The 576716-nt window shown below is 35.9% G+C and overlaps 1 protein-coding gene and 1 non-coding gene across 2 annotated transcripts; both read right to left on the reverse strand.

Annotated features, from left to right (window-relative positions):
• Positions 1–22239: 22239 nt before the first annotated feature.
• HCN1 (hyperpolarization activated cyclic nucleotide gated potassium channel 1) lies at positions 22240–407177 on the reverse strand. The gene is made up of 8 exons (XM_004422795.3): positions 406670–407177; positions 359055–359478; positions 200503–200664; positions 141775–141993; positions 103745–103891; positions 82111–82351; positions 26574–26738; positions 22240–23391 (listed from the first exon to the last, which is right to left on the reverse strand). Exons 1-8 carry the CDS (start codon positions 407074–407076, stop codon positions 22508–22510), a joined length of 2649 nt encoding a protein of 882 aa, XP_004422852.1. The 5' UTR covers positions 407077–407177; the 3' UTR covers positions 22240–22507.
• Positions 160443–160549, reverse strand: LOC147914621 (U6 spliceosomal RNA). The gene has a single exon (XR_015555167.1). It is a non-coding gene; the product is annotated as a U6 spliceosomal RNA (small nuclear RNA).
• Positions 407178–576716: the final 169539 nt, after the last annotated feature.

Raw genomic sequence — 576716 nt, forward strand, 5'->3', positions numbered from 1 at the left:
TTACCAACAACATAGTGATGGTGCTCAGGGCAAGCTGCCCCAGGAAGCACCACTCTGGTATGCGGATTATTTGGAGCTGAAGACAGTAAGGACATTTGACCTCCCCCACTAACTGCCTAAAGAATCTGGCATGGTGTCTCATTCTTGGAACAGATCTTCTATCATGATGGCTTTAAAAATAATCTAAAATAGTTGTTGCAATGGGAGGGGCACCAAGCCCCTTTTATCAAAAAACTCTATCTCTCCCTGACCAAATTATCAATAGATGACCCTGAAAAGAATTGTCCTTCTGCCCTCTGAAGTCCCAGGCCACTACCCACCCCCAACACATTCCTTCGCCTTTAGCTGCAATACTTAAGCAAGCAGCTTAGACAGAGGGACGAGTTGCTCATTTCTGAGCTTCTCCCATGTATACATGTTATTAAACTTGGTATTATTTTCTCCTGCTAACCTGTCTTGTTGATTGTTTGGCTAGCCAGAAGAACCTTAAGGGAAAGGGCAGAGGGAGATTCTCCCTCTTCCCCCTACAGTTTTGGCGTAGTCGCCAGGAGCCACACTGGCTGGCAAGTTGCCTTCTCTGGCTTGAAGACCTGCCTTCTCCCTGGACTACTGCATATGATGAGATACGGGAACGCCTGACGAAAGCCGGCAAAAGGTAAGACTTCTTACCACGTCAGCCTCCCGGAATCTCTATCTGCGGAGTCCGGCAGAAGGAAGTGGTGAGAATTTTCTCTCTTTCTAAATTTAGATTGGCAGGAGAAAATATTGGGGAAACTAGTTTCTTGGGCTTTTAGTGACTCTTGGTTTAAATTTGGTAGCGTATTCTTGGTTTTGATCTTGATCCCTTTTCCTCCCAGAGTAGTCTCTGTCTTGTTCTGTGTCCTGAGAAAACTTGGCTTTGTGACCAGTGAGAATCTTCTCCTTGGTCTCCACCATACGGAAGGTGCATTTACCGGGGTGCACCTTGGTGGCCAGTCGAGTAGACTGGGGTTCCAAACCGTCTCTTTGTCCGGCTGTGCCAAGCTCTCAGGGGAGTTTGTCATAAAGGGCCCAGTCCATAAGGGCTTTTGTCGTCTTTACCTTCGTTGCTTGTTAGTGCTGGAAAAATCCCATTCCAGTATCGCCCGCCTGGTGTCACAGATTAGCGGGCCTGTGACTGGAGGCGTCCCACACTATTGTGGGAGACCGGAGACACCATCCTTACCGCTTGTGCAACAAAGGTCTTTACTTTCTCTGAATATCTTTGGGAGTGAATTCTGTGGATCATAGGGGCTACATCATCTGCGCCCTCACCAGGGACGCCTCTTGCGTCCATGGTAGATTTATTCTAAGCGTGGAAAGTTACCTCCGGGTCTTTCCTTAAAAAGGCTTATTGGATTGAGTCACTATTGGAATAAATATACAAATGAAGATCCTACTCGTCAATGGCCAGACTACGGATCCTTTGAATTGGAAAAACTTCTAAATTGGGCAATAAAAAAAATGTTTTGAGAGCTCTCACATAATTGTTTAATGGGTACCTAAGAAAAAAGGCCAAAACAAAGGAAGGGAAAAATTTGACTAGCCTCAAGACCTTGACTCAGGTTACAATTGAATTGAGAACATGTAAAAGTGTAAGTGTTGATAAGATTATAAAGGTTGGAATGTTTGAGCTAATTTTATATAAAGAAGTTACATCAACTTTGCCTGAGTATGTTTTAAAATGTCTGACTGGGAATGCTTCTCTTGTCCAAAATTAGAAGACCAAGACCTATTGATAAAAATCTTAATGATAATTATGTTTAAAGGTATAAGAGGTGATGAAAATTGCATGAAATTTTGTAGGAAAAAACTGATGTTATTTCTATTACAGAACTGGTTAAGAAAAATAGTAATTTAAATGATGGCTAATTTTATCTAATGTCTTATGAAGTGTTGTAGGCAATCTAAATAATTATTGGGAATAAATAACTAAATAGTTGTGAAAAAGATAAATGTTGGATGAACTTTAAACAATAATTATGTGTTATTGTGGTTACAGCTTCCAAACTCTTTTTGGTGACTTAAAACTTGAGAGTTTTGCTAAGTTTTATGATAAAAAATTCTCTGAGTATCATCATTTCCAAATAAGATAAGATATTAGACATTGATTGCTAAATGTACGTTTGTCTACTTTTGGCTTTTCATTACAGGAAAACTAAAAGATATTTTGGGTCTACTGGTAAACATGTGTTTTATTAAAAGATTGTACTATAAAGTAATGTGTTTCTAGAAGTTATGAAGTGTTTATAAATTTTCCAAGCCACAAGATACTAATGTAAAAGAAAGTTTACAATTGTTTACTTAGTTTTTACTTACAAATTAAGGTTTCTAAGGGTTAAAATTTATAATTAGTATATGTGATTGAAAATTAAGAAAAATATGTCTGTGTACAAGGAAAGTAAGATGTATAAAGGTACAAAGAATGGAAATTATTTTGTTTGGTTAAGAAAGATAAATTTGTCCTCAAGTACTAGGAGGGAAAAGAAAGACATGGGACAAATTCTGAATGTAAAAAGAAAGTTATAGTTTTGTGAAAGAGGAATTCTGGAAGAAGAGTTTTATGCATAGTCAAGTTGGCTAAGATTGAAATGAATTTAATTAAGTAAACGAGTTTTAATAGCGGAAATAAGCTGGTGCAAAATTAAAATTTGGTCTTCTGTCTCTTAAAAGGATAATTTGCTTAAACTTGATAAAGAGGTTACAAAAGATTTTTCTTTACCTTTGAGTAAGTCTACCTAAAAGACAGAAAAAAAAAAAAACTGTTAAAATAATTTCCTACGTTCAAAAGACTGAGGTCTCTGTATTAAGGCTTTTAGACTGTTAATTCTCTGTTTGCTTTGATTGTTTATATTTTTGACAAGCTCCCCCAAAATTCATAATTAAAGTCTTTTTTTTAACTTTTATTTCTTTGAGAATTTTCAAAGGGCCCTGGAACTTCTCAAAGAAATTTGCTCTCTTCCTATAAGGGGAAAGATACTAAACTTATTAGGCTTATTCAATATGTTCAATTACATGGAAAACATTGTCAGAACAGTGATGATAAGCCTGCTTAGGTGCTATTATGTGGGCAAATGTTATTGACATAGGTGTTTTAAAATTGTATAACATTACTGAAATTCTGATCTGTCCTGGTTATCAGTCATAATTCTGGTTATTATTATTTTAAAGTGTTGTATGTCACAAAATTAACCAAATTTCCTTGTCAATTGCCATTTTGAGGTCTTGTTGTTTACAGATTTATTTCTTTGCTCTAATGCTTTTGCAAAATATGTTTCAACTTCAGAAAAATTCATAGAAAGGACTCTGATATTTACACTGGAGTACAGGTTTCTGACAAACTTTCTGATCATAAAACTGAACTGGGTAAAAAATTATAGAAATCTGATAGAGAGACTGATAACTTCATGAAGCTGCTAACAAAAAGACTGGGATCAAGAATGGATTACACAGGACTGAACCAACTGATAAAGATGATTATAATTTTTATGATTTTTCGTTTGAAGTATTGCTGAATTTTTAATGTTTTGTTTTTTCAGATTTAAGGAAAACTTTTTCTCTTTTCCCCTGAGCTAGCTATGACTTATAGCAATTTGGTAAATGATACTTTTGTAAGTAAAATTGAAATATTTATCTTTTTCTATCTGATCCCTCGAATTTAGAAACTCTTAGTAAGTGATTATTGTTGTTTTCATGGCAATATAGTTATTTGCATAAGTTCAATAAGAATCTGTTCTCCTTATAACAGGACACAATTGGAAACACTGGTTATATTACCAAGGTTGTGACTGGAACATCATATTTGCGATATAACCATACAGCTTTTGAGGAATGAAGATTGGACTTTATGGAATAAAGCCACGTGGAAATATTGGCCTGGTACCTTATGTTCCAAGCAGCACTTACCAGGATAAGTAAAGAATGTCACTTATCTGGCAGGTACAAGGAACCTTGAAATATTTTGGGGAAACCTTGGAATAGAGGAATTCACCCAAATTTATAGGTATTGCAGGCAAAGTCTGATGACAAAATCCTTGGCTTGGCTTTCCTGGCCTCGAGAGACCTTTAAAGTTCAATGTGAGATTCCTTATAAAAAGTTCCAACAAAGCAGATTTAAAAGAGCCTATGTGATCAACTGCTATTCTTGCTGTACTTATGTAAATAATTGAGCCAACTCTATAGGAACTAGACTTATTTTGCAAACTAGTTTTAATTTTGCTATCTTAATAAAAATGAGGGTGATTTTAGAGAGAAAAATTATATTTCAGTAAAAACTATTTCAGTATAAATTTGCGGATATTAGATCCTAGTTTTGTTGTCTTTTGAGGTTTTTGTTTTATATCTGTTGACTGGACTGGATCCTGATTTCTTCTAGTCTCCTGAAATATCTGGCTACAGATCTCCAAACTAACGTTTTTGATTTTTTCCATCATTTTCATTTGAAATCACTGAGAACTGAACCTGCCCTTTTTCCTGAAGCCTTACAAACTGAAGCTGATGAACTTGATATAAACTTAAGAGATGACCTGACGACACCATCAGAGACATTTTAAACTGCAAAAGATACTTTGACGCTGACATCTAAAATTCTTCTTCACTGGCTGTCCTCTGAACTCAAAAACTGGTTTACAATTTGCTCTAACCATTAACCTTGTTTTTCTTTCGTTTACACAAATATGCTTTTGGAGTCTGCCATGCTGTTGGCACAATTTGGAAATCCCGTGGATTCTTAACTTCTGCAGGAACTCCTATTGCTAATGGACACTTAATTGCAGCCTTATTACAAGCTATTCACCTTCCTTCAAAAATTGCCATTGTTCATTGTTCAGCCCATACTAAGGAGACTGATGTCATATCTTTAGGGAATGACAGGGCTGACAGAGCTGCTAAACATGCAGCTCACTATGGACCCCCTTATCCATTTTCCACCCAATTCTTAAACCTGCCTTTATCCCTGACTGATGTTATTAACTATCAGGCAAATGCCCCACAATCTGAAAAAGACAACTGGATACAAAAGGGGGCCAAACAATTATCAGATGGATTATACATTGGACCAAATGGACTTCCAGTAGCTCCTTTTCTTTTGACTTTTTGGCTTGCACTTATCTCCCACCAAATGGGACATATGAGCAAAAGGGGGATAGTTAAGGAACTAAAAGACAATTGGTTTTGCCCTGGCATCCATAAAATTTCTGACCAAATCACCTCCGAGTGCACAACTTGCAAATCTTACCAAGTCTCTGGGAGAAATCAGTGTGATCCAGGAAGTCCTCCCAGGCCCACGCTGCCTTTTGCGGCACTCCAAATGGATTTTATAGACTTGCCTTCAGCTTTAGGTTACTCTCACTGTTTGGTTATTGTCTGCATGTTTAGTGGATGGACTGAATGCTATCCGACCAGACATGCAGATGCCACAACAGTGGTAAAGAAATTAATAACTGAAGTTATTCCTCGCTTTGGCATTCCTTTATGGATTGAATCAGACCAAGGAACTCATTTTACAGCAGAGATAAACCACTTGCTTGCAAAAACTCTGGGGTATTCATTAAAATTTCAAACCCCATATCACCCTCAGTCATCAGGGCAAGTGGAACGTAAAAATCTAGATATAAAAAGAACTCTAGGAAAAGTCTGTCAAGAAACTGGACTTAAATGGCCAGAGGCTCTGCCCTTGGCCCTTATGAAGATTCAAAATACTCCAAATAGAAGGTATGGACTGACTCCTTTTGAAATAGTTTTTGGACGTCCGATGCCTACTGGCGTCTCTAAACCTTCAATTCCTGGATTAAATGAATATTATGGGAACTTAAGTGAACAATTTGATGCTATGACTTGTTATATACAAAAATTAACTAGTATACTTGAAGCATATCATCAACAGGTAAAAGAGGCATGGCCACCACCTTCTGACAAGCCTTGCCATCCCTTTCGACCAGGAGACCGGGTGTACATCAAGGTCTTTAGAAGAAAACACGCACTGTCACCTCGCTGGGAAGGACCTTATGAAGTCTTACTGACGACCTGCACTGCCATCAAAATAAAGGAAAAATCTTCCTGGATCCATGCGAGCCACGCCAAAATAGACCCAGAACATCGCTCTCAAGACAAATGGGAAATAATCCCCACAGGTGACCTTAAACTAAGGATTTCGAGGGCCAAAACCCAGGCCCCAGAAGCAGCCGACATCACGAAGTAGACAGCTTTTCCCAAGATCACGGATCGAGAAAACCTACTTTGACCCATTTCCTCCCCCTTGCTTCAAAACTCCCTATATATATACACACTCACACACACAAACTATTAGTGGATATATATATATATATATATATTTTTTTTTAATCATTTATTAGAAAGCTGACTGGAGAGTGCTGGTCTCTATCTGTCCCTCTTCCCTCTCTAAGTCTCCGCTATGGGCTCTTTTCCGATCTGTGTCTTGCTTTTACTAACCCTCTCCTTTTCAACAGGTCGGGCACAGACCAAACACCCCCTTATGCCAGTTTACCAAGCCCTAGCCACGCTAACTAATCAATCTGACTGTTGGTTATGTCAACAGCTAGATAGTGCAAAAGAACCTGAACTAGTCTTTGTTCCTGCTGATATGAACACCTGGTAGACTAAGTACGGAAAATGGATGAATAACAGAGTATGGTATCCGCAACAAGGGAAACTTCACTCTGCTTCTTGTCCTGGTGAGTCACTTGGGCCCCAGAAAGACTACTTAGAAGGTCAAGGACTGTCCCGTGCCCAAGTACAAGCAATAGGTGAAAGTTTTTCCCTCTGCATTGAAAGTAAACATGGCGCTGGACCTTTCCTGGGTGACATACTGAGACAATATTGCAGTCCAACTCTGTTGTTTGATTCCGCAGGTGGCATCTTCAGAACTCTCAAGGGAATTGTAAGTGACTCTATCACTACTCCCTCTGGCACAAACATTTGCCAAATCACCAAGTGCTCTGGATGGCCTACGAGCCACCCGTGTGCAACTTGGGGTATCGCAGCTATCCGCATGGTTAGGCTGCCCAATGCCACAGACTATATATGGGTGGATCAAAAATCTGGACTCACCTGGTCAGGTGACAAGACCAGGCTTTATAGCTGCCAAAATCAGACTACAGGCCTCCTGTACCAGCTATTCCGCAATCTATTCTGTTCTCGCAGACTGACAGGAGCTCATGGGAAATGGAGATGTTTAGGTAGTAACAGTGCAAGTGGCACAGATCATGAAATAGTCCAGATCCTGGGAACTACAGACTCAATTCTAACCTTGTCTTTAAACTACACTGGTCTTTTCATTTTATGCGGCAACAAAGTGTATAAAGGATTCCCACCTAATTGGTCAGGACGATGCGGACTTGGATACCTGGCTCCTTCTGTCACCAAACACTCCACCTTAAATGCTAGCCAAATTACAAACTTGGGTTCGTTTGTTCATAAGATTGTGCCACATAAACGTGCCAGTCGAGAAATCGTGGAAAATCCATTTGTGTATCACAACTCCAAGTTCTTTTCAGCCTTGAGAGTGCTATTCCCCAGCTTTGGAGATTATGATTTGGAAAAGGCAATATTAAATCTCTCTATGGTAATGGAACAAGAGTTCAACACCACCATGCAAACCTTGAACATACTCCAGTCAGAGATTAACAGCCTAGCATCTGTGGTGCTCCAAAATCGACGTGCTCTGGATGTGCTCACTGCCCAGCAAGGAGGAGCATGTGCAATCATTGGAGAAAAATGTTGCTTTTATGTGAATCAAACAGGTCAAGTAATATCTAACTTAAATCTATTAAAAGAGAAGATTGACATTTTTCATCAGATAAACGAAGCTAACACATTTTATTGGACTGACTTATTTCCAGGATTGGGGGACTGGTTTAATGGAGTGTGGGGAAATGTGCTCCGATTTGTTCTTTTCTGCCTGTTCATCCTCATTCTAATCTACTTTCTTTTCTGTCTTTGCAGACTTCTTATCACTCGGATACTAACACAATTTCTCTCTCCACAGTCACCAGCTCAGCTTTTAATATGTGAAACTTCTAGGGAAGTTTCAGAGGAGGGAACTGATGGTGCTCAGGGCAAGCTGCCCCAGGAAGCACCACTCTGGTATGCGGATTATTTCGAGCTGAAGACAATAAGGATATTTGACCTCCCCCACTAACTGCCTAGAGAATCTGGCATGATGGCTCATTCCTGGAACAGATCTTCTATCATAATGGCTATAAAGATAATGTAAAATAGATGTTCCAATGGGAGGGGCACCAAGCCCCTTTTATCAAAAAACTCTATCTCTCCCTGACCAAATTATCAATAGATGACCCTGAAAAGAATTGTCCTTCTGCCCTCTGAAGTCCCAGGCCACTACCCACCCCCAACATGTTCCTTCGCCTTTAGCTACAATACTTAAGCAAGCAGCTTAGACAGAGGGACGAGTTGCTCATTTCTGAGTTTCTCCCGTGTATACATGTTATTAAACTTGGTATTATTTTCTCCTGCTAACCTGTCTTGTTGATTATTTGGCCAGCCAGAAGAACCTTAAGGGAAAGGGCAGAGGGAGATTCTCCCTCTTCCCCCGACAATAGTGACAACTCCACTCTATTGCAGATTCTTATTTTAAGAGGCATGATTATAAAAATGTTCATCATCAAGTGTGTCATACATGGTATTCTATGTGAAGCTTGACTTCTCATGCAACAGGCTTCAGGATAAACTCTACTGTCACAAGGTATATGTTAAGAGCAGGTTCATACTTCCATCTCTGTATCATATCTCATGGATAATCTTGCTAGGGCCAGGGTGCCAGTGGAGGGACATTGCCTTCCTCCTATTTTACCTTTTACAGAACAGGCATGAGAAAGCAGCCTCATCAGTAATCAGATTGACTGACATCAAGAAGACCGGATACGTGGTTGTCAGCTGTCCACAGAAGTCATCTGGAAATATCTGCTGCCAAACACCTGGACGTCTTGGGCCCTGAGGAATGTTGTAGTGGATAGAAGCCTGAATTCCCTTGAAAAATCAAGATTGCTTACAAACCTCCTTCCACTGGGAAAACTGGGAGTGAGGTGTCACCTAGTTCATATTCCAGGTAGCCCAGCATGACTTAGAAAATGCTACTCATTGTACCTAGAATGTTTGATGTGAGCCAAGAATTGGGAGAAACTTTTTGCAAAGTTTCTCATTTAATCCTCATAACTGATACCGGCTCAAGACAAGGTTGACGTAAGGGAAACCACATTGTAGAAAAGAAAAACTCTCTTGTAACTTTGAATGACCTCTGACAAACTAACCCAGCTGGATATGCACTCTCCAGGAGATCTAACTGCTCTGTAGATTTTATGACCCCTGCTTGTGCACATACCTCCCAGCTGCGATAAGATGATCACTTTGCCTTTTTGAGTTCCTTAGGAATATGATGACCCCCGAACAGAGAATCTATGGTGATAGCCATCATCAATGAAAACTGAAAGATCTGGTGTGGCACTCCCAGTCTGTAACACCAGAAGGTCAACATTCCTAACCCCCTCCCCTATAACCCAATGGTCTATATAACTGCTGTAAGATGTCGTGCCCCCCTTAAGATGGTTCCTTTGGACATGAGTCAGCCATCTTCCCTCTTGCCAGCAAGCTGTAATGAAAAAGTCCTTTTTCTCCTAGCACCTTGCCTCTTGAGTGTTGGCATGTCTTGCGGCGAGCAGAAGACCCCACCTTGGATGGTAACACAACCACCTTATGAAGTAGAAACTATTTCAATTCTCCATCTTCTAATTATGGAAACTGAAATATAACAAGATTATATAACTCTACCATGGCTACATGGTAAGTGGTAGAGCCAGTTTTTGAAGACAAGTTTTCTAACCACTGCAGATATATAGATATGGCAGATGAATAGAAACTCATTTATAAACATTGACCAAATTTACTTATTTTTACAATGTTAATGTATTATTGCTAGCATTAAAAAAAGTGTTACAAAAAGCAATAGATACATTGGATTGATGTGAGATTAAGAATTGCTGGCGATGGCACCAAAATTCATCCCAAATGAGGAACTAATAACACCTAACATGTTAATTTCTTTCTCCCTATTCCTGTTTAAGAAGTGCCAGAAGGCAGGCTAGGAAAGGTAGTGTGACCAAGAGTAAGTCTAGGGAAAGTCCAGGGTAAAATTATTAAGTAGGTGGTTTGTCATCAGTTTCAGTGTCTGCATAAGAACTTCAAAATTCTCGGCATGAATGATTCTGTCCAATAACGTCGACAATAAGAGAATTGACCAAACTCTAGCATGGCTTCTATTGGCCTAAGACCATCTCCCTAGAGTGAACTCAGCCATCCTCAAAATACTTGCTTGAGAAAAGTCAACATTGCTAATAGAATTTACTGTTTGTTGCAGCCAAAATGAAACTACAGGTTCCTGACCTCCCTTTTCTTAGAGTAGCTACTTAAAAAAACTTGCAATTATAAATTCTTTCTTTCCCCTTGGAGATGCAAATAGCCTACCATCCAGAAATATCTCCTCAAGAATCTGGGAGCCTTCTCTTTGAAATGCAAACATCCAGAGACCAAGTTCTCCTGTCTCCCAGTTGCTGCAGGAGGGTAAGAGCCTAACTATGGTGGGCACCTTTCTCCAATTTGCAAAACTACCTCCTCTCCTAAAGATATAAAAAGTTTGTTTCTCCATCAGATAAGTGCCAATCAACCAACTCAGATGACCTGATCACATGGACCAAACCCCCTTAACATCCTTGGTACTTTTTCTTTAGCATATCCCAGCATTTAAAAAGCCTCCCACTATTTTTTTCAAGGGAATTGAGCTCAGTGTACATGGAGTCTCTCTCCCCTACTGGACTAGTCTGAATAAAATCTGTCTTACCAGCTTTCACAAGTGTCCAGCTTTGATTCTCTTTGACATTCATGCTTTTATAATGACTTCCCACTCTTCCTATCTAGCCAAGATCCCTGCTATGATGTCCAAAGTTGACTTGGCATCCCTAGAAATGTCCTTACATCTGGAAGTTCCCTAAAATGCCCTTCAAATTTATTTACCTCTCCTAGAACTTTACTAGCCCTGTACTTCTCAAATTAATTTACATATGAATCACCTAAGGATCCTGTTCAAATGCAGACTCCTGCCAGTAGGTGTAGGGTAGGGCTCAGGATTCTGCACTTCATCCAAACTCCCATGTGATACATATGCTGCAGGTCCATGAACCCACTTTTAGTAGCAGGGCAGAAGACACCTACTTATACTGATTGATAGACTCTTTCTGGTCATTGTTTAATGATCACTTCAGTGAAGCCCTCCCTGATCATGCTGCTTAAAACAGCAAATGTTCTCCAACCCCTATTCTTGACACTCCCTTCTCTCTTCTCTGCATTATTTTCCTCCAAAGCTCTTTTCACTGTCTGAATTATTTTATTTATTTATCTATTTTTTATTTATTATATATTTCTTCCTAGAATAATATAAGCTTCATGAGGACGTAGATATGTATCCTTCTTGTTCACAGCCACATCCACATTGTCTAGAACATTTCTTGCCACAGCATAGGTACTCAAGGAATACATTTAATGAATTAAGGATCATCTAAATTATATGTAGTACTAATGGCTTAGTTTGATTGAACGTCTAAGGTAACATGTATATTAAGAAAATGGATGGGGCCGGCCCAGTGGCATAGCGGTTAAGTGCGCGCACTCTGCTGCAGCGGCCCGGGGTTTGCAGGTTCGGATCTTGGGCGTGCACTGACGCACCGCTTGTCAAGCCGTGCTGTGGCGACGTCCCATATAAAGTAGAGGAAGATGGGCATGGATGTTAGCCCAGGGCCCAACTTCCTCAGCAAAACGAGGAGGATTGGCATCAGATATTAGCTCAGGGCTAATCTCCCTCACCAAAAAGAAAAGAAAAGAAAAGAAAATGGATACAAAGGAAATGAAATGCAGTGATCAAATAGCAGGAAGTCCAAGCAATGTGGGAGAAACATTATGGATAAAAAGACCAATAGATATTCTTCAGATGTGACCATCCACGTGACTCCTCTGGCTGCTCAAAGAATCAACTACTACTGGGCAGTCTGCAAGATTACTTAATTACTTAATTATTGCAAAATAAAGCCCATATTCCTTCTACTTTTAGGTCATTTTTTAATAACTATATTCTGCCTTTCAAATTTTATAAAGCTGATGATAAGAAATCTGTAGGAAATAGAGTCCAATTTACTATTTTCAAATTAATTTGATAATTTTTTTCTTACTACTGCCTCTTCTTACTCACTTTTATTCTTCCTAACTCCAAATACTTCTTTTCTATTATAAAATGTACTATCATATAAAAATTAGCATATCTGTTCAGCAGTAAGGCCATTGTGGTGAGTGCAGCATAAATCCCTGTACACATCAGCATTTAGGATAATGGCCCTTAACCCTATCGATGCCCTGTTTTTATAACTAATATTTTATAATAGCCTCATTACTCTCCTGAAATGATAGTCATTGATAGAATAAAATTTTTTTAAATGAATACATATAATGTCTTACATGTAATATGAATGGGACCTAACAAAAAGTTATTTATATTAAAATAATTTAAAAATTAATGTATAAATACTTGTACACAGCTATATCAGAAATTCTCATTTTTCCCATACAAACCCACATTCTCTAGGGATTGGTACCCACTGGATTGGAAGGCTTTACATAAAGAATTCTGCTACTCTAAGTACATGAGAAGATATATATCTTTGACAGTATGGAGTTTTGTGTGAGTGTACATAGTATTTGTTGATTTCTTATGTTTAAGTTCTGGAAAACCTTGATAATTTTTCACTCTAAACCAGTAGCAGAAACCCTCCATGAGTCCTGCCCTGTGCTCCTAGAGATTTCCCCAACCACTGCGCCATTCTTTGTCCACTAGTAGGTTTGCTTCTCTCTAGGTTGAAAAGCTGCCTTTTGGTTGTTTCTTATTTCTGAATAGGCCATATTTTCAGGCTTTTTCGCATTCTTAGTTTAATCCACACTCTCCGCTCTCCAAAATAGTCACATTCTTCTTAAAGTGAAGTGCCCAGGATTTATATTGATGCTATTGTTAATATCTCATAGATAAGAAGTAAGATTAGTTCTAAAAACATATAGGCATAAAAATGTCTCTTGATGTTTTCCAAAAATTTTCCTCCTTCCCAATGTATCCTGTATTTCTTTTTTTGTGTGTGTGTGTGAGGAAGATCAGCCCTGAGCTAACATCCATGCTAATCCTCCTCTTTTTTTGCTGAGGAAGACTGGCTCTGAGCTAACATCTATTGCCAATCCTCCTCCTTTTTTTTTTTTCCCCAAAGCCCCACTAGATAGTTGTATGTCAGATTTGCACATCCTTCCAGTTGCTGTATGTGGGACGCGGCCTCAGCACGGCCGGGGGAGCGGTGGGTCGGTGCGCACCCGGGATCCGAACCCCGGCCGCCAGTAGCGGAGCGTGCGCACTTAACCGCTAAGCCACGGGGCCGGCCCTAGACAGGATTTCTAATATGTTGAAAATGAGTTCCTATAACCTACAGCTTCTCCTTTCACTGTTACATTTCCATTGCCATTATAAACTAACTAGTTCTGCCTCATTTTTTAATTTATTTATGAAGATTTTATGATTTCCTTTGGAATGCATATCTTTGCTTAATGCATACATTTTTAGCTCCATTTTAAACAAAAAAAAAAATCCTTTGAGAGGATTTGTCATAGAAAATTGAGATTATTAAATACATTGTTAACAAAGGCCTATAAAGTACCTTTTTAAAGAGATTGAGCAATCTTTGAAAATACACCAGAAGGAAAGTAAGAAGAGAGAATGTGGTACTGTGATGACAAAAATCAGCCCTTCCATAATAAACCAAATTCTCTGTCACATATTCTACAAGTAAATCTTCATAACCACTTCTGTGTCATATTCCTTTTTGTTCTTTAGAACTAATACTGTGACATTCCTTGCTATCAAAATGAATATTTAAAGCTCTTTTCAGATTTATGTTTGATCTCCTTCAGTGTCATTTTTCCTCTTTTCATGCACTGTACTTGAATTGCTTTTCCAGTGTATATGGTAGGCAAAGTTTGTTTCCTAGTAAATCCAAGGGCCTGGAGCCCCTGTGGATCCTAAAGCAATTCCTAGTGAGATGGGGAAGTCTTGGGTGTTTATGTATAAAAGATTAGGTTAGGATAGTTTAAGAAACGAGATGTGATGTGTCTTTCTTTGGGCTTGGGGTCAATCCCCTAATGTTTCTCGCCCTCAGATTTAAAATAAATGAATAAAGCCACTTTGCAAAATTTCCAAAGCCATGGTCTCCTTATATAACATAAGACTTCGAGTCTGTCAAATACCTCATAATTTTGGAGGATACAGCACCTTTAGAAATGTCACAACTTTCCTTGCAAGAAACTTTGTTGTTTTTTGCCATCAAAGAAATATGTGTTTCAAGCAATATGGTGTGCTGAGACAATAGGCAGGAATTACTTTAGATGGGCTATGATAGACACTTAACATTTTGCAGATATAAACTAATTCCTTAGGTAGATATAACAATTGAAGTCACTTAAAAATGTGTGCAGGAAGTTTACCACACGATGTGTGTTACGACTTAAAAGGAAAAGGTATTTCCCAAACCTACTTAGGGCCAGAGCATTTTCTGGGATGCATAGTACTGTCCTTTTGGGAAGTAGTTAAGATTCATGATAAAATGCTTGAGCAATTTTCTGACAGACCTTCAAGAAATTAAGATCTCTGCTGGGAATATTTCCTCACTCAACTAACACTCTGATTTATAAAGAGGTTAATAATCTTTAAACCAGTCATTTTTTTCTACAAAATGATTGTCAAACCAATTTTTTTTTTCTTACAAAATAGGTCTACCTAGAAGGAATCTTTATATTGGGTTATTTACTCAGAACTCCCTTGTCAAGTTTGAATTAAAACATTGACATATGTGTGAGAGATCAAAATTGGCCACCCCAAAATATGTCTCTTTACCTTGATTATTTTCTATGATGTACATTTGACCTCCCCCATTAACTGCCTAAAGGAATTTAACTCTGGGTATGGATAATTTACATTTGTAAGGGAAATCTCCATTTGTAAAGGTATCTCCCTTTCTGTACTGGGAACAGGGGGGATTACCTTATCTCTAGAAACTCTTATCAGTGAGGAAGAAGAGGATTTAAATCTACATACTCTTGATCACTGTGATTTCTGTCTCTTCGCCCACCCCCAACATCCTCCTTTGTCTTTATCTAAATCTATTTAAGGTGCAAACCTCCACCATTTGTTGAGAAACTCAGTTTCCCTGGTTTCTCCCATGTATACGTGTTATTAAACTTTGTTTGGTTTTCTCCTATTTGGTCACATGTCAATTTAATTTGTAGCCCAGCCAGGAGACACCCAGAGTGGATGGATTTGATCATTGTTCTTCTATAAGAGTAAACTTAACTTAGGTTAGATACAAAGCTATAAATTATTAGACCTTTACAAGTAACTATCACAGATCTATAGATTCTTGTGAGTTTGAACTTGGGAAGCTATACATATCTAAAGGCTTTTGAAACATGTCTAGAAGGACTTCAGAGGTAATTAATTTATGAGCCACTCAAAAAAAATCACATTTTGTTTTTGATCACAGTGATGCTAAACTAGATCATTTACTGTGTTAAGAAAATAGGGCTTCAAATAAGTTTTGGCTGACTCTCAAAATGGGATTTACTATTACCAAGTAGAGATAAACGACTATTGAGGATACTCATATCAACTTGCTACTGGTCCTGAAGGCTGTTCTGCATTGGGAGGTCAAACATATTTTGATTCATGCTAGTATTTTGGGATATGTGTTTAGCATTTTAAGATAATTACTGTGAGGAGGACAATAATCACTGGGATCTTTCCATATGTTTGTTTACAAGCCAATATAGTTAATATATTTTGATCCTTGCTATGGAGATATATGGAGAATGCATGCTATATAATGTATGCAAGTCTTTATCTATTAAATACTATTTAATATTTCTCAAATGAAATACTTCATTATGTTAGATATCAGAATATATCATACTTTGAGCAATTTAGAACGGCACATTTTCCATAGAATTGTAGCATTTTAAGTTGGTAACAGATCTTAGAAAAGAGTTAAGCAAATAACTTTTATTTTTAAATGTTGGAAACTAAGGCCTTGGACAAATATATTATATGCAACAAATGAGAATACTTTTGGCAAACTCTCTTTTAATTTTTCAAACTTCTTTGAGTTATGTTCTTTCTTCTTTCAAAAATAAATCTCTCATTTCTGAGGACTTTCCCTCACAAATTTAAGAGAAACTAAAAATCTTTCAAGAAAATCTCTTGCCTTTACAAATCTGAATTTTCTCCACAGAAAATTATTGTCAGTCTGGTAAAACAACAATCTTTCTTTTTCTGTAAAATTTCTTCATTGTTAAAAAAAAAAGTCTGAATAACTTTGAATTACTTGTATTCAATTATATAAATCTAATGAAACATAAAATAGTCCTTACCTTTTTAACAATTATTATATTTACTGATTTACTTAGATGCATTCAATTGAATAAATAAATACTTTCCTCTGTACCAATGTTATTATTTAAGTAATTACAATTAAAAAAATAAAGAGATGTTTCCCTTTGGGAGTAAATGGCCATTGATTCTGCATTAGAAATGACATAGCTCCTGCATTAGAAATGACATAGCTCCAAAGAATATTCATCTTTGTCAATCTTTGGAGGCTAATATCTCCAGTATGATTTGGAGAACTTAGTTTGTTTTAGCCAAAACTATTTCATCACTCCTTTTGCTTCATACAGCCTCTAAGTCTTATCTTCTCAAATCCTCCCCCAGGCCTTATATTCTTTGCCTTATGCAAGTAATTTCAACTTAAATTTCTCATTCCCATTATCCTGTTCAGCAAACCTAGGACTTTCTTTAGGATCCAGCATCTCCACAAGGCTGTGTGGGATTGTAAACAGCCCCTGATTTTGCTGTCTCACAAATTATTTTTCCTGTCACATTAGCAAAACACACATTTCGACATATATCCTCCCAATTGATAATCTTGGTTCCATAAAATTAAGATAAAGTATAAAACTATAAAACCATTGGCCTGATAATAAAAGCTCTTTAGAAGGCTTAAAATCCATATTTCCCATTCCATTTCTGCTCTTCTTCAGCCTATGATGTTGGCTGGAGGCACTAAACTGTCGCTGTACCCCCACAGAATCAGCTGTGTTCTGTAGAAAGTCCATATTTTAAGAGCGTGTTTCCATTGTCAGTAAAGGTTAATTCTTTCTCCAGCATTTAATACGTTACTCTTTCTCTCTACATCAGGGACCTTGAAAACAAATCCGGAACCTTATGTGTAGGTCCTTTTAACATTGCCTTTAAATAATTCTCAAAGTGTGACAGGGCAATTCAGGCAAGGCTTCTATCACAGAAACCCTTCAAATCCCCTTTTGTCCAATCAAAGTTTTAATAGGAAGCAGGGCCCGGATCACAGCGAGGCAACAGAGGCAGGGTCATGCCAGTGCAAGGTCGGATCTTGTTGTCATTTATAATTGAGACAATTGGTTCGTCATCGATTATTACCTTAATTTTGATTTTTTAATTACTGCATTAAAATGTTATTTGTCTTGATTATTGAGGTTTTTGGCACTTCAAATTTTGTGCATGAGACAGATGCCTCACTCATGTTACCCTTGTCCTGGACTTGCTCAGGGAGACAGTCTCCCTTTCTGCTTGTTCAGCGGCAGAGAGAGAACATGTGTGAATTGGGGAAAAGGAAGCAATGATTTTATTGAGAGAGCAGCCAAAACTGAAAAGCAATCCAGTACTATAAAATCACTAATATTTTCTTCTAAACAGTGATAATAAAATTATTTTTGTCTGGCAACAGATTTGTGACTATGCCATGAAATTTTTCCTATATAGAGAAGCAGATGCTTTTTATACTCTAACACTGTGAAGGAAATGATGAAGAACAAAATGACAAATATTAATGGAAATGTCAATTGCTCCCGGAGAAGGAAAGAATGTGGCCTTTCGTCAAAAACTCCAAAATAGGAGGAGGAGGAATATGGGTCCTCCTACATACTTGATGAATTTAGGCAAGGTAATTTATATCTTCTTCGCTCCCTTATAAAAGCAGGGGTTCTCTTCATGATTGCTTCACTGTTGGCCAGTTTATGAAATATAGATGCCATTTTTCAAAAAGGAAAGAATCAAAATTGCTTAAGAAAGTCAGGGCTTTTGAGTGCCAGTAGCAGGAATACTTAACCCTGAATACAAGAGCAAATCTTCGTTCCATGCTATTTTCCTGGGAAAAGGAAATGTTGAATAAAGTTATAGAACTGAGCTCACAATTCAGTGCATGCAGCCAGTCACTCTTGCTTAAATTTTTGACCATTATTTCAGACCTCAAAATAGCTATTGATGCTCAGCGTCCAATTATCCTATAAGGACTGCATTTCTTTCATATTATACAGTATAAGTAATTTTTCGAATAGGCAGAACGTGTAATAAAACTTTGCTAGGTGTTCATACGCATAGTGCATATGAAAGAAATAACCACACCTGGGTTTTGTGGCACGTATTCGGGAAGAATAGAGGTATAAGGGAGAGAAATAACAGCTTAATGTTATAAATGATGAAAGTGGGGTCTACAGAGGCAAAGTACTTAGTAAAATTAACAAATATAAACACTTAAGTAAAAAAGGAAGGCACGGAGACCTTAAAAATAAGCCTGAAAGATAACAGAGATCATTTGTACTTTGAAGTGTAAATAATTCAGGATTTGAAAGAATACATTTAAACTTCAAAGCACATAATATCGTTTAAATCACCCAAGTCCTTTAGGAATTATTCTAATAACCTAACTGTGTACTTTGTAGTGTCCTGCAGATGTTATGTTCATCCAAGTTTGTAAATGGCAAAATAACCACCTTCTTAAAGTGCAGCAGCATCCATCAGGGATTCATTGACTTGCGGAGTGGTCACTGAGACCTGGAGACAGGTTATTTATTTGATGAATAGAATCTACTGCCACTCCTGCCATTTATCCTTACAGTTTTCAAGAATCCTTCACTCACTGTAATAAACTCGATCTTAGGCTTTCAGGTCTGATTCAAAATCCACTTGTATAGGAAGGTTCTATCACCATCCAAAGCCTTTGCAAGGCTCAAGGCTATCATAAAATAGGATTGTATACGTAAATTATAGGGCAATTATTTCTCATCCCCATATCTAATAATAGCGCAGAAATTTCTGTGTTTTGAAATTGGACAACAACCATATGCTAAGGAAGTACAGAGCAAAGAATTAAAAAGACTCAATGTGTACTATATAAAAGAGATAAAACACAGGAATAGCTGGAAAATCCACGTTCTATTTAAATTCCTTTCTTTCTACAGTTATACAATATCTATAATTAATTTTATAATGATTAGCAAGTATAAGCTCTCTTGGAAATCTTGTGATGGAAAGATAGAAGCAAATCCGTACTTGTTTATGAAACAAAATGTTTGATTAGAGCATATTGATAAAATAAAATATTCATGATTTTAGTTTATTTTTTGTTGAATTTATTAATAATCTTTATATATATTTATATATGTATGGCTTTGAGCAAAGACAAAAGAAATACTCTAACTCATCCCTGATCATACAGTTGTTGTAAGAATCAGCTATTCTACTATTTTCCCAGCAGCAAAAAGACCAATCTTTTCAATAATACATTTCTTTCTGTACAGATTAAAACTCCATACTTATGGACTTAACTATTGTACAAAGAAAAGAGGTCACTTTCAACTAGCGATGGACTTTTATATTACAGGAATGTGAGTCAATTTTTTTCTTAATCTAAGTATATATATTCACACATATATGTATATAATTTACCCTGTACCACTTTATTAGTTTAACATATAAACCTTAGATTTTTTTGTCCATTCTATTACAAAGTGAATAAAAATTTTATGGTTGCACTGAAAGACCATGCGATTCAATTTTGCTTATGTTTCCCAATAGTGCTCAAAATAAAAAACCAAAAATTTATATATATAAAAATATTTCACTACCAAACCCATTAGTCCTATCAAATGTAAACCTTTAATAATTTAAAGGACCGATAACAGGATCTTAATAAATTGAAGTTAATTCTCAATATTTTAATAAAATAAAGGAGTTTTGTACTGATATGTAAATGGTCTTGCAGCTTTCCCATAGGTCTAAGTAGACTGAACAATCTCTTTCTTACACCATTCCTGACATGCCATCATATGTCACCAGCATGTTAATGATAACATTACACTGACTAGCATTGTTGATTACTTCCACACAAGCTGGGATCTGTTAGAAATTAAGCATAGCAACTCATTTTGGTATAATAGGTATTATATCCATAAAAGGCATAACAGGCAGCATGGATCCATTTTAGAGTTTTTGCTTTTCTTTTTGTTTTCTGTTCTCAAGTCTATCTGGAGGCCCTGCCCCATTTAATGTGTGATCTTTGTTAAGTTCTTCTTAAATGTATCTCAAGTGTCAAAGATACTGAAGACCTCCACTTTGGGTCATTCTCTTAACTTGGGTTATTTACAGAAGTCGGTTATTAGGAATCTTCCAATTGTGTTCCAGTCATCCACCACCTTCGTTGGATATATTAGGCACAAATGATTACTAAGGGACTTCTTTGAGAAGAAGCAGATGCTCACAGATCATGGAAACAGTTAAGGAAACAGACAAACAACAATGCTCACAGATATTCGGTTTGACCCCTGCTTTCTATCACCATGTCTATACTTTTCTCAGAACATTTAACAAACCTCCTATCTAAGGGCTATGTTAGTCACCACATGCCTTAAGATTTACTAGCCATTAGTTACAATATGCATAGAACAAAGTGTGTGTTTCCAAACAGACATGATGCTATAGTGTATTTATTTCTTTAAATTAACACCACAGTAAACTACCAGCTACAGTGAAGACACAGAACACACTGGGAACTCCAGATTAAGCTGTGGTTTACAAATCACTATTTAAATAATAATAATAATAATAGTAATAATATTAAATGAAAGTGAAAACCTCACTTCTAGACTTAAGTCAGAGATCCAAGTCAGCCTTATAGGAATTTTAAGATAGACAATCAATGAATGGTTAGACTTTTCTAGAAAAGAGAAATACTGTAAGCCTTTCCCTACAATGACTGCTTTGAACCTATTTTTTTTTCCAAAAAGCATGCAGGGACTATTTTCAGATGCTTGATTATGGAAGAAGGAAGAAAAGTAATGATTTTTGGTGTAATACAAGCAATTTGTAGAATCGAGCATACAATTTTGCATAAAACATTGCGGGTTAAAATAATATCATAGGTTTCAAGCCATTGCATTACAGTTGAATAACTGTCACAATTAGGTTTTGTAAAATTTAAAACTCTAAGTTTTTTTTTTTTTTTTAAAGATTTTATTTATTTATTTTTTCCCCCCAAAGCCCCAGTAGATAGTTGTGTGTCACAGCTGCACATCCTTCTAGTTGCTGTATGTGGGACGCGGCCTCAGCATGGCCGGAGAAGCAGCGCGCCGGTGGGAGCCCGGGATCCGAACTCGGGTCGCCAGCAGTGGAGCGCGCTCACTTAACCACCAAGCCACGGGGCCGGCCCTAAAACTCTAAGTTTTGAAGTGAAGCAATGAAACTAAATTCTTAAACGACGACTTGTACCTTCATACAGCACAGAATAGCTATTTTTATTTGGGTTGAAAAGTTATTTACAACTGACATTGATTGAGTCTTGGTAAAAGTCCGAGAACACACGAAAAGAAATATCCCCTCAGGTTTCTGGAAGATCAATGCACATGTCTGAGGTTAGAGATACTCATAACAGTGGCGATGCTAGTCTCCTACCATGGCCAAGCAGAGAGTGTGTTCTTTTACCTAATTCAAAATTGAAAGCACCAAAATACAATTTAAATCTATAAAATGGGATTTGCTATTTAATCCTCCATAATCAATAATTAAGAATTTAGATGCAGAGACACAGCTAATGAAAGAAGCTTTGATTGGTGCTGTTCAGTAGCTCACTTGAGTTGCCTTTTTAAAATCAGTTTTGTTTCCATTGAATCCAAGAACTCCTCATAAAATAGAGAAATACATATATCAAAGGAACTAAGTAAAAGTAGGTTAAAAATAAATAATCTTACAACAACATTTTAAATCCTTTAATGATTTAAAGAAAGGAAAACATATAACACTGAATGCTAAACAAGTCTTTTGAACTTCTCTTGGGACTTTAGATATATATTTCATAGTATATGTATATATATATTTTACATTTTGCATGTAGGCCAGAGCTGTCTAAAATATCTCTTCATAGTAGGCTATAGGGATCTATCAGGAGATAGAATAAAATAAGATCTGAGAATACTCTCAGTTTATTAGAGTATTTCTTTCTGCTTTGACAATCAGCAGGCATCATAAATTTGAAGCAAATCGTGGCTTTTCTGCATCTGGGTCTGTACTTAAGACTGAGGAAGACTCTCTCGGAAGAGCAGCTGCTGGTGGAGGGGGTGCTGGAGGGACTCCTCGGTTGGGGGGAATGGCTCCTGACGACATCTGTCGGAACAGGGTGACTCGCGGGGGGACAGAGCCCCTGCCCCCGGCCTGAAGGCCCGTGCCGTGGACAGCTGTCACGGGTTGAGGGATGGAGGCCAGGGACTCACCCACAGTGGGATGAGGTCTGGAAATCAGGGTGGAAACCTCATGGGGCAGCGAGGGCTGCGAGGCCGAGAGGGGCCTGACCTCTCGGGTCAGGCTGGTGTTGTGAAGCGCCTGAGTGCTCTTGTGCACGTCGTTTTTCGGCGTGGAGCTGCCAGGGGTCTGTGGCTGTTGGGGCTGCTGCTGGGTCTGTGGTGGCTGGGACGGCTGTAACTGCTGCTGCTGCTGTTGCTGCATGAGTGACAACTGGGAAGCAGTGGGGGAGGCATAGTGGAAAGTTCGAGTGGCCAGTGGGCTCTGTACAGGAGGGCTGCAGACCACAGTGGTGTAGGAGCAGGGTGAGAGGATGGCGGATGACTGGGGGGTCTGTGTGCTGGGACTGGGGGAATGCAGGTTGCTATGAGACAGACTGGTCGCTGTGTATACCGGCGGAGATTGTGTCCTCATGCGAGAGGTCGGGGTAGTAGTTGAAGATGTGGAATTCAGGGCTGTCATTTGAGGATAATTGATGGGACCGATCGCCTGCACCATCTCCCTGTCGTGTTTCACAATCTGCTTCAGGATCTCGTTCTCCTGATTGTTGAAGACACCAGTGTTCAGATCCTTCTGGAACTTTTGCAGAAGAATTGAATTTTTCTTTCCTGTCATTGAAAGAAAGATAGGCACTTAGAAAGCCGACAAATGACTGATGACAACTCCAAGTGAGAGCAGCTCCTGAAAACAGAAGCATGTCAGTGTTCTGTAGAAGAGGCTTATAAGCCAAGTCCAGTACTTGCCTTTAGCCACCAAACAGAAACGTGGCTCCTGCCCTTCACGCTCCTGTGTCTTTCTGGTAAATCTTACCTTCTACACAAGCCAAGTGGAAAAGCCATCTTACAGACGAAATGGAGATATTTGACATGAGGGCTACCTTGAAGAGTGGGAAAAGAAAGAGCATTGGGATCTGGATGGGCCTGGAACCAAGATTTAAGTTTAAAGCTTCTTTTTCAAGAAAAAACAATGGAAACTTACTATGTGACAGGCACTTTACAAAAGGCTTTAGGAGATTTATTTTATTTAATTCTCAACTTTTTGAGATAGATGTGTTCATAATTCTCTTTCACCCAAAAGGAGACTGGGACATAGGAATGTTAAGAACAATGCCCAAGAAAAGATGGTTAATAAGTAACATGGCTGAGCGGGGAAAAAGGTAAATCTGACCAGGAGATTTACTAGTAACGGACAAGGAGACAGCCACGTCTGTATCATGTAACTACTTGCTAGAAATGCAGTCTCCTGGGCCTTCCCCACTTGCTGAACCAGATGCTGCATCATCTTACTAAGATCCCAGGTGGTTCTCACCTGCAAGTTTGAGACCAGTGCCCTTCACCAGTGATTCTCTACCCTATCTGCATATTTTTCTCATCCCTGGAGCTTTAAAAACTACTGACTTCTATATGTACCCTATCAATTAAATCAGAATAATCAGACATGGCTTCCAGACTTCAGTACTTTAAAAGCAAATTTTCCCAGGGGGTTCTTATGTGCAGCTAGATTGAGAACCAGTTCATAATCTTTCCTCTTCCAAAATGTTGTTTTGAGGATCACGGGGCATAGTGTATGGCAGGCTCTCAGCTCACTCCAGAATGTCAATAAGCATTATTCTCCTTCCTGCCATTATCTTTGGAGTGGTTTGCATTAAGTAGACATTCTCTGGCAGAGAAACAATTATAATCGATAGTAGACTGATGAAAGAGGGGAAAATCAGTGACTTTTTATGACATCATTGATAAAATAATATCCAGGTGCATATGGTAACTGAAAAGTGAATCAATTTGCCATATGGCTAAATAAAGTATCACATCTAAAGTAACAAAGAATATTTTTGAATGGAAATATATGTTATAATTTATTTGACTGCTGGAAAAAGCAATCATTTTAAATGACTGCCAAAATAGTTGCTTGTCTCTCCTTACAGAATTGTCCTAGTTTCCCAAAGAACAAAAATTTCTACAGTAGTAATAAATATAAATGCTTATGTAGCCTATTCCCTTAACTAACTGTAGTACACATTTATAAGCAATGGGCACAAAACTGAGAAGGATGATATTTTTTTGTGATTATGTGAATAGTCAACATTTCATAATCTAAGTATCCGCGACCTTGTGGAAAATTACTGTAACTTTTAATGCTCTGTTAGAATTTTATAAGGATTAAGCATGCAAATGCTTGGTGCTTACTAGCAATTTTATTGCCTGTATTACCGACTGAAAACCATTTTATGCAAACTTTCTTTTAAAAAAGTTAACTGCAATAAGTTAGATGAGAGTGACGCTATATCAGATTAACAGAAATTCTCTATTGAAATATCCTGATTTTAATGCTTTCTCTAAAGATGTCCAGCTGGCTTAGGAAAAAATTCAAATGCTCAGATATTAGTCCCCAGATCTACCATGATCTACCACTCATAACACCACAAAGAGGGGAGTGATTTTCAAATTAAGTAAGGATGCTTTCAGGAGTACTCACTTTATTATGGGCACTGTCTCCCAGGACACTATGTCCTGTTATATCTCTAAGCTGTCAACATGAATTTCTAATATGTGTCTAATGGTAATGTCCAAATACTACCTTTACTTCTCCTAACCTAATTTCAGATCCTTGTGTAGTCTGTTATCCTATGAATATAGTGGGAAAGAAAGATGTGAAGCGCAGAAGAAAAGCTGAAAGAGCACTAAGAATGAAGCAGATGAAGTACTTCTTTGTTTACTTTCAAGTGATCCCAACCCCACCTCTTTTGAGTTCATTGATTCCTTCATCCCTCCCTACCTCTCTTCAACAATGTTCTTTGTGTACTGGTACTGTGAATGTCATAGTGAGTTAGACACGATCTCTCCATTCACAAAGCTTAGCATCTCTGGAGCAATTGCAATAATGAAAGCAGTGCTGTGATGGAGGAACTTCCCAGGGGTATGGTAGAACACATCCAGGTACTCAGCCTATTAAGGGGGTGAGAAGTCATAGAAGATTTCTACAGGGAAGTGACCTCTAAACTGAGATCTGAAGGTTAGTAGAGTTAAGCAGGGAAAGGGGCAGAGAAGAGTAGGGTGGAGGAGGAGGATCTGGGTGTGGAAAATGAATGCAGATCACCTTCTGACATCAGAATGTTCCAGCATATCTTGGGAAGTTAACAGCAAGCCAATCTGATCTAACTTTACTATGGCAATTATTCAAATCTTTAAACTAGTGTAACTAAGGTCTAATTGATATATTTTTGAGAGGAGAGTAGACTTTAAAATGAGTTGATGTTTGCAAAGTAAAGCATCTATGTAGTGCACTTCTATCAAGGCTTTTTCTTCTTGAGTCTGTATTACAAACATTTCAAGAAGTTTCTATTGAGACCATTAAAATGCACAAGTTGTCAATTTTTAATATAAGAATAAAATGTAAAGTTGATACTTAAAAGTTTTTTTAAATCCTTGTGATAAAATTTGGTTTGTAATGGAGACATACCATTGTATGTTTAGTTCTATTTTAATGCTATCTAGAATTTTTATCATGTTTTTTACCTGAAGATTCAAATTGTTTTGGCATCACTGGGGAAATCAGATTGCGAGGCTAGTAAAAATAGAGAGGAATAAATAAACCTGGAATACTTAGAAGAGAAAGCTAGAGCAGAGCCTCAGACCTTTCTAGAAATATGGCTAGAGCTAATTGCTATTTCTATGCTAATTAAAAAGCAATTCATGAACTAAGATTTGGGACTTATGATTGCAAACATATATCAGTCCACTAGATTAAAACTAAATTGTGCATGAAGAAGATAGAACATTGAAGAGAGTACCTATCCGATCTAGTCGGTCAATGGCCACCGTCTCAAAGGCTCTTCTCATCATTGGATATTCCTCCAAGACCTCATTGAAATTGTCCACAGAAAGTGAATAAAGACGACAATATGTATCAGCTCGAACACTGGCAGTGCGACGTCCCTTGGTCAGTAGGCAAATCTCTATAAACACAAGAAGAAAGATTTGTTGGATAATTTTCTTGTAAAGGCCATTAATGCCTCCCACAATTGAAATAAAAAGTGTCATGGTGTGAGAAACCAATGATTAGCAGCATTTTCTGTTTTATCAGGAAATTCCTTCTGCCAATTAAAAGTTTCCATTGTCAATACTCAAACTTAAAATATTCTTTTTTGGGGGGCCAGCCTGGTGGTGTAGTGGTTAAGTTCACACGCTCTGCTTCGGCGGCCCAGGGTCTGCTGGTTCAGATCCTGGGTGCGGACCTATGCACCACTCATCAAGCCATGCTGATGTAACGTCCCACATAGAAGAACTAGAAGGACCTACAACTAGGATATACAACTATGTACTGGGGCTTTGGGGAGAAAAAAAGGAAAAAAAAAAGACGAAGATGGGCAACAGATGTTAGCTCAGGGCCAATCTTCCTTAAAAAGAAAAAATATTCTTTTTTTTTTTTTTTTAAACAGTTGAGGCTTTTGGTTCAAAGAAAAGGCTGAAACAGATTTATCTCTCCTCTGGCCCCCACTCCAAGCCCCCTGAAATAACAAAAAAGATGTAGAAAAGGGAATAATAAATCCACAGTGGAGTTGAAAACAGGAAGGAGCTATGCTCAGACAGAAGTTCTTATGAATTCTGGAAGGCAGAAAGCAGATGGTATAGAGATAGAAACCAAAATGAGCCCAAACATTGGCTTAGAAAGTTCTACAATCAAGCAAAACTGGATCGGAGGTTCAAATGAATGCATGGCTTATATAGTTCTTATATTCCCAAAAAGATGAGTAAAAAAAATTATATTCCAAATGCACAGAGGGACTTTCTATTTAAATAACTTCTAAGGAGAATCCTTTGTTGAAATTTAGATTCCTAATATATGGTAAGCAAACATTTGCAAATTTGGATTTCCTTATTTGCTAGCTAAATAAATAATAAAAGCAATAATTTTCCATTTCATTTTCCAAAATGTATTAAATTCATGTATACTTTTATTTTTTTTAAAAAATTAGAAATAATTTAAACATTTAGCTTCAAAATAGTCAATTTGAAAAAAAGAATGGCAGAAGTATTTCTGAAACACAGTCTCTTAACAGAAGGAAATATAAAAACATTATTATTGAAAGGGGTGTAAATTCACACTCCTCTGGCCTTATTTAAAGAAGTTCAGTTCATGTTGATAAACATTGTGAGTAAGTTATGTGGTAGGCACTGCATACGTGCTGTTAGGGCTGGAAATACAAATCACACATAATATCTAATTTTGTATAACTTATAAGCTGGTGGTAAACAGAAAAATTTCATTTTAATTAAGAATTCATTGAAGTACAATCTGGTAAGAACAATAATGCAGAAGGCAGGCACTCTGGGAGTACTAAAGAAGCGCATCTGAACCAAGCAGGGAAGATAGAGAGGATTTTAGGGAATGCCACCTAAGTTGCCAATTATGGATGTTCTTCATGTTGATAAACATGTTGCAAATAAATAATATTTTGGAGTGTTCACATTTGTGTGCATGTTCATGTCTACGTTTGTGTGTCTGCATTTGGTGTGTGTAGGAAGATGAATTTATATTCATCAATATTTAAGCATAAAGCATATTATCATACCATGGAATTTGCTGGCTACTCTAATCTAAATAATGTAATAAAAGAAAGTATTTTCAACACTACCCCAAAATTAAATTCCTGTCACTAAGTACTAATGCCATATGATAGAATTTACGATTGCCAAATTATGACAAACAAGCTAATGAGAAATGTTGCTAATGAGAAAAGCTACATGTTGCTTTCAATTCTGTACATTACAAGTTATCGTAGAATGGTTATAAACCTCATGGATAATAACCCAATAATATATAACAAAGGTTTTATTTTTTATTTATTTATTTTTTAAATTTTATTTATTTGTTTTTTCCCCCAAAGCCCCAGTAGATAGTTGTATGTCCAAGCTGCACATCCTTCTAGTTGCTGTATGTGGGACGCGGCCTCAGCATGGCCAGAGAAGCGGTGCGTCAGTGCGCGCCCGGGATCCGAACCCGGGCCGCCAGCAGCGGAGCACGCGCACCTAACCGCTAAGCCACGGGGCCGGCCCTATAACAAAGGTTTTAAAAAGTATCCATATCTTCAACCCAGGAATTTCACTTGATAATCTAACCTAAGGAAATAGTCTGTGATTAGGACAATGGTGTTTACACAGTAATATACATTATGCATTTATTTACACAAGGAAAAATATGGGAATGCCTTAAATGTTTAATAAGTCAAGATTCATAATCAATTATGTGGCAGTTATTAAAAATGAAGCTTTTAAAGTCTATGTGATAACAGTAAAACAGTCACAAAAGTTTAAGCGAGAAAAGCAGGGTAAAAGATTGTGATTATAGTATGACAAAAAGGAGTGATGTCAGCTTTATGTCAGACTGAGTTGTTCCCTTTGTCTCTCTCATCTAAGTCACAACCAATCAGACATCCATTGACCAACAGAGGATTCCCTACAGAGCACAACAGGATGCCTGACAGATCCACGCAGCTAGTACGATAAAAATGAGCACATGTAACATAACTAAGATGACAATAAAATCTACTAATATGCCCTGCTCTGGATGGAAAATATTCCTTTATGTAGGTGTACTGGGTACATTTTTTTGTTTTTTCAACTTTCCTTTATATAAATCATTTTTATTTGTGGATGTATAAAAACGTTATTTAAAAATTATATCTAAGTGCACAGAATAGAAAAAAAAACAAAGTATGAAGGAATAAAAACAAACCTATTGATAGTGATTACTATTGTAGGAGATTTCCTCAACCTTACCTTCTACTCTTTTTAATATATTTTTATTTTGGCACTTATATTTTTAATTTTCAAATGCTTTCCATTTTCCTATGTTTGTTGGTTTCTCATTATATTCTTCTGCTTTGTTGTGGATGTAATATCCTCTTTCTCCCCGTAGGTGTTAAGAGTTCCAGTACTGAATGATGAATATATGCTACAACATAGACGAACCTCAGCATGTTTCACAAACATGAGTGAAAGAAGCAAGACAGGAGAATCCACAGATTACATAACTCCATTTATATGAAATATCCAGAAAGGGCAAATCTACGGAGACAGATAACAGATTAGCGGTTGCTTGGGGCCGTGAGTGGGAAAGGAGATTAACAATAATTGGGCACAAGGAAACTTACTGGGCTGAAGAAAATGTTCTAAACCTGATTTATAGTAATGGCTTCATAATTGGTAAATTTACTAAAAAAAAATGAATTGAATACTTTAAATGGGTGAATTATATATGTAAAATATATTGCAATAAAACTGTAAAAGTGAAAACAAAAAAGGGTTTTGTTTTTATATATTTTATCTTTATTATATTTTATATTTTAATTTCTCTTCTATTTTCTGAATTCTTTCTCTTTACTCTGGAATCATTGTTTCTGTCTCTATCTAGATCTTTCCCTTGTATGTTGCACACTTTCTTCAGATAATCCATTGATGTCCATTCACATTTAGAGATGAAAACTCCAGTGATATAGCAGAATTTGTTGATTTGGAGTATCAATTTAGGGTGAATAGGCGGGAATAGTTTGTCCTCATATTTCCCTAAATGCCGGAATGAGGAGGGCCTTACTCCAGGGTTACTAACATCTCTTTTAATTGTTCTAGTTCTCTGCCTTGTTCAATTGCTTTAAGGAAGAACCACTGGCTTTTCCCCCCTCCTCAGGAGAATGAATGTCTGGCTACAGGCTGTTCTGCAATGTTGAGGGAGGGACAGAGTCCATTGTACCATATACAGATTTTCAGTAAAACACTCTTTCCCCTCACTTTTCATTTGGTCTCTGTAGTCACACTGTCTCTTAGCTAGCAGCTTCTCTAGGTTTCTGCCAGGAGATCTGCTCTCTCCTCTGTATATATATTCCAAGTTTCCTCTACTTTCCCTTCAAGTTTCATCAGTCACCACCAGCATAAATTAAAAAAATTTTTGGTTTTAACAACAGAAATTTATTTTCTCACGGTTCTCAAGGCTGGAGGTCCAAAATCAGGGTGAGTATGGCTGGGTGAGAGCTGCGAGAGCTCTCCTCCTGGCCTGCAGATGGCCGCCTTCTCACTGCATCCTCACATGGCAAAGAGGGACAGAGAGAGCTCCCATCTCTTCCTTTTCTTATTTGTTTACTAATCCCATCATGACGGCCCCACTCTCCTGACCTCATCTAACTCTAATTACCAAAGGCTCCCATTTCCAAATACCATCACATTGGGCATTAGGGATTCAGCCTATTGAATTGGGGGGGACACAAACATTCAGTTCATAATATTATTCCTCTTGTCCTTGATGAGCCCTGAAATATAATTTATGCCCTCCAGCTCTTTTCTAAAAAAAAAAAAAAACAGCTTTATTGAGGTATAATTGATATACAAAAAAACTGCACACATTTAGTGTATACGATTTAATGATTTTGGACACATACATGCACCTGTGAAACCATCACCACATCCTTCGCTTCCAAAAGTTTTCTTTTCTTTTTTTTGTGAGGAAGATCAGCCCTGTGCTAACATCTGCCAATCCTCCTTTTTTTTGCGGAGGAAGACTGGCCCTGGGCTCACATCGTGCCCATCTTCCTCCACTTTATATGGGATGCTGCCACAGCATGGCTTGCCAAGCAGTGCGTCGGTGAGCACCTGGGATCTGCACCGGGGAACCCCGGGCAGCCGCAGCAGAACACGTGCTCTTAACCATTTGTGCCACCAGGCCGGCCTCCCAAAAGTTTTCTTAACCACATGTTACCTGAATAACATTGGCTTATCCAATACAATAATGTAATCATATTACAAAGCAAAAATCTGGGGGTTGGCAGGGTCAATGTTGGTTTAGCAATGATGCCAAGACACTGTGCTAGCATGACTTTGTTCTTCTCAGCCTCCCTCTCATAATCACGAGTTGATAGCAACAACCACAAGCATTTATATCCTCACACAACAGCATCCAAAGAGAGGGAAAGACTTCCCACATTTCTTTCTTATTATGAACGCAAAACTCACAATACAGGTCTCTTACTTTAACATCTTATTGATAAGAACTGTGTCACAGGCCATGGTTAGCTACAAGGGAGGATTTAAAATGAAATATTTGGTAAACTGGGGTAAGTTAACCACTATTAGCGATTGACTTGGGTAAATAATAGTTTAGTCTCTGGAATTGTGTATGTTGCTGGCCACATAAGATCCGAATTCTATTAATAAGGAAGAAAGGGCAGTGGTTGCTGGCTAGGGAGCCAATATTATCTGACAGTCCACTTTTATATCTACTTTCTGTCTTCCAGAAATGTGTTGCAATCTCTCATCTCCTGATCATTCTCAAATACACACTCATGCATCAGATCTCTGTGGTTTGGGTTTATATTTTATTCCTTTACTACTTCTGATTTTGTCTCTGAAAAGGGAGAAGATAGACAGGTGTTGAGGATCATCTTAAATAAGAAATGGACTTTTATTTACTTTTCTATATGCTTAAAAATTATTTGGACACCTTTTACAATGAGCATGTAATTATATATTACTTTTGTATTTTAAAATATAAATTTAAAAATTATAAAAATATAGCTATTCTCAATACTTATAGTCATTTTAGAAATATGGTAAAAATAGATTTATTTCAGCATAGATGTAAGTTTATTCTTATTTTCTCTACATCATTCTCTGCAAATGGTTTTCTGTCCTCTATTATCTGGTGTCCTCATATAATGGATATACAACATACGTAGCTAAATGGAGGAGATGTGCATATGTTATAGGATATAGGTCTCCATTACTAACTGATGAATCAATTAAATATTGCCATTGGTAAGAAAAGAAATCTTTCTAGAGGATGCTTTTAAAATATTTCGGGCCTAACATATTGTCTGATTCCATTCAGATGAAATTTCCAGAGTAGACAAATCCATAGAGACACAGAATAGATTAGTGGTTTCCAACGGCTGGGGAAGCAGAGGGTGGAGGTTACTGCTAGTGGGTACACGGTTTATTTCTGGGCTGTAGCAAATGTTCTGACATTAGATAGTGGTAATTAAACAACTTTGTGAATACACTAAAAAAAAATAATAATAAAATATTTCAGGCCTATATAAAAAAATGAGGACATGTGTTATGAGATCTTACCCCCAAATTTTCTTATATTGCCATCTCAGTAAAACTTCAGAGATGTTATTGTCAAACAAATCTTACTCCTTCAGTAAATCTTATTTAAAAATATGATGTAGTTATGTAATTATTTACCTTTTGTGATTTTTTTGGAATCAAAACTGATATTTCAATTTGGTCAGTTTCTTGCCAACTAATGAAGTAGCATGCTACCTTGGTGATTTTCTGCAGCAGCGATGGTTACCTGCTGATTCGGCTCTATACATCCAATTTCGTGGGTTATTTTAGAGATTCTTTTTGGTGTAGTATAAAGAGTATTGGCCTGGGAGTCTTGTGTTATAGTTTCAGACTCACTTCTCTTGGCTGTGAGGATTTGGACAAATACGTATATTCTCTGGATCTTCATTTATTCATCTGTAAAATTGAGTTACATCTCTAGAGCTTTACTCACATTTAATCCATAACTTCAGACTTCATTCATTTTTTATATCTAAAGTCTCCTTGATCTTTCTATCTCCAGTGACTCCATGGCATCTAGTAGGTGATTAATGTTTGCTGAATTGAATCGTCAAACCAAATAGCAACATGTTCTACAAAATGAGTTTCAATCACCTATTGAAAAACTAAGGACTAAATATAGACTTACACTAACAAAGTCCTTTCAGAAGTTATATAAAGGGCTGTGTTCATTATCAGCACAAAACTCTTCAGCCATCATCTGTCGGCATCGCCTCAATAATTTCTTAGTGAGAAACAGAACAAATGAAGGTATATTTATGAGAGTAGAAATAGTCACTGGTCAGTGTGAAAAACACTTTAAATAATCCCTTCTTTTAAAGCCTCCACACTCTTTGTTCCCACTATGAATAACAGAATTAAGACATGCCACACACTTAGCAATTAAAAAAAGTAAAGAGTCTTAGATTCCATGAATTGAATTTCCAGATTCAATACGAATGGAGCAGGTGCTTCTCCGTGAATTAATTTTCTCTTGATATTAAGCTATTTTGGAGATCCACTTACTGAGTGAAGAGACTCCTGTATTAGGTGTTGCAGAGTGAGTTTTTGTGTGTTTATTCTGTGTGTGTGTGTGTGTGTGTGTGTGTGTGTGTGTGTGTTTGGGTACAGGACAGAGAGAGAAAAACCAGTTTAGCCATCTGGATCTCATACTATCCTTTAGCTTCCTTAGAAATCACGTATATATTTTGTTGTTAGTGCCATTCAGTCGATTCCAACTCCCAGCGACCCTGTGTACAACAGAGCAGAGCCCTGTCCAGTCTTTTTGCACCATCCTCTCACCTTCCGGTGCTTTATCAGACAATGCTCCGTTGCTACTCGTAGGATTTTCATGGACAATTTTTTTTGGAAGTGGGTGGTCCTTATTCCCAGTCTGTGTAGTCTGGAAGCTCCGCTGAAACCTGTCCACCATGGGTGACCCTGCTGGTATTTGAAATACCGGTAGCATAGCTTTCAGCATCACAGCAACATGCAGCCACCACAGTAGGACAATTGAAAGATGGATGGTGTGGTTCCCTCACTGGGAAATGAACCCAGGCAGAGGCAGTGAGAGCGGCGAATCTTAACCATTAGACCACCAGTGGTGGCTATGTATATTTTGTTTACCACTATTTTTATTCTCTTGTACTGGATTTCTAATTGTTTCCTAAATATTGACCTTATCTCCCTAGCTGGTTTAAGACATTTTAAGACAGCAACCATAGGGTAACATTATGGCATCCCTCACACTGCCTGCTACCTTGAGTTTTGAGCCCAGAGAAAATAATTTTAAAATGCTTATGAATACATCAATTATAGTGGACAAACCCAAGGCCCACACTAAGTTCTATTCTTAAGTTTTAGATGATATAATATTGGTTCCCCTGCTGAGTATCTCCTCTTTGTAACAGAACTTGCCAAATGCTTTATGTACCTTCTTTATGCAACACAACATATCTTTGAGGTTTTTGTCAATGTCTATAATGAAGAAAGTATTTAGAAGGTTTGGTAATGTTTTTTTCAATGTAGATATATTCTTACTCACCAGGTAAAAAATTAATTTGTTTCTGGTTGTGCAGATTGACTCCACAAGGAAAATAAAATAGAATACAAAATGAAAAAAATCGAACTCCTAAAGAACAAGCTGAGTGCAGCTTACAGATATAAACCTTTTAAAGAGTCTTCTGGTGTATTTTCTAGATCCTGTTGGTTGTTTCAACCTTTCTGCTTTTTTTCTTGTTTGTTTACTCTCTGAGAACTCAACTAGGAATTTCCTAGTGGTGCAATCCTTGCTTTAAGAAACTTAGTGCAAATTTACTTGGAAATGGGTCCCTTCATCTGGATACAAATTTCTAAATTATAATCATAAGTGCATAAGTAATGAGGACTTGGCATATTAATTTTAATTTTGTATGATTCTCCTGCTTTTCTTTACAAGATAAGTTATTTTCTTTACAGGGTAAGTTATTTCATTTACCCGAGAGGGAAACTGACAGTAATACACCCATGACAGGGGCACAGTAGAAATCTGTTTCCAATTTCGACATCATAAGAAATATGTCCTAGGAGATAAAATTTGGCCTACCACACACTATATATATATATATATATATATATATATATATATAAAAAATATATATTTTCAATAATCCTTAGGGTATGAGATAGATCAACTCTCCAATGCTATTTTTGCTGACATTAGTTAACCTTGATTGTAAACATTTCTATTCACCTGACATTACTGTCACTTATATAAACAGTCATTTTCTAAGGTAGAGCAAATGGCCTCAAGAATTTTGCAACTCAGGGAGAGGGAGTCAAGATGGCGGCGTAGGCAGACTCTGAACTCACCTCCTTCCGTGGACACAGCCAATTTACAACTACTCGTGGAAAAATTACCCCTGAGACAGAGCTGAAAACTGGATAAGAGGAACTCCTGCAACAACGGACAATCCTGACTGGGGTGGAAGAGGCAGAGACTCCCTTCCGGAGAGGAAAAACGCCGCCTTCACAAGCCGCCAGCTTCACGGCCGCCGGGAGCAGCTCACAGGTACGCAGCCTCCCTGGAGGCGCGGGGCCCTGAGCCGGGGAGCGCCCCCGCTGTGGGCATTTTGTGGACCCAGCACAATCGAGACCAGCGGCATAATATCTGACTTTGCTGCTACTAAAGCATTGGGTAGCATCCCCAGAAAACCCGGCTCACAAAGAAACTAAAACTGGCTCTTAAAGGGCCCGCGCACAAACTCACCCGTTCCAGAAAGCATCCTAAAATCACCAGAAAGAAAGGTGCACACTGCTTTGGTGACAAGAGACTCACCTAATAGGCCCTGAGTGCATCTCGGTGAGGGGTGAGACCTCTCCAGGGACTGGGACATTGGCGGCGGCCATTGTTGTGGCCTGGTGTGAGCGTGCTGACACAGACGCCATTGGAGTTTTCCCTGAGACCTGCTAGCCCAGGGTCTGCTCCACCCGCTAGAGCACCGATTTAATCCAGCTCAGCCAGGGCAGGCAGCCCACCCTAGAGACTGGCCCCACCTAACAACAAACCCTCAGGCAACGTGTGGGCCTGCATAGATTGGTGACTGGATTTTCTGCAGCCTGGCAACTGAGCTGACTTGAGCGGGGCAGGGTGTGCACAAGGAGCGGGTGGAGAGTGTGGGGTGGTGGCGGAGTGTGGGGCTCCCGCCGTGGAGAGACTGGGTCCGCTTGGGGAGGTCGGGGCACTCACACGGGGCAGGACTGTGTTGACTGTGTGTGTGGACCTGTGGGCGGCAGGGTTTGTCAGCTGCAGAAGACTTGTGCTTCTCAAAGACCCACATAGGAGGTTTGCCCCACCTTCCAAAGCCTGAAACAATTGGGTGCTCCTGTGCCTGAGGCCAGCCCCACCCAGCTGCAATCCTCAGAGAGCTGACAAGAGACCTAATAGGCTAGAGGTTTACAGCAATTCTAAGGCCCTGAGCCTAACAACCTGCCACGCTGGGGGCCTACTCACTTAAAAGAAATACTGCAACACAGATGTGGTATTAGAACTTGCAGCCAACTGTGCTGGGGCTCCTCACACCTGATAAAGAGACTGAAGGGCCCACAACAACTACAAGCAGCTGAGCATTACAACAGCTGGCCAGGAGCATAACTCAGCCTCCCTGGGCGCCTATAGGGAGAGCTAACAGGCCACAATAGAAGGACACACGTAGCCCACATAGGGGCCACCCTGGAACATTGAGAACTGAGGGAAGCACACTGGAAGCCTCCTAAGCCATCACTTACATAAGGTCACCTATCCAAGAGCAGGAGACGAGCTGCACTACCTAATACATAGACACAAGCACAGGGAAAGAGGCAAAATGAGGAGGCAAAAGAATACATTCCAAGTAAGGGAACAGGACAAAACCCCAGAAAAGGAACTAAGTGAAACAGAAATGAGCAACCTACCCGACAGAGAGTTCAAACTAAGAGTGTTAAGGATGCTAACTGATCTGGGGAGAAGAATAGATGAACTCAGTGAGAATGTCAACAAAGAAATGGAAGATATAAAAAAGAACCAATCAGAAATGAAGAATACAATACTGGAAATGAAAAATTCATTAGAGGGACTCAAAAGCAGAGTAGAGGATACAGAAGAACGGATCTGTGAGCTGGAAGAAAGACTAGAAGAAATTACCCAAGGTGAACAGGTAAAAGAGAAAAGAATTAAAAAGAGTGAGGACAGTCTAAGGGACCTCTGGGACAACATCAAGCACACTAACATCTGTGTTATAGGTGTCCCGGAAGGAGAAGAGCGAGACAAGGGGGCAGAGAATCTATTTCAAGAAATAATAGATGAAAACTTCCCTAACCTAAGGAAGGAAACAGACATCCAGGTACAGGAGGCACAGAGAGCCCCAAACAAGATAAACCCAAAGAGGCCCACACCAAGACACATCATAATCAAAATGTCCAGAATTAAAGATAAAGAGAGAATCCTAAAAGCCGCAAGAGAATGTCAAGTTACATACAAAGGAAACCCCATAAGGCTATCAGCTGACTTCTCAGCAGAAACCTTACAGGCTAGAAGAGAATGGCATGATATATTTAAAGTGCTAAAAGCAAAAACTTACAGCCAAGAATACTCTACCCAGCAAGGTTATCGTTCAAAATGGAAGGAGAGATCAAAAATTTCCCAGACAAGCAAAAATTAAAGGAGTTTGTCACCAAGAAACCAGTGTTACAAGAAATGTTAAAGGGACTGATTTAAGGGGAAAAGAGAAGACCACAAATAGGAAAAATTATCTATTTCATGATTAGAACGTAATGGATACAAATGCACAAAAAGAAGTTGGATATGATATCAAAAACATAAAAGGAGGGAGGAGGGTAGTTAAAGAGTACAGCTTTCAGACAGAGGTCAAACTAAAGTGACCATCAATTCTGTATAGAAGAAGTAAGGAACAGAGAAGGACTACTAAAACACTGAGGGAAAAAAAAAAAGTTAAAAATGGCAGTAAGTACATACTTATCAATAGCTACTTTAAACGTCAATGGACTAAATGCTCCAATTAAAAGGCATAGGGTGGCTGACTGGATAAAAACAAGACCCATATATATGCTGCATACAAGAGACACACTTCAGACCTAAAGACACTCACAAACTGAAAGTGAAGGGATGGAAAAAGATACTCCACGCAAATGGCAATGAAAAGAAAGCAGGGGGTAGCAGTACTCATATCAGACAAAATAGACTTTAAAACAAAAACTGTAAAACGAGACAAAGAAGGGCATTACATAATGATCAAGGGAACAATCCAACAAGAGGATATAACACTTGTAAATATCTACGCACCCAATGTAGGTGCACCTAAATATATAAAGCAATTATTAACAGACATAAAAACAGAAATAGACAGTAACACAATAATAGTAGGGGACTTTAACACTCCACTTACACCAACGGATAGATCATCCAAACAGAAGATCAATAAGGAAACATTGGCCTTAAACGAAACACTAGAACAGATGGACCTAGTAGATATATACAGAGCATTCCATCCAAAAACCGAAGAATACACGTTCTTTTCAAATGCACATGGAACATTCTCCAGGATTGATCACATATTAGGCCACAAAACAAGTCTCCATAAATTTAAGAAGATTGAAATAATACCAACCATCTTTTCTGACCACAACGGTATGAAACTAGAAATCAACTATAGGAAGAAAATCAGAAAAGCCACAAATACATGGAGATTAAACAAAATGCTACTGAACAACGATTGGGTTAACGAAGAAATCAAAGAAGAAATCAAAAATACCTGGAGACAAATGAAAATGAAAATACGACATGCCAGAATTTATGGGATACAGCAAAAGCGGTTCTAAGAGGGAAGTTTATAGCAATACAGGCCTATCTCAACAAACAAGAAAAATCTCAAATAAACAATCTAACAATGCACCTAAAGGAACTGGAAAAAGAAGAACAAACAAAGCCCAAAATCAGTAGAAGAAGGGAAATCATAAAAATCAGAGCAGAAATAAATGAAATAGAGACCAAAAACAATAGAAAAAATTAATAAAACCAAGAGCTGGTTCTTTGAAAAGATCAACAAAATTGACAAACCTTTAGCTAGACTCACCAAGAAAAAAAGAGAGAAGGCACAAATAAGTAAAATCAGAAATGAAAGAGGAGAGGTTACAACAGACACCTCAGAAATACAAAAGATTATAAGAGAATACTATGAAAAACTATATGCCAACCAATTCGACAATCTGGAAGAAATGGATAAATTCTTAGAATCATACAACCTTCCAAAACTGGATCAAGAAGAAGTAGAGAATTTGAATAGACCAATCACCAGTAAGGAGATCGAAACAGTAATCAAAAACCTCCCCAAAAATAAAAGTCCAGGACCAGATGGCTTCCCTGGTGAATTCTACCAAACATTCAAAGAAGAGTTAATACCTATCCTTCTCAAACTCTTCCAAACAATTGAGGAGGGGGAAGCTCCTAACTCGTTCTACGAAGCTGACATTACCCTGATACCAAAACCAGACAAGGACAACACAAAAAAGAAAATTACAGGCCAATATCACTGATGAACATCGATGCGAAAAATCCTCAACAAAATACTAGCAAATCGCATACAACAATATGTTAAAAAGATTATACACCATGATCAAGTGGGATTTATTCCAGGTATGCAGGGATGGTTTAACATTCGCAAATCAATCAACGTAATACACCACATTAATAAAATGAAGAATAAAAATCACATGATCATCTCAATAGATGCAGAGAAAGCATTTGACAAGATACAGCATCCATTTATGATAAAAACTCTGAATAAAATGGGTATAGAAGGAAAGTACCTCAACATAATAAAGACCATATATGACAAACCCACAGCTAATATCATCCTCAATGGTGAAAAACTGAAAGCTATCCCTCTAAGAACAGGAACCAGACAAGGATGCCCACTGTCACCACTCCTATTTAACATAGTATTGGAAGTCCTAGCCAGAGCAATCAGGCAAGAGAAAGAAATAAAAGGGATCCAAATTGGAAAGGAAGAAGTGAAACTGTCACTATTTGCAGATGACATGATTTTATATATAGAAAACCCTAAAGAATCCACCAGAAAACTTTTAGAAGTAATAAACGACTATGGTAAAGTTGCAGGATACAAAATCAACATACAAAAATCAGTTGCATTTCTGTACACTAACAACGAAGTAGCAGAAAGAGAAATTAAGAATACCATCCCATTTACAATTGCAACAAAAAGAATAAAATACCTAGGAATAAACTTAACCAAAGAGGTGAAAGATCTGTACACCTAAAACTATAAAACATTGCTGAAAGAAATTGAAGAGGACACAAAGAAATGGAAAGATATTCCGTGCTCTTGGATTGGAAGAATTAACATAGTTAAGATGTCCATACTTCCTAAAGCCATCTATAGATTCAATGCAATCCCTATCAAAGTTCCAACAACATTTTTCACAGAAATAGAACAAAGAATCCTAAAATTTATATGGAACAACAAAAGACCCCGAATAGCTAAAGGAATCCTGAGAAAAAAGAACAAAGCTGGAGGTATCACACTCCCTGATTTCAAAATATACTACAAAGCTATAGTAACCAAAACAGCATGGTACTGGCACAAAAACAGACACACAGATCAATGGAATAGAATCGAAAGCCCAGAAATAAACCCACACATCTATGGACAGCTAATCTTCGACAAAGGAGCCAAGAACATACAATGGGGAAAAGAAAGTCTCTTCAACAAATGGTGTTGGGAAAACTGGATAGCCACATGCAAAAAAATGAAAGTAGACCCTTACCTTACACCATACACAAAAATTAACTCCAAATGGATTAAAGACTTGAATGTAAGACCTGAAACTATGAAACTTCTAGAAGAAAACATAGGCAGTACGCTCTTCCACATCAGTCTTAGCAACATCTTTTCAAACACCACATCTGACCGGGCAAGAGAAACAATAGAAAAAATAAACAAATGGGACTACATCAAACTAAAAGCTTCTGCACAGCAAAGGAAACCATCAACAAAACGAAAAGACAACCTAACAATTGGGAGAAGATATTTGCAAACCATACATCTGATAAGGGCTTAATCTCCAAAATATATAAAGAACTCATGCATCTCAACAACAAAAACTACCAACCCAATTAAAAATGGGCAAAAGACCTGAACAGACATTTCTCCAAAGAAGATATACAGATGGCCAACAGACACATGAAAAGATGTTCAAAATCACTAACTATCAGGGAAATGCAAATCAAAACTACAATGAGATATCACCTCACGCCTGTCAGAATGGCTATAATTAACAAGACAGGAAACAACATGTGTTGGAGAGGTTGTGGAGAGAAGGGAACTCTCATACACTGCTGGTGGGAGTGCAAACTGGTGCAGCCACTATGGAAAACAGTATGGAGATTCCTCAAAAATCAACGATAGAACTACCATATGATCCAGCTATTCCACTGTTGGGTATTTATCCAAAGAACTTGAAAACACCAATTTGCAAAGGTACATGCACCCCTGTGTTCATTGCAGCCTTATTCACGATAGCCAAGACTTGGAAGCAACCTAAGTGCCCATCAAGGGACGAATGGATAAAGAAGCTGTGGTATATATACACAATGGAATACCACTCAGCCATAAGAAACGACGAAATCCAGCCATTTGTGACAACATGGATGGACATTGAGGGTATAATGCAAAGTGAAATAAGTCAGAGGGAGAAGGTCAAATACCGTATGATTTCCTTCATTAAGTAGTAGATAATAACAACAATAAACAAACACATAGGGACAGAGATTGGATTGGTGGTTACCAGAGGGGAAGGGGGGAGGGAGGAGGGTGAAAGGGATAATTCGGTACATGTGTGTGGTGATGGGTTGTAATTAGTATTTTGGTGGTGAACATGATGTAGTCCATGCAGAAATAGAAGTACAATGATGTACACCTGAAATTTTTACAATGTTATAAACCAATGTTACTGCAATAAACAAAAAATTAAAAAAAAAAAAAAAAAAAGAATTTTGCAACTCAGAAATATTTCTCTGACCTCTAAAAGAGCTTGACATTGCAATAACACAGAGCTAATCAGGAATTTATGACAGGAATTTGTTAGGTAATGAGTTTAGCCTTAGTTTCTAGAACTTACGGGAAAATTTGTACTTGGCTGCTCATAGTAACCTAAGTAAGAGCTGCTTCCCTTTTTTGCACCCAATATCATGAAATAAAAGTAATTTTATTTTGTGCAGCAAAATACTAATTTCTAGAAATTACTTAGGTTTCTAATCCATTGTCTCATAATGTGCAAGAGGAAATATCACTTTTTGGTTTTCTTTTTATATTTGTCTTTGTAATCTTTCTATATCTATACTAGTGAACTAGTAAAACATCATCACTTATGGCATAGGAGATGGTAACATCTGGCTTAAATCAATTTGCATATCAAGCTTGGCTGGTAGAAGCACATTAGGTGTCAAATGAATTCAAATAAGGATCTAAAGACATTTAGAGTAGGATAAAACATTAAATAGATGTAAATTTTGTAATATTGGATGTATTTTGAAATATTTCACATTTTTTATAATTTTCTGAGTTATTGGATATATTTCCAAATAAAGATATTATAAAAGAATAATTATGCATATTGAGATAGATTATATATCATGATAAATATTCTAATAAACAGAATACCCAGTTTTGCTTTTTTTCTAAAAACACAACTGATCGTTTCAATTCCCATAGGCATAGTCATACTTGCACGATTATTAGTGTCCTCTATAACTGCTCATGCTGTTATTTATGATTATTTAGATCATCTAAAGTTATTGCCTTGTCAAACAAATCTTAGCTGTCCCCATATGTTTGGTCAATTCAACTCTCTCTTAAAACATAGGATTAGGGTGATCACTTGGGGCCCTGATTATTGACCTAGTAGGGGCATCTCAGACAAGTTATGCATTGGCAGAGATGTTATGAGGATTAACTAAAATAGTGCCTCTAAAGTGCCCGGTACAAGCCTAGCACAGTATGGGCACTCTTAAAACATGAGTTCCCTTCCTTTTTCTCGTATGTTCCTTCTCTTCTCTCTATATATTTTCTTTGTGATTTTGACTCTACCTGCTAGAATCAAGGAAAAAGTAATGCCTCATGTATCAAGTAACTCTCCAAATTTGTGAAATATAACTACCATCCCCCAACCCTCTACCCTCTCGAAAACAATTTGTTCATAAATTAACCATTCCAATTCCTTAGACTTGTCTCAAGTAAGATCGTTTCACACCCATGGATATACTTTCTTAATTACTCTAGAGAGAATTTATCTTTGTGCCTTCACTCTACCTTGATCATCTCGCACCTTAGATCCTACGACACATTATTGGACTTACTTGTTTACATTGTATTTCTCTATACTAAACTATGAGGTCTTTAATGAAAAATACAACAATCACATTTACTATGTCTAGCACTTACCATAGATTTAGTCACATAATATCACTTGGTTCAAGAAATAAGGAATTAATGAATCAATCAATAAATGAAAAGCAGAATGACTTACACCAAATTGGAAATATTCTTCATAAAACGAGACACTTGCATTTGAACACAACATTCCAAATAGCCCTAATTTTTGAGGAGATTTCGCCCTATCCACTGGAAGTTACATTTCTCTTATCTTTTATCTGGTTCCTATTCATTATAAACGCATTCATGAGATGACTGTTTTGTTGTGTTGACTATGTAGATATTTCCATTAAGGTTTATACTTTCCACTTCTTAACCTCTCACCCTTTCCCCTTCCTTAGGATGTCTGTGTCTTTAAAATCCATTGTGACTCCTTCCACTGCCTAATGTCTGCAAAAATCAGCTTTATACAATACTATTTATAAACTGATATCTACGATATATTTATACTACTTATCTTTGGCAAGTTAAAATACTTGATAGACTATCTTAGTAATTCTCAGAATATCTATTGCTTGATAGGAAAGAATCACTGCTAGCCCCATGGTAGCCCATGTGATAAACAGAAGATTAAAGGGGATCTGTTATGTGATTGGAACAAAAATCACATAAAAATATCAAAGCTAAGAAGAGTAAAACCACAATTTTCCATTCATCTTTAAAAATCCGCCAGACCACTCCAAATCTTTCCTTTTGATTTTAAATCTACGAACACTCAACTCTTTAAAAGTTAATCAAACACCCTGAATTATAAATGCCTTTAAAAAGCAGCCAGCCTTTTAGAAATTCATCAAATGAATTCGGCTCTTAGATACCTCAAGTATGTTTTTTGAGGTGATATCTTGACAGCTCTGTTTTCCTATGTGGTTTAATATGCTTACACAAAATTTTTTTAAAAGTACGGCAGAAATAACAGTCTAAACAGAAAATACGTTCACTGGATATTTATGGCGAGTCTACTACAGCAAAAAGAGTTATTTGTCTCCAAAGTTTTCTCCTGGTTTTCTCTCTCTCTTAGACACATACACATATACACATGCAAATGATAAAATAGAGGTTTAAATACACATTTTCTTGGTTAATTTAATGTAAAAATTAATGGTCAGCTGATTCAGACTGTATTCTTTGCTGCAGTGTTTCCCACACTTTAATATGCATAAGAATCACCTGGGTGCTTTGCTAAAAAGCAGATTAGGATTTAGCAAATCTGGAGTGGGGCCTGACACTGCATTTTTAGCAATTTCTTAGGTGATGCCAATGATGGGCTTTTTTTGGAAATGAATTTTTGTAGCTGTCAGATTTACATCTAAAATAGTTGCTTAAGAGACATTGGAAAAAGGTGGCAAAAAAGGAATGGAAATTAAGAGACAGCATGAATTTAAGTCAACAAATGATTTCTCTGTACCCAGCACCTTGGAGGAAAATATGGGGAAAACAAAATAAAGATACTGATCCTGCCTCAAAGAGTTTATAATTATTTAGAAATTCAAGCAAAGGGCTGGCCCAGTGGCGTAGCCGTTAAGCTCACGCGCTCCATTTCAGCCGCCCGGGGTTTGCCAGTTTGGATCCTGGGTGCGGACCTATGTACCACTCATCAAGCCACGCTGAGGCGGCATCCCACCTAGAGCAACTAGAAGGATGTACAACTATGACATACAACTGTCTACTGGGGCTTTGGGGAGAAAAAAGAAAAACAGGAGGAAGATTGGCAATAGATGTTAGCTCAGGGCCTATCTTCCTCAAAAAAAAAAATAGTTCTGGATACAGAATAAACTTTCTAATTAAAAAAAAAAAAGAAATTCAAGCATATATATTAAAAAACAGCTTGAGAATAATTCCAAAGCTAAATTGTCTGCCAGTGATTTTAATGTTTGTAAAAATCTAAAAATCTGGATAACACATCATTCTCTATACTACAGTTCTGTACACCTTTGATGACATGACGGGCCTTAGTTAAGCTCTAAAAGAAATGTAGGAATTGCATTGCTTAAGCCAGGAGGATGGAGAGGACAGGTGAAAAGGAAAGAGAGGGAAAGGAGGACATTAGAGTGAATTATATCAAGAGCACAGGTTCAGAGAAGAGTTTGGGAAGGGAGTTTTCATGGAATTATAAGAACAGCAGTCTCACAGGATCATAGGAGTTTGATTAGGCATAGAGAATATTCCTCCATGGATAAGAAGTTTGGTCTTGATCTACAACGTTATTGCAAGGCTCTCAAGGAAGGAATTTGTGTGTAAAGTATTGTCTTAAGCAAGGAGATTATATGGAATAGAGTAGGGAGTTCTAGCTCTCCAGACATCTTGCCATGTATGGGAAAGATACTCAACCTCTCTGTCTCTAAAGGGTAAATTTGTTCTCTTTCCAATCTTTTGTTTTATGACACAAGAATATTAATCTACAGTTGGCTTGTAAAACGAACTGGGGGGGTGTGGTTCTTAGCAGTTAAAATAAAGATTTGTAAAGAAGTTTTTATAATTTTGGGTATGAGGTGATGGGGATTTGCCTAAAACGAAGCTGTAGCACCCAGAACAGAAGTGATCTCTTCCAAGAATCACTGTAAAATGAAGCTTCAAAAGAACTTGAAAGGTGATGAGATATCTATGATTTTGAACCTAGAAGTAAGAGAAAATCTCTAGAAGGTGTCTGTCCTGTGAGTGAAGATAAGATAAAATGTTGTTTCAGAAAAAAATCAAGCAAAACTTTGTCATTCAGAGAAAATCTCATTTCATGAAACTCTTCCTGACATTAGCCAGTAGCTCCTTTCTAAAAAACTGGTTAGAAGCAGCATATTTTTTGTGTGCACAAGTTGGCAAGCTTTTCATGTGATTCTGAATACCCGTAATAACTAGTTCAACCCTGATTGATGCCTATCTCAAAGATGGTCATCTATAACCTGGCCAGCAGCCCATACAATGGGGTTGCTTTATATTGGATTGTGACTAATAGGCCTAACTATACCTTCTCATGGGGAGACTGAAAGTAAGGAATGAACAGCTAGAAAAGTCAGAGTGACTGGAATGGTGTCTCCCTAAAGTGGCTCTTGGGCCAGTGGAATCTCTGTGGTTTCCAGAGGGGCATTCTCGCTTGCCACAAAGTCAGCCTCTGACTCCCCTGAGGTGGCTTGCTGTGCTTCCTTCCTTTCTGCGCTCTCTTATAATAGACTCTGTCCCCCAGTTAACCTGAGCTTGACTCTGTGCCTTTCAGCCCGAAAGTGCCTCTTACACATCTCCATTTGTGACCTCTTTCTAGATGTTCATACCAGTCCATTTTGTTAAAAGCCTCTACTGTTTCTTTTCTTTTCTTTCTCTGTCTTGAGAGATTACACTGAGTTCTTCAAGTCCAGTACATGAGTAGCCACAGAGAGGCCTTGAAGTGAGTAGAAAACTAATATCCTTCCTATAGAGTTTCCTTTTTCCGCTTCTGAGCAAGCCAAGATGTCAGTAGAGAGGTCAGCTGGAAATCTCTCTTTGGACAAGATAACAGCAAAAATTCATTAGGCAAATAAAGCAATCCTACTACCATCCTCTCATCAAGAAAACACACACATTCACAAATTAATCCTAACAAAGCTAAATATCTGTTGATCTTTTCTCATTCCAGGAAACATTACTCTACATGACAACCCATGAGCAAATTCAAGGTAATAATTACAATCACAACCATGACACTGAAGCTCTGAATTAAAGTTTGTGTATAGGCTCAAGTACGTATTAATAAAAAATAATCCACATCAGTAATTAGTTCAGTTAGTAGCATGTATTAGTTGATAGAGGTAAAATGCATATGCATTAAAGGAATAAAAATGATAACTAAAATTTTTTTACAGAATGCTTTTGCTCATATTATCTTAACCAGAATGGGTTAAATTTGGAGAAAAGTCTAGTTTTGAAATGAGAGGTTATATCAAGAGTCCTATAGCTAAATCCAACCATCATATTATTTACTGGTTTTTGTACTGAGTTAAGAATGGTTTTCACATTTTTAAAGGTTTGTGAAAAAAATAAAAATACGTGTCAGAAACCATATGTGGTCCACAAAGCCTAAAATATTTACTATCTGGCCCTTTCCAGAAAAAGTTTGCCAATTCTTGGGTTAAATAGATTTTTTTTCCTTCCAAATAGATGTCCTTTATTGTATCTTAACTTAGCCAAATCACAAAATCTGGAGAGAATAGAAATCAGTACACTAAAGATGCATAAACTATGTTTTAGCTTGCGATTTTGATTTTAAGCAAAGTGAACTGAAGAATTGGGTCAAACACACCAACAGTTTATCCAAACTATCTATTTTTTTAATTCCTCCCTGACCCACTTGGTCAGTATGATAAATGGGCACTAGGAAACTCTCCCACCAGAGATGGTCTGGCTCTCATCCTGGAGAAAAGATAACTTCTCATTCTTTATAAGCATAACTGAGATGTGATTTTATCCTTCAAACCACATCCAACAGAAGTGTCACTTAACCAGATACTCAGTCAACCAGTATGTTCTCCTTAGGTTTGTGGAGAAGGTGGGGTGGGGAGTGGCACATCTAAAAAAGTTAAAAGTTACAAATGGCTCATCTTTTTTCTATTTTTTCGATACTGTTCTTATTATGGAATATTTCAAATATATTTTAAAAAGTAGAATAGTATAATAGTATATTCTTTGAATACTAGTAGGATAGTATAATATCACAGTCTAATAAACTGTAGAATACTGTAATATAATAGTAAAATAAACCCATATATGTTCATTGCTCAGCTTAAACAATTATCAACTCATAGCCAAATTTGTTTCACTGAGACCTCACATATTTCCCCTCTCCTTTATTATTCTGAAGCGAATTGTAGATATATTCATCAACTATAGACTTTCTGTATTCATCACCAAAAGAAAAATAATCCTAAAATAAAAATCACCATGATATCATTATCACTCCTAAAAAATCAACAATAATTTCTTAGTATTATCAAACGTCCAGTGTTCAAATTTCTAAAAAGGAACAAATTTTTGTAAAGAGGCAATTTCTAGGTCATGGCCTGACTGTCTCCCCTTCTGAGAGGATCCTAAACAGAAACGTCCCTTAGGAACTATAATATTTAAAATAATTATAAGTTTTGAAAGATGAAAGATATGTAATCTATTATAATACTGTACCAGGACAAGAAAAGTATACTCACGTTTTTCAAAAAAGAATATTAACCTATTTTAAAAGAATATCAATTGAAAGCAAGAAAGGATTGTGGTGTTGTTGAATACTAGTAAAATATAACTAAAATACCTTAGTCCTAGAATATTGATTCATCAAGGTATATCTTTCTTTACTATTTTTGCATCATCATTATCATCATGAGCAGAAATTCCTAAACAGAAAGAGGGATGACAGTTGAAACTTCAGAATTCAGCTGAGAAGGAAGGAAGAGTTGAAGGGATCTCAGGAGAAAAACAAAACAAATGCAAGGAAGATAATTTTAAATGTTATCTGATTTGTATTAGTTACCGGACTTGTGGTCCAATATATAAAATTGAATGAGACTCTCTAGACCAAGGTTTCTCAGCCTCAGCCCTATTGACACTTCGGGCTGGATAATTCTTTGGTGTCGGGAGCTGTCCTGTGCACTGTTTCGCCACATCTCTGGTCTCTACTAGATCCCAGCAGCAAACTCCTCGCGCTAGAAGCTCCATACTGATGGACTGACAGTGGTGCCGATGAAGGCACATTTTTAGTTTCATATCTCCATAAACCCAGCTCTAAAAATACAAGGTGAGGGGCTGGCCTGGCGGCATGGTGGTTAAGTTCACAGGCTTTGATTTAGTGGCCCAGGGTTCACGGGTTTGGATCCTGGGCGTGGACCTAAACACCGCTTATGAAGCCATGCTGTGGCAGGTGTCCCACATATAAAGTAGAGGAGGATGGGCATGGATGTTAGCCCAGGGCCAATCTTCCTTAGCACAAAGAGGAGGATTGACAACAGATGTTAGCTCAGGGCTAATCTTCCTTACCAAAAAAAAAAAAAAAAAAATCTAAGGTGGTAAACACACTATTGCATTGTGTCTTGGTACAACTTTTGCATCATCTTTACAGCAGAAGCTTAAAATTATGTTTTAGATATCAAAGCATCTGCAATTAAATTCTTTGGGACATTTGTTTTAATTATGCAATCTTTTTTGGATAATCTTGGAACACTATAAAATGAATGCTAATTACTTTGTTAATGAGAGAAATCTATTTAAACACATTAGAAATGCTTTTTGAAAGCTCCATCTATTTTTCTTTCCCATTCAAGTGCCAGGTAACTCTAGCTGGTTTACTAGTTTAATTAAACAAGGTAAAAAAGATCTGCTAAAGAGTCCATGGCATTTAGATACAGAAAAAAAAAAAGGATATAGAATATAAAATCTATATTAGTGTTAATATATAGCAACCAATGTGCAAATTGTTTATGACAGATAAAGTTTAAGTTGGTGTTTTTTGATAGCGTGTACAGACAAAAAGCATTTGAGGGTATGCAAGCAAAGAATGTACAGAAGCTCTTCTCTTGTTTAGGGGAAGTTAAAAGAGCCACAGGTGTTTCTTTAGTGTTGTGACGTGTGGTTAAATTTCACAGCATTTTCATTGATCCAAAAGCAGAATGATTTTTATTTTGGTAGAGAAAAATGAATGAAATATGTCCAACATGTGTCACATAGCACTATCATATGGAAAAAAATCTGTAATATATTTTTCCACTAGAGAATGATATGTATATAAATTTAGTGTATTAGATAGGTATATAATAAATTATATACATAATATGTATATATGTATATATATGTATATAAATTTAGATCTTTAATTAAAGATCTTTTCAAGAACATGTAGTAAACATTTAAAGCCATTATATAGTGCACTGACACTATCGTTTTATTTGCACTTCACTTGTAAATTAAACGGACTTTAAAATTTACCTTCCAATATTGATGTAAAAGAAAACACGTTGTTGTTATTGGTTGTCTTATAAGCTATCTTGAGTAGAACAATGCTATAAAATACTTTGAAAAATATTAATCCAAATTAGGTTTAGTAAGTGAATTTAGCAGGAAAAAAGGTTGAGCTGCACAAATAATCCTTCTTTAGTTCGTCCATAGCTACATAGAGTGGGCAAGCTTTCATAGCCAGAGTAAAGACAATTCTTCCCAAAACTTGAATTAATATCTCACATTTGGATGCTATGGTCTCTGGAATAAATCACAAATTCCTTAATGTGGCTTTCAGAACCTTCCATAATCTGGTCCCATTTCATGTTTCCAACTAGTACTCCCTTTAAGCCTAATGTCAAATGCTCCACTTCAGTTGAGCAAACATTTACTCAGCTCCAACTATGAGCTTCATGCTATGTCGACTACAGGGAACATGGAGGTAGATTAGACATGGCAACTGCTCTCATAGATCTTAACAGTCATTCTTTCAGTCAGCACCAACACAGCTCTTTGTCATTCCTCTCTTTTAAGTGGGTTCTTTTATTACTCATTCCTCCTGAAACCCCATTCCTAAGGTCCTCTACATATCCAAATACCACCTTCCACTCAAGATACAGATTAAGTGAACCCATCTCCTTTATGAAGCCTTCTCCAAATGCTGCAGGACATATTCATGGCGCCTCTCCACTCACACATATACTTATTATGAAGGTACAGGCCATGTTTTACGTTTGTTAATGTATCGTTTTCAGCACCTACTTCAAACTTAAGCATTTAGATGAAGGGATCAGCAAAAGTTTAAACCAGATCATAATGAATATGTGAGTTAAGAACTAACCAATTAATATTCCACTCTAAGATTTTGGAGTCCAACTTCAGCAACAAAATTTTTCAAAGATATCTAGTTCCCTGAAGAGTAATTTAATAAAGACTTGGAAAGTGTGTTCTGAATTTAGTTCCATAAATAATATGTATTTACTAATTTAAACAGTAAAGTTGACACATATGTCTCCTTTTTCTATCATCCCACTTAACCTATAATCTTTTAAACTCTCAGTAATAAAGATAAACGTAAGCTATGTAAAGATAAGCCTAAAGTTGTACTGGACCCTCAATATCTGAACTGGATCTAGGAAAGGCCCCGCATTCCCTAAGCAGATGTGACTCTACGATGAACATTGCCACCGAATGAGGTTGGAAATATACTTCGAAAGCAAATGCAGGAATGATTAAAGACAATAGTATAAAATACACAATTCTTGGCACATAGTATGAGTTCAACTTATATTTCCCAAATCAAATTTCATTTATTTCAATCAGGTTTTAAACACAGTCCATTTAGAAAAATAATGTTCAGATTACATAGAATATTCCTTTTCCCTCTTGATGACCCTGAATTTTTGTTAAAATTACCTATAACAGTAACTGACACTTTGCATTTGTTCAGTACATATTTGTTGAAGAAAGAATGAATAAATAAATAAATTAATTAAGTGGTTAGATTTAGATATTACGGACCAGGAACATATTAAAAAATTTATTTAATTAGGACCAAGAAATGGTCGGCACATTTTTTTCCAGGGGTGGACATAAAGTGAAAAAAATAAGAAATATCAAACAATCACCCACCATCACTATCAGTGCATAAAAGAAAAAATATTTAAATATATAAATAGCAAGAGTAATTTTAAAATAAAAAACAAACAGAATAAAGGACAGGACAGTTAAATAAACTCAACTTTAAGGATAACTCACTCCATTGTTCTTGTATTACTTATTTCATCATGGGCCAGTGAAAAATTCAACACAGACCTGCACCAGATTGCCTAGTGGGTTTTAGGGAGGCAGCTACCAAAAGCGGCTTTCCATAATGATACGTAGAGATGGCACGAAGAACTATTAATAATTGTTATTTTTATCGTGAGCTCATATGCTTCTCTTGAGCCTCAGACTACAGAGTTAGTCTAACGTTAAAGTGTCAAAATATACATGTGGTAAACAGTGCTGGGTAATCAGTTTTAGGGTCAGAGGTTTGTCTTTATTTTCCTTGTTCTCATTGCGGAAGTCTTTCTTGCTGAATAACTTTCTCTAAGGTGTAGCACATCGTCTCAGCTCCCTTTGCGCTCCTACATAAAGGTTTAATGATGGAGTGTTATCTTTCCACCCTCTGGGAGGACTTGTCTTACCTCAGCAGAGACAGCTGGAGGCATTCTATCAAGAGTGTTTGTTTTTATAGCCTAATTGACAATTAGGGTATTAGAAAGCAGAAGGGGATGGGGACCTCTCTTCCCTCTCTCCTTTGTAAGATTCACGCAACTTCCGAGTTTTACATGAGAATACTGATGTTGTAAAGTTCAGGTATAGACTTGGCCTTTTTGAGAACAGAAATATCTAGTATTATATAGAATGGTTATAGGCAAAATGGTAGTGTTGTAAACGTGAAAATGCCAGAAACTTGTGAGAAGTAGATAAGGAAATTGAATAGGACCCCTAATGAGAGAAGCATCGAAAGTTTCTTTGCTTCCCCTGTTAATAGTTCAGAATACTGTTTATGGGAAGTAGGTTGTTCTAATATTAGAGAGAGGAGAGGGGACTTTCTCAGCCAGGGTTCCTCCTCTGAACCATAGAACAGAAAGTCATTTCAGTGATTATTTTCTGAATTCTCACAAGGATGGTACATAAGTTGTACCATTCTAGATGCATAGGTGCTAAGTCATTTCATTACTTATAATATATGCTTTAAGACGATAGAGCTTAATTCTCTCTAGGATCTGGTTCAGAAGGGCTGGGGAGTAGGAGACTAAATTGGGAGAGAATTAAGTTATAATAGGTTATAATAGGAACAGAGATGCACTCTTACCATTTTGTGAGAATTCCTGTTTATGAGGCTACTGTATCATCTTTTTTGCTCTCATGTTACATGGCAGCTTTCAGAAGGGAAATTAATTTTCCTAATTTATTGTGAACCAGAGCCATCTTAATCTTCATTACGTGATTGCAGGTCCTTGGTATTGCAAACAGACTCTTGATCCTCCTGGACATTTACAAGCTGCCTGTTCCACAGGCACTCATTCATCAACTCAACAAATAGATATTGGACAAACAAATGTATTAAATAACCGCGACTGGCAGATGTTGGTGATATAGTTGCAAATATAATGCATATAGTCCTTGCATTCTTAGAATATGTAGTCTAGCGAGCCCAAAACCCAAGTGACCTCTTATTTCCTCTCACCTCTACTCTTGCAAACTTGCTTTATCTACATTCACTATCATGTTAAATGGCATCACATTTACTCAGTTATCCAAACCAAAAACATGGCGTCATTTGTGAATCTTCCCTTTCTCTTACGCTCCATAAACAGCTGGACTGTAAGTTCCATTGATTCTTTTCCTTTAGTATCTTTTCTAATCCTTTGCTGAGAATTAGTTTAAATCCTCATAACTTATTCTCTGGGTTATTTTAAGACCCTCTTAATTGTCTTTTTGCTTTCACAGGTGCCTCCCTCTATGAGAATCCTTATTCCTGAATGCAAATTTGGTCATCCCATTCCTCATTTTAAATGCTTTCAGTTCTTTCCCATTTCCTATAGGATGAAATCTTAATTTCTTACAAAGACATAGATCTGGATTCACTCATCTCCTGCTGCTGCCTCCCGCCCACTGTATATTCCAAACATTCTGAATACCGTATGTGCATTTTCTCAAACCGCCATGCTTTCTCCATCCTCTGCTTTTACACTTGCTGCTCCTTCCATCTGGAATGCTCATTCCAACATCACCTTAATCTGCTACCTCCTACTCAGCCTGTAGGCCTCAAATTAGGTGTCACCTCCTTCAGAGAGGACTTTTTTTGACAGACTCCTCCATCTTAAGTTGTAATTTCTTCTTATGCTCTTAATGCATTGAATCGTGCTGATCTGTGTATCTGACTTCCTACTTTCTTGAAGACTTCAACTTTCTTGAAGACATACTGATTACAGGACCTAGTGACTGGCATATAAAGGAGGGTCTCAAGAAAGCTTGTTGAATAAATGCACTTAGTCAAAGCATAAACTATTAATATTTAGTTGATAACCATATTAGTTATAACCTAATTAATATTTAATTTTAATGACTAGTATGATAGGTTGAAAATGATTTTATGTCAGTAGATCAATTAGAAAGATATTTATATGGACTAGGGAAGCAAATGATGAACTATAAACAAAATATGTTTGTGCATATGCATGTATGTGTCTGTGTAGGGGGGTAGGCTATTTTGACACATATTATGGAAGACCTACAAAACTGGGCTAGGGGCTAGAGTTACAAAGTTCAAAAAGATTTAGTTCAGGAGGCAAGCACAGACAATTAAATTGTAATATATTCAATAAAAAGATAGAACTAAGCTGAGAATACTATAAGAGAGAGGAGGGATACATGGACCAGCCTGGAGGTTCAGAGCAGGCTTGCTGGAGTAGTAAATTTGAAGAATAAGTTCAAAGTAGACAAGTGAAAGAGAGGGGTAAAAAGTTTTTGCCATGTGTGAAAATGCTACTAGCTATCACCTTTGACCATGAAATCTATCTAAAGAATTTCACTGGAAACTGATATTTTTTGGAGTTGTCCCAGACCTTGGGAGAATGGAAAGACATTGAAAGATAAGATTAATCACTACAAGCACAACACCCTATGGCAAATATTTACTAAATAGACATGTAGATACTCGTGAATATGGTGACAGAGACATGGACTATTATAACAGAGGAATGTTTGATTTTGTGTCTGCATCCACTTTACCAGACTACGTCTGGTATTTTTACACACACACGCACACACACGCATATATACATATATAATCATTTATTCCTTGCAACTGCCCTAAAAAGTATTATCCTTATTTTACAGACCACTGCGCTCAGCTAAAAGAATTCGATTAACCTACTTAAAGCTAAATAACTAGTTGGTAATAGGGCCAGCATTTGATTCTCAGTCAGTATGAGGTCATCATTGTTCCACCATGCCACCTTGACAGATACTGTACTGGGCTGACCAAAATGGCACTCATGAAGAAAAGAGAATATTCTAATACACTGTAAACCCTTTCTTTCCCAACAAACATTTTTGAAATATATTAGAGGTAGGAAATTGCATTAATATAAATTGCTGCAAAGATGAAAATTAAAAGAGAATGAAACAAAAATATATTTAGTTGATAGCTAAGTAAGAGCGAAGTGATCCAAAGCATGGCTCCAAAGAGACTTAGCATCTGTGCACTGAAACGCTTGTTTTAACAAGTCCAACTGTGTTTCCTAACTATGCCAATCCTTTCCCTTGGCTAATGCAGAATCCAGTTTATAGAATATATCAAACTGCAGCCTTCTTGCTGAGAGGAGCTGAACGCTGCTTTAATTTCCCAGCCGGGAGCTGGTATTTCATCATGAACCAGGCATATTAAATTGTTGTGTAAATGGAAAGACCACAATGTAGGCCATATGGCAGTTTCTCTTTGCAGAAGAGGAGAGACCTTCAAATCAAACTGTTAAGTCTGCAAACCATTTGATGTCACAGTCATTAGTTTGGAGATATGGACAAGAGATTTCTTTATCTCTTCTGAGTGTTCTTCCCTCTTTCCTATGCCCCATAAGAGCAATGGGTCCATTTAAAGTTGAAAAAATAACCAACCTTAAATCTATTACACTCTGAGTGGGACTTCCAGAAGTTTCTATTTCATAACAGAGGGGAAAATGCTACTTCAAAATCAATTTTCCAAGTCCACATTTAGGGTCAGGCTTCATTTTGGAATGAGCTGGATAAATTTCAGAACATCAGAAATTTGGGTTTCCTGAGGTGAAGGAGCAGAAGTGGTTCCATATAATTTCTTGCTCTAATACAGGCCACCCTTTCCTTCAATTTGCATCTCCATCCCAATTTTTACTTGGCACACTACTGTTCAGTTTTCATAACTCAGCTCATAAATTACTTCATTCATCCAAGAAATTTATATTGTGGTCTAATGTGTGTCAGGTATCATTCTACGTGTTGCAGCTGTAAGACAAGTTCCTTACTCTCATAGAACTCATATTCTAGAGAAGGATCTAGAAAACTTTAAATCAGTAAGATGACTGGGAATAATGAAAACTGCTACAGAAAAATAAAACGGCATAATGTGATAGAATGATAGTGCATGTCTAGAACATGTAATCATAGAATTGCTGATGTTTCAGGACTTTTGATATCTATTTCAATCATTTTTATTTATTTATTTATTTTTTGGTGAGGAAGACTAGCCCTGAGCTAACATCCACGCTAATCCTCCTCTTTTTGCTGAGGAAGACCGGCTCTGAGCTAACAACCATTGCCAATCCTCCTCCTTTTTTTCCCCCAAAGCCCCAGTAGATAGTTCTATGTCATAGTTGCACATCCTTCTAGTTGCTGTATGTGGGATGTGGCTTCAGCATGGCTGGAGAAGCGGTGCGTTGGTGCGCGCCCGGGATCTGAGCCGGGGCCACCAGTAGCAGAGCGCGTGCACTTAACTGCTAAGCCACGGGGCCGGCCCCTTTATTTGTTTTAATGATTAGATTTTTCTTCAAAGAATTTCTTCTCCTCAGTTCAAAACATGTAGAAGTATCTGAGGCTCTGACCTTGATTGCAAGTTCCTCACTGACATGTCCACAACCTCATCTTCTCTCCCCACTGCTGTTGCAGCAAATTCTAGTCCAATTCCCTGCAATTATGGCAACACCATTTAGAGTTAGTGATGAGGATCTTTCCTGAGAAGACATAGCCACTCCTTCAGAGCCACTGGCAGAGTTGAGCCCCTGAGGGTCATCATCTCTTTCACAGAATCATCACTTCTCTCTTTTCTGTGGAGTCCACCTTTCCCCTCTCCCTGGGTACTCTCAGGACCTTGGGCATTTGATCCAGGCACAAGTGAGCCAATGAACACAGCAAATGCAAAGAACTGAACATAAAATCCAAAAAATCTTTCTAAAATGTTATCCTCTGGGTTAGAAATGAAATTTCACATTCCCTGGTGCCATTTGTTTTTCTCATTTTCACTCTTCTTATATCATTATAGACTTCCTGCTCAGAAGCCGGTGGGAATTAGTTTTATTCTTAGGTACTACCGAAGTCCTACAGACTTAGATACTTTAAAAACAATAAATTTCATTTGGAAGAGTATTCCACTTAGATATTTTCCTGACTATTTTCAGCTTTCCGTTGTTAAAGGTATCTATATTTTGGCTTCTTATTTGTTTCCGTGGTTCCTGAGAAAAATCTCAAGATCGTTATCTGAAAATGGAGCCAAGACCAATTATCACCAGTTTCTTTCTCTTCACAGTTTTGGTGACAAAGGGCTTGGCTCAAAGATGTTCCGACTAATGATGGCAGGGATGTTGATTTTTGTTTTTCTAAAATAATACTTACCCTCCAGCAAAATTGCAAGGTATAAGTCTACTTCCACACAAAAACATGGTAATTATGACAAATGAGTGATTCAGAGCAGCTGCATAAGCCAGAAATGATCTAGGGTTTGTTCAGTAGCATTCTATGATTCTCTTATAATGAGGCATCAAACACCATCAGTTCTCAATCTTCTATGACAAACTCTCTTTATTGCTTTGTGGAGGCATACAAAATGCAAATTTAAGTTTTTAAACAACTATATAGTTAAGGAACTTTATAACAACTAAGGTTTTGTACAACTGCAAACTTTTACTAAATTAAATGAAGTTCAGATTTGGGGGGGAGAGGTTATGATTAAGTTTTTAAACTTCCTTTTTTGATCTCTCAAACAAGAATATATTCTGCAATAAAAGCCCAAGATGCAAAGTGACACTTTCAGAATGTATTTGCTCAAGTATAGTCATTTTCCCTAATTTACCTTGCCTGAAATTTTCCAAGTCAGATTCTCTGTCTGGAGCACAAGTATTTTGAAATTCTATGATATATATATTATTCCTCACTGTGACACTCTCTTGTCCTTCCCTACGTGATCGTATCGCAGCTCTAGGAAATCAAGTCTAATCTCCATCTATAACACGATATTTTGGTAAGGCTGTGTCCATACAGTGCAAGGAAATGATCAGGCACCTGTGTGTTTAATTTAACCCAAGAAGAAGTCAAGACTTCAGAAAATTTAGACTTCAGAATGATCAAGTGGCTTTGTTCAGATCCATTCTTTACTTTGAAATATGCAGTTATAACAAGAATGCTCTGATAACTAAAGGCACTGAAGCCAAAAACAAGCTACACTAGGTCCAAGATTCTCATAAACTAGGAATCAACTTTTCTCTAGATCACTTCCTTTCTAATTAGAGAAGAAAAAGGGAAGATATATAGAAGACAAGATAGGAAAGTATTATTTTGGTTCCTGTCTCATTGGCAAATTTATAATGATAATAATAATGATACTTTTACCTACTTATATTGTTTTTTAAAGAAGATAACCTATTAGAAATTATGAGTCCAAACATTTATATTGTATCCTCTCTCTCCTCCAATTTATAACGATACCTGCACAAGCATGCATATTATGCATATAAAAATGATTTCAGTATTTAATAAGTATTGTACCAATATTTCCGGTCTCTTGTCAAGAGAGGAAGCATTTGTGATTGTTCTATAGTTACAAGTATCTTATAAATGCCAAGAAAACAGGAACTTTTAACATGTTCATTTTAAGTCCTTATGATAAGAGGATAAATAAACATGTACTGAATTAATAAGTGAACAATTGCATTGTGCAATGAATTCAATTAAGATTTTAAATGCTATTTCTTTAAAGAGTCAGATCTGTGTTAGAAATTTAATTAATGTTCTCATTCATGTCCAGTATCACTGTATAAGTTTGAGTGGCTGTTAATTGACTTGCTAACATCAAGAATATTTAGACACATCTTTGGAGCCTTCTATTCCTTTCTTTGGGGCACACACACATATCCCAGCAAAGAGAAACAAACACTCACTGCATGCCATTAAAACATTAATGTGTTGTTGATGTGCTTCTCTTGTGACATATGGTATGAGGTACAAAGAAACTTTGTAAATACTTTCGGCATTTTACATTTGCTAAAGATATACAAACGATTCAATAAATTTATAACCTGCAAAATAGGTGATGAAATGCAATTTAAAGTGACTAAACTTTTTCCACTTCATTATCTTTTTGCTGAACTATTCTGACCGGTAATTTCACTCTTCCCTTTGAAGTAAATTCAGCCATGGAGAAGCGTCTCCATGGATAACAGATAGGTCAAAACAGTCACACTTACTTGGGGAATGTTTAGAATTAGTAAATTCAGATTATTGAGCAATGGGCTAGAAGGAGTGTGTGTGTGTGTGTATGTGTGTGCGTGTACGTGTGTAATGTGTTTCATAATTCAATCTAATAGGAAGAATCCTTGCTTTCTGAAATGCTATAAAGTAACATCATTGGTAACAACTTGCAGAAAATGCACCTGTAGGGGGGCCGCAAGGGAAAAAAAGAGAAAATGCACTATTACTGTATGAAGAACAGTGGCCTAAAGTGGTAGTCCATCTCTGTCACCGCTGGTCTCTGTAGCCCCTCTGTCTCTCAGGCTCCTCATTTGTACAATGGGATGAGATAATGGATTGGATCCCTCCTAATTCTAAATATTACAAAAATGTTTCTGAATAATTGAGTTTCTGAAAAATATATGTCTGTTCTTCCATTTCCCTTCTAATGCATTTGGGAAATTGATATGGAAAATGGTAAACATTACATATTTTTGTAGGTAATTTAATAATATGGAGTTATAAGACATATGAAATTACTTAATACAATGCCTGGCATATTAAGCCCTAGTTGTTTGGAGAATTTGGATTTTATGCAAACATACAATACCATTTCTTGAGTGTGTGTGCATGGGCACACACACACGTTACATATTGAAAAAATGAGAATTTTCAGAGTTGGTTATCTTTCATTTGAAAAAGCTTTTAAGATTATCTATTCCACTCCCACCCCCCCACCCCCCACCATTCACATACATTGATTTAAAGTGAATTTCATTGCTATTGGATTAAGACTAACACTGACTCAGGAGAATATACAAATTGACAATTAGATTCACCAGGCACAAGCACTGAATCAACAATACCCCATTAACGTCTTATGCATGTATCTGCCGCTCTATACTATACCAGCCTTGCTGCTTCTCTTACTAGCTAGCATCATAGCACAGACTATGTTCCAGGTGCTGTTCTAAGCATTTTATATGTTAGGTCATTTAGTCCTTTAAACAAGTCTAATGAGGTAGAAATTATTATTATCCTGATTTTACAAATTTGGAAACAGGGGCTTGAAGAATATCAGTGACTTTCTCAAGGCCCAATAGCATCTCAAGATTCAACTCTAACACCTACAACCTTAAACAGTATCCTCCTGTCACATTTCAGAGAGCTTCACAACCAGTCCCTGACACTTTCTATTTATTTCACTACACGAAAAAGAGGTGTAGTTAATTTTTATCTACTAGAACATGAATCATTACAAATATCATCTGCCTCCATTCCTTTTTAAAATGCTAGGGTCTTGTCCTAGAAAACATCCTCAATGATAATACTATAATTGAAATATACAGCCTTCCTTCAAATATACTGTGGACTCTAGAATAGGCAAGAAGACATTTTAGATGCTCAGAAAGCTATTAAAATAAGCAAGCTGGCAAAAAGGATATGCCCACAAGAGGCCCATTGCAACAGAATCATAGAGCTGGAAGGCTGTAGTGTGTCTTATCATAATAATCTCATTTTACAGATGATGCTCCCAAGACCTTAGATGTTAAACAATTGCCTGGGGACACGCAGTTGGGTCCTATTGACAGGGATGGAACTAGAAAGTCACCATGTGACTTTAGAAAGCATCTGTGGATGCTGAGTACTCTGCCACATCATGCTGCTTCCTAATATTTTTATAGTTTTGTTCCTAAAGATAGAATTTGATAATTTAATCTACAATATTATAAGAGGGGAACAATCAAGCAATAAAATATGCCTAGGTTCCCCAGACATAATCTTTTAAATTGCACGTGGTGCATAGTTCAATTGGAGAGATCACTGGTACAGTTGTATAGTTTTAGCAATGTGGACCTTCAGACTTGAAGGGAGGGTCTAAATTTAAGAGTAAGTAAAACCAGGGCACAGAATAAAAAGCCTCTGGTATTAGCACAAGGGGAAGGCCACATGGAAAAGGAGCAAGCTAGAGATAGAGTTGAAACGAGGACACAGTGAGGAGCCAGCCATCTGTCCACCGGCAATGATGCGCATAAAGTAACCACATGGCACCATTGCCTTCCAAATGAACCTGTTCCAAGAGTGGATTCCTAAGATCATAAATAGCATGTGTTGGGGCATTTATCAAATAAAACCTTAACAATCTTTTAAACTCAAATACTACACTATGAAGCCTGGCGTGTTTCATATGCATATCTGTTAACTTTCATAAAATGAAAATGCGACTTTGAGAATATCAAAAAAATTTTAGTTGCTTCCAAATGTATACTTAATGCCTCAAAAGATAACAGTTATTATTCCCACAGAAAGATGCTCTTACTTCACCTCACCTCATTCTGGGCTGATAGTATAGAATAGAAAAGGTGAGAGGAGAATGATATAATATTAAAAATAAAAATTTGAATCCCAGCTCTTTCCATGTGGTTGCTGTATTCGCACACTTTGTGGAAGTGTGCCTGCCCGGAGACACACTTCTCCCTCATTTTCTCTCCAAGATTCCACAAATACAATGAAGTATGATAACGATCCTTAAAGAAAATGTCACAACAGAAATAGTTTGCACAACTTTTTATCCAAAGAACTCAAAGTACTTTGCTAATGTTAGCTCATTCATCACCCCCGGCTGTGACGGAGGATGAACAGATCTGCTGAAGTAGGGCAAAAAGATCTTAGTCAGCAATGCTGTACTGAGGCTCTGAAAGCCAAATGTGAGGCTGGAGAGCAAAAACACAGAAGCAGCAAAAAAAGTAACCAAAAAGGAATCATGCTACCCTATTCAGCACTAAGAAAGGTATTACCAAAATACTAAGTCTAACGATTTGGTTCACATTATGACTTCTGGTAAGAACTTGTAGGAGAAACAAAGAAGAGTAGGCACTATAATTTTATGCTGGAAAAATTGAAAAGAAATATAAATAGAGATCATTTATTAGAAGTTTGATAATTGACTTAATAATTTGAAATATTATTCAATTAAAGATGACTTCAAAATTAGATTCAATGCCACAAATATTTATTTAATAAAAATGATGTATCGGGGAATATGTTAGGGGTGAGGATACAAATAAAAACATAAAATGATCTTCTATAAGTTTTCGGTATAATAGAAATCTTTTGGTCCCCTCTGTGCATCAATAAATGTTGCAAATAAATCACAAAGAAAAATTAGAGATGGAGAGAAAATAAAGAGAAGAGTGTAAATGATATAGAAAAAAAAAAAGAGTCTTAAAAGTATAGCCTTAATTTAGTTTAAGTAGGCCTTTATTGAAATATAGACCATTCTTGTCATAACGTTTAAGGCATATTATCACTGTGCCCATCAGAATGCTTGGAGATGCTTCAGCCAACACATTGGGCTCAGTATTTTTTGATTAGCTCACTATTAACAGTCTTTTTGCCAGCCCTGGTGGCCTAGTGATTAAGATTTGGTGCTCTCATTGCCAGGGCCCAGGTTTGTTTCCGGGCAGGGAACCACACCACCCATCTGTCAGTTGTCATACTGGTGTGGCTAAGTATTGGTGTGATGCTGAAAGCTATGCCACCGGTATTTCCAACACCAGCAGGGTCACCCATGTTAGACAGGTTTCAGGAGAGCTTCCAGAAGACAGACTAGGAAGAAGGACTTGGCCACTTTCTTGTGAAAAAATTGGCCATGAAAACCCTACGAATAGCAGCAGAGCATTGTCTGATATAGCGCCAGAAGGTGAGAGGATGGCGTGCAGGCAGGGTTCCACTCTGCTGTACACAGGGTCACTAGGAGTCAAAATTGATGTGACGGCACTAACAACAACAATCTTTGTGTTTACATTCCTATTTAGCCATTATCTCAGTGTTCATATCCTAGACTTCTTTATTACCAATAGCTTAACCAATTCCAAAACCTCCATTCAGATCACCATTTCTTGTATTTCTAGTTCAATTTATTCTACTGCTCTAACTCCAACAATTTTTTTTTTTATCCCATAAGGACATCCAGTTCATTAACTCCACTTCTTTTTCACTGTTCACCACCTTCCCACATGAACTAAGTTGGAGTTCTTGGTCTATCACTAAGTTGACTTAAAAACACATCATGATTTGCATATGTCTACCAGTTCTTTTTCTGGATAACATTTTGAGCTCAATTCCTATATGTCTCTTACCCTCTCTCTCTGCACTAACAATACCGGCATTCTATTGTTCCTGGAACCCACCACCTCTGTTCCGACTTCAGGAACTTTGCTCTTGCTATTCTCCATGCCTTCCCTCAGATATTTATTTGGCTAGCTCTCTCTTTCTATTAAGGTCTCTACCCAACTGTTCTTTCATTACTCTGCTTTATTATTTTATTCATGGCATCTACTACTACCTGAAATTATTTCATGCATGCATTCATTTTTTGCTTATTGGATGTCTCCCCAATAGCATATGATGTCCATGAATGCTAGGGTTTTATCTTATTTGCTACTGTATGACAAATACTTAGAATTCTGCCTGGAACATTGAAGATTTTCAATATCTATTTGTTGAAGAGAAAAAGGACGGAAAGAAAGGAAGAAAAGCAGTATCATTTGCTTCATTTATGAGGTAACCTAACTCTTAGGGTTATCTGGGGCTTAGCATGATATGAAGATTTTTTCAAAGATTGGAAAATCTCCAAGAAGATAAGAATCGAGGAGAGATAACACCCCATTATACCATTCTGGAACTATATTATCTAATCCCAAAGATAGAGAAAGTAATTTAAAATTACATAGAAAATAATTTAAATATTAACACTGAATTTCTCAGAAATAGGTAATTCTTTGTTCATTTAGTTTAGTTTGTAATCTATCATTATTATTTGCATTGCTTTCCTATCTTGAGATAAAAACAATGAGTTTAACATAGTATAATACCAAAGTGAATGGGATGCTTGACTGCTTTTCTTATTTTAGGCCTGGAGAGAAAACAGGAGAAAGGACAGAGAGAAGGGGTAGAGATAAGAAAAAATATATTCATCCATCCATCGATTCATCCATCATCCATTCATTCATCCATGCATCCATCCATCCATCCATCCATCTATCTATTCATTTGCTCCTTGTACAATTTCTTATTGAGTGTCTATGCTAGTTCAAGCACTGTCCTTTGGTGCTGCAGGTTTAAACTGGAAGAAATAAATCACAGCATCTAAGCTCAGAAAATTCATAATCTAATATGGAAGACTGACATATGAAATAGCAATGAAAACATTTCAGTAATAGGTTAAGGTCAAAGTGCTATGAAAGCAGAAAGAGAAAATCATTTGCCTGAGGGAGATTAAAAAAATAACATTTGAGTGATGTCTTAAAAAATATGAGAAGCAAAGTGTCTGCCTGAAGAGTGGAGAGGGATGTTTTTTAACCAAAGAGATCAGTCTTTGCAAAGGCAACCTTTGCTTGCTTAAGTAAGAACGAGTAGTCTTGGGGGGTTGGTTTAAGAGCGTCTGGAGGGAAAGATATGAACTGAGATTAGGAAAACAGGTTGGGCCAGATTGTACTGGGTTTTGGAGATTTTGTTAAAGGATTTGGATATTATTCTCCATGTAAAGGGCAAGGGACACAATTCAGATGAAACGTCTTGAAAGAGGACTGGCTGCAGCATGGATGAAACACAGCAAGCATAGTCCGGGAGCCTCCTCTGCTGGGAATCCTGGGATACAGGCAGGAAAGGGAAATCTGGGGCTTCAAAATAAGAGGCCCATTGGCTACTCTCAAATCACTAACGCAGATTTCCTTTCAGGAATGTGGGGGAGAGTTTTCTCTGAGACTATCCTTACTGGTGATGTACATTCTGCTTAAAAAGTTTTTCCTCCAGTTATGCTTGATAGAATGCCCTGCTTCGTTCCATCTCCTGAGCTATGCATACAAAATGAAAAAAAAAAATCCTCCATCTGTTCTTTATTACCAGAAATTCCTTTAATAGCATATACAAAGTTTATCATTACAAAAGTCAGCATTTGAATAGAACAAGTAAAATGTGAATACCAAAGAGTATTGGTAATCCAAATTTAGCAATCATTTTCAAAAGAAGGAGAAAGAACATTTAAAAAATATTCAAAACAATTTTATATTCTAAAGTGAATCATAACCTGCTAGATTTGTTTCAGCTTGCAATAGAACCCCATACTTTCCATGAAAATCATTTTTCCCAGTTTTTGATGGATATTGAAATTTAGGAACTAGGGAGAGGCACATTTTTTAAATTCAGTGCAAGAGTTAGAATTACACTTGAAGATTAGAAAGTACACTTGCCTCCAGATTTTATTTTAGCAGGTTCAAGACGCAGCCTGGCCTCTCTAATTATGAAAAGCTTCAACGGTGGTCCCTTGAGAACAACCACAAGAATACAGGAGAGCTCAAAATTGTAACAAGACTTTTGTTTTCTCTTTCTCCTTTTCTTTTGTCTCTTCCTCCTTTTCTATTTTATTAAAGAGAGAAAGATATTATGACTTCAAAAGCAAATATCTTCTTAATGCTCACCCTGATTTTCATAAGTGTCTCAGACATTTGGATTTAATCCTTTATTATGCATTGATGCATTTATACATGACTTTATAGAATCACAGAACTGTAAGGTGAGGATATAGATGGGGATTTACATTTCTCTGACCCAATAACTTAGCAAAGCTTCACTCTGTGGTTGTACATTATCTGCTATTTATAGGTGGGCTAAGACCTGCAAAAAGATCTGATAGAGCTGTCTTATCAGTATTGAAACAATCATTTCATTAGCCTGGTCTAAGGAGAGAACAAAGGAGGAAGCAAAAGAAAACAAACAAAAAAAATCTATAAAAAGATTGATTGTTTTTCTCTGTTGCTGCCTCCTCTTCCTCCTAAATATAATGGGAGAATTTAACTAATCAAGTTATGAATTTACCATCAATAGATTCCTCACACCTTCTAGAAAATCAGTATCAGCTGGTAGAAATGTACAATGTACATCGAGGTGAAGTAAACCGTAAACTACAGATTGGCAGAGGTTTCCGTCCTCTTACAAATAATGAATAGTCACCATGATAGGGATTGCCTATGATTTTTCAAATCTGCGGCTCTAAATTTAAAAATGTCAGATGACCGTTATCTGGCCAAATGCATTTTGGACAAAAAAATCTTAAATATGCACATTAGCTATATAAAGTACCTGGCAGTCTCCTCAAGGCTTCCAAATGTTAGACATGATTAAGCAGCATTTAATACGAAATGATTTATAAAGGCAACAATCATGAGAAATATTTTCCTTCTGGTAGGCTTATTTCACATCACTCTATCGTAAGAAGAACTTATGGGACAGATGTTCTGAAAGGAAAGTTAAGAGACTGAATCAATTAGGACACTTTGGTGTGGAAAGACAAATGACAAAAATAAAACACATTATATCAGAAAAACAGAAGCTTTTCTTTAAAATGGTGAACTTCTAAATACAAAGATGCATTATTTGAAATTTTAATGGGGCATATTAACGGCATTTTATCTTAGTGGATAATATATTAATAATACAATTACCTTAATAGGAGGGTCAGGTAGAACACATGAATAGATTACAAAACAGTTTAATAAATGCATGTCTAAAAGGGCCATGGATGGCTCTGAAGAGAAGCTAAGGCTTAGTTAATGTTTAAAGTTTGCAGCCTGGAGGATATTCATGCCCTCCCTTAGGAAGGAGTGAGGTACAGGGGACAAAACACAGGTGTTGGGTTCAGATTCATAGCTGGGTTCGAAACCTGGCTTTGTTCCTCTTCAGGTACACGGCCTTGGCCAAGTTGTTTATCTTCTCTAAGGCTTATTTTTCTCATATGTAAAAGGAGAATTACAAAATTTTCCTCATAGGAGGAGTCAAGAAGAGTCTAAAAACTCCTTTTCCTACAAGCAAGACCCTCACTCCTTTAGCACCCAAAACTCACTGCCTCACCATCCACTTGGCCTGAACCATAAGGACCAATCTCATTAGGTGCTTTATCCCCACTCACCATCACTCTCAGCAGGAAGCCTGGGACTCCTAGGTAGCCCCACAAGCCTGAACTCTAATCCCATATGGCTATATGGGCAAGGAGGCGTTCCTTATCTTTCTTCCCTGCTTTAATATTCCCCGAAGCATTTCTCACCATCTGACGTGATTTAATATCTCAGTAATTTCCAAGTTTCTTTATTAAATTCTTTCTAAAATATAAGTACCCATGAAAATATAAGCTCCAGGACTGAGCGGAATTGTGTCTGTTTTGCTCAGTGCTGTATCCCCAGGGCCCATGAATGTGCCTAATACACAGTAGGCACTTACTCTATGTTCATTTTCTCACACTCTCTCTCCTAGAACATTACTTGGGGCCTCTGTTGGTGAGAATGCTGAATGTGTTGGTGCATGAGCTGATCTAACGGTCTCTCCCCTACCTCCACACACACACACACACACACAAACAACAAACAAACAAACAAAAATCCTCTCTGGGTTAAAAAAAAAAGCTATATGGATCTAGAAACATAGTCTGGTATTATTGTAGAAGTAAATCAAATTAGGTACAGAATACAAAATTCTGAGTTTGATCTTTCTTTGAGTAAGTCTCCTTATCTCACTATTTTGCTCACCATTAACTTGGAGTCTGTTCTGTGCACTGATTATGTTTATTCAATTCGGACAGTTTAGAAGAGTGGAGTGAACATTCCTCAGTTGATCCCTGGCTCTTCTTAATAATACTATGAACTTGCCACACTCAGCTTACCCAAATATAAAATTAGTATAATACAAAAGTCTACTCTATTCATTTCAAAATTTCATATAAATACTTAAAGAGGTATGAATTATAAACCCTAATATGATAAAAAAAGTACCATTTATTATTGTTAGATTCTAACTGCCTTTCATTATCTTCTTTGGTATTTAAGTTGAACAAATATCAATTGTATGTATAAGAGAAATGAAAGAAATGCAGACTATTTTTTCCCATAAACTGTCCATTAAAGGCTTGTGTTTTTAGTACCCTGAGGTCCACTAATAGCCACTTCAGGTCGCCAAAGTGAAAATACAAATAAGACTAAAGCATTGAAACCAAACAAAATATTATGTGACGGAATTCCTTATTGAAGTGAGTGAGTTGGGTTGAATAAGTAGATATTTGACTCATATGAATAAACTATAGGGGAAATATTGGTTAAATTGTTGAAATGTGGGATGTCTTCATTGGTAATTTTATAAAACTAAATTTAGAATTGATGATTTATGTCTTAAGAAATTTAGAAGGAGAATGGAGAAAAATATATATTCTATACAGAATTATATGTGCAATCTATTTAGAAATATGCAACAATAAATCACTATACTAAAAAAATGCAATGGAATTTGACCAAAGCAGTATAGCCAGATTTATGTGCACTCAAATTGCAGTCATCAAATGAAAAATGGCTAAAAATAAATACACTATTTTTTTAATTCAAGAAGCTAAAAGAAAAAGCAAAAAAAAAAAACTTAAAGAAAACATTTCATAAAGAAAAAAAAAACAGAAATTAGTGAAATAAAAAAGAAATAAAAATAAAAAATTTTTCTTAGAAAAGACCACAAAAATAACAAACTTTTAATGTAAATGATTCAGGAAAAAAGTGAGAAAACAAAAAAAAAGCAGTATTAGGAAAAATAAAGGACATATAGATTTACAGGAGATTAAACAAATACAAGGGGACTCTGGTTTTAGTTCTGACATGCTTGGAGGGTTTTGCTCCCTCTGAATGAAATCAAAGAACAAAATAAATGGAGAGGTATTCTGTGTACATAGATAGGAAGATATACACTCAATAATGTCAAGATGTTAGTTCTTCCCAAATTGATCTATAGATTCAATTCGATCTCAATTAAAATCCAAGCAAGTTATTTTAGGGATATTGACAAACCAATTCTAAAGTTTATATGGAGAGTCAAAAGACCCAGAATAGCCAACGCAATATTAAAGAAGGGAGAACTGAGGGTACCCAACTTTAATACTTACTATAAAGCTACAGTAATCAAGAGAGTGTAGTATTGATGAAAGAATACAATGAAAAAGAATAGACAGCCCAGAGATAGACCTCCATAAATACAGTCAAATGATCTTTGAAAAAGGAGCAAAGCCAATACAATGAAGCAAAGATAGTCTCTTCAATAAACTGTGCTGGAACAACTGGACATCCATATGCAAAAAAATTATTCTAGACACAGCTCTTACACCCTTCACAAAAATTAACTCAAAATGGATCATAGACCTAAATGTAAAACACAAAACTATACAATTCCTAGAAGATAACATACGAGAAAATCCAGATGACCTTGGGTATGCTGATGCCTTTTTAGATACAACACCAAAGACACAATCCAGGAAAAAATTAATCGATAAGCTACACTTCATTAAAATTAAAAACTTCTGTTCTGGAAAAGATAATGTCAAAAGAATGAGAAGAAATACCACAGACTGGGAGAAAATATTTGCAAAAGACACATTTGATAAAGGACTGTTATCCAAAACATACAAAGAACTCTTAATACTCAACAAAAAGAAAATAAATAACTCAATTAAAAAATGGGCAAAGACCTTAACAGACACTTTAACAAAGAAGATATACATATGGTGAATAAGCATATGAAAAGATGCTCCATAACATATGTCATGAGAGAAATGCAAATTAAAACAACAATGAGAAATCATTATTAGAATGGCCAAAATCCTAAATGCTGACAACACCAAATAAATGTTGGCGAGCATTTGGAGCAACAGGAACTCTCATTCATTGCTGGTGGGAATGCAAAATAATACAGCCACTTTGGAAGACAGTTTGGCGGATTCTCACAAAACTAAACTCTCACCAAAAAATCCAGCAATCATACTCCTTGGTATTTACCCACAGGAGTTGAAAAGTGATGTCCACCCCAAAACTTGCACATGGATGTTTATAGCAGCTTTATTTAAAATTGCCCAAAGTTGGAAGAAACTAAGATGTCTTTCAGTTGGTGAATGGATAAATAAACTGTGGTACATCCAGACAATGGAATATTATTCAGCGCTAAAAAGATGTCAAGTCATGAAAAGACATGGAGGAAACCTAAATGCATATTACCAAGGGAACAAAGCCAATCCAAAAAGGCTATATACTATATGATTAAAACACAATTCCTGAAAAGGCAAAACTTTGGAGGCAATAAAAAGATCAATAGATGCAGGGCGAGGGAGAAGAAGAGATGAATAGGGAAAGCACAGAGGATTTTTAGGGCAGTGAAAATATTCTGTATGATATTATAATGATGGATACATGTCTTTATACTTGTCCAAATCCATCGAATGTATAATACCAAGAATGAATGCTAAGGTAAACTATGGACTTGAGGTGATTATGGTGTGTCAAGGTAGGTTCATCCTTGATAAAGAATGTGCCATTCTGGTGAGTGATGTTGGTAATGGGGGAGGCTATGCATTTGTAGGAGTAGGGAGTATTTGAGAAATCTCTGTCTTGCTCTCAATTTTGTTGTAAACCTAAAACTGCTCTAAAAAATAAAGGCTTAAAAAAATTAAAGGGCTGTACAGAAATAAAGCCTCACTCATCATATATCTGATAAGAGATTAATATCCAAAATATATAGAGAACTCCTAAAAATTAGCAACAAACAACCTGATTCAAAAATGGGCAAAGGACTTGGATAAACATTTCTTCAAAGAAGATACACTAATGGCCAATAAACACATGAAAAAAGTTCAATGTCAGGGGGCCGGCCCGGTAGTGTGGTGGTTAGGTTCACACGCTCTGCTTCAGCAGCCTGGGGTTCGCAGGTTCAGATCCTGGGCACCGACCTACACACCACTCATCAAGCCATGCTGTGGTGGCATCCCATATACAAATAGAGGAAGATAGGCATAGATGTTAGCTCAGGGCCAATCTTCCTCAGTAAGGAAAAAAAAAAAGGTGAACGTCACTAATCATTAGGGAAATTCAAGTCAAAATTACAGTAAGATACCACCTCATACCTATTAGAAAGGTTACTATCAAAAAACAAAAAAATAAGTGTTGATGAAGATGTGGAGAAATTGGAACACTTGTGCACTGTCCATGAGAAGGTAAAATGGTACAGCCATTATGAAAAAGATTATGAGGGTTCTTCAAAAAATTAAAAATAGAATTACCAGACGATCCAGTAATTCCACTTCTGGGTATATACTTAAAAGAATTGAAAACAGGGTCTCAAAGAGATATTTATACATCTATGCTCACAGCAGGATTATCACAATAGCTAAAATGTGGAAGCAACCCAGTTGTCTATCAATGAATGAATGAATAAGTAAAATGTGGTATATACGTACAATGGAATATTATTCAGCCTTAAACAGGAAGGAAATTCTGACATATGCTATAACATGGACGACCCTGGAAGACATTATGCTAAGTGAAATAAGTCAGTCACAAAAAGATAAATGCAACACAATTCCACTTATGTGAGGTACTTAGAGTAGTAAAAAATCATAGAGACAGAAAATAGAATGGTGGCTGCCAAGGGCTGGGAGGAAGAGGGGAATGAGGATTTATTTTTTATTGGGTATAGAGTTGCAGTTTTACAACATGAAAAGTGTTCTGGAGATGGATGGTGGTAATGGTATTACATTATGAACGTATTTAATACCACTGAACCATACACTTAAAAATGGTTAAGATGACAAATTTTATGGTTGTGTATTTTACCACAATAAAAAAATGGGTAAAAAAGTAAAGGGCTACAGAAAGATCATGTTAATACCACTCAAAAGAAAGCTAGAGTAGCTGTATTAGTTTCAGACAAAGCAGATTTCAGGACAAGAAAATTTACCAGAGATAAAGCAGGGCATTATATAATGATAAAAGGGTCAATTCTTCAAGAAGATATAATAATCCTAAATATATATGCACTCAACAATAGGATGTCAAAATACATGAGGAAAAAACTAACAGAGCTGCAAAGAGAAATAGACAAATTCACTATTATAATTGGAGACTTCAACATCCCTCTTTCAGTAATTGATAGATCAAGCAGGTCAAATATCAGCAAGGATATAGTTGGCCTGAACAGCATCATCAATCAACTTGATTTAATTGACATTTATAGAATGCTCCATCCAATAATAGCAGAATACATATTCTCCTCAAGTTCATATGGAACATTCATCAAGATTCAGAGCCATAAAATACAACTTAGCAGATACAAAATAATGGAAATCATACAAAGTAAACCCCACGCCACAGTGGAATTTAAACTAGAAATTGATAACAGAAAGATAGCTGGAAAATCCCCAAATATTTAAAACACTTTAAATGGCATGTAGGTTAAAGGAGAAGTCTCAATAGAATTAAACAAATATTTTGAACTAAAAAAAATTAAAATATGACATCAAATTTGTGGGAGGCAGGAAAAGCAATGCTTAGAGATTTACGGCATATAGCATTAATTACATATATTAGAAAGACATAAAATCAATAATCTAAGCTTCATCTTAGAAAACTAGGAAAAGGAGAAATTTAAGCTTAAAGCAATAAGAATCAGGAAATAATAAAAATCAGAGGAGAAATCAATAAAATTGAATACAGAAAACAATGGAGAAAATCAAGGAAAGCAAAATCTAGTTCTTTAAAAAGATTTTAAAAATTTTTTCTAGGAGAGCTAACCAAGAAACAAAATGTGAGAACACTCAAATTATCAACATCAAAAATGAAAGAGTGATCATCATTACTGATCCTGGGAACATTAAAAAGGATAATGAACAAATACTATAAACAACTCTATGCCCATAAATTTAATAATTTAGATGAAATGGAGCCATTCCTGGAAAGTACAAACTAATGAAATTCACACAATGAGAAACAGATAACCTGAATATCCTTATATCTATTAAAGAAATTGAATCAATATTTAATAACCTTGCAAAATATGAATCACCAGATGTTCTCACTAGTGAATTCTACCCAATATTTTAAGAAGCAATGATACAAATTCTCCATAATCTTTTCCAGAAAATAAAAGCAGAGAGAACACTTCCTATTCCATTCTCTGAAGTGAGAATTATCTGAATATAAAAACCAGAAAAACATGTTACAGGAAAGAAAAAGTACAGAGCTATATCTCTCATGAACATAGACACAAAAATTGTGATCAAAATATTAGAAAATTGAATCCAACAATTTTCACACATTTTAATACACTTTTTATACAATAAAAATTTATTTTAGGCATGCAAGGCTGGTTTAACATTGAAAATCAAGGTCAATCAATGTAACCTACCACATCAACAGGTTAAAGAAGAAAAACCATATATGGTCACAAAATTGGCATAGGAAAAAAAAACCCCACAATATACAACATCCATTCATGATTAAAAAAAAAAAAAACACAACAATTCTCAGAAAAGTAATAGGGGTGAACTTCCACAATTTTATAAGGAATATCTATGTAAAAAACTTTCAAATATCATCATACTTAACAGTGAGAAAGTTGATGCTTACTCCAAAATCAAGGGGAAAAAATTCTGTACGAAGACTAACTAAAGATCAGGGCAAGGATATTCTCTCTCACCATTCCAATTCAACATAGTTCTGGAAGTCCTTGCCAGTGAAATAAGAAAAGAAAAGATAATAAAATGTATATAGATTGGAAATGAAGAAATAACACAGGCTCTGTTTGTAGATGACAAGATTGTCTATGAAGAAAATCCCAAAGAATTGACCAAAATCCTATAACTAATAAGTGAGAACAGCAAGGTCACTGGATAAAAGATTAATACACAAAACTCAATTTCCTATAGTACAGAAATTAACAATTAGAGTTTGATATTTAAAAAAAAAACAATACTATATACCATATGACTCTAATTATATGACATTTTAGACAAAGAAAAACAATTGAGATAGTAAACAGATCAGTGGTTGCCATGGGTTTGGGAGCAAGGAAAGGTTGAACAGTTGATGCACAAGGGATTTTCCGAGGTGGTGAAACTGTATGATATCATAATGGTGAATACAAGAGAGTAAGCATTTGTCAAAACCTATAAAACTTTACAGCACAAAAAGTAAATCTTATGGTATCCAAACTAAAAAAATAACTTAGGAAGTCAGGCATTCTCAGAATGGAATGCAGAATGTAACAAAAGAATATAAATGTATTATAAATGTGTAAAACAAACTCACTGAAAGGAATAAGATGCTGACCTAAGTATCTTTGCAAATGAGTGGAGAGTCAAAAGGAACTGTACATAAGACTTGTACTCTAGTTGATAAAGCTATTTCCCATGGATGTACAGATTAACAATTCTAAAATCACTATACGTGTATACTAGAATTGAACAATTAACTAGTTGGATGGTGGATTGTGGGAACCAGATTTCATCCTGTTGAGTGGAGTGTTACGGATAAGCAAGAGATGGAGTCAGAATAATCCACGTGGTAACGAATTAGAGTTGGAAATACCAGTATGGACTCATATTTAGCTTAATATACATACAGATGGCTACACATAGAAATATTTATAGATACGTGTATATATATAGGTTAGTATATACATATATATCTCTTTGCCTTGTCAGCTGAGAGAGCCTAGAAGTATTGATAGCCCAGTAGTAATGAGCACACCTAGTGTCCAGATCTTAGTTTCTAAAACCACTCTCCAATGAAAGGAACCAGGGATCTTTGGAGAAATGGCTGATTCCAAGACTGGGTAGTAAATATACAAGATGAGCCTGGAACATCTTGTCGTGCTAGAAAATAGGAAAAATCTGAAAAAAAAAAAAAAAAAAAAGCTCCAACCCACAATAATGGAGATATTTCAAAGGTACACAGGGGCCAATTGAAAGAGGTTCCAGGGGCTGGTCCGGTGGCACAAGCAGTTTAGTGGGCGCACTCTGCTGCGGCGGCCCGGGGTTCTCCGGTTCAGATCCCAGGCGCGCACCGACGCACTGCTTGGCAAGCCATGCTGTGGTGGCATCCCATGTAAAGTGGAGGAAGATGGGCACGGATGTTAGCCCAGGGCCAGTCGTCCTCAGCAAAAAGAAAAAAAGAGAAGGACTGGCAGTTGTTAGCACAGGGCTGATCTCCTCACAAAAAAAAAAAAAATAAAAGAGGTTCCAATGGCCAATGCTGGAACAATTTGAGCAGCATAATTAATAAAGTAGTATTGGATTATGACCCAAATTATAAAATAAATATCCATGAGTCCATATTGATATTAAAAAAGGATTTAATAAATAACGTGACAGTAAATAAATTTTCTGTTCAAAAAAAATTTCAAATAATTTATGTACATATTCTGCCCTTAAGGAGATGGAGCATTACTCCCCAGTCCTGTCATGTGCTGTGCATAGCGACTAGCTTCCAAATAGTAGAGTATGGAATGGGAGGGGAAACGAGTAACTTTGCAGTGGAGAAGCCTGACAAACACTACTTCAATCCAGGCGATGAAGGTTAACATCAACAGTGGTATGACATATTGATAGCATATACTTCAGATGTGATGTGAAGCGAATGGCACATTATGTCTGAGATCATCCTCCCCCAAAATCCTACCCCAATATAATCACGAGAAAATCATCAGGCAAATCCAAATTGAGGGACATTCTATAAGACACCTTACCGGTGCTCCTCAAAACTATCAAGTTCATCAAAAACAAGGAAAGTCTAAGAAACTTGAAAAACCAAGAGCTGACTAGAGGACATTACTACTAAATGTAACGTGGTATTATGGACAGGATCCTGAACAGAAAAGGACTTTGGGTAGAAACTGGGAAAATCTGAATGAAGCTTTATTTAGTACTTATTAATAATAATGTACCAATATTGGTTCATTAATGGTGACAAATGTATCATAGTAATAGAAGACAATAATAATAGGGAAACTGGGTGTGGGATACATGGGAATTCTCTGTATAATCTTTGCAATAATTTTGTAAATCTAAAATTGTTTTAAAATTAGAAGTTTATTGAAAATAAAAAGTAAATATATATGTAAAGATATATATAATTTGAAAATTATTTGGAATCTTCTGGGGATTTTTTTTTTTACATGCTGATGTTTGGATCTCAACTCCACTCAATTCCATCAGAAACTTTAGGGTACAATTTTGGCTTAGGTATCAGATTTTTTTTTAAGCTTTTCAGTGTTATGTACATTGAATTAGATGAACTGAATGATTACTTATAAAGAAGTAGAAAGCCTGCTTATTTTAATAACCATAGAAGATAGAGAATCAGACACAAGTGGCTTTACTTGTGAAACCTAGCAAACCTTCAAGTAACAGGTAATGCCTAGATTGTTCAAACTTCCTTAAAATAGAGAATACATTTTTTGAAAAGTTTTCTTACTCTCCCTAGGAAGTGAGCAAAACCTGATATCCAAAGTCATCTAGGGGATCACAAAAATAACCACCCTAACAACAAAATTACAGGCCAATCTCACTTGTAGACAGAGATGCTACAATGTGTTAAAGAAATAATACATCAGGACAAAGTAATTTTTAACCTAGAAATGATCTTGTGGTTCAACACAAGGTCATTCACTAATGTAATTAACTTTATTAATAGTTGAACCACATAAATCCAGGGAGGCAAATGTTCCGGTCTTTGAATAATACTTTAGTCATATTAACAAATTTAACTGTATAGTGATTAAAAGCTCCTTTGAATTCACAAAATGTATGTCAAATGTAGAAATACATTCTTAATGTGTAATAACACTTTCAGAAACTCCTTTCTAAACTTTCCTTCTATTTATCACACTTCCATTAATTACCTCAAAAACATTTCCACCGAAACCACCTTTCCCCAAACCTGGCCTATACCTGTATACTTTTATTTCTTATCCCATCAGCTTTCAATTACTCTCTTTTTTCTTCATTCAAACATTAATTCTCTGTGATTTCTAAAGTAGACCCTTTTAGATTCTTAGCTTTTCCAAATCTTCTCCTTCTTCCTTAGCATAATCTGCACAAGAGGCTGAGGGTGCAGAATCTTGACAAAGAAGGAGAGTGGGAAGAAGGGGAGAGCTGGAAACTCCCAAATTGTCCTTCACTGGTGAGGGGAAAGTCAAAGGAGCTAATTATTTTGAGTTGATATGTTTTACTCAGCCTCATCAGATTAATGGATAAGAAACTTATTGTTATTTTGATAGATTCCAAAGAAGCATTTAATAAAATTCAAAACCTTTCTTAATAAATATTTCTTAGCTGTTATTGAAAAAAATTTCTTAAACTCAGTATATATATGTTTTATATCACAAAACGGGATTCATTGCCTCTTTCTCAACTCGTACTGATTTGATTTGAATACTTTCTTTTTCTCATTACTGATTTTTAGGGGATCAGATATACTGGTTGATTACTGTCTAATGAACAAATAAAAATCTGCCTCCAGTCTGAACTTACTGAATCAGAGTATCTGATGGGTGGGGCCTGAGCATCTTTGACTTTAAACAGCTGCTCTGGTGATTGTGAAGCATAAGCTACTTGCCATTAATATCAGAAGGAAGACAGGTAACTACACTATTAATTTCAATATGAGGTAGACTGAGACCAGGATACTGGAAAGCTATGAGAAGTACTGTGGAAACACAAAGGTGGGAGACACTTGATTCTGAGCGAGAAGCCTTCTAAAGAGACGGCATATCATAAAGTCTGTGAAGGATGAATACAAAGTAATAAGGACCATTTATTAAATACCTCGCTTACAAGCAGGGAAAGAGTTTCACTTGAATTCCTTCTTACAGAATAAATCTGTAGATGTTTGAAGACAGACTTCTTGCTTTTTTCTAAGGAAAGCGTTTCAGTTTCCTGGTGTTGAGGAATATTTAGACATGAAGCTTGCCAAGGCCTGAGACTGTAGTAGCAAAGGCCTAATATTAATCATTACGGTTCTAATGTTACAACAGAATTGGCAGGAACTAAGAAAAGGGAATAGTTGTTCCCCTTCTGCTTGTTCTAACATTATCTCCTCTATGCAAAAGAGCATCAAATGGCCAGACATTAGTGTAATGGCTCCTCTATTGTTGCTTTATTTCCCTGTCTTTTCTCAACTCTATCTGGAAGCATCTTTTTTTTTTTTTCAGTCTTTTATTTTATTTTTTTTGTGAGGAAGATCAGCCCTGAGCTAACATTCATGCTAATCCTCCTCTTTTTGCTGTGGAAGACCGGCTCTGAGCTAACATCTATTGCCAATCCTCCTCCTCTTTTTCCCCAAAGCCCCAGTAGATAGTTGCATGTCACAGTTGCACATCCTTCTAGTTGCTGTATGTGGGACGCAGCCTCAGCATGGCCAGAGAAGCGGTGCATCGGGGCATGCCTGGGATCCAAACCCGCCACCAGTAGTGGAGCGCGCGCACCCAACCGCTAAGCCACAGCGCTGGCCCCTGGAAGCATCTTTGATTGGGGTGATTAAAGCCCCTCTATGAATTAGCATGGATATTAGAAAAGGTACAGAATGTATGGTTCTTTTCTCATATACAAAATCTAGTGAATTTAATATATACTTTTTCCTGAGGATTCTTTTTTTTTATTGAGATACAATTGACATATAACATTATATTAGTTTCAGGTGTACAACATAATGATTCAGTATTTGTATATATTGGGAAATGATCACCATAACAAGGCTAGTTAACATCTGTCACCATACACAGTTACAAATTCTTTTTTCTTTTGATGAGAACTTTTAAGATCTACCCTCTCAGCAACCTTCAAATATACAATACAGTATTATTAACTATAGTCACCATTGGGGCTCAGGCACTTTGGCATATTGATTATTTTGAATTAAAGTTATCTAAGAAACAGCTGGTGAAAAAGAACACTGACCTTCCTTGGTCTCCCTGAAAGCAGGAAATAAATCTCCCATGTGAAAGGTACCCTCCCTGTCCCAGAAGGTAGAGAGACATCCTAATCATTAGGGATAGGGAATTTAGGGCCAAGGAGGCTATGGAAACAAATTACGCTTAGTTTCTTCACTAATTAATTACCCAAGCCTAAGTTCCTTTGTCTTGTCAATTTCTCACAAATTTATTGTTTCTTTGTTTAAACGGTATAAAAGCTGCCAGCTTTGGTAACTCTTTTGATCCTCTCTTGTTTATGTGAGGCTCCTGTCCATATGAAATTAAATTTGATTTTCCCCTATTACTCTGTCTTATGTCAATTTAATTATTAGACCAGCCAGAAGAACCCAGAGAAGTAGAGGAAAATTTTCCTCCCAGACATCAACATGCTGTGGAAAATTGATCTCTTTTTGGGAAAAATATAAAATCTTACCTCACGTTACACTTAACAAATATATTTTGGATGAATTAATACTAAAATAAAATGTAACTGAATTATGTATAATAATAAATATAGTAAATTTTAATAATAAAATGTAGTGAAACTAAATAAAATAGAAGTAAATATGAAAAATATTTTCATAATTTTGCCGAGTACAAAACCCACTTAAGGAACTCAAAATCTCTAATGCCTTAGGAAAGGAAAGAGATTCAAATCAATCAACAACAATGAAGACCAGGATGATGAAAGAAAAGTTAAAAAAAGGTAACAATCTGGAGAAAATGTTTACAGCATATCAAAAATACATTAGGAATGTTTCTATAAATTGGCTTTAAAAAGACAAAAACACATTAGAAAATACGCAAAGAACAGAAACAGAAAAATAAAATACAAATGCTCAATAAATCTAGGAAGAAGTACCTCAACCTCACTCTTAATAATGGAAATGCAAACTAAACAATTAGTGGATGCCATTTTTACTTATTAAGAGGAAAACAGTAAAAATGAATTATCAAAGCAATGTAGAAACAGGCAGTCTCACCAAAGAAACAATTTGGTGTTTATCTCATTTTAAAAATATGTGGTCTTTGATGCAGTAATTTAACTCCTAGGCAAGTTTTGTACATGTGCACAAATATAAATATATATCTTATTATAGTAAAAAGTTGGAAACAATTCTAATTATCAGAATTTTTGACAAGGCAAATTGTCACTTGTGATGGTTAATTTTATGTGTCAATTTGACTGGCCACAGGGTGCCCAATTTAAACAATTTTCAGGTGTGTCCTTGAGGGTGTTTCCAGGTGAGATTAACACTTGGATCCGTGGACTCGGTAAAGTCAAGTGTCCTCCTCAATGTGGGTGGGCATCAACCAATCCACTGGGGGCCTGAATAGAAGACAAGCAGGAGGAAGGAGGAATTCACCCCTTTTTTCCTGTCTCACTGCTTAAACTAACATTTCATCTCATCTTCTTCTGCTCTTAGACTGGGATTTACACCATCAGCTCCCCTGGTTCTCAGCCTTTGAAATCAGACTGTATTATACCACCAGCTTTCCTGAGTCTCCAGCTTGCAGAGGGCAGATCTGGATCTTGTCAGTCTCCATATTTGCATAAGCAATTCCTCATAATAAATCTCCTTTTGTGTATATATATCCTGTTGATTCTGTTTCTCCGGAGAACGCTGACTAATACACCATTCAACTAGAGGGTACATTTCCCAGCCTCCCTTACATCTAGAGGTATCCTTGTAACTAAATTTCGGCCTATCAGATATGAATAGCAGTGATGCTGGCAATTCTGGGCACACATCTAAAGGGAAGCTGCTCACTCTTCACTTCCTCTGTCCCCTCCTCCCCCTTCTGTGGGACATACTAAAACATGATGGAGAGAAACCAGTTCCTCTTGTATAAATGAGAAAAACACTCTGGAAGATGGTAGACGAACAAAATGAAATCCGGGTCTCTGAAAACTGTCTTTGGGAGAACCATCTGACCCTCCTGGGACTTCCGCATGAGAGAAAAATACACTTTCCATCTGGTTTAGGCCACTGTTATTTGGTTCCTGTTTAAAAGGATGAAATGATACTCTAACCAATACAGTAGTAAATGCACATGCGCTGAACATGTGACATGGAAATGCGAAAACATATCATTATAGACACTTTTATCAGAATTTAAATACAGGTCTATGTTCTAAACCAACAAATCAACACTCTGACATCTCCAAAATTCTGATAAAGATACATATCACAAGCAATTTAGATTTCATCTCAGTTGCATTTTCCTTTTTACTAACCTCCAAAGTAAGAGCCATCTGTCAGCTTCATTTCTTTACTGGATTTTGTGATGACACCAGCAACACCATGTTGAATGAAATACATTTTTTTCCCCACAGCTCCTTCTCGTATGATATAATCTCCAGGTTGAAACACCTCAAATCTCAACTTGCTCAGCATGGCAGTCACAAAATTAGGATCCGCGTTAGCAAAAAGAGGCATTGTAGCCACTAGTTTCCGACAGTTGAAGTTGACTATCTCCTAAAGATGGCAAGAGTAAACAAACATTAAGAGAGATATTAATCATATCAGGGAGAAAAACACACGCTGAAATTAAAATCTATGTATATCAAAACATTGCAATTTAAATTCAGAACCCAAAATACATAAATTCTAATAATCTATATATCTCTTCAAAGCCAGGAATTATGTTTTATTTTTGTGTTGAAATTTTTTATTCCCAGCATCTAGTGTAGTATAGGCATATAATGAACATTCAATAAATGTGAATTAAATATACGCAAGTCTTAGCTTTTATAGTTTTCCACTCCTTTATTATCCTTTGTATTAAATTAGAACTAAAATGTGGAAGAGTTTTAGTCTCCCTTTTATCTTCTTTTGTGAAGAAAGGAAGCCACATCACCTCCTATTAGCGATGACATTACTGCTTCTGTGCTCCATTGTGTTGAACAATCTAACTTGCACCTACTGACAGGAGTTTTGAAACAAGGGCCCAGCTGCCAGACAACAGCATTTTGATGTTTTTTCTTAATGTCATTCACACTAAAGCAAGGAAAATGGACAGTGCAGAGAAAGGTTACACAAGGAAGACTCTAACTATAATCTATAAGTATAAATTCAATCTATTTCTGGGCTAGATCAGAAAATCACTCTTTCCAAAGCCTCCTGGAAGTCCATTGGACTTTCCATTGGAAGTCTTGGGCTGGAGAGAGGCCATACTTTCCTTTTCTTGAACTGTTTGTTTGTTTGTTTTATTTCTGGGATCAGGCCAATTCTAAAGTAGAAGATCTGCATGTTCGACTTTATTCTGTGGATTCTGGTCCAGATTAGACACAGTGCTATTTCTCCAGACCAAAATACGAATATGGAACCAACCATTTTTAATCTTGTAAGTTAGATATGTAACAGAATAAACAATGGGAATCTAAATTTTACCACAACGCCATTTCTCAGAAACTTCTTCTCTAATGGGCCCCAAAAGAAAAGGGTTGAACCTTGATTTGTGATCTTGCCTAAGAGATATAAAAACTGAAGTAACAACTGCTAAGAGGTAGAACAAGCACAAAAAGATTTGGAGGCATTAACAGAGTCTGAGATCTGAATTCCTGCTCTGGGAAAATATGTTACACAAACTTCTAGATTCCAAGACTGGGAAAGAAAATTTCCCCAATCTTGCTTCATAAAATGACTTGATATTATCTCAGGATAGGTAAAAAATTCCAGCTGATACAGAGGGCACAAAATTTGGGGTCCACCATGGAAAAGAAGGTGTTTTGCCCTCAACAATATCTTGTAAGTGCAGCAGAGCAGAGAAGTGTCTCTAATAGTGGGCCTTCATGGAGGATGGTAACAATATTTAAAAATCAGCAGCAATAACCAGAAAGTGAACATAGCAACAAAAACAAGAGAAAGATATTACATGTGGTACTTGGTGCAGTATCATCCAAGCCCAAATAACGCACAGTTGACTCGATGGGAGGCTGTATCTAGGGCAATTTGTGGTCAATTTTAACTGGTGCTGAAGACCTATGGTGGGATTGGGGGACTACAACAAGGTTCAGCATGTAGTAAGTGCTCAATAAATATGCATACATGGATGGATGGATGGAAGGAAGGAGGAAAGGAAAGGGAAAGAAAGGAAGGGGAAAGAAAGGAAAGAGACATGGAGTTTCAGCAGTGGAAAAAAAGTGCTAACAAAGCCTAATTTTATTCCTGTTGGGAGATGGTTACTTAAAACTCTTAGAACACTTTCTCAAGCAAATAGCTTGATAAACAAGACTTATGCATATAAAAATGTGATTTTTACTATTCAAAATAATTCTATACAAAAATTACATGAAGATAGGTAAACTACTCAAGGTACTCAAGGCAGCCACATGAGGTAGAAAACAGATATGTCATTAAAATGACTGGATTGGTTCTTGAGAGTTAAAGATTTCACATGGAAAATGACACAGAAGAATGCTGTGTAAGAAACTAGAAATAAATCAGATTGCAGAGAAAATAAGAGTTTTCATACAGAAATAATAAATTAAAGAGAGAATCCTTCCATCTATGTCCTTTGATTTGAACTATACAAATTTTTCTCTTCACTTTTCTCTCTTTTATTTTAGAAAATAATTAGAAGTATACTTTATCAACAATTAAACTGGTCTTTATTTATATGAATACCTCTTTTTCTATGATGCATTGCATATTCAGGTATACCCCTTAGAACTGCCTTGATTATAACACTGCAGAGATAATTTCATATTATTGTTATCGCTTGAAGAAATCCATTCATTTTCTTTCTTTCTGTGGAACTTTTACCTCCACATGAATATTATTTGATGAAACTGTAAATTCTAACAAATATTTGATAGGAAAAGAGGTAATGAGACAGAAACTTATTTGCATTTAAAAGTCCTCCCTCCTCCCAAGAAATTTGCCTGCTTTGAGGGTGTATAGTTTAACAGAAACCATTATGTGAGTCTAGAAGTGAAGAAAAACTTTTAAAAGCTCTTTTCCATCAATCACTTTTCTTTATAGCACATTTTCTTAGAAAGAACATATTTAATTAAGTTATTAATATCTCTGCATAAGTAAAACAAGATTTTTAAAGCTCCTCCTCCATCAATCACAGTTCCTCATAGCACATTGACTTAAATAAAACACACAGTTATTAATATCTTTAAACTCTGTCCTGATTCTTTATGGCAGTTGTTATAATGAGCTTTTTTAGCAATATGTCTGGCCGGAGTTAGGAGTATTGTCTAGACACATTAAACCGAGGAATGCTTACTTTCTAAGGGAGTCAGACACATGGTCCTGATCTTAATAATAAGGTACTCCAATTACCAAGCTTACTCTCAGCACTTAAAAAAAATGTAATTACTTTTTTCCTAGAGCATCTGGTAGTACCAGAAGGTATGGAAGTGCTAAAAACCAAACAAACAAAGACATAAAAACATCAACCAAAAAACCCCCACAATGCTGAGGGTATTCGAAAGGGACCAACTGAAAAAAATCTACCAACAGCTAAATCTGTAATAATATGAGTAACACAATAAATAATGTAGTAGTAGATTTACCCCAAAGTTTACATTGAAAACCATGAGTTCATACTTATATAAATTAATAATCGAGTAAATTAAAAAGTAGGAGAATATAGACAAATCTCCTGTTCAAATTCCAAATATATCAACTTTTATCTATTAAAAGAACAGCATAATACAACAATCAAACAACAACAATGAAGAACCCTTCATTAGATCTTTTGACATAATGTTGGTTTATTTCACATACGAAAGTCTTTTCTTTCAGTAGTCCTTCTCATTATTTTGCTCAAGTATGACAGGATTATTCATGTTCATTGCCTGGTCACAGTGTAGACAGTATTTTTTAAATATAATATAGATAGAGTAAAGTGCACAAATCTTAAGTGAGTTTTTCAAATATGGGCACCTGTATAATCACCTGGATCCACATATAGTACATTTCTCAGAAAGCTTCTTTTTTTTCCCTTTTCAGTCAACCCCCGAGTTTCTAGCTATTCTGACTTCCATCACTATAAACAGTTTTACTTGTTCTGGAAATTCATGTCAATGGCATCATGCAGTGTGTAGTCTTTTGTGTCTTGCTCGTTTTGCTCAGCATTATGTCAGTATGATTCATCCATGTTGTTGTACGGTGGCAGTTCATTCTTTCCATATTTCAGGCTGTATTTCATTCTATGACTATGCCATAATTTATTTATCCATTCTACTCTTCATGATATATGGGTTGTTTCCAGTTTTAGGCTATTAAGACAAACCTGTTGTGAACATTCTTGAAGTGCCTTATGCACTGATTTCTCTTGAATATTTGCTTTATGTTGGAATTGTTGGGTAATAGAGTAAGTATATATTTAACTTTAGTAGACATTACCAAAAGTTTTCTAAAATGATTGTATTATTTTTCTCACATATCTGCAATATATATAAGTTCCAGTTGTCCTGCATTCTTGGCAAAATTTGATGTTATCACTCTTTTTAATTTTAGCCATTAGTAGGTATGTAGAGCTATCTTATTGTTTTTAAAAAAATTTTTCTCACTGTGGTTTTATTTTACATTTTCCCAATGATTAATGTGCACATTTTCGTAGGCTTATTGGTCAGCTGAATATCTTGTTTGGTGAAGTGCCCAGTTAAGAGTTTTCCACGTTCCTTTTCTATTGTAGGAGTTCTTTTTATCGTCTTGAGATGAGTTCTTTGTTGGGATATGCATTGCAAATATCTCCTCCGCATCTACGGCTTGCGTTTTCACTCTAAATGATATCTTTTACTGTTATTGTTTTGTTGGTAATTTGATTCCTAGTTTGTTTAACCTTATGACAATCAGGAAAAATGGTATTTGATACATTTAGATCTCTTCAAGAGGCATTTATTTTAATCATAAATCTGTGCTTTGGAATCATGCATACTCTGAGACCCTGGGAAAGTTTAAGCAATACTTTGTTTGGCTGTTATTAAAAAGAATAGCAATATTTTAAGGTTCCTTCTAGCACTACAATTCTTTATTGATAACTTAAGGATCATTGTGGAAAGTTCCATTTTGTGAAACATTAATTCTTCTCCATCTTACATTATTTTATTCTATACAGTATAGTTCTAAAAAGTTTTAAGCATGGTAGCTATAAATATAATTACCATCATTACAATAATGAATCATAGAGTAATCTTAACAAAACAGAGCTGCTGTTAACATTGCTAAATTCCCACACCCAACACTCTCTGTATTTTTAGACTATGCAGAGCACACAAGAGCTTCCTTCTAAGAACTTATATCAGACAGACATTCAAATGGCATCCAGATGTGCAGACTTCTATACCAACCTTAGAAACAAGTAAATGCATACAGTCAAGTCTATATCAAATGACATTTTGTCATCTGGAACATCCTATAAGAGTGCTCCTGATGTTGCCCTATTTTTTTTTTTTTTTTCCCAATTCAGTAGCCTGGACTAGTTAGAATCAAAACAGAGTAATTGGATGTATGAGGGGTTTCTTTAAGGCAGGGATAATTTCAATAACAAACATAATAAAAATGAGACAATATTTATTGAGTTCTTGCTGGGCTCCTGGTATGGCTTTAAATGTTTTACAGGTATTAATTTATTTTATCCTCACAAAAACCCCATGCCTTAGGTATATTATTACTACTCCATTTTATAGAAGCTATTGAGTAATTTGCCAAAGACCACACACTTGCAAAGGGAAGAGCTATGGTTTGTTGGGCAGCCCGGTTCCTTAACTTAGGGTTTTGAGGGATTCTAAGAGGTCATCCTACCTTTCTACATATCTAGACTCACCACACACCCAGAAGATATCAATGTCAACCATAAATTTGTTCTTTTGAACTTTACACATTTTAAGAGCCTGACATGGACATTTGTTGATTGTGACGTGGCAAAATGATGGCTACATACTTGGCTGTTTTTACTTCACCCACAGCAATTATTTTTAAAAATCTGAATCTGAATGCCTTTATATGTGGCATGCATGCTCCGGTCTGCCACAGTTTTTAAAACACTGTCTGTATTTAATATCTTCCTACTTCATACAATTAGGCTATCTGACTGGCTTCTTAAATCAATAGAATTTGACATAGTTGAACTGCAAAGCAAGGGAGTGCAAGAAAAGACAGACAGACTAGTATCTGTTGTTGTTGTTTGTGGGAGGTATGTCTTGAGTCACAGGGGACAGTGTCAATGTGTGCCCTTTACTTCTCTTTTTAAGAAATGTTTCTGGCCATTTGTTTCTGCAATGATATCTCTGGTTGTCCCTGAACTGTCCCCAAAGGAATGTTGTAGTTTATTTTGACAATAAGTTAAGGATGGGATGTGGAAGGAAAGAGAAAGGGAACAAGATTTATTCAGCACCCATTTTAAGCAGATACTTCACATATTATATCTCATTTATTTTGGGGGGAAAACAACCAAAGGATAAACTTGAATTTGGTTTTATTTCCCCAGATATACAAAAGAAAAAAGATAGCGGAACTTAGAGAGAGGACATACATTGCCCAGTCCATAGAGCTAGAATATGTCTACAGAAACTAACCATTATATTTGACTTCCAAATCATTATGCATTCATCCCTACCATTGGGACTCCTTATTATCTGGATCAAAGTCATAAAAGCTTAGCACCTAGAATTAACCTACATCTTTATATTTTGCAGTTGTCTCTGCTTTAGAATAAAGACAGTCACTTTTAGTATTTTATAATGTTTTAAATCTAAAATTTTATTCATTTTAGACTAATATTTATTGCTTTTTTTGCTTAAATGTATTTCCGAAATTACTTACATTTCTAACCAATTTGAATGCTACATTTTACGCATATACATATTTTCAGGGCAGATTATTAAATATCAATGTATTTACTATTGGGAAATTCTTCAAAAATACATGATTCTAGTTAAAAAATATAAGCAAAAAGGATCTTGTTTGTGTTTATTATATATGATTCAATTGCTATGGAACTATAGCTGCTTTAACAATAACTAGTCAAAAATTTTTTGAAAACTAAGAAAAATAATATTACTTTTATATACAAGACTAATTTAATTTCATCTTCAATTATCAACATTCACTTATGTTTCAAGTAAATAAGAAGCATTTCCTCTGCACCAGAAATTAGTGTAAAAGGTAAATATAGAAGAAAACAATTGAGATCTTGAAGCATAACTAAATGATTTAGAGTGATATTGATAAATAAGCCTCCAGGTCAACATGAACTCATTTCCTCTAATAACTCCATGACATAGTCACAAATGATGAAGGGGAATAATGAGGTATTGGTGGCTGAATCTATATAACAATTAATAAAAAATAAGCATTATAAAACTGGTACCTAAAGATACTTAACAAGTGTGTTAATGGGTTTCAGGTGGCAGCCCTGAACCTGTTGAAGTTATATGCAAATACACGTTATGCTGCATATGTGTCTTCTGAGACAGATGGCAACTTACACTCGATTTTCAAAGGAGCCATTATTAGCAAAAGGGTAAGTACCACTGGTCTAAATGTAGCATAATGACCATGATGATTTATTTAATGCTTTGTGTTTTCTCATTTAAATATAGCAACAACCCAATTGAATAGTTACATTATTAACCTAGTAGTATAGATGAGCCAAACGAATCTCAAAGAGGTTATCATTTCACAAAAATCACATAGCATGTAGGAAGTCAGCCCAATGTTTAAAAGCATACAGTCTATTCCTAGAGCTACATTGTCTAACATGGTAGCCACTAGCCACATGGAGTCATGGACCACTAGAAATGTGGCTAGTGTGACTGAATTTTTAATTTATTTAATTTTAACCATTTAAGTTTAAAGCTAAAAGCTGACAGTTCAGTTATTAGAAAAGGTTATGTTTGAAAAAACTTGGATAGTGGATATACCTTTTCAGCTGCAAATTTTATGAATCTATATACAGATTAAGCATGTCTGAGGAAAATTTAGCATCCAAATCAAGATGTGCTGTAACTACAAAAAAATACACCAGATTCTGAAGACAATACAAAAAAAAGAATGTAAACTATCTTATTAATGATGTTTTCATATTGATTATATGTTGAAATTATAATATGTTGGATATATTTAGTTAAAATTGATTATACTTAATTTCACGTTTCTTATTTTTTAATGTAACTACTGGAAAATTTAAAATTTCATATGTGATTTGCATTACATTTCTACTCGACAGAAAGTTCTTCTGCAGAGCAAGCATGGTGTCATATGTAAGGGGATCTGGAATATAGAATGCAGCTCTAGATTTTTTTAAGCCTTTATGTTAAATATGTTATTTAATGAAGAATCCAGCAAGATAAAGTACAATTTTTCGATATTTATTTATACCTTGAAGAGAGAAGTGAAACAGAATGTGAAACTTCCATAGACAAGTAAAATTTGGTTTAATTTGACTCTTGGAAAGATCAGAGATTAGATTCTAAGACTTCTAAGAAGAATAAATCAATATCTGGAATTGGCTAACCAAAGTTGATTTGAAGAGACCTCACTGAAAAGCTCTAAGGAAGTCATCGGCAATCATTACCCCTAAGACCACTAGGTGATGTTTGTGAGGCAATAAACAAATAAAATAAAAACATCCATATCAGCTGCTGAGCAGTCCTTAGTGTCCTAGGAGAGGGCACCTCTGAAATGACAGCTGAAGTGTCTAACACAGAGCAAGGTGCATAAAGGTGCCCAGAGTGGGGTGAAGTTAAGTTTGTGGGTATGACATAGGACCATTCTTGGGAAATAACATATTCAGGATTACTCTGTGGCACCTTGCCCTCATCATGGGTCTCATGTAGACAGCATCAATAAAGGAAAAAAATGGCTTTAATGAGCTGCCAAAGATGACATTTTCCTCCTTGTTATTCTTTGGAGGAAGATGGTAACCCTGTGGATATATTTGTGGTATTTTTCTAAAATACAGTTTACTGGGCTCCAATCCAGATTCAGAGCATCTGAATCTAAATCTTCAGGGGATGTAACTCATTTTACTAACACACTCCAAGTTATAAGCAGTCAGATGTGGAAACCATGGTTCCTAAAATAAAGAAGTATCTGAAAATTGACACCTAGTTGAGGGAGGAAGATATATATGTATATATTCAGTATAAGATATTTGTAAAGAATAAAATAAACATGAGTTAGACACTCTGTGTGTGTGTGTGTGTGTGTATGTGTGTGTCTGAGTTCAATCCCTGATTCCAAAACTAACTGGCTCTGTGCCCACAGAAAGTGCCTCAGACTCTTTAGATCTTAATCTTCTCACCTATAAAATGGAGATAACGCTAGCAACTCTATCAGAGATTACTGCAATGATTAAATTAAATGACACAAGCAAAGAATTTAACAAAGTTCACTCAATGTTATCTATTATTAACCATTATAACTAATAGCTATATTATAAAACAATATCTGTTAAGATCTAATGAATGGTAGAGACCATATATTTGATAAAATTTCAAAAAAAAAAGATTTCAAGGTAATTTGGTAAGAGGATATTGGGTCAGATTAAAATTAAAAAAACAGTTGAGTTGGGGACTGTTATTAAAGACCAAAGTCAAGGTGGCTATAGAGGTTCAGAAGAAAAGTGACAAGATATTCTTAGGACATAGTCAATAAAATTCTCTTTTTGGCCAAAGTCAAGAAATAAAATATAGGATTCTTATAATAAGCTGCTCTATTGACATAATAAATTTGGAAAGCAAATTATAAAGTACATACACATTGCATTTTTTTAAAAAAGGAAACACATGGGGGCAATTTTTAAAAAAACTCCCTCAGCATTCCCAATTGGCTTATATTGATCTGGTGGTTTGTATTCTAAATTGCAAGATGGTTGACTGCACGTATAAGAAAATCAACCCATACAAGCAGATCTTAATGCTTAAAAATATTTCAAACATTGAGTTAACATTGACTAACAAGTTAGGTAACAGTTCAATTTCTTAAATTCAAAGCATTTCCTTTGATTTCTATGTCCTATTAGGGAGGATTTACAATAAGCTATTTCTCTAGTTGGGATAATCTGCCTTACTTTTTTAAGAGAGTTTTTACCAGAATTCCTAAATAATTTAAATATCAGTTACAAAGGTAAGAAATACATATACTATTTATTTTGGGGAAGATAAAGGAGTTAGAAATAGAAAAGGGAGGATTGATGAATTAATATAGGGTGCCTCAATTTTAGTTTACTGTAGTTTTATATCTCATTAAAGAAGAAAGAGTAATCAAGTACTCTTGTATTAGCAAACAAATTGTATTTTTTAAAATCTTTGAAAACAAGATGAACATACACATATCCCTTAAAATATATAAAAGAAAAAAACTGTATTCTCATCACCATAATGAAAATAATTTAATATGTTTATGTATTCCCTTAAAATTGTTTATTATTCACCTTAATATAGTGGTAATCATAATATACAGTCAGTATTTATTTCTTTATTTCCTCATTTTTATAACATAAAATATGTCCCATTTTGAGACATGGTCCTTGTTGCCATTCTTTTTAACGGCCACACAATATTCCATCTTGTATTAATCACAGTTATATTAAGAAAAATCCAATAGAGATGAAGAGAAATAGTCTGCAGAGCCCTCTTAAATATTGGCAGACTTTACCATTTTTCACGATTACTTGTTTTGAAACCCAGCTATATCATTAATTGCTAGGTTAACAGTCTCTTCAAATTATGAATTAAAAGGTAATTAGCCTAAAATCTCTGCATATACAAATAGCCAATTACGATTAAGTGGCTTAAATAAAATCTCCGTGCTTGTAAAGAATAGATCAGAACAAGATGAATTTTGAGATGTACAGATTCAAAAATTTTAATGTTTTCTGTAGTTACAGTTCTCATATGCATCTAATTTGGTTTGAGGTATTAAATCACATTTAAATCTTACAATATGAATGCAAATGAAGTTTGAAATTAATTTAGTCTTAGCATAGTCCCACTGGTTTGCCTTCCTAGAACATAGGAACATATTGCTCCATTAGGTACCATACAGGATAAAAGCAGATGACAAAATTTCTTAGCATTCACTTAAATTTGATTATAAAGGAAAGAAAAAGAAGTAGAAAGAGACCAAAAAAAACATAAATCAAAGAATTGTATAACAACTGAGAGTGTTCATTAGAGACTTCGTGTCTCAGCCCCACTCTGTGGTGTCCCAGACTGAAGCTCAGCAAGGATTTGTGCAAGCTCCAGCAGAATGCAGCTCCAGAGGCCTGCAAGCTATGAGCAAAGTGATGGAGTGGTTTGCAAAATAGGAGTTAAGTCTAATTGTCAGGGTAAAAACAGAGTGATGTGAACCGGCAAATACAGCAGACAGATGTCCAGAAGTATGCTGAACTAGAAAATATTATTAAAACAGCATCAGCAGATAGTAGAGTAAATTAGAAGACCTAATTCTGAGAGAAAGTGATTTCAAGAATTTGACAAAAACTATATTTGAAATTTTATGGTATAATCCACATAAATTCATTTTCATCATTAACACAACACATCAGCAATAGAAATAATCCGTGCATAACAGTGTAAGTACATGTGCAAAGGACACGAGAAATCAGGCCAGGCCCTAAAACCAGGCAGGCATCCTAAGATGCATTAAATATTCATTCATCTGTCACTTTAGTTAGATTTGTACAGAGCACTGCGTGGGCTGGCAAGTGTTGTGGGCTGAATTGTGGCCCCCCCAAATTCATATGTTGAAGCCTTTTCTCCCAGTACCTCAGAATGTGACTGTATTTAAAGATAAGGCATTTAAAGAAGTAATTAAGTTAAAATGAAGTGGTTAGGGTGGGCTCTAATTCAATCTGACTGGTGTTCTTATAAGAAGAGGAAATTTGGACACCCCAAGAGACACCGGGGACGTGTGGGCACAGAGAAAAGACCACGTGAGGAAAGAGGGAGCAAACCAAGGAAAGAGGCTTCAGAAGAATCCCAATCTGCTGACACCTTGTTCTTGGACTTCCACCTCCAGAACCATGAGAAAATAAATTTCTGCTGTTTAAGCCACCCAGGCTGTGATATTTTGTTATGGTAGCTCTAGCAAAGAAATAGAGCAATTAGGCTGGTAAAAATGTGGCAGGAAGGATGAAGCTGCCTCCTTCTGAGTATCTGCCAAGACATAGCAGCACATCAGCTCTGAAAGTGAGGCAGTGGCAGGGGCAATATACATGATCCAGTTAGGGTCACTCTGAGGAGATACAGAACACAACCCACACACTTCAACAACTTCTGAGCTATGCAGGCTGGAGAGAAGTAAATTCAAAAAGATATTTATTTACATGAAGAAAGGCTTTTGCTGTATTTATTTATTTATTTATTTATTTATTTTTTAGGTGAGGAGGATTAGCCCTGAGCTAACATCTGTTGCCAATCTTCTTCTTTTTGCTGGGGAAGATTGGCCCTGGGCTAACATCCATGCCCATCTTCCTCTACTTTATATGTGGGACGCCTGCCATAGATGGCTTGATGAGCAGTGCACAGCTCTGTGCCCGGGATCCGAACCCGCAAACCCTGGGCCGCAGAAGCGGAGTGCACGAACTTAACCACTATGCCACCAGGCCAGCCCTGGATTTTGCTTTATTTTTGTATTGAGTCTGAAACATCTTGGGCATTCAGGTGACAAGAGCCGATGGAAATGGCTCTGGAGATCAGGACCAGAGATATAGGGTTGGGTGCTATTTTATAAGACTAATTTTTAAAATTTTCATAAATATATATAAAAATATTTACTGTTTTAATAATTCCTAAGTGTTCAATTCACAAGTATATTCACAATGTTGTGTAGCCATCACCACTATCTGTATCTAAAACTTTTTCATAATCCTCAACAAAAACTCTGTAACCATTAAACAATAATACCCCCTTCTCCCTCCCCTTAATCCCTGGTAACTTCTATTCTACTTTCTGTTGCTATGAATCTGCCTATTCTAGGGATCTCATAAGTGGAATTATGCAATGTTAGCATAGGATTGATTTTTGAAGTCCTAGAAATAAACAATGCCACTCAGAGAAATATTGAGGGAGGAACGAAGCAATTAGGAAAAATCTAGGAGAAGGCCCAGTAGTCTGGCTCTCCCTCACTACAATAATACAAATTATCTTCTCCACTCCCCTTCCAATTTCTCTGATTCTCCTTTCTCCACATTCTCACCAACACTTATCTTTTTGATAACAACCATTCTAACAGGTGTGAGGTGATATCTCATTGTGGCTTTGATTTGTATTTCCCTAACGATTAGTGAAGTTGAGTACCTTTCCATGTACCTGCTGGCCATTTGAACATCTTCTTTGGAAAAAATGTCTATTCAGGTCCTTTGCCCATTTTTTAATTGGACTACAGTCATGTGTCACATAACAATGTTTCGGTCAACAATGGATCATATATATGATGGTGGTCCTATAAGATTAGCACCATACAGTCTAGGTGTGTAATAGGCTATACCATCTGGGTTTGTATAAGTACATCTATGATATTCACACAAGGAAGAAATCAACTAAATGAAGTATTTCTCAGAACATATCCCTGTCATTAAGCATCGCATGACTATATTTGTTTTCATGCTATTGAGTTGTGTGAGTTCTTTATATATTATGGATATTAACCTCTCATCAGATGTGTGGTTTGCAAATATTTTCTCCCACTCCATAGGTTATCTTTTCATTTTGTTTCTTTTGCCGTGCACAAGGTTTTTAGTTTGATGTGTTCCCAGTAATTTATTTTGGATTTTGTTGCTTGTGCTTTAGGTGTCATATCCAAAAATTCATTGCCAAGACCCACGTCAAGGTTTTTCCTTATGTTTAAGGCCTTAATCCATTTTGAATTTTAGTTTGCAGTGTCTGATTTTCTCTGGCAATTAACCATATGTGACTTCCTACATTTCGTGTATTTTTATTAATGTATTCCAACTTTTTCTTCATAGTTTTTTTTTTGTGTGTACTTATACCTTGTCTCTACAAGCATATAGTACGAACTTTGAGACTGGAAACCACATTTCACAATTTACCTTCCCATCACGCCTAGATCAATGTCTTGCACACATTAAGAAATCAATAACTGTTTTTTGCTTGTTTGTTTTCTAGAAACTAGGGATACAGGAGAAAAGTTTTAGGCCAAAAGAGAGAAGAAGAAGACCCAATTTCTTTGCTTGGTAATGTGACCATGACCAGGCCACTTACATAATGTTTCTAGCCTTTTGTTACTTTGCCTGTTACATGATGATCTGATAATTTATAAGATCCCTGTACAGCTTTACAATATCATGATTCTAGCCTGTTTTAGTTAATCTTAACTAAAGTCATTTTTAGACGACATTTTAAAAAATCAATAAGTATGTACTTTTAAAAAAATTATTCAGGGCCGGCCCTGTGGCTTAGCGGTTAAGTGCGCGTGCTCCGCTGCTGGCGGCCCCGGTTCAATCCCGGGCGCGCACCGACGCACCGCTTCTCCGGCCATGCTGAGGCCGCATCCCATCTAGGCCGCAGCAACTAGAAGGATGTGCAGCTATGACACACAACTATCTGCTGGGGCTTTGGGGAAAAAAATAAACAAATAAAATAAAAAAAAAAAATGACTTTCAAATAGGGCTTCTATACTCAACTATCATTCAAGAGTAAGGAGGGAAAAAGATATTAAAAAAAAAAAAATTATTCAGATTTGCACTAAATAAATATGCATGCAAATTATGCTTTCTTCCCTGACAGTCTATTCGACAAATTAAAGGTCAGAAGGACAGTATTATGCTCTCAGTCCGATTCATGTTCTGTGAAAATGAAATATACTGACGTCCTATATTCTACTGGGACACATGATCTGTACCTATTTTCAGCTCACAGCTCTTCACACTCCATTGTTTAAAAATAGATCAGTTCTGAACTTTGGAGACAGGCTGAGAAGGGCATTAACTTCTTTCTCGACTGTTAAGTTTGCTATTTTGCTCTAATCGAATCAGTATAAATCTGATCATGTTAAAAATAGACCTTCTTACTTTGTACACATTCTAACAGGCTCTCATAAGCAGAGGGGCACAGTTCGCTGAATTTTTCTAATTAGTTTTTAGTTTTAAATATACTGCCTGCTCTTATGAAAGCATTCATCAGTCTCATGATCCTAACATTTCAATGCCAAGTTTTGATGTTAAGACATTGTCTCCAGAAAGCTGGCTGTTAAAATGAAGGAAGAGCTTATTAGCAGATTGTTTGAATATTTTCCAAAAGAAATGAGACATATGATAATGCTGGACTTGGGATCTCTACTGTGTATGGCCCAACACCCTCTGAATGACCCTCTGATGACACTTACGCACAGTCAAAATTGCTTATTTAAATTTCTGTCTCTCTTAAGCTAAAAGAGCCTTGAGGGCTGAGACTGTATCCTATTCTCTATTGAATCATAGTAAAACCAAGAATTAAATTTTACTGTGTATTTACTATTTCTAATTTTTTATATTTTTTCTCATTTAATCTCTACAATAACTCTATGAGGTAGTTATCATCATCATTCACATTTAAAGATGAGGAAGGTGAAATACATACAACTTATGAAATAGCCCAAAGTCGTACTATAGTAAGTCATGGAATTGGATTTAAACAAGGCTGGTGGAACCAGGGCCACGCTCTGAACCGTGATGTTACATAGCCCCTTTGTAGTAGGTTCTCATTCATTATTTATTATATAACTGAAAGCATTCGTATAATTATTAACGCACTGAGGATATCATGAAAGAGATTTAAACTATTCAAAATAAGGAAACTTTGAATACTTCTGAGCAGCCAGGGGAAAATAGGAGCATAATTTAAGTGGATGGAAGGAGGAGAAAGGGGTGGGCTCTCCAGGGAGAGCCAGGTCAGGTAATAGCTGAGGTCCCAATCTACTACCAACCCCAAGTGTCTAGAGAGCACTGAAGTCCAGCTTTGCAGACTCAGAGTTTTGACTAGGCACAGCCACAGAGCAACCAGAGAGTGAAGATTACAGATCTTAGATAATAAATACCTCACAAAATAATAGCTATAATTTAAAATGCCAAGTTTCTGGGTACCATCTTAAGGATTTTTCTCAGAAAATTGTAGTTGTTGTCTTACTTTCTGGCCCATGTATTTTAGTTCACAGTGAAATGAAGATAACTTTTTAAGAAGACTTTACAATCACCTCCCAGAATGCTGACAATTCCAGTGGAGCTGGTGCACAGGTCATATGGCCTAGCCCAGGGATGAAGAACACACAACTTTCTCCGCCACCCTGAATCTTCTACACCCTGAGGTGGCTCACCACTTAGGTTTGGAAGGGAAAGCAGCAACATTTGTTTTATGAGCCACTGACAATATCGTAGTCAGACTCGGCATAGCAATATAAAAAAACAGTATTTTCTATCTGTTCCGTGGAGTTTATTGAATTATAAAGATTGGACATAAAATTTATAAACTGTTAATAATGGTACTCTATTGAACTCCATCCCCCAAGCTGACTCTGCAATAAATTTCTAATGCATAAAACTGGAGAAAGTTAAAAAGAAAATAAAAACAACCACATGCAAAATAGGACCTTCTGGCTTATAGTGCATACACCAAAACAAAATCACAGAGGAATCTAAAGATGCCAGCATCTTTTTGTTATATATGAGAAACAATATTGTCCAGCGTATAATCTAAAGTGATACTCTGAAAGTTTTGTGGCCACAGTACTTCATGGTTCCAGGCATAACTTTTCTTTTCCATACAAGCAACATTGTTCTGTCAACAAAATGCTGTCTCCAAGCTCTAACAATCAAAGATTCTTTGAGATGATCTGCCAAGTGTGAGATCCTTACTCAATTTTTCTTTGTTTATTTATCCAAGTAATTATTAAATATATACTATCTAGGGGCTGGAGTTATGGTGGACATCAAGAAAGACAAAGTCCTTGCCTTCTTGGATCCTGAGTTCATATAGCAAAGTGAACAATTAAAGGAATATAAAGGGACAAGACGACAGAGTGATGTGTACACAACAAGGGGCAGATATGATGGAGAATGACTATGAGGGAATTAACTTAGAAGAACTTCTCAGGGAAGGCATCTTTGAGGAGGTAACATTTGTGTTGTGACTTGAACAATAAGAATGAGCCACGTATTTGTTAAAGGCACTTCAGCAATTTGTCTCCGACATCCGAGAAAGATAAATCACCTAATTTCTGCCATAGAAATGGAAATAGGAGAATGCTTTCAATAAAGTAGTGCTTTTGCAATATCTATTAAGTGAATTAATTTGCATATGCATCATATGAGATTTTTGTAAGAGCTCTCAAAGGTCACATAAATGAAATGCTTTCTGCCATTTTACATCTTAAAGATTCTTTATATTTGAAAGTATTCAAACACATTGAAAAGAACATCTGGGGAATAAAACATAATATGGACTTAATGAATATAGAATAATTTTTACATTCCTAAACATTGCATTTTACTTTCTTTCTCTATTTTTAAGCAATAAGGTTTTTTGTATAAGTTTTTGAGATTCTGAAAGTTTGACCTATCCTTTACTTTTATACATTCCTGAGTACCAGACTTGTGTTAGCAGAAATCACTGCCTTTAAATATACATTAGAATCTCAAATTATGCAAAATACTTTCATAAAAATAAGCCTTCTGGACAATATGGCATTTTAAGTTGAAAGTCTTGTTACAATATAAGATGGCTGTTGACCCGAAATTGAACATACGATTAGCAATTGTATGTGGTGTATGTGTATACAATGCACATCTTCTATTGTTACCTTTAGTCACAAAATACACATGAAATAATTCAGCTTTCCCCTTCTGAATGGAAATCAGTGAATCCTAGTTTCACTCATTTGACATTTATTGTATCAATCATTCAATGTCTTCTCTATGCCAGGCACTTTCTAGACACTAGAGGCACAACAGTGACCAAAGGACACCTTTCATAAGTTTATGCCTCATCTTCTAAGTGGAATCCAGCCTTTGAAAAATGGAATGATATATTTTACTACTTCTAAAATATTTCTTGTGGGCCGGCTCCGTGGCTTAGCGGTTAAGTGCGCGCGCTCTGATGCTGGCGGCCCGGGTTCGGATCCCGGGAGCGCCCTGAGGCACCACTTCTCCGTCCAACGCGAGGCCGAGTCCCATGTACAGCAACTAGAAGGATGTGAACCTATGACATACAACTATCTACTGGGGCTTTGGGGGGAAAAAACTGAATAAATAAAATCTTTAAAATATTTCTTGTGATCTACCACTATGACTTGAATATAGCAGGTACATAATACTCCATTTAATAGGAAGCAAAATATATTTCTCATCGAACTTTCAGAAACATGTCTGGCATTTACAGATTCAAGTTTTATTTGAACTATGACTATTGTTATCTCTCTGCCAATGTCTTTCCTTACTGTCCTATTCTTCTCATTCTTCTTCCCTTCTAGTAAAGTATTAACTCAGTATAACATTAAATATAGGCTTGTGTGTGATTTTGTTGCCGGAAGAGCAAAAACTGAAGAGCAGATAAACAAATGGAGAACATTGTTTTCACCTTTTTAAGATGTTAAGTGTTTGAGCATCTCATGCTTCCATTTCTAGAATTTCTAATTTTATTAAAAGCCATGATTCTTACCCTTTTTTTCATTCATAATTCTGTTAAAAGCATACACACAGTAAATATTTAATGAGTTCCTACTATATACTGGTCACTAGAGATATAAAGATATTAAGACACAGCTCTATCCTCAAGAAGCTTATAGTCTTGAAAGAGACAAACAATGAACTGACAAATGATACATACAGTGACAGAGACAGAATGGTCAGGGAAAATTTATGAAGAAGGTCATGCCTGGTAAGAGTGTTTAATGGAAACTAGAAGGTAAGCTGAGTAGAAAGAATTGAAGATAGAGAGGGTGGCATGAAGAAAGGCAAAGGGGCAATCAACAGCATTTCTTCCCCCAGGAAATTATCAACAATTCCCTGTTGATGAAGCATGAATGCAAAGACATGAAAATGGAGGCAGGCCATGGAGCATCTCATGTGTTACGCCAAGGAGTTTGGACTTTTTTCTTGCAGGGGGTAGGAGGTCATGATCAGGTTCTAAGAAGAGAGTAATAGCATCAAACTTGTGTTTTATGTCGACAATATGGTAGCCTTGTGATGGGATGCTTTTGAGCTAGTTAAGATCAAAGGCAGGGAGAAAAGTTGTGAGTGCATTCCAGAAGTTGAGGTAACACATGCTGAGACCCTGAACTATAGCATTTGAAAACATAAAGGAAATAATTGGTAACTTAATGATAGAATAGTTGTAGGAATAGAAGAAATTGGAGGTATGTCTGTGGATGGCTTTAAGGGGGTAAAAATGAAAAGTGGAATTTTTCCACTAAAGATCAGAGTAAATTAAAGTGTGGCAAGAGAAGGTAGTTAATAAAACACACATGATTAAGAAAATTTTCCTGTTATCCTGGTTTTCCGTTACACTGAGAATTTTCAGCACAGAGGAATGCTTCCCACTTAAGCATGCAACTTCTTAGGGTTAATTTTTTTGCTTACTTTTTCTGTCAGCTTTTTGTATTCCCTCAATGATGTTTTATGCTGGAATCCTTACTTTTCCCTGCTTCTTTAAAATAAATGCTTAGTTTTATTGCATCCTCCTGTCGTTTGATTTTATCTTAATCCCTGATACTGTCTCTTGGATTACTTTGTCTCCATGCTATGGCCCTTCCCACCCTACCTTTGAATCCCTCCATGCCCTTGAGAACCTAACTTGGTTCCAGTGTCCTGAGCTTCTGCCTCTTAGTGAAGGGGATTTGGATTTAAAACAAATTCTGTAATCCAACAAAGAGATAAAGCAAAGCATATTGATAGATTAAAAAAAAAATGATATATTACTTTAAAAAAATACACAAAAAAATGTTTGAATTATGTCTCCCAAAGCAAAAAGATTTATACATTCTTACCTGATCGAGGACTTTGTAGGGAAAATAAGCTAATCAATAGCAGATATTTAGCTCTTTTTATTGTCAAAACTCTTAACTGATATCTTAGGGGTTTTCACAAGAAAAATATGTAAATAGCTTTTAGTGGATGCAGAAACTTAGGAATGGTTATAAATGGCAAAGACATTAGTTGGAACAAAAATATTTATTGAGTATTTAATATATGCTATATGTACTAGGAATTTCAACAAAATTTTAAAATACAGACTAAATGGCCTTTGCTATTAAAGGGATTTTAAGACAAAAGTGGAAAAAACAAATGTAAAAAAATAGTGATAACATAGACAGAATAAATAAAGAGCACACAAAAGTTATGGACTCAGTGCACTGGGGGTTAAGGAAAAAAGTGATCAGATTTAGTCTGGAAAACCAAAGAAGTTATAAATAAAGAAGTATTATTTGAACCAGATTTTGCTTGTAGAAGGCATTTATTTAGATGAGAGACATTTCTGGAAAACATATGATGCAAGGGTTGGAAATTATAATTGATTTTTGCAAAACAGCAAGTTGCACAGTTGGGCGGTAGGCCACTTTGGAACATGCAGGGCAGCAGGGAGAAGGAAAGCTGGGAATGTAACCACAGTCAGAGCATAGAAGGGCTGGCATCTGAGCCTAAGGTAGCTTTATTTGATTTAATTTGTAGCACAAAGACTGAAAGTTGCAGAGCAGAGAAATGGCCAGCTTGTGTATAAAGATCAATCTGGCTTCGATGTTTTAAATGATAGTCAGGGAAAACAGACCAAAGGCTGGGAGGCAAACTGAGGGTGCAGTGCAGACAGCCCCTGAGAGAGGAATAAGGTTAGGGTGATGGCACTGGGGAAGGAAACAAGGGCAAGGGCACGGCATGTATTGTCACAGTGAATTGATCACATTCGGTGATTGATTGGATGTGCAGAGAAGAGAAAGAGTCAAAAAAGGACCAAAGTTCTATATTCCTTTCTTTTAAAGAAACAATTTTGGGGACTGGCCTGGTGGCATAGCGGCTAAGTACATGTGCTCTGCTGCGGTGGCCCAGGGTTCAGATCCCGGGCAGGCACTGATGCACTGCTTGTCAAGGAATGTTGTGGCTGTGCCCCATATAAAGTGGAGGAAGATGGGCACGGATGTTAGCCCAGGGCCAATTTTCCTCAGCAAAAAGAGGAAGATGGGCGACAGATGTTAGCTCAGAGTTAATCTTCCTCACAAAAAAAAAAAAAAGAAACAATTTTGGTAAAGAAGTGGAGATCAAACCACAATGCAATGATTATATAGTAATCTTTTGAGAAAGTTAGTAGTAAAAGAAAGAAGAAAGAGCAAAGCAGTGTAAGAAATACAGATCAAGAGAATGTTCTTTTGGTCTAGGGGTGACCTGAACAATCTAGCGGGCAGAGGGAAGACTTCTAGGGAGGGATGGAAAGAAGATGCAACGCAAAGAGGTGGTTACTGATGTTGCAAAGTGTTTCAATGAAGTAACAGGAAATGAATTTACTTGTGACAGGTCAGCTCAGTCTTTGATCAGGGTCCACAGGATGAACAGGGAAAACGCATACGAGAGGAGAATAAAAATCAAAAAGGAGAAAAAGAAACAGCTCAACAGCATGGGATGATAGAATGGAAGATTGGGAAGATATGGACAATGAGGATAGAAGAAAAAATTTTGATAGCTAGGATATACAGAAAATAAAACACTTCTGAGAATCATAATTAGAAGAACAATTTTCCAGTACTTTTTTTTTTAACAATTAAAAACCTGTATATGGGAGAACATAAGGTCAAAAAAAGATGTCCTAACATTTAGCTCTGATTTTTCTTTTGAGTAGTGTCATAACATAGACTTGAGGATTTCCCATGAAAAGAGAAAATACATAATGATCATATACCATGGAGACTGAGGACTATAAATCTTACCTCTCTCAGAGGATCATTGAGTTCATTAAGAATATTTTCCTCATCAAAGATTTTGCCTTGGTATCGGTGTTCATAGTAATCATGTATCTTCTGACGCATGTCAGCTGGTAACTTATGGAATGACATGTATTGTTCCACTTGCTTATACTGTAAGGAAAGGAGAAACGGAAATTAGAAAACATTGTTAGGCTGTATGAGAAATCATCATGTTACTTTGTTGTGCTATAGTCAATAACATTTGATTAACAGTAACAAAAAGAAGGAATCTTTTAAGGGGAAGGAACTGATGTACTAGGTTGTAATGTACCTACACTGTGTCACATACTGTAGAAGGCATTTATTTAGGTAGACGTTTCCTGTAAAAAACTCAGATGTTATGGAGAGGAGGCATGGAAGGAGTTCAGAGAGAATTTAAGGGTGTAGCCCCAGAAAAACCAGTGATGAAGTGATGCTATTTTTTTGGATTTTTTTATTTTTAGCTGAGTTCTAAATGAAGTATGAAATTTCTGTTTGGATCTTCATTTGGAGAAAGAGTCTTGCAACTTTGAATAGTATAGAAGGTTTTACCTTAGACCTTATAGCAAAAGATCAGACCTAATTAAATTTTGAATCTAGAGTCAGAGAGCCTGGCAGCTGTTTGAAAGTCATAGATAGTTAAGCAACACAGACGCCCTATAAAGTAAGAGAATATGTCAGGATTCCAATTTAGGACACAGAAGAACTTTAGGGTGAGACTAGATCCACATAATTTTATAGCTGAAAATTAACTTAGACATTTATGTTCATTTAACCAAGTAGTTCTTAAACTTGATTGCTTATAAATCTTGGGGTGAGTTTGCCTTTTGGGAACACAGATTTTCAGGCTTAACTCCACAGATTGATTCTGTTGATGTATTTGCCTTTGTAAATTTACACACACACTCATATACACACTTTAAAAAAAAATAACATCCCTGCTAATCAAACAGGAACACAGGAGCATGTATATTATCTGGGAACTCACTAGAAGAGAATTTCAAGCTTCATCCTAGACCTATGAAATCAGAATCTGCATCTTAAAAAGATCCTCAGATGACTCATACACATTTAAGTTTGAGAAATATTCCCTCAATGTTTCAAACGCAGGTGGTCACGAGACCACACTTTTAAAAAATTAGTTACAGCCCCCAAAATTAGTTTCATTGTACAGATAATAAAATTGAGTACAAATAAAAAAGTAGGTAATAAAACTGGATAAAAATACTGGAATAAGACTCTTCCCTTAAACAAAACACATTTGATATATTATCTATGGAAAAATTTTTGACTCAAATCTTTTCCTGATAACACAGCTCTGACTAGAAGATCTAGGTCTCCTGATTCCTTGTCCATAATTATTGTAATTGTAATTGGTAATTGATAACATACATCTAATGAGAAACAGCAACCCATTATATTGTATTTCTTCAACTTTTCCTACATACTTTCCTTACATATAACATTCACATTGCTTGATGTTCTCTTTTAGAGATTAGTATCCTCAAAGTAATACAACTTTGTCATGAGATTTCCTTTTTTTGGTCACCAAACTAGCCCCTAAAGTGTTTAAAGCCTGCGGGTCTATATCTATATCTATCTTTCTCTCTCTCCCTATCTCTCTCTCTCTCTCTCTATCATGTATCTATCTATATCTGAAGCAACTGGATTATGATTTAGGCATTTTGAATTTAGGCACCAATGTTGTTAATGTCATCGTGTATCAGTAGCTTCTACTACATATGTACTTGAGAAGTATTAGGTTAATTTTTTCTGAAGAGCTCAGAATCTGTATGCCTACTTAACCTCAATATGCTTGGTAGCCCCTTTCTAGAGATCTGGGATTTGGTATGCTTGGCTCCTCATGCAGCTGGTCCATAGGAAAGAACTTTCAGTGCCCTTCTCTACAAAAATGCTGTGTAGGATAAAGTTGATTTGCAGCTGGACTAGAAAAGCTCTATCTTTATCTCTAGAGACATTTGTGTGCCTGATTTTTACTCTTTGCGAAAAAGAAGGCAGTGGGGTATTTGACATACTTTTTAGGGTCTAAACCTCCACTGGAGACCCCCAAGGTTAACTTCTGCACTAATGATTTGCAATTAGCCTACCTGGTTTGATTACTCGGGCTTGACTATATAAAGAGCTACAGAGAGCTTTGTTGGTGAGCTCTCCCCAAACCAAGACTCCTTGCACAGATCTTGATGGATCAAGCCAGAGGCAAAGCATGCTCCAGGTGCCCAAAGATTGAGCCCACAGGGTGCTCGTGCTGGAGAAAGGCCCTCAGGCCTCTGATCGTTGTTTGCATTCTCTCTCCCTGCCGCACTGTGTCCTTTGCCATTAAACAAAAGCCTCATATGAGTGTAGTCTGTGAAGTCTGGTGGGTCTTGTCAAATATCAGACCTTGGGAAAACAATAGGACAGTTCAGACAACAGGACTGCCACAGTTTGGACTTGCTGCATTGACAGAAGTCCTTTATGGCCAAATAAAGGATTCAACTTTCCTCAGGACCAGTAGGTGTCAGGTAATTTCCGCTTACTTTTCTGAACAGACTCATTGCCCAGACACTGCTTGGAGAGATGAGAATCTTTAACCTTGTCTGCTTTCTTTGCATGCATCTCAAGGGTGTGGGAGGCTGCATTAAAACTTAGTAGTATTTTATTCATTTGGAGAAAATCTGTGCCTGTGTGCAAAGACCTACTCATCTAGAGAAAAAAATAATTTGCTCTGTGTCTACCTCGGGAATTGGAAAACGAATCCTTCATTAGCTAAATACAAATGTTACATATAAAGTTATTTTATTTTTATGGAAAGTCAGGGTTGGTTGAATCTGGTTATTTTTCCTCACAAAAATCACTTAATCCCTTTAGACTTCAGTTTACTAATCTACAGTAAGAGGGTGTTAAACCAAATGATCCTCCTTGTTCTTTTAGACTAAAGTTCTATGAATAATTCTTGTTTAATCATACTGAGTGAAGTTTGATTTTTGAGCCTATATTACGTACTTGAACTATTCACTGACTCATAGTAATTATTGATCTAACAAATATTAATTGATTGCTGGGTGCCAGTGGTTCTCAAGTTGTGGTAGCTAAACTACCAGTATTACCTGGGGACTTGTTAGAAATGCACATTTGTAGTCTCCACCCTAGGCCTTCTGAATTAGAAACTCTAGCAGTCTGTGTTTGAATAGGCCCTCCATATGCTAAAATATCAAAACCGTTTCGATATGCCAAGCACTGTGTTATCTTCGGACATAAGGAACACATTTGAGTGAGAGTAGGGGAAAGCAAAGAAATTCAGTTTTGACAAGTTAAGTTTAAGATGCCCATGGCACATCCTAAGGCTTATATGTAGGTCAGGCACTCAGAAGAGAAAATATACACATAGTCAATAACTAAGGGATCACTAAGGGAGGATGTGTCAAAGAAGAAGAAAAAAAAGACAAAAAGTGGAACTTATATTTTAAACGCAGCTGGGTCATGGAGGTAGATCAAGTTAAGGGAACTGATGTTAGCCAGCAAGATGTGAGAGCAGAACCATAAAAATTTGATTAGCAGAATCCAAAGAAGGATAAAGTTTCAAGGAGGAAGTGCTCAAAAGGAGTATATTCTAAGAAAAGATGTATTGGACTGTGGCCATTGAATTTGGAAATTAAGTAATAATCTTTGTTAGAACACAACACTTATTGAAAATAGGAGCTAATTCTTTTTGTCTATGTTTCCCTCACGCTTAATAAGACTTGGCAAGAATGAATGAAAATATCACCTCCATGTGATGTGAAGAAATAAAAATAACTACTATTTGAAGAAGACACCTAGTGGAAGGTGGACAATGAAATAAACTAGATGTTAGAAGTTATCCATACGCTGGCAAAGTCAACAAATGATAAAATGGCAAAGTTTCTGATAATTGTAGTAATGCACCATATGCAAAAGATGACTTGATACATTTAATAGTCACTGATGGATAGATTTTTGAAAAGTAAAGATGCAAATACAATTCCTCCTTGAATACATAAAATCAAAAGTTCATCCCATCGGATCTAAAGAGACTATAAAACAATTACTATTTAAAATTCTAATGTACTTTTATTTTTAAAATGTTCTGAGAAATTAAAATAATATATACAAATAATACATGTATATGATATTAAAAATGAGATCTAATAGCGTGTTTATAATGAATGGCAACATTGCATTCTGAAATCCACCAGTCTCACTCCTCCCATGTCATCACTTTTAAAAGGTGTTTTGTCTGTATCACTAAGCAATGTGCTTCTTTCTATTTCTTAAACGGATTAATTATAGGCATCATTTATGGAATTTTTGCAATAAAAATGTGGTTTAGCCACTTACAGTCCCCCATATCTTCTCACCTCATTTCTCATGCTGTAACTGTGTCACTAGTGTTAATTCTTCCCTTAGTCTTCTTTGTAACTTTACATAATATATTTATACCTTTGTTTCTTGTTTAGAGAACTCTGGATAAGTTTACTAGATAAAAGTAACAAACTCCCTCTTTCACTTCTGCTTTCTAACTTCTGTCATCTCCACTTTTACAATGTAAAGATGGATTATAATTTTGTACCTGTAAATGAACCTACTACACCCATAAAGTGTTTACATTACTCTGAGCATGTCCCACAATACAAAGCAGAGCATTTGATGACATTTCCTTTTGTTTCCTGGAGTGGTCAATGACTTTTATTTCTTGCACAATTAGCTCTTATTTTAGTCTCACTGTTTTCCAGCATCCCTATCCAACTAGCTATTTATTGAGTTTTCTTCAAAGATTTTCCTGTAGGATTTCCCTTTATAACATTCCTGGTTGGGTTCACTATTCCTACATCCCATGTTTCTCTTTTGGTTTATTTATTTCTGTTGCTGGAACAAACTCCTAAGCAAACAGCTAAGAAACATTGAGTGGCAGATAGGGCTTTTTAAATCTTTCCACATTTGAAAATGTCTCTACTAAACTCAAAGTTGATTGATAACCTAATTACATATGGAATTCTAGGTTGAACTCCTCTTGTTGAATGCTGAGCCTTTGGATTTGATCTTCTATGCTGAGTATGGTCCATGTTTCTTATCATTTATTTCATATATCCTTTCTCTGCATTTTCTCCTACCTTTATCTACATTTCCTGTACATTCTTGAATACTTCCTGAAAATCTTAAAAATCATTTTAATTCGAAATATCTTCTCCTTTTCTTTGATCCTTTATTTCCATAATTTTATTGTGTTCCATTTAGAAATATACTAACATAAGAAATTTTTTAAAAAATGATTTTAAGGCATGCTTTTATTTCTGAAATATCTGGCATATCTTAATAGAAGTGAACTCAAAAGTATCCATGGTATTTAGCTTCAGTACAGTCTTGGGTGACTTTGCTCCAAGTGGTTTCATTGGACTGTGTGTAAATGTCAGGAGTAGGGGTGACTCAAAACAGGTTTCAATGATTTGAGAGTGAATGGAAATGGAAATAACAAGTGTAACCATCTCTCTGATATGGTCCGGTTACAAGAGGAGAACTAGAATGATAGCATGGTAAACATAAGCAATTCCAAAAATCTCAAAATTTTAATCACATTTATATTTTTTTTATATCCATGAAATGATACCCTTATCAGAAAACTGAATCACCCTACTTTATATCCCCTACTCCTTTGTTTCAGTCTTCAAGACATCACCAAATCATGTAAGTTCAACTTGCTGCAAGTTTCAATAATTTTCTATTCCCCCGCATCACCATTATTATCATTCTAGTCAAAGTTACTTTATCTCTCCCCTAAACTCATTCCCACGTTTCTAATTATATTCTCCACATCTCTTTGTACATGCCTCCTTGCAACTCTAATTAATTTTTCATAATCCAGACAGAGAAATCTTCTAAAAATGCTAACCTTATTGTCTCTTCTTTCCTTAAAGCCTCTTTTTTTTTTTTTTTTTGCTGAGCAAGATTCACCTTGAGCTAACATCCGTGCCAATCTTCCTCTATTTTTTAGTATTTGGGCCACCAGCACAGCACGGCTGCTAACAGAGTGGTGTAGGTCCACGCCTGGGAACCTAACCCAGGCTGCCAAAGTGGAGCACACTGAACTTAACCACTAGGCCACTGGGGCTGGCCCCCTTGAATGGCTTCTCATTCCCTTCAGGATAAAGTCCAAGCTCCTCGGACTACACGGTCCTCTCCTACTCCACTACGTACATTGTCTCTTTGTTCACTGGTATATTACATTTCTTTCATATTCGTAAACTTATCCTGGTCTCTGAATGCTCACGCTGTTTCCTCTATTCAAATACTCCTCCACCACATAATTTCCTGGCTAATGCACACTTTAACTCTCCCCTCAAATGTCACTGCATCAAGTAAGTGTGCTCTGACTCTAGTCACCTAAAGCCCTCTTGGTATATGTATATAAAGAATGCTGAGTTTACCCCTCAGTCATGCTAAGAGCACCTGTAATTGCTTGTAAAGTGTCTGCCCTTGTCTGTCTTGTTCACCACTGAACCTGCACATAAGCTCTCAAGTATTCACTGATTGAAAACCTGTTTGTTATACACTTTCTGAAAATTCTTTGCATAAAGGAGACGTAGAATGTGATCTTTGCCTCCCTCGAGTTGTAATCAATGGAGGATGCTAGATAGGGAGAGACTTCCGCATGGCTTGAACTTTTGGATTAGTAATTATTATTGGTTACTATCGCCTATCATTCAGAGAACATTTATTAAATATGAGGTTGTGAACTCTTTAATCTATTGCAATTAACCTGGATTAATCTGTTCTTTAAAGAATTTGCAGTTTCTTTCTGAATCTGTGTATCAGTCTTTACATTAAATGCAGCTGTAAGTAGGAGGAAATCACAGATTGGAAAACTGCCTTCTTATAATTCCAGAAATGTTTACAACAATTAGGAAACAGCAGAAGTTAATAAAAACATGCATAAAGTACATGTATTTTGATATTAAGTAATGAAATATTTGGTTGATTGACAGCACCTCCCATGCCTTCTTATTTCAACTATTTCTCTCTACCAAGATTTTGAAATTATGACAATTTAAGTTTGACTTTATTCAATAAGCTAGGATTTTTGTTGTTGTTGTTGCTGTGGAGAGTATATAAGAAGTGTAGGCTAGAGTCATTGTCGTAAGAAGCTTAATGGCTAATAAATTGATTAGAATGTAAGTGGTTATTTAGGAAAGGGAATGACTTGTTAAGACGCTGTCTCTATTAAGTATGTATTCTATTCTATTTGAAAATAAAAGGCGTTTTCTTCATCATCAAGACCGCCGTGTGTAGCACTAAAAGAACAGATAGACTTCAGGTCTCCAGGCATGATTTTATACACTGAATGTTTCTGGAAGATAGGAATCAGAGAAACTATTCTTTTCATTTTATTACAAGAGCAAATTACAAAACAATTAAAATTAGTGAGGTATTCATAATTACTCATTAAATCAAAAGTATCTCTCAGTTTATGATTTTAATTTCAGTCTTAAAATCTATAAAACATTGCATATAAGTAGGTAACTTTTTACTGATGTCTGTCTCAGGAAGCATTGAATTACTGTACAATAATGTGTCTTATGATATCTCAGGACATTTTTTACAACGTAGCCATGGCCACAGCTGACTCTTAACCTGTGGGATGTCTATGTGTAACTTAAGACGGTAACGGTAATGGTGATTTCATCACTTTTCAAAGTTTTTATGTAGGGAAACTTCAATGATTCCAGAAAAAATTATTAATGGTCAAAACATTGCCACCAAAACTCAGCCTCCTGGCTGAAGTGCAGCACAGTCTTTGGAGACCATAGTAAATGCTCCCAGGTAACCTAAGACAGAAACCTGAATTCCTACATTTTATTTCTAAGATCAATTTGTTTATGCATTAATTTAAAAAATTAATACAATACATCATAATACCCTGTTTAGCCAAAACTCTACCACTTTTATGACAGATGGCTAAGAATATACTTTTCTTAATTAATATTAGCATATACAAACATTGAATTCTTCAAGGTATTTACATGGAATCTCATTAGATAATAAATTTAGCTTTACTTTAATAAATACTGAGCAAATAGCAGTACTTCAAATAAAGAATTTATTATGAGTAATTATCAATATATATCTGTGTGTGTATATATATAAATATACACAAACATAGGTACATGTGTGTGTGATGAGTTTCAAAAACACAGGACATCCAAAATCAGTTACTCTCTCTTCTTTATAATATATTTGATAGTAACTATTTTTCTAATACATTGCCAGAATATTCTATTTTAGTCACATGATTGATATTGTTCATTTAATTTTTTTTATAAATAGGGAAAAAAGAAGAAAATTATACGTAGACTGTTATTCTAAACATAGGCAACATTAGATATTTAAAATTTTTACTGAATATTACATACAGCTTGTATTATGCATTGCAGCATACATCAAAAATAATTTTTTAAATTGAAAAACAAAAAGAGAAAAAGAAAAATGTGCTAACTAAACACCTTTTACGTTGCTTCCTAGAGTTTATTAATACACGAGGGCTTTTTAATACCCCTCATTTCCTGACATTAGTACAAGTTTGCTACAAAGGTAAATATCATTATTAAGAGACCCTCTTTAAAAACTATACATTTATTGTGACTTTAAAGATACATGGCTCTAATTCTTTTATCTATAAACATATTTTCATTGTATTTATTTTTGGAATAGTTTTATTTTTAAAAAATATAAGAATAAAACATCTTTGTAAATGGCATTCAATAAGTAGAGGACAATGAACAAGAAAAATTGAATTATACTTTTAGTGTAAAACCATTGCATAATTTAGTCATGTATTAAAGCATTATTATACTTATAAGTAATTATCGGAAAAATCATTATATAGTAAATAGTTTAAAAATCCAGATCTAGTTAAATTAAAATACGTCTCATGCTCAATATAAATATAGCGTTGTAAAAATGGTGTCTGAAATGACATTTTTCTTACAGAATGATAAATTGATGTAAATTTTATATTCAAATGATTACATGTAGATTTTAAACATAATTAGAAAAATAATGATGACTAATAAAAATAAAATATTTAAAATTGCCCTTCAAAGACCAATAAACACTCATCAATTACCTTTTTGTTTTTTTTATGTTTAAGCCAATCATCATTGGAGTTATGACTAAGCTGTCTTATTTTTTACAAAAGTATTTTTAGTATTGCCGTTTATTTACATGGTAACTGAAGCCATGGTTTCTATTTTGAACCTGCATTTAAAAATAATCAATCCCTTTATATAGATACACACACACACACACACACACACATATATATAAAACCTAGCTTTCATAGATATGATTTCATACATATCTATGACAGCTAGGTTATATGCAAATGAGTTTACCAAGCATTATTTCTAAAATATTTATAGTAGGATTGAATCATTTTCAAGAATTAGGCTATAAACATAGCAAAATCTTCAATTCATACTTACCGAGAAAAAGGTTTTCTTTTAGCAAAAATAGATTCCTGGTTATTTTGTGAAATTCTTTTAAGCAGCATAGTCAGATCAGAGTAATAATATAATAATAAAGGTATCTGAATATACCTAAATTTGACTTCCAATAAATTAAATGGAAAAAAATTAAAGGCAAGTCACACATGAAGAAAAGCAGATCGTTGTAAAGTTATTTTTTTCTGCAGAAGTTAAATGAGTTATTTCCATCTTATCTTCATTCTTCTTTATCTTTTTTGGAAAGCTGAATGAAACATGGGTTTCGCTGTAAGAGAATGAATTCTTCAGCTCTTAAGATATGGGGAAAGCTTTTTGTGATAGTGAGTAAGTGGCCTGGAAAACTCTCAAAATTACAACCTGACAGATGATCTTAAAATCCTTACAGAAAATATTATCAGGTAAAAATTATTCTTCTTCCATCTAGAATGATCTCTTCCAACATAAACAGACACTTACCCTCTTGTTTATGGAACTTAGCACTATCCATTCAGATATTTCACAATGAATTATACTTTCATATATTTAAAAATAAAATCTAAATTTAAAAAAATCCTTGGAAATTGTTTACGCTACATCGTTATTTCTTTCTTATTATTATTATACTTTGGTTTGAAAATGGCCAGATTTCAAAAACCTTTCAAAAAGTCAGTGTAACACTCATAAGACTTAACAAGTAATTGAAATAATAATAATAATCAGTCAGTATATTTAGAAATTAGAATAAAATGCTTAAAGTAAATTGTTTATATAAAACATTCTTAGAAAGTTAATTTTTTACTAATTATAGAATAAAAGTCAAGGGGATAGATAAATACTAGAAATTGAAGCAATCTTTATTATCACTATAATAGAGTTAAATGTGTGCTTGGACATTTTGAAAATCCGTTAGAGTGTTTTCCTGCTCTGAGTGGCTTTGATCTTTATTACTGCAGTTTCTCTTGGTGCGTGTAGGTGTAGGAAAATGATTTTAATCCTTAATTTAACAAGAGTACAGATTGATATACCATGGGAATCTAATCACACTTTCATTTTTCTGTAGGACCATTTAAAATATTCTATGCTGTCATAACACCCTTATTTACCTCCTCCAACAATTTCTTTCATTACAGATGATGACCTTACCAAAAATTTCAAAAAGAAATAGAAGGTTTCACACCAGAACATCTATTAACTCATTTAGAAAGATATCAATTTTTTCTCCTTTTCTCCTTCTTGGTCTTGTAACAATGGAAGAAGTGTCTCTTCTCCCATTTGAAGCTAACCTTTCAACTGTGTTTGACTCTCCTGTCCCCATCCCTCCTCAGAAACATTACCCTATTTGTTATAGTTTTTATCTTATATCTTCAACTTTCTCTCTATATATTTACTCTAACCAAACAGCATTTAAATATACCCACCTCTCCAATTAAAATAATAATAATAATAAAATATTAATAATAAAAATAATAGTATCTAACCCTTGGATATTACATATTATTTTCTAGATACTCAACTAAGCACTTTACTCATGTTTACTCATTTAATCCTGACACTGCTACCATCATCTTCACTTTACAGATGATGAAATTGAGGCACAGAGAATTTAAATAACTTGTGTAAAGTCACACAGCTAATTAGTGCTGAAGCCGGGACTGGAACCTAGGCAATCTGAATCCATAGTCTATGCTCTTATTCACTGTACTATATTCCTGTCTTCAAAAAACGACTCTCAACTGAGCACAAGTAGCCCTCCATCTAACACCCTATTTTCTCTTTCCCTTTCTCAACCAATTTCTTGAAAGAGTCGTCTACACCATTACCTCACTGTCTATCTCTCGTTAAAACTTTAAACATTTAATTATGGCTTCCATTCCTTCTATTCTACTAGTAATACTCTTACATTTCCATGATTCCCCAATGATTACCATGATAATTAGATACCTGGCAAAATTTTTTTATTTGGTATCCCAACAGCATTGAAGACCAGTATCAGACACTATCAATGCCCCATGCAATTCCTCTAACCTTGCAAGATGGCCCACCTCTGATCTCAACTGTACTTATGGTGGACAGTCCATCTCAGGGTTTCTGTCTCAGGGCTTTCTGAGAAGTTTAGAAATCTTCTCAGCTCAAGATAGAATTGCATGGAAATGTGGGCATGGGGAGAGGTGTAGGTAACACTTCCCAGGGCAACATTCAACCCGTGAAGGACTTGAGTCTACAGATTAATTAATGCCATAGCCTCCCACTCTTCAGAGAGACAATTCTCAGGTGCACTCTGCATGGTTCTTCAGAGGGTCTGAATAGGACTAAGTCCCACTTGCCCACCTTGGAAAACAAATCAATAAAATACTCTTGATTGGCTTTCCTTTTTCCCTAGTCTTATTCTTCCTGCTCCCCCATTCTGCTTCGTGGAATACCTCCCCAATAAACTACCTACACCCAAATCTTTTTCTTAAGCTCTTATAGGAGAATTCAAACTAAGACAACATTATTGTTGACCCTTTCCTCCTGGAAATGTCTTATTCCTTGGCTTTTCCATCTGTATTCTCTTCTGGCTTTCCTCTTTCCTCTCTGGCTGCTCTTTACAGTCTTATTTTTTGACATGTCTTTACATGTTGGTGTTTCCAAGGACTATGCCTTGGCCTTTTTTTTCTTTTCACTTGACATATTTTCCCTGAGCAATCCTTTTCACTCGTATGACTTCAGTTAGTATCAACATACCACCAATTTCCACGTTAACGGCTCCAGCCAAGAATTAACCCCTGACCTCCAGGCTCATATGTCCATCTTCCCCTTAAACTTCTACCCTTAAAACATATCTCAAAAGTACATAAATACAATATGCCTTAAACTGAAATCACCTCCTCCCCACCGCCACTCCACCCCATACCTTCTCTATCCAACCAGCACCCTAAGCTATAGATCTGGTGTAGAGGACAATCATCTTACTGTTTCCAACACATTTTAACTTTATCCCCCACGAACTAACCATATGCCACTTGGGAGTTAATTTTTAATGTCATTTTCTCTGAGTATTTTTCCTTGATTCCTAGTTCAAACTTTAATGTACATTCATATAACATGGGGATCTTGTCAACATGAAGATTCACATTCAGTATGTATGGGGTTGGAGCTAAGATTTGGAATTTCCAACAATGTCCTAGACGATACTTATGCTGGTTATTAGAAAATCACAGCAGTAAGGATCTAGATTAGATTAGATGGGCTACTTATGCTCCCATAACATCAAGCCCATTCCTCAGCTCTTTTCCCACCATCATAACTACTTATTAATTTGTATTCTCTGTTAGGCCATAAGCAACTTGAGGTGTCTTCTCACCTTGTATCTCTATTCTCTAGTACAGTGATTCATGTGTAGTGGGTGCTCAATATCTGTTGAATCCATTAGTTACATATATTCTAAAATATTCTTTTTTGTAAACTATGTTGTTTAATCTTGACTGGGAACCAGATTTGAAGTACTTTTTTGAAGTAATAGCAAAAATGTCATTTTTCTGTGATAAAGCTAAATATGTGTAAAACATACCATTTAAGTTTTTTTAGTTTTTTTATTTGTTTAATTCTTTCAATACACTGGAGAGAAAAATCAAATACCTACTCATAGTCACAAAATGCCTAGTCTTTTGTTTTTTTTCCAAGGAGGATAATATGCCTCATTTGAAGTAGTTGAAGGATCCATAACTTACTTTATTAACTTTTAACTTAAATAATTTGACATTTAATTTTTAAAAATTAGACAGTGAAGGACAAAGCATTTTCTAAACTATGAAGCCAATTAGTCATAAATCAAGAGGTGATATTTTACACCAAGTTTAAATCTTATAGGCTACCCATGATTGCAGCTTTTAGACTAATAATTTGGATTAGTGTAGAGTGATTAAAATAGTATAAACTAAAAAACAGGTGCATTGATTGTTGCTACATTATATCCTGTGTGTGTGTGCTATGTTGTGTATATGTGTGTGCTGTGTTGTGTGTATATATATAATTCTTCAATGAAAACATTCAAGTTTTGTTATGTTGGGCCTCCAGTGGAAGATATATTCACTCAGCAATGAAGGTTGAATATTTCTTTTAATAGTTTATTGCCAATATCTGCTTTCCACCACCTGCAACCAATTTTTTAAGCTTTTAATGATGGATGATAAATTATTTACATAAGCCCTATATAAGTACCTTAAAAAGATTAATAGTTTGAAAGTAAGGACGTCATTTAAACATCACTGATATTCTCCTTCATTATTTCTGGTCAAAAGATTTCTGAGCATTAGCAATAGCTTGATTTACTTTTGAAAGTCTCTCTAGTGTGTTTTTAGTACAACAGTTTTTATTTAACTGTCTATGGCTTTCCAAATTTAAAGCAACTAAATATCTGAGGATACACAACAATTACTGAGTAAATATCATCTGGAGAATAATTAAAAGAAGACAATGAATTAACGACTCGCCAGCAAATTACCATGGAGAAGCAACACATCTGATAGAGCAAGGAGATTTTACAATGCTTAAAATCTACACTCCTTTGGATTATTTTGTTTTTCAAAAGTGAACAATTCTAACAGAGATATCATGCATTCTGTACAAATTAAAAGCATAATTTTCTCTAAGTGCATAACATAAAACAAGATTAAAATGGATGTCATTACAGGACTTCTCGAGTCCGACGTGATGGGGTATTAAGAAGCAATGAAGCAGCACACGTATATTAAACACTACCAGTCAAAATCCATGTTTCAGACCCGAATATCAATTGGTTGTCAGTCTTACCATGGAACAATTTAAATATCCGTGTTAATCCAATGAGAAAGTTACTTTATATAGTTACTATAATAACTTTTGGTAAATACTTACCAGAGAGTAAGGAGATGATATCAGAAGAAAGTGCTAAGTATAGCACTTCTGAATGAGAAAAAGCGTAGGGGTCTTGTTTCAGCAAGGCCCAGCCTTTAACAAAAGGTGAGTACTGGTGATTGATTTCAAAAGAAAACACATACACACACTCCTCCAAACATACACATGTAAAAAAGCTGATCTGTTTTCTGTTACTTGTTTTACCTTTTCTAGAATTTTACCTAAATGGAACAATACAATATGTAGTCTTTTGCATCTGGCATTTTTTCACTTTGCATAATGTTTCTGAGATACATCCATGTTGTTCCATAGATCAGCAGATATTTTTTACTTTTTATTTCTGAGTAACACTCCTGGACCTGCTTTTACAATGTATTCATCTGTTCATCTCTATTCCTACAAACTTATCCAAGTCATCATCAACTCTTATGTGGACAACTTCCATAGCCTTCTAACTATTCTCTCTGCTTCATCTTTTGACTGCTCATAATTTATTCTGAACCCAGTAACCAGTATTATCATTCTAAAATGTTGTCTGACCATGTCGTGCCTTTGTTTAAAACCTTCCAAGTATTCCATTTGTAGAGTGAAAGCTGAAATCTTTCAATGACCTACAAGGCCATACGTGACCTACCCTCCTGCTGCCTCTTCCATTACTACCCTCCTGCTCACTGAGCTCAACCTGATTAGTACTCCTCAGCCTGGAAATACAGGAGAGAGCACAAGAGCATCAAAGAAGACAATAAATATATCATATCTTCCTGTATCATCAATTTTTCTCACTGGTAAGCAATATAAAGCCTTGTAATACTAAAATAAGACAAACTGTAGAACATACTGTAAAATTTGAACTTTGAAATAAATTTGCAGATTGAGACAAGTGGCTACTATCTATACCCCAAAACATTCCAGTGTATCTGTTTAAATGTCTCTGCATTTTAGTTGTAGTTGGTAAAGAAGTGTGAAAATCATTGACTTAATTGATCGTTCTGGATCATAAGTGTAACGAAATTTAATCACAGCTCAAGCTGAGCTAAAAGTGCTGTGAGAGAACCTCTGCAACGGACAGTTTTAGCTCTGCATTTTGTTACATTCAGTTTTCTAGTTTATAACAACAGCAACAAAATATACTGTGCTAGAGGACTCAATGTCTGACTAGAATTTTACTTCCATTGGGTGGAATTCAAACACACTCACAGCCAATTTTGACTTGGGAAAAATGGAAATGGTATGAGATTCATTTTTCCTTTAAAAATATAACACTGTGGCTCTATTTCACTGCTAAGGGAGCATATTAAAATATTACAGTGTGAGAAAAACTGTTTTTATTCCTCAAATAGATGTAACTTCATATGAAACAACCAACTATTCACACATTTTGTTAATAACAAATATATTTCTCTAATATTATCAAATAAAAAAACCCAGATAGGAATAAAACTCCTAAAAATAAAAATAAGCTAGAATCAGCAAACTACCATAAAATAAACGTGTTAACTGAAACACTTGACTCATTTGGACTACCAATTTTCCTGCCCTAAAAATAATATCTCAGCACTTTAATTTCTTTTACCCTAAAGCAGATATTTTAGTGCTTCAGAATACACTGAGCCCACCTCAAACATAATATTATAGCTCAGATGAGAAAAATGGTTGATGTATAAATTGTTTCATATCTCTTCTGCACTTTAGCATCAAGTTTTGAAGAAGAAAGAAATAACTAGGAGGTTATAAATAAATGAAAATATAAATGTTACATGTTTAAATAGTGGAACCCATATAGGTTTTTCTTGATATTTGAAGATTTTTATAATTATACATCATTTTTTCCTAAAGCAGACTGATATTTACCATTCATTACTTTCATATTTCTCTTTATTATTTTCCAAGTACTTTCTCTACAACTCTGTTTAGGCCACAGAGATTGTTAGTGACAGAGCAAAGACTGGCAAAATTTTCTCTTGATTGCAGAATGGTGGTCTTAGCTAAACACAAAGCACATAAAAATGCTGAAGATAAATACTGTTTCATGTACATACAGTATAAAAAAAATAAAGGGCAGTAGAGTGACGACTGAGCCAAAAGGGACATTTGATAACTTAGATTCTCCTTTTTATTCTTTTTATTGACAATCCACCAATGTGTACATTTGTTGAGGAGTTCTGTGATTGCCTTATACTCACTTAGGTAAATAATTGAGGAGAAGAATATCTCGAGGCTAAAAAAATAAGAAAAGGCTACAGAAGTTAGGGAATACATTGAGTAAACAGACAGTAGAATATGTAATTCTTACTCTATAAGAAGAATTACTAGAAAGCAATCTACTTTTTTTTTCATTTAATGGTGAAGATAATAGTAATGATAACATTACGATGATGATTTACAGTTTACAAAGAACATTTGTAACTACCAACTACCCCATGAGGTGGTCAGGACAGACATAATTATGTTTACATCTTCATGAAGATAAGGAGATCCACAGGAGGGAAATAACATGCCTAGGACTGTACAGTAATTTCACTGTGGAGCTGGGACTCTGAACTATGTTCTTCACACACATAATATATTCCCAGATTTTCTGTGGATTATATGTTGCATATTGTTAAGGAGCCAGTGAAAATATGTTGCGACTTCCTGACGCTATTATTTTTTAAAGTCTTCCAGGTGATTCCAATGCTCTCCCTAGGTTGAGAACCACCAGTCTAGAATAAGAAGAAAGCCACCAGGAGTTTGTAATATGAGGAAAATATAGCATATGAGGGCTTGTTGAGAAAACTAGGAACACTATCCTGGACAAGAAAATAATTAAAGAGAAGATTTGACTTATGGTGCTCTGCTGAGCCAGGCAGAACGAGGGACAGTGGCTAGGAGCTATGAAGAGACAGATGCCTCATAAAATTTTATGAAGTGTTCATAAAATTAAAACACTTCCAAATAAATGTTTGCCTTGTGAAGTTGTAACCTCCCTGTTAAAGAAAGGGCTCAAGCAAAAATGGACAACTGTAGATCAAGGAAAATGGTGGAAGCCAGTAATGAACAAATTGAGAGACGTTAGAGATCACTCCAAGACTCTAAGATTCCAAGATAGTTACACACTTTCCCATTTGTCTGGAACCTAATTTCCATTCTTCAGTTCATGATTAGTTGAAATGTTGTGCATTTATTATTAATAAAAAATACAAATGTGTTCATTTTAAAAATGACTTCTGAACTTGTAAAATTAAAGGAAGAAATGTGTTTCAGTGGACCGAAGATAATGCCAATATTCACGGCCTCTTTTAAGATTTCTTAGGAGGGGAGGCAGCATATGTTGGAAAGAACTTTCCCTCTGAAGACTGATGTGAATTCAAATTTCAGCTCTGTTCCTTTTGAGCTACATGGACTTCAACTAGTAACTTGACTCCCTTCATCTTCTATTTATTCCTCTAATAAAATAGTATAACAGAAATTAGAGAAATTAAGTTTAAGGATTAAATGTAATATGGCATAGAGTGGTGCGAAATAAATATTAGTTTCCTAAATTATAACCAACCTAATTAATAACAATTTCCTGCGATAGCACAAACAAGGACACTTGTGAAATTGGCCAAGGAAGCTGAAATATGAAACAGAATTAAAGTATTTATATAAACATATTAAAATTAAAAAAAAAAAAGGAACATGAAGATGTTTCTTTGTCTCCCTAGAGATCTCAAAGTTGGAGATCTCTGCATTGCATAACTCAATCTTATTTCTTTCAGCTTTAGAACTCTGTGAATCTAAATCACTGAAATCCTTTACTTCATGGCTAGAGTAAATAGAGCATACTGAATATAATTTAAGTTGTTCTTGATGATTCATGGTAATCATTACAAATAACACTTCCTATACTATACATAGTGCAGTAGTTACCACTGGATTTTTCCATATTTTTGGATCGCTTTTTCCTAGGGCTTCCTCTTAACTTCACTTCTCGTCTGAGACACTCCTAAGTTGTGTGGGGCTGTTGGTTTTCCACTAAATTGTCTTTGCCTATTGCCGCTGGTGTTTCTCTAGCTCCTTGCTTTGTGATCTGATCAATTTTTACCATAACTTTCCAAACAGTTGTGGATCTGTTTTGCACATAATCACCTGCAATCTAATCTTTATAGCCTTAGTTTTCAGATTGCCTGCTCAAACTAAGCTAGAACAAAATTAATGGCTTTTGGTAAAACCAGGTAAAGAGATGTTAAGTATTTGAGGAGGCAAGAAATGCAAACATTCCCTATACTTACGTGTTGACACCTATTTCCCTAAGAATCAGCGGTGTTTTAGCTAAATTACTTCTGGCTTTGTGACTGACCTACTTCAGAGATTCTTGGAAGTCAGGTAGCTGTGTGATTGGGTGTTACTATAAATGTGTAATGCCACAGCAAACTAGATTGTAACTATAAACCCAAAGCTAGCGGAAGAAAATCCCCCAAGAGGGTTATATAGAAAGATAGTACTTAATATTAAAAACAATTGCTAGCACAAAAAAAAGTCATTTATATATAATGAAAGGACTCAGATAATTTTAAGACAGGGAATTTCCTTACCCCATATCCCCAACCAGTACTCTCCACTAATGAATTTTTATAAGGATTTTTTTTATAATGATAATTTTTATAATGAATGTGTATAATGATGACCCAAAAGACATTTAAAATGTCTTTTGAATAGTCCAAGGGAGATTAACATATATTTAGTATAGGAGACATTCAGAGCTGGAGGGCACCATGGAGAGAATTGTTTCCATTCCTCTCATTTCACTAATGAGGTTTTAAAAAAGGCCCAGAATGGGAGATTCATTTACGTAAGTTTCACATCTAGTTAGTAAATGTCAGAAATAAAACCAAGTCTCTGAATTCTCAACATGGTATCTTTTCATTATCCCCACGCCCATCATACCACTCATCATGTTTTATTATTCTTTGGTACTTTGAAAAAGATTAATTCTTGGGTCAAGTTTTTATATTTCTTGCTATGGCTTGAATATTTATGTCCCCCCAAAATTCATATCTGAAACCTACCCCTCAAGGTGATGTTATTAGGAGGTGGGGCCTTTGGGAAGTGATTAGGTCATGAGGGCAGAGCTCTCATTAATGAATGGAATTAATGCCCTTATAAAGGGGGCCCAAGAAAGCTCCCTTGCCCCTTTGACCACGTGAGTTTACAGCTAAGAAGTCATCATCTATGAACCAGAATGCAGACCCTAACAAGACACCCAACCTGCCTGTCCCTTGATCTTGGACTTCTCAGTCCAGAACTGTGAGAAATAAATTTCTGTGTTTATAAGCCACATGGTATGGTATTTTGGTATTATGGTATTTTCTAAGATAACCCTGTTAACTATAATAACTAATAATAATTAATAAGCAAGAACAGCAATTTCCTTAACAACAACGGATAAAGAGACATTTAGAAAATGTTCCTAGAAATGAAGAATTGTTCCCTTTTGGAGCAACTGCATATATTTCCTCCTGAGCTTGAAGACGAGGCTAGAGCCAGGCAACATTAGAATACGTTCTTCAGCCCTCACTGGGAGCTTAAGTACCACCTCTCATTGGTAGCTCTATAAATAATAGATGTCCATCCAGCTATCCATCTATCCATCCATCCATCCGTCCATTGATTGGTTTTACAATGTTAGGTCACTGGCATTTGTTTTTTCTTCCTGTGCACTTCTCTATGATACAGTCCTCTTAATCTGCAACATTACTTAGGGAAAGGTTCACTTAACATGGTCTCTGAACTGTCTATCAGAGAAGTATACTTCTTTCTGAAATTGAAATGTTCTAGTGATTTTAGATTTTTTATATGTTTGAAACCACATAAAAGAAATATTTATATTTTATTATTTAAATTTTTCCAAATATAAGCTAAATTTATCAAACCAATTTAGAAGTTACTAGCTAATAGATTCTATAAAGTTCTTTTTTCAAGAGTAAAATCTTCATTATAACAGTAAAGTATATATCTCTTTCCTCCGTATTATTTTTGTTAAAATGTAAGTAAATAATAATAATTTATACATACAAAATAAGAAGAAAGTGATTTCAACAATAATAATAGGCAATAATTGGTTTCAGTTTTTAAGAAGATCTCATTTGAAAAGGCATAAACCAATCTTGACTAAAGCTAAGATGGAAAAGGGACTCTAAATTCATAATCTCAGGGGCCAAAGGAAAATTATGTAGATACCTGTTTAACTTTTATTCATTTCATTTAAGAAATATGCTAAGTATGAACTATGCACCAATGCTATATTTATTTGGTGCTCTAGGGATTAAACAGAACATAAAATTACCCTTTTTGGCCTCAAGGGAACTTTTAGTATAGTCAAAAATATTGTGAAGGCATGAAATGGCTAAGAGAAATGAAGGGGGCTAACTCTAGTTGTTTCAAACAAATATTTTACGTATAATTTTGATTAACTATTTGAAATCAAGTTAAATTTAGAGATGTTTCTAGAGATGGCCCCCATATCTCAAGTGAACTCATTTTTTAACATATGACGTGATAACAAGTTGCCAAAAAATAATTGTCAAAAATAGATAAAAATAAGATTTTGTTTCATACTTATAGTTAATTTCAAACAACCTACGAGACAATAGTCAAAGATGGATTAATCAAAATAACCTTACATTTTGGTTTGGAAATTAAAGAGAATGGCCTAGATAAAGTTTGAAATGATATTATAACAAAAATAAAGTTTTATCTTTATAATTAATCCAAAGCAACAAGGTATTTCTTGATTGTCAAGAATGTCTTATGAAAGTTCCTGTATTTTTACTTGCCTTCTCAAGGAAAGAATATAAATAACAAATCATGACTACCATAAATCTATATAAGATCTATGAAGAAAGCTTAGACTACAAATATTTCCATAAAAAACATAAAAAGGGGCTTGGGTAGCACCTGGAGGCATATAGAACACAATCTTAGGTTCCATTTTTTTAGTGACATATCTGCTAACTTATTCAACTACTACTTGATAGCAGAAGCATAACTGCATCTAAAAATTAATAGTAAAAACAAATAGGAAGGATGGGATTTATTGTTTAATGGGTACAGAGATTTTTTGGGGGATGATGAAAAAGCTCTGGAAATGGATAACGGTGATGGTTGCATACCCCAATAAAAAGAAAAAAAAAAACAGAGCGAAGTCAATTTACAAGGAACTCCTACAACTTAACTGTAAGAAAAACTAATAACCCAATTACAAAAAGGGGCTAAAGACTTGAATAGACGTTTCTCCAAAGACATTCAAATGGCCAACAGGAATATGAGAAAATGCTCAATGTCATCAATCACTGGGGAAATGCAAATCAAAACCCTAATGAGATATCATCTCATACCTATCAGGATGGCTATCATCAAAGAAACAAAAGACAACAAACGTTGATGAGGATCTGGATAAATTGGAACCCTTGTGCCCTTAGTGGAAATGCAAAATGGTGTAATCACCATGGAAAACAATATGGAAGTTCCTCAAAAAATTAAAAATAGAACCACCATGATTCAGCAATCCCACTTCTGGGTGTTTATCCAAAAAAAATTGAAATCAGAAGCTCAAAAAGATTTTAGCACTCCTAGGTTCACTGCAGCATTATTCACAATAGCCAAGATATGGAAACAACCTGAAGGTCCATCAACAGATGACTGGAGAAAGAAAATGTGGTATATACATACAATGGGATACTCTTCAGCCTTAAAAAAACACACAAGGAAATTTTGCAATATGAAAGAACATGGATGAACCTTTAGGACACTATGCTAAGTTAAATAAGGCAGTCACTGGAAGGCAAATACTGCGTGATTCCAGTTATATGAGATATCTACAATAGTCAAATTTATAGAATCAAAGAAGAGAATAGTGGTTGCCAGGGGCTGGAGGGAGGAGGAAATAAGGAGTTACTAATCAACAGGCATAAAGTTTCAGTTAAGCCAATAATATATTGTATGCTTAAAAAAATTTTAAGAGGATAGATCTCATGTTAAACATTATGTCAATAAAATTAAATTTTTAAAGAAGGACAAATATGGAAATACGTTAAAGATATATATTAAGTGAAAAAGCAAGAACCTGAAGAACACCTTTGAAGTGGATGAATCCATTATTTTACGTGTATATTGTGGATATCTAGTGCATTCTGAGAAGACATTTGGAAGAACTTAAGTTATATTAGGGGTAAGGTTATGAGGACATTAATATTCTAAATTGCTGAGTTCTGGGTTATTAAATATGTTTATAACACATGTACAGGAAAAAATGGTTAAAATGGTAAATTTTATGTCATGCATATTTTACCAAAAAAAAAATAGGAAAAATTTAAAGAGCATAAAATTTCATGGCCTTGACACCTGGTAAGACACCAATGAATTCTTTGCACATTGTGTGCCCTCGTTAGACTTGTACCTCCTTTTACATACTATAGATACAGCAACATTATATTTTGGTGTCAGAGGATAGTAAGGAAATCTTTTTGTTACTTACAACACAGGAAACTTCCTGAGACTAAGAGATTAAGACATTCTGTTTCTTGTTCAAAGTGAGGTTAATTTTCTCATTTTTTGTAAAACTAGAAAATATTAAATGTTATTTCCTTTTCCAGAAAAAATGGCACAGTCAAGATAAGCGCTGTGAGCACAGTAATTATTAACAGCTATCTTCAGCTACACTGAATCATACAGTGTTTCCATTAGAAGAGAGGTGTTATGATATTGCAAAGCTCCCTTTCAAGGGAACAAAGCTAGATTTCTTATAAATTTCTTAAAATTAATTTACAAAAGAATGTCAATAATAAGTATAGAATTAGCAGGTACAGAAATAAAGAACATAGCCTGTTAATAAGGTATATTAATAAGGTACATTCTCCATAAAACCTAATACCTTTGAAGATAATTTAATATTCTGAAAAATCTCAGAGACATGCTCAGAAGTAGCAGAAATTTAATCTACAATATAAGAATTTCCAACAAGTTTCTACACAAAACAATAGCTCCTAGGGTGTCCCTCCTATCATTATGGAAACATCAGGGCCAATATTATCACTCAGATAATCTGATAATTTGTTACAGATTACTATGACATGATATCTTTTGTATGTTTAATGCCACCACCTCTTGTTTTTAATTAACATAATTTTTGTACTAATTTTCCTGAAAAAATAATTATAATTTTAAAACACGAGTACATAATTTCAAAATCTACAAGTAGGTTTAAATTCCATGAGGAGCTAAGAAAACTATTAACTTTCATTCATTTAAAATAATGCGTTAATTCCAGATAATGTCAAAAATATTCAATATTTTTCAGCAAGATTTTAATACTAAAATATAAAAGAATGAAATACTAACCAAAGTAGTATTTTCATATACTTCTATTCCAGGAAAAAAAACAGAATTGACACAAAATCTGAGAAACATGTACAAAGTTGCTAACAAAACCCATGTAATTGACTTATTTATTCACATTCTAAAACAGTGAACTGCTCTGTGTCCTGAGATAAGTTTATATCTTATCTATTTATACCACAGTTTCTCCAACTATTAAATAAGAAAAATAACTCCTCTAAGAGTTTGTTGGGAGGTTCTAATGATAAATGCTATCAGCCACATTGTGTACTCATGTCTCCCTTTAGATCTCTATGCAGTCCTAGGGGGTTTGTAAGGCTGCTTGCAGTGCCGAGTAAATTTCTTTCAGATAAATGCAAGGGTTGTGTATTAATTTGATTGATGAACGTAATAAGATATTAACAGCCCTCATAGACGTCTGAATGATGTCTACATTATATCCAATATAGCCAAAGAAAAACTTTGGAACAATATGACATCCGTGGGGTGGGATACTATTTTATTAAGTCAATAAAAATCGTGAAAATTGATTTTCTGAAGTGCAAATTTACTGTTTTTAAAGCTGAAAGCACCTAAACTGCACTGGCAAAATAATTTTTTAAGTGAAAAGTTATTTATATTTGGATACAATGCCCACTTACAGTGTGTAACTGAACACAAAGGCTCAACAAATGAAGAATGTAATTAACCTGCTCATCAGATGTTTGACCTGAGCATAATGCCATTTTCAAAAAAATTGTCTATACAAATGCTACAATCTTAGAATAATCATTTTAGCTCACAATGGGGTCTTCTTTGAATATTGTGGTCTGTTTTTGGAGGTTGGAAGAAAAATCCAAGGGCTGACCTGCAAAGTACTTCTGAAATTTTATCGTCTCTGATTACCTATGCATCTCACCAAAGCACACTGGGTTGGAAAATAAGAATCCTGTTTTGTTTCTTTGCCACTCTGCTAGTTAGATGTGTGAATGTGTAGCATAATTTAATCTCTCTGGATCTCAAGCTTCCTATTTCTAAAATATGAATTAATTTAGAGTAAAATCATAATAAGGATACCTAAATAGAAAAATTTTCTTTCTTTCCAGTCCTGAAAACATCAAAAAAATTTAACCTTACGGTCTTTAAGAAAATACTTATGCTTATGTTGTCTATATAGCATTAATTATCTGGATTATAATTTACCCAATTAAAAATGCAGATATATTCTTATAAATATGCTCTAATACTGGTGAGCCCCATGCACACTCATTCTCAGGATACTATTTTCTTTGTTATGATTCTTTAGAATTGTGTAGATTCAGCTTCCAGTTATTAATATCTAAAACTGAGATGAGGGGCAGGCCCCATGGCCTAGTGGTTAAGCTGGGAGCGCTCCGCTTCAGTGGCCAGGGTTTGGTTCCTGGGTGCGGACATACACCACTCGTTGGCGGCCATGTTGTGGTGGCAACCCATATGCAAAATAGAGGAAGATTGGCACAGGTGTCAGCTCAGGGCGAAACTTCCTCAACAAACAAACAAACAAATAAATAAATAAATAAAATTGAGATAAAGATGGGATGTTATTTTATATTTTTATAAATACAGTCTATAGCATTCTTTATGCTAGATTTTTCAGATTGCTAATAGAAGGGATTACACTGTGATTGCATAAAGAATATTTTATTAATTTTTTGAAGTTTAGAATTTAGTCATCTGAGTCATTTATAAAAAGAAGAGAGAACTGACTTGTAAATTTAGTTTTTTAAATTTTGTGGTTTCTCCAACATACAACTTCCTGGAGCTTGCATGACTAGCAGGCTATAATATTACTGCCAAGAAGCTGGGAAGAATGAGTCATCCAATCAGAGAACAGTGTTCCAATAAAGAAAACTTCCAGACAATTAAGGCTTCTACCATTTCACCCTTTAAAACATTTAAATATATTTCTGAATAATCATTCCTCAAACCAATTGTAAATTTTCCTGATATTTTAAGTAATGTTTACCACCTTTTTAAAGGTGTCTTTCAGTGTTTTTTAGAATTTCTGTGTTTTTATAAGTACTAAAAATTTTGCATGAAAAATCTGGAGGAATGAAATGGTGAATGCAATTAAAAAATAAAAAGTTTGGGCAAACTGGAAAACAAAATTCCACATTTATCATCTTCTACATGAGCCCCACGTGGCCGTTTGAGAATGTTCACGGCTATTGCAGGAAGCGTGACCTGTGCATTCTTTTCTGGGCATAGCCATTGTGTGATTCGGAGCCTCCTCACCTCTTATAGCACACGTGACCCCAAATTCTCATGTCTGTAGGACCAGCTCAGCTTTACAATCTGCCTGCTAGATGCCACCAAAACAAAAGGAACTCTTGTTGTAGCAAAAATATATTTTATAAATTGATCACAGTTTGGTGGAGTCCAGATGTGGGATGAGAGTCCTCCAACCAGAGCCTGATCTAAACCCGTTGAAAGCTACCCCTGCACATGAGGTGTGTCGTACACTGCATTGTGCCACGGGGCTGGCTTTTTAGTGGCTGAATGTGGTTTTTCTCATTTTCCTGTTCCTGCTCTTGCTTGCAGTTTCTGTTTTCTCGTTCCTCTCCATGCACTTACCTTTAGCAGCTCTGCATCTGCTTCTAAGGTGTTGCTTTTCCACTAAATTCAGGGGTGGAGCTTAATTCAGGGAGTCATTATTACTAGCAATCTGAGCTCCAAGTAAGGGAGATATTTCTGTTAATAACTAAAAAAATAATTCAGTGCCCTCAAGATCAGCCCACCACTGGGAAATGAAAGGAGAAATCATAACATTAAAATAAAAGTCAGTATTTTATGTTCTTATTGGGGAAGAAGTTGAAATAGTGTATTTCTATCATTTAATAGACATTTTGGATGCTCTCTAAATACCACTTAATAAAACTGTAATACTGAAGTTGAAGATTATTTTTCATTAAATATGCTAATGCTAAGTATTTTAACAGTGATTTTTCCCCAATTGCTTAAATAACTTTCAAATTTTTAATTCGTTAATTTTAATAATAAATTGGTGAAGTAGGAGGACAGCAAGAAATCTAAAATGAATATACTATTCTAAGAAAATTTCACTTAGCAAAGCTTAAGCAGTGAATGTAGAATATAATCATCTATCTTACATTATCAACTGAATATATGTTTGTACTCTTTAAGTAAAATATTGGTATAGTCAGAAAAAAAGTTGAAAATATTTTGTATCAAAGTGGTTTATACTTGCTTCATTTGTATAACAAAAGTTCTTCATTTGTATTTCAAGTTCACCCAATCAATATATTCAGTTCAAAATTTCTGAGTCTAATCTCATTTCATACATTCTTCAGAGAGGAAAAAATTCCTACTTCAGAGAGTCAATTATAAAACTATTTATGATACATCTAGTCTAATTTTTTTTTATACAAATTGTTTTTCATTGAAAATGACAGAGAAAATCCATGTTACTGATTCAGAATGAATGATCAAATCATAATTGAAAAGGCAGGGTAAATAAAATTATTGGTTCATAAGTTTTTTATATAATGGATTTTCTTTTACAACAGTGATATCTTTGTTAATAAAGGGTATACATTCTACTAATGTTTTATTTAAAGACGCTTCATTACCCTGGTAGATAAGACACAGTGCATAAGAGGCAATGTGCATAATGCATTCCAGTTTACTAACATGGCTTAATGGAAGACGTACATTCTTCCCTCCATTTTATCTTCCATGACCTCTTGTTCTGTATATCTCCACATTCTCTATCATCTATCTTCTTATAGAGTCAGGCCATATAATTCAAAGTCTCAATGGCTCTCCATTGTTTACCAAACCAAATACAAATGGCTTTAGGTCTTATATATACTACTGTTTTTCAATTACTCCATGACCAACCAAAGTGTATCAGTTTCCTAGAAAATTCCAAGCATTTTCCTGCCTCCTCATTTTTGTTCTAGTATCTATGGCAGAGGCCACTAGTTTCCCACCTAAATCTGTTCTCTGCCTCTTCCAAATGTATAGAGTTGTTAGCTGGTCATAGAGCTGCCTAGCTAGACTAAATTTCTCAGCTTTGAGTAGCAACATGACTAATTTATCATCAATGGAATGTGAGTAGAAGTGGTGTGTGTGTTTCTCTGTGTTCCCTTCCTCTTCTCATGAGGAAGAAGACAGACATGTCCATTGCAGAGCTTCAAACACGCAAACAAGAACAATATTCTAGGGCAGTGGTTCTCAAAGGGTGGTCTCTGGACCAGCAGCAAGAGCAGCAGCAGCACCTGAAATCTTGTTGAAAATGAAAATTCTCATGCCCCACTCTTGGCCTAACAAATCAGAAATTCTGGGAGACGGCCCCAGGAATCTGTTTTAACAAGGTTTCCAGGTGATTATGATGCATATTAAAAATTGGGAAGCACTGCCCTAGAGGATAGTGGAAGAACAACTTAGAAGAATCTTTCTGAAATAACCATCAGTGCCACACTCCTGACCTAGCCTCTCATCTCACGATGTTTATTAGTAAAATCCTATAGTCCTTTAGGTCACTGAATTGGTGGATCTCCTTCTTACAGCAGCTCAGTATCTGCCCTAAGTAGTACTTATTCAATCTAGAATGGCCTGTTTAATATTTCCACCTGCTAACATTGAAATCCTACCTTGGTCTTTGCAAATTAGCACTAGCCCATTTGACTAATGCCAAAGAAAACTAGGCCATTTTTGCTTTCCTTTAATGTATTATACACATTGTTGACTGAACACTCTTTAAAAAATTGCAACTCTAATCACACTGCTCTTCTTCTTGAAATTCTTACTAGACTCTCATAGCATTTAGGCTAAAATACAACATGACTAACTAGGTCTATGAGGTCCAACCTAACCTGAACCTTGTCAATCTTTCCAGCTTCACCTGGAGTCATTTCACTTGCTCTCTGCTCTAGTCACACTTTCTTTCTGTCTGTTCTTGAATCATGGCAAGCTTTTTCACACTCAATGCTTTTTCTCATGCTGTTTACTTCACTATCTTTTCATTCTTCCGGTCTCTTCTTACATACCACTTTTTCTTCTTTCCCCAACACCTGCCATATCCCATATGAATCAATTCAAAGTCTCAAAATCTCTTATTATGCCTTTATATTTCCCTTCAAAGTACTTTAAAATTTTTACAATTTATTGCTTTCTATGAATCTTATTACCAAGTGTCATGCCCCCTCTCCCTGCCCCCACCCATTGTACAACAAGAAGCTTGATGAGGGAAAGTAGCACGTCGATTTGCTCACACTAGCGCCAGGCCTGACATATCGTTAGCATTCAATAAACATGCTTTGACAAAATGGATTATTTTGAGATTCAACTCACATGACATCTTATCTCTGAAGATTATTTGGATCCTACTTCCTTATAAAAGAATGTGATTTCCAGTAGTTTTATTTAACCAGAGTGTCCCCATCTACTTAAAAAGCTGACGTTCCTATTCCTGTTCAATACGTTTGTGTTAATGATTCTATCAGTAAGCATTTATGAAGAGATCTATTTGATCTTGGAACCTTACAATCTAGGCTAGGAGTACACCATATCTCATGAACTACTGTGATTTATTTTCCTAAAAGACAGCTCCAATTACTACATCCCAATGCTAAAATTTTGCAAAGGATGTCCTTTTCCTAATGTGTGATCTCATCATTCCAGCATTCAAAACTATTCTTAGGTGGACCATAACCCAATCTGATTTCACACTTTCCCCAGCAGGGTAGTTTTCGCTTCATTCAAACCAGACAATTCAATATTCCCCACATATATCCACCTCTGGGCCTTTGCACATTTTGTTCCTGTCTGCCAGGAGTCATCTCAAAATTAGGGCTCTTTTCTGGGACATTTCTCCCATGGCGACAATCTCTGCCTGCTGACTTCCTTTGCATTCTTCAAGGCCCATTTCAAATGGATCCCATTGATCTGACTAGCAATTGCAAGTTGCATGCAGTGATTCTTGTTCATTGTGGGTTCTTGTCAGATTAGTGGGTCCCTGGTGACCAGCTTCTGCTCTGTGAAAATGCTTGAGAGTGTATTTATGTCTTATGACATATCAGGGACACAAATATAATACAGCAAAACACTTCAGATAGAACTTCAGAGAATACATTCAAATGAAAATTCAAACACCTCTAAAAAATTAAATCTGTAGATCCATCAATAAAAGAAAATAGTAGAAAATGCAACTCTACTTTAGAACCATTACAAGAAGCTGTCAGATGTGCTGTAAATTATAAATGTAAACTGCAAAGAACTAAAGGAAGGATTGTTGAGGACAAATCCTTAGCATTCTGCACAGTCCTGAAACCACGAATACCTACAACGAAAGACGAGGGGAATTTCAGCATATAACATCGAGTATTGGTACAGAAAGTATCACTCAGTGAAAGGGGATACCATATCTCCCAGTGGGATATGTTAAAATATAAAGGTAGAAAGTCAGTAGTAGAAAAGATTGACAATTGGCAAAATTCTATTTTTCTCCTTAGTTAAATTAATAGCCTCAAACTCCTTCCTTTTACTTGTACCTATCTTTATAATAGTACTTAGTTAATGTAAAATATATTCTTCCCAGCTGAGAATGAAAAGTATTATCCTTCTGCCAGGAGTCTGATTTGTCAGCAGTTTAAGTGGCCACATGAAGCTAACCCAGGGGTTATGGCACTGCTCTTGTCCTGTGAGAAAATCTGATAGATATTTCCAGTCCTAGGACCTCCCTGGCCTGAGAACATGTGGCAGTACCACCACTTTAACATACCAGAGTACGTTCAATTCAGCTCCTGGGAAGCAAAAGTATATAGAATAGTCGAATTGGAAATCTTTCCTACTAATTAAGGAACATGTGGGAGTTGTGCTCCTGGCATTCTCATTTTTAAAGGAAGGAAGAAAGCCTTTATGAATAATGAAGAAAAGCAAGTGAAACATTTTGCTGAATGCACATGGATTTTAGAGCAGCACCTCCCCCTGCATCTTACCCTAATGAAAATGAGGGTATCGAGCCATTTTTCATTTAAGCCCTATGTCGATATGATTATCTAAGGTCAAGATAATTGTAACTTCAAAGCCCCTTTGCTCTTCTGAAGACAAATACTATCACAGCCTAGAAAATCAGTAAACCAAATTAGCAGCTCAACTGAATAAACTTCTTGATATAATGAATATAGGTTGCAGAGCAGGATGTAGCTGTTTTTTTACTTTTTAACCAAATAATAGTATTATTTATAAACCATCATAGCCATTACTCCAAATTTTTCCTCTTTGTTCTTCTATTACTCTGGTCATAGAGTTGTTTTTTTTTTTTTTTTTTTTTTTTTTTTAATTGAAGACTCAGAATTACATGACGGCAGCAACAAACTCTCCCATCTATCTTTATGAGACAATGAGTTCCATCATATCCCAAAGCAGAGCACACTCCTGACAACCTAGCAACTAAGAGATTGCTTCAACCCTGATGAAAGACACTTTGATAATACACCTTTTACTTACAGGGAAATCAATCTTAGAATTCCAGAGGGGAAAGCATATTGAAAATTTAGTTTCTAAAAAGTGATTTGTGTTTAAGCTAAATTCATACATAAGCAAGCACTTGCTGTAACACCTGAGGCAATGTGTTTACATACAAATAAACAACACAATAAATATTTTTTAAAAGATGCTTTCATGTATACTCAAATGACAGCATTCAGAAAAGTTTAAATTATGGACTATTATTCCTTTTTACGTTAGAATAAAGGCTGGGCAGCTGTAAACATTCTTAATCATCACTGTCTCATCTGAGTACTGTTGCATCATCATCTCAATACTGAAGTTTCTATGTATGGGGCTGAAATACACAACAGCAGAGACAGGTCTTCCCATCATGGTGCTTCCACTCCCCCTGGACAGACAGAATATACGTAATAAACAGATCTCTATAGGTTGGGATGATCAGGGAAGATGTCATGGCCTTCCAAAGGGAAGGGCAGAACCTACGTCAAGAGTGAAAGTAAAAGTTTGCAAAGGGGCAGGATGAAGGGTGTGGCAGGTCAGAATCATTTGGTTTGCTGAGAGAACAGTAATTACCTGGCTGGAAAAGAGATTTGGTTGAGAGATCCATGGGACTTTAAAAGTTGATTTAGCACCACTTCTCCTCCACCCAATTATTCTTGAAGGGCATATTACCATGAAAATATATATATTAACCATAATTGTTGTATTCTAAATGACCTGAAATGTGCTTTATTGCAAATGGGATTTGAGTAGCTTGAAAATGAGAGCAGGTCTTGGCGTCTAGCCTTTTGTCTCTGGTCATACTATTAGCATATACAGTCATGTGTCACTTAATGACAGGAATACATTCTGAGAAATGCATCATTAGGTGATTTTGTCATTGTGTAAACATCATAGAGTGTACTCACACAAACCTAGATGGTACAGGTGACTACACACCTAGGCTATATGGTACTCATGTTATGGGACCACCATCTTAATGCGGTCCGTCGTTGACCAAAAGGTCATTATGCAGCGCATGACTGTACAAATTCAGAAGATTAGATTGATTAAAAAAGAAAAATGACTTCTAGGGAATAAGAAACGTATGTGTTAGTCCTGATTACAGTCCTTCATTTACAAGGAAAGAATAAGGATTTATGGACTATTAATTAAACCAAGAAAAACCATTTGCCTGAACAAATGAGGTCAGGATGTTATATTTTTGGTATGATTACACAAAATTGTATAATTCAATACAGTTTCATATAAGATTACAAATAACTCACTTGTATGGTTGAGAGACTACTTACATTAAACTGTACCTTCTTATTCCAAAGGGCCTTTAATGAACCTCATGTCAACTCTTGCAGGGATGGGCAAAATTTTACCATTTTTTCCTTTTGAATAAATTTAGCATTTGGTTTCTTACTATAATTAAACCGAGAATCAGTAATTTTTAAAATTTTATACAATATAATCAATATTTGAAGCCTGGAGTAGCATTGGCTCACTGTCTTGTATTCCACCATTAGAAAGCACAGTCTCTCTAAAAACTCATTCCTGCACCTGCCGTGGATTTATACACTCTGCTTCCTGGATTCAGGAAGGTATTCAGTGTATAAAGGCATTTCAATTCGATAATTTCCTCATATAATTAAAGTGATTCTTTGGTCATATTCAAATTTCACATTAAAGATCTTTCATATACATCAAGTATACCAAGGTGAGTTGAAAATCTTACTCTAAATTCATAATGTGTATTGTGTTAAAATTCTTATTACAGAGGGAAAATTGCACACATAAAAGCTGCTATTACTATAATTATTCGAAAGTTAAGAGAGTGACAAGTCTAGAAATAATAGTGGGCTTCCCAGGGGTGCCCAAATGTAAGAACTAAGATGCAATAGTATAAAGACATAAGATGATCAAAAGCAGTTTCATTTCATGAAGGCTAGATGAACTGCAGATATATCTAGAAAAGAGAGAAACTACCCAAGGTCGGTTAAAAAAGAAAGGAATGGTCACTGTGGGAAGTTTGTCTAGACAGTTATTTCCCAAAGTGAACATTAGTCACTTAAAATACATGGGGGCTTGGCACAGAGGGCAGAGACAACATGCTAAATGTTCAGGGCACACACATTTATACCAAAAAACAAAACCAGAAAACTTCAATACATTGTTTCAATCAACATTTTCAAACTTATTTCACCCAGGAACAATTATATATATATATAAATCTGTGGAAGAGGGTTTGAGAAGAGCTGAGATAAAGAAAGGTCTAAAAGGCTGCTAGATTGGGATTTACTCTTTTATCCTCAAGTTCACTGAGCTGCTAATCTGAGAGACATCAGAATCCTGGTTGTGTAAGAGACTCTCTCACACACAGGTTTACAATTATAAAGGCTGATCCAAGGCTCAAGACTCCCAGAGGTCTCAATATCATCAAGGCTCCACAGAGGTGAGGGTAGAGTGAGAATTTTCCTGGTGGGATTAATGAGCAGATTTCTTTGGAGAGAGTGATTGCTCTGCTGTGAGTCCCTTTCCCAACCCCCTTTGGGATTACGGGTGTAGGAGGGCTACCTTCTAACACTGACCTGTAGGGAGAGGTTCAAGAAAACCACTTGGTGATCTTTGAAATAAGTTCACATAGCTGGGAGACGTGGGTCTGGGGTCTGAATCACATCTGAGAATATATAAATAGTCTGTGGCCACTGGGGTCTGAATCCCGCCAAGGAATCAGAGAAGACTAGAGAAAGGCTCCTCATTGCTTTGGTGGAGAAGGCAGGGGAGCGCTGAGAAATAGGCTAAGAGAGGGATGCAGGAGTGCTTCTCTGTGGACCAGATCTGGGCCACACAGGGGGCCAGCATTACATCTTCAGTCCTGTCCAAGAATGCCAGCTGGCAGAGCAAGGAGCACTCAGCAGAAAGAGACTCAGGGCCTCATCTAGGGAAGTGCAGGGGAGGGACTCAGAGGGGCGCATGGAGAGATCCCAAAGGATCTTACATGTAGCAGGCACATTCAACTACCTCTTCCCTTCCCTTTCCTCCCTCCTCTGTCTTCTACCTTGAGGACAAACAGCAGCTCCTAGGTGGCTTATCACAGGAGAGAGAAAAGAACCCGTGGAGTAAGCCTATCTTTCTCACTCCAGGCTTCCAGCTCCGAAGAGCCCTGGGTGGGGGTGGGGAAAGATTTAATTTGCTCAGAAAAGATGACCCTTGCTAAATAAAGTTAAAGTAGCAACTGGAGACAAAAAAATACAATTGTCTTTGCTTATTTCTGAAGTTGAGCTTGCTCAATATACCAGTTACAGAAATTATGCAGCTTGCTGGTAATCCAGAGCAGAGCATCGGAGGAGGCACATTTTAAATACCACCTGTCTCACACCATAAAGTCTCTATATCTAAGAGAAGGGGAAAATGTAGCTATCTGAAATGTAATAGAATACAAAACATGACAGCCCATGAAATCAGCAGCATACATTTTGATTCAAGTGAAATTGTAATCTGCAATGATACAGGATAAAGATCATCACACATTTTTTAGTCAAACGAGAAAATAGTAATAACGACAATGATGATGACGACAATATAGCCCCATCAGATCATTAGCATTGGTATATTTTGTAGATAAGGATTTCATAATCAGAGAACTTTATGCTACTGCTTGGGGTGATAGAACTGCTTAAGGTTGGAAGATCCAGATTGAACAGATGTTCCCTAGGAAGGAAGAATTAAATGACTCTGAGATGCCACACTAGAACAGTGGGCTGGAGGATGACTTGTGGCAGACTAGATTTAATCAATATGTTCATTTGAGCCTAACAGTATGATGAGTGATGAAGAGATAGTAGAGTGTTACACTAGGAGTGAATTCTGGAGCCAGATTAGGTGGGTTGAATACCAGTGCATTCTGAATGGCTACTATAAAAGCTATTAGTTAGACCCTGCTCTTCTACACCAAAAATATGTTATTACTGAGTACGTGGCAGTGAAAATAATATCAATATTAATTTTGTAGCCATCTGTGGCAGATGGTTCCAATACACCTAAAGACAAGTATTAACTACAAAAATAATTAAGCAGCTCCTCAAAAAGTTAAACATAGAATTATTATAGGAATCAGCAATTCCACTCCTAGGTATGTGTTTAAAAGAAATGAAAATATGTACATGATAAAGTACTTGTACACAAATCTTAATAGCAGCACTGTTCACAATAGCCAAATGGGGAAACAACCCAAAGTCCATCAACTCATGAATGAATAAACAAAATGTGTTATATCCATGCAATGGATTATTAATTAGCCATAAAAAGGAATGAAACTGATATATGATACAACTTGGATAAGCCTCGAGAACGTTAAAAAAGTCACACGTTGCATGATTGAATTTATATGAAACATCTAGAATAGGGAAATCATTGACAGAAAGCAGACTAGTAGTTGCCTTGGGGCTGGGCAGAAGGGGAAATGGGGAGTGACTGCTTAATGGGTAAAGGGTTTAATTTGGGGGTGATGAAAACGCATTGGAACTAGATAGAGGTGCTGATTGCACATTGTGAATGAACTAAATGTCACTGAATTGTACACTTTAAAACAGTTAATGGTGGATTTTATATTACGAGAATTTTACCTAAATAAAAAAATAATAATCAAAACAACCCAAAGTGGCCAAATCACAACAGAAGCTGCAAATCAATCATACACGACGCAGATACACTATCCATCCTATAAGACTGAATTGAAAATCAGACATATATTGTTCATAAAAGTAAACTTTTTAGAAAATACCATAGTATCCTTAAGACTTGTTCTGAATTATACACACTAGAAAATGAGTACAATATTCTAGAACCCAACTTCTTGACAGATCTTGGTTTGGAGACAAAAAATAAATTATATTTTTTAATCAGCTGTTTCTCATTAAATTGTTCCAAATGTCAGAAAGTAACACAGGGTTACCCCAGTATCCTTACCCTCTATTAAGCAGTTGTAAGAGCAAGAACTTGGTGATTTGAATTATGGCAAACATCAGAATATCTTTGTATATAAATGTCTATGATTACATAGTTAAATAAATTGGTTTACCAAGTTAAATTTGGCTTATATAGCAGGTCTAAAAACATACAAATGATGAATTCACTTAACAAGCACTACAATGCTAATTAAAGCAATCCTGGAAATTGAAGATCTGTTTGTTTGTTTTTAAGAAAATATGTAGCAATGAGGCAGACAAAACAGAAAAGAGTATTTTTATTAAAGATGTTATCAACTGGAAGTGAAAAAGAAACAGTGTAATAGAAACATATACCATGTTGTAGTCTTCTCTTAAATCCCCAAAAGTTTAGCCAAATTTCTTTGAATATATAATTTTCAGTCCAAGTATCAAGTCTGTATATACCATTGTATAAAGTCTCTTCTTCCTTACTATGCTTTGTTTTTTCCAATTTAATTGAAGATTTATTTTAAAACGAATCTTGAAGCAACTTTGGTAGTTCATCTTTTCGTTACTTTGGTAATAAAATACCAACTTGTTCACTGTGATTTGGTGGCAGCATAAGTACATTCAAAGGAAATAAAGTATCTAAGTTCCCTTTCTCTTATTGTGTGATTATAGCGTTGAAAACTTCTGTAAATAAAGCAGCAACTGAAAGGATCTTTGGCTGTTTTGTAAATAATTATGAGTTTAAGTTGTTACCACTTACCAGAAGTATTCTAGAACCATTTTAACCATTGTTTTCAGAAACACTCTTTGGCAAGGTGCATGCTGTATACTCTGTCATGTTCAACAGAGCTCCCACATTATAAACATTTCCTTCAGTTATGAAATAGTCTTATCTGTCAGAAAGTTACTGATGTTTGGTCACGAACATAAGTATTGTCCGATTATCCAAGATCTAGCCCCAGCCCAAAGTAATTCAACAGATGAAAAAAGAAAAATCCACTGAATAAATCATGATATATATTTACTTTTTCTCTTTCTTTTGAGAAAAGTTTAGAGCAGCAATCATTTTAATTAACACATTGTGCATAAGAATGCATGATAGAAGCTGTTAACAAGCATTTTTATAAGACTGGAGGGAGTGGTGACTTATCTAGATATAAGGGCAACATATGTTCAGCTAAGCATATGGACTGCAATATAAATTAAGATTATAACATAAGGAGAGGCACAGAGGGACATGTACAATGGCTGTCTGTGCCCATTTAATCAGCTAATATATTTTTCTAACATATACTAGAAAAGAGTATATATTAATTGTTGAAATATGATAGAACATTAACTATGATAATACCTTGTCAGCTTCATACATTTTGAAACACGTAATTATTTTTTCTGTGACTGCAAATTTAGACTTTTAAAAAATTTGTATATATATATATATTTTTTTTTTAATAATTTTTTATTTTATTTATTTTTCCCCCAAAGCCCCAGTAGATAGTTGTATGTCATAGCTGCACATCCTTCTAGTTGCTGTATGTGGGACGGGGCCTCAGCATGGCCGGAGAAGTGGTGCGTCAGTGCGCACCCGGGATCCGAACCCAGGCCGCCAGCAGCGGAGCGCGCGCACTTAACCGCTATGCCACGGGGCTGGCCCTAAAAAATTTATATTTCAAGAGAGATACTGGAAACAAATAAAAGCTATGAGGATCATCCTGAAGAAACCTCAAAATATCAAAACAGATTGTATTTTCCCACTTTAAACATTTTATCTCATTATATTTTTGATAGAAGGGATAGTTTATTAACTTGAACACTATTAATTCAATTTACAAACTAGGTGGTTGAAGACATTAGAGATAAAACAAATTACCTTTTCTTGATATTGCCGCCTTGAGGAATCCAAAGACTGGATTAGAGCCGTGGCATGGCCCACAAACATGGCGTAGCAGGTGGCCCCAACGATCATGCTCAGCATGGTGATCCAGAGGTCAGACATGCTGACTGGGGCCTGGGCTCCATACCCAATGCACAGCATGTGACTCATGGCTTTGAAGAGTGCGTATGAATACTGCTTTCCCCAAGAATCGTTCTGGAACAGAAGAGGAAAAAAAACAGGCTGAGCCATTAGGATAGCAGATTAAAAAGTGAGTATGACCTGTACACAGAAGCATTATAGAACAGTGAGTATGGAGAAACATCCTTGTAATGGAGCATTTACACAGGTACTTCTCCCTAATTACTAACAGAGCGACCTGATGTTGTTCAATGCTTGCCTAGCACGATGAAATCTAAACAGTCTATTGTTAATGTATGCATTCCTAATCGCTTTTAGGTTTGTTGTTTTCAAAACCAAAATTCCTTTTGTGACAATGGTGTGAGTGTCACATAAAAATGCCAAGAATAAATATTGATGGGCTCATTTTAAAGTTTCCAGGAAATCTGGTCATTCTCTATTAGTTTATCTGCAAACTGAGAAATGCTGCAGATGGGTGTGAAGCAGATGGGCTTAAGCATAGGAATTTTTATCAAAACTATGTATGATGTTTAGATTTTTTAAAGTCAAAATTGATGTATTTGCGCAGTCCTAAATCCTATATTTCTTTAATGAAAAATAAACATATTTTGGAAATATAGGCCTGATAAGTGGAAAGACTTCCCTGAAGTCCTCACTCAGAGCACTGTATATTGGAATTCAAATGTCAGACTTGATGATGGATGAATCTTCTTGTTTTTTTAATAAAATAATAAAATAAAATAAGCCAAATAATATTTTGGCAAACACTCTAAAAAAGAAGCTGACTTCTGAGATTAGTTATTTGATGCAATTTCTGATGTCATTTCAAAATGTATTCCAAGCTCAATTCTGAAAAATAAGCTGTTCAATGTATCTTATTTATGGGCCGGCCCCGTGGCTTAGAGGTTAAGTGTGCACGCTCTGCTACTGGCGGCCCGGGTTCAGATCCCGGGCGCGCACCGAGGCACCGCTTCTCCGGCCATGCTGAGGCTGTGTCCCACATACAGCAATGGGAAGGATGTGCAACTATGACATACAACTATCTACTGGGGCTCTGGGGAAAAAAAAGGAGGCGGATTGGCAATAGATGTTAGCTCACAGCTGGTCTTCCTCAGCAAAAAGAGGAGGATTAGTATGGGAGTTAGCTCAGGGCTGATCTTCCTCTCACACACACACACACACACACACACACACACACACAAAATATATATATATATATATCTTATTTAAAGGGTTTTTCCGATCAATTTGTGTCAAATTCCCTAGCCCACGACTTACATAATTTATGAGGCCCAGTGCAAAAATGAAAATTTGGGGCCCTTGAGTTCAAAAGGTAGGGGAAAAAAGTGCTGTGAAAGATAATAATATATAAATATTTTCCCTTAAAAATATTTTATTACTTATAAAATTTAATGGGATAATAGTGATGGACGAGTAACAACACAAATTAACAAATTTCAAAAAATAATATTTTGGTGTCATAATTGTATATGCATATCATAAATAATAAATCTGTATTATTGTGATATCTTGATTGATCGTACAATTTTTATGGCTTAATTTTCTGCAAATTCACTTCTTAGGTCATCAAAATTTATACAATTAGCAATTTCATTTTCAATGATAAAATTGAAAGTGACATCAGTTGCTTTTGGCTAATGCAAGATCACAAATAATTTCTGATACTTTTTTTTTGTGTGTGTGAGGAAGATCAGCCCTGAGCTAACACCCATGCCAATCCTCCTCCTTTTGCTGAGGAAGACCGGCCCAGAACTAACATCTATTGCCAATCTTCCTCCTCCTTTTTTTAATTTTTTTCCCTCTTTTTCTCCCTAAAGCCCCAGTAGACAGCTGTATGTCATAGTTGCACATCCTTCTAGTTGCTGTATATGGGACGTTGCCTCAGCATGGCCGGCCAAGCGGTCAGCTTGAACCCCGGCGGCCAGTAGCGGAGCGTGCGCACTTAACCGCTAAGCCACGGGGCTGGCACCTCTGATAATTTTTAATTTTGAGAAAGATCTTTCTATTGATGTAACTGTTACTGGAGCTACTAAGAGTATTTTATAGGCTGTGACAAATAGGATAAATTTCTGATAAATTATTTTAATGTATAAATTTTAGTACATCTGGAGCTGAGTTCTCAAAGAACAATTATTCTATAAAGATTTAACCCTTCATACAAATCAGTTTGGTGCACACCTGAATGTGAATTTTTTAATTAAACTTTTTATTTTAAGAGAATCATAGATTAACATGCAAATTGTAAGAAATAATAGAGAGAGATCCCACATACCCTTCACCCAGTTTCCCCCAATAGTAACATCTTGCAAACTATAGTACAATGTCACAACCAGGAAATTGACATGGATACAATCCACTGATCTCATTCATATTTCACTAATTTACGTGTACTCATTTGTGTCTTGAGTTTTATGCAATTTTATCACATGTATAGTTTCGTGTATTCATCACCACAGTCAAGATACAGAACAATTCCATCATAACAAAGATCCCTTATACTGCCTTAAAATTGATTTTAATATTAAATGTAAATGTATGCAATGGTATTTTAATATTTCCTCTGACATTTCCTGTAACTTGCTGAGGTCGTGCAAGAAACCAAAAGTAGTTTCATAATTTGTATATAATCCAAAATGCCTGTTTATGTATTCTATTCCTGTATTTTCAGTTACAAAGAGAATTTAATTTAAAAACTGTCTTCCTTGTCAATAATTGGCTTATTTAAAGCTTCATATGAAAATAGTGTTACTTTTCATCAAATGTGATGATCTTTAAATTTAATCCGTATCTCTAGGCTGGGGGATATTTGCTTTGCAACGTTGCAGCAGTTTTTAAAACTGGACATTGTAAACTAGGAAGAATTCTAGTAACCCCCTGATATGCTTTATTGCAATGTCCATGTGTACTCCCTTTTTTGTAATAATTTATTGACAAAGTTTACTGCCTGAGCTCCACAGGCACTGACTTTGAACCTAGGCAGGAGATTTAATATTTGTGTAGATACTGTGGGGATGCGCTCCTGGGACTGAGAGGCAGCTGGCCCCTCACTATGGGTCCTATCCCTACCGGCATGGGGGAGCCACTCCCATCTCCTGTGGTTGCCGCTGCTGCTGCTGTTGTTGCTGCTTCTGCAGCTGCTGTTGCCACTGCTAATCTGGCTCAGTTCCGGCTTGGCTATGTTGGCGACACATAGCATCACAGACTGCTGAGGCACACGTACGTGCACTTTGATACCAGGCCAATTGCTTGGCTTCTGTGCTGCCTACTGTGCCTGCAGGCCTGAACCTGTGTACCCACAGCTGCCACCCCGCAGCTCTGAGGCTCACATTCAGGCTCCATTGTCCCAGGGGACTTCACTTACAAAACATAAATGCAAAGATAAATTATTAAGAATTTCAAGATAGCAGCAGCAGAGCATTAAACTAAGCACAGGGTCTTTCTGAAAGTGGGTCCCTGTGCAACAGCAAGGTCACACACCACACACCATGAAGCCGTACCTGCCTTTGTCCAATTAACTCTTAAATGATCAGAAATGTTTTATCTTTAAAATATGTTGAACCTGTGTGGATATTTTGTTCATGTTTTAGTGGAGTTTTCCAAAATGAAATTAATAGATTTTAAAAAAAAGAACATAATAAAGTTTAAAAGCCCAACCTCATAAACTTTGCAACTGCGTGCAGCTGCTGACAAAAACTAAGTAGCTCTTTTTGGTTGAAAGAATTAAGGTTCTTAACATGATATTCATTGCTATTGACTGATAAAATGAGGTCATGCTGCCACATTAATCTGTTTATCCATCTATCTATACATACAGACATAAATACATGTACATGTATATGTGTGTGTATATATATATATGTATATTTTTACACGCAAGTGTAAAAATGAAATTAAATTTTAAGGAAAGAAAACCATTTGTATATTGTATTATACTATGCAGATAGTATAATGAACCCACGCACAAGTTTTCATTTTGGGGAATGAACAAAGTTTATTTCTTACATTTTTTTCATACATGAAAATATATAATTACTCTTGGGAACAAACCTAAGGTTCCAGATGTTCCATTAACAAGAAATGAACAAAGCAATGTGTTCTATAAAAATCTTGAATATATATGTTATTTAAAATGACACAATTAAATTCCTAAATTTAACTCAGTAATATACTGATATACTAAATATAATTTCATTACAAACCATAGTAAAAAATAAACAAAGGCTTTAATCCGTATGATCCATTCAAAGAATGGGCAGAGAGAAAATAAGCTGGATTCGTTTCTGACTGGCTTTGAATCTCTTCGGGCTCCTTCAGAACTCCAGGTATTCACCTGTCATGGCGACTTCCATCCAGTATACGACAATCTTCTCATGTGCCTGCATTGCCTCATAGATTAGGGCTGGGGCCATGTCTCACTGATCATGTTCTCAAGACTAAACCACATGATTCAGTGGAGACACTCAACATTTTTATTGTTGTTAAAAGAAAGGGTCAGTAAATAAATTTTGACTATCATGTTAAATCTAAAGTAAGACTTCCTTCCTTACACAGGGGCATAGAGAAAGCATGTTGTTTAGGCATCTTGATGTACTTAGATATAATGGGAATAATTCAAAGTCCAATAGGGTGTCCAGTGCAGACTTCACTTTAATTCTGTTCCAATTGTTTATTTCTTTGTTTTTGAGGAGAAGCAGGATGTGGAGCTGGAGAAGAGAGTTTCAATTTCTCAAAGTACATAATGCAGTTAGATAATAGCCCAAATATTTTGTACAAGAATGTGTGCTTACGTTCATCTTTATTCATCTCCTTAGGCGCGCGCACACACACACACACTCTCTCTTAAAGGAATCGAAATAAATGTATATCATACACACTTTAAGATTCTTTAAAATCATGGACAACTTTTCTATTCTTTTTTTCCTCCATATCTCCTTTCTTTCCTCTCCACCTACACTTCCAAAAAACCAGGTATGGATTTCTCTGTACCTTTCTCCATGCTGATATAAGTACACACACACACACACACACACACACACACACACACACACAGATTCTGGCTTTTTTCTACAAAAATGAATCATATCATACATACTTCTCTGCATATTGCTTTTCTCACAGAAAAATTCCTCCAAATAATCTGATGTTCATTTAACTGTGTAATAACTATGGGTTAATTCACTCATTTTTCTATGTTTTCCAGTTTTTGCCACTACAAACCATTCTGTAATGAACAACTTTGTAACATATAACCTTTATTTCTATCAAATCGATTTCCAGAAATGTGTTTTGTAAAGTTTTCGATTTGATTTTAAAACATAGTGCCAGGCTATTTCAAAAGGCTGTAACTTTTCAAAAACAAGTAAAAATACACTGCATCACCTTCCATAGGAAAAAATAGTAACCCATTGTTGCCTTTATTTGCATTTCCTTGACTAGGTAATTTGAGAAGGTGTTCATATACTTATTAACCAACTGGACTTTCTCACTTCTGATGAAATTCTTATTTTTTCCTTATTAATTTGTAATACTTATTTGAAGACTGGAAATCAATTCTTTAACTATGTGATTTAAGTATTTATTGCTAATTTATTTTTTGCCTATTGGTCATTTTCTTTAAAATTTTTTTTTCTTGTGTTGAGAATTTCTTTCTTTTTCTTTTTTTTTCTTTAGGAAGATTGGCCCTGCACTAACATCTGTTGCCAATCTTCCTCTTTTTTCTTTTTTCTCCCCAAAGCCCCAATACATAGTTGTGTATCATAGTTGCAGAGTTGTAGCTCTTCTATGTGGGATGCCGTCTCAGCACAGCTTGATGAGTGGTGAGTAGGTCGGCGCCCAGAACCCAAACCAGCGAACCCCGGGCAGCCAAAGTGGAATGCGTGAACTTAACCGCTACACCACCGGGCCGGCCCCAGACTATGGGCCTTTCAATGATATAATTTGCCTTACAAACATTTTGATTACTTTATGTAAAAAAATAAATCTGTAATTTCCTTGAGAGCTGCTGGATTTCCTATATTGGTTAAAAAGATCTCCCTAAATCTGAGATTATGCCTATGTCCTAAATGTTTTCTTGAGATTATGTTATTTTTATATTTACTTACATCTATATCTCTACCTAAGTGATTTTTTTTTTTTTTTTTTTTTGGTAAATGCAAGAAAATTAAAATTTTCTTTTATTCTAAAAGGATTTGTCTCTTGAGCCAGCATACAACTTCTACTGAACTGTCTGGTCCCCACTGATATAAAAATATCTCCTTTGTTATACATTGTCCCTGTTGACATTGGTGTTTGGTTGTGGGCTCAATATTTTGCTCCACTGATCTGACTATTTCTATGCTGATACCATATGGTCTTAAATTACAGTAATTTTATAATCTATTTTAATATATACATAAAGCACAGACTTCTCTCAATTCCAACAAGGGTTTAAACTGAGTTACCGTGTGAAGAAGCTGAGGCAAACCATGTTTGAAGCAGGTTAAAAATCTGGATATATGATGCTAGATGTGGAATAGGCAGGGTATTTGGGAGGAAACTACGGTTTAGAACAATCACTACATCCAGAAAATTCCTGTCTGTCCTTCTGTCTATCTATCTATCAATCTGAACAGTTTCTCATAGATTAGCCAGTCCAAATTATAGAGAAGATATGTAAGAGATTAAGGAGTATAATAGGGAACATAGAGATGGCCAGAGTCAGAGGAGTCAGAACATTTTTCAGTATAATATGGGAAGCCACTGAAATTTTTTCAGCAGGGAATGATATAATCTGAACTATACTTTAGGAAGATTAATAAGAGAGAATTGTTGAGCAGTGGCTCTCAATTAAGGATGACTTTTGCCACCCAGGGGCCATGTGGCAACATTTGGAGAACTTTTTGTTTTTATAACCAAGGGAGGTGCTATTAACATCTAATGGGTAGAGGCTAGTGAAGCTGCTAAATGCCCTACAATTCAAAAGAAAGCTCCCCTACAGCAACCAATTATTTGGCCCAAATTGCCAATAGCAGTGAGATTGAGAAATCCTGGTGTGGAGAATGGATTTAACAACAACTAGATAAAGAAGTCATTTGAAAAGCTATTACAAGTTTAAGAGAGGTGAAATGAGAACTGAAATAATATAAAGGTATAAAGTATAAAACAACAACAATAGATAATTTTGAGGAGATAAGATCTATAGAATTTAGCACACTAGGTTTTTATGGAATAGTAAAAGAAAAAGGAAAGTAGAATACCTCAGGGGGTTATGGAAAATTTAGAAAGATTCATGCAATATGCTTGAAAAAAGCAATAGGCTTTTCTTTACAGAGAAGAGTGATTAGGTGTAGGGATCTTTTCTGTTATTCTACAAGACCAGCATCATTTTTCAGACACTGAATTTCGTCTACACACATTATGTGTACAAGGGTCAACCCAGCCCTTAGAGTGGAATGTGAGTATTTAGGTGGCAGCCACGTGATTCTGAGGCTACTGCTGAAAGAATCTCAAGTAGAGGAATGATATTTTATGCCATTATCTCCATTCTCTTTTATCCTCTCCTACCCTCCCCACTGTACCCACCCACCATTACAATCCCAGCAACAAAAGGCTCAAGCAGGAAAATTGGATTGACTGTGATAAAACACAAACATGGGGTTATTCTTGAAAAACAAGCATGCATGGCAAACAAGCAAAAAAACATGCATGGCTCTAAACTGTTCAAAGCACTAATCATTATATTCAACTACTTTAGTCTCATCTTCGTACTATTCTTATCACTTGATAAATGATGACACTGAGGCAGAAACATAGTGACTTGCCCAAGGTTATAAGTTTATAAGTGGAAGAGTCAGTGTTTTGAACCCAGACAGTCTGGCTCTAGAGACCACACCACTAACCACTACGTGATACTGCTCTTGACTTCATAAACCTACTATAATTTCAGGCAAAATATTAAGGCTGAAAGACCAACTGATCAGCCTAAATCTCATATTTAAGCCCTTAGTTAATGTAGCAAATTTTAAAATAAGGCCAAGAGGAGATCTAAAGAAAGAAAAGCTAGGATCTGAGAGGGTTTTGTGAAAATCCGGGAATGTTTCTATTCCCAATACATCATATTTTATTACACAGCTGTTCTCTTTTAAAAATGACTCTGTTATATTTTAGTCTACATCAATAACAACAACATGAATGGGAAACTGTATACTCAAAGTGCTTTACCATATGATCCAAATATTACCAATTTACATATAATTTCAATCCTATTGAAAGTAAACAAGTTACCTGTGAATTCTGATTTAATTAGGTTTTATCTTGTTTTCATTTTGGGTAATGATTTATCAACATATTGCTCCTTATAGATTAATTTTTTTATTATTTAATGTGTTCACTAATTTAATTCATCGCTTCACTGAAGCATCACTGAAATTAATTGTTTTTTTTAGGAAAACATATGGAGTCAAATTAACAGGGACATATGTAAGTAAATTTGATTATTCCATCTGGGAACTTTCATATAGAAAATATACATTTTGAGTTTTCTCCAGGCTTAACTTAAAATGCTTTCTAAGCATTTGTTTTAATATCCTGTTTATACTGTTACTGAATTTGGGTCAAGGTGAAGGACTATGGCAAAAAAAAAAAAAAAATGTTTATTCTAGAGTGTCCTAGACCTCGTGACACAGGACACTGAAACTCAAACTAAGCCACTTGGTAACCTACCATAGGAGCAAAAGTTCTCCAGTCCATCTTCTTTCATATGAACTGAAATTTTAATTTAGGAGGCCCAAATATCCCATTATTGAATACCTGAATTAATTTTTCTTTATCACTTGAAAGCAAATATCAGTATGAATATGTTAAGTAAGTAAAATCTTAGCAAAATCTGAAACATAGAACTTAGAGACTCAGCAATTCACACATCAGCTACTAAAATATTAAAGAATCAAAGAAATAATGAAGCAGTGGAACTGGAAAGCCAGGTAGAGAATCAGCTCTGCAGAGCTAGGTTACCAAATTTTGACGAGTGTGTTCAATTTACTTCTTCAGTCATCGAGTAAACTTATCACTTATATCGATTACAGCAATGCCAATCAGATAAAAAGTTGTATTAACGAGTTCTCAAGACAAGGAATATAGCAGAGCACAATCTGCCTGAAGTCACAAGAAGTGTAGCATAACAGGTTACCAATTCCAAAGAGAGTGTATTCACTTGAATAGGTCATGATTTTTCTTTATCAGTATATGAGAGAACAGAGACAGTGTAGTAAACAGGTGTCCTCCATCAATTTCACAGTACTGAACTATGACAACCATGAACAGACTTTGGGAGTGAGCTTTATACTGACTACTGACTGAAAGAGAATTATCACTGTTTTTTAAGTATTAATTTGAGTTTTTCTGTTCTTTGAAGTATGTCCCCTAGAATAATTGGATTCATATATTTATTACAAACAGAAACTTTTGAGAAACATTCTTAAAGAGGTCTCTTCTTAGTTGAATGAAACATTATTTGTCACTTTTTGTTACAGATCATATTAAGTGATAATGTCAGTAGGCAGACAAGCGGAGATCAAGGCCATCCTAAACTGAACTATTCAGTTGGAATACTGAGTATGCCATTCCTAAGGAGACTTGGGAAAAGACTGCCAGCCATGTTGAGTGTAAGGTCAAAATAGAGATAGCCAAAAGGAAGAATATTTCTTTAAAAAATATATATGTTGCAGCATTTTCCCCATAGTATAATTATGTGCAAAGCAAACATTAACTCCAAAGTATGCAGGAAGAAAGACAGTCTACCAACACTGTACTTGGATTGATTTCATGACTTGTTAACATTGTTACATAACATTAGCACTATATTTTTAAATGTATTAGGAAGTAGTGAATTATTTCCCTTCAATTCACATGATAGAAGCGCTTGGATTCTTGGAATATATTTTTGTATTCTTTATAGCAGAATTTCCAAATAATTTAAATGCGATGATTTCTAGCAATGATACTTTTTAAAAACTCAGATATTCAATTACACGTATTTTTTCAGCTGAAGAAATTTATTTTTCTGTTTGTAGTGTTATGATCTGCTTACAAATATTTGTACCTCTAACCTCTAGGAGAGTTTCAAATAGTTTTTAGCAGTAAAATATAAAGTGACTGCATAACTAAATTGTTGTTGCCATAAAAAGAATGATGTCTGGTCATTTTAACAGCTTGTTGTAGGCTTGTTCCCTGGTCAATTAATCCCTCGAGTTCTACGTGTACATTTTCCTGCTTCCATAAGGATGATAAAATACAAAATTTGGATTAAGTAGATTTATAAATTAAAATTTAATGATGCTTGAGACCATGGATATTTGTTCTCATATTTCTTTTAATGTTGGTGAATTATTTTAAAATAAAAATTAAATTAATAAATAATTTTTTAATTTGGTGTGTCTATTAATCCAATTTTTTATATGAGTTCATTAATACTTCTCATAGGCCCCAAATCAGACATTTATTTCAAGATTTTAAGTGTGATTTTTAAATTACAATTAGCATTTCAAGTAGAATATTTTCATGAGGTCCTCTTTGCTTGTTTGTACAAATAAATATAAGCAAGTATATTTTACATATTTTTGCAAATATAAATATTAGTAATTATATTTTTTATATATGCATAAATATAAAGGAACAAGGGAAGAGATTAGCATACTTTGAGCACTTAACTCCTTGCAAGGTACTATTACATCATCTCATTGCTCCTCATATCTTTCTTGAAACTTGATATTGTTATTACAGGTAGGGAATGGAAAGTTTAAAAAAATTAAGAAACTTGCTCAAAGTCACACATCTGTTGGTGCCAAAGCTGGAATGCAATCACAGGTTTGTCTGAACCACAGTTTTAACCTTCTCCATTCCAAAGATCATAGCCATATATTTCATAACCATTTATATGACTAAAATTCATGATAATTATAATGCAGGATTTTCAAGCATTTTAAGAACATAACCATGGTACAGAAATTCTTTCAAGTATATGCATTCATTTCAACCAGCACAAGGGAACCTCTACTACACCTTAAGGGAATTTAGAGGAAAAATTATCTCAGGTTTTCATCAGAGAAAACCTCTGAGGGAAAATTCCCTGGAGAGTTTGAGGTCAATAAAGATGGTTTGATCATACAGTCAGATTTCACTTTTATATTTTCCTATTGGCCAAGAACTCTCTGAGGGCTCTCCCCCTTTCCTCCTGTCCCCAAAGCCCAGGATGAAGTCCACTGCCCTGGTATCTAATAGGAAGAATCTTCTGGAAGGAAATCCTTGCCTGAGGGTTAATACTCCAGAGGGTATGGAAGGTGAACGTGACACAGGGAGGCAGATTCAATCTAAAACACTGATGCTGTGTGCTTTCACTCAACACCTGGCCAAAGTAAAATAAGCCGTGATGTCATATTTCCTAAGTGGTATTATTTAATGTGCACTTTTAAATTAATTTTATGGGTTTAAGCAAAGCAGCTCTGTACCGATGATCTTCATATTAGTAGATCATCTCATTTGATGGCATTCTCAAGTTGTTTAATTCTGCTTATTAGAGGTTTTAGCATATTGGTAGTGTTAAAAACTACTAAAATTAAAGATAAATTAAAGTGAAACAAAAAAACGTAATCCTTTTTGCTCAGCTCAAACTTCTGCTCTTAATAAGGAAAGTAGCCTCCTGAGACATAGAAGAAGCAGAAGAGTTAAGAACGTCTTTTCAGCCGGAGTGAAGCCCTTGGGTGGTTATTGTTAATGATTAGATCATAAAATGTATTAAATATGCAATTTTTGTTTATGCAAATGTTTCTATTACCACCTAAAAATAAGGTATTAGAGTTTCTTCCTAGATAATTTGCATATATGTCAATTTGTATGACAGATGGTGTAATTTAAAAAGAATTTGTACTTTTTATAAGGATTACATGGGAAGCTTTATATAAAAGGCCGACGCATAAAGCGGCTGTATATGAAAGGGCTGATACATGATAAAGTGTTTAGATGTTTCCTACCTAAAATACTTCTATAAATGAGGGTCTGAATTTATTAATAGTGTGTGTGTTTTGATTTAACAAACATGTTTATAGAACTCTCTGCTGCTCTGTGCAATTCTAACCTCTTTACAAACATATAAATCATGAAGAATTTTCTTATTATCTAATGTTCAGAGATAAGCATAAACTAAAATACAGAAAATTTTCAGCCATAGAGAAAAAAAAATGTGTAAGCTGACAAGAAGCTTACTTAGTAATTGGTTATTTATATTGAGATTAAAAAGAGCTTTTTCAGGGCCGGCCCCGTGGTTTAGTGGTTAAGTGCGTGCGCTCCGCTACTGGCGGCCCGGGTTCGGATCCCCGGTGCGCACCGACGCACTGCTTCTCCGGCCATGCTGAGGCGGCGTCCCACATACAGCAACTAGAAGGATGTGCAGCTATGACATACAACTATCTACTGGGGCTTTGGGGAAAAAAAGGAGGAGGATTGGCAGTGGATGTTAGCTCAGAGCCAGTCTTCCTCAGCAAAAAGAGGAGGATTAGCATGGATGTTAGCTCAGGGCTGATCTCCCTCAATAAAAAAAAAAAAAAAAAAGAAAGAGCTTTTTCATTATCTCAAAAGCCAGGCTCTCACCTATTACAGATTCTTAAATCCCACCTTAGTAATAGTAGAATTTGCCCTCAACATTTAGCATCTCCATGTAATTTTGATGGTATGGTAAACAAATTCCTCTCCTTTTTCTTTTTCCATCTGGATTTACTACTGGGCTAGGGCTCCCACTACCAGAGGTAAGAAGGGATAGTGAAATGAAATAAAATAATTGACCCATTAAACATTTTTTTTCCTATGCTAGACTGCCTTTTGTCTATAGATTCATGGGAAGTTGGAATTGTATGAGATCTGGAAAAAAAATTAGTCTATCCTTTTTATAAGCAAACTGAGTTTCAGAATCTCCATGATTATAAGATGAAAATACATAAGTAAATAAACAAATACATATATAAATAAATATATTCAGACTACCCAACTTTATTTTAATCTTATATGCAAGGAACAATATATCTAAGGTATCATCTGGTTTGTCTAAGAATTGAAACACAATAAGAAACTCTCATATCTCTACGTGCTTGAAAGTATCACTTCCACTATATTTGCATAATCACAATAATAACCATAACAACCACCACCACCAAAAACACTGAGTTCAGTCTATATATATAGATCTCTTACAATAAGAATCTAATTCGACTTGGTGATTATGACAACGACGTTATGGTAGCTAGAACAGCCTTCATTATCTTCATTTTACTGATGAGGATGCAGTTCAGAGTTTCATTAACTTGCCAAGGGTCCCATGGTAAGAAGCAGTATCTCATGATTGGCTCATTGCAGATACAGGGCATTTTAAGCTGTACCTTAATAATTGCTATCCTGTACTCTGCTCTCATATGAGTATGTAAGAGGAAAAAAAAAAATCAACCATGAACTAGTCAAACCATCTCCATTTTGAAAGTGATAGTTCAAGTCAAATTATTATTACAATATATCTGGGTAAAGTGATGAGGATATCCACTATAATCTGTATTGCCCAACATTGCCATTGAGATAGCTATTTTAGGCAAATATACTCTTATTAGATCAGTGGCTAATTAAATTATATAGAAAACCATTCTTCTATGTTAAAGGATTTCAATTACAAATTTAAAAGATAAATGACACCAGTTAAAATTATTGTGTTACTTTAGAAAAATACTTTTAAAACTTTTCTTATTTACAGTGAAGTAATAACTACACAAATCAGCAATAGTACATGTTATTTAATTCTAAAGGCATGACTTCAAATTACAGACAAACAAAATAAAGCCTTCAATTACAAGTATGCTAGAACTTGGTGTATTGATTATGCAATCTAACAAGATAAGCCTAGGAAATCCTCTGCTGTGTAAGGCTGTGTAAAAAGCAGAAAGTATTGAGCACTTACAGTTATTTTTAGAAGCTTAACTCCCAACTTAAAGCTCTTATCCTATGATGTGTATTCAGTGTATTCTTAGCGTGTAAGGCTTCTGTGTCAGAGTTACTGCTCTGAGAGAATATTTCTGCTTTGACTTCTAAATCCACATAAGCCTTATACAAAGGTAAGTTTTATAACATGTGGACTTGCTGATCTCACGTACAATTTCACAGAAAATTCAAATACAAAATAATACTTAAGAGAGGCAAAACACAACTTCTTGATCAATAGAATCAAATCAAATACACTTTTTACTTACTAGTACTTAGAAAGGTTAAATCCCTATAGTCTCAGTTGTCTCTGATAAATCAATTCTCCACTCACATTACATTTGAGTGTGCAAGTGTGTTTGTGTGTGTGTGTGTCTATGTATACAAGAAAGAGGGAAAGATTTCTTTTCAAGGCTCAGACTATCTTCTTTTACTCACATCCTTGAATTCAGATATAGACTGACTTGAAAATTTATAAGCAAACTATAAAACAGAAGGAAAAGAATTTGAAACAATCTGTTTTATTTTCTCTCTTTTTTTCTTTTCTTCTAGCTTTTGAGTCTACCAGCTTACAAGAAGACTAGAAAAATGATAATTCAGATATAATTCCCATTTCTGATAAGCTCTTTTCAATTCTCTAAAATCAGAAAAAAAAATACATGGACAATTGTCCCATATTCAACCATGGCATTATTATCCAAAGAAAAAATTAATGTGAAGCTGGTTCCCATTGAACTTCAGTAGATTTCATTTGAAATCATGCTAATGAGCATATTCTAGCTATTTTCTTATGGCATGGAGAAGAAAACTAAGGTTATTTTACTTTTAGGAAAGAAGCTATTTCTGCGTGATAAAAAATATCATAATAAAAGAGGCAAATGCTACCAGAAATGGAGTGTTCCCAAATCCTTTGGTAGAATTCTTATTTGTTTCCAATGCTGATATTACCTAATGCCAACACTTCCTACAATTCTGACCACTTTAAGTGTGAGGCAAGATAATCAGTATTTCCTGAGAGGAGCACACTGCTTAGTGCAATTCCTGTAGAAGACTGATCTATTACATCTTAATCAGGCAAAATGTGAAATTTGCCACAAACCGGCAGACTGACTTTAAGGAACACATCCAGACAGCTCATATATATGTCTCCTTAAATTCCTCTGACGTAGAAGGAAACAACACTATGGCTTACCGGCAAAGCTAGAGAATGCCTTAACAATTAACAGCATGCATGTCTCAGTCAACAGGGACTATTCAGAAAAAAGAAGTAAACAGTTAAAGCTTAATGATTTCTCTTGCGCATAGCTTCCATGACTCATGCCAGATTTTCCCAAGCTAGTTCCAAAATGATTGATCTGCTCCAATGAGTCAATAGTCTTTCATCTTCACTTCATTTCTTTAGGCACAAGTGACAAAGGTTAACAAAATCATCTGTGTGTATTCGAGCATGGGTGTATGTGTATGTCCTCACCAGGCTTGCCTAGAAAAGGTGTAGCATAGTGGCATCCCTTATGTTTCACCCTTGTACTGTCCCTGGTAGCACTGTGACACCCGGTTCTCTGGACAGTGGAGACTGAATAGGTAGTAATCCTCAGTGAGGCGACTTCGATCACATTGCAGATGAGGTTTGGGAGGAGAGTACCCAATTCTCCAATCAGAGAATTGAGACAAAGAATGGCCTACTCAAAAATCTCTCCCATATCATCTTGTAAGAGGCTAGAAATTACCTTGAGTTTCTCTGTTTTAGGTAAGAAAGTAAAGTCAATGATATTGTCTCTGGAATGTCGTGAGTTAAAAGCTTATACATTACCTATAAGTCAGTATCCAAATGTCCTCCCTCCATGGCCTGCAAGTCCCTTGGCTGGCCCCAAAAGGATTCAGGGTTTACTCCCAAGGCTCTGGAACTGGATAGGCATAGGCTACCACAGGGTGGAGACAGCATGAGGAGCACACCAAGACAAATTCTTTAGGGAAAGACAAGTCATGAATGCCATAAAATGGAAAGCAAATGTCAGAGGTAGGACCTTCCAACTGAAAGGAGACAGGATTGGAGTCAATGTGTATCAGGTATATAGGATGGCGTTGGCAGATTGCAGCTGGCAGATTGCTATTGCTTTGGTATGTCCATTGCTTGCCTTTGGTTATCACTGGAAATATTATGTGGTTAAAATGGAATGGTTCGAAGGATTCTTTTTATCTTCTATTCTATTATCGTGAGGTGGTGTGCTGGGTTAGTGGGGAGTCACCCTAGAAGGTTGGCAAAGGATGAAAAATCAGATAGATATGTTTCCATCTGAGGAATACAAGGAATTAGAAACTCTAGAAACTCTAGAAACTTAGAGTAGAAAATGAATAGCACACAAGAGAGTAAACTCCAGCACATTGATTATTTATGATAAAGGGGCAATCGAGCAAGGGAGTAGGAAGAGTACCAAAGAAGTCAGGAAGAAAAAATTAAAGTCTTTTAATTTTAGTTATTTCTATAAGTTTACCTGACATCAACAATGTTGAGATATAGGGCAGCTTACCAGAAGAGGTAAAATGTATTGACATTCTTTGTAAACCAGTAGATGCCACAAAAGTATAAATGATAGTATTACTGTTATTATCAGTAGTAGTCAGCACCACACATTGACAATGACATGGTTGCCTGAGGATCCCAAGCATACATGCCAATTTGAAGATATTCATATTTGATTCTGGTTATGTATTTTCTCCATAGTTTGTTAGCTACACCATGCAAGAGCAAACTACATATGTAAAATGGGTGGATATTTCAATAAAGTTTAGATAGAGAACTTTCAGAGGTAGCCAAAAAAGAATATTTAGTAATTAGAATGGTAATATAATTACAGGAATAAGAAGGGGCATGAAAATTGGTTTAAAGTAGTGATCTTGATGACATTAGCCATATGGAAAAAAAATTTTATTTCAGAATGCACTAAGACATTTCTAAAGACAAATTTGATGGTGAACGAAGGCATTTTCAAAGGCAATAATCTACCCCTTGGATTAAATTTTCGTAAAATAGATTCATGGTAAATCATCTCTTTCAGGAAGCTAAATGATCAAAAATGTCCCTATGAACATAGAATACAAGGGATTAAAGCTAAACTTGTAGCAGAATTCACATGTCTTAAAGCCCAACAAGTTGTCCCCAAAGTTTAAGAAAAACAACTGAGCCTCTTAGTGTACTCTGGATGTTAATAAAGTAGACCATTTGAAAGGGAAAGAAGTTCCAGAAAACAAACCTCAATGACTAATTGGGCACTACTATCCTATCAAAACACAAATCTAACGGCATCACAGGGGCTCTGATGTCATTCACCAGACTAAGCAGGAGATGTTCTTTATGTATTCTTATTCACTACTGTGTGAACTATGAGGGGTCTCATTCTAATCAAGAATTTAGTTATTTGTTTATCTTGTCTCCCTTCTCCGTGATGCCCCTTCCCACAAAAAAACCAACAAACCCAAAACAAATCTAGTTTACTCTCAATTACTTAGGTGAACATGATTCATCAAAATAAGACAGATCACTCTTTTGATCTCTAGTCCTAACTATTTATCTGGATGTCCTCTACTTGGCTTTAAACAAACTTCCCAAAACTCCATGTGTCCAAACAGAACTCATGTAAACTGAACCTACCACCAATGAAACCTATTGTCCCTGAATCCACCATCTCAGTTTAACATCACTCCATTGACCCCATCTTGTACTACCCTTCTCTCCATTGGGTGGACCCAAAGCACCCCTTCAGCAGGGGAGTTAGGCAGTATCTGTTACCACTCAACCACCCAAATAGTTCTCAGGCTAGCAGGCTTGAAAGTACATATTTATCATAAAACTACCAACCAAACACACATAAACAACAATTTAAAGTAATTCTTCTTTTGTCCCCCTCTTTATTGCATCCAGACTCCCATTCCCTGCTTGGTACTTTCTCCAGCATGTCTTACAGTGTCACTTTGTTTGAGGACATATTAGACCCTTCTTTTGGATGCTTCATTTATCACGTATTTGTAATATGGAAAATGACTTGGCAACCTTAATAACCATGCTTGTCTTCTTGTCCACTTCTTCCTTGATTGTGACCCTTAATAACTCTTAGGCCAGTTGTTTCCCTTCCGAGGTTTTTTAAAACCAAATTACACTTCTGTGATCAACACTATATCATAACTAGATACTATCATCTTGTAAGATATTAGATACTATCATTTTGTAAGCAGTGGTTGATATTACACTGACCCTTCTGTTCTTTCACCAGTCTTGGGACTTTGATTCTGCTCTTTTATTTCTAAAGCTGCATAAGGTCTCTTTTTTTTGTTTATTTCGCTTCTCTCTCTAACAGAAAAATAGAGCTCCTTTTCTTTTTTTTCTCAGTTTTATTGAGATATAACTGACATTTAACATGTATTAGTTTAAGGTGTACAACATGATTTGCTATATGTATATATTGCAAAATGATTATCACAATAAGTTTAGTTAACATCCATCACCTCACATAGTTACAGAAAACACTGAGCACTTCACGAATTTGCATGTCATCCTTGTGCAGGGGTCATGCTAATATTCTCTGTATGGTTCCAATTTTAGCATATGTGCTGCTGAAGCGAGCACTAGAGTTCATTTTCTTCATCCCAAGGAAAAATGCTTTACTTTTCTCGCAATTTTCTTGTCTGGATTACTACAAATTATAACACAATTACAATTTACTACCTCTACTTTAACTCCCTTCCAGTTCATTCTTTGGAGCAGCCAACAACAAGTCCAATCTAGCCACCCCCATGCTTAAAGTTTCCTCACAGCCTCAAGAGTAATTCAAACCTACCAAGGGAGTCACGACAAGCTGGTCATGCTGTAGCCTCTGCCTTTCTCCTCAGCAACACCTCTTAACTTTCCCTACCCCTATACCAAAACCAGGCTGTGCTCTTGCCGCCTTCTTCTACTTGCAGTTTCCCAATACGCCAGTTCCAAGCCTTTACACAGGCAGTTTTCTCTGACTCAATATGCATTCTGGCCTCCTTCCTCTTTGCCTGGCCACTTCCGCTAGTCTTTCAAACTGCAGATCCTTTTGTAACATTCTCAAAGATCTACCTTCATCCCTCCAAATCAGCCCTCTCAGCCTGGTCCAGCTTCTGATCTCTACAGCCCCGGCACCTGTGCTTCCATCTATCATGTGATTGCATTGTACCATCTGTTCATTTGTTTGCCTTCACCAGCATAACCAAGGGTCCCTACGAGCAGGGACCATATCCTAACCATCTTTGTGTCACAAACATCCAGCAGCGATTAATATTAACAGAATCTAGGAAAAATATTTAACTGACAATAACAGTACTCGAGTATTACTTTATTCTATAATGTTACCATAGCTATCTTGAATTGTGTTGGAAGTTGAAAAGCCAGATACCTTCACCTGAACCACAAAGGAAAGCAGGATCTCTCATCAAGATTCAGGATATTTCCACTGTGATTGAAATGTGAACTTTAAATTTAATGAAATCAAACAGATGCCCTTAGCAGTTTGATCCACTATTCCCCCCAATTGATATCTGTATAGCAGATGGCAGCACACACTTAAATACTGATATAAAAATTAAAAAAATACTGATATAAAATAATACAAAGTATTTCAAATGCATTAGGTATTCATTCTTTCATGAGTGCCTTATCAGGCGATTGGCAGCCCTGCCTAATTTTCAGACATACTTCCATATATTTCTCTCCTCGCTTGTATTCCCCCAGGAGGAAGGAAAATGTCCTTTCACAATGATATATTTATGCTTTTCTTGACTCAAAGTGCCGAGAGTTAAATTTGAAACACAACTTTAATAATGCAAATTTCATCCTTTACATATATTCTTCAGGAAACAAAGATGGAACACATACCTAATATACATTAACTGACAAACAACCTAACAGAAGTTGCTTTTGGTTCTCTTGGATGAGGAAGACAAATCTAACATTGACATTGGAGGTAAAAAGTGTGGTCCATTATTCAAATGTGGAAATGTGACTAGCCCAGTGAAATCAGTTCTTATAGATCTCATGAGACATATATAAATGTCATGCACATATATAAATATGCAGTATTATTTGTATGGTATTGTTACTTAGCTTCCAATGATTCTTGTACATATTAAAAATAAAACACAAACAACACCATTTTTGCTTTCCAAAACATAATTAATTAGATACGATTGTTCTCAATATGCTCTGATTTTCTCTTTAGGGTAGAGAATAAAAGTGGCAGAAGTTTCTCCATATAAGAATAAGCCATGAATCTTTGGTGAATAGGGGACATTGAATTTTATCCTTTCCCTTACTATTCCCCACTACCTCCAACAAATTAAAAAAACGTAAAAGCAATGCAAACATTCTGTGTTGCCTAATCTTAGAATTTCCTGGACTTCCCAGAATCATTTCCCATGTATGGACCAAATAACAGAGAACACATTTAAATACACTCAAGTTTGAATGTGCTTTGCCAACAACCTTGAACTAGTTTGACATTGTGTACAATTCAAAAGGCAGTAGGTAATGAGAATATTCAGATGTGGTTTTCTCTCAGTGCGGTGTCAGGACATAGTGTGTAGCCATTAAATATTAGTGGATTGACTATTTTTGATGGATGGCCTGACATATTAAGTGGCTTTAATAATTTAGTATTAAACAAATTGCCACTAATAATTTACTTTTATGCCTAGTATGTTAATGTAATGTTTCTGTAACATATTATTATCTGGAAAAAAACACAGCAATTATCAGGGAAGCCATTTTTTATCAGTATTTGGTACTAAGTTAGGTCCAGGTCAGAATTAGGGGCAGGATCTATAGTTTGTGTGTACTAGGTCCCGAAGAATTTGACTTTTAAACTGCCGTTTTTTCGTGCCATAGCTATTGCAGAGAAAGTGATCGTGTTATATCCAGTTTCAATGCCATAATAAAGACAAGGTCATTGTCTCTAGCAAGTGACTGAAAGGAATACAGTGTAAGCCTAATCGTGACACCCAAAACAAAACTAAGGATTTTTCTCAAGGCATTTTGAATGTATTCAAAAATATAAATAAATAAAACCATAGGTTACCCATAGTCAGCTATGATCAATTTAATTTGGCCAAGCAGACAAAAGCAGTTTCCTTAAATAAGAGCTACCCAGGGTCTCATTAGTGCAGAGGAAAAAAAAAATCAAGGTCGTGCTAAAGATGTACGACTTCATGGTGGAAATTTTCAATCCTCCAAACACCTCCCAGAAAAGAAACCAAAAGCAAGAGGAACAACAAGTGTCAGGCAGATTTCAAAATCTAGTTTAGACCATTGGACAAATACTAAGATAGAAAAAAGCAGAAATTCTAAATATACTGAGGTATATAATTTTACAAAATAAAGTTGACAAGGTTGGAGGCAGGCATGGAGGGTCTATTACTAGAATGGCGTATAGAACTATCACCACACAAGGGTGAATACGGAAAATAAGACACATCAAAATTCTAAAGTGGCAGTTTCATGTGAATTTTCTTAGTGAAAAAAAAGCCAACAAAGGTCAGTGAACTGATTTTACAAATAGATAAAAATTCATTTTTCTATTTATCTTTTAACCCCGTCCTTCCATATTTAGAATGATAGAACAAAAAGTGTTTATAATGTACTCTGTTGAAATGTAAGCAAAGAAAGGTGAAAAAACATATTCATTAAACTATATTTATTGAATAATATATGCAAAGATTAAATGTTTGCCCCATTATACATACTTCTGTCTAATATATAATTAAATGTATATTATCTATATTATCTGTGTATGTATAAAATAAGGGCAATCACCTACCACAGAGCTCATCTGAGCTAAAAAATAATGTTGATAGCATTAATGGAATTCTAATCTATTTAATATTGTTTTACATGCTGCTTTTAAACCCAAGCAATCTGATCTTGTCTAAATGACATTATAGTAGGAAAAAGGTCATGCATTTAGGCTGGCAAGCCCACGAGGAAAATAATAGTAAGTTTCCAGTTAGACTCTGATGCTGATAAGTCAATATAACTGTCAACAGCTGAATCCTAAGATTAACACAGATGTGGGAAGAGAAAGCAAACACAGTTGTGGAAATGGAAGCAAACACTGCGCTTAAGGACATCAGCCAGATGGGAATTGCTTCTTTGAGCAGAAGGTGCAAATCAAGCCAGTTTGCCTGTAGAAAGTTGTAATACTTCTCTGTAAAAGTACTTTATTTTAATTTGGAGATTTATATCTAATTCCACGTACCATCGGCATAACCCAACCCAGAAGTATTAGCAGAGCATAACTGCACATTTACATTGGAGTGACTTGTCTTTGTCCCAGAATACCAGGAAATATATAGTGCTGTCTTTGGGCTCCTTTTGCATATGTGTTCCTTCGTGTCAGGAAGCACCAGTGATGAAGGTATCTTCTTGGACACTTTCAGGAACTTAGGATGAACATCACATTGCAGCAGTCAGGCTTGCTTAAGAGTATCGAATGTCTTCTGCCCTGTTTGGAGGAACTCAGAGTGTGGTACACTATGACACTACACAAGTTTCCTTTGTTAAACAAACCTAGAGGACTGTGAGCTATTATTTTATATCCTGAAAGAACTACGCATAGCTACTAGGATGGGACATTCTCATGGAAACACTGGAATGGTTTACCAAGTGGTTGTCTACCCAATACTTGCAAGTAGCTAATGGGAGGCACTTCAGATACAAGAAACCAGTATCCTATGAGAGAGGCAGATACCCTGGAAGCATGGGCAAGAAGAGAGGAAGAAGCAAACAGTAGCATGCTAACCAGAAGCCCAAAGGAGTGCTGATCACCAGGATGCCAGAGCAAGCCAGAGCCAGAAGTCCCCTAAGATATTTGAGTAAGTAGGCAAGTATTTCTGTTGGAGACCTCAGAACAAGCCTTCGTGCTAGAAATCTGTTTGCCCCTCCATGTTTATCCCTCATCCCTGTCTACCCTGCTCTTTGCCCAGGGAACTGACCCATATGGATTACAGCTACAGGCTCCCTTCCCTCTGACTTTCAGTTGGATTCAGCCAATGGGGAACCCTGACAGATGATCAGAGGGAAGGAGAATGCAGTCAGTGTTTTGAGCTTCCACTTTTAAGAGAGTGAGCTGGCTGTGTTTTCTGTTAAAGGTAACTACTCCTGTTGATGCAGCCCCATCTAAAAGACTCCTTTTTGGGGGTTTTAGTGTTGGTTACAGTTCTGTGGTTACTATCCCTGGGCACCCTGTTATCCCTGGTGGTCCCCAACAACCCATTCACAACTTGGTAAATAGCCCCCTTTTTAAACCTTCCTTCAACTTTGTAACTTGAGAATGCCATCTGTTCTTTGTGGGAAACCTGCCTGTGCAGTGCTTCTAGAAAAGGGAGAATCCACATGGGGAAACAGAAATAAACTTGCCTAAGAGTCAAGAAATGTTAGCTCAAGAGATCAGTCACTAACAATTCTATGAACTTAGTCATTTACCTTCTCCAGGCATCTTTTCAGTATTAAAAAGCAAATCTGAAATCTAAGGTTTATTTTTGCCTCTTAAATTTTATATTTCTATTATTCTAAATATAAAAACAATTTGATGATAAGAGAACAGATGTCTGTTTTTTACATCCTTCTTGCATCTTGTGGCACGCTGTTGATTGCTTTATCAAAATCCATCCTCTTTTCCCTACAGAACCCCAAAAGTTTTGGGGTGGCAATAGGCCCAGCTTAATAAAAGACATTATTTATACTCTTTGGAAGAATGGAGCAGCCAAGTGATTTACTACTGGCCAGTGAGGTGAAAGTCAAAATTACTGGGCGGAGTTTCTGGAAACATAAGAGGCTGTCTCAATTGGAGTTGCCTTTTTTTGCCCTTTGCCCTTCTTCTTCTTCTCTTTTGAAACATGGACTCGATGGCTGGAGTAGAGAAGACTTCCCAAGAGTGTGACAGCAGCAGCAACATCCTACGGCAGATGGAGGCTGGACACTGATAACATCAGGGAGGTGGCACCTCAGCCTTGGATGGCCTACCTTTCAACAGTGGCTCTAGCTGGTAAAGCTTACTTAATACAGTCCTTTATGTTTCTCTGACATAAAGTCTTTTACGTCTCTCTAACTCATACCAGAACATAATCATTAAGTCACACACACACACACACACAGTGTACTCCTTGAAACATACTCGGGTCAGGACTCTATTCAGATGGCCCAGTAAGCCTTGCTTTCCCTTTCCTTATCTTGTATTCAACTTATTCCCTCAAAATTTACCAGGACTGTGCTAAAACCACACAGGGTTCTAATTTCTAATTCCAAAAGTGACAGCTAACTTGTTTCATCTATGTGATTTACTAATCCTACAGCTTGTCAATTCCACTTACAGTTAGATATCCAAGAGAAACTCCTGCACAGGTATGTGTGTAAAAAAGAATGTCCACAGCAGCATGTCTTTTAATAGTAAAAAACTAGAAACAGTATATGCACACTATAGAATATTATACTGTATTGAAAATGAGTGAATTACAGCAACATGCAATGACATGGATGAATATATCAGCCAAATAATGAGTGAAAGAAGCACATCCTACAAGATAAATATATAGTTTATTAATTTTTCCATAAATTTAAAAACAAAATTAAAACCAAACTATATTTTGAAAAATATACCGTTTAGATACGCACGTATGTTTTTACAACTGTTTTTTAAAGGTAGGGAACTGAATAATACAAAATTCAATGTTGAATGCCAACTTTCTAATTTACAATTAAAACAATTATTACCACATATATATATATATGTGTAGACAGACAGTCTCCATTTGAGACACCTATGTATGCAGTACAAGTTACACATGCTGAAAGTCTAATATCTTTCTCATAAATATTTTTAGGCTCGTTTTTTTAAACCAATGAAATCTTTCCAGAAAACCTTCCAAAGTGAGCAAATTTTCCTTTCTTTCATCATAATTTATCAGCTTAGAAAAAATATATATCAATCAACTATCCTACGCCTTTTACAACTCTGCCACTCACAAACTCCTTTAGTTAGCTTCCAGCCTCTTTCCCGTTGCTGAGATGTTAATTGAAGAAACATTAAGCACAAAGAGGGGACCAGGCATTGATTACTGCATGCGGTTTAAGAGTGAGAGGCACAAAATCCTTCAGTGACTATTTCCTAAATTCAACTATTTTCAGCCCAGCATTCAAGGCCCCCCACAAGTAGGCTCCAGCCTACCTTTCTAACTTCCTAACTTTCTCTACTTCATCTTTCTCCACAAACTCTCCACTGCAGCCAAACTCCTCCTTACTCCCAAATAACCCTTAGACTTCCCTGCATCAGAGTTCCTCCCAAGGAATATTTTTGTTCACTAAATTCTTTGTGTCTAGGAGGCTCTTCTTTCCACAGATTTAAATTTCGTCCATCCTTCAAAATTCAGCTCAATTTTTATCTCTTCCTTGACAAATATTTCCTTAGAACTGCTATGACAATTTTTATTTGTAAAAAATTCACTTTTAGGCCAGCCCGGGTGGCCTAGTGGTTAAGTTTAGCATGCTTCACTTCAGCGGCCTGGGTTCAGTTCCCAGGCACAGACCTACACCACTCATCTTTCAGTGGCCATGCTGTGGTGGCGGCTCACATACAAAAAGAGGAAGATGGGCAGCAGATGTTAGCTTAGGGCGAATCTCCCTCAGCAAAAAAAAAAAAAAAAAAAAAAAATTCACTTGCTAGCATATCCACCCTATATCTTCTGCTTCCAACTCCCTTGTTCACCTCCGTATGCCAGGACTTATCCCAGGGTCTGGCATGTGATAGAGGTTCAGTAAAGAGTTTCTGAATGCCTGAACTCCAAAATTTCTTCAACTGCTCTCTTGGGATTTTCTTTAAATTGTGTATTTTTATTTTTCTCTTGTCTTCTCAGCTAAACTTTTTAACAGAAAGAACTATGTCTGTCACATCCTTACTTTCCCTGATCTTGTCAAGTTCATTGCTTATAAAAAGTGCTCCATAAAAATTGCTGATTTACTTTGAAGGAATGAAAACATTAAAGTTATGATTAAGAATTAACTCAACATATTAATTGTTTCACTTTTAAAAATAAGCCAAGAAACCAAGTATTAATAACTACTACAGAAATTAGGAAATTGATATTTATCTTATGAGTAAGGTTATCTAAGGTTCAGAATCAAAAGTTAAGGGGAAAAAAACTCTTCATAAATAAATTTGCCAAAATGTTGCAAGTTTGGGGAAAAGTAGTACTTTCACTAGTAAGATGGCAATGGAATGCCTCTATTAAATTACAAAGATTGTTAAATTATTTTCCAAACTGCTTTTGGGGTTTCGTTTTCTTTAATAAATCTTAACATATTCCCACTGCACATATTTTCACTTTGTTTACTGCTGACAATGTTGAAAATTTATCTAAAATACAGAAGAGCAGTTTCAGCATTTTAGGTCTTCATTAATAAACATATTTACTTAGGTTAAATAGATAACCCTTAGAAGAATAGAGGAATTTCTATTACTATTGTCTATTCTGGAAAACATTCATTTTTTTCATACAGTGCTTATATCTATATATATAATATATATGACATGTATACATACACACATACACATATGCGGCTTATTTGTTACTCACAGGAAATTATCTGTATCATAACCAATGATAAAAGATGTTTTTAATCAAGGAGTCATTTCTTATAATTTTTATTAACAGTCCATAATGTGTGTTTAGTATGTGAATGTAATGAAATCAAGGAAGATGGCGTTGATGTTTTATTACAATTACCTAGCATATAATGCCTAGCACACAGTGAGTAATTAACAATGGATGCATGATAGTTTGTGATTTTCTTGCCAAACCTTTAAATTCGCCCCTGTTGCAGGGGATATTATGAAATTATTATCATAAATTCAATTGTAGTGGTGTATGTTCACAATTAACAGCTTGTACTTTCTTAACTTGTGCATCACACCATAAATTGTTTATATAATTTATATGCATATAATACTAATTAACTCCATCTTTGTGGCATTTCATCTAATACTAAGAAATCCAATTATTGGATCATTTGATAACCTCAAAAATCATGCATTAAACTCTTGGAGATAAATGACACACATGCATGAAATAACTATAGGTTAATTTCTGGCAACATACTAGTAATCACATCAAAATGTCAAATAATACTTTCAGTTACTACGGAGTGATTTAGTAATTTTAGCTGAGAAGATGACAGAGGATATTCTATATGAAGATGGTAGTGATAGAAAGGGAAGCAAGGAGAATGAAGATTTAGAGGAGAGAATAATCTAATTCCATGTAAGTGAGAGCAAAGAAACAAACACATAAAAGTCTATCTAATGCAGCAGTGACAGATGACATGTTGGAGCCATTTGGGGAAGAGCTTTGAATTAATCGCTTCTGGTAGAGTTTGAAAAGAGTTAGAATCACTGTGATTCTGGACTAGAAAAGTAATGTGATTGGTTTTTATTGATTGAGTCACTGATTGATTAAGAGATTCTATTGACAGGAGGGTGTGATATGGAATCTTGTCAGGAGAGGAGGGAGACTAGCAGATTAACTAGGAGATTTTATCTATAATTTAAATATGAAATAATGATGACTTGAAACAGACAGATGCTCGGGAATGGCAGAAGAAGACACACAAAGCATACGACAAACTAAGATTTAGAACTTGATGATGTGGAAGCAAAAATGAGTGATGAATATTGTTACTGTAATTCTGTGGGAATGAGGAAACAGATACTACGTATTTACTTTCTTGAGCCTGGACAAGCAAAATCCTTTCATTCCTTCTTCTCGTCTGAAGGTCTAAAGATTGGCTTCATCTCTCCCTGCAGTTAATTCTATTTAACTGTCTGAATAGGCAGAACTTGTTAAGGTAAAGTGTGCTAGATCAAATAGATGTGACTCTTACATTGCAATACTTATATGTATCCTGAATGCTTTTTGCTCTATCTCCTTTAAGGATCATTTATTTGGAACACTACAAACAAAACGGATTACGGAGTTAATGTGAATGATCAGTCATAGAAAGCTCTCCCTTCTCTTCATGGGAATAAGAATTTTAACAGAATCTGATACCTGAGGAGAGTTCAGAAGCACTTATATCTGCTCACAATATGAACTCAGGGAAAGTTTCATGTGTCTAACTATAGGGAAAAAAATCCTTATATTTCTTCTCCAATCACCTGATAAGCTAAAGGAAAAGGAAAATTTTAAACTGCAGTGCAGATAAAGGAAAGAGTAATCTGAATTCACAAAACAACGAAAAACTTAGCAGTTTATGTGCCTATTATATGAAGGGCATATTCAGGAAGTCTCGTGCTTCATATTATATGCCTACAATTATTATTATTTCCATTGTATTATTATTCATATTATAGTATAATTCATATTATATGCCTATAACATGAGAGTCAACTCCTACATAACCAGCTGACACTGGTCATCTCTATTTTCTTAAAATGTTTTCTGCCTAAGGTGTTTTTTATAGCCACATTTTTCCAAGATACCAAGAGCTAAATACATTGCAAAAAAAAAAAAAGGAAAAAAAGTCAAAAAAAAGGAAAACCTAAAACACCTAGTGGCTGTCCCCAGAATATAGTTCACTTGCTTATCTCTTTTTATTTTTTTGGGACTAGTCATCTCAAACCTAGCTTTTAGTTTGTTGAAAACATTAAAAAAAAACTTCAAATTTCTCTGTTTAGGGTTAATATTTAAGCCTTATAACTGCTCTGCTGAGAGAAATCTTTTGCCTCTTCCTAAAATATCTGAACATTTACGTGTTCTTCAAAATCTCTTCAGCCTTTCCTTTTAGATGGTCCTAGTTTCTCCTGCAAATTGGCTTATAGACAGCCAGGTATTTTATTAGATTTGACAAAATTTTAGATTTTAATGACACCATTTGTGAAGAAAATTTATCGTCTTATCATTGCATTGATTCAATCATTAGTGTTAGAAAAGTGTGATATTTCTAAGACAGATCTGTATATCAAATGCATGGTTCCATCAAACTGCTTTTATTTTTACTTGTGCTTATTGACTACAAGTTATTAAAAAATCTTTACAATTCAAACAAACTGTAAATGCTTCTAAAGAATATAGGCCATCCTGAAGTTTGATATATAAACTAAGAAAACACTTTCAATGTAAGTACTAATCCATTTAAATTTTGATTAGGTAACATCAATGAAACTACTTGATTGAAATTATAGTACAACATGCAATGACATTGTTTCTAAGTCATTTAAAATACAACAGAGTATTTCATATCCTTGTTCAACTAATCTTTGGCTCTGGGAACAAATTCTACTTTGCTAAGATTATATGGAGGTAGTTCTTGATTACTTTCCATTTGCAAAATTTCAGGGCATTATCTAAAGGAGAACATTATGTCTTTGCCCTGTAAAATCTGTAGCATGGTGGAAATAGGGCACACTTTGGAGTGAGCTGGTTCTTAAGTAAAATTCTTGCTTGGCTTCTCACCAGCTGTTTTATATTGGGGAGGCCGTTTAATCTCTCTGAGCCTGTACTGTCCTTTATAAAAATTTAGATAAAACTTGAAGAATCACTGCAAGAATTAAGTGAGATAATGAATGCAAAGCCCCTGGCACATAGTAGAAACATAACTGGTAGATACTTTAAAAAAACTATTCTACATATTCTCACTATGTATAAATTAAGTAACATTGCATAATTTGATTTTAGATGTGATTTTAGTTTCAAATTTTCTGCTATGGGTTCATTTCTGCTGTTAGTGCTAATGAGTTTTGGATTTCCTCTTATTAAAATTTTTGATTATCCATGTCAAGAGTCATTTAGGTCTTTGTTTTTCCTTCCTCTTTATCAGGATGTCTGTTTTTTGATCATTTTAGTGCTAACTTGAAACAAAGCAGAAGCATTCATTTTTTGTAAATATTCAAGCCACTCAAATTTAGCATGTACTATTTAAGAATTTGTAAAAACGAATTATATTTGTAAACTTTGTATTTAAGTGGTTAACAGCTAATTTGTATACAAATTTAATTATTAATTTTGATTTACTAGCAATAAAGGCAATTGCACATTTTTATATTAAACATTTTGTATGATACATAGTGATTTAATATATTTCACCTATTATCAAATTCATGCATTATTATCACTCTTCAGCTTTTCAAAGTCAAATTTAGCCTGGAGATGACATAGGAGAAAAATAGAAAGGCAGGAATGAGTAAAATTGTCCATTAAAATGAGAGAGAAAAGGCTGAATTAGAAACAAAAGGATAGGACAGACCAAAAAAAAGCTTAAAAAATATTAATGCAATATATACAATATAATATTATATTTTATATATAATCTGAAAAGAGAAGAGAGAAAGGAATAGAGGATTGAGAGAAAAAAAAAATGGAAAGAGAAGATTTTATTCCCAGGGGAAAAATACTTATTATATAAAACAATAATAATAGCCAGACACTAATGAGAAATTATTATGAGTTAAGTAACTATTCTAAGAGCTTTAAATGCTTTATCTCATTTAACTCTGAAAATAACCTTAAGAGGTAGGGATTATAATTATCTTTTTTTCATAGATGATGAACGGATGCTTGAAGAGGTTGCTAGCACCCCAAGGATCACAGAGTTGATAAGAAATGACTGAAATTACAATAACAAGATTTTGTTCCTAGAGCCACCTGTTATAGTTATGCATTATTACATAACAAGTCATTCTAAAACTTACTGGCTTAATATACAACAATCATTTACTTTGTTCAGGAATCTGAAATTTGGGCTGAGATCAGCAAGAATGGCTCATTTCTGATCTGTGCAGCTTTAGATGGGATTTTTCAAACAGGACTAGATAATCCACTTCCAACATGTCTCACTCACATAGCTGCCAAGTTGGTGCTAGTATCTACTGAAACGTCAGCTGGTGCTGATGGCTGGGGAGGGAGAGCTCTTATCTTATCTGGAGGGAGTGTGAGGATATGAGTTGCACGAAAGATAAGGAAAAGAAAGTATAATCAATTAATTGATTGAAGGTCCCAGTGGACTGTAAAAATTGTTGGAATTTTTGGAACTGAGGAAATGGAGTGAGCCGGAAAGCTATGAGGTGGTGGTGAGAGAGCAGGGTGTTTGAAGGTGAGATTCTGGAGGGGATGTAGAACTGGTAATGAAAACATCTGCATGAAGACCAGTGAGTGGCTGTGGTAGAGTGGATGACATGGTGGCTGGAGGAGATGAGTTTGAGGTGATGGAAGAGTCATCCATTTGGATATTAAAATCCACAAGAAAAAAAAATAGGAGTAGTGGTGGATACAGTGACAATGAGCAGGAAGCTGACATTCAAGGAACACAGTGAAGTAATTTGCGTGGGTAGGAGAGGCAGTGGGGTCTGCTGCAATGAGTGGGCGTTAACGGCGTGGTTATGACATCAAAGCTGGATGTTTTAGGGAGAACGGCAAGAGAATGCAGTGTAAGCAGGGATATAAACAAGATCGAGCCAACTATAAGTCCAAAGTAAATATTTTTTTACCCCTAGCCATAAACATAAACAAACACACACAAAAATCTCCCAAAATAGTTTCTTTTAAATCCCTGGATAATTATATAAGTATAGAACACAACTCCAATATTTATCAAATTCTGTTTTATAGTTAGGGAAATTTTAATTACAAAAAGCACAGAAACAGTGATATCCTCAATGACATCACTTATCCATAACAATTTGCTGATTTGTTCTCCAGTGATAAGACTAGGTTTTAGCAAATGTTTTGTTTCCAGGCACTGAGGCATAACTGCTTATGCTTCTTTCTCTTCTTTTCTCCTCTTTTTTTGGTTAGCCTGGTAAAATGTGCAATTTTTATGTGCTTCGCTGAAGGTTAAAATGCCCAGGAACATGTTTTTCAAACTAGTTGGTTTCCTTTCTTGAAGTAAAGCTAAGTTGGAAAACATGTCTTTCCCTTCTTCATTGTGTCTGCAAGACAGACTTAGCACATGCCCGACATATAGAAGGTACTCATTTAATGTTTGTTGAATGACTGAATTCAAATTGATAAAATATCACACAGGGGGAAGTTGCAAAAACTGTTAATTTACCCTCAAACCTAACCGATATGATCTGAGGCGGAGGGTTAATTCATGCATGGTTCAATAGTTAATCAAATTGGAGTGGTCCTAGTGTCAGAGAAACATGAAGGTGAATTCCTCAGAGGTGATTTAATAGCTGGCATCAGGTTATATCTCAGAGAGTACTTTTCACTTTTCTGGAGAGAATAAGAAGAAATGAATTTTAAGTTGCTCCTGAGGGTTTTATAGACTATTTGAGCTTTGTGACACAGGTAATCATGTATGGAGAAAGTGGTAAATTCTTCATTTTTATGAAGGTATACAAGATTATGAGTTCCTAACTATTATGAGACACTTGGGGCCTGCCCCCTGAGACATCTGCCCCAGCACTATTTCAATCCAAAGGGTTTACACGGTACTGGAATGAACATCCCCAGATAGCCTTTTGAAGCTAAACGAAGACCTTACTACTATTCTTTGCACCTTGGACAAAGGTTAGTCAGAAGGAATCCACAGGGAAAGTGGAACTGAAGAATTCCAAAAAATAGAAAACAGGAATTAAAGTAGATAGAAGCAGGAGTGAGAGGGTTGACATTTCCCTAAGAATAAATTAAATGAGAGAATCATCAGTATCCAGGGTTGTAAGCTGAGAACATGTTTGGCCAAAGTCTGAACAATGATGAAGACTATGCATGAATTTAAAATAGCCAGTTTTGTCAAATTTTGGCACTGGAGGATTATACTGCTAATGGCTAATATTTTTAAGTGCTTACTATAAGTTGGATGTGCTAAGCATTTTATAGACAGTGTTTATAAATCTACAACAACCCAATGAAGTGGGCATCATTGGGTCTTTTGAAACTTTGAAAAATAAAATACAGAATAATCAAAATGAAGTTCTATTTTCCTAATATATCTTATCTATGTTATAAAAGAAATTACAAGTCCTTACCATCAAAAAGAGCCAACAGATCATTAAAAAATACTGTAATCATAGATTATCATTATTTCTTTTAAAATAGCACTTGCTACATTATCTTTATGTTAAGACTAATTCAAGAGGGTCCAAAGTTAAGGCTAACTAAAAATATCAAATATATTAGAGCAAGAATAACATTAATTCTATTTTTGGCAAGAAGTAAGAAAATATTTAGCTAATTTGAGATATAATTTATATGACAAATTTATAAAGTATATAATAAAATCACTAATTTATATATTAAAAAGGAAGATTTATTAGTGCAGAAAAATCAAACAAGACATGAAGTTGATGACTGAAGCCTAAATATTATCCAGGCATTTTACTCTCCTGATAGATCTCTTGCCAAACAGAATTAGTCAATAAAATATATATTTCACTTTTAAAAATTTATAAAAGTTAATTCTTTTTTCTTTCTAATACCTTCTGAAAAGTTAGTTATCCCAAAATATAATAATTTTTTTGAGTGAAATGATATATAAAAAAAGAAGATGAGATAGCTTTTGCTTTTTGGTAAATAGGTTCTATCAAAACAACTAGAAAAATCTATCAATAAGATAATATCATACTTCATATTCTAAAAAAGTCTCAGGCAACTAGATCTTATTAGTGACAAGGACTAGATTTTAAAAAACCATAAGGATTTTTTAGACATAAAAGAATAAACTAGCCGTTCATAACACTTTTGGAGATGGGGCATGCACTTAAAATTCATGAAAAGAATAAAAGGTGTTACGTGAGACTTTGATAACCTGGAATCTACTAAACAAAATTCTCAATGACACTTTCTTCTAATGTCTTTTAAAGAAGAGTCAATTCACACAAATATATCAAAAAAAAAAAAACATATTAGAGTTAAACTCACCCAGACATGACAAAATTAATAATTATGACAGAGCTATTGTTTTCTTTTATAATACACTTAAGGAAAAACAATCTGTAACAAATGAACTATTGAAATGTTTTCAAAAGCGTGTGCATATCAGATTTGAGGTCCACTCTACAGACAACCCCCCATCGCAAAAACAAAATGGAGTTCTTTCTCACTAGGAAATTCAAATATACTGAAGACTCATTCATTTGAGATTTTATCTGGACTTTCTGAATTATTCCACACATGCTAGCAAAAAAGACTTTAAGCTTCAGTTTTCTCTATATTTACAACTATTTAACACACATATATATAAACACACAACTATAAGGATGTATAGACAGCTCTTGTGTGCAATATGCTGTATGGCTTCTGTGAATGTCAGTGGAGAAGGCTCCTTATGGCACAGATCTGCTCTTTCCCACAGTTTTTACTTCATGTTGGCAGTAGATTACTCAGTTTCAGGGTTTGTCCAATCAGCTTTAACTAAGCCCAGCACACATAACCAATAATGAATTCATTACCTAAACCCATCAGACCATATGAGATGCTCCAGATGTTCTTCTTAGTTCAACATCTGTTGCTTAAGACAGAGAGGAGGTTCTGCATTTTCCCAAACCTGTGTTACTTGCTACATTTAATTATTTCATATGGGAAGCTGATTAAACCCACTGATTTTTGATAGAGGTCTATAAATAGACCTATATATATAGATGAAAGGAAGATGAGAGGATGGTGCAAAAAGACTGGGCATGGTTTCGCTCTGCTGTAAACAGGGTCTCTAGGAGTTGGAATCAACCCAATGGCACTAATAACAACTATGTAGAGGTTACCAATTATGATACAATAATAATGAAATGGTGATCGTTTATTCATGAGCTAATAAAAAGAAGTGGTTAACACTGAATAATTTTGGAGTATTATACACACAATAGCCCTAGAGAGCATCTAATCTATTGGGTTGTCACACCATGCTGCCAGCGGCATTGACAAGGCTTTTGAAGGACTTGGTGGGACGGAGGCCCCACCCCTATTTCAGGCAGCTAGGCTTTTGTTCACATATTTATCTGACATATCCGTCTCCAGTTTTTCTTGGAATAAATAATTCTAGGGCTAACTACTAATAATCTAACTTTCTCATTTGACAGATAAGTAAAGAAAGGCCACAGAATATAAATCCTATTTATGAGAATAAATAGTGCAGTAAGTGAAAGCTTGGATTAGAATGTAGTTCTCCTAGTTCTCTATCTAGTACTTTCTGCTCTGGATAATGCTGCCCCCTTAATGTCAACACATCAAATATCCCTGCTGTAGACTCACAGGAGTGTGGTCAATACAAATTGATGACAAATTAGAATTCAAGTCTTGTAAAAAGAAAAGCAGTTTTGTTGCTAATTCAAGTATTAATTGGGAATTACACCAGTAAAGATATGTTTAAGTATATACATTAGGGTAATAATTTAATACATATAAAAATTTTAGAAATAAATGAATGAAATATACTCAAGTCACATAGGAGAATCAGTTTCGTTGTGTTGTACCCATCAACATGCATAAATGTAAATTTCGTATCAATGTGACTATAAAACAAATTCTGAAAATGTTTTTACTTAATAAATTTAAATTTCTTCTTTACAAACAAATGCTTTTTAATTTGCTTACAAATACTTTCTTTAAAGATAATGAAAAGGCAAATTTGATTCTGGGTCCTGCCAAATAACCAAAATTCTAAATTTATAGTGAATAAAGACATTTTATTATATCCAAGAATATATTTTCCTAATGTCCTCCATTCACATTCATGGTATGTACACGACAAAGGTGTCACATTGTGCTTTTAACCCAGGACACAGCTTTCAAACCTGAGAGTATCAAAGTGAATAAAAGTTTTTGTAAAGAGTGTGACATTGTAGGTACTCTCTCAGTGGAGAAGAGAAGTGGCTTGGAAGCTTCTTTGGCTAGGTTGACAAAAAATAAAAGACATAAAGTCAGGTGCACTGGTTATCTATTGCTGTGTAACAAATCACCCTAAAACTTAGCAGCTTACAGCAACAAACATTTATGATCTCATACAGTTTTTGAGAATCAGGAATCAGAGAGAGGCTTAGCTGGGTGCCTCTGACTCAGGATCTCTCACAAGAGGGTCAGTCCAGAAGTAAGCCAGGGATGCATCACTGAAGGGCTAGAAGATCCACTTTCAGCTACTCAAATGTCTGTTGACAGGAGACTTCAGTGCCTTTCCACAGGGCAGCTCACACATGGCAGCTGGCTTCCCCAAAAGCAAGTGATGAGAGAGAGAGAGAGAACCCAAGGTAGAAGATGCACTGCTACAATATTTTATTGGTAACACAGACCAGCCCTGGTACAATGTGGGAGGGGATTACACAGGGTGTGAATACCAGGAGGCAAGATCATGGGCAGCTGGCTACCACACCCGTCGTCCGTGAAAAGTTAACATGCTGACTCATCCAATTTTGATCATCTAAAAGATGTGCCAGTCTGGGGTAAAACTGGAAAGAAGAGTTATAACAAGCTAGATGCAATGGACTGAATTGTGTTCTCTTTTCCCCCACCAAAATTCGTATGTTGAAGTCCCAACACCCAACATGATAGTATTTGGAGATGGAGCCTTTGGGAGGCAATTAGGTTTAGAGGAGTTCATGAGGGTAGGATCCTCATGATGGAATTAGTCATGAGACCTTATAAGAAGAGACCAGAGAGCTTGCTCTCTCTCCACCATGTGAGGACACGGTGAAAAAATGGCCCTCTGTAAGCCAGGGAGAGAGCTCTTGCTAGGAACCCAATTGGCTGATACCTTGATCTTGGACTTCCTAAGCCTCCAGAACTGTGAGAAATAAATATCTACTGTTTAAACCACCCAGTCTGTGGTATTTTTTATGGCAGACCGAGCTAAGACGCTAGATAAAAAAGTTCCAGATACTGAGACAGAATGGCTAAGCCGTTAGAGAACGTTTGAGGCCTGGAATTAGACACACCTGAGTTAAATCTCAGCTCTACCATTTATAGCAGAGATATTAACAACTCAGAGCTCCAGTTTCCTCATTGTAAAATTGGGATTAGCAATGTGCACTTCAGAGTTGGTGAAGATTAAATGAGATGACATGCACATCAGGGTTCCTAACATGGTAAGCACAATTATTAAGTAAAAGACTTAAGGAAGAATATGCACTTTATCACGTCTCCCTTCATAGCAATCTCTGTGTAAATATTTACGCACAGCTATCAAATACCTGATGGGACAGCAATCGCGTGAAAGAAATCTGTAATGTTCAGAATACTCTTCAAGTTCCATGAACATCTTTCTTTTGTCAGAAAATTTGTAACTCTTCTGCAGAACTAGAAGATATATTTCAATTGATAATCTGTGTGCACTCTCACCTCATGATTATATTGTTAATAAACCACTGCGTCAAATAAATTGATTTTTTTATTTCAACTACCAGTAGTCTCTCTCTTCAGGAAAGTGATGGGTGATGGAGTGAGGAGAGAAAAACAAAAAGGACTGAATGTAACTTTTTTTCTTAAACTGAATTGTAATACTCAAAGAAAATCTGTCTCTAATATAATTCCATATACAAATCAGAGTGGCTATAATGCACATTTGATAAAATCAAATTTTAGATAGGAAAAATATATCATTATCAGGGAAATGTAATGGGCCAACTGATACCTTAGCCTTCAAATTAAATATAGAGTGATTTAATGTTTTCTAGAAGGTTTTTCTTCCAGCAAAAGAAAAAAAATGAAATAATGATGTTAAAATGTGAAATATTGTAAATATATTTTTATCTTTTTTGGAAGGAAATGAGTCAAATTAAAATCTCTTTTTGTATTTAAAGAGAGTTCTGTTTTATTTCCATGAAGTTATTCCAGGTACCCTGTATCACTATATAAGTAGAATGAGGCAGAGCAAGGCTCATAGAGACATGGAAGATCCTCTCTAGGGTTTAAAGAAGTTGGCCAGTTAACCAACAGGATATTATTTTTGTAATTGTAGTAGCATTTTAAAATGGATTCCTAATGATTGCATTTGATATAAATGCAAGTACACAGAGTACTTGAACAAAGACTTCGTGGAAGTAGTGACATTAAAGGAAATTAAAAGGAAGGTAAAAAGAAAAGACCAAACACTAATATTTGATATCATTGTATACACTGATAAAGAATCAGCTTCCGTTTGGAATAAATGTTGAGAATCTTTCAAATAATGAACACAGAAACATAAATCAAAGAACTCAAGCATCACTAAAGGTCCAAAATTGCCAGAAATCAAAAATTTGTTTTGGTTTCTCTTCACTGAACATGACACTTGAGGAAATCAAGCTTACCCTCAATTAATACTAACAAGTTACTGGAAGAATGTAGAACTCCCAGGCAAGGATAATAATACCTACAACAGTGCTTGGCACAGAGCAGACAATCGACTGACTGACAAAATGGAAGAATGAATCTATCTAAATTGTCTCTCCTTAGAATAACATGGGTTCTGCTTAATATTTATATCTGAATTAAATTTTTAGCCACTCCCACCTTCATGACCAAAGAAACTCAGTCCCCTCTTTCACCTGCAATGCTAGGGAATACGTCACATGTGTTTTCAAATCAGTCTGACCTACTTATGTTGGCCACTGTGCTTCCTTGCTCTCTCCAGGGGCAAGGTAGCTGCTGCCCCATTGCCTGACTTCACCAGTTCAGGTCAAACTCTCTGGGCTGCTGTGTGTTGCTCTGCTCAGCTGCCTGGAGCTTTCATTACACACAGTCGGCCTCTGAGCTGCTCTGGACTCTGCTGCTCTGCCTCAAACCACTTGCTTGTTGTCAACTTCCTTAGACATTTGCTCACACTCTCGCATCTGAGTGCCTAGTACTGTAGCTTTTTCAGTGAAATAGGAAAATAGGACTCCCTCCTTTGCGTTCTGCCCTGCTAGGGGTTCTCACAGCACAGGCAACTGGGTCTGATTTAGCTCTCCATTTTACAGAGAACAAAACTCTAATCTAAATCTTCCCGTGGTTTACAAGACTCTTTTTGATTTGGCTGGCCTCTGAGTATCTTTCCAACATCATGTTTGTACTCCTCCCTCACTCCCCTCCAGCCATACCAGTCAGCTTTGCACATGCTGTCCTTCCTCCTGGACGACTCGCCTTCCAGATATTTGTGTAACTCATTCCTTCATTTCCTTGAGTTCTCTGCTCTAATGTCACCTTCTCAGAGATGGCATCTAAGAACGACTCTATCTTAAATAGATCTGCTTGGCTCAAGTCACTGTATTCTGTTCTCTTGCTTTAGATTTCTTAACAGGATTTGTGCTGCCTGGCATTACCTTTTATAGCTGTTTATTTTGTTTACTTTTTATTTTCCTGGGAAAAATAGACAACTACGAGGCAAGACTTTGTTTTATTATCACTCTATTTTCCCACTAGATCATTGGGTATTAAAACAGTCACTCAATAAATAGGTAGGTAGATACATAAATAGATGACAGATAAATGCTACTAACGCACTTTAATCTTATGCAAATAAGTGAACATAAATTGATCCTGTGGTATGGGGGGAGGTGTGTTATACCTAATTGCATATATAATACATTTCCAAATCTTTTTCAGTCCAGCCTGGGCACTGCATAGTTAAAACTGAAGAACATCTCTCTTGTGATAAATTTAAGATGCTGGATATATGTTTGATTTTATCACTGACGTTAGGGTGATGCCTCATACCCAATAATTAATTAAGCTCTTCTTTATCTGGAATATTCAGAATCTAAAGCTTGAATGCCAGGTCTCCTGAGTCATGTAACTGTCTACTATGGCTGTGGCTGCAATAAAGCTCCAGATCTTGATTTATTAATTAATGGATGGCTCATCAGATATTTCTCAGCAGTAGGCAACATGAGGAGTGAATAAAACAAGGGATATTCATCTTGAGAAAACCTTTCTCAATAGATTCTGCATGGTGAATTTTTGCTGTTTTTCAGTAACATCATAACTGCAAATACATTATTTTTTCCCTTGCAATGGCAAAGAATTCTCCTGGACAGTCTTGAATTAACTTGTCTGTCCTGTCCTTTTAATTTTATTTATGTATTTTATCTAGGCCAATTCTTTCAACTTATCACATTACTGAAACAAATTGCCAAACCAGTTAAATTCACCTAAAAAGAAATTCAAATTAATGTAACCAGTCTGATAAGTTGAGGTTGAGCTGCTAATGTGGACAAACTCCCTTTCTCCCATTTTCCCCAGGTGCCTTTTATGTTTTGTAAATGGAGGAGAAAGGAGGAATTCTGTTAGGGCTTGAGTCTGAAGGAAGAGAGCAATGCACATAGTGGCAAAGCATATATTCCTAGTTTCAACCCTATGAACTAGTTGATTAATTTCAGAAGTTGGAAACCGATGGGCTGCTGGCTCTAAATCAGGCTTGCTGATGTTTTTGTCTTTGGAAAACATATTATTTTTTAAACATAAATTATTTTTTAAATAATAATTACATAAAATGATATATAAGTATATGTAATTAAATAATATATATTTTACACATATATGTCTATATGTATGTATAAGTTGCTATATCTAAAAAATTATGGCATTTTCTATAAAAATCTGAATATCCAGCTTTCCTTGATAAATCTGGGCACCACTGGCCATAAATTTCCACATGACAATTATCAGCTGAAATTGAGGAAGAGTCGTGTCCCTGAGACAAGATAAGCTTTACCTTGTTCCCCAGAGGCAAGAGGCTGCTTTTTGCCCTACACTTGGTCTAAGTCACACATGTATATTACTAGTTTGGCTTCTGTAGGCATTTAACTTTGCTATCCAATCTGAAGTCAGTTTGGTTACGCCAGACAATGTTTGGGTAATACTCTTTGATTGAATTGACTGCATTTTCTTTTTTTTTTTTTTTTTAAAGATTTTATTTATTTATTTTTCCCCCAAAGCCCCAGTACATAGTTGTCTGTCATAGCTGCACATCCTTCTAGTTGCTGTATGTGGGACGCGGCCTCAGCATGGCTGGAGGAGTGGTGCCTCGGTGCACACCCGGGATCCGAACCCGGGCCGCCGGCAGCGGAGCGCACGCACTTAACCGCTAAGCCACGGGGCCGGCCCTGCATTTTCTTTTTTATTTATTTTTCAAAAGCTAATTTAACTTGATAGCCTTAAGTTGTCATGTGTTATTAAAGAATTTTGTATGTGCAGTAAAATTTATATATTAAATAGTATTTTTAGAGAACAAAGTTTTCCGATTATTCTTGTTGACTTAGTTGACGCTTATAGTAACAGGGATTTTTGGTTTGAAAAGTTAGTGAAAGATTTTTCTTTCTTGTCATATTAAATGGAATATTATGAACTATATTAAATTACTATTTAATAATCAAGGTTTTTTGGATCATCATTGTATATTCTTTTTTTTTTTTTCCCCAAAGTCCCAGCAGATAGTTGTATGTCATAGTTGCACATCCTTCTAGTTGCTGTATGTGGGACGCGGCCTCAGCATGGCCGGAGAAGCGGTGCGTCAGTGTGCGCCCGGGATCCGAACCTGGGCCACCAGTAGCGGAGTGCGCACACTTAACCACTAAGCCACAGGGCCGGCCCCAATCATTGTATATTCAACTGTAGTTTGTTACAAAGAAGCATCGTATAGGATGGGCTGAATTGGCATTAATTTCATAGTTGAGAATTCTTTTTTAGAATAAATCTCAGATACTTCCCTCATTTCTCTTGCCATTGAACTCTTCTGCACGAAATTATTGAGAAATAAGTGAAAAAAATGAGGTATTTAAAGGTTTTGATGAGTTGTTTTATCACTATTAATGAGGTTGATTACAGGTATTTGGTTGATTGGTTGTTTATTTTCATATAGATTTAATATCCTGCTCTAGAAGATTTGCTCTGGATCCTCTAAAGAAATGTAATTTCACAAATGATGATTCATACAGAGAGGATGAATGAACTCATGATCTATAATCTCTTTTATCTCTAAATAAAGAGATCAGCATTTTTAGGAAGCTATAGGTTCAATTTTCCATAACTTGGCTGCAATGAAAATAATCAGCAATAAAACAAACAAGCAGATGCATCACAATTATATTAGGGGTGGCATTATTTTTAGTGAAGTCAATTGTGAATTATGCAACTTCTGACTTTCTTCTTGCAAGTTAAACAATAAGTCAATCTTTTTCTCTTGCTCCAAATGGAAACCAGCAAATGATTAATTTAATCTAGAATTTTTGTTATAGTTCTAATGATTTTTCTTATTACTAGTAATAAGAAAAAGAGAATAAATATTTATAAGACAAGATGTTAATGGTTTCTGGAAGGAGAGACACATACTTCTAAGTTTCTCAATCAAGGAATTCATCAGAGTGATCTGTCATAATGAGTAATATCAATTTCTTTTTTCTTTTTCTTTTTTTTTTGTGAGGAAGGTCAGCCCTGTGCTAACATCTGCCAATCCTCCTCTTTTTCTGCTGAGGAAGACTGGCCCTGGGCTAACATCCGTGACCATCTTCCTCCACTTTATATGGGACGCCGCCACAGCATGGCTTGCCAAGCAGTGAGTCGGTGCGCGCCTGGGATCCAAACCAGCAAACCCCGGGCCGCCGCAGCGGAGCATGCGCACTTAACTGCTTGCGTCACTGGGCCAGCTCCTCAATTTCTTAACTAAACTCAGCCACACAGTAAGAGATATACTACAAAGAAAAACACATCGTAAAGCAATGAGACTCTGTTTCCTGTTGACATAATTGAAAAGATTAAGTGTAAAAATAATGAAATGTCCTTTGTTAATTTGGCATAATTCCGTCTCTCTGCTACACTCTTCGTAGGTTTTTACAACATGTAGGTATGCTTCAGTGTTTTCTTAATACCTAAATACTGTTAAATAATCAAGTGAGTTCTTTGAGAAAAGTGGCTATTGAAAAACAAAGTTAATTACTGATGTGTCACAATGTCCTTAATTTATCTTACATACAAATTAACTTATAAATGCATCTCAATTAGTTTTAAAAACATCATTTCAGGAATAAAAGTAGATAACTAGTGAGTATTTTCATTTCAGAGAGATAATTAAGCAGCTTCTGGTCAGAAAATAATTGCCTATAGAATTAAAAGATCTCAGAATTTTTTTTTTTTTTGCTGGCAAAGATTCACCCTGAGCTAACATCGGCTGCCGATCTTCCTCTTTGCTTTTTTTCCCTCCCCAAAGCCCCAGTACATAGTTGCATATTCTAGTTGTAAGTCCTTCTGGTTCTTCTATGTGAGCTGCTGCCACAACACGGCTACTGACAGACAAGTGGTATAGTTCCGCACCTGGAGACTGAACCCGGGCCGCTAAAGTGGAGCATGCCAAACTTGAACCATTAGGCCATCAGGGCTGCCTCAAAAGATCTTAGAATTTGATGCCCAAAATTAAACTAAATATTTTTCTATAAAAATACTGTTGGTGAGAATTTTCTATTTAGTTAACATGGCATCTTAATTATTGACATATATTGAAATTATAGTCACCAAAACTCTATGTATTTTTCATGTCCTTGCCTGAGCCATTTCTGATTCTTGTACTTATCCTTTTCCTCTTTTTCTTTTTTTCTGATCATATTGTAAGAGCTTATGTTTTACCACATAAAAATCCATTCTGTTAGACTCAGTTCATCCTCCTATATAACAAGATCTTCTTGAATATGAATCTGTAACCCAGAATATTAGTTATTTCTTTTTTGCTTTGCTTTAGTTGCATCTTTGATGGCTTCAACCAGGTTATTATTAATACCTTGAAAAGACATCATATTGTACAGACATTCACTAAACATCTTCTGTGTTGATATCAATCAATTAATCTGCACTTTTGGATGTGGGAGCAGAAAACACTCACTCAACCAGTTATTAAGCCACTCAATTCTATTTTCTGTTAGTCCAGATATTTCATAATAAGATATCACGAAGAACCTTGCAGAAAGCCTTGTGCTATATAAAGCACATGTACCAGTCTAACATTCATCTCAAAAGGAAAATAGTGGACTGGTATATGTACTTAGCAAGATTTTCAATATGTCTTTTTTTTTTTAATGACATCTTATATATGAAAGAAGAAAAAAGAAAAAAAAAAGGCTGATTTGTTATGACTTGCTTTCACTAAACCAGTGCTTGCTGTCACCAAGCACTGCCTTTTCTCAGTGTTCACAAATAATTTCTTTTATGAGTTAGTGCAGAGTCTTGCTTAGAATTAACACCAAACGTATCAGGTTGTAATTTGCAACATCTTTCTTCATTCTCTCTTTGTAAATTCATACATTATTTACATATACCATGCACAACCAATTCTTCCCCCATTTGCATGGTTTATGAAAGATCCTGTGCAATCAGTTCATCATTTCTTCTCTAAGATAGCACCATTTTAAGGTGCAATTCACATGGGCCAGGGGTTGAGCTCATTTGGAATACTGAAATATTGACTTGGAGTTCAATTTCGCTAGAGTTTATTCCAATCTATTCAGTTTAAAATATTTCACCTTCACAGAGACATTATTAAACAAGACGGAAAGTATTCCACTTACATTCTGTCATTTATTATCATTACATGAATCCCAAGTGGAAGGTCTATCCACTTTCTCATATTTGCTCCAATTATTACTAAATGCAATTAATGTTTCCTTCGTTCTAAATGTTATTTGCAGCTACTCTTATGGGTTCAAACCATTTTCACTAGAACTCTGTAGTGGTAGGAAAATAAGTTTTATATTCAAATTCTGTTGGTTTCTTTAGCCAAGCTTATGCATCATGAACTTTTTCTTTCCATGCCTTGTAATATTTCTAGGTGTACGGTATATCTTCTCCTACTTCAAGCTACCTCAAACCATTATTTTTTTTTAAATGGGAGGGTTATGCACAAATTTATGGAGAAGAAAAATAAACTCTCACTCATACACAACTACAACTATTAATAATAACTTAGGTGTTTTGAGCTGAGAAATGTAATAAGAACTATTCTATATATATATATATATATATTTATATAGGGCATGTATAAGTGTGTTCATTTACTCCCAAACTTTATGAAGTAAATATAATTTTCATCCTCACATTACAGATGAGGAAACCAAGGCACAAATAGTCTAACTCACCTATCCAAAGTCACACAGCTAGTAAGTGTGAGAGAACCAAAGAAGAATCTAAGCAACCTAGTTCCAGAGGTTGACCATGCTTAATCACTTTACAATACCATTTCTCATATTTGGTTTAAGATTACTTGCATGCTTCCTTTCAGATTCTTATCACTTAACCCTAACCAATTAATTCTTCAATTTTGGTTGAAGTAGACTCTCAACACTTCTGCTATGATTTAGGAAATAATTTTGCAATTAGGCAAGTCAAGAATTCATCCATATTCTGCTTTAAGGAGAGTGTCTAACCCCCATCACTGATACCCTTTCCCAGTGCTATGGTGTGCCACAAATCCACCACCATTCAACTAGTTTAGTATTTTCTAATATGCCCTTTAATAATACCTTTTTATTAATGTTTTCTTTATACCTCTCTATTTTAATCTTCTCCAGCATGCTATATTTCCAGTGGATATACACCCATGTAACGTATGGTCTCCTCCAATTAGGTCAATTTCTTTTAAAAAGCCTTATTTCAACAATAAATCCTAGCCCACCCAATTTTATGATTTTCCTTAGAATATGTGTCATTCTGCCTCTATCTCTGCATTAGAATACTGAAAATCCAAGGCCATAGGTTTTACTTATGGCTAGCTTTCAAACTATTTCCTCAAGAGAGGTTTTGGTAAGCTCTATATTATGAAAACAATGAAAGAAAAGGGAATTTCTACTTTACCAAATCACCTGGACATATGATTTCTTCATTCAAAGTTTTCAAGAAGTCTTCATTCATGCATCAATGGGAAATAGGGGAGAGTACAAGTAAAGAGATTGCTGTCTTAGATCCCATTCTGTCACTAACATTCTGCTTGACCTTAGATATTTTGAATGTCTCCTTCTTTATTCATAATATATTCATAACATTGGTTGTTGTTGTTTAAAAGGTAAAGAAGCGTTGTAAAATATGACACTGTGATTAATCAGTTCTTTATTCATCACTGAATATAGACAATTTGCTGAGCATAAATGAATGCCACAAAACCGCCAGATGCATAAAGAACCAAACGGTAATAATACCTGATTGCATATAGTAAATATTAGATACCTGTTCGAAGTTATAACTGTTACAGGAATTATTGTAATAGGTTATTATAAAAAAGTTGGCAGAAATATAATCATAAACATATTATTTACATACTAGATGAGAAATAAAAGATCTTAAGAATAGAAACAGCAATAGAAACAGTATTAAGATCTTAAACAAGAGCTGGTAATGATAAAGGGTATACATTTTCTATTCTTTGGAAGAAACAGAGCCGGATTTCAAGGACACCAAGGACAATGGTGAATGGCCTCAATGGCAGAAACATAGCCTGAAGGAGAAAAGGCAATCCACCTTTATTGGATTAGCTATTTGGCTCCTATCTCCTACTTCTATCTTTTTTTTTTTTTCATTCTTCTGTAAAATAATGTGTTTATCCTCCTTTTTACTTCTCTTTCAAATTTTATGGTCATTTAATTCCTATAGAACACTAAACTACTGTGTTAATTAGTCAGTTCACACAATGCAGTAGGATACAGATTAAATGATAGAGAAATACATTAGAACGTGTCATTCTCATAAATTTTCATATATAAATTGCATCCAGATCTATCATTTATGAGGTTTCCATATTTATATGTTTCATTGTATAAAAATCTATGTGTGTTTGAATCTCTTTTTCATACTTTTCTGAAGAGTTATTTTTTAAAAGTTCTAATCACTTGGCAAAATAATAACAAAAATTATAGATAAATAATCACACTGATGAGTGAAATGGAAAGTTACCCTCAGGACAATGACTTCCATAAATGTTGCAGATTAATAAAAACTTTGATTTGCCTAACATTGACTAATTACAGACCTGTGCCAAACTTCTTTTTTTGTGTTTTTCCTTAGGAATTGATAACTTAGTTATCAGCAGAATTACGAAAGTGCTAGACAGAATGTTATCATCATTTAATGGAGCATTAATGATTTAGTTTTAGTTCCAGAGCAGTGGGAGCTAATAAGGGTACCACCTGAAGCAGTATTTTCCCCAATCATCTTATAATTCTACTTAATTGGATAAATTTTTAAAAATATGAATCAATAGCTGACCTTAGAACAAACACAATATATATTTTTAAATCATCTAAAGGACAAAAACATAGTTTATGGCAAATTGAGATGGTCAAACTGAATTATGTCCTCATTTTAATACAATTGATATTAAAGATTTTTCTACTGAAAGCCCTTCCCTAATTTGCAGGAATCAAGATCTTAGATTACCACATTGATCACAATGGCAAAGGCCAGCACAGATGCCCTGTATATATACATCAATTGCTTTGGCAGACGTGATAAGTAGACATTATAATTAATATTTATCTCTATCTGTAGAACATATTTAGGGAAAATTTTTGTTGACTTTATGATCTGCCCTAGAAAATGGTATTGGACAACAGAGAATTTATTGTAGTTCATTGCTATACATCTTCTTATGAATTACAAAGATATGGTGGTGAATTCTCAAATTTTCCTATGTAATTTTTCATCATTATCAAGCTTATACAATTAGAATAAATGGTTCCAGTCCACAGATGGATATAACTCTATACATGGAATATGAGTCAGCAGATTGCACAACAGATCCAGGTGTAAATATCTCTCGCTTAGGTGGAGCCATGTTTCTGAGGCACCTGGCTGGTAATATTAGAAGAGTATTTAAATGGTAATCACATTGGACCCATCTCTATAACCTCAAAGCACAGAGAAAACTGGCCAACGATTCTAGTACATATTCTTAAAATCTTACCTGATAAATTTTCTATGCTCATTGGCATATTGTAAAAATACACATAAAATAACTGAAATAAACTAAAGATTCACAAGCCACATTCAAGTTTTCATTGGAATTACTCATTTCTAGAATATGTTACATCTTTAAAAACAACAAAATACTTCTCAAAAAAAGATGGTGTATAGTGGCCGGCCCCCTGGGGTAGTGGTTAAGTGTGTGCACGCTTGGCTGCTGGTGGCCCGGGTTCGGTTGTCAGGCCATGCCGTGGTGGTGTCCCACATAAAGTGGAGGAAGATGGGCACGGATGTTAGCTCAGGGCTAGTCTTCCTCAGCAAAAAGAGGAGGACTGGCAGATGTTAACTCAGGGCTGATCTTCCTCACACACACAAAAAATGTGATGGTGTATATAATGAAACTACGAAAATGTTCATGCTAAGATTTAGAAAACATTTCTGTTATTTTTTTCTTATATCCTCCACTTATCACATGGCTTTCTTCACGTCACCTCTGATTCTGCCATAAATTTCTTGGGTAGCCTTTTTAGGTCAGCGGTAGTGGGAGGAGGGAAAAAGGTGAAAAGGAATAGAAAAAAAAAAACTGTATGGGGCCGGCCCGGTGGCACAAGCAGTTAAGTGCATGTGCTCCACTGTCGCGGCCCGGGGTTCACTGGTTCCAATCCCGGGCATGCACCCCACGCACCACTTGTCAGGCCATGCTGTTGCAGTGTCCCATATAAAGTGGAAAAATATGAACATGGATGTTAGCCCAGGGCCAGTCTTCCTCAGCAAAAAAAGAGGAGGATTGGCAGATATTAGCTCAGGACAGATCTTCCTCACAAAAAAAAAAAGAAAAAAAACTGTAGAGAGCCCTCCACTGTGGCAAGTAACAAGGGGAAATACATTTTCTTGAAAATTATCTGAATATAGGTGATTTAATCTACATAATTCAGGCCTATATAAGTTTCTCTCTATTTTTCTTAAAAGAGAAAGAAAGAACCTTGGTCTCTTTGGAAAGAGGGTTGCTCATATGAATTGCCTGATACCCATATATCTGTACGTAAACTAACACAGCAGAAATGATTTATCTACTATTCCATTGATTCCCAGGTTGAAGACAGTGTTACCATTTTATTCCAACCTACATCAATTTAAAACAATATTTCTCATGTGAGACCTAGGTAAATGAGAAATTCAGAATAAATGGGAAGGTATAATTTCTTTGCCAGATTCTTTTTGATTTACGGCAGTAATAAAAGGAGAACCTATAAAAACTAAAATAACATACAACACTTACTATACACAATGAGTTTTTCAAATATTTTCACACATATTCCAAGTTCTTCCAGTGGTGCAACAAATTTATAGTTGTTTTCTGTAAACATTAATTGATAATTGATAATGGATGAAGCTCTTTGGAGTCCATGAAACAGAATACTATGATAGCTTCAGCATTAACTCAAGGGGAAACATGGATTTCATAACCAGCTCCCACACTGTCTGCTTCTGGCTTTCTGTAAACCGGGTAACAATTCTCTGAGTCAGATTTTCATCTGCAAATGGGAATGAAACTTGTTTTCATTTTATTCAGAATAGACGAGCTAGTGTGATATATGTACCTTTACACTACATTAGTGAAAGTTTCCACAAAACTCATATATATAGAGAGAGATGGAGAACAAAAGTAGTATATTATTCTTTTTGGAGAAAACATTGGACTGCAAGATATTTTGTTTCTTTTCCCCATTTTAATAGGTGTCACTTGTTAGATAAAGTCTTTTCATGAATGCTGCTTCTTCTAGCCATTTGGTGCTTAAAATTTAAGAGCTAGTCTATATAGGGGGAAAACAACCCCATATTTGGAACTTATGGATTGGTCTTGTTATTGCTAAAGCAACTTAATGTAGTTGTAGCCAATATATAATTTAAGTAATATGCTTTATCTTTCTCTATTATGGAATTATAATTCATGTTAAAGATGTTCTGAAATGCACATTTCATTTAAAAACAAAATACCAGATTAGAATTTATTTCCGTATGCTTGTTCCCATAAAAGAATACTTGTCTGAGAAGGAGGAATATAGTATGTGAGTTGTTTCACTTTTGCTCCGAGGTAGTGTTTCTATCCAACAGAGAGCAGTCACCAGGCTGACTGTCCTAATAGGCAGAAACAGGATGGCAAAGGAGAATCACCACACTCAGCAGGCTGCTGACCTACTTTGTTATTATAACTCACAGAAGCTAGGAATGTATTTTTTTTTCATTAAAGCTACGTAGTGACTTGTCAGCAAATTAGGTACCTTTTGTTAGGACTTTTAAAAAATTCTGTTAAGGCAATATATTCTATTTAGAAAAAAAATCAATAATATAATTTATAATTTATACAATTTCAAATCTAAAATACATTGCTAGACCTCAGAAGAGGAGAGATATATTTTTAATTAAGAGATTTTTAACTTCACTTTTTAGTTATATTGTCTTAGTTATGTTATTTCAATCAATCACTATCTAAGTAGTTAACTGGGCTTTATAAAACAAAAAAGGAAGCTATCTTAATTTTGTCTTTATACATTTGCTAGAATATCAATGGATAATAATATAATCATCCTAGGTTTCAATGTTCTACTTGTCTATAGGGACTTGCATATGAATAGTATGTATTCCCTTTTTTCAAATCATTCGCTCAAAATAGGAGATATCATTAAACAGCTCTTTCTACTCAAGCCCCCCAGCACATGTTTATTTTGACTATTACAGTTTTTGAGCTAGAAGTGACTGATGTGTCTCACTCCCCACTCTTTGTTAAAGGTTCCTGATCCCAAACCAGCTGATAGTAGTTGAAATAAATGTCTCCCCATTTTGTGTCTCCTCACCCTTTAGTTCACACTCCCCATAGACTTTCTCTCAATCCACACAAGGCTGCCACTAGCAGACTATTGTGTGAGTTAGAAAAAAGTAGTACTCTATGGGTGGCTAAATTAGGGGGAAAAAAAAAGATTTGTAAGAATGGCTTCATTTTCAAGTGCACATGGCTTGACAAGCAGAAAGAAGCCAGTATTTGTCCCCTTGCCCAGGAGTTTGGGCAGTGCATCCATTTCAGAGGCCTCAATTCAAATTCATATGAATGGCTTTTGGACATAATTTCCTATTTCTTTAAATTAGAAAATCTAATTTTTTAATCTCTGTATCCTTTTCAGCACCTAAAAAGAAGTGCTATGAATGAAAGCTTGTTAGACTGTAAGCACTATGAGGGTAGGGACTTGGTCTCCTCCTCTACCATATGTTCAGTGCCTAAGATAATACCTGGTACAAAGCAAGTGTTCAATAAGATTATCTAAAGGAAAGAATAAATAATACACACTCATTTCATAGCTTAAGTACAGGAAAGTTAAGTAATTTGCCTAAAATCACAGAGACTTTAGTGGTAGAGGCAATTCTAGAATGCGTGTTTCTAAATTCAATTCTGCCAGGTTTTTCCCTCCCTGTTCTGCTGTCTAGATGAGTCAAGATAAGCTATGTTATGTTGTGGGTTACAAGTTAAAAGACATGCTTCTGGAGAGGAAACAAAGAACTGGAGGGTTGCAGACCAGCTTTTCAATCCTTAAAACCTGCGAGTGAAATATGACACTGCCACTCAGAGCCCACTGACCATAACTATCACAGAGTCCCATCCAACTGGAAGGGAGCTGGAAAATGTGGAAAATGGGTGACTGTTTGGTTATTAGTGAGTGTCCCTGACACATTGTCTCAAATGAAAATAAACTTGGGTAGTAAGCTAGATTTTCCAATCAAATCTCTTATTTTCTCCACATAGATTTTATTAATTAGACCCTTCCACACATTTTATATTGCTTTTTTTCTCTGATATCCTTAGTTAGTATGGTTCATACCTCTTAATTTTTTTCTGGAAAATATTGTTATCTTATTTATATAGAAATGAAGAGCATTAGGAGCTCATTAATTAGGACTTCATGAATTTTGAGCATGTTATATTGCCCATGAGTTGGTCAAGTGACTATCTTTGAAGAAATAATTTGATGTACAAATTATTAAAGCAAAACCTATCCAAGGAAGAAGACTTACAATACCTAGTAGACGGGCCAGCTCTGATGGCCTAGTGGTTCAAGTTCGGTGCACTCTGCTTCCGCGGCCTGGGGTTCAGTTCCTAGGCACGGAACCACACCAATTGCCTGTCAGTAGCCATGCTGTGGCAGTGGCTCACATAGAAGAACCAGAAGAATTTAGAACTATACACAACTGTGTACTGGGGATTTGGGCGTGGGACAGGTAAGAAAAAAAAAGGAGGAAGATTGGCAACAGATGTTAGCTTAGGGCAAATCTTCCCCTGCAAAAAATAAAATAAAATAAAATGCATAATAGAATAACTCTTTTATGCATAATTTTCAAATACTATTGATAATTACCCATTTGGTTATAAATGATTAATATTTATTTAGCAACATATGCAAGGTTGGCATAGGATCTGTGGGTGTGCATATACTTATAAGGCATATTGCCTGCCCTCTAGAATGGCATCTCTCAAGGTGAAATAATGCATAGATTCCTTCAAATCATGACAAAACAAAACATCATAATGAATGATCCTTGTGTTGGCTGAAATTATTTTGAATATGATATTACTCAAATAAATACAAGTATAAAACTAGATATGTTTCTTATCCTTATAGCTGTTGTAAAGTTAAAGCAAACAAAAATTTACAAGTCAAATACTAACAAAATAATACATCAATAAACATATCAATGTAAATTTATTGTGATGGATGATGTTGTTTTGTTGAAACTAAATAGTTGCATACAATGTAAATATAGTGCTGACTATTAGGGCATGAGTTTTATCTAGTTTAACACACTAATATGCAATTGTGTGCTATGTAACAAGTAACTTGGTTTTCCAACTCATTCCTTTGTTTTGGCTATGAGGAAAATTTTGTACAACATTAACATGGTGTCATTTAGCCCTCATTTGGTATATGGATCATTTACTTATTAAGCCCATAAGCCAGAATTATTTTATATAACACCTCACAGCACAACACACTTCAACTACAAAAGCAAATCCAAACTCTATATTTAGGGCACTCAGATGATTCTAGATTCATAATATGCTTACATTGAAACCTTTCAAACTGTTGTCAACACGTATCCATACATTTACAAGATTGCTGGGAGAAAACCTGTGGACTTCAATTAAAGAAACATTGCTCTTTGTATGTACTATTTAGCTGCAAATCCTTTTTTTCCATTCTGTAAAGTCATTTCCTAAGTTATGTCAAAATTAACATGCAAGTTCAAATGCGTCGTAGATTTTATTCTCTTAGTTAGATTCTTAAAATGAATATTTAATGATATTTATAATTTAAACCCAAAACCACTACCTTTAATAATGAACTATTACAATTTTAGTATGATACACCTAAAAACATAGTCACAATATCATGGAATGACAAGATTTTCAAAATTAATTTTATTAGACATTAATTATCAGACAAATACAAGATTTTCATTCAGACAGAATTCTATAATTCAAACATTTCTTGAATGAAACAAAAGTAAATATTACAAATGCAGAGGAAGATTAATCCTTGTTCAAGGTGCATTTTGCAAGTCAATATCTCTTACCTCATCAATTCAAGTATCTCACCATGGTTTGTGATTGACTTTTTAAAAAATAGTATTTAAAAAATTATTTTAGTGAGGAATTTATAAAGACTTCAAAGGACTTATCTGAGAGGAACTGAACCTATTACTATGGAATGAAATGCACATTAGAAACAGTTAATATAAGAATAAGTATATTGAACAAATTACCAGTTAAAGATATAGTATAGTTACAGCATTGACTCTGAATTTTTCCTTATAGGACATATATGGATAACTAGCTAGTGATACATAGATATAGATAAGGATATAGATATAAATGCAAATATGGTTAAAGAGGATTTAAAAATATGTATATAGATAAGGAAACAGATATAAATGCAAATGTGTTTTAGAAGGATTTAAAATAATATAGAGACAGAAGGATATAGATATAAATGCAAATATGTTTAAAGAGAATTTAAAATAATATTTAAGGATATAAATCATTTAAGAATGCAAGATATGAAAAAGAAAATGTATAAAGAATTCGCTGAACACCCAAATCTTTATCATAAACCATTTAGTATCAATGTCAAAGGTCATAGCATAATTGTCAAGTCCATACTCAAGAATGACTAGTATTGTGTCCTGCATCCATCCTGACCAAGCTTCTCGATTTTTGCCTCCCCAACTTGATGTTGTTTTTCTACATCTAGATTTCATATCAGTCTTGACACTCTTTAGTGTCAAAGCTCAAATGCTGATTTCCAAGTGACTTTCTACTGCAACTGGTGTGCTTTGACTACAGGTTTCATTTTTTGTAATCACTTTTCTTAGCTGTTTTTTACAAACTACGCACACAAGACATTGTAACGTGGTTTAGAACAGCAGTTATGGAGTCAGATAGACATTCATTCTAATCTTGGTTCTGTAATCTACTACCTGTGTGACATTAGATGACTAGTTTAACCTCTAAAAATTTCAGTTTTCTGAACTGCAAAATGGGGGGTAAGAGGGCTTGTCTCATTCTGCTGCTATGGAGACCAAATAAAGTAGCATATTTCAAAGCACAGGGCTTGTATACAGTAAGCATGATATATAAACGAAGGGTGCTTTTTCTAGCAGGATTTTTACTCCTCCTTTGTAACTCCCTCTGTGTGTAAATACACTTTGTTTTGTTCTGATGATAGGTTTTCTAGAATTCAATAGCTTTAGGATAGAAGATAATATCTTCAAGGTCAAATGACACCATCAAGATTCTCTGTTGAGAAATAGAACAAAGAATCCTAAAATTTATATGGAACAGCAGAAGACCGCGAATAGATAAAGGAATCCTGAGAAAAAAGAGCAAAGCTGGAGGTATCACACTCCCTGATTTCAAAATATACTACAAAGCTATAGTAACCAAAACAGCATGGTACTGGCACAAAAACAGACACACAGATCAATGGAATAGAATCGAAAGCCCAGAAATAAACCCACACATCTATGGACAGCTAATCTTTGACAAAGGAGCCAAGAACATAGATTGGGGAAAAGAAAGTCTCTTCAACAAATGGTGTTGGGAAAACTGGATAGCCATATGCAAAAAAATGAAAGTAGACCCTTACCTTACACCATACACAAAAATTAACTCCAAATGGATTAAAGACTTGAATGTAAGACCTGAAACTGTGAAACTTCTAGAAGAAAACATAGGCAGTACGCTCTTTGACATCGGTCTTAGCAACATCTTTTCAAACACCACATCTGACCGGGCAAGAGAAACAATAGAAAAAATAAACAAATGGGACTACATCAAACTAAAAATCTTCTGCACAGCAAAGGAAACCATCAACAAAACGAAAAGACAACCTAGCAATTGGGAGAAGATATTTGCAAACCATACATCTGATAAGGGCTTAATCTCCAAAATATATAAAGAACTCATGCATCTCAACAACAAAAAAACTACCAACCCAATTAAAAAATGGGCAAAAGACCTGAACAGACATTTCTCCAAAGAAGATATACAGATGGCCAACAGACACATGAAAAGATGTTCAAAATCATTAACTATCAGGGAAATGCAAATCAAAACTACAATGAGATATCACCTCACGCCCGTCAGAATGGCTATAATTAACAAGACAGGAAACAACATGTGTTGGACAGGATGTGGAGAGAAGGGAACTCTCATACACTGCTGGTGGGAGTGCAAACTGGTGCAGCCACTATGGAAAACAGTATGGAGATTCCTCAAAAAATCAACGATAGAACTACCATATGATCCAGCTATTCCACTGTTGGGTATTTATCCAAAGAACTTGAAAACACCAATTTGCAAGGGTACATGCACCCCTGTGTTCATTGCAGCCTTATTCACGATAGCCAAGACTTGGAAGCAACCTAAGTGCCCATCAAGGGACGAATGGATAAAGAAGCTGTGGTATATATACACAATGGAATACTACTCAGCCATAAGAAACGACGAAATCCAGCGATTTGTGACAACATGGATGAACATTGAGGGTATAATGCAAAGTGAAATAAGTCAGAGGGAGAAGGTCAAATACCGTATGATTTCCTTCATTAAGTAGTAGATAATAACAACAATAAACAAACACATAGGGACAGAGATTAGATTGGTGGTTACCAGAGGGGAAGGGGGGAGGGAGGAGGGTGAAAGGGATAATTCGGTACATGTGTGTGGTGATGGGTTGTAATTAGTATTTTGGTGGTGAACATGATGTAGTCCATGCAGAAATAGAAGTACAATGATGTACACCTGAAATTTTTACAATGTTATAAACCATCGTTACCGCAATAAACAAAAAATTAAAAAAAAAAAAAAGATTCTCTGTTGATACAAAAATTGTCTTTTTTGTGGTTGTTATCTCCTTCATATCACTAATATTCACAATATAAAAGGATTTCTAGTGTTTATAGTTGAACATAGACTTAACTGCTTCCTACCCTCTAGATCAGAGTTAAATATGGAAATAATGTTAAATAAATGTGAAAGAATATAAGAGCCAATTTCATGAGGAAACCCACAGCCAAAAAGAAAAAGATCCAAAAGCAAATTGCAAATTCAGGGAAGGGTATTTTAAATATACAACATCAGGATATAATATAGGTTTGACTGTGTTAGATTAAACATGCACATGCACAGATGAGTACATGCAGACACAATTGAAGAAAAATGATCAAGACATTAAAATTTTTCTTCATTAAATGTGCTTGCCACTAGATATATTAAATAATATATTGCCCTATGTTATAATTATATAATTATATGTGCTTTATGGATACCCCAAAGTAGTTCCTTTACCGTTTCAATAAAGACAATTGCTATTCTCTGGAAAGATACCAAGGGAAAATTTAAAATAATAATAATTTGCAAACTTAAATATTAGTTGGTGCCAATAAAGAATCATCTTTTGGCCATACTGTTAGTGTTTTTACACTAGACACTCAGTTGGTAGCCAGATTATAGAGCTGTTGCTCCCCACCCCCAAACATTTTAATACTGTCTTTATCTTTTGTTTATTCAGTGATAAGTAAAAGTGACAGATCTAAATCAAGGAGACTTCAAAGATTTGAAAAGTGATCAAACTCCTTGCTACGTTTTTTAGATACAGAAAATACGAACATTTCTCAAATAAACTTTCGATGATGAGTGACCAGGTTACAGCAAATTATTCTGTCAAGCACTGTTCTACACACTGGAGATAAAGTACAGAACAAAATAAATTTTTGGACCTAATGGAACTTACATTCTGGTGTGAGGAACACAGAAAAAGATAAACAACAAATAAGTGTGTGTGTGTGTACACGTGCATGTGTGTGTTGCTAAATTCTTTTAAGATAAAATATAAACCAGTTGGGTGATATATTAGATAGGATGGTCAGGGAAGGCTTCTGTGAGGCAATGACATTTAAGCAGATATGAATAAAATGAAGGAGAGATCCAGGTGAATATCAGGTCTCAAAGAAAGGAGTGAAAAGAGTAAGGGGGGAGGGAGGAAGGGCGGGAGCGAGAGAGGGAAACAAGTAGACAAGAAGATAGAAAAGAAAAAAAGACCATACTTCTTAACATGTAATGTAAGCCCCTCTTTCCTTCAAATACGAAATCTGAGTACTAGGAGAAAAAAACTCTATATTCTTAAGAAGTCCATGTCATTTTTACATTAATAAGCCAAGAAATTAATAAGAGAACAGTTTGGGAAAAGAGAAGGTATTTGATTTATGCTAACGTTAAAATCTTGTGAAAGTCTCATAAAGTTTATCTCCCATAAAATGTCACACATAAGAGAAGGCTATTCTAATACACAGTTAATTTAAACAACATTTTATTAAATGTAATGTAATTAAAATGTAATGCAAGAAGAAAATATAAGAACTTACCTACAAACATTTGTGACTGAATATACTTGTGAACAAATATTTGTGAATATATGTTAAAAATATTCACTGTTTCAATTCCTTTGTGAATGTTGCACTATGTAGATCAAAACATATACTCTCAAAATTAAATGTGAATATGAATATATTTAACAATATAAATCAAATTTATATTTCACAATTTTTATATTTACATATTTTTCAAGGTGAAGTTTAAAAGCTATGTTTTCCATGAAGTTTTCCTTAGAAAGAAGTACTATCTGAAATATCAATGCACATCATAATATATCTCATTTGCATTTATACTGATATACGTGTCTCTGTATGTTTAACAATGCCTAGAATTGCATGTCTTAAACATAGTAAATGCTAAAATCAAGTTGAAAGAAAGATGGAGTTATTCCAAGCAGTAGGCATTTTTAAAAGAATGTTGTACTATGATTATGTATGTTTGAGTGTTTGTACACTACCTTTGAAATAAAATGTCTCAACATACAGAGTAAGATATCTAAAAATAGATGCTGTAACATATACATCCCCAGGAACATTTCATTAAGTGACATTTAGTTGTAGAAAAAGAAACATAACATCTGATTTTGTATCATGGAAGTAAAATTAAGTTTTCTCTAAATATTTATGGAGGAGAAATTAGATCATTCTAACATAAACACTTAGAACTCTTTGGCAAAACGTTGAAAATGTAGAGTATAAAATAATACGATTACTTACAACCATTTCATTTAAAGACACCCAGCAGTCTGGTGGGAAATCCTGCAGGAGTGGTACTAAGAACTGAAGACAGCCATCCCAGTGGCATAGCAGCAGCATCATGCCGATGAGGTTAAAAATTCTCACCACCGCACTGGCAAGATCATACGTCATGTGGAAAATCTGTTGACCAAAATATAAAATCAACTCTTATAATCAATTTTTTTAAACATCAGTAATACTACCAATGTCAGTAGGCATTGATATTATGTAGTATAAATCACTGATTTAATAAAAATATGGGAACAACTTTTACAAATAGAAACAGAGATTATATTTCTTAACCTGTATATAGAGGCCTGGCACTCTGTTTTATGAGTATTACAACCAACTGTGGGTTCTCCACAGGAACAGAGACAGCATGAACACATTAAATGTTTGGGTCACATTTTAAAGAACATTGGTTTTGCCAGTAGTTTTCATTTGTTTTCCCTCGGGGCATTTTAGCAAAGCTCCTTTAAAGCAAGTTAACAAATTTGACAAATGATGGGTACCCTCTCCTCTGCTTCTCATTCCTTGTTAAGTTAACGGATTTGTTGAAGGACCAAGAAAATAACCCAAGGACTGAAAACCATTAGCAAAAGTAGTTTAATTAGAAAATATAAAGATTGAGAATTAATTGCAGTTAACTTTATAGCTATATGAGTGGAGATACTTCTTTTATTGTGTATATTGAACATGAATAGTGGCCTTTGAGGTAAAAGTCCTCTAAATTTGGTTAAAAAAACAATTGTTCAACAATTTTTAAAAATTAAAATTGCTATTTCCATGCATATTATTTATGTGGTACAAGTTTTCCTTTCCTGAACCTTTCTTATTTATATTTTCACAAAATCCAATATGATAGGTAAGACTATTTCAGAAAGCACAAAAATGATGACAAAATCAACATCTTCCATCAGAATTTTAGAAGGGGAAACTTAGATACATCTTTATGTCTATAACTTCTCATTCATGTAGTTGTTACAGAATATAGGACCAGGACCTGAATCCCTTCTTTAGCAGCTCATACTTTATATCACTCTCCCACAGCTAATAGGGTTTCTGCTTACACTTCAATCAGTCGAGAAAAACAAACCCCACTGGGAGCAGACCTACATTCTAGAATGAAGTTTCTTTTTAATTGTTAAAAGACTATTGAGTCAATAATTAATAAGTATGCATAAATATACAAAGACCAATACCTTGAGATATTTAGAATCACCTTTTGTATAATTCACCAAAAGAATGGTCTATTTTTGAAGTAATGAGGACACCATGCATTGAGAAATTAAGAAACAGAAAAAACCCCACAAATTTTATATTTTGATTTAGAAACTATATCTTTATAAAGAAACTTCTATGATTTTTAAGAGATGCATACTGAAGTATGTAGAGATAAAATGACAGGACAGCTGGGATTTTGCTTTCATAAAATCATCAAATCTGGTTCAACTAAATGTTTTTCACTTTGATACATTTCTATTAGCCATTAATTTTTTCTTTAAACACTCTTGTTTTTGACATAGTAATTATAGTGAGCAAAAAACAATCCTTCTTTGTGGGAATGTACACGTTGTTCCGAATTCCTTTTAAAAGTAAGATTGGGGTCCTAGATTTTAAAGGCAACAGATCACACATTTTGATATTCAGACGGCTATTATTTTATCAGTAACATAATTTATTTTTTATTTTTTTATTTTTTATTTTTTTTTAATTTTTTGTTTATTGCAGTAACATTGGTCTATAACATTGTATAAATTTCAGGTGTACATCAAGAACATAATTTATTTTAAAGCATTAAGAATTTTATTTTCCTTTAAGTTATTTTTTAATTTGGTTTTGTATTTGGCAAACTCACAGAAAAGTCCTTTTGATGTTATTCCTTCCGATATTTCTTGGCTACTGAATTTGTAAATAGAAATTGTACCAGCATTTTAATTAATAATTTCTCATTAAAAGTAATACAGTAAAACATAATTAAAAAGCTTTCTACTATTAAAGTAAGAAAAGAAAATCACTGTGGACTTAAAAATTTTTTGTTTAGTAATAGAATTCTATATTTATATGTAAATATTTCCTGACAAAATCGTTCAATACGTCTTTTGGGTAAGTGTTGCATTGTTGGGAAATAGGGTAAAGTTGCAGAACATGAACTTCTGAATCAAACAACAAACAAATCATCTTTCAACCTGATTTTTTTTTTCCTTTTTTGTGAGGAAGATCAGCCCTGAGCTAACATCCATGCTAATCCTCTTCTTTTTGCTGAGGAAGACTGGCCCTGAGCTAACATCTATTGCCAATCCTCCTCCTTTTCTTTCCCCAAAGCCCCAGGAGATAGTTGTATGTCATAGTTGCACCTCCTTCTAGTTGCTGTATGTGGGACACGGCCTCAGCATGGCCGGAGAAGCGGTGCGTCAGTGCGTGCCCGGGATCAGAACCCAGGCCGCCAGCAGCGGAGTGTGCACACTTAACCGCTAAGCCACAGGGCCGGCTCTCAACCTGATTATTTGAAGCAAACAATATCTGAAATTTTCTGCCAAAGTCTATAGATTATAAGCACACAGGGTGCAACCATCATTTAATTAGAATTTAGAGTGAAGTCTGGGATGTTATATAGAATTAGGGCCCATTCTCAGTACAGCTGACTTTTATGAATTTTCTACTTTCTTTTGAGGAATTAGATCCTTTTTGTGGGATCTTAAGGAATTATTTACTGAATTAAGATAACATATGCTAACAGTTACTCACCAATTCCTCTAAGAAAACCCTATTATTTCTGAAATGTTTTACAGAGAAACATAACCACTATTTTCATACAGGAAGTTAATGGGAATTAAGGCTTTTCATAGCATATTAGAAACACATTTTTTTTTTTGTTTTGCTTCCATGTGATTACTCAATTCCTATTGTAACAGGATAATCCCTAGAGTTAAGCCTATTCTCTACCCCATTTCCATTCCTAACCTCACAATGTTAGTATACAACACTAGTGCTAGATTTATATACTAACTCTATCATATAGAGAGTGCTCTGGAATAGCTCACATAATTAATTCCATAAACAGTCTCCCTTTTGGTCTTTAACATTATGTGTTCAAAATTGATGTCATTTTTTGGAGCGATCCTAAAATCTAACTTTGAAAGAGGCACAAGTAAGTTGGCTATTTTGACACTGGTTAATGTCAGAGGCTAATTTCAAATAGTCAAATCCACGTATATCCATCCTGATTTATCTACCGGACAAAAGAACATCACAATGAATGAGTATTACTTTTGATGCACACATGAATGTGTATAGTGCCTGGGCCCAAACTGATTGTCTCTTGAGCTCTTATAATTAATACACTCTGGCAGGCATAATCATGACATGTGACTGGTTGCTGAGATTATTAATGGCCCTGTTAAAACCCTGCTCATGGAAGATTTGGAGTGAGAAGACTACTGCCTTAGGGAGCACATACATCTGTAGATAGTCAAGCTAACCAAAGAAAGAAATACCTAATCTGATTTCTGCATAGCCACAGCTTCTTATTGTCCAAGGGAAGCTTGTAGGATAAATTTAAGTACGACTTTACTCAACTTACTGATCAGGCAGCCAATACAATTGATTAATATTTTCAGTTCTTTTCCATCTCTGAGATGGACATCCTTAAGTGATAAATTCCCATCTAAATCAATTATCTTAATGCTACTGCATGCAAACCTGACTTCAAAAACAGCACCATAGGGGCTAGCCCAATGGTGTAGTGGTTAGGTTCGCGCCCTCTGCTTTGGCTGCCTGGGGTCCGCGGGTTCAGATCCTGGGCACAGACCGATACACCACTTATCAAGCCATGCCGTGGTGGCATCCCACATACAAAATAGAGGAAGATTGGCACAGATGTCAGCTTAGCGACAATCTTCCTCAAGCAAAAAAAAAGAGGAAGATTGGCAAGGGATGTTAGCTCAGGGCCAATCCTCCTCACCAAAAAAAAAAGGCTCCATAGATGATACTCAGTAAAATGTTATTAAGTGACTGAATGAAAACATTGCAGGGATTTAACAATGATAGCATAAGTAATATTTTATTATCTTAAGAGTGTGCACCTTTTGCTTCTGTGTTTTAAACCAGGGAATTAAAAACAAACACTTCTTTATTTTCTATCTTCTAAATAATCTGACTTGAAACCTGATTTGAGTGCTCAGAGTGTAGGCAGCAAAAAAACAGGCCATTCTGACCCACTAGCAATATGCTTTTAAGTGGTACTTAGAAGAATCAACTGAAAAAAAGAATTAAAATAAGTTTTTAAAGCAGCCCTTTAATTTTATTTTCACCAAAAACTAGACTACAAAATATGTGGAAGGCACAGTGTCCAGTTCAGAACATTGTGCTGTTCTTATGGCTTCAATGAGAGGAAAGGTCTGGTCACAAATTCTCAATGAATTCTTTTTATAATATTAAGAGTTCCAGGGCCAGCCCGGTGGCTTGGCAGTTAAGTGCGCGCGCTCCGCTACTGGCGGCCTGGGTTCGGATCCCGGGCGCACACTGACGCACCACTTCTCCGGCCATGCTGAGGCCGCGTCCCACATACAGCAACTAGAAGGATGTGCAACTATGATATAACAACTATCTACTGGGGCTTTGGGGCAGAAAAAAAAAGGAGGAGGATTGGCAATGGATGTTAGCTCAGAGCCGGTCTTCCTCAGCAAAAAGAGGAGGATTAGCATGGATGTTAGCTCAGGGCTGATCTCCCTCACAAAAAAAAAAGAGTTCCAGAATTCTGCCCAGTTGGAGGTGAATAACTCCAGATAGGGTAGCTAATTAACTTTCTACAACTGAGGAGTGCTCTGAGTAAGTTAATTTGATTCAGAATCCCAAATCCTGCCCTAATATTTGCAGAATTGTTCACCATAAGTTTAATTTTTTGCAATATTTTTCCCAGGAGCAATGTACATTCAATCCTGTTTTTAAAAGGTCAAATATCAAGCTGTGTTGTACTGCAGATATCCATAAATTAGCTGAGTTCCTTCAAAATGCTGCCACATCCTTTCTTGATAAACTAGATTCAGGGGTCTCAATCTAATAACCCACCTATGAAATCAGTGGGCCTTAACCTATCCTTAACTATTTGAGCTACTATGCTTTTAACCTAAACACAAACATTGTCAAGAGTAATTTAAGACTTTTCATAGCTTGTATTGATCTGTCCTTAGTCTTTCACTTCTTAAACAGGAATCATCTACAGGCTAGGTTGCTTCTACGATCTCAATATTGATTGAAGCCTTCGAATACACCTTCAAAATTCTTATCAAAATAACATTAACAGAATCAAATGGGACAGAAATGGTTCTCTTGGTGGAGAACATTCTTATTTTTAAGGTGTAAAAAAAGATTGGGGTCTTTTTTTTCTCTTTATAAATCTGCACCTGCACCTACAAAAAAATTATCTTTTAGATGGAGTGTCTATATGCCATGTTGACACAGAATACAAGAAAACAAACATTTACCTACTCAGTCTGTCTCACAGCTAACATATACCCAGGATTCAATATGTAGTAGTCCTAATCAAAGGTAAAATCAATATTTTAAGAGCCCTATTGCACCTTCTGCAATTCTTATTTTGAAAATGACCCAGGTTATCTTACCATGTTCTCTTACCATGTTTTGGTACAAAGTGCAGAAGGTTTTACTTGGTATATGAGAGAAGAGCACTCTTCACAGTAATCTCTTTGAGCACTGGCCAGTGACTGCCGTCATTGGACTAATTCCATCAGTCCCCTACTCTATCTAGGATCTCATTCAGAATGGCCAGGCCTTCAGAAAACCAGAACCCTCAGAAAAGTCAAACATCTGGGCCTCTCATCTCTATCAGCTTCGGTAAACAGTCAAAATGCAATTACCCACTTCCCAACCTCACAGATCTCACAGATCCTATTGACAAATCCTCGTGCTGTTGAGTGCTTTTTTCCCGGATTCTTCTTTCCACGTTCCCTTCCAAAACTCCTCCTCCACTGTCAATTAACTCTCATATACCCTCAGCCTCATCATAAAATTCTTCCTCTCCTTCTCTGCTTTTCCTGAGACTTGTGACTCCCCCTCCCGCCGCAAAGACTCAGCTCCTCTGATACTTTCTCAGAGTTGGTTCAATTCTTTTATACTTCATAAGCCTTAGGTTCTGATGGCTGTGCCCTCATTTTCTCAGCTCCCATTTGCCACTTTCAGACCATTATTTGTCCATCTGTATAAAATAATTCCTTCTCTTTAGCATTCATTCTATTTGGCTATTCCACCCGTAGCTTTCCTTCATTTCTGGCATCTAACCACCTCTCAACCTCCACCCACCACATATCTCCATTCAGTAAGAACTCTATATATTTCCATTGCCTTTTCTCTGCAAAATGTCAATTTCTGATTAATCAAAACAGCCACTTTCTATACCTGAGCTATTGAAGATTACCAGAGAAGAAACTGTAGACTGTGGCTACTAAAAATTTTTAAAGGATAGCAACCTTATTTGAGGCCCTCGGCTGTGGTCTATTCATTTCCCTATTCCTAATACCATTTACCTATATTTTTTCCTCTCTTTTCACTTCCTCAAAGCCCTTGACTGTCCTGCTCAGTCTCAGTTTAAAATTTTACCTTTTCCAGAAGAAAGAGATTCTTATGTTTGAATTCCTTCAACTCTGACCCCTCATACCTTCAAACAAACATATACCTGTAGCTTTTCTAAGTGGCTTTTTCCTAGTATCAAAAGATGTGTCTTTTACTCAAAATGAATCCCTACCAACTTTTTGATATTAATCTGATATTTTTTCTCCTCTTAGGAGAAAATTATTAGGTTCTCTGAACATAAATAATTAGTTCAGAGCCCCTCAATCTATGGTGAAAATCAATTCTCTCCCCTCTCAGTTGTGGAAGACACTTCTGCAAAGCACAGTACAAATGAATTAATATAAAAATGAAATTTTAAAAACCAAGACATATGTAATATAAAACTACTGCTTATGTTCTTGCATATGGTGGCAACATCAAATTACCGTAATTACTTGATTACTTTTTCTTCAGATTCATTAACTTCTTCTATTACTAGCTTTACCTGAAATATTTAGAAAAAATAAAATTACTCAATTCTTCAAAAACATTTTAAATTGAAAAAGAATCTTCACTTCCTAGGTACCTTCCTAATTCTTTTTTTCCTTCATAGTCTTCTCAGTTTAGCTTCTCAAAAAAACTCTCCTCACGGAACTTTGAGACAGAGAGAGAGCGGGCCTGCCCTAGAGGGTAAAGTGGCTTTCCCTTCACAGTTATATGTGCAGTTGCCATCTGGTGCAAAATTTTATTTCCTGAAGGACATGTGTGTCATTGCTACTCCGTGTCTCTGTCCTTCTCCCTCTTCCCCACATATGAGAGGAGTGTGATGATATTTAAGGCTGACGTCATTTCTCAAAATGGGGGATTGCAACATATGAAAAAACACACATCTATTTGAGCATTCTTTTTCAAGTGGCACAGATATCATATCATTGGAACTATAGAGAAGGATAGGTCTTATTACATGACTGCAGTAAACTAAACAGTACTTACAGAGTCATAACAACTACATACTTATAGAATTATAGTTACAGAACAGAATGTATGGGTTATCAATCATTATTGTCAAAAAATAGAGTATAGCCAATTGTGCATGTGTTATTTTGATCATGTCCACGTATTTCTTTAATGAACATATATATGTATAAAATAAAAAGGAAAGCGATTTTAGGTATTCCAGTTGCAAAAAAATTTGTCGTGTTTATTAACTCTCTTTTATCTTGACTGTTACTTATAATTGATGAATTTGTTTCATTACTTTGCTACTGTATAATGTACCAGCCATTTCTAATCATACATATTTTTACATAGGATATTAATTACATAGACAAACGTTTAGGAAAAGTATGTATTTATGCAAAATTTCTCTTTAGTTAGCTTTACCAGTCTGAGAAAAGTCAAAGATCATGAGTTACTAGGGAAATATAAGGAAAACAGGAAAATATTGTAATATGGATTCTTTGAACATTTTTGGTAGGAAACAATGATGGAAATAGTTATAGTGTAAACTGGAAAAGGAGAAACCTTAAAAACTGGGATGCACAATGCTTGGTGATTCAGAGTTGATGCTCAGCAAATGTTTTTCTCCCACAGAGGTTACTCAACTAACAATGAATTTGCATAAATGGGTCAGTGCTAATGAGTATCTAACTGACATGAGCCATTTCTACTAAGCTTACTCATTTTCCTTTGAATTTCAAGTCATTATCAGCTAACAAATAGGAATAGGTCAGAAACAAAAATGCTTATGATGGGTTGCATTTTGTTAACTAAATATACCCAAATCTTCATATTTTTAAGTACCTTAGGAAAACGGAGTATATCTTTTTAACTTTCATGAGGACTATGTGGTGTAACAGAATATCTATTTATTGGACAGTGCCCCAGAAAAGTGAAAGAGGAAGCATAACCCCCATGTGCTTAATTTACTTTAGGAAGTAGCTTACACATTGGGAAAATCAAATTATGAATGAATATTGAAAATGACCCTGCGAAGAAGAGAGTTCAATAGATTAGTACTTTGGAAGAAATGAAGTTAATTCAAATTAAACAATTTAAGATCACTTTCTATTCTTCTATTACAAATTTCAAATGGATGTAAATGTAGACAATATATACAAATTGTGCAACTACTGAAATATTTAAATGAGGAAAACAAAAACATATTTTATGATGAATCTTTGAACTTTATGTTAATGACGGTTGTGTGAAGGCTATTTGATGCTTACCACACACACTTAATTTCAGGATGAAGTCAGCACTAAGATATTGATTTAATGAAATATTTTTTTTCTGAAACTTTTTTTTGTACATCTCATCTAGCAAACTCAAAATAAATTTTTTAAGTTTTTTTAAAAAATAAAAAAAATTTAATATTCTTTTTATTGTCTACTTACACAGTAAAAAAGTGATAATCAAGAAAACAATCATAAGTGGCTACAAAAACGTGTGTGTATGTATGCTTGCGTGTATGTACGTGTGTGTGTGTGTGTGTATAGAGAAAGAGGGTGAAAAATCAAGCTAATAACACATTAGCAATATTCTATGAATACGGCATAGCTCTTGTGAACAAATTTCAAATGATAGTTCCATAATATTGTGTTTTTTGGAAAGGATTGGGGAATAATCCATTGTAGAAATAACATAATGCTAATAATAGTCTCATTTTTATCTTTATAGTTTCATGTCAATCTTTTGCTCAGCTTTCTCTCTTGTGGATAACTGCTGTCTCATCAGATTTGTAATGTTATATGCTCCAATAAGTACAAATTTAGTCATGTCCGCATTTTGAGCTACAAATAGTAAAATTATTTTAGTTTTTGTTACTAGTACATTTCCTCAGCAAACAAAATCACATGGATTTATGCTTTTTGAAGGGCAAAAATACACCATACAATGAAATGGAGAAATGTACTTAATCTCGGTAAGAACAGATATTTTACTTTGGAGACTTCATCTCATTAATTTGTACTTTAAAATTTACCTAAGTAATGAACACTTTTAAAACAGAGAGAAGACCACTTCAATGTACAAGCTCTGATGACCAAACTATCAAGGCAAACAAACCAGAAGATGTTTAAACTCATTTTATATACTCTGTAAATTGTTTTCCTGTAGACAGTATCTTGTAGATATTACACAGTCAATAAATATCTATTGAATTGCTTTGAAATTACCAAGTAAGAATGAGACATATTTTTCCATTCCATTCAGATATCATCCAGAAAGAATTTTTGTACTAATCCTCAGTCAATCAAATTCTATTAAATTGTCCCTGAGACTCATATAAAATGCATAATATATTTTGGTAGTCTCTTGCTAATATATCTTTTAAATATGTACCCAAACAATATTATGTATTGTTATGTCTTCCATTTTCTATAAGAAAGAATCCACTCCAATGTTTTTGGTCTCACATTCATGAACTTTGTTAAATTCACAACCAATGATAAATGTTTGGCATCTCAACCAATTTTTTTTTGGCTTAAAACATTGAAAATTGTAGTGTTTGTAGTATGGTAAAAATCTTTAAAATTTAGTCATATATTTGCATAGAACATTAAATTGCTAGGTACATTATACATGTTTTTAAATTTTTAAGCAATTATTTTGTTAATCTTAGAGATAAATAAGGAAGGTAACATGAAATAAAAACAGTAAACAAAAGTTTTTGCCATGTAAGGACACAAAATATATTATGGAAATGCATAATTTGAAACCAGAAAACCAGATTCTAGTCTTGACTTTGCATTAATCAGTTTCCAAAAATTTGCCTTAGCTTTTCAACTGAAAGAAAAGAGATGGAGTAAATGACCTCCAAAGTACATTCTACGTGTAAAAAAAAATCCATAATACCCTTTACTCTAGAAATGAAAAAGTAGGATTTTAAAAAGTGAAAATACAGAGAAACCAACACCACACACACTACACACACACACACACACACACACACAAATTAGATAATAAACCAGAGGTAAATCACTATTTGATATAAGTAATTTCCTCAAACTTTTGTTGATAAAACAAATAAAATAAATAAAAATATAATATTAAAGCTAGTGATAATATAAATACGTGGTAAAATGAAATGTGATAGAGGTCATTATGTTTGGATAAATTGCACAATGTCTTTCTCAACATCCCCAGCCTCCTCACATCATTTATGGTCTAGAATGGTTGTGTGCAAACCAGGACCTGCCACCATTTGTAAGGAGAAGTCAATAGGAGAGACAAAAGAAAGAAAAGCTGGCTTCTGAAAAAGACTGTTAGGAGGAAAACAATGCTTCTTAATAATTTTTTAGCAGTGGCCATCAGAGTTACGTCATACATTGGCATGCCATCTTGCTACTCTGGCCAGAAGAGCCAGTCAAGTTCGAAATACTAATTTATTTAAGTGGATTTGTGTCAGAGATGATCTGGGGAAAAAAGCGGTGATGATTCACTGTCTTGGCAAATGCCTTCAAAAGAAATCACTAAGTACATGATTTCAGTATGAAGCCAGTGAAATAGAACTACAGATCTTAGTGAATAAATCACACATTCTGCCATTTGATGAAACCTAATAAGTGAGAAAAACATATTACCTCCCCCAAAAAACCAAAACTTAAAAAATAAATAAGAGTTGGCAAAATTGCTAGGAACCCAAGAAACATGTGAGTAAGATTTGATCTATTGGAACATGGCATGATTTCAGAGTCACTAATTGGACACCACGCAAACTAAATATGCATTATAAGGCTTCATCAATTCAGATAACAGTGCATCTAGATATTTGCCAGGCCACCTGAAAAGTGTTAAAAATACTTATCAGAATTGTTATAAGAATTACATAAACCAATGTGTACGAAAGGACCCTTAAAAGTAATAAGCCTTTTTTGTATAAATTTGTTTTTTCTTATCACTAAAAACCTCCTATCAAATATTGGCTCTGTGCAGAATCCAATGTTAGACACTGGATTCTTCAGTGCTCATGGCATCAGCCCCACCACACACTCACACAAACACTTTCTTCTCCAGAGACTGCCCACCTGTTTTAAGCAGGACTCATTTTTCTCTAGACCTGCTGCAAAGCTGTTGTAATTGTTGTTTCCTTTAATACATCTTGTAGTAGCTCTACTTAGTTTCAGTTTATAGCTTTATTTGGGGTGAGGGCGTGGTTAGGGGAGGAGGGACATGTGTGAGACTCTCTTTCTCTCTTACTCCTTTAACAATAGCTTGTCCAGGTATGGAATTCTAGATTGAAATCATTTTCTCACAGATATGTGAAGACTTGACTGTACACCTTCTAGCATCTAGTGAAACTGTATCTTTCCCCAAATGTAGATTTAATTTCCTTAGTGAAAAAATGAGGAGTTTTACATGGGGATAAATGAAAAGTGCCCAAATTCTATGTGTGTGTGTTGAGGGGGTGAGAAGTGGGTTACAGGCAATGACTCGTGGAGTTGCCATATTGACCTTAAATTAAGCTCCCTTCCTGTGTTCAGCCCTATCGCTCAATTATGATCTGCATTATGCCTTCTGACTCCAATTCCAAATATCTCAGTGGTTACGCTGTACAGACTGGCTCTCACTTCTTTTGTAGACCCTTTTGTAGCATATTCCAGGATGTGATTTTTCTGTCTTTGTATCATCCTTCATTCTGCTCCCTTTTATTTTCAATCTTCTAAAAATTTTGAGGACTTTCTCACTCAATTAGAGTTCCCTGCTCTTGTTCTCTTCTGTTTTATAGATGCATTCCATTATTCACTTGATTCTTTAATTGTGCTGGAGTCATAGGAGAGACAGAAAGCCCACATATGTGTCTTACCATCTTCTTGAACCAGAAACCTTTATTTTATAACGCAGCCCTTCCCCAAATACTTGAATTGTCAATCTTATTATAAAAGAACTTACACAACTCAAACTCATAATTGCACATTCTTTCTGGGCTAACTGATTTGTTTTAATGAGCTGCTGATATATTCAAATGCCAATAAGTCATTGCTTAAATTAGTTTACCTTTGCAGCATATTTTCTAACCTCTAAGTTATTCTCCCCAAATAATTCTTTTTGTAAGGGTTTGTGCTTCACACACATATTTGAAATTAAATTTAGAATCACTTTGTCAAGTCTCTCTCCCACTCATAAAATTATTTGGGGCTTTGTTGTAATTTATTTAATTCATAAATTAATTTGTTTCTATCATTATTTTTTCAACATTATTAATTACCTCACATCTCCAACCTCCAGTCCCACCTTCTTTGAAAATATAGTCTACTTGGCATCCAGAATTATCATGTTATGATTTAAACTTGATCATGGAAGCTCCCTGCTCGAACTTTTGTTAGAGATCCAGAGAATCTTCATGATATCCAAAGTCCTTGGCCTAGTAAAAAAGGCCGATCATCACTCACCTCTCCTCTATGGGTATTCCATGCTTGGGGCAAACAAAACTTGTCATATACCCTTTACATAACATAGTTGATAGGGTCCTGCATCTGTTTACATGCTATTCTCTCTTGGGATAATGTCTTCCATCCTATCCCTTCTCTGAGTGAAGACTTTCTTATTCATACTTCAAAACTTGGCTCGAACATCGCTTCCTCAGGAAAGACTTATTTGACCTCTCCAGGGAGAGAATTAAGAGCTTCTTCCCATAGGGCCTAGTCCATAACTCTATAAAAGTGTTTAATACTTGGCTACAATTATGTGTTTGTATGTCTGTGTCCTCACTAGATCATGAGCTCTAAGAGGTCAAGGACTGTATTTGCTAAGCAGGTACTTAACACATGTTTACGAAACTGAAGGAAGTGAACGAGAGAGGAAAAAAGGAAGGAAGGAGGGCAGTAAGGCAGGCAGAAAGGAAGGAAAAGAGTTCCCAGTTAAGAAACAAGTGGCACATTTTACTAAATGGAGACCTTTGAGATTATTATATATATTTCCAAATACTCTTTGTGATAACAGAATGGAGACACTGATTTGAAAGGAATCCTTATCATGCACCTGTAATGAGATAAAATTATATACAAATGTTTGATGTTTTGGTATCCATTGATTCCAGAATACCTGTCATCCTTTGTCACATCACACCCTGGTTACATGACCAATATCCATATAGACATCATCATCATTGTAGCTAGCCCACATTCAAGCTTCTAATCACAACAATTTACTTCTCTGATCATATATATATATGTTTTCCCACTCTATTCTCTCTGCTCATCATCAGTCCTTCTTTATCCAGTCTGACATAAAAATCTATCATTTCAACCAGTATCTTATCAAAATTGTCAATTCTCCTCTCCTCTGCTGTGTTCCCATGTGAGATCCTGTTTCAAGGTTAACTGACTGTCCACATTCTCACTCCTATATATGAGCGTCTCCATATTGCTAGAGAGTACCCCACAACTGCACAACTAGCTCATGGTTTTAACATCAACGAGGTTTTCAACACCTTTTAGTGAGATTGGCATGTTCCTAGACAACATGTAGCTGATTGTCCAGGGCAGATGGTTCAAACTTTCCCAAGTCTCCCAAAGTCTCCCATACTTCTTCTGTTCACCTCATCACAAGAAAATATTGAACTTCCAACTTTACTGAGAAAATATTGTCATTTATAAACATTTTAACATTCATCCTGTCTCCTTCTTATGTTAGAGGATGACCAGTGTCTTTTTCTCTGACATCTCTGTTTTTTCTTTTCTTCATCTTGCTGTATCCTCAGTGACCTTGCTTCGTTAATTACCCTCTGTCTTCTTCCTCAAACTTTTCTCTATATTTTTCCTCTTCAGCATTTAAGCATGCTTAAATCTCTCTTATATTAAAAAAAATTGTACATTGAATCTATATTCCTCTCCATCCACTTTAATAATATCTACTTCTCTTCTCAAACATACTGAAAAGTTTTTTACACATTCTCCACTTTTTTACCCTATATTCCACTTTTAAACATCTTGTAACCTCGTGTTTCTTTTTCGTCAACTGAAAACATTCATGGCAAAATTGGCATGTATCTCTGTTGCTATCCAAAGAGCAATTTGCAAACCACATTTGCTTGACCTTCCTGCATATTTACCAGTTTATATATTTACTCCTCTCGACACTCCATTTTCTCTGTTTCTGATATGCAGTTTTCCTTATTGCTCCTTGTTTACTCCCATTTTTCTGGTCACTTATATTCGGGGTCCTTAAGCTATACATTCTCTGTTCTCTCTAGGAGTTGAAATTACTCAGGTTCCACTCTACACACTTTCCTTGAGGGACCCTTCCACTTCCATAACTTCAACTATTACTTACAGTCAGGGGGCTTCATTACCTTGACCTCTACTGAAGACAACCCTCTTAATTTTAAAACCCACTTTAAAACTGAAGATATCCAAAACTATATTAAACTCTCCCACCCTCCACATCCCAGGTGAATTCTCTACAGAGAGTAATACATATCAAGCCTCAGAGTAGCCTCCCATCAGGGTAATGCTACACTTACTCTGTTCCCTCTCCCTCCACATTCAGTTAGTAACTACATTCTATAAATCTCCCTCTGTAAAAGTTCTTGAATTGCAAAATCCTTACTTCAGACAATCCTCATCTTTCCCCCAGGTTATTTCAAAATTTCCTAAATTATTTTCATCTCTATAGATTTGCCCTCCTGTACCCTGACACTAGAGTTTTCTTTCTAAAACACAAATACGATGATGCCACTTTCCCGGTTAGAAATCTTCAACAATGCTCCATTAAATTTGAGATAAAGGTCAAGATCCTAAGCGTAACATATACGGCCCTTCATAATCTGGCCCTTGCTTACTTCTCAAGCCTCACCTACATCCCTTTTTCTTAGCCTCCACATTATTTACTTCTGGCTATCATATTTGAAAACTTTTATGATTCTCTCCTCCTACTGTCTCCATTAAAGTATAAACTCAATAGGGAGGATCATATCTTACTGTCTTAGCATCTCAAGGTCTTTGGCACACCATTAATTATAATAAATATACATTGAATGATTGGAGAATGTATGAGTGAAATCTACCACATGTTAATATTAATTCAGTTTCATGTTTATATAAAATACATAGCACACAAAGATTGCAATCCAGGTGTCACTTACTCAAAAATAACTTACATGTTTTTAAAAATCTGAATGATCTCAATGAGATATTTATTTTCCTGTTAATTTTGGTAGAAACTAATTGAAATCTCTGTTTCTTTGTTGTTTGAGTACCAATAATGTAATAGTGGCTTGCATAATGAACGGATGAAATAAACGAGTGATTAATTTAATTTTGATTACACATAATTAGTGTATGAAAATAATTTTAATTACTTTTATGATCTTTGTCATATGTTCTATAATCATAAAATTGTTATTAAACAGAAGAACTTGGTTTCTGTGTTGTGAATGCATGCTATGCTGGCATAATTGTTTTAATATTGCAGGACTGACAATATTCCTTTTATGATGGTGCAGACTATTTTGTTTTTGAGAGTATTTTGAATTAACCAAAAATATTAGTCTCTTCTGATGTTGGATTTGACAACATAAAACCTACTGTATTTTAAGGAATTCCAGATCCATTATCAATTTGAGCTAATGGGCTAACCCTGTAACAGACATCTAGACAGAGCCAAAATCTACTCTAAAAAACTGGAGATTTGGACCTATTCCTATTGAGTTGGCATGAGTTAAGCTCAATAGAATTCAGTATTTCTGACAAGTTCTAAATGGAGGAGTCCAAAAGGTTACTATCATTATTATCTGGGCTTTCACCCAGCATTCAAACTCACAAATCACTGTCATGCTTTCTGCTAAATTCAGCATTGATTCTGGACTCCACATTATTTCCTTCCTTTGGCATATTCATGTAGTATGAGAGTTAATAGAAGAGAATATTTTTGTATTATGCTTAGCAGTTTATTTAGAAAGAAAAACATGTATTTTTATTTAAGACTAACAAGGGTGAAAAGTTTTAATATGTCTATCTCTATAGTTACATTTCTGTAATCCCTTTTTCTAACTCTCTTCAAAAGAATCAGCATTTCCTAAAGGAAATGGTATATTCAAGAGCTCAATTTCTGGGTTTCATGTAGAGAATGAGAAAATTTCTAAAACTTTTAGGATCAAATTTTGAATGAAAGTATTTACAAAGCATTTTTTAAAAGCAGCATACAAGAGAGCCAGCTCTGATGGCCTACCAGTTAAAGGTAGATGTGCTCCACTTCAGCTGCCCAGGGTTCAGTTCCCGAGTACAGAACCACACCACTTGTCTGTCAGTAGCCATGCTGTGATGGCGGCTCACATAGAAAAACTAGAAGGATAACTAGAATCTACAACTATGTACTGGGGCTTTGGAGAGGAAAAAACCAAAAAGAGAGAGGAATATTGGCAACAGACGTTAGCTCAGCGCAAATTTTTCCCACCAGAAAAAAAAAAGTAGCAAGTGAGAATAAATACAGGACAACATTTTTACCCTGAAAGAGAGACAAAAGCATTCTCAAGATTCCTATAGTTGCAGTCAATGCCACAAAGATCTTCAAAGGATTTTAGAATCTCTGTTATACATCAACCAGATTTACAGATAACCACCTTTTAAAAAGGAATGCTATTGATTGGATTGTTTCCCCTCAAAATTCATGTTGAAGCCCTAACCCCCAGTGTGATAGTATTTGGAGATGGGGCCTTTGGGAAGTAATTAGGTCATTAGGGTAGAGTCCTTATGAAGAGATTAGTGCCCTTATAACAAGAGACCAGAGAGCTTGCTCTCTCTCTCTTTGCCATGTGAGGATACAGCAAGAATATGGCCATCTGAAAACAAGGAAGAGGGCCCTTGCCAGACATCAAATCTGCCAGCACTTTGATCTTGGATTTCCTAGACTCCAGAAATGTGAGAAATAAATGTCTTCTTTAAGCCACTTGGTCTACGGTATTTTGTTATAGCAGCCTGAGCTGACCAGGAAAGGGAGGTATTAATTTTACAGTTAGTTTGCAAATCACAAGAGTTATATTCATTTAGCAAATTTAAATAAACAATTTAGTTAAATATATGGAAAAAATAAATCAAACCTTGTTAAAAATTCAACTACCATGTTGTCAATTTGAATTTACAATGAATCCACTATTGAGTGGTATGTAGTAAACCAGTATTAAGTGAATGGTATGTATTAGTGTGGAATATGTGTGTTTTTAAGTATACGTAAAAATATTTGAATTTTATGGTCAAATAGACTTGTCTCCTAGGGTATGTTAGAGCACGGAGAGCAAGTTCAGGTCCAAAATCTGGACTAGGGAAGTCTACAACCAAGTCAATTGGGATTGCAAGATCAGAAGTTAACACAGAGTAAAACTGTCATTGCTGGACTAATAGAGAAATGCGAGACGCAACAGATGAGCAGTAGGTAAATTTGAAAGCAGAATCAATACCAAAAATTCAGACAGAAGAGAAATCAGCATCAAAGGGAAACACAAGGCCCAGAAGGACCAGTGACCAGCTTCCTAGACTCAGGGAGATGCACTGCTTCAGTACAAGCGGTCAAACCTAGAGATGCTTAGAGATTCATGATCCTTCAGTTAGTCAGCAACTATTTTTTATTTGGATTTCTTCTCTTTTTTCATTCCCTCTGCTTCATACATATTCTAGACCTTCATTAATTCTTGACTGGGCTGGAGTGACTGCTTTCTAAATGGTTTCCCTGTCTTTTTCACCAAAGAAATCTTCTTAATGGCACTGTGTGAAGTTTTTGATCTTAAACTCTCTTCTTTACAATCTACCTCGCACCTTTGGCTTTTATCTTCTACAGTCAGTTGGCGTGTGCTAAGAGTTCAATTTTTATGCTGCCCAAGCCAGGCACCATTTGGTGGGGGTGGGGAATGAAAGGAAATTTTAATCACATATGATATCCCCTTTTATTTTTTTCTTAATTTGAATAATTTTTGCATCTTAGTCTATAAACCTACTTATGTCTCAATCATCCTTTAAAAAAATTAAAAAAAAGAAAAACAACAAAAATAAAATTGAAATGAACTTTGTCATTCAAAACCCCATCTAGATACCATTCTCTTTCTTTTACTCAGACAAACCTATGAAAAAACATTGCTTATCTTAACTATCTACACTTTCTCATTTTCCATTCTCTGCCTTAGGCCACAGTTTAGCTTTTGTACCCATTGCCTCTTCTTGCCCAAGTCCACATCAATACCCTCTAACTGTCATAACCAATTTATGTTTTACAGTCTATACATTTTTTTAACATCTCTATTGCTTTTCACACTTTTGATCATTGGCTTTCTGAAACTTTCTACTCCCTCAGTTTTCAAGACATCCACACCATCAGTCTACTTCTTTTAGCCTCATTCATAGATTTTATTGTTATTCTTGTTGCCCTGTACTGAAAATACCCTTTCCCTAGCTGACTCATCCTGCTCCTGCAAAAGCTCTTCCTATAGGACACATCTTCTGTATTTTATTTATTTAGTTATTCATTTGTTTGTTTGTTTGTATATTTTACTACAAGCCTAGACTCATATCAAACTCAACATGCCCCAAACTAAACTCAAACTTTCTTTCACCAAGCATTCTCTATTTTGGTTACTTTAGTCAGTGCCAAAGATATTTACCCAGACAGGCAAGAAATCTGGGATTCAGCCTTAACCATGCTCTTTTTGTTCACCTTATATTCCTATTAATTTTATCTCCTAAATATTTCATGCTTTCTCCCCTTTCTATGTTTCTTGACTACTAATAATTCATATTCTCATCATTTTTAACCTGCACTATTATAATGCCTTACAACTACTCAGGGAATCTATTCATTGATGAAAGCTCAGAAAAATTAGAGACTAACAAAAAAAGCAAATAAGAATTGTATTTAATCTGACCACTGATTTAACTGTTGTTAATACTTTAGTATAGTTCTTCTTAGATATTTTCCCCTGTTAATATACTTTCTTTATATACATAATTTTATTTATATATATGTAGATAGATTCTAAAAGGGAAAAATCAATACTTACATCTTTTTAACCAGTCTTCATCCAGTAGAACATAGTGGACTTTTTTTCACCCATATAAATAAGTGTGCTATTTATGATTATTTGTTTTAGATCTTCTTCTAAACATATGAATGGCATTTAAAATTTCTATATTAGAATATTGTAGGTCAGGCTTTCATTGCTAATATGTCTAAAATATCTACCTCTTAATTCATTGTATGAATGGGCTAAAGTTTATTCAACCAATCTGCTATAGCTGGATATTTAACAAGCCATTTCAAACACTGCTTAAAACATTGTAATTGAACTCCATCTACAAGAAGGGAAAAAAAGCAACAGCAACAATAAATGCCCTCAGCATTGCACACACGACTCTGAATTATCTAAACTATTCCTCTATCTCCAGTTTCATTTCCTATCATTCTACAATTAAAACATTTAAAGAAACTGATAAAGTTGGCTTCATTCACAATACAATCACATTGTAAGATCATTTGAATCTGTAAACAGGGATATACTTAAATGTTAATGGATTTGTTATATTCCTCAAAGAAGACATATACTTAATGCTATTGAATTTTTATATGCTTCAAAGATGAGATTTGAAGGTCACTTATTCATCCATTTGCGCCTACTGCAAGCCAGACACTTTACCAGGTGTTGATGAATCACCTTGATGATCAAGGTGAACACAATCTTTGGAACATTTATCCTCATATAAGATAAGCAACCATTCTACTTTATTAATTTTGTTTAAACAAGAGAATGTTAAAATGCAGATATGCTTACAGAAATTACACATTATATTCTCATCTATTGGGGAAAAAATAAGTGAAAGGAAAACAAAGGGACTGTGAGGCAAATGGGAAGCATGGGACACTACTGTGGTGACATGCTACAGCTTCTAGAGTGTACTGGGCAGCCAGGACGCAGCTGCAAACTCAGCATGCCTATAGGACAGAGAACCACCTAGGAGCAGAAGGACACAGAGAAAGTGTGTGAGCAAAAGTGATCATCAGCTCCAGTGTTTCCTCAGCAATACTAACCTTCATGTCAACTGCTATATATCACACCTAGCAATTTAATATCTAAATAAAGTATTACAATATTTAAGTGTGTCAATATTTAAGAGATTTAATATTTAAATGAAGATTTTCAACTTTTTAACTTATATTTACACTAGATAATTTTTAGAACAATTATTTGTAGTATGGCATTAAAGTTTTCTCTTAAGTGTAGATAAAATATCTATCCCTCAAAGTCATATGTACCTTTCACAAAAATCAAAGAATATAACTCCCCCAAGGAACAGCTAATTGGAGAGGATGTTCCATCCTTCAACTGGTGGGTAACTCCAAGGCTGTTCTTTAGGAGTCAAATATCAGTCTACTGTTGGTGCTCCTAGGAGCACCAGCTGCCCCTGGAGGGCTGAGCTATAGCAAAAGTGCCTGCAACACTCAGTCATGACATCAATCACAGTCATGAAGAACAGGCTCGGGGGACCTGGCAACCTGTCTGTGTTTCATAGAATTGTGAGGCTTGAATGAGATGACATGGGCTTATCATAGTGGTATGTTCACTGAAAGGTGGCTCTTATTATTCATAATCAATACAGCACTAGGCGGGATGCTGAATGAATAAGCATTACAAAAATCATACAATTTTCTAACTGCAACAGTCATCCCAAAAGGTGTCATCCAATTTGATCTTTTTTTTAGAGGTAGCCAAAGAGAATAAATGTCTTGACCATCACAATTAGAAAAACCAAGGACTAGTATTCTTCACTGCCTTGAATGTTTTTCCCATTCACCATGATGAATTTCTCTAACTCTGCAACTGGCTTTTACCTTCAAAATACTCTGAAGGGTGTTGTGTGTGTGTGTGTGTGTATTCTTTTTCCACATTTGTAATATATTTCTTTATCTTCAACTTCCCTCATCATTGTGAAAAACAGAGAAAATTTTTGATTTATATTTATATTTTGCTGAAACAAGTTTAAATTAATCTGAAATCTGCCAGTTAAATCTCTTGCAATGCCTTTACAATTATATGCGTATATTTTACCCAGAGTCAGAGCAATAAATTATATAAGGGAAAAAGGCGCATTAACACATTTTGGCTTACGTACATTTTTTAATTGAAACCTACTTTTAAAAAGAATTTATTTACTCTTTGAAGTATCAAAATTAAAATCCACAAACCCTAATTGTTGTCCCTAAATTATTCATCAAAATGTATAAAAATATAACAAAACTTATTCACTGAAGATAATAGAAAAAAATCTTATCTATTTTGCAATTCAAGTGGATAATGTAGTTTCAATAGAAAACTCATGTTCTCCTTGTCATTACAAAAGACTAAAAAACAAACGTCTTCCACCGTGACATAATTGTAACAATATTTTAAAGTATGCACACCAGAATTTACTTCAAGACATGATTCCATTTAATTCTAAGTGGGATCAGCATTCCTCTAGATAACAATAATGCAATTTCCTGCCATTTATTAATAGTTTTGTCTTAATTTATAGCTATTTAAATTTACTATACTATGTAAACTTGTCCTTAAATCTATCATCTTTACTGAAACTAAAGTATGCAATAACAGAAATCGTTTGTGAGGCATCCTTTGTATGCATTTTGGAGTTATATATATGCATATACATATATGTAAAATATGTATATATAATATATATATTTCCCTAAAGACAGAAGACAATAGCTATAAACAAGAATGTACAGAAACCTTAATTATATTTTTCACCTAAACATTTTTTTTCTTTTTTCAACAGAGAAGCACTTTATGCTTATGTAAAGAATATAGCTGGAAAAACGAACAAAGTAGCTTTTCACTACATTTAATAACATAGAGTTTTATTCTTTCTAATAGACTTCCCTATTAACAATGTGCAAATAGGGGCTAAGCCGTAGTATTCCCAAACAGAAATGTAATTTTCAAATGACATATCTATGCATCTGGAACGAGTTCAAAACTAAAACACCATGAGTCATATTTGCACCACCACTTATTTTTTAAAACTACTTTAAAATATCTCATCATTTTATCATTTAAAAAAAAAAAGCTTTAAGGTGGCCATGGTTGTCTGTGGATTTCTTGACCTTTTTTTCACCTTCTCTACAATTTCATTTAACTCCTTTACAAACTTAGGTTTCAGCGTAGCCTTTACTTCCTTTAGAAAACCTTCCCTGGGCCCCTTGGGACTGTATTGGAAATCCTTCCTTAGTGTTCCCACAGCATTCTCCTGCTTTATTTTAGCACTTATCATGCTGAGGCATAATTGCCTGTTTATTTGTCTGTCCTCTTCATTAGACCGTATGCTCCATGTTTATAAGGACTACGGTTTGTTTCTCATCATATTCCTAGTACTTTACATGTATTTTTAGCTTTGTATAAAGCTCAGCAAATATTTGTTGAATTAAAAATAATAAGAATTTAAACAAATTTGCAAGACCATAGATCTAGCTGATTTCACTCCATACTATTCTCAGGAAACATTCATACCACCCTAAGGCATTCTCAAATGAGCCATTATAAACATATCAGAACATGACATCCAACCTAATTTCAAAATCTTACCACCCAGTATAAATCAGTGCTGTGTCAATGACAACACTTTGTATTATACCTTCATTTCTCAAAACTAATTAAAGCATTCTTTCCAGAAGCAGAAAACCTCTGTTTTATCACTTTATTGAGAAGATCTGGGATTCAGCCAAAAGAGAGAGGTGGTAAGTAGACTACGATATCATACGAATATTGCTCTAGGTTATGGGCACAGGTATATTGTTCATGGAGTGGGTCTTGAGGAAAACAATATAATCATTCAGAACGGTGATCTAAAGTTGGTCTATAGAAGAAATAAGACAGAAAGAAGTACCTAAAATGTGCTTTGAGAAATAATAGGCAAAGCCAAGACTAATTCTTTTAAAGTCAAAAGCAGGTTTTGTGCAAAATAATAGAAAGGAGAAAAGGTTAAGAAGAAAAAAAAGCCCTTAGTTTTGTTGGTAAGGAGGTCAATAGACTTTATAATAAGTGTTTATGAAGCTAGTACAGGTAATAAAAAAAGAAGGCAGAAGAGAATTATGAGAAAAATAGCAATAAGTTTTTAGTCAAATATTTTTAAGTTAAAGCTACAACTTAATTAATGTGCAAAAGTGTATTACAAATATTCAGGGAAAACACTAACATCCAAAAAGAAAATTATGCAAAGGTTATAAACACATTTTGCAAATGAAAAAATAAATTTTTCCAATAAAAATATAAATAGTGTTCAATCTCTGAATAATACAAAATACAAAATTATAAAACATAATAAAATGGTATAATGAGTGGCCATTTATCACCAATAATATTGATTAATTTGGAGTATTTTTTTCTATTGAGGACATGGAGAAATGGGCTCTGTCACTGTTGGCTGGCATATAAATTGGTACAACATTTTGACAACGCATCAATATTTCAAAATATTCCATATATTTTTAAATAACAAATTAATATGTAAGAGCCATCCCTCTGAAAATACTCAGAGCTATGGTCAAATATGTATATTTGGCTTTCAGGATATGGCAGTAAACAAAACAGACAAAGATGTCCCAGTCTCATGAAGCTTACATTCTAATGGTGGGGAGGAGGGTACAGAGACATACAGAATAAGCAAAATAAATACATAAATTATGTAGTATATTAGAAAGAAGCTTATCAGATTTATAGCAAAAAACAATGGAAAAGAAGAGGAATGTCAGAGAGATCAGTAAATGCAAGTGGCTTGGCTAGAGTGGGGCAAGCGTTGGCACTCGCCATATAAATTGGGATCAGCGGGGTAGGTAGGCCTCCTTGAGAAAAGGCTTGAAGGAGGTGGCAGAGTTAGTCTTTGCCATTCTGGAAGAAAAGAATCACACTGAGATCAGCCAATGAATGTAAAGGCCCTAATGTTGGTGCATATCTGGCACATTAAAAAAGTGCTGAGTGACCAATGTGGTTAGAATGGAGGGAGTAGAAGAATTTTCCTAGAAAATAAAGCCAAAGAATTAATGTTTGTGGAATGTGTATGTGTGTCGATTTTGTGGGGCAAAACAAAAACGTGAGTGCTATCTAAAAGTTAGCTAATCCAAATGGTGGTGGGAATGGCCACTGAGGAATAAGTAAGAGTGATAAAAAGTGAGCTAAGCAGAGAGATGAGCTAGGGAAGAGCCTGGAAGTGAGAGACCCTGGGAAATTAGAGACTCCTAAGGAAATTCAGTATAAAGTATCTAAATGCAGAATAATGAAAAGGAGACGGAATTGCGGTGGAGAGGAGGGCTATGATGAAACATGACATTGGAAGCTTCGAATATGAATGGTTTTAGAAGCCTTATTTAGGAAAATAAGAATGTTATCTCATGAGTTTTAAACAGGGGAATGAAATGACCACACACAAATTTTTCAAATATCACTCTAACTACACCGGAGAATGATTTGTAAGGGACAAAATATAGCTAAAATGAAATGGATTTCATACTGTTGTTGAAATAACTCAAGCTTGAGAGAATGGTAGTCTGAACCAGATTACCATCATCAGAAGGCATTAAAAGCAATTTAAGAAACAGAACTGACAGTATTTGATGATGAACTGGACACAGCAGCAAAGAGACAAGGTGGGTCCCATGTTTCTTGTGGTGATTATTAGGTGAGTGGAAGAATCAACATCCAATATAGGAAATATAAAGCAGTTTTCAGAGGAGAAATAATAAAATTTCAGCTTTGTAGAATCTGAGATTAAACTGCCCATAGCTCACCCCATTGGAAATACCCAAGGTTGGAAATGTGGATATGACATTCAGAAGAGGGATTTGGCAAGAGATAAGAATTTAGAAGGCACTGGGGTATTTGTGGTCAGGATTACTGGTAGCCTATAACTCATCATTACAAAATTTAAGGGGGAAAAAACCATTTGGGACAGATAACTAGACAAAGTCATCCCTCAGTGAGGTCTCAGCCTCACAGACATGAGGTTTGGAAGCTGAAAACACCTTTGTGCAAAGAAAATGGCAACCCCTCCCCTTTAGCTGAGGGAAACTGTAAGAAGGTTCATGACTTTGGAAATGAAAGAGACCGAATTTTACTATCATCACAAACTCCCAAAACCTGCTACAGAATGTGTGGAATCCAGCGAAAAATGAAAATGCAAGGTCCCTTGGTCAAACGATATTAAGAATTGCAAGAGGGTGTCAATAGAACATTAAGCCAAGCACAGAGCCCTTCAAAGCCTGGGTCCTCTGCGACTACACAAGACACATACCTGTGAAGCCAGACTTCCAACTTCCCACCCGCACCTAATATCCTGAAAATGGATGAGATATCCATGAGGAGTGTGTAGAATGAGAAAAGGTGACCTAAGAAATAACCCTGAAGACCAACAACATTTTAATTTTACAAAGTAAGTGAATTTCTAGGAAAAAGGACTGGAAAATAGACAAAAACAAGTATGATAACCATAATTAGACTGATAGTAACATTTATTTTCTTTATCATAATTTTCTACATTTGTAGAATATAAAATCCTTTTTAATGTCTTATATTTTATAATCATAAAACGAACAAAGTTATTTTTTTTTTTATTTCTACCTCTGTTCTCTTAGGAGAAACTTTAAAAATGAAGCAGCATATATGCAATAGAGATGGGTTTTTAAACAAAAACTCATTGTTTTATCATATTGCTCAGGAAGCTGAATTTGGGGTCAGATGATCAAAAAGGGAATCTAACAAAAGACATTTTTCCTCAGGTAATAGAGCAGTACAGTTATAGTTCTGTGGTCATTTAAATTATAAATAATTTCATATAGTATTTTAAAAATTCTTTAAGGTGGGGCCGACCCCCTAGCATAGCAGTTAAGTGCGCGTGCTCCGCTACTGGCGGCCTGGGTTCGGGTCCCAGGCGCACACCGACGCACCGCTTCTCCGGCCATGCTGAGGCCGCGTCCCACATACAGCAACTAGAAGGATGTGCAGCTATGACATACAACTATCTACTGGGGCTTTGGGGAAAAAAAAAAGGCAGGAGGATTGGCAATAGATGTTAGCTCAGAGCCGGTCTTCCTCAGCAAAAAGAGGAGGATTAGCACGGATGTTAGCTCAGGGCTGATATTCCTCACAAAAATAAATAAATAAATAAATAATAAAAATAAAAAAAATAAAAATAAAAATTATTTAAGGTAAGCTGAAATGTGTAACAGAGTATCAAAGGAAGCTGCAATTGCACAGCAACAATTATCTTTAGCCTTTTCCTTTCCTGCCTGCAGAACACAAAAAAATAAATAAAACAATTGAACTTTGATCTTCCAGATTATGGTAGAATATCCTCTAAAATACAAATATATAATTTAAATGATAAAGTAGACAATTGGTACATTCACTGTGAATAGAAAAATTTAAGGTATTCTAAAATCCTCCTTCTTCTTAAAAGCAAAATGAGTTATCTTGGGAAAACGGTCAAGTATTTGACATTTTCCCATGTTGGCTTGGTCAGTATTCTCCTAAGTTTTCACGTTCAGAGCCTGTTTCCTCAGGAAAGAATGTTATCCTGACCATGTGGAGGAACTTTCTAGTAAGAACATTGTGCTAATTGAAATTGCCAAAGAAAATTTCTTGCTAGCAAGAGTAACACTCATTATCAAAGGAGAGATAGTCCACCATCCATGAAAATATTTATCTTTGGAAGGTTAAGATAGAAATTGATCTAAAAATCCAAAGAACTCAATGTTTGACGGAACTTATAAAAATTTATTTTGCTAAATGTAAACAAAGTGTTGATTCATAACAGGAGTTAGTTTAATGGCTTATGCTGGCAACTTTCTCTTTGTGATATAGAAAGAGCAAAAAACTGAGTCTACTGTGAAAAAGCATGTTTTCTTCTGTGATGTTATGCTGCATCCAAATTTTCTCTTATCAGCCCACTGAGATGCAGCATTCATGAATTTATCTGAATTATTTTGAATGTATTTAGAATTTCAGTGTTATGACCTAAGGTAATACATTTCAGAGGCAATGTAAACCTCATAGTTTGTATATTTTGGAATCTGCAAAATCATGATTTGACTCATGACTCTGCCATTTCCTGAAGGAGGGGTGGTAAGTTGCCCAACGTCTCTAAGCCTCAGTCTCTCGATCTGTAAAATGAGGACAAAATCCCCTAAAATTATGGTGATTAATAAATGCAATAACACCTTAGCAGCAGTATGCATTCAGTGAGTAGTAGTGGTTCTTCTTATCATTTGTTTATACTTTTTTAACATACTGAAAAGAATCTTGGCAGACACTGTTTAAAATTAATAGAATTAAAATGCTAGTAACTTATTATTATTTATTCTAAAATGACCTTGTTAGGGTAGTTTCCAGCAAATACTAAACAATTCCATATTCATTTCATATTTTCCAGGTACTCATTGTGATTTAATGAACTGAACTATCTTTTTTTTATTTTCAAGGGCATGTGTGTGTAGTATGTTTCCATGCCTAACTGGACTTTTCCCAACTAGCTCCAGTGTGTGTGTGTGTGTGTGTGTGTGTACACATTTATATTTACACGTATATACATATATATGAAGTCCTGTACACTTAAACATTTTCTCAAACATGCTTTTATTTATTATATAATAGCTTATAACTAACATTAAGTTTATAAATTTTATTATCATCAATAAATAATTAAGTTATAAATATCCACTCTTAGGATACAAGGGTAACAACCGAAAGATGTTTTACTTAGTTTTCTTACTTTGAAATAGCTCAAGGAAAATCTAAAATGATGCTCCTATGTAAGACAGGTTAGATATGTTCAATTTTCACTAATCTAAGAAAAGTAATAACAATAGTAATAGTAAGAATAAGAGGAAGCGGAAGAAGGAGGAGGAGGAGAAGGAGAAGGAAAGAGAAGGAGAAGAAAGGAGAGGAGGGACAAGGGAGGAGGAACACCAGCAGCAACAAGAATTGGAGGAGAAGAAACGATGGCTCCCCAATTACCATCAGATCTATCTACTTACATTGCCAATATATTGATATGAATGAGCAAAATTTTTAAAAAATGAAATTCATAGCAACGTCAATAAAAAATATTATGTTATATAAAACATGAACATTCATTAAATTATGGTAACGCTAGAATTTTCCCTACCTCCTAAAATTTCTTAGTAGATTCGATATTAATCACTCAGTTTTCCACAATAATCAATCAGATATAAAAGTAGCTATTCCAGGGAAATTGGAGTTTTGAAGCTCTGAGTCTATAGCAGGTGACGTAGAGAATGGTTTTCCATGGCATTCATTATATCTGGAAATGCTATAACTGGTAATTTTACATTTAAATATTACATTTAGTGCTTAGGGTTAGGGGAAATATTATTCATTTCTCCAACTTACTGAGTTTGAGGATTTTTGAACACATGAATTTGAATTATTTACTAGCCACTTTGACCATTCCATATCTCATGTTATTTCAATAAGAATCTTTCTTTTAATAACTAAAATAAACACATAAAGCATATGGGATGATGATCAAATGAGTAGTAAGAATTTTTACTTCAAATGTAATTTTACTACCTGAATTTAAAGGCTTTCTCTGTTTCCCACAGAAATTACTTATCTATTTTTGACCCCTCTGAGTCTTGAATCTGTTACATCTTGTACATACTTTTTTTTTTTTTTTAGGAATATTAGCCCTTAGCTAAAATCTGATGCCAATCCTCCTCTTTTTTGCTGAGGAAGACGGGACCTGGGCTAACATCCATGCCAATCTTCCTCTACTTTATATGGGATGCTGTCACATCACGGCTTGATAAGCGGTGCATAGGTCTGTGCCTGGGATCCAAACCTGCAAACCCCGGGCCGATGAAGCCAAACGCACAAACTTAAATGCTAGCCCACCAGGCCGGCTCCTCTCCATACTTCTTTTCATAAAACTATCTTTCTTTTTTTGTAATCAATTTAAGGGCAAGATTTTCCTCCTAATTGTCCTTTGATTCATATTGCCTAGCACAGTGGATGAACGGTTGGCTTGTATACTGTGAGTACATCACTTCCCAGGAGCGATTTTAGCATTAGTAACTTGATTTCAGTATGGAGGCATAAACATGAGTGATTTCAAGATGACAAAACATAATTAATAATTTCATATGTTTCTTTTAGTTGTCATGCTAGAGTATTCTCTTTTTTTCATCCCCTTGATCCGAAGTCTTTGTTGAGACTATGCTTTCTGCTCCATCTTGGTCCAGCCTCTCTCTTAAGTTCTCCGCTGATGAAGATTTATGGATTCCTGTCCCATTCAGTCATTCCTTGCCCCATGGCATGCTGCCTGACACCTCATCACATTATTCATAACGCACGAACTCATCACCTGATTATTTGTCAATAACTGTAAAAATTTTAGGATATGGGATATACCAAAGTTCCTTGTCTGAACTATAAAATGCTTATTCCAATAGCTATAAAGACCAATCTCATCCTGTGGAAAAGATTGATAAAATCTATTTCACTCTCCAGATCGTCTCATTCTACTAATCCCCACGATATAACTGTAGTGAGAGTGATGCTTCACTAATGGGTTGAACTTAAATTAAAAAAAAGACAAAATCCAACTAAGATCCTCAGTTTGGCATGCATTTGAATGTATGAAAATTTTGCTCAAAATAGAAGGTGTCCCTGACTTGTGGACTTACACAATTAAAATGGCCCTTATGTTTGTCGGAGGAAAGAGACTTTAAACCAGGCTTCTTAAAAGTGTGGTCAGCCGATCACTTACGTTAGAATCATCAGGGTTTTTGTTAAAGTGAACATTGGTGTGGCTCCGACAGTAACACTTTATCGGAATCTCTGGGAATCTACCCTGTGCATTAGCAGTTCTAATAAACTTCTCTCTTGCATATTAAGATTTGAAAATCTCTTTATATTTTTATTTATTAATTTGTGACTACTTTCATTCTAAAAACTTTTAAAGCAGCTTACAACACAAGGTAAACTTAACAATGAACTAATTTAGGAGCTTGGGGGAAGCAGAAAGAAGCGTAGGAAAAATAAGAAAAGTGACGAGGGGAGTAGTTTTGCTAGAAGATGAATCACAAATACGGCTACACATTTTTAATCACCAAACCAGAGAGAAAATGAAGAACAATGTAACATCTTTCAAATAAATTTTATAAGATAGCTATGTAACAAATGGAGTTTTCATGGCTACCTATGATGTGCTAAGCCAGTCTCATAACCCATCACTTTTTCCAATTGGCATTTCACGATTTTTAAATTAAAGTTATGACATCCCATTTATATTTATAATTTAATTCTGTGGCATCTGTTAAGTCAGTGCTGGGTTGAAAATCATTGAGATCACTGTGAAATATTTCTTTTTTATTTGTTCTGTTTTTCTTTTAGTCCCTGCTAAACTTTGGAATTGCACAAATAACACACAAACACATTCTCTTTATAAATGTTCAAACAATACAGAAAAATGTAGAATAAAAAGCAAAATTCCTCCTCCTTTGCAGTCATCTTAGATTTTTAACTAGTCACATTCCCATATCTTTTATCCCAATATATTCTGGAAATCAATGACAGAATCAATGACAGATTAAATTTCCTAAAACACATCTCTGGACTAACGATCCCCTGGCTTCCATGACTTAGCATTTTCTCCTGGGTTAAGTCGATCATTCTAGCCTATCATTGAAGCGGCTTGTGTCCCCACTCCCAAAGTGCTGAAATAAAGTCTTACATGTAATCTTTGTTTATGATTAATTGAGTTATTCGTATTCTCATAAAATTGTTTACACCTTCCCACATGTTTGCACCTTCCCACAGTTTATACTTTTCCACATGTGGTTCTTAGTGAAAATCCACACCATTGAATGTCGCTTATTAAAAGCCTACTCATTCTTCGAGGTTTAGCACCTCCTCCACGCAGCCCATTATAGTACAAATGGTCATCAGTGGTTTCTCTCGACTCCCTGAACTTTCACTCTGTAGTTTTCATATGCTAGTTTGTATTCTAATTTTTAAAATAAACAACTTATATATTTCTCTAAACTCTAATCACTTGGCATACCTCTATCTCTTAATGCATATTTGTTAATTAATGAACTGCAGAAAGTAGACAGAACTTAACACCCACTGAAAATTCTGACAAGTTCAAGCATGCAAGAGTCAGCTGCGAGCGACAGCATTTACATGAAGGCCTGTCAGCCTTCAGAGACAAAGGATGGACATGTCAGAACTGGTGGTTTGTTCTGGGACTGAGACTCTCAAATGAGAAGGAAGGAGAGAGATCACGCCTTAACTTTTGGACAATGCCTGTAATAGACATAAAACTGTCTGGGAAAGGAAAGAGTAAAGGCCAGGAACAAAGGAGAGTAAGTTTTTAAACCTGACAGTGATTCTCTTCAATGTCATTAACAACATGTTTCCTAACTCAGCCTTGAGGGAACTTGCCCCTGACTTATTTTCCAGAGTCAGTAGATTGTAAGAAACTTAGAAAGGAAGGCAATTAAGGGAGATCTGCAATATTACAAACATTGGATTAAATGCCACCTATGGAAGGATCCTAACAAAACTACAAAGTTGGCATGGGATAGTTCTTATAATATAGCTAGCATCTTTCAAACACTGCCAGGTGGATTTTGAGAATTATCTTTCTACATATTCAGAAAACTTCCATTTGATAACTTTAATATTCTAATGATTGAAGATAAGGTTTAGAATTTAGATAATGTCCACAAATTGACATAGTTGGTTAATGTCAGAGAAAGAGTTGAATAAACATGCTACACTGCCTTACTAGTGTCTAACGGTTCAGTAAGAGCTAAGTGAGAGTCTAGGTAAAAAAAAGAATGAAGATAACAGAAATTATGTCAATAGAGCAGAAAAACACATTCTGATGTTGACCCATCCCATTAGGAGACCAATAGAAGAACAACTCAGGCCATGTCGTGGGAGAAGAGAAATTAGCATCAATGGCTGCTAACATCTATCATGAACACCAACAAGGATATATTCACCACCTTTTTCTCCTGTCAGGAAAATGAGGGATTTAAATAACTTGGATTTCAATAATTCTTCTAATAAAGGTTTAAAGCTGGATAGTAACCTGGTCAATATTTGTATTTTTTGTATTTTCTCATGTTTCAGTCAGATGGAAAGTAGTAAGGCTCTGGATGCAGAATGAAGGAACAAGTTAGAATCAAACCTGAAAGAGGTTAGTGAATGGGTGATAGAGTTTGGAGAGGAATGAGGATTGATTTCAGCAGTGACTGAAAAAGGTGGTTGGGCTGGTGCCTGGGGACTGACGAATGGGAAGGAATATGAACTCTGATGTAGCAGCTTTAGTTAAAAGGAAATAATCTGGGCATTTAGGTTGCTTCCAAGTCTTGGCTATTGTGAATAATGCTGCAATCAACATAAGGGTGCATATATCTTTTCAAATTAGTATTTTCACGTTCTTGGATAAATACCCAGAAGTGGAACAGCTGGATCATATGGTTCTATTTTTAATTTTTTGAGAAATTTCTATACCGTTTTCCACAGTGGCTGCACCGGTTTGCATTCCCACCAGCAGTGTATGAAGGTTCATTTTTCTCCAAATCCTCTCCCACAATTGTTATTTCTCGTCTTTTTAATAACAGCCATCTGACGGGTGCAAGGTGATATCTTAGTGTAGTTTTGATTTGCATTTCCCTAAAAATTAGTGATGTTGAACATCTTTGCATGTGCCTGTTGGCCATCTGTAAATCTTCTTTGGAAAAATGTCTGTTCATATCCTCTGCCTATATTTTTTTTAATAATTTTATTTATTTATTTGTTTTTCCCCCAAAGCCCCAGCAAATAGTTGTATGTATAGCCGCACATCCTTCTAGTTGCTGTATGTGGGACGCGGCATCAGCATGGCCGGAGAAGCGGTGCGTAGGTGCGCGTCTGGGATCCGAACCGAGGCCGCCAGCAGCGGAGCGCGCACACTTAACCGCTAAGCCACGGGGCCAGCCCCTCTGCCCATTTTTTGATCGGGTTGTTCACTCTTTTGTTGTTGAGTTATATGAGTTCTTTATATATTTTGGAAATTAATCTCTTATTAGATATATGATTTGCAAATACTTTCTTCCAGTTGGTGGGTTGTCTTTTCTTTTTGTTGATGGTTCTCTTTGCAGTGCAGAAGCTTGTTAGTGTACTGTAATCCCATTTGTTTATTTTTGCTTTTGTTTCCCTTACTTGAAGAGACCATCAATGGATGAATGGATAAAGAAGTTGTGGTATTTATAAAAAATGGAATACTACTCAGCCATAAAAAAGACAAAAGCATGCCATTTGCTATGGATGGACTTTGAGGGTATCAATCATGCTAAGCAAAATAAGTCAGGCAGAGAAAGACAAATACCAGATGATTTCACTCATATGTGGAAGATAAACAAACAAACACATAGATATGGAGAACAGATTGGTGGTTACCAGAGGGGAAGGAGGTGAGAGGAGAGCAAAAGGGGTAAAGGGGCATATATGTATGATGACAGATGGAAACTGGACTTTTGATGGTAAACACGATGTAGTCTATACAGAAGCTGAAATATAATGATGTACATCTGAAATTTACACACAGTTATAAACCAACATGACTTCAATAAAATAAAAATCTTAAAAAAAGGAACTAACCTGGGATTATGTTAAGGGAAGATCTGGAGTGAAGAGTGAGAGGAGAACTCTCTTAGGGAGGCACGTGTGTGACAGACTGGCTTTCCTATCTTGCTCCCTGCCATATTTATCTATTCCATTTTCCTCCTGCCATCTCCTTCTTTTCCATCATGCCACATGGACTGGAGGGGTGCACACAGTCTGGTTGAGGTAGGGAGACGAAGATTATCAGGTTTTTGGTTTTGTCTCCCTCCTTCTCCCATAGAAAAATCAGTATGGCAGGGTCAAAGGAACATGGCTTTGAAGTCAGATCCAGGTATCAATCTACCTTTGTCTGTTACCAACTGCAATTTTGAGTAGTTAGTTTACTCTCACAGTCTCTGTGTCCTCATTTATAAAATGGAGAATGATAAAATATCTACTTTAAAGGGTTGTATTGACGATTAATTGAAATCCTAAAAAAATAAAAAAACCCATAAGCATTGAAGATAAGCATTTGATCGGCATTCAATTTGGTTAGCTTAGGCTTGTTAATGTTTTCATTTTCCCTTCAATTGGCCCATCTGCTCCTTCTTGTCTTGCTATCATTCGTCTGACAAACTCTGACTCCACTAGTATTAAGAACCTGAAAGATGAAAAAAAAAACGGACAAAGACTGAATTTGAAGCATTTCAGAGATTTGCTGCTCTTCTGTCTACTGCAGTGTCAGGAATTAGAAAGTAGGCAAGTTCACGTTTGGCAGCACCAAATGGCAGAGGAAGAGGCTTCATGCTCCTCACCTGCAAATGGCATCTGCACAATTCTTTAAGGTGGACTAGAGGTACTTGCTCAATTTTATATAAAAGGCTTTGCTTCTGCAGCTGCCAACACTCCATAAGCCTCCTTCCCCCTTCAAGAGATTTCCACCCTTAAACTCCAATAGAAATTCTGGACATGGCAGTGTTAAGAAATATCAAAAGAAGAAATATCAAAACGAAGACTTTCCACAGCAACACAGCCTGGCAGGGTGGAGGCATCAATAACTGTTAAGATGGTTCAGGGACCTCCAAAGAGATTTCTGAGCCTCACCAGCCCTGTGGACCAGAATCTTTGAAAGCTATATATTTTTTTTTCCTGAGGAAGATTTGCCCTGAGCTAACATCCACTGACAATCTGCCTTTTTTTTTTTTTTTTTTCCATCTATGAGCTGCCAGCACAGCATGGCCACTAATAGATGAGTGGTGTAGGTCCATGCCCAGGAACCAATCCTGGGCCACCGAAGTGGAGCGCACCAAACTTAACCACTAGGCCACTGGGACTGGCCCTGGAAGCTGTATTTTATACAAACCCCCATTATGTTCTTATACAAACTAAACTTTGAACATTATTGGTGTTTGTACATTGTCCCTAAGCTAAGACACTGCTATATAGAAACTAATAGTTCTACCTATTTGCTGAAATATTTTTAGGTAATTGATCTAATTTAAACATAAAAGGGTATGGTAGAAATTCCTGGTTGCCTATTTAATAGACCTTCACCCTTTCTTCCTTAAAGTAACTTTATTTTGATAGTGTTGGAAATGTTTCTAGTTATAAATTACATTTTCCAGGCTCTCTCATAGATAGGAGTAGGTAATGAAATATAAACAAAGTACTTAATTGGGGCTTCCAGGAAAACTCTTTAAGAAGGGAAAGGGAGTGACTCAAAGAGGGGGTCACCTTTTGCCCTTCCTCTTATTCCTTTTAAAACGAGGACATGAGAGTGAGGGCTCCAGCAGGAGTATTGTGACTATAACGTAACCTTGATAATGGAAGCCAAAGGCTAAGATTGGTGGAGCAGAAAGAAAGAATTGGCCTGGGTCCTTGAAGACCACGGAGCCGCCATGTAACCCCTGGACTCTAGTTTTTATTTTGGGTTTCTAATAATGACAGGAGAACCTAATCCTAACTGATACAGAGCTTTTATTACGTTATTACTTTTAAAAGAAATTAGAAAGTGTTCAAAGTCAAGGTGAATGTCAATGTTTGGTCCAGAAGTGAGTATCGATTTAGTGGATGAGCTCACGCTGGGTGTGTGGGAACGCTGCTGGCCCAGAAATCATTACGAAGAAGAGCCACTCTGAAGGCCTGAACACCTGTGGTATATAGGGCACAGGTGGCAATCTGGCAACTGTTAAGCCTGCCCTTTTGAGTCATAGCCAAAACTCAATTTGGGTAAACTCATTACCCATACATATGCCCTAATTTCCTGATAGATTTCACTCAGATATGGTAGTTTTCTGCTTAGCTTCCTTATGTTTTCGCTTATTACATTTGCTAATGGGAAAAAAAAAACAGTTGTAAGAAAATATCCGAAAGCAAATGATTGTTTTGTACTTCAGCACAGGATCTAAAAGAGTTAGTTTACTTCAAATAAAGGATGACTTTACGCCATGTGCATATCTCCCATGCACACTTTATTCCAGTTCTTTTTACTTAGGCATTTGACTATCAATACTGTTAAACATTCAATGAAAACCATGTTCTTTTCCTCTCCTTATCTCTTCCCCAGTTTTCAGATTTATCTCCTCTTTTTTGGATGCACAATTAAAAATCCTGGGAGATTACTACAAAAAATGGTGGAAGTATAGAAAATAATAATAAAGTGAAATTTTAGTCTTATTAAAAATTATGACTAAGCAATAAAACTGTTTTCATCTTGTTTGAATCATTACTAATAATTTCTATTTTATAAATTCCCAACAACTTCTGCAATAGGGAAGTACTTATATTTTAACTAAGACAGCCATTCAATGGTGCCTTAGAATTTGTAATTAAGAAAGTTGCCAAGGGGCCAGCCCAGTGGTGCAAGCGGTTAAGTGCTCGCACTCTGCTGCGGCGGCCCAGTGTTCGCCGGTTCGGATCCCAGGTGCGCACTGACGCACTGCTTGTAGAGCCATGCTGTGGCGGCCTCCCATATAAAGTAGAGGAAGATGGGCACGGATGTTAGCTCAGGGCCAATCTTCCTCAGCAAAAAGAGGAGGATTGGCATCAGATGTTAGCTCAGTGCTGATCTTCCTCACACACAAAAAAAAAGTTGCCAAAAGACGATAGTGCTGAGTTATCAGCTTTGCATACTAGACAAGATCCAAAAAGTCAAGATCAAGTATTCCTAAAGCATGAAGCTCTATTCTCATGTGTGGTACACGAGGGGAAGGTCAGGAATAGAGGAGCATGGATAGATAGCGTCAGCAGTGATAACTCCATGTGTTCAGAAGTAGGTTTGGAAATTATCCTCCTACACAGATTTTGTAACAGGAGGAATCACAGCTATTGTATATTGATTAATTTGTATGTGCTTACATTTTTAACCCTCAAAAAGGCCACAAGATTGGTATTATCCAATTATCTCCATTTCACAGATGAGCAAACAAAGGGTCATGGAAATTAGGTAATTTGCTAAATTTTACCAAGCTAGAAGAAGTAGAGTCACATTTCAAGTCCTTTCTGTCTATTGCTAAAACCATGATTTTAACCAATACACCAGGGATAAAGAACTATTCTTCTGCTATAGAAAATCATATAAAACATATAAAATATAAATATTACATGTGATGTTAAATAAAACATACACCCTCAGGGGTGTATCCAGAATTATACATCATCAATTCTTGTTGCACTAGCTGTATCTCCATTCTTTATATGGGACTTTTTCATTCTCTATCAGTGATGACACAAAGAAATTTCAAGGTGAATTTGTAAGCTATTCAATAGAATAAATAACAAACCTGTTTAAAAATAAAATGAATCACTAAGAAATAAATAATGAAGAATTAATTATCTTAATTTCTTATCAAAATCTTTAATGTGTAATTTAAGTGAAATACTTTAGGAATATTGTAAAGTTATTATAAGAAACGATATAGTAGAGGAATATATATATATATATGTCTTTATGACTTTTTTAAATTGAGAGAATTCATATGTCTTTAAATATGAAGCCAATAATAGTAACCAAACCGTCTATTTTATTTGTTAAAGCAGATATTCATAATTATCCTAGTTGTCCAAAATCCAATCTCTATCGCCTTATTTTAATGAGTATTTCTTCTATGTTTCTATTAGTGTTGCCTGTAATTCATCAGGCATTTTGCATCCCCTTTAGCAATAATTGTTTCTTACTTTCTTAAGCTGTGCAATTGTAAGAGATATATTAACACTTTGAACATTCCTCTACTTAATGTCAAAACAAGCTGAAAAAGTAATGTCACTATGTTAACAACTTTAGGTCCTTGTCCACAGTGTAGGCAACAATAATTTTGGGTACTGAAAAATGTTTCTGATTAATACACTTAAACTGAAAATGTATACATAATACCAATGGATATTTAAGAATTTGAAAATGGTAAGTACATATTTTTTGCCATGCTCTGCACTTGGTGAGTTGATATTAGAAGAATAAAAGTTTTATGTGGTGACTCACACTCAGGCTTTCTTAAGAATATTTCTTGTTCAATATCAAATTCATTTTTGAAAACAGCACTGTATGTTTAAAAGGTCAGTAAGATGATGGAAATTGTGCAGAATCAGCTCTATATATTCTTCTGTTAGACCAATGTGTGGCGGCCCAATCACTATTTTTGATATATCTAGGCCATTTCAAAATTAAAAGGCATATTCTTTTTGAGCTTTGTCCTAATGTGAGCATCACAAACATGAAAATCCATTGTCATTAGTGACTATGTAAAGACATATACGCATACACAAAGGCATTTTCTGATTTTTTATTCCTCCTGAGAAAATAGGCAAAATAATGTGAGTTCTTGTTCCAATTTCTATGACTGGAACTTTTTTTTTATATTTTCAAAATAAGCAGAGAATATTATAACGAAGTAGCATGTTACCTACATCAAGGTTTGAAGAAAAATGCAGTAAAAACTTAGTGAAATTACTCCTTTCAGATGAGTATGTCTAGACAGGTAAATAAAATCAAATTAACACATTCAGGCCAAGTTCTTAGACAAGGCAAGGTTGACATGTGTACCATGTGGGTGAACTAATCTTGGAAGCCTGGATTAAATAAAGTCACAGCCAGATCCCATTGGCTGGGTGTCAGAGAAGAAACACAGGTCTTGAACTGAAAATACTGCTTTGAGTTTTGCTATTTTTAAATGATACAACACAAGTGATTTTCATACTTATGAGAAGGTGGACTACACTGTGAATATAGTCATCTTGACTGGAACGTACGCAACATGCATTACATAAGGATTGTCTACATTTAGATGAATACACACAGGACCTACCACCAACATCTGCCATTTCAGGTCTTGGCTCCAATTTCGCATTTCACTGAGGCCTTCCCTGAGCATCTGGTTTATGACTGCAAACTCCCTTCTCTCAGCACTTCTCAACGCCCCTGCTCCCACACTCCTGATCCTCTTATTCTGCTTTCAAATTTTTCTACATAAAACTTTTGATTTCATAACATTATGTAATTTACATTTTATTATGTTTATTTCTGTATGCCTCTCTGTTAAAATGGAAACTTCATAAGAATGGGAAAATTTTTCTATTTTTTTCAATGGCAGATTCCAAGCACTTAAACACTAAAAAGCACCTGAAAGTAGCTCAGTAAATATTTGTTAAAAGACTAATACTACTTTGCTTTGAGGAACACTGGACAAAAATATTTGATTTTTTCATGTTACAGCACTTCATATCAATCAAAGGGCAGAGACTGTTTATATTCTGTTGTAACGCAAAAAATAATAGCACAAGTTAGTTGTACATTCATTGAGTTCTGAATGATGTTGCTTTAAAAGATATATGGCATTTTTATATTGTTATAAAATATATTAAAATGCCCTCAGAGGCTGAGTTCATAAAAATCAATCTTTGAAATCTGCTGTAATTATCTTCATACTGAGAAAAATGGAAGCAATCCAGAAAATCCAAAGGTTGCAGCCTTATTGTGCTTGCAAAGGATGTGTTAAGTCAGAGAATATTGGGGAAAGCACACAGAACTATATAACTATATGATAAAAAATATCATAGCTACTGCTATTCCTCCATCCATTCCTATGCTTGATGTTTAAGTACTTTTATTTAGTCTATGATTTGATATTGAGTGTTTTGACCACAATTCTGTCAAGAAATTAAGGAGCCACAAGTCTTCCAAGCTCACCTCAAAGGCACCAAGGCCTGTGTTACAAAAAGTTCTAGCCCTAAAGCCATGATTGTACAACTCACCAGGCAACACAGTTACTAAATGGCTGCCACAAAAACAAATCATACCACATCTTTGCCCCCAAATAGTTCATGATACATTGAGAAAGCCTGACATGCACCTAACTGATTCTGACACAGGTAAGGCCTCAAGAAATTCTTGAATAGGGAACAGTTAACCTTGAGTTCAGAAGAGTGAGGGACGCTGGGCATGGGCTTCACAGAGGGCAAGATATTTTATTTGAGTTGCAGTTTGGAGTAGGATTTCGAAGGCAGAGGTATAGCATAAAGTTGTCAAGATGTGAAGTTTTATTGTATTTGGGGGGAAAAGCAATGGTTTCGTATGATGAGAAGCCAGTGCATGTATGAAAAATATAAGCATTGTGGGTGAAAAGAGAGGTTGAAGTGAAGAAACAAGAAACTCACGGAACAGCATTTATATTTTGTTACGGAAGCAATAGTGGGGAATTCCTAAAGGAATTTAACAAGAAAATAAAATCATATTTGAATCAATTTCAGAAAAAATGTGTTTTTCTGATAATACGCAGCTTAACAAGTACACAAGAACCACAGGGCTACAGAGTATTGACTCAAATACAACCACAAAGAGTAAGGCACTCTCTGGCCCCACAATCAATGATTAAAGGTGTGGTCAAACCGGACCTAGCTTCTTTTTAGCCAGGTCCACAGCCCTAAGGCAACCAGCTTAAATTTCGCCAATGAAGGCAACAAAACAACTTAGCAGGATGAGCCTATGGTGACTCAACTTATGATGTGTCAGGCATTGTTTGTGTGATGAGTTCACCAAGATGTGGTCCCTAGTCTCAAAAAGTTTCATAATTTAGTGGGAGAGACAGCCAGTCAAGATACAGAGTAGATAAGCTGTATAATATAGGCTACCGTGGTGGGTGCTATGATCGAACATAGAAATCTATAACCTAGTCTATCTGAGGCTGACAACTAGGGTTGCCAAGTTTAGCAAATACAAACATAGATCATACAATTAAGGTTGAGTTTCAGATAAACAATGAACAATTTTTTAGTATAAGTATGTCTCATATATTCAAATGTAACTGGGGATCCACTGTTTTACTTGGCAACCCTACTGACAACACTTCTTGAGTGTTGGATTTTGCTGGAGCAGTATCTTGAAGTATAGGAACTAACCAGATGAAACAGGGTAAAAAGAAAATTTGAAACAGAGGGAGCAACATGTGAAACATATGGAAGAGTGAAAGAGAATTGCTCATTTGGAAAACTGCAAGGAAATTTAGTTTGACTGGGTCATAGAATTCCAACAGTGCAGTGGCACAGAGATCAATTTGTAAGGGTAGTCCAGAGTCAGATCATGTTGGGATTGGCTTTGCTGATAGATTAACTATGAATTCATGCCTTTCAGAATTTATTGGTCCCTCAGTGATGACAAATTTATGGGTCATAGATTCTTTACTTAAAATATCTAAAGGGCCAGCCCCGTGGCTTAGCAGTTAAGTGTGCGCGCTCTGCTACTGGCGGCCCGGGGTTCGGATCCCGGGCGCGCACCGACGCACCGCTTCTCCCGCCATGCTGAGGCCGCGTCCCACATACAGCAACTAGACGGATGTGCAACTATGACACACAACTATCTACTGGGGCTTTGGGGGCAAAAAAAAAAAGGAGGAGGATTGGCAATAGATGTTAGCTCAGAGCTGGTCTTCCTCAGCAAAAAGAGGAGGATTAGCATGGATGTTAGCTCAGGGCTGATCTTCCTCAAAAAAAAAAAAAAATCTAAAAATATTACTTAATTCTAAACAATTATTTCAAACTTTCACATTCTCTTCCAGTCTCCTTGTGACTTCCTCCTTCTCAGCATTCTAACCAAAGGGCTTTGCTTCTTTTTTCCCAGAAATAAACTGTAATGCTACAATTCCCAGTCCGTCCCTACCCATTATCTCTGCTTCCCAACTCACTCCACCACAGTGGCCACTGCTGCTGCTGACATAATCAATCATTATTCAACTGTTTGACCAACTTTTCTTACTATTCTTACTCTTTTCTCAGCAGAAGAGGAATCTTTCCTTTCATCCAACATATATATATATATTTTTTCCATCTTTTTCTAGAATTGATCCCATCCTTTCCTAATTACACTTGACCTTTCTCCACCAATCATCCTTTGCCTAGCCTATTATACCAACTTCTCCTTCTCAAGGGGCTCTCTATTCCACATATCAACTTGTTCAAGGATCTTCCATCTTTTTTTTTTTTGTGAGGAAGATCAGCCCTGAGCTAACATCCATGCCAATCCTCCTCTTTTTGCTGAGGAAGACCGGCCCTGAGCTAACATCTATTGCCAATCCTCCTCCTTTTTTTCCCTTTTTCTCCCAAAGCCCCAGTACATAGTTGTATATCACAGTTGCACATCCTTCTAGTTGCTGTATGTGGGACACGGCCTCAGCATGGCCAGAGAAGCGGTGCATCGGTGTGCGCCCAGGATCGGAACCCGGCGCCAGTAGCCGAGCGCACACACTTAACCGCTAAGCCATGGGGCCGGCCCCAGGATCTTCCATCTTAAACAGAAAACCTTCCCTCATATTGCCCACCCTACCCACCCATTGGCTTCCCTGCCTTATGAACATTTTCTGTAAAAACCCATGCTCACCTGAACTTACTGAGATTTGGCTTCTGCCACCTCCTTTTCACTAAGCCATTTTTCAGCAAAGTAATAAGAGAATAACACTCAGAGTCCACATATGAAAATTAAAAATTAGCATGCACTGCCCCAGAACTTTAAAATATTATTTGATATACATATTTTGGAAATAACTTTTTTTCTCTTTCTAGAAAGGTATACACAAACTAAGTCATATTTGCCATATGACTTATGCCATATGCCAAGTCATAAGCCTTGTCATGTCAAACCTTATCCAAAATCAGCCTCAAATTTACCCCTTAATCTCTCACAAGGTTTACACAAAGTGTTATCCATGCTCCAAAGAATGCATAACACTTTTGAGAGCATATCCTAATTTTATGCAATCCTTTGAAACGCTCAAAAAACTGAATTTGGGATTTTTTTCAGGGGCCTTTAACCTGCCGTCTTTGTGCCCAGGTTTCACACTGTCCAAACCTTTGCCATGTCTTCACAGCTTCTCCAGTCACTCGCTGAGTCACTCGGTAAGTCGCTTAACCTTCTTGAACTTTCTTTATTTCCTGTATGCTCAACCCTTTGTTCATTCATTCATTTATTCTGCCAATATTTAACGGGTGCCCTTTGTAACAAGACATATGCTATGCCATGGAATATTTTTAGCTGAATAACAGTCTGGCCCTCTGGGTCTCTCAGTTTGAGGAAAAAATGAGAAAAATAATAGATGCAAATTCTTTATGGAATAAAATTGTATTTCTTACAGAGATGATACTAGCCTTTATAAGAAGGTAAAGAAGTAGTGAAAGCTAGACTCAAATTCTTTATTTTTCATGAATTCAAGATCTGACGTAGTCCTATTAGATGATTAAGAAGCACTGTCTACTTAAGAAAATTTGTTAGAATGTGGAAATATATAACCAATTATAACAAACCAAAGAAAACATTTCAATTGATCTCACTTCTTCACCTGAAAATTTTAGATAATCACTGAATTTCGGGGCACCAGTATCATAATGCACAAGCAACAGATTACTCTAACACCTATCATTATATCACAATGAGTGCCAGAGCAGCTACTCTCTCAGATCATACCTACCCGTCACGTATAGTGTTTAACCCCTATTGAACCACAAAGTATTTCTTAGAAGAGTCCCTTCAGTATAGCGAGAATAAGCACTGAGGACAGGGAGCCATTTTTAGCATTTCAAATTTAATGGAAAAAAAACTTTCAGTGGTTTCACAAATAAGCTCAACCAAGCTTTGAGAGATTATTAGACCTCGTTAAATGAAATAATAATATGTATTTTTAAGTAAAACCCTCTCTATCTGTGCATGCCAAAGTCCTTTGCTAAAAGTGTGTGAGATTCTGGAGTTATCAGGAATCATTCTCTATTTTAAAAATAATATTACATTACGTCTTCATACATTTTCCTCTAGATTATAAGTACTTCCCATAACACTCTTATTTTGATTTTTATCCTCAGAACAACCCTTTGAGGTACAAGAAGGAGCTAGAGGATGGATAGCTCCCAAAAGTCAACTGATTGACTGACTAAGCTGGGACCTTCACGTTATTTAATATAACTTCTAATACAGTATAATTTATAAAATGTTCCATATTTAATATGTAAAATATAGTTATTCTCTTATGTTGCAGAACAAAATAATTATAGAATACTTCTCACAAAGATTTTTGTAAAATATTTTTCTAGCCATACTCCGTAAACATACTGAGGCTAAACATGGACTACTGAGTTTTAATAGCTCAGTTGATTCTTTGTTTTTTATTAAAGTATTAACTTTATTTCTTCTTTGTAATTAAACAAATCTACAATAACACTGTCTTATTCATATATATGCATTTATATATAAATATAAATAAATATATAATATTTAATATTAATGAATATATAAATATATATATATAAATTTCAGTCACCAAGAATAAACAAATAATAAGGTTTTGTGATCACTTGATAACTTAAAAAAAGATTTAAAAAATGGAAGAATATCATAGTCAATCTAGAATATTTTGTACTCTAATAAATTTATTTTGTTTTTAAAAATGATATTCTAATGTATCCACAGCCATGATTTTCCCCTATTAATGCAGTATGTTTAGGTATTCCTTTTGTGTGAGTAAAAGTTTATGTACTAAAATATATATGCTTTCCAAAAATTTACAAAAATTTACAGTTATAAATTCCAATATTTTGTTTACTTCTAGCATTTTCTCTTTGTTGATTATTTTTTTGTTGATAATTCCTTGTTGATAATTTTTACTCAGATCTACACACACAAAAATGCTAGCATATGCCCAGATGTACACATAAAAACACAAACACACACTTCATTGATCATTTATAATTTTGAAAATTATATTATAATATTATAATTTTGATTGTTATAGATTCATCAATTATATTATAATTTTGCAATACACATATTATATAGAATACTACAGTGTTAATAAACATCTTTTCTTGAAACAATTTTATCCTTATTGGGAAAACTATACCATGGATGTTTACGTGGACAAAGATACAAATGACATTTTCATCTGGTGAGATGTGAAGAATCTGGGCAATTTTAAAGAATGTAAATTTTCTTATTTTAAAATTAACATGTTCTAGCTAAGTCACTCTGTCTAAGTCCAGCCCTGGGCAGACTATACAGTTTAAGACAAGCAGAAGGTTATGCCATCTTCTGGTGGATCTTGACAGTGCAAAGAATCAACAGTTCAGGACAAAAATTATTGATCAATTCACTTAAAATAGCATTCCAAGATTTTGTAAATCAAGCTGAAATGAAAGAAATGTATTTATTACAGATAAAATGGTAATGAAGAATTCTTATGTACTCGTCATGGACACAAACAACAATCACAGTACCTAAAATAGCATGGAATATGTAGTATGTAAACACACAGGTGAAGGACTTTTGGATTGGGTGAATGAATACTAGATCTGATAGAGCTAACTGGTAGATTATCAACTTGTCATTTCACAATGTAGCTTCAATAACCTATAGTCATCTTATCTAAAATTGGATTGCATTTGTGCGATAATTTATCTGATCTTAGCACATAATTTAACCATTATCAATCACCATGGTGATACAGGTTACAAGGTATGCATAATCATAAGTAAATACTAAAACTAAGAGCTTGGACATATTACCTTTAATTCAATCTGTTAGTAGATATAAGTCACTTCACTTCAGAAAAAATATCTGTTTTGTGAGCTAACTCATATTTTTGCTTAGTAATTCTCAGCAAGGGGTGGCATGACTTTCTCCCCAATTTATTAAAATTCCTGATGACACTTTTTCTAGAATTTAAGAAAATTCACGTCAGTAAATGTGCCACTCCTCTATTGATGAGTTCTTTTCCTACTTACCTCAATCTCTATCCCAACAGTTACTGTAAAATACAATCAAATACTACCAGAGAGAGTAAAATATCACAGATTAATGACTACTAACATTATACAAGGTTTGACATGCAAGTTTGACATGACATTCAAACTTGAATAGGTAGCAGTTCAAAATAATGACCAAGCGGGCAGCAGAAGCAAAATGATGGTTGATTATGGTCTTCCCAAAGGGAATATCTACCTTTAAAGAGAAAGATGCTAAATAATCCTGATTCTCCCATATTATACTTGAAACTAATTTTCTTCAGCAGTGTAAAGTCAGCCAGAGTCAAGTTGCATTGGTCTTCTGGGGTGTGTGGTGTGTGTGTTGTGTAGGTGTGAAGGGATAACAATTTAATCACCCCCTCCACCCTCTTTTTCCATCATAATCTCCTAAAATATGAATCTCTACCAGAAGCATTCTTTTTAGAAATCGTTGTGCTCTCTCACTGGATCCTCTGTATGACGGAATGGTGACTCGCCTTTTTGGTGAGATGTCAAGTGTTTGACTATATTAGACCACATTTCTCTATTCAGTGAATTTGAGCTCTGGCCTCTGAACTCTACGATCGTGAAGGCAAGTCACAATCTTCCAAGGAGTACTGCTGACACTTCCTGATATTTTAAACGCTCCTATTTTCTTTCTGCACCCACTGCATTGTCTAGCGTATGCCTTGCAATGTACGCATCTCTATTTGGAAATGACAAATCTAGAAATAAGAACTAATTCCTTGTCTAGATTTAAACTCATATAAACAAAAATCCTGCACTTTATCTTTTATTCCACTTTTTCTTGCCCACTCCAGATCCAAGCCATCTGAAGACTCTAACTTTAAAATATAATCAGAGCTGGGTCTCTTTCACCACCTCTTCCACTAACACGTTGGCCCAGATCATCCTCATGTCTCACATGTATCGCTACAGTAACTCGGGCATCTGCCCTTGTTTACACCTTTATCAACACAGCTGCTGAATCACACTCCTAAACCAAAGTTATATCACGCTATTCCTCGCTCAAGACCTTCAAATGATTTCCCAACTCAAGTCAGAAGCCAGTCTACAACGGTTTACAAGGTTCTAGAGTTACAGTGTCTATATGTGGCTACTGAGCACTTGAAATGTGGCTAGTCAGAATTGAGATGTGCTGTAAATGTGAAGTACACACTGAATTTCAAAGACTTAGAATGAAAAAGAATGTAAAATACTCTGTTAATTTTATATTGATTACAATTGAGAATAATATTTTGCACATTTTGGGGATAAATAAAATATAAAAATTAATTTTATCTGCTTATTTTTATCATGGCTACTGAAAAAATTAAAACTGACAAGGAGCTCACATTATTTTTCTCTTAGAAAGCAATGTACTAGAAAGTCTGGTGCCAGTTACTTCTCTGATACCTCATGTCCTACTTCCCACCCCATCTCTTGCTGAGCTGTGGTGACACCAGCTTCCTTGTTCTTCCTTCATTCAATATGCCAGGTTCAAACCTGCCTTAGAGGCAGTCCAAGAACAATATCAAATTTTACATGCCTTATAACTGGCGAACTGTGGGTCAATTGGCTAGAAAATTTTTCTCAAGCATCAACAATGTCAGGCACTCTTCAAACCACTGGAATTTTTATGGTTAACACAATAGACAGATGCTTTGTAGCCAAGGAACCTGCATCCTATTTGGGATCTGTTATAATGCTGATGAAATGCATATTTTAAAAATCTCCATGCATTCAACATAATGATTGATTAAATATCTGAAACTTTGCAAACTGAGGTCTACCTAATCTATTGAGATAGAAATGTAGAGAATTTTGCTCCTGAAAATATCATTGGCACAGAAGTGAGGATGAACAATTCAGATAGACTCAGCAAAAATCAGTCTCTCTCTCTCTCTCTCAGCTATACAAAAACATTATCTATGTTTCATTTTCTCTGTAGCACTTATCTCTACCTAAGATTATTCTTTGATATTGTTAATTTGTACATTCCATTCTCCTCCAACTAAATGTAGGGTCTATTCTAGGTTATCACAGCACATGGTAAGCAGTCATTACATGTTAATAAATGAACATATTAATTAAAAGTCAAATATATTGCAAACAGTTGTTACTCTAAGTTTCCTGAAATAAAATTAATATCCTAATTGAAAATGGAATTTGACTTTCTGAAAGAGCAAATGAATATTGTGAATTTTAAAAATTATTTCTTTGCTTACAGATTTTTAAATTATTCTTAACTTTAAAACAAATGGATAGAAAAGAAGTCCCTATCCGCTACAAAAAATACTTGATAATAAATTAATGAGAAAAATGATATTTAAAGGACAGTTACATGTTAATATAATATAATACACATATATAAATCTTTTACATAATATAAACTCTTAAAAGCTTCTTTTACAACAAATGTATTATTATATGAATAAATTATAATTTAAACATAAAGCTCATTATATAAAGGGATAATTTTGGTGAAGCTTTATATAAAATAAAGCTTTTTTTGTTACATACACACTCATGTTTAGCTTTTACTGATAATCCATTTTTTTACCGCATAGAATTATTAATATAAACAATGCTTTGATAATAGTATTTTGACACTTATTTTATCATTTACAAATACCCTACTAATTGATTCCTTTATTTGAAATGAACAGCACCTAAAAAAATATAATGTCATTCAAAATAATCTTGTTTTGGGAGCCAAATAATAAAATGGAGTGAGATGTGTAATGAAAGTGAATATATACTAGAAAAAAAATTAAGTATTTACTAAGATCCTTACAATTATTTCCAAGGACACTTTATTATTTCAATCATTCATATCTCTTCAATCAAATTATGCTAAAAATAACACCAAGAATGTCTTGGAATATATTTGAGGGAAACAAATATAGGAAAGGATACTTTTACTATAGTTTAAATATGAAAAATGTTATGTGTTAATTTTCTAAAATACTTTAGAGATTTTTTGTTCTTAAACATTGAAGCATCTAGTGTCATCTAGGGGTTCTTGGATACATTTTGAAATTTATATTATTACAAAACAATCTAATAATATGTTTCATGTTTACAGTAATTCATTTTTTTGCTCAAATATTCTGACCTATCACTGCTGATTCTTATTTCAGAAGAAAAATAATTATGTATTTATTTTCCTAAGAATATTAATAACCAGCAAACAACATATTATATATATTGACTTGAGATTTTTAATAATTATATGGATATTAAATAATGAAATACCCAGAGATTAAATTGGAAGGTGGCAAATTGAGAGGACACCTAGCTCATTTTGTCTTACACAAGGAGACAGAGTGTAGCACCTTGGAATTTTATTTGTCATGGTTTGTGAAGAAATATATGTATATTCCCATTAAGAAATCAGTAGTAATTTTTGCTTACAAATTTAAAGTATATCTTTGTCTCTATGTTAATAGCACAGTTTCCATAAAACAAATGTTTTAGATATCTTGAATTCCTGCTGATTAAGTAATATTATATTTTATGATGAAAATAGTTGATAGCACATGGTTTAAAAAGTATAAACAGTTCAAAAGTTTACAGCTTTTAAAAGGTAGTTCCAAAGCCACTTCCCAGAGGTAACTACTGTCAATAGTTTCTTATGTTTCTAGAATATTTTATGCAAATACATATATACGAACACACATACACATACACACACAACATACAGGCACACACATTTCCTTTTTAAATAAACACAAACAAGAAAACTTATATACGCTGTTATTTACCTTGTTTTTCTCAATTGTATCTTGGAAAGTTTTCTTATTTACACATAGAAAGTTGCTTCAATTGAGTTTTAACAGTTTAATAGTATTTTAATGTATGGATGTCCTAAAATTCATTTAACCAGTACTCTGTAGATGAATACTTTTTTTGAATTTAAAATAATGCAGGATCATAAAAGGCATTTTGAAAACATAAATATTACCAAAGAAGAAAGTAAAAAATTGAACCACACGTGTATTTCCATCTTCAAATATCTACTCACTGGTAACATTCTAATATATAACCTTAAAATATTTTAATAGTATAAGAATAATTAGCATGAACTGAGATTATATATGGCTTATTAAAATCAATTCATTTTCATTTAGTTTGTTTTATTAAATAGTGCACTCCTTGAGAGAAAATCGTATCTTATTTATCATTATATCTCCAGGAACGTTCAACAAATAATTTCTAAATAGCTCTATTTTAAAATTGCTAAAGTCTAATTTAATGCTAGATTCCTGTTATGTTTACTTTCCTAAGAAGAAAATACTAAAATAACTGAAAACTCTTCTGTAACTCGTTTCATATATTTTTTTAGCATAGAGTATGCACCACATTACCTAGACTGCAATTATATGCTCCTTTAAATTATTCCCTAATAATTTCATTTGTGTTGGAATTGCCCCCTCAACCAGATTGTAAATTTCAGGATAGAAATGATGTTTTTATTAGCCTCTTCTCTTTCCTACCTTTTTTGACACAGTGGTGAACATGTAGTTAGCTTAGATCTATTAGAAGCTTAAAACTACAATATATTGTTTGCATTATATTGAAGAAATGTCAATATCAGGACTGCTGTACAAAAGCTACAATATAATTTCCTGTTTATCAGTCACAGTTGAGGTATATTTGAATAACCTCTTCAAGATTCAGAAGGATATGGCCTTACAAATTAAAATCCAAATGTATAGAGAGGATTTTACTATAACTACACTTTATTCAATATTTATCCTTAAAAATGGAAAATTAAGACTTCTGGTAAATAGATGGACTGAGGTTGATGTTGAACTGAAGTTAATGTATAAACGAAGAAGATAATCTAAGAAGAGAAAAAAATGAACAGGACAAGTACTAAAAAAGAAATCAGAATGGCCAATTAATACATGAAACAAGGTTCAATGTCACTAGTAATCAAGGAATGCAAATTCAGACAATAATGAGATCCACCATTGCTTAATGATTAAGACAATTTGGGGTCAAATAATTTTGACTCTACCCCTTACTAGAGATGTAAAAGTTATTTAATATTTCTGTGCCTTCATTTTCTCACTTGTAAACTCAGAATAATAATAGTAGATACCTAGTAAAATTGCTATGTAAATGAAATAAAATTATGCCAGCAAAATACCTAAAACAAGGCCTGAGTATAGTAATCACTCAATACCTGTTGGCCAATAATAATGATAAATCATTCCATACCCATGAGATAAACGACAGGAATAATAATAATGAACATTTAATAAATAAAAAATAAACACAAGAAAATGTTAGGTCACAAGAAACTTTTATGTCCTGCATGTGAGAAAAATTTGGCAATACTGAAATAGAAATTGTCAAAACATGCACAAGCATTTATTTTGCAGTATTGTTTATATCTATAAAAAATTGGAGCAATGCAAATGTTGGTATATATATGATAGAATACAACACAATAGTTTAAATGAATAAACAAGTAAATTAATGGAAAGAATCAAGCATTCATCTGTCCTTTCCTATGTGAAACTTATTGTAGGTTAACAAAATATTTGATGACATGTTAGGTATTTGGCAAATAAATGAAAGAGTATGTGAATTAGAATATCACTGTTTTTCAACTTTTAATGAAATAATGGATTTATGCAGTGGCAGGTAACATCACAAAGAGAAATACATTATGTTCCTTCTGATGTAAGTACACCCCACCACCTGTGATATAGTCTTGCCAAAAAAAATCAAAGCTGAATCTCACCACGAGTTTAAACGAAATAAAGAAAAAGGAATATTTTGAAATTAGCAAACTCCAGACTTTGGGAAACTCTAAAAGCAAATGAGTGGATTTCTCCAACAAACGGCAAGAGAAGGCAAGACAGAGACAGAGACAGACAGAGACAGTGATTGATTTTAGATCTAGATTCAGATTAAAAGATATTTAGGAGACATCTTTATTTGAATTCTGATTAGAAAAAAGCTTTAAATTAAAAAAAGGAGAATTTGAGCACTGAATTTAAAGCAATATTGTTAATTTTTTTAGGCAAGATAATATTTTATATTTTTTAAGTACTAATTTTTAACAGTTAGTCAAATATTTATAAACTGAATGGTATTCTATCTAGGATTTTCTTCATAATCATATGGTGAGGGGAGTTTGCATATAGATGAAACAAGATTGTCCAAGAGTTGAAAATTATTGGAAATGGGGGAGGGTAAATTAAAGTTAATTATACCATTCTCTCTATTTTTGAACACATTTAAAATTTCCATAATAAAAAGTTCTAAAAGGTGGACGCATAATTATATAGCAAAAAATATTGAAACACCAACTAGAAAAGTACACATGTAGAAGGTTATTATATTATTCTCTGTACTTTGCACTAAAAATGTGTATTAATATATATATTAGTAGCATATATTAATTTATATATATAAAAGGAAATACATATTTTACCACTTTCAAATGCTCATTTGTTTTTTCATCAATATAATGTGACTATTATTGTGCACCTATTAGAAATAAGGAATGTTGGCTAATCAAGCTTGCATCAACATGTTACTATCCTGACCTAATAAAGGTATCATTGTGTCTTATCACTGTGTCAAACCTAAATAACTCAAAGTACTATCTTGCTTGTCTTCTCTTTGCTGAAGTAACAAGGTGAATATAGTTATATGCACTAGAATGAAATAAAATTGGCATTTCTTCATTCTGTTAGATAAATAAAAATTGCAATTCACTATAAAAATCATAAAGTTTACTTACAGATTACACTTATTTACCTACTAAAATACAGTTCAAACTTAGACAGTAAGATTGCCATTTTCCGTGTGAAGACCGAAAAGATTTTTTGGAAAAAAAATTATTTTGCCATTCTTAAGGCAACTTACACGTTTTACTTCTAGGAATCAATCTACAAACAACTTCATTTTCATATCTGTCAAATAAATCAGAGATGCCAGTTACCAGCCAATTGACACCAGCCATTTGGGAAACAAAATCCATCTCAAATTTGATCTTCAATTTAAAACTTCTTGAAAAAATAATGAAATATCATTGAAATAGTAAATAATAACTGACAACATTATCATATATTTGTACCTTTGTTTTCTATTTTTCCTTACTTTAATAAAATAAAGAGAAAAATTTAGGCAACACAAATACAAGTTTTCTTTTACCAATAAAAGAAGAAATTACAACTCAAATATATCCTTTTTTAATTTTTATTTTATTTCCATCTTTATTCATGAGTTGGAAAAGCTTTAAAACCTCTCCCCAAGAACAAATTGCTTGCTTAAAAGTACAGCTCTCTATAGAGATCTGGGTTTTATTACTAACTCAATTGTTATTCTTCTTTTCCATTCATTTAATATTAATCTTGATTATTATATCATAAAAGCTCATTGAGAACAGAAAATCCTTATTAATTCTAAAGAAACACCTTTAAAAATATTTATAATAGAAAATGTTATACATTTAACAGCTACAAAACTGCAAACTAATGGTGACATTTCTTGATGAAAAGAAATATTCCCACTGTCACCATCAATAATAAAAAGATACACTGTTAATAAGAATTTAGGAGATCATTAGTCGTGAGGCTAGGGAGATATGATAAAAAGTTAATTTGTAGAGGGAATGTTTCATAGTGAGTCAATTAGAACAGAATTTATACCATGAAGCTTGTTTTTTTTTAATAGAGTATAGATATTAGCATGTTTTACAGCATTAAAAAAAAAAACTAAGTAGGAAATCTAGATTTCACATTAACATGAACCACACTCAACTGAACAATTGCTCAGCTTATGTGAGGCTCCATAGTTTCTGCCCTTTTCCTTCCCTTTCCATCTTGACTATCTATTGGAGAGGAACACAGCCAAGTTCAATTCATCACTGCTACACACAGCTTCCCTGCGATGGTGCCACTGGCACCCACTCTCTCCATCTGGCCTTAGTCTGAGCATGGTTTCCTCTACAACTGTTGCCAGTCTGTTGCCATAGCAGCAGCTAAGAGGGCTATGACAGGACAGGAAAAGAAGGGAAGCACACTCCATTTCCATGCTCCTGGTTGAGATTTTGAAATGTTTGCAAGGTTCCACTGAAAATGTGACATAAAAAACCAGCTTTACAAAAGATATCCACAAAGGAGAAACACATTTTCAAAGGGAAATAAACATGTACTAGTAAGAAACACTTCAACCCTGCAAATTGAGAATGAGGGAGCACCCTCATATGGTTGGAAGCGGACCCATGGATTACATATTAAAAGGGTGAAAGCGATGAAGGAGGGTTTTCAAGCCTTTATCACTGGAAGGGTAGAAAGACTCTTGAGCTATAAGCAAAAGTGTTAGCTCAATGTTTGGAAATTCCCTTTTAACTAAAAATCATGCACTGACTCCTTAAATTGCTGAATCGATAGTTGAATAAATATCAAGGTAAGCATTTTGTAACTACTATATTTTAATTCCATGTTAAGAATCATTATTACCAATATTTAATCCCTGATTTTAAAAGGACATACAGTATACACTCAGGTGTTTGCTGAAAAATATCTCATCAGAATTTCACCAAAAACTCTTTGTAATTTTACAGATTCTGACAGTAATAATCAAAGGTATATACAAACACTGTGTACAGAAAGGCAACATAAACCAAGCACTGAAAACTAAAAGGACAATAGAAGTCAATGAATTCTAACCATAGCTTTTAAAAAGTCTACTGTGAAAGCTTCTGGCAAGTAGGAATATTACTAACTCTTAGGGTTCGTGTGATGATTACTGAGTTGGAAGTATGTCTTAAAGGTCATCTTATCTTTCTCTTACCTCCAAGTAGGACTACAGAAAAATCCCAGACAAAGGCCTCTGTGTCCTACTTGTGAAAGCCGTGGGGAGTCAGATTATGCCACCTGCCTTATAATCCAAATTATTCTCCATGTTTGCAATGTTTACCTTCTCGTAATTTAAATACCAGAAGATACATGACCAACTTTTCCTCAAATATTCAGCATTACTTCTGTTTCTATAATCAAATGTTGTGCATTGTCTTTTCTGGGGAAAATATATCAGGGGCATGTTGTACTAACAATCATAGCACTGAAAAGTTTCAAAACATAATGAAAGGACTGACATTTTCAAGCATTTTCATTAAAGGTCAGCCTTTCCTACACAGAATATCTGTGATTTAATGGTAGCCAATAATGTAACTTTACTAATAAAAGAAAGGGTGGTTTTAATGGACGATGGGTAAATTTGCGACATTCAGAGAATACAAGTGGGATGTACTGCAGTAATAGTTTGAAAAACTAACAGATAAAACCACAAAGCCTGTCCACAAGGCCAAGGGTTTGCTTCCAGACTGATGCCTTTCAAAAGTCAAAACAGCTACAGCTGGTGAACAAATGGTTTTAACATCATGTCATTTGCTATAATTTTATCTGAGTGAGGTCTTAAAACATGATCAACACCCAACATGCATCTTCTTTGAACCTTACAAATTATTACTATTAATGCTAGTATTTAACATGTCCTCAGCATTGTCATTTTCTGCTAAATTGATCCTTTACATTTGTAACTATGAGGGCACCTCCACTCAAACAAGAAGAGTGAGATTATCACACAATAAATGTAATATCCCCGCGGTGAAAGTAACCCAAGAGATTTGCTTGTTCACGGGAGTGAGACACATTTAGGCCATTTGGGTTACATAAAGCCATATGATAGAGTACATCACATGTATACGGAACTTACAAATTCAACTATATATGCCCACAGGCTGGAGGGGAGAGAGAGATGAAGAATAATAAAAGAAAGAAGGAAGGAAGAGAGGGAGGGAAGGAGGGAGGGGAGATGTGGTGGAGAGAAGGAAAGAAATTAAGAAAGAAAGAGAAAGCAAGCAAGCAACTCTTTGAACAGTTCAGAAGATTCTAGTCATTGCCACACTCCAGGTCTACATGCTGCACGAATCGCACTCACAAATGCTCAGTTCCTTCTTCTCAGTTTATATATGCCTCTCATAGTAGGAGTATCTCAGTGGGCAAAGTGTGATTCCAGTGTTTAAAGATAGGACTCCTTCCTCTAATGCAAAATGCAAGCCAATTATTCCAACTAGTGTTCAACTAAAACAAAGTCATATATCCTAATTTGAGTGTGAAAACTGGCTATGCTAGCGCTATTGACAGATATTATCTATGCTGTTGTTACGAGAGATTTTCAAGTTTGTTTTTTTATTATAATGAGATACAATTCAGAATCTAAAAGAGATGATCCTTGGAATATATCCTGTTGTGGACAGTAATTGTTCTTGAGTCCTCAACTTGCCCTGGTTCAAACACCCTCCAGGCCGCACGGTATTTTGAATCTAGAATCATCATGCAAACTCTGATCACTAATCGAACTTTTCTGCCACCTTGGTAAGGGAATGGGAGTTCCTTGGATAGCATAGTAGATACTAATATTACCTTCTTTCAAATGGAATGTCACCCATTATAATTTGATAAAGTTAAATTATACCATCGTCTTGCATCTGCCAGAATTTTAGTAGATGATAATAATGCTTGAATGAAAATACACAACCCGTTCTCAAGAACTGGTAGTCTACTAGATAAATGATATGACTTGATATTGAAATTGAAGGTTTAAAGTAGGTGCTCCAGGAGCATAGCTGACGGAGTGACTAAGACTGTCTGGAGAAGTCAGGGAAGATTTCCTTGAAGAGGCAATGCTTCAGCTGAGTCTTAATAAACAATTAGGAGATTTCCACGCAAACAATAGAAAGTAAAGGGCATCTCAGTAGAGGCATGTATACAAATGACATAAGAAATTGAGTTGTGAGTTCAGGAAATTCCTATTATATGACTAGAATATAGCCTCAATAGGGCAGGGACTCTTTTTAACTTGTTCATTTTAAAATTTTTTCCTAGCTCCTGCTATAGAGCCTGGCTCACAGGAGGTGTTTAATAAATCTTTATTTAATTAGATATAAGTGGCTGGAAGATATAATCATCTGAAGTGGGAAGCTGTCGGCAACAGGTCAAGATGTATTAAAGATTCATATCATAAAAAATATGTTATACCAAATATAATTAGAATTAGGTTTGAGTGTGAGTGACAGGAAATCCCAAATAACAAAGGATTAAAAGAGAAAATTTTATGTCTCTTTTAAGTTTTGACATCCCAGGTCTCATATGATGACTACGTGCAATCCCTACTGATACACATTCCTAAGTACTGTCAGAAATAAGAACATCAGATAAACTCCTCTTAAACCTAGGTAATCAGTTTTGGTTGATGACATTTGGCATTTAATTGGCTCATAGCTAAAAGGATCCTATTACAAGTTAATTTATTCAGTTGCCCAAAGTGAAAGTTTAAAACAAGCTTATCTTAGAGGATTTACATCTCTTTAATGGATATAAAAGGAGAGGACATCTCTTTAAATTAGAGATTTTCTGGATAATTTATTAACACTTTCTTTGGATAACTAGTACATTTGGTAATATTCCTTTAATTTCTTTTCAGGCTCAAATTATTGAGAATGTACTCTATGATGTAGAACATTTGGCATCTCAATCATTTATTTCTCTTTGCATTAAAGCAGACCCTAAATTATTATGTGCAAAATCTCAACTCAGTTTGTAGGCCTCCCATTGACCCACATCTATGGAGCAGTTGAAGAGCCTGCTCTTCAAGCTCATGTCCACGTCAGTGTCCTCACATTGTTCAAGAAGTCAGCCCCTGAGCAGAGGCATGGTGGTGTGGCAGCCTGATCACAGAACTAGCAGGATCACACTGGCTACTGGGAAAAGCTTCTGGTGGCACAGGAATGACCAGGGGTCTAGCAAGGTAAGCAGAACTTGTGGGAGGTCCTATTGAACATGGAGGAAATCTAACACACAGCTTGAGAAGGCCCAGGGAAGTAAGCGCCGTGGCCCTGCTGGTGTAAGTAAAGGTGCAGGAGGGAACCAGTCTGTGGATATTTTCTTCAGGTGGTGAAGACAATCAGAACTGCACATGAGGAAAGGTTAGGGAAAATAATAAATGTAATTTTCATAGAGGTTACTAAGACCATCCTGGTGGCTGAGTAGTAGAACAAGAAGAAAACCATCAAAATCAAATTATGCTACTATATATATGTGTGTGTGTGTGTATGTATATACATATATATATAATAGCCATGTTAATTATAGACAGTGTAACAAATTTTATTACAAGGAATTTAATGATTCCACATGGAGAAACAAGGGCCAAAGCCTGGCTCCTGAGATTGAATGACACTGGAAAGTCAGAATGTGAGTTTTCTCCTCCTAACTCATCAAGATAACGAGAAGACCACTGACCACCCACACCATGAGAAGTTCAAGATGGCCAGGCGAGACTGAGGGAAGCTGCTATGTCCTGAAAAAAATGTTTTTATTTTTTCTTTGATAACTATAGGATATAGCGTAAATACAACACACACACACGTACACTTTCCACACTAGAGGCCTGCTAATTTGTTAGTAGATAGTTTCAAAAACTGGCCATATAGTTCTACTTTTTACGTGTTGAGGTTTGTAAGCATTGGATTTGTAATCTTTTGAAAGAAAGCAATGTGTAGTTTTCTCTTTGCAGACAAGCAGTGAGCATTATGTGAACCTCCTCCTGATATGTTTTTCCCCTTGGGACAGCAAAAACAAATATGCATCGAGTGTGAATTTTATCATATACATTTTTAAAAATTATTTATTTGATAATGTTTTTCATCTCAAATAGCTGACACAGGACTCAAAATCTCATTATTCGTTGAAAACTGTTTTAGAAAATCTAGGCGTTACAAAAGGAAAAATTTTATTTTCTGGCTTTTACAAACTTGCTTATTTCCATTCATTTTAAATGCATTTCCATTTTTGCCATTTTATCTCTTACTTTTGCAAATATGAAATAAACTTAACCAGGTTGTTAAAAATATTTATAAGCAGTTTCTACCTCATAGCCTGGCTTTCTGTAAAAACTTATGTTCACCTATAACAGTTAACAATGGTTATCTGTATCCCTAGTACTTGTAAAACCTGAAATCATTGCCACAAAATACAGAAATCCTAGTGAGAAAAATAATATTTATGTATAATATTTATGATATAGATATTATGGGCATGAATCATTACATTATCAAAACTATGGGGGGTTCATAATTCTAGGTCCTGTGGATGTATGCTTAGATTAATCCATTCTGGCAGGGCACCTGATTGACATTGCTTGGCTTAGCCTGCTTCATTGGAATAGTCTTTACTGAACATTATTTGGGCGTTTTACCATTGGCCACAATAGAGTGTGGCGCAAAAATTACCCTATGAAACTCATTTTTTAATTATCTGAAGGAGCATTATGAAGCCATTGCCCACTACATGACATGTTCACCTGTTCATGAGGATTCACTGGAGATTAATATTTGCATCTGGTCTCAGTATTTGGAATATGTGTCATGGCCTAAGTAATTAGTTTGTATTTAACTTGTGGACACTGTGATTCATGTAACTGACCTTCTTCTGCATTCATATTGTCTATTAGAAAGCACAGAACCATATTTGTCATCCACCTCATGCAAGCACATAGCATATTGTGACATCTCATGTACTAGTCTTATTCTTACATTCATGTTTCTTTCTCTGTCCTTATTATCCTTTAGTTTTAATTTCCTCACCTATTAATTTTTAATATTATATGATGTTTATTTTTTTTAGCTACCTGGGGTCTCTTTTTTGTGGATAAGACAGGATATGCAAACATTTTAAAAATAAATATTCATCTATGTATCCATTCAATTAGTATACTTTGAGGACTTACATTATGCTAGAACTTGTGTAAGGTGCTGGCTTTACAGTGGACAATAAGTAGCTTTAAGGAACTTGTCTTACAGATGGAGACACTTATTCAAGCAAATCATTATATTATACTGGGATAAGTGCTATCATATGTACAATGTCTAGCAGTGTATGAAGTAGAGGGAAATCGATTCTCTTTAGGAGGAGAGACGCATTATCAGGCAAGGTACTGCTAAGAAAAAGAGTCACACACAAAGCAAATACTTTCATAAGAATTGAATAAAGGGATTATTTTAAAAGACATGGGAAACGTTTAGGTGAACAGTAAGAGATGATGCATGCCCCTGAGCCTTTGAACACCTGGACCTGAAGAGGCAAGGAGAGAGAATGGCTTCAGGAATCCAGAAGGCATAATTGTATGGAGACAGCACCCTGAAGGAGAGTGCAGCCAACCCAAGCGTCTCCTGGCTCCCAAGAGGGAGCCAGGAGAACAAATGCCCTGACCTCGTTTGCCTCATTGTCTCCTCTCATCTTCTGGTGCTTCCTCTTGGCCAAACTTAGGAAGCCAGACGGCAAGTGTATTAGATTCCAAGGGCTATAGTAACAAAGTGCCACAGTGGCTTAGAACAACAGAAATTTATTGTCTCACAGTTCTAGAAGCTGGAAGTCTGAAATCAAGGTGTTGGCAGGGCTGGTTCCCTCTGAGGAGTGTGAGGGAGAATCTATTCTAGGCCTCTCTCCTAGGCTCTGGTAGCCTCAGGCAGTCCTTAACTTGTAGATGGCATTCTCTCTGTCTCTTCACATCATCTTCCCTCTGTGCATGTCTGTCTCTGTGTCGAAATTATCCCTTTTTATAAGGATATCAGTCAGATTGGATTAGGGTTCACCCTAATGACCTCATTTTAACTTGATTAGCTATGTAATGACCCAATTTCCAAATAAGGTCAGAGTCTGAGGTACTGGGGGTTGGACTTGAACATATTTTGAAGAGACACAATTCAATCCATAGCAGCAAGGAATCCCATTAATGTGGTCTACATATTAAATGGTTTTTATTTTACTTACTCATCGTCAGCAAACATACAGCCTAGCAGTTTTCAATAATCTTGAATCAACTGTATTATTAAAGAAGGGAATTATTACCTTTTGGCAGAGTAATTTTACAGAGTATTAGAGTAGAGACTTTTCAATATAACTAAAATTCAGATGATTTTAAGAACATTCTAGAGTCTAGCAGTTCATGGATGAGATTGCTTTACTCAGTTCATTCCTAAATTTTAAAAGACTATAAAATAAATGACTTTAAAATTTCATTCAACCGTATATTCTTGTCTTACCTAATAGTTGTATAGCTAAAAATCTGGATCTTACTCCATTAATTTAAAATATAGAAATCTACTTTCTTAACAGTTTTTCTAATTTGATTCCCCTAAATTATTACAAAAGTCATGTATCCAGAATTAATTTTGCCTTTATTACCTTCAGCTTCATTTTAGGCCACATATTTAACCTTACTATATGAATAATTAAATATCTGTGAAAATTTTAACAAGTTATAGAAATTATCTTTAAAGTCTTTTGTCAAAATCGCCACTATTTAAAAAAATTAATGTTAGATTATTCATTTGAATTGAATCATGTATTGATTCTCAAGTTTGTGCACAATGAACCATAGTGTGGCACTCAGCAGCGATCTCAATGTACAAGCATTAATCAGTACTATTCTCCTACCACAGTGATTTAGAGGGAAATGTAATTTGAAGGGGTAATTAATTTTGCTTACACTGCCAGCAGTTTTACCCAGCAGATTCTTTGACTTAGGAGAAATTCTTAAAATGTGAGTCTCTTTTCATTAGCAAACTGAAAAGAAAATTTAAAAATACACAGGCTTATTATCCTAAGCTTGATAAAGTTCCCTGTTTCCTAACTTAAAAAGAAAACATATGAAGTATAAGAGTTTTTCATAGTACATTAAACTTGTAAAAGAAAATTGGCCTTGTCTGTAATGAATATACAAAGAAAAATTGGGCAACATTTTATTTTGCTCCGAAGTTTGAGATAGTTGAAAATTTGCCTCAAATAATTGTAATAATGATGATGAAGATAAAGAAGAAAGTATTATTTTACATAGCAGTCAATATATTAAGTCCTGTACAAATGCAATTGCTTCTTGCTGAAGAAGATTAGCCCTGAGCTAACATCTGTTGCCAATCTTCCTTGTTTTTTGCTTGAGAAAGATTAGCCATGAGCTAACACATGTGCCAGTCTTTCTGTACTTTATACTTGGGTCGCTGCCACAGCATGGCTGACAAGTGGTGTAGGTCCACACTCGGGATCCGAACCCTGGAACCCGGGCCATGGAAGCAGAATGTGCCAAACTCAACCACCACGCCATGGAGCCAGCCCCCGCAATTGCTTCTTTAAATCCTATTTTAACATGATCAGGATAAATATCAACAAATAAATAAAAAGTAAATTAAATATGTTTTAAAAATCATCATTAAGTCCCCCAAACCCAGCTCAAATGCAAATGAGGAATGTGAAGATTAGAGAGGGTAATTGATTTACCCGAGGCCACAAAACTGGTTGCTTGCACAAGCTAGGGTTTAAGTCCACTGCTGCTCTGCTTGGACCCTAGATGCTCTCTATAATATTTAGTCTTGGTCTTCTTGTCAGCTAACTTTCAGTGAGTCAAGGAATTTAATATAAAATATCAGATTCTAATGCCCAGTTTTCACCAATCATTTCTCCCACTGTTGGGGTCACTTGAGCCCCTCATTCAGACTTAGCCTGACCTCAATATCTAGATTAGTGTCTACCTTAAACAGGAACAATTAAGGAGATTTGGCTAAATTCTCAAGGATATAGTAACAAGTGGCCATTGTTTTCCTGACACGGTCCATGGGTCCTAGTTTCTACAACTGGCCTTCAGCCTCCATGCACCATGTCAAACTTTTCATCCTGATAATGTCTGTTGCCTTCTAGGTTCTAGGTGCCTTGTTTTAGGTTCTAGACTGTTCCAAGCCAAGCTGTCATGCTCAGTCACATAGACTTCTAGTATGTTATCATTTTTAATCCTCCTGCCCTCCAGAAGTACACTCAAGGCTATTTCCTCCAAACTGCAAAGAATGGAAGGAAAGCTAAGTAAAATGACCAGTGCCCAATTTGGATTTCAGCTCTCTACCAGAAAATTTTCCTTCCCTGCCAATCACACACACACACACACACACACACACACACACTGACATGCACATCCTTTTACACACAGACTGAAACAAATACTCTTCCTTTGGGACCAGAAACTTCATTTACATTATCATTACCTCTTTTTTTTTGTTTATCTCCGAATAGAACGTGAGAAGACTGAGGACAGAAACCATGTTATATTAATTTTTTTTTTTTTGTGAGGAAGATCAGCCCTGAGCTAACATCTGCCAATCCTCCTCTTTTTGCTGAGGAAGACTGGCCCTGCGCTAACATCTGTGCCCATCTTCCTCCACTTTATATGGGACGCCGCCACAGCGTGGCTTGACAAGCGGTGCCTCGGTGCGCACCCGGGATCCAAACCGGTGAACCCTGGGCCACTGCAGCAGAGTGCACGCACTTAACCGCTTGTGCCACCAGGCTGGCCCTGTTATATTAATTTTTATATTTCCATCGCATGGCATGCAGTACATATTTAATAAATGTTTAGTAGCTTAAATTGCTGAAAGTGACATGGCCTGTAATGGTGGAGATGGGATTTAAATCAAACTATATCTGATTCCAACGTCAGGACTGACTATTTTTTTAACTGAAGGATGCTCCATAGTCATAGAAAATGAATAAACTTTAAATTAAAAATAAAATCAATAAGTTTGCTTTAGGGCCGGCCCCATGGCTTAGCGGTTAAGTGCACGCGCTCCGCTGCTGGCGGCCCGGGTTCGGATCCCGGGCACACACCGACGCACCGCTTCTCCAGCCATGCTGAGGCCGTGTCCCACATACAGCAACTAGAAGGCTGTGCAACTACGACATACAACTATCTACTGGTGCTTTGGGGGAAAATAAATAAAAATTTATAAAAAAAAAAAAAATAAGTTTGCTTTAGTTTCATTTATTTCTTTACCAATTTCGAGATGGATCATTCTAGTGTTTTAATCTTGTAAATAAATTTAGGTTAAGCAATGAAAATCTTTACCTATATGTCAGCGCGTTCTCAAATATACTAAACAGAACTATTAACTACTTATGTAATCTGATATGATACATTCTAGAAGGACACTTTTCCTTCAGATATATCTGATTACCTTCCTTAAATCCCACTGTTACTGATTTGTACTTATCAGTTAAGGTTCTCAGTTCTGATGGTCATCTATTAATTTTCCTGTGAACAATATTATTAATAGCTTATATTTCATATATATCACATTTGAGTTATAGCACGTGTTTTAGACCAGAACTGACTTTTAGCCTGTATGCACCAGTACCGTACACCTGGCTTTCATTACTGGATTTTACTGATTGATAAATATTTTTATTAATATCTCTCTTCTAACATAGAATTTTTCATTTTGATTTTTGGTTCTTTGAACAAGTTTAAGAGGAGGAAAAAGCAGGCATCATTATATCAATTTTATCTAGGTGGAATCCAAATCTCAAGGACCCTTCCAAGATCTCAAGGATCTCAAGTAACCTTCCAAAAGCTAATGCTGCTTAATAAATGTTAAAAATAAGCAAAAGTCTCCAGAAAGAGGAAATGTAAAGACACCAAAGAAAACATTGCCCCTTTTCAAATTTTGCCTTAGGGCCTACCTACACTGTCTTCAAAATCTATGAACTATGACAAGATAATTCTTCCAAATTGTCTTTGCTTGTGATTTTGAGTCTCAATGATAAGAAAAGTATAGACCATGTCATTAAAAATTGAAAGCATAGGTTCCGAAGGCAAATCTAATTCGCATGGTAATTAAAGATCACAGACATGATTATAAAAGTAAAGACAGTAAAATTTAGTAAAGGTGCCATTAGCTTTATGGAATCTAAAAGTTTAATAGAGACAAATGGGGCAAGAAATATCTTACTTGTAAATGAATTCAAACACAGTAAAGACTGACACATACTTTTAAGCTCTAAAATAAAAACAGATAATTTATAGGTCACTATGCTCTTTCTACTAATGCTTCTTAAAGTTCCAAGATCTTTTTTCACTCAGCTTAAAGAAGAAAAAGAAGCTCATCGCAATGCATTAATGTTATATTGTTTTCCTCTAGTTAATGGATTCAAGAATTCCTTTCCTTAAACATTTCCTCCTGTTGCTATACACTACTAACTCGAAGCAGAACACACTCTCTCTCACTCCACTGAAAATACAAACATTATATTTTACTTTAGTCTTTCAATATGTATGAGCTAATTAGTCACTAATTAGGTGGATAATGAATAATGAGGGCAAGACTGAGCCCAGATAAAGCCAATTTTCATGATTCCATTAGACAATTGAGAGGTGGAGGCAAACAGAAAGGTCTCTGTGGAGGTTTATTCTAATAGTGAGGTTGTCCAATATATTTTATTTGAGACGTAGTCTCCTGTTCACCTAAAATGTGTCAAAGCAATGAGGAAGTACTGTGTAACTGGGGGGGAGGGAGCCAGTAATTAATGATGACTGTGGAAAAATCCAGAAATGAGGAGTGTATTGAAACCAAGTCATTTTGATCAGATCCAAATGGTGTCTTGGGCAGAACACCAAATTAAGTAAGCAAAATCAAAAGTACTTACTTGAATTTAAAAACAGCTGAAGATAAACATTTTCTCATCAGGTAAGCTCTTAAGGAAATCTAGTATTCTCCACAGTCGACAAATCCCTTTTTATGTTTTATTGTGAAGATTTAGTTCGCAGTTTTACAGCTCTATTAATTGCAACTAACCAATTATAAAATATTTCCAGTTTTAAAATTGGGTTAATCTTTGATACTTTCTATATAGATGTGACTATTATAGTATTTTGTAGCTACTCTAGATCTCAAAAAAAAGATATGTAGAATGCAGTAAGGTCAATTTCTGGATTTTCTTATCTCTTCACATGCTTACACTTTTATTATCTGTATTGCTATTACTGTTATACAAGCAGACATAATAATAGAAATGAATTGAGGGAAGGATACTGCAGACAAACCAACACTGACCAAGAAGTCAGAGCATATGGGTCGAGTTTTGACTCCAATGTTTACTGAATTTGTAACCTCGGGTAAGGCTTTTGCCCCTCAGCTCCTTATTCTGAATGTCATGGAAAATCAGGTCCCACTCCTAAACCACTGGATTAACTCATACTTGAAAATACTTTGTATATCATATAGTACTACATATACTAAAAAAATCAACACAGTTCTACTTCAAGTCACATTGTGTTGCTTAAAAACACAAAAACAAAAGACAAAACCTTACTAACTTTCACAATAAACTTATATGTACAGTTACATTTTTAAATATGGCATTTTGTAACTTTGGGAGAATGATTGTGTTCTATATTTAATGTGCTAAGTTCTTTGGAGCATTTTTAGATGACTTAAATGGGAAAATAATAATTTTATCTTTATTTGAAAGAACAAGTGAATATTTCTGTGTAGAGAAGAGGTGATTCTCTATCTGAAGGGATTAGCATCTCTAATTTTACCCAATTATCCTTCAATTGGTGACAGAATATTAACTTAATTTTAAAAAATAAATGGTACTTTTTGGAGTGGCAAAAACTATTGGCCAAATGTAATTAAGAAGGACTGTATGCATTTCATACCGTTTCATAATTATGGAATCCTGATGTGGAGTCTATGAATAAACATGTTTGGGGTGAAAAAATTATAGCTAATGAATGTCTCAGGCTCTTGGCTTTCAAGATAACTACGATCTGAAGAATACTCCTCATTTTTGTTCCCAAAGGACCTGTCAAAATAATCAAGTTTAACTTTAATGAAATTCTGTTTCCCCAAAACATAAATAAACTAAGAATTTCATGTGTATTAACTAATTTAAATCTTGCATTGACTCTATGAGGGAGGTTCTATTATTATCATCTCCATTTGACAGGTAACATAACTGATGGCACAGAGAGGTTTCCATATCTTTTCTGAGGTCACACATCTATTAACAGGTGGAAACAGGAGTTACCCAAACAGCCTAAAACCATAGAAGGAAAGGAACAAGGGAGGACATAGACACTAGTGGTAGTGGTGGTGGTGGGTAGGTCTTTAAAAATGGCATTTTGGCTCTAAATGCCGAGAAATATTGGGTATAGTTTACCTATTTAAATTTAAAGGAATGCTCACACACACACAAAATTATCACATGATAAAATAGCAATAATCTTCATGCTTAAAACTGTATGATTACTTCTGCCCCGAATTCAGTGGTTTCATTTAAATAATTCCTGGGAACAGTGAAACTGAGTAATCCCTGAAAAATTTTTCTTCTTGTTGCCTCTTCCCTTCTAATTGGCACTGTTAATTCTACTTCTTAAATGTTTCTCTAGTGTGTTCTGTTCTCTCCTCATACCCTTTCCTTCTACCACTTCTACAATAACTGCTTTTGTTCCAGGCTTTAAAATAGCCTCCCCACTGAAATAGGTCTTCCTGTGAGCCATAAATCTGATCCTCGCACTCTGCTGGTCCCATTTCTTACAAAGATAACCTTGGAGGCATTGTGGAGACTGAGCGATGGTCATGAAGGCTTTTGAAGCGAGAAAGACTTCAAATTCTATTCCAATATGACATCCCTGAGATGCCTTTCCAGGTCATAGTCTATCTCCCTCCTCTATGTTTCCAAAACACCGTTTCATATGATTTCTAGCATTCATCTCACTTTAATTATTTGTTAAATATCATCTTCACTAGGCTATGGGCCTTCAAAGTCAGAGGCCATAGATCTTAACAAAACAGAGGCGAAAGAGGCTTAACAAAATAGAGGCTAAAACATCTGCGGTCCTACTACATAGTATAGAAATTCGTAGCTTCAATAGTTTATTTGCTTTTATGTGAGAGCAGACAGAAATGTTTGAAGACAATATTAATCATTGCAGCAGCCTTCTGTTGGGGCATTTTTCTTTATTAGTTTCCCCTATTTTTATAAGAGAATATCATTTCCAACCTTTAATCCTCAGCTATTAAATATGGCACCATAAAGTATAACCACTTGAGTATCACCTAGGAGTCATTTACATTCAATTTTGTTTTTTAAAAAAAACTAGATTGAGAGAAATTATATTTACAGATCATGGCTTTAGATTTATTCACTCCATCCACCATCTATTTTTAGAATGAGACAAAATCAACCCCTAAATTAAAACAAATAATCAGAGTGTTATATATGTTTTATTTTTATCACAGCATGTGATACTAAGGCACTGCTAAACTGTGTATTAAGAGATTACCCTAAGTATTCGTTGTCCTTCAGCCAAGGTGGACAGGATCTTTCTACTATGTTCATTTGGACCAGCGTACAGTATTCTGAGTTGACTTTTTTATAGAAAGAATATTTTTATTATGTGCCATTTAATTTATTTAGACAGTGCTTAACCTGCACTTTTCCTTGCAAATGGAACTTTGTGAAGAAAAATTTATGTAATTCCCTGAGATATAACGTATTCCAAAGCATAGGTTCTCTTTTTTCTTGAAAAGTGGCCTTATTCAAAGCATCTGTGAGACAAAGCAGCCTGGCATGAACTGGCTCTTGAGAACATGTCACTGACAGAGACAAATGAGGCCTAATGAGTTTAGGGGAAGTTTGACAGCTAAGATTTTGAGCTCTAAGGGAAGAGCTACCACATGAGGACACAATTCTAAATTGTGTCAGGTTCAGAACAAGCTTTGGAGAATCTGTGCCATTGGTGTATGTGGCATATGTTTTTTATGTAAAGTCTTTTTCTTTTCAGTAAACAGTGCCCTTTTGTTTAGAAAAATAAAAATCCTTACTTGTTCACTGTAACTCAAAAACACAATCAATAAACAAATACATAAAAGCAAAATCATCTCACTAAAGTCTAGGACTCCAAGTCAGTTCCTTTCTCCATCCCCTGAATTTAGGCTTATTCCAGGGAACGGCCTTATTTAAATGTCATTTCAAGTTTCTCTGTGTCAGGTGATGCGACAAAGACAGTTCCTCCTATCTTTGTCAAGGAGTCTGGAGAGACAGTCTCACATGTACTGATTTGCCTTTCCAAGATGGGTGACAACCATTGGTTCTTATCCTCATTAATGTATTCCAATATTGTAAGGAGTAGGAAGTATTTTCATTATACTAAAACTCCATGTGCACCCTCTGATAGGCACACAGCTAAACTATACAGAGGCATGGCAAGAATTAGAGAAAAGCTCCTCCTCTGGACTGATAAATGTAGGGAAAAAACCATTCCCTCTGGGTAGCTTGCCAAGTGAATAAAACTTGGGGAGCAGAGCCTCAGCTGGAATTCAGTCCTTACCACTCAGGGAAGGGCCTTTGTGTGTTGTGCAAACTACATGATCCATCAGAAGACAGAGTGCCGACAACAGGGTCATCAGTGTAATGTGGCAAGGCACAGTTCTGTGGGCGTGAAGCCATCTGCTAGGTGGCCAAAGGAGGAGAGAAGAGAGAACAAGGAGTGGCATAATGCTGGCATCACTTTAAGATGCATTAGCTATAAGTGTTTGAGATTTATAAGAAAATCCAGTTCTATTGGGCACAGATTTCTGCTCTCAGCCACCTATGATTACTACCCACTGTCCACATCGTGGCTCCGAGGTGTTGATTTAAATAGGGAAAGAAATAAATCAATGGCTGTGGATGGGGACTGGTGTGCTTTCAAGGGGTTTGCTGTAAGACCACTTCTGCCTGAAATTTTAGAGCAATCCTGAGATGCTCCAGAAAGGGAGAAAGTCGTAACTAACTTACACAGTATGTAAGAAACCGATAAAAGTTTATGACAGAAGATGGAGATGTGGGTGTAGCTTAACAGAGCCCATAGGGCAATTCAAGCCAAAAAAAAAAAAAAGAAAAAAGAAAAGGTAAGAATCAAGCTCAACATGCATCAATTGGTTCAGCAAAATTGGTTGGGAGGAATGATTCTGGAAATAAAAGAGCTAACCTTATGCTTTGAATTCATTTACTAAACAGCCCATTTAATTGGTTACAAGCACATGGCTTCTTTTCAGAGCAGAGAGAAGAAAATGTATTGGTCCAAAAAAAACATTTCTTACAAAGCGTAAAATTCAAAATGTGAAAAACCATTTTAAGCATAACAATATATTTTAACACACACATACGTTAATCACATGCTTGACTTGAAAGCTATAGAAACAATAAGACCTAGCAATCCTCTTTTCAAAATAAAATATCAGCATTCTGCTCAGTGCCACAGTTTACATGCTGTGAAACTAAATAATGCGCTATAAAACTAAAAACAATAGCATTAGGCCATTATTGTAAAAGAATGCAAATCACACAACAATGTGAATAAGGGAAATGATTTTTACATAAAGCAAAAAGATAAATGATATTTAGACTCTCCTACACTGAAATACAAAACTGGAGACTATCTTTTTTTTTTTTTTTTTTTGGTGAGGAAGATCAGCCCTGAGCTAACATCCACGCCAATCCTCCTCTTTTTGCTGAGGAAGACTGGCCCTGGGCTAACATCCGTGCCTATCTTCCTCCACTTTATATGGGACGCTGCCACAGCATGGCTTGACAAGCGGTGCATCGGTGCGTGCCCAGGATCCAAACCGGGGCCGCCAGCAGCGGAGCAGGCACACTTAACCGCTATGCCACGGGTCCAACCCCTGGAGACTGTCTTATAGGACAAACATAAGAAACATGTTTGGCCCTGACCTATACAATGGATGAAAATGTCTTAATATATTCCTTAATGATATCCTCCAAGATGAGAAAGATAATAGAGAAGCCAAACTCATCATTCAGAAATGCTAGGTATAATTCAATAAATCTCATTTTTTTGCACTAAATAATTATTTTTAATATCAAGGCATTTTCTATCATTGTCTTTTCAGTATTAAAGTTGAAAAAATACAATCTGCAATATGAATATATATACATATATACATTTGATTCCATACATTATATACATCGATTATTTTTAAACTTTTCTGCTAATCTTATTCCTTCTTGTAGATCTGAGTCTTCATCTGGTGCCATTTCCCTTCAGAGTTAAAAACTTCTTTTCAATATCTTGTAGTACAAGTCTGGTACTGATGAAATCTCTCAGTTCTTGCATTTCAAAAATTTTTTATTCTTATTCATTTTTGAAGAATAGTGCCTCCATATACAGAATTCTAGTTGAGAGTTATTTTTGTTTTTCAGTTCTTCCCCCTACTGCCTATGTAATTTCAAGATTTTCTCTTTAATTTTAGATTTCAGTAGTTTGACTGCAATGTGCCTAGATGTGGTTTTCTTTCTTTGTGTTTATCATTCCTGGTGGTCACTGAACTTCTTGGATCTGTAAATTGATGTCTTTTGGGAAGTTTTCGACCATTATTTCTTCAAATTTTTTTTCTGCTCCAATTCTTCCCTTATCCCATTCTGGAATCCCAATTACATTGTGTTAGACCACTTGAATTGTCTGTGAGGCTCTGTTAATTTTTCTTCAATTTTTTTTTTCTCTGTTCTTCAGATTAAGTTCCATCTTCAAGTTAACTGACTATTTGTTTTCTGCCATCTCCAATCTTCTGTTGAACCTACTCAGTGATTTTTTTCTCACTTCGGTTCCTGTATTTTCAGCTTTAGAATTTTCATTTCATTCTTTTTATAGTTTCTAGTTCTCTGCTGAAATTCCATTCTTTGTCCATTCATTATGTGCTTGTTTTTCTCTAAATTCTTGAAAATGTAATAGCTGCTCTAAAATTCTTATCTGCTAATTGAAACAATTTAATTATGCCATTGTCATATTTTATTAACTGCTTATTTTCTTGAAATCAGTCACATTTTGCTGTTTCTTCATGTTTACTGATTTTTTTATTAGATACTGAAGTTAGGAGTGATAAATTGAACATAATTTGGATTTTGTTATGTTTCTCTAAAAATCCATTTTTCTCCTAAGAGGCACTCAACTTATAAAAACTTGAACTCTAAAGTCAGCCTTCCCTGAGGTTGGCAGCAGCTAAAATCTCCAATCAGTTCTTTTAGCTACTAACTGCTACTTTTTCACTGGTCCCCTGCAACCCCACACACAATTTCTCAACCAACATGAACAATTTATAGGTCAGACAAAGTTTCAGACAGATTTTGTACTAAGATTTGGTGTTTTATCCCTTCTAAAGATCCCTCCCTTTCAGGATTTCCCCTTAAATTTATAGCCTCTCTTTTAGTCCCAAATTCTGTCCTCTGACAGCCCAGGCTAGTAAAGTTGCAGCTTTCTGTTCTCAAATCTGTACTAGGGTTGGGGAATGCCCCAGGGCATAAAAAAAAACTACAAATGTAAAACTCCCATGAGGTATAGTTCCTGTCTTTGAAGAGTAGATCTAATCTCTTACTAATCTCTAGTGATTTCAAATAATTTTGCGTGTGTGTGTGTGTGTGTGTGTGTGTGTGTGTGAGAGGAAGATTAGCCCTGAGCTAACATCTGTTGCCAACCCTCCTCTTTTTGCTGAGGAAGACTGGCCCTGAGCTAACATCCGTGCCTATCTTCCTCCACTTTATATGGGACGCCACCACAGCATGGCCTGACAAGCAGTGCATTGGTCTGCACCCAGGATCCAAACCCATGAACCCCAGGCCACCAAAGCAGAGCGTGCAAACTTAACTGCTATGCCACCAGGCCAGCCCCTCAAATAATTTTTAAAAAATATTTTGTCCAGATTCTATGCTGGTTATCTGCTCAAGTTTTGCCAAATTCTGAAAGCTTCACCACTGAGTACTTTAAATTATTTTTTAAGTCAGTGTGTGGAAAATCATGACTCAAAGATATTTTCTATGAATTGTATGAATAGTACCCCTGTCTGAATACATTTGCCAAATATGTTAGATCTTGATTCTCTTGCAAAACATTGGCAGTTCATTGCTGTTTGTTTTATTGATTCTGTTGAATTAAGGTACCAATAGATCCTTTAGGCCCTCTGTTACCTCCCCATCTTCTTCCCTTGCTACTTGAATGTTTGGTTTGGTCCTTCTGTTTCTTGCCTTTTCTCCACTTGCCTTTTGTACTATTGGCCATTTGACTACAACCATTGTGAAGAATGTACCCAGAATCACCTAGGAAACTGGAAATGTCAGCTCTGAAGGATAGCACTAGCTTTGTAATAGACTCGAAGGTTAATAGATCTTTTACTGAAAGGATAAATACTCAAGGTACCCTCCTTTCACTGTGATATGAAAGAATAATTACTACTATTGAATAATCAATGGTCCTGCTACAGGCTATACTTTTCTTCTTCTATGCAACATTACTAAAAACCTAAAAAACTAAAAATCTACACAGTTAAGTTAATGGTTGCCAGGGAAAGGGTGCAAAATTACTATAAATGTCACCAGGCTGATTTAACAGTTTGAAGTGTTGTTAATTCTTGGTGGGTATTGTTCTAGCCAAATTAATTAAGCAGGAGTGATCTTGTCATTCCAATTCCTATCTTATCTGCATTTAGAAATGTTGAATTCACACTTTCAGTAGTAAAGTAAGCAATGAGTTTCTTCACCTCGGAAACAAGAATCTACTAATTACTATGAAGTAAAGGCCTTACATTCTAAATATTGTATTTATTATAAAATCAAAAATATTGACGCCATTAATAAAAATAATAATAACCATGTATTGAATAACTGCTAAGTAGAAAGTAATATCTAAGATGCTCTATATATACATCATCATTTATTCAAAAACCCTGTGAGATAAATTCTATCACAATTTTGCTTATTAGGAAATGAAATTTCATGAATCTAAATCATTTGCCCAAAATTACATAGTTGTTAAGTGGCAGAACTGGGATCTGGTATCTGAAATAACTCTAAGGTTATATCCCATGCTCTTTCTAAATGCCCAATAAAAAGGCTTAGTCTGAGTTTATCTACTTCCTATGCAATATTCAGTGAATATTTGTGAAAAAGAAATAAGGTTAAAAACACCCAATTGATTTCAAGAAGCCAGGCGATACTTTAAAATTGTAAAGTCAATATAAATAATTAAACTTATATAGTCAGTAGGAAACACATACCCACTCGTGCTCATGAACACATACACACAAATTAAAGGAAGACTTCCAAAGAAAATCAAAGTTATTAAATGCCCTCAGAAACAATTTTAAGATGGGCCTAGACCTGGGGTAGTTAGATCCAATTGCTAGTTTGCAAGTCTCGGATACTGTGAGATACGATTTCTAAGTTACATGTTAATTTTAGCCAAAAGGCTTTCTTTCTCCCCTCCATGCAACAATTAATATTCTTTCCCCATCCTCTGACTTCATAAAGAAGCAAATATGGAAAGAGAAGACATATTAAATCAACAGCTTGGGGTTTAAAAACTAGGCCCAATTCTTTCCATCTGTAACCAAGGGCCAGCCTCACAAATCTCAAATTCTTCTAAATCCCTCTAAACATCAGTATCTTCATCTGTCAAATGGAGATAATACTCATACCTTAGATTTAATACTCATACCTTAGAATTAAGTATTAAATCACATAGCCTCTGACACGTCGTTGACCTTCATAAATCTTGGTTGTTTTCTTTTCTCCTTTCTTATTTCCATGTGTTCTATCTATAAACTTTTTTCTTTTCAAACTACAGTTACGTGCTGCATAACAACGTTTCGGCCAATGATGGACCACATATATGACAGTGGTCCCATAAGATTAGTACCATATAGCCTAGATGTGCAGTAGGCTTTACCATCTAGGTTTGTGTAGGTACACTCTATGATGTTTGCACAATTACAAAATCGCCTAACTGCATTTCTCAGAATGTATCCCCGCCACTAAGCGACACCTGACTGTATAAAATGAACTTATGCATAATAGAAAATATATAAAATACACAAAAGTGGAAATAGAAAAATACATGAACAATTACATTATTTGAAGATAATCATTTTTCACACACACACAGACATGAACCCACACATATACATACATACTTTCTGCATAATTTTAGGTAAACTCAATGTATAATTTCTTCATTAGCTCTAACAGCGTAAGAAAATCACAAAGTTTTTAAGCATGTATACAATCATGCTTAAAGCCTCCAAAACATTTCATTGTCAGGATAATCCCTAGTTTACTTAAATATTCTCCTATTTTAGGGTATTTGGGTTATTTCCATTCTACATAACTGTAAAGACTGATGCAACGAACATCTTTGAAAACAGAGCTTCCTCTGTATCTTTTGTTTGGTCATTTAGATAGAATTCAAATATTGAAGTCAAATAGTACAAAATTTTTAAGATTCTAGGTAGAATGACTTTTAATGACTTTTCAAAGACTTATGCCACTGTCTATAATAACCAAAAATGTATGACAATGACTTTTTTCCTCAAAACTATCCCATCTTTGTTCAGATTTTTATATTTGCTAAAATAATGAAACATGCTATCTCACTCTTTTATTGGATTTTTATTATTATTGTGTTTTTACAATTTGCCATGTGTTTGTTATTTCCATATATTTCATAATATATAAATTGCACATTTTCTTTATTTTATACAATTTGCTGTTGGTGTTCTTATTTTTTTTCTTATTGAGCTGCTCAAACTCTATGTATCCTAATTATAACAATCTGATAATAATATCTAATGTGTTCTTCTTGATGAAAATATTTCACTGTGTATTTACCTTTTAACTCTAGTAGGCATTTTTAACCTCATATGATCTTAAAATTCAGAAAAGAAAAGAAACACATGTCTATAACATGAACAAAATGTATTCCAACTATTGGTCTCCTTTCAATACAATAGAACAAAATCGGAACCCAAAGGGAATGTATATGACTGACTTACTCTGATGAAACACTCAAATCCTTGTTAACACGTTTTAGTTAGTGCTTACCCACAAACATTTCATTATATGCATACAGACAAAAACTGTTAATCTAAGAGGATAAGGCCTAAAACACTGCTCTATTACAAACTGAATAAAATCTGTACAAAATGCTTGTTGTTGAAGTGAATCTATACAGAGTAAAGATGGCAGTGTCCCACTGTGTTGACAAAGCTCCCCTAAGTGCTATCCTAATTCTGTACAAAATGCAATAATTTTCTGAGTATTAAAGCCTGTCTACCACCAGATCTCCAGAGCTATGACCTACTGGGCATCCTCCATAGCTTTGCTCTTCAACTGTCCTGAATGTGACTTAACATGTGCTGACTAGTGTCATACCATCTCGTCTCCTTGCACACTCCTAGAATACCAGCCCCACCCTTGCTTTAACCTTGTTATCTCCAAATCTGTTTAATGATCACTTCCTTAAAGATGCCTTCTATGATCCTTTTGGACCCGATTAAGTGAGGCAGCTGAGTCCTTTCATTGACTCTTGAACTTCCAACCATTGCACTTATCACACTTCATTACCGTTTATTTTTCTGTCTGTCATCCCTACTAAGAAATGGGTTCAGCAATGGCATAAAAGACATATAATACTCAACAGAACTACAAAATCTGAATGATATAATATGCATTTGACTTCATGCTCTCCAACCACTTTTTTTAACAAAATTGATAAAAGAGAACAGTGTGGTGTATTGTCTTTTCTTTCTCTTTTGGGAGGGGATGATCTGTAATTATAAGTTATGGATAAGGAGTAAAGGAGAAAGCATACAGAATTTACAAACTGTAAATTCAAATACAGAATAAAAGTGAATAACCACAATTTAAATAGGTTTAAACCTTTTCCTTGAGCAGTTGTGACTTTAAAACAAGAAACAGGCTACTAAATTTCCACACCGTAATACAAACACATTTGTGGACATAAAATATAAAAAACTGAGCACTATATATTTAAACCTTGATTATCCATTAACCAAGATAAATTAATTTATACATTTTTCTGTAATTTAATTCAAATGAAAGAGGCAGATAACTAAAAATGGAATGCAAATTAGAGATTTAGTCAAATAACATTGAAGAAATAGCATGTCATTAAGTTCCAGTCACATTCAGCCAAAATTCTTTCAACGTTCTACATTGTCAATACCATAAAACCTTAACTGATATTCAGACCAATAGCTCTGACAGGCTGCATGAGTTTTCATCACCAAGTTTTCATTACCTCATGTTCATTAATTATCACTGTATTTACCGAAACTTGAAGTTGAATATAGGGTCTGTGTGTGTGTGTGTGTGTGTGTGTGTGTGTGTGTGAGAGAGAGAGAGAGAGAGAGAGACACCTATAAAGAAAAGCAAGAGCATAAATAACACCTAATTCAAGATAATGGCTACCTCTGGAAGAATGGGGAGAGGATAACACATTTGCAGAGGGTCTTCAAAGGCAATGACATCATTTTTTTTTCCTTAAGTTCAGTAGTGGACACATAGCTGTTTATCAGCATTCTTTAGAGTACCTACATAGTAAAATGTAAACTTTTTACACACTACATATATAAAATATAACAACAGTACATTTAAAACAGATTTTCAAAGAGGTTTAAAATGAAGATTTTCTGGTGAAGAACCAGACAACTCAGAAAAAATAATTCTTTTCCTGAGCATTACCAATTCATTATCCTAGACATAAATATGCAGAAGCATGAGAAAATGTTACTTAAGGTTTCATTGTTTAATAAACAGTTACATTTTTTTCTTGCTTTTCTTACTTAAGCAGAGACAACATAGTCCTAACTGGTAAAAAATAAATTAATTAATAATGTTTTGATTATTGGATACAGCTTCGTCTTTTCCTCCCTAACCATTCACATGGAGACTGAAACTTTGTTTTTTCATTCCTAACTATTCACATGAAGATTGAAACCACACATGGGCACTGCCAAGATAACCAGTTACTATACAATAAAATATAGACAGTTTTGTTCTACGGTGTTCATAATGCCCTAAACTCATTTTGCTAATTAATTTCCCAGTAAGTTAATTAATGCTTTTTCTTTGTATTTTGGACCAGGGTAGATATATCCTATCACATCGTGGTATCTGACTCTGCTGTATGTCAGAAGTTTTTTTCTATTCCACATCTTTTCTTCTTACAATATCTGTTAACGTAGTTTTAGTGCTTTTTTTAGCCAAGGGAAAAAGAAGTTAAGAAAAAAATACTTGCTTTCAGATTAGCAGTTCTTTAGGGACATCGCTGTGCTTTCTTTCTGAGGTGTTATTTTGATGAACACTACAGTGGTGACAGTGAGCAGAACAGCAGCATTTCTGTTAGAGGACTAAGTGCCCTCTAATAAACTTAGCTAAGGACAATGACAAGCAATAGGCAGGTGGAAGTCACCTGAGAGGTCTCAGTAGTCCTGTCTATTTTCCAGTGACAGGATTTCTGGTGTTTTTGTTAGGTGTGTGTTTCCAACAAAGCTTAGGTGAAATCAGATCTTGGTGGAATTGGGAGAAGCTATTACACTGAGATATTACACAGCATCACTTAAAACAGAATGTTCTAGCCATTTAAAGTACAGTGTATGTCCAGGCAATTGGAGACTTGTTCCATACAGAAGAGACTTGAGCTGTTTCTATGGCATGTTTGATTGAAAATGAATATATATACTAAAAAAATACAAAAGTGCTTATCCTTATGTATTCGCATTACAATTATTTTTTTTGACCTCAACCCATGTCGAAGTAAAATAACTCCAGTCAAACTGTTTTTGTGGCACAAATTAAGTTAACTTGATTCTAAAGTATCATGAAGTTTTTAACCAAAACCAAATACTATTCCATTTTGAATAGAAGACAGTCACCAAAGTTGCTAATTGACATCTTTCTCCCTCTCTCTGAAGAGTAATATCATTCTTCTAATTTCAGATTCTCCTTACAAGGAAGAACATTTTGAGTTTAGATGTATATTCAGGATGCCTGTTGTTTGCAATGAATTTGGTAAAGCAATAAGGAGACATTTCAAAATCAAAATGACAATCAAAACTGATATATCCTAAAGCCAAAGTTTTACTTTAAAAGTTACAGTTACCCTACAATATAAAGGGAGATATTTTTTTAAAAAGATAACCTTAGCAGAAAACATTGAGAAAAAGCCTGAGGAATTTTATCATCTTCCTAACCAGTGATAAACTAATCACTTGCTTTCGAAATAATTTTTTTTCAACTGTTATTAACATTCAACTTATAGATCTCTCTTGGTACTTAAAATTTCTAATTTGTGTTCCAATTCTGTTACAAATTTTTATCTCCTTACTGGGATATATGCCCTTGAAAACACAATCTTGTAGCTTGTTTTCAATAACGATTTTTTAAATTATTAGATGAAGGAATGAATGAGTACACAAATGAATGAATGAATGAATGAATATTGCTATTTTTGCTTACTTCCAACCCAGCTCTAAATCACTCCAACAATCTTGACAGAATACGCTCAACACATTGACTAATTATATGAAAGGAGTAAAGACGTTGAGGCTGACTCCTAAGTTTCTCCATTGAGCAACTGAGGAAAAAGGAGATGCTAGAACAGTAACAGTAGAAGAATGGACGATTTGGGATAGTGCATTTGCTTCTACTACACTGGGAATGAGTTAGCTGTTGATATTAAGGTAGAAATATAATTGTCTATTGAATAGACAATATACTAGTAGAGATAAAGCAGCTTTGTGAGATCAAACTAGCAGTCTCATATCACGCTACTCATATCAGATTGAACATCCATGTAGAATTTACTGCCTACTGAGTCTTCCTCATATTGCTTCATATTCGTATAAATAAATATATTCATATTGCTTATCTATATTTTAAATTTTGAGTGTGTTTTGAACCCAACTGCAGAATATACATCGATGTTTATTAAAATTGATCTCATTTAATTTGATGGATCATTCTTGGTTGCTGCAATATTTTAGGTCCTGATTCTGTATGTCAAGACATTTTTTAATATGTCAAGAATCTGTTTTATCTAGAAATTTTGTAAATAAACATTCAATGCCTTCATCTAAGAAACGTATAAAATATTTAAATGTTGTAATGGATAGGTCAGCGAAAAGAGTCTCTCCATTAGAAATTGTCTTTCAGGCTGATATTAATCTTTTTCATCAGTGACGTTACTGTTATGTCAATCCAATATTTACTAGTAAACATACTACCAATCATTGTATCTCACTATCTTGTCAGAAGAAGCTTTGTCAAATGCCTAATTGTATTTCTTTGCTCACTAACAATAGAAAGTATGTCAAAGAAAAAAACAGGTTATTCGAACATGACATGTTCAAGTAGTACAATATCATATGCATCTACTATCATTGCTTTTTTACGGCATTCAAAAGTCATGTATTTAACAATTGCCTAGGATTGCCTAGGGACTATCATCAATCTACAGATACCCACTTCTGATCTCCCCAAGGAGTTTATAAACTTAAAAAAGGCACGTTTCCTGGATTATTTTAATTTTTTTCACCAAGACTACTAAGTGCCAATGCCCTGCATATAGTAAGAATTCAAAGAACACACTTTATATAAATGAATTTTATAAGCCTAGATTTAACAAAAGAAATAAATGATGATGATTGTCCTGCATTACAAGATGATATAGGAGTTCCTTGTTTGTGTGAATCGACAAAAAATTCAATGAACATTTATTTTCTAAAAATTGGTAAATATTATAATAGATGAGTTTTTCATTTTAATGGACAACTGCTAAAGCTTCCACTGCTAAAATATGTATATTTGTCCATTCCATAAGGATGGTACTTATTTAAATGTTACCTTAAACTTGAAAAAATATGACCATCATCTTCATAAAATACACGACGTATTTTGGTAGCAACAGTGAAAACTCGCAAACCTCCCATCCGCACGTGCCTAGAAGAGCAGTATAAAACTCATTTGTGGATTGAAGTTTCCTTTAAAGTAGTTTCTAGGAAACCATTCATAAAACCACAGCTGCAGCTAATTGTCATTTCTACGGATTTTGCATTTGTTATAAAAAGAGAAAAGGGATCATACTATTTTTGAAAGCCATGCACAGAAAACTAAATTACATCATCTTAAGCATAGAGATCTTAATAATTCACAGAATGGTAACTCATTATCTCTATTCTTAAGTAAAACTCTGATACATACTAGCATTCTATAATAGTCCTTTATATCTATCTACTTCACGGGCCTAAATTTTGGAAAGTCACTTCATATTCTGTGATATGCATATCTGACTGCCAGAATTTTCTGCCTAATTTCTCAGTTGGGTATTGCAATGAAAAATTGGTCAGTAAATGGACAACTAATACAGGACCAGTGGGTGAAAAATATACTATGCTCTTTTTGATTACACATCTAATTTCATATCAAACACACGGAAAAATGAAACCACAGGAAGATTCTAGTAAAATCTACTAGCGTGTTTTTGTTGTTGTTGTTCCATGAAGGAATATATCCATAAGTTCAGGTCTAGATAAAAATAAATAATATCCCAAGCTGGCTGGTGGCGTAGTGGTTAAGATCACGCATTCTGCTTCGGTGGCCCAGGGTTCACAGGTTCGGATGCCAGGTGCGGACCTACACTGCTCATCAAGCCACGCTATGGCGGTGTCCCACATACAAAACAGAGGAAGATTGGCACAAATGTTAGCTCAGGGACAATCCTCCTCAAGCAAAAATAGGAAGATTGGCACCAGATGTTAGCTCAGGGCCAATCTTCCTCATAAGAAATAAATAAATAATATCCCAAGATACTAACAGCACTCTCAGATGTCATTCTGGAAATGATATCTTTGAACATGCATGGAGAATTAGAAAGTGGTAGAAACCTGAAGATGGGTAAAAGTTATCTTTATTATCATAAAGAAGGTAAAACTCTGCCTCACAAAGGGCATTGTTGATTCAGATTATACTCAACACCATGATATGAAATTTCATTGCTAAAGGACATTCTTTTTCATATTATATTCTTCTCAGCATTGATACCTATTTCTGATGATTATCTTTTTGCTTTTTTGCTTGTACAATTCAGTAAGTGTGGAGGATGACTCCGAGCACCTCCATCAAGATTATAATAATACCCCTGCATTCAAAATCAGAATGGTGATTGGGAAAAAAAGAATTTATAATAATAAACAATACTTTGGAGCTTAGTGGAGAAAATTTTTCAACAAATGACTATTAATTATGTATAAGATACAAAAATTGTCTGGCTATTTTTAAAAACTAATTTTATTTATTATTTGTAAGTAGCCAAAGGGGTAACAGATCAAGAAGCATAAAGTCATTAGTTTCATATTAGCATACATCCAAATCCCCAAATAAATTTAAAATATAAACACAGTGACCACTGATTTGCTCTCTCTTTGACATTTTTGCTAAAATTTTAATTACACTTCAAGATTATCCCATATTCTTCAAGAGAAATCCATGAACAAGTTAGTGGTTAACAGAAGCAGATTCATCCTCAAATTTTGCATTTGAGCTTCAGCTAAGAGAAAGGCTGATCTATAAATAACATGTTTCGTGAAATCTATCACACGTCTCCAAAGAACTGCAAAGGCTTCATTAACTCTGACTCCTCCATTAACTTCAGCAGCAGTACATTCCCTCTAATAACTGAGCAGTACTCCCCGTCTCTCAAACTGTGAATTTATAATGCAGTTGTTGTTGACACAGTTTAGCTAGAAAAAAAATAACAGCATTTTATTTCAACTGGCAATTGAAGTGTTCCTTTGCAATGTAGCAACATCTTGCAACTATGCAACCAAAAAAACTACCATGTTCATAACGTTATTTTATTTTATTTTATTTATTTATCTTTTTTGTGAGGAAGATCAGCCCTGAGCTAACATCCATGCTAATCCTCCTCTTTTTGCTGAGGAAAATCGGCTCTGAGCTAACATCTATTGCCAATCCTCCTCCTTTTTTTCCCGAAAGCCCCAGTAGATAGTTGTATGTCATTGTTGCACATCCTTCTAGTTGCTGTACGTGGGACGCAGCCTCAGCATGGCTGGAGAAGCGGTGCGTCGGTGCGCGCCCGGGATCCGAACCCGGGCCACTGGCAGCGGAGCACGCGCACTTAACCACTAAGCCACAGGGCCGGCCCATAACGTTATTTTATATTACTTAAGTATTTCTATCTCTAAGTATTATCAAGCAAAAGCCTTGAAATATGGACCTGAAGTAAACGGAACAGATTTCTATGACAAAGTTATAATCATTGTATTTAATTTTGTATTGGAAATGTCATGTCTAAAACAGTTTTTATTTATCAGCTCTTTGCTTTAAAGGAGGAATTGAAGAGAAGAGCTTACAAAGACACTAAGCAGGATTTGAAAAGTCTAGAAACATGCTACATTTTCCTCACCCTCTCAAAAATAGCATTTGTCTTATAGAAGTGAAATCTCAGGAAGGTCACGATGACAAAGATTCTATCCTTGACCAAATTTTAGTGGAGCTTCTCTGAACTCTCTTCTCAAGCAGGCCCTGACTTTTGGGCTTCCATGTTCATCTTTTCATCCAATTTTAGCAAAAATCCTGCTAACTCAGTTTAGCCAGAATTCCCCATCCTTGATATCTGATCACTCTTGGTATCTGATCAAAGTTCTCATCTTCCAACATCCCCCAGGTGATACCTGAGCATCCTCGCCTGCCTGCACTAAGAACTGTCAGGTCGGTTCAGCCAGAATCCCCCCTTAGCTTTGATGTTTCTTTTTAGTAATTTTCCATCCACTGACCCACACCTTGCTCCTTGGCCATATCTATATATATATATATACCCACTTTTCCTTGTTGTATTAGGAGTTGAGCCCCATCTCTCTCCACTGCTGTAAAACCTCATTTCAGTAGTCTTTATACCTATGGTGATAGTGCTCCTCAATAAAGTCTGCCTTTTAATGCTTTAACAACTGTCATTCGAATAGTTTTTTCTTTAATATCAATTGCAAATTTTTGTAGATCTACCCTCAGAATTAGTATCTACGAATAAAAGTTAGAGAGAAGTGATTTTGGTTCAATACAAGGATAGACGTAGTCTGTATAACATAATATATATGAGAAATGGAAGACACTGCAAACACTCTCCTCCTCATAGCAGATGGAGACACATATATTGGGATATGATCTTAAAAGAAGATCAGATAAGATGAGAATGATAAAATTAATCACGTCAAAGATATACCTGGAAGTACATCACAACTACCCTAACTTTAAGGATGGCAAGAGTGAAATATTCTGTCACTGATATTCATCCACTGTATTTGACATCTCTGCTTTTTCTCATCTACCTCAAATTCTTACTGGACCTCAACATCCAAGTTAGTTACAAGACGCCTGGTCTTGCCTCAGCCTCAGCCCTAGACCCCTAGTGGACACCTGATTTTGATTTTCCTACACTATCTGACTGATATCTCACAGCAACTGTGCCCAGCAGAGCCCAGACAGGGCAAAAGGAAGTTTGCAGTTTTGAAGGACTAAACAAGCAGTTGTTGTTTATTATCATTAACAGACAGGCCCATTGAAATATGGAATAGGCATCCTCATGATATTGTGACTCCCAGGCAGTAAGTGTACAAAATGAGTAATTAGAGGCCAGAAATGTTGTAAAGGAGGTTCTCAGGTTAGGAGAAAGTTAAACTGGAAGACCCCAGCTCCCCTCCAATTCTAATATTCTGTTTTTCATAAATCTGACGAAATTTACCATATAAGGCTCTAATTAATCAAATGTAATGCTGTCTTGCTCACAGTCTGAACTTAATGAAACACAGGCTTGATCTGAGAGAAAGGGTCTCAGCCCAGGGTTACCAAATTACTCTCTTTCCTGCAGAGACAGTGTTTAGCATATCTCAAAACCTGGTTAACGCAATAAACAAAAGCTCTTTAGCTATACACTACTTAACTGGACATTCTATAGTCTAACCCACCCTGTGGGGATTCAGAACTATCTTTAAGACAACCAGCAGGAAACCAAAAAGATGAGTAATATGGGCAAGGAGCTATTAAATTTCCATGAATAATCAGTGTGCATTTTGCTAAGCCTATGCGGTCCTCTGGTCTGACAAGCTGTTTAACTTTCTTCTGTATTATTTCATAATAATATGTGTAGGAGCATCTCATCTCATCTGTAACACTTTGCCTTTCTCTGAGTCTAATGGAGGCTCAGAGATGGGGATGGAGCTCAGGCATGAAATGTAAATAAGAAATTTCTTTTTAATAAAAAAATTTTTTTTTAATTTTTATAGCTGTTTTGATGAGGCTGCTTCAAAACGTCCCTAAGGCAAAACACCCACATCCAAACATTCTGGTTTGGAATAAAAATGTTCACAATCACTTTCCTTTAAAATCTTGCAAAATATTCACCTATGTCATTTAAGAAATTCTGAAATTCTCATTTTTTCTTAGAGACAGAAAATTTCAAAAACATTTCTATAACCATGTAACTAATATTTACTTATTTGACTGAGACTTTTGAATTCTTCTTCTCGTACATACAGCAGTTCAATGTGGTAAGCAATATTATCTTTCTTTAATGACTAATAAATAGACTGATTGCTATAAAAATCCAAAATTTTTCTGCTGAAGCCAAAAACTGCTACACAAATCTAACTGCTATAAAAATCCAAAGGTTTCTGCTGAAATGCTAACTCAAATCTATCCTTCATCTCTTTATTAACACATTTCCAAGAAACTTTGGATGTCAATTTAGAACATGAGAACCGCTAATAATGTCCCATCTTTTCTCACACTAAAATGAGATTGACAAGACTATTGTTCTGTCTACAGTTCAATATCCTTTTTTCTGGTTCCCTCCTTATAATAGTCATATCTTATGATTCATGACTATATGTAAACTTCTATAGAGCTTTTACTTTCTCTAGTCCAAAATCCCTTGAGTTACATTGTACTACCGCAGTATTCATTCCCTACTCTCCTGGTTTCCTTCTTCCGTTTTCTCTATTCCTATTTAATAATGTGACAAGCACTGAAGATACAGAAATAGAAGTCTTGGTCTCTTCATCCCCAGGAACACACTTGTTTCAATTGTCTCTTACCTGTTTCAAAACTTTCTCCTCAAGCTCCGTAATGTAGACTCTCCACAAAACTCATTCTCTCCCTTATGTTCTTTCCTTCTATGTTCCTTCTCTTATCCATTCTTATCCACTCCTATTGCTTCTCATATAATTCTGTGATGATAACAAATATTTATTTCCCATCCCACTCTCTTCTCTGGATTGCCAACTGGCAAAGCTCATCTTTTGGAGATCTCATCTATACCTTAAAAATCATGTCTAAAGCTGGGCTCATCTCTCAAGCTTTCCAGAATGGGTACACTCTAGACTTGTATTTTCCTTAAAACTTCATTTTTCAATCTCTTCTGACACTGGTCTGTCACTCCTCTTCCCATAGACTTACCACAACCTCCAACATCATTGAGAGTTTGGAGACTTGTTTGCTTTAAATACCAATAAGGTAGAAATATCAAATCTCCCTAATGTGTCCCAATGTACTCTGATGTTCACTTCCAAGATTTAGAAACTCTTTGTGCTTTTGTTCTTATTTTGCTTTGTCCTTCTTGTTCTGTTTTCTTCAATAAAATGCACGTTAATCTGGAAACCCCAAGTTCTCCAAGGTCTTCATCATTGAACCACTTGAATTTTCCATAGGAAAGAATTGCAGCTTTCACATGTTTTACTGTCAACTGCCTTTTCAGTACTACTGAATTTTTCTTCTTGTTCTACATTAAGCAGACAACTCACAATAAAAAGGTTTTAGTCTATCATATACTTCTTCCAAATTACTAGAAATGCCTCATCACTGCTACTGAGTCAGGAATATATGGGTTTCCATGCATTCTTGTTACTTGTTAATATACTAATTCCTTAGTAATATACTGAAATTTTATGTCTATGATTTTATGTATATCTACATAGTATTGGAAGTAAGTGATGACAGAAAGAAAACTTCCATTTTAATATCATTTATAAAAATTGCTGCATGAATGAAACATTATTGGGCAAAATAAATAACATTGGTTATAATTTTTAATTACGTATAGTACCTAAACTTATCAGAATTGACTCTTTGCAGTATTATTGTGCAGTCATTAAGAGCACAGACTCTGGAAACAGACTGCCTAGGATTCAAACCCCAGCTCCTTCAGCAACTGTGACCTTAATTAAACAAGTTACTTAACCTTCCTGTGCCCTGGGTTCTGCCTCAGTAAAATGGGGATCATAATTATGCCTATCTTATATGATTGTTATGAGGCCAGTTGAGTTGGCTATATAGTTGTTATGGGCTGAATTGTGCATCTCAAAATTCATATGTTGAAATCCTAACCCCCAATACCTCAGAATGTGACTGTATTTGTAGATAAGGCCTTTAAGGAGGTAATTAAGTTAAAATGAGGTCATTAGAGTGGGCCCTAATCCAGTATGCACGGTATCCTTATAAGAAGAAGAGATTAGAATACAGAAGGAAGACTATGTGAAGACAAAGGCAAAAGATGGCCTTCTACAAACCAAGGAGAGTATCAGGCCTCAGAAGAAACCAACCCTAATCTCCAGAACTGTGAGAAAATTAATTTCTGTTGTTTAAGTTATCCATTCTGTGGTATTTGTTACAGTAGCCCTAGCAAACTATAAAATATACATAATGCATTTAGTAACTGCTACATAACTGCATGCTCTTATTCCAGAATTTATATTTCCACGTGTTCAGTGCTTAATACCACTTAGTGCATGGTTTCAACCAAAACTAGCACAAAAATAAGCATGTGTTCATTGTGCTTCTTGTACTGAAATTTAGGAAATGGGGCACCTGGAAAATTCCAACTTTGAAAAGACTACCTGGACTTGTTCACAGCACACCCTACTGTAGTAGGGTCTTTGGAACACTGGCCCTGAATTTGGAACTAGGCCCAGAGCATAATCAGTACAGAACCTTTCAAAAGTGCCCTTGGCACTCCAGTCAGTCTAAGCCTATTGAGAAATTGACATGATTAAGAAAAATAAGTGAGCTCTCTTCCCAGTGGCCTGCATTTCTTTCTAAGGAAGGCAGTTGAGTGATCTACTTTAAATGAAGCATAACCAAATAATCTTTATTCCAGGCTTTCTGCCTGGAAAAATGAAGCAGGATACAATGTCATCATGATAGCAGTGATAATCTTTTCCTGATACTTGTATGAAAACCTTTTTCAGAGATGAAGTATCAGATGTCTACTAGGAGACCATTCTCAAATTATGCTATGTTTCAGTGATTGCTAAAATGAAAAATAAAGTAATAAATGTAAAGTATGTAAAAGATCAAAAGTGATATAACCATAGAGATAAAAGGCATTCTCTTTCAGAATGCACTTTCCCACCAAATGAACTACAATAAGATAGATAGAGAGCAGTTAGGCCTACTCATTCTGTTTGGAGGATGAGGCTAAATTATTTCAACAAAAATTTGTTGAGTTTATTATCATAAAAATCATGCCACAAGAAACATTGCCATATTAAATTGTACTGGGCAATTTATGAAGGCACGAATGCCTATAATTTCTAAATGGTAATACTTCATAGCTAACTACTATGTAGTTAATTGCAAATATGCATTTAACCATTAAACTTTTGTCCAAACTAAGACAATTTTAAAAAGGGAAAGTGAGCCCTAAAAATAATGAGAATTATCTAATTTTTGACAATAAATATACTGACAAATAAATTGGTTTTATTTTATTGATGGAAGTAAAAATAGTCTTACCAAATTGTTTTTAAAAATAAAATTATTTCTAACAAATAAAAACAATGCATATATATTAATGAAAAAAATTAAAGTGTGTCTAATATTAAAAAACTAAGTAGAATAATAATTCTTGGTACTCTACATACTTTAATCAATTTCTGTATCTGAGTCTAATATTGTGTATCTAGTATTAATCTGAAGACTGTTTTTTAATACAATCATATTGTTTTTTATATTTTCTTCAATGGTTTATTTTATAGTTAGTAAATACGACATTGCTTGCACTTCTTTTTAACTTTTCTCAATAGAGTCTACAAGTTTTTTAATTGAGGAAAAAATCTCTTTACAGATGCTAAGGTATCTGCTAAGTTCATATCAAATTCTGATAACTTCAGGATATTCTGAGTTTTTCATATCAAAATGTGTAACTCTTTCAGCACAAATACTTTTGCAAGTCCTATCTTTCTGCCTCTACTCAGAGTGCCTTTCTTCAATAAATATTTTTAAAAAAGAAAATATGTCAAGTCAGTTGTCTATTAATGATCCTTTTGTGTATTTCACCAAATTTATATGCTGCAAAATTTCAGGTCTTCTCATTTTTATTTCACTCTGGTACCAAAAAACAAAACTTTAAGTAAACATAGGAACTCCATCCAAAGTTATTCACACCATGCAAGATGTTCCAAAGCTTTTGAGTCACCATCATTTACTTTGTTTAGCTATCCTTGATTTTATAGGAAATCTTAATTTGTTCCTCTTCGCAATCTTTATTTTTAATAATTTCTATTAATTGAAAGCTTCCAAATGTGATTTTTGTCATATAATTTGTTGAATAATTTGATTAAAATTTCCAACTGATTTTAAATGCAAGTAAATGCAAAACACAAATAAATAAAATTTAGAGGACTTATGTTAGCAAAAAGTTCAATACCATTATGACACTTCAGTTGATTTCTAAAGTCATTCTTCAAACGCTAACATATTTTGTAAATTAGACCTCTAAGGGGTAGCAAAAAGAGAAAATGGTATTACCTAGATGAAATATATACTTTTATATTTAATATTGGATTCATCACTATTGTATAATAAAGAATTTTACAGGCCTTTGTCCCAGGTTCCTGAGAAGGAACCCAATTAATAGAAGTGTCCTTGTTATTTATGAGCCCCTTTGATCACACCTGAGTTTATATTAAGGAGATGACTAAGGATGGGGGCTGGTCATTAGAAAGAACAACCAGGTGACTAGAGGGATGGGGCTTTAAGCCAGCCTGACCTCCAGGGAGGGGAAGGGGTCTGGAAATGGAGTCTAATCATGTGGCCAATGATTCAATGTTTCAATCATTCATGCCTACGTAATGAAACCTCAATAAAAATTTTGGACACCAAAACTTCCTGGTTGGTGAACACATCAAGGTACCTGGAGGGTGCTGCTCCCTGACTTCATGGGGAGAGGGCATGGAAGCTCCATGTTTGAGACTCTCCCAGACCTTCTCCTACATGTTTCTTCATTTAGCTGGTCTTGATTTGTATCCTTTATAATAAAACTATAAAAATAAGTATAGCATTTTCTTGAGTTCTATGAGTGATTCTAATGAATTATCAAACCTGGGGGCGGGGGGCGAGCAGGTCATGAAAACCTCTGGATTTGTTGCCAGTTGGTCAGAAGTATAAGTGGCCTGGGGACCCCCAAACTTGTGGCTGGCATCTGAAGTGACAGAAGTCTTGTGGGGTTTCATGTCCTTATGGAGTCTGACACTAACTCTAGGTGCTTAGCATTACAATTGTATCGCAGTACGTCAAATCCCACACATTTTGTGATTTTCTTATTCTATTATATTCTATGTTTGTATACGTGTCATAGCCTCCTTATCTACCAGAGCGTATTTCCCAAGCCTCTTTCTCTGGATATCCATCAGCAGAATGATATCAGAGAAAAGGTCCTGGGAAAGTGTGTTGAATTAAAATTTAGGTGACTTTTACAGACACACACACACACATACACACTATATGTGTGTATATAGTAGAAGTATATACACACTTCTACTATAAGAAGAAGCTATGAGTGGATATCTGGGAAAAATAACAGCCACAAAGGTAATTCCTGGAGATGAATCCTGTGATTTGGAATATTAAGGAAGTGAGACTTGTCAAAGTAAAAGTGATAAAAAGACCAAAAGGAGAAGTACCAAATTTCCTTTCTACAGAACACTTCAGAATAAAAATAGCTTAATAAATGAAAAACATTCTTGCATAGATCATGCTTCATATAAACTTAATGATTTCCTAACATCAATGCTAACATTTTGTTTTCTGAATGGACAAATAATAAAAGGCAACATTAATCTGATTAAACAAAATATATAAAGTATGTGATGGACCCCGTAAAATTAGCTCTTGAAGAAAGGAAAAATGTACTGCATAATAGCATAATATTGAATAGGAGAACACTGTACTGTAATATAGTTTTGCTCATATGGACAAATTCATATGAACAATTTTTTTTTTTTTTTTTTTTGGTGAGAAAGATTGGCCCTGAACTAATATCTGTTGCCAATCTTCCTCTTTTTGCTTGAGGAAGACTGTCCCTGAGCTAACATCTGTGCCAATCTTCCTCTATTTTGTATGTGGGACGCTGCCACAGCATGGCTTGATGAGCAGTGTGTAGGTCCGTGCCTAGGATCTGAACCTATGAACCCGGGGCCACCAAAGCAGAGCTCGTGAACTTAACCACTACACCACCAGGCTGGTCCAAATTTTAATTATTTTGACGGCTTTTCCTTAAACAATCCCTTAATCAACATAGGGTGAATAATTTAATATTTGACATACGTAGATTTATTTTTCTTTTTATACAGTGAATTTATGTAGTGAACTTCTGGTATAGAGTGGAATACCTATATCACTTCACTTATCAATTGAACATATGTTGAAAGTAATAGAAAATTTACAAAGATTTACACTGGAACTTCTACATTTAGAGAAGCTAGCCTTAAGTATTCTCTAATCAGAAAATTAATAGAATATAACCTGCAAAAATTCCAATAACATTTCACATCAATTCATAAACAAAATTTTGAAAATGTTAAATGTATTCAGGCACTTTTAGTAAACTTATAATGACTGTTTATGAACACTCATATGCCAGACACTTTTAATAAGGCATCTTTTAAACATTATCTCTAATCCTACCAATAATCCTGCAAGGTAACTATTTTGATCTCTATTTTACAGATGAAAAAAACTGAGGTCCATAAAGAGAGCACATAATAAAGAATATATAGCTCTGAAGCAGCTGAGAGGGGATTTTAACCTAGGTCTCCCTGCCTTTAAGCCTAAATCCTTTAAGTTAACTATCTATGTCCACTTCCTATTTCCTATGAGTTTTATTCTAATTTCTGTCTTGGTTAGTTTAATTTTTGTTTGGTACTAAGTGTTCTTCCAACTACATCCATGGGTTAGAGCAACTTTTTAGTTGTGAATGTACAAAGACATATGACCCCTGGGCAAAAGTATTGACTTCACCATTGACCACCTGTATCCTCTGACTCAATCACATATGTAGTAAAACTTTTCTTATCAGACAAAAGGCAATTTGTTGATTAATCAAAACTTAAACACTCAGTTAATTTAACTTCAATCTGCTCCACAAAGACATTTTAAATGACTAATCTCATTCTGGTACCTCACAAATGCATCTCCGACTCAGTATAAGTAATTTGAACAGGGAAATTAATGATGAACCTGCAGGAAACACTTACCTCCCACTCCCAACGCCTATCCTACTAAAAGTGTCATGCCCATATAAAAAAGTCAATGCGTGTTTTGTTGGCTGTTTTAAGGGTGAACTCTTAAAATAGCAATTAATTATGTTCTGACTGTACATTCCTTTAAGCAGGTCCCATTTTATAAGAGCAAATACACCAAACATTGTCTTCATTCTTCATGAAGGATCATATTTCACAGACAATCTGATTTTAAAATAAGCTTTCCATAATTATCAGTAGTAAGGGACATGAGATGATAAAAAGGAATAATCTCAGATAAACAAGGGACAGGTGGCAGCCTGAGTTACATCTGTTATTAATCTGTGCCAGAGGGGAAGGAAAGAAAAGACAGAAGGAGAAAAACATAAAGGGATTTGTAAAGCACACTGGAGCTACACATTTGTATTTGTTAAGAGCTTCCTTTCTTTCTCTGCTCCATAAAACAAAAATACCTGATAAAATAGCCCAGAGTAATTACTTTGTCAGAAGAATCTTCTTTGCATTGTAGTCGAATTGAAGTGAAGTGAAATTCATCATGGGAAGAAGATATCAAAGAAAAGGCAATGAAAAGGCAAATTAAAATTGAACTGTCAGATTTAGGGGGTCATCCGATGGAAATGACCAATATACTGATGAGTTATTATACACACAGTGGATAGTTTCTCCTTTGATCTCTCAAATCCTCTGCTACATTCCCTAATGTTCTATCTGGGGAATGGTATCAAATTCACCATAGATTTTTTTATCTGCAGAAACCAATGAGAGCATGAATGGAGGAAGTGTCATTATTATTTTTTTTTTCTTTCCACACATTTTATTTATTTATTTTATTTTTTTCCCCCAAAGCCTCAGTAGATAGTTGTATGTCATAGCTCACATCCTTCTAGTCTCTGTATGTGGGACGCGGCCTCAGCATGGCCAGACAAGCGGCACGTCGGTGCGCACCCGGGATCCGAACCCGGATCGCCAGCAGCGGAGCGCGCGCACCTAACTGCTAAGCCACGGGGCCGGCCCGGAAGTGTCATTATTAAGCCGACATCTTTCCCAGCACGTGGCAGGCTCTACTCATTTTGTAACCTTGAGTGGCCTCAAAAAAACTAACCCACACAAGACAAATGATTTTCTCTATAGAATACATTTGTGTGTATAACGATGCCTGTTCTACCATCACTAAACAACATTGTAATGCAGAAGACTGTTTCCTTGAGGAGTAATATCTTGCATGCACAGGAATCAACTTATTGTGAAGATTGTTACAAGAGTTATAAAAATATTAAATAGGCATTCTATTTGTTAAGATCATTCTCTTGGTTTAAGGATTATCTTAACTCAACATGATTTAAAGCCTTAAGACAAAATTACTTTCAAGAATATTCTCATTTTGGCAACAAAATAAAATTGAATTGCATTCTCAGCATAACTTGATATGGTGGTGTAATGAGTTCTGGATAAGCAGCAGAACCTGAATGCTGCTATCTCATTGTGATTCCATTAAATTGAATAGCTTTCTCACAACAGGTCAATATTATTCTCTCTCCAACAGAAGCCAGCATTTATTCTATCATCCTAACAGTGGAATGAGTAATTTTTCCTCATTCTTCCTAATCTGAGATCCTATTAGTCCTGACCAGTATAATGCCACCTTGATTATACACACATATGGCCTCCTTTTTTGAGTTCCATACCTAGTTATCTCCTTTTGAAAAATGAAATAGGTCTAATAACTTAATTTGGGGAAGGTAATTTCATTTTAAATAACAACACTCTCTTGTCATTATTCTCCCACATTTGTCACGTCTAAAAGTTAATATTCACTTTTCATTACTGAACATTTTCTGCTACTAGGTAATTCAGTATTTCAGTATACAGAATTTTTCTACTTAAATTATACAATGAAGTCACAAGTATATTACCATATATCTTAAATTAGAATGTTAGATTTTGCATTGTGTCCAATAGCCTCCTGTCAAAGGGAAACTACAGATTTATAAATCAAAACCAGAATACCAAACGGGTATTACTGGTACAATACAAGTCAGCAATCACAAGGTGGAAATTGATAGTAATTTTTCCCAAAGAGAAAAGAAAGGAGGAAATAAAAATAAGAATAAAAAGAGGAAATACTGAGCCACACTAAAATCGAAGACTCTCTTGACTACAGGTCCCCATGCCTGAGTAGAAAGCCATCATAATGGCTTTCTCTAAGATTAGGTCTTCTGCACTGGGATAGGTTTTTCTCTATGATGGAAAATGCCAGACCAAGAACTCTCAGGTGGTTTCTTGCGCAATTAATAGGAGCTTTACAAAAGCATTAGAAGCATTGTGACAACCAAAGAATTTTTTATTTAAAACATTAAGCTTGTTTTTTAAAAAGTAGCTTTATTTTTAAATTACATAATTCTGAAGCTTTTGCCCATGTGAAAAGATACGTTTATGTTTTGGAAATTCAGAGATGTTGATAAGATTGTTAGGTATGGCTCAGAGTCTGTCTGATATGTGAAACCTCAAGACTTCGGTGAGTTTACCCTTTGAAATTTGAGTGCATAACATTTTACCACGTTTGGCATTACATTGAATTTATTTATTTGATTAAGTCTCATATTTTTGTTCTGGCTGTTAATATTTTACAATAGAAATAAAAACTACTCTTTACAAATTTCTTCAGTAATGTGAGATTTATCTAATGTTCACAGTCTTTGCCTGTTCTCACAAAATTCAAATATTCTGTTTTTAAACTGATATAATTTTATATCTAATGTCTTAATATTGTTAATGGAAGTTTAAGATTAGCAAGTACAAGTTTATAACTTTGCGAGTGGATTATGTGGGCCTTTTGGTGGTGGTAGTCATAGTAGTGGCAACCCACTGACTGTAGTAAGGAATTTGCAGGTCTTTGCCAAATGGATTATCTAAAATTGTGCTATAAAATGCTAGTGCAAATTGAAGAAGTTCTATCACTGCTTTTAATTACCAAAGTGATATTTTATTTTTAATTATGTGACTGTAAACATCTTTTATCCATATTTAATTCCATCTGATATTCTCTCTTTCCCTCCCTCCATTCCCTCCTCTCTTTTTCTATTTCCCCCACCCCCAGAGTATTTTTATTGCATCTTTATAAGCTGACTTAGATTCTTCTGTTATTGTCTCTGCTTGTATTTCTCTCATTTTACATTTTTCTAGATTCCATATCATCTGGAGCATGGAATCCACTGACACATTCATTTTTCATCTTATCATTTCCATGTTTAGTAGGAAGCTAATCTATTATTAAAATACTGTCAGTAATAGTCTTTTCACCAGCATACTAGCTTACCAGTTGAGAGAGAAACTTTAGCGAAGTAATAATCAAAAGAGAGATAAGGCCACCTATTGCTGCTATCATGGTTTACACAGAAGATATGGACATCAGCAGGCTAAATATCTTCAGTACTAGATATCTAAAGCATTACTTAGATTATATAACTAACTTTTATCCCTACATCCTGTCCACCCTAAATTGTTGAACTGGCCTAGCTGTAAGTAAAATAAAACAAAACAAAAACACCTAACATTTTTATTGTTTTAATTTTATAAAGATTAAAACTTTGAGTAATAAATGTTCAGAAATCAAAAGACAAATTGGAGACTAACTTTCTGAGTTTTTATTACCCTTATTCTAGAGTTATTTGATGTTTCTAGCACAAATATACAAAGAAATTTAATGTGTAAAAAATTGGTAGGGTGATTCCAAACTCTTGTGTGACAATTTGTCCCTGTGGGAAGTATCTTCTTTTTTTTCTGTCATGCTCACATTTTATACTCTTGGCATTAGCACTGATGAAGAATATGGGCAGTCTTGCTCACTTGATAATCTAAATATTTGATATGTTTGTATTATCAAATAAAACAGTGCAGAGGGCTATTTGTGCATTTCACATTTTCGACTTCTTCCACACCAACACTGATTTAATTAAGTAGCACTGGTTTCTAATGCTTTTTGCTACCTATAGCAGGCACAATTGGCAGTCAAATTATGGCCACTTGCTCAGTCTTTCCTAATGGCATAGAGAAGCTGATTTTGTTGGTGTGTACACTAGATCCCATGGAATTCATAAATTCAGATTAGTAAACAAACTTGGAAATATCATTCCCCCTGCAGTGACTAGTACAAAATCAGGCGTGTGGAGGAAGTTTCATGGGTGCTTCTTGGAACTATCTCCTGACTCCTAAAAGAGAACCAGAGAAGCCCTTTTCCTCTCTTCTTCTGAACATCATAGTACCTGAAATTTCTACACCATATTGTGACCTGAGGCAAGCTTCACTGGAGACCAAACCAGATATACTAAGAATGGTGGGGCTGAAAGATGACATAAAAGAACCCAGACACTTGATGAGAATTTTGAGTCACTGAATTAATCAACTCCAGAGGAAGTCAAGATGGCGGCGTAGGCAGACTCGGAACTCACCTCCTCCCGTGGACACAGCCAATTTACAACTACTCTTGGAAAAATTACCCCTGAGACAGAACTGAAAACTAGATATGAGGACCTCCTGCAACAAACGACAATCCTAACTGAGGTGGAAGAGGCAGAAACACCCTTCTGGAGAGGAAAAACGCCGCCATCACGAGACGCAGCACCTCACGGCCGTCCAGGAGCAGCCCACAGGTACGCAGCCTCCCTGGAGGCACCGGGCCCCAAGCCAGGGAGCGCCCCCGCTGGGGGCATTTTGTGGACCCAGCACAATCGAGATGAGTGGCAGAATATCTGGCTTTGCCTGCTACTAAAACATTGGGGAGCACCCCCAGAAAAGCTGGTTCACAAAGAAATTAAAACCAGCTCTTAAAGGGCCCACGCGCAAACTCACCCGTTTCAGAAAGCAACCTAAAATCATCAGAAAGAAAGGTGCACAGTCCTTTGGTGAAAAGAGACTCACCTGATAGGCCCTGAGTGCATCTCGGTGAGAGGTGAGACCTCTCCAGGGACTGGGACATTGGCGGCGGCCATTGTTGTGGTCTGGTGTGGGCATGCTGACACAGACGCCATTGGAGTTCTCCCCGGGGCCTGCTAGCCCAGGTCTGCCCCACCCACTAGAGCACCAATTTAATCCAGCTCAGCCAGGGCAGGCAGCCCATCCTAGAGACTGGCCCCACCCAACAACAAGCCCTCAGGCAACTTGTGGGCCTGCATAGATTGGTGACTGGATTCTCTGCAGCCTGGCAACTAGGCCCACTTCAGTGGGGCAGGGTGTGCGCAAGGAGTGGGTGGAAAGTAGGGGGTGGTGGTGGAGGGTGTGGGGCTCCCGCCTTGGAGAGACGGGGTCCATTTCAGGAGGTCGGGGCGCGCACACGGGGCAGGACTGTGTTGACTGAGTGTGTGGACCTGTAGACAGTGGGACTTGTCAGCTGCAGAAGGCTTGTACTTCTCAAAGACCCACATAGGGGGTTGGCCCCACCTTCCAAAGCCTGAAACAATTGGGTCCTCCTGTGCCTGAGGCCAGCCTCACCGAGCTGCAATCCTCAGAGAGTTGACAAGGGACCTAAAGCCTAGAGGCTTATAGCAATTATAAGCCCCTGAGCCTAACAACCTGCCATGCTGGGGGCCTAGTCATTTAATAGAAATACAGCAATAGGAATGTGCTATTAGACCTTGCAGCCAACTGTGCTGGGACTCCCCACACCCGATAAAGAGACTGAAGGGCCCACAACAACTATATGCAGCTGGGCATTACAACAGCTGGCCAGAAGCATAGCTCCGCCTCCCTGGGCACCCACGGGAAGAACAACCCCGCCACAACAGAAGGACACACCTAGCCCACACAGGGGTCACTCCTGGAACATTTGCAACTGGAGAGGAGAGGGAAGAACACAGCCAGGCCTGCTAAGGCATCACTTATATAATGTTACCTCTCTGAGAGCAGGAGACATAGCCGACCTACCTAACACATAGACACAAGCACAGGGAAAGAGGCAAAATGAGGAGGCAAAGGAATACGTTCCAAGTAAGGGAACAGGACAAAACTCCAGAAAAGGAACTAAGCAAAACAGAAATGAGCAACCTACCCGACAGAGCGTTCAAACAAAGAGTGTTAAGGATGCTCACTGATTTTGAGAGAATAATGGATGACCTCAGTGAGAATGTCAACAAAGAAATGGAAGATATAAAAATGAACCAATCAGAAATGAAGACTACAATACTGGAAATGAAAAATTCACCAGAGGGACTCAAAAGCAGGATGGAGGATACAGAAGAATGGATCTGCGAGCTGGATGAAAGACTAGAAGAAATCACCCAAGCTGAACAGATAAAAGAAAAAAGAATTAAAAAGAGTGAAGACAGTCTAAGGGACCACTGGAACAACATCAAGCACACTAACATCCCTGTTATAGGTGTCCCAGGAGGAGAAGAGCGAGACAAAGCCGCAGAGAATCTATTTGAAGAAATAATAACTGAAAACTTCCCTAATCTAAGGAAGGAAACAGCCATCCCGGTACAGGAAGCACAGAGAGTACCAAACAAGATAAACACAAAGAGGCCCACACCAAGACACATCATAATTAAAATGTCCAGAATTGAAGATAAAGAGCGAATCCCAAAAGCCACAAAAGAAAGACAAGTTACATACAAAGGAAACCCCGTAAGACTATCAGCTGACTTCTCAGCAGAAACCTTACAGGCTAGAAGAGAGTGGCACGATACATTTAAAGGAAAAATGTACTACAGCTAAAAGGAAAAAACCTACAGCCAAGAATACTTTACCCAGCAAGGTTATCATTCAAAATGGAAGGAGAGATAAAAGTTTCCCAGACAAACAAAAATTAAAGGAGTTTGTCACCAAGAAACCAGTACTACAAGAAATGCTAAGGGGACTTAAGGGGAAAAGAGAAGACCACAAGTAGAAAAAATTATCTATTTCCATGATAAGAGGGTAATGGATACAAATGCACATTTAGATATGATATCAAAAACATAAAATGTGGGAGGAGAGGCGTTAGAGTAGAGCTTTCAGACAGAGGTCAAATTAAAGAGACCGTCAACTTAATATAGACTACTAAATACGTAGGTTACTATATATGAACCCCATGGTAATCACAAACCAGAAACCTATAATAAATACACAAAAAACTAAGAGAAACGAACCCAAACATAATACTAAAGAAAGCCATCAAACCACAAGGGAAGAGAGCAAGAGAAGAAGAAAGGAACAGAGAAGAACTACTAAAACACCAAGAAAAAAAAGTTAAAAAATGGCAGTAAGTACATACTTATCAATAGCTACTTTAAATGTTAATAGACTAAATGCCCCAATTAAAAGGCATAGGGTGGCTGACTGGATAAAAAAACAAGACCCATATATATGCTGCATACAGGAGACACACTTCAGACCTAAAGACACTCACAAACTGAAAGTGAAGGGTTGGAAAAAGATACTCCACGCTAATGGCAATGAAAAGAAAGCTGGGGTAGCAATACTCATATCAGACAAAATAGACTTTAAAACAAAAACTGTAAAAAGAGACAAAGAAGGGATTACATAATGATCAAGGGAACAAACCAATAAGAGGACATGAATTAATCAACTCCATAACTGCCCTACCTCAGGATATCTATTATGAATTATAACAAATATTCTAATTTTAAAGCCAATAAGAGTTATGGCCACTTGCATTTTATTTATAAATGCATTTGAAAGCATGCATGTCTTTCCTTGTTAGGTGTTGTGGTGTCTCATCCAATCAGAACAGAGAAGCTAGATGATTGCTTAAGCAGTGACTTATCTTCCACTCTCCCCTCCATTCACTTGTAGACATGGTATCCATTGTTCTTTCACTGAGATATTTCTCATTGTAGAAATTGTTTTGATAACTAATTAATGTCAAAGGATAAGTAACAAATACACACCCTTTAAGAGGCACTTCCATTCTAATAGGGGACTTTAAATCAGATCTTAACCAAGAGGAATAGAATATCTAATCAAAGAATTACAGGAAGTGTGAAAGACTTGGAAGGACTTCTCATTGTCCTTTAACATTCTCCCTATGGTACCTACATATTTAGTTCATTCTTTGGCCTTAAAACTTCATTTTGTCAGGAGTGCTCAAAATACTTTAAAGAGAGTGAACTTGTATACCCTGTAGTCTACTCAGGACTAATATGTTAAGAATTCATTAATTCAGAAAATATTTGCAAATATTTCTTACAAGAAAGCATGGCTGTGTCATTTTTGATGTGTGGTGGTACAACTGTGCATTTCAGCTTATGTATAGCCCAGATTGAGGGTGATATAATCATATTACTTTTTTTAAATTGGAGAAACATGTTTATTCTCTTCTAATGGTGGAATAGTCTCACCATACACAAAAGACTGTTGAGGGACCAGCCCCATGGCATAGTGGTTAAGTTCAACATGCTCCAGTTTGACGGCTAGGGTTCACAGGTTTGGATCTCGGGTGCAGAGCTATACCACTTGTCAGCCATGCTGTGGCAGTGACCCACATATAAAATAGAGGCAGACTGACACAGATGTTAGTTCAGGGCTAATCTTCCTCAGCAAAAAACAAATGCTGTTGATACAGAATTCCGAAGACTAATAACTGACTCAGTTTTCGTTGATTCACTCTACAAAATTATGAGCACCTGTTATGTGTCTGGCACAAGTTAGGGATACAGCATTGGACTCAACTCCTGCCTTCATGGAGGGACTTTGTAGTGACGTGAGAGGGAGGAAGAGATAAAAAATGAGTGTAATACATAAAATGTTAAATGGTGATTAGTGATATGGAGAAAAAAATGTAGAAAAAGTAGAATAGGGAGTGTAGAGATAAGGGAGAGGGCTGCTATTTTTTTTCCTTTAATAAAAAGGTAGTCAGGAAATGCCTCAAATGTTATTTGTAATAACATTTGAGCAAACACCTGCATTAGCAATTGCTGTGGCATATTGTGCAAAACATTTTTGGTGCATAGAAATTCATGCTTGAGAGGTTGATGATAGCATATTAGCTTTAAGAAATTTCCATGTACATTAATAGTCTCTATGCATACAAAGGTCTCTATTCAAATTTCCCAAAAGAATCCGAGCTTCAAACCATTTAAAATTAAACTCATCATCTTCTCCCAAATCTATTTCTCCTCTCCTTCCTCTTACAACTTAGTAAGGAACACGACCACCCATGCATTGCAGTTCTGGACATCATTAAGAAAGCCTTCCTCTAACTCAACTCCCAGAATGACTAAGGTATTATCTCATCAGGGAAAATGCATTTTCTACCAAAATCCCATTGCTAATATTGTCCCAGAGCAAAAACACCTAACTGTGAATTCTCTTTATTTTTGTGTTTACTTTATAACTTTGGTGATTTTGTCAGAGAACTAAAACCAATAGAAGAGGAAAAAAATGGTTTTGTGTGATACTAATAGGAATAGAGCCTTCCAGAAATAGTGCAAATTGCTCCCTGGTGCCGTCCCATTCACTATATTCTCTTTCCAAAAAAAATTATGTGGACTGAGAATGTTAAAATGATTGATTTAAGATATCTATTATTGGTGACTGCTAACATTTAGCCTTGGGAAACTACATTCTGAGTCTTGTTTTAAACAACATTAAGTGAGATCTCAGGAAAAAAAAGGTATTAACATTATAAGAAATGTTTTTAGGATTTGTGTTTTTAAAAATCATTAAATGAGGTTTCTGAACAATAACAAAAAAGCATTTATAAGAAATATTTTTAATATTTTCTCTGGTAATATTAAAATTTGTAAGTATTACTCAAATTTAAGATAAGTAGATGTTCAATAGCACATGCACAATGAAACAGCTTACAACCAATCATTAAATGTAATATTCCACTTGAAAATGCCATTGAATAATAAAAATTAATTTTTGCTACTTATGATTCCATGAGGATACATATCTATTAGATCTGGAAAAAGTTACATAAATTCTCCCCAATTCCCCAATTAGTTCACCTTCCAGATTCTTGAATCACCTTGAACCTTATCCCTTACCTCTCCCATCCTGAAGAAAATATGCTAAGGCTTTTATTCTTCTATTCAAATTAAAAGTATTCTTAATGTTACAAATCATGTTTTTACATGTCTGTGTACCAAATGAATGACCATCACTCCCCACATCTACAATATTCTCTCCCTGAATCTACACCTTTATTTTAGCTGGGTTGGAGTAGCAACAAACTATTTATTGGAAGTTACTGTCGCTACAAAGACACTTGAGAAATATTAACTTTCTTGTACAATCAGTCTTGTGGAAAATAAATAAAATTATTCTTCCTTTCAATGTTATTACAATCTAATAAATGGAAATTACAGCAACAAGAATGGTATATGCAAGAATTGCTAGAAGCCAGAGGAAGATGAAATTCTTCTGGCTGGGATAATCCAGAAAGCTTAACGGAGGAGGTGACACCTGTGCTGGGCCTTGGTGGTTGGGTATAATTTTAAAATGTCAAGATGGGAATTAGCTGTTCTATGTCATATTGCATTTGGTTAAATGTACATAAAACTAGATTCACAATTATTATATATTCAATGTGGAAAGTATCTTATAATTTAAAATACATTCACATAAGAATGTAGGAAATATACAATTATAGGCCTAGCATAGATACATTACAATGATTATTTATATAATAAATAATTTGCAATTTTACAAAAGATCTTGCCTACAGTCCTTATATAACAAATCTTCAATATGGAGAAAAAAATCATTTAAAATCTAATTAACATAACTTTCTAATTATATTAACATTTACATGGACAACTAATACGCAAATTATAAAATGAGCTCTATGATGACCTTCCTAACATTACAAACCTTATCTCATGAAGTATTTTTTAAAAATTTCTTCTCATGTATGAGATCTAGTTTCCTTAAATGTCCTTAGAAATATGTCCTTGAAGAAAAACAACCTAAAAATTAAGAAAATAATATTGTTGTCTGGATTGATATTAAATATTAGGAATTCTCAAAGTCAAACTGACCAAGGATCAGGCTGGTTGCAAGCAGTGTAGCTACTCTTTCGAATCCCATCTCAAACTCATGGTATTTGAACATATGCTTATATCCCACCAAAGAGAGGAGACTCACAAATATTGTATACTATGATTGATTACAGTAAAGTTAAGCAGACTTAACCCCTTGGAAGGAAAGATTCTTCTCTTGCAGATGTGGTAGGGAAAGATTTGGTTGTTTTCATTGCTATTGTTTTCCCCTGTTTCTCCTTTTGGATGACCCACCATTGGGTCCTGAGAGCCAAACGGGATAAACAGGCTCTAATGGAAGCCCAAATTAGTAAGGTAAAAGGCCTATCCTACAGATCTCAGAAGAGAATGTCATGGATGTCAACACCACGCTCAGAGCACATTCCAGGCAGTGATTAGGTGGTCTCTTCCTGGCGATGAACATAAACTGACTTCAGATTCAGGCTTGTCAGTAAAATATCTGAAGTCTTTTGACCTAACATGGAGCACATCTTGTTCCTTCCTTGTTGACATAGAGAGAGAGAAAAAAAGAAAATACAGCTAGTCAACCCTTCTCCAATGTGTTCACAGCTTTATTCCAGTGTTTTTAGGAAGAATTAGATAAGAGTGGGAGGTGGTGAGGCAAACATCCTACAGTGTCACACTGTCTCTAAGCCAATTTTGGAGACTGCATGACTCCTGAATCATAACAGCTCATCAGTACTGAGCATTCACTTCTCCCAGGCCCTGCTCTAAGCGCTTTACATGTACTAACCCACTCTATTCTCCCAACACCCTATAAGGTAGATACCTTTAACATCCTCCTTTTACAGATGGGAATATGAAGGCACAGAGAAACTAACTTGGCCAAAGTCACACAGCTAAAACAACAGGATTAGGATTCAAACCAGGCAGTTTTAGTCTAGAAAAAAGAGCAAAGAAAAATAAGATATTTTCATTATTCTGAGATGGGAGGAAAGATACACAAAACAAAAATAACACAGTAAATTAAAAGTGGCATCTAAGTCCACTCAATCCATAGAGTCCATTGAGTCCATGTCCATTATACTCTATTGGCGTTCACTCACCTGGGTGGGACTAATCAGTATGTGTGACTAATTTTTTGCAGACGTCATCACTGTTACTTCATGACTTCAAACTTGCTAAAGTAGCCTGTCATGTCAAAAGGGATGTTTTTAAATCAAACTTTATTATTTGTGTTTACATATAAATATATGTTTATGAAAGCTAATGTAATAATTATATATACACAGAACTACTGAATAAATAGAGAAGTAAGACGTAAAGTCACTGACTTTAAAACTTGAAGATATCCTAAAAAATTAGTCCAATCCACAAAGCTGACAAATGAAAACTAGAAATGCAATGTTACTAATGGTCAAACAAACTTCTAATACCTGATTTGGGTCCGTATTTTTTCCTCTACACCACACTGTGGGGTACAAAGTCCTATTTTTCATACAGTCATCATCAAGTTCTAGGGTGTAAACTATCTCATAAATTGGGCCCCACTCACACCAACTCAGCCAATCTCCCACGTCCTGTCTCAAGGGACACATAGGAAGTGTGCCCCTCCACCTCCTCCCCTTGGTCATGCTTCTATCTCCTATAAATATCTACCATGGTCCCTCAAAGGTCCTGTAACAAAAATAACCAAGAACGAAATCACCAAGGGGAGAATTTAGCCGTAGATAGAACTCAATAAAAACAAAAAAAGCACACACAAAAAAGGAAATTAACTGAGTGCTGATTTACAATTGCATTTTTAATCGTTAACATTACAATCCAGGGCTTAGATACTAGATACAGGAAGAAAAATAAAATATTTTCATATTTTGGAGGGAGGGAAGGTATACCACATCAACCTGAATCATAAATTAAAAGTAATCTTTGAGTTACATATCTATAGAAAAAAAGAGGGAGGAAAGAAAACATGACACTTTTTCGCTTTTTGTTTTTGTTTTTTAAACAGTGCAGCTATGGAGTAGAATAAGTGAGATAATTTCTCATTGTGGTCAAGGATTAATTTATATGAGATAATGTACCTCTGTAGGTTGACAGTTCACCTCCTTTGGATAGCTAAATTGTAAATATGCTAGCAGTTTAGAAGATGTAAATATCCTTTTTGACCACATTCCTCTGGAATATTACTTGAAAGGTATAGACTGGAGTATCCTACTTAAAGCCTGGATCCTGCCGACAGCCTCAAGGATTCAATCCACACAACAGTGTGGAAGTTGTGGAAAGCTGAATAACGGCCACGAAAGGATTACCGTATCCAAATCCCTGGCCCTGTGAATACATTAGTTTACATAGTAAAGGGGAATTAAGATTGTAGATGGAACTACAGTTGTTAATCAATGGACTTTAAAATAAAGAGATTATCCTGGACTACCTGATGAGCCCAACAAGGGTCCTTAAAAGTGGAAGAGGGAGGAAGAAGAGGAGAGTTAGAGAAAGAGATGTGACTACAGAGATAGGTCAGAATGATTCAAAGTGAGAAGGACTCAACACTCCATTGCTGGCTTTGAAGATGCTAGGGAGCCACAAGCCAAGGAAGGTGGCAGCTACCAGTAACTGGAAAAGGCAAAGAAACTAATTCTCCCCTAGAGACTCCAGAAAGAAACGCAGACTGCCAACACAGTGATGTTAGCCTAGTGGGAGCATGTCAGACTTCCGACCTACAGAACTGTAATATTTGTTGTTGTTTTAAGCCACTAAGTTTGTGGTAATCTGTTATAGCAGCAAAAGAAAGCTAATACACAGGCCTTGCAGGGTAACCAGAAAATAAATTAATAACTATTTCTGATCTCCTAAGCTTACATGGTTTTGCTGTTTGCAACAGAATATCTTAGTAAACCTTTTGGAATATTTTTACAGTTTAAAAATCAATTCCAGAATCAAAAAAATATACATCTCAATTTCACTGGCCATCAATAGCCAAGGTTAGCTACAATCATTCCATTATATCTTCAAGACTGTACAGCTAAGCGGTTTTCAAACCTATAAATCAATGCCTCTATTTGTAAGAAATATTAGCACCATTTTTATTAATTAAAATTGAAAGGAATAGGATATATAAGCTATCTATACATATAAATTTAAAAAATATATAATCCTCTGTAGCTACTACATAGGAGAAGTAGGAAGAAAATAAAAATAATGAAATAATGTGCATTTATGCTCAGGCAGGCTACACTAGAAGACATGATGAAGTAGTTACATGCTTGCCCCATAGGTAGAATCAACAAGAATGCAACTGCAGACTGAGTGAGACAGGTATGTTGCATTGGCCACTCAAATACTAAGAGTGGAGTGATTATGTATGACATTAAACAATACTTGTTTAAGTTCCAAACAAAATGTTATATAATCTTTTCTCATTTCACAGCAATTCCTTTAATGGAAAATGCGGTGTATGTTAACTCTGGGACAATATTTAGTCATGCGGTATTGCCTGATAAGGGACAGGATGCCTAGAAACTTAGCTCTATCCTCTAAATACCAGTACTGCTCCCTCATCCCCATCAGTCATTATGATAATAAGAAAAGGCCCAGGATTCCCTCTGCAACCCCTTTACCTTTTGACTACTCCCTGCTCATCCTTACAGATTCAAGTCAAGGGTCACTCCCTCCAGGAACTTCTCACTGGCTGCCCACGAGGCTAGATTAGGACTTTATACCTCTCTACACCCAAAAACCTGTGTTTTCTCTACTATTGCTAATAGTAGCAAATAAGATGACAGTGTAAACAATGGCTAATATTACTCTGAATGTTTACCATTTGCTGGGCTGGCTGAGTTCTCCTCTGAATTATCTCACTTATCTCACACCTGATAAAAATATTTTGGTTATAACAGTTAGATATGGCAGTAGTTTGAAGGACAGTTTGTGTGCAAAGAGAAGAGACTGTTGAATTTGTTTTGTTTGCTTTGTTTTAAGGTAGAAGAAAATCAAGCTTGTGTGAAGGTAAAGACAGTAGCAGTTTACAGAGAGAATTTTATGAAGCAGGAAAGCAGAATAAGGTCTTAGAAAGGATAAAAGAGAACAAACAGAAAGGCTCACCTTAGACAGAAAGATGGACTCCTCTCCTTCCAGTGTGAGCACCAGCAGTGGGAGATGACTAATAGAATTGTTTGTTTGCTGATAGTTACTCTCAAATCTCTTTTTTCACATTACTTTGTTTAAAGGTTCACCTCATGAAATATATTAGCCAAATTTCCTGCCATATTGAGTAAAATAGTATATTGTGAACATGGTCCCAAATGTTTTTAAATAGTGAAAATCTTAAAACTGTTTAGGATTTATAAAGAAAATAAACTGAGAATGAAAGAATCCTTAAGTGTAGATGTAAATGATGGAAGATATTTCACAAATGAGACTGATCAGGGAAAATCAATGGGAGTCCATTATTTGACAGCCTTGGGATATTAGCATAATCTCATTTTTCATAGGAGCCAAAAATATCTTATAGAAAGAAAATAAATAATAAAGGATTCCAATTAGCTATTGATTTTCAATTATCCATGTATTCTTCTATTTACACACTTCAATGGCTTTAGTAGATTTTATTTCATTATATCATATGTTCTAAATCAAAAATATTGGTTTTGCATAGGAACTTTTATTTTCCTGAAATGCACTTTTTTCTTGAATTGCTTTTTATTTCCTTGTACTTCACTCAGTACATATGAACCTTTAAAGAAACAGAGTTAAATAGATTTAATATAACTATACAAATTCAGGCAGTCAATTACTTGAATGCTTTAGAGGGATCTGTATTTGCATAAACATAGTCAAAGAATAAGACCTTATAAACCGCCCTAGGTAATGTTTACTTCAATGTAAGTGCAAGAGAAAAACTGTTTAAGATTTAGAAATAAGGAGAAGGTGTCTTCTTGTTTCTCTAGATTCCTTCACTAAGGCATTGTCAGAAAATTCTGGTTACTTCTTTTTAAAAAATATAATGGGCTGGGGCCGGCCCGGTGGCGCAAGCGGTTAAGTGCACGTGCTCTGCTGCGATGGTCCAGGGTTCGCGGGTTCGGATCCCGGGCGCGCACCGACGCACTGCCTGTCAAGCCATGCTGTGGCAGCATCCCAAATAAAGTGGAGGAAGATGGGCATGGATGTTAGCTCAGGGCCAATCTTCCTCAGCAAAAAGAGGAGGGTTGGCAGACGTTAGCTCAGGGCCGATCTTCCTCACAAAAAAAAATTATATATCATGGATAAAACTATTTCCATTTTGAAAATTTCAAGAAAATATGCCTGAATATACCCTAATGCTTTTATTTAAAAATATTGTTTAATAAAATCACTAACTGTTTAATTTTCAGAAAGGAAAACTAATTTAGAAATAGATTTTTTCCCTCAAATCCTTTGGATCATCAAACAGAAATGTTTTTCATATGTTCTATACATACCTTTTCTTATTTTCAGAATAATGACTTTATTAGTCATTATAGACACAACACACAAACACACAAACACTGGTAGAGACAGCCAGATTGGCAAAGACAAAGATCCACACGCACACATATATATGACGCATGGGACACAGAGTGCTGCGTTCACATTAGCAAACTACAAGTTCAGTTTTCTCATTGCAGCCTCACTCATCCCTGATGGTGAGCCATATTTAGCAAGACAGTAAAGCTGGTAAATCTCTGTCACACCTGGGCAGAGTTCCAACGGGAATACCCACATGTTCAACAGACAGGCAGGAAACCTCATTTAACCTTGCTCTGCCAACACAAAGATGCAAAGGAACAAAAGAAATGTGTTCTGGGCTTTCTAAATGGCTGCAAGAGCTATTCTTGTTATTATTATTCCCTAACTTTCCCTAAATTTAGAGTACTATTATTTTTCTTTCCTGGGCCTGGGCTTGGGCCAGCCATTTTGGGAGGTACGTACACTTGCAGACTTTCTAGGGGTCTCTTAAAGAGTATTCAGTGGCAATTTACTAACTGGTTTCCCTTAGTGAAATGAAAGTGCTGTCACGCTTCCCTCCCCAAGTGCCTCAGAGTCCCAGGACTCCAAGGAAAAAGGTGTTCTCTCTGTCTGATGATGATGCATCTTCTTTGCTTTCAGGTGGCCAATATTGCATCAAGGTATCATGATATAATGATTCTGTTATCTTAAATTCAGATAATTTGCTGCCTCTGACGTCCTCTCTCTGAGATGAAAGAAGAGGGATCAGTTTTGCTGAATCAGTCACAGATAACGGAAATTCTGCTGAAACCAGCCTACTGAGGAGTTTCAGACTTGTCTACTGAACATGAGGAGCCCTGGAAAGTAGTCCTAGCTCAAAATGACCATGTTGCTTAACTTTTCTGGATCCTAGTTTTCTGAACTAAACGTAAAATCATCAGACTGAATGATTGCTAAGGCAAATTTTAGCTGTAGCATTACCTGCCTTTTGGGTGATTAAACCTCATCATTAGCAATGCCACAAGGGAGTCTTCTAGAGAAAGAAAGAAAGAGGGAAGGAAGGGAGGGAGAGAGGGAGGGAGGGAAGGAGGGAGGGAGGAAGGAAGGAAGGAAGGAAGGAAAGAAGGAAGACAGATAAAATACAAATAGACACATGTTCAACACATAGATTCTCTATTTATCTAAACTACAACTCTAGTACAATATCCAGCTCTTTACTCCAACTGCATATTAAGAGATGTTTCTTTACATTAACCAAATTCATCATCTCTCTCACTCCCAAATAACCTCCCCCTGTCATCTTCTCTTATTTAGATCATGACAAAAGGACAGAAGTTACATCAGTGTGGGTACAGAGAAGGGAATTAGTTAGCCATGAAGAGGAAAGTTAACTGGAAATTCTGGCCTAAAGAATGTCTGAGAAAAAACATCCAAGAGCAAACTGGAATTGGAGCTCAAGGCAGAACTGGGGGTGAAATATACATGTGGGAGTCTCTGTCATGGGAAGCTATGGATGTGCAATGAGTTTATCCGGGGAGAGAAATGCAAATAATAAAACTGGTAATGGGTGAAAAAAGGAAGATTTTTTTTTTTCAAGTAATAGAGACCAATAGGCATTGAAATGCAGATATATCCAAACTTTTAAAAGCTAAAAGCCAGAAGCCTTCTAACATCCAAGCTGCCAAGACCAATCATGCACAAGAAGAAAGTCAACCCTTGGGACTGCCTTACCAAACCTGGTTCCTTCACTCTGAGTCTGACTGAGTGGGGAGCTCTAAGGATAATCAAAGTGATAAACAAGTTAGAAAATAGATGCTCAAACACTCTGTGGAGCTTTAATTGTTTTGTCTAATTTTGTTAAATAAAATATGTTTATTTCTTCATTATTCCATATTTAAATTTCAACAAATCATTGTATAATTCTCAAGATATATTTAAAGTACAACTTAGTGAAATGAGCATAGATTTTGAAATCCTTTAGTCCAGTATCTTATTCTGGCTCTACCATTTAATAAGATATATGAATTTACAGTTTTTATTTGACTCTATAGGAAACAATTAAACAATAACCAAACAACCAAAAGGCATTCTGTGTCTCAGTGTCTTGTAAATAATAATGGTATTTGCTTCATTGAGGTTACTGAGAATTTAATAATGCAGTGCATGAACAGGGCCTGCCTTACCCAGAACAGGTGATCAAAAATATTAGCTATTCTAAATTGCCATATCACAGTGACTATACACAGTGGCAATGCCTTGCACAAAGACTGCAGTCTATAAATAACTCATTTGAACTGACTTCCCATTCAAGAGAAATTCAGCTGACCAAATAGGAGTGTCAAGGAACAAATAGTTTATGTACACAACCATGCATGGGTCCACAGGACATGTGGAGACAGGCATGAAACACATAAGTGGCAAACAGCAAAACTCCAACTGCTGCCTTTTCAGAACAGGGGATTAGAACATGGACTGGCTGGGTGAGCTGTGATTTCACTCTGTCAAACTGTCATTTACTGACAGTTTCTAAACAAGGACCTCTATGAGGGGTTGAGGTTGCACATGAGTCTCATGAAATTATGTGCCCACTTCTATATTATGCTATGCACATTTTTTCTGTGGAAGAGAGTTCATAATTTGCATTAGAATTATGTACTGAAGGGAAAGTTGCTGACTGGATAAACTAAATTAGAATAGCTCCAGAACTTTTGCATCATCTAAAATAAAATTAGAATAATATCGGAAGCGAGATGAGAAAGAGCTAGAAAAAGGTGTTTAAAATTTCCTTCAAAGCAAACAGTACTTTTATTTATTTCGCTGTTAATTATTTGTTTATCATGAGAAAGGTATTCTTAGAGAGTTCAGATAAAAACTGCTGAGGTTCCATTAAAAAAAAGACAGTGTTTGGAGTTTTGAACAATTTGAAGTTCCTCCAGTATCTGATACTTTTTAGAAAATCATAGACAGTGAGCTGCTTTTTATCACTGTTGGGAACAAAGTTTTGTGATGTTTTAGACTCTGGTGATGGTTGCCATGGGATAACTGGCTGTGTCATGGGTTAAGTAGTCTCTGTGGGCAGGTTACACAGTATTATTTTCTATTTTTTTTAAACCTTTTTATTTTCTGTGCTATTTCACGGAAACATGTGAGACTGAATTCACTACGGATATTAACATGGAAATTTCTTTTCTCTCTCATTAGGGGACACAAAGAAAATAAGCTTATTTGCTTATTTTTTCCCCCAAAGCCCCAGTAGATAGTTGTATGTCATAGCTGCACATCCTTCTAGTTGCTGCATGTGGGACGCGGCCTCAGCATGGCCGGACAGGCAGTGCGTCGGTGCGTGCCCGGGATCCGAACCCAGGCCACCAGCAGCAGAGCACGCTCACTTAACCGCTAAGCCATGGGGCCGGCCTCTAAGCTTATAAGAAATGATAATTAGATCATTACTGTTTGTCCAGGACTGCTCACAGCTCAGTACCTACAGGCTTCAGGAGGATAAAGGCAAGAAGCGTCATGAAGCTAGCAAGGGTAATTAGCATAATGGGTTTAGATATGTGGCCACGTCATTTTATAAGAAGGACAGATTAAGTAAATATCTTGATTTGTTCTATTAAAATAGTTATAGTGTCATGTACAATTTTCCACTGTGCATTCTCTCTCCCTCTCCCAGTCCGTGTGTGCGCGCGCGCACATGCGTATGTGTCTCTCTCTCAATAATATCATTTGAACAGCAACAAGAAATAGGTGAGTTCTGGGCAAAAAATTTTGATTAACTGAATCAAAAATATTTTTCCAGCTCTTTTCCAGAAATTCTTTCTCTCTTTTTCCAAAAATACCATATACCCTAGATCAAAATATGTTATATTATTCACGTTCTTAAAATCCTGGTGCATTTTCCAGTATTTAATAACTAAGGTAGGGTCATTGGAATTCTCATTTGTGATGAAATGTTTTGGTAGTTATAAGAACTTGAGAGCCTATGAAAGTGTTCTTTTCCATGTAAAATTAAGAATGACACCACCCATTAGGAGATCCTGCCAGATATCTACAGGCCAGCTCACCTAGAAGGAGAGGTCTTAATAGCATCTCACTGTGAAGCTCAGACTGGAAACAGTTGGAGGAAACGGAAATGCACTTTTATTGGCAGGTCCTGACCTGAGAACCAGCAGATTCCTAGAGATAGTGAACAAACTCCCTGCTGCCAAGGGGTATGCAAAATCCATTTATGAAGAAAGGAACACCACCCAAGATGAATGTCAAGTGAGCCTTCCAGCCAGTGGGTATTATTGGCGACTCCAGAAAGGAGAGCTCTGTGGGTTAGAGAAGCTAGGAAACACTTCCTGGAAAAATGGTATTTAAACATACTTTAAATAGCCCGAATTTTTGTATGTGAAAAAAGAACACTGGGAAGCAGAATGGGAAGAATCTAAAGAGTGAAGCTCAAGTGCTTCACTTCTCTCCTACGGCTAGGAAAAGAAGACTGAAATAAGAAAGGGTATGGGAGAGGGGTACAGGGTCCAAGAGAAGAGAAGTTTTCTCCTGTTTATGTTTCTCTAATCTCTAGCCAACTATCAGAAAAAGCTAAAAATGGATAATGCTTCTGCAGATTAGAGAGTAGAGGAGGATTCACACCGATTAGTCTACCTTGAGTGCTGAGTTGGCATATCTGGCCTTTGTCACATATCTCTATGTCATTTGACCCGTCTTATTGAGTAAATTTCTCTTCTATGGTTTGGAACAAAAGAATCGAATGAAGCTTTTGCCCCACTGTGGGTAGGGAATCTCAGCAGCCCTTTCCAATAAGGAGTAGCTGCTACGGACTCTCAGACGCTGGAATCTCATCCCAAACAGGCAAGCAGCTGATCTGAGAGCTCTGGATATACAGCCAGGAAGGCAGATTTCAGTGTGGATTCTGCCACTGACCTGGCCTTCGGGGCTTGTCTTCCCTGTCATTTTCACCTGTAAAATCAGGAGCTGGGAGATGACAGCTAAAATCAGCTTCCCAATCCTAATCCCTTTCTAATGCTAAAATCTCAGGAAATCAGATTATCATCGTTTCTGTTACAAGCATATATAAATTAAAAATAAATCAGATTTGAGTGAGGGCCTAAAATGTGTTCCTAGGAGTAAGGCATATGATGTTTTCCATATGACTTCATGATTTCTATTTTGGCAGCTCAGAATCCTTTTAAAAATAGTAGTGGAGTTCCAGTTATTTGATTAGATATAATATGTAGGCATTCTAACTACTACATAATATTTTCGTTTGTTTAAAACGGCTGAAAAAAAAAAACCTGACATGTCCTGATAATGCATCTATATTTGTCAAATAGAAAGTGAGAAAGAATGGGATGTGTGCCATTATGGACTGAATTGTGTCCTCCCAAAATTCATATGTTGAAGTCCTAAACCCCACTATCTCAGAATGTAACTGTATTTGGAGATAAGGTCTCTTAAAAGGTAATTAAGTTAAAATGAGGCCGTTAGAGTGGGCCCTAATCCAATTTGACTGGTGTCCTTATAAGAAGAGGAAATTTGGACACAGAGACACCAGGGATGCGCATGCACAGAGGAAAGACCACGTGAGGAAACAGCAAGAACATGGTCATCTACAAGCCCAGGAGAGAAGCCGCAGAAGAAACCAAAACTGCTGACACCTTGATCTTGGACTTCCACCCACCAGAACCATGAGAAAATAAATTTCTGCTGTTTAAACCACCCAGTCCATGGTATTTTGTTATGGTAACCCCACAAAACTAGTACAAGTACCCTCCTCAATTTCCATTTACCTAAAATAGTTCAAAATGTGGCTGCTTCTTATTGAGTATTTTTGTGATGGCTGACTGGGAAAACAGTGCCAGAGTTTCTCTTTATTTCTCCTGTGATTAAGAAAGAACATGTATTTATAACTTTGTAATCCTCTCTTCAGATTCAAGTGCCTGAGAAGCACCCTCTCCAAGTGTTCATTAAATTACTGGCAAGCATACATGTACACAGCTTTGGTACAGTGGCACAAAAAAGCTGGGATTTTGCATTCGGATTTCATTTCTATTCTTTTTTTTTTTTTTTTAAAGATTTTTTATTTATTTATTTTTTCCCCCAAAGCCCCAGCAGATAGTTGTATGTCATAGCTGCACATCCCTCTAGTTGCTGTATGTGGGACGCGGCCCCAGCATGGCCGGAGAAGCGGTGCGTCGGTGCCCGGGATCTGAACCCGGGCCGCCAGCAACGGAGCGCGTGCACTTAACCGCTAAGCCACCGGGCCGGCCCCATTTCTATTCTTATTAACAATCAACGAAAGCAGATGTGTGTTTAAGCTCTTTTTTCCTATTGCTTAAAAGGCAATCTGTGCCTACATAATATCAACACAGTCCAAACTGGTTAATTCAACCAAATATCTGTCCAGTTCAATGGAGGAAATAGTCAAAGCGGTTATACAGAAAAGTGTGGAATTTTTACAACATGGTTGGATGTATCTCAACTAATTATTTTTCATAGGTCAATATGAGTGGCACAATGTTCCCTACCTCTCATCCTTTTAAAATTTTAGGAAGGCAGGGAAACACGACCTATAATATCATAGGTGCTAACTGAAACGTATAACGTCATAGTATCTGATGTACTGCACTCTGAATCCATTTCCTGCTTTAGTGTTGCCAAAAATAAATTCTCCAACCAATTCTCTTTTCAGACATCCCTTCAAGCATACACTTTAAGATTTATATGGATCATAGATATTCTAATGGCTAGTATAATTGTCAATTTGTTTCCAGCACTTTTCTGAATAAAGCTGTAAAAAAAATCATAAAATGCTATGCAGTGATAAATATGAACAAGACAATTTGGCCTGGAAAGGCTGTTAAAAGATGATGTAATCTAGCTTCTTACAGAGGAATTCTTACAGATAAATATTGGATGTAAGTAGATGATGACACATCTTCTAGGTAGCTTTTTTTATTTAATAATTCTTTCATGCTCTCTCTATAGAACTTTTAAAATAGACTCTAAATATGGCATTAAATGACTGGATTTGTAATGAAAGAAAAACAGAGATACGGCTTCCTGTATGCAATTCATAGCTGAAAGCCTTGCCCACAAAATCTCTACTGCGAGCAAAATCATTATGACAGTAATCAATTGTGGAGGGCCGTGCCCAAAGGAACAGGATAAAGCAAAACGAAACTTTGCCAGTTACTGAAAACATTGCTGATATGGATTTTAAAATATTGCTAGTTGTACGACAAACTTTCCATATTAGTTACTGCTTGAAGCTACAATGCTAAGCATTTTTAAAGAAAAGAAATGGTTTCTGGCTTTCTTTTTGATCACTGCAATAAAATACTGTGTTTGCTATTGAATAGTTTTTTCTTCATTTTCCAAAATAACTTTTGGACTGTTGCTACACATTTAAAGGAAAGTGGATTATTAAGATTGCTATTCTGATAATTAAAATGTTTAATGTGATCATTTCTGGGTAATTCCAGCTAAAAACTTTCAGAGACAGCATTGTCATAGTGACAAGTATCATCTCTGTCTCACACTGCCGAAGAGATATTCTGAGTCTAGGGGGCAGCAATGAGTGAGTCGAACGATTAGGATTCCATCTAAACAGTTTAAAAAAATAATTGATGAAGAAAACCTGTTATAATTAATTTTTCTTAAAGGGGGAGGGAGGCAATCTTTTAGTACAGAGGTTTTTTTGTATGTAATAACCCTACTTTGACTGCAGTTTCAGTATTACAATGGATGTTTCTTTGATTTCAGTTCTTTTTGTATCAACAGTATGTATACAACAGCCGATTATAATATGATGATGAAGGGCAATTTTGTGCCCCCACGCTCGACCCCAAACACATCCTATGATTATTCCCTCTATGGACCTCACCTTTATTAGAAGCCTGTTATGTTCCTGTCAACGCTATACACTGACAATATAAAAATAGGTTCCCTGTCCACTCAGAGTATTAAGTACAGTGTTTTTTTTTTTTTGTTCCTCAATTTTTGTAAAAGATTTATTTTTTGAACTCAAAGAAAATACTTTGGAACTATTCCCCTCCTCTTAGCTATTTCCTTTATAGTAATTTTTCTATTACAATAAGTTTTTGAAAACTATTGCATACCTGAAAACCAAGCAATACCAGCTCTAACAGTCTAAAAAACATTTGTGCCAGAGCCAACTTTTAATTCTAGATCCATAATGATAAAGCTTAGCCATTTATATAAAGAGGGGGTAACTGAATGCCAGGTATTTTTCTAAAAAGCATTTCAGTTTCTTTCATGACATAAACATAATGTTTGAATCACAACTGTATTAGGTTTTTATTTCTTTGTTTTTGTTTTTTGGCATCTCAGATAACTGAGATCATGGTAACTAAATATTCACTTCATTTTTATGTTTCTGAATATATATGAGTCAACATGTTGAGGAAGAAAACAAAGCAAGCATATATAACAATTAACGCTTTTTGCTTTTTTCCAAATTGATTTAATTTATTAACAGTTATCAATTATTCATAGCAGATAATGCAAGACAAAAATTTAATTTTGAAAGGGAACTGCTTAGCCACTTAAAACTTTACAAGTCATGAACCCTAAAATAGTGGTTCAACATCAATGAAATGAATTTAAAAATCAGATGGAGTGATTTTTAAAATATAATTTATATACAGAATCAAAGAAATAACAAGTAGAATTTTACAAACATCCTAACTCCCAATACTTTTCTAAGTGGTTTAACCAAACTTCCTTCCTTCCTTAATCTTCATAACAACAGAATGAGGAAGATACTACTCTCGCTCCCATTTGTAGATGCAGTTACCCAGAGGAGATAAGCAGGTTGCCCATGTCTAAAGTGGTATGGCTAGTGAGTGTTAGACCCAAGATTCCAACACAGGCAGTTTGGTTGGCAATTATAGACCATTAACCACTCTGCTAGTAATGTCATTATTCATCTTTCAAGTTAGGAACATTAAAGAAAGCCTGTGCTTTTGACACACTAAAAAGGTCCTAGAAATAAATAGCAGCCTTGCAAGAAATTAGGGAGCCAGGCATATAGGTAACAAAACATCTGTGAACTATTGTTCTGTGGTCTGCTGAGAAATGATCCTTCAAAATGTATTAATAATAAAAGGACAGAAACCACGTGTCATATGTTCACAGAAGGTAAACATATCAAACTTTTAAAAAATGATACATGTGAGCTAATGAATGCTTTAACGTTAGGAACTGCCAACAAAATATAAGTGGACAATCTTCTCAGATTACACATTTACAAAATAATTGAAAGAGCAATAACAACAAAACTAAAGACACAACTTCAAAATACCAATTTTCATACCTAATTCATAAATATGGGCAAAGGGGATATAGCTGTAAAATTAGCCAAGTACCCAAAATCTTTGTCTAAACAGTAATTTACTTTAATTACAATTTATCAAATAACATTATTTTGCTGATTGGGTTGTGCAGACAAATAAATAGGGGAGTTAGCTACACCTCAGCAAATATACAAATTTTGATTTTGCTTTACTATATTTTCTGCTATATTTTCAGAGAAATAAAAAGCGAACATTAATATTGCAACTTTTTATATTTAAAGCTTATCAAAAGCTATTGAAAATGAAAAGAGCATGCTATCTTACTGTGTAAGCATATAATCTGAATCAAATAGGCATAAAAGCAAGGCAAATATTTGCCTACTACTTGCATATATTTGAGACAGGTGTTTGAGAAGTGTAGCTGCTTGAAATTAAATGGGTACCTCTATTTAATTGCAACTATAACTAAACATTAAATGATTTTAATATCTCATTTTAATGGTGTCTCTTCAAAATTAAAAACATGCAGGTCTTTAACTCAGCAATTCTTTCCCTGGAACTTATTCTACAAAAATAATTATAAAACTGATCAATGAGCAGTGTATTTCTGTAGCATTGTTTATAATAGCAATGAAATGAAATCAATCCAAATGCCCATCAGTTAAGGAATAATTATATTGTGTGGCAACACAATAAAATTCTATGCCATTATTTAAAATATTAAGGTAGCTCTAGGACTAATATGAAAAGGTGTACATAATAGATTTTTTAATTAAAGAAAACTAGTTTCAGAATAATGTGGGCAGCATGATCAATGTTTTTAAAATGTTCATATTTTTAAAGTTTTTATATATCATAAATGACTGCATAAACAAAGAATCTGGAAGTATGTACATTAAACAATTTACAATTGTTATCTAGAGAATGAGAATGATGGGATGATATGAAAACTTTGATTTTTTGCTTATTAGCATATTTATGATTTCTGTTTAGAGTTTTTTTAAATAGGATAGCTGCATTACTCTTATAATATTACTTGAAAAGTGAATAAAAATTAAAAAACAAAATTAACTCACTTGTGAAGATTACAGGATGAGTTTTTAGAAGGATTTTTAAAAAGAGAGGAATCAATAAATCTAAGGAAATAGCATAGTTCACTTTTTTGTGTGTGTGTGAGGAAGATCAGCCCTGAGATAACATCCGTGCCAATCCTCCTCTGTTTGCTGAGGAAGACTGGCCTTGGGCTAACATCTGTGGCCATCTTCCTCCACTTTATATGGGACACCGCCACAGCATGGCCTGACAAGCGGTGCATCGGTGAGTGCCCGGGATCCCAACCGGGGCTGCCAGCAGCGGAGCACCTGCACCTAACTGCTACGCCACCGGGCTGGCCCCCATAGTTCGCATTGATTTACGTGTGAATAATGAAAATTATAAGAAGCACAATCAAAATTCACAGATAAAAATTGTTGATGGGAAATATTAGCTTCACATCCTTTAATTTTTTTAATGTAAAACTTTTACCTCAAACTTTTTCTCACATTCTTATACAGGCAGCGTTGGAAATGCTAAGTCACCAGTCCTTCCAGTTATGGTCCCAAAATCAAGTACATCACAATTCGTGCACTATTTACGCATCCATTGCCAGAAAAATTAGGTCTCAATTTCTATACCTTAATAAATTTTCATTTGCTCTAAAGTGAGTAAAAAATGGAAATAGAACAAAAGACTTTTGTTCTGGACATTATGACAAAGTGAATGTATAGAGAAACTCCACCTGGTACAGAACAGACTGTGTGTGGGGCAGGAGCTGGGGGATACATGTATTATGTCTAAGCTGATGTGAAAAAAAAGTACTAAAAGATAGGAACAATAAGAAAATGATTTCACAATGGTAAACTCAGGAGCTGGAATCCATCCTGAGGAAATATACCAAATTCTACTAGCCTAGAATATGTTTGAAAGGTATACATACACTTAGTGAAAAACGTGGGTGGGGTGAGAGGAAGTCCAGGGCTCCCCAGCAGGTAGGAGGTTGGATCAGAGATTCCCCAATATCCCAAAACACAGGACAAGAGCCACATAACTGGTAGATAAATCAGAATAAAACCCACCCTACAAAAGGAGACCATCTGTCTAATCCTGGGTTTGGAAAGAAACAGGATAAAATGATTAGCTATAGAGTGGTGGAGATGGAAAATATAAGGAAGAAAAAGAAGGACTCAACCCCAAAGAGGCAACAAAGTAAAAATAAAACAAAACAAACAAAAACCAGCTACAAAAAAACAACACTGACATAAAATAACTATGAAAAAGAGAAAGAACAAAAGAAGTTGTTGTGAACGAATCTAAATACATAACCTAAATAAATAAAGATAATCTAAATCTCCAGATAATAGACGTAAAACTGAGCAATAATGAAAATTCTAGAAATGAAAGTTGTCACATGTACTAAAGTGGTACTTAGAAGTCTATATAGAGAGAGAAAGAGACTTTAATTCTTATATTAGGAAAAAAATGGGAAATTAATGAATTAAGCACCTGACTTAAGATGTTAGAAAATGAATAGAAGAATAAAAACCAAAGAAAGTAGGGAGAAAAAATATGATCAAGAGTAGATATTAAAGTGATTATATGAAATAACTTACGAGCACCTTTATGCCCTCAAGTATAAAAACTTAAGTCACATTTTGGAAAATAATATAAATGACCAAAAGGAACTCAAGTAGAAATTGAAAATTTGAATAACTATTTGAAAATTGAATCATTATTAAAAATATTTCCAAGAAACAAAAAAAACAGGGTCAGATGGCTAAAGGAAGTTGTACCAAACATTCAAGGAAGAGAAATATCCAATTAAACTAGCTTTTCTAAGAGAACAGAATAAGAGGGACAGCCTGTTTTATGTGGTTTCTGTAATCTTGATTACAAAACCAGAAAAGGTGATTTTGAGAAAAGAAACCTCAAATATCAAATAGTTGCAAAATAATAGCAAACCAAAACAAGGTTAAAAAAAAAGAAGCATAAAATACCAAGAACAAATTGTATTTATTCCAGGAATGCAAGATGTAAGTTTGGCTCAACACTAGATAGACATTTCCCTATGTAATTAATTCAACACATTACAGATTAAGAGGGAAATATATATACATCATATATATATATACACACACACACACACATGCATTACATTACTAGATAATTATATTCTATATTCTATATATATATATAGTTATTCTGTTAGATGCAGAAGAAAGGGCATTCAATAAAATCCAACAACTGATACATGGTGAAAACTCTTAGCAAACTAATAATAGAAAAACACTTCATTAACCTTAATAAAGAATATCAACAAAGGCAACAGAGATCATATTTTTTTTTTGGCGAAAATTTAAAAGCATTCTCTTTAAAATAAGAAACATATAAGAATATTTGCTGTCCTCTTTCCTATTCAACATTGTATGTTAGGTCCTAGCCCATGCAACAGACATTAAAAGCAATAATGCTGGTCAGAAAGAAGCAAAATTCTTATTAGCCATAAATATGGCTATCTATAATGGAAACCACAAAGAATATAGAAACACATTATCAGAATTAATAGAGGCATTTAGGAATGTTGCTACATTTAAAACTGATTTACAAAAGCTAATTGCATTCCTACTTACTAGCAACAAACATTAAGAAATTAAAGTTAAAAAGAAGGTACTATTTAAACTAACAACTAAAATATGAAATGTTTAGGGATATATCTAATAAAATATGTGCAAGACTGTATTTAGGGATACATCTAACAAAGTATGTGCAGGATCTAAATTAATAGAAAACATACCATGTTCATGGCTAAGAAGACTTAATATTGTAAAGAAACCAATTTTCCCCCAATATACTCGTAGATTCATTACAATTTTAATCAACATCCAAAGAAGGTTGTGTGTGTATATTGTGTGTGTGTGTAAATTTATGATGAGTTGCTTTCTTATACGGAAAACAGCTTCCAAAAGAGTGCAATCAACTGGAGTAACTTGCCCTACCAACTTTAAACATTTAACGTAAGACTGCAGTAATTAAGATATTTTGGTATTAGCACACTTATAGACAAACAGATCAATGGAAGAGAGGATAAAACCATAAAACTGACTTATGCATTTAAGAAACGTTTATACGGTATATGAAAATCAATTTCAGATGGGAAAAATGACATAACCCACTATGAACAGTATATTTTAAATGGGAAAATGATAGAAAAAACTTCGAGTGAGAGTAGAAAAGGCACATGCAAAAAAAGCACAAACTCATAGGGGACAGCCTGATGGCATAGTGCTTAAGTTCCCGCACTGCGCTTCGGCAGCCCAGGGTTCGCAGGTTCGGATCCTGAGCGCAGACCTACGCACCACTTATCAAGCCATGCTGTGGCAGGCGTCCCACATATAAAGTAGAGGAAGATGGGCACAGATGTTAGCCCAGGGTTAATCTTCCTCACACACAAAAAAAAGCACAAACCCATAATGGAAAATATTAACAAACTGAATCCTATTAAAATTAATAAATTTTATATATGAAATGACAAAATTAAAAGGGTATAAAGGAAAAATTACACAGGCAAGCTACAAACTGGGTGTAGACATTTGCAAAATGCATAGTTATGTCTTATAAGTAACTCTTATGAATCCATAAGAAAAGACAGAAAAAAATTTAAAAAACAGGCGAAAGACATTCAAGAAACTTAAATGACCCACAACCTGAAAACATGCTTAACCCTCCTAATAATCAGAGAAACGCAAATTCAAACCAAAATGAGATATCATTTCAAGTCAAAAAGTGATAAAAATTAAAAGAAGATAAGACCATGTGTTTGAGAGGGTATGAAAAAACAGTAACTCGCTCATCTGCTGGAGGGAGAAGAATGTATCATTCTCTCTGGAAAACAACCTGATATCACTTTGTAAGGCTGAAACTGCCCATATCCTGTAACTGGCAGTTCTACTCTTAGGTATACTCCCTAGAGAAAAATCTTGGAAACGAACACAAGAAGACGTATAAAACAATGTTTGCAACAACAAGAGCAACCACAAAACTTGAAGTAATCCAAATGTCCATCAACAGCAGAGTGATAGCTCTGTCATACAGAAACTGAATGACAACTCTCTAGTCCTTCCAGTTTTCGCCTTCGATGTGTTGGATTATGGAGAATATTTATGCTCAGAATACCTTAGGTATGGTAGCTGTTTCACAATGGTAAGACAAAGTGAAGAGCTTACATAAATCAAGGGGCACACCTTAACATTGCCCTTTCGCTTCTAAGGTAATTTGGGCCATTAAGCCTTAAAAAGAGCTACTGCAGCTACAGTATCATTTCCATCTAGGCTGGTGAGAGGGAATTCCGTAAACCATGATGAAGCCCCTCCCTGTGCCAGCGGATGCACAGATGAATAAGGCAGCCCTTGCCCTCCAAGATCCTTTAGTCTAATGGTAGAGACAGATTTGTAAACAAAATTTAAGTACGACTGTCATAGTGTTATAATACAGACGAGGAGCAGAGAGGATGATTACTACCAATAGGCATCTGTTGTTCATGTGATACTCATCACTGATAATCAGTGATTATCAGTGGGTTGGGTTAATTCTCTATTAACCCAAACTGCCATTTTCAAATGTCCCTCCCTCAATATCTTACTTTGCAGATCAAAAGAAACTCTATATTTTCATTTCTACCCTAGAAGATGATGCATTTCCCTCATTTATTTATTCATGTTGTATATAACTACCTACCATCCATCTATCTCTTAGTTTCCTAGAAAAATATAAATCTATCATGTTAATAAAATCAGTGATAAATGTTCCTGAAAAAAAAATAGGGATATATTTATAATATATATGTCTTAAACTAGGGTTCTCTTGCATTTTTTTTAAGCTGTGGGCATGCTATGATGTTCATTCACAAGAGCTGCCGAAAAGGATAAAGAAGAGAAAGGGGAAACTTGAAATAGATCACTTCCTGTTGACAATGGTCAGAGGTTTTAGGTTACCTAAGGATTTCTCACTATTGATAAGCCTTTCAAATCTAATCATCTCTCAATTATTTAGGGACTGATTATCCAATCTGTGAACCATCCCTTTGGTTTCTCTGCTTTCTTGTCTGATTTTTCCTCTTTGGCTATCTCCTTAAACACTGACCCTTTTAATACTAAATGAGCTAGACGAAAACAGACAAGTAACCAAAGCAGTAAAATTCGGTACATATAAGCGGTACTGTGTGGCAATTTCAGATGTGCCCATATGTTTTTGGATTTTTCAAATTTCTGTTATTGCATTTCCATGTTACACTTCTAAATTATCTCATCCCACACTCCACCCCCAATAATTATTTTCCCATAGAATGTCCAAAATTTCATTAACATCAAGGTATTTACATTGCCTCCTTAAGTTTTCTTATTTATAATAATTTACACAGAAAATATTCATGACCTTTGTTAAAAGCAGAAGTTATCAATGCTGTTCTAAAATGGAATCAAAATTATCTTTTAAAATGTAAGTTAACCCTTTACATGCAAAAGAATCACTAAGCTAGAACAAGTTACATGTGGCACTTGCGTACCAAAAGTAAATTGGTACAGCTACTATGGAAAACAGTATAGAAGTTCCTCAAAAAATTAAAAAGAGAACGACCACATAATCCAGCAATTCCACTTTGTGGTATTTATCCAAAGGAAACAAAATCACTATGTCAAAGAGATATTTGCACCCCTATGTTCATTGCAGCATTATGATAGTTAAGACATAGAAACAACATATGTGTGTGTGTATATATATATTTTATATATATAGATAATTTATTTACATACATATATTGATAATTCTAGGTGTCTTAATATGGTAAGTCATGATCTTTTGGGGGAAAAAAAAGAGGGACGTGGCCTCAGAGAATGGAATTTAAACACTTCTTATGCACGTGGTCACATGTCTTGCTCTGACCATTTGATGTCTTCTTCCGAATATACATCAAAGCCAGAAACAACATTGGGATATGTGTTAAGCCCTGACTAAAGAAAGGCTTATTGCAAATACACTGCAACCTCATAGACATGCCAATACTAGTACAGAATGCAGCATTTAATTGCAAGTCTCCAGAATAGAGAAGAGTCAATTTAAAGCATTCTTTGCGGATCATTCCATCCTCTTGTCACAATTCTCAGCCAAAGCCCCTCAATATAACTTGTTGTGTACTTAAGGAATAGAACTATATTAATATTTGCTTAAGTATAATCTTATTAAAAAAGTAAATCGGTTTCTCACAACCATCAAACTCATTTTAAAGCCAAATATAAGTGGCTTGGGGTCATCTACTATTTTGTTATTATCTGCATCCTGCCTCTCCTCTGATCACGTGAATGATGGAGGATGAATATGATGCACTGGTTTTATTCTTCTCCTCAAGAAATTCTGATTACAAAAGACTCTCCTATGGTGATGACTTGTAAAATGGGTTGAAACACAATAGTTATTCTATTCAAAACACTGAAATTATCTTTCCAAAATGATTTGAGAAAACAGACCAACTTAAATAGAAGTTTTTAAAGATATTTTAAAATTATTATTCCAAGTAATATTACATTCCTATGAAGTATACAAATGGTAGTGACTAAAAGATATATTTGGGATATAACAATAAATTTTTTAAAAAAGATGGCACTTTCTCTCCAAAGACAGATATAGCTCAGTATTGGAATATTGATGTTTCATATATAAATATTACAATTAACAGGAAAGAATAGGCTGTGGGAATAACTCTTCTCAGACAAATTCTCACAAAGCAATGCCTAGCGCTATGGGGTACAACATGTGATATTATACATGGAGCACTCATAATCCATAAAATTATGCTTATTTGTGACAGAAACTTTTAGAATACTATTATATATAATGGAAAACCAGGAAACTATATGAGACAACCAATATAGTTAGAGAGCAGTTCATGTTATTCTACTCTAAGTATTGAAACTATGCCTAAGTGAGTCAATAATTAAAACTACAAGAGTAATAATGATAATAAGTGCTGATTCATTTATTGAGTTGGCTCCCATGTGCTAGGTTCTATGCTTAAAAAGTTTACCTCATTTATTCCTCACATTAATCCTCTGAGTAAGATTTTATTATTTCCATTTTACAGATGAGACTCTTTCTCAGATGTTTAAAGAAAATTTTCAAAGTGATTTGTTCAGTAATGTTGGAACTATGCCACAAAATCAAGTCTTTTACATTAATAAAACCATGATCTTTACGTTACACTGAAAATCCAGGAAAAGAAGAGAGAGAAGTTAATGAAAAGATATTCTGTGGCTCCCTCAGTAAATTAAAAAGAAACTTGGTTGACTGAAATATATCAAACTCCATTTTCCATCAGCTTTTAACCAAAATAAAGTAACTATATCACCATAAACACGCAACAACCATAATTCCAATACACAATAAAAAACCTAGAGATGTCACTCTAATCAGTCACCAAATATGTTATACATACCTCAGCGATTATCCTAATCTTGAAGATGCCTGTGATGAAAAAACCACTGTGGCAAAGTTTGTATCATTTATAATTGCAAAATGTTTAATAGAAGCTAAATGTGAAAGCAGTGATCAGGAAAATACTTGTAAAGCACTAAACAAAATTTTGAGAAACAGAAAAATGTATATTCACACTTAGTAAGGGGTGCCATATAAGTTAAAAGAACATAAACTATGAAGTCAGATCAAACCAGCTTTTAATTGCTTGCACATATTTTACAGAAGTGTGTGACCTTGCACAAGTTAAATAACCATTGTTCACCTCTGCATTAGTCAAGATGATGCTAGCAGTTGTAGTCACTAAACTTAAAATCACAAGTTTTTAACAGAACAGAAGTTAGGGGCCAGCCCCATGGCCTGGTGGTTAAGTTCTCCACACTCCACTTCAGTGGCCCATGTTAGCGGGTTCGGATCCAGGGTGTGGACCTACACCACTCATCAGCCATGCTGTGGCGGCAACCCACATATAAAGTAGAGGAAGATTGGCACAGATGTTAGCTCAGGGCTAATCTTCCTCAGGCAAAAAAAAAAAGAGGAAGATTGGCAACAGACGTTAGCTCAGGGTTAATCCTCCTCAGCCAAAAAAAAAAAAAAAAACCCAAGTTAATCATGTTCATTGAAAGTCTAAAAGGTGTTCCTCATTAACAGGTGTCTCTACTCCAAGTCTCAGGCTCCTTCCATCTTGTGGTTCCACTATCTTCAACAAGCAGTGACCATAACTCAAGCCGGAGAAAGGAAAGGAGAATGGAAGAGAAAGTGGAGGAAGGTTTTATGGGCCAGGCATAAAAATGAAGCACATTATTTTCACTCACATTCCATTGGTGAGAACTCAGTCCTGACACTTCATTTTCCACTCTTTAGGTAGAATGAACAAAATGATATCGTGAGCCCTGGAAGAAGCTCTAACAAACTCTGTCACAGCCTTAATTTCTTTACTTTTAAAATTGGGAAGAAAACCTACTTTGTATTGTTTTTGTGAAGACAACTGAGAAAAGGCATGTACCAAACTTAGGAGATATGTTTTCACGTTGTAAATACTTACTAAGGAATAACCAGTGTTAGTTGTTGTACTAGTTCTCATCCACAGCATCTTACAGCAAACATGAAGAATTTCTAGGGCTAGAAATTGAATTCAAAAAAGGACATTCCAAGAAGATTATAATTGTCTTCCCTCCATACCAGCCTGCTCAAGAGTCTACTAATCCATTCACTACAAAATATATTATAGACCTACTACTATCCACCAGAAACTGTGCTCGTCATTGGTGATACCACAAAGGGAAGGTCTGGTGCATTCCACAGGAGCTCACTCTACTAGAGTAGGCAGAAAAACAGATGGCAAATTATGGTACAATAATTTAAGAAAGATGAAAAAGATAAAGCAGATAACGCAGTTAGTAGATTTCTTGGCATGTTATAGGCAATCAAGAATAATAACAATAATGACATAAGTGCAGGTAGCCATAGTTGCACTGAAAATCTACTAAACCAACCTATGAGATAAAGTCAGGGAAGAAATCCTAGAAGAAGTGTGTGTGTGTGTGTGTGTGTGTGTGTGTGGTGTTGAGGAGTAGGGACAGGTGTTGAAGGAAGAGACAGTGAGGCATTCTTCCTGCTAAGAGGATGTGATAAGCAGAAGCACAAAGGCTCTAAGAAACAGAAGCAGCACATATCTGAACCACAAGCATTCAGGGATTGTGGGAACATACAGGTTTAGAATGCCATGTATGACATTTTAAGGAGCTGGATTTATTTCACTAAATAATGGGGACTCATTGGCGAGGATTTAAGCAGAGAAGTAAGATGGCAATATTTTTGCTTGAGAAGTAAGAAAAATGGATTAGGGGAAAAATTGCTACATAAACAAGATCAGTTAGGGAACAAGTGTAATTCACCCAGTGAAAGGCAATGAATTTCTGAAATAGAACAAGATTAGAAAGAAAGGAAAGGAAAGAACATTGATTATATTTAGAAAGTAAAATCAGCAAGACAGTCACTGATTGGATGGGTGAGCTGATGGAGAGTCTAACTTGAATGACTGAGTAGGTAGTGTTGCTGTTAAGATATATAAAAGGAGATGGATCATTTTATAGGGTATGTGAAGAGTGCACCTTTTAACATACTGAATTTGAAGTACCCCATAGATTTTCAAGTAGGAACAGAGTGCAATTTGGGGAGTCATTATGATTTAGGTAGTTGTGAAATCTTATTCCTTGCTGATATTTGCTTTAAAAATTACTTTAACATTTAATTGGTAGAAAAAGTGAGGAATCTAAAATCAGTCATATTAAACTCTTCAAGTGACAAAAGTAATAAGAAGAAATGGAAACCAAGCCTCTTAAAAGTATCAAGATCATAAAAAACAAGAAAAGACTGAAGAACATTACATATCTCTAAGAAGACATGATAACTAAATCTGATGTGGTATTCTGGAATTCTAGAATACAAAAAGGAGGTGAGTTGTAAAACTGGTGAAATCTAAATAAAGTCTGCAGTTTAGTTAATAGTGTCATATCAATGTACAATGTACCAAAACTAATTCCTTAGTTTTGATTAATGTAACGTCGTTATGTAAAATGTTAACATTAGGGGAATCTGGGTAAAAGGTACATGGGAACTCTATTTTCTATCTTTAAAACTCTTCTGTAAATCTAAGATTAGTTCAAAATAAAAAGTTAAAAAAATACTTCACTGATATCAGAAGACAAATATGGAGAGCATCAGGGAACTAAATTATATAAGGAAATCAAACAAAACATACCTGCATGATTATTATACCAAAGCCAGTTCTCTGCTATGTAAATCACAATTTTGCAGTCAAAAGAGGGTGAGGATCAGAAACACAAATACACACACACAAATACACACGACAGATAACTGAGCAAATTTTAGCAAATTTCCGGAAGCCCAACCCTCATGTGTGAGCATAGTAAGAGCAAATCATTAATTTTTTTCCAACATTCCCCCCATAGTACTGCTCTCTCACACGTATCCTTGCAGTTTCTCTACCTGACACATCTACAGCACCTCAAGTAATGAAGCAAATGAAGGTGGTGCAATGATCCATTCATTCATTCATTCAATTTACTATTATGTGCCAAGCATTATTCTGGGACATTAAAACACATCAATGTTATTTCAAGTTGGAATAGACAATAGAGACCATCTTATCCAATCCCTGATGATTTAAATGAGAAAACTTGAGGTCTCGGAGTTTAAATGCCTTAACAATGGTCACACAGTAAGTTAATGACCGAAGTAGACTAGAATTCAGTCTCTTTTTCAGAAACTTTCTTCTCAACCCAAACAATGAATCTGGGTTGAGGAGAGACACTGGGAGAGGTATAAAACCTGTCTGTTGCCTTTGTAACAAGGGAAAAATTCTCCAACCTTTAAGGGTGATTTAAGCCTATCATAATGATTTATTCAAAGAGCTCTTGCTTCTAGCAACCTTTATTCCAGGAACTTGAACTCACACTGTTTAATCTTCGGAAAATCCTTGTTAGAGAAATCTCATAACTGTTCTATGTCTTTTTCTTCTCCCCAGAAGTGGAAAGTCAGGCTTCGAAAGGTTAAATGCTTTTCTGAGCTCATTGAATGAGATAGTGACAAAGCTGAAAATAGAAGTCCCTGATTCCTCATGTTTGCTTTATTTCACCTCATGTTATTGTCCTGAATTAAATTCTATTTTTCTGTAGTACTCACACGATCAGGGAAAAGTGTTCTGTATCACTGTAAAGCAAGGGAGATGGAGGCTCCAATGGAGCATTTTTAGGTACTTATGAAACTCACCACATGTACATCTTCAATATTTTTCCTTTAAAGGATATTTCCACTGATTTCCTATGAGGATCAGCTTTCTTAGTTTCTCTGAACCTGAGTTTCCTCACCCATAAAAGGGATAACTAGTATCTAGCTTTGTAGTTATCAGGTGGATTATTTGATATAATGTACTTGAAGTGCTAGCACAATATCTGTACATGCTAAATTAAGTTTTCCCTTTATTTCCCCATCAATTTTAGCCCCATAACTCAAATTCAGAATATGAGATAATTGAGCAAGAGTTATTTGTAGAGCTAGGTCAATATGAATACAGTTGGGTAAACTAAATATTTGATAAATGGAGTTTTCTAGAATCATTTTAAATATTACATAAGTGCAGATGGTCGAGCCATAAAACATAATGTATCAAACAATCTGAATCTTTGATTTGATCTACATGAGTCAAAATATATCATCTGGGACAATATAAGTAGAATTTTTACAAACAGTTAATCTAATATATTTGGATATTAATATTTGAATCAACTGAGCAGAAAAAAAACGTTTCGTTTACTATTTAGTTTAATTCACTAATTAGGACCAATTATAGAAGACCAATAGAGTATATTAAAATCAGTTCTGTTTCAAGGCCGGCCCCGTGGCATAGCGGTTAAGTGCGCACGCTCCATTGCTGGCGGCCCGGGGTTCGGATCCCAGGCACGCACCCATGCACCGCTTGTCAGGCCGTGCTGTTGGAGCATCCCACATAAAGTGGAGGAAGATGGGCATGGATGTTAGCTCAGGGCCAGTCTTCCTCAGCAAAAAGAGGAAGACTGGCACGGATGTTAGCACAGGGCTGATCTTCCTCACAAAAAAAAAAAAATCAGCTCTGTTTCTTATTTTCAAGTACATAGAACAAAGTATTTCAAAAACTTTACAAATGTGTTAACTTGCTATTTTTCTTAACATTCATCCAAAGACTTCCATATGGTAGAACTTATAAGCCTTTTTCTTAAGTAGGTTAATCATCCCCTTTTCAACTTTTAAACAATGCACTTATTTGGAAGTCTGGTTTTTCATGGAAAATAGAAGGGAAATTCAAATGATTTATCATTAACTCGAAAACTTTCAATTTTTTTTAGTTTAGTTGTATTTTTATTTCAAACCACATTTCCTTTGGAAAAAAATGTGTAACTCAATTTTGAATTGATCTAAAATTTCTGAAAGGGAAGGAAATAATTAAGCAACAAATAAAAATTATGTGAAATGAATTTTCAAAAAAAAATATTTTTCAGTGAGTGCTATGGGTCAGCCTGTGATAGGATGGTTCAAAATCTATTGGTCACCATGAAGAAAGGTAAAAGATGCTAATCATCTTTTATAACTTCAGAATTCATCATTAAAAGCTAGCTGTGTCCATATTTAGGCACTCATATTCTCCTAATTTTAAAAAATGCACCTGTAGCAGAATTTTTTCTCCAAAAGGACAGAGCCAGCTGGAGAAAGAGACAATTAAGCCTGATTGGATGACTCAGTAATAAAAATAGGAAGCTAGCTGGATGAGAAAGGATAAGCTACAAAGAACTAGATTGTCAGGAGAGGGCTCTTTGAAAGAAAGAATAAGGAAGTGGAAATAAGTCCATCAACACAAACAAGCCAACTGAAATGTTGAACTTTTCAGCTAATGGCAAATCCATGCCTGAGCTGAAAGAGCAGACAAGAGAGCGTTTTATTCGTAATCAAATTGTGTATAAGGTTTTAGAGTTCTCAGTATCTATTATGCTTTAATAAGTAGTCAATATAACAATAAAAATACTAAAGCAAGAGTCCAGCATTATCAAAGGGCACTTAAGCCTTTCTTCAGCCAGGTGACAGCACATGCTCTTTCCTGCTCCTTCCAGGGACAAATGTCTGGTCTTCTTACCAGGAACATAGCGCCCTCCTCTTCCTCTTGCTAACTCCTCCCCATCTCTCAAAACTCTGTTAGCTTCGTGATTACACCTACCTAGGGAAGATTTACTTCATCCTTCAGATTGAGTCAGTCTCCTCTAATAAATATATCACCTTTTAAATACTGACTCCTCCTTCAGAGTACACAGACCTAGAATACATGTTTCATTTTATGAAACAACACTTATCTCTTATGTTAAACTCTAAGATCCATCCGAGGAGATCTTATGTCTGTCTCCTTGACCACAGCATACCCTGAGTAGGTATTCAGTAAATACTCATTGCTTAATGAATGAATCCTGAATGGAGAATAATAAGGCTGAGATGCAATCTTGCATGCCACGGATTGGTTCCGTTATTTTGGACAAGTTTATCTTGCCTCACTGTGTCTCAGTTTCCCCTAAGGTCACTTCTATCTCTAAAATTCTAAGCTTTAATAAATAGCTTATATATAATATCCTTTTCTTGACTTAGACATGAAATTCCCAAGAAACCTTAATATTAACGACAATAATATTATTATCCCACATTCATTTTCTTCCCATCCTCTATTATTTCACTGAAGCTGGGTAAATGTAGTTCTTCTTTGTAGGTAAGAGAAACATCATCTAGTGATTGAAGTGAAAAATCCATTCTACTCTAATTCAAAAGAGTAATGAGATAATTTAACTATTCATTCAACAAATAATGAATATAAATCTACTAAATCCTAGAAATTTTTCTAGGTGAGGAGGACAAAACAATAAGTGAAATAAAGTCCCATTTCTCCTAGAGCTTTCATTCAAGGGGGAATGAGGCAAATAAATGTATAATATACGAAGCTGTGATAAGTGTTATGAAGAAAAAATACAGCAGGATGGATGGAGAATAATAGGGGAGAAGATTGCTGTTTTATGTACAGTAATCAAGGAAGATCTCACTCATAATTTGACCTTTGAGTAGAGATCTGAATGAAGTGAAAGAGGAGGGAATATCTGGTAAAAGAACATTCCAGATAAAGGAAAGAGCTGGTGCAAAAGCCATGAGTCAAGGGCATTTTGGGCAAGTTCCAGGTACAGCAGGAGACAGTGTGACTAGAGGTAAGTAAACGAGGACTGTGCAATAGAAGATGTGATCATAGAGGTAGCTGGAGAGTCAGACGATATAGGACCTTACGGACCTCTTCATGGGATTGGAAGCCACTGGATGGTTTGGAGTCATGAAGTGACATGATTTGACTTAGGTTTTCAAAGGAACACTCTGGCAGCTATATGAAAAATAAGCCCAAAAGGCACAAGGGTAGACGTCAAGAAACCACTTAGGAGGCGTTACAATAACTCAAGTGGAGACGATGGTAGCTTGAAACAGAATGATAAAAGTGGAACTGGTTAGAAATGGTCAGATTCCAGATCTGTTTTGAAATAGAGACAAAGAATTAGATATTGAGACGTTGGAAAAGAGGAGTCAAGTATGCAATGGCCTAGAGGGAGGGAAATGGACTGTTATTGACAATGAGGATCAATACACCTCTCTCACTTGCAGGCCTTGTAGATGAGCAGAGGAAAAGAGAATAGTCACCATTTCCATGGGGGGGGCGCAGAGAGAACTAGGTTTCAGTTTGAGAAATAAAAGGTGAATGGAATATTTAAAGAAGAATTGGAGGTCAGAGGGATTTTGTTAAGACCTCTAGCTCCACAGGACCCAGCAGAAAGTGTGGGGGACGGGGGTTGGAGAGGGGCATGAGATGAAGTCAGAATACGGATGTATGGAGCTATATGGGGATGGGAAACATGTGATAGTGTGGGACTTCTCGCATTTACAGAGGCAAACTGGGATGTAGGGCATACTGGCATTAGTCACAATGACGTTTCAGGCAGACTGTGGTGATGAAGCTATGAGTCAGCTCTGGAGAAAGGGGGTCTCATTTTGCGAGGAACCTGGGGTGCTCTGAGATGATAAGAACATGCTCTCTCTCCTCCGGTTCCTGGTCAAAATATTATCCTTGGTTTTCCTCACAGAAATGCTTGATCTATTAGCATGTAGCTATTTCGGCTATTGGGTTACATGTTAGTATTAGATACACATTTATCTGCGTGTCCAATTAGTGAGGGTTTACCTTGTCCTTCAGCAAGATAAGGTAGGTCACCCCAGTTTCCACTGGCCTGTGTAACTGCCCATATCTTCCTAACACATCACAACACTATCCTCTGCAATCTTATTGCCTGAGCATATTATAAGGTAGTATATACTAGTTCATACTGCTTCTGTTCTTAATTAGATACGAAAGGGGAAAATATGCCAAGTTCTAATTAAAATTTTTAACTCTAAAATCATAAATGCAAAACATTCTCAGCTACGAAAGGGAAAAAAGAAGCCAAACCTACAGATTTTTGGAAGCCTAAAAGGGTATGGAAAAACATATATCAAAAATATGTTCATAAAATATATCAATACAAGGCAAATAAAATAAAGTTGCAAAATTGCATTGAGCTAAGCCTTGACCTCAGGGGTGCCTTGTGAAATTTATTATTTTTGTTACAAACATCCAAATAGGATAAATAAGTATTTCAATGGATTATTAGGTCACTATTTTGATTTATCTGTATTACTATCTCTCTGGCCTTGTTTACATAGAAGGTATATTTACAGCAAAAAGAAGAAAATTTGGAATCATTCAGGCAAAAGTTTTGTGTTCATGACTCATAAAATTCCTTCTATGTGCCACACACTGCATTCAGGCCATGTCCTGCACTCTTTACAGACACACTAGCTCATTCAATAACATTCCCGTGAGTTATCTATTATGCCTACTACATAGATAGGGAAATAGAGGCTTAGCAAGGTTACAGAGCTCATAAGAAGCAGAAACAAAATTTCAACCCAATCGTGTACATCGACCACATCCCATTGCTGTCACTTATCAATTTTATGATAATTGTGAAAGACTATTCACGTCTATTGCAAATAAACATCTAATAATGCTTCTTTGTTGGAAATAATTATATGACTGTCTAGACCAGCAGATCTGAATACTGATGTGGAAATCACTGAACCACAATCAGCAGTGGCTGCTCCCAGGAAACATCCTTCAACAATCACTACTGAGTGTTCACCATGTGCCAGGTACTGTTACTCCTGGGAATGCAATGCTAATACAAAAAGTTGAGGTTTTTACTCTCAACCAGCTAACATCCTAGTGGAAACACACAGCAATAAACCAGTAAGCACATAAACAACACCATTCTAAGCGCCAAGAAGCAAAGACCCATCATCATGTGAAGGTAAACGTAAAGGAGTAGCAACTTTAGCTAAAGGTATTCAGGAAACATCTCTCCAAGAAGGTAACATCCGAGCCAAGCCTGGAGAGGCAGAGAATACGACCGATGCAAAAATTCCAAACAAAGGACCAAGCTTCAAGGAACAGAAATAAGTCTAATGAAGCTAGTGAATGGTCTGCAAAAGGGGAGAGTGATACAAGCCAAGTTTGGACAGGTGAGCAGGGGCCAGATCATGCAATCTTGGTGGTCATGTTAAGGCATTTAGACTTTATTATAAGTCGATGGAAGAGTTTTGTTGTTGTTGTTGTTTTTGTTGAGGAAGATTAGCCCTGAGCTAACATCTGTTGCCCATCTTCCTCTTTTGTTTTTTTTTTTTGCTTGAGGAAGGTTAGCCCTGAGCTAACACCCGTGCCAATCTTCCTCCACTTTACACGTGGGTCGCAGCCACAGCATGGCTGATGGGTAGTGTAGGTCCACGTCTGGGATCTGAACCCATTAACTTGCACCACCAAAGCAGAGCATGTCGAACTTAACCACTATACCACGGGGCTGACCCTAACGGAAGGTTTTAATCAGAGGATTCAGAAGAGTTACAAGATCTAATTTGGAAAAGAAAGATAAAACAACCTCACAGGAGAGACATTATATATATATACATATGTGTGTGTGTGTGTATATATATGTATATATACACATATTTATGTATATATACATATATATAGCAGATATATATCTATATATATGATTTGCACAGCATATATATATACGCTATATGTCATGTGTATATACACATATACGTACACATATACATGACGAACTGGGTCTGTTCATTTGCCTACACTTACACTCCAAATATATTTCTCAAAGTCAAACACTTAAGAGCTGATGTCGAATAAGATGACTCTGCCTTCAGGCAGAAAGGAATACAATTCTGTAATTCTGGTAATTCTGATTTCATCTTATTCTTCCTCTCTAGATGACAGATTTCTTTTTGGTAACTGACATTGAAATGCAACACCTGCAAAATCAGCCATTTATCATTCCAAGTCACTAGAAGTCTTCATATCTGAATAGCAGGAATGTCACCTCTTACTAAGTTACACATGTGTCATTTCTCTCCCAGAATAATCAGAATATGATTGCATAGAATCGGTTTGCATCATGTGAAAAGGATGCATAGTGTTCTTTCTCATCCTCCTGACGATTTGCTTTGGACTGAGCCATCACATCAAATGCTCCTCTGTGGACCAGGTGCAGCCACAGTGAGTTTTTTCACTGATCTAAGAAAGCAAGAGTTTTTCATCAACTGTTCATCGTAGCTTCCTACATTTCTAGTGTAACATGAAATTGTAATAACAGAAGACGGCCGATTTTTTTAAGTCCCCTATTGTCAAAATAAAAAGCTACCACATCTACTTTGTACTACACATATGCTTTGAAAGAAAGAAAATAAATTCCTTGTCTGTGAAATAAAATCTGAGAACCACCAATTTAGGATACGCAGTCAAGATAGATACAGCCTATGGTGTGTTTTTATCTATGAATATAATGTTTAACGTTAGGTAAAATGGACATGATGGGAAATAAACATACATTTACTTTGAGTGGCAGGGAAGGTATTATAATTTACTGATTACCATTATCCATGAGTTTGGGAACCAGGGTAATGTCATACCATAATCCCCAATATGGTATTTCTTAAAAGAACTATCACTCCATGGTTTCACAAACCATTCACAAGCAAAGTATCAGTAATATTCTCAGCTTATTTGTGAAATTTTAGATACCTTTATTTAAATACATCACATTTTATTTATGGAACCTATTATAGAGGCAAAATGAATGATACATGGATTGCTGCCACACCCAACAGAGAACTGGCAAACTAGCAGCTTCTTGCACACTTAGTCTATAGGAAGCACTAGAACACTGTTGGCATAAATATGCAATAAAATGCTAGTCATCTTGGTTCTTTACTTCTCTTAGTGAAACAAATGTTGGCTCTGTAATGTCAAAGTAGAGACTGCCTGAAGATGAACTTAAAAAACAAACAACAAAAAAAAAAACTAAAAAGTTAGCGTCTCCCTAACATCACTGAGTATTTTACATGACACATATGTGCTGGAAGACCACCAAAAACCTGAATTTGAACAATGTGGGCCACAGTGCTTACTGAGAACATTTGTTACTATTATTGTTTTATTATCTAAATTGTAAACCCTTTCATAGGACTCTCAAAAAATCACCTACTTTGAAAAAAAATCACAAAAGGAAAAGCAAAGATAGAACAAAAGCTGCAGAAAAGTGAGAAAAGTTTTTCTGAAGTTTTGTAGACAACGTTTGGTGAATAGAAATGTATAAATAAGCAAAAAATTCTGTATAAGATGTTTATTAGTAGAATATCAATTTCTCGCTACCATCAACTGAATGCATTTTGAATATAGACATAAACAATAGTAAGTGGAAGGAACTCCAAATTACGTGCTTTCACAAATCATGACATGGTACACCTAATGAGAGAAGAATGAGGATCAGGGAATGCCAAACCTGGAAAAGCTATTAGAGATCATCCAATTCAACCTCTTCTTTACAGAAGTGAAGGAAGTTAAGAATATTTCCCACTCTCAGGGTAGTTTCATTAATTTGATCATAAAAACGACTAAATATTAAAGAAGCCAGAGGCATTAAAAGGAAAACATGATCATCATTGAATAAGCATAATCATCAGGGAACCATTGTCACTGGAATGTGTGAAGGTTCCAATTTCTAAAGGTTACTTAATGCTCATAATATTAATTATATTACCTGAAGGTTTTTATTCTCATTATGCTATAGAACTATATTATATCAAAGAAACTGCTTTATATGTTACAGTATATGTACAACACTGAGAGCTTAAAAATGGAGCATCTGACGCATGCTGAAATATCTGGAGAAGGAGGACTGTGGTCTGCAGCTTCCTTTGAAATGCATTGAAGAAAAACATTGATAGGTGAATAGAAGGATAAACATCTCCTACAGCAAATTTAGTAAAATTTTAATTAAGGAATCTAGATAGTGAATATATAAGTATTCAGTGTGAAATTCTTTCAATGTTTATGTATGTTTGAAAATTTTCCTAATACTTTATCGGGAAAAGTTCAATGCTTAAAAAGATCTGCTATTCTAGAAAAAAGTAACCAAGCCAATTGTTAGTAAATAAATCCATTGTAATTGCAGAGGTAAAATCTCATTTTTTAACACTTCAGAGGGGTTCATGATTTGTTTTTCAACAAAGTGGCACAAAAATGTGTATGTACATTTCAATCTAGATTCATAAAAACATATTCTTTGTTTTTTTGGTGAGGAATGTACATTTCAATCTAGATTCATAAAAACATATTCTTTGTTTTTTTGGTGAGGAAGATTGGCCCTGAGCTAACATCTGTTGCCAATCTTCCTCTTTTTGCTTGAGGAAGATTGTCCCTGAGCTAACATCTGCGCCAATCTTCCTCTGTTTTGTGTGTGGGATGCCTCCACAGCATGGCTTGATGAGCAGTGTATAGGTCCATGACCAGGATCCGAACCCACGAACTCCACATTGCCAAAGCAGAGCAAGCAAACTTAACCTCTACACCACCGGGTTGGCCCCCATAAAAACATATTCTTGATTATTACTCCTTTTGTTTACTATTTAACTCTAAAATATACTCACTACCCTCACTGAATGCATTTTATCCAAAATATTCTTCTATTGGCAGATCCTTTTGATTGAGATTAGAACCACTTGCCCTGAGTACCAGGAGACCAGGAGAATGTGGTTAAGAATTAGCTAGAACCAGGGCCGGCCTCGTGGCATAGTGGTTAAGTGCACGCGCTCTGCTGCTGGTGGCCCGGGTTAGGATCCCCGGTGCGCACTGAGGCACTGCTTGTCAGGCCATGCTGTGGTGGCCTCCCACATAAAGTGGAGGAAGATCGGCATGGACGTTAGCTCAGGGCCAATCTTCCTCCGCAAAACAAAAAGAGGAGGATTGGCACGGATGTTAGCTCTGGGCTGATCTTCCTCACAAAAAAAAAAAAAAAAGAATTAGCTAGAACCATATGTGTTTTGAAAATAGCTATTGATAGCAGAAAGGAAAAAAAAATTTTGCTTTAAAAGGACCAGTTAAAAAAATGGAATGAAAAAAATTTTAGCGGCATTATCATACTACCTCATATTACCTCCTTCTAAAAGCACTAAGTGAAATGTAACTAAAATGCACTGTTATTCTATCGTAATAAAATTGTTTGATATTTGGATTAATAAAAGAAGCCCTAGGATACTTGAATATGTTTTGTATTCTTGGGAGAAATAGTTTTGACTTTTCATATGTATCTTCCAGAGTACCCAAAACGACATACTGAACCCAGGTGTGATTTTGTATTGTGGCCAAGAATTATTTTTGGAATCCTCTGTCTGCAAAAGGGGCACACCTTTTGTTTGACATGCAAACTGCCCTCACTGAGTGAGCTGACTGGGTGAAGCTACCCCAAAGCACTGGGAATCCCAGTTGTGGAAGCCAGGACCTAACAAACTACAGTTGTTAAAAATTTAAATGGCTGTAATTTAAGCCTAATTATGGCTAGTTAAGCATGGTATTAAGTATGCAAGGTCAGTTTAATGATCTTTACTTTGTCCAGGAGAAAGCTTTCTATGATGCACACACTTATTCTGTTTGCCTGGTCCTTCTATATAGACATAACTGCATAAAACAAATTATGCCCTATATCACAATTTTGCTGCATCCATAATATAACGTTATGGATAAATTATGTTATTATACCATGTAAATTACAAAAATTATGATGACCTTGTTGTTTCAAATTATATCATACCCATCTGAAATGAAAAATCTCTATAAAATAGGATTCTTTATTTTGAAACAAGGCAGATCGTCCTGATTCCGACCACAGTGGAATAACAGGGCCCGGATTTCCCTTTCTGCCTTAAACAACTAGAAAACCTGACAAACTGCACGAAACAATGGTTTTCAGATATTGGATTACAGGCAGCACAGAAGGATAATCCCTTGAAGAAGGAAAGCAAATAAGGTGAGCCCTAACCTGCACCAGCTCCCTGCCTAGAGAGAGTTTCCAGAACACAGTGCAGAGAAAGGGAACCCAAACAGAGCTCAGCAATCTCGCCGAGTTGAGAGAGAGTGTAGAGATAAGGAGGTTGTGGTGGCTGGAATTTGTGAGGCAAATACCAGAGCTGAGGGAGCTGCACAGAGAGAAAGCACAAAGATGGGCAGAGAGATCCCTTGGAGTCTTTGGCTGAGTGCTGATCTGCACATTCCTATGAAGTCACTACAAAGGCCAAGGAAAGAAGCATCAAAAAAGAGTAGATGGAACAGAAAATATATGAAGAAATAATGGTCAGTATTTTTACAAATTTGATGAAAACTATAAACCCACAGATTCAAGGCACTCAACAAACTCCAAGTAGAAGAAACATGAATAAAACCATACTGAGGCACATAAAAATCAAATTGTTGAAAAGCAATGATAAAGAGAAAATCTTTAAAGCAATCAGAGAAAAAAGTTATACTACAGACAGTGGAACAAAGAAAAAAATGACATCAGACTTCTCATGAGAAACAATGTATGCATAAAAAAATTGAGTGATATCTTTATAATACCAAAAAAAAAAAAAAAGTCTTTCTAGAATGCTATAAGCAGCAAAAACACTTTTCAAAAAATCAAGACAAAATAATGACTGTCAGGCATACAAAAGCTGAGCGAATTCATCAACAGCAGACCAGCACTATAAGAAATGTCAAAGGAATTTTTTCAGACAAAAGGAAAATGATACCAGATGGAAATTTGGATCTACACAATGGAATGAAAAGCAATGGAAACAATAAATATAAAAGACAGTTTTTTAACTCTTTAAAAATATACTTTAAAAGATAATTGTCTGTTTAGAGCAAAAATAATTACAACATATTATGGGTGGCATTTATGACAAATATAGAAGTAAATTGTATGATAATAATAGCACAAAGGCCAGCAAAAAGGACAATGGAAATATACTATTTTAAATTTCTTATACTCTATCTGAAATGGTACAATATTATTTGAATGAAGACTGTGATAAGCTAAAGATGCATATTGTAAACCTTAGAGCAAACATTGGAAAAAAGTTGAGTAATAGTTACTAATTCAATAGTGGAGATAAAATAGAATCATAAAAAATAATAAATTAATATAAAAGGAGGCAGGAAAATAGGATAAAAAATAACAAAATACACATGGGATAAATAGGAAACAAATACCAAGATGGTAGATTTTAAATCCAACTTATAGCAATCAAAACATTAAATGTAAATGGTTGAAATTAAAAGGCAGAGATTGTCAGATTTTGATAAACAAATAAAAGCAAGAGTCAACTATATGCTGTCTACAAGATACCCACTTTAACATAAAAACACAGGTTGAAAATAAAACATGGAAAAAGATATATCATAAAAATATTAAATAAAGATGGAGTGGCTATATTGATATCAGATAAAGTGTATATCAAAGATAAAAAGAGTCATTTTATGGTAATAAAGAAAGCAACTCATCAAGAGGACATAATTCTAACTGTATAAAACTAATAGCACAGCTTCAAAGGATATGTAGTAAAAACTGATAAAACTGAAAGGAGAAATGGACAAATCCAAAATTATAGCTGAATATTTTAATAACCCTCTCTCAAGAATTGGCAGAACAAGCAGTCACAAAATCGGTAAGCATATAGACAATTTGAATAACACTGTTAATTGACCTAATTGACAATTACAGAACACTCCAACCAGTAACAGCAGGAAACATTTTTTAAGTGAATACAGAACATGTCTTAGTGAGATAGATCTATTCTGGTCCATAAAACATGTCTCAATAAATTAGAACAAAGCATAAAATTAAAAAATGATTAAAGATATGATAATAGTAGTAACATTTACCAATAGTCTAAGGATTGTATCTGATTTTTAAGTATTTTCAAGTCTGAACTGTTTGAAAAATGAAGTGTAGGGCCGGCCCCGTGGCTTAGCGGTTAAGTGCGCGCACTCCGCTGCTGGTGGCCCGGGTTCAGATCCCGGGTGCGCACCGACGCACCGCTTCTCCGGCCTTGCTGAGGCCACGTCCCACATACAGCAACTAGAAGGATGTGCAGCTATGACATACAACTACCTACTGGGGCTTTGGGGGAAAGAAATTTAAAAAAATAAATAAAATTATAAAAAAAAAAAAAAAAAAGAAAAATGAAGTGTAGACTAAAGTAATATATTCTAAGGACAATTATGAGTCACACTTAAGATCTGGTTGTTTAGGGCCGGCCCCGTGGCTTAGCGGTTAAGTGCACGCGCTCCGATGCTGGCGGCCGGGGTTCGGATCCCGGGTGCGCACTGAGGCACTGCTTCTCCGGCCACTCTGAGGCCGCGTCCCACATACAGCAACTAGAAAGATGTGCAGCTATGACATACAACTATCTACTGGAGCTTTGGGGGGAAAAAATAAATAAAATAAAATTATTAAAAAAAAAAAGATCTGGTTGTTTAATGCTTGCATTTCAAGTATTCTCAAGATTTCAAGTACAATAAATTTTCCTTATAAAAGAATTATTCCAATTATATCATATATTCATAACATTTATTTTTCTCTATTTGATTGAGCAAAGGCCTAAAAATTAAGCATTGTAACTCTTTTTAGCATGGATGATAGGAAATTAAATTATGCAAATATCCATCCACATTTAATAAATTATTAAACTCATACTAAATCTGATGTTTTGAAACTTGGAAATCAGTACTTCCATTAATAGAGTGATTTAAATTCCTATTAAGGTTGAGTCCACTTACAAAAATAAATAAAATAATGATTGCTTTATAATTGATATTCCCAAGAGGCATCTCTGAGGGAGTCACCCAGGGTAAGTGTCAGTTCCCTCTGATGCTGAAAGGAATGCCCATCAGCTTTCTAAGCACTTTTTGAGCTTAGGAAGGATGTCATGTGGTAGCACCACTATTGTCAACCCAACACCTCATCTCTTGTCTAAATTATAGCACATGCCACTTAATGGAGGCCCTGCCTCAAATCTTACCTATCTCTTTTCCAAACCAGTTGTATGCTGTTTTCAGTCATATTTATATCTACACAGTACAGCAGAGAGGGAGCAAGACATATTTGTTAAGATTTTGGACCATGGAGTATGCATGGATTTAAATCCTGGCATTGTCATTGACTAGCTGTGCAACTTGGGCAAATTGTTAATCACTCTGTGCCTCAGTTTCTTCATCTGTTTATGGAAACTACTTACTTCATAGTGATACTAATACTTCATAGGGTTGTTTGGGGGATTGTTTAAATTAATATTTTTAAGTGTCTAGAAGAGCATACAGTTTCATAGTAAGCACTATGCACTTGTTAGATAAATACATCACACTGTTGCCTAAAGCCTTTCAAAGTTTCCTTATTGTCCTCAGGATAAAGTCTATACTCTTTCATTTGACTTTCAAAATATGGTCTTATTTTTCCAACTTCTTCTCTGTATACCCAAGCTATATGGACTTTAGGTTCTTGAAAACACTCTTATATGTCTTTTTACTTAAGAAATATTACCTTGGCTGTGACAACTTTGTTTTACTTTTTCCCTAAGTCCTACTCATCTTATAAGTCTCAGCTTAGATATCACTTTCTGCAGGAACTCTTCCCTAGCCCCCAAAACGGTGATACATCCTCACAGAGAACTCTGTAATTTCTGCCGTCATAGCACACTATATTTCAAATGCTTTTTACTCATATGATTAGATTGTAAGCTATTTAAGAATGGAAACTATTTTTTGTGTACTGTTGTAGTCTATACACATAGCATATAGTATGAGTCCATTATATATTTACTCAATAAAATAAGGATGAATAATTTAATGAATGAATGAATAATACAATGACTGTATCGTAGAAAAGTATAGCGCATTTCCTCCATCATGACCTCATTCACTAGTTTGTCTAAGACCAAAAATATCCATGAGAAAAAAACAAAGAGATGACCAAGCAGGTCTGTGATTTTATCTTGAATAGATCTAAGTTTAATGCAAGTTAGACACAGGCCAATTTAGTGATCCATTCGAGACACACTCTGTCTCCATCTCTCAGCTATTCCAACTCCTGAAGTAGTGCTACCAAGCAAATAGCTCCAGCTCTTTGCCTCCTAGGTACACGGTGGGATTGCTCTTCTGGACTTGCTGGTGGCTGGGTGAAGCCATGTGACAAATTTTGGTCAACAAGTTATAAAGAGTAACAATATCACTTTGGGTCAGATCATTTAATTGCCCACCAAGACCCTAACGAGCTTTCTATCTCCTTATGGAAATGACTGGCAGTCGTCAAGATGGAAGATGCTTAGTCAGTCTGCATCCAGGTGTGAGGCGACAAGGAGCAGGACTGCTAGCCTACCTCTGATGGATATGCAGTGGGAGCAACGCATAGACCTTGCCTGTGAGAAGCTACTAAGATATCTTGGGCCAAGTGATAACACTTTCAACACTAAAAAAACTCCATGAAACCATTAGCAACTCACAGACCACATACTGGGGAATACTGAATAAGATTTCTAAAAACTCTCAGAACGCAAGGGAAGCACTCTAAGGAAACCCTCTCCCAAATTCGATGACATCTTGATTTTGTTTTGCAGTGCTAAGTTTGCAACGATAACATGTTTGCATGACTGAACTGTGAGAAAATTATTTTGATTGTTTTCTCTGGGAGAAAAAATTGTTTGAACTATTTTTTTTCCTTTAGGAACATTTTAATAGCATAATTTGGAAGAAAACGTTTATAGAATAATAGTAAAATTTTATGACATTTAAATTGTATTTTTTAAACTGAAGCATTTAATTTCCATGTCAAATAAAATAATTCAATAAAATAAATTATCACCTGGAGATTTGTATTAGGTAAAAAGGAAAATAATTAATCCGATATGTTTGGTCTTGCAAGTTGAGTAAGTTATTTTGGCAATGTGGAAGCATTCTATTTTGAATTTAGTCATCTCGTTAATATTTTTTTTTCATACAAATGTTCTGTTTTGGAAGGCAGAAATAAAATGACGTAGCAATTAATGAATAGATAAAATCAATGGTTCTTCAACCAAGGGGTAGATCACACTGGTTTATCCAATACTCCATCCCTCAGTTGAAAGAATAAAACAATATATAGTACCCTGAGGCCTGAAATAGGATGTATTGGCCCTATGCTAAGGTTCCATAGTGTGTGTGCGTGTGTGTGTGTGTGTGTCCTGATAAGAGAATTATATTTCTTTTTCCACAGATGTAAAAAAATGACTAATAGATATTTTGCATACACTCTTTGTTAGCAAATCTTCTAATGGGAAATGTGACCGAAGAGGAAGACAGGAAAAACTTTCTGCTTCCATAAAGGTAAAGGTAATAAAAGGAACTCACAGTGTTGGCAGGATCTGGCTTTCTCATGAAGCACGGAAAGGAGTTGATTTCCTGAGGGCTACAATTAGAGCTAGGGACAGCTGACCTCTCACCTCCTGAAGAATAGGTATTTTTATCTTTCCAGAGATTCTGGGTAATTTCACTGCCTGATGCTTCTCTCAATGACAAGAGTAACAACAACAATAAAAACAACACCAATAAATAGTCCTACCACTGAAGGGATACTTGAGAACAGCTTTTGGAAAGAATGCATTCCTTTTGCAGGTGGAATCCACCAACACATGGATTCATCAGGGAAAGAAAGCTGCCACAGTATCTGCAACAGCCACCCCTGTTACAAATGACTCCACGCAGGAGTAGAAACTGGGAGGCACAAGGAAAACGAATACCATGCTTATGCACAAAATGTGGAGAAAACTCAAGCATTTTGAATGGAGCTGGTGTTTCCATAACTACAAAATAACTGATTTGCTGATGGGCACTCAGGTCCCTGAATGCAGCTCAGTGTCTTGGTATCTGTTAGAGATTGTTCATTGAGTAATTGTGATAACACATTTTCCGGTTAGGAGTCTTGTCCAAGAGCATCCGTATTATCGTAAAAGAGAGTGAGAGAGCAAGCGGGAGAGAAACTAAGGTTCTTTTTTCTAAATTCTCTCACTAATTACAGAGTTTGTAATACTGTGTATGGAATTTAAATATATTGTTCTTTCTTCTTTCGAAAAAATTTCAACATTTAGGAATCTTTATAAATTTGTATGATTTGAATGAAATGAAAATGTTTCACATTCCAATATGAAGAAGTCATTTTGCAATCTCAACACAGTATTAATATTATTTTAAATAAAATTGTTCTTTCTGTTTGTAAAACTCAGCAAATTTCACATTTTAGTAAAGCATGGTATTTAATAGCTCTTTTTGTTTCAACTGACTAATCCAAGGATGGTAAATATCTGGCCCAGGCACCACCACTGCTCACTCCTGCTCCTTTAGCAGACTATGAATCGATTGTGGAGCTCTTTCCAAGTGAGCTGAGATGTAGTCTTAAGAGCCATTCTCGGAATCTTCCTTTCAATGATTTCCAACGGATAGGAATTCACACATATCTGTTACGATTATTGATTTCCTTATCTAACTCCTCCACTCTATTTCAAAATCTCTTTTCACACTGGTTGTTGATTATTCATCTTTGAATTTCTATATGTAGCACAGTGCTCAGCATCTGGTGAGTGGCCAATTAATATATTTTAAATACTATATTCGATAATAATATAAAGATATGAAGTTTGCAGATGAGGAGTCAGATATTAAACTACCTAGTCTCTTATTTTTATTTAGAATAATTAGTATATAATTACACGTACAATATTTAACTGGATGTATAGAATCATACATTTAAGAAATGTGCCACTAAACAGAATTATTTCAAAAACAGTAGCATTTTGCTAGAACATGTGCTACCTGGAAATTTTTCATCTGAAGCCATAGAGTTATCTTCGAATTTCAAGATGTTGGAGATTTTTGGAACATCTGAAATAACAATTCAACTAAATGGGAAGGGGGATGGGTGATTTAGTTGGTAAAATTCCCAGCCATAATACTTAGAAACATTAAAACATTCATCTTTGACATTAGGCAAATACTGGTAATTTAGCGGCAGGAAAAAGACTTCAGCAAAACTGTAAAATAATATTTTTTCAATTGCTTGCTGGTATCCTCCTGTCTTTCCTCTGCAGCCCAATTAAACTTTTTATATGCTAGTGGAACCCCTCTGTCACACAAATGTACCTCTAACTCAAGTTCTGACACCCATATTCATACAGCTTTCTTTTTTGTGTAGAGAATTACTCTTAACTATGAGAATTACTCTCACTATCTGCCAACCCATAGCCTGCTAAGATGTTATCTATTAAGGGCCTAAAGTGTATTTGAAGTTCTATAGGATCCCCTTGAAGCTGAGAAAGCACATAAATGAATCGTTCTCCAATGGTGAAATTTTAGTCATTGATGTCACAATTCCCAAGAAATGTCTGAGAGCAGAACACTAGGTGATCATTTAGAACTTGAGAGTCCATTACTCATAACCTGGCCTAGTAAGTCAGGAGAGTGAATATATATAATACTTTTGGAATCCATACATGTTCTAAACATATTCTAAAGTCAATAATTTCTGTGAATCTAAAATATTATAAATCTAGAAGTTCTTCACTAACTCTCCTAACAAATTTATTAGCATATTTTGGTAATTATTGTCATTATAATATTATTTTGCTTCTATAACAAACATGTGCCAAGGGGAAGAACAGAGCTAATCCTCCACCAGTTTAAGGACTATCTAAGGTTGGATTTCTCTGAATTTCAGATTAGATAAAAATTGGGAAGCATTTTTAATTATACAATATTATTAAAACCTGTGAACATCAATGCTTGTGATTCATTGCTAGTCAATCGGAAGGAGTTGTTCCAGACATGTATTCTTCTCCTCAGTACTGTCATAGAGATGAATATTTTCACACAATGGAGAACTGCTTCCCATACTAAAACACTGTAACTTCCACAAAGTTAGTTGATTCCCCAAATATTACTGTTAGATATTATTAGGTAGTTACAGCTCTTGGATTCTAAATTTCAAAGCACACACTACCACACAATCTAAATTCTACCTTTTATCCTGCGGTATGATCTAGAATATTGAGGAAGATGAGAATATCATTCTTACAGAAATTCTGTGAAAAAAATAAGTGAAATAATTTTACTGGCTAATTATAGTTTACATTAATATGCTCTTTAGACTTTCAATTTTAGAGTTTACAAAGCATTTTCATACGAATTTTCTCTTCAATTTTTAAAACAACCATATAAGCCAAGTAGAAGTCATCATCTACATTTTTTAAATGAGAGAAAAGTGTCTGGAAATGACTTGCTCAATGTATTCCTGACTTTCATTTCAATTCAGCTGAATTTCCTTTATTTCATATATTCACCCAACTCATATCTCCACAAGAGCAACAACGAAAAAAGCAGCACATTGATATAATTAGCACATTACTGCAAATATTTCCAGTGATGACCAATCTTAATGGGAAACCCTTTTTGATTCCACCCTTCTTGACAAATGAGATTTTCTCAAAATAGCTACTATTCTTTTACTTCACAACTGTTTTAAACTATATGGAACCCTGGGAGTAATTTCCAAAATCCTTTCACTTTATGATATAATAAGAAAAAGATTTTGACTCACTTAAAAGAAACAGCCTAAATGGCAGACTTAACTCAAAATAGCCACCAGAATTATATAACCAACCAAATGTATTTCTCTTTTTTACACTAAGACACGACTCCTCTAGTACTAAATCTAAGGTGCATACATCAGCAACAGAGAAAAAGTCAAAGTAGGTCTTTGTTAGCCATTACCCAGTGCAATTCAAGAGCTCTAACTTTACTTATTTTTTAGCTTTCATAACACAGTTATAATGTCTTAAAAAACTTTCTGTAACAATTTCTAATATATTTCAATGACTATGCTTTGCCCAATGAAATATGAATCAACTACTTACTACTTTGCAAGCATAATTTTGTTTCCTAAAATATTTCAAATTAATAAAAATGCTTTTGACATTACATCCGACTAAAGTGAAAGACTGATGTTAGAAACTGACAATTAAAAAAAGCACACATTTTCCCTTTATGATTAGATAAGTATATTCAACATTTCCTTCAGAGACGAGTTTAATTTCACCTCATTGTTTGTAACAACAAAATATTCTTGGGTGCCACTGTACCATTTTCCAATTTGTGTCATGTCTTATCACACCTCTCTTGTTTGTAGACAGGTGCACTACAGTATACAAGACCAACAAAAATCACCTGTTCAATTGAGAGAATTACCCAGATAAATAGGTGACATATGTTTATTGTGAAACACTCTGGCAGTTGAACGAGAATTCAAGTTTAAACCAGAATCATATCACAAATTGTGTGTCCAGTGCTCATGAACCAATGACACTCCTAATTTTCACTCTAATAGCATGCAGATGAGTCCAAAATAGCAGTAGTCATAATATATGTTGTATCTGCATGCACAATGAAAGGAAAAACTGAGACGTTATCCAGAAACTTCAGATAAATATAAGTCCAAATTCATTTTGTCCTAAATTAGCCTGATTCATTTGCTGCTTCAATTCTCCACTAGGTATATTTTGGGCAGAAATAATGCATAAGAGCATTTATAATGCTTTCAATATTTGGAAAGACAGTAAGTACACTAAAGGACCAAGAATTGAGCTCTCCGTTGAGATTTTTCTTATTTTAAATTAGTAGAAACTTTTGTGATGATAATTCACATATCTATAAACTGTATAGTTTCAAAGTATGTTCAACAATAATATCTCATGTGAGACTCAAAACAATTCTGTGAGATTAGGCAGAAAATTATTATCATCCCCATCTATAAATGAGGAACTTGACTGATCTGGTCCACGATTTCTGTACTCCCTTAGGGAATATTTCCCAGGCTTACCCACTTGCAAGGACATATACTTTCAAACAGTTTCCAAAGTGACGATGTTTAGGATGCCTTCTTTAGACATTCTCTTCTACTCTATCATATTCTCATAATACATTTCTCTCTTTTGCTTTGTTGTCTATGCAATAAATGTTTCTAATATTGAGTTCAACACACTCCAGTGTTTTGCTTATCTGTTTGTTTGTTTACATGTTTGCTTTTCCTACTGAACTGAAATTCTCTTGAGGGGATAATTTAACTCATTTAGCAAGTATTCTTGTGCCCCATTATTTCCCAGACACTATGTTAGGAGCTGAAGAGACAGGATATCTAGGATTCTGCCCTTCTGGAGTTTAACATATAGTTGGAAAGGCATAGTTTAAGACAAATCACAAAATGATGAATGTTACAAAGCAAAAGCATGCGGGGCTATGCCAGCACATTACACATGGAACTAGGATACCTGAGAGATTAGTTAATTCTACCCCAAGGAAGCTTAAGTTAAAGTCAAAGTCAAAGGAACAAAATGCAATGGATAAATTGGAGTTGGCCAAAGGAACAAAGTTCTAGGAAAAGTGAACAACACATACAAAGGCCTTAAAACAGCACATATGACAAACATACAGAGGTTCGGCATAAAGACTAATGAGCAAGTAGTTTCCCAGGCTGAAGTGGGAAAGACTCAAATTTCAAAGGGCCTTGAATTTTGGAATTTGTCCTAACAGTAATGAAAAGCCATAGAAATATTTTCAGCAGGTGAATGATATGGTAATATTTGCTCTTCAAAAATATCACTTTTGAGGCCCTAGGAAGACAAGTAAGGGTGAATTTTAGAATCTAGTAATGACTGTATTATAAAAATGCAAATGCGAAATGACTGATGTTGGCTTGAACTAGGGTGGTGATAGAGAGGATAGAGTGAAGGAGTATTAAGATTCAAACCACTCTCAAGAAGTAGAACCAGTAGGACTCGGTTATTGTTAGCTATGGAGATTGAAAGAGAAGGTAAAGTCAAGGATACTTGAGCAACTGGACACAAGAGAGAAGGAGGAGTTTGGGGGGAAAACAGACATACTGAGCTTGAGGAGCTCAAGAGATATCTTCATAGAGATATCACACTGTCGTGCAGATTTTGAGGCATGGGGTACATAAATTAGAAACTGTGAAAACGAGTCTGGTTGTTTTCAACATATAGCCATGGAAGTGTATAAAATCATGCAAAACAGGGACACAGATTGGACCAATGACAGGGCATTAATAAATCTAATATTTTAATTTTAAAATAGGGACCTGCACATTTCAAATCTGATCTTATTATTTTAGCATTAAACTGTGATTTCCATGTCAAAAGCATCGGAATCATACAGATCTGCTGCAGGGCATTGACCAAAGAGCATTCATAAAAATTATGTATCTTACCTCTAACACACACGTACATACACCCACACACATTTTGTTAATCTCTTCTTAATTGTCTTGACTTAACAACATTTCATATCCAAATAGAACTCATCTCATTGTACCTTAGAACTTCAGGGTGTCTGTTAAAATATCATCTTAAAAAATACACAGTATAATATTGAAAACAATTCTTTCAGAATAAAAATGATTCTTTAGAGAAGGAACTTAACAAATGCTTTGTTTAACCTGAGGGGAAAGTATAGATAAAGAGAAACAACTTTTACATTTACAAACGTCCACAGTTATCTATTTTATCTAGACATAGATAGCCAAGCAAATAGGTGATTCTAAGAGAGTGGAAATGAATAATTTCAAGAAGACAGTTTTGGTATTTTAGAATATAGAACCCTGAAGTAACACAACCAATAGAGGACACCTAGTGGTCTTTATCAGAATCAATATTTGCCTGCAGAAAATATTAGGCAACTCACACACACACACACACACACACACGCACACAGGTGTAATAATGTTAGTGTTAGTAGGTGTGCTAATATGAGAAAGAGGACATCACCAATCTTATATTTATAAATATAGGCATACATCAATTTAAATATTTCAGATAATTTCCATGTATCTCATTTCATTTGAACTTCACAACTGTTCTATTAAATTTGTAGGCTTAAGTAAGTCACTTTAAGTGTTTCTCCCTAGATTAAAAGGAAAATAAAAGGCACAATTTGAATAAACACCCACATATACTAATTTCTAGTATAGGATCCATTTCACATCACCATGTTTCAGGTGGTGTAAAATACAAATCTCAAATATAACCATATCAATAATATCAATATTATTATATTATAATAATATAATATTAATTATATCAAATATTGATATTTAAATTGTAAAACATTACAAAAAAGACTTCATGTAAGGCCTCATAGTGTTTTATTATTTGTTACAAACATTTCAAGGGCAAGAGTACTTGGCACAGATAAACTTACCTTTAGATATCTAAAAAAGTATCCTGCTTGACACTAGCTGTATATAAAAAATGTAAATGAGAGGGAAAGCTCTCTCCTAACTGGCATTATTAGCTCTATTCTCAGTGGTCTCCAATCCTCTGTAGCATTCTAAAATGTAAATCCCCTGCCTAAAATGCCTCAATGACACCTTATCAAATAAGTCTACCATCAGCACAAATTCCTGTCTACACCTCCAAACTCGCTCCGTTTACAACCTAAGTTCTGGAGATGCAGAGACACTGTGCTGGCTGCTTGTGCTTCACGTTTCATCAGAGCGCACGCCTCTGCTCCATCTTGTTCAGGTTGGTAACCCAGACTCCCGCTTCAAAGCTCAAATTAAGTATCTCTGAGGTTCTCTTGTGCAGAAAAAGCTGCATCGTTCACTCCCTCCTTTATGCCACTGCTTAGCACACCATCTGTGATTATTTTCCCGCATATCTGTTTTTCCTACAAAGCTGGGATCTGCTTTGTATTCTCATGTGCAGCATCTGCACATAGAAGTGACTCAGTAAATGCCTGGGAGTGAAGAATGCATATTCCCTTGCAATTACTTAATGGATTTAGACATGGAGGATTGCTATGTATTTAATGGAGAGTCATGCTCTGATAACCTACTGTGTTTAGAACTCTCTACTAGTGTACAAGGAGATTCAATGGCAAAAGTTGACCCTGACTCTTCCCTTTAGATGTTTAGGTCCAGCAAAAGAAAAGGAAAATGCATATAAGCAAGCATTAGCAACCAAGCTATCAGTATGAACAAATGCAGGCAGAGCCAGGAGAATTGCTCAAAGTAAAGGTACTGACCATTACAGCACAGTCCACCAATGTCAAATATTTTCTGGAGATGAGTTTAAGGCTAATTTTTAAAGAAGTGATAGAAAAAGAAAGGCTTTCCAAATCTGAGGTGCAGCACATGCAAAATTACAGCAGCAGAAAGAATCATTCTGTGCAAGAAGCATTGTAAAACTGAAAAACAAACAGAAAAGAGTTGTTGGGTGCAAATATGAAGTGACAATGGTGAGACGGGGGGATGGTTTTCTGGAGAGCCTTGAAGGCACAGCAAAGAAACACAGATTGGATGTGATAGGCAATAGGAATCCTCTCTGAGTTCTAGCAGAGGGCAGGTCTAGGAAAACACTGGTGTTTGCTGATGGCGAGTCTTAGAATTCTATGCGTTTTCTAAAAAATGAAAGTAGTTGCAATACGTATTATATAATCGTAGATAGGCAATTTATAGCAGGAGTTAGTTTTTAATCTAAAACAATTAGAAGGCTAAAATTAACCAAAGACAGAAGCTGCAGTCTGCATTAGCTTCCTGTAGAATAAATTTCCTTATTAATGCTCTGTTATTAAACATAATTTGTATATAAATCTGTCTCCAAGCCAACATAAAAAATCTAATATTGATTGCTAGAAGAGCATTGCAATGTTCCAGATACATTATCATCTGAAATTGCTATAGACATATATGAAGACCAGAACCACAGGGCCTCTTTCTTCCCACAAAATGGATTTAATTAATTGTGATATGTCTAAAATCTACACAAGGAAGGTTGAGGGAACAGTAAATGAGGAATAAAAAATAAAACATTATAAGTATGTATTTCAAAGCCATACTTATTATATAAGCATCATGCATTTCCTACATTTTTTTTACATTGCCCATGAAGAATTTACACTTTATATAACACTGAATCCTGCAAATAGATAACCATTACAGAGTAGTATTTCTCTTTTCAATCACTATTTCCTAAATCTCTAATAATTTCAAGGGTCATTCCCTTTTGATTAAATGACTAGGATCAGCAGCTGTAGCATTTAAGGTTCCCTGAACTCTTCACCCTTACAAACTGAATAACCTTCCATTTACTAAATTCTTAATCTACCCTTTATCTCTTCAGTGGCTTGTGATTGTCACAAATTGTTAATAACATTCCATTTAATTTCCGGGGATTTCCTCACCATATGTCTCTTTCAGGAGGATCACAGAGAATTGGTTGCCCCTGTGATAGGTTACAAACTAGCACTGTGGCCTGGATCACTGTCTTTACTGGAAATACAACAATAATAACAACAATGCTGAATTAAGGGAATGACTTTTTTAAAACCAAAATATAAGAGTGGGAAAGCTTCACCTCAGTTTTCTGGAGATTACAAGAAAAGAAATTTTCTGGCCTGGTTTACCTAAATTGCTCCAGATTCTCACCTTACCAGGCAATATATATAAAGCTTGACTATTGGGTCAGAGAGCTTATTTTTGCATCCTAAAGCCATTGATCTTATAATTACCTCATGAAAACAACTTTCCTCCTGGCTTCTTAACACCATGTATTTCATAAATTAAAGTTTCTGTGTTTCATTCACAATATTTGTCCAATTTATCTGGCTTTGTCACTTCTCGTTGTTTTTTGTTGAACTAATTCAAACCGGACACAAAAAAAAATTGTATCATTGAAGATGGAGGCAGTTTCCTATAGAAGGCAGCCACTTTCCTTGGGAATGATTCATTTAGAACAGCGGCAGCTTCCAGACTTCACACATTACCTCCCCAAATTTGCTGAATTTAGCATTAGCCAGCTTGGTACTAAAACACTCAGAACTCAAAAACATGTGGGGGAACTCACATCTTCCTCTGCAGTCTTATTCCAAATGCTCACAGAGCCACGTCTTCTGATTTATTTGTTGTATTTCTACTTGTAAACACATCCTGGTGGCATTTAATAAAAACTGGGTAAAGATTTGCCAGTTTGGAACCATTCAAGTTTCTTTGTGATTTCAGTTTGAATCAGGTAGGTGATGAAATAATGAATTTATATTAAATTCTGGATTAATTATTACTGTTTCTTCCTTGCTAAATAGTATTACCAACAGACATGAAATATCCACAATATATGTGATATTAAATGGTGGTATCATATAATCAAGAAAACATCCTTCACTTAAATGAGCTTATGGTTCATTTATTATCAAGGTCATTTATTTATAAGAAAGATCTTGCCAACTCACAACTCTGGCCTGAATGTGTTTGGTTATCAAATGTCTGTAAGTGTGTATTAAAGTGCATTTTACAATCATGTCGGCAGTGAGCCGATGCTCTTGAATTATATCGTGGCATCTTTAAAACACCATCATGTTACACAGAGCTAGGTGCCTGTGATCGCTGCAAGGAACCAGAGGACATCAGTGTTAAGAGTGTCCTCTTCTGTGACCACATGGCCCGCCATTTTATCTGATAGGATGCCATCTGTTCATCCTGCTGCCATTCTCTAGGGTAATTTGGTTAGAACTACAAGACATTGAAAATAGTCACATTGCCCACTGTATTTTTAATTGACTGGGTATTTATATCAATGGCTTTTCTTCTCACAGGTTATTTATTTTTAAATATTTTTTGTGACCATGTTTTAAGACCTTATTCAACTCATGTTGCATGAATCACAATCTTAGTTAAGAAGTTTCCTACAACTTTTTATTCAATATATAAAATAGTGGAATATTAAGGTATTGATCATTAAAAGAGTATATGTTATAGTGAGAAGCTATGTAGTTTCATGGTTAAGAACATTAGCTCTGGAGTCATATTGACAAGGTTAGCCTCCCAGCTCCACCTATTACTACACTCCTTGAATCTGGACAAGTTACCAGAGTTATTAGGAAGAGTCAATGAACTAATCAATGTAAAGAATCAAACACATTACTTGACATATAATAAGCCCTCATTAAATATTAGCTATTATTATCAATAATTATCTTGGTTTGATGTTAATCTCGAGTTGGTATAATAAAGTTTGAGAACCAAACATTTATCACATTTTAGATGGAATGTGCTCTATAGAGACACATCACAAGATGAATCCAATTTCTCAAATGTGCTTCATTTGATTTTAAATATAATCCATACCCATATTTTAAGAATGATCCATTTTTATGCCTTTTCAGCAGTCTTATGCAGTGTTTTATTATTGCATGTCATTTCCTGAAATCCTGCGAACCAAAATGTCATTGACAAGCACACACAAAACACTGCTACCCTCACAAAAAGCAGAGCTAACGTTCACAGAAGTTCCATTTTATGACTTGTTTAAACCTAAATTCCAAAACATAATTTATCCTAAAAATGCTAAAAAGCATTTCTGTAGTGAGAAAAGTGACAATTAATCCATAGACAGTATATTGTTTTCTTTAGTGCAGGTTTAGCCACTCTGGAGGCCTTTTTGACCCTTATTTTTATGCAGACAATAAAATTAGGTTATAATTAATTTTTTTTTAAATGTAGACTTAGAAGGAAAAGAAAGTCGAAAAGGTTAACATGCAGACTCTGGAATTAGGGACATAGACTCCCTTGCCTTGGTGATGGTACCTTTAACTCAGATCTTTGGAAACTCCAGTTGGCTGAGCCCTTTCAAGTCCCACCAACTGCCTAAGAACAACAGATGCCCTATTCAGCAAAATATTGGCCAGATTCACTGTATTTATTCACTGTACTATTTGTGTTTTCTACGTAATAATATCCCTTCTAGGTATGCTGTTTTTCAGTATTGTGAAACAAATTATTAGGGAGAAACCATAATAAATATAGGCCAAGCATACCAATGAGCAAAATTATTATGCTAAAATCAATCTTTACATAAACAACTTGAAAATATTCAAAAAAACAATCTGTTTTCTTCAAACACAAATTCCCTGAAATTTCAATAATAAAGGAAACATATACCATGTTATCTCACAGAGCTAATGATACAAACTAGATTAGCAATCAGACCGTATACATCTTTGTCAAAGAGGGTACTTGATGTATTCATATCAGATAAAAACAACATCCCATGGTAGAGGAGGGGTTGCATGGGTTAAGATAAAAATTTATTTATTAAAAATGGACTTGTTTTTTTGGTAAGACTGAATTGACATAAAAAAATTGTTTTACGATCACTAGTTTTTCAGTTGATTCAAATCCACCATTTGACCATATCTTTTGAAGATACAAATATATCATTTATGTACCAAATAAGAATAATAAATGAAATTTTTCTCCTTGAATTTCATAAAACTCCTTATGCATTAGGAGAACCTTAATGAACCTTAAGCACAGTTCATTTTAAAACAGTTGTTATAGTTAACGATCTCATGATACAGTGGCTTAAAAAAAGTAAAAGATATGTCTTACCTCTTCCCACTGATGTATGTATCTAATTAACCTTGAAAGTCGTAATAAACGCAAGAGACTGAGAATTTTTGTAAACCTCACAATGCGAAGTGCCCTGGCTGTCTTGTAAACTTCTGAATCCATTCCTTTTTCTACAATGAGAAAGATATAATCCACTGGGATGGATGAGATGAAGTCAACCACAAACCAGCTTTTTAAATAATTCATCTTGATCACTTTAGGGTCCAGGATGATTTCAGAACTGTCTTCATTGACAGTCCCAGTCCTAAAATTCATGATCAGGTCCAAAAGGAAAACTGTATCTGATGCCACATTGAAAATAATCCATGGTGTTGTTGTTTGTTCTGTAAAGAATGTGATTCCAACTGGTATGATGACCAGATTTCCAACCATCATTATAAGCATTATTAAATCCCAATAAAACCTACAACAAATAAAAAAATCAGATTTTAAGATGTAGACAATAACCAGCCCATTCTTCTCCCCCCTCATAAAAAATTATTACTGACTTATGGTTAAATAAATGAATAAAAGAACAAAGCATCGGTTTTGTAAATAAGGTAACTCCTTCAACGGCTATAAATTTAAATCTAAGTATAATTAATATGTTCCTAAAGCAAGGCATTGTGATTATACAATTCTAAAAATTATCTGATGTAAAGTATTACAGAAATAAATTCAAGAACTCCCATAACCCCATTTACCCGGCAAAGAATTAAAAACAACTTCCGCTACAGTTACATATAATATAGATGGAAATAAGAGAGAAATAAGACCAGAAGATCTACCTTAAAAAACCACTTTTGGGAAGCTCATTGGAGGTGCTTTGAAGTACTTTATATGTCAAATTACCAATCACAGGTTAGAATAAACAGTAATAAATAGGGTACACGAAAAATATTGGTACTGCAAATTTATCTCTAGAAGATTATGTTAACCACAGATTCTAGAAGAGCCCATGGCTTCACAGTACTCCAAATATTTATGCTTTATTCTTCTTTAGTTTGAAATGAGAAAACTAATTTTGTCCTGAGGCTGAAAATAATTGAACAGACTCTACTCTAGATTTGAAACTAGATTCTACCTAAAATTTGCACTTTTATTTCTGCTTCATGGAACAACTACTTTAAATATTGCCATTATTTTTCCAAACAATTCTTTCTTTAAAATTTCTGATTTTATTTTCAACATGTCTATGGTTACTAACTACCTTTTGAAACACTGTCATCTCACCCTATATTAAAATTGGGAGAAAACCAGGAACTTTATTCTGGGTTAATATTAGCGTAACTAAATTCATCAAAGATGATTATAAAGTTATTTTCATTTGGATTCTTTCAAAGTCTATTGACACTGCAATTAACAGACTAGGTAATAGACTATTTATACTTGTTACAGTATATACTTATAAAAATGAGGAAACAAATCAACTAATAGAACTCTATAACCATGAAATAGTCTCTTTCAGGTAACATGAGTTACTTCATCCTGGTCATAGGTGTCTTCTTTTGGCAGTTTTTTTGCGGAAATGATATAAGTTTTTATATCTTTTATATATATCTTTTATATAAGAAATTTCTGTTAACTAAAATATTTTTATTTTACATCAATTCTCCTACTTAAACTATTTGGGCAACATTTTGGTAAGGTATACATTTGAATACCTTTCAAAGTTACTATCATCCCTAATTATGAATGACTCCTGGGATAAAATAGTAGTACAAGAATGAACTATAATAAGCACTATCTCCCCTTGTCTCCACCCACCCCCAGGATTATGTAAAAGAGAAATGTTTGTCATTTTGAAGATTTCATCAACCTTTCTGTCTAAACCTATCTATACATCTATGGACAAGTATACAAATACCCATGTCAATCATACATCATGCACTGGCAATTTCAATGAAATATTTTCTTTCCCCCCACCCCCCTCTCTTAATGGAAATGGAAAATGTGCCATTTAATACACTAAGGACAGAGGAAAGATGTAGAGGAGATGCAATATTGTAATAGCTATTTCACAAAGAAGTGACATCATTGAACTCTAAAATGAAATCATGTGTGCCCTGAGGATTTCCACTTTTCTGGACACTCTTATCAGTGCCTTCTGTGGGCTCCTCTCTCTGAACTCCCCTTGAAGGCTGCTGTTCTCCTGAGTGTACACACAGCCCTTTTATCTTCTATTCCACACATGCTCTTTGGGTAATACACACTCATCCAAGTCTTTAATGATTAATTCATAACCGATGACTCCAAAAGCTTTATCTGCAGTCCATTCCTGTCTTCTAAGCCTCCTAATCCTCAAAGTCAGCAACCTACTAACCTATCCCCTTGCATATCTCACACTCATGCCAAAGAGCTTGCCCAAGATCAAATTCATCATCTCACCTCCCACACATATTCTTCATACGTTCCCCACGTCAGGGAATAGAACAGCTCTATACCCAATTTGTGAGCCATCCTAGATAACTCCTCGCCCTAAATCTACTCAATCTCATATTCCATCAATCACCAAGACTGTTTGGTTCTAACACCTAAATATAAGCCGTATTCATCCATTTGCGCTTTACGATTCCCACTGCAGCTGTCTTCAACTAGAAACTTTTACCAACTGTTTAAATTGGAGACAAGTTATTTAAATTCTCTAATCCTAAAGTGTCTCATCTGTAAAATTAAGATTATTATAGAACCAAATGCGTAGGATTTTATAGATTAAATAAAATAATACATGCAAATCACAGATCCAAGTATATAACAAACTGTGGCACACAATGCCTACTTAGTATTCATTTACCTTTCCTTACTTACCAAAAGAAATCCAGCTTTGTAGGGAGCACCCATGAGCCCACTGAAAAATACTCACTTTTACAGACATCCTTATAGTTCTGTCATTAAGATAGAAGGTATTTTTTAAAGGAAAAATCATATTCTATCCCTCTTAGTCAACAGAGATAAAAAGGATAAAATGCCACCCATTCTTTATTATTATAATAATGTTTATCACACCATAGCTTTTTATTAGTGGTACTTAATATGGTCTGAAGCCATTAGATATCTCAACATCAATATGAAGCTCCACTAAACCTTAAAATTTCCTTTTAAAGTATCATTGACTCTATTTTACAGACATAAACACAGATCTTGTTATAGACTTTGCATAATATAACACTTTCTCTGGTCAACATGAATTCATTCCTTAGCTAGCCAAGGAAAATACAGTTATCACCCACTCTTAAAAGTGTGATGTAACTTCTGTTTTTTAAGCAATGAATATGTTCCTGAAAACTGACCTCATGAGACTCTCTTGCCTACCTGCCCACAAGTTTCTCTTTTTGACTCTTTGCTCTGAAAATTTCTCTTGGATACTCAGGCTCTCCCTTTTCCTTAACTCTCTATTTCTACGTCTTATACATTTTCATAGGAATGTCTTTGATATCCATTCCCTTTTTCCATTCCCATTGTTATCTCTCTAGTTCAGGCAGAGCTATCTCTTGCTTAGAATATCTCAAGAGACTCCTGTCAATGTATCTGATCAATTCTACCCACCGTTCCTAGAGCAACCTATCTAAAAGGTAACTTGCCAGGTCAAAAACCATCCATGACTCTCTCAATTAGGTAAAAACAGCTGGTTATCAAAGAAGTCGATCATATAGCCTCCTCCTTCCTTCTCAGCTCTTCTTTAACACTTTATGGCAAGCACCTCATATCTTAAGCAAGAGAGTACTTGCTCTTACCTTGTCATGCACACCTAGGTACACCTACAGGAGATACAGTTACTTCCATTCTACCTATCCTTTTTCCTATTAGCATTCTACCTGTCCTTCAAGTTCCATTCTAGCAATGAGTCTCTTTGTTTTTTTTTACAACCCCCAGAGCAACATATATTTTCAGTATACTTCTTATTTTATTTTTGCTTTTGTTACCAATTATTTGTCTTTGTTTCCTCCATCATTACTAGATTTAAGTTCTTTGAACTTCAAAACTATCTGGTCTTCTGTTTAACTTCTGCAGTGATGTAAACAGTATCAGGATGACAAATGCTAATAAGATATATTAATGGAATTTTTAATGGAAATATACACTTCAGCGGGGATATTTAAAGAAATTCTTTTTAATAAGACAAAGAGCCATTAATGCAGTAAACAATTTCTTAATTTATCTTTTATATAACTCTGGATTCTTACTCTTTGAGGGTTTCATAATATAGAATACATTAAAATAAATAGGAAATGAAGAGATTAGGAATATGTTCTTAAGTTAGCCCGCAAACAATACAGTTTTGGATTTGACACCTGGTTTGGTATGTTAGCCATCTCCAAGGGGCCGGCCTGGTGGTGCAGCAGTTAAGTGCACGCGCTCCGCTTCCGTGGCCCAGGGTTTGCAGTTTCGGATCCTGGGAGTGCACGATGCACCACTTCTCAAGCCTTGCTGTGGCGGCATCCTATGTAAAGTAGAGGAAGATGGGCATGGATGTTAGCCCAGGGCCGATCTTCCTCAGCAAAAAAAGAGGAGGATTGGCATCAGATGTTAGCTCAGGCCTGATCTTCCTCACAAAAAAAAAGCCATCTCCTTCTATTCATCCGGCTCTAGCGAGACAGTATCTATAAAAGATCTCGGTTGGACTTTGGAGGCAGATTCGGGTTTCAATCCTAGTTCCACTTGCTGTACGGTTTGGGGCAAGGTGTTTAACTGCCTTGAACTTCAATTTTCAGTTTTCTACTACTCTCAGAGTTTCTCTGCAGGAGGACTGCATGCAATGATATCTGCAAAGTATAGAATATAGAATCTGTTATATAGATTCTATCTTCTACAGAAAGTTTCTGTCTCTGAAAAACCAGCAAAGCAGAGAGGGCACTCACTACAAAACCAAAAGTCTTGACAATTACAGTAGAGTAATAATCTAGGTAAGCATTTTTACCTTATACTGAAAGTGGGTAAAAGAGACAGAATAAAATAGTATTTCAATTATAATTAATACATCACTAATAACTATGATAATTTTAATTACTAATAAATTAATTTTCATAGATAAATTATTTTTTATGTTAAGAATCCATTTTCCCTCTATAAGTTTTTAGAAGAGAAAAAGTGGCATTGTAAAGATTAGTCCATGATATTAAACTGTGAAGAATTCAAAATTCAGTCATGTTTCTTTCTACCCACTTGCATCCTTCTGAAGCTTGTGGTAAATAGAGACAACCCCCCTTCTCTAACAAGAATTCCCCACTGTCCTCCAGGTTCCTCTACCCCCTTATCACATCTGCTCTAGTTGAAATAATCTGATGTCAGAAATTTCTAACCTAAAGCCTTAAAGAGAGTTAAACAACTGCCATATTTCGCTATTGGAGGTGCTTGCCTTTAAATTTTTCTCTCTAAATACTGAATGAAAGATTCTCTTCTCCCCTCTCCTGATGAAATAAATATTTGTCACTAAATAGAATAGAGGAAAGGACTTGTGGTTAAACCCCTAAAATGGCACCAGATTTATACGTGGTTACTATTTTACCTATGGTTGAAGTCAAATGATGTGACAAACCTGTCCCATTACTCACACTTGACTCACTCCTAAAAATTATATTTTTACATATAAACCATAAATTGGGCATATGTTTGTAAACCAACTTATTTATCAATCTAAATAAATAAACAAATGTTTAGCTGGATTTACTTTTTATAAAACACAGTCTTTGCAATTATGTTTCAAATTTTATTTGAAACTGATTCCATTTTCAAAAGTCTAATTAATAGCTCTATTATTGGACACATATCTCTTGAAAAATAACATGAAGTGCCTTGTCTTAAATGCTATGTCCCCTTCCTAGTACTATCAGTGGCAATTCACCCCACCAAGTCTCAGCAGCCAATACCTGAACTCTGATCTGACGGGTTCTCAGACAGCCTTCTTCACCTTATAAACCTCACTACTTACACACGGAATACTCACACTGGGGTTGACGTTTTGTAGGACATATGCCTCTCCTAAGCTTTGCAAAGTTTTCTTGGTCAGGTCTGTTATTTGGTCTAATGCAAATTCATTGTCTATGGGGGGTGAGGAGTGAAGATACTGGAAAACACAGACAATTCAAATACAGGCAATTTGAAGTAAAAATATACTAGCTTTCTTAATACAGTAAAACCTTGCTAAGATCCCAATTGTAGGAAAGTTTAGCCTAACTTATGGATAAAACTAAGTTAAACCATATTTGCAGGCATTTGGATGCTTTCCAATAAACATAGCAATTTACCCAATGAGAACACGAGATGGGTGGGAGGCACGTTATGATTTAGCTAATCTTATTTATTAAAATGAGCTAATGGGACAGAAACTTAATCCCTATGAAGGTATTAAGATCTGTATAAATCCAGGCAAAAGTAAACATATTTCTCTATTTCCCCCTTTCTCTGCAACTGCAGTTTTTCATTGCGTGTTAATCTTCTAACTGCCAATATTCATGGCCTTATATTGGTCCACATACTCTTGTTTGTGGTATTTTACAACTTTGTTCACTCCTCCTACTTGAAACTCTCCCAAATCTTTGGTTTCTATGATTCTGCATTTTTGTAGTTCCTCACGCAATTTATATACTAGCAGAAAATTATTTTCCTCAACCGTTCCCTGACTCCTCTTCTTCCACCATTAAAGTAGGCATTCTACATGACTATCTCACCCAGCTTTTCATCCTTCTATGCGCTCTCTCATTTGGTCTCATCAACCCCCAGAGATTTAACTAATATGTTAATGTAAATGGTTTTCAAATCTATTAGTGGCCTTAACCTCTGAGATGGAGTTATACGTTTCTAACTACATCCTGCACAGTTAGTGGCCTCTGACTATTCCAATGGAACAGGTTGAAATCCAAACCAATTAACCTTATGGCCCCAAAATAATTCTCCTGATATTTTCACTTCTGTTTATTATAGCATAGCTGCTTCTTTTTTTTTCTTTCAGCCAGCCACTAGGGATAAAACTTAAAAATTATCTTTGACTCTTTTGTTGGCCCAGCTCTGGCATTTGATCATTTGCCCAGCTTTACATTCCTTCCAATACAATAGTTTTCATATTCAGCTTTTCATTTTGTTCCATTGCCATCATCCTCTATGAAGTTCTTATTGTATCGTTATTCTGCTTACTAATTTTCCTCTTTCTATCTGCCCAGTAAAATACTTCCTATTTATATCTAGCAATCTTTCCTATTGCTTGAAAAATGAAATATAGTCATTCAAAATCCCCTACAGTGTATCCGAATTTTATATCTTGTAGCTTATCTTTTTGTACATACATGGTTCTAAGCTAAATTTTAAAAGACTCTGTTTTTCAGACTCCTTGTCTTTGCCATTACTCAACAAATATCTGGGATTTCCATCTCCTGAAACCAAAACTCAACCTCTATATTTCCTAATGTTATTTCAATGGTCAACTTAAATGCCAGTTCCTTCACAGTATCCTCTTTTATCCCATCCCCAGCCCAGCTGGAATTTATCTCCTCCCTGCCCCAAACACCTGTCTCAATTTCTCTATACAATTTCCAGCACTTGAGGGCACTTCCTAGTGAACAGTGAATACCCTTTGGTATTAGTAATATGTATAATACGTATCACATAACAGTATCAATAATAATTTGATAAATAAAGACAACTTAATAAACAATGTCTGAAAATACTGCTTTTGTGCTTATTCCTAGCCAAACTATATGCCAATCTTCTTTATACTTAAATTGATTTTCCAATGATCAAATTCCAAATTAATCACATTTCTATTAATGAGGGTTTATTACAACATTATAAGATTTTAATTAAAATATATATGATCATTTGTTCTTTTGGATGGTTTGGAAATTAAATAGGTACAAGCCTTTTTTATTTCTCATTGAGAGATAGAATTATGATGCATAGTCTTAAATTATTCTAACTTTCTTGCTTCAAGCAACAGGAAGAAAGCTATCATTCAAGGGTACTTTCATTATGTCATTCAAATTTATTTCAAATGAACGCCACAACTTTCATTCCCTTGAATCAAAACATGTTTACTCCTAATTGTCACACAGTAAATACATTTCTATAAGTCTATAGCTTTAATCAAAAGGTACAGAATGGAGCAGAACTCCCTGAGGATTAAGTAGGTCTATGCTGAAGTGTTCTGTCTTTATGATGACATATAGATTTTCCATAAAAATCAAAATCCTTAATTTATAAAAGATGAATAGAAAATGTATAAAAGAGCTCCTAGTGTTTAAATTTAGAGTTCTTAAAAAAGCCCAATCTAAAACTACTCCTGGGGCCAGCGCGGTGGCGCAAGTGGTTAAGTGCGAGCGCTATGCTGCGGCGGCCCAGGGTTCGCCAGTTCGGATCCCGGGTGCGCACCGACGCACCGCTTTTCAGGCCATGCTGTGGCGGCGTCCCATATAAAGTGGAGAAAGATGGGCACGGATGTTAGCCCAGGGCCAGTCTTCCTCAGCAAAAAAAGAGGAGGATTGGCAGATGTTAGCACAGGGCTGATCTTCCTCACAAAAAATAAATAAATAAAACTACTCCTTAGCTTCTTAGTATTTTTATTTGATTTACCATTGAGTGATTTTTTACAATTTTATTCTCTACCTATGACTCTCAGCACTTTATTCCTTTATGGAAAACAAAAACATAGTCAGTGGTCATGTCATGTCAAGCAAAAGGTGTTCTAGCACCATTCACTCCAGTGTAAAATTCAACAATGTCCATTTTTTAAACTGTTTCCAAGGATGAACTATAAGAAACTTGACATTAGGTGATTTTACTGATAGATAGTTCCATGACACAGACATCGAAAGCACCTTTATTTTGAAGCTCAATTAAATGACCATCAGTTGTTAAGGGCTTTATATTTGTTGATATACTTTCATCCAACCACTGTGAAATTTTGAAAAGAAGGAAGATGACTGAAATCTTCTCTGTCTAAATACATAGCTAAGTTAAGGTTTATTCAAGTTTGGAGGTTTTAATTTCAGAATAATTCTTCCCTCACTGCTATCATAATCTTCCCACCACATTGCTTGTTTTCTAACCATCCAGCTTATCTTTCTTGTCCCTGATAACATAGGTCACTTCCCCTGTGTTTCTTGTTCCTCTGCAGATCTCAACAAACCCTTATCCTCTTTGTTCATTCCTAAGCTGCCAATGCCACACAGATCTTTTCCATTATTGCTCCAGTTTGAGGGTGAGATGGAAGGTACAGAACCAATGTCCAAGCACATCATTGTGTCCTTAAGTCTGCAAAATGTCTACATTTTATGGAAGTTTTGGAATATGTTCATGATCCTGATTTTTGTATATAATAATTTACCTCACTGAATATTGAAAAGGAAGGCAGCCTCAGGGCAATATAAGTAACATTTATCAGATAACAGGTACTTTATAAACATTATCTCATTTATACTCAAAATAATCAAAGAGGTAGGCAGCATTATCTAAATTTAATAACAGAAAACTGAAACCCATCCAGCTAAGAACCTTTCTTAAATTCTCATAGGCAGGAAATGAGGAAAATTGCTTTTGAAGCCACAACCAACTTCCATGCTTACACTCCTTCCATCATATTCATTTTGCCTGAATAAATGATTCAAGGATTTAAGAGTAGCATTTAAAAAAAAAAACTTTACCACACTTAGTAGGGCAACACAGCCACACTTTCACTGGTCCTTATCAGTCACCCATCTGAAATGAAATCAAATTGTTTTCACAAGAGAAGGTCCAAGCCCTGAATGGGAGTCGACTGATGCTCCAGGTATGGCTCATCGGCTGGTCTTTGGTTTCTGTGCCTATCAATATAGAAGCCATTGAGAATTTACCTACATTCCCAGAGAATCAACATGATAGCTCATCTGTCCCTACGCCCATATAGTGGCGCACATCTTCTAAATAAAGGAGCTATGGGATTGCTTATTTCAAAAGAGATTTCTGAATTCTTCCTGCCTTAACCTGCAAAGATATCTCAGTAATGTATAAACCAAAGTCAATTCAGATGATCTATGTGAAAAGCACTTGGAAAGCAAGAGTCAAATTTAGTACCAAATATTTTCTCTAAATAGTGACATTATAATAATTCCAACAAATATGTATTGGCTATCTTCTACATAGCAGGTGTCACTCTAAGCACTCTGAGAAATGCAAACATAAATTACATACAAATTCTGTCCTCAAGAACTTTCAACTTAATAGGAAAATGAAGACTTGTACTTGAATAGGACTAGGAGAGAATTTAAGACATGTTCATAAATAGTACACTATAGGTACTCTGGGTTTCCAAAAGAGAGAAACAACTGGTCATCTGTTTAAAGAAAGTACTATTATTAAAGAAATTCGAAGACAGCCTTTGCTGAGGAGTTTCTGCAGTTGCATTTTATTCATGGCACAAACATTAATTTATCAACAAATATGTGTTGCTTCCTGGGCTTGTCATTGTGCATACAGAGGGAATTAGACACAGCCCCAGTTCTCTAGAAAATAAGGTCTAGGAAAGACAAACAATTCAATAATGTTTCCTAAAATATTATAAGTTCTATGACAGACTTACATAGAGAGTAATCCTAGAGCACACAAAGGAGAGTGATCAAGTCTTCCTTGGGGGAAGGACAGGAGAGTTGGGCAGGATTTCACAGTCGGTGAGTTGATACTTTACCTACACAACCGCAAAAACTTGTTTTGGTGTACACAACAACACTACAAACATTTACTGAACACCAAAACGGTGCTAGTTTCTAGGTTGCTATGAGGCACTCACTAGGGCTGCCACTAGGAATACCAAGAGAAATGGACACAAGGTAGAGAGATAAAGCCAGTCCTTGTGGTTAAGATTCAGTGCTCTCACCACCTAGGCCCAGGCTCATTTCCAGGTCAGGGAACCACACCACCCGTCTGTCGGTTGTCATACTGTGGTGGCTGCACGTTGCTGTGATGCTGAAAGCTATGCACTGGTATTTCAAATACCAGCAGGTCACCTATGGTGGACAGGTTTCACTGGAGCTTCCAGACTAAGACAGACTAGGAAGAAGGACCTGGCTGCCCACTTCTGAAAAAATTGGCCAGGAAAACCCTATGAATAACAGTGAATCATTGTCTGACACAGTGCGAGAAGGTGAGAGGATGGTGCAGAAAGACAGGCAGGGTTCTGCTCTGCTGTACACAGGGTCGCTAGGAGTTGAAATCCGACTCCACAGCACTAACAAGAAAGATAAAAGGATTAAATGCCATGAAAAGTTAAAAGGTCTGGTGGTATATTTACTTTTTTAGTTAATGCTTTAGCTGTTATGATATAAAACAAATCCAAGGCTACATCAAGTGTTTTCTCTTCACATATTTTAAAACCTTGTTTTCTCAACTAAAATGTAGGATCATGATCAAGAATGTGATCAAATAAAATCTCAATTATAAAATGTTAAGTTCTCTTTATAGTTATAAATTTTATAGTAGTATATTTTTTTCTTCAAAATACTTCTTAAAATAATCAATATCTATTTATTTATTTTAATGGTACATTTTTGAAGTTAGATTATTCATTTCCACAGATTTTAGGTTCTACATGGATAAACAAGAATACCATTCCATTTAGTTTATGGGTTTTTTCCCTAAAACAATAATACTTAAAGATATTATTTCATACTTGAATTATATTGAGGTTTTCACCCACTGGCAGCTGCATATTATCTGAGGAGCAGAATGGGGGATGTGTCGGGAAGAAAATGCTTCTACCAGGAGCATATGTTCCCAGGTCTGTAACAAGTATCAAGAGTGTGTGGGCAGAGTAACATTTGGTACGGAATATTTAAGAATTGAAGACCAAATTTCTTTAATTATCTGGACAATTCACAGAAACACTAGGGCGTATCTTAAGCAGAACTGCCAGTACAAAGAGAAATTTTCAGCCTCCTACAAATGAATCGAATGAACACACACTCCAATTCAATTCAGTCCCCCACCAAGATGGCAGATACAGTATGTATGTTTCTGCATAGCTGTAACTAGAAATATGTTTGGCCTCTCTTCTTTCATCCACCCCTTCCTTCTTCATTCAGTGACACTTATTAAACCTTTCTGCAACAGAAAATATACCCACAATAGGATGCAGCTCAGCAGATAACTGAATCCCATGAATAGGTCGAAGTTACATGTGCTTTTTTATATAGACCAGTGACTTGCAGGAAATTTTAAAACTAATTATAAGTTTACTGCATTCTGCAAGAGGTTTTTGTGATTTACACTTTTCAGTTCATTTTTAAAAGATACGGCTTCCACCTTCAGTAAGTGACAGGTTGTATGTTTGGTTTCTTCCACAGCTGAAAAAACAAATAACAAAAACAGAAAACTTGTGAAGAAATAAAATCTCAGACTTTTCTTGGTACCAGAGAGATAAAGGGAAAAAGAAAAAAAAGTAATGACCCAAGAACTGATCTTATATATGTGTCAAAGATAACAATTCTTGAAATAATTATTTTGTTGCGTTTTGAGATTACTAACTCAGAAGTCATTATTTCAAAACCCATATGGTGTTATACAACAACATAAAAGATTAAAAGAGAAATACCAACCCATAGAATATGTTTATGAGAATTAAATCATACAAAACTGTTGGCAATTTAAAATTGATGTAAATGTCTTAATTAACATTCCTATCCAATCTCCCTGACCTTTTCTCTCACTAATCCTCAACCTGATCACGGAGCTTTAGACCGGCTAGTCTAATTACTTCTCCTTCGCACCTTCTTGTCTATTTCTTCTGCCCAATTGCTCCCTGCAAGTGCTGGGAATACACTGCACTCCTTTCTCCTCTTCTTTATCTTCTCCATCCTCAAGCAGACAAGCAACTCCTCCAGCACAATCCCAAAGTCTCTAACCCACAGTCCTCTTTTTACTCAGAACTGTGTGGCACACGAACCTTAGGTGTATTAAGCCTAATCCAGGGGCAAGCAGTGTCATCTCCAAAATATCTTTCTGGGTGGGACCAATGGGGTGGCAAATTGGCAATGTTGGAAAGGGATTTAGGAGGATTTCATGTAAAAATATTTATTTAGCCAGCACACTGTTTTTGCTTACAGTTTTAATTATTGGGCAATAAAAAATAACAACGTGTCCTAAAGATGCTTATTCATACTTCATACAAGATTGCAAAAAACATTTCAGTGAGCATAACTCTCACAAACCATCTCTTGGTATTTTTATGGAGGGCAATAACCATGTCTTATTCTTCTATTGCATTTAAAGAAAACCTGCAACATGTACAAGTAAGCCCTAAAGAACCATTCATAGACTGAATAAAGAAATGACCCTCAGACTTGGCCAGGAGGTGCCCCAGTTATACGGTCCCTAAGTATCTGGGCTTTTTCTTCACGCACAAAAAATACATTGTATTTTTATATGTACATGGACATTTTTTTAAAGGTCTATTTCTCCAACTACAGTGGATGTACCATGGTCAGGGGCCATATCTATTTCTGCTTCCCATTATATCCTCATTGTCGAATACGGTGCCTGCAACTAGAGTGAACTCTCTAAATATCTATTAAATAAATGAATGCATGAATACTCAGGGTTTTAAGAAATAGAGACATTGTATTAAAATCTCAGTCTACAAGCGTCTGTCACTTGAATATTTTATTCTGTTTTTGGCATCTCAATATCATGAAAATGTGGACAAGCTGGAAGATGTCCATAAAGAATAGGGGGGTAAAGACGATTAAAGAAATGGAAAGCCTAACTTGTGAGGAAAGACTTAAAAAACTGAATACATAAAACTTGTCTAGACTAAAGCTCTGAAAAAATGTGAACAGATTTCAGACATTCTTGAAAGTAAACAAGGGCTTAGTTTAACCAGTATAGTAAGACGGTAGAGGTGAAGCCATGGAACCCATACTGGCTGGTCCTACAAACCTCAACCACTTTCAAGAAATGAGCCTCTGGGCCGGCCTGGTGGCGTAGTGTTTAAGTTCGCGCACTCTGCTTCGGCAGCCTGGGGTTCGCAGGTTTGGATCCCAGGTGCAGACCTACACACCGCTTATCAAGCCATGCTGTGGCAGGCATCCCACATATAAAGTAGAGGAAGATGGGCACAGATGTTAGCAATCTTTCTCAGCAAAAAGAGGAAGATTGGCAATGGATGTTAGCTCAGGGCTAATCTTCCTCACCAAAAAAAAAAGAAAGAAAGAAAGAAATGAGCCTCAGAGGGGTGCAGTAAGAAAGCTTAGAAGGATATTTTTCAAACATCATTGGCCCCTAAGCCTACCTAGTGGTTTGTCTTGAGATCAGACTCCAAGAATTATTTGACCTGCAACCTGCCCAGAGATCCAAGCTGGCCCTGGTGGGTGGAAGGTGCCATTCTAACATTGCTTGCTGTAAAAAAAAAACATCCAAGGGAAAACTATTTGTTTCATATCCATTTGTCCTATACTACTCCTCCTTTGAGTAAAAATTGTATGTCAGATTTTAAAAGAAATAAAGTTATTATTACAGAACGACAAACTCTTTCACATTGAAAACTATTGGGATTTCAAAAAAATTGCAAGAAAAATAATGAGTTGAGACATTTTAAGTACTAGTATAGTGTCAAGCACACTGTAGGCTCTGGAAAAATATTAACAGAGACTGATGTTGTTAAATTTACATCACATTAAATTATAAAACATGCATTGAAAGAAAATCATGCCTAGGATCGATAGGAAAAGTTCTGCAAGTTATCAACCAAAACATTCTAAGATACTCTGAATTATAACTTGACGAAATTCTAGAAATAGATACAACTAATACTAGTAAGGTGAATCAACTTTACAGCTCTATTTTGTTAGTTTGCAACTTGGTTGTCAAAGTACTATGACATTGCAGGAGTTTGTCAGACAATAGCTATTTCCCAATTGTTATAAAACAAATTAGTATTCATAAAGTATTTTCATAGTAAACATTTTCATCATATATTCTCAACAGTTCTGTGAGACATACAAAAATGTTTTATTAGTTCTATGTTTACATAAATCCGAAACAAAATGGTGTCTGACTTAACCAAGATCACTTGGCTAGTGAGTGGCATCTGAGACTTGAAGCCATGTTTTCTGGTAACTAACGCAAGCTTCTTTCCATTCTAATGTCATGCATTATATTTATTTTGACTTGTATTTATTTGTATTTTTACACAAAGAACCAACATTTTTTACGCCATAGCCATAGCACAATTTTCATTATATGCATAGGACTGATTCAGTGGAAAATAATTAGTGTTAATTACCAAAATAGATAGTCACAAATGCAAAATTGTATATTTATCTCTGGCTCCACTCCAAATATGTACTACTGAAAATGCATAAGCATTTTAGATGGTAGATCTATAATTTGGACTTATATAATGTAAATTTCTTAAACTCCAATCATTACGGATATTAACAGACAATCAAGCATTCTACTGAGTAACAGAAGTCTTATTTAATGTTAATAATGTTGGCTTTTTGCTTTAATATTGTCCAATCTCATTGCTATTTCCTTTAAAACAATTGTATCCTTTAAAACAATTTTATAGAAAAATAATAGTTATGCATTTAAGCCAAAATAGGGATCTGCTGTTATCTTGTTCTCAGTCATATTTGTATTTATTATTGATCAAAAAAAATTTCTTGGTGTTAGGAAAAAAAACTGCTTAAGAATAAGCAGTGTAACATGGTGGAAAGAAGACTAGATTGGATGTAGAAGTGCTAAACTTCTGATATTTAGTATTATCTAGACTTTACAATCTTAAGAAAATCCCCTCACTCTGGGTCTCTATCTTCTTCCTTATAGAAAATGAACCTAGAAAGACTCCAACAATCTTCTCTAATCTAAGAGTTTTACTCTGTGGGAGTTATTTGTGTGTCAGAGCAAAAAACTGAGAGAATGAAGCAACTTTTAAGAAACTTAGTATGCAAACCAAGGAAGGCAGAAAAGAAAAGATGGAGTAAAGAACTTTGTGAGGGAAAAATAGGTAAGATGTAGGATTATCTGGTTTTGAGAAGGAAGTTGGAGGAGCCAAATAAAGCTCCCACGGCTTATGTCAGAGAAACTAGAAACTGATAATGTGAAAGTTTTGAGAGTAGATGTGGGAAAGATTATAAATTCAACTTTGGAGATAATGAGTTTAATACGTTTCACATCCACATGACTGAAGACAGTTGGAACTGTAATATTCTAGAACTTAGAAATGATGCCAGGGCTTGGGGAAGCAACTATGGGAGTCTTTGTACAGATTTGAAAACTGAAACCATGGGGGAACATGAGCCCTACAAGGGGGAAATTATAGACGTAAATGAGGAAAGAGCCAAAGTGATGGTCATGAGCCAAGTCCACTCTTGAGCAACAAGAATATGAACCAGCAAATGAGGCTGAGATGGAAATCTCTGAGAGAAGGAGATAGTGGCTTGGCATGGAGAATACAAAGAGATATCTCTCCAAGAATGATGGAGTGACTAATCCAAGATAGTTTTACAAATTTAGTTCCTATCTCTCTTTATAAGTCTTAATAATTAATATATTTCTCTGTCATACATTTGCACCATTGTGATAGTGAAGTTTTTCTAAAATGAAAATCGAACATTTCATAAGATTCACTTTAGGAAGACATACATATCTGCATAAATCTGTCATCAGGCTAACCTAAGCCAAAGAAGGACAAGGCATCATGTGATTTATATTGATCAGTGTGAAATGCTGCGTTTGAATAATTCACCTTGATATCACATTGGTAGTGGCATATTTTTCACTTTAATCCAACAACATTTTATTTCAAGTCAATACAACTTTTGACCTTTTATACTGCGCAAGACATCATAACAAGTGTAAGATATATGAAAATGACTAAATTCAAGGTACAACATGAAAAATTTAGATGACAATTAATAGAACATAAACAAAGCACTTTGGAAATTGAGGAGAGAGGGAAACTACTTTAGTTAGTTCAGGGGACTGGAGAAAGCTGCAGAGAAGTGACATTTAGCTGCTCCAGGGATTTTGATAGATGAAGATGATGTCGTGGCTAGAGAGAGTATTTCAGATGGAAAAAAAATGAATTAGGAAAGGCTCACAGGGAAGAGACACAGAGACTGTAGCTTTAGCATCTGACTTATTCCTAGCAAATAACAGGTGCTCCAAATATTTTTGTTGTATTGATGAATGACTAAATGAATGAATTAGTGTGCAAGCCTTGGAAAATCACATAATTCAATTAGAGTGTAGATTGCATCAAGGTGACTGGAGGTAGTTTTGGTTATCAATGACGCTATTGTTCTCCACCCACCCCCAAGAGTCATCTAGAATCACCATCTTCACTGAAAAACTTGAGCTCAAACTGCAGAAGCCTGACTTTAAAAAATTGAATTATTAAAAATTGTGGGTGAGGGGGCCAGCCCGGTGGCATAGTGGTCAAGTTCGCGCACTCCGCTTCAGTGGCCCAGGGTACACAGGTTCGGATCCTGGGCACAGACCTACACACCACTCATCAAGCCATGCTGTGGCAGCATCCCATATATACAATGTAGAGGAAGATGGGCACAGATGTTAGCTCAGGGATAATCTTCCTCAGCAAAAAGAGGAAGGCTGGCAATAGATGTTAGCTTAGGGCCAATCTTCCTCACCAAAAAAAAAGTTGTGGATGAGACTATTTGGCTTGAAAATATAATTTCTCACATGAGATACTATAGACACTTCAATAGCTATTGTATCAGCCAAATCTTGAAAGCGTGCATATTGATTATCTAAATTTTCCCAAAGTTTTAACACTGTTTTCACATAAAATGTGTATAAAGACTAGATTCATCTTTATGAGCATGGCTTAGTTCTTCACCCAACAAGAGGATCATGAGCAGTGACGCTAGTTCAAGGATCATATGCACAGAAGTAAAATGAGTGATGAAACGAGTGTGAACAACTGGATGACTGATCTTAACAGCTGGCTAACTTTCCCAGATCCAGCCAATACTACCAAGCTTTGTGATACATTCCCGAAAATTCAGTTGAAGGCAAAAAACGGAACACAGCCGACTAGAAGGGAGAGAGAAGGGCATGATGAAGCTGGATCTGACAGGTGGGATTTGGACAGGCAAACCAAAAGGGACAAGAGGAAGAAAATATGCCAATATGTGAAGAAGTGTGGAAGCATTTGAGAGGCTGGGCAGAAATAAACCCTTGCAGAGCAAGAGTGTGAATTCTGGAGAGAAGTTGGAAACAGACAGGAATAAGTACAATGGAGTTCCATTACAAAGGAATTTAAAAGCAGCAAAAAGAATTTGGAGTCAATATGGAATACAGTAGGAAGCTTTGGAAATTCTTGAATAACTGAGCATAATAATGAAATATAACATTTTTCTTATGATAGGTTAATGGTTGTATGAAGTGATGAGGATGATGAGGGTCTGACTTGGTTGGAGACAGTGGGAATAAAGGAGAAAGAGGAAAGAAGTTCTACTTTGTGACAATACCTAGCGAAGAAATGGAAGGAAGGGTGGAAAAGGAAGATGATTCCAAGAAGATTTCCAACCTGAGAATGTAGAATAAAGGTGTTAAAGGTGGTGTCAGGTACAAAAATGAATAATTGGGAAGATCTGGTTTTATGGTAGGATTCGACTCACTTTTGGACATGCTCATTTTGAGGTAGCTGGAAGAACACTCAGGAGAATACACTCTGTTTCAGTTGAAAAAAAATGGGTCTAAAGAGGAGGAAGAGTGGGAAGACTGGGGGTCAAGAGTGGAGGTACTGGTTTAGGAACCATGTGAGTAGAGATAGTGAGTAGTGAGTACAGGGGAAATAAAGGAATGGAGGTTAACGACAGAGAGCAGAGAGTTCAGGGTTAGAGAAACACAGGTAAAACTAGGAAATAGGTATAAGACATGATGCGCAAAATTTGAGAAATATAAAGACTGAGAATAAAGTTTTGGATCAATCACGTAAAGATAGGCTACCATTACAAAAGTGATGGTAGTACAGTAGTATGAAGAACAAATTAGCAATTGTTTATTCTTTGATTTGTTTAGATTTATTTAGATTATTTATTTATTTGTGGTATTCCCCATCTCCCTCTGTGATTGAGATGAGGGGAAGTATATATTTGTTTTCTACTTTTCAAGACTAGGAGAAAACTGATCATATTTGAAAGTTTATTGTATGGAAACTATTAATAAAAACAACATGAAGAGTAAAAACATGAGAAATGTAGTTGTAGATGGGGGGAGGCGACATACGCTACAGTGGAGAAATTTGCTTTAAAGCACAGATGTGATAGATTCAGTCCACACGGACTGAAGAAAAAGGAGGGAAGGCAAATTTAGGAACACAGAGCCAAAAAAAAAACAAAACAAAACGAAAACCCCGAATCTTCAAGTTACACTTTATTGGAGATCTTTTTTCCCTGAAAAAAAAGTTAATTGAAACATTCTAAATCCAACACATTTCATGTATTTTTGAGTTAAACCACAGAAACTACGAGAGAATTTTAATTCCTAGTTCAGGCCCCGGGTTTCTTCAAATATTGCTCCCAAAGGAGCTCATAAACACAGCAGTGGATTTTCCTTAAGGGGTGTAGGCATTAGTCCTCAAGATGGAGGCTGCTAACAGGAAATCATCTTCCATTAGAATATGGTATAATTCTGGACCACGTATTTTAATAGGAATAATTTGTTAAACTGTCAGCCCCCTACACTATTGAAATCTAAGGAAGCCTCCATCTTTACTACGCCATAACTCGCAAACATAAATTTCTCCATGGTTTGGTCTACATCAAATATAAGCTCTATTACCTCAGGATTTATCTACTGGGGAAAAAGCCTCATATTTTTCAAAAAATGATTAAATCTTCCTTTTACGGCATGTTTTTCAAAGGATATGAGTAACACATATACTCACATAATTCTACAATGCAATAAAGTACAATGCATTTATCCATAATAAGATCACCTCCAAAATCAGTTTTTATTATAAAAATGCTAAGTAAACAGCACATGACAAAATGAATTCAAATAAATATTCCTAAATCTCACTTACTTTACAATAGTAACTGATACATATGGAAGATACAAGGAACTTAATGACCCTACATTACATTTGGAGTCATACAATCAAATTATTTTTAATATAATACCAAGCACCTTAACTCCTTGGAAAGTGGCAATACATACACTTAAAAATCAATTAGATGCATTCTCAATCAAAAACTCAAGCCCATTCCTCAGTCATTTTTGAGAAAACAAATTTATTTTCCATACACCTTCCTTAGTATCTCCCACTACCCTTTCCCACTGTTCGGTTATCACTCTTGTGGTACCCATGTACTTGAAACGCCTGCTCTCTGCTCGTCATCTCCACCACTCAAATCCCACCTCTCATCAAGGTCCAGATTAAATGCTACCTCCCTCCATTAACTCTTTGGAACATCCCAGCTTGAAGTAATCACTCTGTACTATTAACCCTAATGTTCATTACCAAAAACCATTTTCAATATGCATTAGATTATCACACATCATGTATGATAATATATTATTAAAGTATCTTATATAACTACTTCATCCCTCAATCCTCCTACTTCCATTAGACTAAAAGGTCCTTGAGAGCAAGATTCATGTCTAACTCTTCTTTGAATCTTTCAGCACCTGGTACATGGTTATAGATAAATATAACTCAATACTTATATGTTGAATAATTTTTTTTTTTTTTTTTTTTTTTGGTGAGAAAGATTGGCCCTGAGCTAACATCTGCCAATCCTCCTCTTTTTGCTGAGGAAGACTGGCCCTGGGCTAACATCCACGCCCATCTTCCTCTACTTTATATGGGACGCCGCCATAGCATGGCTTGACAAGCAGTGCGTCGGTGCGTGCCCGGGATCCGAACCGGCAAACCCCGGGCCGCCGCAGCAGAGCACACGCACCCAACCACTTGCGCAACCGCGCCGGCCCCTATGTTGAGTAAATTTTGATTAGTGTGATATTCTTTGATGATTACCACATAGAAAAAATTTATGAAGGTGGAGTCAATTCCAGTTGTCATATAATTAGTCAATTCAATATATTCACCTTTAACAGTAAAACTTTGAATGAAATGTTCCACTATACACAATAGTTAAATATGAAGACCATGTCTTTACGAGATTGGCATGGTTTCTGTTCTGAGGTACCACCAATATAAATGAGTCAGAGGTGGCAGAAAACCTGCTATTGTTACATTCAAAGATTTTCTTTTTGCAAAATCACTAAATTTGACTTAGGAGATAATATATTTTTTTCTTCACTGGTTTAAAATTTATAATCCATATAAGAAAGATGTTTATGCCAAGTAAGCGTCAAAATACTTTAGTTAAAGCCTACATTTTAAAATGCTTTTTCTCCTGAATTTCAAAAATGTCACAGGGAAATGGGAGGGGGGAGAGAAAGAGACAGAAAGAGATTGTTGTGGAATATATGTTATTCAATACTGCACCTATCTGTATAAAGTGGTTTGACTATTGTAATGCACGTGACCAGTCATAAAACACCATAGAACTGTGGTCTTGTGCCTCAAACTAAATGTGAGGCATTTATCACATCAAGCCCCATATCTACTATGCACAGACAAAGGCTACCTTAATTATTAGTGTATTTGTATGGAAAATGCTAGAAGTTATTTTAGACTCATTTACAGAATTTGTTTTTTTTTAAATGTTATTAGTCACATCATGATAATGAATTTCAAAAGCTAGAAATGATAGTAAAATCTCCCTTAGGCCTCAGTAAGCCTGACTAGTAATAGTGTATTTTCAAAGGACATTTCTCTACATTGAGCACATTGCTCATATTCACAGGTGATCACCAGCATTCATTCACAGACATAAATATATTATCAACCCAGTTTGGAACAAAATAACTGAATTTCATCTCATAATTAAAAACTGCTTAGGGACTTACGTCAAAATATCTGACTACAGGGGCAGCCCAGTGGTGTAGTGGTTAAGTTCACGCACAGCATGAACTTCGGCAGCCCGGAGGTTTGGGTCCGGATCCCAGGCGCGGCCCTACGCACCACTTATCAGGCCATGCTGTGGCAGCGTCCCACATATAAAATAGAGGAAGATGGGCACAGATGTTAGCTCAGGGTCAATCTTCCTCAGGAAAAAAGGAGTATTGGCAACGGATTTTAGCTCAGGGCTAATCTTCCTCACAAAAAAAAAAAAAAAATGTGACTACAGTATGTAGATTTATTTTGCCTGAAAGTACCCGTTTTTGGAAAGTACCTCCTTGTTTGGAAGAGAAGGTTGCCATATTAAACAATTCAGAAATACAAATGATGTCATGAAAAAATAAAGAAAAAAGTTATGCAAAAGATGAGATATTTTTTAAGTTGGAAGGCTTATAGCTTTTGCTATGTTCTCTGAGTCTCTAGCTGCTAAAAGATTGTTTTGATTGTCTTTCCTTTTTTTAAGTAAACATTTGTTTCAGAATAATTTTAAATTTACAGAAAATTACACAAATAGTACAGAGTTCTCATTTACCCCATGCCCAGTTCCCCTGTACTTTTACATCTTACATTAGTCATAAGTAATGAACCAATGTTGATATATTATTATTATCTAAAGTCCATACTTTATTCCGATGTCCCTATTTTTTACGTAATGCCCTTTTTCTGTTCCATGATCCTATCCAGGACACCACATTACAGTTTAGTTGTTATGTCTCAGTTCCTCTTGGTTGTGACAATTTCCCAGACTATTGTTGATTTGATGACCTTGACATTTTGGGAGAGTGCGAGTCAGGTATTTTGTAAAATATCCTCAAAATTGAGATTTGTCTGATGTTCTTCTCATGATTTGACTGGGGTTATGGGTTTTGGGGAGGAAGATCTCAGAGAGAGAGACCACATCACGTCAAGAGTACACAACTAGCAACATGACTTATCACTGTTAATCTTGATCACTTAGCTGTAGTAGTATAGATCAGGTTTCTCATAGTAAAGTTACTCCTGTTTTCACTTTTTCTTTGGAAGAAGTCACTACTGACAGCCCAGAATTAAGGAATGGGGAGTTACAGTGCACCTCCTTGAGCGTTGAATATCTACGTAAATTATTTGGAATTCTTTGACACAGATTTGTCTCTTCTCCTCCATTTATTTATCCATCTAGTTATTTATTTACATCAGTATGAATTCATGGATACTTATTTTATACTTTGGGTTGTAATTCAATACTACTTTATTTACTTGCTCAATTTGTTCCATCTCTGGCCATTGAGAGCTCTTTAGATTATCTTTTCAAATTCTACCCAAGCATCCCTAGTCATTAGCGGCTTTTTCAAGTAGCACAATTCTTTGCTTATATCAGCATCACAAGTTGGGGGTTAGAGGTGATAGAGAAATGTGTTTGTCCTCAAATAAAGTTTTCTATAGCTACAATCAACTGATAAGATATTCTAAAATAGACCTCTAGGCAACCATCACAAACTTGACTTTATGCTCTCTATCACAAGAAAGACACAGTAGAATTATTCAAGTACTAAGTTTTATTTCATTCTTTACAATTTCAAGTATGAACATATATATTCCCACAAATTATTTCCCATTATTTATTTAAAATTTTCAGTGATTTTTCTTTTAATGCTTAAACATTGCCTTAAGGCAAAATAATGTTTTTCTCTTTGATGAAACAACAACTTAGGACATTTAAATAATAAATGAAAACCTTTTAGGTATTGTACTAAGCTTCCCATGAGATAGTTATGCTTTACATTTTAATATTAAAATGCTAATTTTCATTGACTTTTAGTCTATATATATATACATAAATTTGCCTTAAATTAAGCTGCTTGTTATGAATTATGTAAATTAGCTCTTTGGGATAAATACTCAAAATTTTTTAAATACATCAAGTTAGAATTTAATCATTTAAAACTATTTTAGGAGGAGAACTTAGAGGTATTTTTTAAATGCCACAGAACTCTCTGAGGAGGCAATTATTAAAACTGCTTAATAAAAGAATAATGGATAGGGCCAGCCCGGTGGCGCAGTGGTTAAGTGCGTGCGCTCTGCTTTGGTGGCCCGGGGTTCGCAGGTTCGGATCCTGGGTGCGCACCAATGCACCGCTTGTCAAGCCATGCTGTGGCGGCGTCCCATATAAAGTGGAGGAAGACGGGCATGGATGTTAGCCCAGGGTCAATCTTCCTCGGCAAAAAGAGGAGGATTGGCATTGGATGTTAGCTCAGGGCTGATCTTCCTCACAAAAAAAAAAGAATAATGGATAAAAAGAGGGAAACATACATTCTACAAAGAACATATATTTCTTCATTGACTATCTTCTACATACATAATTTACCATATTTGCGCATAATTTTATGTTAAGCTTACATTATGAACTCTAACAAAGTTTTCTAAGGATGAAATAGAGAATATTTATTTTGTGACTTATACCAGAATTAATAGTAATGCATTTTTATTAGATACAACTTAACTTTTGTGTCCTCTTCCACCTCTTAGAATTAATTTAACATTATCTTAAGTGTATTTTTAGTCATTACATATAAATCAGAAAATGATGTTACAAATTGACAAGATTTTTCAATATCATGAAAACTGAATGTGTTATTAATATATTTTAGAGCACAATTAAAAATATTTGAGGGATTTAAAATAAGAAAGTACAAAATGAAAGCATTTTCAGCAAGAGATGCGTGTATATAAAAGAATTTACTATATGTTGTATGTAGGTGGCACATAACTTCCAAATTTCCAAACAATTATTACTCCTTGGAAAAAATATAAATACATAGCAATATAATTTCCTATAAAATATGGCTTGATAACCTTTCTGGAACCAATACTCTCACTACTATTCTAAATTTTATAAGATATACCTTGGGAGAGACATACTGCCACATACTTCCAGATAATTTGCAGCACCTCTCTAATATGGAGTCTGATACTGCCTTTGCTCATGATTCAGATGTGGCATGAAATCAGCTTTTGTCCCCTAAGATATCTTAGGTCAGCCACATCCTCTTTCACTCTATTTGCTAGCCACATTATGTCTATTACCCATCCATTCAAACCTTTTTTGGCCGTTCCTTTCCCAAAGACATTAGATCTCATGGTGGGTCTCCTAGAGCACTCATCCTCTGGCCTACTGAATCACTATCATCCTTCATTTAAATACATCCGCCAGCCAAACCCAAATGTGGATCCAGGCTACAATCTGAATTCTCTCTGTATACACAGAGATGCGGAACTGTTAGAGAAAAATCACACAACCATGCCAAGGATGGCACTACAAATTTATGTTCTTCAACCTCAGCCCCATTTGTTATTCTCAACTGTACCTTTTGACCTTTCCCTGGATCATCCCAAAGTATTAAATCAGCTTTACCTTAAGGAAGATCCGAGCTCTAATATTAGCCAAGCTTAATATGACTTAAGGGTCATCTCTGTAGAGCTCCCATCACCCACCTGCATCCAAGTAATTTGCTCGCTTCTTTCTTGTGAACAATTTATTTTCTACCATTAGATATAAAAACGTAAGCACAAAAATGGGATAATATCACTTCAGTGTGCATATACCTAAGTAAATACCATTAACAATGGTTGATGTCAGATACCTTCCTGTTTTAATAGGAAAGAGGCTCAAGAGTGAAAAGGGAAAATGCTACAGGAAAAGTCTGGTGAGCAGACCACAGTTTATTCATACTTCACAACTTTGCCTGGATGCAGCCCTGTTGGTCATTAATTGGATCAAGACAAACGGGGGGCTCTCCACTGCCATTCTGTGTACGCTTCCCTGCTTCACATGATTTCTAAAGTACGTGTGTGCATGTACATGTATGTGTGACATTTTAACATGGCTAGACTTTATGTCCACAAGCTTTATTCCCAGAAGATTTGTTTCTTGAGGTATCACTTTATTTCAAATATTCATATACACTTATCACTTTGCTTTTCCAGTATGATCTGCTTTATTGTCATGAGTGTTAATCAGATTGTCTATGAAATCTTCAAGAAAACAACCAGATTTTTAATATGCACCTTATCATTACCTAATGAGTAATACAGGTATAGCTTGCTCTAGAAAAATACACACACACAAGCAAATCTTTATATACCTATACAGTTTTATTTATCAATCAGAGACATTAGAAGTCATATTAAGTAAAATAAAGTAAAACCATAATTGCACTATTAAAAGATGTTTTTAATTGTATTTGTCTACAAGGAAGTCAGAAGAAAAATCTTACCATGTTTGGATAAGATGTTTGGAGCATGTCTTAGAACAAGACATTCAGGCCACTCAGATAAATAGTAGGGGAGGGAACAAAAGCAAAAGGAGGTGGAAAAGATAAGTGCTCTGGAAGGAATTAGAAAAAACAGAGGAAAAAATAGAATGGCTAAAATAACCAGAAAATGTGTGCAGTCTCAAGATAATGGAATATGAATTATAAATAAATTCCAAGAGAATGCAAAGTAAAGGAATGGTCATTTATGTGTTGAAAGATTTGTGGAAAATCTGAGACTTGAATGGGAATATATTCAAATATAATAATGCCAGAGGAAAAATGGGCAAAGGCTGTGATGACACATTATAGAAGAAATAAATATGCAGTGTGATCCTTGAAATGTACTTAACTATTATCTGTCTGTCTATCTATCTACCTATCTGTCTATCCATCCATCTATCTATTGTCAGCCTCTCTATCTTATCTAGCCAACTAATTCTGGTGGGAAATAACTCAAAATGTTGATTTTTACAAGCGTCATTTGTCAGGTTTTTATTTCTATCCTCACCCACATCTGAAACTACAGATTTACTTCACTAATTCCTATTTGTCTTTGAATTCTAAGTTCAATTGTCACGTTTTTATGGAGGCTTTTCCTGACCCCGTGGATTAGATTAACCTACTAGCTCTATCCTTCCATATATTACCCTGTAGTTTTCCTGTGTTAACAGAGATCATCTCTCATTACTTATTTAATGCATGTTTTTCACAGAAGATTGTAAGCTCAGAAAAAGCAGGAGTGCTGTCTGACATCTTCAGTGCTCTATCCTGGGTCTGGCTTAGTGGCTGGCACATACTAGGTGATTAATAAAATCAGTATTGAATTGAACTACATCGTTGTGGAGTTTCAGAGAATTTCTCAGAGCCCTGCCTGTTGAATTCCATTGCAAATTGTCTAGCTCTAATTTATTATCTCTAGTTTAATTCTGTAACCCAACACTGCTTCTCTGTCTAACACCCCAAAATAGATAATTAGATAAAGTTGTCTATTTAGCTTTTAATTATGGTTTTGTCCTTAGACACATATTAAGTATTTGGAAAAACGTACAAAAATAGAGACACATGAAAGACCAATGGATGTATGTTGACAAACAAGCACAATGTAGTAGGAACAACGTGGTGTTGGTTTGGAAGACAGAAGTGGAGCCACACTAGAAGCCAATGGATGAATCAAAATAGAAAAATAAGAGAGGAAGAGGACCCATCCATGGTAGTGGTGATGGAGAGAAGAAGACAGATTCAGGAGATATTTAGGAGGTAGAGCAAGTAAGGCATGGTCAGTCTGATGTGTTTGTGTGTGTGTACGTGCCATGTGCACACTTGTGCACCAGAGGCTGAGTACCAGGGAAGAACAAGTAGGAGCCTAGGATAATAATGAGATTTAGGGTTAAGAATCATTGTTAATCATTCAATCCTTAAGGAAACATAAACTGGAGAGCAGATTTGGCCATCAGGTCAAAGGTGACATAATAAATGAAAGGAGTAGTTGGATACGTGGTCTGATGCTAAGGAATATAGCGTGGGCTGGAATAGATCAGGAAATCATTAGCATGTAGGCAATGTAGGCAGTGATAGTTCAAGACATGGTAACGGATGACATTTCTCAAGGAGAATATGTACAGTGAGGAGAGAAGAGGCCTTGAAGCTAGACATTGAGGACCAACAACATTTAAACTAAAGGTGAAAGAGTTAGAGCCTGACGGGGACTTCAAGAAGCAATAGGCAGAGATGCAGGAAGATAGTCAGAGGAGAGAAGGGTCAGAGAAGTCAAGGATCATCAAGTGCCAATAAGGGTTCAAGTTAAATAAGGTCTGGAAAGCGTCTACCATATTTAGAAACAAGGAGGTTAAATGACATTCATAAGATTTATTGGTTGGTTGATTGGTTGGTTGGTTGTTTTTTTTCAGGATTCTGCTCAAATGGAAAGCCAGGTAATGTAGGGCTTAGAAGTAATGATAAGGGAGAGAGAGTGAATAAAAATTCCTCTTTTCAGGGGCCAGCCCAGTGGCATAGTGGTTAAGTTCACACGCTCTGCTTAGGCGGCCTGGGGTTTGCAGGTTCGGGTCCCGGGCACGGACCTACGCACCACTAATCAAGCCGTGCTGTGGCAGGCATCCCATGTATAAAGTAGAGGAAGATGGATGCAGATGTTAGCCCAGGGCCAATCTTCCTCAGCAAAAAGAGGAGGATTGGCAATAGATGTTAGCTCAGGGCTAATCTTCCTCACCAAAAAAATAAACAAATAAATATATTCCTCTTTTCAAAAGTCTGTAAAGGTGAAGGGTAAACTATGGAAATAAAAACAAATAACTGAGAGCCCAGGGTTTGTTTTATTTTATGTTTTAAAATGTTTTGAGCATGTTTCTTATAGAGAAAGAATTTAAATTTAGCTAAGTTAGGGAGGATAAATGATGAAACACATTTTTGAATTATCCATTGCTACAGGAAATTCTCATCTTGAAGATTAGTGATAACATTACCTATCTCATTTTTCTAAGAATTTAAAATTAATTCTATTTTTAAACAGATAAGTTTCAGCAGGTTTTTCTCTAATTCTCTAGTATCCCTGTTTTTTTCCTACTAATTCTGTTTGGGCTTTAGATTCTTTAGGTCATTTCTACAGCTCCACAGTTTCAAAAAGCACTGGTGAGTTATAAAGTCTTGTTTTTGGATGCAGTGATTCCATTAGGTAGAATATCCTGTTATCAGACCTCAAGAAACTACAGGGAATGATCTCAGACGTACAACAGGATTGCAGTTTGGGTGGAATTTCTTGGGTATCTGCCACATAAAACCTCATACATAGTTTCCTGCCTTTCTTAGCTGCCTTTTTTCAGTAGACCCAAAGTCTAATAATAACCCTCCTAAATTTTCCCAAGCAATTGTAATCTATTATTATTCTAATGAACTCCAATTTATAAGCTATATAATATATAACATTTATATGGTAGTAGATTGTAATCTAATGGCAAACATTTACCTTTTTGTCTAATAACTATGTCTTTCTTCAATAATACCTGTAGCTAAAGTTTTATAGCTTCTATTTCCATACACCTCCCAACGCCTTCATTATGAGTACAGTTCTTCATTGCTATTTTCATTTGAATAGTCTGTTCATTTGGGTACATAAGCGCTATCCTTTAAAAGAATACGAGAAAATACAATGAAAGGAAATTAAAAGTATTTTTAGGAAATAGAATTGTTTTCACTGGTTCTTATGTTTTCTTGAGTATTAAATTTAAGAAGAATCAAAAGAAGTCTTTATACTTAGTTTTATTTCCATTTTACTTGCCTGCCTGGATAAGAACATTTCAATTTTCAAGATCTTCCCTTAACTCTTTACTGTCAAATATTTAGCCTTTCAGAAAAACAAATGAGCATCTGGAATAATTAGGTTTTGACACATAGGATCCAATCCAACATGCTGAACTAGAAATGAAGCTCTCAGAAAACCACAGCCAGGATTTGGCTAATGGGGCACCATTTCCCACTCAAGACTATCCACTAAATAACTAAGATTCTTATAGCCAGGAAAAGAAAATATAAATTCTAACAGTACTTTTTTTTAATAAAGTCAGAGAAAAAGACTGAGTCACTGGTTCAGGATATGACTAAATTCCTCCAGGGTAAAAGACAGTGGTTAAGATCCTGGGCTCTGGGGCTGGCCCCGTGGCTTAGGGGTTAAGTGCACGTGCTCTCGCTGCTGGTGGCCCGGGTTCGGATCCCCGGCGCACACTGACGCACTGCTTCTCCGGCCATGCTGAGGCCGCGTCCCACATACAGCAACTAGAAGGATGTGCAGCTATGACATACAACTATCTACTGGGGCTTTGGGGGAAAAAATAAATAAAAAAAAAAAAAGATCCTGGGCTCTGAGCCAGATCCCTGGGTTCAAATTCCAGCTTCTCCACTTTGAAGCTGTCTGACCACTTAACCTCTCCATAATCTGGTTTTCAAAGCTGTAACAGGACACAAATAGTACCTTTTGTAGGGTCATTCTAAGCACTCAGTCAGATAATATAAATAAAGACACTTATAACAGTGTCTGGCACATAGTTAGAACTTAGCAGGTGATACTCCATTTTGACCATCTTTTGTAGAATAAACCACTGATATTGCTTTCTCCTGTGTGACCAGTTAAAACATTTCAACAGTAATTCTTTCCTCCACTAAATTAATGTAAAAATAACTGTGACAGATAATGCCTAAAATCTTGATTTACTGTGGACATTTAAGTCAACATAGTAGCATGTTTTTCAAATAAAACAATAGACATATTTCTAGGCACAGAGATTGCACATTTTGTGAACTTTAACTCAGATAAAGTAGAACCACCGCATGTCTAGTTACTGATTATGAAAAGAATTTGAGATTGTGTGGGTGTTCAGCTTGTTTAAATACTTGATAAGAGAAATAAAAATATAAAACTATAAAAAAATACATATTTTAAAAATCACAGTAAAGTTATGTTTCTAGGAAGGAATCCTATTTCAAACATCACAGGCTTCTAAGTATTACCTTATATGGTTGTATTTCCTAGTCATTAAACATTTACAGCAATGTGCTTGTAGTATCCATGGCACTGATTTAAGACACATTTTGGTCATTACTATGTCTTGCTGTTGGCCTGCAGTGAGCTCTTACATAATTAGGGCTGAATACACTGCACTTTTAAAATTAAACCAAGCCTCTGGGAAAGAATCATGGAAATAGATGGTTAAAGGACACCCAGGCAATTAACAAGCAGGATAAAGTTAAAAATTGAACATAGGAAAGTAGGTTAAGAGCTTTTCTCTCTCTTTCCAACATGATTTGTTGATACAGAAAGAATATACTTAGCTTTACTTTATACAGGAAAAAGAGCGAAGCAAACCACATTTCAGTCAATAAGCAAATTCTTTTGCTATTTTCCAACGGATTTTTCTCTTTTTAAGCACACAATTCTGAAATAATTCTCCATGTGATTGACTTTTAAAATAAGCTTGAAAATACTTGATGCTTTCCAGAATCATACAGTGTAACAATGGACTAATAAAGATTGAAATGTTAAAATTCTGAGATAATTTTACTGCAGTTAAGCAATTGCTTTTTTACAAAAAAATGCATGCAAAAGTATTGATTATTTGTGATGGTTTACAGAAAAAAAAATCTAAGGAATAAATAAGTAAAAAAATTCTAAAATTTAGCTGATGATTAAATATTATAGAATTAACACATCATGACTTTCTCTAGTGGCGTATCATTTTGTACAATTTCTCTATTGGCATTATTTCCCTCCATTAAAGTTATACCCTTATGTATCTGTCTTCTGTATTAGACAAAAAGCCCTGCAAGGCTGTGACTTGGTTTCATTCTTTTTTGTATCTAAAGCACCTAATAGTCCCTGAAAATATACTCAGCCCTCAGTAAATATTTACACAATGAGTGAATACATGTGTATAACCCCATGTCTTTTAGATAAACCACTATTGTTTCTTTATTTGTACTTATATAGTAATCATTAACAAGCTAACAAAAAGAAAGTGAAAAGGGAATCTAATATTTATTTAAATATTGGCTATGTGTCAGGCACCTTTCACATATTATTTATTATCACAATATTCTTAAGGGGACAGATATTATTTTCTCAAATTTTACAGATTAGCTTCAAAGAAGTTGAACATCTCCTCAAATCAAGTTAAAAGGGTTAAGGTTCTGACTTTTCTGAGGTTATGTCTGGGTCCCCTTCCCACCATCAAGTTGCAACAGGTTGCTTTGCCTTAGCATTATTAGGGTTTTGTTGCAAATACAAACCAGATCTGAGAGTAAAACAGAGAGATAAATAGTAATATTGTACTTCTTTTTCACTGTAGCTTGATCTTTCTTTTTGAAAATTAAGACCGCTTCCCTTTTTTTCTCCTACTTTTTATCGTAAAATAAAACACATACAGAATACAGTGATAAGTCAAACACCCTTGAAATTACCACCCCGGAAAAGAAACAGAACTTCACCACCATGTCCACAGTCCCAATCATGTACCCTCCCACCCTCCAAAATAACAGCTCTGCTGACTTTCATAGTAGTTGCTGCCTTGACTTTCTATACAGTTTCATCAATTATATTCCTAGATTGCATAGTTTGGTCTGCCCCAAGCCTCCATTTTCAATTTCTATTGAGTGTCACGTAATCTACAAATTCCCCTCCATCCCATTCTTTTCTTTACTATTTATCTGTTAAAGAGCCTGGGTGGCAGGCCCATCAGTTCTCCAAGACTGGATTTTGCTGATTACATGGTCAAGGTGCAAGTTCAGCATGTTCCTCCACCCTCTGTATTTCCTGCAGTTTGGCTCCTGAACCCAGAGGCCTGATTACACTCAGACTCCACCCCCTTGACAAAACTATAGGTTCTTTCATCAAGAAGATGCAACATCCAGTTTTGCTCTTTTTTATTATTAGTGGTCATTGATGCTCAACATCTAGATAGATGCATTAATTGAATGGGGGGTGTAAAATCATTATTTTCTAATTATATCACTACCTTTTCATGTATGAGCTTTAATAATTTTATAAGGACACTTTTTTTCCTCCTCTACTGTTTGGTTACACATTGGTTCAGATAATATAGAAAAAACAGGGTAAATGCTTGATTCTTTTATTTATCCAAGTTTCAAGGTAATGAATTGCATCCCTCTGAGTTTCAGCCAGTAAACATTTTTTATATCATTATGAACTCAAATTTAAACATCTGATGAGTTTGAATTCATTGAAATTCGTATCCTTTTTGAAGTCTATCTTGGCTTGTTCCAGTTGGCCCTGATTCTTTTTTATATTACTCTGGCAGTATTTGATAACTTTCTTACTATCTGGTATGTCAAATTTTTCCAGGCCCTTAATATATATTTCCTGCCCCAGACCTGGGATGAGCCACTCCATTCTCCTCTTCAAATTACTGCAGACTTCTTGCTATTGGACTGTGTTAATCCCATCCCAGTTTCAGCCGCTCTTCCAAAATACCTGTTGGTTCTGTATGAGGTCTGCCTGTTCTTGGGTGTATCAGATGACCTTGCTTCCCATTATTTCCTTCCTTTGTCCTACGTGAAGGTTCCAAAGACACAGGTCTTGCAATTGTCGTAGATTTGTCCCAACCTACTTATCTTTTAAGTTCATAAAGATAGTTTTGCTGTAAAAGTTGTCCAGGGTATTCTTGGTTTTGCTATCTATCTGTTCTATCTGTTTTTTATGTGCAAAAACTAAGCTACCATTATCTTCTCAGACTCAAGTTCCCTTTCCTTTTGAAAATTATGTCAACTTCAGTTTTCTTGTATCAAGATCTATGATATCCTTTCCATTAACTTTACACAAGGATCAATTTAATAGTGCTTACTCAGAAAAATTTTGGTTGGATATTTTTTTCTTTAAGTTTGGTGAACACAATAAAAGAAGCTACTTACTACAGAATTAAAATTCAAAATTAATCCTCTTTCAAAATACTGACTCAGAATTTATTAGTTAAACCTATAGACAGTACTAATTTCTCATCCTTATACAATAGGGCTTTAAATGAAATGTGCACTGTTACCAAGTAGCACGATTTGGCAAAAGCAAAAAAAAAAAAAAAAAAGATGATACATACCAGAAAGTAATATCATTCTTTCTTCATGTCATTGCTCAAAGAGATACGTTTTTAACTTTATTTTGATGAAGATAGCATTGATTCCAAAGACATTTAAATAGCTTTTATAGGGCTGTGAAACAAGAGCCATCCCAAGATATCCACAATATATATTCCCCAATTTTTTTTAAAAAACTACACAAAAGCAAGCATTATAGTAAATAGAATTACTACAAGTTTGTATGTATATTATTTAAATGGCTTCAAATCTTATTTCTAAGAACATGTTTCTGTGGTTTAGATTAGGCTACCCACACTAAATTAAGATCCTCAGTTTTTTGTAGCAAATACAGGGGAAAAGACCATATAGTTGTTGGAAATTGTGTATAAAAACCAAGACTGAGCATAATGTTGCTAAAATTTCTTAATTCTTCATATTTATTGAGTGCCTTCTTTGCGCCACACATGCATCTAGCCCTGGGAATACAGTGGTCAAAACAATTTAAAAACCCTCATCCTAAGTGGGGCTTAAATTTTAGATGAGGGGAGATAATAACCAAATTAGATAAACAAAACATTTAGTGTAATAAATTTTGATAAGTTCCATGAAGAAAAGGCAGAGCAGAGATATGGGAAGTAACTGATAATCAGGAGTACAGAATGGGGTTGAAATTTTACTCAGGTTATATTTGTTTATAATTTTCTATTATTGAGAAAAAAATTATAGAGGCCAGCCTTTTGGCATAGTGGTTAAGTTTGTGTGCTCTGCTTCGGCAACCCAGAGTCAGTGGGTTTGGATCCCAGGCACAGACCCACACACTGCTCATCAAGCCAGGCTGTAGCGGCATCCCACATACAAAATAGAGGAAGACTGGCACAGATGTTAGCTCAGGGTCAATCTTCCTCAAGCAAAAAGAGGAGGATTGGCAACACATGTTAGCTCAGGGCTAATCTTCCTCACCAAAAAAAAAAAAAAAAGAAGAAGAAGAAAGAAACAGAAAAAAATTACAGAGATCACTCTTGTATCCATTTATTTACAAACGTCATATTTTTTTCATAAGATAGTTTACTAGCCTATACATTTTCAAGAACTTTTTATATAGTCAAATTGACCTTTAGGAAGGTTGCAACAATTTACACAGTCTTGGGAGTCATATGTTGGAAAGCTCTCCCCCATAGTGATATTATTAAATAATTCACTAATATTTTTCTAGGAACTCTGATTTCAGTTATTTTCACCATTTATAGATTTAAACCTATTTGGATTTAATTCAGTCACAAACTGATAAGAATGGATTTTACTCAATTATTTTAGTTGATTAATACTATTTATTCTATAACTCTTCTTCTTTATATTGCTTTGAAATTTTTCAAATTTCAAATTTGAGTATATAGTTTATTTTTTTGGTTTTTGTAGTCACTGATATTTTTCCTAATATATATCCTCAATCATAGTTGTTAATATGTAGGAAAGTTGCTGATATATTTTAATGTATTTATCTTAGAATCAGTCATCTTGCTGAACTTTGCAACTAATTCTATCATTCATAAGTTGGTTCAATCAACTCCTTAAGGCAGGTAAACATTATCTGTAAAAAATAATTTAGCCTCCTCTCATCCTAAATATATTTCTAGCTATAATATTGTGCCTTATTGCACTGACTGACCCATCCAGAACCAATCTTCTCTACTCAATCCCTGCTAACCAGGTATCTAGCCTCAAAACTAAACTACCTGGTGGAGAGGGAATTTTTCCCCTCTCAAGGCACGTCTTTCTAGCCACAGCTCTAATTCTTAAATGGCTTGTCCAAGCAAAACTCTATCTTCCTGTATCTTCCATACATTGTTTTTAGTATTATGTTTCTGTGTAAAAATATTAGATAGTTCAAGAAGTCTTAACTTAGGGTCCAAAAATAAATATGCTTGAAGGGAACCACAAACCTCTTGAAATCACAGACAAAATTTTGTAAATTATGCCCTTTTCCAGGGGGGAGGATCCACAGCTTTCATTTTATTCTTAAAGTATTCTATTAGCCTGGAAGCCTAAGAGTCACTAACATAAATGGATAGCCATAAATAATTTAGTAAAATCAATAATTACAGCTAATAGAATTGTGGGGTTATTTATAATGTTCAATATATATACAACCATTACTAGGTGCTTTTAGCATATATTTTTTGCTATTTTATATATTTAAAAAATACAGACAATATATCTGTCTCTAATCTTCATCCTAATTCACTCACATGATTATTCAAGACATATCAAATTTGTTGCTCAGAACAAAGCTTTTTCAAAACAATTATTTAAACAATGAATGACTCTTTTACAGAAAAAATAAGGAATACTCTTTCTCCCGATAAGTACTACTCGTATAACTTTCAATATTCATTTTATCAGCCTCTGCTCACGTCTCTCAAACAACTAAGATTGCATAATTTTTAATAAAGTATATTCTCTTTTTAAAAAATAACAACGCTAACATATTCTGCAAGGGCAATAAGCGACATCTGCTCTAAAACGACATAAAAAAGATTTTAAAAATCAGTCTTTCAAATTTGCAATCTTTCTTAATTTATATTTCTCAATAACCATTTTTCATAGACTATTAAATCTAACAATAAAAAAGAAAATGAAAGAATTTAGCAAGTTATGAATCATCTTATTGGGCTCATATATAACACTTAAGTGATTTGAAATAAGATCCCAAATGGTTCAACTATGCCATTTTCTGATGAAAATAAAGATTAACAGGAAGGAGTACATGCAACTCAATGCCATTAGAATTTTCCCTGAAAGCCATTTCAAAATGTTCAATACCATAGCATTCTATACCAACCTAGAAGATAATACTGTTATATCTGGAAAAGCGCAGATAGAAGATGTATTAGAAGTTTTCCAATGCTAATTGCCTCATGGGTGAACCTACTGTCTATAGCACATACAAAAACTGCCATCGCACATCAGGGCTTCTGCTGCCCAGACTTCCGTGAAGATAGAAAGAAAACACAACAGCATATCACTTCACAGGCACATTTGCTTAAGGAATTCTGAAGATTGTCAGGTGTGTACGTAGAGAATATTTTCTTTTCTCTAATAGTTCACACTACATAATTCTGTTTCAATTTTGCTTTCATAATAATAAGAAACATTACATAGCATTAAGTGCAGAGCATAATTTCTAAGTACTACATATCTAGACACTATATAAATATTTATAATACAAATATAAAATAAATATCCTCCCAACAACCCAATAAGATACATATATTCTAGTCCTCTTTTTATAATTGAGGAAATGGAGCTCCAGATACTAAGGTGATGGAGCTGGGATTCTAACCTGAACAGCCTGGCTCCAGAGTCTGTGTTCTTAACAAAACTAAATGTTCCCTCAAAACATACCCATAGTCTTTATGAAAAGTAAAACAGTATTAAAGGATTGTAAGAAGAACATGTAAGCCCTGCCCCATTCCTTTCACTCTACACACCCACCTTCCTAATTCAAACACCTTAATTCTTTCTTTTGACATTTGATTCCTATTTCAAAAAGAACAAGAAATCAACAATTCAAAGAGACTTATGCACCCCTATGTTCATTGCAGCATTATTCACTATAGCCAAGATGTGGAAGCAACCCAAGTGCCCTCCTTCTACGGATGAATGGATAAAGATGTGGTATATATATATATATATATATATATATATATATATGTATACACACACAACGAAATACTACTCAGCCATCAAAAAAAGACAAAATCGTCCCATTTGCAACAACATGGATGGACCTTGAGGGTATGTTAAGTGAAATAAGCCCAACAGAGAATGACAAAAACTGCACGATTTCCCTCATATGTGGAAGATAAACAAACACATGGATAAAGAGAAGAGATTAGTAGTTATCAGAGGGGAAGGGGGCTGGGGGGTGAGCAAAAGGGGTGAATTGGCACATATGTATGGTGATGGATAAAAATTAGACTGCTGGTGGTGAGCATGATGCAGTCTACACAGACACTGATAAATAATAATGTACACCTGAAATTACACAATGTTATAAACATTATGACCTGAGTAAAATAATTGAAAAAATAAAAATAAATAATAAAATACAGTTTGAAATATGTAAAAAAAAAAAGAAATTGATATATCGACTTTAAACCCTGCTAATTTCCAATTATGGCAGATGAGGATTTAGCTTTCTTATAACACCCAACCCTCATTTACCTTTCTCTTGCCCTCCCAGAATAATTGGATAATATTTGCTTAAATTAGTCAATTTTGTTTACATTATTATGACCAGATAAGTGTTATTCACTGCTGAGCCAAGCAATGCATTGTGATTTTTTCCCCTATTTTATACACCTTCAAATCATTCTAGAGTTGATAAAGATCTTTTATTTATTTGCTTGTATTCAATATACCCTACAGGTATTCAAATGAACGTCCTAGATATCTTGCTCCAAATGATTTGTGGAACACCTATTAACATTCCTTTTCAAATGCTGACATTCATCCATTTTTTTCCTCCCCTGAAGGCCTTTCTCCAGAGCCCTCTGCTTTCCTGCCCCGTCTGAATTGGTTTCCTTCAAGGCCAGCTTATCAGGAGTAACTAACTCCTGGTGCCCTGGGCCTTTCTTTCAAAGTTCTTGCATGTTAGATCCCATATCCTGTCTTCTACGTTTTCACATTTATTTGGTGTAATTCCTTGCTTTGCCAGAGCGCATCATCCAGTTACTTACTAAGAAAGGATATCATAGGTGGTTAATATTAAAGTTCTTGAATTCTGAATGTCTTTATTTAATCTTCATATTATGGCAGGGTATACAATTCTTTTAGAAATCACTTTCTTTCAGAATTTTGTAGACTTTGTTACATTGTCATTTAGTTAGAGTATTCTTCCCTAACTTGATACGTAAGCTTCTCTTTGGAAAATTTTAATATTTTTTTCTGGCTCAGTAGTGTTCTGAAGCATCTGTGTGGTGACCCTTGGTGGGCTCTTTTTCTTTCATGGTGCTGGGCATGACTTCTCAAAGAAGTCACTTCACTCCTTGCTGTCTGGAAAATTTGTTTAAAATGTCTCTGTTAATTCAAAATGTCCATTTTCACACTTTATTCTCATTCTGGAACTCTTTTTATAGATTTTGACCTTATGAATTAACCTTTATTTTGCTTATATTTTCTATTCTCTCTTTTCTTTTTGCTCTAATTTTGAGTTTTCCTAGACTTTATGTGCCAACTCATTACATCCTAACACTTTTTTTTTATTCTCTGGGTACTCTTTTCGTAACATATTGTTCTTATTGTATAGATAAAATATCTTCCTGAAGATATTATTATAGAGTATTTTTTAATAATGTTGTAATGTCCCCTTATCCCAAATGCCTTTCTGTTCTCTGGACTTTCTTTTGCTGTTTGATTTAGTCTTTCTCTTTCTTGATGGAGACATTTCTCAAAAGTCTTGCAATCTTTTGCTTTCAGATTATATTAGATGATGGAATATCAAAATATAATTATAGTCTCTATGTACATATGTGAGGCTTTTTGCAAGGTCACTAGGTAATAAATAAGAATTTGGAAGACCTTGAAATGTCTCCCATTGAAGGTATTTTCTCTACTTTCCTGCCTGGAGAGAATTGACCTGGCTCCAAGCATTCTAATGTTAGAATTGAGAGTTCTGTATTCACTAAGGAGACCCTTATTTAATCCTCCTGGTTTCAGCCTGGCTTGCCTGGAAACTACTTCTTAATTGGTACCTTCATGTCCTGAATACTTTTGGGGTTCAATGGTGAAGGACTGTGGAAGTAGAATAATTTATCCACTAGCTTTCTATTTTCCAAAATGTTTTTGCGATCTCTTGTTCTCTGTTTTCTCTTCTTCTATTTGTCCGTGTCTGTGTGTTTTTTCATATTATTTTGGAATGGTTTCAAGAGAGAAGAAGAATAAATGATCAGGTTTAATCCATAATGTTTCCCTGCAGGTTTGGAGAATTATTTATACCGGTAGCCTTGTTTCTTTTTAGATAAAAGAGCTGGAGTGACAGAATTAAGATTCAAAAGAGCTGAATTCCTGGCCCAGTTCTTACTATCTATCTATGTCACTGTGTTCATGCTGTTTAAGCTCCCTGCAGTTTCATTTAGTCATCTGTATATTGGGCGGGGAAGCGTAACAGTTGGAACACATACTTGCAGGTGACAGCAGGCAGGAGATGCCAGGTATTGCTGTAGGGAAAGAAAGAGCTTTCTTTATCTAGATTCATTAATTCTGAGATTAAATGTGTGCATGCCCTAGTTGGAGACTAATTCTCCGTACATTCATTTAGTAATATTTGTTAAAAGTCTGTTATGTTGACCCAGCAATTCCCAACAGAAGTGAAAATATATGTCTGCCCAAAAAATTGTACAAAAATATTCATATCAGCAGTATTTCATAGCGGCCAAAAGGAAGAAACAATCCAGATGTCCATCAACTGATGAATGGATAAATGAAATTTGGTATAGCCACACAACGGAAATAAAAAAGGGCAAAAGCAAAAAGGGAATAAAGTACTGATACATGCCACGACATGGATGAAACTTGAAAACATTATGCTAAGTGAAAGAAGCCAATAACAAAAGATTACATAGCATATGACTCCCTCGATATGAAATGTCCAGAACAAAAAAAAATCCATAGGACAGAAAGTAGATTAATGGTTGCTTCGAGCTGTGGGAGGAAGAGGGGAAGGGGAAGATAGACATGAGCGCTAACGGGTACGGGGTTCCTTTTCGGGGTGATAAAATTTTCTAAAATTGATTGTGGTAATGGTTGCACAACTCTATGAATATACTAGAAAACATTCAATCATACACTTTAAATGAGTGAATTATATCTCAAAAAAGCTATTAAAAAATAAAGCAGGGGTTACCTCTGTGGTGTAGTGGTTAAGTTCGACACCCTCTGCTTCGGCAGCCTGGGTTCCGGGTTCGGATCCTGGGCACAGACCTACACCACTCATCAGCCGTGCTGTGGTGGCAACCCACATACAAAACAGAGGAAGACTGGCACAGGTGTTAGCTCAGGGCTAATCTTCCTCAAGCAAAAAAACAGGAAGGTTGGCAACAGATGTTAGCACAGGGTGAATCTTCCTCAGCAAAAAAAAAAGAAAATAAAAAAATACAGCATCTGAGAAAGCTCAGGAAAAAGTCTATTATGTGCATTTTCTGATATTAGGAACATAAAATTGAATAATACTGATGAGGTCATGGAGCTTAAATTGTAGTAGAGGGACATACATAAAATATAACTTTAAATTCTGATGAAACAAGAAGCCTAGACAGAAAGTAAAATGGAGGGGGGAGTGTTTAGGATGATCACAATATTAAACAAATCTAAAGGACAAGAAGACACCAGCTATGATGCAGAATGATGAAAAGTGAAAAGAGAATTCAGGGAGTAGGGTTAAATATCACATCAAAATCTCTGTAGCAGAAGAGAACTGAACTTGTTCCAGGAGCTGAAAATTTGCCCAGGTGGCTGGAAAACAGTGAGGGCGTGAGCAGGCGTGTCATGAGGTTGCATAGAGAGGTTGAAATTACGCAAAATCTTGTAGCTCGTGGACAGTTGTCAAATGTCTTCTAAGAGTAATGGGAAGCCTCTGAAGGGTTTTAAGCAGCATGATATCATTATTAGATTTGCTTTTTAAGATCATTCTTGCCACTCTATGATGAATAGAATGCAGGATAGTTTTGACTTTCTGTCCTAAAACTGCCTGTGCATATCTACACAGGAATGTCAACGTGGATGAACCTACACCACTCTTGTAATTTTAAGAGGTGTCTCAACTGGCAGCAGTGTTTTAATTGGTAAAATCAATAGGTATAGATTCTCTAAAATGTTCATAGCTGGTAATTCCATTCCCTAAACTTTGCCCAGTAAAAATGAAGAGAAATGCACAAAGACATTTGTTGCAGCACTACTTATAACACTGGAAACAAACTTGAATGCACAAAATTTGTGAATAGTTGCTAACTCTGTATGTGTAATTAGCTTTACTTCTTTAGAATTATAGTTAATGTCTTGAAAATAAAAACATGTCTATGTAAATAAGATTGTCAAATTGTAAATCCAGGGCATGCATAATTTTGCTACTTTGCTTTAACTGAGTGGTCAGTTATTAGGTGAAACAGTTGAAGAATACTATGGGAAAATTAGCTAATAAACTTGAAATTAATAAATGGAGAAACTAATAATAAAGGGGGAAATTAATAAATGGGGAAACTAATAAATGGGGAAATTAACTAACAAACTTGAAAAGAGTCATGAAATCAATTTTTGTCACTCAAACTTGGGTGAAATGTGTCAGATAAATACTCAATTCAAAAATAATCAACATTGATATATAATGCCTACCTGCACATAATCGTACACAGATGTCCCTTGAATAGTTTGTCATGCATACGCAGCACACACACACACACACACACACAGAACTAATAGAGCCAGAAAGGTTTATTTTGCAAAACATAGAAAATTTCAGGATGCACCAGGGAGCATCACCATTTCCAATTTTTTTTTCTGGAAAAATAATGGTAAGTTGTACACATCAAGATGCCTTCACAAAGAAAATTATTTTTAGGAGGAAAGTACTTAGCATAAGTGAAAATAGTATTTTTCCTACTGCACATAGATTTTTTCTTCATTACCACTACCTCAGCTCTTAAAATATATGGTGTCATCCTAATTCATAGTTTGCTACTTCTTTACACGAAATGATAAAATGAAAATTTGACACTGAAAATGTTCAGTACTCCTCAAATAGTGCTAATAGTCTGCCATAATTTGTATTATAGTTACAAGAAACTTTGTTTGAATGTCCTCATCCTAAGCCCAATTTTTGTCTCTAAGTAATGGTGTGAATTATCTGCTAAACACAAGAATTACACTTAGACTGGCAAATTCTCACATCAAAATCACACCAGATATATTTTGCTTGCCTCACACTCACTTGGGGACATAGGTTCATTGAGTGGAATAATGTAGAATTACAAATACTATTTAAATTGTTTTCTGGAGTTGGTGTTGTTTTGATTTGTGGTTTTTGATCAAGCAGAGAGTTTCATTAGATTTTGTTAAATGATCCTATGATAACAATAATAAGAAATATATCATTCTGATGCATTTAAAATTCTGTCATTATTATCCAACACACAAGTTCATAAATACAAGTCCAAACAATTAAATATGAATTGGCAAAAGTGCATCAGCCCAAAGATTCTCAATTTATACTAAGTCCCCAAAAGTAGGTTTAAAGGGAAAGTTACTCAGAAAAAAATGGAAAACATCTTATAATATTTTAATAGTATAATATCACTGTAATATCTACTAAATGCAATTAAATAGTGAAACATTTAATAAAATTAAAAGTTTTATAACTTACATGTACACTAAGAAAAAGTAACTGAATACATTCATGTCTCCAAATCTTTCAAATAATTTCACTTTAAAATTGGGCCTAACAGTTGCTAGAGCCGCTGAGAAAAACTTAATTGAATTTGTCAGATATAAAAAGGTTCACCAATCAGAGAAAAAAATAAATTCTTACGGCTAGTTTTGGTTCCACTGATATGGAAAGCAAGTAAAAGTATCATTTCTGGGAAAATACAGAGTACATTCAGCAAAAAGATAACAAAACAGTAGGCTAATTAGTCCTTAAACCCCAGAAGGTTTGAATTGTTTTCTTGTGAGAGGCTCCTGGAAACAAATGGTCTCTCTCTGACTAACTGTGTAATACGGGTGAAGCTTCCCTCCACTGATGAACACATCAGTGACCCCTGACATCAGTACAGTTGTGGATGCAACATGAGGCAGAGATGGAAGCCACAAATGGCAATATCTTCAGGAAGTGACTCCCGTCCCCAGAGTCCCTGTGTACTTATGACACAACAAGCTTTTCACACAGTTATTCACACTAATTGATGAAAAGCAGCAGAAGAAATAACAAGTCAAGATATAAAATCTCCTTCTTTACCAGAGGCAAGATGTTGGCTGGCAATATATAAGACTAAGAGCAATATTTTTAAGAGCCTTTATGTCAGCATGATCCAACAAAATAATGTCAGAATCCCTGAAATGGCAAATAGTCTGGTGATAAATTCTTCCAAGGTAAACTACTTGCATAACAAAAACCATCCACAAAAGTACTCTAAATATTCTTTCACTCCATTTGAATGATTATATCATAACTATTGGCTGTGAAAGCACAATGCTTGGCCAGAGTCACTTTTTTAGTCAGTGAATAAAACAGTAAAATTTTAGCTAATAAATATACAATCATTGCTAGTAATCTCACAAAAAAAATCATTTAACCTCCAAATTAAATATTTGTGTGTGTTTGTGTGTGTTGTTCACATGAAATTCAATAAGACTGACACCATGTCCTCCCTACATAAAGATCAGTGTAATTTTTTTCTTAAGTAATCATCTATATTTTCCCCAGTTTGGGTGATTACATACCATGGTATAAACAAAAACTTAAGATTTTTTTACTAAATTCTCTAGCTTCCACCCAGTTATTTCTAACAGTATTGACAGTATTGGGCTCTTCTCTAGTCCCTGAAGGTTTCTAACATCATCTTCTCCTGAGAAAGAAGGGAAATACAGTGCCTCTGCCCTACTTACACCAGAGCTAGGAGAAAAGTACCTGCCAGACACAGCAATAGCACGCTTGGGCCCTGGGGGGGAAAGACAGGCACCTAGCTAGCTCTCCGGGAGTCTCAGAGAGAGAAAAGCCCTGCCGCCTAAAGGAAGTGGAAAGGACTCCGTCTTAGAAATCCTTCTGAGAAGGGATACTAGACCATCAGCCACAGTGTTCAAGGCCTGACATGCCCTGAAGTAGCGGGCTCATGTTACACTCAGCAGTGTGGGGCTGACCAAAGAGCAGGCTGAGGAAACTTCCGGCTGTGCAAAGGCTTATGAAAGAGTCAAGGGAAAAATCTCTCTGGGTATCTTTATCTCCAATCTCTCCCCACTTCTCCATGGAAATTCCTTCTTAAGTGTCACTTTCTCAGCCGCTAAATTATTACAGAGCATAAGTCTGGCATTGTAGGAATCACAGCAAAGCACTTCCCTTAGAGTGTCTTCTTCAGGAAAGGGCCCTGAGGTGAACAAATCATGACCATAACATTTCTATTGTGTTGAAGATTATTCACACATAGCTTTTCCTTTACAAAAAAATACTGTTAGAATTTTGTCTTTCTTATTTTTGCTTTTTTCATTACATTTTCCTGACATGTTATAGATTTTGAGACATATATATTGGTGTTGAGATCATATAAAAACATTAATGAAATAATAAGATCTAAATGTCTTCTGTATGCAAATATTTATATGATTCCTTCTTTAGTTTGTTGTTTTAGTAAAACAGTATATACTGTTAATTATGAGTTTTAAAATCTATTTTTTTAGATATCTTCCAGCAAAAACTTAAATCATAGTAATTGTTTAATTTATGTCTGTCATTTTCTTTTTCCAGTTATGCAAGGGAAAATCAAACATTCCAAACTACTCCACACTGGAATTTGTTCAGAGTATTAGGTCACTTTTTAATCATCTCCCATTTCTTTGAAATGCATGAAAAAATTAAACCATCATCTGATTTCAATTTTTTTTCGTTGTTTAGTAACAATTTCTTGTTTTTAAAGAGACATTTTATCTTTATATGACTTACATGGGAAAATGTGGAGAATCTTGAATTTCATGAATTTCATTCATTCAAAAGATTTTGGCACACTATTCCAATTCCTGGAAGGGGGCCATATGTTTTTATTCAGTAAGTGGTGAAAGTTTAATTATTTGAAATATGCCACCATTTTGAAAAGTGTAGTCTCTTTTCACATTGTTGAAGAAATAAAAGTATCATATGTAATCATTTAACTGAGTGTGAAATTAAATCAACAAAGTTTAGCATTTTATTTGCATGTGAACATTGAACCACATATATTTCTGCAAAGACCATGCTTACTTTTGTTATTAAAACTGAAGCCTGTTTCCATGTAAAGTTTTTCATGAAAAGATTGTAACATGGGTTGCAATGTATTTCCATTGAGGACTGAGGGAGAGAGAGTAATCCACATTTGAATTCAACCTTTAAAATGCTAAATAACACGTCAATTTTATATACCTTAGAACACGGTCACTTATAAGTTTGCTTCTATAAGTATCTTCCTAGTGGAGGAAACGTTTGATTATTTAATGGATCCTTTTAACATGAACATTCTTTCAGTCAAACTCTTAATTTTCTATGGACTATAAATGTCATTAGGTTTTATAAGTCCTCCTTTGGACTTTGCTATGTGTTTTTGCAAATAAGACCTTAAAATTACACACTTCCTAAAATCCATTCACTCTATGGATAAATAATAGAGGCTACTGATTTCTGAGACATATAGAGAAGGTGAAGCCAGTCCCTCCAAAGCTTTGTGTGCCAGGAGTATGGGTTTTCCACAGCTAATGGCATTCAGAACTGCGGACAGCTCCCATGAAGGCGAGGAGTCGACGGCAATTTCCCCCGAGTTTCTAAACGTAACTCAAGGTAATGCTGCTTTTTATTGCTATATTTGTTTGCTGTTTAATAGACGCCTATTAAAACTGCTTAGTTTGCACACATGCTCCTTTCGTTGATTCTTTTTCTTTTTCGAACGAGTTCAGTTAAATAAATAAATAAATGCCACTCTGAGTTACTAGGTTTTTTTTTTTTTTTAATTTTAAATGGAATGCCTAACCTTACTCAGGAGCTAATATAAAGCGGCTGCAGGGTGTGCGCACGCTAATAAGAGGATCTACTTCACGACCTTCATTTGATAATCTCTAAACATGCTTATAAGCGAATGAATACTTGGTGACCAATAAGATCAGGAAACGTCTTAATTTTAATTCTCCGAAGCAGAATTTCCCTGACAGCTGACAGCTCTCCTGCCCTTGTTCCCGACCTGGGAAACGGGAAAGAGATTTCCGAAATAGACCTGTAGTCAGGGTCAAGAAAAGGTGTCTCTCTGTCTCAGGAAGGGGGCTCTGGAAAGCCCCCCTTGCCTCTGTTTCAGGAGCTCGAGGCTTCCTGTCACGCTCCTGCCCAACCCGGCAGCGACGGCTCCTCTGAAATCTCAAGTCAGGGACTACCTAAGCGCAAATCACCCTTCCTCAGCCTGCCAGCCACTATTCCGAAGAAATGCATTGAGGATACCCAGTGCCTATAAACAGATGAAAAACAGATTCACACTCCCCAGGGGCGAGAGCGGCTGGAAGAGCGAGGACCTGTCACTGTCTCCGGTGCCCCATCCTCTCCTCCACGGCAAGAGCGTCTTTTTCCCCTTTGGGAGGGACCTACTTCTTGGGGGAGCAAGGCGAGGAAAGGTGTCACCCCCAAGCCGACTTTCTGGCCGCTTCCTTACACTTTCACCTCCGAAGTAAAAGTTTCCCTGGCACAACTTAGCATCCTCCCATGCGGGGGCCACCGTGGCCTTCTTCCCCAACCTGTCCCCAAAGTTCACGAGGCAAAGGAGGAAAGCGTCCCCGGGGCTCCTGGGCAACAGAACTCATCATTCAACCCCCTCCTCGGTGGAAACTAGTTGGAGAAGAGTCGAGCTCCCTCAGCCGGAGTAGCAGCCGCCGGCAGCGCCACCCCACGCCCGCCCGGCACCCCCTCCCTCGGGTCCCCGGGCGCCCCCTCCCAGGAGCGGGGAAGCGCGGGTGAGGGCGCGCCCGGAAGCGAGGGTGGGGCGGCGGCAGGGAGTCCTCACCTGAAATCACTGTAAGGGTGGATAATCCAGAAGCCTGCAGTTTTAACCCTTTCCTGCTCCTTCTCCACCGCCTTCTGGCTCCCAAACATGCGGAGGGAGAATTTGTTGACCCCGGGCTGCAGCATGGAGGTGAACTGCCTCTGCATGAAGCCGTACTGCCGCCGGGGCCCCTCGGCATCCTCGCAGCCCCCGGCCGGCTCCTCGCCGCCGCCGCCGCCGCCGTCCACCTTGAAGCACACGGAGTTGCCGTGCTCCTTCGCGCCGGCCCCGCCGCCCCCCGGCGGGGTGCCCAGGCGCTTCTCGGCCGCGGCCGACCCCGCGCCCGTCGCGGGCGCCTTGGCGGGGAAGACGCTGTTGCCATCGTCCCGGCTGTTGGACGAGGAGTTGGGCTTGCCACCTCCTTCCATGCCCGGAGAACGCGGCCGGCGACGGCGCGGGCTCCAGACTCGCCGGCCGCCCGGCGCCGGGGGCACGAAGCGGAGCGGGCAGGGGCCTGAGCCGGCTGCCGGCGAGCCCGGCTGCCCGTCGCGGCGGCGGCGGCGGCGGCGGCGGCTGCTGCTTCCCGCCCGCGCCGCTGCTCGCTGCGCGCCTCGCTCCCGCCGCCGCCGCTGCCCTCGGCGGCTGCGCTCCGGGCTCCGGCGCGGCTGGTGCTGAGGCTGAGGCTGCCCGAGCGAGGCGAGGCTCCGCTCAGCCCTCGCGCGCCAGCGCCTCCCCTCGGCTGCCCTCTGCTGGCCGGAAAGGGTCTCTGCCCACCCGCACACCGCACGCTCTTCCCCTCGCTCTTGCTCTACTTCTACCCAGCGTGACATTGAACTCAAGAGCCCTCGGAGACATCGATTTGCACATGTTGTGAGAGACTCGGTGTATATTTGCACGATAGAGAGAGACAGAGGGAGAAAGACTGAGCTAGCGGATGTATGTTCTTCCAAAAGAAACAGACATCCTTAAACTCACTGAGACATTGTCACATTGCCTGAACGCCTGTTTGATGTTACAACGGGGATAGGGAGAGAGGCTGGCTCTGCATGCGGAAAATTCACGTGTACAGCTAGATGTACACAAGGAAGCCAGATTTGACAATGGATAATAAATTTCATGAGAAGGAGGAAAGTCCTGTGTATATCTGTGTGTGTGTGTGTCTGTCTGTGTGTGTGTATGTCTGTGTGCGCCGAAAGGAAAGAGACAGCGAAAGCAACTACATCTGAGTAACGGGGAGTGATCGGCTGTTTGGGGCTTTTCAGATGAAGCTCTACACCCAGGGACAGACAACTGACCTCATTACGCTTATCCTTGTTTATTCCCTCCGAGCTCCTTAAGCAGGGCATGGGATTTCTTCCTTACCAAGGCCACTCACATCAACACACATGTAAGCAGGTCTTCCAGCCGCCGATACTGAGAGAAAAACGTGTTAGGGAGACCACACCAGAGCTGGCCTATCTTTTTAGATAAGTTACGTAATCAATAAAACACACTAAGAGGCATGCATATTGGTCAGTGTTCCTCTACACCTCTCCAGGAAGGCAAGATGTCTTGGACTCTAGGCAGAATGTAATACCATCAGATGGGGGAAAGTATTCTCAAGTGAAACTTACAGCGTGCTGCTGATGCTGAGGAAAGCATTCTGAGATGCCTCTTATTCCCCCAATGTCTCCCAAACCCACTGGATTAGCTAAAGGAAGCAAGATGTGCTGCCAAACACACCAGTCACTCAGCAGGGCAGCTGGGGACTCTGAAGAGCTTCAAGATTCCCAAATGTCCCAAAACATCTGTTCCAGATACAAGCAATGCCTTCCCGCCTACAGCCTCTTTAAAGGAAATCCTGCCTGCCAAGAGTCCCCGATCTCATGGGTTCCTGTCAGCTACGGCCACATTTTTGAGGGGAGAGGAGTGGGCATCTAAGGGAGGGAATCTATGACAAGCTGACAACCAATAAAATGAGTAGGCCAATCAAGGTACTTTCCTGAAAAACTGAACAGTGATGAAGCCAATTAACAATGGGAGAGGCAAGGTCAAAGACAAAGAAGACAATTGGATGCCCTCCTGAGGGGTTAACAGAGGCCAAGAAAGGCAGCAGAGAACAGAGAAAAGAGCAGAGAGAAGCAGAAACAAGAAGCCATTAGGCCTAACTGTGTTCTAATTCTGTAAGATTCCCCTTACCATTCTCCTCACCGTAGCCTATGCTAAATTTCCTTTTGCAGTGAGCTCCATCCTGACTCAGACACCATCTGTTTTCAACTAATCAAAAACCAGAACCCTAAGAAATTACTATAGGTGGCCAAATTTCAGCAGTAAGAAACAGGAAAAATATGAACAGTATCGTGCTCTGATCTATCCAAGTGGGGACTTTGGAAATCTACGAGGTCAGATGAGGCTACCAGGTGCCAGCCGCAGAAGGAAGCCAAAGGGATGGATAAAAACAAACATTGCCCAAAGCACAGTTCTTCCTAAGACAGGTCCGATTACTCAGGCAGCTTTCCTTATTAGACTAAGGATGTTCCCTACTTTTCTCCCATTCTGCATGCTTCTCCAATCCCTCTATTTTCAGTCATGCGTGTGACGATGTATATTTTAACATAAATTTTAAATTTTATAATAATTTAAAAATATACCATGTAAAATGTTATGCTAACTGAGTTTGTCAGTTTCTCTTTTCTTCTAGCCAATCCTTCTATGTGTTCTGTTTCAACTTAATTTTAATCCTGACTAGGCAGTTATCTTAGTCAGAATTTTTCTCAGTTTCAATGTCTGTACTAAACTGATATGATGGAATTACTGAAAAAATGTGTTCAAAATAGAACAAAGAAATATCTAAAGAGGGTCACAAGTAATTGGTTGCTCCAAGTATAGCTTCTCAGCCATTTTCCATTCATTAATATTCTCAAAAAAATACATTCTTTTTTAAAACTTGAGAATGTGTATATTATATCAATTTATTAACTTCAAGTTGTCATCAATAGAAAAAGTCAAGTTTCTTCCCTTTACTGTGGATTGTCGATTTAAAGTTGTTAAGAATGTGGACTTAAATAACAAGCTTTGTTAGGAAAAAGAGAGAACTTGCAGGAAGATTAGGACAGAATGAAAGCTATAAAAGAACGAAAGCAGTGAGAGAGAGAGAGAATCTGCAAATGTATTAAAAAATGTGACCCAGTCATGAAACTAGGCTTTTGTGGCTACAACAGACAAATTTCTTTCATTGTTTAATTGTTCTACTCTATTTCTGAATTTACTGCATGAATTAGAAAAGATTTTTGACCAAGGAAGAAATTGGGGACTTACTATTTGCTCAGAGCTGGACTGGAGAGATTAGAATCATAGGTAAGTGGGCCAGGCTGGTGGTGTACTGATTAAGTTTGGCATGTTCCATTTCGGTAGCCTGGGTTGACCAGTTGGGATCCCAGTACAGACCTACACCACTCATCAAGCCATGCTGTGGTGGCAACTCACATACAAAATGGAGGAAGATTGGCATGGATGTTAGCTCAGGGCCAATTTTCCTCAAGCAAAAAGAGGAGGATTAGCATATGTGTTATCTCGGGGCCCATCTTCCTCACCAAAAGAAAAAAAATTGCAGATAAGAGCAAGTTACACTCTGTTCCTCTCGATCTTCCCACTCTCCAGCCACAGACTTACTCTCCTATTATCACTCTATCATCCTATCCTTCCCATCACCCACTCTAGACACGTGTACCATGTCCCAGGGCAGGCCTGAATTTTGAGGATAATTTTTTCTTAGCATGTTTCCGTGTCTGTTCCTTGATAAACTGTCTCAGGCTGAAATCCACCAGGCTAAATTAGAGTGGTTTTTTTTCAGTCATCTTAGAAATAAGATTATCATCATGTTTGACTCTGTCATTAGATGTCCATGATGTCAATGTGCCTTTTATTTCAGAGGAATCTGATTTCTGAGGACTCATCAGAGAATATCAATTATGAATTCCTTTCATGAGAATGTCCCATCAGTAGTGGTAATGTGTGCTGTTCAGTACATACAAAGATCATGCATCTTTCAAAATGTTCCCTGTTTCCTTTAATACTCTGCTTAAGATCAAATTGTAGACAGCAGCAGAAGATTGATTTGAAACTAAAATAAAATCTCCATGCAGTGGAGGCAAGCACATGTGAAATGAGACAAAAATGATAGATGGGCGACTTGAAGTTTGACAACTTATTGGAAAATTCTCAGTGAAACTTAAAGATTTCAGGGATAAACATTTTAGTCTTCTTAGCGGAAAAGAAGAATATGTTAAACATGTATTTCACATGTAAGGAAATGAAGTCAGATCTGTCTCTTGAGGAAGGCAAAGGGAAAGAACAGTGAAAAGAATAGTTCAACAAAAGCAGCCTCACAGCCTCTCTGTGTCTAATGTACAAGCTCGATTATCTATCTAGAAACAACTGCCAATATCATGCTTAACGTGAAACACTAGAGCTGTTAAAGTCAGAACAAGACATTCATACCCAGCATGCCTGCAATGTGTAGTATTCTCAGTTGATATTATTGCCTCCCTGAAAACTCCAAAGAAACAACTGCAGAAGAATAAACTGCATAACCATCATAATTAATAATAGAATTTAGAAAGTTGATACAAAGTAAATATAGAAAAATTAAATTGAAAGTGAAAGGATGGCAAAAGATATTCCATATGTTGGTAACCAAAAGAGAGCAGGGGTGGCCATAGTAATATCAGACAAAATAGACTTTAAATTAAAAAGTTATAAGAGACAAAGAAGGAGATTACATATTAATAAAAGGTTCAATACAGCAAGAAGATATCAGTTATAAACATTCAGGGGGCCAGCCCAGTGGCGTAGAAGTTAAGTTCACGTGCTCTGCTTCGGCTGCCCGGGGTTCGCAAGTTCGGATCCTGGGCACAGACCAACTGACTGCTTATCAAGCCATGCTGTGGCAGCATCCCATATAAAGTAGAGGAAGATGGGCACAGATGTTAGCCCAGGGCCAATCTTCCTCAGCAAAAAGAGGAGGATTGGCATTGGATGTTAGCTCACGGCTAATCTTCCTCACACACACACAAAAAAACATTTATACATCTAAGGACAGACCATCAATATATGTGAAGCAAAAACTGACAGAATTGAAGGGAGAAATGGACAGTTCTACAATAATAGTTGGAGACTTCAAAATCCTACTCTCAATAATGGATAGAACAACCAGACAGAAGATAAGTAAGGAAACAGAGGACTTAAATGGCACAATAAACCAACATATCTAACAGACACATACAGAACATTCTATACAACAACAGCATACACATTCTTCTCAAGTGTACATGGGACATTTTCTAGGATAAACCATATGTTAGGGCACAAATTAAGCTCCAATGGATTTTAAAAGATAGATCTCCTACAAAGTATCTTCTCTGACCACAATGGGAAGAGTTTAGAAATCAATAACAGAAATAAGACTGGAAAATTCATAAATTTGTGGAAATTAAGCCACACACTCTTGAACAACAAATGGCTTAAAGAAGAAATCACAAGGGAAGCTAGAAAATATTTAACATGAATGAAAACAAAAACACAACATGCCAAAACTTATGGGACACAGGGAAAGCAGTGCTAAGGGGAAATTTATAGTGATAAAGGCTTACATTAAAAAACAAGAAAGAATCTCAAATCAGCAACCTGACTTTACAATGTAAGGAACTAAAAAAAGAATAAGCTAAACCTAAAGGTATCAGAAGGAAGGAAACAATCAACACTAGAGAAGAGATAAATGAAATAGAGAATAGAAAAACAATAGAGAAAATTAATGAAATCAAAAGTTAGTTCTTTGTTGTGCAACTATGACATACAACTATCTACTGGGGCTTTGGGGAAAAAAAAAAAAGGAGGGGGATTGGCAATAGATGTTAGCTCAGAGCCAGTCTTCCTCAGCAAAAAGAGGAGGATTAACATGGATGTTAGCTCAGGGCTGATCTTCCTCACAAAAAAAAAAAAAAAAAGTTAGTTCTTTGAAAAGATCAACAAAATGACAAAACTTTAGCTAGATAGACTAAGAAAAAAAGAGAGAAGGTTTAAATTACTAAAATCAGAAATTAAAATGGGGACATTACTACTGATTCTTTACAGACATAAAAATGATGATAAGAGAGTACTATGAACAATTGTAGGCCAACAAATTGGATAAGCTAAATAAAATGGACAAATTCTTAGAAACACAAAACCTACCAAGACTAAATCACAAAGAAACAGAAAAATCTGAATAGATCTATAACTAGTAAGGAGATTGAATCAGTAATCAAAAATCTCCCAAGAAAGAAAAGCCCTGTACCCGACGGCTTCACTGGTGAATTCTACCGAACATTTAAAGAACAACAAATATCAATTCTTCTTAACTTTTCCAAAAAATTGAAGAGGACAGAACACTCTGGTTCATCATAACAAAAGGATGGTTCATCATAACAAAATCATTCAATGTAATACACCACAGTAGCAGAATGAAGGAAAAAACCATATAGTCATTTCAATTGATGAAGAAAAATCATTTGACAAAATCCAGTACCCTTCCATGGTAAATACGTTAAACAAACTAGGATAGAAGGAAACTATCTCAGCATAGTAAAAGCCATATATGAAAAACATCAGCAAATATCAAATCAATGGTGAAAGACTGAAAGCTTTTCCTCTAAGATCAAGAACAAGACAAGGATGCTTGCATTCATCACTTTTATTCAACATAGTACTGGAAGTTTTGTTTTGTTTGTTTGGATAAATTTTTGGCTATTAGTTCACTTCGTATATTACTATGCATTTTACTACTATAGAAATGCTCACAATGCATTATAGTTATTGACTTACCTATTTTCCCCTAGAGTGTGAGCAGTATTGGTTCTATAACATCTAGTGATACCAGCTTACTCTGTACTGGGCCCTGTGCTATGTGCTCCACAGATATCTCAGCTTAAGTTCATAAGGCAAATATTGTCCCAATTTACATGCTAGGATGGAGAGTTTAAATTATAATTTTTATTTATTTTCCCCCAAAGCCCCAGTAGGTAGTTGTACATCATAGTGTCACATCCTTCTAGTTGCTGTATGTGGGACGCGGCCTCAGCATGGCTGGAGAAGCGGTGCGTCGGTGTGCGCCCGGGATCCGAACCCGGGCCGCCAGCAGCGGAGTGCGCACACTTAACCACTAAACCATGGGCCAGCCCAGGAGAGTTTAATAACATAAAAATTTGACATAACTTTTATGCAGCAGATTTACCTCTCGACCATGGTCTATCTGACTCCAGTGCTGCCTGAGCGCCTAACTGAAATGACGTACTTCCTATTTTAGTAAGAAGCATGTATATTTTTTAAAACTCACGTCTCTCCCCGTTGAAAATTATTAAATATCTCATTGCCAGATGAATGCATGAATAAATAAATGAATAAACAAGATGAAATAGGATTAATAATTTGCCAATATTGAACTGATAGATTTTACTTTCCTTTTTAAAGTTTTGTTCTCCTTTGACCTTTTTCTTCCAAGGCCAAACCACATGACTCATTGTCTGAGAGAGAGGAGGTGGGTACCACTGCCAACAAAGAGGCCATTGATGGACTTTGAGTCTCAGAGCTCACGTTCTCCACCTCTTTAGCAAGAAATTTCAGAGAAAGTCTGGAAATGAAATTGCATACTATTATAAATGAGATTATTAGAATCAATTAGGAGGCATAAGTTGGGTTAACGGGTTAATTTTCATGATTCTTATTGTTCCTAGCAATTGATAAAACCCTAAGTTTCCAGGTTTTGTTTATCTATTTGTTTTATTTCCCCTCCACCCCAACAGTGGCAATTACTTTACACCGATCCATGCATATCCCCTCTTCTTAAGATTTTTGTAAAAAATGGTTTTCATTTTAAAACAAATAATCTGGAATTGGGATAAAATTTTAGCTGGAAAAAAGAGGCTAAAGGATCCCATAAAAGGACAAAGCTTTGACTTCATTGGAATTGAGAAATGAATTAAACCAAATTCTTGTATTCTGAAACATTGGTTTCCATTTAGAGAAACTTATCTTTCCTTTCCAGGAAAAAAATATTGGATATAAAATTTTAATATTGCAGGAGGGAGCCTTCTGTTGTTTTTCTTGGCCTATAATCCCTTAACTTTGAGTTAGAGACCTGTCCTAACTGCACGTGGTTAGGATTGGGCTCCAGTCACAGGACCCTGCTACCCCTTCCTCCCATCACAGGTGTGGGTGCTTGACTCATGCCAGGTCACAGAAGTTATTCTCCCAGAATCTGAGCTCTTGAGATATTGAGTTATTCTCCCAGAATCTGAGATTGAGACAGTGGGCAGTTGAAGCTTAGATTTCCATGATAGCAATTTAGAAATGCAGTCCCTAGTTTCTCCTGCAGGAATTCCACAGAGCCGTCCTCATTTGTGTCTTGGTGCTCAGATCTTCCTTAAATTGCATGAAATTCTGTGTTGTATATTCTTTATTTGTCCTTCCAGATTCAATCTCTGCCCCTCTCTTCCCTCTCTGTGTCCCAGAGGCTGGGACTGCATAGACTGCATCACCAGGACTCCAGTATACTCTGGCCTCTCCAGGCCAATAGGAGGGCTCAGGAGAAGATAGAAGAGCAGGAGGAAAAAAAGAATGGGATTTTTATTCCCCTTCTCCCACTTTCTTCCTTCCTCACCATTTTTCTGTCCTAGGCTTCCTCCTTTATGGCCACAGCTCCTATAGCCTTCTCAATGGCAATAGCTTGTGCCCTGTTGAGTAATAATTTCCTCCCTTTTGCCACTTCAGGAGTAGTAATGCCTTCCTGCTGTGCCTGCTTCCAATGTGGCTGCTTTACCATCCCTGTGGGTCTCCCTAACTCTGCCTATATCTCTATAAGCCATAGCTCCTTTCATTAAAATATCTTCAATTAAATATGTTGAGTGTGCCACCTTTTTCTTGCCAGGATCTTGACTAGTAAAACTTTCTAATATAGGTCTAATAAATTCCTTAGTCTGAGTTGGCCTCTGTTTCCCACACCAAAGGACTCACAGATCCATTGATCTACCTTTCTGTCGAACTACATTCATCAAAATTTAGTTTTCATTATGGGTATATGTGAAAAACATTAACAAAATACATATGTATACTTCAATATATGTTCTCTAAGAACATTCAGCAACACCTGTTTTTAGAAAAGTTTCTTAACTCATTGCTTTCTTTTTTTTTAACAATCTTTGTGAAATGTCAACTGTAAAATACATTTTACCTGTTCAGATAAGAAACCATGGTTTTATCTTTTTGATTTCTCTGCTTCACTTCCACCTTACATCCAATCTGTCAACAATTCCCATTTTCTCTACATTCTGAATCCGACCTCTTCTCACTACTATGTCTCTTTATAATTTAAACTCAAACTCTACGGCCAGAGTCTTTTACAACAGAAGCCTGGCCCGGTCATTCCTCTAATCCCAATCCTCTCAGGGGATGACTCTCCCAGTAAAAGCCACAAGCTTGACAGTGGCCTCCTAAACCCTGTTAACTCTCTTATCCCAGGGCCTTTCTCCCCTCCGCCAAACTCTTTTTACTCTTCTTGAAACCCACCAGGCACACTTCTACCTCAGGACCTGACACATGCTGTTCCTTCTACCTGCAATGTTTTTCTCGCACCTCAACAGGTGTTTGCTTCAGGTGTTCTTCTCAGTAAAGCCTTCCCCAAAGAAAACCCCTCCTATTTCTCCCTGTCTCTCTTCCCTGCTTTATTTTTCTCCACTGCTCTTGACACCAAGTGACATGCTCAATATTTTACTTCTTTATTTGTTGATTGTGTCTCCCCCACTAGAATGTAAGTCCACAAGGTTTTATCTAAGTGTCTCCAGCACTTAGAACAATGACCGGCATCTAGTCTTATTCAATAAATTATTTTCAAATAAATAAAATAATAGACTTATTTTTTCCCTTCATGGTAACAACAAAAGATAACTGATTATGTATTAGCAATTAGTAATTACATAATTATTTCAATCCTTATTTTTAATACAACTGACAAAGGCTTAAGGAGATACTCTTACCAGGTGAAAAAAAAATTTCATGGAATATTTCTCTTTTATCTTAATCTATATTTTCTACGGAAATATGAATTATAGAACCAGGGTCATTTCATGATGAATCAAATAACAGCAATAAAATTATTGAGTGAATATTATAATTAAAAATGATTCAGGTGACTTAGTGCAAGAAAGAAATGACCCTAAATTTTAGGTTTGATAATAATTTTTTTTATTTCTCTAGAAAAAAGGAGAAGAGATGTTGGTATATTATTACATGGATGCTAAATAGAATTTGAGTAATGAAAATTCCATTTATGAGCAATATCTTGAAAAATGTAACTTTTCAGTAGAAATAGAAGTGGCAGTTTATTATGGCATGTATTAGAAATTGATGGAATTGATAATAGATTATATTTAAATCTTTAAGTGTGTAACAAATGAGTGAAAGGCCCTTATTCATCAGACTACTTGGAGGTATTTAAATGGTACAAATTTGGTCACTCATCTAGGACCATTACTTGACCAAACAGCTCAGGAATAGCAAAGCTTAGAAATAAGGCAAATTAGTCATCCCAAGGGCAGTCCACAGAGCCAGAAACTCACAGATGCATGGATTACCAGAGCCTGAAGTCACTTTAGGCAACTAGAGTCCTGGTCTAGAGGTGAGCTCAAATAATTGGTACTACGGGTCATGAATTAATGAAAAACACTTTCGATTTCTGTGGGGGTTGGGTTGACTTTGGGTGTGCTGACATAAATTGGGAGTGTTAGGGGGCCAACCCCATGGCAAAGTGATTAGTTTGGTGCGCTCCGCTTCAGTTGCCCAGGTTCGTAGGGTTCAGATCCCAGGCGTGGACCTACACCACTGGTCTGCCATGCTATGGCAGCAACCCACATATACAGTGGAGGAAGGTTGGCACAGATGTTAGCAAAGGGCTAATCTTCCTCAAACAAAAAGAACAAAAAGAGGAAGATTGGCGACAGATGTTAGCTCAAGGCCAGTCTTCTTTAGTGAAACAAATAAATAAATTGGGAGTGTTAGTTAGCAGTGACAGGAAATTGGTGAATTTCTGAGCCATCAGAAGCCCACCTGTGAAGACTGAGAAGCTTCTTAGGAAAGCTCAAACGAAGAAAAGAAGCCAAGAACCTTGAACCCGAACCACTAAAAGAGCCGTAAAATAAAGAACATAGAGATTTTGAGACTGCGCTAGTGCCTCTCACTCAGCTTCAGCCTCGCCCGCCCTCGTGGGTGTCCGAGAATCCAGGAGAGAGGAAATGAAAGAACTGTTTTACTAACACGTGTGAAACACGGGGAAATGGATTATTGGAATCCTGATAACAAAGTGAACACTAAAGGGGGGAGGATCACCCTCTTTGGTCTACACCAACTCACATACACTAACATATACACTTGCCACACACACAGCACCAGGCAGCTTTGACAACTAATGGCCCCCCAGCATCAGAGCTGTGCCTTCTGAGAGGGATTAGATGCCATGGAGTCCAAATGGAGATGCCCAGTCTGTCGTGCAGAGGCAGCTCACTGCAAGGTCGTCTGCACTCCGTGGAGCAGCAGCACTTTGGAGAGGGGACTTCTTCGTGAGCACCAAAGCAACTCCCCTTGGGGACTTTCCAGGAGGAAAGTGGATAAGAACAAAGAAAATTTGAATTATTTCTAAAGACAACCTCAGATTTACTTACTAGCTGCTAAATAATGTAGATATTTAGATCAAAGAGTAGCTTTCCCTCCTCTCAAAATCAGGCCTATCATGGAAATGATTCTCCATGTGAAGATCTGCAAAGATTTGTTATTATTATCAACATCACTAAACGTATGTGTCCTCTATCAAATGTGTATAAGTAAGTAAAGGTGCATAAGAAAAATTGGGGATGAAAGAACAGCATAGAAATTCTGTCTTTCGATTATTTTACTGAGTTAGGAATATAGTGACAACTCTCCTTCAAATGCGTATGTATTATCTTCAAACCCAATAAGTAATATCAAGTCAATTCTAGTTTATTTGGATTAATAGGAGACAGCAGTTAAAAGGTGACGTTGACTTTAGTGATGTTTTACTTCTTGGCATCCTATTCTCACACTTAACGGCCTTCCAATTTCATTTTGGGTAGTGACCTCCCCGATTATGAGCTGTCTTGGTGACACACTGCATTAAGTTTCTCTGATCTCCCCTAGGAAATCTAAAATGAGGCAGAGACTTTTATAAAACAAATCTCTCTTCTCACCATTCCAGGAGAGCTGAGGGAAGAACACATGATCTAAGCTCTTTCTCTCCTGGGAGTTTGAATCCTGAGTAGAGTGCCATAAGGACAGAAAAAAATACATATGATTTTCCAGAAATGGCACATGAATGAGACTTTTAAGCTCTTCCTGACTCAAAATACCCTGGATATATTTGGTTTCTGTACTCTCCAAGCTGATTTCTTCAGCTTTCTCTTCAACCTTGTGGATTTTCTTTTTGCTAAAGTTAGTTTCTGTGGCTTTTAACTAAATATCTTGATACAGATATTGGGTGGTGCCAGAAGTGGGATGCAAATATAAACTACTGTGGTCTGTATTTTTGTGTCCCCCAAAATTTCTATGTTGACATCCTAACCCCTAAGGTAATGGAATTAATTTAGGAAGTGACTAGTTCCTGATGGTGAAGACCTCCTGGATGGGATTAGTTTCTATAAAAGAGGCCCAGTGGAGCTCCCTTGGCCTTCTGCCATGTGAGGACACAGTGACAAGTCAGCAGTCTGCAACCTGGAAGAGGGCCTTCACCAGAGCTCAACTGTGATTGCACCCTGGTCTGGACTCCCAGCTTCCAACTGTGAGCAAGAAATATCTGTGGTTTATAAACCACTAAGTCTGTGGTATTTTGTCATAGCAGCCCAAACAAAGATACAGCGCATCAGGGAGAGATGGGGTATTTGAGATTGATTAAATTGCTGAGACAGAACTAAAGCAGCAGGACTCCCACCTATGTCCTTGTAGTGGAATCCAGAAACTCACAGTACCAGGTGAAGTAGCAAAACAGCTAATTAAGAGCTTCCCTGTGGCCACTCAGAACCAATTGCCCAGTGAGAGCAAGACTCTGGAGAACCAGGTAACAATTGCTATGAAACAATATAAACAGGATAAGGAATTTCTCTTTTATTGTTTTCACAGCACTTATCACAATCTGAAATGTTCTTTTTATTTGTTAAAATTGCTATTTTTGATCTTCCTCCACTAGAATATGAACGCTATGAAGGCAGAGACGTAATCCATTTAGTTCATTAGTCTCTAGAGTAGCTGGTATACGGTAGGTATTAAAGGATATATGTGGAAGGAATGAATTAATTCCAGAATGAAGAAATAGTATGTCTGCTACTGACAATGTGCTGATTATTAAGCCACTGTCTCTCAGCTATAAACTGGCCCTTCTTTACATGGATCTGGGAATCCACAAACCACATTTCTCTTTTGCCACCTCAATAACTGTTAGGCTTTTCCAACAGGGAGAACTAGAGGGGATGGAACCTGGAAGGAGAAAAAGAAGCATGTTTCTCCCATTTGTTTCCTATTCCTGTCACCACCACACAGAAATGGCTCTTCACCATGGCACTGACAGTGTTTCTAGTAGTAGCAGTGTGTGCTAGTTTGCAGATTTTCTCCACCCCATGACCACCCCAGCATGTCTTCTCAGAGATGCCGGCACCAACTGAGGAGGGTCCCTTCCTCAGGGGTCAGAGTCCCAGCATCACAGGAGTGTGAGCAAGAAGAGGGGAAATGTTAGTCCTTGCTTTGCACAATTCCCAAATGCATGAATCTTAGTTACAACAGCAAACCCAGAGGTCTGATGAACAGAGAACTGATTTAAGCCAACACAATAGAGAGTCTAGGCCTCACACGCAGTTCCCAGGCATGAGCCAATTCACAGACCCCAAGCAGCCTGAATGAAGGGGAGAAGGCATACATTTTAGGAAGGACTAAATTGTGGAGCTAATTAGATAGTTTAAAGTTTGATCCTCTGGATTTGTCAGCCAGCTTGCTTCCCTCCTCACCCACAAAATGATTCTCCTCTTATTTCTCTATTTTGACATTTGCTGACCCATTTTCTTCTCTTGTGCCCAACATTTTCAAACAAACCCAATTTCTGGAGATTCGGACAACCCCCACTGTCAGCTGGTCAGCGTGGGGTTGATGATAGTAAGGGGATCACAGGTGGATTTACCATGATCTTGACAAGCTTCAGGGCCCTTACCTTGTCCAGCCCTGGGAGGATCACAGCAGTGTGTCACTATTTTTAATAAATTATTGATATTTGCAGTAGAAAAAATCAGGAAGTATTTGGTAGATCTGCCTCATTTAGTAGTATCTAAAACATGCTGTGCAGTAAATTGAGTTCTTTCCGTACTGCAGGGTTAAATCTGCCAGGAACGACTTGCATCTTTTCCCTCAGTGCATTTCAAAGACGGTGCATCCAACACCTCCCTTTCAAGGACAGCATGAAGGCATTCACTGATGAGACCAGTTTGCCTGGACATAAGAAGCTAGGAACACCTAATGCCTTCAAGCCTCCAGTGAAAATGGAAGAAACAGGCAACGAGGCTGCTGCTACCAGCCACTTGGTGTACTCGTGGGTGCACCACGGCCCACGCTGGGACCTGTAAGATACACAAAACCACCAAGCTGCACTTGGTGAAGTCAGAGTAATAATGTGGAAAAGTTTTGTTATGAATGTGACATTGAATACAAAGGAAATGAAATTGAGAGGTTCTATGAAGCTGTACCATCGAAATTTTGGCAAAAAGGCAAGAACATCAAAAATCATAAAGCATAAGTCATAAATAGAGACAACATTAATGAGTTTCAGCTTGTAAAATATTAATTTAAATCATACCCTGGTAAGGTTGAAAAATTGAAAATATTTGGGCAGAAGTACTTAGACATTAAATTGATAAAATCCTCTAAAAATAATTATTATTCTATTTAATTTATTTTTAAAATTCATATAATCAACATAAGTTTTTTATACTACATACAGATATGATGTTTTAAATTTTTACAAATAATAGAATTTATGAAAAAGGTTTCTGAAAAGAACTCTAAGTCTAATGATATAATAAAATGAATTTTTCAGTTAATAAGTAAACACAAAAAATTAAGTAATTTTACTTTTTAATTTCTAGGTGCCCCTTTTCTCTGTTAAAAGTGTCCAGTTTGTATTTTGACTGGATGGCTGGCTAGAACTAGACCTCCTGGCCAACAGGCAGGAGCACCTCAGGAGACTCCTGATTATAGAATAAGCTCTTCTTTTAGGAAGGGCCCCAGAAGTCCTTCTCCCAATCAAAAATGTAACTCAAGGGCCAGCCGGGGGGCTAGTGATTAAGTTCAATGAACTCAGCTTCGGCAGCCCGGGTTCGGTTCCCAGGTGCAGACCTACACCACTTGTCTGTCAGTGGCCATGCTGTGGTGGTGGCTCACGTACAGATAGAGGAAGATTGGCAGCAGATGTTAGCTCAGGACAAATCTTCCTCAGCAAAAAAAAAAAAAAAAAAAAAATTGTGTAAATCAAAAAGTGCTGTGTTCTTTGTTGATCCATGGGAATCTATGCCACTATTAAAACCTGAAAGATGCAGGGCTGTTAATTCCTAGAATATCCCAAATTTACTCTCTGGTTTGTCCAGTGCAGAAAAAGAACGGGTCTTAATAAACAGCAGTGGTTATTGTAAGCTTACACAGGTGTGGTGATTCCAGTCACAGCTGCTGTTCCACTGGTGGTCTCCCTGCTGGAGTAAATCACTATAGCCCTGGCATATGGTATGCAACCATTATCCTAGTGAATATTTTCTTTCCTAGGTCCAATTTAAAGGAGTCATCACACCTCCAAAATAAATTGTTGCACTTTGTGATCACGTATTTCCCTGTGTTCTGACTAATTTTCATTACACAGAGGCATGTTCAACACTCACTTGTATCTTGAACTAAAAAAAACCAGAGATATACTATCTTAGCATACCTGCAACATTAGATACATCTGTGATTTATTCGATAGCCATTCATCCTAATATCTTCTCATAGTACTAATTTGAATCTTTCAGCATTTAACATGTTTAACATGTTTTGTACTACTTTTAGCTAAATTGATTTTCTGGATGTTAGATGGCTGACTGAGGCCCCTCTAGATAAAATTACCTATTGTCATTCCAATTGCCATGTCTTCCAAGTCTTTGTCTTGATAGTTATTTTTCAATGAGACAGAATGTGTGACAAACATTTGTTTCATGCTTTTAATTAGATTCAACACAAAAGTAGGAACAGCTGACTCAGATACTTATCTTGTGTGCCTGATTTATGCTTCCATGAAATCATAGTGTGTGAGATGAAGACCCGTGTCCCAACTCAACAGGAATTACAGTGGTATTTGTCTTTTCAAGTGGCATCATTTAACCAAGGAAAAAGAAAGGCAGCCTTCCAAAGCATAGTGGCTGCCAGTAACCCGAAGTGCACTTCTGAGGGGTAGCTTCCTGCTGAATATTTGCTGATAAACTTGGAACTGATACACTGCATACATCAACTCAAATTTAGCTGCTTCAAAGATAAGAACATTTTAAAATAATACCGTTCAGAAAGGAAGAGAGATCAAAGAAGATGGAGAGGGCGGGGAGCATAAGAGAGTAAAAGGAGAGAAATTCCAGAGGACGAGCAGGACAGATCACTTTTTTCCCTATCATGACACTCTTGGTTTTTTCATTTCACCGTTGTATTGCATCGCCAAAATCACAGTCTTTAGACAACATGAGGATTGGGAGTTAGCAATATAACAAGAAACTCTAAAAACTGAATTTCTCCAAACTTTGTGTTTGGATAAAATAGAAAGCTATTAATAGCAAATACTGATTGTCCCATGAAATTTTCAACATTCATTAAATACCAGCAATGTTCTGGGTCAGGAGTGGCAAACACTTAACAAAAAAAACAGTCACTCCTTTCACCCATGTCTTTGGACATTACTAATGGATCACGGCATTACACTTCACTGAACCCAGATGAGGCCTCAAATATCTTTTTTTTTTAATAGCACACTGGGAAGACTACCACTTTGTTATAGGTATCAAACAATATAACATTTACTTGCCCTTTCTCTTAGGGATGAAATATTAAGGCAGAATCAAAGTATCTCCTTTTACCTACACTCTGGTCCTCCCACCATCTCCAATAAGATTGTCATTAATTCATAAGGGGAATAATGAGATACAAAGGAAAAGGAAAAGGAGTTTTTATAAAACTCGTTTGAACACTCTTATAATATTGAGTTAGTTTCTGTTCTTTAGAAATCAAGCTACTTTATGGTAAATACTCCCATTTTTACCACGGTACACTACTCCTACATTACAGGAAACTAACCATTTCCATTTCACACCTCCCATTCACTAAAAAAAAAATAATGCTTTAGATGCTTTGAACTTCCCATAACAATCACAAAGGAACTAGGTGATTTCAAATCATAATTCTATATTTATTTATGAAACTTTCTCCAGAGCTTCCTTCCAGTGCAGAAGTCTGCCTTTGCAATGATATCTGTTGTTTCCGGCATTTCTTAAAGGATTGATATCTCTAAAATTGTAAATTATTCTATTCATTCTTTTTATATTTAATAAATTCCAGACTTGGGATAACTAGAGGTTCCAGACACTGAAAATGCTGGGTAGAGATGAGAAACAACAGCAGTCTAATTTTCTCCTTCCAGGCAAATACATTCCAGTAAATGGAAATCCTGTGCAAAATGTAAAAAATAATTTTATTGAACACAATATGCACATTATACACACAAATCTACGTGCTTATTAAAGGAAGCTAATGCTTCTAATTTTATGTTGACTGGGGAACATGTTTACTAAATTACAGGCCATCAGAAGATACTGTGATTAAATTTGCTAGGAGCCTTATAGCCACTTCCCAAAATAACAAAATTCAAAAATATTAAATTATTTCTTACATTTCCAGTATTTCTACAGTGCCAAATTGGTATTCTGTGGGAAAATTTTCTCATATACCCAAAAATCCTTACAGTAGATGTATGATCAAGTCTGGGATTTTTCTGACTAATAGAAAAATCTGCAATTTTAAAAATTATTTATGGTCTTATTATATTAAAAAAAACTTGACATCACTTTGCCAAACTTATTCTGAAAGCCAGCTGCTTAATGTATAATTTAAGTCTTTCAATAAATTATCAATACAAAAGAAAATAAACTTTATTTGTACATTTTTGGGAATATTTGATCCATAAGTCATGGCATACATTTCTTTGCTACTTATAGATTTTCAAATAGTTGGAATTTTGCAGATATAAGTCATCCTGAAGAATGTAAGATGGCATTGATGTAAACTCTGATAGCAAAATATAATTAAAAACAAACTTTCATCCTGTTTCTTACTTTTAAGAGTCTTTTCATTTAAATACCAGCAATATTTATTGATTTAGTTACAGTAACACTCTAATTATAAAACATTTGCTTTTTCCCACAAAATAATAAAAATACAGGATTATTTCCACCTATGGAGCTTGGTCTACATTGAAATGTAGACTTAGTCACCTCTGAAAGATAATGGCACTTAACTGACACATTTCATCTGGTACATTGTTTTTTTATCCCATAGCCTGTTAGATCACTCAAAGATTTGAATTCTATGGCTATTTTTGATAAAACTGAATGATTTCTCTACATAAAGTATTTTAATAACACTACACATACTTATTTTTTTTCTTCCATTCTTTTCCTTTTCCTTTCTCTACTTTTCCTCCACACTCATCCCTTGCCTCCCAATTAATAGCTAAAAAGCGAGAAAAACAACTATCATTATAGAATGTCTGCCATATCTCAACCACTGAGCTTTTATATGTTATCTCGTTTAATCTTCTCAATCATCCTATGTTAGAGACAAACTTCAGAGTCTCTTAATTATCTCAAATCCCACGAAGTAGCAGACAGAGGATTAAAACGCTTTCTACTTCTCCAAGAAAGGAGTTGGTTTGGAGCAATGCAATAATTGGTTCCCAGGTGTGAATAGGTGTTTATGTACTTCAACACGAGCTCATAATGTAGTCAAATTCATATTTAGGACTGCTTATGTTCCAAAAGTTCATTGGTCAAGCCATTAGTTTAAAACTTAGAAAATAAAATAAGGTTATGTGTGCCATGGCAAAAAGAAAAAAATATCAAGTAGGTCAATCTATTAAACTTACAATGTAACAAAAGAATGTTATTAGCAATGTCGTTACTGGACATCTCAATGACGTCATTCCATCCTCCTAAATGGTATATCTATATGATGATAGATCATAATATCGATCACTATTTTTCCTCAGTGGAAAAGTGCTTTTTGAATTTTTAAAATTTTTTTCCTTGCTTAATTTTAGGCAGTGAATAAATATGTTGATGCCACTGAATAAGAGGTATATACACTAATATGAAATCTTTTTATAAATATTTGAGCATGATAAATTTGGTGGAAACTCTTAGTCTTTACATTTCATTATAATCGAGGTTAATCTTGTGCATTGCTTTATTTCTCCCACTCTTTCACTGAGGCTTGAAATCTTTCTTAGTCATTGCTGCACATTAAGAACACTGCTCTTTGTCTGCACTCCCACAATGCATTCTTGCTTTCTCTCCTCCTTCTCGAAACACTCACAAAACAACTGCTTCCTCGTAGTGTGTGTGTCGCTTCTAAGCCAAGTTTAGTAGAATTTTATAAATGCCGACAAAGCATGGGAGGGCTGGCAATGCAAACATGATGACCATGTCCTTCATTTTGCACAAAAAGGCTTTTAAAACCCAATACACAGAAACTATCTTTTCTTTTCAGATATTGTATGAAATACACATAAAGAACAGTCCATTTGAAGTCAGACAACATGGATTAGATTTCCATTTCCTCAGCTTACAGCTGAGTGACTTTATTCTTTATCCTCATTTCTAAAATTGAGAAAATAATATTTTATAAAATTGGGAAAATAAATATTTTCAATATAAATGAGTATATTTTAGGCATGTAAATATTGTATGTGACAATAAATGAGAGCTCCGTTTCCACTTTACCACTTAATTTCCTTTCCTGATTGGATATATATTTTTAAAATATTTCTATCTTCCAAGTCATTTATATAATTAAATATAATGATTCTGCAATAACCAAAATAAGCCAGGAGCCAAAATGTAAAATCTTTCATAGAAAATTTTGTATATATATATATGTGTATATATATTTGGGTCACACTGGCAAATGCAATGTGTATACGGGAGTTAGAAAGATTTTTTTACTGAAAAGTCAGGTATCAAGTAATTTCTTAGGAAATAATAAAATAATAGCTTGAAACATGCCTCAGAATATAGATGTTCTATTCTTGGCCAAGTCAGGACTTGATGCCACTGTCAATTTTCTTCCCCCCATTTTTTGAGCTTCCATATCTGTTCTTTGCTGAGGTTGTCTTTCTTTAAAAATGCGCCCCACCACGAGAAATTAATTTCTTCACCTTTCTCCTCCCAGTGCCAAACCTCTTTTTCTCCTCCTTCATTTTCTTTCTTGATTCCTGATGCCAATGTTCCAGGCATCTGGACAAATTTATCTTCATAGCCTGTAGCCCCCGATATTTAACATACAATTAATAATTTTCCACATTCTTGGGAAATGGGATTAGAAAATTATTTCTAGTGACAATCGTAGTGAAAATAGTCATGCTTAAATCTATGTGACATTTTCCCCAAAAATGTTTCACTGGTTGCAACAAATAAAATTTCACTGCTGCAAAGTGCCATGGGAATGAATGCTCTCTGACCAAAAGTAAAAGAACCAAAATTAGTACAGCATATAGGAAACCACCACTGATTTGAGCAAATATTGATAATTATACTGTCTGAGACAAAAACCTGAAATCAGTCTCGACTGATCTCTTTCCCTTATCCTTGAAGTACAATTGATAGACAAGCCCTGTTGTTACTTTTACGTTTAAATTTACTCATTCGAAATATTTATCGTGCCAGATACTGTCCTAAATGCTGGAGAAATAACTATGAGCAAATAGAGAAAAACTGATGTCATCACAGAGCTTACATTTTAGTGTGCGCATTGGTGGGGGCTTGGGGGGTGAGAGAGTGGGACAATCAAATAAGTAAAATTTACAGTATGTCGGAAATGCTTTGAGGAAAATTAACCTTGGGGAAAGCGCTAGGGAGTGCCAGAAGGAAGAGGAGAGTCTCGCTGCTAAAGAGCCAGATGGGGATTAGAATCTAGGGATGAAGAATGACCTGGGAGTCCCTGGGCTTCATGTGATGACTGATGTAAATGGGGATAAAGGCATAATGAGATTTTTACTGATGGTGTCAACACAGATAATGGTGGTGACGCGGGGAGTGCTGGGAGGGGGAAAAGAGTTTCTTGCCAGCAGCAAGAGAAAATCTAAGGCCTCTTAGTCATTCTTGCCAGTAGTGATGTGGAGGCCAGGGAGGGCACCTCCGAGAGCCTGCAGGATTCCTGGACCCTTTCTGGACTCCTGCAAGGAAGTTTCTTCCTTAAAAGGACCCCCTCCTCTCCATCTCTCCTTAGCCCTGTCCTGGTTCAGGCCCATAACAGCTGTGCCAGTACTTCAGTCTTGCTTCCTGGAGCCCTTTAACACACAATCAGAGAAAAGCACCAGAAAAACAAATCCAGTCATGTTACTCTCCTGCTCTAAACCCTTCTTGGCCAAAAATCATGACACATAACCTGTCCCGTGTTCCTAGCTCATCTTTTATGTTCAGATAACACAAGCCTGCTCTTCATTACTGGCTCAGAGCACTCTACTTTAGCTCTATATGCTTTTTTCTTGCCACTCCCTCAATGTGAAATGCCCTTTCTCCTTTCTTAACTTGATTAAGTCTTTCTCACCTTTCAAGACACAGCTTCAGTGCCCTCACTCCCATATGCTCTTCATGAACCCCAGTTAAAGCACGACTTCTCAGAACTGCCATTCTGCTCTGGGCACACGTTTTGCGTGGTATCTAAAGTATCATGGACTGTTAGATCCACAAGAACAAGGATCATTCATTATTCAACTGACTCTCCTAGAGCATAGCAAGGCATCTGTTTGTTAAACAAACAAATAAAAATCAATAGGCTACAGTGAAAGCTTGCTTGCTAATCTTGCTTTCTGATGTGGAATGAAATCTCTTTAGGTTGTCTCAGATATAGTAAGAAATTATTTCAAAATATAAATATTATCTATATTCTTTTCTCCAATTCTCCTTTAGTCCATCTGTACCATCTATATTGCTCCAAAGAGGAGTAGAATTGTTACAAAGGAATGAGAAAAGAAAAAGAAAAAAAAGGCAAGGAAGGATCCATGTTCAGTTTTGTTTTGTTTTGTTTTGTTTTGTTTTGTTTGGTGAGGAAGATTGGCCCAGCTAACATCTCTTGCCAATCTTCCTCTTTTTTTTGCTGAGGAAGATTGGCCCTGAGCTAACATCTGTGTCCATCTCCCTCTATTTTATATGTGGGACGCCTGCCACAGCGTGGCTTGATGAGCAGTGCATAGGTCCGCGCCCAGGATCCAAACCTGCAAACCCCAGGCCAACAAAGTGGACCACACGAACTTGAACCACTATGCCACTGGCCAGCCCCCATGTTCAGTTTTTAAATTTACAAACCAGGCTTTGAACACTCAAACAAAATATTCAAGAAAAGTTAGGCACAGAATTGGGACCATGCTGATAGAATATAAAAGGAATACAAAATTGAGGAAAAATATCCTCCCCTTTCCCTGTCCTCTAAAGGAGTGTCACCCTAGGTTGTGGGAACAAGAGTTGGAGAAGGGGGTTCTGACATGTGGTGACTCAGTAAAGAGAATCAAGGCCAGCCTCTGGGGACTGCCAAGCATTTTAAGGGGGCAGCACAAAAAGGAAAAAAGGCCTATGCCACAGACCATCCTTAGCAGATGAGGGAAAGAGCCAAAGCGTATCCAGGCTGAGGGGCCATGTTAGCTCCTCACTGTGGGGGCCATGGACAACTTCATGTACATCAGCCTTCAACCAGAAACAGGATGACTTCCAGCTCTCGAGATTATGTGACCGAACTGGCTTGTGTGGCCACCTTCATCCCACTGCCATCTATGTCATCACTTCCACTCCTTCCCAGGCATTCATAAGCTCCACTTACGTTTGCAAATAGAAGTTAAGAGTGTCTTTAACACCCAGGATAACAGAGGCAAGGTGGAAGGAAAAAGTCCATTACTAGAATGAGGAGATCTTTGTATCTATTATGTGTTATCTTAGCAGCTTAACTCACAGTTTGGAGATGACCTGATGGTCCTTCTAAGAATCACCTACATGTAGAGATGTTGTATTGACACTAGGAGTGAAGGTAACTCAGCATTAGAATTTTAGTTAAGAATAAAGCCTTACTTTGAATTGTAATACTGCCTCTTAAATATAAATTATAGTAAATTTCAAATATATTCGAAGGTACAGAGTGTAATATATATCCACACGTACCCAGCATTTCCCAGCTTCAACAACTGTCCATTTATGGGAATGGTGTTTCATTCACACGCCTATTCACTCCCTAACCAAGATTATTTGAATAAAATCCCAGATATCAAATAATATCATTTATAAATGTTTCATTATGTATCTTTAAAAGAAAAAGATTCTTTTTATTAAACATAATTACAGTACTTCTATCTCACCTAAAATTTTAACACTAACTTCTTATCCCAAAACACCCAGTCAGCATTCAGATTTCCTCAATTCTCAATACTTCTTAAATCCTGATTTAAATAAGGTTGAGATGTTGTAAGTTGTTGATGTCTTTTATGAATCTTTTAATGTATAGAGTTCCTCCCTCCCTTTCACTTTCTCACTCACACTTTATCTCTTTAAGATAATTGTATACAGTTGTTATACAGAGTTACTTACAGTCTAAATTTTGCTGATTGGATATTCATGTGTCATTTATCATGTTTCTCTGTCCCCTATGTTTCCTGTAAATTTGTAACTAGACATAAGGGCTTGTTCAGAAAATCAATTTATGTCCAATTTTCTGGCAAGGCTAATCCATAGATTGTTGTGATCTCCATCTCAAGCACACACTATCTGGCTGTGTCTCTTTTTTGTCATGTCAGTGGCCACTGATCATCACTGCCTTGATCCATTACTTCATTACATATGGAAAATGATGATATTCTAATTTTATAATTCCTTATTTAATGAGATAGCGGGAATATTTTAAAGGAAATAAACTTTTCCTCAACAACTATTGTTACACCAAACAATAGTCCTATAGAGAAGAGGCAGAATAAATCTTTTCCCCTTATTTACCTGTTATCAAAATAACAAGCTGTTGTGAATAACGCTGCAATGAACACAGGGGTGCATGTAGCTTTACAAATTGGTGTTTTCAAGTTCTTTGGATAAGTACCCAACAGTGGAATAGCTGGATCATATGGTAGTTCTATCCTTGATTTTTTGAGGAATCTCCATACTGTTTTCCATAGTGGCTGCACCAGTTTGCACTCCCACCAGCAGTGTATGAGAGTTCCCTTCTCTCCACATCCTCTCCAACACATGTTGTTTCCTGTCTTGTTAATTATAGCCATTCTGACGGGCGTGAGGTGATATCTCATTGTAGTTTTGATTTGCATTTCCCTGATAGTTAGTGATTTTGAAGGTTATTCACAATAGCCAAGACTTGGAAGCAACCTAAGTGCCCATCAAGGGACGAATGGATAAAGAAGCTGTGGTATATATACACAATGGAATACTACTCAGCCATAAGAAACGATGAAATCCAGCCATTTGTGACAACATGGATGGACATTGAGGGTATAATGCAAAGTGAAATAAGTGAGAGGGAGAAGGTCAAATACCGTATGATTTCCTTCATTAAGTAGTAGATAATAACAACAATAAACAAACACATAGGGACAGAGATTGGATTGGTGGTTACCAGAGGGGAAGGGGGGAGGGAGGAGGGTGAAAGGGATAATTTGGCACATGTGTGTGGTGATGGGTTGTAATTAGTATTTTGGTGGTGAACATGATGTAATCTATGCAGAAATAGAAGTACAATGATGTACACCTGAAATTTTTACAATGTCATAAACCAATGTTACTGCAATAAACAAAAAATTAAAATAAATAAATAAATAAAATAACAAGCTGGTTCACTAGCATCCTCTAAAAGTAAGCAATGAGGTTGTTTTTGTTTTTGTTTTTGAGGGGGGGAGTTATTACTGGTTGTTCAAGCTGTTGGCCAGTAAGTACTTCTTCAGAATGTCTCTGAAGTCTCTTTGTCATGCCTTCAACAGTCTTTGATAGTTTGCTTGCTTGTTTGCTGATGTGACAGGAGGTTTCAAGTTAACCCTATATAACTCCTGCCCCATTCCTGGAATCAGCCTTCTCCAAAAAGCCCTGATCACTTTTAGGAAGAAATTATAGTTAGAGACATGCTGTTTCTCCTAAAGAGATGTGGTGCTAAGCACTTGAAAATTCTTTAATAAATTTTTATTTACTTCGTTATTAAAACCACCCCGAATACAAAATTTATTACTTTTTTAATGAAAGTTTATTTTAAGAGAAAGTGCCTCTTGTGTGGGGCTTTAGTGCACACCTGAACTTTGACTAAAAATGAAAATAAGAGCCAAGCATATAAATTGTCAGGCCCTAGTTCTGCTCATTGTTAAAACGAACCGCTATAGCTTTCCTATACTTAAAGAAACAAAAACATGCAAATGAAAAATCTTAGTTTTAGAATTCCAGATGTAGCATAGAAAATCTAGACTCCTTGTTCTGATATAATGATTTTATTTTTTGACCTCCACTATCTCCCTCTATAATCTTTGACAAATCAGATAACCACAGAGCAGCGAGGACCCAGAGACAATCTTCTACACGGTTTTAATAACTTTGTTTTTTTAAAAGTAGTATCTATTTTTTTAGGTAGATTTTATAGAGAGTCTTGATTTATAACCAGAGAGAATGAAGGCTGCTCTGGTTGAAGAAGGAAGCCCAAAGCCCCCATCTCTGAGGCAACCCTGATGTGCCTCTGTGAAATTTAGGGCTCCAGAGACCACAACTTGAATATCACCAATCTGGGCCAACTTTTGTAATTCATGGATGAGGAGACTGGGTTATGATAAGTTTATCGTGATTTGTCCCAGAGTAAGAGAACTCTGGATTAATATCTATAGCTAAGTCCTAGATTTTTTTTTTGCTAGCCCAGTTATTGGGTCACTTTTACCTATGTACCTCAAAGGCATCCTTTCTAGTTTAGAAATAAATATGCATACACTTCTTCACTTGAGGGACTTTGGAGAGGCTACAATCAATTAATAAGTGTGAGAAATATTGGGAAAAAAATATTATACAACATATCAATATCTCTTTTGCAGCTACTCTACAAGTGATAAAATATCAAGTTGGTCAATTCTTAATGAGGAGCTAAGGCCTCATCGCTATTAAAGAAGCATTTATCAACTGATGATGATAACACAATTAATACAATTACATTTATGATATTTAATGGGGATTTATGCCACATGTTGTCTACAAAACCAGCTTACGATTGACTTTTGAGCGTAAACTAGAACACTCTCAGTTTCTGTTAAGAACTCAACATAACACTTGGGACATTGCCTCAGAAATCACGTAATGCACATTAACAGACTTTGCTTAAGCAGCAGGTTAAGGAGCCTACTTGGCTCAAAACCTGATCCTCTTTCTTTCCCAATGTGTTATACTTTCATCCTTCACAGATCACAGATCAATGGAAGGAGAAGCTTCTAAACAAGCGACTCAGATTTTTTATTTAAGGCCAAATCTCACAACATTTTTTGAACATAATTAGGATGTAATTCTCTCCGATAATTCTCTACTGTTCTCTCTCTTTCTTTTACATGCTGCCACAAGTTCTAAACATTTATTAGGCAGTTTTATGGAAATCGAAACAATTTATGAGGCAGCTCACTTACTTAGAATGACAAATGTGAGGACAGAATTTATTTTAAAACTACGTTGAAGAGGTTTCCAAATATTATACCCACAAATATAAGGTATTATTACAGTTTTTCCTGGTAATGTTCATCTTATCTAAGTGTACGTTGAAATGTCAAAACTCCCTCCCAAGCATTCTGAGAGTTTAAAATAAATCCTAATGTGACCTAGGCACCAAATGTTTGTCCCAAATAAAATTGCAGGAAGAAACTTTTACTGGACACCTTGGCAAAGCTCTTTCTTGCCCCTAAATAGCTTTTCGGGAGGATAGAATACAGTTACCTTAATGAGAACTGTCACTTAAGAAATTTTCCTCTGGGCAGGGGGAATAATTCTTTGGTTTGGCAGAAGGTATGGATTCAGTAGTGGAAAAACCTAATATTTATAAGGTCTAAAAATCATTGTTATCTACTATTTAAAAACACCGATATAAAGGGTACCTCAGAGTGTAGTCGGCTGTAGAGTTAACTCTACAATATCGTGGCTATGACTATTTTTGTTTTAAGCCCGTGATTTACCAAAACCATATCCCAATGCGTTTATCTCTGAACTACATACTAGATAACAGTTTACTCTATTTCAAATTTGTTTCATGTATTTATTTCAACCTACCAATAAGGAAATTAACAAACAGTTATTGAATTCTTCATATACACTTAAAATTGAGTGTAATACAAAATATTCAACAACAACAACAACAACAAAAGATCTCTTCTGACTTCGGACTCCAGGAAGTTAGAGCAGACATACTTTTCCTATTCCTTCCTAAGTATGACTAAAAAATCCTTGATATTATATATGAAAGAAACATAAGGAGACTGGGAAAGGTCGAGAGAAGAAAGCAGACTGGCTAGGAACTTTGGGACCCAAGGAAGGGATTGCGGGACTTCCCTGGCTTTTCCTCCTACCTCAGATATCTCAGACTGAGGGTTGCAGAGACTGGCAACCTGAAAACACCAACAGGTGCAAACAAAAAAAGCCCTAACAAAAGTATACTTTCCCTAGCCAAAGGACTAGAAAAGAGGCAGTCTAGGAAACAGAAAACTATCAGACAATAACCATTCTACTCCAGGAAAACACCACAGGAGAAAATACCCCACAGACAACAATGAAGGCCAAGTGGGGAATCTAGGACTTCCGACCTTGCCAGCTGTAGCAAGGCTCCTAACCATTCCTGCCAAGGTGACGTCAGAGAACGTCAGGTAAGGACTTTCATTCCCACTGGCCAGTAACGAGACAGCACTGGCCCACTGCAGTGTCAGCGGAGCTTATGTAGGGCTTCTGGATTCCTGGGTAGGGACGCTTCTGCCTGATTCTGGGGAATCTCAGAGTTTATCCCAACCAGAGGCAAGGAAACTAAACTTTTATATTCCCACGCTAGTCAGTCAAAGGCTAAGGACTTTGAGACGAGGGTGGGTGGATGTAAACTCCTAGGTACTTATGGCTGTAGATAGGAAAAATTATCCTCTAGCCTCTTTGGGTTTCTGGCTGGGCCTAAGAATTAAACTGACATAAGACAGACTAACAGGAGAAAAGCATACAAATTTTATTGAACTTTTGCATGCACATGGGAGTCTTCACAAGAGAATGAAGACTCGAAGAAGTGGCCAGAGCAGGAAGCTTTTATACCTTTTAGACAAAGAAACAATAAATTTGTGAGGAATTGACAAGACAAAGGGGCTTAGGCTATGGGTAGTAAATGGTGATGAAGTAATAAGATTTGTTTATACAGTCTTCTTGGCCCTAAATTCCCTGTCTCTGGTGATAAGGATATTTTCTTTCCTACTGGTCCAGGAAAGCTACCTTTCACATGGGAGATTTATCTCCTGCTTTCAGGAGGACAAAGGAGGGTCAGTGTCCTTCTTGCACAGGCTGTTTCTTAAGTACCTTTAATTCAAAATAATCAATATGCCAAAGTGGTATATTTTGGGGGGACATATTCTGCTACCCTTCATGGCTCTCTAACTCCAGCATGGTTCTGTTACATAACAGCTTTAGCAGCTCAAGGGAAGTCCACTCAAGAGAATAGTAGATGCTATCCTGAAGCACGCAGAAACTTGGGCAGGCGTGCACAGAAGTGGCAGAAGGCACGTGAGGGAATCTGAGTGGATCTCTGATAGGGTCAGTCTGCTATAGAATGGGTACACACATCACTAGCATCTCAATTTAAAGCAATTATTTTAAGATTAGACAAGTGCTACAGACCTCTAGAGAGCTCCAGACCTTTGTCAGACCCTGAAGCACAGCATGTGGTCCCCTGGGCTCTTGAGTAGCATTAAGTAGAAAAGAAGAAGGGATGCTGAAAGACAAAAAAACAGAATAGTGCATTAACTGAGTACCTTAATGTGCCAAAAACTGCACTAGGCAATTTATATTCTTGATATCATTTAATGTTTATAATAATTCTACAGGGTAAAACTATCATTCCCATTTTGCAGAAGAGAAAACCAAGTCTCAGAAAGATAAGTAACTTTCCCGACATCATACAACCAGGAATCAATCACAAGTCTTTCTGATCCTAAAATCCATGTTCTTTCTATCACCCTGCTACCAGCCTCCCAGGAGAGGAGTAAGAAAGTAAAAAATGGATTTAGGAAGAGCAAAAATGAACTAAGACTCCTCTCTAATTTTGCCTATGTCCAGCTTTTCCTGTTCTAATATAAATCATTTCTTCAGTCTAATCATTCATTAATTTATTCAGTGAATAATTACTGATCACCTTCTATATGCTACTATATCTTGAATCCAACCACTTGTAGATCCTGGGAATTAAGGAATGAATAAAATCAGCAAAGTTCTGCTCTCATGAAGTTCATATTTTTCTAGAGGAGGGAGGCAGATAACGAAGAAGTAAATAAGTAAAACATGTATGCTAGATGTTGATAAATAGATGATCAGGAGAGAGTTCACTGATATAAAGTTAATTGAGCAAAATTGAGGATGATTGTCAGAGAGAGGGCATAGACCATAGTAAGTGCAAAGTTCCTGAAGTAAGAATGTACTTGGTATGAGCGAGGAATTGCTAACAGAGTGAACAAGATGGGAGGAAAACATAGTAGCAGTTGAGTGCAGAAAGACGGCTGTGATGTGGTTGCAGAGAGTGGAGGTAGAGAAGTTGAATAGATAGTACCGCACAAGCCATAGTAAAGTCTTTGATTTTCACTCCGAGATCAGAATCCGTTAGATTATTTTTTTAAGCAAAAGGGTGGCATGATGTTTTTAAAAGAATGTCTCCTGCTGCTTCATTGAGACTTTGATTGATGGATGGCAGGGATGGAAGCGTAAAACCAGTTAGGAAGCTAAAGCAAAAATCCAGCCATAAAATGATAGAACTTTATACCACAGTGATATTGGGAGAGGTAAAGAGTAAAGAGAAATCCTAGATTCCAGATATTTATTTTGAGTACAGAGCGAATTGGATTTGCAGAAGTGGGATGTAAGAGAAAGAGAGGAGGCAAGGATGATCCCAAGTTCTCCCAACTGTGCAACTTGTTAATCACTGAGATAAGAAATTCCAGGGGCCGGCCCCGTGGCTTAGTGGTTAAGTGCGCACGCTCCGCTACTGGCGGCCCAGGTTCGGATCCCGGGCGCGCACCAAACCACCGCTTCTCCGGCCATGCTGAGGCCGCGTCTCAAGTACAGCAACTAGAAGGATGTGCAGCTTTGACATACAACTATCTACTGGGGCTTTGGGCAAAAAAAAAGGAGGAGGATTGGCAATTGATGTTAGCTCAGAGCCGGTCTTCCTCAGCAAAAAAGAGGAGGATTAGCATGGATGTTAGCTCAGGGCTGATCTTCCTCACAAAAAAAAAAACAAAAAAAGAAATTCCAAGAATAGGAGTTATGGGGGAGGGGGACGTCAGAGAGGGGAGGGCAGGTAATTTTATTGCTAATTATTTGTGACATGGCTTTACATTTCTTTAGAAAAAATCCTTGGTGAGTACAAAATACAGAAGTAAAACTACTTCATTGTACTGTGAGTACAAAATACAGAAGTAAAACTACTTCATTGTACTACCCTTGTTCCATTTTTATGCCTTTATTCCGTCCTATCCATCTATCTTATTGTTTTGCTTTTTCTTTCTTTCTCTCTCTTTCCCCCTCCCTCCCTCCGTCCCTCTCTCCCTTCCTTCCATCCTTTCTTCCTTCCCTGTCTTCTTCCCTCTTTCCTTCTCTCCCTCCATACAACTTTTTTCCATTCTCAGACATCATATGATCATGATGGTGGAGGACAAAGGGTCAGGATAGCATTTGAGTATAATGTCACTATTAGGAAAATATTCTGAGGGATTCCCCTCAATATCAGGAGCAATGAGTAGAGGCATTGTTGGGAAGTTTTCATTCATAATTTGTTTTTTTGTACCTCAGTCAATTTTCTTGCTTTTGTTAAATAGTAAGAATTTCAAAGGCAATGATCTTTCTACACCTGTTTTTATATATACCACCTGATTTGTTTGGAATACCAAGTTGCCCGAAGGATAAAGCCAATTAAGGGGGAGCTGTTTTCAGAAAGAAACAAAAGCGTTGCAAATTCAGTTCTTCTAAATCTTTTTTACTTGTCTTACTCCTAATCATTAACAATGAACATTAATGTATTCTATTATTAGCATGGAAATAATAATGAAAGGTATATTTCCAATATACATTTTCATATTTTTGGACTTTTTGAATCCTTTTTTGGAAACCGTTAATTTGCTATGCTATATTGCTACACTTATACTGCTCGCTAAATTTAAAAATGTGAAAAAAAAATGAATAAAAAGTAAACATAGCTAAAAATAATGGGTCTCGTGGAAACACATAAAAGTGGAATCTTTAAAAAGATTTTTTTTTTATGTGAGGTGCAGAATATAAATCTTGTTTGGGCTGATTTGACCACCCAAGGTCAGAAGCAATGTTGGCTCTCTTCCAAGCTGTCCACCCCTAGCCTTTGCGCCCTTTGGGTATCCAGTAGGTCAGGGCTTATGACTCCTAATGAGTAATGCAGTGGTACTCAAGCTGTTGCCGATGGGATGGGAATAGCAAAAACCACGCCTCTCTAATTACATGTATTAGCCCTCTAGCATTGGGATGTCTTCTAAACATTTTAGGATGGGGGGAGCCAGCTGAATAATCACATGGAAAATACAAATCTGCAGGAGCTGCCAAAGTTGTCCCAGATTCTAGCTGCCAGACGGTCTTTGCACTATTCTGATGTTAGTATTGACAACCTGCCTACCTCCTGTGGATGTCAAAGCCAAGGTCAAGGTCAAGGGAACTGAACAAGCTGTCAACCTAGCATAAGAAAACAGGTAAGCACATCATGAAGATGAAAAGGAAGTCTCTATAATTGGCAGAAATGTTCGGCGGAAGCTATAGGTCACAACATTAGTGGAAATCTATGAGATCACTCCCTCCTTAATGCTCCCACAGGAAAGCAGAAAAATCAGTATTTGATGAAAGGTCAGCATTTTATGGACTGACTTCCTTTTACCTATACCTTTCAAATGCCTTTCTTTTTTTAGACTTTACAACCTTTTTATTTTTCAGATCAGCTCTTTATTGGATGTACTTGAAGAGCAATGAATCTATGTACTAGTTAGGAATTAGGCAGTCTTATGGCTTTGAGCAATTATAAATGATGGAGTTAATTTATAATAAACTAATGAAGGAAAGAAATTAAAAACTGACCCCATCACTTTCTCTTTAGGAAAGTCTGTGTGACTGAAAAATACAGCAATCTACTAAGTGGATTTCCACTCTGAAATGCAATTAAAATGGGGAACTATAGAGCCACAATTTAGAATAAGGTACTAAGATTCTAAGTGAATTAAATTGTGTATGCAGATATCATACGCTTTGTATAACAATAATGCTAACTAATGATCATTAAACTCTTCTATTGCACCAGACCCTATGCTAAGCACTGTTACACAAATAATGCAATTCACAAAACAAGTCTTTCAACTAGGTATGTATGTGTGATTGCTTAGAGAAGTCACTCATCTAGTAAGAGGTGAGTTTGGGCCTCAAAACTAGACTTATCTGACTGGGAAGTCTTTACTCTCAACACTGCAGTTTTCTCTGTTTCTCCACAACTGACTCTGAAAGGATAGTCCAAGTGCTGAAGGAACATGCGGTGAAGTGGTGGTTTGAGAATATGGCAATAAACTGAGGAAGGCTGATTGGGTAGGTCCTGCTTTGGTTTCTAATTTGTACTCTTACGATTTAATGATGTCTAAGGCTCCCTTCCACAAATTCATCATATTTATTTAGGGCAGAAATACCTCATACAAATTCGTACACAGGGGAGAAGATATTTTCCCTGCCAATACAAGAAATAAATATAAAACTAACTATGCCAAATAACAGCTAGCACATTTCCTCTTTACAAGATGTTAAAAAGCAGGCTTATTTTCAAATGAAAATAATAAAAGCATACTTCTGCTGGATCAGAACTGAAAAAATACTAGTAATTACTATTAATTACTAATTAATTAATCACATGGAAAATACCTGAGTTACCTGATTAATAATTACGGATGAAGCAATTCTGAATCTATTTTAGATATGTTATAGGATTGAGCAAATGTGTTAATGATGTTGGGAGCTGGGGTTCTCATTGTGGAAGAAAAGACACACCAGACATAAAATGGAGAAAAGCAAGAAAAAAACCTCTGGGGATGGATTGAAATTGTAGGTTTCTGTGCAAACTCCTGATTTCTAGAATATATGTACATGCGTACATGCATGCATATGTGCACTTGGATATGTATGTATATAGATATGATATGTATGTATATAGGTATATGTATATATGAGTATGTATATATATACGTATATGTGTGTGTGTGGTTTTCTCCTAGCTCTGGCTGCTGAAAGTGTTACCGCCCAAAGGGGAGTTCTGCTGCCCACAGCAAGACATACCAATAGTGAAGAGACAAGGAGGTAGGAGAGAGAGGACTATTTATTACAGCTTGCTAGCAAGAGGGAAGATGGCCAACTCATGTCCAAAAGAACCATCTTAGAGAACAAAAACTACAGGCCAGTTATATAGGGGGCTGGTGGGGAAGGCATCTGGTCTCAGGGTGGGGCATCCATCTGATCTCCTGGTGGAAGCAGACATCTTGTCTTAGTTCCTGATAGTCTTTTGTTTTACTGGATAGGCATCAGAGACCGGAGCAACACCCTAAACCCTGATCTTTTAGTTGTCATTGATGATGGCTATCAGCATAGAGTCTCTGCCCAGGGGTCATCACATTCCTAAGGAACTCAAAAGAACAATGTTATCAACTTATTGCTGGTGGGAGGGGCCATAAAATCCACAGAGCATGTTAGTTAATCAGGTCATTCAAAGTTACAAAATAGTTTTTTTTCTACAATATGGCTTTCCTTATGTCAACCTTGTATAGAGCCAGTATCAAAAAGGACCTGGAAGTAAAGACACCACAATAAAAATAAGCATACAGTGACCAGAGATTATATCTTTAATACTACTCCTCATTAAAATGATGCTGAATTTCTTGGGGAAATGACTCTAGGGCCAGCAGGAGAGGTGGAAGATGAGCCTGGAACAACTTGTTATACCAGAAAGTAAGGAAGTGATCAAAGAAATTATGTAGGCCTATCACAAGGATATAGGACCCAGCTTGAATGAATGGGCTCCCAATGGCAAAATGTGGGTCACTTTGAGCATCAAAATAACTAAGGACAATAATAAATTATACATTTTTTAAAAGGTAGAAAAACAGATGGCTAAATGGGAGGATGGGGAGGAAGACCACTTACTTATAGTAAAATAGCACCAAGTATGGACTGGTAAGCCCTTATTTTACAATCATCATAGTAAAGATTAGTACAGGTAAAATCATCAATGGATGGTAAATCCAGGGGGAAATTTTGATGACTAGTTGCATATTTGATGATCTTAAAGTGTCCCCCTACAGAGTACTTACCAGTTGCAAAGAAAGTGTAGTAACCACAGAGTGGAGAAATCAGACAACTCCTTGACTCCATTATCAAAATTGTCATCACTAAGGGACAGATGCACATCGGTTGCCTCCAGATGTGATGTCCTGAGCAAGACATAACCTCACTTAGGTATCTTTCCAGTCAAGAATGCATAATCTGAATCTAATCATGAGGAGATACATCAGACAAACCCAAAATGAGGAACATTGCTAAAAAAAAAAAAAAAAAAAAAAGAGTTTTTCAAAAATGCTGAAATGAAAAAGAAAGACTACATAAATGTTTCAGATTAAGAAGACTAAGCCATAAAAACTAATGCAAAATCAGATTCTAGACTGGATTTTATACAGGAGGAAAAATAATTCTATAATGAACATTTGGAGTCAATTAACAAAACTGGAATACTTATGGCAGATTAGATGAAAGTATTCTATTGATGCTAAATTTACTGAAATTGATAACTGTAAGAGAATATCCATTTTCTTAGTAAATGCACACTGAAGTATTTAGGGATAAAGGACCATGTATAATATCAATTTGTATAGAATATATATAGACACACAAATAGGTACATATCTATATGCATACATATGTGTATAAAGAGAGACAGAGACTAGTCTGAGTTAAGAGTATGTGGGTATTCTTTGTATTATTTTATTCTTGCAACATTTCTATAAATTTGAAATTTAATTTTAACTTTGGAATTAGTTATTAAATTTATTTCTAATCTTTAACTTTTACTTTAATCAATCAATTTATTAATTATTTTAAATGATGATCATATGTGTGGGTTGGTGCATATGAATATACATACATACACACAAACTGCTCTTCAACCATTTATCCAAACTGTCAAAACCAATATTAATATAATAACAGAATAAAGAGCCTGCTAAATTTAAGTTTTTAAAGGTATCAAGTAAGGATCTCTAAAATCTTGATAATTTCATTGAGGAAGAAGGTATTTTTGTTTGTTCATTTTGTTTTTGAAGTAGGAAAGACATAGCTTGATTATACGCTGTAGGAAAATAATTAGAAAGTGATGAAAGATTTAAAAAGTAGTAGAAAGTGAAAGATATCATTCTATAGATAATTTTCAATGTAACTGATGTGTAATAGACTAGCCAGGGGGTACACTCTACTGGAGAGATTTACGAATTTTACATTATAAAGATATAATAAAAACACAAATGGCTTTCATACCTACAATACAACAAAAATAACAGGTGGCAAACAATCAAATAGAGTCTATTAGTATCCCTTAGGTGATAAGAAAATAGATAACTTTGTCTCATGTCAAATGAAATAAAACATCAAATGATGCCATAACAACGACCTTTGAATTGAACATGAGAACATGTGATAATGTGAAATCCATTTCTTGTTTCTATGGACAAAAACTTTATCTCAGGTCCCAAAAGTCTGCTCATGATTGAGATGTTTAAAACAGGATCAAAGATTCTTGGGGAAAAAAAATCTTAGGAGAACACTCTGCTCATCTCCAAAGGATAAGAATTTTCGGTGAAACAAAGTGTATTAAGAAGAATATGGTCAATATTTATAATTAACATGAGTTCTCATAATTTATATGCAGAGGACTCAGACTTTGTAAAATAATGCAGATTTCATGGTATCACATTCAGAGATTTTGATTTATTATTTCTGGTGCTGGTTGCGGGTGGATGACACATTGAGAAGCACTTCTATAAATTCAAATATATGTGATTCTCACAATGTGATGCTGGACAAACGGCTTCCCAATTAATTAGTCATATTCCAATAATCCCTTGAGTTTTGACTATGTCTGTCTTTTGTCTTTACATCCCCAGTCTTTCTGGTTTACCATTCTCAGAATCTGTACGTATTCATCTGCAAATGGATCTCTAGTATTTAAAGACTGGAGTTAAAAATGTTTATCCTGTGGGGCCCTCCCGGTGGGCTGGTAAAGTTTTCATGCTCTGCTTCTTTGCCCCAGGGTTCGCAGGTGTGGATCCCGGGTGCGAACCTGCAAACCGCTCAGCAAGCCATGCTGTGGTGGTCGTCCCACGTATAAAGCATAGGAAGATGGGCACGGATGTCAGCCCAGGGCCAGTCTTCCTCAGCAAAAAGAGGAGCATTGGCATCGCACGTTAGCTCAGGGCTAATCTTCCTCACCAAAAAAAATAAAAAATGTTTATCTCACACGTCGTTGCCTGTATCTTCAGATACTGATCAGCATCATGCTGAGAAATATAGGATGTTTTGCTACTTGAGGATAAATAATATTGAAAAATGATCATTTAAATTGGGTACTCAAGAAACTAATTTTTAAAATAGTTTGATTTGGATTTTCTATTTTAAAATGAAACTAAAATTTCAAATTGTTTATTTTGTATTTAACAAAATGAGTTTATAATCACAAAAATAAGCTTAATATTTGAACAATGAGTGAATCAAATATTTATTTGTGTTTGTTTATTGAGGAATAATGTTTTTGGCAAAGGTTTGTGATATCACGAATTTATAACTGTTGCATCTCATTTGACTTTCATGGCTAAATTTTCCCTCAAAAATCATATTTTTGTACACAATAAAGATTCATCAGCATTTTTATCAGTTATTTTAATTCTTTGATGACCAAAATGTTCTCTTTTTTTTTTGCTGAGAAAGATCAGCCTTGGGCTAACACCGTGCCCATCTTCCTCTACTTTATATGTGGGACGCCTGCCACAGCATGGCTTGATAAGCAGTGCATAGGTCCACACCTGGGATTCAAACCTGCGAACCCTGGGCTGCTGAAGCAGAGCACGCGAACTTAACCACTACACCACCGGCCAGCCCCAAAATGTTCTCTTTTGAGACACCTACTATTCTCTCATACAACTACAACTTTGTCCAAAAATTTACCTGATCCAAACACACACACATACTCATACACAAACTTCATTCATTTTGTTTGTTTACTCTAAGAGTTAGTGAATTTTTCTGCATGTGTGTCTATTCTAACTTCATTATACCTTTACTGGGTAATAGTTTGGCATTGGATTTCAAGAGCTGTCCAGCATCATATTACTGGTTTCATGAAATCTTGACATTGTCAGTTTTACTTTGTCATCAGTTTGCTCTGCACTGCATTGTACTGTTGCAAGCATCCAACATTTCACAAAACACTCACCATATAAACATGAGGGAGAAGAGAAATTTGAATTGAGACTAATTTCATAAGTGGTCATTTCACTAATGAATTATGTTGTCTTGTAACTATTTTGCTTCTCAATTTACCTTACAACCATGGGGACATTGGAAACGAACATTGGGAAAGTAGAACCACCTGTATATGGTTCTTGGCATACATTACTACTCCCAGCTCTTCTCCTAAGGATTTTGGTTCTCTTCCAGGATGCCTTGATCCAACAATTACAGGATAGCTCATGTAAGACTCTGCTGCACTAGATCAGAACCTGGATGAAGACCAGTATCCTACCTAATTTGCATATGGACATTTAGTTGAAATGGCTGCAGTAGCCTAGGTAAGCCTTGGTGTATTTCCAGTCTCATGCAAGAGGACAGAATAAAGGGCACTCAAAAATCAAGGACAGAGTGACATTAAATTAACAACTTAAATATCATTATACTTCATCTTCAAAAGAAAAAGCTGTGGGCAGATAAATGTTCTCTTCATTTATTAGGATTCATTTATTGATTAATTCCATCAATGAATATTTAGCAAATATTTTCCACATACTAAAAACTTTGTTGTGTTCTACAAGTCAAAGGTGGTAAAGAGAGAGTGCATAAGATGAAAAAAATAGTGGGGAAGAAGTATTATTTACCTGATGTTCGACTTTTATAAAACTCTAAGGAATTATAATACTATTGAAGAGATATTTGATTTACAGTGAAAACAATTTTATTCTGAAAATAAGTTTGAAATAAATGTTTTACAATGAAAAAACAAGTGGAATTATTTTACCATGTTTCAAATAAGTCACTTATTTAATTGAAATCAATGTTTTATTTAACAGCAGTTAACAGTTAAGAAGACATAGCCAACTGGTTAACATGCAGCAGATTAAATTGTTCTCTGGGAGAGAAAAACAGTGATCTAACACCACTCCAGTGTGAACTGAGGATAAACATTTAAATAGCACAGACCCAGGACAAACTGAATATGCACATGATTATGGAATCAAATTTCAATTTGTAGGCCTCTGTCCCACAAATATGACATAAAGAGCCATTTATACAAAACCTCACACACAGTCTAATGTATTACATTCTTTTAGCAGCTAGAATATAATGGCCCCAAAATCAACTCCCACATGTCACATGAAGAATTTAGTGGTTTCAAAACAAGCAAATAAAATTACACTTTACAAAGAGTATCACAGCCACTAGGAAATGTTTTGATTCTGAGTTTTGAGGGCTATTTATTAGAACAAATGCTTAATTGTTTTGTCTCCTCTTATAATCTTCAGATCTTTGTAGAATCCATAAATTGAAAACTGTGCTTAGAATGCCAGGGCTTCTTTTCAATTTTCAGTGGACTGTTTCTCAGTGTTTGTTATGGTATTTATATTTGGATTATGTAACAGAACCATGCTCACCCAATTTTTTTTGTGTGTGTGAGGAAGATCAGCCCTGTGCTAACATCTGCCAATCCTCCTCTTTTTTTTGCTGAGGAAGACTGGCCCTGGGCTAACATCTGTGCTCATCTTCCTCCACTTTATATGGGACGCCGCCACAGCATGGCTTGCCAAGCGGTGCGTCGGTGAGAGACCAGGATCCGAACCGCTGAACCCCGGGCCGCCGCAGCAGAGCGCGCGCACTTAACCGCTTGTACCACCGAGCTGGCCCCACACCCAATTATTTTTAAAAAGTATATAGACGATTTCATGAGATTGTCAGTTGGACTCCTCATGTATGACCTACTTAATAATATTAATCATTCATTAGTTAACTGTTATGTGCACAGCATAATTATAGGACTGGAGGATATTGAAATGAAAAGAATACACTGGTCTCTGCCTTGGAATGTCACGGTGTAGGATGGAGACTGACTAAATCAAAAATAAGGCAGTTTATTGATTGTGAGCAAAGTAGAGTGTTCCTTGCAGAAATACAATAGAAAATGGAAAAATAATACAATTACATCCACAAAAAAATTATTTGTAAAATGACAATACTGAGATTCCCTGAGCTTGATTTCTGTCTTTATTAGTCGGAGCTGGGTGATCCTGCAGGTACATTTTTGGGGAGCTCGTGCCAGTTTTTAAACTTCTCTCACATAAGAGTTGGGGAGTGATGCCGGGCAGAAGTAGGCAGTTACTAGTATTTGACATACATAGCACAGTATGTCAAATGTTTCTCCTCTTCCTTCTTTCATCTTTCTTCCTCTCAACAGTCAAGAACTTATGATGAGTTAGAAGCTATGAAGCCAGTTGCTGCAATGAGTCTCTCACCAGCAACCTCCCTGGCAAATGTCCCTGACTCTGGACAAGAGGCACTTTGTGAGATATCTGTCCCCTCCCCTGCTAGGCTGGGAGCTCGGTGTCCACTGCCTGGGGTTTCTGTTTGAGGCAAAGATTTACTTGGCTCTCCACTGAACTCAAAAAGAGCCTAAAAATAATAATAGCTAATATATATCAAGCACTTACAAAGTGCAGATCCCATATTAATTGCTTTACAAAACATAGACCTACAAACAAATGACCCCTCACCCACCCTCAACTCATGCCCGAGAGATGCCCTAAGACTAGTCAATTCCTATTTAGAAAGCAGCCTGGATAATCTAATCTCTATGCCATTTATGGGATCCATAATTGATTTATGACAATGTTATTTAATAATACATTGTGTAGACTTATATTAAAATAAATTTGATTTCTGTAAACATCAGTTGTCATCAGCTGAAGACAGAGATTTAGCCAGAATCAAAATATTTGCCCTGTAAAATTCACAATGTCGCATCTGAAAGGGAAAGCATCATGTGATTGAAAAGCTCTCAATTTGGAATCTAAAGACTTACATTCAATGCCAGTCCCCTGTTTTACTAACTCGTGAGAGCAGTGAGTCTAACCTTATCTATAATATGATTAATCATCTGAGATGGCTAGCTATCTTTCAAGATGTTTATGACAATGCATATAAAAAGGGGTTTTGAAGATTTTATGTATACATTAATATTTTGGGTTATGCTATACTAATTTATGTATTTGTCTTAGTATATTCTTCTTAGGATCAAGAACCGTCTTCCCCATCTTTGTAACTTCCTATAGCACCCAGACCTATGCCTTATCCTAAATAGGAACTCAATAAATATGTTGACATTTTTATTGTTTAGATTCAACCTTTCAATAAAGCCAAAGTTAGCACATATGGTATTAATATGCCATCTTTAAATGAAAATTTAATACATCTAACACCTTTAACTTGTAAGAAATATGTTTAGAGCTTTTTAAATATTATTATTATCATTCTTATACCTATTATTACTTTCCAAGTTGGTTGTCTTAACCAGTTCCATCTATGTTCTCTCAACCTTGGCACATACAATGGTCCAGTCTGTGCCCCTAAAATAAAGAAAGTCTAATTATCCTAAATGAGAATTCAATTCATAACAACTGTTCTATGGTTTAATAATATGTTTTACCAACCAAACAACTATTTATTACCTATTTACTATTAAACTTAGAGTCACTTAAGGAAAGAGTCTTTTTGATATATAGTAGAATGCAAATTACACATTATTCAATAGAAACTTTTAGACACAAATTGTTAATATTTTTTGAAAATACCTTGGGGGCGCATTATTTATGATATCAATGTTTCTGAATTATTTTGGATTTTCCATGAAGTGATCTCTGAGTATTAAAATTGACATTTATGTATGTCTTCATGATAGTGGTAGAGGTTGTTTTTCTTGTTAAAAAATTATCAGAAAAGAAATAACATTATTGAGATGTTAAGTGGTGTGTCCAAAGGGCGGAGTGAGTCAGTGAACCCCAGAGAACTGAGTGATTCTCCAGATAATCCGTGTCACGTAGTTTACTGGTCCTACACTCAGACCTGGGAAGAGGGACCTTTGCTCTGGACCCCAAGCCTGAGAGGATCCCACATATTACAAATATTGATACACAAAGATGGTTTGTTTTGTTTTCAGGCACCTAGGAAAAGTTCTGGAAAGTTGGATAACAATTTGGGCTATGATGAAAATCACAAGAGACAAACACTTGAGCTGAACTGAGCCACTCAGTCCAGAGTGTGTGTGTGTGTGTGTGTGTGTGTGTGTGTGTGTGTGTGTATGTGTTTGGAGGGTGGTGAGATGAGAAAATTATAGCCTTTGTCTGGGGATAACAGAGGAAGAATGATTGCTTTTGTTCAAGATTCACTGTCCCAAATCTTTGAAGGTGGGTGGCATAGCTTTAGAACTCACTAGAAATTCTGATTCAGAAAAGCGATATGTTGAGGGAGAAAAGCTGCTCTTTCTGGCTCTTTGGGGAGTTTGGTTCGGTCAGTCTCCATCACAGGTTCAGGCAGGTTCTGTCACCACCAAGGCCCTGCCTCCACCTGCCTTCTCACATCAGGTCCCTACTATCATTCAGGCTTCTAGACAGCAGGGCTGGCTGTGGAAAACTGCTGCCCCTTCAGACTCCAGAACCCAAGGTCTATACCCAAGGAAGAGTTTTGGATGAGGGTGGAGGAAGTAAGGGTAAACGAGTCTGGGTCATGTGAATAGCCTGATTTATAAGTTTTACATACTTAGAAATACATTTGTGGGCCTCTTACCCTGGGCTCCGTAAACGGTGGAAGAGGGCCTGTAGCTTTCCGCATCATCTCACTAACCCCCTCCTCTCAATCCGAAAAGAAATCTATCTCAAAGTCTCATTCGTCTCAAAGAGAACACTAGTATTGCTAAATGTTGGGGGGAAGAATACAAATCCACTAAGAATCTTCAAAAAAATGTGACTGATGAATAAGCAAACAATTCCACTAAACCAAACTAAATGTGACAAATGTACTTTCATTACAAACTTGCATGGGTATTTATAGGTTCCTAGAAATCGATTTGTTTAATTCTTTCCTATTTTTAGATGAGAAATTTGAACTCAAGAGGACTGAGTGAATTTCCCCTATTCATTTTTTCGTTCAATACCTGTACAGTGCGCCAGGTAATAAGTGCTAAGAGGATTATTAAAGCAAAATAAGAGGATACAAAGTGACATGGAGATCCTAGTTCGCTTACAATGGTCATCCGAAAAGGTGGTGCCATTTGAAAGGGGATATGAATAAAGGAGAAAAAGGGAGCCACATGAATATATAGGGGAAGAATACTGAACACAGGAACAGGAAATGCGAATCCCTGAGGTAGAAGGGAATATGTTTGTTGGATCGAGACAGAGAGAAAGAGGGAAAGAGAAGTAAGAAACGGAATCACAGAGCTGACCAGGGCCAGATCCTGTAGGGCTCTGTCTGCATGGTAAGGATTTCAGAGTTTACAGAGCGAGATGGGCAGAAACGGAAGGTTGAGACCAGGAGAGTGAGATGCTCTGAATTATGAAGACCAAGGATCCTGGTGGCTGATGTTTGGCAGAGACTGGAGGAGGCAAGAGGGAAGCAGAGAGACCAATCAGAACACAGCACGTTAAAAGCAATCTGGTTGCCCATGTTCTTTCTGCGCCTCTTGTGAGAGCTGACATTCTTTGAAAATCATAACTCTGTACTATCTTAAAATTTGTTTTATCTATTTGATATTTCCCTTATAGGGCAGGATGAGATATTATTTCTTTTGTCCCTTCTTTCCGTCTCTGTATTCCTAGTTGGAAAAGCAAATTGTTAAGATAGTGTAAAAAATACAGTGTTTTCTGTTGCTACTGTTATTATTGTATAAAATGCAGCAAAATTAACATATTAAGTTGAACATTGTCGATAATAGTTTTTTATTCTCCGGAGTAGCCTCTGCTAGCACACCTTACTCAGTTAAACAAATTGAACTTGCAATATATGTACATTTATGCATTTATACTTAATTATATTTTATATACTACTGTATGTATATATATTATTAGAGTATAGAGCATTATAAAATATATATCACAAAATTTATAAAAACTGAATATAAATAGAGTTGTTATAATATGTGCCTGCACTCTGATAGATCACTCTGTGCACCCCTTGAGAGTATGCACTCCACTTTGGACACACCACCACCAAAGTTGTGGAGGCTTAATTCTAAATTACATGAAAGTTAATAGTCACCTCCATTGAAACTGTAAGGACCTACTGCAACCCTTCCTAGAAGCATAAACTCTGTGCACAATTTTTGAGATTTTTGAGGCCATCTCTGGAACAGAGATCAGTAGAAGAACAGGAACATGGAAAAGTCTGAGAAGGTGAGATTGGTTGAGAAGAGAGAGGGAGACAGAAGAGAAATAATTCTGAGGTTCATCCAAGGGAGCTCTGTGTGGACTGAAAAGTGACTTGAAAAGCACAGTAATATTCTGCTCTACCTTCCATGTTCTGTATGTTTCTGACTAGCTAATCATGACATTGCTTTCTTTGTGTATTACACTATGATTGTATACCTTTTTAAATATTGAGGGTATTACTCAGGTATTTTTCTCCCTAGCTAACTCTATCTCCATACATCTCCATATATTCGTGTCCACATCTATATCCATCTCCATGTCTGTATCTCTACATGTGTGAACGTGTCTGTCTCTCTATATATCATATATCTATCTCTCTATATATTTGTGGAATCCTTACTGGAGTACCTCACTTAGCATATAGATGTATCAAGATTTAGGCAGCACGATCTACCTGTGGTTTTCTGAGAACAGGGAGGAAGCATATTCAACTGCTCAGTTTGCAGCATTTACTTGTATTGTCGTCTCTTCTGCCTTCATTTTGCACTACTGACATGAAAACGAATAGGGCTGTATAGAGTGCAATGGATGTTTAATTTGAAAAGTGTCCCAAATGTACATGAAAAAAATAGAGCATTCCACAATGCCTTCAATAGACAAGATGATTGAAATTTCCCATTATGACATGCACAAACTAAATGCAACTCTGAATACCCTTAAGATTTGGGGTGAATCAGGCAGAAAGTGCACAATTCTTTAGAGTTAGTCATTATAGTCTCTTCATCCCCAATTCATTAAACAGTTTACTCTTGAGCCAATAAGCTTCATCTCCACAGAGACAGATTGACTTTGCTCTCAACAGCTTTCCCACTCTAAGAAAGTAGGCAAAATCCTATAGTGAGTCTAGTAAATTTGGTAGGCTTCTCAGTGTTTGCTACTTCTCATGTGACTGCAGCTCTCTCTCAGTTCCACTTCCTTTTCAATTCTTTCCCCAAAACGATCTCTCTACGTTTTAATTTATCACATCAGTAGGCAATAAAGAGAAGAAGAGAAAGAAACATTACTTATAAAGGTATGTTTTTAAAAGGCATTTTTTCAAGAAGTTCGTGGCTGTATCTGGGTAGTTAGAATTTTATTTATTTTAAAAATTATGAATTCCATTAAATTTCACAAAAATATAGAAAAAAAAATTTAACAAATATCCCTGAAACTACCACTCAGTTTTCTTTTTAACAAGTCTTAAAATGGTGACATATTTGCTTGACTTTTGTTTGTAGAGTTAAAAATTGCAGATACATTTGAGGCCCCAGTAGATCCCTCTTCAAACTTTTTCTCCTTCCTCCCCACCCCTCCACCCAGAGTTAACCAACATCATGTTTTTTATGCTTATCCTTCTCTTGCAAATTTTAATGATTTTGCCCTATATCTATACAGCCTATAAAGAATATATACTGTGGTTTTACAAGAGTGAAATATCATTTGTTGTAACATTGCAATACTGTAATGTTGCATATTATAGAATTTTGACAGTGGTAACACATTGTATATATCATTCTGCAACTTGATTTTTTATTTTTTTGCTTTTTTTTCTTTTGGAAAAGAAAATATACTAATAAAATATTCTTACAGCTCACATCTTTCTCTCTCTTATTTCACTAAAGTTCTTTCTATTATTTCCCTACTGTTTTTCTCTTTGCCATTTCTCTCCTCTCTCTTTCCTCTAAATCTATCATTAGATAAATGCTGGGCTTTCTGGCTTGATTATCTACATTTCTTACATTTTCCCTTGTTTCCTATATCTAAGTTGCTTTGCTCTGTATTTTAAATTTCCTCTTCTATGTCTCTTAGTCCTGCTATTAATTTTTTTTGGAAATTACTGTTTTTTGGAAACAACTTTTCTCGGGCTCTCATAATTCTCTTTTAAAGCAGACCATTCTTGTTTAATAGACGTACTCTTTATTCAAACCAATCTGAGTATGGAAATTATAGTTTTACTGTTTACTGTGATTCTCAAAGTCATTTCTGTTCCCTTTAATATTAGTTGTTCTGTTTGTTTACATAGGCTTTCCTCTCCTATGCTGTTGATTTTCTTCAAGAGTCTTGTGGTCTTTGGTTGTCAGTTCGTGTTTATGAACAAAAGACATGATCGATTAATATGGGTAGCTGGTGTGGGAATCTTCTGCCATTGGGTAGGCTTTTTTTTAACAGGTCTTTCTTTGAATAGTAGTACTGACTGCTGTTCTGTACATATGTGTAGACTGTTTCAGTGGCCAACTTCCTCTTAGTTCACACAGGTAAGCATCAGCCCTTCCCCTAATCTCCAGTACCGCAAGCTCAGCTTTATTCTACTGTGTCCAGGCTCACAATTGGAACTTCAGCCTTTCCTAAGTATGTTACTAAATTTTTCAGAAACAGCTCTCTCCTTTTAACCTGGGGGCAGATAAACTCCATATCATGACAGCCATTTGCTTTGTAATCATAGGGGTGGATTTGCAGAAGTCAATGGAGTTGACTAACTATTCCCACAGATCATCCTAAATTAAATAACATGAATCCTGCCCAATAAGCCTGCTGTTGGGTCAAGATGGCAGAGTGCTCTGATTTGTGAATTAAGTACTTCTATTCTCAAATTCAGAGTCTTTGGGGATGCATAGCTTTACGGTCTGCCAGACTCTTCAGCTGATAGGTGTTCCTTTATTTCAAATGATTTTATTTCAATGAAATAAATGTAAACCAAAATAAAATAAACAAACAAAATCAGATTGTTTGTGGAGCTTTTTATGGCCTAAAAAATAGTGTGTTTCGCTTCCAACATCCTGAGTAATAAATTGTTATGTCCATAAGGAGGTTTTACTATCCAAGCTGCTCAGAATCACCCTCCTTCAATCAGTCCTGCATCCAAGAGCCACATGGGCTTCCTGGGAGCTGACTTCCATGCTGATAGATTGGCTGCATTCCAATATCCCAGGGTTGGAGATTCTGCCAAATTATCTCAGGCAAAGAATGCTTTGTAGATGAGACAACTCGAGAAGCCAGCTGTGATGTGGGTGGAAAATCCACGCTTCACCACCGTGCAGAAGGTTGGGCTTTGCTGGCTCTCAGCTGCCCTTGAATTTGGACTGGAGCACGATGGCACTGTTCTCTCTCCGCCAGCTCTCAGAAGACACCAGGGCCTACTTAGGTTTTCTACTTACTTTCAAGCAGTTCTCATACATCCTGCTTCCTGGAAACAGGATAAATCAGATCCTAGACCCTGAAAATATGTGATTATAGAGTCTTTGACCTATGAAATCATTATTTGTTCCCCAATTGTTTGGAACTTAGACACAGTAGTGGTCAACTCTCTGGGCCAGTCCATAAAAAACCAAAGTAACACATAATCTAGCTGAATTAGAAGTAAAAGGAGCCATAGTTCCAAGCTTAAGTGATGAGTTTAGTGATATTTCGTAGATCAAACCCCTCCCAGCCCCAAAGGTGGGAGGACTGCACCAGTAAAGAGATGAGGAGGGGTATAGGGATTTCCTTAGTCACATAGTGACTATGTCCTCCCAACTATATCACTGCCCTCTCCTATTCATCCTTAATTTTTCTGTTAGGTTAATTTATATAAAAATTTTTAATTTGATTTGTATCTTCCTTGCTTAAGAAATTGGGGAGATTTACAGTTTCTGTTTTCTCTGACTGAAATGGTTTTCCCAACCCTTTCAAACTCATTTTTTTCCCCAAAATTTTATTTTTACTTCATCTGTGAGGCTATAACTCCCTGGCAAAGTCAATTACTCTCTCCTCTTTACTACCTTGGTAATATATGAATTTTATTATTATTATTGGATGTATCTTTATAATTGTAGATTATAGATTTGTGACAGATTTGTCTGTCCTCTCCTCAAAGGTAGGCACTGTGGCTTATATATCTTTATATTCCCAGAACCCAAGGATACAAAGTTTTTCTTCAAATTCATGATAACTCTGCATTGTTCTGGTATTCCTCCATAGATGTGTTGAGGAAAAAAAGTGTTTCATGGATAAAACGATTAGAAAATATTGTGCTTTTCTTTAGTACAGAATTTTCAGTGCCACTTATAAAGGGCTGTGAACAGAAGTTTCTAAATTGAGATAAAAACTTACTTCACAAATTACAACTTTTTTGTATACCTGTTTATATACCCTGAAATAGTGTTCTGTAAAATATGTCTACAAACTATTAATCTACAGCATAATTGTAGCTAGAAAAGAGCATGGTATTTTATGTATTCTTATATATGATTTTTAAAAACAAATGAAATCAGAAAACATCATCTCTTCCTTGATTTTATATAATAGAAATTCTAGGTTCTGTCAGAAAGTTTCTCTTTTTTTTCCAGTGAAGTATTGGTTCTGCTTCCACTCTCTTCCACTCAGCTTGCCAGGAATTTGCTGCACAATTCAATTGCAAAAGGGCTTGTTCTGACAAATTAACTAAAGAATTAATTAAAGGATTAATTATGGATACCCATTCTATAACTTCTGAGTGCCAATACAACTAGAAAAAGATTGATTTTTATTCAGTTCAAAGTAGACTCATGGATGTTAGGGGATGTATTTAGTACAATCATGATGTCAGATTTTCTCACACTTAGGAAATATCTTTAAAAACTATCTATAATATATATGTATATATATAATACCTAGATATATATGTATATATTTTTTCTCCTCCTCCTCTTTCTTCTTTTTCTTGCTTTGAGAATCGACTTCCTCAGGCTATTTTTATTTTCCTGTGGTGTTATCCACTTTTTAAAGTCACACCTGCCTCTTGCTACAGAATGTCTGCATGACTTAATCCACAGGGTATCAGAAAGCATTTGGAGATTAGCCTCCCCAGCACACTGGTACCTCTCCAGAGAAATGTAAATTCTCCCAGAGCTGATGTGTTTTTAGGTTCCTCTCAGTGTCTGAGCAGCCTGGACGATGCGATGCACCACAGGAGCCATGGTTTATAGCCTCACACAGGCACTTCCCTAAATGAAGACTCCTGAGAGCTCACAGAAGGATGATCGGCCATCTCCACACCCTACAGACATACCAACCCAACCAGGGCCTCTTCAGTCAACACCTCTTGTCATCACTGGAAGCCAAATAAATTATTCAGCACTGTTTGGATCACATGCATATCCATTGTATTCCCCATAGTCTGTATGGAAAATAAATAAAATCCTGTAAACCAAACAGACTTTGGGTTAGAGTTGTCTTCAAAGAACGTGTTTAATTAGTTGAACTTAACTCTTGCAAACTGTTAACACTACACCCTAGTTATCAAGGTCTTGAAGACAAAGAAATATATCCTAAACTGGAGCCACCATATTTAGATAAGTAGTCAAAAATAGACAATAATTATTTTGGTGAAAGTGACAAATTGCATATCATAACAAGATTAAACGATGTATTTATTATAGAAGCAAACTTTAGAAGGAAAATTCAAACTGCTTTTTTTTTGCTAAAATTTCATTAGAACACAACTTCTGTTCCACTTTGAGTTTCCTTATATATTACTGTGGCTGATATTACTACCTCTAGGAATAATAAATAGCTTCTCTACATTGAGCACCTGCTATATGTCAAATAACATGCTCAATACTTTATAAACATCATATACCAATCCTGGGAGTAATTTTTACTATCACCAGTACAAATGTATCGTAAATATGACTTCTCCCTGGAAAGCAGCGTCTATTAACACCACTTTTTCAAGCTGGAAGCAGAATCTAACTCTTTTCTTCATTCCCCAAAGAAAATCTATTCTATTAGAAATTCAGAATAATTGAGTTATTTATCAAAGAATTAATTAAAGAGACAGAACAGAGTTTTATAGTACACGTACGACAGTGAAATATAGTAAAGTCTTCAGTGTAGGAATCTCTATTTTCCCAAAGTTATTCCTCACCTATCTATGTCATCTCTCTCCTGACTTTTCTGGCAAGAAATTTCTCTCTCCACTTGTTCATTGTTCATTGATTTCCCATCCTCAATATCTCCATTGCCCATTCATCTACTGTGAAAACTCTGCTTTATTCCTATTTTTGCTTCTTTGATAGAGTAATGCTGCTTTCTATACACTGTTCCAGTTTTCTCAATCACAAAAATGTTAATCCCTCGCTCACAGATAAATAAGAAAACTGGAACCAAAGACTCTAGATGACTTGCCCGTGGTGCCATAAATTGTAAGAAATTGAGCTTGAATTCAAACCCAGGTCTGTCTTAAGACAAGACCCACTATTTCTGTTTCATGGGGTTATTTATATAAAACTCTTTTCTTTGGCATTCTAAACACATTATTTGAAAATAATTAAGGAATAACTGGGAAATGACCTTTATAAGATAGAAATCTAGATATTTTATATCATAGTATTCCAAAAATCACACAATCATACAGCATATAATTATATGAAACACATTCCTAGGCTTTTGTACCCCTACAGTAATATGTGAAATCTAATGTACTACCTTCTGTTCAAACTTTTTAATAATAGAAATTTGTAACTATTTTATACTATTATTTAACCTATAAACCCAAATTTTAGGTTTTTTTAAGATTTTATATTTCTTTATTTTATTTTAGATTTCATTCAGTGTATTAATTTTTATTTCTACTAAGTACTCAAGATCTATCTTCAGTGACATCTCCTCTGTGAGATTCTCTCAAAACCCTCTACTTACAGTTCCTCTCCATTCTCTAGCCTCTACTATCTCTAAAATTTTGGTTCTCATTCATAGATTCCCTTACATTGAAGATAAGAACTCTATCTCTACACATTTTTAAAAATTATATTTGATTCTGGTATCATGTCATGCATAGCAGATATTCAATAAATGCTTTTTAGATGAACACCAGCATAAAACCACATTGCCATGTGCAGCTTTACACACAGAAGGGGACAAGGCTTGCCTAGGCCTTAGCAGACGTCTCAAGACAAGGCTAATGTGCCATCTCATTCCCAGAGTTGACACACAAATTTTTCTGTTGATTACAAAATGAGGAAGAAGAACGTAGAGCGAGGAACTATACAGAATCAAACTCCTCAACCACAGAGTTATGAGTCTTCCATGACGACCTAGAGCTTATTTTACATCCTTTAAAACTTATACACAGGAAGATGATTTATTTTCCAGTGGTGCATTAATTATCAAAGTAGATAAATCATTTTGCTGATTCTATCATTTATTAGTCTTAGAGAATGCAGTTCAGTCATTTGGACATAAAGAGTTAATTACCCAATCTAAGACGACATGACCCAGAGTTGCCATAATTTTAAAAGGAGCACTTCAGTATAGACTTGCTTGGAATCTGTCTGAGAGGACATACCATCCACTGCCAGCAGCCAGCATGCACAGAAAGTAAAAAAAATAAAAGTATGAATAGTGTGGTGGGTTGAAGGCAAAAAATAATAGTTTTACTCCCTTAAATTCATAGTTTCAAAGTATGGCAGCATCATTTCATCATTTGTTCTTTTAAAATATCCAAAGTGCAAAGAAACCCACATTCAAATATATGATTAAAAAACATCTCAATGCCCAACATGAGTTGTGCTCAAATTATTTAGTCTCTTTTATATTCTCTTCTCTAGCATGGGAAATATAAAGAAACCTTAGCGTCTGTCCACTGGTTTTCCAAAAAGAAATGGATTTGGATAGAATGATTTCCCTGAAACCAGAGACAAGTGATGAAAGGGCCGTCTCCTTTCCACACTTAAGGGAACATATACTGTTTGTAACATCCTGAATTCAAAGAACTAAATTGGACTGGTCATTGCTTACCTAAGATAGCAATCCTTAGCTTTGTTTTTTTTTTTTTTTTTTTTGAAGTTTTATGTTCTTTATTAAAAAGAACTTGCTGCTTGTGAGGTGGTGGATTCCCAAAGAGACTGTGGTCCTTCTTCACTAGAAGTCAGAGGTAAATTGTTACAATTATTTTGAAATGAGTTCAAGCTTACAGAAAAGTTGCAAGTAGAGGACAAAGACCTCTAATATTTCCCTCACCCAGATTCCGCAACTCTTAACATTTTGTTATATTTTCTCTTTCTCTTTCTCTTTAAAATTATTAATCTTTTCTGAACCATTTGAGAACTGGTGCCCCATCACTCCTAAGCACTCCAGTGCATAGTTCCAAAAAGCAAGGATGCTCTCTCTGTGATCACCATATAACCCTCCCAGTCAGGAAATCAATGCTAATATACCAATCCACAGACCCAGTCAAATTTCACCAACTGTCCTAGCACTGTCTTTTTTATCGTCTGGTCCAGGAGTCCATCTGTGAACCCATTTGCCATGTCTCTTCAGTCTCTCCCCATCTGTGCCTATTCCTTAGTCTTTCCCTGCCTTTCCTGTTCCTGACAGTTTCATAGAGAACAGCTTTCATTCTGGGGAGTGAGCCTCAAGCTGGGTCCATCTGATGTTTCTTCATGACCAGATTCCAGTCATGCTTTCTTGGCAGAAATTCCACAGAAGTAAAGCATGACATCAGAGGCACAAGGTCATAGATGCCTTTAAGGGTCTGTCTCATAATTTAGTGACGAATTGCTCACTCTGTCCGGACATTTGTTTTTCATGAACTAAGTATCCTATTGATCACTGAACCTTAGAAGGGAGGAAAGTGACAAATAAAAATTTCTAACATGGAAGCGATTATACCATGTTTCTTTCACTTCTCTTCTGAGTTCAGTCTTCTTAATGAGAAAATAAAGATCTGTGTGAAGCTATTAGATTAAAAATTTGTGTTTCTGTAAATTTTTTTTTCCTTTTTTTTTTTAACGTAGGCATACCCCAACTGAGGAAGAGATTATTCCCCAAGCAAAGATTCAGTGTTTGGATTTTGGACCCCATTTTCCCATTAAAAGAATTTTGGTTAAATGATGGTTTCCATTCTAGATTATGCTAAGCAAAGAAATTTACTTAACCTATAATTTAGCTAACAGAGTAACTTTTGGGCTTTTTTTTTTTCTCTGAAGGAAAACAGAAACTAATAATTAAGAGCTCACAAATGGAATGTGGGCTCAGCCCCTGTCCCTCAGGGGGCAAAGCTAGGCTCACCTTCTGTTGGACTCCTTGTCGTTGATTCAGTCTTTTCTTTAGCATTTTTCTCTCAGACATTATGTGATTTCTCTTTTGGCCTTTAGTTCTTGATAACTTAGATTCGCAGTTTGGCTTCAGTTAGATGGGATTGAAGCTGGTACTTTGGTGGTGGTTGAGCGGGGCCCTCTGTGGTTAAACTTCCCAAGGACTCTTTTTGGGACTGAGATGGCTTCTCATTTAGCAGTTTTACCCCTAGCCCCTTGGTTTTGGCTGCTACCACCCCTGCTGCCCAGTTTCCCCTACCTCTTGCCCAGGCTGGGTGTGCAGGGTAAGCTCTTTCCTCTAGCTGACTGCCAGCACTCACCTGATCATCACAGAATAGCAGTCAGTGACAAATCACGGCGATGTTACAAAGTTGTAAAAAGAAATCCCCCCAAATTTGAAGTAATAGTGTTAGGGGGCCTGGTCTTCATTAAATGTGAGTGAGGGCAGGTCTACATTTCAGAGACCTCTTCCTAACTCAGCTACTTGGCTCTGCCCAGGTTTGTCTAGTTGGGAACAGAGCAAGCCACCAGTCTTCAATCTAGGGTGGATTTGTGGAGGCATTGTGTCCAGACCTGGTGGGATCCCCATCGCTCAACTGTCACCGTCTCAGAGAAGTCTGGCCATATCATATTTTACATATTTATCTTGTTTATTGTCTCTCCTTCCCCCTAGAATGTCAGCTGCCTGAGGGCAGGGGCCTTGGTTGGTGTACACCGGATTAGTCTCCAGACCTAGAACAGTGCCTGGCTCATCATGGCACTCAAGAAATACTTGCTGAGTGATTGAACCTGCTTCCCAGCCTTTTCTTACTGCATTTCCCCATTTACTTTGAGAATCTTGTTTTTGCTTCATTTCAGTGTCCTTTTTGCTTTTTAGACTTCCGTGATGACTGCTAAGTATTTTTGTCTTGAGTTTCAAACAGAGCTGGCATTTTCTGCTTCTTAGAGAGGCCAGAGAAGCATTCTTACAAAGGTGTGATTTCAAAGAAGATCATGTTCTAAATCCAACTGCCTATTACTTATCAGTGTAATTATTCATAAAACATTTTCTTTCTGTATTATAGTGAAAAGAAGAGATTGGACCTGGAAAAGAAACTTTATGAACATAATCAATCTGACATATGCAGGTAAGAAAGGACAGTGGTAACAGTTTTTAAACCAATTTGCATATGTTAGTCAATAAAAATTTAACCCTAATATATGTTACAAATACCATAGTTACAGTACTTTTACCATTCTCTTATTTCTAATGTGTAGCAGTTTCACCTAAACATTGCAATTTAGTATAATCACTGTCAAATGTAAGAATAAATTTGGTTAAAATTAGTATAAGATAAAAATTATCTTATTTTCATCATTCAGTATTTGTGTTCTCTCAGGAAGCTATTTTGCTTAAATGTCTTAAGAATAAGATGGATTATAGGCCGGCCCAGTGGCGTACTGGTTGAGTTTCTGTGCTCCGCTGCGGCAGCCCGGGGTTTGCTGGTTCAGATCCTGGGTGCAGACCTACCTACGCATGGCTCGTTAAGCCGTGCTGAGGCAGCATCCCACATAGAAGAACTAGAAGGACCTACAACTAGGATATACAACTATGTACTGGGGCTTTGGGGATAAAAAAATTTAATTAAATAAATAAATTTAAAGAAGAAAATTTGAAAAAAAAAAGAAAGATGCCTTATAGTCTTTCTTTCTTTTTGGCCACAATTTAAACACCTTGAGCCTGTGTATTGATTAAGGCATAATTGCTGTAGCTGGCCTTTCAACAAACTGTTGTAGGCAGGGTTACATGGTGTCTCACTTATTCATGGATATATGATAATGACAGTTAAAATTACTATGACCAGTGGATAATATACATGTTATCCTTTTTATGTTACTTAATCTAATATTAAGAGCAAAATTTTAATATTTTTAATTCTATTTTATAGAAACTGAACTTCATCCTTAAGCCAGATGTATGGTGTTACCTCCAATATTGTTCATATGAAAAATTTCTGGCTATTATAGCATTTAATCTGTGATTTATCTACATCATAATATGAGTGAGAAATGAAAACATCTCATCCAGAAGAGAGAGAAGCCAAGAATATTTTAAAACCAAATCATCTATCTATTCCATTTATTTCCTCATCTTCAAGTTTATTCTTTGGTTTTAAGATTTAGTGTACTTCCAAAGGTACCAGTCAGGTAGCCATATGTCTCTAGTAGCTCTAGAAGAGACAAGAAGAGCCAGTGAGATGGTGGAAGAAGTAGCAGTGTTGTAGATGCCATGGCCTCAGAAGTGGGCCCCAGTCTGAAGGAGTCCAGGGCAGCTGCCATTTTTCTAGCCTCTGGCTAAAGGAGCAGAAGACAGGGTCTAGACTTTTCCTGCATCCTATTCTTGGGTGGCTTCCTGGTGTAATGGTGGTGGGAGGGGTGAGGTGAGAGAAGAATGGGAACCTTTACCAAGCCATCATTTTGCTGAGTTTGTTCCCCTCGCTCAGCCTCTTGTTGCTTCCTGGAAGAGAGAAGGTATGATTTGCCAAAAATATGCTGTCTTTGACTGCCCGAAGGATAAAATCTGAACTGTCTAACATGGCTGTTTCAATCTGGTTCCCCACGGAAGGCAGAGTGTGAGAGGAGGGTTTGCGTGTAGGTGGTAATTTGTAGGAAGTAGTCACATAAAACTGAAGAGGAGGGCTGGGCAGAATGAAGTAGGAGCTGATCACTGCTGTGGGAACCTAGGGTTCCATCCCTCCAGGTTTTCAGAGGAGCCATGTAGTCTGCCCCTCTTCTCCCCACAAGTGTCCACTGAAGGCAAGGAAGAGGGGGCTGTTTACCTACTGGTTCCTGACCCCTGTTGGTCAGGGCTGTCCCAGGAGGTGTTGACTCCTCACATCCAGGCTTTCCGTGCTGCAGCCCTGGTAGCACCTGATGCACCTGAGGCAGGTGCTGCCAGGTTCACTGCATACAGCAGGTTGCTGCAGCTGTGGATGGTAGAAGAAAAGGTGGGCCAGGAGGATGTGAGGAGGACATGAGAGGTGTCTGGTACAGGGGCTTCCCAGACCCTCCATTATCTGCCCCTGTTTAATTCTCATCATCACCACCCTTGTCAGCCTCCCCCTAAAATTCTTCATGGACCAAAATTCCAGTTTCTGAAGCATGACCAGATCTTTTGTAGCACAGTGTAAGCAGGTAGGCTCTGTCTTCAGGCGCCTCAGTTCAGTCCAAGTCCCACCACTTCTTCGCCCTATGACCTTGGGATGATTACTTCAACTTTCTGTGCGTCCATTTCTTCATCTTCGAGGAAGCTGAAGTGTACTTCGTGGCAAAGAGTAACAACCCGGTGTTAGGAGGGACGGAAGGCGGATGAGCCTTGACGGAGCAGAAGCGGCCGGGGCGGGAGCGCTCTAGAGCGTTGCTCTGGGTGAACTCGCTATCCGGGGCAGCCTCGAACATCCTGAGGTTCTGCGGCCAGTCGTCAACCAGCCTTGTCGCCTGGCCGGGCTCAGGCGTCTGGCAGTTCCCGCCTCCGTCTGTGCCACACCCGGGCCGCCGTGAAGCTCGGAAGCGTGAGCTGAGCGGCACTGACGGGCGCTCTGGGAAGAACCCGGCAAGGCTTCAAAGGGTTTCCTTTCGCTTGGTCTACAGACCTGAAGAATGAGACTGCGAGTTTCCAAGGAAACGGATGCACGGGTTAAGTCGCCGGTTTCAAAATCGCAAAACGGAGAAGACTTTTCCTTTAAACCCTGCGGTCTGCGAGCGTCCTTCGCTCTTCAGGCGTTCGCCTCCGGGCCACCAAATCGCAATCCTTAGCTTTGTAATCTGGTGAAATTCACTTGGCTTTGCTATATTTGCATCAAGAAGGAATTCTAACAGTGCCTTATTATATGGTGTCTATTTCTCCACTAAAAGCTAATATTTCCATATGTAGAAGTAGTACTGCACTGTGACCTAAAAGTAATTAATTACATACAAAATCATTATAGGTTCCTCATTAATGGCATAAATGCCAGTTAGTTTCAAATGGTCCTATGTTAGCTTTCATCAAAGAAATTTACATAAATACCATTTGATTTAGGAACGTTTGGGACATATTAGATTTAAAATATCTCTGGGGTAAGCCACTATGAGGAAGATTTTATGAGTAAGATTTCATTCCAAAGAAAAACCTTGATTCAGTCATGGTTCATTTTCTCCATGCATGTTCCATTGAAGCCAAGACTGCTGGGAAAATGCAGAAAACAGGGTGTATTGGTTGCAGTATAAAATCATGATTTCACAATTTTAAATGGACCTTGCACATTGCACAGCAATTATCTTTATACAGTTCACTTTTCCCATTAATTTTTTTTTTTTTTGCAAGGAAAGATTCACCCTGAGCTAACATCTGTTGCCAATCTTCCTCTTTTTTTTTCCCCTCCCCAAAGCCCCAGTGCACAGTTGTATATCATAGTTGTGAGTCCTTCTAGTTCTTCTATGTGAGCCACTGCCACAGCATGGCAACTGACAGATGGGTGGTGTGGTTCCACGACCAGGAAACGAACCCAGGCTGCCAAAGTGGTGAGAGCATCAAACTTTAACCACTAGGCCATCAGGGCCGGCTCTCCCACTAATTTTTTATCTAACTTTCTACTATCCAATTTTTGCAATATTTTCATTTCTTCCAATGTCCAATTTTTCCACTCCTAGGCATAAAGCTTACATCTACATCTTTTATATCCCTCTTCTCTCTTGTCCAATAAGGAAGATCTCCAGCCTTTCATTTAAGATCAGTCTTATGTTGGGTATCATATTGACTCCAGAAGTCTTCACAAAAAAGCTTACGTTATCAATATGTCCTACTCTCTTGTGTATAAAATATCTCTCTCTCAATGGGATCCATTATACCAGTTAGAAAAGAATAAAAAATAAACCCTCCTTTAATTGTTATCCCACCTCTCTGTCTGTGACTCAATAACACCTATGTTCCTATTGATTTTCTCATGGGAAAATTTTCTGGGAGTGGGCTGTTTATAAGTTGTGTTTGTGTGGATGTGCATGTGTGTGTGTAGTGGGGTATGAATCCATTCGCTCCAACTTTTAACCATATTTGATAAAACCAAAGTCAGACTCTTCCTAAAGATTTCTGGTTTCGGTCATTATACATAAAATTTAATATAACTATGTATATGCAATAAACTATAAGGTATATGGTGTGAGTTCCGACATCACTTTTCAATCCTCCCTATATATCTGTGGCTTAGAGAACTGGGCTTAAAGTTCTTCTTGTCTCTTTTTAAGTACCCTATATTAGTCTCCTCCCATCAGAGTTATCGTGCCAGAATATTCGCTCCTGCTCCAGGACTCTTATTATTGATTCATTCATCCAACAAACATTTATTGAACCTCTATACTGTTCCAGGCTTTGCTCTAGGCACAGCAGATACAGCAATGAACCAGAAAGCTTCAAAGGGCTTATAGTCTCACGGAAGAGGCTACTAACAAACAAGAAAATAAATAATTACATAATATCACTTTATGCAGTTTGTAGTTTTTTCTTATTAACCATAAAATGTTTGCATAGTGCTATAGTTCTGAATTTTAACCTGAGACTTTTGTGTTCTCTGGATGCTGGGATGATGATGGTGGAATCTCCATCTACTTAGAGATTAAACAAAAAACAGACCTTTAATTGCATAAAATCATGACTTAAAGGCAACACCATTAAACTTCCCTCAGCCACAGTAGCCTGGAACAATGCTGTGTAATGTCATCAATCATGATTTTAAATGGGTTACAATGGATAACAAGAATAGAAGCAACAAATGAATGTTTTTCAACAAGACAGTCTGGCTGACTTCCCATAAAACATTTAAGTAGGTGACCCTAAGAAACGAAAGGGATCATAACACCCCTTGGCCTGTACAGCATTCCTCTGTCTAAGCTAATTCCTTCTGTTCATGGGGGTGGAGTGGGTTAGCTGGTTGACTCTATGTTCCATTCCTTGGATGTGGAAATATTGGTTATAATTTTTTGTAGTTTTGTAGCCAAAGAAGAAGGTGATTTCCTTCATTTTTCACCTCTAATGAGTCCTCAAGAGAGGTTAAAAGAGTAAAACCAGTTAGGACTAATATAAATTCTTTTAAACTTCCTGCTATTTTCCATCACTAATGAAGGTCTGGCTTTAAAGGTGAGGCCAAATTAGCCACCGAAGATTCTGAATCCTTAATCATGTGTAACTCAGACTACTGACATCAAGTCTAGTGTTAGGAATATGGTATGAATTAACCACAGAAATGGGAAAAAAATATCTTAGAAGCTTTAGTTTTTTTCTTTTATTGATTACCCACCCTAGTTTTGACTATTAAAAATCAGAAATGCAAAAGCAGATATCAGTTCAACCCGTATAAAGGTAAGACCTTGTCTCACATGCCATTTAGTTTTCTAAGGTTTTACTGAAGCTGTTGACCTCAAAGGGTTACAGGTAAGACTTTCAGGCTATTACATGAACTGGTAAACACACACATAACATTTCAAGAAAGAGCTAGAATTTCTATTGGTGCTTCAGTCAATTCAGAAAAAAGAGGAGGAGGTTGGCTTTGGAATGGGAAAGCCACGGATCATGGATACTTGGTAAAATTTCTTATAATCATGGACCCAAAAATTAAAAGGATGAGAATTTCAGAACACATTATAACAAAATGTATTTCCATATATCCAAAAATAGTTTCAGTGCTGTGAATATTTCTATTGTTTGAAAATATGACTTCATTTATTCTAATGATTTCTAAAATTGTATGCAGAGGCAAATATAGCATTTGAATTGCCTTAATTCAAAGGGAGAAAAGAGTTCTCAAATCTGTTCACCATATAATAGCTATCAAAATATTCGTAGAATGCTTATGAATGTTATGGCTTCAAGCTCATCTATTTTGTACAATTTCTAAGCCAGAATTTGGCTAAATGTGTGAAATCCTTGAGCTGCATCTGAGTTTCATGCACTGATGTCTGCATTCCTTTACATTACAAAAGATTTTGAGAAATAGAAGGGATTAATAAAGTCAGTTATGTTTATATTAAATATACTTATAGCTCTGCAATGTATATATCCATGCTCTCTACTTTAGAAACAAAAAGAAAGCCTAAAAACTTCGTCTCACTCACATGAAACAATTGTATAGCTGAATTAGGAATTTCCCACTTATAAATGCGTATAGCTATTATATCCAAGATGTTTTCTTCCTGGAGTTCCAAAACAATATTTTGCATATTCCCTGGGAGTTTAAGTCAAGGATAGCAGAATAGAGCTTCATCTAGGAATGGTCAGAGTAGTTCCAATCAGAGCTAAAAACCCTCTTGAGCTTAAAAAGTCCCCAAGATGCTGTTATGGTTGTTGTTTATTTAAACTTGGGCGGAATCTTTTTCTACCACTACATAAATGGATACATTTCTTATGCACCAGGTTTTTAGAGAGATGAAATAGAATAAAGAAGAGAGAGAGGGTGAAAAATAATTAAGGGGTAAAAAACAAATGAGTATCATTTTCCTTTTCAAAAGCTGTGAACATATACTCACACACACACAAATATATCCATACACACACTCATACATGCACATCACAAACACTGATTTATTTAATATCCTTCTAATGATATGATATTTACAGTGTGGCCAGTGGGAGAGCAAAAAAAAAGGTGACTTACAGCAAATACTGCTATTTTCTCTCTTTCATCTGCTTAGTTCTCTGTGCTTCCTTACTCCCAACTCATGTTTTCCACTCCACTCTGTAAACGTCACAATTTATTGGGAAGAAATTCCTTTACAAACCCTAATTTATTGACCACTCTCTCTACCTCCTGACAGTTTAGTTCCCATAACAGAAACCTCTTAAAGCATGAGGGAAAGGCTCATCATATAAAGCATCATTTCTTATCAGCCGGATACGTAAATTGAAGAGAAAACATCAGTTATTTGACATTATCTAAACTTATCCTTGCTAAGTGATACCACACTATAGTACAAAGTAATGCTGTGTATAATAGCTTCAATTTTTTGAGGATGACCTGTGTCAGGCACTTCATTATTATGTACCACTGCTCTGTTGGAAAAATGTTATTATTCACATTTTACAGACAAGGAAACTGAAGCATAGAAGGTTAATTACTTGAGTCTGACCCGATCCAAACTCTAACCCTGATGCCAGGATAAAGAAATCCAGCATGCAGCTGAGATTTGAATTTAGTTGAGTCTCTACTCCACAACCCTCACCTTTCCCATGATTGCATGTCCTACATTTTTGATGCATCAGCCACTAGCTTTTAATTAAGTGTCAGGTACATTTATGAGGAGAATAATAACCTTTAGAGAATAAGACATAGAAATCTTAATACAGAATATTTTGACAGTGTGTAAAATACAAACAGTGCATGTATGCCTGAACTGTCTGGTCCCACTGAGATGAATTCCAACAATGATTCAGGTACTTAACTAGAGACACTGCACACTTTTTCTATCTTCCAGTCACCAGATCATTTATACTTTCCCACAATCAAGGAATAAAAAGTTTTAGTTAATTTGCCATGCACTGCTGACTGATACCTAATACTGTGAGATCTAGTTTACATCTGATTCCAATAATGTGTCAGGAATCATAAAATGCCATTTTTCTTGACACTCCATTTATTTTATTAACATTGGAGGTCACCAGAGTTTTCTTTGTTTTTCTCATAAATGTTTTATTACAAGAAAAATCTCCAATGACACTCGATGTACTAGATTTAAATTTTGAGATAAATTTGCTACTGGAGCAATGACACATTGACAGCTCCAGTGACTGAAAATGTCTGAAAAAATCTCAAAGAATGTAGACATACAGGTTTCAGCAGTGCAAACTTTATGAAGCAGCAATGCCTTCATATCTAGGTTAAATCCATTTTGTAATTCCAGAAATTATTTACCAGGATTTCTATTTAAGTTTGAGAAGATATACTAAATTTGTTGATTCCATAAATTCACATTTTTGCCTAAGCTTTCTGACCCTAAAATCAAAGGAAAAGAGATTATTTTATTAAAACTCAACCACAGAGAGTCAATGTAGCTTGGCTTCCATTTTCTGTACCATGTTTTTCTTTTATTCTCATTATTAAAGAGTTGCATCTGAGGTACTAATACTTGGGGGAGAGGATGAATTAAGGGGGTAGAAAAGCAAGTGGTATAAAGATTTATCCTCTCTGAAATAAAAGGAAATAGAGAGTCCAATTTTTATTTTGCTTTAGAGAAATAAGTAAAAGAAGCAATTGAGATTTTCCCCACACTATTTTTATCATGTTCTTACATTTAGCCCCCGTTTAATAGAGCTTACTACAAATAAGATATTCTACATATACTGTCAATAAATTTACAATCCTCTTAAGTGGATTTTATTATCTCTATTTACAGATTAGAAAATCAAGAGTGATTATACTAGTTGCCCAAGTTTATTCTCCTAATGAGTGTCAGAATTAGTATTAGAACCCCCAAATTATCTGTATCATCATCACTATACAACATTACATTTCAGATAGAAGAAGAAAATAATTTCTGGGAAAGATTCATTTCTCCTCATTTCAGGGGCAAGGACTTATTTTTCCTGCTGTACTCTGCTTCTGGGCTGTAGCATATAGGTTGTATTCCGGAAGATGTGGAATCAAAAATAATATTTAATCAGTATATTATGTTATTTATGACATTTAATGGTAGCTTTATGGCATTTATTTGTAGTTATTGCAACTGTAGGGTAATTCAAAGACGACAAAGACCAGTCTGATTTGCAGTAACTTGGAAGATTTTATTTCTTTCTAAAGCTAAAGAGTCATAAGCGAGATGACCAAAATGATCATCAAGCCTGCCTCCAAAGTATGCATTTTTGACCAATACTTGTATGGTCACAAGACACTCTCAATGCAAAATTTAACATTTTTCCTAGTTTCAATCTCCAATATCATCCACATTATGTGACAAAGGCTGGGAAAATATCACGTGAAATATGCATCAATTGCTTGAGCAAACACACTACTCTTTATTCAGGAGTGTTTCTTCTCATCCTCCATCTATGCATCAGTGGTATCCTGAGATATTTGTCCAAATCTCTGGTATTACTAAAGACCTTAATAAGTGGATCACACTATCCAAACTAACATAAATAGATCATGTAAATACCTTGGATCCTTCCTATAATAAGATAGACTTAAATTTTCTACAAAAAAGAAAAGAAATTAAACTTATAATTAAATAATTACATTTAATGGATAGAGAAATTCAGGCTAAATAGTAATAACATTGCTTAATCCTGGAGAAGCTATGACTTCAGATCCAATATTTTTAGGTTAGGAACTTGAAATACCCAATGTGAAAGGGAAGCCTTTCTCCCATACAGAAGATTAAAAAATTCTTGCCACTCTAAAGCATAGTAAATACAATTAAATGGCTAGGAAGTTTTGAAAAATCATATGACAGAAGTTATTTTAAATCTTTGTGGATCAGCCACTTGAGCATCATCCCCATCCCCATTTTCTCTTGACATCTTCCATCATAGTGGCTGTAAATACTCATCCTTTCAGACTGCCTCGAAACTACATTCTACTAGATGAATGATTCTGGCCAATGAGATGAAGTTTCAAGTCCTTCAGTAAAGTTTCTTTACAAAAAAAAAGATAAAGCCTCAAGAAAAGTCACCATCTTACTGTACAAAGCCTATACACTACAAAATATGGATTAATTTGAAGGTATCTAAATAAATGGAGTGATATATTGTATTCATGAATCAAAGACTATATTTTTAAGATGTCTAGTCTCCCCAAATTGATCTATAGATACAATGCAATCCCAATCAAAATCTCAGAAGGTTTTTTTTTAGAAGCTGACAAATTGATTCTAAAATTCATGTGGAAATGCAAAATCTCTAGATAAAACAACTTTGTCTTACCAAAACAACTTTGAAAAAGAACAAAGTTGGAGAACTAGCACTACTTGATTTTAAGCGATAGCAATCAATACAGTATGGTATTGGTATAAAGATAGACTAACATGTCAGTGGAAAAGAATTGATTCTGCATATAGACTCACACATATATGATCATTGATTTCAACAAAGGTGTAAAGGTAATTCAGTGGAGAAAGAATAGTCTTTTCAACAAATGATACTGGAAAAATTTGGATATTCACATAAAAAAATGAACATCCACACATACCTCTTATCACATTTTAAAAAATCAACATAGATCACACACAAATGTAAAACCTAAAATAAAACTTTCATAAAGAAATGCAGGGGAAAGTCTATGTGACCTTGGGTTAGGAAAAGATGTTTTTGATATGAGACCAAAGACACAACACAGTCGGCCCTTCATATTTGCTGATTCCACATCTGCATATTCAACTAACGGTGGATCAAAAGTCCTACGATGATTGTGTCTGTACCGGACATGTACAGACTTTTTTCTCTCATCATTCTTTCCTAAAGAACACAGTGAAACAACTATTTATATATCATTTACATTGTATGAGGTATTATAAGTAATCTAGAGATGATTTAAAGTATATGGGAAGATATATGTAGGTTACATTCAAATACTACACCATCTTATATAAGAGAATTGAGCATTCACAGATTTGGGTATCCATGGGGGTGAGGGGTCCTAGAACCAATCCCTGTGGAAACCAAGGGATGACTGTTATATAAAAGACAAATTGATAAAGTTGAACTTGATTAAAATTAAAATTTTTTAATCTGCAAAACACACTGTTAAGAGGATGAAAAGACAAACCACAGGTTGAGAGAAAATATTTGCAAATCACATATCTGACTAAGGGCTTCTATGCAGAATACAAAACTCAATACTAAGAAAACAAATAACCCAATAAAAATGTGCAAAACATTTTAACAGACATTTCACCAAAGAAGACATAAAGATGGCAAATAAGCATATGGAAAGATGCTCAACATCACTAGTCATTAGGTAAATGCAAAGTAAGATCACAGTAATGCACCACTACACTAAAACTTAAAAGATAGACCATGTCATGTGTTGGTGAGGATGTGGAACAACTGGAACTCTCACAAACTCATGGTGGAAATGTAATATGGTGCAATCACTTTGGGAAACAGATCAGAAGTCTCACAAAGCATTAATATTTATAATAAATATATTACAATATATTTTATTGTATATTATAATACATAATACAATATAAAATCTCTTACATAAATTACAATAATAATTTTTGTGTGTGTGTGAGGAAGATCAGCCCTGAGCTAATATCCATGCTAATCCTCCTCTTTTTGCTGAGGAAGACTGGCTCTGAGCTAACATCTATTGCCAATCCTCCTCCTTTTTTTTCCCCAAAGCCCCAGTAGATAGTTGTACATCATAGTTGCACATCCTTCTAGTTGCTGTATGTGGGACGCAGCCTCAGCATGGCCAGAGAAGCGGTGCATTGGTGCGCACCCGGATCCGAACCCGGGCCGCCAGTAGCGGAGCATGCGCACTCAACCGCTAAGCCACAGGGCCAGCCCCTACAATAATAATTTAATAAAACATGTATATACAATATGGCTCAGCCATCTCAAGAGGAAAGAAAGCATATGTCCATACAGAGCCTTTTACACAAATGTTCATAGCAGCCTTATTTGTGATAACCCAAAACTGAAAGAAACTCAAATGTCTATCAACAGGTGACCATATAAACAAATTTTGGTATATTCATAAAATGGAATATTACTCAACAATAAAAAGGAACTTACTATCGATGTACATGACCTCATGAATGAATCTCAAAATAATTATGCTGAGTGAAGGAAGCCATACAAAAAAGGAGTATATATGTATGATTCCATTTTTATAAAGTTCTAGAAAATGGAAACAAATTTCTAGTGACAGAAGCATATCAATGGCTCCCTTGGGATGGAGGAGGCCAGGAGGAAGGCAACACAGGGGACATACGGGAACTTTGAGGGGTAATGGGTATGTTAATTATCTTGATTGTGGTAAAGACTCTACATGTGTAAACATAGGTCCAAATTTATCAAATTGTTTACTTTAAATACGTGCAGTTTATTACATGTCAATTATACCTCAATAAAGCTTTTTTTTAGGTTCAAAGGCAGAAATGGTGTATTTCATGAAAGGAAGAAGAGGCTGAGAATTGGCAAAAACAAAAGAGGCCATCATACCACCAAAGAAACTAAAGTAAAGGCTAAGTTATTTAGGAAGCTGAAGTGATAGGAATTTAGATCCCTGTTGACAGCATTCAGCTGATACACAACTCTTGACCTCTTAACTTCAGACTTCTTGTAGCGGAGGAAAAAATATTGACAAATGACTAATTACTTAAGCAACTTTTAGTTGGCTTTTCTGTTATATGCAGCAGGATGCAATCCTGACTGATAAAAACGTTAAGGCATAATGGATGGAACTCTGTTTAGAAATGACAGGATAGAATCCATTTGTTTCAGAAATACAGGGTGATAAACAAAAACAAATTGGAAAAATAAATACAGCAGAACTGCACAAGGGAAAGATAAATGATACCAGGAACCAAAGAGGATTAATAGCTATATTCTGAGATAGTTCAGTCCTCTGAAAATTCTAGGTATTTGGGTTCAGCAAGTGATGAATGGGAGACAAGGAGCTAGAATTGGAAAACTTATAACCAAGCAGGATGTAGAAGAGCAGGGGATGGCCATCAACGTGAATTGCATTCAGCTAGAACCCAGAATCTAGTCACCAAGGCAAAGTGGGGCTCTGCTTAAGAGCTGATCTTGAGAGCATCATCAACTCTTAGCAAAGATGGTTAGGCCAGAATAAGGACACGAACTGAGTCCAGGAATCCGAAAAGATCTAGGAAGAAACAAATGTCAGAAGCCTGAGTCTAGATAAATATTAGGAACTGGAAGTAGCAATTAAGACCAGAGCTAACTGTTCCAAGGGAAACAACGTAAGACCAAAGACCACTGTGTCAGGAAAACTCTTTTTTTTTTTTTTTTTTTTTTGGTGAGGAAGATTGTCCCAGAGCTAACATCTGCTGCCAATCTTCCTCTTTTTGTTTTTTTGGTTTTTTTGGCTTGAGGAAGATTGTCCCTGAGCTAACATCTGTGCCAATCTTCCTCTATTTTGTATGTGAGTCACCCCCTCTGCACTGCCGACGAATGTTGTAGGTCTGCACCCAGGACCTGAACCCGCAAACTCAGGCCACTGAAGTGGAGCATGCAGAACTTAACCACTATGCCACGGGGCTGGCCCCAAAAGTTCCATTTTTAAAGCAGAATGCATCCAAAATGTTTATTAATTTTGAATAACAGCTAATTGAGATGGTATATACAGATACAAAAGCAAACAAATTGCATAACACAGATCCCAAGAGTGTCGAATATGATAAAAGGAAAAAGATAATTAGCTACATAATTGTTTCAGTTGCCTTTTATATAAGAATAGTAACTTAAAGCAAGCAGACACATAAAAGTTGCCAATCTCTCTTCTTTAAAGTAGAATTTAATTAATTAATTATATGCAATGATTTCCATTCTTTATTTCACTTTGTGCAAATTTGGCAAAAATAATTTTAGGCAGTTGTTTCACTCATTTTCTTAAATATGGTACAACTGAATCCATAGGAAATTAATCTATATCAAAGACAAAGTAACCTAACACAAGCATTCAAGTTATAACCATAACTTTAATTATCTGGATATATTGGAGAAGCCATCTTACCCAATGGGATCAAGATTAATCAGTTGATTAATCAAAAAAAAAGTCAATTCAAGTGAGGAATCATACAATAAAGTTCGCTCACTGTGGAGTTATTTTCAATCAATAAACGACTTTAATGCTTCTATAAGATTTTGAGTATCAGGTTGAAAAATGGATATCTCTACTCAATATCATGATTCTTTTTCTCGCAATATTCAAACCAGCTAATAAATGCTGTGCTAATAACCTTTTGATGTAGGGCCAACATCTTTTTTTAAAATATGGATCTGCTGACTGAAGTAACCTATTGTCTTTCCTTCATTATCCACACCCATAATGGGCTATCTACAATTGATTTCAAATTTTACTTTCTTTAAAGCGAAATGAAGACCTAACCTAAAACCACTGAGAAGCAATCTAACTGCAGAGTCTTTTTTAGAGTTTAATGATTTTTCCACCCACACCTAATTTAATAGTATTTTAAAAGCAACTCACTTTCATCAAGTTTTTCTAAACTATTCAACAAAGTTTTCAGAGGAATAATTTTCTCTCTTACTTATTTACTTTTCGTGGGTTTACATAATATTTGTTTAAATTGTATGATTGCATAAGTGCAACCAACATGAACTGCTTTGGGAAAAAACACAATTAACCCCCAGGCTGGTGAACATTGAGTATGTCTTTGGGGCCATGTAGAAATAGTGAACATTCTTCTCGGATTTGGAGAATTTCCCACATTCATTTTTTTATTATTTTTATTTTTTATTGTGGTAACATTGGTTTATAATAGTGTATAAATTTCAGGTGTACATCATTATACTTCTATTTCGGCATAGATTACATCATGTTCACCACCCAAATACTAATTACAGTCCATCACCACACACGTGCCTAATCATCCCTTTCACCCCCCTCCCTTCCCCCTCCCTCTGGTAACCACCAATCCAATCTCTGTCTCTAGGTGATTGTTTGTTGTTGTTTTTATCTTCTACTTATGAGTGAGATCATATGGTATTTGACCTTCTCCCTCTGACTTATTTCACTTAGCATAATACTCTCAACGTCCATCCATGTTGTCAAAATGGCTGGATTTCATTGCTTCTTATGGCTGAGTAGTATTCCATTGTGTATATAGACCACATCTTCTTTATCCATTCATCCCTTGATGGGCCTTAGTTGCTTCCAAGTCTTGGCTGTTGTGAATAACACTGCAATGAACAAAGGGGTGCATGTGCCTTTACGCATTGGAGTTTTTATGTTCTTTGGATAAATACCCAGCTGTGGAATAGATGGATCGTATGGTAGTTCTATCCTTAATTTTCTGAGGAATCTCCATACTGCTTTCCACAGTGGCTGCACCAGTTTGTACTCCCACCAGCAGTGTATGAGAGTTCCCTTCTCTCCACACCCTCTCCAACACTTATTGTTTCCTGAGTTGTTAATTATAGCCATTCTGACGGGCATGAGGTGATATTTCATTGTAGTTTTGGTTTGCATTTCCCTGATAGTTAATGATGTTGAACATCTTTTCATGTGCCTGTTGGCCATCTGTATACCTTCTTTGGAGACATGTCTGTTTGGGTCTTTTGCTCATTTTTTCATTAGGTTGTTAGTCTTTTTGTTGTTGAGATGTATGAGTTCTTTATATATTTTGGAGATTAACCCCTTATCAGATACATGGTTTGCAAATATCTTCTCCCAATTGGTAGGTTGTATTTTTGTTTTGTTGATGGTTTCCTTTGCTGTGCAGAAGCTTTTTAGTTTGATGTAGTCCCATTTGTTTACTTTTTCTATTATTTCTCTTGCCCAGTCAGACATGGTACTTGAAAATATGTTGCTAAGATTGATGTCGAAGAGCTTACTTCCTATGTTTTCTTCTAGAAGTTTCACGGTTTCAGGTCTTACATTCAAGTCTTTAATTCAGTTTGAGTTAATTTTTGTGTATGGTGTAAGATAATGGTCTGCTTTACATTTTTTGCACGTGGGTGTCCAGTTTTCCCAAGACTGTTTGTTGAAGAGACTTTCTCCATTGTATGTTCTTGGTTCCTTTGTCAAAAATTAGCTGTCTACAGATATGTGGGTTTATTTCTGGTCTCTAGATTCTATTCCATTGATCTGTGTGTCTGTTTTTGTGCCAGTATCATGCTGTTTTGGTTACCATAGCTTTGTAGTATATTTTGAAATCAGGGAGTGTGATACCTCCAGCTTTGTTCTTTTCCCTCAGAATTCCTTTGGCTATTTGGAGTATAGGGATTCATTGCATTGAAACTTTGATAGGGATTGCATTGAATCTATAGATTGCTTTAGGAAGTGTGGACATCTTTATTTTGAGTTAGGCTTCTCTGAAGCAGAAGCTAGAAATTTTCTTGGTCAAGCCCCCTTGCAGTTAAGATGTGGGCACATTAGGAAGGAGGTAAATTACCTAGACTCTCTTTCTGTGGAGAAACATTAGCTACAAAGATTGATTTTCTAATGGGAATGGTGATGAAGATTTCCAGCAGCAGTGACATAGATTCTGATACAAGGTTGCCAGTTATTAACATTGATGTCAGTAGCTTCAGTGTGCCCGACTGCATTTTCTCTAAGCAATTCCACTTTTTGACCCTGGCAAGTGATGCATTGTTTTGGTCATGCCCCTTCCCATGAAATAAGAAGTCCCTAGGATGAAAAGGAAGTACCTATCTGAAGCATGTGCTTCTAGAATATATTCTGGCAATTCAAACCCCCAATATTTCCTGGCCAAAGGGGATTTTTGTCAGTCCTTTTCAAGTTTCCTACTGGGTCAGTCCTCTTGAAGGCTAACTGTACCATAGCTATGTATCTCTAGGCCATAAGAGGTTTGAAGTTTGGACTGGGTGTCCACACAAATGTTCATGAGGCCCCGCTTGGGTGAGATGGAGTCAGGTGTGGGAACAGAATGGAGGTCATGACCAGAGTTCTACTCCTATTCCGTTGCTCCAGCTCCTCAAATGTTGGAGCAATCCTGCCTCGAAGGCTAGGATTCTGGCTTTCCTGTAGTTTCCATGGGCTGTCTCATATCTTAGATAAGTAGTTTTTCTTCTTAAACTATCTGGAGCATGCTCTATTATAGGAAACTAACAACCCTGACACACTAGATAAGTGTATGAGCAACAGATAAGGGTAGAAGTCTGCGGTTTTACTGGTAGGAAAACTCTTTGTTGTGAATATTCAGTGTGTCAGAAACAACGATCCCATTTGTTTTCAAGACGAATGGAGAGATTAAATGAACTAGTAAGTTATGTGATGATTAGTTAAGAGAGTTTCTACTCTATTTCTGATTATCATATGTTTGGGCTTTATTTATTTGAATTCATGTCCGGGGGTGAGCTGGAGAGAAAGGAGGACACCCTCTGGTACTTTTGTGGTCAGATTTGTGTAATGAGAGGAGAAGTCATCAGATTATAATACAAAATGATAATACTCTTTGTTATTCTGTCTAGTAGTCTCCAAAATAACTATAAATTATATAGTAAAAACCAGCATCCTAGGGTTTTTTTCAGAAAGATTGATTCGTTATAGTAGTCATGGAGTTTACATATTAGGATAACAACAAGTACAAGATAAATACTCAGAATAGAAATATAGTAGCTATCGAATTTAATATTATATACTTATAATTAATAAATATTACTCTTAGATTTTCTAAATGGTGAAGTCAAAATTAAGGAAAAAGAGTCTTATATGTCATTTTAGGCACTCTGATATTTCCTAACCATGGCTGGTACAAGATATTTCCTCTTTTTGCTAATCAAGCAATCACATAATTTTTTTTCTCATTTATTTTCTTTCTTTTTTTCCCTTTTTTTTTTTTCCTGGAAGGTGGTTTGTCCTGGTACAGGTACAAAAATTCTCTATAATCAAATTAATAAGGATCTATTTTAAGACTTTATTTCAATTAAAGACTGCATGTGGCAACTAATAAATTACTTATACTTGGTGAATTAATTTTGTGATTTTTCTGATGTAATTTATGAATTATGATTTTACGACAAAATATTTCTCCATTATACATACTGAATTATAGCTAAGTACTAAGAAAGAAGTGAGCTAGTGTTTAACATTAGTCAAAATTTAACCCCAAATTCTTTGAGAAAATAGCTTTTTATTTGACATATCTAAAATTGGCAAAAATTCAAAATACTTGACACATTTAAAGGCATTAACTTCTACAGGAAAAATGCTTTGAGGTTAATTTCCACTTTAATAAAGCTTGAAATACCATGCTATGAACAGGAAATTGACTTACTATGGTGAGTCTCCAAATTTTTAGTAATACACTTTAGTAACAATAACAATTTAATGGATATTAAAAGAAAATCTATGCAGAGCAGAGATATATCTCCACTGAGATATTGTATGCACAGCCCTGTAAATTAGCTTCCTATATTTGATGCTATTTTCTAACTCAGGCATGTAGCCATAACTATTTTTGTGTCTAAACTACTCTTAAATTGAACATAAATAAGTAAAACTTCCTGTTACTTAGTTTTTCAGAAAATGATGGAGATGGCAAAATATTCAGTTATTCAGCAATGTATATATTTTCCTCAATGGAAAACAATGACCTCCTAACACATCATGGATGGCATCGTTTGCTTGCATTGTTTAGCGGTTCACCAATTTGACCGTAGTTATTAATTATCTATTTTAACACAAATTTAATGCAAATAATAAAGAATACTATCATTAACTTCAGGTAATATGAACTCTTAGTTCATAACTTTACACAAAAAAATGAAAACACAATACATGTGCTACCTCCCAGTGGTTACTGATAGGAACTACTCTATTCGTTGTAAAGTAGAGGTTGAAGCCAGTAAGTTTTATTTTGTATTCTTGAAAGTAGTTATTCAAAAGTGAACGTTTAGAAACTCCTATGATACACTGAAGTTGATATAATAAACTTTGAGGGAGTTAAGATAATGGAACAAGAAATAATTATTGAAGTAAACTGATGCTTATATCCCCTGATAACAAAGTAATTTTCTGAATGCATTATAATAAATGCTTTTATCTTTAATATCGCATTAAGGTTTTATTAATTATTAACTGATTAAATCTTTGTTTCCCGTACACAAACACACATGAATTTTTTATAACATAGAATACTATAAAGCAGATTATGGCAGGAAAGAGAAGATGGAAAAGAAAAAACAAATGGAAGGAGCTGAGCGAGCTGGAGGGAATAGAGAAAATGGAAAGATACCGGAGAAATTCCCCTGATGTTTTATTGGAAGGAAAAAAAAATCTTCTCCCTTCTTTAAGACCTTTATCTACCTTTATATTTATATAATAAATTATGAGAAAAAGTGCTTTTTTTAGCATTATAAAAATATCAACTGCTATGAATAAACATTCATATATAACCTTACTGTCAGGATCTATAACCCAGATAAGATTCATAACTCTGGACAAGGAAAGGGATAGCTAGAAATACGCATACATACATAAACACACACACACACACACACACACACACTTAACCCGTCTATGAAGCAAAAGACAAACTCCACGACAAAATAGTCACCCTTGGGAATATAGACATTCTCAAGCACCAACCCAGGCTGCAGACATGGCCTTCTATGAAGAGAATACCACAAGCTCTTGAGGGAATTAGGGGGGGTTCTCAAACCCCATAGGGGCAAGCATCACAAAGGAGTGAGAGTAGTGAATTCCAACTTGAAAATATGTGCAAGATTATTAAAAGAAGCCTATAGGCCAAATTCCCATGTGCAATAACTTTTTCAAAAATGATTCTACCTCTGCCTAAAATCCTCTCCATTACGTTGGACCAGATCTCTTCATGCCATCCTATTTTTGTTTGATTTTGAATTTACTCTTCTGATTTGAGCTATCTGTATACTAGTCATCTGTCCTGACCCATAGGATAGTAATTTCTCAATCCCTCCTAAGAGTTTAGCTTAAATTCTTTCAAGGCTGCCCTCTGCTACCTTAAACTTAAACTACCTGTATTTCTATCATATTGTGACCCCTGTCTAAATAGAGTTTCTCAAATTTTCTGACACAAAAGAATCACCTGGGCTGCTTATATGTAGTTTCCAGGTTTCTACCACCCCTCCTACCCTCTGTAGGTCCCCAAGTCAATTAGGTGGAGGAGGGGCCTAGAATTCTGGATTTTAACAAGTGTTCAACATGGTTCTTGGATAAATACTTACCCTTCAATGACCTACCTAGATCCTACCATATTCTAGCAGCCTAATAATCTACTGGGGGTTATATATTTACAGTAATATAATATTAAGCTTAATCTCCAACCCCACACAAACAAAATAAGAAAAAAACTGAAACTGACGCTATGGAGGCCAGATTTTGAACTGAACCCTATAAAATAAGAGTGTCTTTGACCAGCAGGAGTTATTCTATAGATGTGTCTCAGTGTTTCTGAGATCCATCACATAATCTATCAATCAGTCAACTCTTTATGTTCACCTAATCTGCAGATTCAGAACCTCCCATTTCTTTAGAAGATTAGGTGAGTTTCCTGGCAGGAGAATATCTTGAGAACATTCTTGTTCAAATAGCCATTAGCTCTGTACAAAATTCTATTTACTTATTCAAACAATTACAATCTGAATTCCTATTGTCAAACTTTTTTTAGACTGGGTCCATGGCTCTTTGTTCTCTTATCTTTTAACTTGATCTCCTTTTTCTTTTTCCCAGCCCCCAAACTTGATCAATTCCCTGCCAAGATATATGCTATCTCATTGCTTTCTGGCTTAATTGCCCTCATTGGAGTGGTCCACTTAATCTATAAGATTTGCTATTTCTCCACTGTATAGATGATTTCCAGGTCTTGGCTCATATCAACTTTCCCAATTCAGTTGCTGTCAAAGATTTAGTTTACCATCAAATAATCTTTCTGTCATGAATAATCATAACTTTGTCTTCCAGTCCCTGCCTCCTGAGAAAAATGCCCTTCAGATAGAGAAAAAGTTCTGGAAATTCAAGAGAGACTTGGGTTACCTCCTGTATCCCTCAGGCCCAATCACTGCCCTCTTCAATGACATTTCCAATAACTATTTGGTAGGCTTCTTTCATGGAATCTTCAGTAGTTCTACAACCTGTACCACTTAATCCTACCTGGGGACTCAGCCTACCAGGACCCCTCAATCAGTACTGTTCCACCTCTAAAAGGTGAACACAGCATTCTGAACCTTCTGTGAATCAAAATGAAGGCCTAGGGTCTCCAACCGTACTTGTTAAATAACCCAAGGAACACCAAAATCTTTTATGAGCCAAGGGTCAGCCAATGCCTACATGAGGCCAGAACTCACTGGGAGTGACGTTTAGGCCAAGAAGAATCTCCCTAAAATCAATGAAAACAAACACCTCTAAACTCAAGTTAATGCTCTTGTTGACTAAATATATTATAAGAGTGGTTGCAATGAAATTTTAGATCACTGAAATGAAATACTAACTATGATAATAAGACTTGGAGATTTCGACGCTAAAAAAATTAGCACTGGCAAGATCATGAAGTAAATTGTACACCAGATATAAAACTTCATTTTTTTTTCTGTAAGTAACAGAGAATCTTTAAAAACTTTCAGGCAATTGCAGACTTGATGAAAATTGTGTTTTACATAGATTGCTCTGCCAAAACTGGGGAAAATAGATGGCAGTGATAGATAAAGGCAGGAAGACCAGTTCTGAGGCTACTTTACTAGTAACAATTAGAAACTATCTGAACCTGAATTAATGAATTCAGTGGAAGTAAGGTTGGCGAAATATTTAGAAAAAAAGATCAATAGTATTTGACCCAGTAATTCCACTCTTAGGTATATCCTCAATGGAAATGTTTGCATACAATCATCAAAAGACATACATAAAATGTTTATAGTAGCATTACCAGTAAGAGAAAAAAACTGGAAATAATTCAAATGCCCTTACCTATGGAGTAGATAAATTGCCCTACTTTTACACAATGGACTACTATGTAGCAATTGGAATAAAAAAAACTATTCCTAAAATGCAACAATATAGATGAATCTCACAAAAGCAATACTCAGAACAAGAAACTGGACACAAAACAGTACATACTATATGATTTCATTTATGTTAGGTTCACTAAAAAGCAATTTAATCTATGGTGCTAGAAGTTAGGATAACGGTTACCTTTGATGGGGAGTAGAAATAGGAAGGGGCCACGAGGTTGCTTCTGGGCTGCTGGTCATGTGCTCTTTCCCCATCTCGTTACACGGATGTATTTACTTTGTGAAATTTCGTCTAGTTGCACACTTACGTTTAGTGCACTTTTCTCTAGGTATGCTTTCCTTCAATAGGCATTACATTAAAAAATCAAAATGGCTGAGTAATTTATTGAGTGTGAGGAGAGAATAAGTCATAGCAATTGGCGTTGATCATGTAACCATCTTCCTGTGCATAATTTTTAAAGGATGTAAAATGAGCCCTACCTTGTCATGGAGGACTCAAAACTCTGTGGTTGAAGTGTTTGATTCTGCGTAGTTCCTGGCTCTGCCTTCCTCTTCCTCATTTTGGACTCAACAATTTTAATTTATGCTTTAGGGGATTGGAAATGCTGCAGGGAGGAGACGGATATTTGAATTAGAGATTAGGGGACTGAGTAGGATTTTGTCAGGTAGAGATTGCAAATGATGGCATCTCAGGCAAGGAGAAGATTACAGCATTACACTGAATATTTAGAATAAGTGTGGATCATAAAGGGCTTGAATGATAGTTTTGAACTTTACTAAGTAGGAATTAAAGGGATTTGAAATGTTTTTGAATGGAGGAGTGTCATGAAACAAGTTATAGGAGGTAAATCACAAGTGAAATATTTTGGAAAGACAAGATTAAAGTCAAAAGGATTCAGGATGCTATTGTAATGGTCATAGTGCAGAGCTGTGAATGTTTGTCCTACCATTATGCCATCAGAAATGGAAAGAGCGTTGAGAATGAGCACCATTGAAGAGTGGGCATCCATGGGACTTGAAAGAGGATTGAGTGTTGGAGTCAAAGGAGACACAAAACCCCTGTTAATATTAGAGATCCTGCTAAGTAAATATACGAGGGTGGATTCTCAATATGGTCCAATGACAATCAGCATCAATGTCACCCATGTGCTTACTTAAGAAGGATTCTCAAATCCTACCTCAGAAATACTTAATCAGACTCTCTGAGGATGAGGTTCAAACACTTTATTTAAATAAGTCCTCCCTACGATTTTTATGAAAAGTTAAGTTTGAAATCTATGCTCTTATAAGATATACCAAAAGGGATGGAATTGATAGACCTCTTGAGGAAGTTACTACAGATGAAGTTTAAAATATCGTAACAGATTCAATACTATTTTTTTTAACTATAACACTTAAGAAGTGATGAAATTATATAGAATGGAATTGGAATGAGTGAATGCTTTGAATGAGATACATGAGGAGTTCAGTAAATGTATCTTCACCAGTAAAGAAGTCTGAGGGGGGCTGGCCCCGTGGCTTAGCGGTTAAGTGAGCGCGCTCCGCTACTGGCGGCCCAGGTTCAGATCCCAGGCGCGCACTGACACACCGCTTCTCCGGCCATGCTGAGGCCGCATCCCACATACAGCAACTAGAAGGATGTGCAACTATGACATACAACTATCTACTGGGGCTTTGGGGAAAAAAAAAGAAGGCGGATTGGCAATAGATGTTAGCTCAGAGCCGGTCTTCCTCAGCAAAAAGAGGAGGATTAGCATGGATGTTAGCTCAGGGCTGATCTTCATCACAAAAAAAAAAAAAAAAAGAAGTCTGAGGGTAAAACTCTCTCTGTTCTTTAGAGTAAGCAACTGAATTTATTTTCAGCTACAAATATTTTGAATCCCTTTACATCTTCTGCCAAGCTGAATTAGTTGGCAACTGAGAATCCTGATGAAGAGTCTCATTTTACACACAAATAAAGAGAGTTGGGCGTTTCACTGGACTTGTCTCCCTACCATACTGGAGAGAAGAGTTCACCTTCCTTGGTAAGAAAGTGAACAAACTTTATCCAGGCATGGAGCCAAACTTTGCAATTATAATCAAGAAAGAAAAGTATCAGGACATCCACTGGTAAAGTCTGAGGAATTATCAGCAACTACCTTAGTCTCTGGTCATTAATTACTTTAAAGTTTATGATGTTCAGGCTAACCCAATACATTTATTTAAAACAATCACCCTAGTCTCCTAATCAGTCCATTAAACTCTATTAGACATTAGTAGTTTGCCACATCTGAAGTGAATATTAGTGGATTTTTTGGGCAATAACCATTGGGTAGATGAAGTTTGTATGGGTGGTTCTTAAAGCTCTAACAAGAATGATTAAATATGGAAACTCGCCTCAGAAATCATCCGTAGGCCACGTTCTTATTTTAGTTCTGAAGCAACGTCAGATCTTAGAAGTCTCAGACATGGCCCACAGTTAGTAGAAAAGCCAGGACTTGAACCCAGGTATCCTTATTTCTGGAAACATGTGCTTTTCTCTACAGCAAATTGAGTAACCGTAGAAACTTTACATTTCACATTTCTCCTGATTTGCCAAGTATTTAAGTTTCTAATAAGTGTATTGATTTAAATAAAAACAAAACAAACATGTAACTGAACTTTCAGCTAACATTTTTCATAGAGATATAATTAAAATAAAGTTCACCCTTTTTAAGTGTAAAATTCAACGAGTTTTGATAAATATATGCAGTTGTGTAATCACTATCACAGTCAAGTTGTAGAATATTTCATCACCCCAAAATGTACCCCTCTGCCCCCTTGCAGTCAATTCTCACCTACTACCCTCCCCATCCCTTGCAATTGCTGATATGATTTCTGTCCCTATAATTTTGCCTTTTCCAGAATCTCATGTAAATGGAATCATACAATATGGAGACTTTGTAAATGACTTCTTTCACTTAGTGTCATGTTTTTGAGATTTATCATGTTGTATTTGTCATTAGTTTGTACACTTTTATTGCTGAGTAGTATGCTATGGATGTACCACAATTTCTTTATCCATTCAAAGTTAATGGGCATTTAGCTTGTTTCCAGCTTGGGGTGATTACGAACAAATCTACTACAAAGGTTTGTGTATGATCTTTATGTGGACATATGTGCTCGCATCCCTTGAATAAATACCTCGGAATGGGATTGCTATATAATATGTGTGTGTTTAACATAAAAAAACTGATATCAGTTCTAAGATTAATTTTACTCTATTTGCCATGTAATAAACCAGCATGTCACTGTTTCATAGATCTTGGTAAAAGACACAAGACTCCTGGAACAGATATAAAGGACTTTATCTATCAGGCCACAGCAAGCAGCATCAGCATGTTTGCATCACTTCTCCTTGTCCCCCAAGTCCCATGGGAGAGTTAGGGAGGACCCAGAAGGATGCCTACATGTGCAATGGCTTGAGTTACAGAAGAGGAGCACTGAAGTTGGGGAATGCACCTCTTTTAAGCAAGTCTAGTCTTCATCCCAGAGGAGATATTATCTCATCCTTCAGGGTTGCTCACTGTGTCCAGTTTATTGTCATATCCAATCTAGATGTCTGTATCTGATCTGTCTTATGACAGTAGAAATGGGGTGAGAGGTGGAGACTTATATCAGAATTGTTACCAAGTTTATTTGGTATAAGAGGAGAAGCACAAAGAAGTCGTAAATAATTTTTAGGTTTCTGGTTCAAGTGATAGTCTAAAAGCTGATGTCACTCGCAGACAGGAAACGACATTTTATTAGAAGGTATTGGACATGGTCATTCTATTAAATTCAGTTTGGGCCGTGTTAAGTTTGAGCAATCTCTGTATGCTTATTCTATTCTAAATAGTATAGTGAAAATTAATATTCTCTTGGATTTCTTGCATTGTGATAGACCAACAACTGCAAAATAAATTGAGTGGGGGCAGGGGGGCTGAAAACAACATGTGAAGAAAACAAAATTCTATTAGGCTTTATATCCAGTAACTTAAAATCAGCACTACAATAGAACACATCTATTAAACAAACCAGTTGTTCTCTGGGATTTTCCTGAGGCAGAAGAGAAAAGGACAGTCATTGCCATTGGTTCCTTTCTTTTACGGACAAAGTACTTACAAGTGAAAAACAACTGTACACAAATCTCTGTGGTTGGAATTTTCTGTTGTTCTTTAAATTTTAGAAAGATTTCCTACAGCTGTTTTCAAACACTACTTGAGTCAAACATTCTAGATTTAATCATATTTGAGATGTGATTAAAACAGGCCTTATTTCCTCTGTGACTATTAAATAAATTAAAATACAATACAATAAAATAAAAAGCTCTCTCTTTCTTGTGAATCAGATTAATGTACAAGAAATATATATTTTAGTTGCTGATATAAAACAATTTAAAACCAAAGGAAAAAAACATTAGATATTTCTTGAAGGAAAAGGAAAACAATGGACAGTTTCTTCTTCTCCGTGTATTTAGAATAAAAAATATTCAGAGAAAAAACATGGATGACAAGAACTTTATTTCTACACTGGCAAAAGAAAAAAATTTCTTTCCAAAAATAAGGCAGGATATTTTGTTTATTTTGTTTTATTTTAATCTTTATTTGTGAACCATTTTTAAAAAGTTAAAACTCATGACATTTCTTGGGGGAAAGTGCTGAGTATTGAGCATTATAATAAGAATGATGAGCGGGAGTCATTTTGATCAAGATTCTAATGTTACTATTTAACCAAAAACTGATTAATGTGATAAGAAAAATTTAAAATACAATCTTTACTGAAATCATTACAGTTTTTTCAAACATAAAATCAGAAAATCTATTCCTAATGCCAGCCCTGGTGGTCTAGTGGTTAAGATTCAGCGCCCTCACCACCATGGCCCGGGGTTCGTTTCCCAGTCAGGGAACCACACCACCCATCTGTCAGTTGTCATACTGTGGCAGTTGCGTGTTGCTGTGATGCTGAAAGCTATGCCACTGGTATTTCAAATACCAGCAGGGTCACCCATGGTGGACAGGTTTCAGCAGAGCTTCCAGACTAAGACAGACTAGGAAGAAGGACCTGGCCACACACTTCTGAAAAAATTGGGCACAAAAACTCTATGAATAGCAGCAGAGCATTGTCTGATACACGCTGGAAGGTGAGGGGATGGCACAAAAGGACCAGGCAGGGTTCCACTCTGCTGTATACAGGGTCACTAGGAGTCGGAATTGACTCTATAGCACTAACAATTCCTGATATCTTTCCTTTGTGTTTGGCTCAATATATCACTCATTGAAAGCTACAATCCAAGGTTGGCTACAATTAGCTTTTATATATGAAACATAAGGCACTTTATTAGAATTATAAAAGAATAAAATATGATGCAATTTAGATGCTCTAATTCATATCCTTGTCTTATTGGTTGGAAACTGAAGACTATCTGCTAATCCTCTTAAAGTATAGTGAACAGGGAAAAGTAATTTCTGATGAAAAATTAACATGCTTCATTCTCCAAGGCAAAGAGATTCAATATGCTTTTCTCTGCTTGAAGATCAAAGAAAATAAAGTTAATTTTGTAATAAATTTCTCCAGTTTAACATTTTAAGAATACATTTGTATAATATATATAATTTTGTAATTATATATGTATATAATTGTTTTAATCAATATTAGTGAGGGCTTTTTATTTTCTAATGACTCTTTTAGGTACTTTAACTACAAAGATGAATAAATTCTTACTGCCATTGTATTCATGATCCATTAGGCTAGGCAAATAATTTAATTAAAAGTATGTTCATTAATACTACTCATTACATCTTATTAATTGAATAATTGGCACACTAGTGGCAAAAAATAAGAAATGATTTGTCTTGCATGGGTAGATCAGAATGGCTTCCAAGAGGAAAAATTGCTTAATCTGAATTTTGAAAGATTCACAAACTGAATAAGAAAAGCAAGTCATTAATGGTGAGGAGATAGTATACAAAAAACAACTACAGAGTTGTGAAACTTCAGAGTGAAGTGGGGTGATAATTAGCGGTTTTATATGCCTTGAATGTAGAGCAGGTAAGGAATGGCGGGAGACGAGACTGGAGAAATTAGGTATGAGCCATTTTGTTGGAGGCATAGAATGTCTCTCTAAGAACTTTTAACATTTCTGGAAGTCATAGAAAAGTAAAACCTTATCAAAGTGGTTTGAGTAGGGAATTAAAATGGTCATATTTGCAAATTAGAGAACTTACTCTAGAAGAAAAGTAGAGAAGAATTGCAGAGGTAGAGACTGGAAGAAAAGATATGAGGTAAGGGGCTGGTGTAAATATGCGGATAAAATTACTTGTCACATCTGCACTCCTTTATAGTGTATTCTTTGTATTTGTACTTGGCCGCATATCTGTCATGCTGTGATATCATTTGCTAAAGCAATGCAAAATATTTTTGCAAGTAAATATTTGCACATAAGTGTGTAAATATAAATATGCATATATGCGTTCAGGTGTTAATATTAAACACAAGCACACGTTATATAATACATGTAGGTATCCTCACTCCTAGGGATATTCCTTTTACTCTAAATATGAAAGGATTCAAATATATTATCTGTGAAAAAAGCCAATATCTGTCTAGCCTCACTGGAATGACATATGATGAATTAATATGATATATAAGTGATTTTTAGTGCTTTGAATAAAATTCCCATAAAAATAAGTTAGTACAATGCTATTATTACGAAGTTATGACCATGATCAACCACGTTTATAAAAGTTTTATATAAAATAAGCATGTACAGAGTAAGAGAAGTGGAAAGAGCTAGAGGCAAAATATTTTAATGAAAAAAGGGTAAAATTGAAAATGCTTGTTAAAATAGTTGTTAAAAACATGATAGTATCCACTGCCTGGGAAACAGTGCTCAACAATTACTTTCCTCAAACTGGAAATTGACAGCACTGAGATTATTCCCATAAGGGCAGCTTAAAAATATTATAATTTACAGAGAATCACTTTGGAAAGGACATTTAGTTTATTTATAGGTTTGAAAGAGATGGATTTCTAAGGTGATTATTTAAATGGAAAAAAAATTAATTTTTATATTTCAGAAGTTTTTATTTATAAAATTCTTGTTATATTGCTTTCTTTCCACTATATATGTTAAAAAAAAAATGAGAACTCATATTGAACTGCCACTTATTCTAAGTTTTATAAACTATTCTTTCATTTTATTTAAAAATACATAAATTCTATTATATTTAAAATCAAATGTGTTTCGATAACATGGAAAAGAATTTATCTATATTATTCCCCATTGTGCTATTGATATTACAGCAATGTGCTTTCTCAATGAGAATGCAAAACTTTCTCTTCAGAATTAAACTGGATACCATACATGTAAGATTATGATTCTTAGCAAAATATTCCCATTTTTCCCACTTACATATGTATGGATCAACTACCCTGAAATATTTACTTTTTCATGCTATTATTTAGGAATGAAGAGGTACTATATACCTCTCTCCTAAAATTTAGGGTTCAGATATATAAAGTAGAAGGAAAAATAAACAATAAGTATATGTAAAGTGTTCAGACCTTTGTTCCACAGTTATTATTTTTGCTGTGTCTATAAGAAGCCACTTCCTAAGCAAGCTCATTGTTGTAAGATGACTCTGCCCTCCTCCTAAATTGGGAATGTCTTTGATTAAATGAGTAAGGAGCTGCAGGATGATATGACTTACAGTAAATAAAAATATGCTGGTTAAATATCTCAAAAATTATCTCCCTTTTAACAGTAAACATTAATAAGAAGTAGCACCAATCTGGATCATACTAAATGCTTTGTCCCGTTCAGGTAGTAAGAGAAACATCAAAGAGCAGCTGCCAAGTTCTTTTTGTTTGGGCAGGACCTCTCTTTTGAGTTGAATTTTTTGGAGTGAAAGATGATATCTTTCTTTTTATTTTTTTTCCTAATGAATTACCCTGGGATAGGCTTAACATTTTTTTAAAAAATCATACAAAAATGTGGAAAATAGGACCACTGTTTTAGATTGTGAATCTCTCAAGAGTTCAAAGCATTTGAACCCGGCCTCTCCTACTTGACATGAGCAGCTGTGCTCCTCAAGGAGGCTGCAGTGAAGTGTGGTTGGCAGAATTTAACTGATAGTCATACTAGGCACTCAGAAGCATTTATGCTTGATTGAAAAGGCTGGAATAGACTAGATAGCTAAAGTGCTCAAGGGGATTTGGGGCTTTTACTTACTAAAATCTGTGTGCCTAATATGACCTTTCAGAAATGATGTAGTACCAAATCAAAATATTATTTTATATCACAATAAAGATAAACATTATTTGTCAATTCATGTCATTTGATAAAAAGTGCAACGACATTCTAGAGGGTTTTTGCTTTCTATCACAGGCAGCTGCCTTTGAAAACTAGATAAACACCAAAATAGTAATTTCTGTAACCCTTATTTTTTGCAGCATAGTAAACCACATCAATACTTAGGGCTTAAAACAATAAGCATTTATTATTTTTCACTTTTCTGTGGCTTACTGGATTGTTCTTGTGTTCTGGTCCACTTCCCTGGGGATGGTCTATGAGGACTCCATTCACATGTCTGAGCTCTGAGCTGGTATGGCAAGGATGGCTAGTACACACAGGTGGCTGATGCCTCTCCGTGTGGTCTCTCATCCTCCAGGAGTGCAGCCCAGTTTGTTCATGTGCTGATGGTAAATAGAAGCAAGAGAGAACAAATCTCAATGTGCATGCCCTTTTCAAACCTCAACTTGTGTTATCTTTGCTAATGACTGCTGGCCAATACAAGTCATATGTCCAAGCCTAGATGCAACAGCTAGAGAAATAAACACCATCTTTATTCATGAGACTCTTCGAATATGGTGGCCATGTTTTTCCAGTTTACCACAAGATCATAAAGTATCAAAAAAAAATCAAGTATATGGTTTCCAACTGTTTTAATAATTTTAGTAATTTGAAAGAGAATGTATCTCTTAGGTCAATGAAGCATTTTCTTTAGGTATTGCCAACCCAATTTTGATATTGTTCTAAATCTCCAGAAAAAGGACATAGTATTCACCAAAATATTGAAATGTTGGGCCAATGTGCTTTTTTTCCTGAATTTTTATCATATTATATACTGTTATAGCAGAATAATGTCTCCCCACCTCAGGGAAGTTGAATGTTTTTCTGTCCTGTTGAATCAAAAAGCAGATTTTGTCCCCCTCCCCATTGCTGAGTGCTTTAGCCCACCAGGTGTCCCCTTGCCACTCTCCTGGGACAACACTGGGACCTGCACCAAGCAAGGATTGTAGGACCAGACAAGAGGTCATCTTCCCTCACAACCCCAAACAATAACTGGGTCCAGGGTTTATCAAGGACTCCAGTTACAGCAGCCACATCTCGGAGTGGACAGGGGTCCGTCATCCGGAGAGCTGTGGTTTGGGCATTTTATTTTTGTTAATTTGACTTTTTTTTGTTGTTTTAAGAGTGCAGTATTGCAGACTCTAGAGGGATTTTTGTTTCCATAATTAACATGATTTTCCAGGCTGTTGCATCCAGGACACAGCCGTGGCCTCGGCCTTAAACTTTTTTGTTTCTGCTCCCACCCTCTGGAGACCCAGGGAGGGTTTGGCCACACCCTGCCCAGCCCTGAGCCAGGCACCACCACTGTAAGGAAACTCCATCAGAAATCCACCCGGTTTCTCCAAAAAAAAAATAAATGTACACCCAGCTTCTTGGGTTTTGCCACCTGGTTCAGAGCTATTGTGTAAAAGGATGCTCTAGCCATCCATTTGCATGTGGGACATTAATATGGGAAATGGGCTCAATTGCCTAAAAAGGTGAGCAGGGATTTCAGGATGTAAAACTGACTCAGACCTGATTCCCACAGGATGTATTTACCTGTGAAGTGACCCATTCAGCTGTGATGAGTTACTGCCCATGGCGAGATGGTTGGAAGATTGCCCTGGAGTCACTCAGGGACCTGAGGGTGGGCAGGGCATGGGGCTGGTTCCTGGCACAGCTCCTGGATTAGACTAAGGCTTCTTCTGTCCACATTCTAGTCCCCAGAACCTATGAATATGTTACTGTAGATGGCAAAAGGGACTTTGCAGGTGTCATTAAGTTAAGGAGCTCAAGATGGGAAGATGATCTTGAATTATCCGGGTTGGGCCCATTGTAATCAAGGGTCTTTATAAATGAACAGGGGAGACGAAGTTTGTGGTAATTCATTACAGCAGCAATAGAAAACTGACACATGCATCATATGTATTATCATACTCATTACTTTTTCTGTCCCTGATAAAAATTAATAACATAAATTGCAAAATGAATTGATAAAATGCATTACCTTTCTTCTAAATCTGCTATGCATTATGTGCTCCATTGTTCTGTGAAAGGCATTCAATGAGCATTATTCAGATACACACTAAACCATCTTTAATTCCTCCTTGTCCCTCACCATTCAAATCCATTCCTGTTGCTCCTCTCATCTCCAATGTCTCAAGAATCCATCTTCTCTTTTTTCATTCTAAATTTACTATATTAGTCCCAGTCTCATTATTTCCTGCTATGACTATGGTAACAGCTTTCTAACTGGTCTTCCTGCCTCTGCTTTTCTCCAATTCTATTTATTCTAAGCATTGTTGTTATCAGACTTTTCTCCTTTAATTAGTATGATTACATCATGTCTCTGCTGAAAAACATCAATGGTTACACACTACCCACTGAAATAACTTTAAATTATTTAGACTACCAAAGTGCTCCATAATCTGTTGCCAATTACCTTTCTTAGTCCCTTCTTACTATTATCCTTCAAATGTCTTATTCCCTGTCCACACTGCAATGTTTCCCATGCATACCTCACTTTATTTTCTTTACATCTTTGCCCACTCACTTCCCGTTCCTGAGAATGTACTTTTCCAAGTTATTACTCTTGGCTAAACTCAAATATCATCTCCTTGATAACTTTGCTTAGAACTACCTTCTTCCACCTTTGACAACCCATAGATTTGTGTCTTTCCTTATGACAGTTACATCATGTACCAGATATCTGCTCTCTGGCTGACACGTACCCAGTAGCCCTTTTTCTGGCAACAAAACTCCAATGTTCTTATATGAAACCACTGTTTCCCCTCTTCATTCCATTTACTTCAAGTGGATCTGATTTCATTAATAACTCCCGAGGTATGTGAAGTAGGCTTGGCCAATTAAAGGATAACATTTATCTTTTTTACAGTGATTGGTTCATGGCTGACCACATCACCCAGTCAGAAACAACGAGACTTAGTATGAGTTTTGCTCAATCTATTGAAAGAGTAATATGGGACTCTAGTTTCTGGTGTCCTTGCCATTCCAGAATCTCTGCAAATGAAACCAACAGTGTGGAAACCAGACTTGAGTGATGAAGAAATAATTTGAGTGTCTACTGACAGGTTTGAACTCCTGAAACCAGTACAGCCTGGACTCTTCAGTGATTTAAGACAAGTTTACCTTTTTTCTTTTCATAAGCAACTTTCTCAGGTGTCCTATCACCTGTAACACAAAGAATCTAAATGGCGAGCCCAAATATAGTACCTCGTATTTTATTTACTTAGGGACATAGATTGTTTCACCTAATAGACTAAACATCTTGAAGTTTATATATGATACATATTTGGTTATGACAAGAGTGTATGTTTTCAATGATTCAAAGGATGATTCTACCAATAAAGAGGACTTACTTTTAATTAGCAAGTTTATGTGTTAAGGATATTAGAATCACAGATTTTGGAAAACAATATGTTTTCCTACCTTCAAATAGGAGAGTAGTAAACCATCCAACAAATTCAATTTATTTTCTGCTTTTAAAGATCTCCAGAGAAAGATTATGTATCAATATCCTCCTTACTAAGCACAGTCTCCCCAATAATTCATTTCAATGTGCAAATTTTACTGTCTATAAATTCATTGTACATCTAATTTATAGCCCTATCATTTTAGATTATTTCTCAATTAATTTTATTGTTATGTACCGTGGTTGTTAAGCTACCATCTCCTAGCTCCGTATCCACTCTTTCACATTTTGCTTTGTGATGCTGTCCTGGGACTCTGTAAACTATATTTCTCCTTTGCCAGCTGGCTTCCTTTTAAATTCAGCCAATATGAGACATTAGATAATTGGTCAATACGGGACATTAGGTTGGAAGATGAGGCTAGAGACAGAATCTTCTCTCTATCTCCACGCCGTTCTTGTCAGCATCACTGCAATAGCACTGTAACGTGAATCCGGTGGTTCAAGTTGCTTAGATCATGGTACTTGACTAGATGTATGATATATACTATATATATAGTGTTAATCTAGGCTGCCATAACAGAGTACTACAGACTGGGTGGCTTAAACAACAGAAATTTATTTTCTCATCATTCTAGGGGCTGGAACTCTAAGATCAAGGTGCTGGCAGGATTGGTTTCTGTTTTTGTTTTTTTGTTTTTTGTTTTTTGGGGTTTTTTTGTTTTTGTTTTTGTGAGGAGGATCAGCCCTGAGCTAACATCCATGCCAATCTTCCTCTTTTTGCTGAGGAAGAGTGGCCCTGAGCTAACATCAGTACCAAGCTTCCTCCCACTTTATGTGGGACGCCGCCACAGCATGGCCTGACAAGAGGTGCATCTGTGCACGCCCAGGATCCGAACCCAGGCCGCCAGCAGCGGAGCATGCACACTTAATCACTATGCCACGGGGCCAGCCCCAGGATTGGTTTCTGGTGAGACCTCTCTTCCTGGCTTGCAGACTGACACCTTCTTGCTGAGTCCTCACATGGCCTTTCCTCTGTACCTGCACTCTCCTGGTGTTTCTTCCTTTTATAAGGAGAACAATCCTATGGGATTAGGGTTCCACTCTACGACATCATTACCTCCTTAAAAGCCCTATTTCCAAATAGAGTCAGATTTGGGGGTTAGAGCTTCAACATATGAAGTTTGGGTGGACATAATTCAGTCCGTAACATATATATGAAGTAAAGGGATACATATTATGTGTGTGTGTACATTTTTTTCACTAGACTTTTCTATGTGTGTATTCTGCAGAGAAATAAAATAGTGAAAACATTTTCCAGTCAAACGTTAAAAATTATATTGGTAACTGTCCTGCTTCCAGAGTTATATCTTTTTTTAATTAATGAACTCTAATTTTTAGAGCACTGTTAGGTTCACAGCAAAATTGAGTGGAAAGTACAGAGAGTTCTCATACACCCTTGTCCCCACACACCCATAACCTCCCCCACTATCGCCATCTTGCACCACAGTGGTATATTTGTTACATGAGAAGAGAGTCTAAAGAGAACCAGCAGAGGACGGTCAATACTGAGCAGTATGGCAATTATAAAAGTAACCCTATCAATAGGAAAGAGGACCTGGATAGCTCAACTGTTGAACAATACCCACGGATTACTACAACAGATGCAGAGAAGAGGTTCACAGAGAACTCTGCTATAGAAAGACTCATCAAAAGGTTGAGAGTAGGAAATTTTCCTTGCACAGAGACACTGGGAGAGTATGGCATATTTGGGGTTTCATTTCACTGTAATTTTCCCGTTACGGGGTAGAATTATTTATTGAATATTTTTAACAATAAGAATGTTCTGCTACATTATTATCAACATGTTTGCAAGCTGGGATTCAGAATGGTGCCATATACGAGGCTGCCAACTGGTGAAACTATTCCAGGTTTCTGGATAAGGAATTGATCGGAGATAAGGCACCTTTCTAAAGTAATCTAGTTTTATTTGTTTCTTTCTCGTGTTGTTTGTTGTTTTTGTTTTTGTAATGTTGTCATCTTTGATAAAGAAGATTCATAAGTAATGACTGTAGCTCCCCAAAGATATGAATCCCTTTTAATAAAATATTTTAACTACACTAACAGACTAGTTATACTTTATGCTACAAAATAAAATTCATTTTGACAGTGCCCAACAAATTGCTCAATTATGTGACTTCCTACCCAATGAAAATATATTAATCTGCAAGGTTGAAACAAGTTTCCAAAGGGCCTAGCATAATTTTGGAGTAGGCTGGCATCAGAATAATCTGTCTAAATACATTGAATTTATCCTATACTTTTCATTCTCTGTTCATAAACCTGATTTATGAGAAACATCATCTAGAAAACAGTAACAGCCTTCTCATTTTACAGATAGAAAATTGGAATTGTGAGGAAACAAAATGCTTTGCCCTAACTCATCTTGCAAAATGATGGTAAAATTGCATAACAAATGTAGGTGTCCTAATTCTTATTTAATTTCCATTGTGCCAGGTTCTTTCTTTCCTTGTATATTACAACAAACTGCCTCAGAACTGCTGGCTCAGGGAAGCCATTTCAGAAAATTTTAATATCCACAAAGAAAATTAATATCACTATCCTAGTAGGAGGATTTGAAAGTAGAAAGACTTAGCAGACATGTATTGAACTAGCCACTTAAAGGCTAAATTGAAAATAATGGAAGTGAGTACGCAGGACATATGCTTATTTACTCATCACTCTGCATTTAAAATCTTGATAAAGACTCAAACTCTGCTCTTAGAAACTGCCTTCATTATTAAACTGTTTCCTTTAAAAATAATGCTTTCTCTATTCCTTATACTTAAAGAGCAATAAATTTGATTTAGATAAATGGAATATTTATAAGGATTAAATTTGCATTTTATAAACTGTGGACCATGGAAAATTGATCCTCTATAGTGACCTTACCGTATCAGCTATGGGTCTTGTCTCTCTTGAATGACTTTCAGGCTATTGCTCATAGGCAACATGAGAATTAGGGGGCAGCTCTGTGATACAGAAGTAGAAAATACCATGCTTGACCCTACAAAGTTGCTTAGTGATGCTGGATTTAAAGCAGATGAAATAAGGTTACAAGGATGGGAAGACGTAAGATTGGAGCAGACATGAAGAACACTGGAGAGAGAGGTAGGAATGGCTTATTGGAGTTGAAGAAGCTAAAGGATTTTTCAGCCCTGGAAGTAGAGCCAGTAATACCACTGTCAAACATGCTAGAGGCAGCTGCCCCAGAGCAGCTTTAAAGGAGAGGCAGGATTTCTGCATTAGTTTGTCAAGAACCTTCCTCTACTTCTATTAAAGCTGAAAAAAAGAACAGAAAAATTATTGCCTTATATCTAGTATCATATACAGTGGCCCCCCAAAAAAAAACAACTTACAGCAAAAGCAGATTAGTGGAACTCCGAGTTAAAGAGGTTGAGGGAAATGTAGAATCTTTTCAAAATAAACTATTTTAATCTGTATAATTAATGAAAAAATCGAAGGCCAGGAAGGGTCTAGTGCATTTCTCCTGTAAAGAATTTCAAATTCAGGTTCTGGTTCAAGATGGCGACATAGGAAGATACTGAACTCACCTCCTCTCGTGGACACACTGAATCTACAGCTACAGATGGAACAATTTCCTCTGGAAAAAAAAAACTAGTTGAGCAAAAGCTACACATCCGGCAAACGAGGAAAAACTCATGTTGAGTAAATAGGAGAGGATGCCACACAATCTCGCCATAAACCCCACCTTCCGGCATGGTGACCCACAATCAAGAGAGTACTCAAAACCTTGGGCTTCTCCCTGAGAAGCGAAGGGTTTGAACCCCACATCAGGCACCCCTACTTTTAAAGCCTGCACCTGAGAGACAAGCCCTCAAAACATCTAGCTTTGAAAGCCAGTGAGGCTTTCATCCAGGAGACCCACAAGGCTATAGCAAACTGAGAAACAGCTCTTAAAGGGTTCTCACATGTGGACTCACCTGCCTCAGAGCCCAGCACAGAGGCAGCTGACTGAAAAGATCCCAGACTTTCTGTGACAGAGGCTTATGTATCTTAAAGCACGGGCCTGAGGGGCAGGCATCTAATTTAACACACATCTAAGATCCTGGTGAAATACGCTCTGGAGAGGGAGACTGGTGGGCGCCATCTTTGTGCTCTCCTTCTGCCTCACTTCAGCTTATCAGTATCTCCCAGAAAAGAGAAATACAGATGACAAATAAATGTATGAAAATATATTTAACATCATTTGTCATTAGAGAATTTAAAAATAAAACAATGATATTTTACACCATTGCGTACATATTAGAATGGCTAAAATCCAAAAATTTGACAATACTAATTGCTGGCGAAGATACAGAGCAACAGAAACTCTCATTTACTGCTGGTGGGAAGGCAAAATGGTACAGTTACTTTGAAAGACTGTAAGTTCTTACTGAACTAAACATAGATGAATTGGCAGAATTAATACTATTAAAATGTCCATACTACCCAAAGCAATTTACAGATTTAATACAATCCCTATCAAATTACCTACAGCATTTTTCACAGAACTAGAACAAATAATTCTAAAATTTGTATGGAACCACAAAAGACCCCAAATAACCAAAGCAATCTTGAGAAAGAACAAAGCTGGAGGTACTATGCTCCCTGATTCAAACTATATTACAAAGCTATAGTAATCAAAATGGTATGGTACTGACACAAAAACAGACACATAGATCAATGGAACAGAACAGAGCCCAGAAATAAACCCACACTTATGTGGTCAATTAATCTATGGCAAAGGAGGCAAGAATATACAATGGGGAAATATAGCCTCTTCAATAAATGGTGTTGGGAAAACCAGAGAGCTACATGCAAAAGAATGAAACTGGACCACTTTCTTACACCATATACAAATGTAAACTCAAAATGGAATAAAGACTTAAATTTCAGGCCTGAAACTATAAAACTCCTAGAAGAGAATATGGGCAGTAAGCTCTTTGACATCAGTCTTAACAATACTTTTTTACATACATCTCTTCAGGAAAGGGCAACAATAACAAAAATTTAAAAATGGGACTACATCAAACTAAAAAGCTTTTGCACAGTAAAGGAAACCATCAACCAAACAAAAAGGCAGCCTACTGAATGGGAGGAGATATTTGCAAATGATATATCCAATATAATATCCAAAATATATAAAGAACTAATACAACTCAGTATCAAAAAAAACAAACAATCTGATTTAAAAATGGGCAGAGGACTTGGATAGATATCTCTCCAAAGAAGACATAGAGATGGCCAATGGGCACCTGAAAAGATGCTCAACATCACTAATCATCAGAGAAATGCAAATCAAACCCACAATGAGATACCACCTCACACCTGTAAGAACAGCTATTATTAAAAAGACAAGAAATAAGTGTTGGTGAGGATGTGGAGAAAAGGGAACCCTCGTGCACTGTTGGTGGAAATGTAAATAAGTACAACCTCTATGGAAAACAGTATGGAGGTTCCTCAAAAAATTTAAAATAGAACTACTATACCATCCAGCAATTCCACTTTGGGATATTTATCTGAAGAAAATGAAAACACTAATTCAAAGAGATGTATGCACCCCGATGTTCATGGCAGTATTACTTACAGTAGTCAAGATATGGAAGCAACCTAAGTGTCCATCAATAGATGAATTGATAAAGATTAGATATGTATACATACAATGGAATATTACTCAGCCATTAAAAAGAATGAAATCTTCCCATTTGCAACAACATGGAGGGACCTAGAGGGTATTATGCTAAGTGAAATAAGTCAGACAGAGAAATAAAAATACCATAAGATTTCACTTATATATGGAATCTAAAAAACAAAACAAATGAACAAACATAACAAATCAGAAACAGACTCACAGATACAGAGAATAAACTAGTAGTTGCCAGAGGTGAGGGTGGTGAGGGGATAGGCTAACTAGGTGAAGAGGATTAAGAGGTAAAAACTTCTAGTTATAAAATAAATGTCATGGAGATGTAATGTACAGCATACGGAATATAGTCAATAATATTTTAATAATATTGTATGGTCACAGATGGTAACTAGACTTAGCATGATAATCATTTTGTGATGTATAAAAATATCAAATCACTATGTTGCACACCTTAAACTTAAATAATATTGTATGTCAATTGTACTTTAATAAATAAATGGAAAAAAAGAACTAAACATAGTTTTATCATATGCTGCTAGGTATTTACCCAATTGATTTAAATACTTATCCCCACACAAAAACCCATACAAATATGTTTATAGAGCAGCTTCATTCATAATCACCGGAAATTGAGAGCATCTAAGATGCCCTTCAGTAGGTGAATGGATAAACAAAATATGTACGTTCATAAAACCAAATAAAAAAGCAATAAAAATAAATGAGTTATCAAGCCACAAAAAGACATGGATGAATCTTATATACATATTGCTAAGGGAAAGAAGTCAGTCTGAAAAGGCTACACACTACATGATTTCAATTATACGACATTCTGGAAAAGGCAAAATTATAGAAATGGTAAAAAGAATATCCTTATAAGGGTTCAGAGAAAGAAGGTTGAATGAGTGAAACGGGATTTTTTAGGATAGTTTAACTATTTTGTATCTTACTGTAATGGTGAATACATGACACTGTGCATTTGTCAAAACCCACAGAAGTTTACAGCACAAAGGATAAATCTTAACGTATGCAAATTTTTAAAAAGGTATTCAGAATGTTGGGGGATCCCAGATGGAATGCAGAATGTGAGAAAACAGTCTAGCTCTATTACAAATATATGAATCAATCTCACTTAAGAGAATGGGGGATGGTGGCAGAAAGGTGCTGATCTAAGTAACTTTGGAACTGAATTAAATATGTAGATTAAAGGCAAAATGGGATAGGATCCTGGCACAGAAAATGGTGTTAGGTAAAAACAAAAAAATATAAAGAAACGTAGAATTTAGTTAATAATAATAGTATCAATATTGATTCATTAGTTATAACAAATGTCCCATACTAATATAAATATAAATATATTTATATTTTTATATATTATATATATTAAAAATATAATTTTTAATTATATTAGTTATATATTTATAGTTATATATATTTAGTTATATATTAAAAATAACTAATATAAATATAAAATGTTAATAATAGAAGAACTGGGTATGGAGTATATGGAAATTCTCTGTACTATCCTCAAACTTTTTCTATAAATATAAAACAGTTTTAGAATAGATTATTTTTTAAAGTAATATAAAAATCCACTCTCCATTATATCATAGTGAAATTTTAAAATATTGGAAACAATTAAATGGCCCTGAGATCTTCCAGAAAGAAAAAAAAAAAATCAATTCCCTTAGAAATAATAAAGAAGCAGAATGGCATTGAATTTCTCTAGCGGCAACACCAGAAATTAGAAGTCAATGAAACAATGCTTTCACAGTTCTGAAGCAAATTGAAATTATGTAAATAACCATACTGTCATTTACTCGAAAGCATTGAATGAGTATTTTATTATACATGCAAGTTCTCAAAAGTTATTTCCCCTGAATCCTTTGTCAGGAATCATGATCACTCTCTGTCAAAAATAGGAAGAAATCACCAAAGTGGAAGGCACTGGCTCCAGGATACAAGGGCTCTGACCCATGAGAGAGACAAAGGAAATTCCAGGGTGACACTCATGCAGCAGACCCAAAGATCATCTATACTAGACCAAATCAAGGGGACAGAGAGCTTCAGGAGGAATATCTTTAAGAAAAAAAGACATTTATTAATTTCCAAATTTGTTAGCACATATTAAGAGATAATATGCATTATTGCAGAGAGTTTGGTGATGAATTAATGATAGAAAGAATTGAGAATTGAACAAATAAAAAAGAGGCAATTATTAACTCCTAGAATACCAAAGGAATATAACAAAGGAAATGAAATCATCACATGCTATCGGTTCAGTTGTGAATTAACAGTTACATAATCTTAATAAAGTAAACTTAAAATTGTTATCTAACCAAAATTATGATATAAAATTCTAAGGGAAAATGAAAAAAAAAAACTTATTTGGGGTGGTAGTATAAAAGAACTATAGCCCCATCTTCCATACTGGGAAATCAATAGATACTATCTAAAACAAAAATAATATCAAGATATCATTGTGAGCTTGATATTTAGAAATTTAGAGGCATATATTTAAGGAAACGGCTAGACAGGTGGGAAGTATTTTCTGATGAATAGTGAAACTCAGAATGGGAGGGATGGAGTAAGGAACTTGCGTTTTGGGCGCTAAGCCCTTGCAGAGTGATTTTTTTACACTAGGAACATATGAGATTTTCATCAAGACATCTAAATAAAGTTGAACATGTTGAGGTTCAATAACATAGGATTGTGTCAATCTTTAAAGAACAGATTCAAATTAGAAGGAGATTTAATGTAATTAGGAAATGAGTTCCTTCTCAGCAAGATACAGAAAAAAAAATGAAAATAATGATATATGTTTATCACTTTATAGCAATAATAAAGAAGGTGGTGGGAGATTTCTTTATCAGGTAGCCAGTAAACAATCACTTGACATGAAAACATTGTTTAGCATCAGCTCTTAATGAAACAGATTGTGAAAAACCTCCCATATTATGAGAGAGAGATCACAACATTTGTAGCATATAATTCTAAATTGACGTAAAATAAGTGATTTTCTTTTTTGCAAAAATTGAAGGAGTAGAGGAGAAATGCAAGTAAAATGACAAAGGAAGAGTATTTTTTATTGCTTTCATTACTAAATTGCAGAAGTACATCTCTGTGTGGGGGAAACAAAAGTGTTGACCTCAAAATGTAACAAAATCGCATTTTAAAACTTCCTTTTGTCTCCTAAAACCTCATACAGAAATTTCAGCCTACTTGCATTTCCATTATCCTCCAACACAGTACACAACAACCAGAAATAAGTGCTATTTAAGATAATTATATTTGAAAACTGAGGAGAGAGAAGTAATTAATCACAGCTTCAAGGAACCATGAAGATATGTGAGCCAGCAAAGTATCCAGAGATGATGTTTAATTTATTAATATGTAACCTATGCATGTATAGGTATATTATTTGTGAAATTATCTATATATCCTCTGTATACCCCTTTTAGAATCATGAAACTACTTCTTAGGAAGGAGTGTCTATGCATACTCCAAAACTCTAACATTTGTCCCACTGCATCTTCTATAACAATTAAGAAACTTAAGTTATATTAAATAATTCCTTAATTGTATAATAGGTAAACAGACATTTTTTTTTTCAAAAAATCTCCAGGATCCAAATTTTGTTTTGTAAAATATCACTAAACATGTGCAATTTTATTATGCACTATCAGACTGAAGTAGTTTTACTATTTTGAAGTTTACGGCAAAATTAGGGCCAAAGTGGCTTCTATTCTGATTTCTGAACTGTCTCAAATATCACTTTTCTAAAATTCAGCCCTTCTAATATCTATATTATATGGTTTTGTTATAAATAAAAATGAAGATTTAGATGTATAATATGCCTTCTTTTCATGGGTAGGTTTTCCTTCTTATCTATAGATATCCAGAGGCAGAGAAGGAGACTGGGAGGGAGTCAAAAATCTAATGCAATTAACTACTTATAGTTGAGTCAGAAGACTCTCACATTCACTAAAACAACTGTGTTTTGTTATATTGCTCATTTATCTGGAATATCCTTCTCATTCACCCACTTCTATTACTGACTACTTCATTACTTGACAACAACTTTTATGAAGCCCCTCCCAAGACCCTTCCCTGCCTTTTCTCAATGATTTGTTAATGTCTTTGTATTTTAAGTTGTATGTTTACATTTCTGTCTGTAACAAAGTAACTGAATGTTCTTCAAGAATAAGAAACCCATCATGGTCACCTCCACATCCACAGTGCCTAGCAACATACCTGGGAAATCTTTATTATTCAATTAAATATTTGTCAGTAAGATGAAAAATTGTTTAAAAAATTACAAACATTATAGGTGTCTATTCATGTCATTTTCCGACTTCATCTGTTGGGTTACTGGTGGTGTTCTTATTGTTTGTATGAGCTCATACTAGAGTACTACTCTTAATCAGAAGGATTTGTTGCAAATATTTTACAGGAAGTAGCATATTAATTCTGTTTATTAAGTTTTAATGTGTATTTACGACTTGAGAGAGTTTCGTTTTAAGTACCAAAATCAGTAGTATTTGTTTCCTGGACCACTGGCGCTGCTGACGGGTACCTGAATCTAGGAATCCAGCAAGTTAACTCTCCTAACTGTAAGTATTGTTTTCTCCCCTCCCGTCTTCACAGTCTTCCCTGTTCAGTCTTCCCTCTCCTGCTTTCTTATTTCTCTTTCTCTGCCTTGTATCAATGATGTCTGTCATCATTGCTTATCGCTATTGCTGACAGTCCTGGTTCACACCATTGTGTATACTTAAAAGGCAACACAAGTTTCATAAAATAGTATTAGCATGTCTGGTAGGAAGATTTAGTGAACTGTAACAAGAATATAGTGTACAGATGGAGGTACCTAATGGTAAACCCTGTCTTGACACATTCAATGTCATACTAAGCTCAAGGTTCTTCTGAATGAACGACATGGGCCTCATATTTATATTTGAGCACTTTGATTGCCCTGCATTTATTCTGTGGAATTTATATTTTGTGAGAACTTGAGACTAAAACAGATATCTGCTGGTTTTCTTTGCCTACATGAAAATAAAAACCCACAGTGGAATAGTGCCTTCAATTTTATTATTTTACATTTACAAAAGAAACTACATTTACAAAGTACGTTTACAGTACAAAATACATGTACAGTACAAAATGCTACATTTACAAAATGAAGCTGCAACAATTTTAGCCATGTCTACATAAGGAAAATCAATCCAGATTGTATGCAAATATGCTCCAACTTTCATCCCCACTCCATTTCATCTTCCTGTAGAGAATCAATGAGCTATAAAGTAAGTAAGCAAATAAGGTTAGTGTATTTTCTCCAGTGAGCAAGTGCTTCTCTGATACAATTCCACATATTTCCTGGTTCCATTGTATACACTATATATAGTGTTCCTCACATAGTCCAGTGCTGCTTAGAGTTCACGAAAATTTGTTGATTTCAGGAGATGTACATATATATTAACTCACAGTTCAAAGATATTAAAATCCTATATTTCACTCTCACTGCAAAGAGACTGCCACTATAGCTTACTCTTCGTAGTCTGTCTTTTCTTTGTCAACTTGAATAGCAGGGACATTTAAGTAGACATTCCATGCAGAGGAATGGGAGCCATTGCTAATTGGGCCACTCACTAGCTATTTAGTTCTATTACAAGATCAACTACTACTAAAAATGAGGAATATTTCAAACCAAGAGACCAAGAAATATATCTTTGCTCTCTTACACAGCCACCAATAGGTCATTTTCTTTACCATTTGCATTGCGAAGCTAACAGGCCCTGTAGTCATCAAAGATGTTTGGTAGATACCTGTTGGTCTGATACCTATGAAAGAAGCAAGATTCATTCCTAACAGGCAATATGCTGTGGCTTTAAAATGCCCCTTACTTGCAGGCTCCATTTTGGTTGTTCCATCCTGCTTTGCAATTCTGCTCTCAGTGCTGGGCTGGGGTGGAATTTAAGAGTGGCTTTCTCACTCAGAAAATATTGCCAGTGGCCCTCTCTACAGTCCCCTCACATTTAGCAGTTCTTTTACAACATTGCCTCGTCCATTATTTGTGCATACAATATATAATGCCCTCCACCACACTGTAAGTTCCTTTAAGACAGAGATCATGTCTAATTCACCTTTATGTTCACTACTTCACTAGAGCCTTAGAAAATCATTTTTATATATTGTACACATTGGATATATATATGGTCCTAGATGCTCCCAAAGTAATTAACTCTATTAAAGTATTCCTCCACTTAATTCTACAGTTCCTCTAGCATATCTTTGCTTTGAACATTGATTGTGTCACAATTATGGTGTTCTTTAGAGTGCTGCATGTATGCCTTGTATTAATTTTATCTTGTTAGCTATGTTGGCAAGAGCTGCCTGTTTTCCTATGAAGCTTTTAAACGAGCCCAGAGGCTAAAATGTAATTGGCAGATCCCAATAAGAGGCTTGAACATTGTTAAGGTGCATTTTCATGACACAGAGAGAGAGGCTTTCATTTGGAACTTCTTGGCTCACACGGACAGTACAGCCTCTTCACATGTGATTTCTTATGTTTCAAGATGGTAACGCATCCCGAAACTGAAATTGATTTGTAAATTCAATTCATATTAAAAATACCAGGAAGTGAAAGCCAAGGCACAGAATTAGTGAGGCAGATGTAATACAAATATAAAATATAAGTAATTTCGTTCTTGTCATCCTGATCTTCACACTTTTTATCTATGTTTATCCTCCTTATTCCAGTTAAGAACATTTGAAAATAATTTAAGCAACAGAGAAGGATTTTATGCTAAGCAATAATAAAAGCAAGAAGAGGATCCCAAGGAGATATGACAACTAAGTGTAATGTGGTATCCTGGATGGGATCCTGGGACAGAAAAAGGATATTAGGTAAAAACTAAAAAATCTGAATAATGTATGGACTATAAAATTTTTTAAAAATGAATTCAAGAACTTCCTGAATCAAACATTATACCTCACATTATAAATCTGTACTATAGATCACTAGGATGTTGTTAAATGCCAATTCAGTTTTTAGTGAAAGCTATTCCAATGATTTGATGAAAAAGGGAGAGCTCTGCTTTCTGTTATAAATGAAGAAAAATTTTATTAAAGACATGTATCCCTATATGATATACAACCTCCTTTTCCACTTTCATAAACATTAACCTATCATTCCAGAAAGTTACAGTGTGGACTTTATGGTATGAATAATTTCATTGCTTATTATCTACAACTAGTTTAGGAAGTAAGACAATGTTTCAATACTTGCCAAAGCCCTGCCGTGGATGGAACATCCATTTCCCATCTAAGAGCAATGCCAAGTCACATATTTTATGTTTCTCTTTATTACCACTTCTATAATATGCTCTTGCCCACTTCCTTTTTTAAATATTTGGCTTGTCCACTCAACCCTAAATCTTACTCTTCATTTACAGTTTCTCTAGCTTTTGGATTCTCAATCTACGAGAAGATTGGAAACATACCTCCAGGGTGGAAAAAGGAATCTTATTATTATGATTTATAGCTCTATTGGAATCTCTGCTTTTGGAATCTGCGTAGATCTTACTTTGTAGCAAGAAACCAGGCGGAATTGTAGATGTATTCACATCAGCTCTCTGAAATGTTTACTTCCTCTATTCTTCTGCAATGTCAATGCCTTTAGGACCCCTCTTTCAGCCTTCTTGAGGTTAACTAGCTATCTCCAGAAAAACGAGTGGGTGGGCAACATGAATTCTAGTCTGGGAGGCAAAAGATCTGGTTTCTAAACAGAACTAGACTAGAATTGGCTGTTTATCCTTGGGCCAATTCTGTTCCCTGGATATCACTTTTATCACTGATCAGTTGAACTAAGTCCTTTCTAAGTTGAACAATCTACAGATCTGCAGAAAGCAAATAGGAATATAATTAGAGGACAACCAGAGTAAAAAGTTGGTATCAGCAAAGACAGATAGGCGTAGATCTCCTAGTTTGTCTCTACTGATGCTCAAGTTAGTCATAACCACCTCAAGAGCCTCTGTCAGAACACTCCTCAGCACAACTACCCGGAAAGCCTTTCCTCAGGCCCCCATAAGAAATAAACTCTCCTTCACAAGAAGTAAACATCTCAGTGTGCTATTCCCTTTATAATTACTTAATGGTTTCTGCCTTTGATTATAATTTTTTATGCATACCTCATCTTAAAGTATGTATTAAATGAGTGAAAAAATAAATATATGAAAAAGTATTGTGTTAATCTTATTTGGGTACAGTAAGTAAATCAAAATTAGAAAGCATCTGGCTAGATCTTCCATGCCTGAGAAAATTAAAAGGTTGAACAAATTGTTTGAAAGGCATTACGAAGTCTTTTCATAAAGCATAGAAGAAAACATTAGTATCCAAGCAACCCAGATAAAATGCTTTTTAGTCTGGCAAGTTTAAAGCACAAAAAAGATGAAATGTATGTTTTTAGGAAAAAATTACTGATAATTATACCCCACTTTAAGAAGAAAAAGTAAATTCTCAGAGCCCTCTGTCTATCACTCAAACATTATCGAGGGTAGGAAGGAGTCAAAACTCTATAAAACATAGCACTTCCATTTAAGACACTTTTCAACCAATAAAGAAGATAAAGCTGAAGACTAATAATTCTTTAAATCAGGTAGAAGGCAGATCAAGTGCCAGAGTAGTGGTTTAGCTTGAAGTAGGAGTAAGCCTGCTTTAGATCCAGCATGGGGCAGGGCATCAGAAAAGACTTCATAAAGAAGAACAACTTGAATTCTGTCTTGAGCAGATGATCCCAGGGCTTGACTGAGGCAAGAGGCGTGGTGTGTGTGTGTACATATGCTTTCTTTGCTGGATATATTCTGTATGACCCATTGGATCCAAGCTTAAGTTGCTTTCTGTTGGAAGAATGACCTGATTGAACTACAGCAGAGGATTCTCTCATGCTTCACGCTGGGTTCGGCTGGACAATTGGGGAGCCCATGCACAAAATCTGAGAGTCTAGGAGGGGGAAGTCTGAGTATTTATTCCCCTGGATCCAGTATTGAGTGATTATCTCAGGTTGACAGTGTCCCTGGACCAAAGTCATAGCTATTTTAAAGATAATCCTCTTCATGTTACTCTTTGCTTTCAAGTTTTGGTAACTACTCCACCCTCCCCTTAGACATAAAGTTAGTAACAGCCCCACTGTTACTAACTCTAAGGTGCTACACTATTCTTTGTGGATTCTCTGCAGCCTACCCAAATCTTTGTAAATAGGTCCTTAATAAAATAATTCTTGAGTTATCCTAATATGAGCATGGCATTGGTTTTCTCCTGGAATATTGACTGATACCTATGATCCTAGTGATGAGTAGGGGAGAGACAGGGAAGCGTGTACATATGGTAGGATGATCAGAATGCAGAGACTCAATGTATTGTGGGAAATCAGAAGACGTCAAGTCAGAGTAGGTAGAAGATCATGACCAGTTCATCCCAAAACTGAATGGCAGACTGTTCAGGGACATCCTTGAACACAGATGAACATGAGAATGAAGCCTTGGTAACTTCCCACCATGTTCCACACCTCTTTCTCTCTTTCCTGAGCTCTAGGTTTCTCACATGTAAACCACATGCTTAAACCTCTTCAGGCATTTGTCTCGCACTCATCCTACTCTAAGGTGTTCATACTTGAAGAGTTTTCTAAAACAAGGTTATTAATCTGGGGACTCAAACGTCACGAAATCAACTGAAATTACATTTGAAAAATGTGTGTATTTGTGAATTTTTCTTGGGAGAGAGAATCATTGGCTGTTATCAGATTCTTGACTGGGCCTATAACTTCCCCCTACACACACACACACAGTTTTAATGTGCATGGTTTGTTAATTTCTGATACAAGGCACATGAAGGTATCTAGTGGCATACTGAACGTAGTAGATATGTAGTGCACGCATTTTGTAGTATTGGTCCACAATGCAATAGGGTACTGTGGTGCTCTGGGGTCAAAACACCTGGGCTCAGATTAAGAATCTACAATGGAAATTTTTCTTAACCTTTTTGATCCTAAATTTTCTGATGTATAAAATAAGAACAATAAAAAGTGCCTATAACAGAGGATTATTATAGGAAATAAGGGAGAAACTGTTCATGAAAATTCCTTGAAAACTCTAAAGCAGTAGCACCGCATCCAGAAGATTTGTATTTTAAATGGGACTCTTGCCCTTTAACCCAGATAGTTAATCTCTAATGGTAGGTCCAGGCACCATTGTTTGTATATTTTAGTAAATTATTTCACATCATAACAAAAAGTTATTGTTAACTTAAAACGATCCTGAAACTAAGGGTCTTCTGAAATTCTTCTCCTACAATTTCTACACAATTAACTGTAGTAATCTCACCTTATTTTATTAGGAAGTATTTTAAAAATTGGATTTAATGTCTCTGAAAATATTTTGTCAGGAATAATATGTATTAAGTCATATATTATCACTTTCTCACCTATTTTATGAATGTTTTTGAGGTATTTGAAAACCACATTTATTTTAGTGCCTTGAATCAATTCATTGCTGTGAATCTAAGACACCATTATCATTCATTGTGAAGAATTAAAAATTATTCAAATTCAGCTTCTGTCCTTTATTATGCTGTGATTTTGAACAATTCGCTAAACTTCTTCAGTTTCTTCAACTAAATTTTGGATTTTAATGTTTAGCTCATAGAAAGAAGAGGGATAAGTCTGTGGATTTTTATGCTTTCTTTGTGCCCCTCCCCCTACTGTGGAGAACTGTCTGTGGGCTACAGGGGCTGCTTTGTCAGATTAAAGGCATGGAAAGCCTGGGAATTCACATTCTCCTCAAAAAGATCCTTAATCTATGACTGACTGGTGCCAACTCCCTGGTCTAAAATCAGAATACACCCTGAGGCATAACTTTCTCTCCAGACTTCTCCTGTAGGATCAGGCTGACGCTGGCCTCCATAGAGCTTTGCCTAAATCGCATCCGTGTTATCTTCTTCCCACTTTCACCCACTGCTTACCCCATTCCCTTAGTGGATTCACCTATTGAGCCCTTTCTCAATAAATCACTGGCACAAGGATCCTCATCTCAGGGTCTCTTCCGGGGAAGCTGACCTAAGACATACAGTGTCCAGAACCCTGTACACAATTGACAAATAGAGGCTGCTATAACAATACTCATATTAATTTCACTAGTTCTGAAAATAAAGCAACTTTCAAATGTGCTTATTTTATGCTCTTCAAATAACTCTTAGAGAACCTAGATGATTATATTTTAGGATCAATTAACTACATTCACCCAAGGCAAGGTACATACTTAATAAAAATATAGGCTTTTTATTTAACATAAGTATAAAAACAGGAAGGGATATGTGGAACAGTATCTTGACCAAATAGATGCTAAATGTCATGTCTTTGATAATTCTTATAAGAACTTTTGGGCGTCTGTTGAAATTAAAGTGATTCTTCATCTTTAAGTTAATATAATTATCTTTATAGCTTTGTCTACAGATTAATAAGATAATCAAACTTTGGGCTACATTTCTATACAAAAACAAAACCACAAAGAATCTTTATGTAGTTAAAGACATAGGCAAAATGTTATTTGAGAACTGAGTAAAAGGGCCATGATCAGGACTCCTCAGCCCTGTTCCAACTGTTGACTTCATATGCTCTTAAGCCTATCAGTCAATCTAATTTGCCCAATATTTTATAAGACGAACTCTGCCCTTGATTTCAAAGGATAAACACATTTCAAATAATGATAAATTGATTAAATTTCTCTGCTAGCAAGTGTCACATTAAGCTTTAATATGAATCATGATTTACGACTCATTAAATACATTTGCAGATTACATTATTCTGAAGAACTGCAAATTTTATCTGACTTATTGCATGGATTCTGATGAGGAAGGTTGAGACTCGAATTGGCCAGGGGCGAGTTTGGGTTTTGAGTTAAGCAGCAAGTGACTTGTGTCATAACTGCCTTATGGTTTTGTGTGTGTGTGTGTGTGTGTGTGTGTGTGTGTGAGAGAGGATGATCAGCCCTGAGCTAACATCCATGCCAATCCTCCACTTTTTGCTGAGGAAGACTGGCCCTGGGCTAACATCTGTGCCTACCTTCCTCCACTTTATGTGGGACGCCGCCACAGCATGATCTGACAAGTGGTGCGTCGGGGCACGCCCGGGATCTGAACCGGGGCCGCCAGCAGCGGAGTGTGCACATTTAACCACTACACCACGGGGCCAGCCCCTGCTTTATGTTTTCCTATGTAGTTTATTAGTAGAACTACTGGAAACCTCTCTTACCTAGCATTTCTTTATTTATTAAACAAGTCCACTCAGTTATAATTTGCTTTCCAATTTGTCTTAGATGTTGTGTTTTTTCTTTCCCCCTTATTGATATTTATCTGACTTACTGATACTGGACATGGGAAAAGAAACCAAATGACCTTGGCATCAAGCTGCTGAGGAAAAGCAATTTGGAAACCTGAAACTGCTCAGGAGCTCCATGCTTCTGTAAACTATAAAATGCTGACAGGTCAGAGAATGAAAAGGAAACCTTGAAGGGAGAAGCCAGAACACCTATAAGATCCTTCCTCCTATGCCTATTGCTTGTCATGGGAGTTGGGGTTGTTTTAATAATGAGTAAAAACAATTCTGCCTTTGTTCTATGTGAGCCATTGTGTTAAACACCTTACCTGAAATATTTTTTGCAACCTTCATGAGGTAGAGAAATTTATTATTCTTATTTTATAGAATGGCAAATTGAGTTTAATTGGCCCAAAGTTTTGTAGGAAATAAGTAGTGGAGGTGGGGATTTAAATCCAGCAGTCTGAGTCCACAGTTTATGCTCTTATCCATTCTGATATTCTGGAATGAGAAGAGAAGGAAGTGAAATGCTCCAATGGAAGAAGGGATTTTTGACTTACATAAACATTGCTCAAAGTTAGGCTGGAAGCATGCATCATCACCTTGTTCTAATAATTCAAGTATGCATCATGATATTAATAAAGTAACTTTTTTAAGCCTCAAATTTTCTTTCATCCCTACGTTATATCAAGTGCCCAAAAAGTAGGTGGAGAGAGTGAGTTTCCTGGAACTTGTAACAGAATTCACATACTTTTCTTCCTTTTAAGAATATGAAATATTCTGCTATCATGAATGCATTGTCAAAATTTCAATTGTTCTATGAGCTGAACATTTTTACTGATTGACTTAATGTTTAAAACACTGCACAAATTCTTACCGTATTCCCCAAACAACTTGCAATTCCAAATATCATATTTCCATGGCACTGCATGCCTACTGGAATGGAGTTTCAATATTTTCTTTTGCTGTTTTTGTTTTTGATTTGCTTCATTACATTTTTTTTGAAAGAAACTACTAAAAGATTGCTAAGAGATATAAAAAGATTTACATAGGAAACCAAGAAGTGGCCTAGGAGGAAAGGAATAAAGTGAAATGTCAGACTATTGTATGTTGAAATAGAATATGGAATGTTTCTGATAAATTGAAGTGAACCTAATCTGAGGTCATAGGCAGAAAGGATACTAGGAGCTATAGAAGCTAAATTCTTCATGAGTGAGGGGATTCTGAACAAGTGACTCAGACTCAATATCAGAGCCAAATTTGTCACTAGAGAAGGCTGATTTACACACAATACAAATCCCTCCTGTTCCAGCCACCTTGACCCTATGGGAATATTGTGCTTGTGTATGTAAATGAAAAGAGCTGTTTTAGGAAAGAGCTCAGAATCAAGGAGTCCAGGCCTGTAGTGTCAGAGGGGCACAGGAGATCAGAGCTGAGCTTAACAGCAGAAGAAAGGTCTTTCCTTTTCTTCTGCATCCTAAGATGAAGTTGGATCGGCAATTAGACCTCATGACTTTGTCACCAAATCACACTTATAAGAAGACAGTGACAGCATTAGACTTCCAGATTGATATTGATGAAGGAAGGAAACTATTTCAGAAGAGATGGGTTGGGGAATTCAGAGTTGCTTAATTTAACTATTAAGATAGATGTGATATTAATTAATGCCCCAGATGATAAAGGAGACACATACATTACATTAGTAAGGAATAATACATACTTTAAACCACAGATGAGGCATTGCACCAGAAGTGGGTAGTCTTGGGTTTGAGTTTGACTCCTCCACTGAGCCCAGCCATGCCATAGGTCAGATGCCTACAGCCTTGTAATCAGTGCCTAAGAATAGAAACTCCTAAAAGCAACGATGAGGTCTGCTCCAACAGCATGCAACCTTTGCCACTACAAGGATTTTCAAATAAAAATTAGAGATACTGAAAACGTTATAGGACTTCACATTGAAAGGGGAGAAGCATCCTTACCCATAAAACCTTAGTTAGTGCATACTAAAATGTCTGTAATATTCTTTTGATGACAGACTTAGGCTTTCTCTACACTTCATCAATTACTATTCAGAAGAAGAAAATAATTTGCAATGTTTTATGGAAGAAAACTCGATATGTAGTAAGTTTATAATTTTATTTATTTATTTATTTTTCCTGAGGAAGATCAGCCCTGAGCTAACATCCATGCCAGTCCTCATCTTTTTGCTGAGGAAGACTGGCCCTGAGCTAACATCCGTGCGCATCTTCCTCCACTTTATGTGAGACACGCCACAGCATGGTCTGACAAGCAGTGCCTCGGCGTGCCCGGAATCCCAACCCGGGCCGCCAGCAGTGGAGCATGCGCACTTAACTGCTACACCACGGGGCCGGCCCCAGTAAGTTTATAATTTTAATTATTCAGTCAACTAAGTGTAGACATTCAGCTAATAGAGTTATGTTTTAAATCAATTTGTGTGGCAACAAGTTTGTATAACAAGAAAGCCCTTTAACATAGAAGAAAATGAAGTTCAATAGTAGTTCTGACCTATGCAACTCACCAGTAGTTCCCAGCTTGTCTCAAGTGAATTCATTTTTAATGGCCTCATGCTCCACTGAATGACAAAATTTCAAAGGTTACTTCTAGCTAGTACAATCAGCCCAACAGGTCTGCATACAACTTCCACAGCAGCAAAGGAACTGCTGTGTCCTGAGAACATGGAGAAAGCAGAACCAAAGGGTAGATATTCAATGTAGTCAATTAGAGATCATTTCTACTTGTACATGGTAAAATGAATTTTAAACAAAAAGAATTCAACAAAATAGCCAGGTTTTACTTGTCTAGGTATTAATAAATGTATGGACTAAACAGCTCACATTTCAAGATATCATAATTTTCTCAGTATTTCCTGGATCTTTACTCTCTCCTTTAAAACATGTTCAGGACTTCCTCCACCTAAAAATTTCTAACCATGGGAAAGATATTCAATTAGGTCTCCCCACTGAACTGTGAACGCTTTAGAGGTGTGGACTCGCTCCTGTTTCCAGTGCTTAGCAGAGTACGTGGCATAAGAGCAGTGTTTCAATAACTGGATGAAGTGAAATACCTTAGTTCTCTTGCTTCCTTGAGTTCTCCTCTTTCCAATCATCGTTTCTTCCTTCTTTTCCTCTTCCAGTCTTCTAATTATAAACATTCCTCACGAGTCTGTGTTGGACCTTCTATTTCTCTCATATATGATATCTTTATCAATGTCATCCATAATGATGCATCAAACTTGAAATGCCATTTCTTCTAAGAGATCTTTCCATATCTTCCTCTATTGGATGAATTTTTCTCTCTTCTTTGCACCATAATATTTTGTACCCCAATTATGCCACTCAGTTATTTGGCCCTATATAGTAACTACCTGTCTCTATGCACATCACGCTGTCTTTGATCAAGTTATTGTTGAAAAGCTGACAGTGTTCCTATCTAGAACCAACTCCACCGCTGCACTGGATCCCATCTCCTTTTCACCACTCCAAGGCATTACTCCAGGAACTGTCCACACTCTCTCCTGAATCAATTTCTCACTTTTTAATACATCCTTCCCACCACAAACAAATGTGCTAAAATATCGCCCATCTTGAAACAAACAAAGGAAGGAAGGAAGAAAGGAGGAAAAAAAGGAAAGAAAAAAGAAAAGTCCTCTAGATTTCATATGTGCTACAACTAATTTCTCTTTTCACTTTAAAAATAAAATTCCTCTAAATGTTTTCTCTACTGGTTTTCTCCACTTCTTATCCTCCCATCTTCTTGAGCTCACTTGAATCTAACTTTGACTTCACTGCTCCACTGAAATAGTTCATCTCAGGGTGACAAATGAACTCATATTGATAAACCCAATCATTAATTCCCAGTCCTCATATTTTTTTTCACTTACACCCTGCATTTGACACAAGTGAAACATTTTCTCCACTGGGTTTCTGAGCTGAGTGTTAACTGGTCCAAGTCTAGTCACTTAAAGATTGATCTTCATAAGAGGGTCAAGGCATCCTGGAAAAACTCCAAGGAAAGGGGATACAGCTGAACGCTTAATGCAATCAATTCAATTCCGCAATTGAGCTGAATTTAAGCATTCAGCTCAAATTTATGATTGCTCCCTCAATCATGAATTTGAGGAAGCAGAATAGGCTGCAGGCTAAGGTTCTACCACACCATACATCTTCAACAACAAAGTATGGACCCCAGCCTTGCCTCCTATCACGTTAGGAGAGGAGCTAGTGCTCCCCACCTACGAAACCCAAGAGCCCCATGCCCCCAAATGCAGGATCCCACTCTCCAAGTCTGATATCAGCCCACTGGGTCCTTGTGCCCTCCGTGAGAGTGATGTTTTTAAAGTTTATTTGGTAACATTCTATTTAAATGCTGTGTCTATATTCACCAGAGAATTTGTATACAGTTCTAAAATTTTTTGTACTGCCTTTGTTTTTGATATCAAAGATAACTTGGCATGATAAAATCAATTATAGAGCTCACTATCATATCTGTCTGGGGTGAATGGGAATTGGTATAGTCATTTTCCGAGAATTCTCTGCCTGACTCCCAATCACATTAAAACCTACTTAAATCAATTTTCTTTGATTGTAATCAGAAATTTTCTCAAGGCAAAACTATTCCTTAGTATGCTACGAGGTTCCTTAGTAAGCGCAGACTCTTGCTTTCATCTTTAATGCATTATTAATGAGTAACCAGTATAAATTTTATTTCATTCATACTTCCACTTTAAAATTCTAGAGCTGTGAAAATCATCCTCAGAATAATGAGGTCTAAACCATTATTTTCTTTGCCTTGTTAATAAAGATTTCTCTCTTTGGTACTTTTGGTGTCTCCCAAATATCTCTCCTAACCTTTTGTGTCTGTTTATTAGTATGCATTTGGGGCTCAAGAATGGAGAACCAAATTCCATCTTTAGAAATTGTATCTGTACTGATAAAGAGAAATGACTGGCGTAATTGACGGATATATTTGTACTGATTAATTAAAACCCTGAATACCACTTTCCTTGCAATATAAGAGTTTTGCTTTTAATTGTATGACAAATATAGTTCACTGCCCCGAAGTGGAAAATTACTACATAAAAATCATTTTTTCATTTGATTTTTTCCCCATTCCAAGTGAAAAATGTTTTACAATTCCTAATAACTTAATCCTCATAAAATAATTCAAAAAGAGTTTTAGTGTAATTAAAAAAAGAATTTCCCCTATATTCTCTATTGTGCATCTGCTCATAGATAATTAAGATTTCATAAGAGAAGAAATTGTAGATTTAATATTCTAGTGCAAATGAAATGTAGTGTATCAATTTTAGGAAATTTGAAATAGCGCTAACAAGACTTCCTGAATCATCGAATCCAATATCAACATAATTTACTTTAGGAAATGCTAAGTGAATGTCATTAACCACTCAGTGTATTATATCTCAGAATGTCTTCAATCATGTTTCTATTTTATTTTAAATAGTTGAAATAAAGTTGTATTATGAGCTTACTCAAGACTTGGGGAAAAAATACATGAATTTCTCATAAATACTATGAATCAAATTTAACTACGTATTAATGCAAATGCATTCTATTTATTTTGCCAGCATTGAGTGAAATCCAAACTCATTGCTTTGCTTTGTTCATTGAGATGACAACTAGGCCAGCTGTAGGTTTTGATTATCTATTTAGAAGAGAGTTATTTTGTAATTAATACTGGATAAATTTACTCATCAAGATGAAATGAGAATGTTTACTCCAAATGAGGTAAGGCTGTTTTATCTTAATTTAGTTGGACATGTTTTCTCAGTATTACAGACATAACGAGAAATGGGAATTATCCAATCCTACTCCTTGTGGAGATGAGAACAGAGGACGGGACGTAAGGTAACAAAGAATCAGGGGCTAAAAACTAAATCAAAGAAGAGCAAGGTAATGCACTGAGCTGAGGGGTAAGAGGGAGGTGAGGGTAAGCTAGGGGAGTGGGTCCAAATGGATTAGTACAACAGCAAGGAAGAGCTGAAGCAGACACTGGGATGGGAATACAAGGTCAGGAGAATGGTGGAAAAACCTAGTGGTATAGAAGAGAAAAATAGAGTTTTAGGCATTTAGGAGACTGTCAAGTTTATACTTAAGATAGGATATATTGTCCTTTATATTAATTTGTATATATGACTCACATATTCACAGGGTGTGGCATGGAGGAAAAGAAGAAAACAGCCCTCTTACCATTAAGATTCACCAATGGTGAACACGTACACTGACAAATTCTCACCTTTTTGACAATCACTTAGCTTTTCCACTTGAGGACTTTCTTATCTTGCATACAGAACAGCCTAGAAGTATTGAAAACTTTATATTCCAGCGAGAAGTCTCAATCAAAGATGGACCCTAATGGTGGATAAATACCCCAGCTTACCTGTACCTTGGAGGGAAAATTCTGAGGTGAATTCTACACAGTTCTCAAACAGTTTCTAATGAGCATGAACCCTGCTTGCCCAAATCAGTAACCTGCTTATTAATGCACTCTTCAATGATTTTTCTCCTTTCTTTATCTCACTTGCCCAATGCGTCACTTGTGCTTCCAAGGATCATCTCCTAAATAAACACAAGTCCTTGCATTAGTGTATGCTCTAGGGGAACTCAAACTAGACACTGATAAGTAAAAGACATAGACTAAACGTCAGAAGTAATACATTTTTTATTAATTCTACTATATAATTATCCTGAGGAAGATAGTGATTGATTTTGACCATTTTTGCCTTTAGAAATATGGATTAACTGTTCATACCACTTGCCTAGGTCTACTGTTTTTTGGATATATCCACAAAAAGTGCATAGTCTTGAGGATACTTTGAGGGGGTTTTTTGGGGTGGTGGGGTACATCTGTATTCAAAAAACAAGTTTCCAAATTCTTACTGTCTGATCTTCTCGTGTTAGTTTCACATAGCATCAATAAAAACTTAATGTTACCTTCATATAGAATTAACGAAAAGTTAGCAAGACCTCCAAAATTAGGTGAGTCTGGAAGTATCCTCTCAAGAGCACTATGGATAGATATTATGACACCAGGACAGAGAAAAATGGTCAAACATTTTTTAACTTACAGATTTTTTATGGGTTTCTCATATTTCAAAGTGTTAAAAATGATACAATGAAAATTGAAAGAACACATGATGAGTCTTCAGTAACATCTATAGGATATTTATTTCATTTGCTTCTAAAATTATATGCCTCCTAAAAATACAATCTCAACTTTACATTCATTAAAACTTTTTATAGAATTCTTTATTTATGTTTTCTGTGCACTTGAAAATTGTCTGCTTAAGAAGGCTATAATTTGTTGCCATGCTGCTTATCATGACTAAATTTTTTGGTGACCTTTATTTATGGGGTTATTTAGCCACATAGGATTACCGAACAGTAGGATTAAATCTCATTATGAAATAAACTGTATACTTCCTAAAATCCATTGGTTATTTTAAAAGCCCTCCAATAGACTGTAATTTTATCTTGAATGATTTCATTCAAATTTCCTTTACCAAGTATGGTTTATCCAATATAAGGTAATTATAGAACTTTTTTTTTTTTCCAAATTACAAATGTATAGTGAGTGCCAGGTATGAGCTAGGCACCATTCTAGGTATTGGGATAAATCGGTGAACAAGGTAGCTTATTCTCATTGGGAGAAAGGAGATGAGACAGTAAGCAGTAAACATTAATACATAAGTAAATTACACAGTTGTTTTTTTTTGTTGTTCTTTATTTTTTTTTTTTAATTTTTTGTTTATTGCAGTAACATTGGTTTATAACATTGTATAAATTTCAGGTGTACATCATTATACTTCTATTTCGGCATAGATTACATCATGTTATAGAACATTTTTAATCTTAGTCTTCGCACACTCACACACTCTCAGAAAATTCTAAGGTTTTCTTGTGGGGGCACAAAAATTAAAAGAAAAAAAGTATAGGAACTAATTGACAATTGTCTTGTAATGTATTACAAAGCTACAAATTAATGAAATAGAATCATCCTTATTTACATGTATTCAAGTCACTGAATTCTGAGAAACTAAGAATCAAGAAGTGTGAAATTGTGATGCTTCAGATGTAATGGCAAATGTTTATTTTAAATCTGCTAATTTATTGATAAGCATGCCCACAGAACTTTGTGGACATTATTTTGTAATTCAAAATAATTGACTATTTTTCTCTGCAAGTTGCTTCATTTGTTATAAGCCAAGTCATGATTTATTCTTAATGCAGTTTTCAAAAAGCAATAAAGATAATTTGTTCTCTTGTGAAATCAACTTGAAATAAATAACTACAGTTTATAATCAAAGATGAGGACGGCTGGCTCCGTGGCTTAGCGGTTAAGAGCACGCTCCGCTGCTGGCGGCCCGGGTTCGGATCCCTGGTGCGCACCGACGCACCGCTTGTCCAGCCATGCTGAGGCCGCGTCCCACATACAGCAACTAGAAGGATGTGCAGCTATGACATACAACTGTATACTGGGACTTTGGTGGAAAAATAAATAAATAAATAAAATTAAAAAAAAAAAAAAAGATGAGGTAAGAATGCACATTTGGAAATTAAAAAAATAATGGAAGGGATAAAATAAATAAACATTCCAACTGCGATGGTGCAAAAATTAGAAAATGGACAGATTCGTACAACATTTCGACGTTTCAAAACAATGATTTTCCAGTCACCAATGCCATTAAAAAAAAATCACCACCTTCAGGGAGCTATCTTTGCATATGCCAGATAGGTTGAGAACACCATGCTTTCTCCTTCCCTCAGAACCTCCTTCTCCAAAGAATGCTTTATATGCTGAAAAGGCTGGTGGCGCAAAAAGTGGAAAAGGAAAACACTTTACTTAATTACAAATGAAATTTGGGGGTTTCAATCATAAGTTTATAATCTCCCGTGGAAGTTAAATATTTTTTACCTTCTATTTTAAGATGAGATTGCATTTCAATTGCAAAAGACTAAAGTGGGCAATATATAAATATGCTCTAAATATATAAATATACTCTCAGTAATCATGATAGTTCATTCTTTTAGTCAATAAATTTTTTGAGTGCCTGCTTTATACCAGTCATTTTTTGGGGTACTGGGGATACCATAAATAACCAAGCAGACAAAATCTCTGCATTCATGGAATGTACATTCTAGTTAAAAGAGACACACAATATACAAATATATAATGTCTATTGGCTCCATCCTGTAGTTCACTTTTTCTGTCTTCAGGAGTGCCCCTTCCAATGATTAGTTCATTCACTGAGGAACATTTAATTATAGTAATTACATATTTATTTTCTAAAAAGCACTGTTTATTTTTAGAATAGTTAATTTTTTTGATATGACACCTTCTAAACTGTTTCAATGGATGTTAATTAGATATATATTAAGTTTTCTTCCTTTTCTCTATGAATTCTTTTCCTTGGTCAGAGTTAGTCTATTTTATTAGTTGGGTGTTCTTTTTCAATGTGTTGTATTTCCTAAAGGCATTGTTGACTCTTGTCACCTGTTCAGATTTGAAGCTGAGGGCCTCTATTAACTATTCGTGCCTGGAATTTATTTGCTCTTCCCAACTAGGAATTCCTGATACTTGGATGTATTGTCCTAATTCTCAGGAAGGATCCAGCACGAATTCTGGGAGCACATGGTGTCAAGAACTTCCACTTCAGAGAGAAATCCTTTTGGATTTATCTTAGGGGCAAACTCCGTAGTCAGTCAAGGGCTGTTCTCCCTTTTCTCCTGTCACCCTAAACCCACATCACTTTTTGGAATTAATTTAGGCACTATATATGCTTCTCTATAGCCCCCAAATCATACTTGGAGTATTAAGATAATGTTTTCATACTATTTAGAACTTAATATCAAAGATTTATTATAGATTATACCACATATGCCAAATCCTCAACAGCTACAGGAAAGTAGAGGCAGATACAGATCTGGCCTCATGCTCTAAATGCAAACATTTAGTTCATTTCTCCTGATGGGCACTCCAGAGTTTACCATTTTTTGTATTTGTTGACTTTGACCTGATAGTTTCTCTGAAGCTTTTTAAGGAGCTCAGTTCCCTTCTTTCCATCTAGTCTGGTGTTAGTATTTTTCCCATCTTTGTTCTTACATTTTACCATGTGTTGATGTATCCATACATCATATGCCACATTTTCTTAGGTGTTCTTAAATTTTACATGGATTATATCATACCAATTTTTCCACTAAACATGATATTTTTGAAATTTCTTGAGGATACATTTATCCCTAGTTCATTCAATTTAACTGTATGATTCTACCATAATTTGTTTTTCTCTTCTCCTACTGAACATTCAGATGTTTCTTAATTTCCCCAGTATAATTAAAACTTAAACTAACCATACAATTCATGTCTCATTGTGCACATCTGCAAGAGTTAATCTAAATCATCAGTTCTCAAAGTTTGGTCTGAAAGCCCTGGGGGAACCCAAGATTTTTTAAGAGCATATGTGAGGTCAAAAATATTTTTATGGGGCCAGCAGGTGGCGCAGTGGTTAAGTTCACACTCTCCGCTTTGGCGGCCCAGGGTCCACAGGTTTGGATCCCGGGCATGGACATACACACTGCCCATCAAGCCATGCTGTGGCAGCATCCCAGATAGAAAACAGAGGAAGATGGGCACAGATGTTAGCTCGGGGCCATCTTCCTCACCAAAAAAAAAAATTTATAATAACAATAAAATATCCTTTGCCTTTTTCATTCCCATAAGTGTACCTTTGGAAGATTTGCATAACTCAGTGAACCAATATTTCCGAAATGTCCAATGGGAGATATAACAAAATTATGCATAGTTATAAGATCTATTCAAAGTACAACAGATCAATGCATTTTAGTGTAAAAGAGTACAAAATGTTTATTGACATGGCTACAGAATCCACATTGCAAGTAAACATTTTAAAAGTACTATTTATTGGGGCTGGCCCAGTGGTGCAGTGGTTAAGTTTGCATGCTTCACTTTGGTGGCCCAGGGTTTGCAGGTTTGGATCCCAGGCACGGACCTACACACTGCTCATCAAGCCATGCTGTGGCAGCATCCCACATGCAAAGTGGAGGAAGATGGGCACGGATGTTAGCTCAGGGACAATCTTCCTCAAACAAAAAGAGGAAGACTGGCAACAGATGTTAGCTCAGGGCCAATCTTCTTCACCAAAAAGAAAAAAAGAAGAAAAAGGTACTATCTATTGAGTTCTGATGTAGTGTAAAGAAGATCCATGATTATATGAAAATGCTATTCAAACCCACCTTCCTTTTCAAAATACGTGTTTTTTTCATATAGTCCAACCAAAACAACATAGTGAATCAGTGTGAATGTAGAAGCAGATATGAGAATCCAACTGTGTTCTATTAAGCCAGATAAAGAGATGTAAACAATGTCACTCTTGCACTAATTTCTCTGTTTTTTTGAAAACACAGGGCTGGCCTGGTGGTGCAGCAGTTAAGTGCGTGCGCTCTGCTTTGGCGGCCCGAGGGTTTGCAGGGTACACACCCACGCACCGCTTGTCAAGCCATGCTGTGGTGGCGTCCCATATAAAGTAGAGGAAGATGGGCACGGATGTTAGTGTTAGCCCAGGGCTGATCTTCCTCAGCAAAAAAAAAAAAGAGGAGGACTGGCATCGGATGTTAGCTCAGGGCTGGTCTTCCTCACAAAAAAATTAAAAAGTTTAAAAAAAAAAGAAAACACAGTTACTTTTCATGAAATGTGTTATTTTAATATGTCATGAATATATTATGTTGTTTTAAAATAAATCAATAAATATTTAAAATTTTTCTCAGAATTAATTTCTATATGGCCAATGTTGATATATATATAATCCACAAAATTATTAAAATTATTAAAATATTATTTCAATTATTTATTTATTTAAAATTATTTAATTTATTGAGGTCCTCAATAATTTTTTCAAGCTTAAAGGTGTCCTGAGACCAAAAAAGTTTGAGAACCACTGCTACAAGGGTATACACCTAGTACCCACAGTAAAATAATGAAGTGTAGAATATGTGTCAACTTTAGAACATACTGAAAGGTTATTCTTCAGTCCTGTTGTACAATGCCACCAGCAGTTTGCAAGAATTCTTATTTTTCCACATCTCTAGTAATATTTGGAATAACGGAAAATTTTATTTTATTTTTCAATATGATGGGTGTAAAGTGGTATCTAATTGTTTTACTTTTTGTTTCACTGCCTATGAGGAAGGACATATTGCTTTTAAAACCAGATTACAAACCATGCTCCAGCTCATAACGGCCCAGTTAACTATCTGAACATTATGTACCAGCTTTCAAAGAGTACGAGTTTCCTTCTCCACCATTTTTGTATACTTCATATTTCATATTCAGCAAAATGTCTCCAAAATGTGTGGTAACAAAGATTTCAGATACAACAGGGAGATGGCTTTGTAAACACGCCTCACCGTGACCAGATTATGCAAAGTCCTGTTTTCGTTAAATAGCCCAGATAATGCAAGATTAGCTGCATGTCCTCACTAAAGTGATGCTTTGGCTTCTCTATGACAACTAAGTAGGTCAGACCACATTATTAGAGAAAGGAATATGGTCTAGAAGAAATAGCATGAGCTGCAGAGATATGAAACCTGCTTCTAGCTTCATTCCTTAATTCTTGAAATTACGTACTAAGAACAGAATAATTATTCTACAATTTAAAATTGTTAAAATGAGTTGACTACATTTTAATAGGAAGAAAACAATAAAAATTTCAGAATAAAAATATAAGCTGAGGTAAAGTTAAAATGTTTAAAGTAAAACTCTACCAGCATTTAAAAAGAAAAGAGAACTTGCAACCAATGAAAACTAGACACTTTAAAAGATTGAAAACATAAAATGAAAGATAAAAGAAAGATGACATTTAGTACCACAAAAATAATGTCACGATCAAAAGAGTAATTAAGTAAGACCTATGGAAAAAATTAAAAGATGAAGGATAAAATCGATGTTAAGATTTTTAAAATTTTATTTATTTATTTATTTATTATTATTTTTTTTGGTGAGGAAGATCAGCCCTGAGCTAACACCCTCCTCTTTTTTTTTTTTTTTTTGCTGAGGAAGACCGGCTCTGAGCTAACATCTATTGCCAATCCTCCTCCTTTTTTTTTCCCCAAAGCCCCAGTAGATAGTTGCATGTCATAGTTGCACATCCTTCTAGTTGCTGTATGTAGGATGTCGCCTCAGCATGGCCAGAGAAGTGGTGCATCGGTGCACGCCTGGGATCCGAACCTGGGCCGCCAATAGCAGAGCGTGCACACTTAACTGCTAAGTCACGGAGCTGGCCCCCTGGATTTAAAAAATTTTAAAAAGCAAAGTAAATGAAAGTAAAATATAATTGGTATTAAAAGGTAAAAAAAGTATCTACCTTTTAAAAACGCAAAAGTTTTAATGTTAAAAAATTTTATCATCATGGGCCGGCCCTGTGGCTTAGTGGTTAAGTGCGCGTGCTCCGCTGCTGGTGGTCCGGGTTCGGATCCCGGGCGCGCACCGACGAACCGCTTCTCCAGCCATGCTGAGGCCGCGTCCCACATACAGCAACTAGAAAGATGTGCAGCTATGACATACAACTATCTACTGGGGCTTTGGAGGGAAAATAAATAAAATCTTTAAAAAAAAAAAATTTTATCATTAAAATGTGTCCTTGAAATTTAGATAGAAAGATGACAGATAGACAGATATACATATATAATTGTGTATGCACAGTATAGCTTTTAAAGATGATTACTTTCATATTAAAATTACAAATTAAAGTCAAAAGGATTTTCTGGATTAGGTCTATCTTCCCTCTGGGCAGCAGCTGAGAAAGTAGGGAATTTTCTATTTAAACCTTCAAGTAATGCCCCTCTGTTAAGACCAGCTTACCACCCAGGTCATAAGGACTAATTCTGCTCCTCTGTCTGTCCAGTCCCAGATACTGCGGTGTTCAGGTTTCCTAGAAGGAACAATCTCTCAGCACAAACCCAGATGGCTAAACCCGATTATGCTTCTCCTAATCTGAGGTCACTGGGAAAATAGTAGAAATAGCATCACTAATAAGCTGAGGGTACTGACAAGGTAAGAAATTTACTCTCTATTCTGTTCACCACACTTCTTCCCTCACTTGCTCCTCAAAGCACATGGAAATCTTGGTAGAAATAACCTATCTCAAATTCAAAGCTACTTCCAAAGGCCGTCAACCAGCATCTGTATTATTTTTCATATGACAGGAACTCAGCCTTACCTACAGATCATATGGTCATACCCGAGAGACCATGGAGCTGCAAATTCAGAACAAGAACTGTAAGTTGACTGTTTCCATTTTAATTCAACTCGTGATCTACTATATTTACATGTTAAAAAAAAGAACTTATTTTCTACTTATACAATAGTATAGTCTACACGGGAGTTGATTTCATAGACATCATGAATACAATATTCAAATCATTTAAAGAGTTGAAAACCATAACAAAAGTCTACCTAAATGATACTTGAAGTTGTGTCATCAAAAATAATTTAATATTAAAAGATGCTCCACATCATACGTCATCAGGGAAATGAAAATTAAAACAAAAATTAGATAACACTACATACTTATTAGAATGGCCAAAATCCAGGACATTGACAACATCAAATGCTGGCAAGGATGTGGAGCAACAGGAACTCTCATACATTGCTGGTGGTACAAGATGGTACAGCCACTTTGGGAGACAGTTTGGCGGTTTCTTACAAAACTAAACATACTTTTACCATATTATCCAGCAGTTGTGCTCCTTGGTATTTACTCAAAGGAGTTGAAAACTTTTGTCCACACAAAAAGTTGCACAGGGATGTTGATAGCAGCTTTATTCATAATTGCCAAAACTTGGAAACGACCAAGATGTCCTTCGGTAGGCAAATGGATAAAGTCTGGTATATCCAGACAATGGGATACTATTCAATGATAAAAAGAAGTGAACTATTAAGCTATGAAAAGACATGAAGGAAAACTTAAATGGATATTACTAAGAAAGAAGCCAATCTGAGAAGGCTACATAGTGTAGGATCCCAACTATATGACATTCTGGACAAGGCAAAACTATAGAAACAATAAAAAGATCAATGGTTGCCAGGGATGTAGGGTGGAGGAGATGAACAGGCAGAGAACAGAGGATTTTTAGGGCAGTGAAAATACTCCATATGATATTATAATGATGAATCTATGTCATTATACATTTGTCTAAACCCATTGAATGTACAACACTAAGAATGAATCCTAATGTAAACTATGGACTTTGAGTGATTATGATGTGTCAATGTAGTTTATCCTTGGAAGAAAAAAGTACCATTCTGGTGAATGACGTTGATAATAGAGAAGTCTATGTATGTGTCAGGGCAGGGGATATATGGGAAATCGCTGTACCTTCCTCTCAATTTTATTGTAAATCTAAAACTGCTCTAAAAAGAATAAAGTCGTTAAAAATAGACATATAATTCAAAATACAATTAAAAATAATTACATCTTGTTGCTACAGAAGATAAAGGCAAAAAAATGCATGAATTCATTTAGCATTCAATAATACATAAAAATTAAAATCACAATCACTACATGAAATCATCTATATCAAAGTGTAGATGGTACTCTATGATTTTCAGACTATTTAAATTTTAATTCACTAAAATTAAAATAATTCTGTGATTAGGTGATAGACATCCCATTTGTACTCCATGGCCAAATTTTTCTCCTTCTCTTCCCGTGGATCTTCAGTTGTGTTCTGCCCATGGAGAAGCACCCTGCAATGCAGAAGATGAAGATTTAACTGATTAAACCCTGTCAAAGATTGAGTCTCTGTATGTTCCAATTATGTCAATATCCACAGGATCTAACAGCTAAAAATAACACTGTCTCTCCTTGTTACTTGGGTTTTCCAATATCAGCACAAATAGATTTTAAGAAACAACCATTTGTGTGATTGACTTACCACTGATCGTGCGTGTGTGTGTGTGTGTGTGTGTGTGGTGTGCATATACACATAAGGGAAAGAAAGAGCCTCTAAAACTGTTATTTTGAAGTTCACAAATATTGTTTAGAAATGTAATAGATAATATGAATGCATAAAGAATTGTACATTGTTTTTAAATGAAAAGTTTAAATACCACAAGGATGTTAACTTAATGTATTAATGCATTTGTATTCAAAATAACTGCAATGGGATTGAGCGACTATATTTGAGTGAATTGCAAAAAGTATTCTAAATCTGGGACTCTATTCCAAGAAGATGAAATTAGTCCACTCGTTTATTTTTCCTGCCTTAAAAAAAATCCCATTGAAATATCCAAAGAAATTTTTTAAAAAAACCATAATACTAATGGAAGATGGGAAGGATATTTTTGATGCACCAAAGCACTGAGGAATTTCTGGAAGAGATACACAAGAAGAGATCAAATCGATGGAATAAAACAATCACTGCTGGGCATACGCCATGTGGCTTCATAAGCAGAAAGGGTCTCAATGAGAAATAAATACAAAGGTTCAAATGTCAAGCTCAGAGGTGTTGGAGCTGAGGAATTAGAGCCATGCGTGGTCAATGGGGATAACTGAAGCACTTGCTAAATCACAATAGTGACCAGGTGACTTTACATAGTGCATGCTAAATATACTGAGACATTTTTCTTAACACGGGGAGTAGGGCCATGAAATAGCCAGGATAGACAGAGAATAATGTCCTATTTAGATTTGGACAGCCTCAAAAAATAAAGAGAAAAACACACCTGGCACAGTATAGTAGTTAAATCCCCAACGTCATCAGGATAATTGCTTCCATAATTCCCATTGGCAATAAGGATCTAACCACACACTGCCACAACTAAAATCCTACCAGCAGACACTGGAAGATGAATGGGTTAGAGTGCATGATGTGGATTGGGGGTGGGGTGGGAGTGGTAAAAGAATTTGATGGATCCTCCAGCTGAATACTCCCTAGCAACCAAATGTGTTGTTAAATGTCTAAGGACCAGAAAGAAGGGTTCACGTCAGTCAATGCTCACTTGCTACATACAGTGTGAAACTTGCTCAAGAATTTCCACAAACATCATTCCAACGGGGAACCTCAGGAGATAAAAGACTGTAGCAGAAAATAACGCATAGGGAGCTCACTCTAGTTGTTAATACGTATCAACAAAAACCTTAAATTAATGACATGCAAGCAAAACCAAACTAAATTTTCAAAGCATAGACTTTTAACAATCTAGTTATATTGCCATCCTTGCCATCACTTAGTATTATCAGCCTCTTGGTTTATATTTCTTCTAGTGGGTATATAATAGCATATCATTATAGTTAGAAATGGAAATTTTGAGAGAAAACCTTAAAAAGAAAATGACTCTACCAGTTGGCAATCTTTATCTATTGGCCATCTCTAAACTGGAATGATGGGCATGTAAACCAACTGTCCACACTGGCAGAAATGGAAGCGACGTATCAACCCAACAGCATAGACTTCTACTTACCAAAGCCCATCGAGCCACTGCTGCCTCTAAATGCCCAACTAACGGGAACAAGAACAATGTTGAGCCCTTGACGTGGCACTCTTCCTCAAGGATACCAATTTGCCACGAGCTGGCATGTTGACTATACTGAAGCCCGTCCCTTGAAAGGATCAGCAATTTTCCCTCACATGGATAAATACCTATTCCAGGCGATGGTTTGTCTTTCCTGTCCACAGAGCCACAGCCAGCACCACTATCTGACCAAATGCCTGGTTCACAGGCATGGAATCCCACACAATACAGTATCTGTCCAGGAAGTCTTGAAGGTGGCACATGACTGTCAGATCCACTGGCTATTTCACAAACCACACTAGACCAAAGCAGGCTGGTCTCGTTGAGCACTGGAACAGCCTTCGAAAGGCACAGCTAAAGTGCCACTTCAGAGTCAACATATAGAAAGAAAAGTGTTGTAATCATCCTTTAGGATGCAGTAAATCAGAGACTTCCAGATGGCACTCTGTCCCCTATATAAACAATATGTAGGTCCAAAGACAAAGAAGTGAAAGCAAGAGAGGCCCCAATTGCTGTCCCTCTCAGGGACCCACTAGGGAATTTGAGTTTCTCATCCCTGTAAGTCTGTCCCTGAAACTTTAGGCTCTGCATATATAGAGGTCCTGGTCCCCAAAGGAAGCATATCCTTTCCAGGCTGCACGGCAAGGATTGCATTGATTTATAAGCTACGACTGCCACCAAGGCACGTTGGACTCCTTGTCCAGAGAACATCAGCGAAGAGAATTCTCATTGTGGGAGGAATAATTGACTCTGATCAGCAGAAGAGGTGGGCTTCTTTTACACAGTGAGGTTAATGAGGAATATGTCTAGAACTGAAGTGATCACTTGGGTACCTCCTGTTTTTACCACTTGCGCCATCTTGACTGGGAATGAATGTATGCAGCAACCCAGCTTGGAAAGGGTGTAATTAGCAAGGGGACAATTGTCTCAGGTAGAAGTTCCAGGTCATTACACCAGCTAAGCCAGCTGAAGTGATAAGTAAGGGTGAGGGTAATATAAAATGGATAGTAGAGGAGAGAGGATGAGTACCAGTTTCAACCTTGAGACCAACCGCAGCAATAAGGGGTGCAGTTCATTCCTTTCTAACCTTTAATCTCTCTCTCCAAATTTGTCCTCAAGAAAGAGGCCACGGGAACCATGAAGGAGCTGCTCCCCAGACATGCATGGAGAAGCAGATCTGCACTGTAGGGCAGACTCTGGTGCCAATGAAAATTCATCACTTCGGGTACAGGAAGCACAACTGACTAACAGCTCAGCTGCCCTTCTGAATCCACCCTCATGTTTGTGCTGAGGCCGTGCTTCCTCCTGGTTGCTCGTAGCCAGTGACTGAGCACAGTGGCGATACTAGTGGAGGCCTTCTCCTGCAGGAGGCTAGACTCTTTCAACAGATGGCCACGGCTTGAGGACATTCCATTAACCTGGCCAAACTTTCCTAAACTCTTTAGAATTTTCTTAGACTCTTTCTTAGAGTCTCAGACTCTTCTTTCCCAATTCTGTTTCCTTATCCCTCTACCTCAAATTTGTCAAACCTGCATCACGGTCTGAAGCCTCTCCCCACTTCCCCCATCTCCTTCAACCTAATCTGCACAGGCAATTCCTGCTATAAATGTCTGGCACATTTAATTTCATTTGGAGGACCCAAACTATCACAGAAGGGATCACATCTTATTTATCCTTATATATTCAGCACTTTGGAGAGTGTCAGGTATATCTCGAGATTATATCTATCCCATTTTATACTTAGAACACAACGAAGGTCTGGCAGACAGTACATATTCAGTACATATTTGTGAAATGAATGAACGAAATCAAGAAATGCTTGTTGAATTAATTACAGTCATATCTAAAATAGTAACTAAATATAATGTAATAAAATAAAAATTTTAGTTTATAGCAAGTTCTTTGGTCATCAAGTGCATCTCAATAAATATAAATTCTAAATACTTTGGTAATTTTGTTATGTGGGAAAATGCATATGGAAATAGACTCATAAAAATAAAGGTAAGTGAGCATTAAAAACATATTATATTTTATAGACAGGTTACAAAGATTTTGATCTGTAAATGTTCTTATAGAATGATCAAGTTCCTTGCACTGAAATATGACAGTTTGTGATTTCTCCAAAGATTTTCATATTCTTCTGGATGAAAATAGTTATTGGCATGTTAAAATTATCAGGACCAGGGGCCAGCCCTGTGGTCTAGCAGTTAAGTTTAGCACACTCCACTTTGGCGGCCTGGGTTTGGATCCCGACCTACACTACTCGTCGGTGGCCATGCTGTGGTGGCAACCTACATACAAAATAGAGGAAGATTGGCACAGATGTTAGCTCAGGGCAAATCTTCCGCAGGCAAAAAGGGGAAGATTAGCAACAGATGTCAGCTCAGGGTGAAAGTTTCTAAGCAAAAAAAGAAAAAATTATCATGATCACAAAATTTATGTAGACATTAAATACTATTACTCAAACCAACAAGAAAGCATAGAGCTAATAAAGTATAATCTATAATGAATGATATGGCACTAACTTAACATAAAACCAAAAAAAATTAGTAATACTTAATATACAAAGTTCAGTGTAGCTGTTCTTGGAGCTTTGGTTATAAAGAGTGTTCGTTTAAGTCTGACAGAGAGAAAGAGAAATATAAATAGCTTTATGACAGCATTTGAAAGGGAGAAATACTGCATGAAGGAGGTTTAACAGTATGTGCAGGGCCACTGCTTCATTGCCAGCCTTGAAAATCATCCATTTTACATTATTAAGTAAAGGTTTTGGCTTCCTAATATCTCTGTATTCTCTCTCTCTCTCACACTCTTGCTCTTTCTCTCCTTCTTCCTCTCCCTCTCCTTCTCTTCCCACTCTACTACTTTCTACCCTCAGCCTTTCTTTTCTTTCTCTTCTTCTCAAACATCAAAATATGAAAGTTATATGTTGAAGTACTTGTCAACACTAATTATAAAATTGTACTTCTTGATAGATGTGATGGTTAATTTCATGTATCAACTTGACTGGGCCACAGGGTGCCCAGACATTTGATCAAATATTATTTTGGATATGTCTTGAGGGTGTTTCAGGATGAGATTAACATTTGAATCAACAGACTGAATAAAGCAGATTGCTCTCCCTAATGTGGGTGGGCCCCATCTAATCAGTTGAAGGTGTGGGTAGAACAAAAACTCCTCTGCCTGACTGCCATCTTCTAGCTGGGACATTGGTTTTTTTCCTGCCTTCAGACTGGAACTGAAACATTGGCTCTTCCTGTGTCTCGAGCCTGCTGGTTGGACCACACTATTGGCTTTCCTGGGTCATCAGTGTGTTGACTACAGATCATGGGACTTCTCAGCCTCCATAATCATGTGAGCCAATTCCTTAAAATAAATCAATCTCTCTGTCTCTGTCTGTCTTCCTTTGTCTCTCTCTCTTTATATCTATATATCTATAGATATAGATGTGGGTATAGATATAGATATAGATATATCTTATTGGTTCTGTTTCTCTGAAGAACCCTGACTAATACAATGGAACTTCTAGTTTATTAAACAAATGAATAATCTGAAGCATTTTACACAGACAATACATACTTGATTCTCTTTTTAAACCTGCAAACTATAATATAAGACAGTAACGCATGCCCCATACTGCCCTATGTTGTTTTTGTCTAGCTTGGAGCTTCTGAGTCTATGACAGTCTAGGCACAAAATAATCATCTTGGGAAAAGTTGGTGTATTATTTTTCTACTACTGCATATCAAATTATGACAAGCCTTGTGGCCTTAAACAACATCCATTTATTACCTCACAGTTTTATAGGTCAGGAGTTCAGTCAAAGTGTGATTGAGTTCTTTTCTCAAGGTCTCAGAGGCTGAAAACAGTGTCAACTGGGCTGTATTCTTATTTGGAGACTCTGAGAAGGGACCCGCTTCCAAGTTGCTGGCAGAATTCATTCCCTCGCAAGTGTACAACTGAGGTTGTTTTGCTGGCTGTGGATGGGGGCTGCTCTCAGCTCCTAGAGGCTGTTGTCAGGTCCTTGCCAAGCGGCCTTGTCCATCTCAGCAACAGAAACAGCCTTTGTATCAAACTTGTCTCATGTTTTGAATGTCTCTGACTTCACTTTCTGAGACCACTCAGTGAAAAACTCTCTGCTTCTACATGGCTCATGTGATTAGGTCAGGCATATCAAGGTGATCTCCATGTCTTTAGGTTAACTGTGCTGTATAACGTAACCTAATTACAGGAGACAATCTACCGCATTTACAGACCTGGAGCTCAAATGCAAGCTGTATACCAGGACTAGGAAACTTTGGGGGCCATCTTGGAATTCTGTCTATTATAATAAGTTAGAGAAAAATGACAGTTTTTGAAAATTGTCAACAAATTAAACCTAGAATCCTATCTTATTTTCAGAAACATCTTTTGAAACAAGTCACCTTTTAAATTTTGTGTGTGAGTAAAGCAGTCTGTTATTTTTCGTGATTATTCTTCATCATTTTTTAATTTCAGCAGCTGATATGAGCAATGAAATTCAAGACTGTTCTAAGGTCGAACTGTATAACTCTAGGTTTAATCTTTCATTTTGAGCCATTTTATCCCTAGCTCAACTTTTGAGATTCTCTGCTATGAGAACAAAGCTTATTATATATATTACTGATACAGAATATCCATGATAAAAAAAAAAAAGAGGTTTTGGGGCCAGCCCCATGGCCTAGTGGTTAAGTTCTGTGTGCTCTGCTTCAGCAGCCTGGGTTCAGTTCCCAGGTGTGGGCCTACACCATTCAGTGGTGGCCATGCTATGGCGGCGACCCACATACAAAATAGAGGAAGACTGGCACAGATGCTAGCTCAGGGTGAATCTTCCTCAAGCAAAAAGAGGAAGAAGATTGGCAACAGATATTAGCTCAGGGCAAATTTTCCTCAACAACAACAAAAAAAGTTTAAAAAAAAAAGAAGAGGTTTTTCTGCTTGAATGTGCATAGTCCAGTATGGTGTTTTTACTCAGAAAAAGCTGTATAAATGTTAATCCTAAAATGATACAAATTGTCCAAATATATTAACATCAATAGCTATAAAGATAATACTTGTATCACCCTGTATTTTTTATTATGAATATTATGTAAGACACTTTAACAGACTCACTTTTTTGCCTTCAAACTATTGCTCTCACACTTCCCACTCCCACCTCTGAGTCATATTCATTTTTATACTAATCTTTTTAACTGTGAAGCAATTTATTTGAGCTGACATTCAGTCACTTCAAGTGAAGTCATGTACATGGTTTTAAATTTTAAAAAAATCTACCCGAGATAATATACTCATTCTAGACTTCAGAACTTCACATAGCTGTCTACACTGGATTTTCCTTTAATTTGTATTCTCAGCTCTAATAATATGTTCTTTTTCTGAAAATTCAGACCAGCTGCAGTCTGAACTAACACTAGAATTTCATACTTTGGATGGCTATTACTAAACTGTAATTCTCAACTCGGAAGAGAGTCCCGGTTCCCATGGCAATGGCCCAGAGCTTTTACCTCTCTCATTCAATAAAGCAACCGCAATCAATTCTAGCTAAACGGCATCCCAAGGTATCTTCCGAGGGTTGGATTAGGAATATGTCCACTAATACCTTACATCCAAAGGCACCAGCAATGGCCAACTGTGATCATAAGCAAATGTGCTCACATTTGGAAGGGTTCCTTGAGGACCGCAGAAAATGATTTCTTAATACCTGATCCTGCTAATACTTTATACAACTCTGTAAAAAAAAAATAAATCCTTTCTGTGTGAAGATGGACTAAATCATTAAAATTCTTCATTTGGAGGCAAAAGAGGTTAGGCTACAGATGCTGCTTAGCTGGTTGTAAGCAGAGTGAGGTGAAAAGATTGGTATTTTCATCTTGATAGCAGCTGCAGAGCACTATGGGGCATGTTTCTATTTACATAAAGATTAGTTTAGTTATTCTAGAAGTTTTGGCACTGGTAACACAAGAGTGAGAAATCCAAGAAACTCATGACTGTGAAGTAGAAAGATTCTTTTAAGTATCAGTTAACAGAGCAAATGGAAGACAAATAAAAGTTTCTAGACCTTGTGAAACTGGATAAAAATTTACTTAGAATACTATTTGTTGTAAAGGAACATACATAGTTTGAAGCAGAAAGCCCACGTTTTCTATTGAGAAATAAAGGAATGCTAATGCTAAGTGTTGTTCTGCAGGAGAAGATAAATCTTTAAGTTTATGGAGAAATATAAAGATAATATTTGGGCTAGGAAATGCTTAGCAATGCCGATGTTTTGAAATACTGCTGTTTAATTAGAAATGGAGTAATACATATGTACTGGTGTTCTGATTACAGGACCAAGCAGCAAGTTATTTTTACAGCTTTTCACTAGGTAGGCCCAATAATTTGTAAATGATTTACCTCAGTTTCCTCATTTATAAAATGCCATAGCGTTTATTCCAAAAGAAAGTCTTTTCTCATCATCAGCATTATTATTTTACCAAGCATCTCTGAATGCTTTTCTTGGCGCATTATGTTTGGCACTGTGTAAAACCTGTTCTGCAAGTCACAAGATAGGCCTTCTAGATATTCACAGTGCAAGAGAGAGCTATGTTGACAGGGGTTGATAGTTTTAAAAGGAAACTATTCTGCCAAGATTAAACAAACCAAATATTTACTTTATATCTTAAGGGATAAATGCATCTGGTGTTGTCATGAAGGAAGAGCCAATCCACAGCAGAGCGTGGACTGAGAGCTGGGGAGTCAGCAGTAAACACAGCTAATCTCCTCTCCCAGAGCTTGCCGTCTAAAGGTTTGTGAAAGTGAAATGACTCAGACTTGGTCTGAGGGGGCCACACAGGTGATGTGGGAGATTTCCGATGGATGAAATGGCATGAATCTTACAAAATGAGGCCTTTCTCAGAAGAATTCATTGGAAAATGCAATCTAAAAAAGTGGAGAGGGAGAGAGACACTGAGTGGATGGAGAGAGTGTGCAAGAAATGTGCTTGTGAGAAGTTACTTAAAATATACATCAAAGCGTTCTGGAGTTGGTGGAGAAAATATTTCCAAAACATCACGAAACAAGACAGAGGATTGAAGACTCCTGACTTTCTACAGAGTCCCTTTCCCTCTGATCTATGCTGGAATCCTCTTCAAGAGGCCATTCACTGGCTCTCATTGGATCTGTTTACATTCATGTGACATTCATACAGCAGGCCAATTTTTGGACAAATCTTTCATCCCTCTTTCCTTCCTCCCTCCCTCCTTCCTTTCATTCATCCATCTATCTAATCTATCTATGTACTCAACCATATTATAAGACCATCAAAATTAACAGCTTTGTCTTGTTTGTTTTTGGATACCCATAGAGCCTATTTCAGTGAAGTATATATGAGAAGATTTCAACAAATGTCTGTTGGATTGAATAGTTTGTACAACATTTATATCCAAGATAGAAAAACATTTTATTTTCCTTAGATTTTTGTCAGAATATATTCAACTTTCTCAGATGATACACATTGATTTTGTAGCTTTAGGGTTTCCAAAAATCCTTTCCCAAAAGAAAAGGGAGCATTTATTAAACCAAACAAATGATATAGTAGAATAATAACCCACCTTATAAAGTCTCCAGTCTCTTTATCAAATAGATAATACATAATTCAGCACTTCTAGTTTAATGACTCCAAAAGGAGATACCATAAAGTTTAGTTTATGTAAACCTCAATCTGTGAATCCATCTGTGTCTGCCTTCCTTATTGCAGAACGAACACAAAGAGAAACTTCCTTGGTATTGATCACCATGGATGGCTTCACAGGTTGAGAAGGAGGCAGAGGAAAACAGAAGTATGTGTGGCTAGAGAATCTGTGTGAAGACGAGCTCTGCCTCTTGAGTGGTCAACAAGTATCATAAGCAGAGAAACATGACAGAAATTCACGTAGGCTGATTGTAGGGCAAGCTGACCTAAGCAAAGTCCTGAGATGGAGTGCATTTTTCCCTCTATGTCTTGCACACCTCATCTTTATGTCACCATGACCTGACCAGTTTCCCTGAATATAGCCACTGTCCATGTGGGGAAGGCCGAAAGGACAAGTGAATTTGCATTTGTGCTCTTGGTGGCAAAAACCTAAATTTAAAAGGCAAGTGCATGTTTTTAAAATGTGTCGTTATGGGCCGGCCCTGTGGCTTGGCGGTTAAGTGCGCGCGCTGCGATGCTGGCGGCCCGGGTTCGGATCCCGGGTGCGCATCGAGGCACCACTTCTCCGTTCATCCTGAGGCCGAGTCCCACATACAGCAACTAGAAGGATGTGCAGCTATGACATACAACTATCTGCTGGGGCTTTGGGGGGAAAAAAAAAAAAATAAAATAAAATAAAATAAAATAAAATGTGTCGTTAACATAGAGAAACACATATTAACCAAATGATCTTTATAGCCACTGCCAGCTCTAAAGAATAATATCATTTCTACCAAGTAGCTAAAACGTCTCATTTTATCACTCTGTCCTCAGCTCTTACCTCTTCCTCATTCCCTGAATTGGAATCGGTTTCTTTCTCTCCATCTTATAGATCTTTTTTGCCTTAGTTCAGGCATCGTCCTTATTACATCCCGTCATCCTTATTACAATCATTTTTCAAACTAGTTTCTCTCGGCCCAGTCTCTCTCTGATCTTGTACACCAAACTGACTAGTTTCTCCCCTGTCTCTTCCACCAGGATTACTTTCTATTACACATACCTGATTGTGCCCACTCATAATTAATAACTTCTAATAACTCTATCTTGCCAATTGGATGAAGTTGAAATCCCTTAGCACAATACACAAAGCCCTTCCACATATGGTCCTATATTCCCTCTCCAAACTCCTCTTTACCCATCTTTCCACTATCACAATTCCAAGCTGAAACCTGTGTATATATCATGAGGCATGATACTCCAAACACACTTGCACTTTCACTCCTTGTGTTGTTGACTACGCTCTTTAAGTTGCCTAGAATTCCCTCCATCACCTTGTCCTCTCATTCTGTCCCCGTTGAAGCCCTCCCTAACTGCTCCACATAAAATTAGCTGCATGTTCTTTTTCTGCACCCTTAGTATTTTGTACATAGAAATATTGGTTTTATAGTTATTGAACTGCTTTGTAATTACATTTTTACTTAATTTTTATCTCTATCAGATAGTAGCCTCCATAAGAACAGGGCTATCTTAGTCATCTTTGAATTCTTGAGAGCTTATTTGGAGGTTTTAGCAGGGGATCACAGCTAGTCATAAACTCTTGAACAAAGAACGGTCCTCCTCTATCGGAGAAGGTCATCCTCTTCGACCGAGTGTGCTGCATCGGGGAGGGACACACGTGCACTGGTGAAGGAGGAAGGAGACACCTGCCCAGCCAGCCAGATCAGCCAAATCAACCCCGGCAATCAATATGGCAACAGATGTTGTAGCCAGATTGCACCTCACATCCCATCTTCAAATTCTTGATCTCCAAAATAATAGGTGATCAAATGCCACTAAATTGAATAAATCTATTTGGATTTTTTGTTTGAAATGTGACTAATCTAATAAATTTCTCAAATAGTTTATTCATATCAAAGTTTCCTCTAATATTTTGCTGAAGACTTCTACATTATTTGAAAGCCAGGCTCCAAAGTCACCAATGACAAAGTCACCAATGACAACCAGGTGGAAACTTTATAAAGAGCCTCTGCCATCTCAGAGCTCTGGGACAACTGAGTTTTGTGACAACTGCAGGAAAGCAGGTCTGGCTCACTAGTGGACTCTACAACTCAGGAGGGAAATTTTGGTTTCACTTATCATAGTAAGAGCGTCAAAAAGATTCTAAATTCTAAATGGGGGGAAGGGTCTGCCTCTGAATTTTCAATATACTCTAGGGCTTTACTATACTAAGTGTGATATGCAGACCAGCAGCATTGGCATCATCTTGAAATTTATTAGAAATACAGAATCTCAGCCCGCTCCAGACCTATGGAATCAGAATCTGCATTTTCATAAGATCCTCAGGTAATTCATATACATATGAATGTTTGAGAAGCACTGCTCTGAGAGAGACCAAAAGGTACCCACTAAGCCATATTCCTGTGCTGCTTAGAGGTAAAGCAAATTGGACAGAAATCCTTGCGTGTCCCAGAAATGACCATACCTTCTAAGAGTCCCATTATCCAGGACTAAATCCTTCATGATTGCCCAAACCAGGACCAATATCCACAGAGATGCCTTCAGACTCACCTATTTCTGCTAGAGTTGGGCAGTTGTGAAAGGATGGAGAGGCAGGAGCACCTTCGCCCAACAAGAGAATGGAAAGTGCACAGCTTTTACAAGGACACGTGTGACCACACTTCAGGGGGCTCATCATTAACATGATGTTTCTTGGAGCTGTGCCTGAGGGTGCCAGGCACATGATAATCTCTGTAAATGGTATCTCCCTGGAGCAGCACAACAGCTTATCCCCGGTTGGAATCAAACAGATGTGCATTTAATCCCCCTGACCTTTGGGCACATGACTTACAGCTTTTTTCTTCTTCATTTTTCTCACTTATAAAGGTAAGTTAATACAGGCTTAGCTGGTTTATTGGGCCAAGCAACGAGGGTCAGCAAATGTTGACTATGCACCCTATGCCACACATTGGGAATACAGAGATACAAGAGACTGAATTGCCATCTCAAGGATTTTATTGTCATCATGACATGAAATCTGGCATCTAAATTTCAAGGTTTTGTAAAATGCTATTCACACACAAAATATGCCATTAAAAAAAGTTTGTATGGAGCCAGCCCTAATGGCCTCGTGGTTAAAGTTCAGTACACTCCACTTCGGCAGCCAGGGTTCGGTTCCTGGGTGCAGAACTACACCACTCATCCATCAGTAGCCATGCTGTGGCAACAGCTCACATAGAAGAACCAGAAGAACTTACAGCTATACACAACTATGTAGTGGGGCTTTGTGGGGGAAAAAGAAAAAAATGGAAGACTGGCAACAGATGCTAGCTTAGGGCAATCTTCCCCTGCAAAAAAAAAAAAAAGTTTTTATGGCCAAATAATTTGGAAAGTACTCTTTGATCACAGAAAGTTTGTGTATGTGCATGTGTGAGTGTTTGTGTGTGTGCAGTGTGTGTGTGTAAACATTAACGTCCTAAAGTAATACTCTGAGGGACACTTTCTGAGATTTGCTTGCCTAGCTCATACATTATAGCTAGTCTTGTTCCTTTTTTCCTTCACCAGATAACCTATTTACTTCATTTATTTCACATATTCAACCTTTATTCAAATATGTCCATCCCCTCCCTGACCCAGGAACCAAGTATGACTAGGGAATAACTATAAAAGCAAGTCTCAGGAAAGTTCAGTGTTTCAAGTATTTACTTGCCCAAGATCAACAAGGCTCTGTGTCCCTATAAACTTGGCTATCTGGTCCCCAATTTTCTGGCTCCATAGTCCTTTTCTCAAAGTCAGTCTGAATTCTCTTGTTTTGATGTTCATTGTATCTTACCAATTTTTACTGCCTCAATTCACACATCTGGATGTTTTCTTCATTTTCATATTAACTGTGGCTCTGGGAAACAGATCATCTTTCCTTTGTCCTAGCAAAAAAATAAGTCATTGATAAACTTAGTTTTCTACTCAATATCCTTCTCACAGGAAAAGGGAAATAATAATATAATAAAATCATTTACATTTAAATTGCACATTTACATAAATAAAATAGCTCTGAACAAGATTAGCCATAAGAACTTCTCATATTACACTGTGCCAGCCCCTGTGGAGCTGAACAAGCTTAGAGATAGAACTTTGAGCCACAGATAGTCAAATATCATAAAAATTTATATAACAATAATGGTATAACATTTTTCCCATTTCCTTTCTTAATTAAAAAATTTTTGTCTCTGTTTAGAGGGGTAGTAAAATGTTTTCAACTCCAAATCCCACTTTTATATACTCATTTGCATTACAAATTCAAGATATAATACAATAAGTTTATTTTAAAGCAAATGGTATGTTCAATAATGGTAAATAATGTTTTCATTTACAGTGTCTTTAAACAAATGAACACAGGCAAAAGCTAAGATTTCAGTTAGTTTTATAGTAAAATTTCACATAAACTAGATATCTTTTCTTCTGGGGTAAAGTTGTTATGAATCCTGTCATTTCAATTAATAATTAGATGGGACGGCTTATGGCAAAGCATTTGTTCACAGATTAGGATACAGTTGTTGAAGTTTTAAAAATTGCTTTTGATAAACCTTCTCTCCAAGGTAAAGACAGTTGGGGTTGGGAAAAGGGCTGAACACATCTTCTCATCCTTCACAGGGACAGCTACTCAGAAGTGAATCTCCAGCCCACCTGGAGATAATCTCATAACTGAGGCATTAGAAAGCAAATGAGGTTATCAATTCTTTCCCTTCAATCCCTCCTCTTTCTTTTCCAAAATGTTTTTCTACCACAATTTGAGGACAAAAGCTTGGATTTGGGTTAAGCCTTAATTGTAATCAGGAATCAATAAAAGTGATCTGGTTAAAAAGAAATATTATTTTGTTCAGTGACATCCTTGGTGTGGCATGTTCGACATATATTTGCTACCAAATTAAATTTTAAAAGATCAAATGTTTCAATTCTTTCTCTGAAATCATAGAGTATATAATTTTCTTGACTTAAGATACTATATTTTAGAGTCCACAAAATTTACAGCTGAATGTAATATAACAGCAGAATGAATTACTGTCAAATATTCTTTAATTGTGTTCTTTCTGTCATGCTGTAATCCTAGCCATTCTTTGTTATGGAATCTTTTTCCTATTCTCTATTCTGTCTGAAGGAGTTGGGGAAAACATCAAGAAGAAGGTGAGATTGGAAGTTATAAAAGATAAACAGAAATTTGCAAATAGTTGTAGTTCATTGAATATCGCAAATCTCCAAAGTGTCACAAAATAAACTCTGTACTCTTTAGCCTGTGTCTTAGTTGGCTTGGGCTGCAATAACAAAAATGCCACAGGTCGGGTGGCTTATAAACAAAAGAAATTTATTTCTCACAGTTCTGGAGGCTGGAAGTCCAAGATCAGGGTGCTAGCCAGGTTGGGTTCTGCTAAGGGCCCTCCTCCAGATGGCAGACTGCTGACTTCTCATTGTATCCCCACATGGCAGAGAGCAGAAAGAAGCAAACTCTGTCATGACTCTTATAAGGGCACTAATCCCATTCATGAAGGGTGCACCCCCATAACCTCATCTAATCCTAATTTTATCTCTCAAAGATCCCACCTCCTAATACAATCACTTTGGGAGAGCAGAATGTCAATATAAGAATTTAGGGTGAGGGAAGGACAAAGATTCAACCTATATAACACTTGGCATTCAAGAGCCTGGACAAACTTGCCTGCTCACCTTCCCCTTCTAAATGAAGTTTCTTATCTAGTCAAACTGGCCAACTCATTGTTTCTTAGACATAACTTGTGTGTTTCTGCCTTTTTGTCTTTTGTGTATGTCATGTCCCCTGCATGAAGCAACTTCTATGCTTTCTTCTTCTGCCTCCTTCCTACCCACACCTCAAGGCACAACTTCAATCTCATTTCCCCTGAGACGTCTTCCTCCACTTACCCCAACATTCTTTATTACCAATGTTTCTCACTTGACACATTAAAAACCTTAACTTATATTATTTATCCTTTTATGCTTAAGTTCTGTGGTCTTTCAGCTATCAGAGGTCACACAGCTTTGTCTGTAAAGAACCAAGTAGCAAATATCTGAGGCTTTGTGGACCAAGAGTCAAAATGTAGGATATTACATAAGTAATCATAAAACAGAGAGAAAAATTTTCCAAACTTTTTGGTGAAATTTAAATATAATAACAATAATTGAGTACAAATTTGTTGTAATACAGATCTATTAATGAAAAGAATATAATTATTTGCAGGGCAGGATAATATTTTGCTTATTTGGGGTTCAAAGTTAATGCTCCCTATCATCAAAATTGATAACAAATATTCATCTATTAATGCTGATCTGTAATAAGATTTTATGTATTTCATCTTTAAAAATTTCTTTCCCATCGATAGGAATTGCCAAATAGTGACGATACTGATATCAATCCACAAGCATGTGATTTTAATTGAGTATATTCATCACTTGGAAGGCATTTATAGAGTGCTATTAGGCTCTTCTCTTGATATTTGCCTTTTACATGTGCTTGCGTTGTAGATTAATCCCTCCAACTGAAGATTAGGTGAGTGTTTCTCAATTGCAAAGTTAAATAGACTTTGAAATCCATAAATTTCTTTTCCACTTGTGTTGAAGTTTGAAAATATTAATGGAACTGTGGTTTGAACAAATATATCCACTATAATATGTGTGGGAATGGAAATCTTGCTTCTCATTGTAACTTTTGACAGCACAGAAAGTGTATAAAGCAGCATGACGTTACTCGTGATTCAAAAATGTTAGTTGTCAAAATGACTTTACTGTAGTGTGAGTTTCACATATAAGCATTTTGGTTAAATTCATTAAGAAACATTATCAAGTCTGAAGCAAAAACTAATTTCCAAAGCCATTTAGTATTTGATAACAATATTTGACGGTGGTTCTTTTCCTTCAGGAAAATTCTATCTCACCCTTGAGCTAAACACATCACAAAAAAAAAGAAAAAAACCCACTGCTAAGCCATTGAGCTGCTCTTTGATGGAGCAAGTCAGGATATTCAAGTCCACAAGAGCAAAAGAAGTTCATCATTGGCATTACTGGTTCAATAACACATGATACATTAAAATATTTTCCATAAAGTACCTGTTAATAATACAACGGATAATCATAGGTTTTACACTTCTTACATTTTTCACGAGTTGTAAATTTGTTCAACTATGTCTTTTTCTACTTCACACATATTTTTCATACCATCAATGTTAAAAATCTTAGCAAATTCCACTTAAGTCTGTACTGAATTAAAGAGTTCTAACTTTGAAAATATTCTCCCAGACTATTTATAGAGGCTAATGCTTCAGTCACATCAATCTCAGCACTGTGTCCTTGAAAAAAAAAGTGACAGTGTTGGTAACATTGGGCAACTCATTCTGAGCGGAGGACAATTACTCAAAATAATTTGCCTTGTTTTCCTTTTGATGTTCTTCCCAATGTCTTCAAAAATTCAGACAATTCAGGTATCCTTACCTAATGGCCAACAGACTTAAACAAGTTTTTTCCTATGGACAAATTTCTTCAGCTTCTGCAATCAAACATGATTTAACTAACTTACTATTGGTATATGACTTTCCTTGCTTGATTAGCAAAGGAGACACTTGTAAACTTTGGTTATAGACTTATTTTCATTTTTTTTTCTTGGAAAAAATTCTGCCCTGATAAGATATTCCATTTTAAACTTTCTAATTATTTTGATCACTGCTTTCCTATGAATTGGGAATACTATGATAGATGCTTAGCCTGGTAATGTTCTTTTAACCCAGTTATAGTGTCATTGCTTAATAAACACAATGCTTCATCATGTAATTTGATAATAAACTAATCCATACTCCAAAGAACAACATTCAAAGTCCCGTTTTCGTTTTTCTTCTCTTCTTGTTTTGACATAACAGTGTGCACTGGTAATACATACACATACATAAAACAAAATATTGAGTTGATCTATTAGATATAGATCACAATCTATATCATTGTGCTTAATAAACGCCCATCCACAGAGGAGGCAATCAAGAAATATTAGTTGTTACTGAAAATGACACACTGATGTATTTAATTAACATAGTTTCTATAAATAGAAGTACACCCTCTAATCTATTAGCAAAGAAGGGTACTGTCTATTAGTGAGGAAACAGAAGGATGCTCTGAAGTATCTATTACTAAATAGAAGCAAACTACCTAGTGTGGACTAGTGAAGTCAATGAAGACTAAGGTAATTTGAGCTGATCTTCATCCACATCTACCTATTCGCAAAGGATTATCTGGTAAATTCTGGGCTTTTAGAAAACATATAACATCAAAGTTTTCATTGATTGTGTATCTCAACTTTAAAAATAACACTTTTAATTTTTGTCTCTGACGAAACTTATGAAATAACAACTGCATCAATTTAAATCCAGGTATGTTTTACTTATTTGACTGTTTTTCTTATTTTAGATTTGCATACTTGGAAAGCAGCACAGGTAAATAATCTATTTTTGTACATTGGGACATTGAGTTCTGTTGAGACAACTGGGAATTTCATTCAGCCTTAAAAACCAACTGGGACATACAGGCAGCTTGGAACATTTTCTATTTTGATGCTTGAGGAAAAAGAAGTCTTATTAAATAAATTAGCCCCATGGAAATGAACATGCGGGGGTTACTTATAACATATTTCCAGATTGTAAATCTTTACCATCTACCGACAATGAGCCAGAACTCGAAACATTCTAAAAATGATTAGAAAAAAAAAGCAGAGCATATGTTCAAGTCACTTTATATTTATGCATATATATTTATTAAGTACATATTTAAACTCCTTTTCATTCTTTTATCCGATCACTAATTATTTTGTGGACATTACTTAAAATATTAGAGGCTGAATTAACGTTGACTCTCTAAAAGACCACCAGAAACACTGGTGCTCAAGTAAAACTCACTTTATGAAACCTACTGCGTAAGAGAGAACACCAACTTGTCAGTCTTACTGATATCTCAAAAGGGGGAAGTCAGGGAAAGATATTCACAGGGATTTAGGGCCTGGGCTAGGTGTTTTTAAGGCAAGTCTTGCAAGGTAGCGAACTGGTTGGGTTGGGCAGAGTTTATGATACAAATGCTTTGGAGTTACGAGCAACAGTGAGGCAAGGATCTCAATGCAAGTATTAGTGAGAAAAGTGTGATATTTGATAAACATGCTGATATTTAATTTAGTGTATTAGTTTTCTATTTCTATTTCTATATTAGTAGCCTAATAAATCACCACAATCTTGGTGGCTTAAAACAACATTTATTATCACATAATTTCCTTGGTTCAGGGCACAGCTGACCTGGGTTTTCTGTCCAAGGTCTCATTAAGTCTGCAATCTAGATGTCAGCCAGGCTACATTCCTTTTTTGAGCTGGGTGTCCAGCTCAAAAGCACTCATGGTTGTTGGCAGAATTCAGTTCCTTGTGGTTGTAGGACAGAGTTCCCTTCTTTCTTGCTGCTTGTTAGCTGGGGTCACTCTCAGCTCCTAGGGGTCTTCACAGTCTCTTGCCATGTGGCCCTCTTGCAGGCCACCTCTGGACCTGGCAGCTTACTTTTTCAAAGGCAGCAGGAGACTCTCTCTGACCTCTGGAGGACCAGAGGGCTCACCTGATTAGGGTGAGACCACCCAGGATAGCATCCCTTTTGATTATCTCAAAGTTAATTGATTCAGGACCCTCATTACATCTGCAAAATACCTTCACTTTTTGCCATATAACATAAGACAATACAGCAGTGATACGCCATCACCTTTGCCATATTCTATTGTTTAGAAGCACTTATAAATACCGCCCACATTAAGGGGAGAGGATTACGCAAGGACATGGGTACTGCATATCATCTTAGAATTCTGCCAACCAAAGTTAGTTGTTCTTATCTTCCAGAAGCAAATATTTCTTGGAACAAGTAGCCCAATGTGCTTTTTCCTAGTCCATGTGCTGCTTAGCACAGAAAGAGAAAAGTATGGTTCATCTCAGAACTGTTTAGCATAGACATAAGAACGTATGTTGGTTTCAGTTCTCGAGGGGCAGAGGCTTAACATTTCCTACTTTTCCAGTTAAATTCTCTCATATCATTTAGTCAGGAGCTCAGTTTTTCTATAGTTCCTATTATACAAAAGACAATGCAATACGCCTATGACACATATCTAGCACCTTATATTGGTTTGAACCATATAAACCTGTTTTATGTCTAACCACTTTGTTTCTACCTAATATTATAAAAATTTACTGGTAAAGAGAAAATCTGCATTTATCTCAAAAACCGCTTTGAGACTAAATAGTAAATTGGGTACATAATGTATGTTTGCTTGCTTGTAGGTTAATTTCACCTTCCAAAATGGATTGGAAGGAAGATCAAAATTAATCAGTTATAAGTCCTTCTTGCCAGCACACTCCTACCTATCTCTCTGTCACTTGTTTGATGCAACTCATTACCCTTTCACCCTCACATCTTTCCATTGTTTCTCACATTTCTTATTCTTGCACTTTAGTCTTCTTAGATTCAGCAGTCTACCATTATAATCATTCCCCTGTCCCTCTATCTCTTTAAACTCCAAACTTAGCACTATCCAAAAGTCAACCTATTCCATACCTCTCTCTTCACAGTTGAATATAGTTGAAGAAAATACACAACCTCATTTTAAATTTGTGACCACTAAACTCAAGGGGGCCCTTCCCTTGGTCATTTCCTTCTACAACTCTTGTGAACAAATATTAAAAAACACTTAAATCTCCTCTCCCACCTCTCTTCACTTTCAACTGGTAACCTTGCTTTCTACTTCACTAAGAAAAGCAGTGACAACATTCACACGTTCCTTCTACCACATCTGGAAAACCAGTTTCTTCAGTTCTAATGAACTCTGCCATCCTTACTAATATGTACAAACTCTCTGTGCCTCTATCCAAGGCCAAACCCTCCACTGTCACATCACACCAACTCAAGAACATTACTCTAGCAATTTTTTTTTCTGGTGAGGAAGATTGGTCCTGAGCTAATATCTGTGCCAATCTTTCCTCCATTTTGTATGTGGGTCGCCACCACAGCATGGCTTGATGAGTGATGTAGATCTGCGCCCGGTATCTGAACCCGCGAACCCAGGCCGCCAAAGTAGGGCACGCCGAACTTAACCACTATGCCACCAGGCCAGCCTATCTAGCAATTTTTTATGTTGGAGCCTTCCTTTCTCCCCCCTTTTACTGAATCATTACTATCAACACACAAATATGCTTGTTTCTTCTATTTTTGAAAAAAATTTCTTTACTTGATTCCTCATGCGCCTCTAGCTAATGAGTCATTTTCATGCATCATTTTACAGAAACTTGAAGAGTTTCATATACTCACTATCTCAAGAGTCCTCTCTTCCAATTCTCTCTCCTAGGCTTTACTCCTGTCACTCTACCAAAGCAATTGCTGAATGATCATCTCTCAGCTTCATCTTTCTTTGAGATTCAACTTTGTAGATTCAACTTCGTATGTTGTGCTGGGACTCTAAAACTACACTTCTGCTTTGACTGCTGACTCTCTATAGGATCTGCCAACACGGGTCACTAGAGAGAGACTGCAGGGCTAGAAGAAGAAGAAATGACTGGCTCTTCCTGCTTGCATCTGTGGGCTTCCTGTCTGCTTCCTGTTTAGTGTGTCAAACAACCATTCTGTACTCTGGCAGTGGCAGTTCCTTAGTGTAACAGCAGTTGAAGCCATTTTGCGTTGTTTTCAACACTTGTATAACCAGCTTCATTGTGCCCCCACCCAGAAGCATCAACACTAGCCAACTGGATTCTCCTTCTCAGAGGCAGGGCCAAGTCCAGGGGGAGGTAAGCGAGGACCTAGTACACAAATTTTAAGGAGGAACTCCCTCTCAAGGTTGTGCACTTGCCAATCAGGAACCTGACCTTGTTGTGGTGGACCTGCCAAAGCTGAACATTCAACATTCTCTGTGGGTTAGCTACTCTTAGAATTAAGTCGTAGGCATGACTCTGAGCTTTTCTGCCCTCCAGCTGCAAGAAACCACAATTGCTTTGTATGCTGTTGAGGAAGCCCTTCCACTTTCACACTTGCCTCAGATTTTCATTTTTCTCCAGTGCATAAATGGCACTCAGCAAGAGCCATTCTATTTGCTTGTCCTCGTCATTACTGCATTCTCTGAATATCTCAAAATCCTGAGATATTTTGCCAACAACTAAATTCCCTTGCTCTGCTATTCCATTCCAGTGAAAGTTGTTCCTGGACCTTGAAAGCATGCCAGAGGTATCACTTTTCCACCTACCATTAGTGACAGAGCTCCCAAAGTCAGCTGGCTAGCTAGTGGTCTAACTTCAAAATCCATTTTAGAGTCAGATTCTTTAGACCACACCTGGCACCAACTGTCTAAGATCAGATTTCCCAGGAAACACTGAGACAGAAATTTGCATGCAGGACAGAAATTTGGGGAGCACTCTTGGGAATCAACACTTGTGAGGGAATAAAGAAAGTAGGATTGGCCAGAGGGAGGAACTGAACTTCAATAGCCATGCTTCCATAGCCCCTAGAGAGGGGGTATGACTTTGGCAAGGCAAACCTCTTTGGCAATTCCAAAAAATGGACTCAGCTCAGACACATAGCAGCCACATCTCCTAGCAGCAGAGGGATGAGTGCCTAGGTTCTGAAGGGGCAATGATCTGGGCAGCTCACCACAACATCCACTACAGTTATTAAACATTATATATTATATCATCACTTTTCTCTTATAAATATTTTAGAATTATTAATGACAATTAAATGCTAATGACTCCATAACTATGGCATTCAATAGTTAATTGAAAATGCATAGCCACAATACATGTTTATCAATTCATGTAAAAAATAATCAGCCAATTAATAATTGGTATATTCATACATATAAATATGTATTATTACAAATATATATAGGCTAAGATTTTAATGTCTCTCCCTTGGAAATTTTACTAACCAGGAAAGAGAACCCATATCAGAATGACTTATCTTTATTTTAAAATCAATTACAAACAAATTTGTAATTGTCACTTCTCATTTTTCTATTTATTTATGTTCTGTTAGTGTCATTTCTTTCTATGACTGTGGGTGACTGAGAGTCTTTGCCCATCCTGGGTAACTGAATTGAAAATATGCTTAACTAAATTTTCATTTGCACAGTAAAAGCGTATTATTAAATGTCTATTCATTCAGAGATATCTTAAGAAGGTGATTAAATAAGATAATTGAATAAACATTGATATGCAAGAATTCAAAGAGAGATGAACTTACACAAAACAAAGATTTAGAGTTATGAGAAATATCCAATCCATAGTATTAAGTGACCACAGACGTGATTTTTTGATGTTTAGCAAGATATTGCGATTCTAATATATTCAAGAATATTTACAATATAACACATTTTCTATTTAAAAATCCTAGTAGCAGCAAGTATAATCATATAGTAAAAATTTGAATATACAAAACAGTACAAGTATACCAATCAGTCTTATACTGTGCATTCATAGGCCTTGTTTAAAGGACAATATGCAAATCAGAGAAAACGCAGGCTTTAGGAATTACTTTGGCATGATTAACCACATCATTTGCACATTGAATCAAATCATCATGAAACAAGGAAATATATTGTCAATGTCCACCTGCTTTCAATGCTTTGACACATTTTGTGGGGGAGTTGAAACATTATGTTTTCAGAAGATAATTGCAGCAAAGAACTGAAAAGGATAAGTAAGCATTTTTTGGTATATGCTGATGTGGTACATAATAATTAATGGAGAAGTGGTAACAGAAAAGAAAGTGTTTTTTCTCAGATATTTTTGATGGATTGATTCACTTATTCATTCAATAAATAAATATTTCTTGACTACTTTCCTTTTTCCAGGCATTGTTCTAGGCATGAGGGTACAGCAATAAACAAAAATGGAAAAGGATGGCCTATTTCACAGAGTTGAGAGATTCAGAAGATATTACTGCTATTTCTCTCCAGTTACATCTAGATGGTTTAATAAAAGAATATTATTTTAAAATGGAAAAACTTAAGTGGGCTAGGCTTATACCTAAATGTTCTAAAATGTAAACAAACTATGAGAATAAAAAAGTCCTGGTAATTTCTATGGCTATAACCTCAGTCCCACCATCTTACCCATACAACTCCACTGAATCTACTTAATTCTTACACATTGTGTGGCTCTCAGTGCAAAGTTCTTTCAACGACTGACTAACACTTTCGACTAGATCAAGTCCCTTTGGAAAATACTTCCCTAGCATTCCATACTAATCCTGCAGCCTTGGTAAAGCCTGCATTCACGACCTCGCGTGATTATTTAAGTATTATCTGTCTCCCTGAGTGGAATATGGCTCCATGACTTGTTCACTATTTTAACTCAGGATGTGGCACAAGTATTAATTAAGGCCTTGTTGGTATTCAACAGGTATTTATTGACTGAACTGATAAATAAATTAACAAATTCACTAATACTCAGATCTTTAAAGTATAATTCGAGACTGGTCCTGATAAAGTAAAATTTGAGAAAGGTCAAGTCTGTCTTCAAGATTCCACATTCTCGCTTCTCTTCCTCTTTCTCTTTTTCGCTCCCCATCACTGTCATTTCCTCAGAATTTGATGGACTGTTACTTAATTAAAATATGGCCTCAAAAAAGGGTTCTTAAAATCATTCCATTAAATTATAAATTTATGTATAAGCCTTAAGAATTACAACTAATGAGGGCAAAATTTATTTGGTTTATGCAAAAGGAATTTATTTCAGTTTGCCAAATCACAGGCTTGGTGTTTAGCAGTTAACATTCAGGATCAGAGAGCTATGGGATTTCATGTTTTAGTTTTATTTTGTAAAAAAAAGGAGTGAAGGGTAATAAAAACTGCCAATTTACCTACTATTAAGTCCATACCTAGAAATAAGGACCTCGCATTTATTATCTATAGTAGCATATGCTTCCTTCTTTTAACTCATAAATTTCTCTTTAACTGCCTTTATATATAATTCCTCAAAACACTGATAATCATAAAAGTTCTCATAATGTAGTAAAAAGGTTCACTTCCATACCAAGGCTTTTTTCTTAAGATATTTCTTTCTTTATTCTAAAAGTATTATTTATAAGATGAATGCACTTCAGAAGTAATTGTGTTAAGATGGGAGGCAGGATAGTAAGGATGGTTAAGTGCAAAGACTGCCCGGCTCCACATCCTCACTTGACCATCCCCTATTTGTGCTATGTTGCTTAACCTGTGTGCCCCGTTTTCTTCATTTTTAAAATGGTGTTACTATGGTGTTACTATGAGAATTACATGTTTTTATACACAAAATAGGTCATTAAAAATCCCAGCACAGGTGCCAGCCCGGTGGCGCAAGTGGTTGGGTGCGCGCACTCTGCTTTGGCGGCCGGGGTTTGCCGGTTCGGATCCCGGGCGTGCACGGACGCACTGCCTGTCAAGCCATGCTGTGGCAGCATCCCACATAAAGTAGAGGAAGGTGGGCACAGATGTTAGCTCAGGGCCAGTCTTCCTCAGAAAAAAGAGGAGCATTGGCATCAGATGTTAGCTCAAGGCTGATCTTCCTCACAAAAAAAAAGAAAAATCCCAGCATAAAATACCAAAGAAAATAACCAATAAACAGAATAAAACTAAGGACTCATAATTCCTGTGGGGAGTGAGTCAACGTTTGTGATATTTATTAGGTGCCTATTTTGATTAGATAACATATAAGGAAATTAGAGCTAAACCAAGGGAAGTGTCTCTGCATTTGAGAATTTTATTGAGTAAAAGAAATAAAAGCTATAATTCAAGTTGAATTCATACACACAACAGACATGTCAACATAAATAAAGAACAGATATATTTTTACACTTTATTGAGGCATGATTTACATATTATAAAATTTACACATTGTAAGTGTACAATTTGGAGATTTTTAGTAAATTTAAAATGGCACAATCATCACCACAATCCACTCGTAGTACAGTCATGTACTGCGTAACAACAGTTCAGTCAAGGACGGACTGCATTTACGATGGTGGTCCCATAAGATTAGTACCATACAGCCTACGTGTGTAGTAGACTATATATACCATCTAGGTTTGTGTAGGTACACTCTATGATGTTTGAAAAAAGACAAAATCACCTAGCAATGCATTTCTCAGAACATATCCCCATCATTAAGCTTAACTGTATATTTCCATCATTCCAAAAAAAGTTCAGTCAATCCACATTCTCACCCCCAGTCTTAGCAACCTATAATCTGGTTTCTGTCTCCATAGATTTGCCTTTTATGAAGACATCACATGAATGGAATCACACTACACAGGCCTTTTAGGGCTGGCTTCTTCCACTCAGAATAATATTTTTGAGGTTCATCCATGTTATAGTACATATGGGTATTCTTTACATTACTGAATAGTATTCCAAAGCATGGATATACCACATTTTGTTTATCCATTCACCAGCTTACAGATACTTGTATTGTTTCTACTTATTGGCTATTTTGAATAAGGCTACTATGAGGATTCACATACAAGTCTTTGTGTGGTCATACATTTTTATTTTCCTTGGATAGAAACCTAGGTGTGGCCTTGCTATGTTATATGGTATATTTATGTATAACCTTTTAAAATATTTTCCAAAATGTCTCTAATATTTTATATTCCTACCAGTAATATATGAGGAGTGCAGTTTCTTTACATTTGACACTTATTACTGTATGATTTTTTTATTATAACCATTCTAGTGGGTATAGAGGGATATCTTATTTAATTTGCATTTCCTTAATGACTAATAATGTTGCATGTTATTTGATGTGCTTATTAGATCTTCATACATCTTTCTTGGTAAAAAGTATATTAAAATCATTTGACTATTTTCAAATTAGGCAGTTTGTCTTCTTAATATTGTCATAGGATTCCTTATACATTCTGGTGTAAAATATAAGTTTATAATATGTTAACACGTGTTTTGCAAATATCTCTCCCATCTAAGGCTTGTTTTTCATTTCTTAATGGTTTCTTTTGAAATACATTTTTAAAAATTATTATGAAGCCTAATTTATCATTTGTTTCTCTTTGATGGATTGTGTTTTTGGTGTCATATATAAGAATTATCTAACCTAAGGTAATAAAGATTTTCTCTTATGTTTTATTCTGAAAGTTTATAATTTGGGCTCCTACATTTAATATTATAGCCCATTTTGAGTTAAACTGTGTGTTTGGTGTGAGGTAAGAGTCTGAATTAATCTTCTTGCATGCCAATATTCTGTTGTCGTAGCATCACTCGTTGGAAAAACTACCACTTTACCTATTGAATTGTCTTGGCTCCTTTTTTTTTGAAAATCAATTGAATATAAATGTAAGAGTTTATTTTTGGACTCTCAATTCTGTTCCATTGACCTACATCTACCCTTATACTAGTACCATATTGTTTAATTACTGTATCTTTCTAGTAAGTTTAGAAATAGGGAAGTTTAGTTTTCCAATTTTTGTTCTTTTTCAAAACTGCTTTGGCTATTCTTAGTCCTTTGCATTTTCATATAAATTTTAGGATCAGCTTGTCATTTTCTGCAAAAAGAGAAAAAAATGCCTGCTGAGATTTTAATTTTTATTACATTGAATCTGTAGATCAATTTGGGGAGAATTACCATGCCGATAATATCCTCTTCCAATCAGTAAGCCTGGAATTTCCATCCATTTATTTCAATTTGTTTAATTTCTCTCAACAATATTTTATAGTTTGCAGTACACAAATTTTGCACTTCTTTTGTTAAATTTATTACTAACTATTTTGTTTGTTTTGAGGCTATACAGAATGGAATTGTTCCCTTAATTTAATTTCTGAACTGTTCATTGCATATATTTTTATATTGATATTTTATCATGCAACCTTGTTGAAATTGTCTATTAGTTATACTGTAATTTTATTGTGACTCATTAAGGATTTTCTACATATAGAATCATGTCATCTGGACATAAGACAATTTTATTTCTTCCTTTATAATCTAGATTGCTTACATTTCTTATTTCTTGCCTGACTGCAACTGGCTAAAATCTCATATACTGTTGAATAGAAATGGCAACAGCACACATCATTATCTTGTTCCTGATCTTAGGGGTAAGACTTTCAGTCTTTCACCATTAATTATGTTAATTGTAGGTTTCTCTAGATGCTGTTTATCAGGTTGAGATAATTCCATTCCATTTACATTTCATTTTGTTGAGGTTTTTATCAAGAATAGACATTAGATTTTGTCAAATGATTTTTTGTGTGTATTAAGATAATTATATGTTTTTCTCCTTTATTCCATTAATATGATGTAGTCCATTAATTGATTTGTGGATGTTAAACCAACCTTGCATTTCTGGGATAAATGCCTTTTGATCATTGTACCTAATTCTTTTTATATGTTGCTGGATTCTGTTTAATAATATTTAGTTGAGGATTTTTTCCTTTATATTAATGAGGGATATTTTTATATTTTATAATGAGTTTGTATTTTCCTTTCTTGAGATATGTCTATCTAACTTTGGTATAAGAGTAACACTAGTCTCATTGATTGAGTAGTTAAGTATTCATTCATCTCTAACTTCTAAGTTTCCAAATTCTTGATTTTATTTGTTTTTTAAATGTTTGATAGTATTTATCAATAAAATCATCTGGACCTGTATTTTTCTTTGTGTGGTGATTTTTAATTCCTATTTCAATTCCTTTAATTGTTATAGGTCTATTCCAATTTTCTATTTTTTTGTGAGTTAGGTTTAGTAATTTGAGGCTTTCTAGGAATTTATTCAGTTCATGTAAGTTTACTAAGGGAGATAGAATTTTTTTCTGATTTTAATGGTGGTCTGGGAACATCTTAACATTATAACTTTGCCATTATTTTTTACTTAGTATAATGTCCTTGACCTATGCACCTAACTTAAGCCTAATCATTCAGACCCAGGTGTGACATTTAGGAAAAGAGGCTCAGGGGTAGAAGGTACAAGATAAAGCTCAAAGAGAGTGTAGGGCTTAGAATTCTTTGATAATTATACCAGTTGGCAATAAGTGCTATTTTTAGATTTTTGAGGTGTTTCTATAAAAACAGCCAAATTGGACAATATTTCTTGCTTTTAAAAAATCTCTTCAATAACTGGAATGACTAAATTTAAGTAGAGGCAGGTCCTGATGGCAGGTAGTAAGACTCTTAAAGATGATCTGCGTACAGAGGTTAAAGGGGATGAAAGAATTTTCCTGAAGTGGGCTCTAAAAAGGTTTTAGAAATGATTCATGATAAAACAGAAAGATAATATGAAAGTCATCAACAGGAGGACTTCAATGATGAATAAGTTCTCAGAAAAGAAGTCTAAGGACAAGAAGGAAAATATTCAGTCGGGGACTAACAGGAAATGAAGACCATGCTCTCCTTTGTGTCTGTGGCTATTTTTACTACAACTGAGACTCTGAATATTGGTTAAGGAACGTAGTGTTTCTTAAATGTTATTAGACAGCAAATATAATAAATAGTTTAGTGTGACTAAACTTCTTTTTAGCCTTGTGTAATCTGCACCGTGTTTTGTTTTGTTTTGTTTAAATTTTACAAAGAAAAATCTTTCTGTTTCAAGTCCCTTTTTTCTCTCTCCCAATGTCAGAGATGTGGAGCATGCCCCAAGTGGATAAACCTGAAACCTTGCTACAGGTTTGCTTACAAAAATCATTGCTTTAAAACTGCTCTTGTTAATGGAGAAATCACAGAAGAAAAACCAATAGAATTCAGGCTTACATGTAAATCAAGTGTACAAAAATAAACCATAAACAACATTAAAAGACAAAAAACAGACTGGAAAATATTTGCAATAAACAGCGTAAGTGTATAGCCTTAGTATACAGTTATCTTGCAAGTTTAAAAAAAATACAAATTACAAATATAAAATTAATGAAAAATTTAATTACCAAAACTGAATCAGACACCAAACACTTGAAAAAAAAGCTAAACTATTAACTTGCATTAATAGTTAATAATTTTACCTATCAAATTGGCACAAATTTAAAAAATAAATGATGTGAGAAGAAAGACAATGACATGCATTATAGGAGTAGGATTATTAATTGTGATAATCTTTCTGGAAAACAATATATGTGTGTGTGTGTGTGTGTGTACACACATATATCTGCACATATACACATATATAATATAAAGAGCCTTTAAAAATAGAAATAGTCTTCTCCTTTGAGATATTAATTTTACTTATAATAAATTAACCTATATAATTTTAATATGCATGCTCAAAGATTTCCTTCCTGGAGTATTTATAGTTTTGAAAAAAATTCTGAAAATTTGATATAAAAATTTTATATAGGGAGCCGGCCTGGTTGCGTAGTGGTTAAGTTCATGTGTCCCACTTTGGCAGCCCAGGGTTTGTGGGTTCAGATCCTGGGCGCGGACCTACGCGCCGCTTATCAAGCCATGCTTTCGCTGCGTCCCATATACAAAAAATGGAGGAAGACTGGCACACATGTTAGCTTGGTGACAATCTGCCTCAAGCAAAAAGAGGAAGACTGGCAACAGATGTTAGCTCAGAGCCAATCTTCCCCAAGAAAAAAAATTAAACTAAATTCTGGTACTTTCAAATAATTACATATAATTTTTTTCAAGAAATAACATGAAATCTAGAATAAGCATATATTAATTTTATAATAAAAAAATACACATTGTTTAAAACTATGGGAGGTGATGAGGCAGATGGGGAAATAGTCGGGAATCTGAGAGGAAAGTGTAATATGCTGGGGACCTTAGAGCATAGGAGAAACGGTGTTTGATAGAAGGGAGAAGAAATGAATAGGGTAGTTCACATGATGGGAATCAGAGAGAAGATTAAAGGTAACTACAGAAAGTCATCTTCACTATTGGCCTCGGACAAGCACAGGTATAATAAGAAGAGAAATTCCTGTGCCCTAGTTTAGGGTATTGGACATTTTTCCTTTAATAGTGTTTGAGCCTGAAGATGTGAGTTTTAGTATTACTTTCACCAGTGCATGAAATCTTGAAGGAAAAAATTAATTATTAGCCATATCCCCTTCTCACTTCACAACAGAGTCATGTCTTTCAATTGCTTTCAATAAGAGCACAGGCAATTAAGTAATGATTAAGTAGAAATGTAGAATATGAACCAGGAAAATGTGAATAAGGCAATAAAACTAATTTAGCGTCCTTCAGCAATTTATATAACCCTGTGCTGTGAAAAGATACAAAACAAGCAGCCAACCATTTTTATAAAACTTCATAACAGCAACTCTACAGTAAGTCGTAATTTCAGTTGGTGTTTAATTTGATCCACGATGAATATGAAATTTTGACTTCCAATCTTTAGAGGAGAAGTCAGTGAGGAAAAAAGGGCTCTGTGTCATCAGGTAAATCTTTCTAGTACACACACCTCTACTACTGCGGATGGAAAAAATAATCATTTACACAGGGCGGGGGTGAGGGAGTCAGAAAGGTGCTGGCAGTTATAAAAGTCTCCAGTACCGATATTTTTACCAGAGAAGATTCATTATTTGGGTTTAAAAATAAATTTTTGAGGTTATCATTTTGTTAGTTATGCACATCTTAACATAAATTAATCCATCTTTCACTTTCCTATTATAGAAGAGACTGAGAGAGGTATGAAAATACAGGATAATCAGAGAAAAGTTCATGGAAATACATAGTAAAATTGGCAAAACAAATATCACCTACTGTATGATTTTATTTTAGGCCAAACCTGACCTCTCAAATCTATTTAATAACATAAATAAATCCCTTTGAAATAATTTCTTTAGAAGATTACCGAATTTGAAGATCTGATGCCATCATTTCAAAACTATCTTATGCCCAGGGAGTCATACCTGCTGAGTCATGGCAATGAGGCATCACCACATGAAGTTTAAAAAGACTGATTCTTTTTATGACAGTCTTTTGAAAAAGTCACTACTTTCAAAAGAGTGTTTTCATAATGTTGACAAGTGTGCTGTGATTACTCATCACCCCATGAGCCTCACATAAAAAGGGGCTTTTATCCCCATGGTTAAGAAACTTGGCCATGAAAATTTTCATTTCATTTATAAAGTAGATGCTAATTAGCAGCTCTCATTTATTGAACTTTCAAGAATTCATGGCAGTGGAATGAATAGAAAAGATGTGAATAGAGATATGAAGTTCATCTGTTTAAGTTGGTTGGCCAGTCAAGAAAATAAAAATAACTGGTTCAAGACACAGCACGGCAGCATGAAAAAAGCATGGGTTTTTGGATGAAAGAGCTATGGATTTGAATTTTCTTTTGTAAGACACTTGGTTTGTAAGTTTGAACAAGTTACTTAACTTCTCTGTGACCCATTTCTTTCATGTTAACTCTGAATGAAATAATAATATATAACTTGTGGAATTCTTATTGAAGTATATATGTAAACACACACACCCATGCATATATATATATCTCAATCTCCCAACCAGTCCTCAGAATGGAATGAGGACATTTATTTGATGGTATCCTTTTGATATTCTCTGACCTTCTTCTAAGTTCCTTTTTAGAGAGATACATAAAATTGAATGAAAGAGCAAGTCTTCTTTATAGCTGCTACAAGAGCTGCAATCATTTAGGGGTCAGAGAACATAAACTGAATGAAAAATGGTGGTCATTTGGGAGGTGGAGTAGATCATTGATCTCCCACCTGGGCAAAGCCAGTACTTGAAACAGGTATGAAGCAGGGCCCTGATGAGATGGATAGACAGATGAATCAGAACAGAAAACTCGCAGCCATGAAAACAGCAGGGTGGAAAGTACTACAGATTTTTAGGATCAGAAAATTTTTGTGGTGACTGAGGAGTATGTTGTTATTTGCCTGGAATCTATGGGAAGGAAAGAAATTTCTAGATAAGGAAATTGCATGAGAACATGGGGACAAATCTTATAACAAGTGTTGTTCAAACCTGTGACTGATAATGTGGCCTGAACCATAGAGTAAAACAGAAAGTCAAGATTTCTAAGGCCATCTCTCTGAGGTCATATAAAACCCAAACTTGTTCCTTCAGGGCAATTTCTAAGGTTTTATAAGTTATTGCTTCAAGGGAAGACCTCCCAATATAAATTTCTTAATTTCTTAAAAACTGCCATTACCGGTCAGAATTTGAAAATCAAAAATTACATTTTCTTAAGTCTTTATAAAGTGTGTGTGAAATTTTCTCTACCCTCCTCATTGAAAAAAGACATGGTCAGAAATTTCTAACCTTCTAAAAGTCAATCATATATGAAGTCAAGGGAAAAAAACGATGTATTTTTGCCAAAGATCACTTCAAAAATTGAATAATAAATCAGGATAAGTCTACTGCTTCCTGTAATTCTATATGGAACAAATACTAAGTAAAAGAGTTTGCTTTATTTATCAGTTTACATACCTTTGATTTTCAATTTTAACAACTGTCCATGTAACTAAGAAAGTTTATTTAAATGAGGTTGTTGGATAACATAAGAAGCTTTCCACACTCATTGTATCATTTCTTCATTCTATTCTCAAAAGCTCTAGTTGTCCAAACAGAAAAAACTTCAAAAGAACACTCTGAGAAAATATTTGAAATATTTCATTTTTTTCTTCTGGATTTTTAAATAAATATTGATGATATTAAAGCAGAGCACAGTTGAAATTACAATGCTAAATTAGACATATTTTCCCTTACAAATGTGGGGAAGAGATTCTTCGCGTTTATTAAATTAGAAAACACTTCTTTAAAGATTTAAGGCCATATATATTTAAATACATTTGGACTCCACTTGTCATATTCATGAATAAAAAAAACTAAGTGCTTAAAATGTAAACTTCAAAAATAGAACATATTTTATAATCAAAATAGCCAAGGGATAATGCTATAAACTTATACTAGTCCAGCTTAGATGTATGTATATAGGACTATCAGAGTATTTTTAGTATATTTTTTTACTTGTCCTCTATCTTCACCATCATGTATTTCTTTTCCTTAGACTATATAAATTGGGATAATCATCCAGATATTACTTTACCTATTCCTTATATTAACATCATTTGGAAAACTATCTTCAACATTTCCAAAACAACTTTTGTGTAATTTGGTTCTTAGAATGGGTTCTCTCTCTCTCTTTCTCTCTCTCTCTCTCTCTCTCTCTCTCTCTCTCTCAATGGATAATTACTGGTTTTTACTTATTCTGGCAAGGTTTCAAAAATAGTGGCTATCAGATTACATTAACTTTCTAGGGCTGCCATAACAAAATACCACAGACTGGGTGGCTTAACCAACAGACATTTATTTTCCTACTGTTCTGGAGGCTAGAAGTCCAAGATCAATGTGTCAATAGCATTGAGTTCTCCTGAGGCCTCTCTCCTGGACTTGCAGATGACCACTTCTCTCCGTGTCCTCACATGGCCTCTCCTCTGTGCATATGTCCCAGTTGTCTCTTTGTGTCCAAATTTCCTCTTCTTCCTTTTTGCTGAGGAAAATTCTCCCTGAGCTAACATCTGTTGCCAATCTTCCTCTTTTTCCTTGAGGAAGATTCACCCTGAGCTAACATCTGTGCCAACCTTCCTCTATTTGTATGTGGGTCGCTGCCACAGTATGGCCACCAACGAGTGGTGGCCTAGGAACCAAACCCAGGCCACCAAAGCAGAGCCCACCAAACTTACCCACTAGACCACGGGCCTGGCCCCCAAATTTCCTCTTCTTATAAGGATACCAGTCAGATTGGAGGAGGGCCCACTCTGAGGGCCTCTGTTTAACTTAATCACCTCTTTAAAGGCCCTATTTTCAGATTCAGTCACAGTATGAGGTACCGGAGGTTAGAACTTCAACACACGAATTTGCAGGGGACACAATTCAGCCCATATATAGATCTTTAGAAATACATAGTTTGCAAATAGAATTACTTTAAAAAACTTTACCCAAAGGTAAAGACTTCAGGGCCAAAGAAAGGGTCAAATATTTTTATGACCTCTTAACTTGAATAGCTGATACAGCTGGAGGCAAATAATTATCTTCAAAGCAAACATTAATCATAAGCACAAATACCATCTAAATAAGAAACAGAATTCAGGAGAGTTTTTGTAGTAAGCCTAGTAAAATACGTAGGTGACTCTCTTTGGAAGTAAAAGGCAAAGTTCTTCCCTTACTCATTGCCTAAAAATAGAGAGAAAAACAAAGATAAATGCAAAATATTCTGAATTAGAAACTTATCAGTGTTCAGGAGTTGTTCCCTGGAAGTGTGAGAGACACTGTAAGGGTCCCAGAGAGGAGGGGAAAAAATGATAAGATGGAGAGAGGTGAATCCTCACAGCAAGATGTCATTAGAAGGACACTGCCATTAGAATCCCTCTTGATAAGGAAATAACTAATGCAATTCTAAGAAGAATGGCATCTAGTATCAAATATGAAGTTGTTTTCTTATGCATGATGCAGTTACACTCTGCTTCCGCCAAACCTTTAGTAAACATTTGTAAATTTCTGCTACACACACCGCATTGTGGTAAATTGGCGAAGCAAGAGAAGGGAAGCAGATGTCCACACCTTACACGATAAAGTGTGATGCTGAAAAGGAATATTAATTTAAGCATCAGCCATGAAGACATTTATAATAAATTAAAATAATAATGATGATGATGATGATGAAAGCCCTTTCAGAATTCTGTGGAAATAAATACTGGAGACAGGATTGGGATCACATTTTGTAGGACAGGATAAAGCCCCACTACTCATTTACTAACGTAGAGGATGGCCTCAGATGACTCCATGGCTTGGAGACATCTGTGCTGTATCATTCAATCACAGAAAACAAACAATGGCGTTTTATTATGAGAACTCCAAATATGAATCTCTTTCTTCCTCCTTCATCTTTAGACTGTTAGTGGGCCTTCCTTTTCCATGTGAATCTTGACTATCCTTATCAGTCATATGTTTCTCTCCACTCAAAATCTAATTTTTCACTAAATATTGCATTTAGGAAAGCATTTTGATCTTTGATCATTTTCAGTCATCTCAACACTTTTTAGAATTAAATGGGTTAACAGTCTAAGAATATAAAATAAATGCTGAGGGTATAGGAGGCAAAAAATTTAATTCTATCAGCTATTACCAGTTAATATCTTAGCATTTTAGGTGTTTCGTTTTTTGCTAGCTTTCTTTCATAGAATAATAACTAGCTGAAGCAATGTCCACCAAAAGGCGGACATATAGCTTATGAGAAAGAAGCCTAAAGGAGAGAGAGGGGAAAATCACAAGACAGGAGTTGGAAGTGGATCATAACAAACCTCTGTACCTTTATCTAATCAATTCTCCTAAATTCCATTCACTTTTTTTCTGGTTATTTCTTAATTAAATCAGAACAAATCCTGCTTTTAAACTAGTTTTGGCAAGCTTAAAGTGGTAAAGATAAATCACACTAATATGACCCCACATTTTCAATTCCAGCATTAAACTACTTAGCTGACTTTCAGCCTTAAAATGTCCTTATGGAAAGCCCTTTTCAACTCAGTACGCTAAAGTATGAATGTGAAAGTTTGTTATTTTGAAAAAATCAATTAAATGTTTTTACAGTACCATACAAAAATGACAGTCATCAAGCCAATGCTATTGCCTGAGAAACTGTGAGAAGCCTCATGGATGATTGAATACTACAAGAGACTAGGGGTGACATACCTTTGCACATAATGGAATTTTTGAAGGAAATCACCAAGTAAGTGCAGGATGTCTCCAGAAATAATACTGTTCCTGAAGTGTGCTGTGGCTCAATACACCTTTCAAAAAAATATTTAATAATAAAAGCTGCCTCCTTCATATGGGGCCGAAGGTTGATATACCTTACCCAGAATTCTACTTGATGAGCAAAGGGCATATTGTTTTTCCACTGTATTATAATTGTGCCACCAATGGAATGTGGAGGAATTATTCTGAACTTGAGTGCATGTACTGATTCAAAGTTCACTCTTACAATCAAAGCATAAATCTCAATTTTCAAAAACTTATAATTTTATAAATATGTATACACCTAAATTTGGTAAGAAAAAAAGTCCTCTCCAATTCTTCACAAGTAAGTAATTTTCTAGTTCAAAGAGAGAAAAAGACTCATTCCAAATCTTCTTAGCCAAGTCATAAAACAATTACAAATGTTGGCTTTTAATGTTTATTTCCCAGGTAGACAAGGTAATTCCAACATCTCTGCTGACTGAGTGGTGAATAACAACTGGGGCAAACAACAGGCTTCAAAAGGAAATGCTTAAAAGGAAAAACTGGGTGAGATGTTCATGGGGAGATTTGAAAAGCTCTGACATAGTCACGAGAATCTGGAGGGCTAAGGCACTGCTGTAAACTGCCTGGCAATTTACATATGCAATCCTATCTACCAAATAAAAAGATATGCTCATATATTTTGGTACAGCGGTGCCTCATTCATCAAGAGGTCATTTATGTGCCATATTATTTCAATTATCTGCTAATTCATGTTCCTATCTCCATTTCATCAACCTCCAAAGTATCTTCCCCAGTGCTACCAAGATGATCTGATGACTCATTCCTCTACTTAAGTTATTTTAACTATCTGTACACTGAAGTTCCAATTTCTACACATAGTATATGAACCCATTCACAATTCAGCCCAAGCCTCTTGGCTTTTCAGCATCATCTTCCCCTGCAAGCACATCCTCTGCTCTAGCCACACTGAACCACTCTGTCACATATCTGAGGTTTAGATCATGCTATTCCCCATGCCCTTCCCTTTTTCATCATATGTACTATTTGTTATTGATTATGGCCAAGCTGAAATTCTTTCAGACAAGGGAATCACCTTATTATTGAGAAGAGAAAATTGACTCAGAACACAGCGGCATGGTGTATTGATGCAAGACTTTAATCACAACTAACTCAACATACATTAAGATTCATTTACACTCACTCTGATAGTTATAAATCTATTGCTCACATACTTGGGAAGACAAAGATTATAAATGAAAGAATACAAGATGGATGATTTCAGTTTATTGACACTTTCTTGAAGACAGACTGTTACTTTACTTTTACGTTATTTGTAAGTTTCATGAGAACCAGTCAATCTTGTCTTTAAACAATGCTTGTTGACTTACCTTGTGCTGTTAGACCTGGTTCTGGCCTGCATTCTCCAACAGAGCCTGGGCTTGAGTCCAACTTCGGAGTTCTTTTTGATTTTTCATGAAGCATATGTTAGCTTGCCACACATACACCTGAACCTCAAACAGTTGGTGGTGGTGTTGTTGCGATTGTATTTTAATAGCTAATATTAGGTGATTACTTCAGCAGACTTCAGCCTCTAAAATACAACATAGACAAGTTTACTGACATTAATCATTCCCACAATGATACTGATTAATTTGCTCTATATTTTGCAGTATCCCCAACTGTAATAAATAACACTTACCTTTCAACCAAATATACCCTTTTTAGTTTACTTGACCACCACAAGCTTAGCTCCAGACAAAGAATTAACTACCCTTCCTCTGTGTGCACTAAGCACTTTACAAATGTCACCATTAGATCACCTACCTCATTATATTAAAGTTAATTATTTATGTGTCTGAATTCAAGGCTTGGCTGTCTAGAGAGGTACAATGGCTATATTTCCCTTATTGTATATTTTCAGTGCCTCACATAGTTTCTGATATACTATAAATAAAAAGTAATATTTCTTACATGAAAGTAATCTCAAATTTCATAAATTTGGCTGAAAATCTAGGAGAAATAGTTCTTGACTCAAGAAAATTTTTTAGTAGTCATTGAATTCATCACCTCCACACACTCACATTCAAAAACATGCCAGTTTCACTTAAGAATATCTTGGATGAAGAAGAAAATATTATCAATATTGTTAAATATTAATCCTTGAGTATTGTGTTTTTAATGTCCTTTTGTTATTCTATGTAACAAAATAGGAAGCATGCACGAAGCACTTCTGTTCCATAATGAAAATAGCTACTTTCATGGAATACCATTTTTGTCTGAAAGAATGAATGACAGAGAAACTATAGTTATTCACACTTGGATACTCAACAGGCTTTTTTCCCCAAAAAAATTGAACAAAGTGAGCCTCACAAAGAAAACAGCTGACTGATTTTTTGCCAATGATAAAATTTAGGCTTTCAAGCAAAAGTTAGAATTTTGGGAAAAACTGCCACCATGAACTTGGCAGCTTCTCAATTGATTTCTAGGGAAATCAGTGGTGTTATTAATAAATGCGATTTTTTTGCTAATGCCTAATGAAATATGTCAACATTTGGAAAATCTGCATAACTCAGTAAACCATATTTTCCAAATGAGTGATACACGACAAAATCTAGTACGAGTAAGAGATCCTTTCAAAATGTGACATAGACCAATGGATTTTAAGGTAATGGGGTAAGAAAAGTTCATTGATAAGACTTCAGATTCCACACTGCAACTGTCCTTTAAGAAACTACCACTTATTGAGTTGGTAACAGTACGCAAATACAATATCTAATATGCTTGAAAAAGGCTGTGATACCCTTTTCCAACTACTTCTCTGTGTGTGTCTGAATATTCATTATCTACGTCAACCAAAACAATCTAGTGCAACAGCTTGAATGCAGGAGCAGATATGAGAATTTGCTGCCTGCCTTCTTAAGCCAGGGATTTTTCTAATTGCATAAAGGTAAAAACAACGTCACTCTTCTCACTATTTTTTTGTTTGTTTTGGAAAGTATAGTTATTTTTCATAAAAATATATATATGTTAACATGAATGAATTTATGTTTAAATGAATTAATAAATAAATATTTTTTAAATGTCTTGGTTTCAATTTCTAAGACACTAAGTATCAATTGGTATAATCCACATAAACAAAAGCACTTGGCATCCTTAATAAGTTTTAAGAGCAGAGAAGGGGCCTCTGTCCAAAATTAAGAACTGCTCTAACACTATGCTCTGCTCGATCACTCTACTTCCATTTGTTCACTCTTGGGATTTTTGCCAGTCTCTCAACACATGCAGTGTCCTTGTTTAACCCAGATCAGGGCTAACTGAGTCCAATTCTACTAAATATATTCTGTTTAAAAAAGAAAGGGAATTCAGTTCTGTATGTATGTATCTATCTGTGTGTACAGATGCTTAACAGAGTAAGCATAAGCTTTAGTCCTCCAGAAAATTCACTTAGGGTGAACAACCCAGCCCACTAATAATGCACTACTTCATTAATTATTAAAAACTCAATGAAGTTTAATTTTAATTTATGATAGTCAGCAAGATCTTTAGCCTTCTTTATTTTAAACTTAGAAAAAAGTTGAATCTCAACCTATAGAAAAGAAAAAACTTCAGTCTTTTCATTCATGTTTTTAATCACAGACTGCAAAAATTGGAAATTTATTTTTCATATTATTTCCTATGTATCTTTAACAGATGAAAAGACAAGCTTTTAGTTGTTTGCTTTTTAACAAAAATATTCATTCTAGAACTATAAAACCTCAGAAAAATCAGTCAGTTCATGTTTCTTAATGTTCTCAGATATCGACAAGCTGATTAAACATTTAAAGTACAATTTAGGAATGATATTGACAATCATTTACAAAAAAAGATACTACATAACTTTATAATCTCAAGGTCAAACTGAAATTTATCTTTTTTTTTTTTGAGGAAGATTGGCCCTGAACTAACATCTTTTGCCAATCTTCCTCCTTTTTTCCTTTTTTCTCCCCAAAGCCCCAATAGATAGTTGTACGTCATAGTTGTACCTCCTCCTAGTTGCTCTATGTGGGATACCACCTCAGCATGGCTTGATGAGTGGTGCATAGGTCCGTGCCCAGGATCTAAACTGGCGAACCCCAGGCCACCGAAGCAGAGCACGAGAACTCAACCACTACGCCACCCAGCTGGCCCCTCTAGTATATTTTTTAACACAAATGGAATGCAAGAATTCATGTTTACCATGTTAGCACTTAACCTTAATGGTTAAAGTTAACAGCAGTTTCCTTTGCTGAGTGCTTTATAGTGCATTATATCAATTCATTTAATCATTTAATAAATATTTGTTGGAACATCTTCTATGTGCCAAAGATATAATGATAAACAAGTTAGACAAATTCTCTGCAGTGGAAGAGGCAAACAAATATGTTATTATAATTCAGCTGCAGAGGGAAAATAAATAGGACAAAAAAGACAGTATCAGGGAAAAGGACGGATACTCTTTCAGAATGAGTGTTCAGTGACAAGAGACCTAAATGAAATAAGGCATAGAACCATGAAAAGACTTGGGAGGAAGGGCTGGCCCTGTGGCCTAGTGATTAAGTTCAGTGCTCCACTTTGGGCTCCCAGGTTCGGTTTCCAGGCATGGTGACCTACAACACTCATCAGCAGCCATGCTACGGCTGTGACCCACATACAAAACAGAAGAAGACCAGCACAGACATTAGCTCAGGGCAAATCTTCCTCAAGCCAAAAAAAAGGAAGATTGGCAACAGATGTTAGCTCAGAGCCAATCTTCCTCAACAACAACAAAAACACCTGGAAGGATTAGTGACCAGACAGAAGGAACCACATACATGAATGTGTATGAACAAGAGTCAACAAGCTTAGTTTTACCTTGAGTCTCATGTATTCAGCATCTCAACTCTTTGCAATAGGTACTGTTATCATTCCTTTTCACACATGAGGAAAGTGAGAATTAGAAAGGCTAAACTATTCACGAAGATCTCATGGTTAGAAACTATTAAAACCCAGATTGGCAGACAAGTATTCTGATTCCAGAATCTGGAGTTAACCATTCAGCGGAGGTGCCTATCAACAAATTATGTCACTTACATGAATCCACAATTCTAACAGCTGACCTATGATTCTATAGTCCTTCATATTAAATTACAAAAATCTATTAAAACATACATCATAAAAAATAATTCATTTCTTATGATCTGCAAGTTTTTTTTTAAATTTGGAAACCAGATTCAAATGCAGATTATTTTTAAGGCAATTAGTATAAAATATGCAAATCATGTGTAAGATGTCTTTACACTGTTCTGTTAAAAACAAAACAACAGATTGATACTCAGATTTCCAGCCATTATTTTTAAGAAGTGATCAACTGAGGAATTTCATAAAGCTAGAATAAGAATCTCAGAATACAAATTGGGGTTCATGCCATAGATGGACATTAAGTGGCTGCAGCAACAAAATGCAAAAAAATGCAGACAGCCAAGCAACAATACATAAACACTGGCATGTCCCACGAGGACAGCACAGCGCAATAAGAAAGCAATTATTTCAGAATCTATGATTTACTCATGCCCAGACATGCCATGCCCATCCTCTCTGCCCACATCCACACAACTACCCTGCCTTTATCACTCGGCTCCACCTCTGTCTTTCCTGTTTCTCAATTATCTTGTTGTTGTTTTCCCTGGTTAGCATTCTATTATTTCCTACTGTCTTCTCTTTCTGCCTTTCTCTCCTTACTCATTTCTCTTGATTCACTTCCCTTTTGCAACATTCTCACCTCCTGCAGCTGCTATGGCCCAAAATAATAACTAGAATGTACCTTCACGGGAGTGTGTGTATCTGTGTTTATGTGAATGAGTATTTGTGACTGACAAATTTGAAATGAATAAAACCAATTGAAAACTTAGAATTTTTGGCCCATTAGCACTTTCCTCTAAGGCCGTCTATTCAGCTCTTGCATTTATAAATAATATTTGTCACATCTGACAAAGGAGATACTCTACGGCATGTCATAATCATTGAATAAGAGATAAGATGAGAAACATTTCAATTAACCAACTCAATATACTTGCATTCAGTCCCTACTAATTTAAATCCTCAAGGGGCAATAACAAGCTAATGAAATAGGAATTACCCTAAAGGAACTGAAGTAAAGTGTGTGATATGATCTGTAACAATGAACTAAGATAGACAAATGCCTTTAATTTGCAAAACTGCTATTAAGGAAATGCAAAGATGAAATAATTCTAAGAATAGAAAAGGCTTCATGTCTAAATAACAGCTATAGAATTTTCTCTCTGCTTCCTTTCTCTTTAGCTTTCTTTGGTAAATGCTGCTTAAACTTTTCCAGAAGGTTTATTGATGGTGGCCATATGCAGAATTTGGGAATATGAACCAGGCAGAAAGGGATAAAAATAAGCTTAGAAAGGTTAGCTAGATAGGTCAGTGCCTTAAATCTAGTCAACCAAAAGAAGTCTCCCACGAGCCAGGAATGAGCTTAGCAAACCGCTCCAGGTCTGAAAAGTATCCACCTGGGGGAATTTCCAGAAAGCCAATAAACTGGAAAGAAACACTAGAGGGCAGTAACAACTGTTCTTGATTAGTTTTTCCTTGTTTAGATCAGAATCTCTCAATAGAAAAATAAGTAAACCAACAAAACAAATCATTTTCTTTTGACCAATTAACTTACACTCAAATTTCAGAGCCTGGATAGCAGGGTTGTCTTCCGGATCTTCTCCCTAAGACATCCTTCTACTGTATCTCCAGCTGCTCTTCTGCATGACCCGCTCCTCCAGCTTAAGTAATCTTTCCATATTGCTCAGAGGCAACATGATGATCTTTTATCCTCATTATGTGCATATTTATACTCTCCTCAGACTTTCTTCTCTCCACATATCACTTGTCTACTTCTCTCTTTTTTTTTTTGCTGAGGAAGATTTGCCCTGAGCTAACATCTGTTGCAATCTTCCTCTTTTTGCTTGAGGAAGATTCGCCCTGAGCTAACATCCATGCCAATCTTCCTCTATTTTGTATGTGGGTCACTGCCACAGCATGGCTGCTCCCAAGCGGTGTAGGTCCATGCCCAGGAACCGAACCCAGGCCACTGAAGTGGAGTGTGCCGAACTTAACCACTAGATGATGGTCCCCGCCCCATCTACCTCTCTTTTGATGCCCCTCTCATTACTCCTCCTTCCTTTCAGACTCTGTAGATCCCTTGGGCTTCTTCCCCTCTTCAAATTGTCATTTTAAGAATGACCATATTTATATCACATTTGACACAACTCTATACTTTTCACTATTTTTAATACTATCTAGCATAATTCCTGACAGATATTTAACATTTAACAAGTACTAAGTCTATTCCTCTTCTCCTCAAACTATGTTGGATCATCTATTCATTAAGAGAGTATAAGAAGTCTTAATTCTTCCTCAATTTGCTCAAAACAACTATCACTATCCTTTCTGTTGAATTTTTGTTAAATTGGTTAATTCTTTTAAAAATGATGCTTATAAGGCAAGCCAAATAAGATATGTTGTATCTCAAAAGCTTATTTCTAACTATATGTTTAGGGAAAGAAGACAACTGTTAGTGCATATTGGGTGGTTTTTATTTTTCTTGCTTAACGTTTTACCTTTTTTGTCAATAGTTACACAGAAGAACGTTTTTCTTTGCTGAGTTTCATCATGGAGAAATAATAAATGCAAAAATAAACTCATGCTGTTTCCAGCATTGCTATTGTTACTAGGCATTGCTAGCTACTGGGTACTGCTATTCATTACTGCCACTGGCAAAAACACTAGACACAAGGTTTGATTTATGTTGTAGATATGTCACCAATTTTTGAAACAAAACTTTAGTAATTTTTTATACTATGTCCCTGAAGCCAAAATAGACTATTTTCTCTGCACTGTAACTCCTATTTCAAACCAAAGATAATGGACTATTTATGCTTTCCATAACTTTAATATAGAAAACTTGGCATGATGTGACTACCTTAAGCAAAAGCATCAAACCAAACATTGGATAAAGAAATAAAGAGCAATGAGGTGGTAAAATATCGTACTGAAGTCATCAGTAAAATATAGGCTAGCCAAATAATCAATATAAGATGAAAGGCCAGTGCCATATTGTTTGCCTTTTTTTTTCCAGCACATTTTATGCACATAAAAAATAACAGTCTTGAAAAGAAAATCATAAAATTCAGAGACCAGTGCAGGCAATGTAGAAATGGTCTTTCTGAATGGTACTCGTTGGAAACAGAATGTTCAATAATCCTTGTTTGAGATTTGATGAAGAGAATAATAGAAAAGCTTCTGCTTCTGAGTCTAAAACTCAAAAGAAATCATCGCAATGAGTTAGCAAATGCATTTTACATCTTTCATATTTTTAAGCGAATAAAAAATTTCAAAGTCACGTAAAATACATGTCAGGTAGGTTAGACCCAGCCAATACCATGAAAGTGAAGGGCAAGGAGAAATCACATTGACAATCGCTGACATATTATCCACTGGTTCATCTGGAAACTAATATCTGCACTTTTAGGACAAGCATATCCTGGTAGTTAGCCAAGGCATATGTCAAGATCTTAAGGTGTGATGTTCATGTAGTATAATCACCTGAATAATTCTTTCCTAAATTCTCATTTTTCATATTGAAAGTAACAATAAGCAGTTCTTCAAGAGAACAAGGTTCCACTTTTTCACGACTGTGTTGCTCCCTATCTTAAATTAGATTTTGTCATTACTTCAGATGTTTTGCTCTCTCATTCTTATTTCTCTGGGTTATCTGAGGACAAGCAGAACACCATGATTGTTTCCGAGGCCTCAGCTCTGTTCTTTCTTCTCCTAGCTGGCCACCTCCTCCCCACTACTGCTATGATTAATAACTTATTTGCAAGGACAAACTATTATACGTTCCATAGATAACATGGCACTGATACCCACTCAAGTGTTAGCTGATCATCATGTTTGTAATAATGACACCCGGGTTAGTCATTCATAGCAAAAGAATAAGAAGAATTTGGGGAATTGAAGTAGTAAGAGAAGGGTCTTTGCTTGCATACAGATTTTGGTACACCGAGTCTTGAAATCTAGTTTGGGGAAGAGGAATCAGAGAGAACAGTATACTGTATAGACAGAGATGGCATGTTGATAGATGGAAAGTTCAAGTATTTAAAGATACCAATTCTCCCTTAATTGATCTTTAGATTCAAAATAATTTCCAAAAAATATCCAAAAAGTATATTTGAGGAACTTTATAAGCTGATTCTTAATTGTATGTAAAAGAGCAAAGACACAAGTATAATCAAGATGCCTTGAAGAAGAAAAACCAGGCTGGTGAAACTGTCTTATCATATATCAAGACTTACTATAAAGCTATAGCAACCAGGAGAGGTGGTTGCAGTTTACAGAAAGAGAAAACAACTAGTAGAACACTGAGCCCAGAAACTTGATTTACAACAGAATGGTTATTGAAGATCAAGCATTGAGAAGGATGAGGAGCACTGGGAACTTTTTTATCCAGTGTTCATGGGACTGTAAATTGGTACACTTGCTTTGGAAAACAACTCAGCATTATTTTGTAAAGCTGAAGATGTACATGCCTCACAACTCAGAAACTGCACTCCTAATTTTGTATCCTAAATAAACTCATTCACATGTGAACCAGAGACATACAGGAATATTCATGGTGGCATAGTTCATAATATAAATCAAAATTATTAACAACCTACATATTGTTCAACAGGAGAATTCATAAATAATGCATAACTCTCAGGAGATGATAGATAGACATAGATAGATCAGTAAAAATGAATGAAGCATAGCTACATGCAGCAATATGAACGAATCATAGAAACAGAATGTTGAGTAGTATAAAGAATAAGTTTGCAGAAGTCTTCTTATGCTATGATACCACTTCTACAAACTTCAGATTTCATCTAAACTAGACAGCATATTGTTTAGGGATATGTACATATGTGGTAAAAATGATTTTCAAACCCAGGAGAAAAAAGAACACAAAATTCAGGATAGTAGCTAACTGGGGGAAACTAGCAGGAAGATGAGAGCAGTATGTACATGTAGCTCCAGTGGTACTAATCTTATCCTAATCCTTCAGATGTGACTCTTTTACAAGTGCTTTATTATTATGCTTCATAACTTACCAAACATTTAAATGCATTATTTTGTATTATATATTTACATATTAAATACTACATTAAGTAAAAAAAATTTAAATCCAGAAACAAAATAATATATGCATCATCACTTAAATAAAAATACAAAATAAAATTATGTATTTCAATGTATAATAAAACATCTGGAAAGATTCACAGCAAATTTATAATAGTGTTTACCTCTTGAAAGGAGAATGGATCTAGGAAGAGTAATACTTTCTTTTTGGTGTACTTTCTTTTCACAATAAAAATGCACTCATCTACTTTTGTTTCATTTATTTTTAAATATTAATAATAAAATGTAAACTTGGAAAAAACTTCTTAATATAAAATCCATGCAGGTTATTTGCATTACAAGATATAGGAAAAATGTATCATACTCCAGGTTTGACTTATGCCAAATAATGTGAGATATCCATAACTTTTTTTTTAACTTGGCAGGTAAGAGCTAGACAGCAGATTACCCTGATTTATTCTAGAAAGAGAGCTTAAGTACTTCCAGACGATACAGTCTCGGACTCTTTCTTTAAAAAAATATAAAATTGAAAGTCTAGGATTGTTGGGCATGATTAAATATCTAGAAATAGCTGTTATGATGCTCATTGTTACTTAAAAATTTTAGAGAATATATGAGTGAATGTAATAAACTGAAATACTTGAGCAATGTGTAACAAATTTCTCTGCATCAAAGGGTAGGGATCTCCTGAGAAGGCCCCAAATAAATTAAACTCCCTTTCCCTTCTTAATTCTGTTTTATTAAGAAATAAACCAAGAGTCAATATACAGATCAAAACATCATCCTTATTCCTGAGAGGTGAAACAGTAGGATGTGTTCTATTGATTTGGCCAATATGACTCATTAATACGTGAACAAAGCTGACTTTCCCATTTAGTCACATCAATGCTAGAAGGAGATATTTCCCAGAAGCGGCAGAGCTCCTGAGGGAGAATTGGAATAACCTCATGCTCTGTGGCCCAGCAGCCCTTAGAGGGAAGAGTTGACCGACCTTCCCACGTTGATCTATTAGATAAGTCACTCCACTGCCAGAGGGGCACAAGGGGTTAAAAAGAGAGAAACAAGAAATGTCAAACAAACAGTCCTCTTTTCCACCAAGAAGGTGACATCTCTCCTTCCCCTCCCATCACCAACATAAAACAACACTTTAGGCATTGTTCCTCAAGGCATTGTTCCTCAAGGCATTGTTCCTGGATGCATCTGCAAGGTCTGAGAACATGATAGAAATGCAGATTTGTGGGCTCTACCTCAAATCTTATAAATCAGACTCTCTGAAAGTGGGTCCCAGTGGTCTGTGTTTTAACAAGCCTTCTGATTTTGATGTACCTTAAGTTTGAGAATAACTGCTACAGGGGTGGAAAAATTTTTCCTTCTTCCCTTCTAGGTTCTTTGGCTGGTCTAATAATCAAATTGACATAAGACAGGTTAATAGGAGGAAAAGCAAAGCTAATTACATACAGACACAAGCCCCACATAGACATAAAGACTCAAAGGCAATCAGGCAATTGAGGCTTATATGCCATTCTGGGCTAAGGAGAAGGGGTAGGGGTCTGGGGCTTCAAAGGGGAGGAAGACAATTCATAGGAAGATGAGAAGAGCAAATGTTTGGCAAACAAATGTTTACATGTCATGCAGAAAAATCTGATATAAAAAGTTATCTCTGGTAATAGCTCTCTTCCTGGTACAGGTCCCCTATCTAAATTCTTTTAGGCAGTTAAAGGAGAGGTAAAAATCTTTTCCTGAGTCTGCTGTGTCTTAATTGCCTTCAGCTCAAAAAAATCCACATGCCAAAGTGGCACATTTTTGGGGTGGTGTCTTCTGCTCCCCCTCACTGCTTTACCTTATTAAATCTCATTATGTACACAAACTTCAATTTTCTCTGCTTAAATATGAAGATAAACATGACACTATATCTAAAATAATGTAAAAATTTTAATGAGATTTGATTAAATGAAAAGAGTAATACATGGGAAAAAGAGACC

The sequence above is a fragment of the Ceratotherium simum genome, chromosome 18 (genome assembly GCF_057802395.1).
Source record: "Ceratotherium simum simum isolate JZ-2026a chromosome 18, ASM5780239v1, whole genome shotgun sequence".
Classification (NCBI taxonomy): domain Eukaryota; kingdom Metazoa; phylum Chordata; class Mammalia; order Perissodactyla; family Rhinocerotidae; genus Ceratotherium; species Ceratotherium simum.

What these genes read in the sequence shown, in the direction of transcription:
- HCN1 (XM_004422795.3), bottom strand. Translation starts at nt 407,076, where the DNA reads ATGGAAGGAGGTGGCAAGCCCAACTCCTCGTCCAACAGCCGGGACGAT. An exon ending in CACCCTTACAGTGATTTCAG is followed by an intron (nt 359,479 to 406,669) that starts GTGAGGACTCCC and finishes TATTTGTTGTAG; the next exon opens with GTTTTATTGGGATTTAATAA. An exon ending in ACATACATCAGTGGGAAGAG is followed by an intron (nt 200,665 to 359,054) that starts GTAAGACATATC and finishes TTTGGTCAACAG; the next exon opens with ATTTTCCACATGACGTATGA.